This window comes from Oncorhynchus keta, chromosome 24 (assembly GCF_023373465.1).
Source record: "Oncorhynchus keta strain PuntledgeMale-10-30-2019 chromosome 24, Oket_V2, whole genome shotgun sequence".
NCBI classification, from domain to species: Eukaryota; Metazoa; Chordata; class Actinopteri; order Salmoniformes; family Salmonidae; genus Oncorhynchus; species Oncorhynchus keta.
Genome location: NC_068444.1, coordinates 24,360,369 through 24,937,084, shown reverse-complemented (window position 1 = coordinate 24,937,084; position 576,716 = coordinate 24,360,369). Strand labels below are relative to the sequence as shown.

General features: G+C 42.4%; 16 protein-coding genes and 1 long non-coding RNA gene across 34 annotated transcripts; 9 read left to right on the top strand and 8 right to left on the bottom strand.

The window, feature by feature from the left end:
* Positions 1–33,439: 33,439 nt before the first annotated feature.
* On the bottom strand, positions 33,440–47,443 carry phf10 (PHD finger protein 10). Of its 4 annotated transcripts, none has more exons than XM_035801194.2 (12): positions 47,406–47,443; positions 40,530–40,636; positions 40,080–40,210; positions 39,620–39,703; positions 39,333–39,457; positions 38,963–39,112; positions 38,668–38,777; positions 38,423–38,567; positions 38,106–38,249; positions 34,669–34,777; positions 34,251–34,439; positions 33,440–33,704 (listed from the first exon to the last, which is right to left on the bottom strand). In XM_035801194.2, the coding sequence occupies exons 2-12, from the start codon at positions 40,580–40,582 to the stop codon at positions 33,607–33,609; spliced, it is 1,338 nt and encodes a 445-aa protein (XP_035657087.1). In that variant the 5' UTR covers positions 40,583–40,636; positions 47,406–47,443; the 3' UTR covers positions 33,440–33,606. The 4 variants fall into 4 exon arrangements, with proteins under 4 accessions (XP_035657087.1, XP_035657086.1, XP_035657085.1 ...); XM_035801193.2 differs by lacking the exon at positions 47,406–47,443 and adding an exon at positions 46,914–47,300; XM_035801192.2 differs by lacking the exon at positions 47,406–47,443 and adding an exon at positions 46,750–46,869.
* A 32,775-nt stretch (positions 47,444–80,218) lies between these two features.
* On the top strand, positions 80,219–82,576 carry LOC118402856 (proteasome subunit beta type-1-B). The gene is made up of 6 exons (XM_035801191.2): positions 80,219–80,416; positions 80,784–80,891; positions 81,333–81,414; positions 81,560–81,689; positions 81,847–81,953; positions 82,235–82,576. The coding sequence occupies exons 1-6, from the start codon at positions 80,316–80,318 to the stop codon at positions 82,418–82,420; spliced, it is 714 nt and encodes a 237-aa protein (XP_035657084.1). The 5' UTR covers positions 80,219–80,315; the 3' UTR covers positions 82,421–82,576.
* Positions 82,577–82,728: 152 nt separating this feature from the next.
* Positions 82,729–88,159, top strand: LOC118402855 (TATA-box-binding protein). 3 transcript variants are annotated; one of them, XM_035801187.2, is made up of 9 exons: positions 82,729–84,500; positions 84,747–84,972; positions 85,573–85,678; positions 85,788–86,110; positions 86,270–86,357; positions 86,548–86,639; positions 86,727–86,894; positions 87,076–87,170; positions 87,261–88,159. In XM_035801187.2, the coding sequence occupies exons 3-9, from the start codon at positions 85,628–85,630 to the stop codon at positions 87,338–87,340; spliced, it is 897 nt and encodes a 298-aa protein (XP_035657080.1). In that variant the 5' UTR covers positions 82,729–84,500; positions 84,747–84,972; positions 85,573–85,627; the 3' UTR covers positions 87,341–88,159. The 3 variants fall into 3 exon arrangements, with proteins under 3 accessions (XP_035657080.1, XP_035657081.1, XP_035657082.1); XM_035801188.2 differs by lacking the exon at positions 82,729–84,500 and having other exon boundaries at positions 84,744–84,972; XM_035801189.1 differs by lacking the exons at positions 82,729–84,500; positions 84,747–84,972 and adding an exon at positions 84,980–85,125.
* A 9,577-nt stretch (positions 88,160–97,736) lies between these two features.
* Positions 97,737–105,100, top strand: LOC118402854 (rho-related GTP-binding protein RhoU-like). The gene is made up of 3 exons (XM_035801185.2): positions 97,737–98,565; positions 99,370–99,428; positions 101,582–105,100. Exons 1-3 carry the CDS (start codon positions 98,316–98,318, stop codon positions 102,032–102,034), a joined length of 762 nt encoding a protein of 253 aa, XP_035657078.1. The 5' UTR covers positions 97,737–98,315; the 3' UTR covers positions 102,035–105,100.
* Positions 105,101–139,586: 34,486 nt separating this feature from the next.
* On the bottom strand, positions 139,587–141,179 carry LOC118402853 (glycogen synthase kinase-3 beta-like). The gene has a single exon (XM_035801184.2). The coding sequence runs from the start codon at positions 141,027–141,029 to the stop codon at positions 139,710–139,712; it is 1,320 nt and encodes a 439-aa protein (XP_035657077.1). The 5' UTR covers positions 141,030–141,179; the 3' UTR covers positions 139,587–139,709.
* A 9,605-nt stretch (positions 141,180–150,784) lies between these two features.
* LOC118402852 (ras-related protein Rab-4A) lies at positions 150,785–156,231 on the top strand. The gene is made up of 8 exons (XM_035801183.2): positions 150,785–150,946; positions 151,389–151,469; positions 151,638–151,752; positions 152,404–152,466; positions 152,786–152,940; positions 153,485–153,580; positions 153,699–153,843; positions 155,109–156,231. The coding sequence occupies exons 1-7, from the start codon at positions 150,931–150,933 to the stop codon at positions 153,812–153,814; spliced, it is 642 nt and encodes a 213-aa protein (XP_035657076.1). The 5' UTR covers positions 150,785–150,930; the 3' UTR covers positions 153,815–153,843; positions 155,109–156,231.
* A 6,339-nt stretch (positions 156,232–162,570) lies between these two features.
* LOC118402850 (actin, alpha skeletal muscle 2) lies at positions 162,571–165,511 on the bottom strand. Its single transcript, XM_035801182.2, has 7 exons — positions 165,364–165,511; positions 164,436–164,572; positions 163,948–164,272; positions 163,668–163,829; positions 163,340–163,531; positions 163,060–163,241; positions 162,571–162,930 (listed from the first exon to the last, which is right to left on the bottom strand). Exons 2-7 carry the CDS (start codon positions 164,562–164,564, stop codon positions 162,787–162,789), a joined length of 1,134 nt encoding a protein of 377 aa, XP_035657075.1. The 5' UTR covers positions 164,565–164,572; positions 165,364–165,511; the 3' UTR covers positions 162,571–162,786.
* A 22-nt stretch (positions 165,512–165,533) lies between these two features.
* On the top strand, positions 165,534–180,852 carry LOC127911428 (uncharacterized). Of its 3 annotated transcripts, none has more exons than XR_008078465.1 (4): positions 165,537–165,798; positions 175,655–177,685; positions 177,927–178,163; positions 178,254–180,852. It is a non-coding gene; the product is annotated as an uncharacterized LOC127911428 (long non-coding RNA). The 3 variants fall into 3 exon arrangements; XR_008078466.1 differs by having other exon boundaries at positions 165,546–165,798; positions 175,655–176,641; positions 177,607–178,163; XR_008078464.1 differs by having other exon boundaries at positions 165,534–165,798; positions 175,655–178,163.
* On the bottom strand, positions 180,842–188,186 carry abcb10 (ATP-binding cassette, sub-family B (MDR/TAP), member 10). 2 transcript variants are annotated; one of them, XM_035801181.2, is made up of 14 exons: positions 187,535–188,185; positions 187,225–187,376; positions 186,795–186,995; positions 186,440–186,642; positions 185,717–185,851; positions 185,407–185,553; positions 185,042–185,177; positions 184,779–184,874; positions 184,424–184,633; positions 184,239–184,318; positions 183,946–184,126; positions 183,677–183,720; positions 183,546–183,580; positions 180,842–183,368 (listed from the first exon to the last, which is right to left on the bottom strand). In XM_035801181.2, the coding sequence occupies exons 3-14, from the start codon at positions 186,976–186,978 to the stop codon at positions 183,116–183,118; spliced, it is 1,704 nt and encodes a 567-aa protein (XP_035657074.1). In that variant the 5' UTR covers positions 186,979–186,995; positions 187,225–187,376; positions 187,535–188,185; the 3' UTR covers positions 180,842–183,115. The 2 variants fall into 2 exon arrangements, with proteins under 2 accessions (XP_035657074.1, XP_035657073.1); XM_035801180.2 differs by having other exon boundaries at positions 187,225–188,186.
* A 693-nt stretch (positions 188,187–188,879) lies between these two features.
* Positions 188,880–211,707, top strand: urb2 (URB2 ribosome biogenesis homolog). The gene is made up of 10 exons (XM_035801179.2): positions 188,880–189,107; positions 189,829–189,968; positions 190,083–190,259; positions 190,872–194,211; positions 194,599–194,759; positions 195,084–195,194; positions 196,261–196,503; positions 203,133–203,229; positions 205,111–205,250; positions 206,308–211,707. Exons 2-10 carry the CDS (start codon positions 189,843–189,845, stop codon positions 206,503–206,505), a joined length of 4,593 nt encoding a protein of 1,530 aa, XP_035657072.1. The 5' UTR covers positions 188,880–189,107; positions 189,829–189,842; the 3' UTR covers positions 206,506–211,707.
* Positions 211,708–221,472: 9,765 nt separating this feature from the next.
* On the top strand, positions 221,473–324,027 carry galnt2 (UDP-N-acetyl-alpha-D-galactosamine:polypeptide N-acetylgalactosaminyltransferase 2). Of its 3 annotated transcripts, none has more exons than XM_035801178.2 (16): positions 221,473–221,656; positions 283,541–283,631; positions 297,408–297,561; positions 308,569–308,667; positions 308,774–308,841; positions 312,015–312,080; positions 313,267–313,388; positions 315,819–315,906; positions 316,431–316,518; positions 317,512–317,615; positions 318,332–318,458; positions 319,336–319,428; positions 319,661–319,744; positions 319,991–320,135; positions 320,568–320,687; positions 320,999–324,027. In XM_035801178.2, the coding sequence occupies exons 1-16, from the start codon at positions 221,651–221,653 to the stop codon at positions 321,152–321,154; spliced, it is 1,611 nt and encodes a 536-aa protein (XP_035657071.1). In that variant the 5' UTR covers positions 221,473–221,650; the 3' UTR covers positions 321,155–324,027. The 3 variants fall into 3 exon arrangements, with proteins under 3 accessions (XP_035657071.1, XP_035657068.1, XP_035657070.1); XM_035801175.2 differs by lacking the exon at positions 221,473–221,656 and adding an exon at positions 221,761–222,121; XM_035801177.2 differs by lacking the exon at positions 221,473–221,656 and adding an exon at positions 221,763–222,121 and having other exon boundaries at positions 319,991–320,117.
* A 268-nt stretch (positions 324,028–324,295) lies between these two features.
* On the bottom strand, positions 324,296–358,092 carry LOC118402846 (piggyBac transposable element-derived protein 5-like). 3 transcript variants are annotated; one of them, XM_035801173.2, is made up of 8 exons: positions 357,419–358,092; positions 352,656–353,086; positions 345,376–345,510; positions 344,170–344,350; positions 335,931–336,128; positions 332,884–332,989; positions 330,913–331,063; positions 324,296–328,516 (listed from the first exon to the last, which is right to left on the bottom strand). In XM_035801173.2, exons 1-8 carry the CDS (start codon positions 357,720–357,722, stop codon positions 328,481–328,483), a joined length of 1,542 nt encoding a protein of 513 aa, XP_035657066.1. In that variant the 5' UTR covers positions 357,723–358,092; the 3' UTR covers positions 324,296–328,480. The 3 variants fall into 3 exon arrangements, with proteins under 3 accessions (XP_035657066.1, XP_035657065.1, XP_035657067.1); XM_035801172.2 differs by having other exon boundaries at positions 324,296–331,063; XM_035801174.2 differs by lacking the exons at positions 324,296–328,516; positions 330,913–331,063; positions 332,884–332,989 and adding an exon at positions 334,191–334,597 and having other exon boundaries at positions 357,419–358,089.
* A 781-nt stretch (positions 358,093–358,873) lies between these two features.
* cog2 (component of oligomeric golgi complex 2) lies at positions 358,874–369,952 on the top strand. 2 transcript variants are annotated; one of them, XM_035801171.2, is made up of 18 exons: positions 358,874–359,085; positions 359,415–359,576; positions 359,899–359,958; positions 360,094–360,174; positions 361,766–361,869; positions 362,876–362,984; positions 363,141–363,320; positions 363,742–363,866; positions 364,416–364,542; positions 364,761–364,900; positions 365,530–365,591; positions 365,705–365,856; positions 366,136–366,321; positions 367,137–367,209; positions 367,391–367,533; positions 367,719–367,858; positions 368,239–368,419; positions 369,385–369,952. In XM_035801171.2, exons 1-18 carry the CDS (start codon positions 359,029–359,031, stop codon positions 369,490–369,492), a joined length of 2,190 nt encoding a protein of 729 aa, XP_035657064.1. In that variant the 5' UTR covers positions 358,874–359,028; the 3' UTR covers positions 369,493–369,952. The 2 variants fall into 2 exon arrangements, with proteins under 2 accessions (XP_035657064.1, XP_035657063.1); XM_035801170.2 differs by having other exon boundaries at positions 359,899–359,964.
* A 258-nt stretch (positions 369,953–370,210) lies between these two features.
* agt (angiotensinogen) lies at positions 370,211–378,480 on the bottom strand. Its single transcript, XM_035801168.2, has 5 exons — positions 378,335–378,480; positions 372,835–373,644; positions 372,431–372,704; positions 371,579–371,735; positions 370,211–371,318 (listed from the first exon to the last, which is right to left on the bottom strand). The coding sequence occupies exons 2-5, from the start codon at positions 373,604–373,606 to the stop codon at positions 371,142–371,144; spliced, it is 1,380 nt and encodes a 459-aa protein (XP_035657061.1). The 5' UTR covers positions 373,607–373,644; positions 378,335–378,480; the 3' UTR covers positions 370,211–371,141.
* Positions 378,481–387,885: 9,405 nt separating this feature from the next.
* On the top strand, positions 387,886–443,135 carry phactr2 (phosphatase and actin regulator 2). Of its 3 annotated transcripts, none has more exons than XM_052477998.1 (13): positions 387,886–388,020; positions 419,839–420,006; positions 426,519–426,593; positions 427,077–427,217; positions 429,902–430,156; positions 431,292–431,829; positions 433,180–433,361; positions 433,778–433,934; positions 434,176–434,231; positions 436,534–436,595; positions 440,306–440,443; positions 441,144–441,220; positions 441,392–443,135. In XM_052477998.1, the coding sequence occupies exons 1-13, from the start codon at positions 388,008–388,010 to the stop codon at positions 441,405–441,407; spliced, it is 1,878 nt and encodes a 625-aa protein (XP_052333958.1). In that variant the 5' UTR covers positions 387,886–388,007; the 3' UTR covers positions 441,408–443,135. The 3 variants fall into 3 exon arrangements, with proteins under 3 accessions (XP_052333958.1, XP_035657059.1, XP_035657060.1); XM_035801166.2 differs by lacking the exon at positions 387,886–388,020 and adding an exon at positions 395,617–395,916; XM_035801167.2 differs by lacking the exons at positions 387,886–388,020; positions 429,902–430,156 and adding an exon at positions 395,626–395,916.
* A 16,522-nt stretch (positions 443,136–459,657) lies between these two features.
* On the bottom strand, positions 459,658–462,294 carry sf3b5 (splicing factor 3b, subunit 5). Of its 2 annotated transcripts, none has more exons than XM_035801164.2 (2): positions 462,127–462,294; positions 459,658–460,127 (listed from the first exon to the last, which is right to left on the bottom strand). In XM_035801164.2, exon 2 carries the CDS (start codon positions 460,111–460,113, stop codon positions 459,853–459,855), a length of 261 nt encoding a protein of 86 aa, XP_035657057.1. In that variant the 5' UTR covers positions 460,114–460,127; positions 462,127–462,294; the 3' UTR covers positions 459,658–459,852. The 2 variants fall into 2 exon arrangements, with proteins under 2 accessions (XP_035657057.1, XP_035657058.1); XM_035801165.2 differs by lacking the exon at positions 462,127–462,294 and adding an exon at positions 460,481–462,050.
* Positions 462,295–510,522: 48,228 nt separating this feature from the next.
* oprm1 (opioid receptor, mu 1) lies at positions 510,523–539,465 on the bottom strand. Of its 2 annotated transcripts, none has more exons than XM_035800796.2 (3): positions 539,023–539,465; positions 514,865–515,232; positions 510,523–514,043 (listed from the first exon to the last, which is right to left on the bottom strand). In XM_035800796.2, exons 1-3 carry the CDS (start codon positions 539,265–539,267, stop codon positions 513,511–513,513), a joined length of 1,146 nt encoding a protein of 381 aa, XP_035656689.1. In that variant the 5' UTR covers positions 539,268–539,465; the 3' UTR covers positions 510,523–513,510. The 2 variants fall into 2 exon arrangements, with proteins under 2 accessions (XP_035656689.1, XP_035656690.1); XM_035800797.2 differs by having other exon boundaries at positions 514,877–515,232; positions 539,023–539,464.
* Positions 539,466–576,716: the final 37,251 nt, after the last annotated feature.

Here is a 576,716-nt window from a genome sequence, read left to right as displayed (position 1 = left end):
ACTCGTTACATTTTGACAGGAAAATTATCCAATTCACACACTTATCAAGAGAACATCCCTGGTCATCCCTACTGCCTCTGATCTGGCAGACTCACTAAACACAAATGCTTTGTTTGTAAATCATGTCTGCTTGCTGGAGTGTGCCCCTGGCTATCTGTAAAATTTACAAAAATGATTTATACTTTTACTTAAAGTTTTTGATATTTAAGTATATTTTAGCAATTCCATTTACTTTTGATACTTAACTATATTTAAAACCAAATTATTTTAGACTTTTACTCAGTAGTATTTTACTGGGTGACTTTCACATTTACTTGAGTCATTTTCTATTAAGGTAACTTTACTTTTAGTCAAGCATGACAATTTAGTCGTTTTTCCAACACTGGGTGTATACTTGTTGACAATTTTCTAAATTACAATTAGCATGTTTGCCTGTAATTTTAGGGTTCTAAATTTGTCTGGTAATAAAGGTGGTAATAAAGGTGCATTACACAACATACACTTCTGTTCCGCATTTCTTTACATAAAGGCCATTATAAACCATGTTTCCATCCACAGTTTTTATGTGAGAAAATTCATATCCTATATAAATAAATCAAGACAGCTGCGATGGAAACAGGAAGTCAAATCAAATCCAAGTTTATTTGTCACGTGCGCCAAATACAACAGTAAAATGCTTACTTACAGGCTCTAACCAATAGTGCAAAAAATGTATTAGGTGAACAATAGGTAGGGAAAAAAACAACAGTAAAAAGACAGGCTATATACAGTAGCGATGCTATAAAAGTAGCAAGGCTACATACAGACACCAGAGAGTAGCAGCAGTGTAAAAAGAGGGGTTGGCGGGGTTGGGGGGGGGGGGACACAATGCAAATAGTCCGGGTAACCATTTCATTACCTGTTCAGGAGTGTTATGGCTTGTGGGTAAAAACGGTTGAAAAGCCTTTTTGTCCTAGACTTGGCACTCCGGTACCGCTTGCCATTCGATAGCAGAGAGAACAGTCTATGACTGGGGTGGCTGGGGTCTTTGACAATTTTTAGGGCCTTCCTCTGACACCGCCTGGTGTAGAGGTCCTGGATGGCAGGCAGCTTAGCCCCAGTGATGTACCTGGCTGTACACACTACCCTCTGTAGTGCCTTGCGGTCAGAGGCCGAGAAATTGCCGTACCAGGCAGTGATGCAGCTGTAGAACCTTTTGAGGATCTCAGGACAAATGCCAAATCTTTTTAGTTTCCTGAGGGGGAATAGGCTTTGACGTGTCGTGTTTTTGTGTCGTCTGCAAACTTAATGATGGTGTTGGAGTCGTGCCTGGCCATGCAGTCATGAGTGAACTGGTAGTACAGGAGGGGATTGAGCACGCAGCCCTGGGGAGCTCCAGTGTTGAGGATCAGCGTGGCATATGTGTTGCTACCTACCCTCACCACCTGGGGTTGGCCCATCAGGAAGTCCAGGACCTAGTTGCAGAGGGAGGTGTTTAGTCTCAGGGTCCTTAGCTTAGTGATGAGCTTTGAAGGCACTATGTTGTTGAACGCTATACTGTAGTCAATGAATAGCATTCTCACATAGGTGTTCCTTTTGTCCAGGTGGGAAAGGGCAGTGTGGAGTGCAATAGAGATTGCATTAACTGTGGATCGGTTGGTGCGGTATGCAAATTGGAGTGGGTCTAGGGTTTCTGGGATAATGGTGTTGATTTGAGCCATGACCGGCCTTTCAAAGCATTTCATGGCTACAGACATGAGTGCCACGGGTCTGTAGTCATTTAGGCAGGTTACCTTAGTGTTCTTGGGCACAGGGACTATGGTGGTCTGCTTGAAACATGTCAGTATTAGAAACTCAGACAGGGAGAGGTTGAAAATGTCAGTGAAGACACCTGCCAGTGGGTCAGCGCATGCTCGGAGTACACTTCCTGGTAATCCGTCTGGCCCAGCTGCCTTGTGAATGTTGACCTGCTTAAAGGTCTTACTCACATCGGCTGGGGAGAATGTGATCACACAGTCGTCCGGAACAGCTGATGCTCTCATGGGTGTTTAAGTGTTACTTGCCTAGAAATGAGCATAGATATTATTTAGCTCGTCTGGTAGAGGCTTGTGTCACTGGGCAGCTCGCAGCTGTGCTTCCCTTTGTAGTCGGTAATAGTTTGCAAGTCCTGCCACATCCGATGACAGTCAGAGCCGGTGTAGTACGATTCGATCTTAGGCCTGTATTGACGCTTTGCTTGTTTGATGGTTTGTCAGAGGGCATAGCGGGATTTCTTACAAGCTTCCGGGTTAGAGTCCCGCTCCTTGAAAATGGCAGCTCTACCCTTTAGCTCAGTGTGAATGTTGCCTGTAATCCATGGCTTCTGGTTGGAGAATGTACGTACAGTCACTGTGTGGAGGATGTCCTTGATGCATTTTTTGAGAAAGCAAGTGACTGATGTGGTGTACTCCTCAATGCCATTGGAAGAATCCCAGAACATGTTCCAGTCTGTGCTAGCAAAACAGTCCTGTAGTTTAGCATCTGCTTCATCTGACCTCTTTTTTATAGACTGTGTCACTGGTGCTTCCTGCTTTAACTTTCGCTTGTAAGCAGGAATCAGGAGGATAGAGTTATGGTTCGATTTGCCAAATGGAGGGTGAGGGAGAGCTTTGTATGGGCCTGTCACGAATCCCGCTTCCTGAGTCTGTGTTTTCCTGTGTTTCTGTCCTGGAGTGTGTTTCCGGTGTCCTGGAACGCACCCTGTCTGGTTGCCGGGCGAATTAGCTTGTTGGGAGATCGATGTTCACCCGCACCTGTATCCCATCAGTAATCTGCACACCTGTCCTGATCATCACCTCTCCCCTTCAAAAGCTCTGACCTGACATCCATTCCCTGCCGGATTGTTAGCCATGAACAGTATGTTGTGCCCACGAACCAGCCTCCAGTTTATAGAGTTTGTTTTGTTTTATTGTTTTGTACGTCTTGCTTGCCTTTAACTTACCGCCGTTTGTTTTGTCTACAGCCATTCACCCGGAACCCATACCCCATCCCTGTCTGCTCGTCGCCAGTGTGTTGTTATCCATTGGATCTGCCTATCCACTCCCATCAACCCACCTCCGCTGCCTGCTCCTCCACCTGAAACTATCTACCTCCACGTTCTCATTGATTAATAAATACTCACCATCTTTATACTCACCTTGTCGTGGTCAGCTTCTGGGTCCAATTCTGGTAAACCCTGACAGGGTCTCTGTGTGTGGAGTAAAGGTGGTCTAGAATTTTTTTCCCTCTGGTTGCACATTTAACATGCTGATAGAAATGAGGTAAGATTTAACTGATTTAAGTTTCCCTGCATTAAAGTCCCCGGCCACTAGGAGCGTCGCATCTGGATGAGCGTTTTCCTGTTTGCTTATGCGTAATATAGCTTGAGTGAGGTTTTAGTGCCAGCTTCGGTCTGCGGTGGTATGTAGACAGCTACAAAAAATACAGATAAACTCTCTAGGTAGATAGTGTGGTCTACAGCTTATTATGAGGTACTCTTCTACAGGCGAGCAAAACCCTGACACTTCCTTAGATATTGTGCACCAGCTATTGTTTACAAATATGCATAGGCCTCTGCCCCGTGTCTTACCAGAGGCTGCTGTTCTGTCCTGCCGATAGAGTGTATAACCCACCAGCTGTATGTTCTTAATGTAGTTGTTCAGCCACGACTCTGTGAAACATAACATATTACAATTTTTAATGTCCCGGTGGTAGGGTATATGTGCTTTCAGTTCATCCCATTTATTTTCCAGTGATTGAACGTTAGCTAGTAGAACGGAAGACAAGGGCAGATTAGCCACTCGTCGCCTGATCCTCACAAGGCATCCAGATCTCTTTCCGCGAAACCTACGTTTCCTTTTCCAGCGAATCATGGGGATCTGGGCCTGGTTGGGTGTCCGTAGTATATCCCTCGAGTCCGACTCATTGAAGAAGAACTCCTCATCCAATTTAAGGTGAGTAATTCCAGTTCTGATGTCCAGAAGCTCTTTACGGTCATAAGAGATGGTAGCAGCAACTTTATATACAAAACAAAGTTACGAACAACGCAAGAAAACAAACTAAATAGCATGGTTGGTTAAGAGCCAATAAGACTGCAGCCCTACTCTCTGGCGCCATTTCCACCTGTAGTAACCAAAAAAGTGTTTAACAAGTCAAAATATATTTTATATTTGAGATTCTTCAAAGTAGCCACCATTTGTGTTGATGACAGCTTTGCTCACTCTTGGCATTCTCTCAACCAGCTTCATGAGGAATACATTTCAATTAACAGGTGTGCGTTGGTAAAAGTTAATTTGTGGAATTTCGTTCGTTCTTAATGCGTTTGCGCCAATCAGTTGTGTTGTGACAAGGTATGGGTGGTATACAGAAGATAGCCATACTTGGCAAAAGACCAAGTCCATATTATGGCAAGAACAGCTCAAATAAGCAAAGAGAAACGACAGTCACCATTACTTTAAGACATGAATGTCAGTCTGGAAATCTGGAAAATGTCAACAACTTTGAAAGTTTCTTCAAGTGCAGTCGCAAAAACCATCAAGCACTATGATGAAACTGGCCCTCATGAGGACTGCCACAGGAAAGGAAGACCCAACGTTACCTCTGCTGCAGAGGATAAGTTAATTCGAGTTAACTGCACCTCAGATTTCAGTCCAAATAAATGCTTCACAGGGTTCAAGTAAAAGACAGGGTTCAAGGAGACTGCGTGAATCAGGCCTTCATGGTTGAATTGCTGCAAAGAAACCACTACTAAAGGACATCAATAATAAGAAGAGACTTGCTTGGGTCAAGAAAGACAAGCAATGGACATTAGACCAGTGGAAATATGTCCTTTGGTCTCATGAGTCCAAATTTGAGATATTTGGTTCCAACTGCCGTGTCTTTGTGAGACACAGAGTAGGTGAATGGATGACCTCCGCATGTGTGGTTCCAAACGTGAAGCATGGAGGAGGAGTTGTGATGATGTGGGGGTGCTTTGCTGGTGACACTGTCAGGGATTTATTTAGAATTCAAAGCACACTTAACCAGCATGGCTACCACAGCATTCTGCAGTGATTATCATTTGTTTTTCATACAAGACAATGACCCAAAACACATCGGCAGTCTGTGTAAGGGCTATTTGACCAAGAAGGAGAGTGATGAGTGATGGAGTGCTGCATCACATGACCTGGCCTCCACAATCACCCGACCTCAACCCAATTGAGTTGGTTTGGGAGTTGGACCGCAGAGGGAAGGAAAAGCAGCCAACAAGTGTTCAGCATATGTGGCAACTCCTTAAAGACTTTTGGAAAAGCATTCCAGATGAAGCTGGTTGAGAGAATGCCAAGCATGTGCAAAGCTGTCATCAAGGAAAAGGGCGGTGTCGTGTCTTTGGCTATGCCGGAGTAAGTGATATGACATGCTATAAAATAATTTCTCCGTAATTAATATTACCTGATTGAGCTAATCATGTAAATGTAATTAACGAGAGAGTCGGGGCACCACAAAATAATATTTATAGAGCTGTTATCTTCCGAATGTACTCTTAAAGACCTAGTAATATTTTACATCATTAGCAGTCAATATTAATTGTCATCTTAATTCAGTCTCGTCTGAAAGTTGTAAATTCTTGGTTATCTGCACGAACCCTGGCTAACAAGTTGAATCAGCAATACAAAATTGGGTTTAATTATTTATTTACTAAATACCTAACTAATCACACAGAATTACACATACACATAAATCATAACTTGATGACAAATTACGTCATAAAGGAAAACGTCCCTAGCGGGTGGAACAGATATGACAGCTGGTTACACAAAAGAAAAGGGCTGGGTTTGAGTGAAAGAGCGGGAAGACTGAGCAACAAAGGGTGAAGCTGTGCTTTCGTAAATACAGTATCTTATGCATTCTAAATTACCGCTCATTTGGATAAGGAAAATTCAATAAATATTTACTCTGAGCTGGAAGGCCATGTTGCCAAACCGGGTCCTTTGTCCTTTGAAGAATGTCTCTGGTGGTCAATTGAATACATTGTAGTAACGTTGTTGTGTAATAGACGGGATACTCTGTCTGTTTCTTCCTAACCCTCGTTTGCATCTGCTGTTGCTAACTTAACGGTTAGGAGGTATCACTTCTGTAGTGAATAAGAGTTCACTATTATTTTACAATGTTTAAAATAGTAGAAATAAAGAAAAACCCTTGAATGAGTAAGTGTGTCCAAACTTTTGACTGGTACTGTAGGTAGTAGCAGCAATGTGTGGAGGAATGAGTGTGGAGGAATGTAAATGTATGTGTGTGTGGCGTCAATATATTTGATGTGTGTGTGTAGCGTCAATATATTTGATGTGTGTGTTCGTGTGTTCGTGTGTGTGTGTGTGTGTGTGTCTGTTGGAGTGTCAGTTTCGTATGTGTGATTAGAGTCCAGTGAGTGGATATTGGGCCTGTGCAAGACAGTCAGTGCAAAAAATGATAATAAATAAGAATAAAATAAGGGTGTCAAGGCAAATTGTCCAGGTAGCTATTTGATTAACTGTTCAAAAGTCTTCTGGCTTGGGGGTAGAAGCTGTTAAAACCTCTTAAGGATCAGACCCTTCATCGCAATTTCCGCCTATAATGACATACCCAATTCTAACTGCCTGTAGCTCAGGACCTGAAGCAATGATTTGCATATTCTTGATGCTATTTGAAAGGAAAAACTTTGAAGTTTGTGGAGATGTAAAATTAATGTTGCAGAATATAACACATTAGATCTGGTCAAATATAAAGTAAACATAAAAACATACATTTTGTATTATTTTCTTTGAAACGCAAAAGAAAGGCCATACATTGACATAGGAAGCTGGGTGTAATTTAGATATTGTCCAAAAGAGGGCAGCAGTGTGTGTACAAAAATGCTATGGTAATAAAAAAATGTAAGTATACACACTCCCAGGAATGTCATTTTTTTATTTGACCTTTATTTAACTAGGCAAGTCAGTTAAGAACAAATTCTTATTTTCAATGAAAGCGGGTTAACTGCCTTGTTCAGGGGCAGAACGACAGAGTTTTACCTTGTCAGCTTGGGGATTCAATCTTTCAACCTTTCGGTTGTGTTGTCTGTTCACACTGCTATGCTTTATCTTGGCCAGGTCGCAGTTGCAAATGAGAACTTGTTCTCAACTAGCCTACCTGGTTAAATAAAGGTGAAATTAAAAAAAATATATATATATTTTTTTTTAAACTGGTCCAAAGCTCTAACCACTAGGTTATGATGATGGATCATTAGCGTCCCTACATAAAAGGTACTAACCTTCACACCTTTAGATGGCGGGGTGGGGGTGGGTGTGGAGCCAGAGACAGCAGAGGGGTCAGACTGGAGGAACCAATTCCTACATTTGAATGAGTGGGGGATGGAGGACTTGAATGTGGTGTCTTTGAAGTTGGCTCCCACAGGATTATTTTTTTAAACAGTTAGAACTCAAGTTTACTATTACTTATTTTATTGAACCTTTATTTTAGCAGGTGGTGAGCACTGCATCAATACATTAAATACACAACACATATATACATATACATATTATATAGAGTATGGGGAACACAATCACTATAATTAAATATGTGTATCAATAGGTAATGAGATGCATAGACTATACTAATATATTGTATGCCACAGGTCTATATAATATATACAGTGCCTTGCGAAAGTATTCGGCCCCCTTGAACTTTGCGACCTTTTGCCACATTTCAGGCTTCAAACATAAAGATATAAAACTGTATTTTTTTGTGAAGAATCAACAACAAGTGGGACACAATCATGAAGTGGAACGACATTTATTGGATATTTCAAACTTTTTTAACAAATCAAAAACTGAAAAATTGGGTGTGCAAAATTATTCAGCCCCCTTAAGTTAATACTTTGTAGCGCCACCTTTTGCAGCGATTACAGCTGTAAGTCGCTTGGGGTATGTCTCTATCAGTTTTGCACATCGAGAGACTGACATTTTTTCCCATTCCTCCTTGCAAAACAGCTCGAGCTCAGTGAGGTTGGATGGAGAGCATTTGTGAACAGCAGTTTTCAGTTCTTTCCACAGATTCTCGATTGGATTCAGGTCTGGACTTTGACTTGGCCATTCTAACACCTGTATATGTTTATTTTTGAACCATTCCATTGAGGATGTGTCCCAAAATTGACATCTTACTCCAGTCTAAGAAATAAACCTCCCATGCCACTCTGTCAACATCACGGCAAATCTCATGTGAGTGCATTCCATCTATTGGCACAATGGACAGTTTTTAACATCTCGTCCCGTGTTTTATGATTCTGATCATCTGGACCAGTCCAGTGACTGCTGTGAAAGGACAGCTGACAACATAGGAAAGTCTGTGTGACAGCTTGGAGAGACAGCTGACCGGAGGGAATAGACCCCACTGGGGCTGTCATGGGCTAGCTACCCATGTTGGCAGTCTCCGACGCTGTTTCAGTATGTTGGAGACACCCGCTAAGTGCTACTGAAAGTCAACAAAGGAACATACCCCTAGAGCCTGCGAGAGCTGGGGCGCAAGATGGCTCAACGACTGATCACACGGTTACGGACCCAGGAACGGAAACGACTACGAGTAGGAACACAGCACATGAGACAACAAAAACAGCAGCAGGACACACACTTCAGGTGTGCAGCTGTGGTTGGGAGAGAGTAACATCGGCAAGGGGGTTAAGGATCCATCAAGGGAGGAAAAGGTGCTTGGGAGAGCAGAGACAGGGACCTCGCATTGACCAGTACTTCTTACGAAGCAGCCAGTCAAATCAGTCGAATGAAGCACAGCGACGGGACGCAAACCAAAGTTCGCAGAGCATCAGCACCCCTGTAACTGAGGAGGATAACACAAGCACAGAAATGCCGGTGGATGAACTCACCCAACCACAGAGACCTCTAAAAGAGGAAAAGATCAAAGGGCACAGACCGAGTGTGAAGTGGCCCAAAGCTGTTGAAAAGAGAGAGTGGGAAACAATCAACAACGACCTGACAAAAATCTTGGAACAACAGGTAGGAACAGCAGAGAAAAAGCTTGAAAGGATGGGAGACATTATCTACCACTACGGAGAAGAGCGCTTTGGAGTAAACGAAAGAAGAAGTGGCAAGACACCACCCCCGCCAGCCAAATCTAGGAGACAGCAGGAGATCGAGATACTTGTCAGAGAGAGAAGGCAGCTGAGGAAGCAGTGGAAGAAGGCCTCTGATGCAGAGAGGGAAGGTCTCATGCTACTCCAAGCAGACATTAAATGTCGGCTGGCAACCTTGCGAAGAGCGGAAAACTTAAGGAAACTTCGTAGGAAGAAGGTACACTCAAGAACACGGTTCTATAAAAAACCCTTTAAGTTTGTCAAAGATCTCTTCGCAAAGGAAAAGTGCGGAATCCTAAAAACTCCAAAGCCAGAACTGGAAGAACATCTGGAAAATGTCCACCAGGACATGAAAAGGCATGAGCAGATAGTCATCCCACATGACATCCCACCTATTCAACCACCAGAATTCAATCTGGACACTGACCCTCCAAAATGGAGGGAAGTAGAAAACGTTGTCCGAAGAGCAAGAGCGGCCTCTGCTCCTGGGCCTAATGGAGTACCATACAAGCTCTACAAGAACGCCCCGGATGTTCTACGCTTTATTTGGAGGCTCATGAGGGCTCGTGGTGTGCTAATCCCGAAAGAGAAGGATGCGACAGACATCAGTCAATTCCGACCAATCTCCCTTCTCAACGTCGAAGGGAAGATCTTTTTCAGTATAATAGCACAGAGGCTGTCCACTTATCTGGAAAGGAACAAGTACATTGATACATCTGTACAGAAAGCAGGCATTCCTGGTTTCTCTGGTTGCCTGGAACATACTAGTATGATTTGGACAAGAGAGACCTCTGTCATCTTCCTCGACCTGGCCAATGCCTTTGGCTCAGTTCCCCATGAACTCCTCTGGGAATCCTTCAACATTTTCCACGTACCAGAACCCATCACTACACTGGTAAAGGCCTATTTCCAAGACCTGCAATTGTGTTTCACAACAACATGGCAGCGCTTGGAAGTAGGCATAATGGCAGGCTGTACAATTTCTCCTCTGGCCTTCACTATGGCCATGGAAGTCATCATCAGGGCATCGAGATGGGTGGTCGGCGGTGAGAGAACTAAGGAAGGGCTCCGTCTCCCACCTATCCGAGCATACATGGATGACATGACTATACTGACCACCACTGCAGCATGCACCAGGCGGCTACTTGCAAAACTGCAGGATAACATCAAGTGGGCCCGGATGAAAATCAAGCCAAGCAAATCTCGAAGCATCTCCATAGTCAAGGGACAGCTTAAAGATGTGAGGTTCTGCATTGGAGATGACCCGATACCAACGGTATCTGAGCAACCCATCAAGAGCCTGGGTAGATGGTACAACGAAAGCCTCCGGGATAAAGATCAAGTGCAGCAAGTAAGGCAGGACATCGCCGACGGTCTTGAGAACATCAACAAGACCCTACTGCCTGGGAGGCTCAAGCTTTGGTGCCTACAGTTTGGACTTCTCCCCCGGGTAATGTGGCCACTCACCGTCTATGAGGTCCCAATAATAACAGTGGAGAAGATGGAGTGAACCATTACCTCATACGTGAAGAAATGGCTGGGTGTCCCACGATGCCTGAGTAACATCGGCCTCTATGGCAAAGGGGTCCTTGAACTACCTCTTACAAGTCTAACGGAGGAGTACAAGTGCTCTAAAGTAAGACTTCAGATGACATTGAAGGACTCCAAAGACCAGACCATTAGCAAGGCTGCACCTCTTCTACAAACTGGACGGAAATGGACATCATCCAAGGCTGTGCAGCAAGCAACATCAGCCCTGAGACACCAAGACATTGTGGGGAATATCCAGCATGGAAGAGGAGGCTTTGGCCTGGCAGCAAGCAAACCAACGTTCCATAAGGCAACAACATCTGAACGCAGGAAGCTGGTGGTCGAGGAGGTGCGCAGACAGGAGGAGACTGCAAGAAGTGCAAAGGCTGTCTCTCTTGCTAAACAAGGGCAATGGACGCGGTGGGAAGGCCTGGAGAGGAGAAAGATCAACTGGAGTGAGCTTTGGCAAATGGAGGCAAGCAACATCAGCTTTATCATAAGAGCTGTTTATGATGTGCTTCCATCACCAAAAAATCTACATCAATGGTATGGCGAGGACTCGACCTGCCCCCTCTGCCCAGCTCCAGCGACTCTCAGGCATATAATGACAGGTTGCAAGACCAGCCTCTCACAAGGCCGCTACACCTGGAGGCACAATCAGGTCCTCAAGAGCCTGGCTGCAGCACTTGAGACCAAGAGGAGTGCAACCAATTCATTACCTCCAAAAACAAGCAATCCCGTCAAAACAACAACATTCATCCGGGAGGGACAGAAAAGGCCCAAGTATCTTCCTACAAAGCCAGAAACTGGACAACTAGCCATGGCCCGGGACTGGAAGATGCTTGTCAATATTGGCCAGCAACTCATTTTTCCACCTGAGATTGCTTCTACCAACCTTAGGCCAGACATGGTACTCTGGTCCCCTTCACGAAAGGCTGTGTACATCATAGAGCTCACAGTCCCGTGGGAAAACTCTGTTGAAGAGGCCTACGAGCATAAGAAACTGCGTTACACAGAGTTGGCAGCAGACGCAACTCAGCGTGGCTGGAATGCAAAGGTCTGGCCAGTTGAAGTGGGATGCAGAGGATTCGTGGCTTCTTCCATCATCAGGTTGCTGAAAGAACTTGGAATCCATGGACAGGCTCTGCGGCAGACTGTCAGAGCAGTTTCTCAAGCAGCTGAAAGAGGCAGCCAGTGGATCTGGATCAAACGGAAGGACCCTTGCTGGGCACAACTTCATGACCCCCACCCCCACCTGAGAACCCAATTCAGATCCCTCCAACTTGAGGAGGGCATATGAGGTATGCGGTCAGCTGTATGGCTGGCTCAGGAAGAGGATGCCCCTGCCTTGCATAGTCCCGTGGGACATCTTAATTGGGCATGGGACACAAGCTAAGGCTTGATTACCCTTTAGCTGGTCACCTTTGATGAGGGTGTTTAGTGATTAAAGGCCGAAACACCCACTGATTCGAAGGCACACTACTGAGGATGTGTCCCAAAATTGACATCTTACCCCAGTCTAAGAAATAAACCTCCCATGCCACTCTGTCAACATCACGGCAAATCTCATGTGAGCGCATTCCATCTATTGGCACAATGGACAGTTTTTAACATCTCGTCCCCCGTGTTTTATGATTATTCTAGATTTTGCTTTATGTTTTGGATCATTGTCTTGTTGGAAGACAAATCTCCGTCCCAGTCTCAGGTCTTTTGCAGACTCCATCAGGTTTTCTTCCAGAATGGTCCTGTATTTGGCTCCATCTTCCCATCAATTTTAACCATCTTCCCTGTCCCTGCTGAAGAAAAGCAGGCCCAAACCATGATGCTGCCACCACCATGTTTGACAGTGGGGATGGTGTGTTCAGGGTGATGAGCTGTGTTGCTTTTACGCCAAACATAACGTTTTGCATTGTTGCCAAAAAGTTCCATTTTGGTTTCATCTGACCAGAGCACCTTCTTCCACATGTTTGGTGTGTCTCCCAGGTGGCTTGTGGCAAACTTTAAACAACATTTTTTTATGGATATCTTTAAGAAATGGCTTTCTTCTTGCCACTCTTCCATAAAGGCCAGATTTGTGCAATATGCGACTGATTGTTGTCCTATGGACAGAGTCTCCCACCTCACCTGTAGATCTCTGCAGTTCATCCAGAGTGATCATGGGCCTCTTGGCTGCATCTCTGATCAGTCTTCTCCTTGTATGAGCTGAAAGTTTAGAGGGACGGCCAGGTCTTGGTAGATTTGCAGTGGTCTGATACTCCTTCCATTTCAATATTATCGCTTGCACAGTGCTCCTTGGGATGTTTAAAGCTTGGGAAATCTTTTTGTATCCAAATCCGGCTTTAAACTTCTTCACAACAGTATCTCGGACCTGCCTGGTGTGTTCCTTGTTCTTCATGATGCTCTCTGCGCTTTTAACGGACCTCTGAGACTATCACAGTGCAGGTGCATTTATACGGAGACTTGATTACACACAGGTGGATTGTATTTATCATCATTAGTCATTTAGGTCAACATTGGATCATTCAGAGATCCTCACTGAACTTCTGGAGAGAGTTTGCTGCACTGAAAGTAAAGGGGCTGAATAATTTTGCACGCCCAATTTTTCAGTTTTTGATTTGTTAAAAAAGTTTGAAATATCCAATAAATGTCGTTCCACTTCATGATTGTGTCCCACTTGTTGATTCTTCACAAAAAAATACAGTTTTCTATCTTTATGTTTGAAGCCTGAAATGTGGCAAAAGGTCGCAAAGTTCAAGGGGGCCGAATACTTTTGCAAGGCACTGTATACTTACACTACCGTTCAAAAGTTTGGGGTCACTTAGAAACTTCCTTGTTTTTGAAAGAAAGCACTTTTTTTTATTAGAATAACATCAAATTGATCATAAATACAGTGTAGACATTGTTAAATGTTGTAAATTACTATTGTAGCTGGAAACAGCTGATTTTTAAAGGAATATCTACATAGGCGTACAGAGGCCCATTATCAGCAACCATCACTCCTATGTTCCAATGGCACTTTGTGTTAGCTAATCCAAGTTTATCATTTTAAAACGCTAATAGATCATTAGAAAACCCTTTTGCAATTATGTAGGCACAGGTGAAAACTGTTTTTAAAGAAGCCCTAAACTGGCCTTCTTTAGACTACTTGAGTATCTGGAGCATCAGCATTTATGTGTTCGATTACAGGCTCAAAATGGCCAGAAACAAAGACCTTTCTTCTGAAACTTGTCAGTCTATTCTTGTTCTGAGAAATGAAGGCTATTCCATGCAAGAAATTGCCAAGAAACTGAAGATCTCGTACAACGCTATTGTCACGTTCGCTGGAATAATTATCGGACCAAACTGCAGCGCGATATGGTTTCCACATAATATTTATTTGAAAATGCACAAAACAATAAAGAATGAACGAAACAAACAACAAACCGTGACTACAGAGGTGCAACATGCACTAACTCAAAACAGTATCCCATAAAACACAGGTGGAAAAAATGCTACTTAAATATGATCCCCAATTAGAGACAACGATAGCCAGCTGCCTCTAATTGGGAATCATACCAAACACCAACATAGAAAAACTAAACTAGAACCCCACATAGAAAATAATAACTAGAAAACCCCCCAGTCACACCCTGACCTATTCTACCATAGAAAATGAAGGGCTCTCTCTGGTCAGGACGTGACAGCTATGTACTTCTCCCTTCACAGAACAGTGCAAACTGTCTCTAACCAGAATAGAAAGAGGAGTGGGAGGCCCTGGTGCACAACTGAGCAAGAGGACAAGTACATTAGTGTCTAGTTTGAGAAACAGACATCTCACAAGTCCTCAACTGGCAGCTTCATTAAATAGTACCCGCAAAACACCAGTCTCAACAGTGAAGAGGCGACTCCGGGATGCTGGCCTTCTAGACAGAGTTGCAAAGAAAAAGCCTTATCTCAGACTGGCCAATAAAATGAAAAGCTTAAGATGGGCAAAATAACACAGACACTGGACAGAGGAACTCTGACCAGTACGTAAGAGAGTTTGACGCACACGTCGGGGAAAGAAGAAATCCACTACTGCGATACCTACAAATTAAGATCCAGGACAGGCCCGGTGTCCAACAGGAGCTAAATGTCTTCAACTTATCAAGTAAGACCCTGCCACCAGCCCACCTTAGTTTACTCAATAAGGGGTTGTCATTTGTACCAACTACTTACATTAATGACTTTGATGTCCAGATCTATTTAAATTTTTCCGTAATCTGAGATCTTTGAGAAGATTGAAATTACATGACTGGATTTGAAATGTCATCCTCAGTGAGATATACACATACGTCTACCACGTTAATCAATAGACTTACCTGCCCTACCATGAGTCAAGCAGATGAAACCATCAACTAATCTGAGGTACCTGAGAATTCTGAGAGAAACCAGAATTACCTGGATTTATGTATGATCAAAGAGAATGATGCATTACATACACAAAGCCCACAGACCGAAATACCGTGCTACATGCTAATAGTATGCATCCCCTTCCCCTTAAGAATGGTATGCCATATAGCCAGTTATGCAAGGTTAAACGAACCTGTGGCCCACAGTCAGATTTTGACAGCAATACTAAGAAAATTACAGATATTCTCTTATAAAATGGGTAAAAGAAATGTATAGCAACCCCAGGTGTAAAATAGTAAATAGTGGCTACTTCTTAGAGAGCTTTGATTTGTCAAGGAGTTAAACAAGGGTGTCCGCTGTCACCACATCTATTAGTTATGGCCATTGAAATTCTAGCTATTAAAATCAGATCCAATGACAACATTAGAGGATTAGAAATCCAATGCTTAAAAACAAAGATGTGCATGTATGCCGATCACTCAAGTTTTATATTAAGTCCGTAAGCTAGATCCCTGCATTGTCTCATTGAAGATCTAGATAACTTTTCTGGACTCTCTGGACTAAAACCTAATTATGATGTACAATATTACATATTGGATCTTTAAAAAATACAACTTTTACATTACCCTGCAGTTTATCTATAAAATGGTCTGACGGTGAAGTAGACATATTTGGTATTCATATCACAAAAGATATGAAGTGCCTTCCTCACAAGCTTAAATAAGCATGACCCATTCAAAAAGATGTAGAACCAGGAACAGATATAGCCCGTGGTTCAATCCAGACCTGAATGCCACTGATCAGCACTAAACATCCTGTGGCATATGGCATTAGCATCAAATAGCCCCCGCGATATTAAACTTTTCAGAGAAGTTAGGAACCAATATACACAGGCAGTTTGGAAAGCAAAGGCTAACTTTTTCAAACAGAAATTTGCATCCTGCAGCAAAAACTCCAAAAAGTTCTGGGACACTGTAAAGTCCATGGAGAATAACAGCACCTCCTCCCAGCTGCCCAAGGCACTGAGGCTAGGAAACACTGTCACCCCGATAAATCCACAAATATTTACATTTTTCTACAGCTGGCCTTGCTTTCCACCTGGCCACCCCTACCCTGGTCATCACCCCTGCACCCCCCACAACAACTTGCCCAAGCCTCCCCCATTTCCCCTTCACCCAAAATCCAGATAGCTGATGTTCTGAAAGAGCTGCAAAATCTGGACCCCTACAAATCAGCAGGGCTAGACAATCTGGACCCAAACTGCCACAGACCTATATCTATCCTACTCTGCCTTTCTAAGGTCTTCGAAAGCCAAGTTAACAAACAGATCACCGACCATTTCGAATCCCACCGTACCTTCTCCGCTATGCAATCTGGTTTCCGAGCTGGTCATGGGTGCACCTCAGCCACGCTCAAGGTCCTAAACGATATCATAACTGCCATCGATAAGAGACAATACTGTGCAGCTGTATTGACCTGGCCAAGGCTTTCAACTCTGTAAATCACCACATTCTTTTCGACAGTCTCAACAGCCTTGGTTTCTCAAATGACTGCCTCGCCTGGTTCACCAACTACTTCTCAGACAGAGTTCAGTGTGTCAAATTGGAGGGCCTATTGTCTGGACCTCTAGAAGTCTCTATGGGGGTGCCACAGGGTTCAATTCTCAGGCAACTCTTTTCTCTGTATATATCAATGATGTCGCTCTTGCTGCTGGTGATTCTCTGATTCACCTCTACGCAGACGACACCATTCTGTATACCTCTGGCCCTTCTTTGGACACTGTGTTAACGAACCTCCAGATGAGCTTCAATGCCATACAACTCTCCTTCCGTGGCCTCCAACTGCTCTTAAATGCAGGTAAAACTAAATGCATGCCCTTCAACCGATCGCTACCCGCACCTGCCCGCCAGTCCAGAATCACTACTCTGGACGGTTCTGACTTAGAATATGTGGACAACTACAAATACCTAGGTGTCTGGTTTGACTTTAAACTCTCCTTCCAGCATCACATTAGGCCTCTCCAATCCAATTTTAAATCTAGAATCGGCTTCCTATTTCACAACAAAGCATCCTTCACTCATGCTGCCAAACATACCCTTATAAAACTCACTATTCTGCTGATCCTTGACTTCGGCGATGTCATTTACAAAATAGCCTCCAACACTCTACTCAACAAATTGGATGCAGTCTATCACAGTGCCATCCGTTTTGTCACCAAAGCCCCATAATCTACCCAACACTGTGAACTGTATGCTCTCGTTGGCTGGCCCTCACTTCATATTCGTCGCGAAACCCACTGGCTCCAGGTCATCTATAAGTCTTTGCTAGGTAAAGCCACCCCTTATCTCAGCTGACAGGTCACCATAGCAGCACCCACCCGTAGTACGCGCTCCAGCAGGTACAGTGTGGCAAAAAAGTATTTAGTCAGCCACCAATTGTGCAAGTTCTCCCACTTAAAAAGATGAGAGAGGCCTGTCATTTTCATCATAGGTACACTTCAACTATGACAGACAAAATGAGGGGGAAAAAATCCAGAAAATCACATTGTAGGATTTTTAATTAATTTATTTATATAAAATAAAATATAAAATATAAAGGATCAAAACTGTCAGAGGAATAAAAATAGCATAAATAGGAAAGTATACCAGTTAGATTTGAGGACCAGGATGTTGACAACTGTGCCATACAGATTGCAAAATAGTTGAGAAGAGATTTTGTCATGTCTGCTCCTCCCCTCCCGCGTACGACGTCGGCAGAGTACCAACCACCGGTCCCGGGATTCATCATTACTCACACCTGTTAATCATTATGATTCACACCTGGACTCCATTACCATCATCATCTCCTCCCCTTTATATGTCACTCTCCCAGGTTCACTCACCAGTTGGTATTGTTCTTGTGTATTGGCGTTCTGCCTTATGTTAGTGTTGTTGGTTTTGTTGTGTTACTAAAACGTTTCACCTGCTTCGGACTCACCGCCCCATCATTACAGATTTTTGATGTACAGGTTCCATGGTACAGGGTGTATGAGTTGATATATAAAACGATGCAAGACTTCGTGCTTTTCAGCTAAAATTATTATATAGAATTCTTGCCACCAAGAAAATGTTGAATATTTGGGGCATAAAATCATCGAAGCTCTGCAGATTTTGTTGTGAGGATACAGAATCAATAGGCCATTTATTCTGGTATTGCCCTAAGGTAGCCTGTTTCTGATCCCAGGTTCAGGAATGGCTGAAAATGCATAACATTGATCTAAAATTGACCCTAGAAATAGTACTGATGGGAGATCTGGAGAGACCAGGTCAGTCAATTACTAATATAAACTAATACTCTTAGTAAAACGATTTATATTCAACTCGCAATCTGTGGATTCTATTCATAGATTGAAATTGCACGTTAAACATCACAGAAAAAGATATATGAAAGATATATGTTGCATAGAAATCCAAAGAGGGTGGCCAGCAGAGATAGGTGGGATGGTCTGAGGGTTGGGATGTGGAATTGGAGTTGGAATTGCTGGGCAGGGGGATAGGGGGATAGAATGGTCAAAGATAAAACTATAAAAATAAAGTCAAAATAAAACGTACTAAAAAGTATGTTTGAATGACAATGAGGGGCAGTGTTTTTACAGCTAATGCCAGTTTGCCCGAGGCTGATGCCGTGCAAGTGTTTGTACACATACATATACACACACTCTCATTCAAATGCACACATACACGGACACACACACATGTAAATAGAGCCAGACATGCACTCAAAGTTGGCCTTGCTGTTATGATTTTAGTTCCTTTGTTTTTTTGCATTGCTGTTTTCTGTTTTCCTTTTCTTTTTTCTCTTTAATTTATTTTTTGTTTTTTGGTGCATTGGAAGGGTTCTTGGGGGTGGGGAAAGAAATTATTTACATTTTTACTATTTTTTTTTTTTTTTTTGGGGGGGGGGCTGTGGGAGGGGTCTCGGATGGTTACGGGACAGCTCTTGGGGAGTTGTGGGGGAATCTTGGAGGGTTCGGGTCCCTGTCTTTGGCCTTGTGGGAGATCTGTCGACGTGCCCTTGAGCAGGGCGTTGACCCTGGATGCTTTTCTCTGAATGGGAGTCTGTTGGATGACTGGTGTGGTGTAGTTGTTGAGCGGCTTCACTGCAAGTATATTGTATGTATTGGATATTCAATAAAGAAATATATACAGTGGGGAGAACAAGTATTTGATACACTGCCGATTTTGCAGGTTTTCCTACTTACAAAGCATGTAGAGGTCGGTAATTTTTTATCATTGGTACACTTCAACTGTGAGAGACGGAATCTAAAATAAAAATCCAGAAAATCACATTGTATGATTTCTAAGTAATTCATTTGCATTTTATTGCATGACATAAGTATTTGATCACCTACCAACCAGTAAGTAATCCGGCTCTCACAGACCTGTTAGTTTTTCTTTAAGAAGCCCTCCTGTTCTCCACTCAGTACCTGTATTAACTGCACCTGTTTGAACACATTACCTGTATAAAAGACACCTGTCCACACACTCAATCAAACAGACTCCAACCTCTCCACAATGGCCAAGACCAGAGAGCTGTATAAAGACATCAGGGATAAAATTGTAGACCAAAACAAGGCTGGGATGGGCTACAGGAAAATAGGCAAGCAGCTTGGTGAGAAGGCAACAACTGTTGGCGAAATTATTAGAAAATGGAAGAAGTTCAAGATGACGGTCAATCACTCTTGGTCTGGGGCTCCATGCAAGATCTCACCTCGTGGGGCATCAATGATCATGAGGCAGGTGAGGGATCAGCCCAGATCTACACGGCAGGACCTGGTCAATGACCTGAAGAGAGCTGGGACCACACTCTCAAAAAAAAACATTAGTAACACACTACGCTGTCATGGATTAAAATCCTGCAGCGCACGCAAGGTCCCCCTGCTCAAGCCAGTGCATGTCCATGGCCGTCTGAAGTTTGCCAATGACCATCTGGATGATCCAGAGGAGGAATGGGAGAAGGTCATGTGGTCTGATGAGACAAAAATAGAGCATTTTGGTCTAAGCTCCACTCGCCGTGTTTGGAGGAAGAAGAAGGATGAGTACAACCCCAAGAATACCATCCCAACCGTGAAGCATGGAGGTGGAAACATCATTCTTTGGGGATGCTTTTCTGCAAAGGGGACAGGACGACTGCACCGTATTGAGGGGAGGATGGATGGGGCCATGTATCGTGAGATCTTGGCCAACAACCTCCTTCCCTCAGTAAGAGCATTGGAGATGGGTCGTGGCTGGGTCTTCCAGCATGACAACGGCCCGAAACACACTGCCAGGGCAACTAAGGAGTGGATCCGTAAGAAGCATCTCAAGGTCCTGGAGTGGCCTAGCCAGTCTCCAGAACTGAACCCAATAGAAAATCTTTGGAGTGAGCTGAAAGTCCGTATTACCCAGCGACAGCCCTGAAACCTGAAGGATCTGGAGAAGGTCTGTATGGAGGAGTGGGCCAAAATCCCTGCTGCAGTGTGTGCAAACATGGTCAAGAACTACAGGAAACGTATGATCTCTGTAATTGCAAACAAAGGTTTCTGTATCAAATATTAAGTTCTGCTTTTCTGATGTATGAAAATACTTATGTCATACAATAAAATGCAAATTAATTACTTAAAAATCATACAATGTGATTTTCTGGATTTTTGTTTTAGATTCCGTCTCTCACAGTTGAAGTGTACCTATGATAAAAATGACAGTCCTCTACATGCTTTGTAAGTAGGAAAACCCGCAAAATCAGCAGTGTATCAAATACTTGTTCTCCCCACGGTATATATTTTTTTAAATAATAAGAAAATGACAGAAATTCAAAATGAAAGGCTACAAGGACAAAACTCTTAATGCTGCAATGATGAAAATATCTCAAAAACCAACAGAGGAATTGCTAAAAAACTAAACCAAAGAAGAAAACACAACAGTGTTCTGCACTAAGTACACCAAGTGTTCAGAGAAAATGAAAGCAATCCTGAAACAGCACTGGCAAATTCTGCAATCAGACAAATAAATTGCACACCTTTTCAAGCAACCCCCACTGGTGGTCTATAAGTGTGGATTTAATATCGGGGATAGCTTGGTGAGATCTGACATGCCCCCTGAGCCCACTCAGACTCTCTTGACACCCATTCCAAATGGGAACTACAAATGTGGCTCATGCGCACAATGTAATAGCACTACAAAAGCATCCTTCTTCAGACACCCACATACAGGTCGAAAAATCCCTGTTAGGGGTATCATCCCATGCAAGACAAAGGCAGTAATCTATCTCATCACCTGTACATGAGGGAAAGCCTACATAGGACAAACAAAAATACAATTAAAACAACACATAGCTGCACACCGCAGTTCAATCAGGTGTAAGAACACGGACTATGCAGTAGCAGCTCACTTTGTTCAAGTGAACCATTCCATCTCCTCCCTCAAATAAATACACAGAAATTGAGCATGTTGCTCTACCAAGGAGAGGCGTTAACATCGAGCTCCTACTACTACAGGGGGAGTCCTACTGGACATCCTATTTAAAAGCACTGACCCCTAGTGGTCTGAATATTGACAAACTATAATATAACAAATTAATTTCTGTGAACAGGTCTTATAAACTACACACAATATTCTTTATACAGCTTATCAGTGTACACCCAATATTGTTCCCCCTGTTGATGATGCTTATTATGCATTATGGTTGAACCAAAAGATTACATGGAACAAAGACATTTAATGAAATTGGAAATATTTAAATATATAGGGGAAATTAAATTAAACAATGAATGTTGATGCTAATGTTATGCTAATGCTACTGATAACAATGGCATAATATATTCAATATGCTGTAGGCTATTGTCTTTCAAAAGTTTCGCTCAATTCATTCTGATCAACCTAGCAATTACGGCAAACCCCTCACTATTGTCATTGGTTGCACTAATTGCACTGTTTGTCTACATAACCTGGTTCAAGCATTTATGACATAACCCTGAAGAAGGCACAGTGATGCCAAAACATTGGTGATTTTTAACCAATAAATGACTGGGAGGATATACATATGGAGTGTGCGACTGTTTTTATAGCTTACAGTTTATTCACCATAAGTCAGCACCTCTACACTAAATCATTTTCTCTGGGTGTGCGCCAGCTCAAGCTTTTTTCATTCAGTCATAAGAAACATTACGTACAAAAAAAAGTAAGAAACAGAGCAAAAAATAGCACAATTGGTCAGGAGCCTGTAAAACGGCAGCCATCCCCTCCGGAAAACGCAATGGAAACACATCAAATGTTTTTTATTCCGAACATGAGAATTTCAGCACAAAAGTGTTTATTGTGCAATACATCATCAAGCACATCCTTTTATCTGCAATAAGTCAGTTTGATGGAAAATAACCTCTGGTGGGAAAATGTTAGTTTTTTTAATGGAGATTTTATTATATTTGCGTTGGTATAATTGAATAACGTATTTTTTATACTTTACATCACTTCAGTACATTCCATTTTCCATCATGTGTTCTTCACTTAATAATAATAATAATAATAATAATAATAATAATAATAATATATGCCATTTAGTGGACGCTTTTATCCAAAGCGACTTACAGTCATGTGTGCATACATTCTACGTATGGGTGGTCCCGGGGATCGAACCCACTACCCTGGCGTTACAAGTGCCATGCTCTACCAACTGAGCTACAGAAGGACCAGGATCACAATATCAAAAGCTGTGGTAAATTATTTATTTAAAAAAATGTATCTTAAAATTCCATCTCTCAAGCCTGCCAATAAAAGTTGTTTTGTTCAATTTTTTCTTCCCACCGGCCAAATAGAGAAAAAAGTTGAGGATGAAAATCAAATAAAAGGGGGCCTGTCCCTTGTGTATGGTTGGCAATGTGGACTGACCGAGTGAGTGCTGGGAAAAAAAAGTTTGGGAGCGTGGCCCACATGCTGGCCAGCAACAGCGAGCTGGCCCGGTTGGGTTTATGAAGTGGAAAGTTTAATGAAGTAGCGAGCGAGGGGATGGTTGGGACAGTTCTCCCTGCACAGATGGCCCTTTGTAACTCCTGACACCTGCCAGCTGCTCCGGCTTCAAAATGATGGCGCTGGGGGGAGCAGAGTGAGCACGGAGAGGGCCCTGCCTTCTAAGCTGCCTACAGTGGCTGGGGCTGAACCCCTGACCCCTGGTGTCAGACAGGGCCACTGAATGTTTTCTCTCCTCTCAGTGGGTCTCCAGCCCCTGTCTATGGCGCCTCTCTCTCACCACAGTGGGCTGGTTGGGGGGACCACCCCCTTCGGCCACCCGGCCTCAGCCACACCACAGCAGATCATTTCTGTTTGGTCACTTATTTCTCTGAGACAAACTGGATGAAGGGTGTCCTGAGAATGAAAATCAGACTGCTGTTGGATGTATTTGGATCCAAGCTCACTAAATGGCCAAAGATTAATGAACTTTTCAAACATTTAATTTATTTTATATGAATTAAAAACAAAGAAATACAAGAGCTTCATTCGTTTTTCAATTGTTCCAACAGACATGACACAGTATTGTTGAATAAGGGCTCGTCCCTCTTAGAGATAAACTATGTGTTCTCCAATTTCCCCATCCTTCTGTGACATCTTGAAATACAGTGCATTCGGAAAGTATTCAGACCTCTTCCCCTTTTCCACAATTTGTTATGTTACAGCCTTATTCTAAAATGTATTAAATTAATTTATTTCCTCATCAATCTACACACAATACCCCATAATGAAAGCGAAAACAGGTTTTCAGATACTTTTGCAAATGTATAAAAAGCAAAACCAGAAATACCTTATTTACAGTTGAAGTCGGAAGTTTACATACACTTACCAAATACTAATTGAGTAAACTTTTGACCCACAGGAACGTGATGAAAGAAATAGAAGCTGAAATAAATAATTCTCTCTACTATTATTCTGACATTTCACATTCTTAAAATAAAGTGGTGATCCTAACTGACCTAAGACAGGGAATTTTTACTAGGATTAGAGCTGGCCGCCCGGTCAAACTGAGCAATCGGGGGAGAAGGGCCTTGGTCAGGGAGCTGACCAAGAACCCGATGGTCACTCTGACAGAGCTCCAGAGTTCCTCTGTGGAGATGGGAGAACCTTCCAGAAGGACAGACATCTCTGCAGCCCTCCACCAATCAGGGCTTGATGGTAGAGTGGCTAGACGGAAGCCACTCCTCGGTAAAAGGCACATGACAGCCCACTTGGAGTTTGCAACCAAGATTGAACTCTTTGGCCTGAATGCCAAGCATCACGTCTGGAGGAAACCTGGCACCATCCCTACGGTGAAGCATGGTGGTGGCAGCATCATGCTGTGGGGATGTTTGTCAGTGGCAGAGACTGGGAGACTAGTCAGGATCGAGACAAAGATGAACAAAGCAAAGTACAGAGCGATCCTTGATGAAAACCTGCTCCAGAGCATTCAGGACCTCAGACTGGGCCAAAGGTTCACCTTCCAACAGGACAGTGGCCTTAAGCACACAGCCAAGACAAAGCAGGAGTGGCTTCGGGACAAGTCTCTGAATGTCCTTGAGTGACCCAGCCAGAGCCCGGACTTGAACCCGATCGAACATCTCTGGAGAGACCTGAAAATAGCTCTGCAATAACGCTCCCCATCCAACCTGACAGAGCTTGAGAGGATCTGCAGAGAAGAACGGGAGAAACTCTGCAAATATAGGTGTGCCAAGCTTGTAGCGTCATACCCAAGAAGACTCAAGGCTGTAATCACTGACAAAGGTGCTTCAACAAAGTACTGAGTAAATTGTCTGCATACTTATGTAAATGTGATATTTACATGTTTTACTCTGAATAAATTAGCAAACATTTCTAAAAACCTGTTTTTGCTTTGTCATTATGGGGTATTGTGTTAAGATTGATGAGGGAAAAAAATAATTTAATACATTTCAGAATAAGGCTGTAACGTAACATGTGGAGGGGTCAAGGGGTCTGAATACTTTCCGAATGCACTGTATGTTTGTGTGTTTTCGTTTGCTTGTTTACTCTACTTTCCAGCCAAGTGTTTCTGTCCCTGCTGAGCTACATGTTTTTCTAATACCTCGCATGGCATACCAGACACAGCCTGGAAAAATACACTTTGTTATTCCCTAAGTAGCCTAATCATGTCACTGACACACAGAAGCCTGTTTTACCATCCACATGAAAGATAATGGTATGTGCCTTACTTCTGGATGAATCATACCACATACTAGCCCCACTGGCGGACTTACCATTAGGCAGAAGAAGCAATTGCCTCAGGCCTCACATAATCAAGGGGCCTCATGAGCTGGGATTTAAAAAATGTAATACAAGAATTGAATATATTTCTTTCTCCGCCGCTTGAGGACCTTTCATGCCGAGGCATAATAAAAAAAAACAAATTCCCATTCAAATCTGTTTAAGCTAGAGATACTGCATCTGTTTTCTTGGCATGGGCTGAGTCTCCATCCACCGCATCCACCAATGTGGGCCTTGTATCTGCGATGGAAGATGGCCGAGCTACAGCTGTGTTTGTCAGACCAGGAGACATCCAGAAAATCGGTCTTCTCAGGAAAACGTCTGTAGCGTCGAGCAGTTTGGGCTACACTAATATGACCCCACTAAGATGAGACTCTCTTGAACACGATTGTCTTCTCCGTTTTGCTCTACAACCTCCACAAGTGTTATGGAACTCGTCTGAATGTAACCAGATACTGGGCCAAAAAATGAATGATAGTGAATAGGGCATTTCCAAACATACATCCTTTTGATTACATTTTTAACAATCTGTTTTTCCATGTATGAATCTGTTATTCAATGAGTTTCTATGGGCTAATAGCAGTAAGGCCAAATTCAATGTTATCAAATATTTAATTTGTAATTATATTTTATACCCAGTGGTCCTAAAATTCCAAATCAAATAGCTAAATGATACTTGGTATGACCATCTTAAAACAATTCCATATGCTAGCTTCTATCCAGCCCCAGGCCCTTAGGCTCTTGGGAATACATTATGCATTTTTTAGTAAAAAGACAGGTGCTGCTGATAACACTGCAATCGTCGTTGAGGCAGAGGATGTACAGTATGTGTAGCCCATGTATCTGATGCTGTCTGGCCAGAAAGATTAAGGAATGTTATACTCTTTTTGGCCATGCGGCATCAGATACATGGGCTACATATAGTTAGACAGAGGGGCGTTGTTTTGCTCACTCGGATGCTTTCTCCGGTGAGATAGTTGGTGAGTGCACGGTGCACTGTTCGGATGCTGGAACTATTTTGGATGAACATGTGAAGGTAACCTACTTTTTGAAGTTATTTATGGCACATTATAAGGTAATACATGTTTACAGTAGTTCTGAGCGATTAACCAAAATGTTAGTTATTTTTTTGTTTTTGCAACAAAAAAATTGCCCAATGTCTTTTTTCTTCTTCTTTGATCTCAATGTGCATATTGTGCTGCAGTTTCTATAGACATAAATCAGATCAAGCCAAACTGTGCGATGTAGTAGGGAGTTGTAGTTTCCAAGTGGCCTCTGCCTGGGCCCCCAAAATCACTAAGTGTGCCCCTGACCAGCTCTACTGGTAGCCTACTGTAGTTTAAACTGTTTATTATGTTGGAAAACATCCTGCAGTAGCCTCAGATACCTGATCATTTGTCCAGATCAACGAGCATGTGTCAAACCAGGGATGTATGTACACCACTCGATCCTGTCCATCTATAGGCCTATCACTCATCACCTCTCACAAACGTTTAAGTAGCCAAACCTGGGAGAAATAAAATAGTCAGGGGTTTAGGGGCCTTATAGATACATTAAAATAGGGGAAACATGTAATTCATTCCAATATGCTCAGTGGAAAATGTTCCACTACATGAAAGTGCCTTCTGGAAGTTAACACTTCTGTTTGTTCCATTTCATCTCATGATCAAAGATCACCCCATGGTATACACCTATAATCAAAGAAGAACTCAGCTCCTGTGTCTCTACAATGTTAAACTGAATATTCCAACTATTTAAAAAGTGTTTTAATTGAACCTGTAATACCTTTCTGTATATTATACCTCAGCAACAGATAACTCATAGCAAACAGATCAGTGTCAGGGATGATAATACCCTATTCCCTGTCAGTGGATGGTTTGGAGGACTGTGTCTCTCCAGGACTTAGTATTGTAAACGGCTCAGGTTTCTGCCCACACCCAGCCCAATGACAGACAGACATATCAGAAGTGGTAGGATGTTGGTTGATGTCTGTAAATACTGGCTACTTGAATTACTGCACAGACAGATACAGGTCTGGGATGTGACGTCAAACCGACAGCTGCCCGTTCAGGGGACTGTTAAGTGAGAGGGCAGACAGAGAGCGAGAAGAATAATGCACCCCAAACAAAAGTCAGGTTGTTTTGGAAAACACAAACCTTGTCACGCCCTGGTCAAAGTATTTTGTGTTTATCTTCATGTATTGGGTCAGGCCAGGGTGTGGCATGGGGTTTTTGTATTGTGGTGTGTTTTGCCTTGGGGTTTTGGTGTTGGTATTGGGATTGTAGCTTAGTGGGGTATCTAGCAAAGTCTATGGCTGTCTGGAGTGGTTCTCAATCAGAGGCAGGTGTTTATCGTTGTCTCTGATTGGGAACCATATTTAGGCAGCCATATTCTTTGAGTTTGTGGTGGGTGATTGCCCTTAGTGTCTTTGTTCCTGTCGCTGTGTTAGTTGACACAAGTATAGGCTGTTTCGGTTTTCGTTTCGTTATTTACGTTCTTTGTTTTGTAGTGTTTGTGTTAATTCGTGTTTACGTTGTTCATTAAACATGGATCGCAATCTACACGCTACATTTTGGTCCGACTCTCCTTCACACCTAGAAAACCGTTTAACCTCAACTCGCTGCCACATAAATTATTGCATAAATACAGGCAAGAAACAAACTTGAGAAACACACTATATGTACACCAATAAACAGCACACCCATACATCTTGTCGTTATTTCTACCCCATCATGGCTTCACAGTTTGTACCAAAAGCCTACAACAGAAGACAGCTATAGAGATGGCTAACACAGATCGTCAGGCAAATGCTTTGGCACTGTTTCTCTGCCCTCAAAAGGGCCTGCCTTCCTCCCTGAGAATGGCCAAGGAAACACTGGAAGGGAGTTCATAGTGACAGCTGGTTGGCTGCATCCCTTCCTGCAGATTCCATCATCTTCTCCCTGGGCCCAGAGTAAATGAGTGATCCCATAGGTCAAAGGTAGCACTCTTTTTCCCAGGAGTCCACCCAGCCAGAACAACATTCCCTTGAAACAGGAAGGGAGGGCAATGTCCATATGTTGTCTTCACTCACAGGGATCCCAACAGTGCTTTAGCAGCTCAGTGACAAGGCAGGGACCACTGTTTGGAACAGGACTGTGAAACTATCCCAGAGGCCGGAGAAACTGTAATGAGCTGTAAAATGAAGACTGCCCACCCACCCCCAACACAGCAGCACACACTCAAGGGAGAGAACAGGGTTTATATCAAAGTCTAGCTTATTACAGAATGTTGTGGAAGAACAGGTGTTGAAAATGGGAGATGGTCACTGACTCACCTCATGGCTGGTATGTATGTCACAGGCAGGACAGCACATCTAGGTGTTGTATAATGCTTATACCGACACTAAAACAATTCCCATTTCAAATAAAATGTTATGTCCCATGCGCTGAAAGAACAGGTGTAGCCCTTACCGTGAAATTCTTACTTACAAGCCCCATAACCAACCATGCAGTTCAAGAAATAGAGTGAAGAAAATATTGATTTACTAAATAAACTAACTAAAATAAATAACACAATTAAATAACAATAACGAGCCTATATACAGGGGGTACCTGTACCGAGTCAATGTGCGGTGGTACAGGTTAGTCGAGGTAAATTTGTACATGTAGGTAGGGGTAAAGTGACTATGCATTGATAATAAACAGCGAGTAGCAGCAGTGTAAAAACAAAGGGAGGTGGGTGGGTGGGGGGGGGCAGGGTCAATGTAAATAGTCCGGGTGGCCATTTGTTGAATTGTTCAGCAGTCTTACGGCTTGGGGGTAGAAGCTGTTACGGAGCATTTTGGTCCTAGACTTGGTGCTCCGGTACCGCTTGCCGTGCGTTAGCAGAGAGAACAGTCTATGACTTGGACTTGGGTGACTGGAGTCTTAGAATTTTTCTGGGGCCTTCCTCTGACACCATCTAGTATATAGGTCCTGGACGGCAGGAAGCTTCGCCCCCAGTGATGTTCTGGGCCATTCGCAATACCCTCTATAGCGCCTTACGGTCAGATGCCGAGCAGTTGCCATACCAGGCCGTGATGCAACTGGTCAGGATGCTCTCAATGGTGCTGCTGTATAACTTTTTGAGGATCTGGGGACCCATGCCAAATATTTTCAGTCTCCTGAGGGGGAAAAGGTGTTGTCGTGGCCTCTTCACGACTGTCTTGGTGTTTTTGGACCATGATAGTTCGTTGGTGATGTGGACACCATGGAACTTGAAAGTATTGACCCGCTCCACTACACCCTCGTCGATGTTAATGGCGGTCCGTCAGGAAGTCCAGGATCCAGTTGCAGAGGGAGGTGATTATTCCCAGGGTCCCCTAGTAATGAGCTTTGTGGGAACGATGGTGTTGAATGCTCAGCTGTACAGTTGCCCCAATATTTATACACATTCTTAACACCCTGAGGGATATTGTGCGTACTAAAAATGTATTTGATCATACAGCGGAGTACATTACAGTATATGTGGTATTCAGTTACATGGAGGTTACCGCTGAAGCCCAGCATTCAGGCCATAAGTTCTAAAACTGATACATGAATTACACATTATCTGATACAGGCTGCAGGACTGAAGGGGTGAAGAGGCAACCAGTGCTGAACAAAACATCTGCAGTCTTCTGTGCTGAGGGGGACCATGTGCGAAGCTTCGTAGTGAGTGTTGGCTGTGCAGCCGGTCTCTTAACTCACTCAAGCATGTGGTGCAACTGGAGAGCAGCTGCAGCCAGCTGTTGGTCTGAAGCAGTGAGTGGTAAAAACTGGAGAACCCCTGTCTAGGTCCGATGTGGCCCTGACAATAACATACACAATCACACTAGTTTGCTGACTGCTACTCAGATGAGATTACAGAGATCAGAAGGTTGTCAATGCAGATTAATGTCCTAAAGGTCCTGTTCATCAACCAGAGTGCACTGTACCCGGGAAGGAGGGCTTTTCACCAGGCTTCTAGATTTGCTCAAGTGTGAAAATAATATTAATAAGTGTATCTACATTCACACAACATTGAGCTGGCTTGATAGATCATGACTGAACCAGACAGACTCAGGTCAGGTGTGGCACTGTCACACCAGGTCCAGCTCCAGGCATAAGCAACATAAAATTGCAAAAAGTTATCTCCGCCCCATGGCAAAATGTGTAGAACAGTAAAACAAGCTTTACAACTGCCACATTTTCTCTAAACCATGGCAAAATGTGTAGTATTGTAAGAAATTAACTTTGAAACTTGAATTCTCTCTCCGCCGTCAAGAGGAGGGCCCTCAACCAAATCTCACTTAGGGGCCCCAAATGGCTAGTGCCAGCCCTGTGACAAACAAAACATTTAACATAGCAGAGAGAGATGGAAATTAGTAACCTACACCCACACAGACACAGCCCAGTCAACACCAAAGACATCAAAGGTAGATCCACCCACACTTCAAACACCTCAATTATTAACTCTGTGGTTTATCATCAGTTTAGGCCTTATTCTGGAGTACGATATAACTGGTTAAAGATACCTCACTGGAACAAAACCAGCAAATGCCCTCCATTCATACACTCCCTTCTTTACTTCCCTCAAATGACACCCCTCCATTAACTGCACCATTCCAGCCTGGTGAGACGGAACGGCGGTGAAAGGTGCCTACTGCATGGCCAGTCTCCACTTAAGCAGCTTGTCCACAGGGGCGAGGGCACTCTCCTTGTGGATGGGCAACAGGTGTGAGGCAGGTGCCCCGGCTTAAAGCCTTCTCTAGTCAAATATGCATGAGGAAGGTCCCATAAACATGCTGCCGTCTGCACTCAGCCTGGTTTAACAGCCTGGCAACAAGAGAGGATCATTACATCCTGAGCCTATACCCACTCCAAGTCAAAACAGCAGAGAGGCCTTTTAATTTAAAAGCCCTAATGAGTTTGAATTTTCCATTGGCATGCCTGATTAATAATTGATACATAATAACAAGTGAACCAGCGTTTGTTTTGACTAGGGTTGCAAAATTCTATACATTTCCTGGTTTTCCCAAATCCCAGTTGGAGGATACCTGGATTAAGGAGGGTACAAGCAGGAAATACAGAATCTTCCAACCAGGATTTCTGGAAAACCGGGGAAAGTTCCTAGAATTTTGCAACACTAGTTTTGACCCAAGGGACAGAAGCAAGCCATATGAGAGATGTATGGGAGCCTAGCAGTGGCGTGTATTCATGGTTGCCAAGGGAAGACAGGTTTCACAAAATAATTGACCAAGAAAATATTAACAATTATGTATCTCTAGACTCTCTGTGCTTCATACTTTTCCAATTAATAGCCAATTAACATTGAGCTGAACTGAGTGAGCTCAACTGTGAATGGCCCTGGCACACCAATTTGTTTTTTTGAGATGTTGCATCTCATTGTATTGTCCTCTGGTGGCTAGCTAGCTAAAATTGGCCCTTTCCTAAATTAGCCATGGATGGAGATAGGGATTTGGACTTGTGGATTTACTTAATTCTCCGTACTAGACAATGATTATAAACAGCAATTCTGATCCAACCATAAATTCATACATTGTGCCCCTGGCCTGAGAGGATGAAAGTTCAACATGTAACTATGTAGTAGGCTAACGTTAACTAGCTGGCTCATCGTTGCCCACGAAAGGAAGTTAGGCTAGCTAGTCAGGTAGCCTAAGACAAAACCTAAAAGCGTGTACTGTATGATGGTCATCGACCGTTTCGGCAAAATGAAAGAAAGGATGGCATTGGCATTTCTCAACAAGTAGGGTGAGTCAACATGGTTTTTTAAATAATTATGGACACACACACAGAGAAATTAATCAGTATCATGGACAGCTACATGATATTGAGCTTATGTTGATTGGAATACATTTTAAATATTTAAATAGTTTCAATATTTTAGTTGAAATGGTGCTGGAATAGTGGTAGCTCCTGATTTTTTTGTGACTTGCTGTAACTTTCTAGTGTTATAAAACAATAGTTTAGTAGTCTGAAAATGACAGAAACATTAACTTGATTGACCATGCTGCAGGTCATGTAACTGTTTGTTACATGCAATATCCTTTGTGGACTCTACCGGACAGATGTTGCTTTCCAGTTTTGTGATGAATCAAAGGTGTGGTTGAAAATATTCTGCCACCGTGTCTTCTTATTGTCTCTGCCTTCAGCCTATATACAGTATATGACCGTCTCAAGGCATAGGAACTAACAGGTTATAGAGCAAACAACGATATTATCACAACACATAGTCAACACACAGCCATTTTTTTCCTGGCTTGGCTTCCCCAGTGATTGTACCCATGTACCGCTACTGGAGCAGAGGACACAGGAACGAGCAGAGTGGAGGTTCCCAGAACAAGCAAGGATCGGACACAGCATTTTCATTCCAACTAGAGATATTGAAGGAAGCAAAGGTGTCTCAACGATAGCTCTTGGCTTCCATCTAGTGGTAATTTCAGATAAAGTACAGCAACTTTTACTGCACCCTTAAGACCAGCATGGATAAAAAACAGCATACTGCACATTTCAAGTATTCCTCTTCTAGCACCAATTTGATTAATTGATTGATATATATATATAATTTTGTTAAACTACTGGCTGATATACACTGCAAATAAGAGGGCAATTTACACAATTCTCATTGTTAAACAGACCAAGCCAGGCTTCAGTTGTTGAATGCTGTTATGTTTATTGACTGGGCTCTTCAAAATAAACACCGGCTGTTGAGTGGAACACTGCCCTTTTAATGCCAAGCGTTCACACGCGTATTGTTACAGTGTGGCTCGCTGCTGTACCCAACTGCCCATTGTACTCCACACCTTCACCTATCAGATGACAGGGACATGCATGCATCTGTCATTTAGTGTAGTCTACCTGGTCGCCACGTGGCAGCTGCGATATGACTTCACAGCATCACCTGGGCCCAAAGGGACAGTAAGAGGCAAACTGATCCCCTTTGACTCTCACCTAGACAGATGCTAAACAGGGCCATGCTCTCCAGGTGACTAATTGGTCGCTTTTAAGCCAGTCCTTGTCAAATATGCACGAGGAGCTATTGTGGTGCCTGCTGTATGTCTGGTTCTATTGACTATGGCCTTAGAAACTTCACATAACATGTTGTGGTTGATTTAGCATTCTATTGTAACTGTCACCTGAGAGGAATAGGCTGTAAATAAAGAATATTTTCTTTAATGAAACATCAGGGCAGTCATGGGTTATTAAAAAAATGTTTACTTCAGTGGCAATGACATTTCAAATCCAATTGTGACAAAGTAAATCCATATATACAGGATTACCAAACTTAGTCTTAATCAAAAGTACAAAAAGTATCTTTAAAATTGAAGATTAGCTTGTTGAGTTGATCACTGTCAGTAATCACATTCTATTTGTGTGCAGATTTAGATTTTTGGGGTGTTTTTATTCCTCCTTTTTTCTTGGGCGTTGAGAACTCCTTGATGCAACACTCACAAACCCAGCATCCTGAGGAGAAAAAACTGTGATGTTACATATTACAGTAGAGCCACATCAACCCAAAGGCTAAAAAATAGACTGCATTGTGGGATCCTTCAGACTAAAAAGGCATCTGACAAAAAACAGCTATTTCTAACATTTGATTTCAACACTTAAAGCACTTTGACCACATTCCAAACATGAACTTTCGGATGTTTAATGTGCATCTACACTAACTATAGCAAATTGAGGTAACAAACAACCCTTATTGACTGCACAAAAAAAAACTTAATTGGCAGTCTTCACCCCAAGCCGAAAAGTAGTTCAGTTGGCTAAGCAAATTAATAATGCTGTTTCACATAAAACCAGCTAAATTCAAATCACCACACAACTCCATATGAGACTATAAAAGAGAAAGTGAGAGTGCGCGACAGAGTCCCTTCCTTCCATGAAATAATCACTGATCTAACACACGCATTGATAGGAGTAAGCAATGATTCCATCAAAGATTTCACCAAGGAAAGAAGTAATGAGGCATCCTTAAAGTATTTGAAAAGACCAATAGAGAGAGCCCACCTAGAGGGATGGAGTCTAGGCCCACGCAGAAGGTGTGGAAGCCCCGGTCACACTTGTCACAGAACATCATCTCCTCCTCGTGGTGGGGCTGCTCACACACCGTGCACGTCTTACACTCCATGCACTGCCACGGGTAGGTCTTAATCAGGCCCACCAGCTCCTCACTCATATCCAGGCACGATGGGTGACCTGGGACACACACACATACACACACACACAGGGCATCGCTCGCACCACAGCACTACTTCAAAACACACTGCATAATCCCAATTTGTGATCACGACTAGGCTAATCAAACTAAGTTATTTTGCTCATATTTTAGAAGCTTTATGTTCATTATGAACAATGCTATGTTGTAAATGAAAGCTAGTGTGATTTGTCAATTTTAATTTAAAAACAAAACAGAAGTTCCACTTACCACTGTTCTTACACTGTGAGCAGTGAATGAGAGCTTCTGGCTTTCCTTTCTTGTTGGACTCCTTACCCTTCTGGCAAATGCCACAAATAGCATTGGGTATGACCTTAGGCTGCAAGGGCAGAACAATGCTATAATTTTTAGCAACAAGGCCTAGTGCACCATGTGACAAAGGGCTTCTGAGCAACACACATACTGTACAATGTGTAAAAGCCTAAAAGGCCTCATAGGATGTGATATATATATATATATATATATATATATATATATATATAGAGAGAGAGAGAGAGATATATACACACACATTTATTTTCACTCGCAATCGATCCAATCTTGTTAGGTGCTTCTTATTTCACCCCCTCAAATAAGAATGACTAAAAAAAGCATTTTGTCTAATTTTGAGAACCTCCCACATCAAATCTTCGCTTGTAGTCATCACTTATATATATAGTCGTGGGTCAAGAGCTCCAAAAGGCAAAAACCAAGAGGTCAAGTTGATTTAAGAGTAAGTTGGATGTGCCATGCTGTCCCCCATCAGCACTCATAGCAGGTTAAACACTTCAATGTCCCTCCCAAGGAGACTGAGGTGTTTCCACCCATTGTTAACCCACATTTATAAAAAGGCAGTTAGCCAAAGACATTTCTGACAGAAGGAAAACTCCTCTTTCACTGCAGATATATATTTCTTTACAGGACCTCAGTCTCTGTGCTGCTAACACAATCAAAACATCTCTGTACAGTCTATTTGTTTGAAATCTTTATTTCAATGGTTAACTGTGTCTAAATACTGACATATCAAACGTTTTCCTACATAAAAAGTACTGGATTAGATAAGAGCAGTTAAAGCCTTTCTAAGAAACAAACAACGAAACGTGGGAGGGCGAATCGGAGATTAGAGACACACAGTTAAGTTAATAAAGGACATAGCTAATTGAATACAAGAGGTCTTCACAGAAAGAGTGCCAGCTAAACTAGGAGAACAAAAATGTATCCAAAGGAAGGTATGACAATCAAAGGGACACCTTTATGCCATTGCACTCAAATCAAACATGTAAGACACATTCAATTCTGAGAGTGAGAAGTATACAAATTGAGCTTTGAAGGATCAACATAAACTGTACCTACTTAGGTGTGCAGTCTGCACAAATATTGGGAATGTGTGCAATTAATTGGGAGGATACAGCCCATGAGTATGAAGTACGCTGTGTGTTCATGAAAATATCACCTATTTTCAAAATGTCAACCCGCTTGGTGTTGCCATCCTGAAAATGTTTCATTTGACTGGTGCAAAACATAAGAAAAGGTTATATATATTCTGTTGGGCTTCAGATGGCTACCCCTGCAGTGTAGTGCCAACACAAGCAATTTATACCATTACGATTATGAAAATAATAATTTCTTGTAGTCCCTGAACTCTACCTTGCATTAAAATTATAATAAAGTAAACTTTAATGCCATGTTTTCTATGTGGTCCTTCTGTGGCTCAGTTGGTAGAGCATGGCGCTTGTAACGCCAGGGTAGTGGGTTCGATTCCCGGGACCACCCATACGTAAAATGTATGCACACATGACTGTAAGTCGCTTTGGATAAAAGCGTCAGCTAAATGGCATATATTATTATTATTATTCTATGGCAACATTAATAGGTTGAGTACATTTTTATGCAAGTATTGTATCTGTATTGGCTTCAGTCTTAATTTAATGAGCGCCGATATTGGAAAGTTATTGTTAAATTCGAACACATCTATGACGCATTACATACTAACAATAAAGCGAGGGTAAGTAGACAAAGGTTTTACAAATTTTGGTTTAAAAGTGTGGTGTGGAAACATGCTGATTGGAAACATAACAGACAAATCCATCCCTGTGGAAAGTTATGAGCTCTCCACATCAATCAATGACCAAATCCTGATGAATGATATGGTGTTTGTAGTGTAGTAATACGTAATACTAGTCATGCCATGACAAGCTATGTATATTTGTGCTGACTGCTCTTGCTGTCGGTTTTGGCAAACTAAATTTGATCAATTCTGCCATGTTGCCCTTGCAGTAAAACCGATGAGAGTAAATTGCCAGAAGGTAGATCATGTTGATCCCGGAAATGCCATTCTCTTATCAAATAATTTAAACTTAACACAACAATAACTTTCAGAGGCAACCGAAAGTAAAAAAGCCAACATATAGAATGTGTATTAACAGGCCTCTGACACACTGACATTGTGTTCTCCAGTCTCATAATAAACAAAGAACAGTCTGTAAGGTTATATCAAACAACCGTTATAGAATAACGGCACAAGAATACTGGTTTAAAAGCATACTAATATACACAGACATAATTTTAATTATAAAACTTTTAAACACTCAAGTATTAACGTAATTTTAGTGCTACTACTAAATAAAATGTATGCATCTTATAAAGTATGTATCATAAGAAATATGTTTAAAAACAATGAATCTAGCAGCCAAATATACTGTAACTGGTCTCTTGTCTTAATTAGTGTGTTGTCAAGTACACAGAAGAGAGGTATATTAAGACATTCAAATAGGGTAAAAAATGTACAAGTCTTTAAGACCAATCAAAAGTGCAGTGAAGAACATGTCCTAGATGTGACAGAACTACTCCAAAATGTTATTGCTCATAAATTCTGATACGGAACCATCAGTGTATTACCATACGGTTGGTATAGAACCATCACTGTTTTAAAGAGACTTTCCGGAAGATTTGCATACTTTTTAGCCAGTAGTTTTGAAAGTAACGCTGAAGAACCAGAACGGTTCCCCTAAAATTGCTTATATGCAGTACGTCATTGCTCGCTGTGTCACCGAGTCGTTGGGCCCGCCCTGCAACCTCATTGGATAATGCTGAACCATGCCTGGGCCAGCCACCTTCTTCTCACTGTGCAACTCGTCAATGTGCATCTTGCTAGCTGTCACTCAAATGGCAAAGGGCTGAAGCAGACTGGCTGGAACTCTAATTGCTATGGGGCTTGCCCACGTGGGCCAAGCTTGCATTGCTCAAAACACAGCTTCCAGAAAACAGTTGTTTTCAAACTAGGGATTTTGTGGCTAATTGAGGTAAGACAATAATTCTGCTCATAGACTATGCATGTATGAACTACACATTGCCACATCCAGCCCAAAGCGGGAGGTTTAAAAAGAATACCTAAGTAGTCGCCAAATATCCGGAACGTCTCTTTAACCATATGGTTGGTTCACAACCAAACTGGACCAAGTGGAAGAGGGAAGGCAGTGTGTTGCCCCAAGAGAGAACTATTGCCACCTGGTGGAGTGTGTGTGTTAGGAGTGACAGGGCCAGAAATCGGGGTTGGGACAAAGGAGGGTCTCTCTACTGAAAGTGCTGAAGAAGCTGGAAGAGGTGCCGGAGTAGGGGAAAGGGAAAAGAAGTGCTGGTGGAGAAAGTCAGGGGCTTTTTTCTTCTACCTTGTACCCAGGGACAGATTTGTGTTGGTTGATGCGTGGGGTGGCATCTTTAGCCGGGGTGGCAGTCCTGTCCTTGGCCTTGCCCTTTGACTGCACTCCACTGTCCTGACTGTCCCCATCTGAGGTGTTTCCAGATGAGCTGTCCTGTAAACACAATTCAGTTCTTACTATTCAAGCAAGCTGCCAATAAGTTTACATAGTCAACCTACAAAGCATCTCTAGGCATTTACAGGTAATACAATACAACATGTCATTGCATCTCAAGCTCTGAAATCAAGTGAAGCGTGTACAAAGAGTTCCAGAATCTAGTTCCTTACTGAATTTTTCTTGCCCTCTTCTCCCTTGTTTTCATCTGCATCATCCGAGTCCCCATCGCTGTCCAGGGCAGGCAGCTCTGGGTCAAGGGGGGGCTCGAACAGGGCTGTGTTCAGGGGTAAGTAGCGCAGCTCATTGGGAGAGTACCTGTAGCAAACACAGGAACATCAATTTATCAGCTATTCAAATATCTTTAGAGGTCAGGACCTCATTAATGAAGAGTAGTTTTTTGGTTACTGACCCATACCTTTTGTAATAGTCCTGGAACTGCCCAGGGATGAGGGCCACTGGATAGGGTCCAGTCTTGGTTCTCTCTGGAGGAAGAACTTTATACCTCCCTTGGGGTACTTGGATAATCTGTTCGAAAGTTGCATTTGAAACACACTTCAATTACACGTTCAAATTCACACAAATAAGTCTTGCAGTTTACCAATGTACCGATATACTGTATCTACTCCAACATGAACACGTGAGAGTTCTTATGAACACCTACAAAATATGTATGACTACTAAGCCTCTGTTTATTGAAGGTATTAACGTACATGTGTCTGAAGGTCAAAATATGCCCTTCTCTCTTCCATCCTTTCCCGGTTGAAGTTACTGTTGAACTCTGCAGCTTTCTTGGCTGCTTTCTTTATGTACTCTGGCACTTTACTGGCTTCAACCTTCTGAGGGTTTTGTTGCTGCATTTTCTAGGATATAAAAATTAAATGTTACCACACAACATATAGAATAACCATGTCAACCGTTAATGTACTGTGAGTGAAAATATAATCTGGGACTTTAAGTCAAAGGCTGTTGTAACATATATTCACACTCCCTTTTTTCATCCACACCAAAGCTATAAAAAAAAGTGTCAATGTTGCGGAGCATACCAACATTAGTAATACTCTCTGAACTGAGAGTACTTACAGAGTACTCTTTTGCTATCCTCTGACGCTCCCTCTCTTGGAGAATGACAGAATACTCAGCATGTTTGCCCGGGTACTCCTTGATCATTAAATCAATGACTTCATCACTTCGTAAAGCAGTCAAACCTGGAAAAAGAGATTCACAATTACTTAATGTATACAGTTTCAAGGTAAGGAGTGGCCTAATTCTCCAAAACAACTATTGGGATGGCTTTGGCCCTGATTGGTCTATGTCACACTCCAAGCTCATCCTGGTTACGCAACAATTACATGTTTATAAGTTCTCACCCAAGGTGCACTGCGTCTCGGTGATGACATTTTGCTCCCTCAGATATAGCTTCTCCTTGTGGGAGAGGTCTCTCCTTTCCAAATCTAAAATAATAATATATTGGATAATTAAAAATAGTAGGCTACTCCAGCCGGAGACAACATTACATACATAAAAAAAAGACAAAGCCTGAAGGCTTATTTCCATTGATGGTCCTTTGTAGCTCAGTTGGTTGAACATGCACTTGTAACACCAGGGTAGTGGGTGTATTAATGTATACATGCATGACTAAGTTACTTTGGATAAAAGCGTCTGCTAAATGCCATTTATTATTAAGGTAAGGAATGGTTAGCCAGAGAGTGACTAGTTGAACATCAGTATAGTCTACAGATAGCCTAGTTATAGCCTAGTTATAGCCCAATCATCAAATTTACACACAATGATCCTATACCATATATGCCAAACGTTCAGCCACATCACCTGGATATTTTCGCTTGAATGAAGTCACTCCCAGATATTCACTGACTTGTTCTTGCAACATATAGTACTCCCCACTGCCATCTGAGGGCCACCTGTACTCAGTCAGATTTTCTGCTGAGAAGTATGTGGGCCTGGGGAAACACATGTACGACTGAAAGGTTAAGAGCAGGGTAAATTCTTATGTTATTAGACACAGACGCTGCGATTAGACCGGTCCAATTCTAATATTTCTTCTCTGATATTTCTTTCACTAATTAAGTCTTTGACCAATCAGATCAGCTCTGAAGAGATTGATTAAAAAAACAATTAGTGAAAAAAAAGAAGATCAGAATTGGGCTGCCTGTGTAAAAACACCCTAACTGTTTGTTAACAAAGATTGGGTGTGGTCTATTAGGAAGTAGTGATGCAAATATGTCTATCTACTCCTTCAGATACGACCTTACAACATACCCAAGTTCCTGACTGGAGGTGTCACAACTTCTGGAACTGTCGCCTGAACCCATGCGCCGCCTTTTTGGAGCTTGACTGCCATCATTGGAAACATCCTCAATGTCATCCTAAAAATACAGTTAGGATACACAGTTAGGATACACAAAACACCTGAACTATTACTTGTTGAAGTTAATAGTTCTCTCCAGAATTAAAGTTTGTTGGCCACTGAACAACAATGTTAATGCAACATGTAGTGTTGGTCCCAAGTTCCTTGAGCTGAAATAAAAGATTGCATAAATCCACTCTAAAATGTGCAGTTGTGACAACACAATGTCAAGTACAGTGTCTCAAGTTGAGGGAGTGTGCAATTGGCATGCTGACTGCAAGAATGTCCACCAGAGCTATTGCCAGAGAATTTAATGTTAATTTCTCTTCCTACCTACTGTAAGTTGTTCTGAATAAGAGCGCCTGCTAAATGACAACATTTTTAAAAAAATGACATGTAAAAAGCAAGCCTAGAGTTAACACATTCATAGATGCCAACTATAGGGCCTTCAGAAAGTATTCGCACCACTTGAATTTTTCCACATGTTGTTGTGTTAGATTCTGAATTTAAAATTGATTAAATGTAGATGTGTTATTGGCCTACACACCCCATAATATCAAAGTGGAATTATGTTTTTGGAAATGTGTACAAATGAATTAAAAATGAAAAGCTGAAATGTCTTGATCAATAACTATTCAACAACTTTGTTATGGCAAGCCTTACTAAGTTCGGGAGTAAAAATGTGCTTAACAAGTCACATATGTTGCATGGACTCACCGTATGCAATAATAATGTATACCATGATTTTTTTTATGACTACTTCATCTCTGTCCCCACACATACAATTATCTCTAAAGGTCCCTCAGTCGAGCAGTGAATTTCAAACAGATTCAACCAAAAAGACCAGGGAGGTTTTCCAATGCCTTGCAAATGTCACCTATTGGTAGATGGGTACATTTTTAAAAAGCAGACATTGAATATCCCTTTGAGCATGGTGAAGTTAATAATTATACTGTGGATGGTGTATCAATACACCTACTCACTACAAAGATACAGGCCTTCTAACTCAGTTGCCAGAGTGGAAGGAAACCACTCAGGGATGTCACCATGACTTTAAAACAGTTACAGAGTTTAATGGCTGTGATAAGAGAAAACTTAGGATGGATCAACAACATTGTAGTTTCTCCACAATACTAACCTAAATGACAGAGTGAAAAGAAGGAAGGACATGAATCATGCTTGCAATAAAGGCACGAAAGTATAACTGCAAAAAATGTCGCAAACTTCATGTCCTGAATACAAAGTGTTGTTTGGGGCAAATCCAACACAACACATTACTGAGCCCCACTCTTCATATTTTCAGGCACGGTGGTGGCTGTATCATGTTATCGGTATGCTTGTCATCGGCAAGGACTGAGGAGTTTAGTATAAAAATTAAACGTAAGAGCTAAGCACAGGCAATATCCTAGAGGAAAACCTGGTTTAGTCTGTTTTCCAACATACACATGGAGACACATTAACCTTTCAGCAGGACAATAACCTAAAACACAAGGCCAAATATACACTGGAGTTGCTTACCAAGACAACATTGAAAGTTCCTGAGTGGCCTAGTCACAGTTTTGACTGAAATCCACTTGAAAACCTATGGCAAGACTGATACAATCCAGGTGTGCAAACTGCAAAGCTCTTAGACTCACCTAGAAAGACTCACTGCTGTAATCGCTGCCAAAGGTGACTTTAACATGTATTGACTCAGACATGTGAATACTTATGCAAATTAGATATATTTCTGTATTTTCTTTTCAATCAATTTGAAGAAAAAAAAGCTCAAAACATGTTGTTTTCTTTGTCATTAAGGTATATTCTGTGTAGATAGGTGAGAGAAAAAACAAGTAATTTTGAATTCAGGCTGTAACAACAAAATGTGCAATAAGTCAAGGGGTATGAATACCTTCTGAAGGCACTGTACCTATCTATTGACGATAGTATGTTCGTGCCGAAGGTGTTTTGTCAAGAGCCCCGATGCTTGTTCTAAACGTTAACACGCATATTTCGCGGTACAGTTTTGTAAACAGAAGGAACAGATCTTTCTTATCAGCAAGAAATATGTGTATATTTTTTAACCGGTTAAATTACTACACACTAAGAGTGTGAACGTTAAAATGTCAAAATATTTAAACAAAATTGGAATCCTTAACATTAAAGAAAAATCCCAAACCCTTTTTATGGCAGTGCAGTTACCACAAAACCATTCCGTGTTATAGCCTAACTAGACAATAGGCTATTAAGGCTGGGGAAAGTTCTGTAATTTAAATAGAATTTTAGGCTACTTTGGTGAATTTGCGAGGCATGCAAGATAGATTACCAATGCATATGCACACTGGTTTTTTCAGCTTGCCCACTCTTCGCTCTCCCTCGCCTGGGGCATATTCATTTCACAGATTTGGTTGCAAAATGTTTCTTAAACGAAAGCAAACTGAATGAAACGGCCAGGGAGAGACCTACCTGCATTTGTCCAATAGAAACTCTCCTTTTAGTTGCAAATTGTTTTGCAACTGTTTCAGTCTTGCCAACTAAATCAGACTCCTCTGTTCCAAAACTACTGAATCTTAAGAGTCGATCCCATACGGCATCTAATCTTCAGTTGACGTAAAAGGAGGAATCAATTACTTTGGCGTCGACTGTCCACGACTACGTCATTGTCGTTAACAGTTGGAAAATTTAAAAAAGAAAGGCGAGAGATGGCAGCAATGTCCTGTATGGTAACACTTTGAGAAGTTAAATGACAAGGAAATGTGAACTTTGCGAGGTGGAATTGAGGTACAGTTGCAATGCCATATCATCTGAAAAGGAACGCACCATGAGACCCAACCTGTTGCTGGCAGAAGCGCAGCTGCATTGTGAATGCACATGGAATTTCCATGTTGCGGCACTTGTTTGCGAAAAACACAGGTTACGATCCAAACACTTAACCTCTCTTGGGTAGGGGGCAGTATTTTCACGTCCGGATGAAAAGCGTGCCCAAAGTAAACTGCCTGTTACTCAGGTCCAGAAGCTAGGATATGCATAGAATGGTAGATTTGGACAGAAAACACTAAATTTTCGAAAACTGTTAAAATTGTCTGTGAGTATAACAGAACTGATATGGCAGGAGAAACCCAGAGGACAAACCATCCACAAAAATGTTATTTTTATTTTTTTTAAATTCAGCCTACCACTGTTTCCAATGGATGTCATATTTATTATGAGACGAAGTCCTCCCAGATTGCAGTTCCTAGGGCTTCCACTAGATGTCAACAGTCTTCAGAAAGAGTTTCAGGCTGGTTTTTGGAAAAATGAGCTAGAAGTTGTAGTTTTTCTAAGTGGATCCCATTTTGGTTGTAGTGTTTCCATGCACATGGGTGAAAGTGCGTTCTTTGTTATTTATCTCCGGTAATGAACATAATACTTTCCGTCTTAAATTTGATCGTTTAGTTACCTATTAGGGTACCTGAGGATTGATTATAAACTGTTTGACTTGTTTGGATAGGTTTATTGGTAACGTTTGGGATTAATTTTGTATGCATTTTGAAGGAGGGAAACCGGTGGATTATTGAATGAAGCGTGCAAGCTAAACAGAGTTTATATGGATATAAAGAAGGACTTTAACGAACAAAATGACAATTTGTGATGTAACTGGGACCTTTTGGAGTGCCAACAGAAGATCTTCAGAGGTAAGGCATTTATTATATCACTATTACTGACTTTCGTGTCGAACCTGCCTGATTGAAAAATGTTTTTCATGTTTTTGTATGTGGGGCACTGTCCTCAGATAACCGCATAGTGTGCTTTCGCCGCAAAGCCTTTTTGAAAACGGATACAGCGGCCAAATTAACAAGAAGTTAAGCTTTATTTTTATGTATAATACTTGTATTTTCATGAATGTTAAATATTTATACATTTGTAATTTGAAATTCGCGCTCTGCAATTTCACCGGATGTTGGCCAGCCCATATTAAGACACACCCTATCCCATCAGCCATCAAATGAAGTAGACAAATTATTTATCAACACAGGACGTACATGTAGGATCACAAGTATATATAAATAATATACAAAGGACAATAGGGCTGGGGTGTACAATATCATATTACACAAGGACCTTAAGGGACATACAGTTGAAGTCAGAAGTTTACATACACTTAGGTTGGAGTCATTAAAACTCATTTTTTCAACCACTACACAAATTTCTTGTTAACAAACTATAGTTTTGGCAAGTCAGTTAGGACATCTACTTCGTGCAAGACAAAAGCAATTTTTCCAACAATTGTTTACAGACAGATTATTTCACTTAATCACAATTCCAGTTGGTCAGAAGTTTACATACACTAAGTTGACTGTGTCTTTAAACAGCTTGGAAAATTCCAGAAAATTATGCAATGGCTTTAGAAACTTCTGATAGACTAATTGACATAATTTGAGTCAATTGGAGGTGTACCTGTGGATGTATTTCAAGGCCTACCTTCAAATTCAGTGCCTCTTTGCCTGACATCATGGGAAAAACAAAATAAATCAGCCAAGACCTCAGAAAAAAAATGGTCTGGTTCATCCTTGGGAGCAATTTCCAAACGCCAATTTCCAAACGCCTGAAGGAACCACGTTCATCTTTACAAACAATAGTATGCAAGTATAAACACCATGGGACCACGCAGCTGTCATACCGCTCAGGAAGGAGACGCGTTCTGTCTCCTAGAGATGAATGTACTTTGGTGCGAAAGGTGCAAATCAATCCCAGAACAACAGCAAAGGACCTTGTGAAGATGCTGGAGGAAACAGGTACAAAGGTATATCCATAGTAAAACCAGTCCTATATCGACATAACCTGAAAGGTCGCTCAGCAAGGAAGAAGCCACTGCTCCAAAACCGCCATTAAAAAGCTAGACTATGGTTTGCAACTGCACATGGGGACAAAGATCTGACTTTTTAAAGAAATGTCCTCTGGTATGATGAAACAAAAATGTAACTGTTTGGCCATAATGACCATTGTTAGGTTTGGAGGAAAAAGGGGGAGGCTTGCAAGCCGAAGAACCCCATCCCAACCGTGAAGCACGGGGATGACAGCATCATGGTGTGAGTGGATGAACTGCTGCATTTCACAAAATAGATGGCATCATGAGGGAGGAACATTATGTGGATATATGTCCCATCTCTGCAAATCCTCTACGAACTCGGGAGAGGCTAAGGTCGAGAGTCATGTGTCCTCCGAAACACGACCCTGCCAAGCCGCACTGTTTCTTGACACGCTGCTCGCTTAACCTGGAAGCCATCCACACCAATGTGTCGGAAGAAAAACCGTCCAACTGGAGACTGACAACATCTTACCACAAGGAGTCGCTAGAGCGCGATGGGACACGGAAATCCCCACCGGCCAAACCCTCCCCTAACCCGGACGACGCTGGGCCAATTGTGCGCCGCCTCATTGGTCTACCAGTCACGGCCGGCTTTGGCACAGCCTGGGATCGAACCCATGGCAGTAGCCTTAGACTACTGCGCCACTCGGGAGGCCCTCCTATTAATATTTTGTCTCCAATTTTGACCATCTGAAGGACCAACCACACAGACAACTGCTCGAGTAAGGTCAAATGCAATTGTATTCAACATTCTGGATTATAAGGATTTTTTGCAGGGCTTTGTTTCAGATAGTAACGTTATACCAATAATTGGTATCACAGTCAGATCCGAGTGGCGCAGTGGTCTAAGCCACTGCATCTCGGCGTATAATTGGCCCAGCGTCGTCCGGGTTTGGCCGTCATTGTAAATAATAATTTGTTCTTAAACGGACTTGCCTAGTTAAATAAAGGTTAAATAAAATGTTTTAACGACAACGAGCATTCGACTTGGACTGAAGTCTAATGACACACACGATGTAAACAAAAACAATGATATACTGGCACACTAAACAGCTCGCTAGGTACCTAGCTAGATAGCGAGACACTATGCTAGCTAAGCAAGTTAGTTAGCTAACGGTATGGATAACAAAGTAGTAATGTTAGTCGTTTGCTAACAACGACAAGTTACAACATATCGACCCTCCAACAGTAACATAGCTAACAACTATCTACATTACAAGTGGCCTGCGTTCAACAACGCTGAATAAAACTAGTAGCTAACCTGGCCTACCACTATAAAATAGTCATTTGTAAATATTTCTCACGTTGCTAACTCGCGAAACGGCGGTAGGTTTGATGACAACAAAGGAGTTAGAGGTTGATGTGTTGTCGTTAGCGCGCACCGGCTTAGCATGTTGTCTTAAACACATTATTAGCATGTTTGGCCAGCAATGTGTATATTCTGTTATGTTTTATTTGCCAAGTTTACCTTTATAGACTGGGCTCCCGGTGTTGCAGGGTTGCTATCGCAAGGTCTGGGTGGGAGAACTGTAGCCATGTTTAGCGGCTACTAGCTAGCTAGTTTCAGAGATGCACACTAGGCGAATAATGTTACCGACTGGAAACAGACACGGAACACATGTTCCACAAACAAATGTTCCACAAATAATGTCCAACTCTAACCACTGATAATGCAACTGGTTGGTTGTTTCGCAACAAAACCGAAGTGTGTGCAACTATGGGGCGAAGCAGAAGTGATTGGTTTACATTGTTGACAACGTGTTAACTGTATTTCGTCTTCAAAGTTTACTAAAAACATAAATATTTGCACAATTAGCAATTGTCTCTCAAATATATCGTTACAGTGGTTAGCTAGCAAGTGCATTTTAGCATTCACCCGAAATCATTCATAACCCCTCAACAAGACATGATGCAAGAACAAGATTAAACTAGCTCAAACGAGTCACTTAAAATAACGCACGTGAAAGTTATTGTCATTGTTGGTAGCTGTCTGGCCATCCAGAATTACAACAACTCACGGATTTCTTCCCCACGGAAGCTTGCGCATCGTTTTTGTGACATTGTCAGCTAACACATCTACAGTCATGGCCAAACGTTTTGAGAATGACCGAAATATTATTTTCCATAAAATGTTTGCTGCTTCAGTGTCTTTAGATATTTTTGTCAGATGTTACTATGGAATACTGAAGTATAATTACAATAATTTCATACGTGTCAAATACTTTTATTGATAATTGCATGAAGTTGATGCAGAGTCAATATTTGCCGTGTTGACCCTTCTTTTTCAAGACCTCTGCAATCTGCCCTGGCATGCTGTCAATTAACTTCTGGGCCACATCCTGACTGATGGCAGCCCATTCTTGCATAATCAATGCTTGGAGTTTGTCATAATTTGTGGGGTTTTGATTGTCCACCTGCCTCTTGAGGATTGACCACAAGTTTTCAATGGGATTAAGGTCTGGGTGGTTTCCTGGCCATGGACTCAAAATATCTATGTTTTCTCCCCGGGCCACTTAGTTATCACTTTTGCCTTATGTCAAGGGGCTCCATCATGCTGGGAAAGGCATTGTTCGTCACCAAACTGTTCCTGGATGGTTGGGAGAAGTTGCTCTCGGAGGATGTGTTGGTACCATTCTTTATTCATGGCTGTGTTCTTAGGCAAAATTGTGAATGAGCCCACTCCCATGGCTGAGAAGCAACCCCACACACGAATGGTCTCAGGATGCTTTACTGTTGGCATAACACAGGACTGATGGTAGTGCCCACCTTGTCTTCTCCAGACAAGCTTTTTTTCCAGATGCCCCAAACAATCAGAAAGGGGATTCATCAGATAAAATGACTTTACCCCAGTCCTCAGCAGTCCAATCCCTGTACCTTTTGCAGAATATCAGTCTGTCCCTGATGTTTTTCCTGGAGAGAAGTGGCTTCTTTGCTGCCCTTCTTGACCAGGCCATCCTCCAAAAGTCTTCGCCTCACTGTGTGTGCAGATGCCTGCTGCCATTCCCGAGCAAGCTCTGTACTGGTGGTGCCCCGATCCCGCAGCTGAATCAACTTTAGGAGACGGTCCTGGCGCTTGCTGGATATTCTTGGGCACACTGAAGCCTTCTTTTCAACAATTGAACCGCTCTCCTTGAAGTTCTTGATGATCCGATAAATGGTTGATTTAGGTGCAATTTTACTGGCAGCAATATCCTTGGCTGTGAAGCCCTTTCTGTGCAAAGCAATGATGACTGTGCAATTAATTGCAATTCATCTGATCACTCTTCATAACATTCTGGAGTATGTGCAAATTGCCATCACACAAACTGAGGCGGCAGACTTTGTGAAAATTAATATTTGTGTCATTCTCAAAACCTTTGGCCACGACTGTACATGGATGGGGATACATTTGTAAATACATTTTTGATACCAAACCAATCAAATCCAAAATAAATGTTTTGATCTTGTAAACAGATACGTTGATGTTAAAGCAGGTGCAGCAAAATATTTGTTTCTAGCATCTGTAATGATCAAGTGCTTTGAAAGGCTGGTTATGGCGCACACCACTATCACCCCAGACACCCTAGACCTTTTGTCTCCAAAAGGTCAATCGCGAGCTACCAGTAGCATTATAAACTCAGCAAAAAAAAGAAACATACTCTCACTGTCAACTGTGTTAATTTTCAGCAAACTTAACGTGTAAATATTTGTATGAACATAAGATTCAACAACTGAGACATAAACTGAACAAGTTCCACAGACATGTGACTAACAGAAATGGAATAATGTGTCCCTGAATAAAGGGGGATCAAAATCCAAATTAACAGTCAGTATCTGTGTGGCCACCAGCTGCATTAAGTACTGCAGTGCATCTCCTCCTCATGAACTGCACCAGATTTGCCAGTTCTTGCTGTGAGATGTTACCCCACACTTCCACCAAGGCACCTGCAAGTTTACGGACCTTTCTGGGGGGAATGGCCCGAGCCCTCACCCTCCGATCCAACAGGTCCCAGACGTGCTCAATGGGATTGAGATCCGGGCTCTTCGCTGGCCATGGCAGAACACTGACATTCCTGTCTTGCAGGAAATCACGCACAGAACAAGCAGTATGGCTGGTGGCATTGTCATGCTGGGGGGTCATGTCAGGATGAGCCTGCAGGAAGGGTACCACATGAGGGAGGAGGATGTCTTCCCTGTAACACACTGCGTTGAGACGGCCTGCAATGACAACAAGCTCAGTCCGATGATGCTGTGACACACCACTCCAGACCATGACGGACCCTCCACCTCCAAATCGTTCCCGCTCCAGTGTACAGGCCTCGGTGTAACGCTCATTCCTTTGACAATAAACGCGAATCCAACCATCACCCCTGGTGAGACAAAACCGCGACTCGACAGTGAAGAGCACTTTTTGCCAGTCCTGTCTGGTCCAGCGACGGTGGGTTTATGTCCATAGGCAACGTTGTTGCCGGTGATGTCTGGTGAGGACCTGCCTTACAACACATACAAGCCCTCAGTCCAGCCTCTCTCAGCCTATTGCAGACAGTCTGAGCACTAATGGAGGGATTGTGCATTCCTGGTGTGACTCGGGCAGTTGTTGTTGCCATCCTGTACCTGTCCCGCAGGTGTGATGTTTGGATGTACCAATCCTGTGCAGGTGTTGTTACACGTGGTCTGCCACTGCGAGGACGACCAGCTGTCCATCCGGTCTCTCTGTAGCTCTGTTTTCTGCGTCTCACAATACGGACTTTGCAATGTATTGCCCTGGCCACATCTGCGGTCCTCATGCCTCCTTGCAGCATGCCTAAGCCACATTCACGCAGGGACCCTGGGCATCTTTCTTTTGGTGTTTTTCAGTCAGTAGAAAGGCCCTTTTAGTGTCCTAAATTTGTATAACTGTGACCTTAATTGCTTACCGTCTGTAAACTGTTAGTGTCTTAACGACCGTTCCACAGGTGCATGTTCATGAATTGTTTATGGTTCATTGAACAAGCATGGGTACCAGTGTTTAAACCCTTTACAATGAAGATCTGTGAAGTTATTTGGATTTTTACTAATTATCTTTGAAAGACACGGTCCTGAAAAAGGGGCGTTTCTTTTTTTGCTGAGTTTATATTCTACCATGGTAACACACAATTATGATAAATGGTACCAAAAATGATCATATGGTACCATCTTTATTAATTGTTCATTACCATAGTACAATGGCAGTATAATACATTAAATAAATAAACCCCGCAAGGTCAAAAGAGGTTGGTTGGTATTATATTGATTAATTTATATTTTTTGATAAAGTCAGAGGCAGGCTACGATTTTGTCGTCAGTTTGTAACATCAAAGGTAAAGGAAATGGTTGCTGTGAAAAAGGGGTAAAACTTTCTGTATTAATAGTACCGTTTTTTGCTCATGTTTTGATTCCCTGTTTTGCCAACCTGAAATGTGAGATTATATGGGGTATACTAATCATTTACAGAATTGGTCGTTACAGTATTTATAGTCAAGGGGTGTTGTGCACGTTTCAGCACGCAGTGGGAGCCGCTCGCACTCTGCAGCTTCACGCGCTAGCCTGCCTAGTAGTCGGAATAAGAGAGCCAAGCCAACAGAAAACTGAAAAGAGAAGCACTAGATTAAAAAAATATTTTAAACTTTATAATCACGGTGAGCGAGTTATTAAGCATAGGATATGAAAAACCAAGTTACGCAAGAGTGTAATGATATTTTATAATTTTTGTAATGTTTCGATTTTTTTATTGATAAAAGTCCGTTTGCATAAAAGCGAACGTTGGCTAAAGTTAGCTCCAGTCAAGCTATTTTTTATGAGATATGATAATTAATACATTTTTACAAATGTTTTAGTATGTTGCTATTTAGAATTATAAGTGTAGCCAAGTCATGTGATTGAGAGACAACTGAAAACTGTATTGAAGAGAGAAGCACCAGAAACTATTTTTCATTTTCAAGGTTTCTTAATTCTTCTCACCATACCCGATCCAGGTCCCAAGGTTGAAGAGAGTAGACTACACTACTATATGTGTGTGTTGTGGTTTTTCACTATGAGCTAAAAGGGTTTAAGAGGGTACTGTTGCAGAGCCAATGTTGCATCATGCGAGTACCATAAATCGCATAAATCATGCGAATACCATAAATTACTACAATTTTTGCTCTCTTTACCTGAAAAAGAGTGGGACACAGACCATCATAATACATTGTAAACAAATACCATGCTTTCACTACATGCTGCTAGTTTTAATTATTATTATTATTTTTTACATTGTACTACCATGGTTGATTTTTGTAGCATGGTAGCAAGTACAATGAAACATATATCTATTTTTAGAAATTACTGTCGTTAGCAGAATCAGAATTCTTTAGGTAACATTTATAAATAAAATGTTGAATTTATTTTATTGAATGCTTATGTGAGATATTTGTCATTAGAATGTCTTCTTTTGGATAATACTGTTGGCCGTTTGCAGTTATCTGTTCTCTGTCAGGGTTCAGTTACTTGGGCCACAGAAAGGGGAGAGGTCAAGCTTGTCTTCATATGTAAACATATATTTTAAACCATGTGAAGGGGTGATTGAGGGGGAACCAATTATCTCTTGGCTCCACAATGTCTGTGTGCCAGTCACTGTCTCTCTGTGATCTTGTCCAGGAAGGGGTGTATTTGATATATGCTAGTGGATGAGGTTTTGTTTTTGGTCCTGAGAGGTACCAAGAGCGAGATAAGAACATAGTTTAGGAGACGATAATTTATAGCCAATGCTGTCTGGCTGTGTGTGTCTTTGCTATAAAGGATCTCAGTTGCAATGTGTAAGGACTCTCAGAGAATTCATTTATAGACACTGAATTGATCTGAGAGTCACAGGGTTGTGATGGAGCTCATAATAATTAAAGATGGACTTTATGATAACTCTGACTTGTGTGGTGGTTTGCTCTCATGATTTGGTAAATACAGGAAATTTCCACTACACTACCATGGCAGAAAAATAACATGGTAATATTTGTGCCATGGTAGTTTAAAAACAAAACATGATAGTACCATGGCATTTTTTCATTGTACTACCATGGTATATTTTTGTAAGGGATTTACATTATCCCACCTCTGCTTATCTCCCTCCTCTTTCTCAATTCATTACAAAGAGCTTTGTTGGCATGGGAAACAAATATTTACATTGCTAAAGCAAGTGAAATAAATAAAAGGGAAAAACAGTAAACATTACACTCACAAAAGTTCCAATGGAACATTTCAATGTCATATTATGGCACCGTGTTGTAACAATGTGCAAATAGATACAGTACAAAAGGGAAAATAAATACATATTTACAATGGTGTTGTTTGTTCTTCACTGGTTGCTTTTTTCTTGTGGAAACAGGTCACAAATCTTGCTGCTGTGATGGCATACTGGTATTTCACCCAATATAAGTATATCAAAATTGGATTTGTTTTCAAATTCTTTGTGGATCTGTGTAATGAGGGAAATTTGGGTCTCTAATATGGTTTTACATTTGGCAGGTTAGGAAGTGCAGCTCGGTTTCCACATTTTTTGTTGCAGTGTGCACATAGCTTGTCTTCTCTTGAGAGCCTGGTCTGCCTACGGCGGCCTCTATAGTCAATGAGTCTGTACATAGTCAGAGCTTTCCTTAATTTCTGGTCAGTCACAGTGGTCACGTATTTATACTCTCTGTATAGGGCCAAATAGCATTCTAATTTGCCCAGTTTTTTTGTTAATTATTTCCAATGTGTCAAGTAATTAACTTTTTATGTAATCATGATTTGGTTGGGCCTAATTGTGTTGCTGTTCTGGGGTTCTGTTTGTGTTTGTGAAGAGCCCCAGGACCAGCTTGCTTAGGGGACTCTTCTCCAGGTTCATCTCGCTGTAGGTGATGACTTTGGTTATTTGGGAATTGCTTCCTTTTAGGTGGTTGTGGAATTGAATGGCTCTTTTATGGATTTTGATCATTAGGGGGTATCGGCTTAATTCTGCTCTGCATGTATTATTTTGTGTTTTACATTGCATGCAGAATCCTGCAAAAATATCCTTTGTGTACAGTTGCCATTTTGTGAATTCTTGGTTGGTGAGCGGACCCCAGATCTTACAACCATAAAGGGTAATGGGTTCTATAACTGATTCAAGTATTTTTAGCCAGATCCTATCTGTCTCTTTCTCCCTCCCATCTTCACCCTTCTCTCTCTCTCCTGTATTCTCTCTTGCTACTTCTTTCCTTCCATCCCCATCTCTCTCCCCCTCCTCTCATTGAATTCAAAGGTCTTTATTGGCATCGGAAACTTCTCCCTCGATTGCTCAGTTTGGCCGGCTCTAGGAAGAGTCTTGATGGTTCCAAACTTCTTCCATTTAAGAATGTTGGAGGCTACTGTGTTCTTGGGGAACCTTCAATGCTGCAGAAATGTTTTGGTACCCTTGCCCAGATCCGTGCCTCGACACAATCCTGTCTCGGAGCTCTACGGACAATCCCTTCGACCTCATGGCTTGGTTTTGTTCTGACATGCAAAGTCAACTGTGGGACCTTATAGAGAACGACTACCTCATCTCTGTACCCCACACTTACTCACATATGTAGGTCCCTCAGTCGAGCAGTGAATTTCAACGACCAGGGAGGTTTTGCAATGCCTTGCAAAGAAGGGCACCTATTGGTCGATGGGTATAAAAAATATATTTTAAAAAAGCAGACATTGAATATCCCTTTGAGCATGGTGAAGTTATTAATTACACTTCGGATGTTGTAGCAATACAGCCAGTCATTACAAAGATAAAGACTGAACCAGTCCTTCCCAACTCAGTTGCCAGAGAGGGAAAAAAACACTCAAGGATTTCACCATCAGGCCAATGGTAACTTTAAAACAGTTAGTTTAATGGCTGTGATAGGATAAGACTGAGGATGGATCAACAACATTGTAGTTTCTCCACAATACTAACCTAATTGACAGAGTGAAAAGAAGAAAGCTTGTACAGAATACAAATATTCCAAAACATGTATCCGATTTGCAACAAGGCTAAAGTAATACTGCAAGAAATGTGGCAAATCAATTCACTTTTTGTCCTGAATACAAAGTGTTATGTTTGGGGCAAATCCAACAACACATTACTGAGTACCACTCTCCATATTTTCAAGCATAGCAATGGCTGCATCATGTTATGGTCATGCTTGTAATTGTTTAGGACTGGGAACTTTTTCAGGATAAAAAAAAACTAATGGTGCTAAGCACAGGCAAAATCAGAGGATAACCTGGTTTAGTCTGTTTTCACCAGACACTGGGAGATTAATTCAACTTTCAGCAGGACAATAACCTAAAAAAGAAGGCCAAATCTACACTGGAGTTGATAACCAAGAAGACAGTGAATGTTGTTGAGTGGTCAAGTTACAGTTTTGAATTAAATCTACTTGAAAATCTATGGCAAGACCTGAAAATTGTTGTCTAGAATTTAAGAACCAATTTGACAGGGCTTGATGAATTTTGAAAAGAATGGGCAAATTTTGCACAATCCAGGTGTGGAAAGCTCTTTAAAGACTCACAGTTGTAATGACATACAAGCCTTTCCCAATGATGCAGATAATAATAATACAAATAAATTAGTAACACATGGAATAAAATACTCAAGAATGGAGTTCTTCAGTGACTACTAGTATAAGATCAATGTGCAGGTGTATGAGGTAATTGAGGTGGACATGTACATGAAGGCAGGGTAAAGTGGCTAGGCATCAGGATAAATTATAATAACAGTAAAATAATGAACAGTTGCAGCAGAATATGATGTGTTGTGTACGGTTGCAGAGCGGACTATGGTGTTTTTAATGCTGAGCAGTGTGAAGTGCAATTTAGATTGTGTCATCTGTGGATCTGTTGGGGCAGAATACCAATTTGAGTGGGTCCAGGGTGTCTGGGATGATTGTGTGTCATGACCATTCTTTCAAAGCACTTCATAATTACAGATGTGTGTTCTACAGGGCGATTGTCATTTATGCAGGTTACCTTGGGAGTTCTTGTGAACAGGAACAATGGTGGTCAGCTTGAAACATGTTGGGATTGCAGACTGGGGCAAGAAGAGATTGAAAATGTCAGTGAAAACACTTGTCAGCTGATCTATGCATGCTTTGAGATTGGAACAATGGGCTTTCACGCAAGACTCAATGTTGTATTCCTTGAAGTGAGCATAAAAGGCATTTGGCTCGTTTGGGAGTTCTGCATCTCACGGCTTGGTTTCCCTTTGTAATCAGTTAATAGGATTCCACCTTCCTCCTATAGGCCTTTTGCATGTTTGTCTCAGAGGCCGTAGTGTACTCTCATGTATGCATTTGGCCATCCCGGGATCACCCGGACCACGGCACTACTGACATGCAAGTTCTGGTGGTCATCACTAACAGCATTCGTCCAAGATCATGTTCTTTCCTGTCCCGTCTGTGCATGGGCAAAGAGCCGTCGCCATCTACCTACACCACACAGACCATGGTCCCACATCACCAAGGACTTCCTCAGTGATCTGCCAGACTCTTCGGGCTTCACTATTTTAGTTGTAGTGGACCGGTTCTCCAAGATGTGCCGACTCATCCCCCTTCCACATCTACCTAATGCCATGTTAATGGCCGAGTGCACGTTCCAACAGGTGTTGTCTGTATGAGATCCCGGAAGACATTGTTTCGGAGACGCCAGTTCTTCTCCAGGGTGTGGCGAGCCTTCTGCGACCGACTGGGGGTCTCCATCAGCCTATCCTCCAGATACCATCCCCAAACCAACGGTCAGACGAAACGTCTGAATCAGGAAATGGGGAAGTACCTTCGCCAACACTGCACCCACCAATTACACGAGTGGAGTCGCTATCTAGCCTGGGCCGAATACCCACAGAACTCCCTGGTGCATTCCTCACTCCTTTTCAGTGTGTCCTCGGATACCAACCCCCTGTGTTCCCATGGGAGACAGAGCACAGAACTGTGCCTGCCATCGACGAGTGGTTTCGATGGAGTGAACAGGTTTGGGAGACCGCACATCGAGCACCTACTTCGAGCTTCCCTCTCCCAGAAACGGTTCGCTGACCGGCGTCACCAATCTACTCCACTCTTCCACCCTGGGTGGCTCTCTACACAGGACATCCGGCTTCATAACCCCTGCTCATTGTTCCCTTCAAACTAACACACAGCATCAATCCTGTCACCTACCGCCTCCAATTGCACCGGATCTCATCCTTCCGTGTGTCCCTTCTCAAGCCTGTGAGGTACAGCCCTCTCCATCTTCCATTGGCACACCCCCTCCGTTTGACGTCGGCGGTGCACCGGCTTATTACGTCCTAGCCCTCCTTAACTCCAAGTGCCTGGGTGATCGCATCCACTACCTGATGAATTGGGAGGGGCACGGACCAGAAGAACGGTCCTGGGTCCCCGCCCAAGATATCCTCGACCCAGCCATGATAGAGAGATCTATCTCTATCTATATTCAGCTCTACTTACTCTGAATCGAAAATGCTAATTAGCATCTAAGTAGACATTATGCAAAATACAAATCCCTGCAAGCTCCAAAAGGTCATCTCTAGCTGACACCTTTGCTAACAGGTATTGTCAAATTAACACTTGCACAAGACAGTTTCACAGCATTGTCCATTTAAAATGTTGCAAATATATTCATCAGTACATTTAGCCAACATTTGCCTTGTCTATATGCTCATGGCATTTGTAGTTATATATAATTAAATCACCTTGTCCTAGAGAGAATTACACAGTTATCAAAACATTATGCCACGGTAAGCAGACACAAAACACAGCCCTTATTTTAAGAGCTACTAAAATCCAGTGGAGGCTGCTGAGGGGAGAACAGCTCATTATGGGAGAGCAAATGTTGCAATTGTATAGCAAAGTTTTCCATGTTCATGATATGAGAATGCCCAACAAAATTAATGGGGGCCCCCTGGAGATCAGGGCTCCTGAGCACATGCCCTGTCAGTATTCGACCATGATTACTCAAGTTTACATAGTCTAGCCGGCAAACTTACCAATCTAAAATGTGTTAGCTGACATAGCCAATTGAGTGACTGTCAGTGACTGATAACAAGAGAAACAAGAGAAAGACTGCTGATTGCACAACATTTCAAAATTACACATAACTCACCAGTAATTGGCACGAGTTCACATCTAGGACAATAATTCCCCTTTTTTAGGTTAGCATTTGCTTTTCAACAGCAGAGATTTGAAAACACCTTGTCGTCTGCTTCTGATCTTTGCAGGGAATTAATGGCGCAGAAGTATGCAATTTTACAGTCCCCGAAACAATTGTTCTATTGTGTTTTTTTCCATGTTATTTGAAACTTATTTTGGACAATGTTTCTGCCACCATTATGACCAAAAATAGTTTCTAGATATCAGGACAGCGATTACTCACCCCGTACTGGAAGATTTGATCTTTAACGAGTTAGACGTGAAAGGATTTACTTCAGACACCCGACAAGGCCCTCATCCCAGTCATTCGCTGAAAAGAGATATCGGGGACATAGGTCTTGGTGTCCTGTAAGGATCCGACGGCGAGTGGGCAATCTGCCTTTACATTGGCCCTATTAGCCAACGTACAATCATTGGATACGAGCACGTAGTTGAAGTCGGAAGTTTACAGAAACCTTAGCCAAATACATTTAAACTCAGTTTCACAATTCCTGACATTTAATCCTCGTAACAATTCCCTGTCTTAGGTCAGTTAGGATCACCACTTTATTTTAAGAATCTGAAATGTCAGAATAATAGTAGAGAGAATTATTTATTTATTTCATCACATTCCCAGTGGGTCAGACGTTTACATACACCCAGTTAATATTTGGTAGCATTGCCTTTAAATTGTTTAACTTGGGTCAAACGTTTTGGGTAGCCTTCCACAAGCTTCCCACAATAGGTTGGGTGAATTTTGGCCCATTCCTCCTGACAGAGCTGGTGTAACCAAGTCAGGTTTGTAGGCCTCCTTGCTCACACACGCTTTTTCAGTTCTGCCCACAAATGTTCTATAGGGTTGAGTTCAGGACTTTGTGATGGCCACTCCAATACCTTGACTTTGTTGTCCTTAGGCCATTTTGCCACAACTTTGGAAGTATGCTTGGGGTCATGGTCCATTTGGAAGACCCATTTGTGACCAAGCTTTAACTTCCTGACTGATGTCTTGAGATGTTGCTTCAATATATCCACATACTGTTCCTTAATCATGATGTCATCTATTTTGCGAAGTGCACCCAAACCATGATGCTGCCACCCCCGTGCTTCACGGTTGGGATGGTGTTCTTTGGCTTGAACGCCTCCCCCTTTATCCTCCAAACATAACAATGGTCATTATGGCCAAACAGTTCCATTTTTGTTTCATCAGACCAGAGGACATTTCCCCAAAAAGTATGATATTTGTCCCCATGTGCAGTTGCAAACCATAGTCTGGCTTTTTAACGGCGGTTTTGGAGCAGTGGCTTCTTCCTTGCTGAACGGCCTTTCAGGTTATATCGATATAGGACTCGTTTTACTGTGGATATAGATACTTTTGTACCCGTTTCCTCCAGCATCTTCACAAGGTCCTTTGCTGTTGTCCTGGGATTGATTTGCACTTTTCGCACCAAAGTACGTTCATCTCTAGGAGACAGAACGCATCTTCTTCCTGAGCGGTATGACGGCTGCGTGGTCCCATGGTGCTTGCGTACTATTGTTTGTATAGATGAACGTGATACCTTCAGGCGTTTGAACCAGACTTGTGGAGGACTACACATTTTTTTCTGAAGTCTTAGATGATTTCTCCATGATGTCAAGCAAAGAGGCACTGAGTGTGAAGGTAGACCTTGAAATACATCCACATGTACACCTCCAATTGACTCAAATTATGTTAGTCTATCAGAAGCTTCTAAAGCCATGACATCATTTTCTGGAATTTTCCAAGCAGTTTAAAGGCACAGTCAACTTAGTATATGTAAACTTCTGACCCACTGGAATTGGGATAGTGAATTATAAGTGGAAAAATGACTTGTGTCATGCACAAAGTAGATGTCCTAACAAACTTGCCAAAACTATAGTTTGTTAACAAGAAATTTGTGCAGTGGTTTAAAAACGAGTTTTAATGACTCCAACATAAGTGTATGTAAACTTCCGATTTCGACTGTATATCCTACCCAACAGGTAGACTGTAATATCGTTATGCTTCACCCAGTCATGGCTGAACAGCGACATGAATAACCTATATTAAAGCAGGTTATTAAGCGGGTTTGACGCTTTTTTCGGAAGGATAGAACAGGCGCATCTGGTAAGACAAGGGGTGGCGCTCTATGTATATGTGTAAACAGTTGTTGCATTAAAATCTTATTTTAGATTGCTGTCTATTTACCACCACAAACCTATGCTGGCACTAAGACAGCACTCAATGAGCTGTATACAGTCGTAAGAAAACAGGGGAAAAAACTCATCCAGAGTGGCTGGGGACTTTAATGCAGGAAACAAATCCATTTTACCAAATTCTACCTGCATGTTAAACATGCAACCAGAGGGGAGAGGGGTGCGGGGGGAACTCCAGCACACCTAAACTTCACACAGAGATGCGTACAAAGCTCTCCCTCGCCCTCCATTTGACAAATCTGACCATAACTCTATCCTCCCGATTCCTGCTTAGAAGCATAAATTAAAGCAGGAAGCACCAGTGACTCGGTCAATAAAAAAAGTGGCCAGACGATGCAGATGCTAAGCTACAGGACTGTTTTGCTAGCAGACTGGAATATGTTCGGTATTCTTCCAATGGCATTGAGGAGTACACAACATCAGTCACTGGCTTCAAATGCATCGATGATGTCGTCCCCAGAGTGACTGCACGTACATACACCAACCAGAAGCCATGGGTTACAGACATCCTCACTGAGCTAAAGGGTAGAGTTGCCGCTTTCAAAGAGCTGGACTCTAACCCGGAAGCTTATAAGAAATCCCGCTATGCCCTTCGACAAACCATCAAACAGGCCGAGCATCAATACAGGACTAAGATTGAATCCTACTACACCGGCTCGAGTGCTCATCGCAGGGATTGCAAACTATTACAGACTACAAAGGGAAGCACAGCCGCGAGCTGCCCAGTGACACGAGCCTACCAGACAAGTTAAATGACTTCTATGCAAGTAACACTGAAACATGCATGAGAGCATCAGCTGTCCCTGACAATTGTGCGATCACACTCTCCGTAGCAGATGTGAGTAAGACCTATAAACAGGTCAACATTCACAAGGCCAGACGGATTTACAAGATGTGTACTGCAAGCATGCGCTGACCAACTGGCAAGTGTCTTCACTGACATTTTCAACCTGTCCCTGACTAAGTCTAATACCAACATGTTTCAAGCAGACCACCATAGTCCCTGTGCCCATGAACACTAAGGTAACCTGCCTAAATGACTTCCGACCCGTAGCACTCCCTTCTGTCGCCATGAAATGCTTTGAAAGGCTGGTCATGGCTCACATCAATAACATTATCCCAGAAACCCTAGACCCACTCCAAATTTGCATACCTCCCAAACAAATCCAAAGATGATGCAATCTCTATCGCACTCCACACTGCCTTTTCCCACCTGGACAAAAGGAATACCTATTTGAGAATGCTATTCATTGACTACAGCTCAGCGTTCAACACCATAGTGCCCTCAAAGCTCATCACTAAGCTAAGGACCCTGCGTCAAAACACCTCCCTCTGCAACTGGATCCTGGACTTCCTGATGGGCCGGCCCTAGGTGGTAAGGGTGGGTAACAACATTCCCCATGCTGATCCTCAACACAGGGGGCCCATGGGGGTGCTTGCTCAGTCCCCTCCTGTACTCAGAGCTTCCTGCCATCCAGGACCTCTATACAAGGCAGTGTCAGCAGGCCCTAAAAATGGTCAAAGACTCCAGCCACCCTAGTCATAGACTGTTCTCTCTGCTCCCGCACAGCAAGAGGTACCGGAGCACCATGTCTAGGTATCCAAAAGGCTTCTTAAACAACTTCTTCAGGATCGGTGGGCCCCCTGGGGGACAGCTCTAACGTAGGCTAATGCGATTAGCATGAGGTTGTAAGTAACAGGAACATTTCCTAGGACAGACATATGATAAGCAAAAGGCTTAAATTCTTGTTAACCTAACTGCACTGTTCAATGTTATTTATTTATTTATTTACAGTAGCTATTACAGTGAAATAATTACCATGCTATTGTTTGAGGAGAGTACAGTTTTGAACATTAAGTTATTAATAAACCAATTAGGCACATTTGGGCAGTCCTGATAGAAACATTTTCACATAAATGCAATGGTTCATTTGATCAGTCTAAAACTGTGCATATACACTGCTGCCATCTAGTGGCCAAAATGTATTACATTTACATTTAAGTCATTTAGCAGACACTCTTATCCAGAGCGACTTACAAATTGGTGCATTCACCTATGACATCCAGTGGAACAGCCACTTTACAATAGTGCATCTAAATCTTTTAGGGGGGGGGGTGAGAAGGATTACTTATCCTATCCTAGGTATTCCTTAAAGAGGTGGGGTTTCAGGTGTCTCCGGAAGGTGGTGATTGACTCCGCTGTCCTGGCGTCGTGAGGGAGTTTGTTCCTCCAGAGCAGCGAACAGTTTTGACTGGGCTGAGCGGGAACTGTACTTCCTCAGTGGTAGGGAGGCGAGCAGGCCAGAGGTGGATGAACGCAGTGCCCTTGTTTGGGTGTAGGGCCTGATCAGAGCCTGGAGGTACTGAGGTGCCGTTCCCCTCACAGCTCCGTAGGCAAGCACCATGGTCTTGTAGCGGATACGAGCTTCAACTGGAAGCCAGTGGAGAGAGCGGAGGAGCGGGGTGACGTGAGAGAACTTGGGAAGGTTGAACACCAGACGGGCTGCGGCGTTCTGGATGAGTTGTAGGGGTTTAATGGCACAGGCAGGGAGCCCAGCCAACAGCGAGTTGCAGTAATCAAGACGGGAGATGACAAGTGCCTGGATTAGGACCTGCGCCGCTTCCTGTGTGAGGCAGGGTCGTACTCTGCGGATGTTGTAGAGCATGAACCTACAGGAACGGGACACCGCCTTGATGTTAGTTGAGAACGTCAGGGTGTTGTCCAGGATCACGCCAAGGTTCTTAGCGCTCTGGGAGGAGGACACAATGGAGTTGTCAACCGTGATGGCGAGATCATGGAACGGGCAGTCCTTCCCCGGGAGGAAGAGGAGCTCCGTCTTGCTGAGGTTCAGCTTGAGGTGGTGATCCGTCATCCACACTGATATGTCTGCCAGACATGCAGAGATGCGATTCGCCACCTGGTCATCAGAAGGGGGAAAGGAGAAGATTAATTGTGTGTCGTCTGCATAGCAATGATAGGAGAGACCATGTGAGGTTATGACAGAGCCAAGTGACTTGGTGTATAGCGAGAATAAGAGAGGGCCTAGAACAGAGCCCTGGGGGACACCAGTGGTGAGAGCGCGTGGCGAGGAGACAGATTCTCGCCACGCCACCTGGTAGGAGCGACCTGTCAGGTAGGACGCAATCCAAGCGTGGGCCGCGCCGGAGATGCCCAACTCGGAGAGGGTGGAGAGGAGGATCTGATGGTTCACAGTATCGAAGGCAGCCGATAGGTCTAGAAGGATGAGAGCAGAGGAGAGAGAGTTAGCTTTAGCAGTGCGGAGCGCCTCCGTGATACAGAGAAGAGCAGTCTCAGTTGAATGACTAGTCTTGAAACCTGACTGATTTGGATCAAGAAGGTCATTCTGAGAGAGATAGCGGTAGAGCTGGCCAAGGACGGCACGCTCAAGAGTTTTGGAGAGAAAAGAGAGAAGGGATACTGGTCTGTAGTTGTTGACATCGGAGGGATCGAGTGTAGGTTTTTTCAGAAGGGGTGCAACTCTCGCTCTCTTGAAGACGGGAGGGACGTAGCCAGCGGTCAGGGATGAGTTGATGAGCGAGGTGAGGTAAGGGAGAAGGTCTCCGGAAATGGTCTGGAGAAGAGAGGATAGGGTCAAGCGGGCAGGTTGTTGGGCGGCCGGCCGTCACAAGACGCGAGATTTCATCTGGAGAGAGGGGAGAAAGAGGTCAGAGCATAGGGTAGGGCAGTGTGAGCAGAACCAGCGGTGTCGTTTGACTTAGCAAACGAGGATCGGATGTCGTCGACCTTCTTTTCAAAATGGTTGACGAAGTCATCTGCAGAGAGGGAGGAGGGGGGAGGAGGATTCAGGAGGGAGGAGAAGGTGGCAAAGAGCTTCCTAGGGTTAGAGGCAGATGCTTGGAATTTAGAATGGTAGAAAGTGGCTTTAGCAGCAGAGACAGAGGAGGAAAATGTAGAGAGGAGGGAGTGTAAGGATGCCAGGTCCGCAGGGAGGCGAGTTTTCCTCCATTTCCGCTCGGCTGCCCGGAGCCCTGTTCTGTGAGCTCGCAAGGAGTCGTCGAGCCACGGAGCGGGAGGGGAGGACCGAGCCGGCCTGGAGGATAGGGGACATAGGGAGTCAAAGGATGCAGTAAGGGAGGAGAGGAGGGTTGAGGAGGCAGAATCAGGAGATAGGTTGGAGAAAGTTTGAGCAGAGGGAAGAGATGATAGGATGGAAGAGGAGAGAGTAGCGGGGGAGTAGCGGCTGGAGTTGGGTCAGTGTCAATTGACAGTGTCAATGTTAGTGGTGGCTGTTTAACAGTCTGATGGCCTTGAGATAGAATCAAATCAAATTTCAAATCAAATCAAATTTATTTATATAGCCCTTCGTACATCAGCTGATATCTCAAAGTGCTGTACAGAAACCCAGCCTAAAACACCAAACAGCAAACAATGTAGGTGTAAAAGCACGGTGGCTAGGAAAAACTCCCTAGAAAGGCCAAAACCTAGGAAGAAACCTAGAGAGGAACCGGGCTATGTGGGGTGGCCAGTCCTCTTCTGGCTGTGCCGGGTAGAGATTATAACAGAACATGACCAAGATGTTCAAATGTTCATAAATGACCAGCATGGTCAAATAATAATAAGGCAGAACAGTTGAAACTGGAGCAGCAGCACAGTCAGGTGGACTGGGGACAGCAAGGAGCCATCATGTCAGGTAGTCCTGGGGCACGGTCCTAGGGCTCAGGTCCTCCGAGAGAGAGAAAGAAAGAGAGAATTAGAGAGATGTGGGGTGGCCAGTCCTCTTCTGGCTGTGCCGGGTAGAGATTATAACAGAACGTGGCCAAGATGTTCAAATGTTCATAAATGACCAGCATGGTTGAATAATAGTAAGGCAGAACAGTTGAAACTGGAGCAGGAGCATGGCCAGGTGGACTGGGGACAGCAAGGAGTCCTCATGTCAGGTAGTCCTGGGACATGGTCCTAGGGCCCAGGCCAGTTGAAACTGGAGCAGCAGCATGGCCAGGTGGACTGGGGACAGCAAGGAGTCATCATGTCAGGTAGTCCTGGGGCATGGTCCTAGGGCTCAGGTCCTCCGAGAGAGAGAAAGAGAGAAGGAGAGAATTAGAGAACGCACACTTAGATTCACACAGGACAGATAGAAGATAGAAGCTGTTTTCAGCTGTTTTTCAGTCTCTCGGTCCCAGCTTTGATGCACCTGTACTGACCTCGCCTTCTGGATGATAGCGGGGTGAACAGGCAGTGGTTCGGGTGGTTGATGTCCTTGATGATCTTTATGGCCTTCCTGTAACATCGGGTGGTGTAGGTGTCCTGGAGGGCAGGTAGTTTGCCCCCGGTGATGCGTTGTGCAGACCTCACTACCCTCTGGAGAGCCTTACGGTTGAGGGCGGAGCAGTTGCCGTACCAGGCGGTGATACAGCCCGCCAGGATGCTCTCGATTGTGCATCTGTAGAAGTTTGTGAGTGCTTTTGGTGACAAGCCGAAATTCTTCAGCCTCCTGAGGTTGAAGAGGCGCTGCTGCGCCTTCTTCACGACGCTGTCAGTGTGAGTGGACCAATTCAGTTTGTCTGTGATGTGTATGCCGAGGAACTTAAAACTTTCTACCCTCTCCACTACTGTTCCATAGAAGTGGATAGGGGGGTGTTCCCTCTGCTGTTTCCTGAAGTCCACAATCATCTCCTTTGTTTTGTTGACGTTGAGTGTAAGGTTATTTTCCTGACACCACACTCCGAGGGCCCTCCCCTCCTCCCTGTAGGCCGTCTCGTCGTTGTTGGTAATCAAGCCTACCACTGTTGTGTCGTCCGCAAACTTGATGATTGAGTTGGAGGCGTGCGTGGCCACGCAGTCGTGGGTGAACAGGGAGTACAGGAGAGGGCTCAGAACGCACCCTTGTGGGGCCCCCGTATTGAGGATCAGCGGGGAGGAGATGTTGTTGCCTACCCTCACCACCTGGGGGCGGCCCGTCAGGAAGTCCAGTACCCAGTTGCACAGGGCGGGGTCGAGACCCAGGGTCTCGAGCTTGATGACGAGCTTGGAGGGTACTATGGTGTTGAATGCCGAGCTGTAGTCGATGAACAGCATTCTCACATAGGTATTCCTCTTGTCCAGGTGGGTTAGGGCAGTGTGCAGTGTGGTTGAGATTGCATCGTCTGTGGACTTATTGGGCGGTAAGCAAATTGGAGTGGGTCTACGGTGTCAGGTAGGGTGGAGGTGATATGGTCCTTGACTAGTCTCTCAAAGCACTTCATGATGACGGAAGTGAGTGCTACGGGGCGGTAGTCGTTTAGCTCAGTTACCTTAGCTTTCTTGGGAACAGGAACAATGGTGGCCCTCTTGAAGCATGTGGGAACAGCAGACTGGTATAGGGATTGATTGAATATGTCCGTAAATACACCGGCCAGCTGGTCTGCGCATGCTCTGAGGGCGCGGCTGGGGATGCCGTCTGGGCCTGCAGCCTTGCGAGGGTTAACAAGTTTAAATGTCTTACTCACCTCGACTGCAGTGAAGGAGAGACCGCAGTCTGCCTGGGAGCAAGACATCCTGGTCCGTGACTGGGCTGGGTTTCTTCTTGTAGTCCGTGATTGACTGTAGACCCTGCCACATGCCTCTTGTGTCTGAGCAATTGAATTGAGATTCCACTTTGTCTCTGTACTGACGCTTAGCTTGTTTAATAGCCTTGCGGAGGGAATAGCTGAATTGTTTATATTCGGAAATGTTACCAGACACCTTGCCCTGATTAAAAGCAGTGGTTCGCGCTTTCAGTTTCACGCAAATGCTGCCATCAATCCACGGTTTCTGGTTAGGGAATGTTTTTATCGTTGCTATGGGAACGACATCTTCGACGCACTTTCTAATGAACTCGCACACCGAATCAGCGTATTCGTCAATATTTTTATCTGACGCAATACGAAACATGTCCCAGTCCACGTGATGGAAGCAGTCTTGGAGTGTGGAGTCAGCTTGGTCTGACCAGCGTTGGACAGACCTCAGCGTGGGAGCCTCTTGTTTGAGTTTCTGCCTGTAGGTAGGGATCAGCAAAATGGAGTCGTGGTCAGCTTTTCCGAAAGGGGGGCGGGGCGGGGCAGGGCCTTATATGCGTCGCGGAAGTTAGAGTAACAATGATCCAAGGTTTTACCACCCCTGGTTGCGCAATCGATATACTGATAAAATTTAGGGAGTCTTGTTTTCAGATTAGCTTTGTTAAAATCCCCAGCTACAATGAATGCAGCCTCCGGATAAATGGTTTCCAGTTTGCAAAGAGTTAAATAAAGTTTGTTCAGAGCCATCGATATGTCTGCTTGGGGGGGGGATATATACGGCTGTGATTATAATCGAAGAGAATTCTCTTGGAAGATAATGCGGTCTACATTTGATTGTGAGGAATTCTAAATCCGGTGAACAGAAGGATTTGAGTTCCTGTATGTTTCCTTCATCACACCATGTCTCGTTAGTCATGAGGCATACGCCCCCGCCACTCTTCTTTCCAGAAAGATGTTTGTTTCTGTCGGCGCGATGCGTGGAGAAACCAGTTGGCTGCACCGCATCGGATAGCGTCTTCCCAGTGAGCAATGTTTGCGTGAAGCAGAGAACGTTGCAGTCTCGGATGTCCCTCTGGAATGCCACCCTTGCTCGGATTTCGTCAACCTTGTTGTCAAGAGACTGGACATTGGCAAGAAGAATGCTGGGGAGTGGTGCGCGATGTGCCCTTGTTCGGAGTATGACCAGAAGACCCCCTCGTTTCCCTCTTTTTCTGAGTTGTTTTCTTGGGTCGCTGCATGCGATCCATTCCGTTGTCCTGTTTGTAAGGCAGAACACAGGATCTGCATTGCGGAAAACATATTCTTGGTCGTACTGATGGTGAGTTGACGGTGATCTTATATTCAGTAGTTCTTCTCGACTGTATGTAATGAAACCTAAGATGACCTGGGGTACTAATGTAAGAAATAACACGTAAAAAAACAAAAAACTGCATAGTTTCCTAGGAACGCGAAGCGGCCATCTCTGTCGGCGCCGGAAGTAAAGGAGACCATCAGGTTCTTCCAGAATGGTCCTGTATTTGGCTCCATCCATCTTCCCATCAATTTGAAACATCTTCCCTGCCCCTGCTGAAGAAAAGCAGGCCCAAACCATGATGCTGCCACCACCATGTTTGACAGTGGGGATGTTGTGTTCAGGGTGATCAGCTGTGTTGCTTTTACGCCAAACATAACGTTTTGCATTTTTGCCAAAAAGTTAAATTTTGGTTTCATCTGACCAGAGCACCTTCTTCCACATGTTTGGTGTGTCTCCCAGGTGGCTTGTGGCAAACTTTAAACGACACTTTTTATGGATATCTTTAAGAAATGGCTTTCTCGCCACTCTTCCATAAAGGCCAGATTTGTGCAATATACGACTGATTGTTGTCCTATGGACAGAATCTCCCACCTCAGCTGTAGATCTCTGCAGTTCATCCATAGTGATCATGGGCCTCTTAGCTGCATCTCTGATCAGTCTTCTCCTTGTATGAGCTGAAAGTTTAGAGGGACGGCCAGGTCTTGGTAGATTTGCAGTGGTCTGATACTCCTTCCATTTCAATATTATCGCTTACACAGTGCTCCTTGGGATGTTTAAAGCTTGGGAAATCTTTTTGTATCCAAATCCGGCTTTAAACTTCTTCACAACAGTATCTCGGACCTGCCTGGTGTGTTCCTTGTTCTTCATGATGCTCTCTGCGCTTTTAACGGACCTCTGAGACTATCACAGTGCAGGTGCATTTATACGGAGACTTGATTACACACAGGTGGATTGTATTTATCATCATTAGTCATTTAGGTCAACATTGGATCATTCAGAGATCCTCACTGAACTTCTGGAGAGTTTGCTGCACTGAAAGTAAAGGGGCTGAATAATTTTGCACGCCCAATTTTTCAGTTTTTGATTTGTTAAAAAAAGTTTGAAATATCCAATAAATGTCGTTCCACTTCATGATTGTGTCCCACTTGTTGTTGATTCTTCAAACAAATACAGTTTTATATCTTTATGTTTGAAGCCTGAAATGTGGCAAAAGGTTGCAAAGTTCAAGGGGGGCGAATACTTTCGCAAGGCACTGTATATATTACCTCTTACCTTGACTAACTGGTGCACGTAGACTCTGTACCAGTACCCCCTGTGTATATAGCTTCGCTATTGTTATTTTACTGCTGCTCTTTAATTACTTGTTTCTTTGATTTTTTACATCTCTTTTTCTTAAAATGGCATTGTTGGTTTAAGGCTTGTAAGTAAGCATTTCCGGTGCATGTGACAAATACAATTTTGATTTGATTAAATTTTGAATTGCGATCTCCACCAAATCATTGACACTGTCCAAACGAGACAGGCGGCAAGTAGGTCTGGTTTTCATAGTAACATACAACTAGCTAGCTAAGGTGCGAGGATAACAAATTGATTCAAATCAAATTTTGTGTAGTATAGCCATTTAGCTTAGATAGCTAAGCTAGCTTGGCATTGAGCGTATAGAACTAACGACCGGTTTGGTTGGCAACGATGCCAATAGAATGAACAACAAGCGATCCTGAATTTGTGTGTGGGACTATATCTCGAGAAAGGATGGAAATGATATGAATAAATTCATCAAAATAACATTGAATTAAAATAATGATTTACATATTTTCATAGGTTGGTAACCATTGTATTAAAGCGATAATGCCCTCAAAGCTAGGGTTTGGATGACATAGCGGCACAGTTTGCTGGCCTGAGACGAATGCCAATGTCCTCCAAACCACGGCTTTTTGGGCATTATCACTTAAAATACACCCCTCTCCCCAAGTCCATCACGGCACAGGTGCCACCACACTCCTGTCTCGTCTCCTTCTCCCTCCTTCCCGATATGCTGCCAGCTGCAACCACTTTTTCATGACAGACTCCACATCGCTCTCGGATGCTTTAGATGTTAACGGATTCTTCCGGACAACAGCTAATGAAAAAGAACACAAGTGGTCGCAAAGATGTGAAAATTTTGTTGCAACCGGGTGAATTGAATACTTTAAAATGTTATGGTAATTGCATTGCAGGAAGCCATTCGTGTCATGAGACATTTGCAAATATGAGAAATCCTTACCAATCAAAACCTCTCTTAGTCGAAGAGATCCAAGAGAGATTTTCCTATTCACTCCTCTCCAATTCATGTTTTTTGCCAGCGCATTGGAAATTGTGTGCCTCATTAAACGCCACACGACATCCTTCAAATCGCATCCCCCAACAAGGCTCAAGTGGTTAATCTAAAGGGGGAAAAAAACATTTGAATAATGTATCAATTGACAAACTTTAAGCCAAAAGTGACTGACACTTTGCCCCAGGCGAGGGAAGCATATATGGTTAAGAAACTTGTATGCTAATTCTGATGAAGGTCTTTGGAGGTTGAAACGTCATGCTTTAATCCTACATAAAGTTGAAAAGTTTACTGGGGAGTGATTGACCCATTTTCCATTTCACAAAAAATGTTTGTGGACATTCATCCTACTTTGTTCCCCTTCTTGCATATCTGAATTTGATTTGAATCCCATGAACTCCCACTGAATCACTCTAAAAGAGCATTAGATGAAGTGGAATGAAACTCACCAGTTTAAGTTTGAAGTCAGCCCCCTGAAGATCGGTTTCCAGCCTCTGGAGACTTTGTTGATCCTTCAATGGCAGAAGGCCTCCTTCGATCGCATATTCTGCTCCATTCTGCTGTGCTGTTTGTAAGAGTCGTAGGATGAGTGTCTGTTGTTCTAGTATCATCTCTTGCTTGGTAAGCATTTCCCGAATTAGCACTGAAAGACATTTAAAAAAAAGGGGCATTTCACTAATACACAATGAGGTGGACAAGAGTGCCCTTTTGCCCTCAGAACAGACTCAATTCATCGGGGCATGGACTCAAGTTGTCGAATGCATTCCACATGGATACTGGCCAATGTTGACTCCAATGGTTATCACAGTTATGTCAAATTGGCTGGTGGACCATTCTTCATATAAATACATCTGTTGACTGTGATAAACCCAGCAGCGTTGCAGTTCTTGACACAAACCAATGTGCCTGGCAGCTACCACCATACCCCGTTCAAAGGCACTTCCATTTTGTCTTGACCATTCAAAAACTTTGAAAGGCACACATACACAACACGTCTCAAATTGTCTCAAGGCTGAAAAATCGTATTATTTTACCCTTCATCTGCACTGATTGAAGTGGATTTAACAAGTGACATCAATAAGGGATCATAGCTTTCACCTGGTCAGTCTCATGGAAACAACATATTCTTAATGTTTTGTATACTCAGTATATTATAATATACAGTACCAGTCAAAAGCTGACACAGCTACTCATTCCAGGGTTTTTCTTTCTTTTTACATTATAGAATAATAGTGAAGAAATCAAAACTATGAAATAACACATAAGGAATCATGTAGTAACCAAAAAAGTGTTAAAAAAAAAAGTCAAAATATTTTATATTTGAGAGTCTTCAAAGTGGACACCTTTTGCCTTGATGACAGCTTTGCACACTCTTGGCATTCTCTCAATCAGCTTCATAAGGTAGTCACCCAGAACGCATTTCAGTTAACAAGCGTTTCAAGAACTTTGAAAGTTTCTTCAAGTGCAATTGCAAAAACTAACAAGCACTATGATGAAACTGGCTCTCATGAAAAGAAGATCCAGAGTTACCTCAGCTGCAGAAGATAAGTTAATTAGTTACCAGCCTCAAATTGCAGCCCAAATAAATGCTTCACAGCGGTCAAGTAACAGACATCTTAACTTCAACTCTTCAGAAGAGACTGCGTGAACCAGGCCTTCATGGTCGATTGCTGCAAAGAAACCACTACGAAAGGACAACAATAAGAGTCTTGCTTGGGTCAAGGAACACAAGCAATGGACATTAGACCGGTGGAAATCTCTCCTTTGGTCTGTGTTCAAATTTGACATTTTGGTTCCAAATGCTGTGTCTTTGTGAGAGGCAGAGTAGGTGAACGGATCTCTGCGTGTGTATTTCCCACCGTGAAGCATGGAGGAAGAGATGTGATGGTGCTTTGCTGGTGACACAGTTATTTATTTAGAATTCAAGGCACACTTACCCAGCATGTCTACCACAGCATTCTGCAGCGATACGCCATCCCATCAGGTTAGCGCTTAGTGGGAAAATAATTTGTTTTTCAACAGGACAATGACCCAACACACTGCCAGGCTGTGTAAGGGCTATTTGAGCAATGAAGTGCTGCATCAGATGACCATGCCTCCAATCACCCAACCTCAACCCAATTGAGATGGTTTGGGATGAGTTGGACCGCAGAGGGAAGGAAAAGCAGCCAACAAATGCTCAGCATGTGAGAACTCCTTCAAGACTGTTGGAAAAGCATTCCAGGTGAAGCTGGTTGAGAGAATGTCAAGAGTGTGCAAAGCTGTCAACAAGGCAATTGGTGGCTACTTTGAAGAAACTCAAATATATTTTGTTTTGTTTAACACTTTTTTGGTTACTACATGATTCCTTATGCATTGTTTCAGTGTTGATGTCTTCACTATTATTCTATTATGTTAAAATAAAGAAATCCTGGAATGAGTAGTTGTGTCAACTTTTGACTGGTACTGTATATAATATACACAGTAGTCAAAACATTAAGAACATGCTGTTGTCTTCATTATTATTCTACAATGTAGAAAATAAAGAAGAACCCTTGAATGAGTAGGTGTGACCAATCTTTTGACTGGTACTGTATACATTACTTATTGCTGCTCACCAGAAGAAGGAGAGACAGGGTAGATGTGTTTATCCTCTGCAAACACCCAATTGTCCTGGTCAAGGCACTGAGCCTTGAGATTGGAGTGAGCTGTAATGCCCTTCTCAGCAGATGTATGTTTTCTAAGTTGATGTTTCCTCAGGTTTTTTTTGTTAAGCCACAAACTGCAGTTGCAACACTTGATTTTCCGCTTGACTGCAGGTTTCACAGCTGGACACGCTGAACCGCTCGCCGATGCACTGGTTACATCTGGGGCTCTCGCCGATGCACTGGTTACATCTGGGGCTCTCGCCGATGCACTGGTTACATCTGGGGCTCTCGCCGATGCACTGGTTACATCTGGGGCTCTCGCCGATGCACTGGTTACATCTGGGGCTCTCGCCGATGCACTGGTTACATCTGGGGCTCTCGCCGATGCACTGGTTACATCTGGGGCTCTCGCCGATGCACTGGTTACATCTGGGGCTCTCGCCGATGCACTGGTTACATCTGGGGCTCTCGCTGTTGAACCTGGGGCTCGATAACATACTGACTCACATTGTGGAATGTGTTTGGTAAAATCACTCCTATTTACATAGGTCTTGGGGCAATATGGGCAGTGGAAATGCTTTGCTTCTCTGCACTCCAGATGGCATATGAATATTGTGAACTCTGAAATGAATAAAAACAAGCAAATCAACATCCAGGACAAACTACCTGGTTTATATAATAATGTGATGATGACCAGTACTGAACTAGTCTAATTAATGAAAGACTTTATGGGCTAGTATGTGTAGCTATGTGTAACATCACGGTACATGTGCTAACCTCTATGCAGCACAGCCTTCAATCTGTGCGACTCAATGTGTGTCAACACACTGGCATAGTCTCGGGGCTTGAAAATTGAGGGCTGGCAGAAGGGGCAATGATACAAGTGGTCCTTCTGGCACTGGGATAAAACCAAACGGCCATCTGCTGCTTTTCGCACTGTGATATGCTGTCAAACACAAACATAAATTACAAATAGTTTAGCAAGTCAGCGAACGTTATGTGCGTTGATAGCAAACAGTCGGTCACGGCAAACTTACTTTTCGGTGATAACAGTATAGTAACTAGTTAAGCAAAAATTCGAGCAAACTGCTATTTTAGCTAAAGCTTGGTAAATAGGCACGTTAATGTTAGACAGCAATAACATGATAGATAGCTAGATATATGTATACTAAGAAAAACGTAGATACCAGAAGCTACACCAAAGGCGTACCTCAAAGTGAAACGAAAAATGCTACCCTAACGTTAATTGAAATGCCTTACCATAATCCCGAACGGCGACGAAGGCGCGTTCTAGCGGATCACGTCTGTCAAACCCGTCTTCTTCATCTTCATCTTCTTCTTTGGTATCGTCTGTTCGCACATTTTGTTTGTACATGCCGCCACCTATTGTGCGGGAGTGTGTGGTCAATCACGTTAGTTTTTGTGCCCGAAATTCTAAAGGGGGAAAGGGGGGGAAAATGCACCACTAACTAACCCTACACCTATGTCCCGCTATGTCATAAGAATTCGAAATAATAACACCACTCCATTCCACTACTTTGACCCTAACTGATCCTACACCAGGCCGATGCGCTGGGAGGAAATGACTCTTTCGTTCAACATACCTTGTAATTCCTCAGTAAAATCTCATACACCGAAGAACTGCTCTGCAGCTGACACCACAACATCTATTTCTGTGATTTACGTTCAGTTTCTGCGTACAGTTGATAACCATGGCAATGAATGCTAAGAAGGCCTACTACTCACCCTTGACTCATCATCCTCTACTCTCTTCGCTGCCTCAGCACACAACACCTTCTGTTCTACTCAGAATCTCCCTCCTACACACTGCTGCAAAATGACCATGAGCTTGGTATCTGAAACACCTTAGTGAGTTCGGCACAAAAGCTCTCACAGCATAACTGAAATATCCTAACATGACTTTGTCAGGTAAAGACTCCGCTTTAAAACTCAAAAGGCAGACAGTTTCACCACACTCACCACCGGGTCTGTGTCGCACCCAACGGCGGGTGTCACAGACACAGGGAATCTTCCATTTCAGTTGCTCCACCTCAACACTTAACACAGTAATCACTCCTGCTCCAGAGAGCAAAGCAACACACATCTTCCCTCTGCCCTCGGCACCTCTCCATCTTCCTCACTGTCTATAACCACGTCTATCCATTAACCACGCTCATGCCACACCTTCATCCACTGTTTTGTTTGCAGAACACGCACTGATGGCCTTTCTCCAATACCCAACTTCTGTTCCTTAGCCAAAATTACTAGTCTGGCTATCTCTGGCCTCGCCATCCTCACAAAACGTAGGCTACTCTGCATCAGAGCACTGCCTTTCAAATTGTGTTGCATTATGGGGATAAAACATTTCCGACTTGCGCCTTCAAGTCAACTGCAGGTTTCTTCAATTTCTCTTCACCAACTTCATCCTGCAGCCATCGCCTGCATTGTGGGAGGTTCAATTGTCAACAAATCAATAGGGTGTTTTTGTTTGACTCAAGCAAACGTGACCAAAGAGGTAACTGAAAAAAGAAACAACTTTGTCTCAGTACATGTATACAGTGAATATGTACAAATTAATGTGATGTGAGGCTCTCTCACCAATTGTTTGTGCAATATACACACATATATTTTCAGTTTGTGAGTGTATGATATGGGGCTTGGAGACATGTTTATTTTGACATTATAAAGAACAACTATTATAAACAATGGCAACACTGCCTTGTTGCACTGAGCCTTGCTGTTGTAAAACCACATCAGTGTCCAACTTTTGGCTGTCGTAAATACACCTCCCCCGACTTCACTCTTCAACTTTCATCTACAGTCGGTTGCTTTTGCCTAACCATTCAAACGAGCCCAGAAACAGAAAGGGCACATTCTATGTAGACGACTTTAAAGGCAAGGCAAGACTGACTCATCTGCAAATCACCTTGCATCATAAATAACTACTCAATAGTATTTGTAGATCAGTCAGTCAGTCACAATTAACCCAAGATACATCATGGTTTTGATGATCTCAAACACGGCCAACGACACCGCAGCCCAAGCAGCCATGCAAAACGGTCTTGAGTGGCAACAAATATGGCAACAAATCTTCCCAATTAGCTGTTTGCTTTCCATACATCCACTTGTGTTGATCAATGACGGCCTATAAGGGTGTTGATTAATCTAGCCCGGCGCCCGTGTAGGTGTGTTGATGTATTCCATTTGGAACCGGGCTGCCTTCTAGGTGTCTGTCCAACAGCAAAGTCAGCTCAAAACAAAAGTGACGTAATTACTACACCGATTCTGACTCTCATTGGATGTGGCTTGAAAACTATTAAGGAATACAAAGGGAAACCCAGCTGTGACCTGCCCAGTGAAGCGAGCCTACCAGACGAGCTAAATGCCTTTAGTACTCACTTCGAGGCAAGCAACACTGAAGCAGGCATGAGTGCACCAACTGTTCCAGACGACTGTGAGATCACGCTCTCCAGGTCAACATTCACAAAGCCGCGAGGCCAGACCGATTACCAGGACATGTACTCAAAGCATGCACGGCAAGTGTCTTCACTGACATTTTCAACCTCTCCCTGACCGAGTCTGTAAAACCTACATGTTTCAAAAAGACCACCATAGGCCCTGTGCCTAAGAAAGCGAAGGTAACCTGCCTAAATGATTACCGACCCGTAGCACTCGCCGGAAGTCACAAAGTACTTTGGAAAGGATGGTCATGGCTCACATCAACGCCATCATGCTGGAAACCCTAGACCTACTCCAATTCGCATAGTGCCCCAACAGATCCACAGATGATGCAATCTCAATTGCACGCCACACTGCCCTTTCCCACCTGGACAAAAGGAACACCTATGTGAGAATGCTGTTCATTGACTACAGCTCAGCGTTCAACACCATAGTACCCACAAACCTCATCACTAAGCTAAGAACCCTGGGACTAAACACGTCCCTCTGCAACTGGCAACAACACATCTGCCACGCTGATCATCAATACTGGGGCCACTCAGGGGTGCGTGCTTCGTCCCCTCCTGTACTCCCTGTTCACCCATGACTGCGTGGCCAAGCACGACTCCAACACAATCATTAAGTTTGCTGACGACACAACAGTGCTTAGCCTGATCACTGACAACAATGAGACAGTTATTGGGAGGAGGTCAGAGACCTGGAAGTGTGGAGCCAGGACTACAGCCTCTCCCTCAATGTGAGCAAGACAAAGAGCTGATCGTGGTCTACAGGAAAAGAAGCGCTGAACAGGACCCCATTAACACCGACAGGGCTGAAGTGGAGCAGGTCGAGAGTTTCAAGCTCCATGGTGTCCAAAACACTAACAAACTATAATTGTCCAAACACACCAAAACAGTCGTGAAGTGGGCACGACAACACATTTTCCCCTTCAGGAGACTGAAAAGATTTGGCATGGGTCCCCAGATCCTAATGAGGTTCTACAGGTGCACCATCGAGAGCATCCTGACCGGTTGCATCACCACCTGGTATGGCAACTGCTCGGCATTTGACCATAAGGCACTACAGAGGGTAGTGCGTACGGCCCAGTACATCACTGGGGCCTACCTTCCTGACATCCATGACCTATATGCTAGGAGTTGTCAGAGGAAGGCCCAAAAAATTGTCAAAGTCTCCAGTCACCCAAGTAATAGACTGTTCTCCCTGCTAATGCGCAAACTCGAGGACCAAAAGGCTCCTTTACAGCTTCTACCCACAAGCCATAAGACTGCTGAACAATTAATCAAATGGCCACCTCGACTATTTACATTTACACTTTGTTTTTTTATCATATCATGCTGCTACTCGCTGTTTATTATCTATGCATAGTCACTTTACAAATGACCTCAACTAACCTGTACCCCCGCACATTGACTCGTTACCGGTACTCCCTGTATATAGCCTCGCTATTGTTTTATAATTTTCTTGTGTTACTTTTTGATTTTATTAAACATTTTTACTTTAGTTTATTTACTAAATACTTTCTTAACTATATTTCTTGAACTGTATTGTTGGTAAAGGCCTTGTAAGTAAGCATTTCACAGTAAGGTTGTTGTTTTCGGCGCATGTGACAAATAACATTTGATTTGATTTAGTAATTAGCAGGATTCTGTGTTTTGCCATGCATGTGATTGCTTTTGATAAACATGCCTTTCCAATTAAAACTAGTTTCAAAATGTACACATTTATTTTATGGAAAAGAGCCTTGTTTTTCTTTATTTTATTTTACCCCTTTTTTCTCCCCAATTTCGTGTTATTCAATTGGTAGTAGTTACAGCCTTGTCTCATCGCTGCAGCTCCCGTACATACTCGGCAGAGGCGAAGGTCGAGAGCCATGCGTCCTCCGAAACACAACCCAATCAAGCCACACTGCTTCTTGACACAATGCCCATCCAACCCGGAAGCCAGCCGCACCAATGTGTCAGAGGAAACACTGTACACCTGGTGACCTGGTCAGCGTGCAATGCTTACGGCCCGCCACAGGAGTCACTAGTGCGCGATGAGACAACATGACCGAGCTGTGCAAATTACTGCAAACCATGTAGCATTATGTTGTAGGGGTGCTTTGCTGCAGGATTGACTGCAGGAGGGACTGGTGCACTTCACAAAATAGATAGCGTCATGAGGACGGAAAATTATGTGGAAATATTGAAGCAGCATCTCAAGACATCAGTTAAAGCTTGGTCGCAAATGGGTCTTCCAAATGGACAATGACCCCAAGCATACTTCCAAAGTTGTGGCAAAATGGCTGAAGGACAACAAAGTCAAGGTATTGAAGTGGCCATCACAAAGTCCTGACCTCAATTCCATAGAAAATTTGTGGGCAGAACTGAAAAAGTGTGTGAGAGCAAGAAGGCCTACAAACCTGACTCAGTTACACCAGCTCTGTCAGGAGGAATGGGCCACTTGCTGGGTGAATGGAGAAAAATAAGAAAGTCTGTCATCCTGTTGTTTTTTGATAAAGAGCACTTACCTACGCATGTGAAGCTTGGTTATGTAAGATATGCTGTAAGAGCTTTCGTCCCCAAACCACTGCAGTGTAAAAATTGTAAAGGATTTGTCCATGTTCCAAGTGTGTGCAGACGGACGGAGTATACTGAAGAACAATGTACAGAAAGACAACAGTGTTTCAATTGTGATGGGAATCATGAGTTACTGGAGTGCCCTGTAAGGGTGAAGGAGATTGAGATGGCAAAAGTTAGAGAGGTCAATCGAATCTCCTATGCGGAGGCGATTTAAACAAGTGTCGCTGTGAAAATATGGTAATAGATGGACCACAGCCTGAAGAAATGTTTGCTGGCAGTCAAAATAAAATAATTTGTTATTGTTCACATACACATATTTAGCAGATGTTATTGAGGGTGTCGCAAAATGCTTGTGTTCCTAGCTCCAACAGTGCAGTAGTATCTAACAATTCACAACAATACAAAAATCTAAAACAATGGAATTAATAAATATATAAATATTAGGACGAGCAATGTCAGAGTGGCATTGACTTATTAACAGTAGAATAGAATACATTATATACATATGAGATGAGTAAAGCAGAATGTAATCATTATTAAAGTGACTAGTGTTCCATTATTAAAGCAGCCAGTGATTCCATGTCTTTGTATATGGGGCAGCAGCCTCTAAGGTGCAGGGTTGAGTAGCCGCGTGGTAGCCGGCAAGTGATGGGTATTTAACAGTCTGATGGCCTTGAGATAGATGCTGTTTTTCAGTCTCTCGGTCCCAGCTTCGATGCCCCTGTACTGACCTCGCCTTCTGGATGATAGCGGGGTGAACAGGCTGGGCCTTGGGTGGTTGATGTCCTTGATAATCTTTTTGGCCTTCCTGTGACATCGAGTGCTGTTGGTGTTCTGGAGGGCAGGCAGTGTACCACTCTCTGGAGAGCCCTGTGGTTGCAGGTGGTGCAGATGCCGTACCAGGCGGTGATACAGCCCGACAGGATGCTCTCAATTGTGCATCTGTAAAAGTTGGAGGAGGGTCTTCGGGGCCAAGCCGAATTTCTTCAGCCGCTGTTGCTCCTTCTTCACCACACTGTCTGTGTGGGTGGACCATTTCAGATTGTCAGTGATGTGTACGCCTAGGAACTTGAAGCTTTCCACCTTCTCCACTGCGGTCCTGTCGATGTGGATAGGGGCGTGGTCACTCTGTTGTTTCCTGAAGTCCACGATCAGCTCCTTCAATTTGTTGTAGTTGAGGGAGAGGTTATTTTCCTGGCGCCACTCCGCCACCTTCACTTCCTCCCTGTAGGCTGTTTCGTCATTGTTGGTAATCAGCCCTACTACTGTTGTGTCGTCTGCAAACTTGATGATTGAGTTGGAGGTGTGCATGGCCACGCAGTCATGGGTGAACAGGGGTACTGGCACCGGAAGACAGCCTGCCGTCCCAGGCTCCCCTTGAGCTTGTGTAGGGATCAGCTCTGTTTTATTTTTAACAGAAAAGTTGTTTGATTAAATTATATTTTGATTTTTTGGGGTAGTAGTTGAGTAGTTTTTTTTTAGTTTGTTCAGTTTTTTTGTGAATTCTGTTTCCATGCCTCACACTAAATTGTGTGAACAACAATATACAGAAGAAGAATGTTGAGTTCACACCCATGTTCTGGTCGACAGTTGAGTTGCATTTACCCATGACTCCAGCCAGAAGGTGGTAGGAAAGACACATTTTTGTTTTGCGGGTTGTTGAAGAAGAAGAAGCATATCCGTTCGCCATATTGCAGTGATACAGCGATATTTCTCACTTGTCTTTGGGAAGCTGAAGAGTTTGCATTTCCTCGTTAACCGGCACAATGTTTGCGACACAAGTTTATGGAGATAATGGGAAAATGAAGGAATATCACTATACTGGACCAGTAGAGCACCGATTCTCTCCATATTCCTTTAACGGAGGGTAAGCATGAATATCCAACTAGCAAATCTTAGCAAGTTACCGTGAACTAGCTAATGCTGTTGTGCAGTCAGAACGGACAGTGATTTAATATAAGTTAGTGTCTGACTAAATGTGCCCATGAAGCAAATAACTTACACTTAAATAATCGAGATCACTATTGGCTAGTTACGTGAACAACAGACTTCGCTACCTACATGTTTAGTTTCGATTTCAGTTAGCATACGTTAGCTCGTATCTGACGCTAACAGCAGTTAGACTAGTTTCTTTATAGCTAGCTACTTATGTCACGGAGCTGATTAATGTTTTGCCAAAACGAACTTGTTTGTCAGGGAGCCTCAAAGTCTTAACATGGTTTTTGTGCTTCCAGGACTGTGCTTGCTGTTGCCGGTGAAGACTTTGCCATTGTGGCCTCTGACACCCGTTTGAGTGAAGGCTATTCAATACACAGCCGTGACTCTCCAAAATGCTACAAGTTGTAAGTCAAACACACACTACTGTATTTCCAAGGATGAGCGAAGGCACATTGTCAGATGGTGTGGTTTAACTCCACTAACTGGCTCACTATTTCTACGTTTAAACAGGCAGTCAAATCCTCAGCAAATATTTTTCAGAAATTGGTCTTTTGACCTATCAGATTAGTTCTGAAAGAGCTTGCTGTGAAAATATCTAAAGTGATTGGTCAAACTCGCAATTAGAGGGGAAAATATCATAATTGGGCTGCCTATCTAAACACAGCCTAAGTGACTCATCAATGTCTTATGTATTGACGCAGATGACACTTCTAAATGCAGTCTTGGTAAAACAAAATCATTTTAAATGGTGGTGGATACTGCTTGTGAACATCATAATACATTGGATGTAAATTAATATTCAACCACTAAATGCTGTTACTAATACAGTTTTTCATTTATCACAGGACAGATACAACTGTCATAGGATGCAGTGGATTCCATGGAGATTGCTTGACTCTTACTAAAATCATTGATGCAAGATTAAAGGTTAGATCATCTTGGGCTTGAGACTGTTTCACTTTCATTCATAAATGTTACTTTAAAAATAGTTAGCTAAGCTGAAACTTATGGAATACTGCTGTACACTTAGTTAGCATTTGTAAATGTTTCATTTTCAAACACATATTTGTAGATGTACAAGCACTCCAACAACAAGTGCATGACAAGTGGAGCAATTGCAGCCATGCTGTCAACAATCCTGTACGGTAGAAGATTCTTCCCCTACTATGTTTACAACATCATCGGTGGCTTGGATGAGGAGGGTATGTCTCCTGCTCTATTTCTGTTATTACTATAATCACAATGCTTGGTTAATTTTCCATGTAATTTATTCACTGCATATTTTTTTGTTTTTTTAATCCACTTCTAGTCCAATATGTATTACTCTCCTAACTGATTTGGATTGTTTTTGCTTTTCAGGTAAAGGAGCTGTTTATAGTTTTGACCCAGTGGGATCCTATCAGAGAGACACATACAAAGCTGGAGGTTCAGCGAGTGCTATGCTGCAACCTCTGCTTGACAACCAGGTAAAGAAACAAAGGGGCATAAGTTCAGCATCACTATCTTTTTAAGGGCTTTGTTCCCCCTGAAGCACCTCTGTCCAATGGATTGTACTGCAATCCAACAGTACAATATGATTTGAATATTTGTGTTTAAAAGAAAAAAAGTGATGTATTATTTGGCGGTTTCAAGGCAACTTTAGACATTCTAGTGGCCTAATTGATACGGTATTGGTTCGGAACAAACCAGTTCTTGGTTTCTGTATAGCCCCTTATCGTCTTTGTCTTTATTATTAATTTACAATCAGATTGGATTCAAGAACATGGAGGGTGTGCAGCACCTGCCCCTGAGCCAGGAGAAGGCTGTGCAGCTGGTCAAAGATGTCTTCATCTCCGCTGCTGAGAGAGATGTGTACACCGGGGATGCCCTCAGGATCTGCATCGTCACCAAGGATGGCATCGAAGAAGAGACAGTCCCTCTCAGGAAGGACTGAACAACCTGCCGCTGTCAACCTCCCACTTTTGTCTGTATTTTTCATATTTTGGACTTATCTCCTGCTTTTCTTTTTACATTCTTGCTGAAGAAAAATGTTCCCTGTAGTTAATTTTGTCAGTGACTATTTTTATTAAACATTAAATGTTTGAAAATGTATTTGATTACAATGGAGTATGAACTGTTTAGAAAAACCAACAAACACGGTGTATAAAACATTAGAAACACCGTCCTAATATTAAGTTGCACCCTGTTTTGCCCTCAGAACAGGCTCAATTTGTTGAGGCATGGACTCTACAAGGTGTTGAAAGCGTTCCACAGGGATGCTGGCCCATGTTGATTCAATGCTTCTCACAGTTGTATTAAGTTGGCTGGATGTCCTTTGGGTGGTGAACCATTCTTGATATGGATAGGAAACTGTTGAGCGTGGAAACCCTGCAGTGCTGTAGTTCTTGACACACTCAAACCGGTGCACATGGCACCTACTACAATACCCCAGTTCAAAGGCACTTAAAATTTTGTCTTGCCCATTCACCCTCTGAATGGGGCACAATCCATGTCTCAAAGCTTTAAAATCCTTAATTAACCTCTCCTCCCCTTCATCTGCACCAGGGCTGCCCAACCCTCTTCCTGGAGATCTACTGTCCTGTGGGTTTTCAGTCCAACCCTAATTTAACACCTGATTCTACTAATTAGCTGCTCAACCAGACCTTAACTAGCTGAATCTGATATGCTAAATTAGGGTTGGACTGAAACTTCATGACAGATTACCAGGAAGAGGGTTGGGCAGCCTTGATTTACACTGAAGTGGATGTAACAGTTGGCATCATAGCTTTCACTTGGTCAGTCTGTCATGGAAAGAGCAGGTGTTACTAATGTTTTGTACACATGTATATGCCATCGGTCCCATGATTGGAATTGGTTCCTTTAGAAGAGAGTTGGTTAAGGCTCGCAATAATACTTTTTGCCAAATAGGGGTGTTTACAACTGTAGAGATTGAGTTTGGACATTCAGAACTGGATCCACAACCATGCTGTGCCATAACTGTCCAGGCCTATTTGTGGTAGTATTTTCAAATGTAACTCCTCAGAGGTGTACTACACATTAAAACCCCTATGCAGCTAGGGGAATGCTTCTGACAAAGAACAGAAACCAGGGATTATTCTTCTGCTGCCACAAATGTAATTGAGGGGCAACTGCAGGAGCAGGGGTTGAACCAGTGACCCTGTGGATCAAGGCATGTGCACTACAACCTGTGCCATAAAAGCAAAAATCCTATCTAAGCATGCTCAGGCCAGGAAGATTACACATGGGTCAGGATAAAGATGAGTGACAGGAGTGACGTTTTTGGAAAAAGTGGACCCTTGCCTTTGGCTGATCCATTTGGAGTTTCATGGTGGGTGAAAACAGTTAGCTGCTGTGGAATTGGTGAGGGGAACCAGAAGTGGTCTTGTGATGATTGTGTTTCTGCTGGTCAGAGGGAGCAGGTGCTCTGCTAAACGAATGGGGGCAAGAGATGTGAATTGTTTTGCTCTCAAGAAAAGAGCGCCATTAAAATGAGTGACTTATTTACAAAGTTTTTGGAACATATTCCTGTTGGAACGTTCCACAAATTACACCCACCCTCCTGTATGATTTTTTTGTACCAAATACATTACACTGTTACAGGTGCCACGTTTATGGGCATGTGGCAGCAGTGTGGAGGAGGGAGGATCCTAGGTGTGCAGAAGGGCATGAGACAAAGGAATGTGTAGCATTGGGGAAAGTAGTGTTAATTGTAGGGGTGCCCATGTGGCTGGGGATCAGAAATGTCCCGTGCGAGAAGCAGGTTGAGGTTTCCAGGGTAAGAATAGTGCAGAAGTTGTCATATGCTGAGGCAGTGAAGAAAGTAGAGGAAGGTCAAGGGGGAGGGAGAGGAGTGCTGTGAGTATTAGATCTGTACCAGTACAGAGGGATAAACCAACAAGTGATATATGTTTCAGGAAGATTGTATTTTTGGCATTTATAGCAATGGTTATCAACTGTACTGCAGGGATGGAACGTAGTCACAGAAACTAGGTTGTGGTGGCAGCTGCAAAGAGGTATGTGGGTGTGTGAGACTTGACATCAAAAGATTTTCGTGCTGTTTTAATTGGTGGTGTCCCATTCTTTCAGGCTGTTGGTCTCAAGTAGGGCTAAATAGATAGAAAGTGGATTATGTTTATAAAAAATAAAACAAATGTTAGTGTACTGTTAGATGCCAACTGCCGTTAAACTTAATTGAAGACTACACACGCTCAGGCCAAGAAAATATATAATGCCAACCCCTTTTATTTTTTCTTGAACAGCACTTTCTGTTTTTGATTTGGGGGAACTGATGCCCTTGTACCTTGTCAGAGAAAAGAATCAAGGATGTATTAGGAACTTTGATGGATGCCAACCGCTTTGATGGATTTCCTCATCGGAAAAGGCTTAGGAACTTTGACACCGGAAGTGGTCGCTGTTTAGAACAAGTGCATGAATCCGTGGAACCATCAGCTAGCCAAAGCTCTTTTGAATGTTATAGAGACGGGGGTGAGTATTTGACGTATTTACGGAGTCCCTTCTCAACACAACAGCATCACTTAGTGAGCAAAACACTAACGACCACACGATTGTTGCCATGGCAGTAGGTAGCTTGCGTTGGCTAACGTAACTACTACGCTAACCTGGCCAACTGCAAGTCAGGTGCGACATTTGCGCCAAACTGTTTTTTTACGTTCACACGAAGCTGCATGGTTTCTGTAAACAAAAGCATACATTTCAAAGTTGGATTGAATTTCAATGCGTGGTGTTAAAGTGCTGGGTAGCTATGTTAAACGTTCGCGCGCCACAGTAGCGGTAGCTAACTTAGTTAACGTTGTTAGCTGACTGTCTGGCTGCAAAGGTTAACTAGATAAATTAGCTGTCTATAGTTAGTTAGGTACTGCTGCCATTATGTGGTCTAGTTGAGTGATTGGTCAAGTTTCCATTGACAAGTGTTTGCAACCGATTTCCCCGGTCTCAATGCTTAGCCAACTTTCTGTATGTGATTTGTCTTTACTTTCTGGTCAAAAGAAGCGATCTAAGGGGTTCGCTGCTACGCTCTGCTATTACGATTCATGACTTGTCGAAATTATCAATCCTACTCCTCAGAGAATTGCAGGCCTTTGAGACGGCCAGTCAAGTGAACGCTTCATAATTTGAGGACATGGAGCAGAACAACAGTTTGCCTCCTTTCCAGGGTCTTGCCTCCCCTCAGGTAACACATTTGAGTGAGACGTTATTGTTGTCAACACAGGAACAACATTGCTCAAATGTTTTTAGATTCAACTAGCCTAATTGAGGGATTGTTCTTCCATCTGTCAAAGGGGGCAATGACTCCTGGTATGCCCATTTTCAGCCCCATGATGCCCTATGGCAGTGGTCTGACTCCCCAACCTGTCACGAACACAAACAGCCTGTCTCTCCTGGAAGAGCAGCAGCGGCAACAACAGCAGCAGGCTTCGTCCCAGCAGGCTGGGGTGCCAGGGGGTTTGGGACAGACACCACAGCTTTATCACTCCCAAACGGTCACCACCACCACACTGCCAGGAAACACTCCCCTCTACACCGCTACACCGCTAACCCCCATGACACCCATCACACCTGCCACTCCTGCCTCTGAGAGTTCTGGGATTGTCCCTCAGTTACAGTAAGTGTTCCTGAACAGTTCATTAGTCTCAACCCCTATGTACTCCTATAAAGCTGAAATGCAAGAAGCTAATAGATGAAGGTGAATAGTGATGTGACCATATCAACAGTGAGAATCTCCATCCTGATGGCATGGTTTATTTCCTTCCTTCTTTTTTAGGAACATCGTATCCACTGTGAACTTGGGCTGCAAACTTGACTTGAAAACAATAGCACTACGAGCTAGAAATGCTGAGTACAACCCCAAGGTAAGCATAAATTGTTATTCTTCATTTGCACAAATCATTGTCAGGGCCCAGGGAAAGGTGAAATAGGACCAGGCTAAAATGTAACTAGAATGGGCCCACAAGGCATGTTGCTTCGGGTCTGAGAATGTCCCACCAAGACACTGTTCTATTGACAAAATGTTAAACTTTCTCAACTGTTCTTGTCTTACAGCGATTTGCTGCTGTAATCATGAGAATACGAGAGCCAAGAACAACTGCACTTATCTTCAGTTCTGGAAAAATGGTTTGCACGGGAGCCAAAAGGTTATTATCTTTTTTCTTAAAGAACACAAAACATGTCTAAACAACATCTGTTTAAAGACCTCCTCATGCTCTCTCCTACCCCTTTAGTGAAGAGCAGTCCCGCCTAGCGGCCAGGAAATATGCCAGAGTTGTGCAGAAGTTGGGCTTCCCAGCCAAATTTCTTGATTTCAAGATTCAGAACATGGTGGGCAGCTGTGACGTCAAATTCCCCATTCGGTTAGAGGGACTTGTACTAACTCACCAACAGTTCAGCAGGTTTGTCATATTCACTACTGCAAAATTAAAGCCTGTAATATCTGATGGGATGCATTCTTATACTGGTAATTCTGCCATATTTTGTACATTGTTTATAATACTAAGATTGGTATTCTAAAGTGATTTAGTACTGGGAGCAAAGATTAGAAGTAGGCCTAATTTTTTTCCCTTATTTTTCCAGTTATGAACCTGAGTTGTTCCCTGGGCTAATCTACAGAATGATCAAACCCAGAATTGTCCTGCTGATATTCGTTTCAGGCAAAGTTGTATTAACAGGTGAGGTTTTTCTCCCTTTCCTAATAACATAGAGTAAGGGCATTTGTTGTCGAATGTAACTTTACTATCCTTTTTGCTGCTTATTTCAAGGTGCAAAGGTCAGAGGAGAAATTTATGAAGCATTTGAAAACATCTACCCCATCTTGAAAGGATTCAGGAAGACGACGTAAATATTTATGCCTGCAATCTTTTTTATTTTATTTTTTTAATAGTCACAGGGGAACTTGCTCTGTTGTGACTCGTTACATTGAGACTCTGATTGAACCTGTACATTTTAATCGGCAAGTCGGGGACCCCTCCTAATCACCTTAATGGTGATTTGATAAAAGGGGAAATGCTGTATTTTAGCAGTTTTATTTGTTTTTAAATGACTCTTGCTTGATATTAAATGAGGCCGTCTGACTGACAATTTCTTTTTATTGAAGCATTTAATTTTTCTAATATAGGTTTTAAGATGTTATCCTATCATTTCTCAGTGCATGTTTGTCCACACAACCCTACAAGCAGACATTCAAGATTACTAACCTTATTCTTTAAATGGTTTTTACAGTCAATTTAACTGTTATGAATAATCTCCAGATTGAATGTTACTTAGGATTGTGTTGCAAGGCTTACAAATTTGTCATTATTGTGATAATATTTTTTGTACATATTCCATTTTGATAACTCTTTGCTGCTGAAGTAAAAAGAATGGTGTAACATGGAGTGGAACATTCATCATGCAACCTTGTGCATCTGAGTTTTATTAGTAACTATGTACCTCGGATGTCTTTTCTCATTCAGTTTTTGGTCATTTTAAGTGCTATTTAAGAACAGTCATGTTTTAATGCTAAAATAGACAAATCAATTCACTGTGGATTTTGTTTCAATAGTTGATACGTACTGTATATTTGGTCTACCAACTAAGCACACGTAAGCAGTCAGTCATTATGTTCTTGTTTTAAATGTTATTTTGCTCCATTGTGCACAATTAAATATTCACATACCAATTGTGATCTCCCTCGTCAGTTAAAGCTTTTATCAGGGTATGGCAAGATTATGAACTAGTCATAATTTCACCTGATCCATCAAATGTTATTGGACATGCGTATTTAGCGAAATGATTGTTTCTAGCTCCAACAGTGCAGTAATATCTAACAATACACACTTCTAAATAGAGGAATGGAATTAGGAATATATAAATATTTGGACAAGCAATGTCAGCGTGGCATAGACTAAAATGCAGTACAATAGAATACAGTATAGACATGAGATGGGAATGCAAAATATGTAAACATTATTAGTGACTAGTGTTCCATTATTAAAGTGGCCAGTGATTTCAAGTCTGCATATAGGGCAGTAGCCTTAAATGTGCTAGTGATAGCTATTTAACAGGCTGATGGCCTTGAGAGAGTGCTGTTTCTCGGTCCCAGCTTTGATGAACCTGTACTGACCTCGCCTTCTGGATGATAGTGGGGTGAACAGGCAGTGGCTCAGGTGGTTGTTGTTCTTTATCTTTTTGGCCTTCCTGTGACATGGAGTGTTGTAAGTGTCCTGGAGGACAGGTAGTGTGACCCCCGGTGATGCGCTGGGCAGACTGCACCACTCTGGAGAGCCCTCCGGTTACGGGCGGTGATACGAATGGCACAGCAGTCTAAGGCACTGCATCTCAGTGCTAGAGGCGTCACTACAGACCCGGGTTCGATTCCAGGCTGTATCACAACCGGCATTGATTGGGAGTCCCATCAGGTGGCACACAATTGGCCCAGCGTCATCCGGGTTAGGGTTGGCCTTGGTAGGTCGTCATTGTAAATAAGAATTTGTTCATAACTGACTTGCATCTATAAAAGTTTGAGGGTTTTAGGTGCCGAGCCAAATTTCTTCAGTCTCCTGAGCCTTCCACTGCAATCCTGTCAATGTGGGTAGGGGTGTGTTCCCTCTGCTGTTTCTGGAAGTCCATGATAGGCTCCTTTGTTGACGTTGAGAGGTTATTTTCATTGCACCGCATACCCAGGGCCCTCACCTCCCTGTGGTGCTGTCTTGTCATTGTTGGTAATCAGGCCTACTACTGTTGTCGTCAAACTTGTTGATTGAGTTGGAGGCGTACGTGAACAGGGAGTACAGGAGGGGGCTGAGCACACACCCTTGTGGTGCCCCAGCAAAGTGGAGGTGTTGTTTCCTATCTTCACCACCTTGGGGTGGACCGTCAGGAAGTCCAGGACCCAGTTGCACAGGGCGGAGTTCAGACCCAGGGCCTCAAGCTTAATGATGAGCTTGGAGGGTACTATGGTGTTGAATGCTGAGCTATAGTCAATGAACAGCATTCTTACATAGGTATTCCTCTTGTCCAGATGGGATAGGGCAGTGCATCAGTGGATCTATTGGGCAGTAAGCAAATTGAAGTGGGTCTAGGGTGTCCAGTGAAGGCAGGGGTGATATGATCTTTAACTAGCCTCTCAAAGCACTTCATGATGACAGAAGTACGGGGCGATAGTCATTTAATTCAGTTACCTTTGCTTTCTTGGGTAGGGGAACAATGGTGGCTATCTTGAAGCATGTGTGGACAGCAGACTGGGATAGGGAGAGATTAAATATGTCCGTAAACACTCCAGCCTATGAACACGGATTTGCGATAACTTTGACCTCAGTTTAAAGAATGGACACAAACAATTGTGGAAGGTGCATCATGACATTTTAACATGCAAATTGCATTTATTGATATGTAATGCTCAAATTACATTCCATTACAGCAACCTTTTTAAACTGGATTTGAAGCAAACAAACAATGGACTAATATTAGGTCTTTTGCTTTTTGGTTATGATAAAGCAAGTTCTGTCTCAAATCTGTTGAAAAAGATTAATACTTTCATACAACAGAAATGGCAATAATGTATAAACTAATATTTAGGCTGTGTCCAATACCAAACATTTTCTCCCTTCCCTCTGCTTTTGATGACCCGCCTTAACGAAAGCACTAGATAAGTAAATACAACGCAGTCTAACTTTTTACCATCAACTAAAGAGGTGCATTCCATGCTATTCTGTGCGTACCCCACTGTTTCACTTGACTCTTCTTTTTGATGTTCCTCAGGCACTGCACTGGACTGCACTAAAGGTTAATTGAACGTTTATCTTTCAAGGAGGGGGGACACACAATTTCAAATAGTTTAACAGTCCAGGGTAGGGGTTTCCCAAACTCGGTTTTTATTTTTACTTATTTTCACCCACACACACACGGCGGACCTGAACACCTCATATGTAAAATAAATGTGTAGAGGGGTGCATTGTGGACTCAATGAAAATGTGTTATTTTACAAGGCCAATTCATTGCATAATTTTATTTGAGTAAACATTGAAAATGGGTCCCACAGACCTGAACACCACACACGGGTTAACTAGGGTTAACTACTATTGAACTGCATTGTTGGTTAATTTTAACTACATTTTTTATTTAACCTTTATTTAACCAGGTAGGCAAGTTGAGAACAAGTTCTCATTTACAACTGCGACTTGGCCAAGATGAAGCAAAGCAGTTTGACACACAACAACACAGAGTTACACATGGAATAAACAAAGTCAATAATACAGTAGAAAAAAGGTATATATACATTGTGTGCAAATGAGGTAAGGCAATAAATAGGCCATGGTGGAGTAATTACAATATAGCAATTAAACACTGGAGTGATAGATATGCAGAAGATGACCACCCCCAGGTGGTGAGGGTAGGAAACAACATCTCCACCCCACTGATCCTCAACACGGGCCCCACAAAGGTGTGTTCTCAGCCCTCTCCTGTACTCCCTGTTCACCCATGACTGCGTGGCCATGCATACCTCCAACTCAATCATCAAGTTTGCAGACGACACCACAGTGATAGGCTTGATTACCAACAACGACGAGACGGCCTACAGGGAGGAGGTGAGGGCCCTCGATGTGTGGTGTCAGGAAAATAACCTCACACTCAACGTCAACAAAACAAAGGAGATGATCGTGGACTTCAGGAAACAGCAGAGGGAGCACCCCCCTATCCACATCAACGGTACAGTAGTGGAGAAGGTGGAAAGTTCAAGTTCAAGAACAAACTGAAATGGTCCACCCACACAGACAGCGGGGTGAAGAAGGTGCAACAGTATCTCTTCAGCCTCAGGTGGCTGAAGAAATTTGGCACCGAAAACACACACAAACTTATCGTACGTATCACCGCCTGGTACGGCAGCTGCTCCGTCCACAACCGTAAGGCTCTCCAGAGTAGAGGTCGACCGATTAATCGGAACGTCAACAAAACTAAGGAGATGATTGTGGACTTCAGGAAACAGCAGAGGGAACACCCCCCTATCCACATCGATGGAACAGTAGTGGAGAGGGTAGCAAGTTTTAAGTTCCTCGGCATACACATCACAGACAAACTGAATTGGTCCACTCACACAGACAGCATTGTGAAGAAGGCGCAGCAGCGCCTCTTCAACCTCAGGAGGCTGAATAAATTCGGCTTGTCACCAAAAGCACTCACAAACTTCTACAGATGCACAATCGAGAGCATCCTGGCGGGCTGTATCACCGCCTGGTACGGCAACTGCTCCGCCCTCAACCGTAAGGCTCTCCAGAGGGTAGTGAGGTCTGCACAACGCATCACCGGGGGCAAACTACCTGCCCTCCAGGACACCTACACCACCCGATGTTACAGGAAGGCCATAAAGATCATCAAGGACATCAACCACCCGAGCCACTGCCTGTTCACCCCGCTATCATCCAGAAGGCGAGGTCAGTACAGGTGCATCAAAGCTGCGACCGAGAGCCTGAAAAACAGCTTCTATCTCAAGGCCATCAGACTGTTAAACAGCCACCACTAACATTGAGTGGCTGCTGCCAACATACTGACTCAAATCTCTAGCCACTTTAATAATTAAAAATTGGATGTAATAAATGTATCACTAGTAATTTTAAACAATGCCACTTTATATAATGTTTACATACCCTACATTACTGATCTCATATATATATACTGTACTCTATACCATCTACTGCATCTTGCCTATGCCATACGGCCGTCGCTCATCCATATATTTATATGTGCAGTTGAAGTCTGAAGTTTACATACACCTTAGCCAAATACATTTAAACTCACATTTTATCCTAATAGAAATTCCCTGTCTTAGATCAGTTAGGATCACCACTTTATTTTAAGAATGTGAATTGTCAGAATAATAGTAGAGAATTATTTATTTTATCACATTCCCAGTGGGTCAGATGTTTACATACACTAATTTATTATTTGGTGGCATTGCCTTGAAATTGTTTTATTTGGGTCAAACATTTTGGGTAGCCTTCCACAAGCTTCCCATAATAAGTTGGTATGTATTTTGGCCCATTCCTCCTGACAGAGCTGGTATAACTGAGTCAGGTTTGTAGGCCTCCTTGCTCGCACACACTTTTTCAGTTCTGCCCACAAATTTTCTATGTGATTGAGGTCAGGGCTTTGTGATGGCCACTCCAATACCTTGACTTTGTTGTCCTTACGCCATTTTGCCACAATTTTGGAAGTATGCTTGGGGTCATTGTCCATTTGGAAGACCCATTTGTGACCAAGCTTTAACTTCCTGACTGATGTCTTGAGATGTTGCTTCAATATATCCACATAATTTTCCTACCTCATGATGCCAGCTATTTTGTGAAGTGCACCAGTCCCTCCTGCAGCAAAGCACCCCACACCATGATGCTGCCACCCCCGTGCTTCATGGTTGGGATGGTGTTATTCGGCTTGCTGTGATGTTTGCGTACTGGCGGCAGAGAAGTCAGGAGCAGGAGAGCAAAGACGATGTTACAACGGTGCAGTTTAATAATAAAATCACAGAGAACAAACACAAATAAATAAATACAATGGGACAAAACCCTTCGCACGCCAGACATAACGTGCACAAACTCTTACAATCAACAATACTGGAAAAGGACATGTGGGGAACAGAGGGTTAAATACACAACATGTAATTAATGGGATTGAAACCAGGTGTGATGGAAGACAAGACAAAACAAATGGAAAATGAAAGGTGGATCGGCGATGGCTAGAAGACCGGTGACGTCGACCGCCAAACGTCGCCCGAACAAGGAGAGGGGCCGACTTCAGAGGAAGTCGTGACACTTGCAAGCCTCCCCCTTTTTCCAACAAACATAACGATGGTCATTGTGGCCAAACAAATCTATTTTTGTTTCATCAGACCAGAGGACATTTCTCCAAAAAGTACAATCTTTGTCCCCATGTGCTTTTGCAAACCGTAGTCTGACATTTTTATGGCGATTTTAGAGCAGTGGCTTCTTCCTTGCTGAGTGGCCTTTAAGGTTATGTTGATATAGGACTTGTTTTACTGTGGATATAGATACTTTTGTACCTGTTTCCTCCAGCATCTTCACAAGGTCCTTTGCTGTTGTTCTGGCATTGATTTTAGCTTTTCGCACCAAAGTAAGTTTATTTCTAGGAGACAGAATGCGTCTCCTTCCTGAGCGGTATGACGGCTGTGTGGTCCTATGGTGTTTATACTTGCGTACTATTGTTTGTACAGATACACGTGGTACCTTCAGGCATTTGGACGTTGCGCCCAAGGATGAACCAGATTTGAGAATGGCTACAATTTATTTCTTGAAGTCTTGGCTGATTTCTTTTGATTTTCCCATGATGTCAAGCAAAGAGACACTGAGTTTGAAGGTAGGCCTTGAAATGCATAGCACAGATACACCTTCAATTGACTCAAATGATGTCAATTAGCCTATCAGAATCTTCTAAAGCCATGACATAATTTTCTGGAATTTTCCAAGCTATTTCAAGGCACAGTCAACTTAGTGTATGTAAACTTCTGACCCACTGGAATTGTGATTCAGTGAATTAAGTGAAATAATATGTCTGTAAACAATTGTTGGAAAATGACTTGTGTCATGCACAAAGTAGATGTCCTAACCAACTTGCCAAAACTATAGTTTGTAAACAAGAAATTTGTGGAGTGGTCGAAAAAAATAGTTTTAATGACTCCCACCTAAGTGTATGTAAACTTCTGACTTCAACTGTACATATTCGTATTCATTCCTTTACATTTGTGTGTGTGTATAAGGTAGTTGTTGTGAAATTGTTAGAGTACTTGTTAAATATTACTGCATGTTCGGAACTAGAAGCACAAGCATTTCGCTACACTCGCATTAATATCTGCTAGCCATGTGTAAGTGACCAATAACATTTGATTTGACTTGCCCTTGACCAGCACAAAAACACCCTGTGGGGTACTGCACTAGCATCGAATTGTCCCCGCCATATTTAACTTTTCAGGGAAGTCAGGAACCAATACACACAGTCAGTTCGGAAAGCAAATGCTAGTTTTTTCAAACAGAAATTTTCATCCTGCAGCACTAATTCCAAAATTAGTAAGGTGAATGCACCAATTTGTAAGTCGCTCTGGATAAGAGCGTCTGCTAAATGACTTAAATGTAATGTAAATGTAAAATGTTTTGGGACACTGTAAAGTCCATGGAGAATAAGAGTACCTCCTCCCAGCTGCCCACTGCACTGAAACTAGGAAACACTGTCACCACTGATAAATACACAATAATCGAGAATTTCAATAAGCATTTCTCTACGGCTGGCCGTGCTTTCCACCTGGCTACCCCAACAGCTCTGCAGGCCCCGCAGCAACTTCATTGACCTGTTCAAGGCTTTCGACTGTCAATCGGCAGACTCAACAGCCTTGGTTTCTCTAATGACTCCCTCGTCTGGTTCACTAACTACTTCTCAGATAGAGTTCAGTGTGTCAAATCGGAGGGCCTGTTGTCTCTGGCAGTCTCTATGGGGGTTCAGGGTTCAATTTTCGGGCCGACTCTTTTCTCTGTATACATCAGTGATGTCGCTCTTGCTGCGGGTGATTCTTTGATACACCTCTACGCAGACGACACCATTATGTATACATCTGGCCCTTCTTTGGACACTGTGTTAACAAGCCTCCAAAAGAGCTTCAACGCCACGCTCCTTCTGTGGCCTCCAACTGCTCTTAAATGCTAGTAAAACTAAGTGCATGCTCTTCAATCGATCGCTGCCCGCACCTGTCCACTCGACTAGTATCACTACTCTGGGCGGTTCTGACTTAGAATATATAGACAACTATAAATACCTAGGTATCTGGCTAGACTGTAAACTCTCCTTCCATACTCTCATTAAGCATCTCCAATCCAAAATTAAATCTAGAATCAGCTTCCTATTTCGCAAAATTGCCTCCTTCACTCATGCTGCCAAACATACCCTCGTAAAACTGACTATCCTACCGATCCTTGACTTCGGTGATGTCATTTACAAAATAGCTTCCAACACTCTACTCAAGAAATTGGATGTAGTATATCACAGTGCCATCCATTTTGTCACCAAAGCCCCATATACTACCCACCACTGCGACCTGTATGTGCTCATTGGCTGGTCCCCGCTACATTTTTGTCACCAAACCCACTGGCTCCAGGTCATCTGTAAGTCTTTGCTAAGTAAAGCTCCGCCTTATCTCTGCTCACTGGTCACCATAGCAGCACCTACCTGTAGCACACGCTCCAGCAGGTATATTTCACTGGTCATCCCCAAAGCCAACACCTCCTTTGGCCGTCTTTCCTTCCACTTTTCTGCTGCCAATGACTGGAACGAATTGCAAAAGTCACTGAAGTTGGAGACTCATTTCTCTCTCACTAACTTTAAGCATCAGCTGTCAGAGCAGCTTACTGATTACTACACATGTACACAGCCCATCTGTAAATAGCCCACCCAACTACCTCATCCCCATATTGTTATTTTTGTTGTTGTTGCTCTTTTGCACCCCAGTATCTCTACATTCACATCATCATCTGCACATCTATCACTCCAGTGTTAATGCTAAATTGTAATTATTTCACCACTATGGCCTATTTATTGCCTTACCTCCCTAATCTTTCTACATTTGCACACACTGTATATAGATGTCTCTATTGTGTTATTGACTGTACATTTGTTTATCCCATGTGTAACTCTGTGTTGTTGTTTTTGTCGCACTGCTTTGCTTTATCTTGGCCAGGTCGCAGTTGTAAATGAGAACTTGTTCTCAACTGGCCTACCTGGTTAAATAAAGGTGAAATAAAAAAAATAGTAGGAGCTTAAGTAAATTATTCTAAAGAACTTCATATTCTACAGACCCTATTGCTCTAGCACTACAATCTACATGGTGTTACTTCTTGGATGACTGTGGTCTAAATACCCAGTAGCCCTTTCTACTCAACCCATTCCATTGGTCCTAATGCAATACACTGGTGTGCCTATAAATACAATTTTGGCTTATAAGAGAAAAAATATCTAAAATAATGCAAAGTGTTGCTGGCCGTTGAATACATTTTACAGACCCTACTGAGTATTCCCTACAGTAATTCTACTGCAGTACTGTCACGTTCTGACTATAGTTCTGTTATTTTATTCTTTGTTTTAGTATGGACAGGGCGTGAGTTGGGGTCGGCAGTCTGTTTGTTTTTCTATGTTGGTTTTTGTGTTCGGCCTAGTATGGTTCTCAATCAGAGTCAGGTGTCGTTAGTTGTCTCTGATTGGGAATCATACTTCGGTAGCCTGGGTTTCACTTTTGGTTTGTGGGTGTTTGTTACCGTGTGAGTGTTTGGGCCACACGGTACTGTTTCGGTTTTGTACATTCATGTTGTCATTTATTGTTTAGTGTTCTGAGTTTTAATTAAACATCCTCATGAACACTTACCACGCTGTGCTTTGGTCCTCCTCTCTTACTCCCGAAGACATCTGTTACAAGTACCCAGAATAGTTTTTGCTTTATAAGCCCATTTTTATTCCATGTACAGTGATTCGCATTGTGGCAAATGGAGTGGGTGGAGTAAAAGGCCATCAACATTCCATATTATTCAGAGCCCCGTCAAATGACACCATATATTCTACAGACCCTACTGAATTTTCCCTAAAATACTTTTACTGTGGTGAAAAGAATCGTTTTTGCTCTATAAGACAATATGTCATTTATATGCCTACAGTGTATTGCATTTGGACCAATGGAGTGGGTTGAGTGGAAAGGGCTACTGGGTATTTAGACCACAGTCATCCAAGAAATAACACCATATATAGACTTTAGTGCTAGATTAATAGGATCTGGAGAATATGATGTTCCTTACATTCATTTATTTAAGCTTTAACCATTCACTATATGCTCCACCTTATATTATTTATCGTATATAAAGCACTAATTGTCTTTAGTTTCGAATTTTCCCCGGCGTAGTTACAAAATCATAACATTTTAACATTATGCGCTATTCAAAGCTGCAAAAATAATTGATTTATGAACAACACATAGCGTTTTAACGCATACTTTTATTTGGAAGGCAAATCTGAAAACCGGAAGTCTTAATGCTGCCGACATGACGCGACATCTTTGTCTCTGACGTGGTCAATCAATATATCATATTTCCTGTCGAAGTCCACCAGGTAACAGATTTGAGCTACTCTATGGCGTAGCCGTATCGTCGGAGAGAAGTGGAGCGTTGTAACCACATGTTTGTGTTGTAACTTCTTGGTGAGATCAAACAGGCTGAGGGATACAAATGTAACAATTGTTTCCAACACATGTAACAATTTCTCCGGTTAAAACTTAACCATGAATAGAAGAGTATTATAAACCATTAAACATACGAAGTCTTGCAAATTATGTATTTGTTGTATGTTTCTAGCGTATTTATTTATTCTATTTTGGGGTGGGGGCAAGCTTGCTTATTGCTATTGGTCAATGGTGCACATTTTTTTCTGACTCAGTGGTGTTTCCTGATGTCATGCTGCTCACGAGTAGGAGGCTGTGCTTTTTTTGAGGAGGTTGAGTGCGAAATAAAACTCTGGAAAAGATTCAGTAAAGGAACTTCAAATCATTCGGGTTGGAAACATTTTCTCCTATAGGATTTATTGCTTGGGGAATTCATTTATGCACAGTGGGGGATTGACATCAAGTTGTCTGCTTCGTTCTTTATAGAAAGGCTACACTTTTTCCAGCCATGGAAACACTACAGAAGATAAGGGACAGTTCTTGTGAAATTCCAGTTGATGTCAGATTTAGGAAACGAATAGTTTGGCAAAATTTGGATTAGCTGGTCGCTGGACGGTTCCATTGGCGATACCACAAGGCGATGCCTCCCCAGGGCGATGGAGAATATAAACCTGTAGCAGTGTCGGCGGCGGTCCCACCGGTTCCCCCTCGGAGGGTTCGGAGCAGAGAGTCGTTTTCTGGCTCCAAGTGTCGGTCCGGTGGCGTAGAGCGCAAAGTGAAGTGTGTGCTTGTCGGTGACGGGGCAGTTGGGAAAACGAGCTTGATTGTCAGCTACACCACAAATGGATATCCAACTGAATATGTCCCAACTGCTTTTGATAATTTTGCAGGTAACTGGACAAATATGTGCATTTTTTATTCGTATTTTTGGGCTATGCAAGTTCTTGTTTTTATCGTGCGGTTTTAACGGGCCATTTATGTGAATTCATGAGTAGCCTACACTGAGTGTACAAAACATTAGGAACACCTTCCCAATATTGAGTTGCACCGACTTTTGCCCTCAGAACAGCGTTCCACAGGGGTGCTGGCCCATGTTGACTCCAATGCTTCCCACAGTTGTGTCAAGTTGGCTGGATGTCTTTCTGGTGGTAGACTATTCTTATACACACAAAAACAGTTGAGTGTGAAAAACCCAGCAGCAACTTGCAGTTCTTGACACACTCAAACCGGTGTGCCTGGCCCGTACTAACATACCCAGTTCAAAGGCACTTAAATCTTGTCTTTTTCATTTAGTCTTTGAATGGCAATACATACACAATGTTTCAAGGCTTAAAAATCCTTCTTTAACCTGTTTCCTCCTCTTCATCTACACTGATTGAAGTGGATTTAACAGGTGACATCAATAAGGGATCATAGCTTTCACCTGGATTCACCTGGTTAGTATTTCTTGAAGGAGCTATTCCTAATATTTTGTACACTCAGTGTATATTTTAAACTCAGACTGACAAAACATTTCTATTCAGCTTTAGTAAAAATGTTGCCAATTGTCTTCTGCCATACATTGGCGGCAACAGGAAGACTATGGTAATTATTATACTCAACACTATTCAGTCCGTAACAGTATATAATGCCATTTTGGTTACTAATTTCTTTGTTATATTGGCTGATTAAATGTATAATTGTTTTTTTTTCAGCGGTCGTGGCAGTTGATGGCAAGCCTGTAAAACTGCAGCTTTGTGACACAGCTGGCCAGGTTTGTAATTAAAATACACATATACGACAGTTTGATATTATCTCAACTATCCTGGAAGTGTGAAGGATTGGTTAAAAACATACAAGTTGACCTTTTTTCTGTTCCTAGAATTTCTCAAACTTGTTCTAACCCCTATGCATTACTAGACTAGCATATGTAAAGAATGAGGTAAAATGTAGTCTACTAATGTAGGGGAGTGAAGTGATCTGTCTAAATTGATGTGCTCCAGCAGTGTTTTTGCCGTGATTCTGCACCAAAAATGAGGTTACTCAGATAAACGCTGTCTCCCCCACATGGGAGGGGGTAACCGGCTTGGGGGGATTACAGATAGGAAACCTTATAATTGTAATGAATTGAATCTGAGCCTGGAAAGGAAACGTAAACTTCGGCACAGCTGGGGCTGGTCAGAGGAAACGCGAGATGGGTCTGTTTCTGAGGAGCAGAGCAGGCTGGAGAGAGTCAACAGTGGAAAACAGCCCTGGAAAGCAGACCAAGAGAGATCTAGAGCGGTTCTGTCTAGACACAGGCTGTGCTCTGTGAGTTCATCGGGTTCTGCTTCGTCTCTTTGGAAAGCGAGCAGAGAGGCTCTGAGAGGATAGGCTTTTCATTAGACACCAAGACAATGCAAGCAATATTGTTTGCAAGGTGTTTGGAGCTTTATACAAGACAATGCAAACAATATAGTAGTTATAACTTAGTTAGGCCTATTACATAGTTAGACTTAGCATACATTGACAAATAATCAAGATGACATTTGCGCTTGCATGCCATGGATAATTAGCTCTCATGTGACAGCCCAAAATAATAATTGTGAAAGCACATGCACCAGCACCCCCCATGCAAATGTGAGAAAATGGTTGAGCCAATTAATCAAAATAATATTAATGAGCTTGTCACCGATGTCACCCAGCTCCCCTCTTCATAACAGAGTCCATGTATTTAGCATACTAAACATGCAGAAGATTTCCTGAATACCAACTACAGTGTCCCTCACTGTTTATGTTGTTGACCTCATTGAGTTCCTGAGGATGGAAATACACTATAAAAATCTCTTCCAGGAAGCAATGGGTACACACAAGCTGGGTGTATCAGAGAAACAGATGAAAGCGCGAGAGAGCAGGGAACGCATGCTTTGTCAATAAACAGCAAAATATAATCTCAGTGGAATGCCATGGTTATCTTTCCTCCAGTTGAAATCACAGTAGAACTAGATGTTTTGGAGATATGCAAATGTAATCTGAATGTTGCGTAATATGTTTGCCAGATAAAAGGACTAAACACACATTAGTGAAGATAAGCACCCATATTGGCGTCAGTGCAATGGCCCATGGGTTAGATGCTTACCGCTGTAAATCCCCTGCAATGCTGTGCTGCCACTAATACATGATATAAATGATGTCACCGCTCCACTCCATCTCTTTAGCTGGTGAAAATGACATATCTCTATACTTATACTTAGAGTTTGGCAGCGGGGTAGTGGTTGGCTGTGCCAACTGCAAATCATAAATGCTTTGCTCCTGTACCCTCTCAACAGCCTCATCACACTTTCTCTTTCACATGATTTAGCTGCATGATCATCATCACAAATTCCTTTTGGGAGTCAAAAGTGTGGACTATGGTGCATGTCATTATTTAAATCTATAATAGACATGTTATAGCAATTTAACTATGCTCCCTCTCTTCTCCAATTTAGCTGTTGGCAGTTTTTTTGATTTAGCATTCAAGCATTCAATACATTACGCAATGGTATGTCAGTCACCAACATTGGAGGAGATTAAAATCAACTACAGGCTATGCTGAAAGTGCTGTCCCCAGTCAGAAGAACTATGGCATGTAAACAGAACACTTTCACTCTAACAGAAACCGATAGAAGTGTCATGTGTTGTCAGGCTGTGGACATGGATTGTGTTTTCCTGCCTGCCAGGGAGACTATGTCATGAGGCAGAGTCACCACTAGTTACAGCCATGCACATGGTGACATCTTAGCCAATAAGAGCAGGATTTTCCTTCTCTTAGTTATGGCTATGCCCTTTCCATTCCTGCACTCAAATACCTTTTCACAAGGAGGAATATTGTGTTGAGCATGGCCATTCTTAGTTCTACTAGTTATCAGGTCGTGTCATGAACCCCCCTCTCCTCTCCTCTTCCCGCAGGATGAGTTTGACAAACTGCGTCCCCTCTGCTACACCAATGCAGACATCTTCCTGCTGTGCTTCAGTGTTGTCAGCCCTTCTTCTTTTCAGAATGTCACAGAGAAATGGGTGCCAGAGATTCGCCGGCACTGCCCGCAGGCGCCGGTGGTTCTGGTGGGAACCCAGTCAGACCTGCGGGAGGACGTCAAGGTTCTGATCGAGCTGGCAAAGTACAAAGAGAGGCCAGTGGAGCCCCAGGAGGCCCAGCAGTGTGCCGAGGACATGAGGGCCGTGTCATACATGGAGTGCTCCTCACTCACCCAGAAGAACCTCAAAGAGGTGTTTGACGCAGCCATCGTGGCCAGCATCCAGCACTCCGACAGTCAGCAGCAGCATCGACTGAAAAAACGGACCCCAGATAAGATGAAGAAGCTTTCTAGGTCGTGCTGGAAGAAGTACTGTTGTGTGGCCTAGACTCTGTCTGCACGTGCGACAGTAGGGACGCATGGGTGCCAATTCTGGTTCCATGTCAGCACGTTAAGAGTTCAGGACAGTAAGGAAAACAGCGACTGGAATATGGGCGAAGGTCTGGTCTGGAGTATCTGAGATATGTGAAGGTTAGGCCTCACTGACCTTGTGCTATTTTTGCTTTACCAACGTGAACTGCAATGGAGACAGATCTGACTTCCCTCAAAGTGCTGATGATAAGACTACAAATTGACTTTCCCCTGTGTTATATCCATGATCCTGAAGGACACACAACTTCCAATAGACAACTGTGAAAGATCAAACCCTCTTGATAACTAGGAGGGTCTATGTTGTTGTTTTATTGACCTGGTTTACTCTGACCTTTCCCATGGTAAGTGTATGTAAACTCAGATTAATGTGGCATATAACATTGAGTCAACTTCCCGACGTGGGATTTACCGTCCCTTTGATTTAGTAGTTCCTATGTTAAAAGAAAAATGCAGTGCTGTAATCAGATAATTTGAGGAGAGTACTGTGTAACTTTCATTGTTTTCATTCTGGTTCTTCTTTAGCTTGTCGTCTAATGTACAAACCACTCAAACACTGTTTTTCAGAATTTATAACTGGTTAGGACATGGGTTCTGTCCAAGCTCACATGAGGTTCAGTCTCTAGCTATGTGCTGGAATTCTAACTGGACCTGTTGAGCTTTGGTTTACTTGACCATAACACCACCCGAGGAGTTGTAAACAAATATCGCCATGGCAACATTTAAAGGGCTCCTTATGGGCTTCAAATGCATGTGTAACATGTCCACTGTTTAATTTATGTGTCGGAAGGTATGTTTAGGTCTACTGTGAGGAGGGGACAAATTGCGTTTTTTAATGTCTATTCTAGGAGTTTAAAAGTGGAAGAGCAATATTTTATTTTAAATTACATACAGAATGTCAACCTAATACAACTTGTTTGTCTATCAATCGTTTACTGTCCACGTTGTACACAATATAAGTGAGTCAACATTTCTTTGTTAAATTCTTGAAAGTCTTTTAAACTTTTACCAAGAGTCACACAAATGATGTACTAATACTCTTTTGGGTTGTTTATTAGTTTTGAAGTGCGATGTTAAGCATTATAGTATAGCAATGAATGATGATCTCCTCCAAAAATGAAATCAACTTTTTCAACATAACATTTCAATGCAATATGTCGTTACTGTGAACCATGAATTATATGTATACTCACTGCAATCTTTTATTTGCCGCATGAATGTCCAACCAGACCTGTGGACTATAGTGCATAATTAATTGTATATGAAGAGGCAGTTTAGATAGTTAGATTACACTGAATAAAGAACAGGTCTAATGGACAACACATTTAATGTGTACGTACCCCTGTTGTACCCCCCCTCTATTCTGCACAGTTTCCTTTACTCTGGGGTTTTACAATGTCTGTTGTGGTATCATGTTTGATTTAAATCATGATAGCAAAAATATATATCTGATTGAATGGGCCTAATGGCCTATGTAATGCTATTTTTGTTTGATTATGTGTGCATTGGAATCCTGATAGAAGAAGGGTTAAATAGGAAAATAGGTCATGGATCAAACTAATAGACACTCCTTTACCAGATTCCCGGGAAGTTCAGACAATTTGGAGAGAATAGGGTGATGTCAGTAAAATAATACAAACCTGGGTATTCAGATTTCCTTAGATCAAACACCACAGGCAGAAACATCCCCAGACGACTAAGCCAAAATAATACAGAGATAATAGAGGGCTGACTGCAGCTGACTCAATGTTAACTGATCTTAACTACCATACTCTGCTATCTGTTATTAATGACTATGAGCCAAACAAGTCATTTAGTATCTTTCTGCAACCAATACCCTGGAAAGAGCGTGTTTACTATCCTGAGCAAGCTTAACAGCACCATCATATTGGAACTGGTTGAAAAAAGGTTGTCAATACCTATATTCCATATCACTGGGATGTCTGTCTCTGTAAATACCGTGTTCTGATTTAGGTAGGCCCATAGATATGACATTATTTGAATTTCAAAATGTTAACCGTCACTTCTTTCAGTGATATTGTGTTTCAAGCCTTGTAATAGCTCTCCCAGTAGTAGAATGCCAAACTAAACCTTGGGGTAAACGATAGTTACCTGCATGATCATGTTAACCTCCTTAGATGACCTGGATGTGTCACCTGTGGATGTGTGATGGACCTCTGAAAGTGAATTATGATTGAAGACAGAGAGAATGGAGAAGTTAATGTTTCATTTCAGTTAAATGTTTATCATAATATATGCCATTTAGCTGACGCTTTTATCCAAAGCGACTTACAGTCATGTGTGGATACATTCTACGTATGGGTGGTCCCGGGGATCGAACCCACTACCCTGGCGTTACAAGCGCCATGCTCTACCAACTGAGCTACAGAAGGACCACAATCATCATCATCACATACACCATGAATTTACATAAATAATAACGTACAGCAATGTATCTACTCGTTATGAAATACATTTACATTTACATTTAAGTCATTTAGCAGACGCTCTTATCCAGAGCGACTTTTCTTGAAAAGGAAAATACAGGGACATGGGTGAAGTTGAAATGTGACATAAATGCTTTAAATAGGATGGGCCTTTGGATGTGATGTGGGTATGCGGTAAGTGTTAGTGGACAGTGGTGCACATACCTTTGGACAGTTGTCTTTTTCTAGGTCATTTTGAATGTTGGCTTCTTCATAGCGTCATATAATTTTCAAACTGCATTGTGTATTGTAACAGTATTGTGTCGATTATTTTCTCAACACAAATGCATTTAACAATGATGCCATTCTTCAAATGAGTATCTTTGTAACAGTGCACATCACATGGTGTACTATATATACTCTTGAGTTTCCAAGCTATGACTTCCAGCAAACATGGAGGTTCCATGATCTATGTTCAGGGCCCTGTGGGGGATGGGGTTGTGGTGAAATAACAGCTCGCATTCAGTGTAATGTCAGAACAAAGACCTGTTTGTCTGTAGTTTGATACCTTTGGAAAATAAAGAATATTTGGTATACAATCTGGGTTTTGTGTTTGTTACATTGGAATGGATTTGTTAGGGTTTTGTATCTGAAACTCTTTTCCTTTGTGATTATTGTAATGACCTATTTATTACAAATGAATGCTTGATTGACTGAACAACTATGGCTCAATACTGGATAGTGTAATTATGTCAACTGTATTAACATAATCCGAATACAGTCAATATTGTAAAAATGGACTTGAATAGGGAGAGTTTATGCAGCTGAAATTGAAATATGAAATTAAATGTTGATATGGAAAGCCCCTTATGCTTTCACTTGCAGTCACAGCTATGAGCCATTAGGCCAATCATCTGGAGTCTTTACCAGTCACTCAAACGTTCTATTAGGCTGACAGCCTGCTCTATTCTCTCAGCCAGAAGCTGGCCCTGCTTAATGACTGACATTTTCAGGCCACTTTTCTGTGTGTGTTGGTGGTGCAATATGTAGAGCTCTTGCTCAACCATAGAGACCCACATGACAAATAACCGCCTCAACTGAGACCAGAATAAATGTGAGAGATGTCTAGATGGTACAGATCAGGGCCGGCCCGCTCATTAGGCAGGATTAGGCGGCTGCCAATGGTGGCAGATTGAGGAGGGCTGCATTTTCTAAGCTAAACTGACCAAGACACACCTCCAACAAAACATAAAAACTCACATAATTCTGCCCCAAAACAATGACAATTTCTCTCAACCATGGGCTTTTTAGGTGAGCGCTGATGCTGCCCTGTGATAAGCAGTGCCCACTTTGTGAAAGGCGGGGACGCAAAATATTTATCAAATCAGATTGTATTTGTCATATGCGCTGAATACAACAGGTGTGGACCTTACAGTGAGATGCCTACTTGCAAGCCATAAACCAACAATGCAGTTAAGAAAAATAATTGTTAAGGAAGTATTTACTCAAACAAACTACTCAAATAAATAATTTAAGAGCAACAATAAAATAACAGTAGCAAGGTTATATACAGGGGGTACCGGTACAGAGTCAATGTGCGGAGGGAAACGGTTAGTCGAGGTAATTGAGGTAATATGTATGGTACCAGTCAAAAGTTTGGACACACCTACTCATTCAAGGGATTTCCTTTATTTTTACTATTTTCTACATTGTAGAATAATAGTGATATCATAACTATGGCGTAACACATATGGAATCATGTTGTAACCCAAAAAGTGTTAAACAAATCAAAATATATTTTATATTTTAGAATCTTCAACGTAGCCACCCTTTGGCTTGATGACAGCTTTGCACACGCTTGGCATTCTCTCAACCAGCTTCACCTGGAATGCTTTTCCAAAAGTCTTGAAGGAGTTCCCACATATGCTGAGCACTTGTTGGCTGCTTTTCCTTCACTCTGCAGTCCAACTCATCCCACACACCCTCTCTATTGGGTTGAGGTTGGGTGATTGTGGAGGCCAGGTCATCTAATGCAGCACTCCATCACTCTCTTTCTTGGTCAAATAGCACTTACACAGCCTGGAGGTGTGTTGGGTCATTGTGCTGTTGAAAAACAAATGACAGTCCCACTAAGCCCAAACCAGATGGGATGGCATATTGCTGCAGAATGCTGTGGTAGCCATGCTGGTTTAAGTGTGCCTTGAATTCTAAATAAATCTCTGACAGTGTCACCAGCAAAGAAACCCCACACCATCACACCTCCTCCATGCTTCACGGTGGGAACCACACATACGGAGATCATCCGTTCACCACTTCTGCGTCTCACAAAGACACGGCGGTTGGAACCAAAAATCTCAACTTTTCAACTGTCCTTCAGAATCGAACATGAACCAAATTTTAATGTCTGGAAAGACGTCTTTTCACCTTTCATTCAGAACGTAAGGTGAACCTAACTTCAACGTCTGGAAAAATATTTATTATTTTCAATGTCATTTTGCTTACTGGAACTATTCTTGTAGGGGAGGCAATTTTTTGGTCTTGCCTAGGGTGGCAGAATGGCCAGGACTGGCCCTGGTACAGATAACATGTTTTGACATATGCATACCGATGCCCACATCTATGAAGAAGGCCTTGCAAGACAAGTTGCATAACTCTTCCCAAAGGGAGGGGGAGAGCAATGGTGGAAAAAGTACTCAATTGTCATACTTGTGTAAAACTAAAGATACTTTAATAGAAATTGACTCAAGTAAAAGTGAAAGTCACCCAGTAAAATACTATTTGAGTAAAAGTCTAAAAGTATGTGGTTTAAATGTACAACACTCTGTCACGCCTTGGTCATTGTATTTTGTGTTTTAGTTATATATTTCGTCAGGCCAGGGTGTGACATGGGTTTATGTTATTGTATTTTCGTATTGGGGTTTGTAGTATTTGGGATCGCGGCTGATTAGGGGTGTTGTATAGGCTTGGCTGCCTGAGGCGGTTCTCAATCAGAGTCAGGTGATTCTCGTTGTCTCTGATTGGGAACCGTATTTAGGTAGCCTGGTTTCGCTTTGTATTTCGTGGGTGATTGTTCCTGTCTCTGTGTAGTGTTCACCAGATAGGCTGTAATAGGTTTCACGTTCCATTTGTTATTTTGTATATTACGCTATTTTCATGTATCGTCATTTCATTCATTAAAGAACATGAGTAACAACCACGCTGCATTTCGGTCCGACTCTCTTTCGACAAACGAAGAACGCCGTTACACACTCAGACATAATTTAACCTCTCTGTCAACAGCCAGTGAAACTGCAGGGCGCCAAATTCAAAACAACAGAAATCCCATAATTAAAATTCCTCAAACATACATGTATTTTACATGTATTTTAAAATATTTTCCATCATAATTTGCAAATAAATTCATAAAAAATCCTACAATGTGATTTTCTGGATTTTTTTCTCATCTTGTCTGTCATAGTTGAAGTGTACCTATGATGAAAATTACAGGCCTCTCTCATCTTTCTAAGTGTGAGAACTTTCCCAATTGGTGGCTGACTAAATTATTTTTGCCCCACTGTATGTTTTGTTCGGTAAAGTTCATATTTATATCCAAAAGTACACAATCCAAACTCACGACGCGCGGTCACTAGCAGCAGACGAAAAGTCAAAAAGTCCCTTTACAGTCCGTAGAGATATGTCAAACAATGTATAGAATCAATCTTTAGGATGTTTTTAACATAAATCTTCAATAATCTTCCAATCGGAGAATTCCTTTGTCTGTAAAAAAGCAAAGGAAAGCAAGCTAACTTTCACGTGACCGCGCATGGTCAGCTCGTGGCTCCTGGCAGACCTCTGACTCATTCCCCTCTCATTCGCCCCCACTTCACAGTAGAAGCCCCAAACAAGGTTCTAAAGACTGTTGACATCTAGTGAAAGCCTTAGGAATTGCAAGATTACCAATATCCCACTGTATCTTCAATAGGGAATTAGTTGAAAAACGACCAACCTCAGATTTCCCACTTCGAGGTTGGATTTTGTCTCAGGTTTTTGCCTGCCATTTGAGTTCTGTTATACTCACAGACATCATAATTATAATCATATTCTAGCTTTTATGGCTGAGTAGCAAGCAGTATAATTTGGGCACGCTTTTCATGTGTGTGAATTGGACCATTTTCATGTCAAAATGTAACGAGTACTTTTGGTTGTCAAGAAAAATGTATGAAGTAAAAAGTACATTATTGTCTTTAGGAATTTACTGAAGTCAAAGTAAGAGTGGGCAAAAACGACTTTGTGTTACACCACTGGGGGAGAGATACCAGTGGCCTGAGGGACTTGCCAATGTAGGTGTACAATAGCTGCAGAAAAGCCAAACGGTATCACAGAGTTGCAAACGTGGGGCATTGAGCTGTAAGCAGAACAGAGGTACTTGGCAGATCAAGTAAAGCTGCGATTTCTAAGAGGCTCAAGCCTGGATAGATGTTGAAAAGTAATTATTCTGGGTTGCTGCCCAGGTCATCACTGGCAGGAAATTATGGTCCACTTGTTACTCCATGTGCTGACAGAGAAAAGCAACAATGATGACCTTGTCTGAATCCCCCAACCTACTAATGACCTTCTTTTGATACAATGTACAGATGTACTATCTTAATTAGATCATCCTGTTGCAGGAAAATGTAGAACTTGTCGTGTATTTGAGGTTTAAAAAGGCTTCTGAAGTTTGTAATTTCCATTTAGAAATTTCAGACTCGATTTTCCCTTCCCTAAAAATGTATCAACCCCTACAAATATGTAAATTCATTATTATCCACATAATAATTCACATTTCCTGTTACAGCAGAATTATTTTCCTGCTGTAGCAAACTGGTTCAAATGAATATCCTACATCTGTATACACACAAGATGGGTGAAATGAGGACAACATATCTCTTTTAGTCCACTGTCAGATCACTCTGGTGAAAATCTCTATAAAGAACAAACAAGACACCTCATGACATTTTTGAATGTCCACACCAGACATTGATTATGTCTTCCCATCCTCAAAACCCTACCCTGAAATTCAGTGTGTGCTGTTCAAAAGACTTGGCCCATAGTTTGTTGCAAACAATGTCAGTAGATGAGAATGTTTCTTGGGAGGCAGCACAGCGAGTTATTGGATTTGGCAGGCAATGTTTGAGTTAGAAAAGTTAATAGCAGTTAGAGTAACCACAAAACAGGTTGTGTGTGTGCGCTCCTTTAATCAATTCCAAATGTTGGTTGAGAAAGAGGCCCTGTTTATCATTTTCCGGAGGAGCAAAGTAACAGAGTGATATGGTTGGACTACCCCATATGCGAGCCTCATATCCATACTGTATATGCTGAAGATAAATAATGGATCCCTTTTGTTTTGTCTTTGCACTGATTATAGTTTATTCGATTGGCTCAGTAGAATACACGTCCTTAATTTTGCTCATTTAAAAATAAATATAAACTGAAATATCATATTTATATAAGTATTCAGACCCTTTACTCAGTACTTTGTTGAAGCACCTTTGGAAGCGATTACAGCCATTGAGTCTTCTTGGGTATGACACTACAAGCTTGGCACACCTGTATTTGGGGAGTTTCTTCCATTCTTCTCTGTAAATCCTCTCAAGCTCTGTCAGGTTGGCTGGGGAGCGTTGCTGCACAGCTATTTTCAGGTCTCTCCAGAGATGTTAGACCGGGTTCAAGTTCGGGCTCTGGCTGGACTCCTCAAGGACATTCAGAGACTTGTCCCGAAGCCACTCCTGCATTGTCTTGGCTATGTGCTTAGGGTCATTGTCCTTTTGGAAGGTGAACCTTTGCCCCAGTCTGAGGTCCTGAGCACTGGAGCAGGTTTTCATCAAGGATCTCTCTGTACTTTGCCCTGTTCGTCTTTCCCTTGATCCTCACTAGTAAAAACATCCCCACAGCATGAAGCTGTCACCACCATTCTTCACCGTAGCGATGGTGCCAGGTTTCCTCCAGACGTGACGTTTGGCATTCAGGCTAAATACTTAAATCTTGGTTTCGTCAGAACAGAGAATCTTGTTTCTCATGGCAAACTCCAAGCGGGTTGTCATGTGCTGACGACCGCCGAGCACCGCCCGGACAGGCAGGGGAGCCAACTTCGGCGGAAGTCGTGACAATAATCCTGTCTCAGAGCTCTACGGACAATTCCTTCAACTTCATGGCTTGTTTTTTGCTCTAGTTTTTGCTCTGTCATGCACTCTCAACTGTGGGACGTTATATAGACAGGTGTGTGTCTTTCCAAATCATATCCAATCAATTGAATTAACACCAGGAGGTCTCCAGTCATGTTGTAGAAACATCTCAAGGATGATCACTGGAAACAGAATGCACCTGAGCTCCATTTCGAGTCTCATAGCAAAGGGTCTGAATACTTATGTAAATATGGTATTTCTGTTTTTATTTTTTATACATTTTCTAAAATGTCTAAAAACCTGCTTTCACTTTGACATTATTGGGTATTGTGTGTAGATTGATGACGAAATTGCATTTAATATAAGGCTGTATTTTAGAATAAGGCTGTAACTTAACAAAATGTGAAAAAGTGAAGGGGTCTGAATATTTTTCAAATGCACGGTAAGTGTGTTTTGCCTCTAAACAAAGCCACAGTAACAAGTAGTCTAGATATAGACCCATTCCCATGTATAGAAGGGGTATTTTCAGAAAATCTCCAATAGCTCCCTTTCTCCATCCGAGAATTACAGAATAAATTTGCTCTGTACTCTGTAAACTGCAATGACACAGCACGGCCAGGGAAACATGCATTTTGACACAGGCCAAAAAGGAGGGCACTGTAGAGCATCATGGTTTCAGGCACATTTCAACTAATTTCAACTATGATGTTATACAATCAAGGGAGGAACCAGAATTTTCACAGAAATGACTTTTAATGGCTGAGGATGAAGTCTGATCTTTTTACTCAAAACAAACTATTACAGGTTTTTGTTCAATCACGTTGGTGCAATTTGCACAATTATGTTATACATTTTCACAACTTTAGCACACAACTCAAAACAGATCATCAAAATGGCTCGTTTCAAAACTCTTAAGCTCATTTTCAATTGACTGAGTACAACAAACAAATTCTCAGTCACTTGTTCACTCTACCAAATCACTCTTTCAGTTTTGATACATATTCCATCTAAGTATCTGCTTTTCAAAATGCAATATTCACTTTACTTTCTATATGATTTTCTTGTCATTTGCTAACAGTAGAATTTACTATCACTTAATCAAACTGCTCGAAACTGATAACGACTGAAGCAAAACTATGTAGTGCCTAGTTCACATATAATCAAATCAAATCAAAGTGTATTTGTCACGTGCGCCGAATACAACAGGTCTAGACTTTACAGTGAAATGCTTACTTACAGGCTCTAACCAATAGTGCAAAAAAGATATTAGGTGAACAATATGTAAGTAAAGAAATAAAACAACAGTAACAAGACAGGCTACATACAGTAGCGAGGCTATAAAAGTAGCGAGGCTACATACATACACCGGTTAGTCGGGCTGATTGAGGTAGTATGTACATGAATGTATAGTTAAAGTGACTATGAATATATGATAAACAGAGAGTAGCAGCAGCGTAAAAAGAGGGGTTGGGGGGTTGGGGGACACACACAATGCAAATAGTCCGGGTAGCTATTTCATTACCTGTTCAGGAGTCTTATGGCTCGTGGGTAAAAACTGTTGAGAAGCCTTTTTTGTCCTAGACTTGGCACTCCAGTACCGCTTGCCATGCGGTAGTAGAGAACTGTCTATGACTGGGGTGGCTGGGGTCTTTGACCATTTTTAGGGCCTTCTTCTGACACCGCCTGGTGTAGAGGGCCTGGATGGTAGGCAGCTTAGCCCCAGTGATGTACTGGGCAGTATGCACTACTCTCTGTAGTGCCTTGCGGTCAGAGGCCAAGCAATTGCTGTACCAGGCAGTGATGCAACCAGTCAGGATGCTCTCAATGTTGCAGCTGTAGAACCTTTTGAGGATCTCAGGACACATGCAAAATCTTTTTAGTTTCCTGAGGGGGAATAGGCTTTGTCGTGCCCTCTTCATGACTGTCTTGGTGTGTTTGGACATAGTTTGATCACTGGTGAACACTGTACATTTGTATATTTTTTACCTCATAAATGTATCAATTTGACATCAATTTATATTGGAAGGTAAAACCAAATCATTCCCTTGATCAAAAATATAAACGCAGCATGTAAAGTGTTGGTCCCACATTTTCCATATACACAAAAAGCTTATTTCTCTCAAATTTGGTGCACAAATCTGTTTACATCCCTGTTAGTAAGCATTTCTCCTTTGCCAAATTAATCCATCCACCTGACAGGTGTGGCATATCAAGAAGCTGATTAAAGAGCGTGATCATTACACAGGTGCAGCTTGTGCTGGGGACAATAAAAGGCTTCTCTAAAATGAGCAGTTTTGTCACACAACACAATGCCACAGATGTCTCATGTTTTCAGGGAGCGAGCAATTACATTAGCATATCAATAATGAATGTTTACCCCATCCCATACGAGTATAAATGTACAGTAATGTTATCATACAGTGTCATTGATATTATATTATAAACTGGGTGGTTCGAGATTGGCTGACAGCCGTGGTATATCAGACCATGTACCACGGGTATGACAAAACATTTATTTTTACTGCTCTAATTAAAGCATTAAGGCAACTTGGGGGTTTGTGGTATATGGAAAATATACCACGGCTGAGAGCTGTGTCCAGGCACTTCCGTTGCATCATGCGTAAGAACAGCCCTTACCCGTGGTATGTCGGCTATATACTGTACCACACCCCCCCGGGCCGTATTTCTTAAATATAGGCTACACAGCTATAGAATGTTAGCTAGCAAGCTAGCTAGCTAATTGCCAAAATAATTTCTGCATTCTCACATAAACATGATGTCTGATTGCTGAATACGGAAGCTATATATGAGTTATTGTGCTTACACTAGCATATTAAAGTTACATTAGAACAAACCAGGCTTAATTTGATCAGTATCGTGGAAGTCATTATATGAGGTAAAAGCAAATTGCGACTGAAATAGTTGATAATTCTTTGGGGAGTTGCGTCAGTGGGTTGAGATTTAACCTGTTAGGGAAGTCGAGAATTTAAGCAGCTTTTCGCAGCTTTTTGTTAAAAATCGCGCAACATTTCAGCGCCCTGCTATTCATGCCAGGAATATAGTATATGCATATGATTAGTATGTGTGGATAGAAAACACTCAGACGTTTCTAAAACTGGTTAAATCACGGCTGTGACTATAACAGAACGTGCGTTTCATCGAAAAGTGCATGAAAATCTGATCACTGAAAATGGAAATAAATATCCATGCGCGACTTCAAGGAATTGTTCAAAGTGAACCAAATTTAATTAGGCCGAGGTTGCAGTGCCTACAGCTTCCACACGATGTCTAGAGTCTTGTCATTTGATTCAGCTTTGATTCTTGGTCAAACCGAATCAAGGGAACCGATTCCCTCCGGTCTCCGACCGGATGTTTTGGTCGAGCTCTCTCCAAGACATTTTTTCGAGACGGACATCTATAGAATTTACATCGCCTCCTGATGAATTTTATCGCTTATTAACGTGTACTAATACCTAAAGTTGCATTACAAAAGTATTTTGAAGTGTTTTGTGAAAGTTTATTGTCGACTTTTTTCATTTTAAAAAACGACGTTACGTTAGAAAAAGCTATTTTTTCCCGTTGTTCACACAGTATTCTTAGATCGATATCTAGGCTATATATGGACCGATTGAATCGAAAAAAGACCCTAAATGATGTTTATGGGACATCTAGGAGTGCCAAGAAAGAAGCTTGTCAAAGGTAATGAATGTTTTATATTTTATTTCTGCGTTTTGGTTTGCGCCGGCTAACGCAAAATCTGTCGTGTTAGGTGACGTTGCAGTATTTTGAGGGTGCATGGTATCAGATAATAGCTTCTCATGCTTTCGCCGAAAAGCATTTTACAAATCTGACTTGGTGGATAGATTCACAACGAGTGTAGCTTTAATTCAGTACATTGTATGTCCATTTTAATGAAAGTTTGAGTTTTATCAACCTCTATAGGTGGCGCTCTTGAACATTTCCGCTGATTGATGTTCCCACCACAGGACCACGTCCGTAATTAAGGCTATGGCGACAATTTCAGAATGTAACAAGCTGTAACTTTACAATAAAAAACAAACCGCTTTTCAGTGGTGATTTTAACATGAAAATATTGGTGGGGCAAGTTCCATCAAAAAAGCTAATTATGCATCGAAACCACTACAAACACAAACGCTATAACATTTGGTTATGATCAGTTTACTTCCCATTGTCAAATTCAGCACGGATCTACAATATTGCAACATTGTTAGAGTATTGGGATGCAGCCAAAACACCATTCTGAGTGTGTCTGCAGGCCTGTTACCAAGATGCTCCAGTTAAGAGTAAAGCAACAACGTTTATAAAGTTACTCCATCGCTTCATCGTTTGTATAGTTCCAGTTCCATGGGTATAACATTCTGACATCAAACATTAATAACAAGCCAAGTTGTATAGCTACCTCAAAACAGATGTTAGCCACTGCTTTTATTCACCACCAACCACAGTTGAATCTTATTTTACAGCTTGCTTTATTGTAACGGATGATCATATTTCCATGTTTAGTGGCTGGTGAGCACCGAGACGTTTTATGTCTACATGTCCTTCATAACGCTAAGTTAGAAATGTATTTGCTATGAGATAGTCAACATATTTCCTGATAAGATCAATGACGCCTACGCTCTGTGCTTTCTCTTGCCGCCCCTCCGCCACAGAAGGCACTGAGCGAGGCTGAAACAGCTGCATTCTGGAGTGGCCTTAGGCCTTAGGGAGGAGTCGAGTATGCTGCTTTATTAACTCAGGGTACTGCTCGGGATATGACAAGTTCACAGTTTACATTTTAGTAATACGTGTAGCCGAGGGTATTTTTGTGAAAGTCTAGTAAGTGTGAAGACCCTTATGACAAGTGTTATCAGTTTAGAGTTTTGTGCTTAGAGTTTTGAAAATATACCACTTACATCTGAAATGTTTTCCAAAGTGATTGGGGAAAAAAACTGGAATCCACTAAAAGTGTCTACAGATACGTATGACAGACGTTGCAAGTGTGACGCACACAAAATGTCATCCCTCCAAGGTTTCGCCACTGCGATGCATTCATACTACTGTTGGCCAGTAGGGCGCAGTGAGACATGTTCGTGTCGCACTGGGACTATATGCGATCCTGCACCTGTGTGTTCTCATTTTTGAGAGTACCTTTGAAAGAGTTGCCACGTTCTACTGTTTCATCATTTATCTTGTGTTACAGGCCATTAAAAGTGCAAAAATACACTGAATACCACAATATTAGTTTTGCCTGTTGAAGTGAATGTAATGATTTTGAACAACATCGTAATTGTATAACTTCGTACTCGACTGAAAACGCACGTCGAGTGTAAAATTAAATGATCGCGGTGCAGTCCTTTGATCTAGAAAATAAAAATGTGTTAACTCCAAAAATATATATTTTTGAAAAAGACACTCCTGACAATATCCTAAGGGTTTAGAGAATTTTATGTCGTAACTGTGATGTTTAAGAACTTTGTAATTGTTGTACTGTAAATGTTAGAAAAGCTGCGAGCTTAGGGCTAGCTCCGGTTAGCTTTTGGCTAGCTCCGGTTATCGGTTTGCTAGCTCCGGTCAGTTAGCGCTATGCTAGCTTATTCAGTCATTTTTCAATAATTAGCATTAATGTCACTTGCAATAGCCTCGTCTTTCTATTAGCCCTTCTTACACTTTGTGAATGTATTTTGAGCATGGGTATAAAGTAACTTCTAATGAATTAAACCAGTCTTTAAAGGCTTTCATGTTTTAGAGTCTCCCATGGGGCTAGTGGATAACAGTCAACTACATAATTATAACCTAAACAGGTGTATTGAAGTTAAAAGTAAATGTGTTTGGGGTATAAATGTAAAGAATTTTAGGATGTGAATTGGATTGGAATTTAATATTTTTGTTGTGTAAATTCATGTATTTTTGATATGTTTATGAAATAATATGTCAGGGATTTATGAGACAAATTATTAAATACACTTAGCAAAACAAAACTTTATGTTTGGTACTTGAGAGAACCTTTAAAAGCAACATTTGTCTGTTTCATAAATTATCCTGTTTTAAAGGCTCTATTATCTGCTGCACCAGACCCACAACTGGGACCTGTAAAACAAGGCACCCCAGCTTTGAAGATAGGGCAGCAGATGTGTTGTCATGTCATTTGGAGAGGGTAAAGAAAACCCTCTATAGAGTGCACTAGTGTGCATGTGAATGCGTGTGTGCAGAGGCATCATGCTCATAGGGGGCACAGGGGCACTTGTAATGGCCTTGACAAACTGCCATCTCTTTCAACCACCACCAACATAATTGGGTCCAGGCTTTTCAATTGTGTGGGACAGTATCCACTTATCATGAAAGAAAGGCCTTAGCATTGCCCTGTCCTACTTGAGTTCACTGTGATTGACAATTCCATGTAACAGACAATATGCCATATAACAATAATGTGTTTAGCACAACCACATTACCTGGATGGCAGTTGAGATTATATAAAAAAATACCTAGTGCACGTCATCAGCGCTGTTCGAGATTCTGTGCAGATTATTATGGCCATTGTGAAGATCTCCAGACCTGTGACCTTTGCATCCATGATTACATAAGAATACATTTATAGTTACAGTAACCTCAAAATATGGCCGTGTATGTTACTCATTTTAAGATTCAATAAACACTGTTACATTTGTTTGTAAGATAGCCTTAACTTCGTTTATTTACTGTATTACAAATGTCATATTGAATTGTGTTAGGTAAATATCAACATTTAGAGGAGATGTACAGTGGGGCAAAACAGTATTTAGTCAGCCACCAATTGTGCAAGTTCTCCCACTTAAAAAGATGACAGAGGCCTGTAATTTTCATCATAGGTACACTTCAACTATGACAGACAAAATGAGAGAAAAAAATCCAGAAAATCACATTGTAGGAGTTTAAATGAATTTATTTGCAAATTATGGTGGAAAATAAGTATTTGGTCACCTACAAGCAAGATTTCTGGCTCTCACAGACCTGTAACTTGTCCTGTCCTCCACTCGTTACCTGTATTAATGGCACCTGTTGCACTTGTTATCAGTGTAAAATACACCTGTCCACAACCTCAAACAGTCACACTCCAAACTCCACTATGGCCAAGACCAAAGAGCTGTCAAAGGACACCAGAAACAAAATTGTAGACCTGCACCAGGCTGGGAAGACTGAATCTGCAATAGGTAAGCAGCTTGGTTTGAAGAAATCAACTGGGAGCAATTATTAGGAAATGGAAGACATACAAGACCACTGATAATCTCCCTCGATCTGGGGTAAGATCTCACCCCGTGGGGTCAAAATGATCACAATGATCACAAACCACACGGGGGGACCTAGTGAATGACCTGCAGAGAGCTGGGACCAAAGTAACAAAGCCTACCATCAGTAACACACTACGCCGCCAGGGACTCAAATCCTGCAGTGCCAGACATGTCCCCCTGCTTAAGCCGGTACATGTCCAGGCCCGTATGAAGTTTGTTAGAGAGCATTTGATTGATCCAGAAGAAGATTGGGAGAATGTCATATGGTCAGGTGAAACCAAAATATAACTTTTTAGGTAAAAAAACAACTCGTTGTGTTTGGAGGACAAAGAATGCTGAGTTGCATCCAAAAAATACCATACCTACTGTGAAGCATGGGGGTGGAAACATCATGCTTTGGGGCTGTTTTTCTGCAAAGGGACCAGGACAACTGATCTGTGTAAAGGAAAGAATGAATGGGGCCATTATCATGAGATTTTGAGTGAAAACCTCCTTCCATCAGCAAGGGCATTGAAGATGAAACATGGCTGGGTCTTTCAGCATGACAATGATCCCAAACACATCCGGGCAATGAAGGAGTGGCTTCGTAAAAAGCATTTCAAGGTCTTGGAGTGGCCGAGCCAGTCTCCAGATCTCAACCCCATAGAAAATCTTTGGAGGGAGTTTAAAGTCTGTGTTGCCCAGCAACAGCCCCCAAACATCACTGCTCTAGAGGAGATCTGCATGGAGGAATGGGCCAAAATACCAGCAATAGTGTGTGAAAACCTTGTGAAGACAAAAAACGTTTGACCTCTGTCATTGCCAACAAAGGGTATATAACAAAGTATTGAGATAAACTTTTGTTATTGACCAAATACTTATTTTCCACCATAATTTGCAAATAAATTCATAAAAAATCCTACAATGTGACTTTCTGGATTTTATTTTCTCATTTTGTCTGTCATAGTTGAAGTGTACCTATGATGAAAATTACAGGCCTCTCTCATCTTTTTAAGTGGGAGAACTTGCACAATTGGTGGCTGACTAAATACTTTTTTGCCCCACTTTATCTCATGCTTGGATAGTTTCGTCTGAGCCACTGGCTTAAAACCTCTTAAGGATCCGCCCCTTTTTTTCAAATTTTGCCTAAAATGACATACCCAAATCTAACTGCCTGTAGCTCAAGCATTGAAACAAGGATATGCATATGCATTTGAAAGGAAACGCTTAAGTTTGTGGAAATGTGAAATGAATGTAGGAGAATATAACACATTTGATCTGGTAAAAGAAAATACAAAAAAAACAACTGTTTTGTATTTTTTTTTGTACCATCATCTTTGAAATGCAAGAGAAAGGCCATAATGTATTATTCCAGCCCAGGTGCAATTTAGATTTTGGCCAAAATCAGAACTGTCTATGTCCTGCGAAATTGTATTGTTACTTACAACCTCATGCTAATCACATTAGCTTTTGTTAGCTCTACCGTCCTGTGGAGAACCACCGATCCTGAAGAAGTTTTAATCCTATTCTATAAGTTAAATTTTTTGTTTAGTTGGAAATGTGAATCCAACATATCAACTTGTCGACAAGATAATAGGCTATTTACTGTATTGCAAAAGTGTTAGTGAATTGTGTTTGGTTGTCAGCGCAACCAAATATCAACACTTAAAAGGAGATGTATCTTTAGTGCCACTGACTTAGTCTGGCTTCAATTCCAGTTTGTCTACAAATTCTAAATTGTTGTGTTGGATTCAAGTCTCCATCTCAACAAAAAATCTAAGTTACAGAATAAGACTAAATCAAATCAACTTTAAATGCACTTTAACATAGATTTTTGGTTGAGATAGAGACATGAATCCAACATAAATATTATTAACTTGAAGATTACATTTGAAGTAAACCAAAGCTTGAAACTCTAGGCATATGGGGTGGCAGGGTAGCCTAGTGGTTAGAGTGTTGGACTAGTAACCGAAAGATGCAAGTCCCCACGGGACGGTTGCAAGATCAAATCCCAGGGCTGACAAGGCAGTTAACCCACTGTTCCTAGGCCGTCATTGAAAATAAGAATTTGTTCTTAACTGACCTGCCTAGTTAAAATAATTTATATATAATGCATGTCATCACAAGATGCCAAGCCTCTTCCACCTTCTTGTTCACTCCACACCTGAAAATGTAAATTCCATCTCACACCCTACACTTGTCTTTCCATCACGAAGGTAAACAACTCGCTGAGCTATAGCTTGCAAGCTGCACTATCAGCACTGCATACATGTAATTTAAAAGTAAAATCATCTAGACATCAAAAAAAGAGAGAGTGAGGAGAGAGCGTTTATCAAATCAGCTGGTCTGCAGTCATTTGGGCTTTTGCCAATACATTTATTTTGTTGCCAAGAGCATGGTTTCTAAGAAAACGGTTATCAAATCTTCAAACGCCACTAATAATGGTGCACAGCTGTTTTGCAAAGAACATTTGATGATTAATTTATTAAGAAAGAAATCTCTTGAAAAATATATATATATCTTTATCCCTTTTGCCCCCAAAGCTCCCTCCCCTTTTCCTAATAAACTGTGGGGAACCTCAAATGTTGTTTGTCTTGGATGGGATGATTACGTAGACTAGAGGTTGTTTATTTCTAATGTGTGACGTGTGCATGTTTACTGTATAAAGGGAACAGTTGGATAGTGTCCCACACCCTTTTTAACAGCTTGCCCTAGCCTTTATGATGTCACTATGTCTACTTTATCTTAAACCTGTCCTTTGTCATGCTGTCTCAGCAGTCAGCCCAATAGTACTTCTGTAAGCTTGTTATAGTTTATCCTCCCCAGAGAAACGAGGTGAGGATTCTAACATATTTACCTTTTTAAGTAGAAAAGTGTCTCAATGTGTATACATAAAGTGCTGCTGGGAAATGAAGACAAGAAAATGACATTGAGAAGAGAAAACAGACCCCCTCTGGGTTTCTTATTAAGTTGTGGCCTAGAAACCAGATGTAACCAGCCTGTCGACACCCCCCTTATATTCCCACTGCCTCAGTCAGAGTCAAGGCAGTGGGCCAGAACCTTTGTCTTGTTTTCCAACTTTGTGAGCCGACACAAATTCGGAAAACAGGCAAGGCTGTTGAGGGAAAGGCGAATCACCTACTTTCTCCTCCTGTAACCTCATAGCTTATGGCTCTCACATCCTCATAAAATAGACTCTGCAACAAAACAAACATGAGTTTTATAAAAATCCTATTTGAATCCCATGAAAATAGTTTGCCCATGAAATACATATTTTAAGATCACGATATAATGCCTCCGTATCTTGAGCAGGAATTATTTTCAATGAAAGATTATTGGAGAGAGTTGACAACGCTCACACACTGCTTGGAAATGCATTAAAGAAGATTAATTACATTATAATACTGACTGAGACTGCTGTGTTTTGTCTTGAAAACTCTATCTGATCCTTTTACCCCATATGGCCAGCAAGTGGTTTACGATCGGTTGCCCCCATGTTCTTACTGGCTAATACTTTAAGCCACTGAGCCTCCATTAGACTGTCAGTGGGGAACTGATGACCCTGGTATTGAATGACTGATCTTGTGCTGATGAAAGGCAGGCATTGGAAAGGTTTTAATACATCATGGGACTATGTGAGTTGAATTTACAGTTTGAGCTGAATTTGACCGCAAGTGTGGGAGGAGTACATTACAACCTCCTGGAGATGCCTTGACATCAACATGTTCAATTTGGTTTCTATATAGGTCAGTGATCAGATTTCAAGCTCAAAAGGAGCAAACCTGATACTATGAGCCTTACCAATAGAAAATGAAGTGTGAAAAAAACATATTTTCGATTACTCAAGCACAGTAGTACCTTGGGTCAATAAAACAAAATTGAACAGATGCATACAGAAACAGACTACAAGCAATACCAGCTTAAAAATATCCACATCACTGGCACATTTACTGGAAGATGGACCTCTCAACAATGAATCTTTCCATTCTGTACCTTTGATCCCATGATTTGTCATAAGTATCATTATTTTCCATGGGCTGCACCCAGTTCCTCTCTTTTGTGACTCTGCCCAGCACAGTGTGAGGGGAAGGGAGCTGCAGGCAGCTGTTATTTGCAAAGATATTGCAATGACATAACCAGGAGAACTGCGATGGGGCCACGTTTGGGAGGCAGGGGAGGGCTGCTGGGTGCATTGGATGAAAAGATCCCTCAGGGGACACAGACATTGTCTGGAGGCTGCTGCACATGGCACTGCAGTCTTCACAGATTCCAACACTACTCATAGGACCCAATCTGCTATCTGCAATGAGGTGGCTAATACAGTCATTCCACTGTTGTTTGCTATCTAATTGGGACATTTTTATCTGGTGGTGGGGGTTGTTGTTCATCAAAATAAAGAGAGGGGTTTTGTAGATGCCTCTTGAAACCTGAAGGAGAAATCAAAACAACATCCTGCATTTGTATGGTGTCTTGTCTTTCAAGTGTCTACTGTGATGTGTCTAAATTTAATTTCACCCTCCTCTGGTTTTATGAACATTGATCCACTATGACCTGTGGGGTGAGAAACCTGCTGGGGTGATAGACCAATTATACTCAAGGATACCTACCCTCTTCTCTTTTTCTTTTTTTTTTACAGATAAATGTTTGCTTTGTCATATAGCATGCTATTGACACAACAAAGGAAAGTTTACACTCCATCTTGTTGGAAAAGAGATATATTTATCACAAGTGTGCATTAGACAGGTCTCTGTGTGAACAAACCCCTCTGTATGTCTGCTACAGTATGTGGTGCCTTAGTAAAATGGGGTTAAACTTAGAGGAGAGGGAGGAAAAGTTGAGAACAAATTGTATGGTTTACTGAAACCATCAACATCTCAGTCAAAACCACTTCAGGGAATAATAAAGATGTCCATGATTATATTCTGGAATCAATTGTGCAACGGTCCGTCTGTTTGTTAAAAGGAGTTTGTAAGAACAAGGGAAATTCACAAGTTGAATGTTCTTCATGCTACTGAATATTTGTTATTCACTATGTATTTATTGTCACTATTTCTATTTTTTATTAGATTTTTATCATTAACTCTGCATTGTTGGAAAATAACCCGTAAATAAGCATTTCACTATTGGTCAACACCTGTTGTTTTTTGAAGCATGTGACAAATAACATTTGATTCGATTTGATCCATATTCATACAAAACTCTCTGTGGCTGTCACGCCCTGGTCGAAGTAATGTATGTTTGTCTTCATTTATTTGGTCAGGCCAGGGTGTGATATGGGTTATTGTGGTGCGTTTTTGTCATGGGGTTTTTGTGGGGTGTCTAGCTTAGTCTATGGCTGCCTGAGGCGGTTCTCAATCAGTCAGGTGATTTTCGTTGTCTCTGATTGGGAACCATATTTAGGCAGCCATATTCTTTGAGTATGTCGTGGGTGATTGTTCCTGTCTCTGTGTTTGTTGTCACAAGATAGGCTGTATAGGTTTTCACGTTTCCGTTTGTTGTTTTGGTATATTTCGTTATTTCATGTATCGTTCAAATTTTCATTAAAGAACATGAGTAACCACCACGCTGCATTTTGGTCCGCTCCTCTTTCAACAAACGAACGCCGTTACAGAATCACCCACCACACCCGGACCAAGCGGCGTGTCAACAGGCAGCGACAGCAGAAGCAGCGAAAGGAGGAACGGACATGGGAGGATGAATTGTTCGGAGAAGGACCCTGGGATCAGCCTGGAGAATATCGCCGCCCCAAAGAAGAACTGGAGGCGGCGAGAGCTGAGAGGCACTGGTATGAGGAGAAGCAACAGCGGCAGCAGGAGCAACAATATCGGGACTACACTACTTGGGAGGAAATAGACAGGTGGGCGGTCGACCCAGGGAGAGTGCCGGAGCCCGCCTGGGATTCGCTGGAGCAGTGCGAAGAGGGTTATAGGAGAATGGAGTTGGAGAGACAAGCACGGCGGCGCAGAAGGAAGCCCGAGAGTCAGCCCCAAAAATGTATTGGGTGGGGCTCAGGGAGAGTGTGGCAGAGTCAGGAGTCAGACCTGAGCCAACTCTCCCTGTTTATCGTGAGGAGCAAAGGAGGAGACCAGAACCAGAGCCGGTGTTAGAGGTGAGCGAAGCAGAGACTGTGAAGGAGTTAATGGGGAAATTGGAGGAGAGAGTAATGAGGGAGTTGCTAGTTTGGTGCTTTAGGTACGATATTCGTCCGACGGAGCGTGTCGGGGATTTGATGGCACCTGGGTCAGCGCTCCATACTCGTCCTGAGGTGCGTGTTAGTCGGCTGGTGAAAATTGTGCCAGCCTCACGCACTAGGCCTCCTGTGTACCTCCCTAGCCTTGCACGTCCTGTGCCAGCCCTGCTCTCAGGCTCTCCAGTACACCTTCACGGTCCGGTCCATCCTGTGCCACCTTTACACACCAGTCCTCCGGTGGCAGCTCCCCGCACCAGGCTTCCTGTGCATGTCCTCGGTCCAGTACCACCAGTTCCAGCACCACGCACCAGGCCTTCAGTGCGCCTCGCCTGTTCAGCGCAGCCAGAGCCTTTCTCCTCTCCAGTGCTGTCGGAGTCTCCCACCTGTTTAGCGCTGCCGGAGCCTCCCGCCTGTTCAGCGCAGCCAGGCTTTCCTCCTCTCCTGCGCTGCCGGAGTCTCCCGCCTGTTTAGCGCAGCCAGAGCTTTCCTCCTCTCCTGCGCTGCCGGAGTCTCCCGCATGTTCAGCGCTGCCAGAGCCTTCCTCCTCTACAGCGCTGCTGAAGTCTCCTGCCTGTTCAGCGCAGCCAGAGCTGCCAGCCTGCATGGAGCAGCCTGAGCTGCCAGCCTGCATGGAGCAGCCTGAGCTGCCAGCCTGCATGGAGCAGCCAGAGCTGTCAGTCTGCAGGGAGCAGCCAGAGCTGCCAGTCTGCATAGAGCTGCTAGTCTGCATGGAGCAGCCTGAGCTGTCAGTCTGCATGGAGCAGCCAGAGCTGCCAGTTTGCATGGAGCAGCCAGAGCTGCCAGTCTGCATAGAGCTGCCAGTCTGCATAGAGCAGCCAGAGCTGCCAGTCTGCATGGAGCAGCCAGAGCAGCTAGATCCGCCAGTCAGCCAGGATCCGCCAGTCAGCCATGATCTTCCAGATCTGCCAGTCAGCCAGACTCTTCCAGATCTGCCAGTCAACCAGACTCTTCCAGATCTGCCAGTCAACCAGACTCTTCCAGATCCGCCAGTCAACCAGACTCTTCCAGATCCGCCAGTCAACCAGACTCTTCCAGATCCGCCAGCCAGCCAGGATCTGCCGGAGCCAACTACCTGCCGGAGCCAACTACCTGCCTGAGCTTCCTCTCAGTGCTGAGCTTCCTCTCAGTGCTGAGCTTCCCCTCAGTGCTGAGCTTCCCCTCAGTGCTGAGCTTCCCCTCAGTCCCGAGCTTTCCCGAGCTTCCCCTCAGTCCCGAGCTTCCCCTCAGTCCCGAGCTTCCTCTCAGTCCCGAGCTGCCCCTCAGTCCCGAGCTGCCCCTCAGTCCCGAGCTGCCCCTCAGTCCCGAGCTGCCCCTCAGTCCAGTGGGGTTCTGGGTGAGGACTACTAGGCCATGGTCGGCGGCGAGGGTGGACTATCCCAGGACGCGAGGGGGAGGAACTAAGACATTGATGGAGTGGGGTCCACGTCCCGAGCCGGGGCCGCCACCATGGACAGACTCCCACCCGGACCCTCCCTATTGTTTTGATGTGCGTCCGGGAGTCCGCACCTTAGGGGGGAGGGTTCTGTCACGCCCTGGTCGAAGTAATGTATGTTTGTCTTCATTTATTTGGTCAGGCCAGGGTGTGAAATGGGTTATTGTGGTGCGTTTTTGTCATGGGGTTTTTGTGGGTGTCTAGCTTAGTCTATGGCTGCCTGAGGCGGTTCTCAATCAGTCAGGTGATTTTCGTTGTCTCTGATTGAGAACCATATTTAGGCAGCCGTATTCTTTGAGTATGTTGTGGGTGATTGTTCCTGTCTCTGTGTTTGTTGTCACAAGATAGGCTGTATAGGTTTTCACATTTCCGTTTGTTGTTTTTGTATATTTAGTTATTTCATGTATCGTTCAAATTTTCATTAAAGAACATGAGTAACCACCACGCTGCATTTTGGTCCGCTCCTCTTTCAACAGACGAACGCCGTTACAGTGGCCCCAAGGTCGTCTCATGATCAGTCTTATCAAATTGCATTGCTAAGTCATAGTTACACTAACATCATAAAATAAAAAAGTCACTAATGTTTTTGTATGAGAACAGATCAGGTCATAAAGTCACAATAGTTTCCAAAATGAAGTCAGAAAATCATTCCCAAAGAAGAAAGCTTGTGTAAATTACAAGCCTGTTTCAGGGAATAATATCATAATTTCATAAATAGCCTACATGATCAATTTTTACATATTTTTTATTTCACCTTTATTTAACCAGGTAGGACAGTTGAGAACAAGTTTTCATTAACTGTCACAACGTCCACCGAAGTCGGTTCCTCTCCTAGTTCGGGCGGCGGTCGGCGTCACCGGTCTTCTAGCCATTGTCGATCCACTTTTCATTTTCCATTTGTTATGTCTTGTTTTCCTACACACCTGGTTTTCATTTCCCTCATTAATTGTTGTGTATTTAAACCTCTGTTCCCCCCCATGTCTTTGTGTGGAATTGTTTGTTGTAGTGCTTGTGCACATGTTTACTGGTGCGTGTCGGGTTTTGTACCCATGTTTGTTATTTCTTTATGCCGTTGGTTTTGCAATTAAACTGCTCCGGCTATTACCTAGTTCTGCTCTCCTGCGTCTGACTTCCCTGCCACCAGTTACGCACCCCTTACATTTACAACTGCGACCTGGCCAAGATAAAGCAAAGCAGTGCGACAAAAACAACAACACAGAGTTACACATCTATATAGTGTGTGCAAATGTAGTAAGATTAGGCAGGTAAGGCAATAAATAGGCCATAGTGGCAAAATAATTATAATTTACCATTAACACTGGAGTGATAGATGTGCAGATGATGATGTGAAAGTAGAGATACTGGGGTGCAAAAGAGCAACAACAACAAAAATAACAATATGGAGATGAGGTAGTTGGGTGGGCTATTTACAGATGGGCTGTGTACAGGTGCAGTGATCAGTAAGCTGCTCTGACAGCTGATGCTTAAAGTTAGTGAGGGATACATGTCTCCAGCTTCAGTGATTTTTGCAATTCGTTCCAGTCATTAGCAGCAGAGAACTGGAAGGAAAAGCAGCCAAAAGATGTGCTGGCTTTGGGGATGACCAGTGAAATATACCTGTTGGAGCGCATGCTATGGGTGGGTGTTGATATGGTGACCAGTGAGTTGAGCTAAGGCGGGGCTTTATCTAGCAAAGACTTGACCTGGAGCCAGTGGGTTTGTCGGCGAATATGTAGCGAGGGCCAGCCAAAGAGAGCATACAGGTCGCAGAGGTGGGTAGTATATGGGGCTTTAGTGACAAAACGGATAGCACTGTAATATACTACATCCAATTTGCTGAGTAGAGTGTTAAAGGCTATTTTGTAAATGACATCACCAAAGTCAAGGATCGGTAGGATAGTCAGTTTCACAAGGGTATGTTTGCAGCATGAGTGAATCTGGAAAGAGAGTTTACAGTCTAACCAGACACCTAGGTATTTGTAGTTGTCCACATATTCTAAGTCAGAACCGTCCAGAGTAGTGATGCTAGTCATGTGGACGGGCGAGTGCAGGCAGTGATCGGTTGAAGGGCATGTATGTAGTTTTACATGCATGTGGTTTCATGTAGTTGGAGGCCACGGAAGAAGTGTTGTATGGCATTGAAGCTTGTTTGGAGGTTAGTTAACACAGTGTCCAAGGAGTGGGCCAGATGTATACAGAATGGTGTCTTCTGTGTAGAGGTGGATCAGAGAATCACCAGCAGCAAGAACGACATCATTGATGTATACAGAGAAAAGAGTCGGCCCGAGAATTGAACCCTGTGGCACCCCCATAAAGACTGACAGAGGTCCGGACAACAGGCCCTCCGATTTGACACACTGAACTCTATCTGAGAAGTATTTGGTGAACCAGGCGAGTCAGTCATTTGAGAAGCCAAGGCTATTGAGTCTGACGATAAGAATGCGGTGATTGACAGAGTAGAAAAGGCTTGGCCAGGTCGATGAAGAAGGCTGCACAGTACTGTCTTTTATCGATGGCGGTTATGATATTGTTCAGGACCTTGAGCGTCGCTGAGATGCACCCATGACCAGCTCAAAAAACAGATTGCATAGTGGAGAAGGTACGGTGGGATTCGAAATGGTCGGTGATCTGTTTGTTAATATGGATTTCAAAGACATTAGAAAGGCAGGGCAGGATGGATACAGGTCTGTAACAGTTTGGGTCTCAAAGGGGGATGACCGCAGCCGATTTCCAATATTTAGGGATCTCAGATAATACGACAGAGAGGTTGAACAGGCTTGTAATATGGGTTGCAACAATTGCAGCAGGAGAGGGTCCAGATTGTCTAGCCCAGCTGATTTGTAGGGGTCCAGATTTTTGCTACTCTTTCAGAACATCATCTATCTGGATTTGGGTGAAGGAGAAGCAGGGGGTCTTGGGCAAGTTGCTGCAGGGGTGCAGAGCTGTTGGCCGGGGTAGGGGTAGCCAGGTGGAAAGCATGGCCAGCCGTAGAAAACTGCTTATTGAAATTCTCGATTATCTTAGATTTATCAGTGATGATAGTGTTTCCTAGCCTCAGTGCAGTGGGCAGCTGGGAGGTGTTGATTTTATTCTCCATGGACTTTACAGTGTCCCAAAACTTTTGGAATTAGTGCTACAGGATGCAAATTTCTGTTTGAAAAAGCTAGCCTTTGCTTTCCTAACTGACTGTATATTGGTTCCTGACGTCACTGAAAAATTGCATATCGCGGGGGCAAGATGTTTTTGTGCTGGTCAAGGGCAGTCAGGTCTGGAGTGAACCAAGGGCTATATCTGTTCTTAGTTCTAAATTTTTTGAATGAGCATGCTTATTTAAGATGGTGAGGAAAGCACTTTTAAAGAACAACCAGGCATCCTCTACTGACGGGATGAGGTCAATATCCTTCCAGGATACCCGGGCCAGGTCGATTAGAAAGGCCTGCTCGCTGAAGTGTTTAGGGAGCGATGACAGTGATGAGGGGTGGTCGCTTGACCGCGGACCCAATACGGACGCAGGCAATGAGACAGTGATCGCTGAGATTCTGGTTGAAGACAGCAGAGGTTTTTTTAGAGGGCAAGTTGGTCAGGATGATATCTATGAGGGTGCCCATGTTTACAGATTTAGGGTTGTACCTGGTAGGCTCCTTTATAATTTGTGTGAGATTGAGGGCATCTAGGTTAGATTGTAGGACGGCCAGGGTGTCAATATGGTATACGAGAGCTCTATTTGACTATGTAATAATCTGTAGAAATGTATATTAGATGTGTTTTCATGTACCATCTGACCCCTTTTTGAACATGTTTATGTTTTACAAGACATTGTTTATTACATTATCATCAAGACCCTGTCTACACATCTTGCCCACTCTTGTGTTTGTGTGTTTTGGAGTGACAGTCAGAGAGTGGAAAGCCTAGGACATGACATAATCTGCCAAGCACGTCCACAACAGATCTGTTAGATGTTTTTATTTCCACATACTCTATCTTATCTCCTGTATCCAACACACACACACCCTGCCATGCCCTGTACTTCCACCCAACCCCTCATCCCCTCCCAGCCCAATACAGTCAGGCTGATAAGTGGGACGGACATTCCAACAACACGACTCAGGATTTGTTCTACCAACGGATTGGAAGTTGAAAAAGCAACAGTGGTGCTCTTCAAAATATCAGCCACTCAGTCAACGCGCCATCTCTGCCTGAGGCTCTGCTCTCCAAGAAACCCAGCCTGGTCTCATAGACTAGACATAACATAGTAAATATAAATCGGGACACACAAATTGGTATGATAGTCACGTTTTGTATGGTTATATAAGACAGTTTAAGATAAAAACAAAAATAGGGGGGTTGGTAGGGGTAGATGGGTAGGTGTATAACACAGTATAACACCAGTTGTGAGTTCAAATCTCATCACAGATCATTTTAGCATCTTAACAACTTTTCAATGACTACTACTTTTTATGTTAGCTAACTCTTCCCCTTACCTTTACACAATTTTTTATTTATAATTTAACTAGGCAAGTCAGTTAAGAACAAATTCTTATTTACAATGACGGCTTACCCCTGCCAATTGTGCACCACCCTCCTAATCACAGCCAGATGTGATACAGCCTGGATTTGAACTAGGGACTGTTGTGATAGCACTTGCACTACAAGGCAGTGCATTAGAACACTGCACCACTCGGAAGCTCTAACCCCAGCGTGGTCAACATTATCCAGCTACCTAACGTTAGCCAATTAGCTAGCTAGAATTCGTAACATATCATAAGTTTTGCAAAGTCATAACATATATGATTTTGTGATTCGTAACATATAATATGAAATGAGTGATGGACATCCACAAATTAATACATACCATATCAAACGTAACATATCCAAATAAATTGAGCCTCGGATTTACATATAGAACAATACGAAATGCTCTGAGACAAGGTTGAGAAACCAGCTCCATTTGCTTGGTAAGACAAGAAACACTGGGAGGAAAGCAGAAGACAACTGAGCTTCATGAAAAAAAGCAGTAGTTTATAAAGTCAGCATTTCAACAAATGATGAGACACTTGTTCCAATGACTGATGAGTCTACTGCAAACTAGACACACATTTTATCCAATAAATGTAAGAGGTGAGGCCAACAACAGACTTCCTAACAGAGGGCCATCCTCACACATTCTTGTCATTTTATTTAACTAGGCAAGTCAGTTTAGAGCAAATTCTTATTTACAATGACAGCCTAGGAACAGTGGGTTAACTACCTCGTTCAGGGGCAGAACAACAGATTTTTACCCTGTCAGCTCAAGGTATAGTAACCTTTCGGTTACTGGCATAGATGTGCCACATTGGGTACAGAGAGTAGTTGGCCATGAATGGAGGGAAATGAAGGCAGGCTGTGATGTTGTAGACCCTCTAATCTCATCATCATTGTTGTCTACTGTTTCCATGTCATCTTTTCGCTCCGTTGACTCCACCAGGCTCTCCCCTAACGCTCCCTCAACGTTTCCCTCTTAAGATTCTAATTACAGAACAATGGTCCTGTTCCCCCAGCCTCACTCCCCCTAATGCTTAAAAAGGTCAGTGCGTTCTGTAGTGTGACGGCAGAGCAGCACATCTGCTGAGGTTTAGGGGTAGCTTGAACCCAATGGAAGCCTCTGAGCCTCTTTCCTACTCTTTACAGCAGTTATAGATGTATTTATTTGACCATTTAAAACATAATACAACCACACATGTGGAGAATGAGTTTACAATAATCGAGACAAAAAAGTTAGAAAACGTATTTCCATTTGGGGTCCTCTTAAATAAATTATTAAAAAAATGCACGAACATAGACCTAGTTGCCTAGGTCTAGGCTACACAATAGACCTCGCCTACTAGGCATCATTTGGTTACGCATATAACACATAACAAAACAAATGACGACATTGTCATTGCCTAGAGCACTACATACAGACATAAAATTAAAACAAATCTATTGCTTGATCATTAGTCAGCTTTGACATTCTTTTTAAATTAAGTTATGGTTGGCATGGCTTTGAGTTACTGTGGTGGTTTGTTCTATTCAACAGCGCTGGTGTGTAAAAAGGTGTTCTTACCAGATAGACTCTTAAATTTAAAACATGCAATATCAGAGTCTCTGGCTCTGGTGTTGTATTGGTGAACATCTCTAATATCAGTAAAATAATTCATAATTACCACTATTACTATACATTTCTGTACCGAATGAAATATTACCACTACCATGTCTATCTTTATTTCCAAAACACAATTCAACACAATCACAATTGCTTTTTTGTCATTTAATAATGTTAAGCATCTTTTAACACAGGATTAACACCTAACAAACATTTTGTACTTTTTAAAACACTTTTAACATAGGCCAGGCCCTGTTGTTACCTCATATGCCAGCGATAATGCCTTTCATTATGCCTGGGAAGAAAACACTTTCATTTGGTCAATTTGTCATTGGCTCAATTTACCCCATGGCCATTACCCCAAGGCAAACATTTTCACTATATTAGCCCACACAGCTACTGTACAAGGATGCACTTTCATGCTAGGTTTAGGACCTCATAAAGACCGCAACTGATGTATAGAGCAATTTTTTAAATTATCTACTTTGGTTTAGATACAAGCATCATGAAACCTCAAGCACAAATTAATTTGACTTGGTGAAAATCCGTTTGTTGGACCCAACTTGCTTAACACTTTTACCATGTGGTTTCTTTCTTCACATAATCGATGAAATTATGACCTCTTCCTAAATATTTGGTAAAATTATTAATTTTGTGTATGGTTTCCTAGAAACAAGGGTGGCTCAAGATACCCCTTTGGCTCAAATGACCAAATTCTCCACTACCAAACTGGTCTCAGAGAATGTAATATTATTCTGTACGAAAATCCGAGACACTCTATTCAGTATGATACAATATGATACAAAAGTATGTGGACACCCCAAACATCTCATTCCAACATCATGGGCATTAATATGGAGTTGGTCCCCCCTTTGCTGCTATAACAGCCCCCACTCTTCTGGAAAAGTTTTCCACTAGATGCTGCAGGGACTTGCTTCCATTCCGCCACAAGAGCATTAGTGAGGTTGGGCACTGATGTTGGGTGATTAGGCCTGGCTTGCAGTCAGCGTTCCAATTCATCCCAAAGGTGTTCGATGGGCTTGAGGTCAGGGCTCTGTGCAGGCCAGTCAAGTTCTTCCACACCGATTTCAACAAACCATTTCTTTATGGACCTCACTTTGTACACAGTGGCATTGACATGCTGAAACAGAAAAGGGCCTTCCCTAAACTGTTGACACAAAGTTGGAAGCACAGAATTATTTAGAAATTAATTGTATGCTGTAGCGTTTGATTTCCCTTCACTGGAACTAAGGGGCCTAGCCTGAACACTGAAAAACAGACTCAGACCATTATTCCACCTCCACCAAACTTTACAGTTGCCACTATGCATTGGAGCAGGTAGCGTTGTCCTGGCGGCATCCAAACCCAGATTTGGCCAGATGGTGAAGCACGATTCATCACTCCAGAGAACGGGTTTCCACTGTTTCAGAGTCCAATGGTGGCGAGCTTTACACCACGCTCGCCGACACTTGACATTGCGCATGGTAATCTTATTAGGCTTGTGTGCGGCTGCTCAGCCATAGAAACCCATTTCATGAAGCTCCCGGCGAACACTTCTTGCGCTGACGTTGCTTCCAGAGGCAGTTTGGAACTCGGTAGTGAGTGTTGCAACCAAGGACCGACGATTTTTACGCACTACACGCTTCAGCACGCTGCATTTCCTTTGTGTGAGCTTGTGTGGCCTACCACTTCGTGGCTGAGCCATTGTTGCTCCTAGACGTTTCCACTTCACAATAACAGCACTTACAGTTGACCAGGGCAGCTCTAGCACGGCAGGAATTTGACGAACTGACTTGTTGGAAAGGTGGCATCCATGTTATGACACTGCCCCGTTGAAAGTTACTGAGCTCTTCAGTAAGGCTATTTTACTGCCATTGTTTGTCTATGGAGATTGCATGGCTGTGTGCTCGATTTTATACACCGGGTGTGGCTGAAACAGCCGAATCCACTCATTTGAAGGGGTGTCCACATACTTTTGTATATATTGTGTATATTACATTTGGTATGTATTAGTTTGGTATGTATTAATTTGTGGATGTCCATCATCATTTTGCATGACATGTTATGAATTACAATTCGTATTATATGTTACAAATTTGCAAAACCTATAATGTGTAACAAATTTTCCAAATGTAGGATATGTTACGAATTCTAGCTAGGTGGCTAACGTTAGCTAGGCTAGGGGTTATGGTTTAAGGTTACGTTTAGGAGTTAAGGTAATCTAATCGGGTTAGGGTAAGGGTTAGCTAACATGCTAAGTAGTTGCAAAGTAGCTAAAAAGTAGTAAGTCATTGAAAAGCTGCTAATTAGCTAAAGTTGTCCATGATAAGATTTGAACTCGCAACATTTGGGTTGATAGACTTTTGCGTTATACTAAGACTCATCCACTCCAAAGTAACCATCTGTCTTTTGTAACTATACCAAACGTAACATATCATGCTAATTTAAGTGTCCCGGATTAACGTTTACTATGTTATGTCTAGTTTATGAGACCAGGCTGCCTCTACCTAAGTCAGGCCCTTTTCAGACTGCAGATCTCCCATTCAAAAAAGGGTCTCAATAGGGCCACCAGTGCAACAATTGACTTGTGGATCAGTAGGTTGACAGCTGCACCTGTACCATTTTGTATTCACATCTCAGATCAGGCGGCCCTTGCTTGGTCACCATTTTTGCGCAGTGACCAGTGTTCAACTTAATACACATTGTCCATTGCAGGGGGCAAGTTATCATGGTGTCCTTGGTCCAAAGCATCAAACATTTAACGGCCAGTGTCACCCTGCTCAAAGCTACGGCCCTCGGATGCTCAGGGTAAAAGAGAGGGTGGAAGAGGGGGGGGGGGTTGAAAGTTGAGTGGGCTGGTGTGGTAGACAGAGAGGGGAGGGGCCATTCCTGTTATTGTGGAACCCTCAGCTGGACTTTGTAACGGGCTCGGTCTTGCTGATAATGATGACAAACTAGATATTCCGTCCCCCTATCCCTTCAACCCTTCAACCACAGGGTGTGACATAACAGTGACAGGATGAAAATCTACCCAGGCTGGCAGTTTACAAAACAGCTCACATGACAACTTCCTGTCCGACCTCTTAGGATTAGCAGTGTCAGGGTTCCCATCAGAGCCCAGAATGCTCTCTGTGACCCACAGCAGACATGCCAAGTGATTCTTAGCTCTCTTTATGTGTGTTTAGTGAACGCTGACGCGATCAAAAAGAGCTAAGTCCCACCCCCTTGCCCTCCTCCATGGGTTAGTCTCTCTCTGCTCTCTGTCCACTGCCTCCCAGGCTGTCCGTCCCCCAATATTGATGTGAGGGGGAACAATGGCAAACTCTGTGTACCATGAAGGACTGTGGAGGCATCACCGCCTGAAAGAAGGCATTCAACTTGGGGCTTACAGAGCAGTAGGAGGGAATGTTTCTTTGTTTCTTCATTTTTTTCTGGTAATGTAACTCTGTGCCAATTTAATGGACATACAGTAGGAATGGATTAAAATGGCCATGTACTGTACAGTACATGCATAAGTACTAAAACGTACTGTACTCGCAGTTTGCCTGAATGAACCTCTAAGCTACAAATCTACTGTTCGTCACAGCACATCTAATCCGAGTGCTTATATGTATTACATAATAATATATATATATATAAAATATATCATACATCTCATAAGGTCTATGAGGCAGATAGTGTATTATAATGGACTTGTGACTGAGAGGTCCACAGATTACAGTGACGATGCACATCAAGTCTTATTTGCTTTTATCTGTCTTGAGCATATTCAGCAGACTCTTACCTTCTAGCTGAGTGGCCTAGAGGAAAGCATTTCAGTCACAATTCTCTCTAAATCTGGACAGTTCTGGGCTTGAGAGGGGATGTACTTTTACAAGCTTGTTATCCAAATAGGTTTAAACAAAATGACACACTACTGGTTTAGAGTGATCTTGACACCAAATAATTTCAAGTCATTGTAAAATTACAATATTAATGTCCAGGCATTACAAACTGTGCTTTGCCTCAGCTCCACATCAGTTCCACATGAGTCATTCTTCTGTAGGATAAATACAGGTAAATACCATTAGAGTTGGCCAGTTTCCCTGTGGGAAACACAGTGGCCCAGTTTATCCCAGCAGGGGTCAGCCATTTCTGCAGGCAGCTCAACTGAGAGCCATCATTGTTAATATACTGCCAGGAGTCTCAAGGTCTCCCCCAGTTTAAATAACAAGTACTGTTCTGTTCAATGTGGTATCGAATTACCACGAGTCATCTATCTTGCATGGATGGTGTCTTTTCTCAAATCAGTCTCAACTCTTAAACATGGCCAAACAACCGTCATTCTTTAGCTAGGTTGTTTGGAATGTCTGTCACAATGCTGATACTGTATTGTTGACTGTCTGGTCCCTTGTGGCCATCTGTTGTTGAGAGCTGTTTTTTTGAAGGGGCTATTTGTTTAAAGGGAGAAAGGGAGTCCATTGGTGTGTTTATTTTCACACAATTATTTCAAAAACATTTCTACAGTAACCCTAACTACAGATGGCTTACAGTATTATGGTACAGTACCCAAGTCTGTGTGGTGAATGAGAGAAAATATCAAACATACCATCTAAGGAAGTTATATTAGTTAGTTATTTATTTTACCTTTATCTAACTAGGCAAGTCAGTTAAGAACCAATTCTTATTTTCAATGACGGCCTGGGTTAACTGCCTGTTCAGGGGCAGAACGACAGATTTGTACCGTGTCAGCTCGGGGATATGAATTTGCAACCTTTCGGTTACTAGTCTAACGCTCTAACCACTAGGCTACCCTGCCGACCTGCTGTGTGTATATATACAGCAGGGCGGCACACACATACACACTGAACAGAAATATAAACGCAACTTGCAACAATTTGAAAATATTTTACTGAGTTACAGTTCATATAAGGAAATCAGTCATTAGGCCCTAATCTATGGATTTCACATGACTTGGCAGGGGTGCAGCCATGGGGGAGCAAGGCCCAGCCAATCAGTTTTTCCCCACAAAAGGGCTTTATTCCAGACAGAAATACTCCTCAGTTTCATCCGCTTTCCGGGTGGCTGGTCTCAGACGATCCCACAGGTGAAGAAGCCAGATGTAGAGGTCCTGGGCTGAGGTGGTAAGGCCAGTTGGGCGCACTGCCAAATTCTCTAAAACAACATTCGAAGCGGCTTATGGTAGAGAAATTAACATTACCTTTTCTGGCAACAGCTCTGGTGGACATTCCTATAGTCAGCATCCCAATTGCACACTCCCTCAACTTGAGACATCTGTTGTATTGTGTTGTGTGACAAAACTGCACATTTTAGAGTGGCCTTTTATTATCCCTGTATTATTATTACTGTATTATTGACTGTATGTTTGTTTTACTCCATGTGTAACTCTGTGTTGTTGTATGTGTCGAATTGCTTTGCTTTATCTTGGCCAGATCGCAATTGTAAATTGCCTACTTGCCTACCTGGGTAAATAAAGGTGAAATAGATTTTTTTTAAATAAACAAAATCCCCAGCACAAGGTGGACCTGTGTAACCATCATGCTGTTTAATCAGCTTCTGGATATGTCTCACCTGTCAGGTGGATGGATTATCTTGATGCTCACTAACAGGGATGTAAACACATTTGTGCACCAAACCTGAGAGAAATAAAAATAAGCTTTTTGTGCATATGTAAAATATATTGGATCTTTGATATCAGATCAGGAAACATGGTACCAAGACTTTACATGTTGCGTTTATATTTTTCCTCAGTATATAGTTACATAAATCGGCCCACACAGGTAAAGGAACAGTATTTACACCTCCATTCCCTTGCTCTGTTGCTCTTTCTCCGTAGCTGGAATGTATTATCATATCCCAATGTAGATAATAGACCAAAAATAGATAGACATTGTCCACCGCCCAGTCATTACCATTGTCTGTGTGCTCTACCCCAGGGTCTGACCTGACATAAACACAGATGCTAGCCTCTCTAATCACTGATTCGCAGAATTAAAAAAATCCCACATTTTGGAACAACATCCTGGCTCTGAGTGTGTCATGACATTTTTAGATTCCAAGGACAGTTTATTTCCCCTCTTCCTGGTTTCTATTGTTTTCTAGTGATGCCATTGGTCCTCAGGGAGGAGCACGTTCCATGGTGTTAAGACCAGCTTACAAGTTGTAAAAGGGAAGGACTCCAATTTGATTTTCTGAATCTACAGTAGGCCTTCTTTATAGGCTGTTCACTGTTGCCACAGTATGGCAGAAAATTAGTAGTTTAATGTTTCAACATGCTGGTTGTAATATGACCGATCTGCAGCATGAAGTAGGAGTCAACATGATACATTTTCCACTAGAAATTGATAGCATCAAACTATTTTCTGTTGCAATGAGAAAATATTTTTGTGAAAAGAGGTCAGGGGGTAGAATGAGCAGGAGGGAAATTGATTGGTCATCAGGGTGGAAAACTACTGACTGACTGAGGTCCTGCCTGGTGGGGTCCTACGCTAAATCCAGGGAATAAAGTCTGTTGATTCGATAATAAATAATGATTTGACGTGGCGCTAACCAATGAGAAAACTAAAAGCAGTTGGGTCTTGTGAGCTGGCCGTTTTTACAGCCACCCCCAAATGTGTTGAACGGATTTGCTTCAACTGTTAGGCCAGCTAATGGTCGGTAGCTTCTTGAGGACGGGCTGGCAGCTGGATAAGCCGTGCGACAGGCTTGACGTATGTTCTGTCCTTGACTTGGATCTCCACTGTTGTCACTTTCCTGTCTGTTCCAGGGATAACTCGCTTGACAGTTCCAATTTGCCAGAGAACCCTAGGAGACAATCCCGACTGCAAGGTCCTCCGTATCCTTGTGCCACTTCTGACGGGCTTGAAGTGTAAGTAGATCCATGTGAAACAGTGCTAGAAATGGTCGGCTAAACTCTGTCTGTGTCTCCATCTTTTGCGACTGAGCAGTTCGGACCCAATCGGGTTCTACCTGGAACCAAAATGTTTCTACCTGGAACCAAAAAGGGTTCTTCAAAGGGTTCTCCTATGGGGACAGCCAAAGAACCATTTTAGGTTCTAGATAGCACTTTTTTTCCCAAAACTGTAGTGAGGAGTCTTGCCGCCCCATGAGAGGAGAGTTAGAGGTGATAGGATCTGGATCCGCTATGTCAAGGGGGACAGATATCACGAGGGCTTGGATTTCCAAGATTCGTTCTATTTCGATTAGGACATTCCTCAGCATCTCTTTGGAGTCTTTCTGCGCGCCAAGGGGGTTTGCAGGGCAGTCTTGATGGACGTAATCTCCCTCCCCCAGCATCCTCCAAAGTGTGGCTCACTTGGTGGGTTGAAGGTGAAGCAAATCTTCTGACTGGACAACTGCTCCTGGAGCTGTGGGTGGAGAGCTGTGAAAGCCTCCTGTAGCTCTCGCTCACTTCCCTTGATATTTGTTCCTTTTTTTTCGTTCACACCCTCTTAAGCTGTAGCCCCACCCATCTCTTTAAGGGTTGATCCAAATGTTCTAACAGCAGTCTAGCACCCAAGCTAACTTGCTAGCTTCTTCCAGACATCGAAGTGTGAGAGAGAACAGCTCACTGAACATTACTCGCCCTAGCAGAGCTGGTTAGGGTTATACATTTACATTTAAGTCATTTAGCAGACGCTCTTATCCAGAGCGACTTACAAATTGGAAGATTGTCCTAAACTGTCCGAACTGAAACGGGCATCAGTTTTGACGCATCCCATTCACTGGCATACATCATTAAAACAAAATGGACTTTCAAATAAATAAAACAGTTTTTTATAAGGCATAAAATTTGATTAGCAGAGATTATAATACAGAATAGTTTGTCAGATTCACCCATCTTCTACAACCCAACAGTCACTGGACTACTGCCACCAACAGATATTGTTTTACACCTATAATGGGAATATTCAAGGGATAAAAGATGATTTTGTAGTATGTGTGTGTGTATAGTTGTTTTTTGAAGTTTGGAGCCAAAAGGGGGTAGAAGAGTAGGAAGAGAGGGATGGGGTTGAGAGGAAAAGGGGAAAGACGGGGTGAATGGGGGACGGGGGGGTTCAGGTGCTGTTGATGGATCCAGGTACTGAGCTGGGCTGGGCGGTACTGTCCGACACACTGCCATCGTGTGAGGCAGGTGATGTCTGTGCACGAGCGTGAGGAGGAATGAGTGTGGAGTTCAACTGGGGCTGGATAGACAGCTCGACGGGGCTGAAGTTGAAGAGGAGGGGCAGTTCTCGTCCGCTGGGCAGATGTGCAGTGGGCTGGCGCAGCTCTTCGAAGAAGGCGTGGGCGCAGGCCTCCAGGGGGGACAGCCTCGTCACAGGGGTGTACTCTAACAGACGGGAACACAGGGAGATGGCCTCTGGGGGGGTACGCGGCTTAAACACCTTTGTCCAGGGGTGTGCTTTGATCTGGGGGAATTTGAACTCTGTGTAGTTGGGGTTCATCTCTCGGATCTGCTCTCTCGTCGGAGTCCCCAAAACCTTGATGATCTCTACCAGTTGGTCCACTCCACTGTCCCCGGGGAAGATGGGCTGTCCCAGCAGCAGTTCGGCCAGCACGCAGCCCGCTGACCAGATGTCAATGTTGGACGTGTAGTCCGTGGCGCCAAAGATGAGCTCAGGGGCACGGTAGTACAGCGAGCAGATATAGGACACGTTGGGCTCCCCGCGAACAAGCTGCTTAGCACTGCCGAAGTCACAGAGTTTGAGGATGGCTGTCTCGGGGTCCACCAGCAGGTTCTGGGGTTTGATGTCTCTGTGACACACGCCCTGGGAATGGATATAGGCCAGACTGCGGAACAGCTGGTACATGTACACCTTGACGTATATAATGGGGATGGTGGTCTTAGCCTTGTTGAAGTGCCGGGCCACCCTGTACACTGTCTCTGGAACAAAGTCCAGCACTAGGTTCAGGTACACCTCATCTTTCTTCTCCCCACTGGAGTAGAAAAAGTAACGTAGCCTGACTATGTTGCAGTGGTCCAATTTCCTCATGATCTGTAGTTCTCGGTTCTTAAACCTCTTATCCTGCAGAACCTTCTTGATGGCCACCATCTCCTGGCTGTCAATGAGGCGGGCCTGGTACACCACGCCGAAGGAACCATTCCCGATCACCTTGATGTCTGTGTAGGACACCTCCTGTGGGCGGTCTGGACCCTGGCCTGGTGTGGCCACCACAGTCGTCACCTTGCCACTGTCTCGGGCTAGTTTCACATTTCCGAAGCCAGTCGAGCTGCTCCCTGTGGCCTGTGAAGCCCCAGATTTTCCTGCAGAACTCCCTCCGGTAACAGACGATCCAGCGGCGGCTGAAGCGGCTCCGGGAGCCCCTGGAGGCTCAGCAAACGAGCTGGTCCTGGGCCGCCCGCTGCCGCTCATATCTATGCGCGATATAGCCGGGGCAGGGGAAAAGGTTGTTAAGATTTAGAGCCAAGCAGGCTCAGGGTTGACCTATCTTTTCTAATGTAGTCGTTACAAATTTAACTGCATTGGTAGCATATCGTTTTAGCTCGCTTGTACGTCTCCCCATTTCTTCTTCGCTTGGCACAGTGGTTGGACTTGACGCACAGCAACGCACTTATGTTGTCCAAGAGCGTTGGTGACTCCACCTGTGATGTCAGATTGTCCTTTAGTAAATTCATAGCGCACAGCGGATGCCCTTGCCGATGAGTTTACTGACACCGCAGAAATTCATCAGTTATTCTGCCCTCTCTAGCACACTCTAACGAGAGTGCTCTGAAATCGGAGGGGGTAAAGCCTGCTGATTGGCTAATAAATCATGATTGACGTGGCTTTAACCAATCAGAAAACTAAAAGCTGTTGGGTCTTGTGAATAGGAGATAATAAACTGGCTGTTTTTAGAAGTACAGAATATAAGACCTACAACAATTTACTTGACCTCTACCTAGGCAGAAGGGTAGCCTAGTGGTTAGAGTGTTGGATTAGTAACTGCAAGGTTTCAAGTTCTAATCCCTGAGCTGACAACGTTTGTTTGTTTGTTCTTAACTGACTTGCCTAGTTAAATAAAGGTAAAAAAAAATATATAGATCTAGACCAACGGGACTTGAAGTGGAATGTACTACTTTGGAGAAACATGTAAGCCTGTTACAGCAACATTTGAACAGTATCCTAGACTAGCTACTCAACTACAATACATTTTGATTGCAATATACTACAATGCTTCATTCAACCGCACCGGTGATCCATGCAGTTACAGTTAAACAAACCTATAGCTATGTTTTTGTTATTTTGAGCTATTAAAACCCCCTAATGTGAATGTCCGTGCCCCCGTGGAAATCAAATTAGCATAATAAAAAAATCCATATAAAAGTCTGTAAACTTTTAATTTTTTTATTTCACCTTTATTTTACTAAAGCACCTTATACCACCCACCACTGCGACCTGTATGCTCTTGTCGGCTGGCCCTCGCTACATATTCGTCGCCAGACCCACTGGCTCCAGGTCATCTACAAGTCCATGCTAGGTAAAGCTCCGCCTTATCTCAGTTCACTGGTCACGATGGCAACACCCACCCGTAACACGCGCTCCAGCAGGTGTATCCCTAAAGCCAACCCCTCATTTGGCCGCCTTTCGTTCCAGTTCTCTGCTGCCTGTGACTGGAACGAATTGCAAAAATCGCTGAAGTTGGAGACCTTTATCTCCCTCACCAACTTCAAACATCTGCTATCTGAGCAGCTAACCGATCGCTATACATAGTCTATCGGTAAATAGCCCACCCATTTTTACCTACCTCATCCCCATACTGTTTTTATTTATTTTATTTTCTGCTCTTTTGCACACCAATATCTCTACCTGTACATGACCATCTGATCATTTATCACTCCAGTGTTAATCTGCAAAATTGTAATTATTCGCCTACCTCCTCATGCCTTTTGCATACAATGTATATAGACTCTCATTTTTTCTACTGTATTATTGACTTGTTAATTGTTTACTCCATGTGTAACTCTGTGTTGTCTGTTCACACTGCTATGCTTTATCTTGGCCAGGTCGCAGTTGCAAATGAGAACTTGTTCTCAACTAGCCTACCTGGTTAAATAAAGGTGAAATAAAAAATAAAAAATAAAATAAATAGGAAGCCGATTCTAGATTTAATTTTGGATTGGAGATGCTTAATGTGAGTCTGGAAGGAGAGTTTACAGCCTAACCAGACACCCAGGTATTTGTAGTTGTCCACGTATTATAAGTCAGAGCCGTCCAGAGTAGTGATGCTGGACGGGCGAGCAGGTGCGGGCAGCGATCGATTGAAAAGCATGCATTTAGTTTTACTTGCATTTAAGAGCAGTTGGAGGCCACGGAAGGAGAGCTGTATGGCATTGAAGCTCGTCTGGAGGTTAGTTAACTCAGTGTCCAAGGAGGGGCCAGAAGTATACAGAATGGTGTCATCTGCGTAGAGGTGGATCAGAGAATCACCAGCAGCAAGAGCAACACCATTGATGTATACAGAAAAGAAAGTCGGCCCGAGAATTGAACCCTGTGGCACACCCATAGAGACTGTCAGAGGTCCAGACAACAGGCCCTCCGATTTGACACACTGAACTCTATCAGAGAAGTAGTTGGTAAACCAGGCGAGGCAATCATTTGAGAAACCAAGGCTGTCGAGTCTGCCAATAAGAATGTTGTGATTGACAGAGTCGAAAGCCTTGGCCAGGTCGATGAATACGGCTGCACAGTAATGTCACTTATCGATGGCAGTAAGAATAACAACTAGAGATGTCCTGTTTTTTGCATTGCATCTCAATCCACCACATCGCACTTCCGCATCTGTGGTGAAAGGTGACAGAGCTAGAGTGGTGTTTGTCTGACCATTAGACATCCAGAAAATCGGTCTTCTCACAAAATCATATGTAGCGTTTGGCCTTCAAACTATTATGACCCCTCTATGGAAAGATGAGACTCTCACCAACATGATGGTGCTCTATTTTTCTCTACGACCTCCAAAAGTGTCTTGGGACTCATCTGAAGTCGGTACAGCTGATATGGCAACTTCTGTCTGTAGCGTCCGAACAGTTTGGTCTAAACTAGTGATGTTGTGTTCGCGAACGAATCGGCTCTAAGAGCCGGCTCTTGTAGGTGAACGTTGGTAGCCAGCTCGTATATCGGAAGAGCCGAATCTATTTATAATAAATAAATAAAAATTAAGATATGAATAATCAAAATATTTAAATGAATAGAATGAACTAATTCAAAGAACAAAAATAAAAAAAAAAATAATATAGGCCTAAATGCTCAAGTGCACACATTCATTCTGACTGTCTGCTCAGACTAACAGCCTCTCCTGTTGTTCCTGTCAATCAGACACGCAGTGTCAACCAATGAACCAAAGATGCGTGAGGGAGGACCGAGCCAACTCACTCACAGTCACACACTTAGCAGCCAAGGAGAGAGTGGAAAGACAGCTGTGAAAACAACAGCTGGAAAATGAGTCGTAAGCACAGTAGCATTTGGATGCATTTTAATAATGTAGACAATGTTAGAGCACAGTGTAGAATTTGCCAAAACAAAATCTCTTTGCCAAAACAGGCATTTGGAAATTGCTCCTAAGGATGAACCAGACTTGTGGAGGTCTACAATTTTTTTTCTGAGGTCTTGGCTGATTTCTTTTGATTTTCCTATGATGTCAAACAAAGAGGCACTGAGTCAGAAGGTAGGCCTTGAAATACATCCACAGATACACATCCAATTGATTAAAATTATATAATGACATAATGTTCTGGAATTTTCCAAGCTGTTTAAAGGCACAGTCAACTTAGTGTATGTAAATTTCTGACACTGGAATTGTGATACACTGAATTATAAGTGAAATAATCTGTCTGTAAACAATTGTTGGAAAAATTACTTGTGGCGTGCACAAAGTAGATGTCCTTAACCGACTTGCCAAAACTTTAGTTTTGTGGTTGAAAAACGGTTGAAAAATGAGTTTTAATGACTCCAACCTAAGTATATGTAAACTCCCGACTTCAACTGTAGGTAGGAAGATTTGGAAATGCGGAGATATTGTAGACGAAGATTGTCACGACTTCCGCCGAAGTCGGTCCCTCTCCTTGTTTTCGGACAGTGTTCGGCGGTCGACGTCACCGACCTTCTAGCCATCGCTGATCCATTTTTCATTTTCCAGTGGTTTTGTCTTGTCTTCCTTCACACCTGGTTCCAATCCCATCAATTACATGTTGTGTATTTAACCCTCATGTCCTTGTCTGCGACTGTTTGATTGTATGTTATATGCAAGTTATGTGTTGGTGAGCGACGGGTTTTGTACCCACTTTTTTATTTTGTATATTTAGTTTTTTGGAGTTTTGTGAGCACTTATTAAATTACTTATTAAGTTCGTTCTCCTGCGCCTGACTTCCCTGCCACCAACACGCACCCATTACAAATATTGACAACACACTCCAGCACATTAGGTGGCAGCATGCACCTTAAATGTTTGTTTACTGACCGTCATTAAATCATAGAAGAAGAAGAACACTAGATCAGGACCAACTAGATTGAAGAAAGCCTCAATTCCAGTCTGTTTGTGCTTTCATGCCAAACGTGTACTGCTTGACAATGACAGCAATGGAGCACAACAGATCTGAGACCAGGCTAGCTCTGTGTCAATATTAAAGATGATCTATTATATTGACAAGAAAGTCCAGTGGCTGCTCTAACAATGGAAATACGTGTCCTCAAAGATGGATGGTAGGCGGGAGGCGAGATCAGGTGGGAGGGACCATTCTAGCCAGTGAGAGGGCAGATACGTGTGTGAACAACAGGCACAACTCCAATTAGATTTTTTATTTAACTGACCGATACAATGTAGTTTTTTTACAAAGTTACGGAAATGCGACGTGCGTCCACTTATATCAGTAAAATCGTCGCAACCTAATGATTACGAAACTTCTATTCGATCAAATAAGCAATTCAATTTTTTGTTGACAAAATTCGACACTCAATTCAATTAAATTACATTTGCTTTATTGGCATTACATAACAATGTACATATTGCCAAACGCTTATTTTGGATATTTACAATATGAAAAAAAATTTGAATCAAAATTGTCAACGGGACAACAGTAACAACAATAACCAAAGGTCAAAATAGCCATACATGGAACAATAACAATAAGCATACAGTAGAGTACATGTGCAGGTTGATTGGTCTGTCAGACACTGTCCCTCAATTTATGGCAGGCAGCAACGTAGCGCGCTGCCAACCCACAGCTCTCTGCGTCCTCCCCCAACAGGACGGGGAGCCTACTCTCATCAGACAGGTCTTGATAACCTTGAATAAGGGTTTCAAATTTGGGGAAATGACACTCTCTAATTGTTTTATATTTTTCACATTTTGTCAGGAAATGCAGCTCTGTCTCAGGTTCTGCTGCTATGCAGTGGGTGCACAGCCTTAAATGGGTAGACACAGGAAAACCTGGCATCCTGTGTCTACCCTTCTCGATGGCAAGGCTGTGCTCACTGAGCCTGTACTTTGTCAAGGTTTTTCCAAGGTTTTGATCAATAACCATGGTCAAATAGTTAGCCATGGTGTACTGTCGATTAAGGGCCAGATAGCACTGCACTTTCCTTTGTGTTTGTGTTTCCCAATAAGCAATGTAGTTTTGTTTTGACTGTGTTGTAATTTGGTTTATTCTGATTGATTGGATGTTCTGGTCCTGAGGCCTCAGTGTGTTAGTAGAAAAGGCTTGTGAACTCAGCCCCAGGACCAGCTGGATGCTCAGTTCTTGGCATTGCAGGGCTTGGTGTCACGACTCCTACCGAAGGTAGCTCCCCTTCCTGCTCTGGTGGCGCTCGGCGGTCGTTGTCACCGGCCTACTAGCTGCTACTGATCCCTTTTCCAGGGTTGTCTATATCGATGACATTCTGATCTATTCCACCACCCGCGCCGCGCTTGTGTCTCTGGTGCGCGAGGTGCTTGGTAGACTGCTGGAGCATGACCTATACGTCAAGGCTGAGAAGTGTGTGTTCTCCAAACGAGCCATCTCCTTCCTGGGTTATCACATTTCCACCTCGGGGGTGGTGATGGAGTGTGACCGCATTAAGCCCGTGCGAAATTGTTTGACTCCTACCACGGTGAAGGAGGTGCAGCGGTTCTTGGGGTTTGCCAATTACTACTGGAGGTTTATCCAGGGTTTTGGCCAGGTAGCGGCCCCCATTACCTCACTGCTGAAGGGGGCGCCGGTGCGTTTACGGTGGTCGGCAGAGGCGGACAGAGCCTTCAATAGGTTGAAGGCGCTGTTCACGGATGCACACGCATTGGTGCACCCGGACCCCTCTCTAGCATTCATAGTGGAGGTGGACGCGTCAGAAGCTGGGGTGGGTGCCGTGCTATCGGGTACGCTCGGGTATGCCACCAAAAAAACTCCGCCCCTGCGCTTTCTTTTCGAGGAAACTCAGTCCGGCGGAGCGTAACTATGATGTGGGGGACCGGGAGTTGTTAGCGGTGGTAAAGGCCCTGAGGGTGTGGAGACACTGGCTTGAGGGAGCTAAGCACACTTTTCTCATCTGGGCCGACCACCAGAATCTGGAGTATATCCGGGCAGCTAGGAGACTGAATCCGCGTCAGGCAAGGTGGGCCATGTTCTTCACCCGATTCAGGTTCACTCTGTCTTATAGACCAGGCTCCCTGAACACAAAGGCCGACGCGCTGTCCCGTCCCTATGACACGGAGGATCGGTACACCGAGCCTACTCACATCCTTCCAGCCTCGAGGCTGGTGGCACCAGTGGTTTGGGAGGTGGACTCGGACATCGAGTGGGCGTTACTGGCGGAACCTGCACCTCCTCAGTGTCCGGCTGGGCGTAAGTACGTGCTGCTTGGTGTTCGGGACAAACTGATTCGGTGGGCTCACACCCTACCCTCCTCGGGTCATCCTGGGGTGGCGAGGACAGTGCAGGGCCTCCGGGGGAAGTATTGGTGGCCCACCTTGGCTAGGAACGTTAGGTTTTATGTCTCTTCCTGTTCGGCGTGCGCCCAGAGTAAGGCTCCTAGGCACCTTCCTAGAGGGAAGTTACAACCCCTCCCCGTTCCACAACGGCCATGGTCTCCCTTATCAGTGGATTTCCTGACCGATCTCCCCCCGTTTCAGGGGAACACTACGGTCTTGGTTGTTGTGAATCGGTTTTCTAAGTCCTGCCGTCTCCTCCTGTTGCCCGGTCTCTCTACAGCCGTACAGCCCTACAGACTGCGGAGGCGGTATTTACCCACTACGGGGTGCCGGAGGACATAGTCTCTGATCGGGGTCCCCAGTTCACGTCATGGGTATGGAGGGCGTTCATGGAGCGTCTGGGGGTCTGAGTCAGCCTGACCTCCGGTTATCACCCCGAGAGTAATGGGCAGGTGGAGAGAGTGAACCAGGAGGTGGGTAGGTTTCTGCGGTCGTATTGCCAGGACCGGCCAAGGGAGTGGGATAGGTACGTCTCATGGGCAGAGTTGGCCCAGAACTCACTCCGTCACTCCTCAACGAACCTATCACCATTTCAGTGTGTGTTGGGCTACCAGCCAGTCCTGGCACCTTGGCATCCGAGTCAGACCGAGGCTCCTGCGGTGGAGGAGTGGGTGCAGCGCTCCAAGGAAACCTGGAGGGCCATCCAGGAATCCCTCAAACAAGCCAGTGGATGGCAGAAGAGGAGTGCTGACCGCCACCGCAGTGAGGCCCCCGTGTTTGTACCGGGAGACAGGGTCTGGCTCTCGACCCGAAACCTATCCCTCCGCTTGCCCTACCGGAAGCTGGGGCCGCAGTGTGTGGAGCCCTTCAAAGTCCTGAGGAGGATAAACGAGGTGTGTTATAGGTTACAACTCCCTTCCTATTATCGCATTAACCCCTCGTTTCATGTGTCTCTCCTCAGGCCGGTGGTAGCCGGTCCCCTGCAGGACGGTGAGGTTCCGGAGGTCCCTCCGCCTCCTCTGGACATTGAGGGGTCTCCGGCGTACACGATACGGGCCATTCTGGACTCGAGATGCCGGGAGAGGGGCCTGCAGTACCTTGTGGACTGAGAGGGGCACGGTCCGGAGGAGAGGTGCTGTGTACGGGTGGGGGACATCTTGGACCCATTACTGTTGAGGGATTTCCATTGCCTCTATCCGGATCGTCCTGCGCCTCGCCCTCCGGGGTTGGCGCGCTGCGGGAACCGTGTGCCGGGGGTACTGTCACGGAAGGTAGCTTCCCTTCCTGTTCGGGTGGCGCCCGGCGGTCGTCGTCACCGGCCTACTAGCTGCCACTGATCCCTTTTCCCCTTTTCTGTTTATTGGTTTCACCTGTGTTTGTTTTAGGCCCGCCTGCTGGTTGTGCGGGATTGTTCAATGTACATGTGTATGTGTCACGGTTTTCCCATGTGCTTGGGTTTTTGCTGGACTGTTTAAGTCCCCCATGTTTGGGACATTTGTTTTGGTTGGCGTATGTTCACCGTTGTTGTGCATTAAAAGTTAGCACTACCCTGAACTCTCTGCTTCCTGTGCCTGACTTCTCACCCACTATACCCCGGGCGCTACACTTGGTAATGATATTTCAATTAAGTTTCCAAAACTTAATTGCTCTTTTTTTCCGGTTTTTATTATTAGTGGATATTGGCCTAATTCTGCCCTGCATGCATTGTTTGTAGTCTTCCTCTGGACATGTAGGAGAATCTTACAGAACTCTGCATGTAGGCTTTCAATGGGGTGTTTGTCCCATTTGATGAAATCTTGTTTGCAAGTGGACCCCACACCTCACTGCCATAAAGTGCAATTGGTTCAATGACATATTCAATTAGTTTTAGCCAAATTGTAATAGGTATTTCAATTTTAATTAGATTTTTAATAGTGTAGAATGCCCTGCGTGCTTTCTCTCTCAGTTCATTCATTGCCTCATTAAGGTGTCCAGTTGAGCTTATTTTGAAACTTAAGTAATTGTAGTGTGTGCAGTACTCTATATATTTTGTACCAATTGAGAACTTTATTCTAATTCCCTGAGATCTGGCAGTACTGCTCTAGCAGGTCCAGGCTCTGCTGTAGGCCATGTGCTGTGGGTGACAGCAGGCATAGGTCATCTGCGAAGAGTAGGCATTTAACTTTTGAGTTGTGGAGACTAACACCAGGGACTGAGGATTTTTCTAGAATAGTGGCCAATTTGTTGATGTAAATATTGAAGAGTGCAGGGCTCAGGTTGCAATCCTGACGAAGGCCCCGCCCCTGGTTAAAGAATTCTGTTCTTTTCTTGCCAATTTTAATGCTGCATATATTGCCAGTATACATTGATTTAATTATGTCACATGTTTTACCCCCTACACCACTTTCAATAACTTTGTAGAACAGTCCTGTATGCCAAATAGAATCAAATGCTTTTTGGAAGTTGATAAAGCAAGCGTATATTTTGGTATTATTTTGGTGGACATGTTTATCTATCAGCGTGTGTAAAGTCTCACAGTAATGAAGGCGTAATTCACCATTATTTGGGTCTCTGTGCTTTTAGTTGGATAGTGTTCTAAGTTTTTTCCTTATAATTTTACAATTTGCATCAAACCAGTTGTCATCTGTGATCTTTTTTGTTGTTGTTTTTTATCCATTTCAATTGTACTTCTTTGCCATTTGCCTGAATATATAGTTGATGTTTTTTACTGCCAGATTGATGAGAGAGAAGGGGTCAATGTCTGTAATCATATAGTCTACAGTGCTGTGGCCAAGAGGTGAGCAGTAGGTGGATCCCCCCAAAGAGTCCCCGTAACCTACCATTGACAAAGTCTAGACCCAGGCTTCTACAGAGCTGCAGATCCCTTCCGTTTTTGTTGACGGTGCTGTCACTGTTGTTTCTATGGGGGATATTAAGACAGTTAGAAACAGTATTGCCTGTAATAAAGCTGTCCCCTCGTGTGCTCGTTAGATCAGGTAGTGTTCCTGTGCGCGCATTTGTGTCCCCACAGATGAGCACATTTCCCTGGGCCACTCATTGACCATACACACAAAAAACAAGCCGTAATAGCGGAAACATTTTCTTCAGAAAATTGAAGTAATGCAAAAGTAACCAGATTTGTCTATTTTACAAGTAACAATTATATTTCAATATAATGCAATAATAATGACATTATATTTAACTATATTATTGACAATCGATTTTTTAAAAATGTTGATTGATAGAGCTTTTATTTTGAAAAAGCGTTCTACGGGAAGTGAGAAGGAACATCCAGTAGGATTCACGGCTATTAGGGATTTTTCTTCAATTAATTTCGAAGCTGCAGTGCCTCAAGAAAAATAATAGGATATTGCTAGCAAATAAAACCAGACCATTGCCATGTCTGAGACATACGGTAAGAAATATTGATCAGTCAGGTCGCGTTACACAATAGATAGCCAGATGAGATGGAGCAGGTGTATTGTAATGCCATCAAAACAAATAGCCTATGTGCTATGCTTTCATTTTTACTCGTTGTTGGGGGTATAGCTAGCTAACATTAGCTAGCTGGCTAACTTTAGTTTCGCTAGATCGCTTGCATCTCCGTCAAATGTCATCATTAATTGGTTTCTTAGCTAGCTATCTAGAAAGCCATTTGAATGTCAGACAACTAGCAAAGTTAGCTAGCTAAATGTCGACGCAAATGTACCGTTATGCATGAAGCAATAACATAGCTTCTGTTCTGCAAGTAGTGCGCCTGTTACTTAACTAACGTTAGCCAGCTTTCTATCCAACTAGTCTAAGAATACGCATTCTCTAATGATTGAAATGAACTTTGTTTGTTTTTCCTCTTCTAGATTTTCTGTTCAAATTCCTAGTGATTGGAAATGCAGGAACTGGAAAATCATGTCTTCTTCACCAGTTTATTGAGAAGAGATGTAAGTTATGTCCAATTGATTGTTTTGACATGTATTTTCTATCGAGCTATGACTTGTAGTTTATTTTAGGGACAGGCTACAATTTATGATTAACTTAACTCTGAATACATTAACAGGCATTGTTGTGATCTAGATGTGAGTTGTGGAATGATTTCATTTAAATCACAGTCAAAGACGATTCGAATCACACCATTGGAGTGGAGTTTGGCTCAAAGATAATCAACGTGGTAAACAAATATGTTAAACTCCAAATCTGGGACACTGCGGGACAAGAGAGATTCAGGTACTGTACAGTATGTGAGAGCATTTCACATACTTACTCCTACTGTGGCAGGGCATTAGACATTTTTTTCTCAAACCAGCTTGGACTGTTTCATGCATGCTCATCTCCAGCTGATCATTAGAGAATTTGTGCCAGATCCTTAGAACAGCAAGTAAAATGAATCATGGCCAGCTGTTGTGGGGGAGTTAATAATGTGTAGCGCAGCTAAAATTCTGAAACACTATTACTGCTCCCGAGTGGCGTGGCGGTCTGGGGCACTGCATCTCAGTGCTTGAGGCGTCACTACAGACACCCTGGTTCGGATCCAGGCTGTGTTACAACTGGCTGTGATTGGGAGTCCCATAGGGCGGTGCACAATTGGCCCAGCGTCATCCGGGTTTGGCGGGTGTAGGCCGTCATTGTAAATATTAATATGTTCTTAACTGACTTGCCTAGTTAAATAAAGGTTACTGAGCACCTTGAGCATTTTGTTTTGCACATTGACCAACTCCTTATCCAGCTTGGATGGCACTAAATGGTTTTTGTATAGCTAACTATAGATGTAGGAGATGGAGAATGTCAATTTAATAAATGTAATTAGGATGTGTAAAATGTTTATATTTATGCACTTGTGTATTTTCAACTGATGTTACAATTGCTTTCCTCTCCCAGGTCTGTTACACGGAGTTACTACAGAGGCGCTGCTGGAGCCCTGCTTGTATATGACATCACCAGGTAGGCTAATTTACCTACTCATAGGTAATCAGGAGAGTTGAGGAGAAATAATCCTTGCCTTATTATGGGTGGACCTTCAAGGGGTATGTTGTTTTAATAAAACACAAATCTTTCTAAAAGACAAATGTTGAATGTAGTGCGTTTCAAAGCGACCTAGATATGATATGACTCATTGGTTGCACAGTGGCTCCCGATTGACTGTTTTGGAAAACACTGCTCGAACCTTCCTAAAGCCTACTGTGATTTTAGTGAACCACCAAGTTTGATTTGTATGTCTCCACTGCTCTCCCTCTCGCTCCATTGACCTGATCATCCTCAGCCGGGAAACCTACAATGCCCTGACCAACTGGCTGACAGACGCCAGGATGCTGGCCAGCCAAAATATTGTCATAATCCTGTGTGGTAACAAGAAGGACTTGGACGCAGACCGGGAAGTCACCTTCCTGGAGGCGTCTCGCTTTGCTCAGGAAAATGGTGCGTTTTAGTATGAATGATGATCCCTTTACAGCTGAATTCCAAACTGTGTCATTCCCTGTGTCAAGCGCCTCAGACTGGGAGTGCAGATCCTCTATGTAGTCTAAAAAACGGCAAAACTGATCATAGATCAGCACTCCCACTCTGAGAAGCTTGATGTATATGGACCCAAATCTACCCCCTACCCTCTGATGCAGACCTTCTGTAGCTCAGTTGGTAGAGCATGGCGCTTGTAACGCCAGGGTAGTGGGTTCGATTCCCGGGACCACCCATACGTAGAATGTATGCACACATGACTGTAAGTCGCTTTGGATAAAAGCGTCTGCTAAATGGCATATATAAATCCTAATTTCTGATTGTTGCACTGTGTATACTCCACTAGAGGTCACTGTAGGACAACTCACTGGTGTGAACTATTGCCCACGAACCGTTGCAATTATTGTCCTCCACAGCTAAATGCTGACAAATTCTCTTGTGTTCAAATGTTATCAACATTGATGATAATCATTGTTATTATTGTGTCCTGCTGTCTTGTCTGTTTCAGAGCTTATGTTTCTGGAGACAAGTGCTCTGACAGGGGAGAATGTAGAGGAGGCCTTTGTGCAGTGTGCCAGGAAAATCCTCAACAAGATAGAGTCGGGTATCTCTGCATTCAGTATCTTCTCACCTTAACCAACAGCAATGAAATCGTAGTTTACCAACTAATCTCACTCTTTTTTTCTCTCTATTTCTCTCTCTCTCTCTGTGTTCTCTTCCAGGAGAGTTGGACCCGGAGAGGATGGGATCAGGGATCCAGTACGGAGACGCCGCGCTGCGCCAGCTGCGCTCCCCTCGCAGGGGACAGGCCGAGAGCGCTCAGGAATGTGGCTGTTAGTGAACACGCTCAGTATGCCCAGGACCAAGGTGAGACTCTTCCCCCTCAGTGCTGCCTACTGAATAGGATTCTGCTCTGTGACTTATCCTTGTGTTATCACACTAGTAACTTAATTAATAGCTCAGTTTAGTGACATCCAAAATGCTCCCTCTCAAAATAGCAGGCAGAAATACAGTTGTAGATGGTGCTTTTCACATTCACATGTTATGTAAGAGGCAATTCAAAAGTCCTCTCTATTTTACAGTTGACTGTGTTGCATTGCATGGAGCAGGTAAAGCATTAATTTGCCATTTTGAGAAGCCCCTCCATGAGCTTTAAAGATTCGGCCTTAATGCACCAAATGCTGAAACGTGGCTAGTTTTATCAGCATTATTGGTGTCAGAACCATCACATGCCTCCTTGGCGATGGGGGGTTTGAACCCTGGCTGGGCCGATTATCTGTGCCCTTAACTACTTTCTTTACCCCTCTCAAATTTTGGTACTTACATATGTCCTGTCAAAACAAACAATCAGAACTAAAATAAAAGATTATCACAATGCGGATCCATGTTCTTCTCAAATGGTTTCCCTGAAGTGGTTTGTAATGATTACTTTTCTATTGCTGCAAGGTGATCTCTGATGCTACTTTCACCAGTATCATCATACTGAATTCAGGGTAAAGTTAATGCCTGTGTCCCAAATGTAACTCCCAGAGTTTTATTCTGTTGTACTGTATCTCTCCCTTGGGTCGGTCGGTGGGTGGGTGTGTGTGGTTGGATAGGGTCCAGGGGGCTATTTCTAGGGATCTCACAGAGCGGAAGGAGCCACCTTTGGCTATTTCTGTCCTCCAGCTCCCAAGTGCCTGATGTGTCGATGATACAGAAAACCATAGCCACCCAAAATGACTCCGCCTCTTTAGTGAGAGGGGAAGCTAAAGGGGCTCAACAGTTTGAGAATGATCGAATGACCCTGCTTAAAAGCTGTGTGGATGTGGCTCCACACAACTGTTGTCAATACAGTTTTCTATCTGGGCAGATACATTTACCTGAGATTTTTTTTGGTATTGTAGTGTTTTGCAAAAAAATGCTAGGCATACATAGAGGGGTACTATGTCTACAAAAATAAATGATCAATTAATTTGTAAATTACAGTGTAGAGTTGAGTACATGGCAAATATTGCCAGCACGCAATTGTAACAAAATGTAACTATTAACCTCACGTTGACACAGGTTTCTTAGCTAAAGGGGCTAATTTACAAGATCCCCACACATTTCTGTGTGTATGGTTTCAAACCTCTCTCTGTTCTTGTTTTCAGGCAGGTTGGTGAAGACTTCGAGGAAATATGAGATGTAGGGAACATGATACAGGGCTCATAATGGTGGAGCGACTCTTCTCTGACCTTTTATCTTCCCAACTTCTGGATGTTCCGTCAGAGACCCACAGAGAGTCCTGGATTCCTGGCCCTACTCTGGACTGCTGAGCTTGTTCCTAGGCCCCTCAGACACAGGCAGAGAGTCCCGTTTCATCTTACTCAAGCCCTTTAATCATCTGGGCTGTATTCATAAAGCGTCTCAGAGTATGATTGCTGATGTGATTTGTTTTTCCTTTTATATAATAATGAACAAGATAACAGGGAACCCAAATCCTAGATCAGCACACTAATCACATCTCAGCACACTGAGATGCTATATGATAATGGGACCTGACATCTTACTTTCACCCCTGTACTTCTGCCCTATGCTACCCATAGCATATTGCATTGTGTACAGTGTTATCTGTATAAAGAACACATAATATAGTCCCTCAAAGCAGTGGTTCCAAAACTGTGGGGCTCATCCCTGTCGGAAGGGGAGTTGCAGCGATGGGACAAGACTGTGACGACCAATTGGATATCACGGAAATTGGGGTGAAAAAATGTCCAGATCAACTAGCCCAAGTTTTTTTTAGCTAGGTTTTTTAGCCCACTGATATTGTTGTAATGTTTGAGTCACTCAGATATCACATGAACACATAAGACATGGCGGAATGTGTAGAATTGCAGGAAATTAGCTTTAAAACTGCCAACAAGGGATGTGAACAGTTCCTGTCATGGACAGTGCTTGTGCCCATAGAAATAGACAGATGTTCCCCAGTGATGGAAGGGGGGCGGGGCTGAGTGAGTTTGGGAACCACTGCCTCAAAGCATATTTTATGGACTGAATATCAGAATTTAATTATTAGCTGAAGAATAATCTATCAATTATGTCATGTTATAGTGAGAATTATCAATCGGCACTGTCTCACGCCTGCTGGTTTCATTGACCCGTTGTTTGGGTTGTTCTTTGGGTTGATATTATTAGTTGTTTTTCCCTCCCTAATTGTTATGAGTCATGTCATGCTTTTTAAATTTATTCTCAATGATATAGAAGCTCTTTTTAAAATAAAGTATTCAAAATGTATGTTTGTATATTGTTCTAAGGTGATTCCTCTTTGTTGTCATCTTTATTACTTAAGTGTGTAATATCCATTTAGAATACTTTGTAAATTGTTGTTATACCTGTAGTAACTTTCTAATAATTATTCATAGCTGTGTAATAGTATATTTATGGAGTTATGTAGGTTTTGTTATTACACAGGTGGATAAACTGGGTCACAAGCTGGCTGCATGGTGAGCTACTTCCCTTTTGACAACTTGCACCAAAGTTCATATGATTGATGACAGTCATTTAATTCAATGACCATTTTCCTAATGCAAATCAGGGGGCTTTTCAGTGCACTTTGGCTGTGTTTAGAAAGGCAGCCCAATTATGATATTTTTTTTTATTATTGGTCATTTGACAAATCAGATCAGCTCTGAAAAATACCAATTAGTGGGAAGAATATCAGAATTGGGCTGCCTGTGTGAAATGGCAGGCTCCAGAATGTTATTGTGTCTGTCTGCTTAGATTGACCGTTTGCAAGAGCAAGATTGCTGTGTCGTATTAATATAGTTCCTGAGACCTAAAACTAACCCAGGTTCGATGCGACTGAAGAAAATAACCTACAATGCCACCATTGTGTTGAGATGACTGACAGAAAATCCACTGATCCCCTCTCCTCAGGGTAGGACCAAGTTCTACAGTATTTTGAAGATTGATGTTTTCGATGGGGAGAAAAGACAATGCCAGCTACAATTCTGAATTGCCCATCAGTCCTCCATTATGGTACTGTATGTCCTCTTCCCTCTTGTCCCGTTTGTTACATTTCAGAGTAGTACAGTATGGCATTTATCTGTATTTTTGTTTAATGACACGCTCCAGCAGATTTTATTTTGAAGAATATTTGTCATGCTGATAAATGTATGTGTATCCAGGTGAAATGCCTTTCAATCTCATTATTATAGTAGATATTTACTGGCATGTGTTTCAACAGGTAAATCAATCAAATAAGTCAAACGATTTAGTAAAAAGCAGTTTATGAATTTTGTCAAAATACTTGTACATCAAATTGCAATCTGATAGCTGTATCGGCTCCGTTTGAATGTGTAAAAGCTTAAACATACAAAATACAAAATAGTGATATTTTTTTTCAGTTGGAGCTGGATATTTGCTCCCTCCACAGAAGTCTACCATTTCATGTTGACTGTGATCCACAACTCAACTTTTTTTCTAAATAATTTATACTGAACAAAAATATAAACGCAACATGTAAAGTGTTGGTCCCATGTTTCATGAGCTGAAATACAAGATCCCAGAAAAGTTCCTTATGCACAAAAATCTTATTTCTCAAATTTTGTGAACAAATTAAAAAAATTACATCCCTGTTAGTGAGCATTTCTCATTTGCCAGATAATCCATCCACCTGACAGGTGTGGCATATCAAGATGCTGATTAAACTGTATGATTATTACACAGGTGCACATTGTGCTGGGTACAATAAAAGCCCACTCTAAAATGTACAGTTTTGTCACGCAACACAATGCCACAGATGTTTCAAGTGTTGAGGGAGCATGCAGTTGGCTTGCTGACTGCAAGAATGTCCACCAGAGCTGTTGCCAGAGAATTGAATGTTCATTTTTCTAAGTCACCTCCAACGTCATTTTAGAGAATTTGGCAGTACTTCCAACCGGTCTCACAACCGTAGACCATGTGTAACGACGCCAGCCCAGCCCAGGAACTCCACATCCGGCTTCTTCACCTGTGGGATCATCTGACACCAGCCCCCCAGTCAGCTGATGAAACTGAGGAGTATTTCTGTCTGTAATAAAGCCCTTTTTATGGGGAGAAACTCATTCTGGTTGGCTTGGCCTGCCTCCCCAGTGGGTGGGCCTATACCCTCCCAGGCCAACCCATAGCTGCGCCCCTTCCCAGTCATGTGAACTCCATAGCTTAGGCATAATGAATACTTCACGTGACTGCTTTTCTTATATGAACTGTATCTCATTTAAATTGTTGCATGTTGCTTTTCTATTTTTGTTCATTACAGTTTCACATTAACATATTTCACTATAGCGCCGACTAACCATTACACTGACATGATGTTCCATAGCTTTCGATGAATAAAGGCCTTAATGTTATGACTGAAGTAAAATTGTTATTGTGCCATACTTCACAATAACATTTTGTGTACTAATAAATTGTTATCCGTAGCTGGTAAATTATTACAATTAATGCACACATCGCATGGCTATGATCACTGTAAGCATTGACCCGGTTGCAGCTATTTGAAACAGAATATTGCCATCAACAATGGTTTAAAAAGAAGTACAAGTTATCTACGACTTATTTCATTTATTTATTGCTAATTATTTAGCCTTTGTGTGGTGTTTTCAATGTAAACATTTTCAATGTTTACTGAAAGAAAAATGATACAATTATTTATTTTTTCAACCTGAGATTCATTGACCTTGGCTCATTTTCTGTGAAGAACATGCAAAATAACACATTTTCATTGAGTGCACACTGTACACTCCCTACATGTTTATATCACACATGTGGGCTCCCGAGTAGCGCAGGGGTCTAAGGCACTGCATCTCAGTGCAAGAGGTGTCACTACAGTCCCTGGTTCGAATCCAGGCTGTATCACATCTGGCCGTGATTGTGAGTCCCATAGGGCGGCGCACAATTGGCCCAGCGTCGCTTGGCCGGGGTAGGCCGTCATTGTAAATAAGAATTTGTTCTTAATTATCTGACTTGCCGAGTTAAATAAATGTTCGGGTCCACTGGACCAGAGAGTAATAAAGGTGTGTGTGAAAACAAGTAAAAATTGGAGATTGGAGTATCTCTTTGCAGCTCCTTCAGGGTTATCTTTGGTCTCTTTGTTGCCTCTCTGATTAATGACCTCCTTGCCTGGTCTGTGAGTTTTGGTGGGCGGCCCTCTTTGGCAGGTTTGTTGTAGTGCCATATTCTTTCCATTTTTTAATAATGGATTTAATGGTGCTCTGTGGGATGTTCAAAATTTCTGATATTTTTTTATAACCCAACCCTGATATGTACTTCTCCACAACTTTGTCCCTGACCTGTTTGGAGCGCTCCTTGGTCTTCATGATGGCGCTTGCTTGGTGGTGCCCCTTGCTTAGTGGTGTTGCAGATTCTGGGGCCTTTCAGAACAGGTATTTCTATACTGAGATCATGTGACAGATCATGTCTTAATCTTTATCTTTATCTTGGCCACCAGGTCGCAGTTGCAAATGAGAACTTGTTCTCAACTAGCCTACCTGGTTAAATAAAGGTGAAATAAAAAAAACTGTGACTCTTAGATTCCACACAGGTGGACTTTATTTAACTAATTATGTGACTTCTGAAGGTAATTGGTTGCACCAGATCTTATTTAGGGGCTTCATAGCAAAGGGGGTGAATACATATGCACGCACCAATTTTACATTTAAAAACGTTTTTTTTTTAAAACAAGTTATTTTTTTCACTTCACCAATTTTGACTATTTTGCGTATGTCCATTACATGAAATCCAAATAAAAATCCATTTAAATTACAGGTTGTAAATGCAACAAAATACGAAAAACGCCAAGGGCGATGAATACTTTGCAAGGCACTGTACTACTGTGCGCCTCCCATAGTCTGTTCTGGACTTATGAAGGATTGTGAAGAGACCTCTGGTCTTGTAGTGCATGTGTGTCCGTGCTGTGTGCTAGTAGTTTAAACAGACACCTCGGTCCATTTTGCATGTCAACATGATGAAGTCAATCTCTCCTCCTCTTTGAGCCATGAGAGATTTACATGCATATTATGAATGTTAGCTCTCCATGTATATCTAAGGGCCAGCCGTTCTGCCCTGTTCTGAGCCAATTGCAATTTTCCGAGGTCTTTCTTTGTGTTACCTGACCACACGACTGAACAGTAGTCCGGGTGCGACAAAACCAGAGCCTGTAGGACCTTCCTTGTTGATAGTGTTGTTAAAAAGGCAGAGTAGTGCTTTATTATGGACGGACTATTCCCCATCTTGGCTACTGTTGTATGATCATGTTTTGACTATGACAGTATACAATCCAGGGTTACCAAGCAATTTACTCACCTAAACTTGTTGCTCAATTTCCACATTATTTAATACAAGATCTAGATGAGGTTTAGGGTTTAGTGAATGATTTGTCCCAAATACAATGCTTTTAGTTTTTGAAATATTTAGTACTAACTTATTCCTTGCCACCCATTCTGAAACTAACTGCTGGTCTTTGTTAAGTGTTGCAGTGATTTCACTCGCTGTAGTAGCTGCCTTGTATAGTGTTGAGTCATCCGCATACATCAATAGACATACTGGCTTTACTCAAGGCCAGTGGCATCTCATTAGTAAAGATTGAAAAAAGTAAGGGGCCTAGACAGTTGTCATGGGGAATTCCTGATTCTACCTGGATTATGTTGGAGAGGATTCCATTAAAGAACACCCTCTGTGTTCTGTTACAGGTAACTCTTTATCTACATTATAGCAGGGGGTGTAAAGCCAAAACAAATATATTTTTCCAGTAGCAGACTATGATGACAATGTCAAAAGCCACACTGAAGTCTAACAAAATAGCTCCCACAATCTTTTTATCATCAATTTCTCTCAGCCAATCATCAGCAATTTGTGTAAGTGCTGTGCTTGTTGAGTGTCCTTCCCTATAAGCATACTGAAAGTCTGTTGTCAATTTGTTTAACACAATTTTTTCCAAATGTTGGTAACAGGCTGATTGGTAGGCTATTTGAGCCAGTAAAGGGGGCTTTACTATTCTTGGGTAGCAGAATAACTTTTGCTTCCCTCCAAGCCTACACACTTTCTAGTTGGCTTAGATTGAAGATATGGAAAATAGGAGTGGAAATATTGTCCGCTATTATCCTCAGTAATTTCCCACTCAAGTTATCAGACCCCGGTGACTTGTCATTGTTGATAGTCAACAATATTTTTTTAAATTCTTCCACACTGACTTTACGAAATTCTACATTTATAATGCTTGTCTTTCATAATTTGATCAGATATACTTGGATGTGTAGTGTTGATTGATTATTAAATGATTATTAAACTGTTATGACATGAGTATTATTGTAACATGATGCTGCCATAGGCCTACTATTTAAGTGATAGCATATCAATCTTCATATTCTATTGTCAGAATATACTATGTAAGACAATTAAACGAATGTGTAGCCTAATGTCTACACTGCAATGAATGCAAAATGTGGAAGAGAACCAGATTATGCATAGTGTAGCCTATATCCGATTTTAATCTGCACAGAACTAGAGAATGTGTGTCTGAAAATGTATTGCAAATCGCAGGTTTGAACATTCTAATGTCTTATACTTACAGCATATATATTTACTGGCTCGGTTTTCACGGAAGCAAAACACAACAGATGGTGTTTCGTGTGCAGTAATCCTCGGCTGGCTACGTTTTAACCCTGCCCATAGTTTAGATGCATTTAAAAGTCAATTTCCATCTGGACAGGTGTTTGAAAGAAACTTAAATATTTTTGTCTTGCTCATTAACCTTCTGAATTTCACACATACACAATCCATGTCTCATTTGTCCCAAGGCTGAAAAATCCTTATTTAACCTGCCCCCCCACCTTCATCTACACTGATTGAAGTTGATTTAACAGAAGACATCAATAAGGGATTATAGCGTTCACCTAGATTCACCTGGTCAGTCTGTCATGGAATGAGCAAGTATTCCTAATGTTTTGTACATTCAGATGGTAAATGTGAATGTTGGTTAGAATACAATAATCTGTGTGTTAAAATGTATGTCAGAAGAATGCTCCAACCCTGCTCTAACAAGGTCCTGGTGAGCAGCTACTATTACCCTAGACTCAGTGTGCAAGGTGGTTATTTGCCCATGCAATACATTCTATACAAGGCTTCTTCAGGCTGTCCATGGAATATGAGATTGGTATCAAATGTCAAATCTGTGTTGTTGCGAAGTTTAAAGTAGACGTGAAGGAGCAAGCATGGCACATTCCAGCGAAGTCATGCCCGACAGTCCCCTTTCACTCTCGCCATGCCAAATCAAGAGTCGAATCTCTTGTAGTAGACTTGACGCAAATAAGGATGCACTATAGCAGTAGCCTATTATAATTCTGCATTTGTGTAAAATGATGGCAATGTTTGAATGCTTTGATAATTCCTTTGCATTTACTATAGCGTATTATCTCTAACATTATCCTACAGTACCATACCATATTCAGCATGGAAATCCTCAACATACCATGCATTCGAGTGACCACGACTATTGGACTGAAGGCCTATTGGTTTATTGTGTGATGATCATGTTATGTGCTTTACAACATAGGCCTACATATTGCGGCATTATGATTATAAAACAGACATATATGAAAATACCAAATAATGAACTTTAATAACTTAGTATTTATGTACATTTACATTCACATGTTGAATAATAACATGTCATGTCTCGTTCTTGTTGATGCTGGTTCACATTTGCAGATTTTCTTTCCAGATAACACACGGTTACAAAAACAGTCCAGTGACAACATTGTGTTGTTCTTCTTGGGGATCCAGAGCAAACAGACGCAGGAGATGATACATTTAGAAGCACTTGCGGTGGACAATGCTGGGGCCTGCCTCGTCGTATTCCTGCTTGGTGATCCACATAGCCTGGAAAGTGGACAGGGAAGCCAGGATGGAGCCACCGATCCAGACGGAGTATTTACGCTCAGGTGGGGCAATGATCTATAGAGAAAGAAGTATGAGTAAAAACCATGACATATTTTTATTAAGGTTTTATTGTTAACAAATAAATGTTTATTGGAAGGTATAAATAGTGCGAATAGTGTTATTGGGTTGTCATATATGTCATACCTTGATCTTCATGGTGCTGGGAGCCAGGGCGGTGATCTCCTTTTGCATACGGTCAGCAATACCAGGGTACATGGTGGTACCACCGGACAGGACATTGTTGGCATACAGGTCCTTACGGATGTCAATGTCACACTTCATGATGCTGTTGTAGGCGGTCTCGTGAATACCTGCAGACTCCATACCTGTTCGGATTATAACGTATTAGAAACAGCATGTCTCTATTTTGACCAATATAATAGGCGTATAAATTATCATTACTCGTTATATGATTATTACATACCAATGAATGAAGGCTGGAAGAGGGTCTCTGGGCAACGGAAACGCTCGTTACCGATGGTGATGACCTGACCATCGGGAAGCTCATAGCTCTTCTCCAGAGAGGAGGAGGAGGCGGCGGTGGCCATCTCGTTCTCAAAGTCCAGAGCCACATAGCACAGCTTCTCCTTGATGTCACGCACGATCTCACGCTCGGCTGTAATGAATAACTATTTTGCTCAGAACATGGAACAAATCATTGCAATTACGCACGTCTTGTGCGTTTTAGCGCATTTTTACAGATTATGCATGGTATTTTCATGGTGAGTCAAACAAGGCAAACGAAATCTCACCGGTTGTGACGAAAGAGTAGCCACGCTCAGTGAGGATTTTCATGAGATAGTCAGTCAGATCGCGACCAGCCAAATCCAGACGCATGATGGCGTGGGGAAGAGCATAACCCTCATAGATGGGTACGTTGTGGGTCACACCATCACCGGAGTCCAGCACAATACCTTTAACACAAACAAAAACGTAAATATTCAGTTGACATAACTCATAGTATAGACACATGGTAGGCCACACGTAGTTGTTTTAGGTTAATTGTTTATGGGTAAACGCTGCATTCCTTACCAGTGGTACGACCGGAGGCGTACAGAGACAGCACAGCCTGGATCGCAACATACATGGCGGGGACGTTGAATGTCTCAAACATGATCTGAGTCATCTTTTCACGGTTAGCCTTGGGGTTCAGGGGGGCCTCAGTGAGCAGAGTGGGATGCTCCTCAGGGGCCACACGCAGCTCGTTGTAGAAGGTGTGGTGCCAGATCTTCTCCATATCATCCCAGTTAGTGATGATACCGTGCTCGATGGGGTACTTAAGAGTAAGGATACCTCTCTTGCTCTGAGCTTCATCTCCTACGTAGGAGTCCTTCTGACCCATACCGACCATGACACCCTGGAGGAAAGACGAGACTCATTGGCCTATATGGTGGCATAGCCTAATCCCAGTCAAAACATGACGTGGGAACGCATAGATAGATAATGGATAATAAAGGATTTACGGGGCAAATTGCGTAATATGGGCCTGTTGCAGGCTGTCTTCGGAGTGCAGATCATACCTGGTGACGAGGGCGACCAACGATGGAGGGGAAGACAGCCCTGGGGGCGTCATCACCGGCGAACCCAGCCTTCACAAGGCCGGAGCCGTTGTCGCACACCAGAGCTGTAGTCTCGTCGTCGTCACACATCTTGAGTTCTTAATAATACACATACACAAATAACTGTCATATTTCTCCAGAGTGCACGCACACATACCGGAGCTGTGAAACACATTAGAACAACCTCACTCACGATGCACACCTAAACGTTGTCTAACACTAGATATTGTACAAGCCACGGATGACAGTTGAACACACAAGCCTGGTTGAGTGAGAAAATCATTGCATTTACTCAAAAGGTTGTTGCAAGTTAATTCGCTACTATGTCGAAATTATATTGAATTGAGTTTAGGCACAAATCATTGGTTAGATTTACGCATTGATATTGTCACCTGTTGAATACCCTACTGGTTATATTATGCATGTTACACACTCATTTGTTGTATGAGTAAAATTATCTATCCAATTAAAATGCATTGTTTCTGAACTCCATGAAACCACTCTAATTTCTTTCAATAACACAATGTCAAGGGGCTGTTAAATCGTTAGGTAGCCAAGCCCAGGCAACTTGGCCAGTTGTTTGTTTAAATTAAGTCTACAAACAAGGCCAAGGGTTTATCAAGTCATTTTACAGAAAGGAACATTTGTATTTTATCTCTCTTCTACTCTTCCGCAATTTGTTTACTTTCTGTAGCCTATACAATACATCCATGCGTAATTGGCATGCGCAATTCCTTCAGGCGAAGAGACTGTAACATCACTATCTATGTATTTTATCATATTAATTGGCTCCGCAGATGTAAAATAAAAAGAAGGGTACATCCTTTGATATCAGTCCATGAATAGTAGATCCAGTCTTTGAGGTTTGGGTTGATTCCATTTTTCTTACCTTTGGTGGTGTCTGTCTCAGATTAAGCTCAGAAGGCGGAAAGCAACTGCTGCTGGATCGAGCTATAGTGGCACTTCAAACCTTATATACTCACCGCGTTCGGCCTATTTTCCTTACCCACCACTGAGAATGTCTACGTGTTCCATTGGACATTTTTCCAGCGTCATCCATATTAGGTTCTTCGGTGTGACGGGGGAAATTTCGCAGGCAGGCTAAAGGGCTCCCCGGTTTAAAAGTGAGCAGGGCTCTCCATGTATGGGACTGTGGTCCTGATTCGAAGCCACGGCGCCAGGGCCGTATATGGAGAGTCTATGATTTGTAAGACACCCTCGTGGCACAGCAAACTACAACTGCATACAGGATCCCGGTTGGAAAGCCCTTATCGAGGAGCGCAACTGTATAGCCATATAGGAACGACAACAAGAAGGAAAGAAGGTAGTTTAAATTATTGTTCTGTCATACTACTGCAGGTTGATTACAAACATAGTAATGTTCATTTGAGCTTGGATTTGCAGTTGCACAACCGTGTTAACAATGGATTGGTCTGTATTTTTTTGCCATTGTGCTCTGTAATCGTTGCTGCTTGGGGTTTTAGGGTTTACTCGGTTTAGAGCTCTAGAACCCCGTGCATACCTACTGTGGGGTAGCTGTAGGTTATCCAAACAATAACAGATGCCGCATTGATTCAGGCATAGCATAGGCTACGTTTAAATACAACTATTTGCATGGTGCTAATTATGCATGCAAAGTAAAACATTTTGAAATGTTTATTTTGTGACGAGACCCAATAAAGATTGCATTATTATTATTATTAGCCTACATCATTATGCATCCATAGACTGACCTCTTTTCTATCATCTTATGGCCAGCATCCGACAGGTTCTCTGAAACAGCTGATAACAGCTAGCCTTATAGGCTATTTATTGTTGGTATTGTCACAGGCTATATTTAAAATTAGTTTTTTTTAAACATACAAGTTCCAGTTGGTCAAATACATTGAGAATGTGACTTTTTACTTCTCATATACTTTAGACGTTTCAACACATAGTGGCCAGGTCATATGCTCACAGCAACACCCAAGTCAAATCATTTGTTGACAGAGACAACAGGAGCCCGGGGTTAACTCAGTGTTGGCATGAGGACCATGTCTCAAACGTTCAGATGTGTATCCTGAACATATGACATAATATGCTATCCAAGAACCTCATATACAAACTTCTAATGCTGTGTTCAAATAAAATGAAAAGCTGCAGAGCATTTTTTTCCCATTGAAATTCGGTGTAAATCACAGTTATTCCATGAACTCAAAATACAGTACATAAAGCATTTTTTTTAGTAGGTCTACATTTGAGGCTTGCTTGGTTTGACAGGGTCTGTTGCCCAGCTGCTGCCACTCCACTGTCTGCCCCAGCAGGTGATGTCTGTGGGGTACGTGTCAGTTTGGTAGGAGGGGAGGAAGCAAGAGGGACAACTGCCACTATGAACCCTACACTCTCAGAACCCTTTTTGGTTCTATATATATGTTTTTTCTATACTTTGTTTAATATATTATGGCACACTTAAAGGTGCTATCTATATAGAACCCCAATTAACCCTTTTCTTGAAAAGCCTAGAACCTTTAGGGGTGACGTATATGAAGCAAGTAATAGAAACCTTTTTGAACCTTTTTTCGAAGAGTGTAATAGGACAAGAATAGACTAAGGCTGGGATTCAATCCGATCGCCTCATGAGCTCAACTGTCGTACCCCATCAGAACCCAAAATATAAGCGTGGTTTACTCCAATGGTTGAAAACAATGTAACTATAAACAAACAGCCTCAAAACATGGTTAAAACTATACTTTTGATATCATGGATGGTCAGTCCTTGCATCCATTGCTCTTTCTATGAATTTGAGTGTTTACATTTCTCCAAGCCCATCCCTCAGCGTTTTACAAAAACAGAGGCGGGTTGCCCACTTTGTTATTGTTTCAATTAAGGATTCTAGCTTTAATGAGGTTCAGAGGCCTCTTCTAGACACATGCATTCCTCTGTTTTCATGACAGATAGGCTACATGCCATCACTGGCGTAATGTAGTTTCTCTGGACCCCCACAAGGTCAGAGTTCACTCTCCTCTCCCACCACCTTCCCTAAAATAAAACAAAATCTGTCAGCCAGAAAGCCACTCACCAAGTTTAGACTACTGATTTGTGTCCATGGTGCTGAAATTGTGGTATGTCTATACAGCTGCCTATCAAATCGATGATAGCCTTTCTGTGGTGGCTAGGGAATGTAGCCTATGGCTTTGCTTTAGCTAATGGGTAAATGTTGTCTAACAAAAAATGCAATTGTCCTGTATAGCCTACCTGAACCTGCATGACCTGAGCACTGTGCCCAGGTTAATGAGGTCATATTGTTGACAAACAATACCTAAAAAAAAGTAAATTAATCCTTTCAACTGAATAATAATTCATAATAGATCAACAATGTATTTCTCTACATATACATACATTTCATATCAATATTCATATAATCCATGTTTTTCTCATAATAGTAGAAACAAGTGTCATTAATCACCCATGGACTGGTTCATAATTACAGTGCATTCGGAAAGTACTCAGACCCCTTCAGCTTTTCCACATTTTGTTATGTTACAGCCATATTCTAAAATTGATAAAACAATACAAATCTGCCTCAATCTACACACAATACCCCATAATGACAAAGTGAAAACAGGTTTTAGACATTTTTGCACATAAAAATAAATAACATATTTACATAAATATTCAGACTCTTTGCTATGAGACTCGAATTTGAGCTCAGGTACATTCTGTTTACATTGATCATCCTTGAGATGTTTCTAAAACTTGATTGGAGCCCACCTGTGGTAAATTAAATTGATTGGCCATGGTTTATATAAGGTCTACTATCTAAGGTCCCACAGTTGACAGTGCAAGTCAGAGCAAAAACCAAGCCATGAGGTCGAAGTAATTGTCCAGCGCTCAGAGACAGGTGTCGAGGCACAGATCTGGGAAAGGATACCAAAAAATGCCTGCAACATTGAAGGTCCCCAAGAAGACAATGGTCTCCATCATTCTTAAATGGAAGAAGTTTGGAACCACCAAGACTATTCCTAGAGCTGGCCACCCGTCCAAACTGAGCAATCAAGGGAGAAGGGCCTTGGTCAGGGAAGTGACCAAGAACCCGATGGTCACTCTGACAGAGCTCCAGAGTTCCTCTGTGGAGATGGGAGAAACACACAGCCAAGACAACGCAGGAGTGGCTTTGGGACAAGTCTTTGAATGTCCTTGAGTTGCCCGGACTTGAACCCGACCGAACATCTCTGGAGAGACCTGAAAATGGCTGTGCAGCAGCACTCCCCATCCAACCTGACAGAGCTTGAGATAATCTGCAGAGAATAATGTGAGAAACTCCCCAAATACAGGTGTGCCAAGCTTGTAGAGTCATACCGAAGAAGACTCAGGGCTGTAATCACTACCAAAGGTGCTTCGACAAAGTATTGAGTAAAGGGTCTGAATAGTTATGTGAATGTATTGTCATTTGCAAAAATGTCTAAAAACCGGTTTTTGCTTTGTCATTAAGGGAAAATTGATGAGGGAATAGATTTTTTAAAATACATTTTTGAATAAGGCTGTAACATAACAAAATGTGCAAAAGGTCAAGGGGTCTGAATACTTTCCGAATGCACTTTATGCATCATATGCACGTGACCAATAGGGCCTGACCTATAGCATATCATAATCACATCAATAAGTTGGTTATAGCAAACTCCGAAAACCATAACAGATTTGAAAGTATAATGGTGCAGAGGATGTGACAAATTAACTCCAAATAGGGAATGTTTACTGGTTTCTCATGGGGCAAAGGGGAAGTCCAATGTGTGGAAGACATTTTACTTAGTTGTGGAAGATTACAATATAATTTTTTTTCTGACCTTTTGGAACTGTGTAAACAACACTTAATAAATTATAACTGTACCAGAGAGTCTAATCTAACTTTTAAAAATTGAAAGCCTTTATTCCCGCAAAGACTAAAAACAGTCGCATGGATTTGTGAATGCAATTGCTGACATGTTGCAGTAGATGTATTGTTTAGGCTAATTATTCGAGGCTCCCTTTCTTATTTAATTTTAAAACAACAATTTCAAAGCATGAATGACTTGTATACTGTGTGATGACATGCACAAATGAATTATTGATTTATTGACACTGTAGCCTTTAGGCTATATTGAAATATAGGCCTAAATTACAGTATTAAGACAGCTGAACAGGATGCACTCTTAGGCCTACAGCTCGATGGTGGTAAAACAAGGCTACTATGCTAAGCCTATGAATGATAATGACATGACTTATTATTATACTGATGATCATAATCATAATTGTAATAATAACAATAAGAAGGATATCAAGAAAAAAATGAGTGTATAGGAGCAAGAGCTGAGTGGGCAGCTTATTATGTGTGATAAACAGGTGCTTTTAGATTGCAGTATTATTATATTTCTGACTGTTTGGAACAGTGTAAATAACAATAAATAAATTATAAGTAATACCAGAGAGCCTTTATTACAGCATAGCAAAGATTCAAAACAGCCGAAATTGGTAAATTGCTTTATCCAACATGTTGCAGTTGCGAGAGGCATAGAGCCAGTGGTGGCCCCTCATTCATGTTTTGAGCCCCACATTTTTAACAAAAAATAATAATAATATATGTATTTTTTTGGGGGGCTTGCCTGTTTTGCATTAATACGTGTCACATATCAGTTTGCAAACAATTAAAAAATATATATATATCATTCAGTTATTAATAAAGATGAATACACACATGGTCTCTTTTTTGTTTTCTTGAGTAAGGCAGCTCCAAAATGCAGGTGTTTCAGCCTAGCTCAGTGCTTTTTGTGGCGGTGGGGCAAGCGAGCAGAAAATAGGATCATTGCGCCTTGATTGGCTCATTGTTCTGTCACTCATGGGGATAGTATGTCATCGCCAAGTTTACGTCCTTAGTAAGGGTAAACATCGAACATTTCAGCCCTTTGGGTCCTACCATAGAGTTATATTACAAGTGCCCTTCCAAGAAGGCTCAAGGCTGTTTGCCAGCCTGCCAGCTTAGTGGAGTCTGCCACAAGCACAGTCAGTGTAGTCAGCTCAGCTATCACCACTGAGACCGTGTCTGTGCCTCGATCTAGGTTGGGCAAGACTAAACATGGCAGTGTTCGCCTTAGCAATCTCACTAGGATAAAGACCTCCTCCCTTCCTGCCATTATTGAAAGAGATCGTGATACCTCACATCTCAAAATAGGGCTGCTTAATGTTAGATCCCTTACTTTAAAGGCAGTTATAGTCAATGAACTAATCACTGATCATAATCTTGATGTGATTGGCCTGACTGATACATGGCTTAAGCCTGATGAATTTACTGTGTTAAATGAGGCCTCACCTCCTGGCTACACTAGTGACCATATCCCCCATGCATCCCGCAAAGGCGGAGGTGTTGCTAACATTAATGATAGCAAATTTCAATTTACAAAAAAAATATGATGTTTTCGGCTTTTGAGCTTCTAGTCATGAAATATATGCAGCCTACTCAATCACTTTTTATAGCTACTGTTTCCAGGCCTCCTGGGCCATATACAGCGTTCCTCATTGAGTTCCCTGAATTCCTATCGGACCTTGTAGTCATAGCAGATAATATTCAAATTTTTGGTGACTTTAATATTCACATGGAAAAGTCCACAGACCCACTCCAAAAGGCTTTCGGAGCCATCATCGACTCAGTGGGTTTTGTCCAACATGTCTCTGGACCCACTCACTGTCACAGTCATACTCTGGACCTAGTTTTGTCCCATGGAATAAATGTTGTGGATCTTAATGTTTTTCCTCATAATCCTGGACTATCGGACCACCATTTTATTACGTTTGCAATTGCAACAAATAATCTGCTCAGACCCCAACCAAGGAGCATCAAAAGTCGTGCTATAAATTCAAAGACAACGCAGAGATTCCTTGATGCCCTTCCAGACTCCCTCTGCCTACCCAAGGACGTCACAGGACAAATATCAGTTAACCACCTAACTGAGGAACTCAATTTAATCTTGCGCAATACCCTAGATGCAGTTGCACCCCTAAAAACTAAAAACATTTCTCATAAAACACTAGCTCCCTGGTATACAGAAAATACCTGAGCTCTGAAGCAAGCTTCCAGAATATTGGAACGGAAATGGCGCCACACCAAACTGGAAGTCTTCCGACTAGCTTGGAAAGACAGTACCGTGCGGTATCGACGAGCCCTCACTGCTGCTCGATCATCCTATTTTTCCAACTTAATTGAGGAAAATAAGAACAATCCCAAATTTATTTTTGATACTGTCGCAAAGCTAACTAAAAAGCAGCATTCCCCAAGTGAGGATGGCTTTCACTTCAGAAGTAATACATTCATGAACTTCTTTGAGGAAAAGATCATGATTATTAGAAAGCAAATTACGGACTCCTCTTTAAGTCTGCGTATTCCTTCAAAGCTCAGTTGTCCTGAGTCTGCACAACTCTGCCAGGACATAGGATCAAGAGAGACACTCAAGTGTTTTAGTACTATATCTCTTGACACAATGATGAAAATAATCATGGCCTCTAAACCTTCAAGCTGCATGCTGGACCCTATTCCAACTAAACTACTGAGAGCTGATTCCTGTGCTTGGCCCTCCTATGTTGAACATAATAAACAGCTTTCTATCCACCGGATGTGTACCAAACTCACTAAAAGTGGCAGTAATAAAGCCTCTCTTGAAAAAAACAAACCTTGACCTAGAAAATATAAAAAACTATCGGCCTATATCGAACCTTCCATTCCTCTCAAACATTTTAGAAAAGCTGTTGCGCAGCAACTCACTGCCTTCCTGAAGGCAAACAATGTATACGAAATGCTTCAGTCTGGTTTTAGACCCCATCATAGCACTGAGACTGCACTTGTGAAGGTGGTAAATTACATTTTAATGGCATCAGACCGAGTCTCTGCATCTTTCCTCGTGCTCCTAGACCTTAGTGCTGCTTTTGATACCATCGATCACCACATTCTTTTGGAGAGATTGGAAACCCAAATTGGTCTACACGGACAAGCTCTGGCCTGGTTTAGATCTTATCTGTCAGAAAGATATCAGTTTGTCTCTGTGAATGGTTTGTCCTCTGAGAAATCAACTGTAAATTCCAGACTTTCCTCAAGGTTCCGTTTTCGGACCACTATTGTTTTCACTATATACACTGCTCAAAAAAATAAAGGGAACACTTAAACAACACAATGTAACTCCAAGTCAATCACACTTCTGTGAAATCAAACTGTCCACTTTGGAAGCAACACTGATTGACAATACATTTCACATGCTGTTGTGCAAATGGGATGGACAACAGGTGGAAATTATAGGCAATTAGCAAGACACCCCCAATAAAGGAGTGGTTCTGCAGGTGGTGACCACAGACCACTTCTCAGTTCCTATGCTTCCTGGCTGATGTTTTGGTCACTTTTGAATGCTGGCAGTGCTTTCACTCGAGTGGTAGCATGAGACGGAGTCTACAACCCACACAAGTGGCTCAGGTAGTGCAGCTCATCCAGGATGGCACATCAATGCGAGCTGTGGCAAGAAGGTTTGCTGTGTCTGTCAGCGTAGTGTCCAGAGCATGGAGGCGCTACCAGGAGACAGGCCAGTACATCACGAGACGTGGAGGAGGCCGTAGGAGGGCAACAATCCAGCAGAAGGACCGCTACCTCCGCCTTTGTGCAAGGAGGAGCAGGAGGAGCACTGCCAGAGCCTTGCAAAATGACCTCCAGCAGGCCACAAATGTGCATGTGTCTGCTCAAACAGTCAGAAACTGACTCCACGAGGGTGGTATGAGGGCCCGACGTCCACAGGTGGGGGTTGTGCTTACAGCCCAACACCGTGCATGACGTTTGGCATTTGCCAGAGAACACCAAGATTGGTAAATTTGCCACTGGCACCCTGTGCTCTTCACAGATGAAAGCAGGTTCACACTGAGCACATGTGACAGACGTGATAGAGTCTGGAGACGCCGTGGAGAAGGTTCTGCTGCCTGCAACATCCTCCAGCATGACCGGTTTGGCGGTGGGTCAGTCATGGTGTGGGGTGGCATTTCTTTGGGGGGCCGCACAGCCCTGCATGTGCTCGCCAGAGGTAGCCTGACTGCCATAAGGTACCGAGATGAGATCCTCAGACCCCTTGTGAGACCATATGCTGGTGCGGTTGGCCCTGGGTTCCTCCCAATGTAAGACAATGTTAGACCTCATGTGGCTGTGTGTCAGCAGTTCCTGCAAGAGGAAGGCATTGATGCTATGGACTGGCCCGCCCGTTCCCCAGACCTGAATCCAATTGAGCACATCTGGGACATCATGTCTCGCTCCATCCACCAACGCCACGTTGCACCACAGACTGTCCAGGAGTTGGCGGATGCTTTAGTCCAGGTCTGGGAGGAGATCCCTCAGGAGTCCATCCGCCACCTCATCAGGAGCATGCCCAGGCATTGTAGGGAGGTCATACAGACACGTGGAGGCCACACACACTACTGAGCCTCATTTTGACTTGTTTTAAGGACATTACATCAAAGTTGGATCAGCCTGTAGTGTGGTTTTCCACTTTAATTTTGAGTGTGACTCCAAATCCAGACCTCCATAGGTTGATAAATTTGATTTCCATTGATCATTTTTGTGTCAGCACATTCAACTATGTAAAGGAAAAAGTATTTAATAAGAATATTTCATTCATTCAGATCTAGGATGTGTTATTTTAGTGTTCCCTTCATTTTTTTGAGCAGTGTACTTTACCTCTTGGGGATGTCATTTGAAAACATAATGTTAACTTTCACTGCTATGCGGATGACACACAGCTGTACATTTCAATGAAACATGGTGAAGCCCCAAAATTGCCCTCGCTAGAATCCTGTGTTTCAGACATAAGGAAGTGAATGGCTGCAAAATGTCTACTTTTAAACTCGGACAAAACAGAGATGCTTGTTCTAGGTCCCAAGAAACAATGAGATATTCTGTTGAATCTGACAATTAAGCTTAATGGTTGTACAGACGTCTCAAATAAAACTGAAGGACCGTGGCGTTACTCTGGACCCTCTGGACTCTCTTTTGACGAACATATCAAGACTGTTTCAAGGACAGCTTTTTTCCATCTACGTAACATTGCAAAAATCAGAAACTTTCTGTCCAAAAATGATGCAGAAACATGAATCCATGCTTTTGTTACTTCTAGGTTAGATTACTGCAATGCTCTACTTTCCGGCTACCCAGATAAAGCACTAAATAAACTTCAGTTAGTGCTAAATACGGCTGACTAGACGAATCCTGACTAGAACCAAAACATTTTATCATATTACTCCAGTACTCCCTACACTGGCTTCCTGTTAAGGCAAGGGCTGATTTCAAGGTTTTACTGCTAACCTACAAAGCATTACATGGGCTTGCTCCTACTTATCTCTCTGATTTGGTCCTGCCGTACATACCTACACGTACGCTACGGTCACAAGACGCAGGCCTCCTAATTGTCCCTATAATTTCTAAGCAAACAGCTGGAGGCAGGGCTTTCTCCTAAAGAGATAATTTTTATGGAATGGTCTGCCTACCCATGTGAGAGACGCAGACTCGTTCTGAACCTTTAAGTCTTTACTGAAGAGTCATCTCTTCAGTGGGTCATATGATTGAGTGTAGTCTGGTCCAGGAGTGTGAAGGTGAACGGAAAGGCTCTGGAGCAACGAACCGCCCTTGCTGTCGCTGCCTGGTCGGTTCCCCTCTTTCCACTGGAATTCTCTGCCTCTAACCCTATTACAGGGGCTGAGTCACTGGCTTACTGGTGCTCTTTCATGCCGTCTCTTGGAGGGGTGCATCACTTGAGTGGGTTGAGTCACTGATGTGATCTTCCTGTCTGGGTTGGCGCCCCCCTTGGGTTGTGCCGTGGCGGAGATCTTGGTGGGCTATACTCGGCCTTGTCTCAGGATGGTAAGTTGGTGGTTGAAGATATCCCTCTAGTGGTGTGGGGGCTGTGCTTTGGCAACGTGGGTGGGGTTATATCCTTCCTGTTTGGCCCTGTCCGGGGTATCATCGGATGGGGCCACAGTGTCTCCTGACCCCTCCTGTCTCAGCCTCCAGTATTTATGCCGCAGTAGTTTATGTGTCGGGGGGCTAGGGTCAGTTTGTTATATCTGGTGTACTTCTCCTGTCTTACCTGGTGTCATGTGTGAATTTAAGTATGCTCTCTCTTTCTGTCTTTCTTTCTTTCTCTCTCTCGGAGGAGGACCTGAGCCCCAGGACCATGCCTCTGGACTACCTGGCATGATGACTCCTTGCTGTCCCCAGTCCACCTGGCCGTGCTGCTTCTCCAGTTTCAACTGTTCTGCCTGCGGCTATGGAATCCTGACCTGTTCACCGGATGTGCTACCTGTCCCAGACCTGCTGTTTTCAACTCTCTAGAGACAGCAGGAGTGGTAGAGATACTCTTAATCATCGGCTATGAAAAGCCAACTGACATTTACTCCTGAGGTGCTGACTTGCTGCACTCTCGACAACTACTGTGATTATTATTATTTGTCCTTGCTGGTCATTTATGAACATTTGAACATCTTGGCCATGTTCTGTTATAATCTCCACCCGGCACAGCCAGAAGAGGACTGGCCACCGCTCATAACCTGGTTCCTCTCTAGGTTTCTTCCTAGGTTTTGGCCTTTCTAGGGAGTTTTACCTAGCCACCGTGCTTCTACACCTGCATTGCTTGCTGTTTGGGGTTTTAGGCTGGGTTTCTGTACAGCACTTTGAGATATCAGCTGATGTACGAAGGGCTATATAAATACATTTGATTTAATTGGCCACAGATAAAATGACCTCAAATCACGTTATATGTACAGTAGCTTTGATTGGACTGATCATGTCAACATCTTACTTTCTTAGCTAGCAGTCATCATCATGAATCAAGTCGACAATCTACTGGCAAATCCTTTTTAATCCTTGTCATATGAATAGAAATTATAGCTAAAATGTATCGGTGCTCATCGGTCATTGGACATAAAGATTACACAACAAATTCAACAATGAGTCATTTGGAAGGAATCAGTGGCTAACTGCAAGCATTGCAAAGCAACCACTAATGTTAGCCTGCTATTCAATGGAGTGGCTGTGTTTTTTTCCCAGAGTTCCCACCACAAATCCAGAGAATGCCAGACTTTGATGCCAAAGTTTGATGCCAAAATTTGCCCACAAAGGCCCGCTGCACCACCTTCACAAGGTGAGTCCAAAAATATATTGTATGTTGCTGCATAATATGCAACGGAGATATGTATATTGTAGCTAAGAAGGTAATACGGTATTGTAAACACACCGTTCATGGCCTGGTGTGTGCTTGTTAGCAAACTTTTTTTGTACAGCTTTGACAGTGCTGCTGATTGTAGTGGGGGCGCTTGGCTTGCACGTGCAAATTCAGCACACACAACATTCTATAATAGAATTGTGTCATTTGATGTGTCAAATTAAAAGCTTATTTAACGTGTCAAATAGTGTTATATGACGTGTATGTTTTTTGACACGCAAAGACCCAAACGGCATTCAATGTGCTTCACCCTAACAATTCAATCTATTTTCACCTCTTCATTTTGCCTACTGTTCTAACTTGGGGGTGCACATGTAGCCTATAACCTGTTTTTCGAGAAATGTAATCATTGAATATTGGAAGAGCTTTCATTGTCTGTTTATATGCCCCCTTTATTTATCCTATGGTTCTGACTTGTTGTACAAGGAGAACACTGTAAGAACGGCCCATGTTCTGAATTCTGTCGCTGTACATTTCAAAAGTGCTCAACAAATAGTTATATTGACTACTTCTGTCGTCGCTCTCTCATTAATGTCTTAATCTAAATTATCTTATCCGCTTGTCATCCCCTTATGCCATAGCTTGTACATCTCAGTTGTCAGTAGAAAACACATTTGTTTAAGCAAGTCAGCAATATCAGCTACACTACCGGTCAAAAGTTTTAGAACACCTACTCATCCAAGGGTTTTTCTTTCTTTTTACTATTTTCTACATTGTAGAATAGTAGTGAAGACATCAAAACTATGAAATAACACATATGGAATCATGTAGTAACCAAAAAAAGTGTTAAACAAATCTAAATATATTTATTATTTGAGATTCTTCAAATAGCCACCCTTTGCCTTGATGACAGCTTTGCACACTCTTGGCATTTTCTCAACCAGCTACACCTGGAGTCTGATTCACCCCCAGCACTTGCTGTTCCAGTCACAAAAAGACCAGTTTGTGGACCTACTACAGAACGTGAGTGTGTTTATGTGATGATGCACAATTGTGGCCAGAGGCCCCGTCTGACAACCATCTTGTCATAAAGGGTCAAAACAGATCAGAGATTTTGTATTCCCTCAAAGTGGGGACCCAGTCCCTCTGACATTTAGTGACAACTATGAAAAATGTATGAAAAATTGCGAAGAAATGACACTGACATAGCTTCAAGTATATCTGATGCAGTTTTTTGTTTTTGTTGTCGCATTTTTGGAAAAAGAGACTCATTTGAGCAGTGATGGTTTTCATTCGTGGAAGAATACAGGACCATTTTGAAAGCACATGAGCATTGTACTGAGCATTTACATGGAGAGTTGGCGCCATCTTGCGGAAAGATTGAAAACAGGCACAACCATTAATGCAATCAACCAGACTGGCTGCAAGGTGAATCGCATCCTGACAAAGCCTGTGTGAAGAAGTGCTGCCTTGGTTGCTCTGGGTGTTGTCTACTTCAAAGGTACTAGAGGGCTGGGGTTCAAGTGCTTATTTCATCTCCTGAGTTGTTGTCACCTTTAACCTATCGGCTCTTATTTGCGTGTGTGTGTAGGTCGATGGATAACTCAGTTCAGTCAAAGTAGAGGGATGGAGGACTTCCTGCCAGATGGGGAGGCACTCACCCACATTGTCATGATGACACAGAACCATTCACCAGTGAAATTGGGCTGCACAGTAAATACAGCCTGTGAAGGTGGCCCACACACTGCCTTCCTTGAGTGCAGCTACTCCACAGACCTGCTGCCTCTGCTCGTTGCCCAGAGTGAGTACTCCTTCATCCTACCTTATCCTGTATTTATCTGTTTGCATCTGCCAATGTGTTTGCATCTGCCAGGTGGACCTGTTCCAAAACATCCTATAGACTACAGTTAAAACTCTTTCCATAATGTTTTGAGGATGGCAATTAAGGAGAATGAGAGGCTCAATTAAAGATGTTACAGAACTGCTGTATTTGAATTACCACTCCCTTCTGCCCTGTTCCCTGATGTTGCTATGCCAATCAAGTTGTTTTTAACCATCCCTGTAACTGTCGCTTCTGCGGAGAGATGGTTTTCTAAACTAAAACTCATAAAGAGCTACCTCAGAAAGAAGCATTAGGCCCTCGGCCTGATATGTGCTTTTGAACACCTCAGTATGCTCCACTGTGCACTGGCACCATCGTAGCCTTAACCACGGCATTTCTTCACCGAAATCCACTTACTTTCCATCAGTTCAATTAGGCCATTTCATTTTCAAGGCCTGAGCAGTGGCGATTTTAGCATGAAGATTTTGGTGGGGCAAACTCCCCCCAAATGTTTTGATGCAAGTTAGCAAAGCCACTACACAACACAACACTAAACAATACATTAATTGCACTATAACGGTGACAAATGGTGCCCACAAACTACATAAATCTGTCCCAACTGCAGAGCTTTCTTTTCAGCACCATGGAGTGAATCCTTACATCTGGCTATGAATGGAGCCTTGTCTGGCAGCGAAACAGTTAATCCAGCCTCATTTACTGCCATTTTAAAAAACATAGCTGATATGGCTGACTTGCTTAAACAAATGTGGATTCTACTGACATTTGAGATGTGTGTCAGTTGATAAGAGGCAATCGGTAATTTCGATGGATGTAGTCAATATAACTATTTGTTCAGCACTTTTGAAATTTACAGGTACAGAATTCATAACATGGACTGTTCTTACAGTAATCTCCCTGTACACAAGTCAGAACCGTAGGATAAATACTTTACTTGGCTTCTCGCGCTCTAGTGACTCCTTGTGGCAGGCCGGGTGCCGGCAGGCTGACTTCGGTTGTCAGCTGAACGGTGTTTCTTCTGACACTTTTGTGCAGCTGGCGTCTTGGGTAAGCAGGCGAGTGTTAAAGAGTGCGGTTTGGTGGGTCACGTTTCGGAGGATGCATGACTCAACCTTTGCTTCTCCCAAGCCCGTTGGGGAGTTGCAGCGATGAGACAAGATCGTAATTGAAATTGGGAGAAAAAAGGGGGAAAAGGGGTAAAATATATTTTTAAACAAGGTTGAATCATGGCATGAGTTCCCGACTTGGAATTCCGACTTGAATGACTGTTCAAAATGTATTTTCCCAGTCGGGGCTCATTTTTTCCCTGAGTTCCCAGTTGTCTTGAACTCACTGACGTCTGAGATTTCCCAGTTCCAAGTTTCCAGTTGTTTTGAATGCGGCAGAAGTCATGCTGGATTGACAGCATGGCCAATGAATTCAACCTTTTAATTCCCATGGTGTTGCATGTGAATGTTTATCCTTTTAAGCTTGGAAAAGAGACCCTTAAAGCCAGACTTGGACCACACACCCTCTCCACTGAATAGCAGGCTAGTGATTGCTTTGCAACACTTGCAGTTAGCCACTGATACCTTCCAAACCACTCATTGTTGAATTTTAAATTTCCAATGTCCATGTCCAATGGCTGATTAGCACCGATACGTTTTATCTATAATTTCTCTTCATATGACAAGGATTGAACAGGATTTGCCAGTAGATTGTTGACTTGATTCTTGAAGATGACTGCTTGTCTAGCTTGCTAGCTAAGATTTTGAAAGTATTATGTTGACATGATCAGTCCAATCAAAGCTACAGTAGATATGTGATTTGATGCCAAGAAATAAGTACTTATTGACATTAAAAAGCTTGATGACAGACTTTTTGAAGGGTTACTACCTTGCGGGGGCAGCGCAGGTGTCCAGTACGCAGCGCCAGTGCATGTCATGGGCTCTGAACTGATCTATTTGATCACTGAAAGAGGTGACAAAGGTGTATGTATAGAATGGATGAGGATGGTCCAGATTTGTCTCGAATGAACATTTAGAATTTCATTAATTTGATATATAACTTTTCTAAACACACACAGATTGGAGAGAAAAAAAACATTAGGTTAATGGTACCCTCTTTTGGTCATTTTGGTTACCCAGAAGTAAAATTATCTTGTAAAAGCTTGTCATTTACTATTTTTTTTCTTGCTGTTTCATCTGTCCACAAGAGATTAGGTTAGATGAAATATTTTCTGAGAAGATATATGACTGAGTCTGAGATAATATAAAAAAACATTTTAAAGTTAATGTAACTTTTCCTGCATAGTAAGGGTCTGTAGTAATGGGTTTATATTTGAAAAGGAAATCACAGAATATTATTAAAATCGTTTATTTTTCACAAAGGCCTAATAATTTAGCACACAAAATCATTAAAATATTATATTTGAATACATTATTACAACATGCTGATTTTACCAAGGAGCCTTCTGTAGAGAACATTTATATAGGACTTACACACAAACACATTGGTATGGCATTGGTTGAAGCTCAAAGTTATTTAAAATCTCCCTACCATTCTTGTTCTTGCCTTTCTATTGCACAAGGATGACTACTGAATCCAAGATTAAAATGTGAGGAGCAAAATGGCACAAAACAGAGCAGTGAATGTTTCTTTGCAGTACAATCCAGGCACAGTACATCCAGTGTCACAGGTAAGTGAGAAATCTATTCATCAGTGTCAGATAAGAAAATAAATGTTATTTGATACTGTGAGCGTATAATGCCACATTTTAAAGATCTACATATCCCATTAGTAGAAAGGATTTCGCTGAAATCTAAATCCAAATACTAAAAAGTCTGCAAGGTCTTTCAGTCATACATACTGTCAAGATTACATGGATTTGGTCAAATTCTACCTATTGAATGTTAGATTGTTCAGAAATGTACAATGTACAATTGGTACCAGTGGAACACCCAAAAGCATCTTTGAAGATTAATTTTGTGATTGTATTTCATGTAAATCAAATACCCAGCATACTATCCATCAATGAAATAATAGCCAGTGCTGAAATAGGTGATATAGCAGAACATTTGCATGGATATGCACATCATTTTCATACCTGATCAGTGGTGGTTTGTTTGCTTTATCAACTGCAATGTAAGATATTTGATTATCGTCCACATTTATGCCAATGTTGCTTGTATATCAGTGCTCTGTATGTTTTCCATTGTCTTTGAAATAGGCCTACATAATTGACAATGCTAGCTTCACGTTTTGGATAACTTCTAACAAATAAATGCACACTGTGGCTAGTTTATTAGGTACACCCATCTGGTACCGAGTCAGACACCCCTTTGCCTCCAGAACAGTCTGAATTCTTCAGGGCATGGAAACATTGCTCAATTGTTATCAATGGAATTAACATTCCCCACACCACCCCAATCATCCTCTACTGTTGACACCAGGCAGGATGGGCCATGGACTCACGCTACTTACGCCAAATCCTGACTCTGGCATGACGCAACAGGAATCAAGATTTGTCAGACCAGGCAATGTTTGTTTTTTTACTCCTCAATTGTCCAGTGTTGGTGATTGCGTGCCCACTGGAGCCGCTTCTTGTTTTTAGCTGATAGGAGTGGAACCTGGTGTGGTCGTCTGCTGCAATAGCCCATCCGTGACAAGGACGGATGAGTTGTGAGTTCCGAGATGTCGTTGTGCGCCATTAGTTGCCCGTTTGTGGTCCGCCTGTAAGCTTGCACTATTCTTGCCATTCTCAATCGACCTCTCATCAACAAGCTGTTTTCGCCCACAGGACTGCTGCTGATTGGATGTTTTTTTGTTTGTCTCACGTCTCGGTAAACCCTAGACATGGTTGTGCGTGAAAAGCCCAGGAGGCAGACCGTTTCTAAGATACTGGAACCTGCATGCCTGGCATCGATGATCAAACCATGCTCCAAGTCACTTAGGTTATTCGTTTCACCCATTCTAACCTTCAATCGAACAATAACTGAATGCCTCGATGACTGTCCTTCTGCTTTATATCGCAAGCCACATGACTCACTATCTGAAGGCACAACCCAATTTTGTGAAAAAATTTCAGTGTGTGACAAAACTAGGAAGCACAGTGTAGAGAATCATTGTACCATCTAAACCACTGTGAAATATATTTTTCAGAATCAAAGATATTTCCAGCTTTTTAAAGCTGGTGTACAGAACCGAAAGTAAAATACAAAACTTAACAGGAAGCATAGAAATAGCGCACATAGAACAGATGTACCCCTTCTTAAACTTGCTTTCAATGAGTGACTGATCTATAACATTTCTATGCAAATTTGGTCAGGTCACCCAAAAAGTGACATATTGCAGCTTGAAGAATGATACTCAATAAGTTGGGTGTCCTCAAGAAGAGAATCCAAACCTACTGGCTGTCTCAAAATGAACCCCCGTCAGCGCTACGAGATGGCTCTGCAATATTAAAATCATCCATGTTCCAGTTGATATTCAAATGTTCCCTTGCAAATAGCTTAAACTGATTCACACACACACCACTGACAGACTGAGGAGTGTAGCAGAGCGCAGGGTGATTAGCACGTCACCACACAGCTAAAGGCAGTTTCTCTACATTTAAGGCCCCTCCCCAGCTCTTTTCAACGCAACGCTTGCTTTTGCCCCTCTTGAAGAAAGGCTTGTTTCTCCATCAGCTTCCTGAAGAGGCCTTGGCGGTTGCCCAGGAGCTGTGCATGCTGCCCACACTCCACCACACGCCGCTGGTCCAGCACAGCCACGGCGTCAGCGTTCTGGATGGTGGAGAGGCGGTGGGCGATGATCAGCACTGTGCGCCCATCCATGAGCCGCTCTAGAGCCTCCTGGACCAGGAACTCATTCTCTGCATCCAGGGCACTGAGGAAGAGGGGGATGGAAAAGAGAGGGCAAAAGTGAGAGGTCCATGAGTTATAGCTCACATGTCATTGGGTTGTTTGACCCTGCTTCACCCAGCTGATTGACCTTGCTTAACTGTCCAAAACAGAGGAAGAGCGACTCATGTAAAATGTAATTAGACCATGCACAATGTCTTACCTTGTAGCCTCATCAAGTAGAAGTATCTTGGGGTTCTGAGAGAAGGGAGAGAATGCATACATTACAACATTTGCCCATTTGACTAAAACATAAAAATGTTGATGCACGTAATCAGGTGTAATTAAAAATACCTTAAGCAGAGCCCTTGCAATAGCAATTCTCTGTTTCTGACCACCTGTTGGTTAAAGCAAAATGAGTCATTACATTAAAGCTGTTAAAGAAGCGATGGTTGTAGTTATGAACAATAACTCTGTAGTCAGATCATTCCGGTTTGAGGAATGCCCAGTGAAGTCCAACACCATAACAATTAAAAAACATTTTTTTTTTAGGAACACCTATCAACTACGAAATCACATCACAAAATCAAAGAAAATTCCTGATACGCATGTATTTGTCTCACCTGAGAGAAGAACACCCTTCTCTCCCACCACAGTGTCAAAGCCTTTTGGGAAACCTCGGACAAACTCATAAGCGTTGGCAATCTGTGCAGCCCGGTGGATTTCCTGAACTGTGACCGTGCCAGAGTCGGGCGCTCCATAGGCAATGTTCTCAGCGATGGAACAGGAGAAGAGTACAGGCTCCTGCAGACCCACAGAGGGAGAATACCACAGGGTTAGACCACATGTCAAAGCACTGCTTAGCCACAACAATGGGAACATATTGCCTACTAATAATCATCATGTGACCAATTACCTGACTAACAGTTCCAATGTGACTCCTCAGCCAATAAGGATTCAAATCTCTCACATCATGCCCGTCGATAGTGATCACACCTATACAGCAAAAAAGGATCTCTATATCAGAAGACTGTTGACGAAATGGAAGACATACAGTGACATGAAGCTGCTGTAAGAGATGACCTCAACTGTAGTCCTCACCTGCAACTGGGTCGTAGAGCCTGAGCAGCAGGGAGACCAGAGTGGATTTGCCCGATCCGCTGGGCCCTACCACGGCCATGACGGAGCCAGCAGGCACAGAGAGACTCAGGTCCTGGAAGATAGGGGCGTCTTTGCGGGTTGGGTAGGCAAAGGAGACATTCTGGAACTCCAGTTGACCCTTAAGCTGCTCCGGCCTCAGTACAATACCCTCTTCAGAGAAATGAGGAGGAACATTGACATATACATTTACTTGCCAGTTTAGATGCAGAGGACTACTAGCCAAGTGTGATGTAATTAAGGTGTTTTGCACAATGCTTTCTCAGTGTGGTCTAGAATGGCAGGGCTTGATGCTGACCATTGAGGGGGAACTCGGGCTTCCTGTCCAGTAGCTCCCAAAGCCGTGCCCCTGCGCCAAAGCCCTTCATCAGTTCAGAGTAGAAGGAGCTCATACCTGTTCAACGAAACAGACATTTAAACAGCTGCTCAGACAGACTAGGGGATAGAGAGAATCCGTTTCTTATTAAAATGGAAATTCTAACAGTGTGATTTGTTCATTGATTAATGAGCAGGGGTTTTCCTCAGAATGCATAGGCAATGAGACAATTATATACGCCCTACCTGCAATGCTAATGCCCACCCAGAAGGCGTACATGAGGAAGGAAGAGAGCTCTCCCACAGTCATGTGTTCACTGGCCATCAATAGCCCTCCCTTATACAGCACTGACAGGATGATGATGTTGCCACTGAGTCCAGTCTAAAAGAGACTCATACAAAATCAGTTACAACCCAATGACCCCCGAAGAAACACACAGGTCATAAAAGCAGAAGCTACCACCACAGATCGCACAACTCTGTGGTTCCAGTCTTTCAAAAGGCCAAAAGGGCTTGACTACATTTCAACTGCCGTTGATTGAGAAAATGTTAACAACCACTCCATTTCTCTTTAAGGAACATTGGGCAACATTGAATTGTTGGATGCTCACCGCGCCAAAGAAGCCAGCCCTCAAAACGGCTTCCTGTTTGGCCAGGTGGAGAACATAGTTGGCCTTCTCCGTATACTTGGCCACCTCTGTCAGCTCCTTACCAAACGCCCGAACTGTCCTCATGTTGCTGATGCGTTCTTCTGCCAACTACAAGACAATACAGTATCAGTCTGATCAATTGGTTTCAATTAAACATTTTAAAAAATGATTAAAAGACCTGGTGTCTATGTACTCTGCTTGGAGAATAATCTAGTGCAACACTGCTTCAGTAATGACTAATGCTGTGCAGTTAGAACGGGTCTCGTCTTACCTGTGTGGCCTCAGCCAGAGAGTCCTGTGTACGTTTGGATATGGAGCGCAGGTATCTCCCATATATGACAGCTAGACCAGCCATAGGAGGCACAATCAGCAGAACAAAGGCTGCTAAACTTGGTGACACGTAAAACTGTTGGCAGAGAGCGAGAGGGAGATGCCAGGAAATGTGAGGAGGCAATTCAGCCCAAGTCTTTTAAGCCTGCTCGGTTACCTTTTTATAAAGGGATTTTGAACCTGTAAAGCCACTAATGACCGGAGAGGATGTGTTAACATATTTATCATGAATGTATTCAACTGTACTATATTTACTATGATAAATGAGTTATGGATATTTTGCTACAGGGTCATCCGTTTTAGAAATGACATCCTAGGAATATATACTAACCAAGGAGGAAACTCAAGGAATTAACTCGATAAATTCTAAATATACTTGTTGTAACATGAGAAGAACTTGGGTCAAACCAGATCCTATGTGGAGAGACCAGAACAATGACAAAGAAAAATGACAGTAACCAGAATAATGGTACCGCTAAGGAAAGCTGTACATGAAAGGATGAAAAATCACATCTTCCTAATGACAAACCAGTTTCACCTCTGAATACAACTTGCATTCCCATGTGACTCAAAATCTTAGAACTGATCCCTGTACAGAGTAGAATGGACTTTAACACCCTAAAAACACTTTACAAACAAATGTGGAGAGAGGGCTGTTTCTCACCATCATGCTGACCCCAGCTGTTGCCTGGGCGACAGCGCGGAGCCCGTCAGAAAGGTTGTCTGTGACGGAGCGGCCGATGAGTGCCGTGTCTGCAGATAGGCGGTTAATGAGTTCCCCGGTACGGGTCTTATCAAAGAAACCTACCTCCTGCCTCAGAATCGAGGAGAATAGGAATACACGTAGATTTCTCACAATCTGTTGACCTGCAAGAGTCACATATTTTTGAAATGTTCGATTAGTTCCTCTGTATGGCATCAAAGTCATGATAGTAATAACCCAAAAAAATCCAGAGATGGACATCTGTTTAATATGTACACCCACTCTGCATGCACTGAGAGCAAAAGGTGACGCTCACCTGAGATTTGCATGAGGTAGACACGGGCAGCATTAGCGGCACCCCCACAAAGGAATACCCCTGAAAGCATGATACACAGAGAGCGGAGGGAGGCACTGAAGTCCTCTGAAGAGCTGGTGTAGATGGTGTCAATGACTTGGCCCAGGAAGAAGGGCGCCGACATTGTGACAGCGCTGGAGACCATTAGGAAGCCCACAGCCGCTGAGGAGGATGGTATAGAAAACAAAATATAAGAATCAAAACAAGTAACATTACTGTATTATTGTTTAAAAAGGGACACTTTCATGACAACAAATAGGGCCCAAGTAAGGAATAAACTATGTCATTTAGTCAACCCTACACAGGCACAAGTTGGTGATAACATTATTTCAGTGCCACGTTGGTCATTTTCGAAGATATCCCTGTGGTGACCTTAAATTACATGGCCTACCTGACAGTCGCAAGCGCTCAGGGTGGGCAAGTTGTAAAATCCTTTTGACATCCTCAGTGGGTATCCGAGTTGGGGATTGTTTTGTTTCCGTTGACTGCAGATCTTTGCTGTCAACTTCTTGTTGTGTTGCTTGTTTTGAGTTTGTCGAAGAGCTGTAGTTGGCAAAGTGTACAGTTGCTGTCCATGAGTTCCTCAACAAATGGGGGGGTATGGTGAACTGTCTAAGTGGTACACAGAGCACAAGAGAGTTGCATCTCCTCGGGTGTGAAAGCGAAGAGCGTGCCACAGATTCGAACCTTTTCCCACTCACCTCTCGTTGTCCCCTGGACGTCTGGCATTCTAACCAAAATAGTTTATTTACACGGGAGTGAACCTCGCGCTTCAAAATATTCACGCCTGGACATTTTGACAATTGCAACAGCAACAGTCCCATTCTGCAAGACAGCTAGTGAGCGACTCAGACACATAAAAGCAAGAAAAACAAACTCAAGTGCGTTGGCTTGCCAGCTACCTACCAAATGACCAAAACATAGCAAGAAAGTGCGAACGAGCATGTTCCATTTCACATACGAGGAGGCCAGCGAATTCCAACATAAAAACACGGTTAGGTCAACGTCCTCCTTCGTGTCCAGGCAACACTAACGGCAAATGATAATGTCTATGACATCGTGGGTTCCTGGCGGTTATTCATCATTATCTGTTCGTGACAGCCACATTTAGGCGAAGTTGTCTTTATCGCGCTGGGAGCGCCCTGTCACAACAATATGTCTGTCGATAGGAGTGACATGTCGACACAATCTGCAGGCGACAAGGCAGCCTAACGGTAACCGACTGTCAGAAGTACACACTACTCTACGAACAGAAAAACCTCTCTGTTCAATAGAAAAGGTGACCCCCGGAAAATAACCTAGCTGCTTCTTGTTAAAGTCCCTGACGGAAATCAATGGCCGACGATATAAGAAAAACTTTGAAAGACATTGCTAAGCGACCTCGATTAATCGATGTCATCTTCAACAGAAACATATAAACTCAGCAAAAAAATAAACATCCTCTCACTGTCAACTGCGTTTATTTTCAGCAAATTTAAACATGTGTAAATATGTGTATGACCATAACAATATTCAACAACTGAGACATAAACTGAACAAGTTCCACAGACATGTAACTAACATTGATGGAATAATGTGTCCCTCAACAAGGGGGGTCAAAATCAAAATGAACAGTCATTATCTGGTGTGGCCATCAGCTGCATTAAATATTGCAGTGCATCTTCTCCTCATGGACAGCACCAGACTTGCCAGTTCTTGCTGTGAGATGTTACCCCACTCTTCCACCAAGGCACCTGCAAGTTCCAGGACATTTCTGGGGGGAATGGCCCTCGCCCTCACCCTCCGATCCAACAGGTCCCAGATGTGCTCAATGGGATTGAGATCCGGGCTATTCACCGGCCATGGCAGAACACTGACATTCCTGTCTTGCAGGAAATCATGCACAGAACGAGCAGTATGGCTAGTGATTTTGTCATGCTTGGAGGGTCATGTCAGGATGAGCCTGAAGGGTACCACATGAGGGCTGCAGGGTAGCCTAGTGGTTAGAACGTTGCATTAGTAGCCGGAAGGTTGCACGTTCAAACCCCCGAGCCGACAAGGTACAAATCTGTCGTTCTGCCCCTGAACAGGCAGTTAACCCACTGTTCCTAGGCCGTCATTGAAAATAAGAGCTTGTTCTTAACTGACTTGCCTAGTTAAATTAAGATTAAGTTAAACAAAAAAAGTGAGCAATCATCAGCACTCGATTGTTTTTGTCTGGATACAGTGGCGTTCAAAGGGTAAAGGTTAAAGTTTGTCTGTGAAAACACCGGAACACGTGTTGGTGTTAAAATAGTAAGTAATATCTAACATCATTTGCTAACAAAATCGGTTTATAATTCATAATTTTATTAAAATTTGAGTGTTTGAATTGTTCAGACATTGCTTCGTGTTTTCTTAGTTAAAAGTACAGCTGAAAGACTCATGATTAGCTTAACTTGATTTAGCTTAGCCGTGCATGCTAGCCGTTGATCATGTGTAGATTCTCGCTTGTTCTTTCTAGCGTCTCCTTCGATTTTGTTACAACCTCATGACACACTAAATATGAATGACTTTCACTTGTATTATTTACTTCTTTCTACTTGACATGTCATTTTTGACAGATGTTAGCATTGCAGAAACAACCTTGGCGAGTTAGTAACTAAAGCTAGTACCAAATATGTGTATATCTGTACTAGAACAGTAATAGCTCATCGTGTAGTAGTAGTAGTACCATGTCAATGCTACTTGCTATAAAAACAAATCTGATTACACGTTTGTTTGACCAGTGCACTCCAGGCATGGTACATTTAGCATTTCACTGCAAGGTCTACCTACACCTGTTGTATATGGTGCATGTGACATACAAATGTATTTCACAATCATGTGGAGTCTTGCTGTTTCAAGTCCATTCACCAGCTTGCTCCATTATACTAAGCAGTCAGAATTGATCTTTAAGTAAACGTCTCCCTCTACTGGCCAAATAAGGTAAGTCCTTTAGTCTGAGAACTATTGACTCAGGTCAGTTTCTCCACAGGCCAGGCTTCGGATATGGCTGCCATGTACTCTGGTATTCACTTGAAGCTTAAAAACCCCAAGACACCCTGGGTGGACAAACTGAAGCTTGCCCGTTTTGCATGGATTTCATCACAGTGCTTACTTCCTAACAAAGAACAGGTAACACATCTGCCCATCAGATATTAGGTGAATTATACCAGCATGTTTATCCTATTGTCTCTGTAAACCTTATTTGTTTTATATTGAAGTGCTGTGTCCTATATCTCCTTACAGGTACTCTTTGATTGGATAAGTCATGCATTGACAGGCTTTTACAGTAAGAAAGTGGAGTTGCCACAGGTGGTGGTGGAAGGCTTGTGGGTCTACCTGGATGATATTTTGCACAGCAAAAAGCTACATAGTGCGTTGAGCCAAGGAAAAACCATCAGCCTTCGTTTGGCAGTAGCGCAAGTAAGTTGGTCATAAGTGCCGATGATCAGTATGTAATCGCTACACTTTTAGCAGCTTAAGTTAGTTTGATGCTTTTCAAGATAAGGACATTGATGGTACAGCATACCACCCTGCATCTCACTGCTGGCTTGCTTCTGAAGCTAAGCAGGGTTGTTCCCTGGATGGGAGACGAGATGGTGCTGGAAGTGGTGTTGGAGGGCCAGTAGGAGGCACCTGTTCCTCTGGTCTAAAAAAAATATCCCAATGCCCGAGGGCAGTGATTGGGGACATTGCCCTGTGTAGGCTGCCGTCTTTCGGATGGGATGTTAAATGGGTGTCCAGACTCTGTGGTCACTTAAGATCCCATGGTGCTTATTGAAGGAGTAGGGGTGTTAACCCCGGTGTCCTGGCTAAATTCCCAATCTGACCCTCATACCATCACTGTCACCTAATCATCACCAGCTTACAATTGGTTCATTCATCCCCCTCCTCTCCCTTGTAACTATTCCCCAGATCATTACTGTAAATGAATGTGTTCTCAGTCAAGTTACCTGGTAAAATATTTGTAAAAAAAAAAAAGTACACCTGTTTTATTGAATGTATTGATTTTTGACAGGTGATTTTTCTTTCCAGGTAATAATTGAAAGGATTCAGGAGTTTAGCTCAGGGACCTCCTCAGCGTCTGTCTCCACCGTGTTGAGCTGCTGTCAGGGCATCCTTTCCTCCTCAGTCCTCTCTGTCACATTCACCACTAAGTACGAGCTACTGGTGGAGCTGTTGGCCAAGCTGTGTACCCTGGGCTGCTCCAAGCTCAGTCAGCAGCAAGCCACAGAACCCCTGACACCCCAGGTGTTTGAGGTCCTCCTCCTCACCCTGAGTAGTTACCTCGCGGTCCAAAAGCAGCAGGCCAATGCCAACCGCGTGTTTGCCCAAGTCACAACACACCTGCTCCAGCACCTCCTCCTGCTCAGACACCTATTGACTTCCAGGGCCTGGAAGGCCGAGGATGACTCCCGTGTCCGCCAGCACCTGAGTAGGGACATCCGTGGGAAAGTGGACACCATCCTGCAGTCTGCTCTCTTCCTGCCAGACCACCTCCAGGCCTATAAGGAGGAGCTCCTCTCAAAGGAGGAGCCAGGGATGAAGAAGGGAGCAGCGGGGAAGAGCCTACTCTCCCCAGTCAACTCGATACTCTCAAAGATTTGTGCACAAGGGTACTGTGACACTGATCTCCATTTTGCGGTCAGGTCGAGTTCCCTCCCACTGCTCTTCAAATTCTCTCTGGATGCCTACTGTAAAGGAGGAGATAATAAAGTACTCTGCTTTCACATGTTAACACAGTTAATCACTGCCTTGGATTTCACAAATGAGGTGACTCTCAAAGAGCTGTTTGATGGTGAAAACTGGAGCTTAGCTCTGCTGGCTTTGGAGAACCTCTTGAATTTATGCTTAACGGCAGACCTTTACAATGTGGCGGCTGACAGGATAAAGTACGAGGAGGTTCAGTTGATTTTCTACAGGAAGGTGGTGAGGCTGTTGTTCGACAATGCCCAGCCCAGCATATCAGCATGGTACCGCTGTCTAAAAGCCCTGCTCAGTCTCAACCACCTGATCATAGAGCCGGATCTGGACGAGCTGCTGTCGGCAGGATGGATTGATTCCGACTGCACAGAGCCACGGGTTAGGAAGGCACGCGAGGCCCTCATCTCCTCTGTTCTCCAGATCTACGCCAAGCTGAGGCAGCTCCCCAAGCTCTTCGAGGAGCTCCTGGCTGTCATCTGCCGCCCAGCAATGGATGAGCTCAGACAGCCCGTTCTCCCAGAGGCAGTGCATAGGATGCTCAGCACATGCCTTCTGGACAACCCTACCAGCCAGACTTTGGAAATATGCTGCCTCATTTTAGAGAATGTAACAAGCTATGTACTCCCGGATCTGGAAGGAAACGAAGACATGTCCCTGAAGTTGTTCTCCTTGAGTGTGCTCTTGTACTCTGTGTTGTTCAGCCTGAAAACTTTGGACAACAGCACACCAGTTCCTGTTGTGAGGCAAACCCAGGCTCTAATGGAGAAGATGCTCCAGGTGGTGAAGCCAGTGCTGCAGCTGGCTGAAGGCCAGGCCCCAGACGTCCCTGGGTGTCAGAAAGTCCAAGATGCAGGCCTTCTGCTAAAGTACACTTGGGTGGAGGTGGACACCCTCTTTCAGATTCACTGTACGAAATACACATCTCCAACGGACCCAGCTAGCGTTAACATACTAGACGACATAGGTATTCTCCTCTCTGGTGTGATGGCGACAGGTGAAGATCAGGCCTCTCCCATCGGCCAGCACTGTAGCCCCATGACTCACCTCCTGCAAAAACTGCTCACTCTCCAACAAATGAAGAAAGTTATCCTAAGCAATGAGCTCTTGGCACAGACTAGAGCTTCAGATGTCCTCCGCAGAGCAGCCCAGTACATTGTGGGGAGAGGAGATCCTCAACTCTGCCAGCAGAGTGACCAGCTATGGGACCGTCAGGTCAGTAGTGTGGATGCCAGCACGTACCCAGTGGCACATTGGTACCTCGTTACCACAAACCTACCCATGATCTTGCCATTCCTCACTGAGGACGAAGTGTGTCATATAGCTGATGTTCTCCTCAGCTCCCTACTTCAGAAGACACCAGATGACACCACTGAGAGGCTGTCTGTCTCTCTCATTTCCAAAGATCTGCTTGAGAGCCTTGTTCTTGTCGAGTTACCCACTATTTACTCTGCTGTTGTCAGATGTGTCACTCAAAGGATTGTGGGGATTCTCAGCGGCATCCCAGACATGGCCTCTGTCTGTCCTGCACTCATGAAGTTGAGTGAAGTAAGCTGTTTGACAGCTGGAGACAAAGGAAGTGCAGTAACTCAGTCAGATGGCGATGTCAGTGAATCCCATTCTGCTTTGAAGAGACTGGAGTCCATAGCCCAACACATACTGAACTCTAGTACGACCGGAGCCTCTATAACCATATCTCAAAGTCAAGCCGATAACCTTTTAAGCTTACTTCAAGTCACCAATGCTCTTAACCCAGATGGAATGTCCTCTGAAGACTTTTCAGGGCTCTTTTTACTCTTATTCCTCATGGTCACAGACACACAGCTACATAATGATGTGAAGCCTGCCGTAACAATACATCTGCTGAACCAGCTCTTCAGTCTCATGGGGTTGCTTCTGGCAGGGAATAATTCCCATCATGTTTTAAAGATTGTGCATGGGAGTAGCCTCTTGGAGGCATCTTTGACAGCTCTCTTTTCACACAGCAATAAGGGCCTCTTTCAAACCGTGGAAAGCTCTGCTTGGCTGACTTTCTTAAAAACCGTCCAGGATTTCATCCAGTCCCTGATCCTATTGATAATCCACAGAAAGAGCAGTGTCCGCCTTAACCTGGAGAAATTCACCACCTATTTGGTCAATAGCGAGGTTGCCGTTATGGCTTTGTCTTCTCTCCCAGGAAACATTGAAACAGGGGGCCTGTTCGCCGTACAGCTCCTGCTTGCGTCTATGAACACACTGTGCCAGGCCATGACATCCAGCCTCAGGACAACCAAGCAGCTACATGAGACCCTGAGTCAATTACTGGGGAAGACCACTGCTGTCATGGGCCCTGCCATCCAGGCCAGCCTGAGGGCTCAGACAGGCAGTCTACTAGGCCAGGCCTTCTCTGTGGATGTGGTGACCGGGATGGTGAGGAGCGAGCTGGCCTGTGCTTGCCACCAAGATGAGCCTAGCGAGGGCATCACACAAGAGAGTCTAAGCCACATGGGCATGTACAGGAGCTTCAGCCAGCAGATTCTCAGAGAGCTGTGCCCATCCCAGCGCCCCATGGACTTCCTGGTCTCATCGCTCCACTTCCTCTCAGCGTACTATGCTGCTGCAGAGATGACCAAAGCCCTTGACCAGGAGGAGCTCTTTGTGGCAATTCTGCAGAATGTCCACAAACTGCTTGCAGGTACGCGCTCTTATTCCACAACAATGAATGTTTTTTTTTATCCGACTTGGTACAGTGTATTCTGAGATGCTCACCTGTGTGTGTGTGTTGTGTGATTTCATACTGCTCTTAATATCTGTAAAATAGCGCTCAAGTAAATGTCAAAGTACATTTCCTGTACCACTGCTGACAGACATTGATAACTAAAACAGACATAATTAAGCATTTGCACAGAATTTCTCTTGAACACAAAATAATAATACATATTAGTATAAAAAAATAGTATTCAAAAGAATTGTACATTTAGAAACCATCTAATTTCCCAGTAATTGATAAATATAATGATAGCGTTATGGATTGATACTTCACGCCTATTATTTAATGTTAACCATAACTCTTCTGTGTTAGCCCCATGGCTGTCAGTATCAGAGGTGAGGTCCCTGGAGGAGCCAGTAAAGGAGCTTCTGGACCAGCTGCTGGTCAGGAGTACCCCAGAACAGTTCCACCTTCTCCTGCTGCTGCTCCGAGACGGACTGGATACCTCCAAGTTCAGGAGCGGCTGTCATAGGGTAGGTGTTATATTTACTGCAAGTGTTACTGTACAAGTTGTGATATTACTAGCTACTGTAAAATGATGCTATCTGAGTTACACGCTACTGTATTTGGTGTCCTGAATACTTAAACACTGAAGTCTGGATAACATTTCCTATATGGGCTACTAAATGGTATTTAACACCACCTTTAAAACCTAGCCTTATATTTTTCCTACTAAATAATTCAGCACAGGAATCCCTAAATGTTCCCTCTTCTCAGTTCTCCTCTACAGAGATTTTCCCTAAAATGGTTATGTTGGCTTTGTTGACACACTACAAAGAGCACACTGTATTTTACAGGAAGTCCTTTCAACAGTGACGATAACGAAGCTGCTTGCCAGCGGCCTGCTTCCAGAAACCTGCTTAAAGGCATTCTGGCTCATTGCACCTCAGATCATATCTGCCTTAGTAGTAAGTATTCACTGTGACATTTGATGTGCTGATTTGGATAAACAAGGATTGTTTATCCAAATCAATTGATGCCACTGTCAAATATTATTTGAGCTAGAATCACTCAACATCCAGTTATGGTGAAGGTACAATGTGTCCTTCTCACTTAAAAACCTGCGTCTTTCTCACTTAAAAACCTGCGTCTTTCTCACTTAAAAACCTGCGTCTTTCTCACTTAAAAACCTGCGTCTTTCTCACTTAAAAACCTGCGTCTTTCTCACTTAAAAACCTGCGTCTTTCTCACTTAACCTGCGTCTTTCTCACTTAAAAACCTGCGTCCTTCTCACTTAAAAACCTGTGTCCATGCTTCAAGAGGGACAAAACAAAGCATTGGCTTTGGCATAGACTTATCATCGACTTAAAGGGTAAATGTGTTTCCTATCTAACGTAGAAACCCCCTTTGGGCATTGCAGAGAGCACTGTAATTAGAACCACAGTCTGGCTGTCTGTTACAAAGCATGTCACGCTTCTCCTCCGCTGTGCACTGTGCACTCTCCTGGGTCTTGGATCTGATACGGGGGGAGAATTTATTTAGCTGGGGAAAGCCAATTTTGGGCTGCAGCAGTAAGTGTCTCTCCCTCCCTGTTACTGTCCCATTTAATCGAGCTGAATCTGGTTTCATTTATCAATATTGCCCCTTCTCACCTCATTGCAACTCTGCAGGAATAACTAACGTTAGGTTTTACAACACAACTACAATCCCTCACTGTGTTCACAACACAAACAGGAATGTTGCCTCATACCTTAATTGGTCTACAGTATATCAGTTTTTTTCTGTTCTCTCTATGGCTTACTTAGCCCTATTGCCAAATCCAAATGTAAACTTTCATTGCTTAATTAACACATTTATTTACTTGTTGTCATCAACCATAGTAAAACATTGAGACATCACATTTGGAGAACCCATACAGAATGTAGTACTTCACTCCTTGCTAGTTTCTCTCTTTCTGTCCTCCATCTTAAATCCATATTCCTCATTATATTCATCTCTGGTTCAAATCCCACGGTCCTCTCTGCTCTCTCTCAGTTTCTAGTGAAGGAGGCTGGCAAGGAGCCAACCCTGACTGCTGCTCTGACCGTGCCAGTGTTGGACACTCTGACAGCCATGCTCCGTCAGGGGGAGTGGATGCTCTCCAACCCCCACCACGTGACCATGGTGCTGGGGGCCCTGCAGTTTGTCCCCCTTGAGCACCTGACGATGGAAGTCTACCACGCAACCTTTGAGGCCATTCACGAGGCTCTGTTTGCAGTCATCCAGTGTCACCCGCAGGTTAGTGGCCTGGATTCGATAAATGTGTTTTTAGCAACGCACATGCACCGTCCACCGGAGGATCTGTCTTTTTCAGCCATCTATTTCCTGTGCTTAAGGAGTGCAAAATCCACTTGTCAATTCCATTTTGATTGATTGCTTTCCTTTTAATACTGTGACTTTCATAGTTTTGCTTGTTCCTGTTGTTTTTTCCCCTCCCGTTAATGTTACAACCGAGGAAACGTATGTAATGACCTATCAAACACACTCCGGTAATGGCTGAAATGGTCTTAATAGAATACATGGTCTTTCTGTTGAATCTATAAGAACGCTAAAGCTTCTCAGGGATTTAACATACCGTCTCGAGACTTACACCGTACCCAAACCGGCCTCGCACATGCCACTGTGCGCAAATAGATTTTGTCCCCCCACACCAAACGCGATCAAGACACGCAGGTTAAAATATCAAAACAAACTCTGAACCAATTATATTAATTTGGGGACAGGTTGAAAAGCATTAAAAATGTATGGCAATTTAGCTAGCTAGCTTGCAGTTGCTAGCTAATTTGTCCTGGGATATAAATGTTGTTGTTATTTTACCTGAAATGCACAAGGTCCTCTACTCCGACAATTAATCCACAGATAAAATGGTCAACCGAGTCATTTGTAGTCATCTCTCCTCCTTCCAGGAATTTCTCCTTTGGACTTATATGGCGATTGGCAACCAGCTTTCATAAAAGGTGTATAACCACCACCGACCTCCGATCGTCTTTCAGTCACCCACGTGGGTATAACCAATGACGAAATGGCACATTGTAACGGTTTTGACTTGAGGTTATTATTTATAGGGGTGCCAGGTAGGTTGTGCCTACCAGAGAAAACATTGGTTTCTCCTTTTGATTTGGGAGGGAATGAGTCCCATCTGGTCCGTCAAGTCTACACCAATACAAAGGACTTATGTAAAAGTCAGGATGGAAATAAACTTTTCATAAACCCGTAAAACATTGGAAAGAACTTCAAAAACAACAATGTTCTTTTGCTTGGGTTGTATTAGCAACACCAATGATTACACACACACATATAATAATATCACAATGAGTTCTGGTTCCTCCAGAAATGTCCTGTACCTCGGGCCTAAGAGTCCAGCCCGGTAAAGGAGTTCAGGGAACTCCCGTGACCTTAGTCACGCAATGTTTGTCCGTTCATTCAAGTGTAGCGTAAACCCAGTATTAATCATACAATATTTTACCACAGAACTTTAAAGCGTATCAACTCTTACTAAGTCCTCAACTACAACTAACTACATAAATCATCACAATATACATCACATCAAAACAAATGAAATACCGTATACAAAAAGGTGGTAGTCGGTCAGTCAGACAATCCAATCCGCCAATAGATCTCCATCGGAGAAAGGCCACGAAGAACGGAGAGGTGTAGTCCACGGACGCAAAGAGTGGATCCGATCCTGGGTAAACTCTATTAGGCTACAAAACAAACGGAATAGAGAAGCTTCGGAACTGAGGGTTGAACACATCCTCATTCACGTCTCCATCACAACCCCACTTTTGCGCAGCTGATGCTGGCTATTTAATTGGGAATTAAAGGGAAAGCACCCTATTGGAAGGAGAAGCACTGAGACGGCTCAGAAAAATTCAGGGCCGTCACAACATGGGTATGTGCTTCTATAAACCAATGAGATGAGAGAGGCAGGACTTGCAGCGCGATCAGCGTCACAAATAGAACTGACTTCTATTTTAGCCTTTGACAACGCAGATGCTCATTGATGCACGTGAGCAGTGTGGGTACAATAATTGAATAACATCTATGTCTAAATGTATTTTGCTATGCACCCGAGGCAAGCGGTGTAGTTAGCATGTTAGAGTGAAAGAGAAGAAAGATCACTTTATTTTGATGGGTGTTCATTTTTCGTGGAATTTTAAAAACATACAATTGAAATGTTTACAAATTTAGATGCTCTGAAATTAAAACAACTTCCAAAAATGAATACTCAAATTATAATGATGATATGTTTGATCTTGCAAAAGTATGTTTAGATAGGTGTGATTTTTATTAGGGAGTGATCTAATTTTACTGGGGTCGAGGAGTGATCCAAAATAGGGGAGGGGCCAAATTATTGTTTTTTTTGCCGAAGTTTGTGTTTTTTGGGGGGCACAGGGGATGGTAGTGCGTTTATTTTCCCTGCTTAACATTTGCTTTTCGGCTCGTATTTTCCCTATAAACAATAGCTTGACTGACTTTTGATATTACCCTAATAAAGTTTAGAAACATTTGTGAATGTTTGGTATGGTGTGGCTATTATTAAGCTTTAGCTACTGCAGGCCAATTGTGCGCTGCCCTATGGAACTCCCAATCACGGCCGGTTGTGATAAAGCCTGGATTGGAACTAGGATGTCTGTAGTGACACCTCTAGCGCTGAGATGCAGTGCCTTAGTCCGCTGCGCCACTCGGGAGCCCAAGCGCTCCAGCTGACTCCGACAGTTGAACTTCAGGTGAGGGAAAACTACAAGAGTTACACCTATAATATAACAATATTATGCTTATCTTTGTACAAAAATATTTGAATTGAAAATCTGTATAGCAGACGCAGTAGCCATCTGACAAAGTTAGTTTTGATGTCTTCACTATTATTCTACAATATAGTAAAAATAAAAACCCTTGAATGAGTAGGTCTCCAAACTTTTTTAATTTATATTGATAAATAAAATGAATCAACCAATCCAAACTGTATAGAGTCCAAATGATGAATGGAAAGATACATCTATTACGAAACACCCAAAATTTTAATGACATTCAGAGATTGCCATGCCTTCAAAACTGGGTAAGCCTACAAGGTAGGGAGGGATGTATTGTCTGTTTGTCAAGATTAGAGGTCAACCGATTTAATTGGCATGGCCGATTTAATTAGGGCCGATTTCAAGTTTTCATAACAATCGGTAATCGGCATTTTTGGACGCCAATTATGGCCGATGACATTGCATTCCACGAGAACTGCGTGGCAGGCTGACCACGCGAAGGTAAGTTGCTAGGTCGCATTAAACTTATCTTATAAAAAAAAACAGTCAATCTTAACATAACTAGTGATTAACTACACATGGTTCATGATATTACTAGGTTAACTAGCTTGTCCTGCGTTGCATATAATCAATGCTGTGCCTGTTAATTTATCATCGAATCACAGCCTACTTTGCCAAACTGGGGATGATTTAACAAAAGCTAATTCGCGAAAAAAGCACAATCGTTGCACGAATGTACCTAACCATAAACGTCAATGCCTTAAAATCAATACACAGAGGTATATATTTTTTTTAAACTGCATATTTAGTTTAAGGAAATTCATGTTAGCGGGTAATATTACAGTTGAAGTTGGAAGTTTACATATACTCCAACCTAAGTGTATGTAAACACTCATTTTTCAACCACTCCACAAATGTCTTGTTAACAAACTATAGTTTTGGCATGTTGGTTAGGATATCTACTTTCACTGTATCACAATTCCAGTGGGTCACAAGTTTACATACAATAAGTTGACTGTGCCTTTAAACAGCTTGGAAAGTTCCAGGAAATGATGTCATGGCTTTAGAAGGTTCTGATAGGCTAACTGACATAATTTGAGTCAATTGGAGGTGTATCTGTGGATGTATTTCAAGGCCTACCTTCAAACTCAGTGCCTCTTTGCTTGACATCATGGGAAAATCAAAAGAAATCAGCCAAGACCTCAGAAATAGATTGTAGACCTCCACAAGTCTGGTTCATACTTGGTAGCAATTTCAAAACGCAGGAGGTACCACATTCGTCTGTACAAACAATACTATGCATGTATAAACACCATGGGACCACGCTGTCGTCATACCGCTAAGGAAGGAGATGCGTTCTGTCTCCTAGATATGAATGCACTTTGATGCGAGAAGTGCAAATCAATCCCAGAACAGCAGTGTGTTATAATTAAGTCTATGATTTGATAGAGCAGTCTGACTGAGCGGTAGTAGGCAGCAGCATGCTCGTAAGCATTCATTCAAACAGCACTTTCCTGCATTTGCCAGCAGCGCTTCGCTGTGCTTCAAGCATTGTGCTGTTTATGACTTCAAGCCTATCAACTCCCGAGATTAGGCTGTTGTAATGTGAAATGGCTAGCTAGTTAGCGGGGTGCGCGCTAACTCAATTGGTGACGTCACTCGCTCTGAGACCTTGAAGTAGTTGTTCCCCTTGCAGAGTCCCCCTTGCGGTTTTTGTGGAGAGATGGGCAACGATGCTTCGATGGAGGCTGTTGTCGATGTGTCCCTGGTTCGAGGTAGGGGCGAGGAGAGGGACGGAAGCTATACTCTGTTACACTGGCAATACTATAGTGCCTATAAGAACATCCAATAGTCAAATGTATATGAAATACAAATGGTATAGAGGGAAATAGTCAGATAATAACTTCAACCTAAAACTTCTTACCTGGGAATATTGAAGACTCATGTTAAAAGGAACCACCAGCTTTCATATGTTCTCGTGTTCTGAGCAAGGAACTTAAACTTGAGCTTTCTTACATGGCACATATTGCACTTTTACTTTCTCTCCAACACTGTTTTTGCATTATTTAAACCAAATTGAACATGTTTCGTTATTTATTTGAGGCTAAATTGATTTTATTGATGTATTATATTAAGCTAAAATAAAAGTGTTTATTCAGTATTGTTGTAGTTGTCATTATTACAAATATATAAATCGGCCTATTTAATCGGTATCGTCTTTTTTTGGTTCTCCAATAATTGGTATTGGCGGTGAAAAATCATAATCGGTCGACCTCTAATATATAGATAGATACATACATACATACATATACACTACCTTTCAAAAGTTTATGGTCACTTTGAAATGTCCTTGTTTTTGAAAGAAAAGCTAATTTTATTGTCCATTAAAATACCTAATAATGAACCCTTTTGCCCTGAGAACAGCCTTAATTCGTCATGGACTCTACAAGGGGTCAAGTGTTCCACAGAGATGCTGGGCATATGCTTCCCGCAGTTGTGTCAAGTTGGCTGGTGGACCATTCTTGATACACACGGGCAACTGTTAAGTGTGAAAAACCCAACAGCTTTGCAGTTCTTGACACAATCATACCGGAGTGCCTGGCACCTGCTACCATACCCTGTTCACAAGGCACTCTTGTCTTGGCCATTCGCCCTCTGAATGGAGACGTGGGGTTGGGGAATGGGATTTGACGTTGTTTTCTTTTCTTGTTTATACTAAATACATTATTCTTACTGTTTTTCTTTTGAGTGGCAGCCTACTGGTACGATGTATAAACTTAACATTTGAAATGAATAATGCACCCCCCCCCCCCCAAAAGGGGGATGGTTGTAATTTAGAACGAAGATTGAGGATTTTTGATGAGACAAGGATATCCCTGCCGGCCAAGCCCTTCCCTAACCCGGTCGACGCTGGGCCAATTGTGCGCCGCCCAGTCGCGGCCGGCTGCGACAGAGCCCGAACCCAGTATCTCTGGTGGCACAGCTAGCACTGCGATGCAGTGCCTTAGACCATTGCTCCACCCGGGAGGCACCCGTTTTCTTTATTTTAACACACACAAAAAATACCTGATACAATAAGAAAATATACAAGTGCATTTTTAAGGGTGGAAAATGTAATACCTGAATTCCCACAAAAATACCAGAATTTTCTAGATTTGTCCATGCCAGCAAAAAATATTCTGTTGTATAATTCAGTCAATATCTGGGGATTATAAAAATTGTACAAATCTTCACCCGTTGTCCAATTGCTAGTGTTTTATCATTTACCCAGGAAATCATATTGTGAATTCAGTGTCCACTGATCTACGCACTGACCCTTAGAAAGATTGTCTGGCAACTCAGGTTTATAAGAACAATTCTCACTGTACCAGAATTTGAATCATATGTCCAAATTCACAATAACATTATCCTAGTTGCAGTACTTTGACAACAACTATGCTGCAGGTTTTTTAGTCTCAATCCCGTTGGGCACCAGGTTACTGTAACATATGATGTTATCTGATACAAAAAAGACCTATCCAGACGTTGAAAGATCTGAAATGCGTCAGCAACGTCTGAGCAGAGGAACACAACCAGAATCTTTCCCTGGCTTGATTCAGCCTTTTACACAAGCGCCCAAGGGAGTGACTAGCTTACCCCCTTCCCCATTCGCCTTATTCTCCGTCAACCTTGGATCCAGGCCAGCACCTAAGTTAGCCTGTTTCAATCTGACATTGAACATATTTTGAGGGTGGTAACCAGGGAAAATATCCCACTGCCTCCCGCTGTAGGCAATGAAGCAGTTTCTTTTCTCAGAGACAAACTTCAGAATCAATTTCTGGAAAGGGCTGTTGGTCTGTGCCAGAGGGGCGCTTAAGTGGAGGCAGATGTGCTCTGGAGAGGGGCACGTCTTTGGCGTGAACACTGGAGGGTGCATGGAAACTATTACCTCGCTGACTGATGACTCATAGGAATATCGCAGTGCCTGAGAATTGTGGGCCAGTTTTTCAGTCTTTCTCTCGTTTAGAGACTGATGGCACATGACTAAATCTAATAAAATCTGAATGTCTTGCAAATGCAATGTTGTCAAAGTTTAACTTTTTGTAACGTGGCCCTATTTTGGTATGTACCCAGGTGATGCTGAAAGCGGCACCGTCCTTCCTCAACTGTTTCTACCGCCTGGTGGTCTCCATCATGCATGAGGGGAGACAGAAGGGTGAGGCCGAGAGAGGTAAGGCCATCGGTTCATGCATTCAATAATTTATTCACTCACCCATCCACCACTTCATACAGTAATCTAAGTATTCACCCATTCACTCATAACTTCAAGTGATAGGAATGACTTTGGCGTTTACAGGAATTGGCTAAATGTTCTTCCAATAAATGATTTAGCAGTTTGTATTTTCCTGTTGGTTCCCATTTAAAGAAGCACAACCACCCATCTTCATGAGTATTAAATGTATTTTTCAGCATTTAATCATCACACCCCTTGATAAGTACGACACCGCCTGTTGTTTTAAAAGTTGACATAATATTTAGCCTGGGTTCCTCCCAAGGGAGTCCTCTGTAGATATGTGCTGTCAGTGTCAAACGACGCCAGCATACTGTCGCCAGGCTAACCAGTCCTGTTAATCGGGCAAAAGTATTTCATGGCATTGAAGTATGTTATAGGTGAGTCGTATCATGTTATACTATGTAAGAGGTGGTCGTGCATACTCCACATTCCCATGCAGACTACACATGAAACGGAGCCTATTTTAATCTGCTGACTTTACCCTGTGGGAAGAGAGAAAGGAGAAGAATGGTTTCTCCTTCAGTAATGTTACATTTCTGTTGATGGTTGTATGCCCTGCTGGTCCCCGTGTACTGGATCAAAACCAACATGAGGGAAATACAAAAAAAAACAATCCCACTGAGGGTGACAGAACTGTCGAAGGAGACATGAAAAGCACAGTGCACAGCTGGAGTCCCAGCCAAGCTCGTGGATGAACACCTTGTTAAAACCCTGTAATCCTGTACTGCTAAATGCATCCCGTATGAGTTGAATCAGTGTTGAGGAGCTGTATTCAGCTATGTGATCAGCATATTCAGGATACATTGTTTTCCTGTTTCTGAAAGGAACAACATAAGACAGCAACATGATTTCAACATCAGAGCTTACCTGACGTTATTGACCAACAGGAAATAATGACATACTCAATTATTCAATAGTAATTGTCTTCAGGTGGGGTTTATTTTTTTGATATCATAGATAACACGTTCTTAATGAGAAGACTGTTTGTTGGTCTTCCATAGCCAAAGGAGGCCACCACTGCATACATCTGGGCAGAATCTCCCCTGTTCCAGACAGAGGAGGAAGGGTCAAAAAGGAAAAATGGAGTGGAGCAGCTCATTCGTTTTAACTAGCATGTCAGGCTCAGCGCGTCATGTAATTAGTTCCTGGCTGGCTCTGTGAAATATAGTAACCCTCACGGGATACATTTCATGGAGACTGGGTTGTTTGGCAATACCTGCCACCCAGACAATGGTGGCCATATTTCTCCTCTGTGGCTATAGCTATACTGTACATCCAATGAGTCACGAGAGGAAAAAAGGGATGGATAAATTGTTCCAACTGGGCCTTTGTTGTCTTTTTTTTATTTTTTATTTGACCTTTTTTAATTTTACCTTTATTTAACCAGGCAAGTCAGTTTAGCCCAGTCTAATGGGTGAAACTGTTTTATGCAGACTGTGAGCATAAGCATTAGTCTATACACAATTAGAATGGTTAAATGGCTCTTGTTGCTCCATATTCTGCTCTTAGCTATCATGATTGAAATCTCAACTTATATAAAACCCTATTCTTATTGTACTGCTCTGTCACAATGCATTCACAATATATTAATTCTCAGCCCGCACCCTTGGGATTTGATTCAAATGCTGTGCTTTCATCAGCAGTACAGCCCAAGTCTGTTTTAGGAGAACAGTGCACTCTGAACACACACTGCTGCATCGCTCAGTCACCATTTTGTACAAGTTGTACCACTTCTGGAGTTCTGGCTGAAATGAATGTTTAGCATTCAGCGTTTGGTGTGGTCTAGTTTTCAAAAAGCTTTGCTCTTCTATTCCCCAGTCCCTGAGATCGATGCGGAGGTGCTTTTGAAGTGTGCTCGTCTGGTGGAACGCATGTACTCCCACATCGCCACCACAGCCGAGGGCTTCACCATCCTCTCCTCCTTCATGGTAGCACAGTACGTCAGCGAGCTACAGAAGGTAAGATCTTCTCTCATCAAGGAAGATGGCCGTGATATTTCGCTCACAGTTTTAAAAGGCGATTAGGCTATTTTATTATACTTTTGCAGGTTGAAAACATGAATTTTCGTCCTTAAATGGCCTCCAGATCTTCCTTCACTCCTTTATCATCCCTCACAAGCCCTTACATCTGAAGGAAATACACTATCTGCACAATGAATACCAGGATTTTAATTTGATCCATTGCTGTTGGTTATTGTGGAGTTAAACCATGCTTGGTATTGCATTTAGAGCTGCTAAGGCAAGTCCTCTGGACTTCTCAGATTTGAAGGAAAGACAAGTCAACATTTTCATTTCCGCCATAATCTTGTCCCAACCTGCGCCAACTTGTCCTCTAAAGGACTGTACTTACTGTAGACTCTGGTAGACTATTTGTCTGTCTCGTGTGATGCCGTCTGAGCATATGTGGCACTGTCTCAATGTGGAGAAACCACATTTTTTCCTAGGGTCTACGAGACTGCATTCACGTTACTTGACTGCGTTCCATAGTCAGCATTTTCCATGGAACAGGCAGAGAGAGGGGAAAAAATGTATGCCCTCTCCACTGTAAGTCGCTCTGGATAAGAGCGTCTGCTAAATGAAATGGCTAACATGTCATTTTGCAAACTCTAAGATGCATGAGGATTGATTTGTAATAGCAAACTCTTTGAGTAAGAATTAAACAAAGGATTGGTTACTGCAATAGTTCAACGCTACCATTGTTCTTTCAAGGTTAACTAAGCCAAGAAGCCCACCTCAGTATGTGCCTTGGCATCTCTCTAAGAGGTTTTGTTGAGGGACTGTCCAGTTTACAGCTGGCAGTACATTATGTTCCTACCAGGCTTTCAGAACTGCCTCAGCTGCGTTCACAAATAAAGGTGTAAGAAAGAGGCAAAACCCTGATCAGCCATCTCACTCATCACACCAACATTATGATGTTTCTGAGTCTTATTTTACTACCCCTTCCCCAGCCTCACTCTGTCAAATTGAAACCCTCGCCTCCCTTCTTCTCCTTTTCACTCTCCTCCACGCCCTCAAGGTTACTCTGCAACCAGACATCAAGAGCCACCTGACAGAGGGAGTTTACAGGATCCTGGACCTCTGTGTTGAGCAGGACGTTAAGTTTTTGAACACCACCCTCCAGATGGGTGTCAGAGAGGTGTTCAACGATCTCTATGGCAGTTATACTCATTACCATAAAACCCAGCGGCAAGGAGAGGAGAAATACACAGCCTGACATTCCCCTCTACCATCTCTCTTTCCAGAAATACTTTTTCTTTATAACAGCCAAGATTTTTTTTCTTAAACAACTGTTTAAACATGTAAATTGTATTTTTTATGTTTGTGTGTTGGTTTAGTAGTGGGACAAAAAAGGTAATTGACAACAAATGATGTCTCAAGTGTGTTTTATTTTAATACCTTGTTTGGTCTTTCTTGTATTGATGGCTAAAATACTGTAGCTTTAGACTATCCCATTTTCAAGATTTGATTTACAGGGCCTTCAGAGAGTATTCATACACCATGACTTATTAAAAATTGTTACAGCCTGAATTCAAAATGGATTCAAATGTTTTTTTCGCTCACCAATCTACACACAATAAATACCCCATGATGACAAAGTGAAAACATGTTTTTCAAAAATAAATAAAGTATTCCCACCCCTGAGTCACAACATATTAGAATCGCCTTTGGCAGCGATTACAATTGTGAGTCTTTCTGGGAAAGTCTCTGAAGAGCTTTGCACGCCTTTATTGTACAATATTTGCACATTTATTTTTAACAAAAATTCTTCAAGCTCTGATGTTGGTTGTTGTTCATTGCTAGGCAGCCATTTCCAAGTCCAGCCATAGATTTTCAAGTAGATTTAAGTCAAATCTGTAACTAGGCCACTCAAGAACATTAAATGTTGTCTTGGTAAGCAAGTCCAGTGTATATTTGGCCTTGTGTTTTAGTTTATTGTCCTGCTGAAAGGTGAATTTGTCTCTGTGTCTGTTAGAATGCAGACTGAACTAGGTTTTCCTCTAGGATTTGGCCTGCGCTTAGCTCTATTCGGTTTCTTTTTATCCAAAACCGTTCAGATGCTCCAGACTATTGTGTGAGAAGACCAATTTTCATGGTCTGAAAAACACTGCTTTAGCTCTGTCACCTTTCACAGCAGATGCAGAAGTGTGACATAGGCGGATGTGGTGGATTGAAACACATCCAACACTAATTACAATTCCACTTGGGTGCGGATGTCAACTTAAAAAAATAAAATAAATTAAGCACATTTTTACTCCTGAACTTGTTTAAGCATGATATAAAAGGGATGTAATAATTTTATGCTTTTTTTGGTTTTAATTTGGAGACATTTCTAAAAAAGGAATTCCACTTTGACATTATGGGGTATTGTATGGTTAGACCAGTGACACAATCTCAATTTTAATCAACTTTCAATTTGGGTTGTAACAACAAAATATGGAAAAAGTCCAGGGGTGTGAATACTCGTAGGCACTGTATGCTTTATCTGGGAACTCTGTTTCAGATGTGACAAAAGGATACAAGTAAATGATTACTATACCATTACAAAGGCAAATTGGAAATGGTTTAACCCAACATATACATCGTGTACAAAACATTAGGGACACCTTCCTAATATTGCGTTGCACTCCCTTCTGCCCTCAGAACAGCATCAATTTGTTGGTGTCGAAAGCGTTCCACAGGGATGCTGGCCCATGTTGACACCAATGCTTCCCACAGCTGTCAGGTTGTCTGGATGTTCTTCGGGTGGTGGACCATTTGTGACACACAGGAAACTGTTGAGCGTGAAAAACCTTAACCCCAATTGCTCCTATAAGTTGCTCTGGATAAGTGCCTTGCTCAAGGGCACAACGACAGACTTTCACCTTGTCGGCTCATGGCTTCGAACCAGTGAACTTTCGGTTACTGGCCCAATGCTCTTAAACACGAGGCTACCTACCACCCATACACATACACAGTTTCAATTGTCTCAGGGCTTAAAATCCTTCTTAACCTGTCTCTTCCCTTTAATCTACACTGCTTTTGAAGTGGATTTAACAAGTGACATAAGGGATCATAGACTGACCAGGTGAAAGCTATGTCATGGAAAGAGCAGGTGTTCCTAATGTTTTTTTTACACTCATTGTATAGTGGAGGGGAATGTCATTGACTTTATCACACGCATTCCTCATGAAACATTGTGCCTGAAACTTTCCCTTGTGATTTGCCATACATTTGTTATTAACTACCAGATGAGAAAATCTTAGGAGAAATGTGTATTATATTTGGGGTTGTCTTTTGCAGACGAATACAGAACATCTTATAATTTTATAAATAATGAACAGTATGACAGATATGTTTTACAGGCGAAGGTCATTATGGAACTACAGTTTTTGAACGTTATCATTTTCCGTAAGGGCTCCTCAAGCGAGTGTAAATCCTTCAGTAAAACTCAATATATTCATTTTGCAAGCATTGTTTTCCTTTTCTCTTGTCTCAATAAGTATTTGTTCCCTCGTGTGTAATATATGGGACATGTCTCGTGTGTAATATATGGGACATGTCTCGTGTGTAATATATGGGACATGTCTCGTGTGTAATATATGGGACATGTCTCGTGTGTAATATATGGGACATGTCTCGTGTGTAATATATGGGACATGTCTCGTGTGTAATATATGGGACATGTCTCGTGTGTAATATATGGGACATGTCTCGTGTGTAATATATGGGACATGTCTCGTGTGTAATATATGGGACATGTCTCGTGTGTAATATATGGGACATGTCTCGTGTGTAATATATGGGACATGTCTCGTGTGTAATATATGGGACATGTCTCGTGTGTGTGTGTTATCCACTACCAACCTTGAGTTTGAGCAGCCAGTCTTAAATGTTTCATTTTACATTTGAGTTATTAAGCAGATGCTCATATCCAGAGCGATTTACAGTTAGTGCATTCATCTTAAGATAGCTAGGTGGGACAACCGCATATCACAAGCATAGAATGTAGACCTCCGTAGTCAGAGCTAGAAGAGCTAGGGGGGGGGGGTTATTTAAGATACTGTTTGAAGAGGTAGGGTTTCAGATGTTTTTGGAAGATTGGCAGGGAGGGACTCTGCTGTCCTAGCTTCAGTGGGAAGCTGGTTCCACCATTGGGGTGCCAGGACAGAGAAGAGCTTGGACTGGGCTGAACGGGTAGGTGTGGGAGGGCTAAAAGACCTGAGGTGGCAGAACGGAGTGCTCAGGTTTGGGTGTTGGGTTGGAGCATAGCCTGAAGGTAGGGAGGGGCAGTTCCTCTTTCTGTTCCGTAGGTAAGCACCATGGTCATGTAGTTTCCATTTGAATTACTCTTAAATCTCATAAACACATATTGTGAAGTAATTACATGAACACGGATTGTTTTAGTTTTAGACTGTTGATTTAGCCAAAGCTTTTACTTAGCCAGGTCAGATATCTGGCAGGACTGCCATTTCTCCCTGCGGTTTTCTGCAACTGTCATGATTTACAATGCCTGAATCTACCAACTTGCCTGGCAAGGTTTCCTATAAGATTCACTGAAGCTCATTTATTTAATTAAACTGGTTATTTAATTAGTGTGAATGGCCACTGCAATCACAGAGTTGGCCAAAAGTTTATATAAAACTTGCAGGCCAGTGACATCCAGGCAAAGTGGAAAGACTTCTGCTTTAAATAATGAATCAGGGCATTTCTGGCTCCCTTACACATTCCCTCCTTACTTTGCTAAAATGAGCGTTCTCCTGGCATCTTTCCATTCTCAGTTCTCCCAAAGTCATAACCCTGACATTGCCTCACAACACGAAGAAATTAGAACGATTACTGTCTGCCTATTCTCATAGGGTTGCTGTGTGTCAACCGGGTGCCATTTATGGGCCTAATTGTGTTAGTGAATATCCCTTATGGCCTTCAAATGACCAGAGAGGGTAAACAGACAACTTGTACCCATGGTATGGCTATATGTAATTCTATCATACCTATCAATCAAGTTAGAGTAAAAAGCTACCTTAGCTGGCATGCCTGGTGGCAAGGTTGGTAGACTTTAGAAAAGCAAGCAATAACTAAATGTACTGAATAAGACTCACATACCTTTCCATACTTTACCCAGATTTTAGCAGAGATGCAGACAAACACATTTAGTTTCTTTAAAGAAAAGAACCACCAGTCAGTCAGGATACAGACAGCTCAAGAGGTAAACTTATATTAGCATAATGATTATGGCTCTTGATTGCAGGAGAATGTTTCAGGTGTTTAAAAAATGCAAAATTCTCCAACTTTTAACACCCCCCAGTCATCCTCACATACGTTGTGCCCCCTCCGATTTTGGGGGTGTATGACACTCCTGAGAAAGGGAGCCGTGTGTGCTGGTCCAGTGAGGGCTCAGAGCCCCTTTTCTATATGTCCTGCAGCTGCACAAACTCTGGGGGCTCTGATCTCACTGGTAGACCCCTCGAAGCAGCATGGGTGATGTGTGATTGGGTATGAGTGTGTTAGCCATAACATTTCAGATGTCAGGGGACTGGTGGGTGGAGAACAAGGGAGAAGCTTCAGGCTTAAACAGCCAGGCTGGGGGAATGACATGCATCCTTATCACTGTACAGTAAAACATGGTTGGTACTGCCACCCAACCATAGGTACTACAAATAAAGACGAGGCCTTTCTGAACAGCACACAGTCTGTGCAAGTAATGAAGTGCAGTGTTTGTTGGGGTATAGATGCTGTATTGGTGTGGTGTACAGGTACTAGTAAGGGATTGGTGGAATGTGTTTCCCTTTTAACACAAGGCATTTTGTTGTAATTATTTTTGGGCAACGGATGAGATGGAAAAATGTCAGGAAAGATTTCACAATGTGCAACCATGGCCTTTACTAAAGGTGACTCAGGTGCTTTGTATTCTAAAGGAGAGGGAAGTCTTACACAGAACTAACTATATTTAACGAAAAGCATGGTATTCAGTGAAGGCACTAACCTTCCAAGATCTTATTGCATCACTGAAAACCTGTAATTCATTTTAGTTAAACATTGAAAAGTTAAGCAGAATAGAATGGCTGCTTGTAGGATGTCAATCACTGAACTAACATGTTAAATTAATTCCACCCCATAAGGTAAAGCTAAGTAAACTAATCTATCAACTAATATATAATTAGTTGATTTGATTCTGTCCAACTAACAATGTATATCAAGATTGTGTAGGGAGGTCCCAGAAGAAGCTACAATGACTTCCATTTATGCCACGCATTTGTTATAATGATGTTTGCCCAGGGTGGGAAAGTAGTGTAGAATTATGGGGCGGATTTCTGTAGAGTTATTGTATGGGGGTAACAATGTTATATAGTTATGCTAGTACACCAGCCTGCCGTTGTACAGTATGTATAGCTCTGTTAAGGTCAATAAAGATCTGCATTATTGTGTTTGTCACGCATATGCTGTTGTAGGAATAGGTAAATACTTGAAAAATACAGTATTCACACCCCTTGAATTTTTCCACATTTTGTTGTTTTACAGCCTGAATTTAAAATGGATTAAATTGCGATTTAAAAAAATCACTGACCTACACACAAAACCCATAATATCCCAGTGTAATTATGTCATACAAATGAAAACCTGAAGTGTCTTGAGTCAATAAGTATTAAACCCAATTTTGGCGAACCTAAATAAGTAAAGATTTGCTTAAACTAGTCACATAATGGGCCTCCCGAGTGGTGCAGTGGTCTAGCTGTGCCACTAGAGATTCTGGGTTCGAGTCCAGGCTCTGTCGCCGCGTCTGGGTTAGGGGAGGGTTTAGCCGGCCGGGATGTCCTTGTCCCATCGCGCACTAGCGACTCATGTGGGCTGCACGCTGACACAGTCACCAGATGTACTGTGTTTCCTCTAGGCAAATTGGTGCGGCTGGCTTCCGGGTTAAGTTGGCATTGTTGTCAAGAAGCAGTGGGTTGGGTTGTGTTTCGGAGGACGCACAGCTCTCGACCTTCGCCTCTCCGTACGGGAGTTGCAGCGACGAGACCAGACTGTAACTACCAATTAGATAGATACCACAAAATTGGTGAAGAAAAAGGGCAAAAAAAAATCAAAAACTGGTCACATAATAAGTTGCCAGTACTCTGTGTGCAATAATACTGTTTAACATGACTTTTGAATGACTACCTCTTCTCTGCTGTACCCCACAAAAACAATTATCTGTAAGATCCTTCAGTTGAGCAGTGAATTTCAACCACAAAGACCAGGTAGGTTTTCCAATGCCTTGCAAAGAAGCAGACATTGAATATCCCTTTGAACATGGTGGTTATTATTACACTTTGGATGGTGTATCAATACACCCAGTCACTGCAAAGATACAGGTGTCCTTCCTAACTCAGTTGCCGTAGGGGGTACACCAAATAAAAATGTGATTTTTAAAATTATTATTATTTTTTTAAAATAATGTTATTCACATTTTCAAAAACATTTATAAGTCGCTCTGGATAAGAGCGTCTGCTAAATGACTTAAATGTAAATGTAAATTTATATTTTCCAACGGGGCAATACATTTGGGTGAGGTTTTTACTTGTCTGAGTAGCCTCGTTCCACTGCCAAAAATACAATTAAACCATCTAGTGTACAGCGAAATAACACAATGTCAAATACAGGTAGCCTAACATCCAATCACATTAACCGTTACTCTCTCGCGGGAATTCCACTAACGGCTCATGTTGGTATCTGTACTGATGGCGCAAAAGCCATTATGGGGAGATTTAGTGGAGTGGTAACGCGCGTGCAAGCAGTTGCTCGCGACACCACTTGGGTACATTGTAGCATCCACTGAGAGGCTCTTGTGTAGGTGTTTCCAACGTGTGTAGGAAACACCTTTCAACTGACAACCGAATTTAGCCTCTTGTGTTTTTAGTTTAACTCATATGATTATTTGGGAAGTATCATTGTCTGCATTCTGGAACACCACCCGTTAATTAATCATCTCCTCTGTTCACACCATCTTGTTCCCCCCTTGTGATGTAACAGCTCGACAACCGCTCTGACGTGTGAGGAGGTACTGTAATTGAAACGATTCATACTGATGCTCAGAGGTCACTCTCATCTGGACATCCCTTCAATATTTATTAACCTGTGTCTTTCCAATAGTCCTTGAAGTCCTCTAATAGCCCTTGAAGTCTACTTGACAACTCTTGTTTAAGCTCCTCTTACTTTAATGAGGGGAACCTACATTTTTCTGGCAGAACTACCATGCGGCCTCTTGTCAATGGCAATTACAGCTCTGGAACCCTGCTTGTCCTACTTGCTCTGTCTTTGGGAGTGGCTAGGGAATCCTGTGATCAGAGACTCCATCTTCTGTGTTTTAATTGGGAGTTTGGAAGTCCTGTCTAGAGATGCAGGCCTCTGTGAGTCAGTAACTCTGTAGTAACAGATGCCACCTCACCATAGGTGTTGATTAATTACATGGAAAAGCTCTCTGACCCTGCATACAGCTTTGTCGTTTTACAACAAGGAACCAAAGTAGGCCTACAAAGGAACTTGCAGCATACAGTTTGCTGTCTCCATTTAATCTATCGACAAAAAAAGCCCAATTTAATAATTTAATCTATTTTGAAGTGGGCTTACCTCTCACTGATGCTCTAATGTTGATTTGTATGGAGCCTAATTGATTCATTAAGCTGTTTGTATGCGACGCTAAATTCACTGAGATCAATCAGAGGCGTGGTAAACCTTCTATTCTTCCTTTTCATAATAAGAGATAGAGAGAGATATTAACTACTACATTGTGTGCCCTGAGCACAAGGGAAAGGTTATTTAGAGAGATGCCTTCTCTGATGTCTGAAAAATGTCATGCAAAAATAGATTTTCCTTGATACTGCTAGAATGTATTATGTATGTATTTGGGAAAAAGCGTCCTATTAGAGGACAACAGGGTGCTATAATCATTTGTATTCTTTTTTATGTTAACGGAATAGCTGAATACATGTTGTAAAGTATTTAATTGGGAAAGACTCTGGCTATTAGGCAGTGTTGGGCCAAGTATTAGAGAGGAGTACAAAGAGATGTGGTGGCTGCAAAGCCTTGGTGATATTAACTATAATTGTGTAAACTTCTATGATCAGTAGCCTAGGCTAGGATGTCATACTTTGAGAGTGAGACCACATGAATTAGGCCATTAAATTAATTATATTAGTGCCAGAGAAGGATTAACGCACAGCATTTAAGGTTTAAGACATGAAGTAGATATTACTGCGGCCTTCTCAATCATTATCATGAAATTGTGGGGAAACAAATAGATGACATACTATTCGCTAGTTACATTAGCCAAAATACTCAATGAGCCTCTTCACTGTGGGTCAACAGTTTGTTGATATGAGAGAACTTGTGAATAAATGTTGGAAATAATACAAATAGAATCTCCAGTTACTAAACAATGCTTTGTGAATGGATTTAGTACCATCTGGCTGTGCTCAACTTATGAGAGGACCACAGTGGAAATAAGCCTGCAGGCTTTATTATGCATCCCAGATCATTTGATGTAGGCCTATTCACTGTTGGGCTGGAACAGACTTCTATGTACATTTAATGATCAAATTGTCACGTTCTGACCTTAGTTCCTTTTTTATGTCTTTGTGTTAGGTGGGTCAGGGCGTGAGTTGGGGTGGGTAGTCTATGTTCTTTTTTCTAGGTTGTTATATTTCTATGTGTTTGGCCTAGTATGGTTCTCAATCAGAGGCAGGTGTCGTTCGTTGTCTCTGATTGAGAATCATACTTAGGTAGCCTGTTTTCCCCACTCTTGTTTGTGGGTGGTTATTTTCTGTTTAGTGTATGTCACCTTACAGAACTGTTTCGTTTCTTCCATTTCACCCTGTTATTTTGTTTTTGTGCGTTCAGTCAATAAATTATGACAGACACTTACCACGCTGCATATTGGTCCGATCCTTCGTACTCTTCCTTGGACGAAGAAGAGATTCGTTACAGTAACACCTACCAACCAAGGACCAAGCAGCGTGGTATCGAGCAGCAGCGTCCTCTGGACTCATGGACATGGGAGGAGATTTTAGACGGTAAGGAACCCTGGGCACAGCCATCCCGGCGGCGATATGAGGAGGTAGCACGGCAGCGCAACAGGCATAATAGGCAGCACCAAACATTTTTGGGAGGGGGCACACCGGGAGTGTGGCGGAGTCTGGTTGGAGACCTGAGCCCACTCCTCGTGCTTACCGGGGGAAGCGCAGTACTGGTCAGGCACCGTGTTATGTGGTCAAGTGCACGGTGTCGCCAGTATGCTCTCATAGCCCAGTGCGCTATAGGCCAGCCCCCCGCAAGTGCCATGCGAGTGTGGGCATCCAGCCAGGGCGTGTTGTGCCGGCTCAGTGTGTCTGGTCTCCGGTACGCCGTTTCGGCCCAGGGTATCCTGCTCTGGCTCTGCGTGCTGTGTCTCCGGGGTGCTGGGAGGGTGCAGTGCGTCCTATGCCTGCGCTCCACCCGAGTCGGGCAAATGTGGGCATTGAGCCTAAGGGAGAGGTGCGAGTGGTATGCACCAGATCTCCAGTGCTCACCCACAGCCCGTTTCAACCTGTGCCTGCAGTCTGGAGGGTCCGGGCTAAAGTGGTCATCCAGCCTGGAGGAGTGATGCCAAGGCTGCGCACCAGGGCTCCAGTGCTCCCTCACAGCCCGGTCCATCCGGTGCCTCCTCCACACACCAGGCCTCCTGTAGGTCTCCCCAGCTTGGTGGGTCCTGTGGCAGCCCCACGCACCAGGCTGTCTCTCCGTCTCCTCCCTCCAGGTTCATCCGTCTGTCCTGAGCTGCCAGAGCCGCCCGTCTGTCCTGAGCTGCCAGAGCCGCCCGTCTGTCCTGAGCTGCCAGAGCCGCCCGTCTGTCCTGAGCTGCCAGAGCCGCCCGTCAGTCAGGAGCTGCCGGAGCCGCCCGTCAGTCAGGAGCTGCCGGAGCCGCCCGTCAGTCAGGAGCTGCCGGAGCCGCCCGTCAGTCAGGAGCTGCCGGAGCCGCCCGTCAGTCAGGAGCTGCCGGAGCCGCCCGTCAGTCAGGAGCTGCCGGAGCCGCCCGTCACTCCGGCGCTGCCGGAGTCTCCTTTCACTACGCCGCTGCCGGAGTCGCCCTTCACTACGGAGCTGCCGGAGTCTCCCGCCTATCCGGCGCTGCCGGAGTCTCCCATCTATTCGGGGCCCGCTGCAAGCGTACCCAGTCCGAGGTTAGCGGCGAGGGTCGCCGCTCCAAAGGTGCCTCTTAAGCGGGCAAAGACTATGGTGGAGTGGGGTCCACGTCCCGCACCAGAGCCGCCACCGCGGACAGACGCCCACCCAGACCCTCACCTATAGGTTCAGGTTTTGCGGGCCGAGTCCGCACTTTTGGGGCGGGGGGGTACTGTCACGTTCTGACCTTAGTTCCTTTTTTATGTCTTTGTGTTAGGTTGGTCAGGGCATGAGATGTGGTGGGTAGTCTATGTTTTTTTTTCTAGGTTGTTATATTTCTATGTGTTTGGCCTAGTATGGTTCTCAATCAGAGGCAGGTGTTGTCGGTGTCTCTGATTGAGAATCATACTTAGATAGCCTGTTTTCCCCATTTTGGTTGAGGGTGTTTACTTTCTGTTTAGTGTCTGTTCACCTGGCAGAACTGTTTCATTTTCTCTTCGTTATTATTTTGTGTAGTGTTCAGTTTGTTCAATTAAAACATGATGAACACTTACCACGCTGCATTTTGGTCCTCCTCTCCTTCCACCAACGAGAAGCGTTACACAAATAAAAATATAAAAACATGGGGTAACCAACAGTGGTCCAAGGAGGAGTGAGTGCTTGACACCATCTGTCAAGCGTGGTGGAGGCAATGTGATGATCTGGGGGTGCTTTGATGCTGGTAAAGTGGGAGATTTGTAAAGGGTAAAGGGGATCTTGTAGAAGGAAGACTACCACTCCATTTTGCAACGCCATACCCTGTGGACGGCACTTAATTGGAGCCAATTTCATCCTACAACAGGACAATGACCCAAAGCACAGCTCCAAACTATGCAATAACCATTTAGGGAAGAAGCAGTCTGCTTGTATTCTGTCTATAATGGAGTGGCCAGCACAGTCACCGGATCTCAACCCTATTGAGCTGTTGTTGGAGCAGCTTGACCATATGGTAAGTAACAAGTGCCCATCAAGCCAAGCCAATCCAAATTGTGGGAGGTGCTTCAGAAAGCATGGGGTGAATACTCTTCAGATTAACTCAACAAATTGACAACTAGAATGCCAAAGGTCGGCAAGGCTGTAATTGCTGCAAATGGAGGATTCTTTGAGGAAAGCAAAGTTTGAAGGACACTATTTTTTCAATTAAAAATCATTATTTATAACCTTGTCTTGACTATATTTGCTATTCATTTGGCAACTCATTTCATGTAAGTTTTCATGGAAAACAAGGACATTTATAAGTGACCCCAAACTTTTGAACAGTAGAATATATACATACACACATACATACATACAGTTGAAGTCGGAAGTTTACATACACTTAGGTTGGCGTCATTAAAACTTGTTTTTCAACCACTCCACAAATGTCTTGTTAACAAACTGTAGTTTTGGCAAGTCGGTTAGGACATCTACTTAAACAGCTTGGATAATTCCAGAAAATTATGTAATGGCTTTAGAAGCTTGCTAATTGCCATAATTTGAGTCAATTGGAGGTGTACCTGTGGATGTATTTCAAGGCCTACCTTCAAACTCAGTGCCTCTTTGCTTGACATCATGGGAAAATCTAAAGAAATCAGCCAAGACCTCAGAAAAAACATTGTAGACCTACACAAGTCTGGTTCATCTTTGGTCGCAATTTCCAAATGCCCTGAAGGTACCACGTTCATCTGTACAAACAATAGTACGCAAATATAAACACCATGGGACCACCCAGCCGTCATACCGCTCAGGAAGGAGACGCATTCTGTCTCCCAGAGATGAACGTACTTTGGTGCGAAAAGTGCAAATCAATCCCAGAACAACAGCAAAGGACTTTGTGAAGATGCTGGGGGAAACAGGTACAAAAGTATCTATATCCACAGTATAACGAGTCCTATATCGATATAACCTGAAAGGCCGCTCAGCAAGGAAGAAGACACTGCTCCAAAACCGCCGTAAAAAAGCCAGACTACTGTTTGCAACTGCACATGGGGACAAAGATCGTACTTTTAGGAGAAATGTCCTCTGGTCTGATGAAACAAAAACAGAACTGTTTAGCCATAATGACCATCGTTATGTTTGGAGGAAAAGGGGGAGGCTTGCAAGCCGTAGAACAACATCCCAACCGTGAAGCACGGGGTGGCAGCATCATGTTGTGGGGGTGCTTTGCTGCAGCTTTGCTGCTTTGCTGCAGGAGGGACTGGTGAACTTCACAAAATAGATGGCATCATGAGGCAGGAAAATTAGGTGGATATTTTGAAGCAACATCTCAAGACATCAGACAGGAAGTTAAAGATTGGTTGTAAATGGGTCTTCCAATTGGACAATGACCCCAAGAATACTTCCAAAGTTGTGGCAAAATGACTTAAGGACAACAAAGTCAAGGTATTGGAGTGGCCACAAATCCCTGACCTCAATCCTATAGAAATTTGTGGGCGGAACTGAAAAAGCGTGTGCGAGTGAGGAGGCCTACAAACCTGACTCAGTTACACCAGCTCTGTCAGGAGGAATGGGCCAAAATTCACCCAACTTATTGTGGGAAGCTTGTGGAAGGCTACCCGAAACATTTGAACCAAGTTAAACAATTTAATGGCAATGCTACCAAATACTAATTGAATGTATGTAAACTTCTGACCCACTGGGAATGTGATGAAAGAAATAAAAGCTTTAATAAATCCTTCTCTCTACTATTATTCTGATATTTCACATTCTTAAAATAAAGTGGTGATCCTAACTGACCTAAAACAGGGAATTTTTACTAGGATTAAATGTCAGGGTTTGTGAAAAACTGAATTTAAATGTATTTGGCTAAAGTGTATGTAAACTTTCAATTTCAACTCTACATACATTACATACATGTTTTTAAGTTGTTTGTGTGTGTACGTATGTATATAAATATGTGTTTATATACACAGTACCAGTCAAAAATTTGGACACATCTACTCATTCCAGGGTTTTTCTTTATTTTTACTATATTCTACATTGTAGAATAATAGGGAAGACATCAAAACTATGACAACATATTTTATATTTGAGATTCTTCAAATAGTCAACCTTTGCCTTGATGACAGCTTTGCACACTCTTGACATTCTCTTCATGAGGCCGTCTTCATGAGGTCGTCACCTGGAATGCATTTCAATTAACAGGTGTGCCTTAAAAGTTCATTTGTGGAATTTCTTTCTTTCTTAATGCGTTGAGCCTATCAGTTGTGTTGTGACAAGGTAGGGGGTTATAAGATAGCCCTATTTGGTAAAAGACCAAGTCCATATTATGGAAAGAACAGCTCAAATAAGCAATGAGAAACAACAGTCCATCATTACTTTAAGAAATGAAGGTCAGTCAATCCGGAAAGTCGCAAAAACCATCAAGGGATGTGATGAAACTGGCTCTCATGAGGACCACCACAGCAATGGAAGACCCAGAGTTACCTCTGCTGCAGAGGATAAGTTAATTGGAGTTACCAGCCTCAGACATTGCAGCCCAATTAAATGCTTCACAGAGTTCAAGTAACAGACACATCTCAACATCAACTGTTCAGAGGAGACTGTGTGAATCAGGCATTCATGGTCAAATTGCTGCAAAGAAACCACTACTAAAGGCACCAATAAGAAGAGACTTGCTTCGGCCAAGAAACACGAGCAGTAGACATTAGACTGGTGGAAATTTGTCCTTTGGTCTGGAGTCCAAATTGGAGATTTTTGGTTCCAACCGCCCTGTCTTTGTGAGACGCGGTGTGTGTAAACAGATGATCTCCGCATTTGTATTTCCCACCGTAAAGCATGGAGCAGGAGGTGTTATGGTGTGGGGGTGCTTTGTTGGTGACACTGTCTGTGATTTATTTAGAATTCAAGGCACACTTAACCAGCATGGCAACCACAGAATTCTGCAGCGATACGCCATCCCATCTGGTTTGGGCTTAGTGGGACTATAATTTGTTTTTCAACAGGACAATGACCCAACCCCTGTTTTTGCTTTCTCACTATGGGGTATTTTGTGTAGATTGATGAGGAGAAAAAAATTAATATAATTAATTTTAGAATAAGGCTGTAACATAACAAAATGTGGAAAAAGTAAAGGGTTCTGAATACTTTCCAAAGGCACTGTATTTACCAAAAATATATGGAAGCTTCCATCAATCTGCAATATAAAAGCTGATCTACCCCCTAAATATATATATATATATATACATATATACAGCTCTGGAAAAAATTAAGAAACCACTGAAAAATGATCAGTTTCTCTGGTTGTACTATTTATAGGTATGTGTTTGTGTAAAATTAACATTTTTGTTTTATTCTATAAACTACTGACAACATTTCTCCCAAATTCCAAATAAAAATATTGTAATTTAGAGAATTTATTTGCAGAAAAATAACAACAACAAAAAATACCTTGAATAATGCAAAGAAAATAAGTTCATATTAATTTTTAAACAACACAATACGAATGTTTTAACTTGGGAAGAGTTCAGAAATCAATATTTGGTGGAATAACCCTGATTTTCAATCACAGCTTTCATGCGTCTTGGCATGGCGCTCTGTGGTGAAGCTGAGGCAGGCTGCAATGTATGCAGGAGGAAGCAGGTGGAGACCGAGGGAGAGTACAGTGGTTCCTAAATGGGGGGTCCTCTGAGAAAACGTGTACTAATTGTATCAAACAAGTTAGGGCTTTTAAATAAATAAATAAAAAAAATATATATATACAGCTCCACATGTCCCATCTTCCATATAGGCCTTGGTACATCACATGCAAATAGGCTACAGTTAAAAACAATTCATTTGTTTGGTTGTCGCTGATGCTATGTGTCAGTGTGAATAATTTCTCATATTTCCCCCCTTTCAGGGGTATGACATTACAATTGTATGCAACTACAGCTAATGGGCTATGTGTTTGTAGATGGCTGAGGTGCATGAACCAATAGCAGCCAAGGTGATAATGGCTGGGATAATTTTTCCATAATGGCTGCTGTTGCTGCTTGCAAGCATAAGGACGAAATGGTGGTTTATTTAAACTAGCAGTCATTCAATCTTCCCTGTGTAACAGTTGGGATAATGGGCAATTCGGAGTACAACACATTTATCATCTCCGGATTAAGGTACATTTTCTGAGCAATATTTCGCAACGTTCCGTGGTCTCTTAATAATATACACAGGAATGCTGTCCGACCCTATTGCAGCTGTAAGAAAGCTGGTCAGATCTGCTGGCTACCATCTCATCTACACTGACCATGAAGGTAGGCTCCGCCTAATCTGTTACACAAACTGCTGGATCGTTTTATAATCCACTGCGACAATGTTGCAAACGCTCAAATGATACATTCTCTAATAAATCGCTACAATATTGTAAACAATGTTTATTCTGTCAAATTCGAGAATGCATGGACAAGCGTCTCAAACCCCCATCACTCCTCCTTCGATGGTGTCTCCACGGAGTGTGATTGGATTAGAGACGGTTACCCTTTCCCCTCTAACCCGGTGATGTTGGCTGTTTCCTGGTCTCTCTACTCGACTGCTGAAGCTCCACTGAACACAGCTCAGATACCGGACGCTTTAATCAAAGCAAAAGCTTATCAGACAATTATTTCACTTTCAAACAGACAGCAATGCGAAGGAAATCGAGGATATTACTATGCTTTGCTGTCCTCTGGGTGCTTGGCATAGCATATTATTTCTATTCAGGAACAACGTTGAGCCGAAAGGTATGTTTCCCCGACTCTTTTCTGAGCTTATTGAAAATTCATTAGAGCTCGCTTCAACGAGAATTCAGTACATGGAATGGCTTCAAGACAAAAGCGAACCATGTTGTGTAGATTTTTATCATGGCTATTTTGATAGTCTGCTAATATTATGGAACGCAAATTCCGAGTGTATACCGTTAAGAAATCTATTGTTTCCATGATCAACTAGATTATTTGTATTTGCTTAATAGGAATACAGCTATTGCATGCTTCGAACGTTGTATCGTCTGGTAGCTAATCGTAGCGTAGTCTGATTAAACAGGCTGTCATACACAATTAATTTGTATATACAGCCTGAAACTAATGACTACAAAATCGTGTAAATGTTCTTTACAAGCAAGAATGTTTTATACAATTACATTTTTAACTTACTCCACGGGTTGTCTTTGCGGTTTGTACTTAAGTTGCTCGAAATTCGAGACAAATTGTCCAAAGAAAAGTATTGTTTACCCGACTTTTCAGAGAGCCGGTAGGCTGTATGTTTCGGGAACCGATATAAAATTCGTTTCTTTCGTCAATAGGTATTGAACCAAGCATGCCATGAAAATTGTATATTTAAGCAATAACACATGAGGCGGTGTGGTATATGGCCAATATACCACGTCTAAGGGCTTTTCTTAGGCAACACGCAAAGCAGTGTCTGGATACAGCCCTTAGCCATGGTATATTGGCCATATACTACACACCTCTGAGGTGCATTATTGCTATTATAGACTGGTTACCAAAGTAGTTAGAGCAGTAAAAATAATAAATGTTTTGTTATACCCGCAGTATATGGTTCGATATACCACGGCTGTCAGCCAATCAGCATCCAGTGCTCAAACCGCCCAGTTTATAATCATTTAAGGGAGAGTGGAGAACAATCTACACTTTTATTTTTGGGAATAGTACATTTTTTAAAGGTTAAGATCTGAATAAAAAATGTATAATTCAAACAGAAAATGTGTTGATTGTCCTCCTTCCTCCCCTGATTCAGGAAATGCCGTTTTCATTGTCACGGCGTGCTTGGTTAATTTGCTATTGACGAGAGAACCGAATATCCAATATAAATCTAATTTGACCTCTGAGCCAAACATATAACATACCTAATGATCTCCAAAAAGTCAGGTAAACAATACTTTTCTGTGGATATTTCGAGCAGCTGAATGACAAACCACACAGACAACAGGTAGAGTAAGTTTAAATGTAATTTTATTCAACATTCTGGCTTGTAAGGAACATTTACCAATTTTTTCAGGCATTAGCTTCAGGCTGTATATACCAATTAATCGGACTAATCGTAGCCTATCATTTTGATGTGTGATTGAATAGCTAGGCCATTGTAACAACTTTATCAAGAGCTGTGTTTAATGCACACACCACTTCCTTAATTCAACTATGACTGCTGCAATAGTGGCAGGAAGTAGCCTATATCGGCTACATTGTAACAAAATATTCAAACCATTGTGTTGTTTGCCATTGTTTAATGCTTATCTATGGTCATATGATTACAAGTGAGGAATAGGCTATTGCCTGTAGTTTATAACCTAAGTACTGTATAGCTCTCTCCCAAGCCTTATTATTCTTTCTCTGTTACCGTTAATAAACCGTTAATAAACAAAAATTATGAGGTCAAACACGTCACTTATTGTTAAGTTGTGCATTCAGCAAATATATTAAAGTGGTTTATCATGTAACCAACCCCTGTGATAACACCTGTCCCCTTTATTGGGCCACTATTTGCTCTCCTCTTGTCAGTGTGTGCTTTGTCATTTGGCACCTTTCATTTGACATTATGCTGATAGGTGGTGCAGCTAGATAAGGGACCTATTGACATTCTGATTTGATTAACAAAGGCCCAGTCTCCACAAAAGGTAGTTAGTTATCAGTGAGTAGTTTCCAATTTCCCTGGCGAGTGCAAGGCAGAGGGATACCTCAAGGCCAAATCACAAGGAACTGCTCAGGAACGCCACCACAATGCTAAGCTCCCACGTTGGACTCAAATAGGGGTGATAACAATGCTGCTGGTTTCCTGTCTGTGGGAAGGGGGCATCTGATGTCTGACTTTTGTTGTGGAGGGAGATGAGCCTGCAACAGAGTTAGGGCTGGTAATTGCCAGGGACCTCACGATATTATCACAATATTTAGGTGCCGATATACAATATGTTTAGCGATTTTATTGTGATTCAATGTTCCCAACATTTTGCTCACCATATGTCTGCTGCAGAGAGACTAGAGAGCCATGTGAAAATGAGTTTTGGAAAGATGAGTCATGGAAAGAAATGCTGAAAACAAATTTGCTCCCGATTTTAAAAAGAAGTTGGAGGACAAGCTATGATGGAAAATTACTGGAGTTTTGGTGCAGGTACAGCAAACTAGCACTATTGTCAAAACGGTACAATATGAAGTGCCTTCAGAAAGTAGTCATACCTCTTGACTTATTCCACATGTTGTGTTACAGCCTGAATTCAAAATGGATGAAATGTGTATACATACATACATCACATCACACACACCTTTTTTTTCACCTTTTATTTAACCAGGTAGGCTAGTTGAGAAGTTCTCATTTACAACTGCAACCTGGCCAAGATAAAGCAAAGCAGTAGAACACATACAATAACACAGTTACACATGGAATAAACACAATATACAGTCAATAATACAGTAGAAAAAGTATATACAGTGTGTGCAAATGAGGTAGGATAAGAGAGGTAAGGCAATAAATAGGCCATGGTGGTAAAGTAATTACAATATACCAATTAAACACGAACGGTAGGATGTGCAGAAGATGAATGTGCAAGTAGAGCTACTGGGGTGCAAAGGAGCAAGATAAATAAATAAATACAGTATTGGGATGACGTAGTTGGATGGGCTATTTACATATGGGCTATGTGCAGTGATCTGTGAGCTGCTCTGACAGCTGGTGCTTAAAGCTAGTGAGGGAGATATGAGTGTCCAGCTTCAGTGATTTTTGCAGTTCGTTCCAGTCATTAGCAGCAGAGAATTGGAAGGAAAGGCAATAGGAATTGGCTTTGGGGGTGACCAGTGAGATATACCTGCTGGAGCGTGTGCTACGAGTGGGTGCTGCTGTGGTGACCAGTGAGCTGAGATAAGTCGGGGCTTTACCAAGCAAAGACTTGTAGATGACCTGGAGCCAGTGGGTTTGGCGACGAGTATGAGGCGAGGGCCAGCCAATGAGAGCGTACAGGTCGCAGTGGTGGGCAGTATATGGGACTTTGGTGACAAAATGGATTGCACTGTGATAGACTGCATCCAATTTGTTGAGTAGAGTGTTGGAGACTATTTTGTAGATGACATCGCCGAAGTCGAGTATCGGTAGGATAGTCAGTTTTACGAGGGTGTGTTTGGCAGCATGAGTGAAGGATGCTTTGTTGCGAAATAGGAAGCCGATTCTAGATTTAATTTAGGAATGAAGATGCTAAATGTGAGTCTGGAAGGAAAATGTACAGTCTAACCAGACACCTACAGTTGAAGTCGGAAGTTTACATACACCTTAGCCAACTACATTTAAACTCAGTTTTCATAATTGCTGACATTTAAACCTAGTAAAAATTCCCTGACTTAGGTTAGTTAGGATGACCACTTTATTTTAAGAATGTGAAATGTCAGAATAATGGTAGAGAGAATTATTTATTTAAGCTTTTATTTCTTTTATCACATTCCCAGTGGGTCAGAAGTTTACATATACTCAATTAGTATTTGGTATCATTGCCTTTAAATAGTTTAACTTGGTTCAAACGTTTCAGGTAGCCTTCCACAAGCTTCCCACAATAAGTTGGGTGAATTTTGGTCCATTCCTCCTGACAGAGCTGGTGTAACTGAGTCACGTTTATAGGCCTCCTCACTCGCACACGCTTTTTCAGTTATGCCCTCCATTTTTTCTATAGGATTGAGGTCAGGGCTTTGTATTAGCCACTCCAATACCATGCCTTTGTTGTTCTTAAGCCATTTTGCAACAACTTTGGAAGTATGCTTGGGGTCATTCTCCATTTGGAAGACCCATTTGCGACCAAACTTGAACTTCCTGACATGTCTTGAAATGTTGCTTCAATATATCCACCTAATTTTCCATCCTCATGATGCCATCTATTTTGTGAAGTGCACCAGTCCCTCCTGCAGCAAATCACCCCCACAACATGATGCTGCCACCATCGTGCTTCACGGTTGGGATGGTGTTCTTCGGCTTGCAATCCTTCCCCTTTTTCCTCCAAACACAACGATGGTCATTATGGCTAAACAGTTCTATTTTTGTTTCATCAGACCAGAGGACATTTCTCCAAAAAGTACAATCTTTGTCCCCATGTGCAGTTGAAAACCGTAGTCTTGCTTTTATAATGGTGGTTTTGGAGCGGTGGCTTCTTCCTTGCTGAGCGGCCTTTCAGGTTATGTCGATATAGGACTCGTTTTACTGTGGATATAGATACTTTTGTACCTGTTTCCTCCAGCATCTTCAAAAAGTCCTTTTGCTGTTGTTCTGGGATTGATTTGCACTTTTCACACCAAAGTACGTTCATCTCTATGCGAAAGAATGCGTCTCCTTTCTGAGCAGTATGATGGCTGCATGGTCCCATGGTGTTTATACTTGCGTACCATTGTTTTACAGATGAACGTGGTACATTCAGGTGTTTGGAAATTGCTCCCAAGGATGAACCCGACTTGTGGAGGTCTACAATTTTTTTTCTGAGGTCTTGGGAAAATCAAAAGAAATCAGCCATGATGTCAAGCAAAGAGGCACTGAGTTTGACAGTTGGCCTTGAAATACATCCACAGGTACACCTCCAAATGACTCAAAAGATGTAAATTTGCCTTATCAGAAGCTTCTAAAGCCATGACATTTTCTGAAATTTTCCAGGCTGTTTAAAGGCACAGTCAACTTAGCGTATGTTAACTTCTAACAAACTAGAATTGTGATACAGTGAATTATAAGTGAAAAAATCTGTCTGTAAACAATTGTTGGAAAAATGACTTGTGTCATGCACAAAGTAGATGCATTTAGTTTTACTTGCAGTTGGAGGCCATGGAAGGAGAGTTGTATGGCATTGAAGCTCGTCTGGAGGTTAGTTAACACAGTGTCCAAAGAAGGGCCAGAGGTATACAGAATGGTGTCGTCTGCGCAGAGGTGAATCAGAGAATCACCAGCAGCAAGAGTGACATCATTGATGTATACAGAGAAGAGAGTCAGCCTGAGAATTTAACCCTGTTGCACCCCCATAGAAACTGCCACAGGTCCGGACAACAGGCCCTCCGATTTGACCTACTGAACTCTATCAGAGAAGTAGTTGGTGAACCAGGCGAGGCAGTCATTTGAGAAACCAAGGCTGTTGAGTCTGCCGATTTAAGAATTTGGTGATTAACAAAGTTGAAAGCCTTGGCCAGGTTGATGAATACAGCTGCACATTATTGCCGGTTATGATATTGTTTAGGACCTTGAGCATGGCTGAGGTGCACCCGTGACCAGCTTGGAAACCAGATTGCATAGCGCAGAAGGTACGGTGGGATTCGAAATGGTCGGTGATCTGTTTGTTAACTTGGCTTTCGAAGGCCTTAGAAAGGCAGGGTAGGATAGATATAGGTCTGTAGCAGTTTTGGTCGAGAGTGTCTCCCCCTTTGAATAGGTGGATAACCGCTGCAGCTTTCCAATCTTTGGGGATCTCGGATGATACGGAAGAGGTTGAAAAGGCTAGTAATAGGGGTTGCAACAATTTCGTCAGATAATTTTAGAAAGAGAGGGTCCAGATTGTCTAGCCCTGGTGATTTGTAGGGGTCCAGATTTTGCAGCGTTTTCAGAACATAAGCTATCTGGATTTGGGTGAAAGAGAAATGGGGGAGGCTTGGGCGAGTTACAGGGCAGTTGACCGGGGTAGGGGTAGCCAGGTGGAAAGCATGGCCAGCTGTAGAAAAATGCTTATTGAAATTCTCAATTATAGTGGATTTGTGTCTTAGCCTCAGGCAGTGGGCAGCTGGGAGGAGGTGCTCTTATTCTCTATGGACTTTAGTGTCCCAGAACTTTTGCTACAGGATGTACATTTCTGCTTGAAAAAGCTAGCCTTAGCTTTCCTAAATGCCTGTGTATATTGGTTCCTAACTTCCCTGAAAAGTTGCATATCATGGGGGCTATTCAATGCAAATGCAGTATGCCACAGGATGTTTTTGTGCTGGTCAAGGGCAGCCAGGTCTGGAGTGAACCAAGGGCTATAGCTGTTCCTGGTTCTACATTTTTTGAACGGGGCATGCTTATTTAAAATGGTGGGGAAGGCACTTTTAAAGACTAACCAGGCATCCTCTACTGACGGTGTGAGGTCAATATCCTTCCAGGATACCCGGGCGAGGTCAATTAGAAAGGCCTGCTCGCTGAAGTGTTTTAGGGAGCGTTTGACTGTGATGAGGGGTGGTCGTTTGACAGCAGACCCATTACGGATGCAGGCAATGAGGCAGTGATCGCTGAGATGTTGGTTGAAAACAGATTGTGTATTTGGAGGGAAAGCTGGTTAGGATGATATCTATGAGGGTGCCTGTGTTTACGGATATGGGGTTGTACCTGGTAGGTTCATTGATAATTTGTGTGAGATTGAGGGCATCAAGCTTAGATTGTAGGATGGCTGGGGTGGTAAGCATGTTCCAGTTTAGGTCACCTAACAGCACAAGCTCTGAAGATAGATGGGGGGCAATCAATTCACATATGGTGTCCAGGGCACAGCTGGGGGTAGAGGGTGGTCTATAGCAAGTGGCAACAATGAGAGACTTGTTTCTGGAAAGGTGGATTTTTAAAAGTAGAAGCTCAAATTGTATATTTTATTCTCACCCATCTACACACAATACCCCATAATGACAAAGTGAAATATGTTTTTAGAGATGTTTGCAAATGTATTGAAATAAAATGCAGATATTTCAAATGTTCTTAAGTATTCAACCCCCTGAGTCGATACATGTTAGAATCACCTTTGGCGGTGATACAGCCTCTGCAGAAGTCAGGGCATTCATACATGTTTTGTGCTTCAAGGAAGTGAGTTTGTGTTTATACAAGACCTCTTGCACCCACCTACCTTCAACCAATCATGTCAATGCAGAGCTATACGGTGCCCTCCGCATTGTTACAAAATCTGGGAGGCACACAATGATGCGGTACGGAGCTCAATTTGGCCTCTGCATGCCTCCGGAGGCTCCGCAATTCGTCACACCCTGCTTACGGAACCTCCGATCACATGTCCAGATGAAGCATAACTTGGCTTTTAGTCTCTGAGCTTTGCACACCTTGATTGTGCAATATTTGCCCGTTATTCTTTTTGAAATTCTAATTGGTTGTTGATCATTGCTAGACAATAATTTTCAGTTCTTGCCAAAGATTTTAAAAGTAGATTTAAGTCAAAACTGTAACTCGGCCATGCAGGAACATTCACTGTCTTCTTGGTAACCAACTAGTAGATTTGGCCTTGTGTTTTAGGTTATTGTCCTGCTGAAAGGTGAATTCATCTCCCAGTGTCTGGTGGAATGCAGACTGAACCAGGTTTTCCTCTCGGATTTTGCCTGTGCTTAGCTCCATTAGTTTCTTTTTTTTAATCGTGAAACTCCCCAGTCCTTAATTATTACAAGTATACCCATAACATAATGCAGCCACCACTATGCTTGAAAATATGGAGTGGTAGTGAGTAATGTGTTGTATTGGATTTGCCCCAAACATAACACAAAAAAATGAATAGCTTTGCTATATTTCTTGCAGTATTACTGTCTGGCATCCTGTTTGGAACATGTTTTGGATATGTTTTATTCTGTACAGGCTTCCTTCTTTTCTCTCTGTCAATTATGTTAGTATTGTGGAGTAACTACAATGTTGTTTACCCATCCTTAGGAGAAAGCTATCACAGCCATTCAACTCTAACTGTTTTAAGTCACCATTTACTCATGGTGAAATCCCTAAGCAGTTTCCTTCCTCTCCAGCAACTGAGTTAGGAAGGACCCCTATATCTTTGTAGTGACTGGGTGTATTGATACACCATCCAAAGTGTAATAATGACTTCACAATGCTCAAAGGGATATTCATTGTCTGCTATTCTTATTTTTACCCGTCTACCAATAAGTGCAGTTCTTTGCGAGGCATTGGAAAACCTTCCTGGCCTTTTGTGGTTGAATCTGTGTTTTTAATTCATTGCTTGACTGAGGGACCTTACAGAAAATTGTATGCGTGGGGTACAGAGCGGAGGTAGTCATTTAAAAATCATGTTAAACACTATTATTGCACACAGAGTAAGTCCATGCAACTTATTATGCGACTTGTTTAGCAAATATTTACTCCTAAACTTATTTAGGCTTGCCATAACAAAGGAGTTGAATACTTATTGACTCAAGACATTTCAGCTTTTCAATTGTAATTTAATTTCTAAATATTTGGAAAAAAATTATTCCATATTGTCGTTATGGGTTTTTGTGTCTAGGCCAGTGACAACATTATTATTATTTTTATTTTTATAGAATCAATTTGAAATCCAGGCTGTAACACAAATGTAGAAAAAGTCAACGGGCGTGAATACTTTCTGAAGGCACTGTAACTATCAGTTTTTTTTCCCTCATCACTAAACATAATGCACTTTTATTGTAGTTCTATCCATATGTTAGACAGGCTATTGCTATCTCAACAATTAGTCTGTCAGCTCAAGGTCTGTCTGTGATTTGGGAAGGTGAAGATTTTGCTTTGTAGGAGAGCAGCAGTAAAAGGTGCCCACAGTAGCAGAGAGCCAAACACCATTATGCTCCCTCTTGTCCTGTGACTCCTGCTACTGCAGACGGTATCCCTCTGCTGTTTTGGGCTGGTGACAGGCTCCTGCAGACTGGATCCCTCTGCTGTTTCGGGCTGTTGACAGGCTCCTGCAGACTGGATCCCTCTGCTGTTTCGGGCTGTTGACAGGCTCCTGCAGACTGGATCCCTCTGCTGTTTTGGGCTGTTGACAGGCTCCTGCAGACTGGATCCCTCTGCTGTTTTGGGCTGTTGACAGGCTCCTGCAGACTGGATCCCTCTGCTGTTTTGGGCTGTTGACAGGCTCCTGCAGACTGGATCCCTCTGCTGTTTTGGACTGTTGACAGGCTCCTGCAGACTGGATCCCTCTGCTGTTTCGGGCTGTTGACAGGCTCCTGCAGACTGGATCCCTCTGCTGTTTTGGGCTGTTGACAGGCTCCTGCAGACTGGATCCCTCTGCTGTTTTGGACTGTTGACAGGCTCCTGCAGACTGGATCCCTCTGCTGTTTTGGACTGTTGACAGGCTCCTGCAGACTGGATCCCTCTGCTGTTTTGGACTGTTGAAAGGCTCCTGCAGACTGGATCCCTCTGCTGTTTTGGACTGTTGAAAGGCTCCTGCAGACTGGATCCCTCTGCTGTTTTGGACTGTTGACAGGCTCCTGCAGACTGGATCCCTCTGCTGTTTTGGACTGTTGACAGGCTCCTGCAGACTGGATCCCTCTGCTGTTTTGGACTGTTGACAGGCTCCTGCAGACTGGATCCCTCTGCTGTTTTGGACTGTTGAAAGGCTCCTGCAGACTGGATCCCTCTGCTGTTTTGGACTGTTGACAGGCTCCTGCAGACTGGATCCCTCTGCTGTTTTGGACTGTTGACAGGCTCCTGCAGACTGGATCCCTCTGCTGTTTCGGGCTGTTGACAGGCTCCTGCAGACTGGATCCCTCTGCTGTTTTGGACTGTTGACAGGCTCCTGCAGACTGGATCCCTCTGCTGTTTTGGACTGTTGAAAGTCCCCTTTACTGCTGCTCCTGTAGTACTCCAATTTTAGCTAGAATGTATTTATATCCTTATGGCACCTAAACATGTTTTCAATTGAATGAATCACATGAAGTATGCTTTTTTTCTGAGAAAGTCTGCATCTTAGTTTGAATTGTGTGATATGGAATATACAGAAGATGTTTAGGCTTCTATCTTTATGACTGCTCAAGAGGCCTCTTTAACCATTGAAATGGAAAGTTATTTATTGCTCTCCACCTAGTAAATTCTAGTTTACAGACCTACATTTTACACAAACCAACAAACGTCACCCAGACATTTACAGTTCCAAACCTACAGTTTCACTGTGAAGACGCCAGAGAGTGGCTGCCTTGAACTGAGAGGCAGCCACTCCGAGAGGCCTAAAATTAGGCGTATGTAGTCATGGCAGGTTTGAGATCCTCAATGTAAGCAGCCAGGTCAGAGGGTTAATGCTTTCCCCAACCTCCCACTTGATTGTATTGGGAGCTGCTGCCGCTTGGTGGGAATGCACTCACTGGATGTGTATGGTAACCAGATTGTTAGCTTTTCTCTTGCTCCAAAGGGTTTGATCTGATTTCTGCTCTGCAACACAATTATTGATAAACTGCTGGTTTTGCTTTTGCTCAGCGGCCAACAGTGTAGTTGCGCCCACTAGTGTAAAGAAGGGCCATGCTGTGCTTCCTCAGCTTTTTAAGTCAAAGGTCTTTTTGGAATTGATTCATTTGCAAGTATAAAGAAATGTAAATGAAAAAGTGCGTTTGAAGAAAAGGTAGAGAATTTCTCAATGTGAACGAGTACGCACAGCAGCATTCTAGAATATTGGACCGTAGGCTTTCATACTTTCCTCATGCAATTTCGACATCTGTCAATACATTGAAAATGAAAGGAGGACTCATACCAGAGTCACGTTGGTTTGGTGTGGTGGGGAGGTGCTCGTTCGAGTTGTGCATTCCTGTCCCCTGCGGATGGTGGTCTCAGGACTGCGTAGCTATGTCACAAAGTGACACTGGACTATCACAGGACAATGAGTTACGCTTTACAGAGAGCATCATAACTGATCATCTTCAGGTTACATTTTTGAACAGGTTACTGGATGTTTGATTTGCTAGAGTAATTGTTGTGATGATAATGATTTTCACATCTGATTCTAATATTTCATTGTTCCTTGTCACTTTGTCATTGAATACAGTTCATTCGGAAAGTATTCAGACCCCTTGATTTCCCCCCCCCCCCACATTTTGCTAATTTATAGCCTTATTCTAAAATGAATTAAATCGTTTTTTCCCCTCTCATCAATCTACACACAATACCCCGTAATGTCAAAGGAAAAGACAGGTTTTCAGAGTTTTTGCAAAGAAATACAAAAATAAAATGGAAATATTACATTTGCATAAGTATTCAGACCCTTTACTCAGTACTTTGTTGAAGCACCTTTTGGTATCAAATACAGCCTCAAGTCTTCGTGGGTATGACGCTACAAGCTTCCCCCCAGTCTGAGGTTCTGGAGCAGGTTTTCACCAAGGATCTCTCTGTACTTTGCTCCATTCATCATTCCCTCAATCCTGACTAGTCTCCCAGTCCCTGCCGCTGAAAAACATCCCCACAGCATGACGCTGCCACCATGCTTCAGCGGTGCTAGATTTTTTTCCAAACATGACACTTGGTGTTCAGGCCCAAAGAGTTCAATCTTGGTTTCATCAAACCAGAGAATCTTGTTTCTCATGACCTGAGATATGCCTTTTGGCATGTTACGGAGATTGTTTGGAGAACCTTCCAGAATCCCATCTCCACAGAGGAACTCTGGAGCTCCTTCAGAGTGACCATCGGATTCTTGGTCACCTCCCTGACCAAGGCTGTTCTCCCCTAATTGCTCAGTTTGGCCGGGCGGACAGCTCTAGGAAGAATCTTAATGGTTCCAAACTTCTTCCATTTAAGAATGATGGATGCCACTGACTTCTTGGGGACCTTCAATGCTGCACAAATGTTTTGGTACCCTTCCACAGACCTGTGTGTCGACATAATACTGTCTCTGAGCTCTACGGACAAGGGAAAACAGTTATTTAATCAGTTTTAGAATAAGGCTGTAACCTAACAAAGTGGAAAAAGTCAAATACAATATGAAGTCCATATAACCTGGAAGAGGAAATTATTTTCCAAAAACAAACAAAAGTGGCACAGATCCAATGATAAAGACAGTGAATATGCTCACTTACCGGGGATATGGCTGATGTTCTCTACTGGTGCCAATGTGCTACTTTTTGCTCAATTAAGTTGAGAATTTTGATAACTAAAAGACTGATTGGAGTCTTCTTATTGTCTTCTCTTTACAGCAATAGTCATTTGTTTTCTGAATAGCTTTTCAGTGATTTGTATTTTTAAATATTGCGATATGCCTTGCTGGGTCTTTTTTGCTGCGTTGCGACTTGTGATTTATAATCATCGATTTGCTATTTGCGTTGTGCTCTGCGCAAATTGTGGGCCCTTCTGACTGTAGGCGATGCGATTTTTAAAACGATCTAGTTTATTACTTATGAACTAATGATCCTCTGTAGCCAAATCATGCTTTCTGGTGTAGTGGCCTATTTTGAATGATTTTATTTATTTCTGTATAGACAGGAGTAAGCTAATTAGGCTATATAATTTTGGCAATTCAATTCACTTTAGGAAAAGCCTTGATTCTCCGAGCTTTGCGGATATGCAGCCTATGTATTCTAGCATCTTCAAATTGCTCATCAGAGTTCAGTAAGGCATGCGGTTGCATCAGATTTGCTTGTTAAAATGAATTTCCCTAAACTAAATGTGATTTTATGTCTTTCTGAGATCTGTGGGTGGATGTCCTAATCAGGTTACGCAACCAATGCATATGGGTCCAGTTCATTAAAATACTGCCGGTCAAATGTCTGACGCCACATTTTCCTAACAGAAACCCTGGGCGTGATATACACGGCGATAGTCCCTGAGAACTCCCTCTGAATGTAAAAAGGGCAACATTTGATGACCAAGTATTCCAACTCAGGAGAGCAGAAGCTCACAAGTTCCTGTACGTTGCTCCCATTACACCGCTAGTTATTGTTCATGAATCAGAAACCTCCGCCTTTGTTCTTGCCAGAGAGATCCTGCTTCCTATCCAGTTGATGAACTGTAAAACCTGCTGGTTTTATATAATCCATTTGGATGTCGGAGGAAAGCAAAGTTTCAGAAAAACTGCTAACTACTTTGTTGCAGTATGAGAGTGATGCGTAATCTGATGTCCTTCTGGAAGGAGATCCTCGTGCTGAGTTTATTCACTAATGATTGAACATTTGGCGAGGTAGTATGCTCTGTAATGGAGGATGGGTCATCCGGCTTCTCAATCTCACAAAGACCCCTACACGACTGCCTCTCCGCCGGCATCTTCGTTTCCTTCTCCGGTTGGACTCCCAGGTTACCTGGCGCCATTGTTCCACCATCTCCGGGAATTCGGGAAGGTCGGGTGGATGGTGAGTAACCAGCGATTCATATTCCAATAGTTCTACCCGGGTCTATGAAAATTTGAGGAAAACACAAGAAAAAGTAGAAACCTGCAAAGTTTTGTAGGAGCTACCGTGTTCGTCGGAGCCATCTTGCCAGAAGATCATCGAGGACCTCAGCCAGCAGAGCCACTGTCTGTTCTCACCCTTCCATCATTCAGAAGCCCTCCAATAGACATTTACAGTGTCAATGTTACAGTTGTAAATGCATGTATATTGTTTCATTCACTTCTCCTTTTGACCTTTTGGAGCTTAAGAATGTCACTGTACCCTGCAATTACATGTGCATGTGACTACTAAACATATCTAATCAGCATGGGCACCCTGGACTACTGTGTTTTGTAGGTTGTTTGTGTACCTTTATTTATCTGATGTGTGTTACTCTTGTCTACTGCCAGGCTAAGCCATACAAATGGACCTGGTTTGGAGCACTAACTCTCTGCTCTTCAGAGAGCTGATCTGTCCTAATCTGCCATGCTTGAGGAGTTCCACTGATGAACAAAACTGCTAGTGTTCTTCCAGGAGCTGGTCAATCACCTCCAACAGTGCTGCCACTCAGTGCCATGATGTGGGAAAGTAGCTGACACAGAAATCATTCATTTTTTGATATCCCATTGTGAGTTTTTAAATAAATGTTGTATACTGCTTTCATTTTGCTGACTCATTTCCTGTTTGGAGAAATATATTTTTTCTATGACGTGTGACGTCCATGAATGACAAATTACGCATGTTTTTTATGGGTACTGGGGACAGATAATTAGGCATATTATTTTGACAAGTATCACTACGTCTCAATGGCAGTGGTGTAAAAATAATTGAAAGTACTACTTAAGTAGTATTTTGGGATATCTGTACTTTACTATTTATATTTGACTATTTATATTTTTTGGCAACTTTTACTTCACTACATTTTTTCCCCCCTGACACCCAAAAGTACATTTTGAATGCTTAGCAGGACAGGATAAGGGTCCAATTCACGCACTTATCAAGAGAATAGCCGTGGTCAACCCTTCTGCCGCTGACCTGGCGGACTCACTAAACACACATTTGTAAATTTATGTCTGAGTGTTGGAGTGTGCCCTTGGCTTTCCTAAAATAAAAAATTCAATGGTACCATCTGGTTTGCTTAATTGAAATTATTTGTACTTTGACTTTGTATACATTAGTATATTGTAGCAACTACATTTACTTTTGATACTTAATTATATTTAAAACCAAATAATTTTAGACTTTTACTCTTTAGTACTATTTTACTGGGTGACCTTTACTTGAAACATTTTCTATTAAGGTATCTTTACTTTTACTCAAGTATGAAAATTGGGTACCTTTTCCACCACTGCTCAATGGAGATATTTGACAAAGACAAAAGCGACGGAGAAGTGCTGCTTTGAGTGGAGAAATGATTTTGGAGTTCATAGCCGTAGTCATTAGATTCATCGTCACAAATGCTTCACCACCACACGTTTCTGTCAAGTGAGCCAGAGGCTCTTTGGGCAAAACCCCACTCGTCTGCGCTGCCCCCATACACAATGTCTCCATTTTCCATAGGGCCTGTCGATCTAAAGATGTACCACGGCCATGAGAAGGATTGCATTGACTCTCATAATAAAGCATTCATAGGACATATTCATCACTGCTGATTACGTAGCAGGTAATATGATAATAATAACAATATATACCATTTAGCAGGCACTTTTATCCAAAGCAACTTAGTCATGCGTGCATACATTTGATGTGTGGGTGGTCCCAGGAATCAAACCCACTACTCTGGTGTTTACAAGTACAAGTGCTGGTTGATTTGTATTTTATTTATATTTTTTGTGTATATCATGTGAATGTAAAGCAAGTCCAATGTATTATAACTGTAAAGATTAGGCATGCAAGTTTAAAATATGTTCATAGTAATTTGTAAGAAATACATATCCTCAGTGCTTACTATGAGGTATTAACAAAGTATTGCAATGTTTAGTCTCTGTATAATAGAGGGCAGTAAAAACAGCTTGACTCAGACTCTGGTGACCCACACATGGTTGTGATACTTGGATAAATGAGGAGATTGTCTCCCTGACAGTATTACAGTATTATCTAACAAGGGGCTAAAGCCACTATAAGATAGTAATAGGACTCTGAAGGGACTGGCCAGGGATGGCACCAGCAGGAATGTGTACTTTGACACGAGGATTTAACACACAGGCCACCCTCACTACTCCACTGATAAAACAGTTTTTTTTTCTCACTGCTTGTGCTGTGTAGAAAGGGAGAGAGCGAGCCACAGCCCTAAAAAAAACGTGTGTATTTTTGTTTTGTCATAGCTGAGATTGTAACAAACTCAATCTCATGTGTTTGAGAGATTGCACTTCACAGTAGAGTTTGGGATTGTGTGAAGGCCACAGGTCAGTAGTGATGAGCGGAGGACTAGCAGCTTGAACTGTAATAGAGCCTCTTTGTGCTTTTAATGACAGTGCTGCTGCCTCAGATTTGCCCTAAGACCGTGTTGCAATGTATTTGCCTTAGGCTAATCATGTATATTGAAGTTTTATAGAACTTGGAAAAAGTTTGAAAAAGTCCTATTCCTAGCCTGGATCTACAGTACGTACGTCTACAGCACCCCCCCCCACACTCAGAAATATGCTGGTTGCCTTAGACACAACGAAGGCACTGTTTGAAGAAGATGGCTCGTTCCAGGTCTTATTAAACATGTACAGGCTTGCAGACAGCCTAAGTGAAGGCATGATTCTAACAGTGTTGTCTTGTTGTTCTAGTTCTCCACAGTGGTAAACTAAGGCCATGCAAAAAAGGAACAAATGTGAGAACAAATCAACTGTAACGCTGTGTGGTGTGTTTTATATTGTCATCTGTGGGAATTCAGTATTGAATGAGGGTTAAGGCTACTGTTTGGTAGTTCCTTTGAGTTGTTCAAAGGACTCAACTCTACTGAACAAAATATAAAGTAATCATGCAACAATTTAAGAGTAACTGTTCATAATTAGGAAACCAGTAAAATTAAATAAATTAATTAGGCCCTAATCTATGGCTGTCACATGACTGGGAATACAGATATGCATCTGTTTGTAACAGATGCCTTTAAAGAAAAATGGGCCTCACAATGGGCTTCAGAGTCTCATCACGGTATTTCTATGCTTTCAAATTGCCATCGATTTAAATGCGATTGAGTTCATTCGTAGCTTATGCCTGCCCATACCATAACCCCACCGCAGACATGGGGCACTCTGTTCACAACATTGACATCAGTGAACCGCTCTCCCACACAACGCCATACACATGGTCTGTGGTTGTAAGGCTGGTTGGATGTACTGCCAAATTCTCTAAAACAGCGTTATGGTAGAGAGATGAATGTTAAATTATTTGGCAACAGCTTTGGTGGACATTACTGCAGTCAGCATGCCAATTGCACGCTCTCTCAAAACTTCAGACATTTGTGGCATTCTATTGTGTGACAAAACTGCCCATTTTAGAATGACTTTTTATTGTCCCCAGCACAAGGTATGTGTAATGATCATGCTGTTAAATCAGCGTCTTTATATGCCACACCTGTCAGGTGGATGGATTATGTTGGCAAAAATAAATGCTCACTAACAGGGATCTAAATACATTTTTGCACAATTTGAGAGCAATAAGCTTTTTGTGCGTCTGGAATATATCTGATCTTTTATTTCAGCTCATGAATCATGGGATCAACACTTTTACATGTTTCATTTTAGATTTTTGTTCAGTGTAATTTCAAGAGGTTTAGTATCTGTCGCCTCTTGGTTTTTTCATTTGGCTTGAGTCATACCTTGGCTAGATAACTGCTTTTTGCGCTCCTTTTAATTAATATGCCTGCCTGCCTTTTTGTTTTGTGTTTGACCTAGCCAAAACACCAGATTTTACTCTCCTAACTTTTAAATATTGGTAGATTTAGAAAGGATTAGGGAAATGTTTGGTCAGAAAACTAACTTTTTATGTAAATGATCTGTGCAGGCTAGTACTTTATCCATAAAATGGTCAACCAATGAGAGTAGGGTGCATACAGTGCATTCTGAAACTATTCAGACCCCTTGACTTTTTCCACATTGTGTTATATTACAGCCCTGTTCTAAAATGGATGAAATTATTTTTCCCTCATTCTACACACAATAGCCCATAATGACAAAAACGGGTATTCAGACCCTTTGCTATGAGTCTCGAAATTGAGCTCCAGTGCATCAGGTCTCCATTGATCATCCTTGATGTTTCTACAACTTGATTGGAGTCCATCTGGTAAATTCAATTGAACATGATTTGGAAAGACACACACCTGTCTATATAAGGCCCCACAGTTGACAGCGCATGACAGAGCAAAAACCAAGCCATGAGGTCGAAGGACTGGGAGACTAGTCAGGATCGAGGTAAAGATGAATGGAGCAAAGTACAGAGAGATCCTTGATGAAAACCTGCTCCAGAGCGCTCAGGACCTCAGACTGGGCCAAGGTTCACCTTCCAACAGGATACTGACCCTAAGCACACAGCCAAGACAACACAGGAGTGGATTTAGGACAGGTCTCTGAATGTCCTTGAGTGGCCCAACCAGAGCACGGACTTGAACCTGATCAAAAATAGCTGATGGAACATCTCTGGAGGATCTGCAGAGAAGAATGGGAGAAACTCTCCAAATACAGGTGTGCCAACCTTGTATGGTCATACCCAAGAAGACTCAATGCTGTAATCGCTGCCAAAGGTGCTTCAACACAGTACAGAGTAAAGGGTCTGAATCCTTATGTAAATGTGGTATTAACATATATATATTTTTTGATACTTTTGCAAACATTTCTAAAAACCAGTTTTTGCATTGTCATTATGGGGTATTGTGTGATTGAGGGGAATACATTTTTTAAAAATAAAGTAGAATAAGGCTTTGGAAAAGGTCCAGGGGTCTGAATGCACTGTAGATTCATATGGGAAGTTGAGCCTGAGGCTTTCCCACCTGGAGGCATAAATGTAAGACGTCAAAGGACCTTGACAAACACAGCAGAGGATACCCTCTTATTTTCTCTTGTTCTGTGTACGTTTAAACAAAATCGAATCATTAACTTTTAGAAGCTCACGGTTGGACCACATGCACATACTTTAATCAGCCAGTCCATTTTGAATTTGTGATAAAGCTGTCATGATTTGGCAAGGAATGTGTCTCGTCTGTAGTTTTGTTTGTGTATCCCATGTTAGGGATACTAGAGTCAACGTGAATTAGGCCTAACGGTTGTATTCGGGACAACATTTCACCTGCCCGAAGCAGATTGTGTGGCTGCGGTAGAACTTCATTCCCCCACGCAATAGGATTTGATATGGAATTTTGACATTTTCAACTTTAAAAATGTTTTTTTTTTTTTTTTTTGCAGTTTAAACATTACGATTTTTTTTGTAATTTTCACATCCATCAGTCATTAGATAGTACCCCGAAAAACAGTGTAATTTAGCTAAACTTTACCACTTTTTATTTTACTCACTACGGGATGGATCAAAATTTTATTGATAATTTCAATATTTTTGTGTTAGTTGCTTAACTTTTTGTTATTGAACAAATACTTATTTTCCATCATAATTTACAAATAAATTCATAAAAAATCCTACAATGTGATTTTCTGGATTATTTCCCCCTCATTTTGTCTGTCATAGTTGAAGTGTACCTATGATGAAAGTTACAGGCCTCTCTCATCTTTTTAAGTGGGAGAACTTGCACAATTGGTGGCTGACTAAATACTTTTTTGCCCCACTGTATATTTCTAAGATAGCTGATGGGATGGATCTGGATCTGCAGCCCCGGTCTGCTCTTGCTAATCATAAACTTTTTTGTGTACTGCTTAAGCAATTGCTGTGCCATGTAGGGCTACGATGGCACTTTAGGAGGAGAGTCCAAGGTTTATTCCAAAAATAATTGTTTAATCCTAGTCCAAAAAAAATGCATATTTTGTGTGCAGACTATCCTATAGCCTTTCTTCTGTTCAGTTTGAGGAGGAGGACCGGAGGTCAACTTTGATAGCTTGCTATAATTAATTTGATTAAAAACAATGTTTCTCGCCCATTATTTATTTATCAGAGTTATTGCCAATAAGCCCGATTTCGAGTAACTTACATTGTGGTGCTGAAACTTGAAGCAGCAACCACGGCACAATCAATTGGAAATGGAAAGCTCATGGTGCTGCAAGTAGGCAAAATTCATTTAAATTCCATTTTTCATTTGAATTAGACTTTACAAGCAACAAGCGGGCTTTCTGTTGGAGCCTATTTATTCCTATTTAATAAATAAGAGTTAGGTCTACCTGTTTCACAGACGACATTAGGCTATAGGCTGCTATATTAGATTTGTCGGTCAATTCCTCCACCCACCATGCACACTCTAAATAGCCTACCTCTGTGTCAGTGAAGGGCTGTTGAGTTACACCCTCAATTCGAGTCTTGGTTTTATGAGACAATATGCCATAGGCCTACCTTTTTTATTAAAGAAAATGTCAAAGCACAGGCCTACCCTTGTTAACTTAAGATTAGGAAGAAAATTATCCAATTATATAAAGTGATCTATAACAGAGCTTTGGTCTGTGATCCTTTATGCTAGAAACAAGCTGTAAATAAATACCTGGGAAAGACTCTGATGCATATGGGGATATCATTGTTTCCATTCTTTGACATTGAGGCTGACTTTGCTTGGGAAGTAATCTAATTCTGTCACTATCAATTGATTAAGCTATTCACTTTCTTTACAATCAGTGTTTAAACCCAGACAGCTTTTAGGGAAAAACTTGTTGGGTTAAGCCATGGATGAAGAGTAGCCAGCAGTTAAAGTTTACATTTTTCTGCTCAGATTCAATGATTTGCAAACGGACAGTTTTGTTGCAAATAAGACACACTGATGTGTGTCTTGCATGCATTTCTATGTAAGGCTTTTTTTCTCAGACCTGTAAATACGATGATAGATTCATGACATGCTTTTACTATAAAGGAGATCTTTCCACCCCTACTCTTGTCCATGTGAACCCACAACCTTCTGCCCTGTAGCCCTGTGCGGTACAACAATTTCTGCGTTGCCATGTAATGCATATAGGACGAAGAACATATCTAAGCCTCTGGTCTGTCCAAGAAGTGAGGGTAAACGGCAGACATATTCTCTGCCATCCACTTTGTTTTAATTATTATTTGGGGTATAGGGCAGTGTCGCTTGTTTTTTCAAGCGTTCAGGGAGGGTTTAGGTGAAATATGTTTTACTGAATGGAGGGCTGTCCATTTTAAGGTCAGATTTTCTCCATGTAACCCTTATTTAAATCATGTTCACTCCCTAGCCGTACATTTTACAGTAGATCCACACTGCACAAAATTGTTTTTTAGGGATCCTAAATCTAAGTTAAAACACCTAAATACTATATATTGAAGCTGTGTGCTTCTTCAGAGAAGTCCCTATATTAGGTGCTGGGATGTAAATTCCATGGTTGACATGTTGCTATTGGTTACCCAGAATAACTTGCAAATAGATCAGGAAATGCTGTAAGGTCATGCCATTCAAACACCGTGCTCGTAGCTCTAAGTTTATAACAAACCCATCTCTCAGAGACATCCATGTTTTGATATCACTGCTATATTTACATTTAGATTTTGAGCATATGGGAAGCAAGACAGATATGAATTCAAATGAATTGGATCTTAAATTCAGTTTACAACTATCCTGATTGTTAGGTACAGTCAACACCAAAGTTGTTACTCTGAGTAGTACTTAAACACCTGGATTATGTACAGTTGTTATGTACTACTAGAGAGTCTAGGACAACCATTCTGTGACATTAGCAGTTGTTGATCTACTGTAAATGATGTCACATTTGAGATTTCTCATGAAAACTTGGCTTAGCAATGAAACATGGGGGCAACTTAGAGACATCCAGAGAGAGACAACTGTCTGTAACAAGAGGAAATTACTGAGGCAAACTAATGTAAATCAGTGGATTGTTGTTACAATGCTATCACAGTTGAGACCAAATTCAAATGTAATTTTTTTGCTGTTGACATAAGTTAATTTAACAGCAAATGAAGCTGCTGTTACAGTTCATTAATGAAGATGGATGTTTAGGCTAACCAGTGTTCTAGAGGCCATGATTTGACTGAGCAACGAAGACCACAAGCGGAAGTCATACATTTCACCCCTCTTGCTCGGTGGCCACAAATGCAACACAAAAATATTTTTAGAATATATCTCAAGGATTGTTGTCAATTAATATCACATCACCTTCCTAAAAAATAAACCCCAATATAAAGCGATGTTGTTTGCATTTGGCTTGATGGAAAACCTTTGTATTTTGTTTCCCTCCATGGCTGCAACAACACAATGAGGCAAAATCTCTTGCCACGTTCTTCCAAAATCATTCTGATTTGAAACCAAGTAATTCCATTGCAGAGAAAAGGTTGAACAGCATGTCTCTGCTTTGCTTGTGTATACAACATGAGTATTGCCATAATGAGTCCCTGATCCCCATCTTATTCTATCGATGACTTTAAGCCTGACTGAACTCACTTCTAAATCAATAGGCTGGGGATTGCCAGGGACCTCGATAGGATATTAGTACAATATTTACAGTAGGTGCCGATATGATATGTATTGCGACTCTCACTATTCAATACTGTGATTTTATTGCTAACATGTTGCTCACCATAATATTGTATTTCATGAACATTTTATTTACATTTCTTATTGAAACTTTTATTTAACTAGGCAAGTCCGTTAAGAACAAATTCTTATTTACAATGACTGCCTACCTATGTACATGACTAGACAATAGTGACCCATCCACTTAGCTAGATGTGGCTGGGGTGTGGTTAAACATTTCTTTCATATGACCCATCAATTTGGACAAGTGTGTCTGTCTGGGTAAGCATCATCTAATAATAACAAAATATTAGTAAAATATTTGTATCTGGACATGTTCTGTTTTTGATATTGCTACTATGCAAATATGCAACTAACTATTTCACTGTACGGTATACAACTTCTGTGCATGTGACAAACTTTGATTTGATATAGTGTGTGTTTACCAGCGACGGTAATGTGAAGGACTAGATCAAGTGTATTTTTACCTGGAGTTTTTCCTTTATTGCATGCTACTACATTGACAACTTTTAGTCTTTATCTTTAGTTGTTTACTACTCTACCTTACTTACTCGGATTAGTAATGGTCTCATGTGGTCTCATGTGAATCCTTAAAGAGATGGGTGGGACCAAGGCTTTAGATGGTGTGAAAGATGCTAAATAGGTGTCGACAAAGAAGAGCTCTCCAGAAGATGTAACAAAACATTCAAGGGCCATTTTCTCAAAAGTGGGGTTACAAGTTTATCCATTTTCAAAGCAGAATTGCTTTCCGTTAATTCCTCAACTGGAGTGTATGATAAAACATTTTGTAGCTCTGAGTCTCTACTTTTATCCAAATGTAAAAAATAAAATAAATAACTATTTCAAATGTTTGCGGTGGTCGGTCACATATGTCTGCTGTAGAGGGACAAGCGAGAGACATGAGAACGAGTTTTGATCAGTCATGGAAATAAAAGTGCTGAAAACAAATTGGCGTAGGTTTATTTTACCTTTATTTAACTAGGCAAGTCAGTTAAGAACAAATTCTTATTTTCAATGATGGCCTAGGAACAGTGAACTGCCTGTTCAGGGGCAGAATGACAGATTTGTACCTTGTCAGCTCGGGGGTTTGAACTTGCAGCCTTTCGGTTACTAGTCCAATGCTCTAACCACTAGGCTACCCTGCCGCCCCTAAGTACAGTCAACTAGCGCAAAAACAATATGGCGATATTGTTAAAGCGATAGGATATATTGTCAAAAATCACTATAAAGCCGTTTGGAATGGATATACAGTATACAGGCCTCAGTCTTGGGATACAGTTGTGATTGCCCTATTCTAATTTCACTGGAATCTCTGTCTACAAAGGGGGGAAAATACATGTATTTTTATCTTTATGATTTTGTAGGATTTTTTAGCACTGAATCAAGTAAAGATAGCAATCTTATTGATCTGATCTAAAACACCATCTTTCTCCTTGGGGTTTTAGAAATTTATATCAGATTCATTCATCACTTTTTTACATGACGCCTCTCTATTTCATTCCAGTTTTGGGGAAATACTTAATGAACACTTTGAATGGTTTGTTGTGAAATGAGCTTGCTGCATGAATTGTTATAGGCACCGTTTCTAGAATGACTTAAAACTGGCAACGTGAGTGTGTGAATGATGGCTTCCAAATAATATCAGTCGCAGCTGGCAGCAAGGGTGGTCCAGCACGGTGGGCAAGGACAATGTTCTTGGAGTATAGGGGAGGTATTGGCAAATGAAGAGAAGGAAAATAGTGGGTTTGTTACCATGGATCCTGATGGATTGACAGTTAAGGGAGCCATCCGCCTGTCTGTGAGTCCCAGGCTCTAATAAGAAAATGTTTCCTGTTCTCTGTATATGTCACGCTTCTCAGCACTCCTACTATTCTACTCGCTCAGGCCAACCAAAATGTCTGCATTCCAATTCAAATAAGATCTTTTGAGAATGCCAAAATAAAAATGTAATCAGTACTACTGTTGGGGATATGTTAAATTCATTACACTCAGTGGTTTACGTTGACATGGAGGTAGGCTGAACTTCAAGCCATCAATGACTGTAGCTAAACCCTCATTGCTTTTTTTCTACCTGTCAACAATTCTTATAAAAGCCTCCAAATCAGATGAAACGTAGAAATTGGGCAAACAACATGACTTTGTCAAACGTTTTAACCCCCGTCCAGTGAATGATGCACGTCATGGCTACTTAGTGGAGACATGAGCAACAGTTAAAATGCTGATTCTCATTGGCTGTACTGTGGGAAACCTTCCTGTCCCAGGCTGGAACCTCAGCCCCTCTGGAGACTGGAGCTTACGGGCTCCAGTTGAGACTCTCAATACCATGGGAAAGCTCCAGGACTACTTAAAAAACAAATCTGAAATCAATTTTCATTGGCATCTATTTAGAGTGAAACTTAGTCTGACTTGGCTCTCTGTTTATATATGGAGATGAATACAAATTAAGATCTTAATTGTATCTCATGGAATTAATACTAAATCAAGTCAATTGTATTTATCACATAAACAACAGGTGTAGACTAACAGTGAAATGCTGACTTACGGGTCCTTTTCCAACAATGCAGAGTTAAAGATAAGAAAAATAAGCAAATGATCAAAGCATCTGGTGTTTTTGTTAAAATTCTATTGTTCATCCAAAATAGTTTTGCTTTGGTTTCATTGCATCCTTTTTTGTAGTCATCCTGTGCTCGGAAGATAACACTATCATGTTATGGATCTACTGTACATGTGTACAAACTTCTCAATGGAGTCTATAATCTCTGTTTAATGTTATCTACCGATCTGCCTCTTAAGTGGTAACCTTACCCATCCACAGTCCTCATCTTACTAAACTCAGTCACTCCAGTGACACCCCCCCTTCTACAGTCCTCACCCAACTACGCAGTCCCTCCAGTGATTTGGTCTTTGTATCCGAGATATTTTCTCTTCCACTGAAGTGCCTATTTGCATCCGCCACCACTCATTTGGATACAATCTGGTCTTTCCCAAGACTATCAGCTGGGGAGTGTCTGCTGTATTTTCAGGGCTTATCTGATGCTTGCAGCAGACGTTTCCCGGGAACGGGAGCTGGAGCCAAGCCTGTGACTTCCTCAGTGCTGCCCATGAATCATCACCTGACAACCCCTTGCCGCCCAAACGCTTCGCTATGTCATCCAGAGCGTGACTACCGCCTCCCCCGTTCCACAGACCCAACTCACCTTCACAGCCTTGGCTGGCAGCACAGAGTTCCTTGCTCCTCACATCTACACAAGCTGTTAAGAAATAATCAACAATGTGCCGTTACCTTGAGAAGGTGAACAAAGTTATCATGATGGTGCCGTGAGTTATCATGATTATGAAATACCGCCTTTTTAAATACATTTTTTAAAACTGCCTACATGATGGCTCATGACTCTCAATCAGTCCCCTGTAGATTGATTGCACTGTGTCTGCTGGTTCTACCAAAACGATGTGGATATTTCCTTTTGTGATCTTGGTGGAACATTGGAGGCTTTTATTCAGTGCCATTTTGGATAATGAGAGTTGGCCTCGGCCAATCTAGGCTCTTGCATTCCACAATTGAGCTCTGCTTCATGCCAATTGCCAATGGCTAGAGTTTAAAGGGGAAATTGGCCAATCTCAACCTATTACATTGGATTGAATCCCAGAAGGTATTGAAACACCAAGGCGGATGCTCTGCAGAGTTGAATTATGAAAACGGAGAAACTTTTTTTTGCTCAAAAACAACCCGATGAATCCCCCCCCAAAATATTTAATGTTCTCTGTTAGTTGGTACCAGAGTGTCAAGTCTAGGTTCAAAAGGCTCCTTAACAGCTCCTACCTCCAACCCATAAGCCATAAAACCGCTGAACAATGAATCAAATGGCCACCTGGACTATTTACATTGACATTCCTGCTACTGCTGCTTCTCACTGTTTATTATTTATGCATAGTCACTTTACCCCTACCTTCATGTACAAATGATCTTGACTAACCTGTACACCTGCACATTGACTCGGTACCGGTGCCCCTTGTATATCGCCCCACTATTGTTATTTTATTGGGACACTTTTTATTATATTTTTCACTTCGCTTTATTTAGTGCAATGCAGTTCAAGAAATATAGTTAAGGGCTTGTAAGCAGGCTGTCATTGTAAATACTAATTTGTTGTTAACTGACTTGCCTAGTTAAACAAATGTAAAAAGTAAGCATTTCACAGTAAGTTCTACACCTACACCTGTTGTATTCGGCACATGTGACTAATATTTGATTTGTTGTTTGAAGTATCCCTATAAACATCAGCTTGCTAGACATGTATGGATTTATTTCCCTTTTAAGGCAATCAAGGAATGGAGTATCCTACTAGTTACAACCTTGATTGAGGTTAGGCCTGTTCCAAAAATCCCATGCCTCTGAAAATGTCATCCTTGCTATTTGCAAGGACTTATTTATAGGAATCACTTGCACAGTTAAAGCCTTTGTACCCTGCCCTTGCTCTTCTCCATCTCCAGAATATTTAATATTTTTGAACGGTTTGGTTAGAAAGACCTTGTGTATGAAGTCGGCTCATTGCAATTCAGGTCGTCTTCCCCTCGACACCACATTTCATATTCCCCGAGTAACCCACAGCTACACATCTGAGTGCAGGAGATTATTTGGGTTTCTGTTACATGGGTGAAGGACAAAACCTTTTGGGATGTGAGTGAGGAAAAGGCCACGTCTGATTGACACACTGAGGTGGAAGGCCTTCAATTTGACCTTGTCTCTATTTAACAAAAATAATGCCCAATATAAATTCATCCTCCCGCCTGCTTCTCTTTTCTTTCAGAACCAATCCGCCCCTTCGTATCCGCGTTGGCGTGATCAGCTGACAAGGTGTCTGATTCAGTTTGGCGTAATACCGTAATACCGTGTGTTTAGCATGTTTTAATTTCATGCTGATTTGCTAGTAGCTACTTACTAATTATAGCTCCAACTGTAGTATTGGAAGAATGTCTTTCATGCTCCACAGGCCCTGGCTTTAACGGCATTTTAATCATTCTGATTTAGAAGAGACAAGGAGCCCAAAAGCGGAGAAGTTGCTCCCAAGTGCAAGTCTGAAGTTAATACTGACTCTGTGCGGCTGGATGTGCAATGACGAAGCAGTTGGCTGTATCTGCAGCCATCAACAGCAAAATTAAAATGTCTTCATCAGCATTTAACCTTGCCCCGTTGCGTGTAAACCTTCACAGAGAAGGTCATTTACAATGATATCTATCATCTTTAACACTCCTGGGCATGAGCCGAGGCTCTGATGGAGGCTTCCTCCTATTCCATCAACTGTGAGCTTGGGGCAGACGTGTAAAGTCATCTTTAGCACATTGTCTGTGAATTATAACAGCAGTGATTTTGAACAGCCATGCAATGTGGTGGTTTAGTAGGACATTGCCTAGATTTGGTTGAATATGATTTAGGGTGCGGTCAGATAATTCTATAGTTTGATAATAACAGGGGAAAAGGAGAATATCCGACTGTCCTTTTACTAATGAAAAAAATCCTTACTGATGTGCAAAAAAGAAAATGCTTGCATATGTAGTGGGAAGTAAGATTTCATTTCTAAAGGTATCCTAGTTTGCACAAAAAACATCATGATTGATCAAACTAGGCTTTGTCATACATACCATTTTTTCCCAAAGGCAGGTACCACAGAAAAATGGTTCTGAAATTTTGTCTGAACCATCCACTTTTCCCCTTGCATTTCCACTTCAAGTATAGTAGTGAGTGATCCAAACCATGACATTCTTCCTTTCCACCTCGTATTGTGTGAGGACTCGTAATTGTGAGTGTTCTTCTGAAGAACCTGAATGCTTCCTGATTAGCAACTAAGGGTCCCAGAAAGTGTTTATTTTCTCCAAGTATATAAAATATCTGACTGTCCTTGTCTTTAGTTTTCTATAATCAGTATTCCAAACCAATTGCTCTGTGAAGCGGACAGATGCTCCCCCAAACGGCTCATTGTTTTAGTCCTTGGGGAAAAACACTGACTAATGTAGATAAGAATATCCCGATTTAAAACCATCCTGTTACTAGTTGTCTTGTATTGCAAATGCTTTGATTGATTTCATAGCAGCATATTGTTATCAACAATGTGCTTACTCATTCAAATTCATAACACATTTTCAAACACGAACACATCCTTCAATGTTACCAGATGATCAGGAGCCTTTGGTTGGTTGGTTTGGTCTAGGGCTGACCCCAATTTGTCTACCGGTCGATTGTTTGGTCAATAGGCTGTTGGTCGACCGAGATTTCTTTTAGTAGAGCTGTAGCAAATATATATGTTTTATTTTTTTATGGCACAAGAGACACCTGTCTTATTCGTACCCATCTCAGTGAACTAATCCATTGTGGAGGCCACGGGATGGCACAGTCCAAGAAGAATGGGAGTGTGGCTGAGATGCACATTTCTCCCCAGAATCTGCTCTCTCCCACCAATTTGTGCACATTCATTGTTTTCATAACTTCATTGTGTAAATAGTTTGCATTTGATTGTTAGTGTCTCTCAATTCCCCATTACATGTATCATCAGTAGTACATTTATTGTTAATTCCTATAATTTCTAATCTATAATGTTTGTTTGGTTACGGTAATTTCTGTTAATGCATTCAATATATTGTTATTCCAGTGTTACCGTTCTCATTGTCAGAGTGGACACATTGTTTGCAGAGCGCACAACCTATGCTACATTTGTGAGAAGAAGTTTTGGTTTATTTCATTCCGTTTTATGAGTTTTATAAACGTAGTCATTGTCTTTAGTTTGGAGCGCTCCTGTCAATGTTGAGCAAGGACATGCACCTGATTGCATATTGAAGTACGCCTATAGGCTACCTGGCCTGTACGCAAATGTAGACATATAAATGTGCCCATTTGGGCATCTGATTGTAAGTAATGCTTCTCAAAGTAATGCATTCGTCATCGCAAACAGCAAGCAAACAAAGTATGTTTTTACATCCAACGACAATAGTTACTCAGCTCTCTCCCTTTCGATAACCATTTGGCGTGGAAGGGAGAAATGTCATGCTCTCATCCAGTGGAAACGTCATAAAATAGGCCTACCTGATTACTTGTTATCCCTTGCGCAAACAGCCTACAACTGTGTCTGTCCTGAGCTTGCTGGAGCAGGAAACTCTGAGGGCCCAGAATATTTTATACATTGTTGCAAGTTTGCTAGCACAAGTTTCACTGGATCCAAGTAATAGTTGATACAATGTTTCAAGTTCGCTGCAAACAGGCCATGCATAGCCAATGTGTTTTCTTAGGATATTTATTTTCTACCTGCAGGCTGCAATGTTTTTATTTGTTGGCTTTAGGCAATTTCGACATAGTTGGCAATAGAAGTTACTTTTTAGGGTTGTAATCATTTTCATTTAGATTTGGATAGAAGTTTGATTAATCACATAACAATGATTTTGAGATATGAATACATTAATAAATTAAATTAATGTGCATATGAAAACAATGAACACCAGTCTCAACGTCAACAGTGACGAGGCGACTCTGGGATGCTGGCCTTCAAGGCAGTTGCAAAGAAAAAGCCATATCTCAGACTGGCCAAACAAATAGATGATTAAGATGGGCAAAAGAACACCGACACTGGACAGAGGAACTCTGCCTAGAAAGTCAGCATCCCGGAGTTGCCTCTTCACTGTTGACGTTGAGACAGGTATATGATGAATGAATGAATGAATAGCCTTCATTTCTCAGAATAAGAATAGACAAATGAGTTTCAGAAGAAAGGTATTTGTTTCTGGCCAATTTGAGCCTGTAATCGAACCCACAAATGCTGATGCTCCAGATACTAAACTAGCCTAAAGAAGGCCAGTTGTATTGTTTCTTTAATCAGAACAACAGTTTTCAGCTGTGCTAACATAATTGCAAAAGGGTTTTATCAATAATTAAATAGGCTTTAAAAAAATTATAAACTTGGATTAGCAAACACAACTTGCCATTGGAACACAGGAGTGATGGTTGCTGATAATGGGCCTCTGTATGCATATGTAGATATTCCATACTATTATTCTGACATTTCACATTTTTAAAATAAGTGGTGATCCTGACTGACCTAAGAAAGGGAATTTTTACTAGGATTAAATGTATTTGGCTGAAGTGTATGTACATTTCCGACTTCAACTGTGTGTGTGTATATATTTATATATATATATCTGTCTCTCTATATATTTGTGTGTGTGTGTGTGTGTGTGTGTGTGTGTGTATATGGAAAAATACACGTTTTAAAATTTAGATATATATATTTAGATATTTAGAATATAAATAGCAGATGACTTGTGGTCAACCGAAGTTTTAGTTTAGTCGGGGACAGCGCTAGTTGGGTCACATTTTAACATGCTGATTAGTTCCACCATGTGATCATTCAACATAACCACAAAGCTAGTCCTCCAGAGTTGAGCTTTATACTTGGTGCCAGATGTTATATCATCTACTGCATCTTTATGTAATACATGTATCACTAGCCACTTTAACTATGCCACTTTGTTTACATACTCATCTCATATGTATATACTGTACTCGATACCATCTACTGCATCTTGCCTATGCCGCTCTGTACCGTCACTCATTCATATATCTTTATGTACATATTCTTTATCCTCTTACACTTGTGTGTATAAGACAGTAGTTTTGGAATTGTTAGTTAGATTACTTGTTGGTTATTACTGCATTGTCGGAACTAGAAGCACAAGCATTTCGCTACACTCACATTAACATCTGCTAACCATGTGTATGTGACAAATAAAATTTGAATTGATTAGCTTATTTAAACTTTATTTAACTCGGCAAGTAAGTCAGTTAAGAAAATTCTTATTTAGAATGACGGTCTACTCCGGCCAAACCCGGACGACTCTGGGACAATTCTGCGCTGCCCTATGGGACTCCCAATCACATCAGGATGTGATACAGCCTGGGTTTGAACCAGGGACTGTAGTGATGACTCTTGCGCTGAGATGCAGTGCTTTAGACCGCTGCACCACTCGGGAGCCCAGCATGAGGGGAGGTAGACATTTAGTCTGGCACAGTGTTTCTGTTGCAGTGCATTGATGGTAAATGGTTACAAATGCTTTGTTAGGCCATATTTCACTGTGAATTGATGTAATAAAATCTTTAGTTACCCTTTTGCTATATGGAAATGTGCTCTGTGTTAGCTGCTATACTTGTTGTGCCAAAACTCGCTGAATGTTATTTTAGTTGCTGCCAGACTTGTGAAAAGAGGAGAATGGCGCCAGTTTGGATGGCAGTTATTCTGTGTTTTCTACCTTTGACATTTTTTTTGTCATGTGTTACATCATCACTGGCAAGATTTTGCCTTTCTGAACCGAAATTTCCATCTGTGGACTTTCAATTGCCCCAGCATTGAATACTCTCTCTGTAGGTTGCCTATTTTTGGTCACAAACAATTTTAAGGCTTCATGGAGTCTTCATAAAACCTTTCATAGATTCTTCACAAATAATTTATAACAAATGTCATGCCAAAGGGTAGAAGAAATAGCGTTTGCCACATTTTGCAACATTTTGCAACGAGTTTATTATTAATTTGTTAATGAAATACAGTACTCCAGCACATAGGCATTTCATCACAGTGTATAGTCACTGGTTAGCCATGTCACTTTACCCCCTTTTATCGAGCAGGTGCCTTGTTTGAAGCATTATACTGAAGAGCTGGGTTTCGGTAGCCATTAGCGTCCACAGCCATAGGGCCCATATGAGAACATAGGAAGTGCTCCCCAGCTGACAGAATGTAGGCTCATGTAGCAAAACCTGAAACTGGAGACCGTACTGCACCCAACAAATGGGTTTTTGCTGGTATGGGAAGATTTTTAAATAATTTTTATCTATTTGTTTTCCAACCAAAGTTCTTTGGGAGAAGTGGTTCCACCACCACTTACATGGTATGTGGTAAACTATGATAACTGCTATTGTTGTATTTTTCTTTTAGATGTGTTATGGCTATATGAAACAAAATAAGAAAACAGTGAAATGCCACAAAAATAGCCTCTGTAGTCAGAGCTGATTACTTTAAACAGATGACCTCAGAGCCTTTTAATTGCAAGAGACAGCCTTTAACTTTTAACAGTGCTTTATAGTTTTATGTACTCCCTGCCTTTTTTCACCATCTTTGTTACCTCAAGGACAGTTCAAATGATGAAAGCAGGGGGTGGAATCATGAACTAAATGGCCAAACTATTTGCTCCCTTAAATGTTCTGCATCGGTGTTCTTGGCACAACTCTGCCTTGTCATGACATGGTTGGATTAGTCAAGATGGTGACTCCTGAGGATGGAACTGCAGGCTGTTGTCTGCTATCCACTGAGTCGAGCAAGAACTTGGAATGCTTTATCATAACAGTCTGGCTGTGTGTGTGAGTTATTGATAACAACAGCTTGGGTTAGTCTAAACTGTTATAATTGATAAGGAAAAGGTGCACCATTAAAAACCTATTGTATTTAAGCAAATATTAAAAGCTGGCCTCATTCTACCGCTCCTGACAGGACATCTGGCGACAGGGTCATTCTTAAACCATACATCTAGTTTACCCTTTACCTAAAGTGAGCCTATGAAAAGTTGACTTGTACTTGGAGGAAGGTGGTCTGGTATACTCCGTCTCCCTACCCAGCTACCCTGCCTGGGCCCAGCTGGAGCAGGTTTGCTCACTGACCTTCAGGGACTGCTTGCCTTGCCTTCCCTAGAGGAGGTGGCCCTCATAGGCTGAAGTGTGAGTGTAATATTCACACTCCACTGCACATGTCTGAGTGACTCCCACACAGCCGGATCCACTGACTGAGGCTGTCGGCTCTTTCTTCCTCCATTCCTCCTTTCATTCCTTCCTCTCTCCTTCTGTTCCCTCTGTGAGAGTCTCAGCAGAAGCTTCTAAAATCTGTGGCGGGAGGCAGCTAAATGTCTGTCTCCTCACTTGTCACACTTCCTTTTTCTCTCCTCCTCCCCGTGGGCAGAGCAAGAGATGGGGAGTGTGACATTGGATTAATGCACGGCTGAATTGGGCACCTGAATTACAACTGCGCGTAGTCTTTTTGAGGCTTATCTTGTGCCATCACTTCTTTCCACTGCGACCATGGCAGGAATATTAATTAGATGGCCCTAAGGACACGGGTGTGATTTCAATTGGGCAATGATCTGTCAGCTTGCTGCATGATATGTTGTGGATTATTAATCTAGATTTATTTCTATATGGATGTTCACATGGTCAGATTTTTTAACACAGTGTTTACCTCTGTGTACCCAAACCCATTTATGGGCCAATTGGTTTTCCTATGTGGATGCAGTGGGTCACAGTCTATAGGCTGAGCCTCCCAATGGGAGAAAAGACTGTTCCACTGCCATACGGATGAGGTGGGGATAAGTGTTGCAAGGATCACAATATGGATGATACATTTTTGTTCATGGATATTGAACACCGCTACCAGTATGTCAACTTGTGTCAGAAAACCATTGATTAAAGTCAATTCATGGATGTTTGTAGCTAGTTAAGTGGATGCTTTTCCAGGCTTCCAGAGACGTTGACAATAGACACTAAAGGGCAAATGTCACCACCCTCTAATCTGGTCAATCCAAATGGTTGAACATCAAAGAGCTAAGTGCCATTTCATCAGCACCATTGGCACTTATGACTCCAGCCACACATTATGTAAAGGAAGATTTGATCTGCTGAACAATTAGCAAGTGCCACTTTATACAGCATCGTACACAGCTGCCAGAAGGAATCGAAGATAATTAGAAGCAAAGTACAGTGGGGGGACCTACCCCTCTATCCCCCACCCTCACCATGACCTACTTTCTATCTATGCTGACACATAAATGATTAATCTCTCTCTCTCTCGCTCAATCTCTCTCTCTGCCTCTTTCTTCAGTGTGATGTCATTGCACTATAAAACATTGATCCTACCATGTGTCTCCAGCCCTGTTGCCACCTGTCACATTGTGTCAGTGGTGAGGATTGTTCCCTTGGACCTTCTCTCTCTTCCCCAGGCTGGTGGTGGTAGTGATGGGGGTGATATGTTTGTACCATTCCCTGGCGGGTTGACATGGTAACAGAATGTTCTGGGAGAATTCTGACCTGCTGATTCAGTTCATTACTCACTGTGTGTGCTTTTGGTGAAAAATCTGCTTTTGGCTCCATGGAAATATTGCCCAATATCAGATCATTTTGCAACCAGAACTAGTAGGGTATATTTGACATTGCTTTTTTTTCAGGGCTTGGTGTCAATTTAATTGGAAGTCTTGTCAGTTCAGGAAATTAAAGCCATCCCTATCCCCGAGTTTCAAAAGCATATTTTCTGCAGCAAGTGAGTTTTGCGTTTTGATACTAATAAATAAGAAAATGTAACAAAATTGAACCTGTAAGGGAAGGATTAGTCAGCCAGAACATTCTGTTCTGTTGCTTGTAGGCTGGTCCCAGGCTGGCTGTGTGTGTGTTTGTGGGAATGAGAGAGAAGACAAGCTCTCCAATGACAGGCTGTCATTAAGCTTCCTCGCGTTTCCTCTTGCCGGCTGTAATGACGTGGGGTCTGATTGTCCTTAGGACACTTGTATTTCTGTCTGCAGAAAGGTTGTTTGAAATTCCAGCAGCCCAGATCCTCTGACCTGCTACGTCTCTCATTCAGGCAACTCATAGACAGGCATGGTGAAAGATCTGCTTTTACTTTGTGCCTTGCTGAACATAAAACCATGTCTGTGTCGGTTGGGAAGAAGCGAGGGAACGGATGCATCGAACAATGCCCGTAATGTAAGCCTCTTGTAAATCAGCTCAGTTTTTCAGTTAGCTCTTTGTTTGCTGGAAGATTTAGATGAAATATTTGGTAATTTATTAAGTACCTGGTTGTGCTTCTATGGTGTTCCTAGTCAATTGCGTCTGGTAAGCCTAGACATTACGTGAGCCTCCAATGGACAGTACTCATTTTATCCTCCAAAAGGCGAGGCTCAGGCGAACGCACAGCTATTCTTGTTTCACACAAATCTTCCCCCAAGTCTTGCTGCATGCGATGCAGGGTGGTATTGATGGCTAGTTTGGGTTGCCATGTGTTTTGCCTCAGTCTTGGTTCCACTTGTACTCCCTTGACTCTGCAGTCTGGTTTCCTCATGCAGATGGGGGTCCAGGCGGCTGGCCAGCACACACAATTGCCCCATTGAGTTTCCTCCCTCCTAGTTTTGCACGCCTGCATGACATCTCACAGTTTGCTCTGCGGAGTCTTGAGTTTCAGCAGGGTGTTATGAAGTGCTACACTATGCTGTGGGCTCCCAGCTCTGCTACACCTTGATAGGGGAAGGCCAGTTACTGCACTGTCAGGGCTCCCCTATTTTATGACCCTCCATGGTGTATTTGAAACGCAGAGAAGCAATTTGAAACGCAGAGAAAAAAAAGGTACTCCTTCAGATCATTTGTAATCCCTGCCTGGCTGGGTCTGGGTTTTGTCCAGGCAGTGTGTGTCGGTGCCCTGCCCTGAGGGTAGAGCTGTAATGGCCTTCCATTGCAGGAATTCTCCTAAGATAGCCCAGGCTGCTCTCAGATCATCTCGCTACTGAGTATCCAAATTGCTGTGCTGCTGAGATCTCTCTTGGTCAATTTCATGCCCAACTGAACAACATATTGGAGTATTTACAATTGCACTGAATGATTGTACAACAAGGTGATTGTTTGAATTCTTGAATTGCTCAGGGTGTAACAAAGGCGTATTAGTATAGGCCTAATTGGAAATGACTTGCTTTGAGAGAATTTTGCACATCAGTTGTGATGACATAAGACCAACATTTTTGTGATCTGAAAATACACTATATATACGAAGTATGTAGACACCCCTTCAAATTAGTGGATTGGGCTATGTCAGCTACACCCGTTTCTGACCGGTGTATGCATGGCTGTGTGGTCCATTTTAATCTCCATAGACAAACATTGGCAGTAGAATGGCCTTACTGAAAAGCTCAGTAACTTTCAACGTGATACCGTCATAGGATGCCACCTTTTCAACATGTCAGTTCGTCAAATTTCGGCCTGCTAGAGCTACCCCGGTCAACTGTAAGTGCTGTTATTGTGAAAGGTCAAGTCTAGGAGCAACAACGGCTCAGCCGCAAAGTGGTAGGCCACACAAGCTCAGAACGTGACTCCCGAGTCCTGTAGCGTGTAGTGTGTGTGTGTGTGTGTGTGTGTGTGAAAATTGCCTGTCCTCGTTTGCAACGCTCACTACCGAGAACCAAACTGCCTCTGGAAGCAAGGTCAGCACAGGAACTATTTGTCAGGAGCTTAATGAAATGGGTTTCTATGGCCGAGCAGCCGCATACAAGCCAAGCGTCGGCTGGAGTGGTGTAAAGGTCGCCACCATTGGACTCTGCAGCAGTGGAAACATGTTCTTTGGACAGATGAATCACGCTTCACCATCTGGCAGTCCGACAGACGAATCTGGGTTTGACAGATGCCAGGAGAATGCTACCTGCCCGAATGCATAATGCCAACTGTAAAGTTTGGTGGAGGAGGAATAATGGTCTGGGGCTATTTTTCTTGGCTGGGGCTAGGCCCCTTAGTTCCAATGAAGGGAAATCTTAACGCTACAGCATACAACTTTCTCAATGATTTTGAGCTTCCGACTTTGTCACAACAGTTTGGGGAAGGCCCTTTCCTGTTTCAGCACAGCAGTGCACAAAGCGAGGTCCATACAGAAATGGTTTGTTGAAATCGGTGTGGAAGAACTTGACTGGCCTGCACAGAGCCCTGACCTCAACCTCACCAAACACATTTGGGATGAATTGGAATGCAGACTGTGAGCCAGGCCTAATCGACCAACATCTGTGCCCGACCTCACTAGTGCTCTTGTGGCTGAATGGAGGCAAGTCCCAACATCTATTTGAAAGCCCAGAAGAGTGGAGGCTGTTCAAATCAAAGTTTATTTGTCACGTGCGCTGAATACAACAGTGCAATGCTCACTTACAGGCTCTAACCAATAGTGCAAAAGAGGTATTAGGTGAACAATAGGTAGGTTAAAGAAATAAAACAAAAGTAAAAAAGAAAGGCTATATACAGTAGCGATACTATAAAAGTAGCGAGGCTACATACAGACACCGGTTAGTCAGGCTGATTGAGGTAGTATGTACATGTAGATATGGTTAAAGTGACTATGCATATATGATGAACAGAGAGTAGCAGTAGCGTAGAAGAGGGGTTGGCGGGTGGTGGGTGGGACACAATACAGATACCCCGGTTAGCCTATGTGCGGGAGCACTGGTTGGTCAGTCCGATTGAGGTAGTATGTACATGAATGTATCGTTAAAGTGACTATGCATATATGATAAATAGAGAGTAGCAGCAGTGTAAAAAGAAGGGTTGGGGGGGGGGGTGGGGTGCACAATGCAAATAGTGCGGGTAGCCATTGATTACCTGTTCAGGAGTCTTATGGCTTGGGGGTTAAAGCTGTTGAGAACCTTTTTTGTCCTAGACCTGGCACTCCTGTGAACAGTCTAGGGTGTCTGGGGTCTTTGACAATTTTTAGGGCCTTCCTCTGACATCGCCTGCTGTAGAGGTCCTGGATGGCAGGCAGCTTAGCCCCAGTGATGTACTGGGCTGTACGCACTGCCCTCTGTAGTGCCTTGCGGTCAGAGGCCGAGCAGTTGCCGTACCAGGCAGTGATGCAACCAGTCAGGATGCTCTCGATGTTGCAGCTGTAGAACCTTTTGAGGATCTCTTTTTAGTTTCCTGAGGGGGAATAGGCTTTGTCTTGCCCTCCTCACGACTGTCTTGGTGTGTTTGAACCATTCTAGTTTGTTGTTGATGTGGACACCGAGGAACTTGCAGCTCTCAACCTGCTCCACTACAGCCCCGTCGATGAGAATCGGGGCGTGCTCTGTCCTCCTTTTTCTGTAGTCCACAATCTCCTTAGTCTTGGTTACGTTGAGGGATAGGTTGTTATTCTGGCACCACCCGGCCAGGTCTCTGACTTCCTCCCTATAGGTTGTCTCGTTGTTGTCGGTATTCAGGCCTACCATTGTTGTGTCGTCTGCAAACTTAATGATGGTGGTGGAGTCGTGCCTGGCCATGCAGTAGTGGGTGAACAGAGAGTACAGGAGGGGACTGAGCATGCACCCCTGTGGAGCTACAGTGTTGATGATCAGCGTGGCAGATGTGTTGCTACCTACCCTCAGCACCTGGGAGCTGCCCATCAGGAAGTCCAGGATCCAGTTGCAGAGGGAGGTGTTTAGTCCCAGGATCCGTAGCTTAGTGATGAGCTTTGAGGGTACTATGGCGTTGAACGCTGAGCTGTAGTCAATGAATAGCATTCTTACGTAAGTGTTCCTTTTGTCCAGGTGGGAAAGGGTAGTGTGGATCTGTTTGGGCGGTATGCAAATTGGAATGGTTCTTGGGTTTCTGGAATAATGGTGTTGTGAGCCATTGCCAACCTTTCAAAGCACTTCATGGCTACAGACGTGAGTGAGGGGCTGTAGTCATTTAGGCAGGTTGCTTTTGTGTTCTTGGGCACAGGGACTATGGTGGTCTGCTTGAAACATGTTGGTATTAAAGACTTAATCAGGGACATGTTGAAAATATCAGTGAAGACACGTGCCAGTTGGTCAGCACATGCCCGGAGCACACGTCCTGGTAATCGGTCTGGCCCCGCAGCCTTGTGTATGTTGATCTGTTTAAAGGTCTTACTCACGTCGGCTATGGAGAGCGTGATCACACAGTCGCCTGGAACAGCTGATGCTCTCATGAATGGCTCAGTGTTGCTTGCCTCGATGTGAGCATAGAAGTGATTTAGCTCATCTGGTAGGCTCGTGTCACTGGGCAGCTCGCAGCTGTGCTTCCCTTTGTAGTCTGTAATTGTTTGAAAACCCTGCCACATAAGACGAGCGTCGGAGCCGGTGTAGTACGATTCAATCTTAGCTCTGTATTGACGCTTTGCCTGTTTGATGATTCGTCGCAGGGCATAGCAGGATTTATTCTAAGCTTCCAGGTTAGAGTCTCGCACCTTGAAAGCGGCAGCTCTACCCTTTAGCTCAGTGCAAATGTTGCCTGTAATCCATGGCTACTGGTTGGAGTATGTACATACAGTCACTGTGGGGTCGACATCCTCAAAGCACTTATTTATAAAGCCAGTGACTGATGTGGTGTACTCCTCAATGCCATTGGAAGAATCCCGGAACATGTTCCAGTCTGTGATAGCAAAACAGTCCTGTAGTTTAGCATCTGCTTCATCAGACCACTTTTTTATACACCGAGTCACTGGTGCTTCCTGCTTTAATTTTTGCTTGTAAGCAGGAATCAGGAGGATAGAGTTTTGGTTGGATTTACCAAATGGAGGGAGAGCTTTGTACGTGACTCTGTGTGTGGAGTACAGGTGATCTAGAATTGTTTTCCCTCTGGTTGCACTTTTAACATGTTGATGGAAATTTGGTAGAACTGATTTAAGTTTCCCTGCATTAAATTATCTGGCCACTAGGTGCACCACCTCTGGGTGAGTGGTTTCCTGTTTGCTTATTTCCTTATACAGCTGAGTGCGGTCTTAGTGCCAGCATCTGTTTGTGGTGGTAAATAAACAGCCACGAAAAGTATAGCTGAAAGCGGCAAAGGGGGGACCAACTCCATATTAATGGTGCAGTGAACTGTGGTGGAATTTATCCTCCCCTTTTCTATAAATCAGGTTTGAATGGGCTGTTTTTACTCCTAAACGGTGTGAAGGATGTACCTCACCCATTAATGCGGCCATTAAACTTAACAACATCATGTTGTGTGTTAGGTGAAGATGACAAGGGACAAGGCCTGGAAGCATCTTTATTTAATTGTTCGTTTTTTTGGCTGCCATTCCAGGTTGACATTAGATTGATGTCTGCACTTTGGCTGACGGGTGACCGCTTGACATAAACCATCAGTCCAAAGCACTGTGATTCATTTGATGTCTTTTAAAATGTCACTCTTGAGGCATATTTTCATGTGTCGCAGACTCCATTGACCCTGTATGATATGATAAAAGCAATGATGAAGCCTTAGTGGAGCCCCTACGCGCTTGCAATGTTAAAAGCATTAGTTAAATACAAGCATCTGGTACGCTCTGTGTGTTTTCTTCCCACTAATCCTTTGACAAAACCTGACAAAGGTTTTAATTCAGAAAGTATTGGTCAAGCTCATCAAAGGCTATAAAGAGACTAGGCCGGAAAATGCACAAGTGAAACTTCTTGGTCCGTTGATAATTTCAGTCAGAGAGGCAAGACCATTTAACTTCAAATGCCAGGCCTTTGGTTTTGAACTGCCACTCAGTGATCTGTAGCCTTCAGTAGCAGCCCATGCATCCTGCACATCTGAAATAACCATGAGGGCAGTGGCAGAATCGCTTTCATTAGACCTGCAGAAAATGACAGGCTCAGAGATCTGCCCAGTGGATGTTTCAGTCAAATTGGACCATCTGTCACACTCAACGTGTAGTTTACTTAACTCAACATAGTCTTTTTAACTTTAATCTTTAATCTATCTTCACACCTGACATGTCCCATGTATTGACCTGCCAATAATTCTTACTGTCCATCAGTACTACCTTCCCTTTCCCTGTAAACCAACATAACACATGCAGATCTGCTGTCTCTGCGCATTAGTGAGCAGCCACTCTGCTCTAATGGCTCCAATGGGAGGAGGTAAGGAGACTGGCAGGAAGAGGACTTTGTACCCACTCTAAGAAAAAGAGTTGTCTGTTTATATGGCAGCCATACAAATTTCAACAAAAGAAATGACCCCACTGTTATCACAAGTGTAAAGTTAGGGTTAGTGGGGGACTGGGGATTGAGCTCTCTCCTAAGTCCTGTGAGGAAAAGGAAGGAGATTTCCCCGTCAAGCTGCTGTAATCAAGCACAAAAGCAGCATTACTGGGCAGAGCTTTGAACAGGTGGGCACTGCAGTCCCAGCGTGTGTGTGTGTGTGTGTGTGTGTGTGTGTGTGTGTGTGTGTGTGTGTGTGTGTGTGTGTGTGTGTGTGTGTGTGTGTGTGTGTGTGTGTGTGTGTGTGTGTGTGTGTGTGTGTGTGTGTGTGTGTGTGTGTGTGTGTGTGTGAGAGAGAGGGTGGAGTGGACCACAGACCTTGAGAATGGAAAGGGGTTAATACAAAGCTTAAACAGTAATTCCCTCAGGTGTAGGTTTACTGTAAGGCAGGGACTTATCTCAATTGGTACCTCTATGAAAATGCTAGGTTACATTATTTGTGACGTACCATTTACATTCGTCAAGGTGGTGCCTTAGAAATAATCTATAGGTATACAAGCCTTCTCAAGCTCGGTCATTCAACCATTTCTCTGAAGTGTAAATGTTGACTTCAACTTGGGTATTATTAGCGTGATCTGTTCTCCCATTCACACGCATAATGTGATTCTGATGTGTTGAGGACAAGGTAGGAGCAGGAAATTAGACTCCTCAAAAATAAAAATGAAATCCCAGTAGGTTTGGTATTTATGAAGAGGTTATGGGGTACTTGGCACCCTGATGTGCCGATGATGGTGGCAGCTCTTTCTGGTTCCTTAGGCCTCCCAGCTCCTGATTTGGTTGTTAAATTAAGTGAAGTTGACCTCTCAGGTAGCTCATTTGTAACAGCCCCCAGCTCCAACTGTGTTCAAAGGCCTCAAGGGTCCAACTGAAAACGCCTTTAGTGCTAAATTAGAAACAGCAGGGGACTTGAAGGAATATCTCTGTTTATTCCAAAGCAGCGGTTGTCGGAACATGGGGTTGTGGTGGTAACCATAGTTACAAGACTAATCAGTGAGCTTTGTGTGGACCCTGAGGTGCAGTGTATGCTTTGGCGATTTCCCCTGAAGCACACACTACATCTCTGAGATTATAGCTTTACATGACAAATATGAAACACCAATGATGAGGCTACTCTCTCCATCTCTAACATCTGTTTATATTTTGCACATAGGCATAAATAGTTTCCAGTTATTTATTTATAGTGTTATTTATTATTACGAAATGATTCATTGAATCAGACTCCTATTTGTATAAAGGGTTTACTGCCGCTTGCCCTTACATTTACATTTACATTTAAGTCATTTAGCAGACGCTCTTATCCAGAGCGACTTACAAATTGGTGCATTCACCTTATGACATCCAGTGGAACAGCCACTTTACAATAGTGCATCTAAATCTTTTAAGGGGGGGGGGGCTGAGAAGGATTACTTTATCCTATCCTAGGTATTCCTAGGTATTCCTTGACTCCGCTGTCCTGGCGTCGTGAGGGAGTTTGTTCCACCATTGGGGAGCCAGAGCAGCGAACAGTTTTGACTGGGCTGAGCGGGAACTGTACTTCCTCAGTGGTAGGGAGGCGAGCAGGCCAGAGGTGGATGAACGCAGTGCCCTTGTTTGGGTGTAGGGCCTGATCAGAGCCTGGAGGAACTGAGGTGCCGTTCCCCTCACAGCTCCGTAGGCAAGCACCATGGTCTTGTAGCGGATGCGAGCTTCAACTGGAAGCCAGTGGAGAGAGCGGAGGAGCGGGGTGACGTGAGAGAACTTGGGAAGGTTGAACACCAGACGGGCTGCGGCGTTCTGGATGAGTTGTAGGGGTTTAATGGCACAGGCAGGGAGCCCAGCCAACAGCGAGTTGCAGTAATCCAGACGGGAGATGACAAGTGCCTGGATTAGGACCTGCGCCGCTTCCTGTGTGAGGCAGGGTCGTACTCTGCGGATGTTGTAGAGCATGAACCTACAGGAACGGGCCACCGCCTTGATGTTAGATGAGAACGACAGGGTGTTGTCCAGGATCACGCCAAGGTTCTTAGCGCTCTGGGAGGAGGACACAATGGAGTTGTCAACCGTGATGGCGAGATCATGGAACGGGCAGTCCTTCCCCGGGAGGAAGAGCAGCTCCGTCTTGCCGAGGTTCAGCTTGAGGTGGTGATCCGTCATCCACACTGATATGTCTGCCAGACATGCAGAGATGCGATTCGCCACCTGGTCATCAGAAGGGGGAAAGGAGAAGATTAATTGTGTGTTGTCTGCATAGCAATGATAGGAGAGACTATGTGAGGTTATGACAGAGCCAAGTGACTTGGTGTATAGCGAGAATAGGAGAGGGCCTAGAACAGAGCCCTGGGGGACACCAGTGGTGAGAGCGCGTGGTGAGGAGACAGATTCTCGCCACGCCACCTGGTAGGAGCGACCTGTCAGGTAGGACGCAATCCAAGCGTGGGCCGCGCCGGAGATGCCCAACTCGGAGAGGGTGGAGAGGAGGATCCCTTCAGCAGTAATATGTCATGTTGGTGACTGACTGACTGTCAATTCAGGCAACAACACATGATCAGTAGGGTAAAACTAACCTGTCTCACGACGGTCTAATGTCATGGGTAGGCTATATACGTATCTTAGGCTGATGCCATAGTCATGATCATCATTTTGACGAGTGTTATTTTTCTGTAACATCCAGGGAAGTGTCCTCCGTTTTGAACAGGCACTTGCAGGTTGACATAGTTCAATCCATTCTTGGTTTCTGTGATATGTCATTACCGCTATTATTGTAGTGGGGTGACAGGTAATTTACTGCTGTGGTTTTAAACAGCAATTCACTGAGGAATTGCGCTTCAGTAATCTCACTGACATGGAAGGACATGAAAGAATCGGAGGAGACGGAATGAAAATTAAGTGATAGCCATGTTACTTTTTAAACAACTTTTTCTTCACTATACTGTTCAGCTGTTATCCTTTAAAAAAATATTAACATAAATTAATTAATAACAGTTATCATTATGGGAATTATTAAAATAGTTCAACAGGATTAGCATACTGTAGTTTGATATTTTACCATAAACCTACTCCTTCAAAAGACTATAACTCCTATTCATAAAGGTGTTTCTTTTCTGTCTCTCACATAGTAACACACTGTCAGCCGCTTGCCCTTCAGCATTAATATGTCATGTTGGTGACTGACTGACTGTCAATTCAAGAAACAATAATGCTTTGACAGAGACTGTTTCCCCAATGCCCCTCCTCCAGTCCGTGACTCAAATAAAACACACTTAATCATCAGCAAAACATAATGGGTAGGTTTTTAGCTCAGTTTTGTCTCTTGGTTTGTTTAAGGTGTTGATGGCCAATATGACACGTCAATCCCATTTCTGTCTCAAAAGCCATGAAAGTGTCAACTGCTATGCTTCCCAGAAATTAGATTTAGTGCAGAACTTAATTTTGAACATTTTGTATTAGAGGTCGACTGATTAATCTTAATGGCCGATTAATTAGGGCTGATTTCAAGTTTTCATAACAATCGGAAATCGGTATTTTTGGGCACCGATTTTGCCGATTTAAAAAAAAAAAAAAACTTATTTAACTAGGCAAGTCAGTTAAGAACACATTCTTATTTTCAACGACTGCCTTGGAACGGTGGGTTAACTGCCTTGTTCAGGGGCAGAACGACAGATTTTCACCTTGTCATCTCAGGGGACCCCATCTTGCAACCTTACAGTTAACTAGTCCAACGCTCTAACCACCTGCCTCTCATTGCACTCCACGAGGAGCCTGCCTGTTATGCGAATGCAGTAGAAGCCAAGGTAAGTTGCTAGCTAGCAATAAACTTATCTTATAAAAAACAATCAATCAATCATAATCACTAGTTATAACTACACATGGTTGATGATATTACTCGTTTATCTAGCGTGTCCTGCGTTGCATATAATCGATGCAATGCTAGGGGCTGATTTAACAATCGTTGGTTGACTGTACCTAACCATAAACACCAATGCCTTTCTTAAAATCAATACACAGAAGTATATATTTTTAAACCTGCGTATTTAGCTAAAAGAAATCCAGGTTAGCAAGCAATATTAACCAGGTGAAATTGTGTCATTTATTTTGCGTTCATTGCACGCAGAGTCAGGGTATATGCAACAGTTTGGGCAGCCTGGCTCATTGCAAACTAATTTGCCAGAATTGTATGTAAATTATGACATAACATTGAAGGTTGTGCAATGTAACAAGAATATTTAGACTTAGGGATGCCACCTGTTAGATAAAATACAGAACGTTTTGTTTTCTAAATGATATAGTTTCCGGATTCGACCATATTAATGACCAAAGGCTCGCATTTCTGTGTGTTATTATGTTATAATTAAGTCTATGATTTGATAGAGCAGTCTGACTGAGCGATGGTAGGCAGCAGGCTCGTAAGAATTCATTCAAACAGCACTTTTGTGCGTTTTGCCAGCAGCTCTTCACAAGCACAGCACTGTTAATGACTTCAAGCCTATCAGCCTAATGGCTGGTGTAACCGATGTGAAATGACTAGCTAGTTAGCTGGGTGTGCGCTAATAGCGTTTCAAACGTCACTCGCTCTGAGACTTGGAGTAGTTATTCCCCTCGTGGCTTTTGTGGAGCGATGGGTAACGCTGCTTCGAGTGTGGCCTCTAAACTTGGAATATTGAAGTCTCATGTTAAAAGGAACCACCAACTTTCATATGTTCTCATGTTCTGAGCAAGGAACTCAAACGTTAGCTTTTTTACATGGCACATATTGCACTTTTACTTCTCCAACACTTTGTTTTTGCATTATTTAAACCATATTGAACATGTTTCATTGTTTATTTGAGGCTAAATTGATTTTTATTGATGTATTATATTAAGTTAAAATAAGTGTTAATTCAGTATGGTTGTAATTGTCATTATTACAAATAAAATAAAATCTGACGATTTTTAATCGGTACCGGCTTTTTTTTTTTTTTGGGTACTCCAATAATCGGTATCGGCGTTGAAAAATCATAATCGGTCGACCTCTATTTTGGATTTTCTTTAGCTACTGCACTGGATCACTTTCTTTCATCTTCTTATTACAAGGTTCTGATCACATTACATCATTATTGGTACTAATTTAACTGGAAAGTTTAACTCCTTTTAACATTGATTTGTAATTCATGTATTTGTATCTTTCCATTAAAAATGTAACATTACCTTGGAATTTTGTTGGGCTCTATGATAACATCTTGGCTTAAGAGACTAAAGCCTTGTTTATCTCCTCACAATAGAAAAATCAATTGTGTTAAATTCATAATCTGAGTAACATTAAAGCGTGTTTTGTCCACAGCGTATTTGTTGCACTCACTTTTCTGCCACATGTAGTTTCATTTGAGGGTCAGAGTCCTAATTCGACATCAGCCCGTGTGACTGTGCATATAGCCCAGACCTCTAAAAACTATGTTCATACACTCAGCTGAGATTCAACTCGAGATGTTTTCAGTTGCTTTGCTGTGAAAATTGATTAAACATGTGCCAGTACTAAGCCCAACATTTAAAAAAAACCCACCCTATACTTGGCCGTGTTGGCTCAAATCTAATTTCATGAGCATAGTCGACAGTCAATAAACTAGCTAGACATTAAATGCAATTATGTCTGGTTGCAACAAGCACTGCAATCCCACAGTCTCGTGTTTTATGGCGTAATCAGTGTGTGCCAGGTCCTGTGGGATGTAAAGTCTCTGTTGCATTCCAGAGATGAGGCCACATCATGTTGGAGATCAAGGCAGGGAGGCTTTTGTGATGACATACAGGAATCACTGTGATTCCAGAGTTCAAGGTGAACTGACTCAGTGGGCCGTCACATGAGAACGGATCCTTCTATTACTCAAGATTATAGGCTTTAGAACCCTACAAAGTAAAATCTCTCAAGAAAGAACTGTGACTGATTTCATGACCTGTCCCCTGGTGATATACTGTAACTGTATGGCAGCTTCATATTGACACACTTTCTGTACTGTATGGGTTTGACCATGAGTGGTGGATTGTTTGAGTGTGTGTCATCTCGACAAAGTCTCTGAAGAATACGGATGGTGTTTGTGTTCCAGGTTGGCTCTTAAACTGTAAATGGAATAGACTGGATGCCAGGTGTTAATCTCAGAGAAAGATTGACTGCAAAAAGATTTAGTGGCTTATTCATTTGGCTCTGTCTGCCCTGAGCTAAGACTAAATTGAGGGGAGACTCTTTGTATTGTGTTTTGTTTTATGTCTGAATGTGGTCTTGATGTGGTGACACTACACTCCTCCTGAATCCTGCTGGCCCCAGAGGCTCCTCTGTTGTTTTCTGGTTTTGGTGTTTAAAGGGGATGGTATCGATTTTTCTCAAGGGGAAAATTCACCCTCCTCCACTGGTACATTAGTGATAGTCTGCTAATGGACAACTCCATTTTTAACTCATGAACAGCGAGTCTGTGGCGATGCACCGAGCACAGATCTAAACTGACAGGGAAGCGGCCTCCTACCACAGACTGTTATCACCCAGGTTAATACGAACTCCGAGAAGGTCATTACACCAGCCAACACACCAATCTGCTCCGAACAGAGCCTTAAGAAACCGAATGGAGTATAGCAGCTTCAGATTGTTTCATTACAAAAGATCCAGATTCACAAAAGGGTCAACAAAATGTCTACTATTATCATGGGTGTTGCATTTGCAAACTTCATCAAGTGAGTCTTTACAATATGGAAATTAGTGTCTCTTTTGCTACTCTAGCTCTTCATTAGGATTCACATTTTTGCTATTCTATTTGCATCCATAAAGGGTAAGAATCTCTCACTTGACAGGCCAGAGCATTCTGTTTTAATTAGTGCTATATCTTCGCGTCACAGCTGCCTCCATTGTCATCCCAGCTGACATTCCCAGGTCAGGCCGGACTCTGGCGGCTCAACACAGGGCTTAAGTGGCTTTCAGGATGAGTGAGTTTGGAAGTGAGAACATTGAGGTGGCATGTCACCATGCGGAGGAGACGAAGGATGCCTTGGCCTGATCTACTGACTGTGGTCATTACAGTAAAGCAGTTGTTCTGGACCTATTTAGAGGCTCTGTCTCTGGGCAGGACTAAGGCAGCCATGCCTGAGCTCTTCAGTGGCTCAGTGTTAAGTGTCTGGGCCAGGTGGTATTCATTAAGCCCTCTACTTTCTGAGCACCAGGGCCCTGGGCAGAAAACTGATGGTTGTTTCTTCTCTCTCGCTCATCCAATCCAGCACTTGAAAACATTTCTAGAAGATTCGACCCTACCGTTACGCTTGTTTATACTGAGCTGCACTGGGGTCGGAACGAAATCATGATTACATTAAGACACTGTGAAGCCGGCAAAAGATATGGGTTGAAAAACGTACCTCAATGCAGGGATGGGATATGCCACTGTATTCCAAATTGTACCATTATCCACATTGATACATCAAAAAGCTTGAAATACTGCAATTTTTGTCATCCTCATGCTTGCTCGCAGTAGCCACTGCAGCCATTTTGGAATGTCAGTGTCAGCCAATCAGCTCCTTGGTGGTTCAACACAACAGTGCCGTTCCATGATGGCTGCTGTGGCTACTGCTAACTAGCATGAGGTCGAAAGGGCAGTTTTCCGGGAAAACAAGCAGTATTTAAATCAAATAAAACTATTTGTCACATGCACCGAATACAACAGGTGTAGGTAGACCTTACCGTGAAATGCTTATTTACAAGCCCTTAACCAACAGTGCAGTTAAAGTGAGAGTTAAGAAAATATTTACCAAATAATCTAAAGTAAAACATGTATACAGGGGGTACCGGTAACAAGTCAGTGTGTGGGGGTATAGGTTAGTTGATGTAGATAGGGGTGAAGTGAATATGCATAGATAATAAACAGCGAGTAACAGCAGTGTACAAAACAAATGGAGGGGTCAATGTAATAGTCTGGTGGCCATTTTACTAATTGTTCAGCAGTCTCATTGCTTGGGGGTTAAAGCTGTTAAGGAGCCTTTTGGTCCTAGACTTGGCGCTCCGGTACCGCTTACTGTGACTTGGGTGACTGGAGTCTCTGACAATTTTATGGGCTTTCCTCTGACACTGCCTATTATATAGGTCCTGGATTGCAGGAGGCTTGGCCCCAGTGATGTACTGGGCCCTACGCACTACCTTCGGTAGAGCCTTGCGGTCAGAGGCCGAGCAGTAGCCATACCAGGCGGTGATGCAACCGGTGCAGCTGTATAACTTTTTGAGGATCTGGGGACCCATGCCAAATCTTTTCAGTCTCCTGGGGGGGAAAGGTGTTGTTGTGACCTCTTCACGGCTGTCTTGGTGTGTTTGGACCATGATAGTTCATTGGTGATGTGGACACCAAGGAACTTGAAACTCTCGACCTGCTCCACTACAGCCCCGTTGATGTTAATGGGGGCCTGTTCGGCTCGCCTTTTCCTGTAGTCCACGATCAGCTACTTTTTGTCTTGCTCACATTGAGGGAGAGGTTGTGGTCCTGGCACCACACTGCCAGTTCTCTGACCTCCTCCCTATAGGCTGTCTCATCGTTGTCGGTGATCAGGCCTACCACTATTTTATTGTCAGAAAACTTAATGATGGTGTTGGAGTCTTGTTTGGCCACACAGTCGTGGGTGAACTGGGAGTACAGGAGGGGACGAAGTACACACCCCTGAGGGGCCCCAGTATTGAGGATCAGCATTGCAGATGTGTTGTTGCCTACCCTTACCACCTGGTGGCGGCCCGTCAGGATGTCCACGATCCAGTTGCAGAGGGAGGTGTTTAGTCCCAGGGTCCTTAGCTTAGTGATGAGCTTCGTAGTCACTATGGTGTTGAACGTTAAGCTGTAGTAAATGAACAGCATTCTCACATAGGTGTCCCTTTTGTCCATGTGGGAAAGGGTAGTGTGGAGTGTGATTGAGCCTGACCTGTTGAAAGGTATTGGTCACATCGGCTACCGAGAGCGTTATCACACAGTCATCCAGAACAGCTGGTGCTCTCGTGCATGCTTCAGTGTTGCTTGCCTCGAAGCGAGCATAAAGGGCATTAAGCTCGTCTGGTAGGATTGCGACACTTGGCAGCTCGTGTCTGGGTTTCCCTTTGTTGTCCATAATAGTTTTCAAGCCCTGCCTCATCCAATGAGTGTCAGAGCTGGTGTAGTAGGATTCGGTCTTAATCCTTAATTGACGCTTTGCTTGTTTGATGGTTCGTCTGAGAGCATAGCAGGATTTCTTACACGCGTCCAGATTAGTGTCCCGCTCCTTGAAGGCGGCAGCTCAAACCTTTAGCTCGATGCGGATGTTGCCTGTAATCCATGGTTGCTGGTTGGGATATGTACGTATGGACATTGTGGGGATGACGTTGTCGATACACTTAGCCATCGGCTTCATCAATCCTCGTCAACGCCATTGGATGAATCCCGGAACATATTCCAGTCTGTGCTAGCAAAACAGTCCTGTTGCGTAGCATCCACGTCATCTGACTACCTCCGTATTGAGCGAGTCACTGGTACTTCCTGCTTTAGTTTTTGCTTGTCAGCAGGAATCAGGATAGAATTATGGTCAGATTTACCAAATGGAGGGCAGGGGAGAGCTTTATATGCATCTCTCTGTGTGGAGTAAAGGTGGTCTAGAGTTTTTTGCACGTGACATGCTGGTAAACATTTGGTAAAACGGATTTAAGTTTGCCTGCGTTAAAGTCCCCGGCCACTTGGAGCACTGCTTCTGGATTAGCATTTTCTTGTTTGTTTATGGCCGTATAGAGGTGTTTGAGTGTGATCTTAGTGCCAGCATACGTCTGTGGTGGTAAATAGACGGCTACGAATAATATAGATGCGTACTCTCTTACTCTTTTGGTAGATAGTGTGGTCTACAACTTACTGTAAGGTACTCTACCTCAGGCGACCAATACCTCAAGACTTTTTAAATATTAGACATTGTGCAGTTACAAAAGTATCTATATCCGCAGAGAAACAAGTCCTAAGTCGACATAACCTGAAAGACCGCTCAGAAAGGAAGAAGCCACTGCTCCAAAACCGCCATAAAAAGCCAGACTTTGCAAGTGCACATGGGGACAAAGATTGCACTTTTGGGAGAAATGTCCTCTGGTCTGATGAAACAAAAATAGAACTGTTTGGCCCTGATGACCATCATTATGTTTGGAGGAAAAAGGGTGAGTCTTGCAAGCCTAAGAACACCATCCGAACCGTGAAGCACGGGGTTGGCAGCATCATGTTGTGGGGGTGCTTTTCTGCAGGAGGGACTCGTGCACTTCACAAAATAGATGGCATCACGAGGACGGAAAATTATGTGGATATATTGAAGCAACATCTCAAGACATCAGTCAGGAAGTTAAAGCTTGGTCACAAATGGGTCTTCCAAATGGACAATGACCCCAAACATAGTTCCAAAGTTGTGGCAAAATGGCTTATGGACAACAAAGTCAAGGTATTGGAGTGGCCATCACAAATCCCTGACCTCAATCCTATAGAAAATTTGTGGGCAGAACTGAAAAAGCATGTGCGAGCACGGATGTCGACAAACCTGACTCAGTAACACCAGCTCTGTAAGGAGGAATGGGTCAAAATTCACCCAACCTATTGTGGGAAGCTTGTGGAAGGCTACCTGACACGTTTGACCCACGTTAAACAATTTAAAGGCAATGCTACCAAATACTAATGGAATGTATGTAAACTTCTGACCCACTGGGAATGTGATACAATAAATAAAATATTAAATAAATCATTCTCTCTACTATTATTCTGACATTTCACTTTCTTAAAAAAGTGGTGATCCTAACTGACCTAAGAACGGGATTTTTTACTAGGATTAAATGTCAGGAATTGTGAAAAACTGAGTTTAAATGTATTTGGCTAAGGTTTATATAAACTTCCGCCTGTAAAACGTCAGCCATCCTCTCCGGCGCCATCTTATCTTAAAAATAAACATTTTGAGCATTTTTCCCTATCTATATCTTGCGCCAGCCCCACGGTGTCTTAATGTGACCGTGATTGCATCCCGTTCCCAGTGCAGCTCAGCGTTAACAAGCGTAATGGTAGGGTCTGAATCTTCTGGCAATTGAAAATGAGGCCCACCATTGTGACGTGGGCCCAAGATGACTTTAAAATGCTATGATTATGAATATTTGTTGGGTGAATTGTTTCACCACCTGAAAAACAAACCCTTGTGTGCTGTCCACATTTTACAATGATAAGAAAGTACATGTTCCTGGAGACCAGTACCAGATGGAACTGAGTATATCATTGAGTGAAAGTGATGCTATAAAGTCCTTTTATAATCAAATCTGGAAACAGCCCAGTGTCTTTATGATTCAATGTTTTGTAAGATTCTTTGGTTGAAGGTAAGATGACGGCTGCTTTTGTCACTCGGGTTTTTAAGCAAGCATGGTGTCATACAGAAGGATGATAGGAATGTTTGGCAGAACCATTGCCATTGGTGGTTAATCTATTATTGATATCCTAGCTGTAATAACATTAGTGATATCATTCCTCATGTTCCTCCAACAAAGCCATCCAATTATATACCACTATACCATTGGACTGCCAAGTTTCCAGATAACAATCTTTGAGGCTAGTCAGTATGAATGAGCCAAAAGAGACAAATTTGCGATGTACCCAATTGGTGGCCATAAGAATGTGTGATGTTAGATCCTAGTCAGCCCAAGGCGTCCTGCTGCAAGTGCTTTGGCTAATAATCTTCAAACTGTTGGGGATGATTCAAAGACTTGCTGAGCAATCAGTGAGGGAGATATGCAATAAACAACCCAATTTTGCTCAATTGACTGAGTGACGTCTGATTTCGGAGGACGTTTGATTCATTTTTCGTTAGCTTGTCCAGCGTGCACTTCAGATTACTCCACCATCTGTTTGAAATCAGCCCCAGAACTTGTCAAACTTGTCAAAAAAAAGAGAACATTAGAGAAGTGAATGTCAACATTTTAGCCATGATTATTTGCACCGAGTAATTTTGCCGTCTGAGGCAGCGTTTTGGCAGAAGACAGCCTTTCGTATATGTATTTTTCTAATTGATTTATTGATTAAGCTTAGCTTGTACTGACCATTTCACTTGCCCATGCCAGATGAGTCATTACTGAGGGTTAAATGAAGCTAGATGTTTTTTTACACTGTGTTTTATGGAGTTTTTTTCTGGTTAGCTAAGGTACAGGTAGGTATAGTGTTTTGTGCATAGAAAGGTCCACGTCTAAGGCCACATTCACTAGGACACATTCATGAACATTAAGATATAAATATATTGTGTACAACAGAACATGCGTCTTGGACATTGTCTGTTCTATTCATCGCATTTCTATCTGCAACTTTCAGTATTTTAAAGGAATCCTCCTGAACCCTATTTCAGGTGACGTGTGAAGCAGGTTTTCTTGTTTGGTTTTAATTTACATTTACATTTAAGTCATTTAGCAGACGCTCTTATCCAGAGCGACTTACAAATTGGTGCATTCACCTTATGACATCCAGTAGAATAGTCACTTTACAATAGTGCATCTAAATCTTAAAGGGGGGGAGAAGGATTACTTTCCCTATCCTAGGTATTCCTTAAAGTGGTGGGGTTTCAGGTGTCTCCGGAAGGTGGTGATTGACTCCGCTGTCCTGGCGTCGTGAGGGAGTTTGTTTTCCATCCATGATGAGCTGTGGTGGTTAGGTCTAGCTGTGGTGGTTTGTCACATTCATGGCATCAGTGTCTGTCTGGCTGACTGTTTGGCTCATGAAAAGTACACAGAGAACTGTTTAGCTAAATTAGAAAATATCAACTTTGTCTGAGGTCTGCTATTGCTCTGGTGCTGTTTGATCACTTTGTATGGCTGTTTTAAGTTTGAATAAGCCTAAATGGTTGACTTCTCTCCATCACCACCTTGTTGTTTGTCAGAATCTTGAAATTACCTTTGCAAATCCCTCCATTGCTGTCAGTGGGTGACGTAGACCTTTTCAGTTGTCCATTGGTAAAAGCCTGCGCTGTGTGAGATAAGCTATAAGAACATTTCAAGATTCCTAGTCTGTTCATAGATTTGCAGACTCTTCATCTTGTGTTTTTATGCCAAAATGTGAAAAGTATAAATCACGTAATACTACATGCTTGACATCATAGTGTTGCCTGGCTCTGACATTTCAGCATGTGCAGCACCATAAGCCAGTGTGTACAAGAATACCCTCAAGATGCATACTTTGTCATTAATCAAACTGAAGTTGGCAACCGAAGATGGTGTTCGCGGTCTCTTTCAATTTATCGCCAAATAACGGGACTTCTGTGTACTGCACATGCTGTTGTGCAGTTCTGCAGCCCTGTCTAGCCAGGCAAATATAATCCATCTGAGCACAGTTGGTGTGAGGCCAGCCTCGCTCTGCCTCCTCTCTGTGGGATGTTCAGGCTGATGTTATTAGGAGGAATGTTTCTCCTCCTCCCAGCTCTAAGAGATGTGCTCACTGTTCATTGCAGGGCTTTCAGCCATGTATCTAGAACAGCTGAGACACCATCGAAACCCACTTAAACCTTCAGGTTCCACAGCTCCTAACCTCTTAACAGAGCTGGCTTCATCTGCAGAAGTGGACATTCAGTCTTCAGTCTCTCCCCTCCCCCTAAGAGTAGCTTGGCTATGATTGGCATGCACTATGTTAACTCACTGTATAATTCAGTGCTTGTATGTACACTACCGGTCAAAAGTTTTAGAACACCTACTCATTCAAGTGTTTTTTAAATGTTTTACTATTTTCTACATTATAGAATAATAGTAAAGACATCAAACCTATGAAATAACACATGGAATCATGTAGTAACCAAAAAAGTGTTAAACAAATAAAGATATACTTTATATTTGAGATTCTTCAAATAGCCAAATTCTTCTTTGCCTTGATGACAGCTTTGCACACTATTGGCATTCTCTCAACCAGCTTCACCTGGAATTATTTACCAACAGTCTTGAAGGAGTTCCCACATATGCTGAGCACTCTGAGCACATTTTACTTCACTCTGCTGTTTGACTCATCCCAAACCATCGTAATTGCGTTTAGGTCGGGGGATTGTGGAGGCTAGGTCATCTGATGCAGGTCATCTGATGCAGCACTCTCTTTCTTAGTCAAATAGCCCTTACACAGCCTGGAGGTGTATTGGGTCATTGTCCTGTTGAAAAACAAATTATAGTCCCACTTAGCCCAAACCAGATGGGATGGCGTATACCTGCAGAATGCTGTGGTAGCCATGCTGGTTAAGTGTGCCTTGGGTCCTAAATATATCACAGACAGTGTCAACAGCAAAGCACCCCCCACTCCAAAACAACACCTCCTCCATGCTGTACAGTGGGAAATATACATGTGGAGATCATCCGTTCACCCACACTGCGTCTTACAAAGACGAGGCGTTTGGAACCAAAAATCTCCAATTTGGACTCCAGACCAAAGGACAAAGTTCCACCGGTCTAATGTCCATTGCTTGTGTTTCTTGGCCCAATCAAGTCTCTTCTTATTGGTGTCCATTAGTAGTGGTTTCTTTGCAGCAATTCGACCACGAAGGCCTCATTCACACAGTCTCCTCTGAACAGTTGATGTTGAGATGTGTCTGTTACTTGAACTCTGAAGTATTTATTTGGCTGCAATTTCTGAGGCTGGTAATAAACTTGTCCTCTGCAGCAGAGGTAACTCTGGATCTTTCGTTCCTCCGGTCGTCATGAGAGCCAGTTTCATCATAGTGCTTGATGGTTTTGGCTACTGCGCCGGAATCAATTTTCCGTATTGACTGGCCTTCATGACTTAAAGTAATGATGGACTGTCATTTCCTTTTGCTTATTTGAGCTGTTCTTGCCATAATATGGACTTGATCTTTTACCAAATAGGGCTATCTTCTTTATACCACCCCGACCCTTTCACAACACAACTGCATTAAGAAGTTAAGAAATTCCACAAATTAACCTTTAAGGCACACCTGTTAATTGAAATGCATGAAGGGACCAAATCCCCAATACACTTTACGACACTTCAGAACTGACTGATAATGAAAGCAAACACAGTACAGTATCTTAGTACAAGTATGACAAGGATAGTTCAGTTAAGACAAGTGCTAGGTCTTCCTACCGGTTCTATCAGCAGGGATCGTAAATATTTAAATGGACTTTAGTGTTACTCTGGCAGACTCTTCTTGAGGAATCCTATCTGTGTTCTCTTAACCGATGCATTCTCTGCTTGCTTCTACAGTAGTTGAAGCTTGTCATGACCCCACATATTCCTACATAACCCTAACAGCTGTGTCTTATACGTTTCCTGATCTCTGAAGAGCACTCCAAAGATACTCTTCTACTCTCTTCCATACCCTCTTCTACTCTCAAGTTCTACAGTACCCTGTCCCAACTGAAGCTGCAGCATCCTCAGAGAAGAGGGGACATTTTTGGTTGAACTTTGCTCCTCTGCTCCAGCCTGCCTTCCACAAACTAGCCTGAAAGAGCCTCCAGTCTGGCTGCTGCCTGCTAATGCCCCCTGGCAGTGCATGTATGGCTCAGTGAGGGGGAACAGTTGCTGTGCGGTTATATCATGCCAACTGAGATGGATGTTCCTCTGAGCTCTCTGCATTCACACCTGCTTTCTCCCACAATTGGCTCCCAGACCTGAAATGGCCCTGAATCACAAAGATTACATAATGGGAGTCAGGCAGGCCAAAAACTAGAATATAATTTACTGTAGTAGTCTACTACTGTACCAGATCAGATAAATGATGTACTGGATAGATTGCTGTTCATAACAGGGCGTGCATACTACAGTGTCATATGTAAAAGCAGAGCACAGCAGGGAAGTTTTAGTGGCCTACACACGATTCCCCATAATGTGAAAGTGGAATTATGTTTTTCAATTTTTTTAAAACAAATTACTTAAATATAAAAGATTAAATGTCTTGAGTCAATAAGTATTCAACCCCTTTGTTATTGCAAGCCTAAATAAGTTAATTAAAAAGTTATTAATTATACTACGAAGATACGGGCATCCTTCCTAACCAGAGCATTTGAGCGGTTGGAAATCCCGCACCGCTAGAAACCACTCTGTGCTCACAGGGAGAAAAAAACTGCCACTCCAAATTCGCTCCATTCATTAACATCCATCTAGTTTTGTGACTTCCTGGACCTACCAATAGTTTAAGTATTGAAACCCAACCATATGGCTTTGAATGAAAAGTATTTGAATAAACATGAAAAGGTAATGTAAGAACAGTCTTATTTTCAAATAGGCTACATGTTATATTAAACAGCATATAAACACTAAATAGGTCAGGAGCCAGACAGGGAGCCTAAGGAACGGAAATTAATTAGCTATATTATTTAAATTACTTCAAAGCTATAGCCTACAAAGAAATGCATTTGAGAGTGCGACATGACCGGCTGGTAGGAACATAAAGCGCAGCATTTAAACAGCATTTTGTTGTATTAAATTATTGTCTATAAATGGCACATATAGGCTGTAACTTACTTAGAATTAAATACAAATTAAACACAAAATTACTTATTAATGCCTTTTGAATTCATTTTTAGTAACACGAATTTTGGCCAGTCTGTGGCTTCAGGCGCATGCGATTGTGCCTGGATAGCTGGCCAGCAGCGGAAAATATCCTCTCCACATTTGCAGAGCCACTGGGGATGCTAAACACCCTTTTGGCCACTCTTGCCAGGCTGGGCAAAGATGCAGAGTGGTTTTTATTTTTTTCTATAGATAAGGTTTTTAGTCAAAATAAGCCAATCAAAATGGAAACCACCTTGAATGTGGAAATATGCCAAAATCAATTATGGCCTGTTGTTTATTTTTGTTCTATTATTTATACAAAACATTTAAAATATCTGATTTTTGGTTTATAAATACTTTGCCACAATGATGCACTTATCTACCTTTCTTTTAGCATGTGCACATAGTAAGTACACCATCATGCTTTTGGGATAAGTGTCTTTTCAGATTCCACAATGATTCTTTAATTGTGGACACTACCCTTTATTTAACTAGGGAAGTCTGTTAAGAACCATTTCTTATTTACAATGACGGCCAAACCCGGACGACGCTGGGCCAATTGTGCGCTGCCCTATGGGACTCCCAATCACGGCCAGATGTGACCAGGTCTCTCTTGGAAAAGAGATTATCTCAATGAGTAAAACCTGTATAAATAAAGGTTAAATAAAAAATGTGATGCAGCCTGGATTCGAACCAGGGACTGCAGTGATGCCTCTTGAACTGAGATGCAGTGCCTTAGACCTCTGCGCCACTCGGGAGCCCAAACATCACCGCACTCCCTCTCTGGGTCTTCATCTTTGTAAGTCACCTTGATTTAACACCCGTGTCTTTCGTCAGTTTCTTAATGAAAATATTAAGTGAACTCCATGACGGTAGCTAAAGCAAGGGGCTATAGCAGCACACAAGTAGCCTACAAATGCATGCTGAGGTGGGCGTGCCCTGAGGTTGTGAAGTGAGTGCTACTGGAGCAAAATTAGAGCGGGCAAGAAGGACAACGTTTCAGACTTTGGGAATTGGGCACGACGCTCCACTCAGCTGACATACTCTGTTCCTAACTCAGTTGTCGGAGAGGAAGGAAACCGCTCAGAGATTTCCCCATGAGGCAAATGGTGACTTGTTAAAACTAAGTTTAATGGCTGTGATAGAAAACTGAGGATCGATGAACAACATTGTTGTTACTCCACAGTATTAACCTAATTGACAGAGTGAAAAGAAGGAAGCCTGTACATAATTCAAATATTCCCAAACATGCATCCTGATTGCAACAAGGCATTAAAGTAATTCACCTTTTGTCCCGAATTCAAGGTGTTATGTTTGGGGCAAATCCAATACAACACTTTACTGAGGACCACTCTCCATATTTCCAAGCATTGAGGGGGCTGCATCATGTTAGGGGTGTGCTTGTAATCGTTAAGGACTTTTCATGATAAACAAGACACGGAATAGAGCTAAGCACAGGCAAAATCCTAGAGGAAAACCTGGTTCAGTCTGTTTTCCATCTTTCCAATTCCCCTTTCAATAACCTAAAACACAAGGCCAAATCTACACAGGAGTTGCTTACCAAGAAGATATGTTCCTGAGTTGCAGAGTTACTGTTTTATATAAAATCTGCTTAAAAATGGTTGTCTAGCAATGATCAACAACCAATTTGTAGAGATTGAAGAATTGTTTAAATAATAATGGGCAAATATTGAACAATCCAGATGTGCAAAGCTCTTAGACTTACCAAGAAAGACTCTGGATATTAAAAATGTTGGTACATATGTGTCTTATATCGGCTGAAAGCTTCAATTCTTGTTAATCTAACTGCACCGCCTGATTTACAGTAGCTATTACAGCAAAAGCATGCCATGAGATTGTTTGAGGATGGCGCCACACATCAAAATATTTTTCCACCGGCACAGGTTTCATACATTCACAAATAACGATTAAATATTCACTTACTTTTTGAAAATCTTCCTCTGATTTGACATCCAAAGGGTCCCAGCTATACCATGTAGTGTTGTTCTGTTCGATAAAATCCTTCTTTTATTTCCCAAAAGGTCTGTTTAGTTGGCACCATCTATTTGAGTAATCCACTCGTTCAACATGCAGAGAAAGGAATCTGAAAACCCTAAACTTTGTTTCAACAAGTCAAAATACGTTTCTATTTACTCCCCAGTTACCCTAAAATGTAATCAAACTATAATATTTCTTATGGAAAGAAGTATGTTCAATAGGAAACCGATTTTATCAGGTGCGTTCTGTCTTAATGGCACACACAAACATGAATTTCCAAGACTGTGTCCCTGTACTAAAACTTATTATTTCTTATTAGTTTTTGAAGTTACAAACCTTAACTGTGCATTTATTGACACATGGGGAGCACACCCTGTGGAAGCCATAGGAATTGCATCCAGGGAGCTAATTTTCAATATGACCTTTTACTTGCCTTTCTAAGAGGATGGTCTCTCAACAACAATAAAACATTTCCGGTTGGTTTTTCTTTGGATTTTCTCCTACCATATCTATTGTGTTATATTCTCCTACATTATTTTAACATTTCCACAAACCTCAGTGTTTTCTTTCCAATGGTACCAATTATATGTATAAGCCTGGCTTCAGGGCCTGAGCAACAGGCAGTTTACTTTGGGCACAACATTTAGGTGGAAATTGAGAAAAAAAAGGCGCCTAGGCCTAAGAAGTCAGAACGCATAATCATGCTCTAAAATAAATGCATTACATTTTTCTTAATTGCTGGTGATTCACAGGACATTAAGTACTCATTCATGTTCATCTGTCTAAATATATAGAATTTTGTTAAGATATGAGAATTACTTTGATAAGTTAATATGATCAAATGTTGAGCATCTAAATGCTTTTCTTTGCCACAGCCACCTGTACATTTTGGGCTGACTGAGGGGACCAGTCGCCCAGACCAGATGCTGATCGCGTTTTGTAAATCAAGGGCTTCTGGACAGGACTTCAGTAGCTTGCTCTCTGTCCATACCATCCCGCCTGTTTGTTTATTTACTGCTAATCTTGGCAAGAGGCCTTCTTGAGTTATTACCAAGCCAGCCCACGTTGTGTTACAGGCTTGCAGCACTGCAGTGTGTCACCGTTTGGCTTGGCCCATGCTCTCATTGTCAGCCCGGCCATATTTCCCAACAGTTTGTTATGGAGGCAGACGAGAATGATCAAATGTGCTATATGCTGAGGCCAAAGGCTCCCGCAGTGTGGGGAATCTTTACTGGCTTTGTGCAGGCACACAACTCCTGTGTGTTCTAACACGGATGGAAATCCCTTTAGGCTGTTTAGTCACTGACTGTCCTTCTGCTTTTGTTTCTGCTGTGAGATCAGAATGGCAGCCACTCCCCAATTGACATTTCCTCTCCATCACATTCCGTTCTGTGAATCCTCACATAACTTATTGTTGTGGATCCAATGACGCACCTGGCGATGATTGGAATGTTCAAGAGCACCTGCATCAGGTTTTGTAGTCTAGACAGTTTCTTTCAGTTTATCCTGATGGTAGTAGACAAGGAGACAACAACGTATTTTGTCCATTAGATTGTATCAAACATGCTGTTTTTTTTTGTATATGGGTGTAATTTATACTCTGTGGTTAACCCAAAATACCACGCAGACTGTCTGACTCTTGAGAAGGTCTAATGCATGATTAAACATACAAGTTGTGAAGTTATTTGAATCGCTGTGAGCCCTAAGCTGAATAAAACATGTCCTCTGTCCTTCCCCTGTCTATCTGGTTTGGGTAAGTAGCCTACGTTCTAAGTTCTTGAATGTAAATTGAATGATGGTGAACGGTCTGTCATAGGATCACTGTTCCTTTTTCTTCATCAAGATGCTTTTGACAAACTCACTTACATTTTTAAAAGCTTCTCGAAGCAGCGCAATGCTAGGTCAGGGGCATCTCGTTGCCAGAGTAACATGATGATGCAAATCATGCATTTGTAATTCCACAGTTAACCCTGAACGAATAAATCAATAACCCCAACTGGGAACTAGGAAGACTAAAGTATTATTAAAGCTTTTTCTAACCATTTGCTTTCAGAATTAGTCTGGGAAATGTGCTTAGCATTCTCGGTTTAAACTACTCAGACATGTCATTGAGGAACACTGCTATTTGTGAAACATGGGGGTGAGCATTTTCTATGTTTAGATCATCCTTTTCTGAGGAGAGCAAGAATATATTTTCCACTGAATGTAAAAAAGTTGCCTTCACTATTTTTGTTTCTCTATTCATGTGTCTTTGTGTTTCTTTGGCAGGATGACTGGAACGCTATTGACTCATCAAATCAGGCCCAGGCCCACAGCAACACAGATGACAAAACCCACAGTCTGGAGACACTCCCCCCAGGTAAGAGCCAGATATCCCAGCCCTGCCAGGCATCCCACAGCGCCATCCATTCTGATTATCCCTTCCATTTACACACAGGCGCAGGAGAGTCCTGTTGAGAAAATGAATCGACATGCTGTTCAAGCTACTTTGCAATAGAGCAGGGTGTCAGCTGTGGCTCTGTTTAAAACTAGTAAACTACCTTTACTGTTCATAAGGTCAGGGCTAATTATGCAAGGTGTGTGTGTATATAGAGATGCTATGAAAAGCATCTGAATTCATCTGGGTGTTTTTACAAATGTCTGATCCTTGTCCTCAGGCCAATAAACCAAGTAGAAAAGCCCCTGTCGTAACAATTTGCGAGCCCATGCGCTCAACCAAACCCGGGATCCAATTTAGCAGGGCTGCTTAATGCATTAAGCCTCAGGTGTAAGCATATGCTGACTTGATAGGCTTTTTATGCATTTAAAAAAGCAGCATGCCCTGTACGAAGATATATATATATATATATATATATTTGAGTATTTTTACCATCATAACTGTGACTGTCACATTCTTTCCTTGGCAAGGTAGTTCTTGGGGGAGAGCTGTTCCTTTTAATTTATGTCATAAACATTCCATATTTTCTATAAAGGTAGGGCAGGGAGAAAAATCATTCCCATCTGCTTTTGTTTCCTGTATTTTATGTGGAAAAGAATACCCCTATCAATATTCAATTGTGTCTTGTTTCAGTGGCTTATGCTATTTAGGTCACTCGGCTTAACACTCAAGTTTGAGTTAAACAAAGAATTTGCAGAAGGGTGCCCATTTTTAATTAAGCTCATTTCCAGATGGCCTAATGTACAATTAATCATTTTTTGACTCCAAAGTATAATGGAATGTCTGAAAATTGCCTTGTAATTAGCCTCTTCTATCTGCTATCAAATCAAACCAAATTATATTTGTCACATGCTCCAAGTACAACTGATGTAAACTTTACCATGAAATGATTCCCAACAATGCAGAGTTTAAAATAAAATGGTATTATGAGGAATAAACTAAAATACACAAGAATGGAGCTATATACAGACAGCCAGTACCAGATCAATGTGGAGAGGTACAGTGCCTTGCGAAAGTATTCGGCCCCCTTGAACTTTGCGACCTTTTGCCACATTTCAGGCTTCAAACATAAAGATATAAAACTGTATTTTTTGTGAAGAATCAACAACAAGTGGGACACAATCATGAAGTGGAACGACATTTATTGGATATTTCAAACTTTTTTAACAAATCAAAAACTGAAAAATTGGCGTGCAAAATTATTCAGCCCCTTTACTTTCAGTGCAGCAAACTCTCTCCAGAAGTTCAGTGAGGATCTCTGAATGATCCAATGTTGACCTAAATGACTAATGATGATAAATACAATCCACCTGTGTGTAATCAAGTCTCCGTATAAATGCACCTGCACTGTGATAGTCTCAGAGGTCCGTTAAAAGCGCAGAGAGCATCATGAAGAACAAGGAACACACCAGGCAGGTCCGAGATACTGTTGTGAAGAAGTTTAAAGCCGAATTTGGATACAAAAAGATTTCCCAAGCTTTAAACATCCCAAGGAGCACTGCGCAAGCGATAATATTGAAATGGAAGGAGTATCAGACCACTGCAAATCTACCAAGACCTGGCCGTCCCTCTAAACTTTCAGCTCATACAAGGAGAAGACTGATCAGAGATGCAGCCAAGAGGCCCATGATCACTCTGGATGAACTGCAGAGATCTACAGCTGAGGTGGGAGACTGTCCATAGGACAACAATCAGTCGTATATTGCACAAATCTGGCCTTTATGGAAGAGTGGCAAGAAGAAAGCCATTTCTTAAAGATATCCATAAAAAGTGTTGTTTAAAGTTTGCCACAAGCCACCTGGGAGACACACCAAACATGTGGAAGGTGCTCTGGTCAGATGAAACCAAAATTGAACTTTTTGGCAACAATGCAAAACGTTATGTTTGGCGTAAAAGCAACACAGCTCATCACCCTGAACACACCATCCCCACTGTCAAACATGGTGGTGGCAGCATCATGGTTTGGGCCTGCTTTTCTTCAGCAGGGACAGGGAAGATGGTTAAAATTGATGGGAAGATGGATGGAGCCAAATACAGGACCATTCTGGAAGAAAACCTGATGGAGTCTGCAAAAGACCTGAGACTGGGACGGAGATTTGTCTTCCAACTAGACAATGATCCAAAACATAAAGCAAAATCTACAATGGAATGGTTCAATAATAAACATATCCAGGTGTTAGAATGTCCAAGTCAAAGTCCAGACCTGAATCCAATCGAGAATCTGTGGAAAGAGCTGAAAACTGCTGTTCACAAATGCTCTCCATCCAACCTCACTGAGCTCGAGCTGTTTTGCGAGGAATGGGAAAAAATGTCAGTCTCTCGATGTGCAAAACTGATAGAGACATACCCCAAGCGACTTACAGCTGTAATCGCTGCAAAAGGTGGCGCTACAAAGTATTAACTTAAGGGGGCTGAATAATTTTGCACGCCCAATTTTTCAGTTTTTGATTTGTTAAAAAAGTTTGAAATATCCAATAAATGTCGTTCCACTTCATGATTGTGTCCCACTTGTTGTTGATTCTTCACAAAAAAATACAGTTTTATATCTTTATGTTTGAAGCCTGAAATGTGGCAAAAGGTCGCAAAGTTCAAGGGGGGCGAATACTTTCGCATGGCACTGTATGAGGTCTTTTGAGGTATACTGAACAAAAATATAAATGCAACATGTAAAGTGTTTCATGAGCTGAAATTAAAGATCCCAGAAATGTTCAATATGCACAAAAACCTTATTACTCTAAAATTCTGTGCACAAGTTTGTTAAATATAATTATTATAATTATTTGTATAACTAGGCAAGTCACTTAAGAACAAATTCTAATTTACAATGACTGCCTACACCGTTCAAACCCGGACGACGCTGGGCCAATTGTGTGCCGCCCTATGGGACTCCCAATCATGGCCGGTTGTGATACAGCCTGGATACGAACCAGGGTGTATGTAGTGACGCCTCAATCACTGCTTTGCAGTACCTTAGACTGCTGCGCCACTCGGGAGCCCATCCCTGTTAGTTAGCATTTCTTGTTTGGGATAATCCATCCACCTGATGGGTGTGGCATATCCAGAAGCTGATTAAACAGCAGTATCATTACACAGGTGCACCTTATGCCGGGGACAATTAAAGGCCACTCTAAAATGTGCAGTTTTGTCACATAACACAATGCCACAGATGTCTCAAGTTTTGGGGGAGCGTGCATTTGGCGTGCTGACTGCAGGAATGTGCACCAGAGCTGTTGCCAGATAATTTAAGGTTAATTTCTCAACCCTAAACTGCCCCAAATGTTATTTTAGAGAATTTGACAGTACATACAAAGATGATTCTTTGCTTCCAACTTTGTGGTAACAGTTTGGGGAAGGCCCTTTCCTGTTTCAGCATGACAAGGCCGTGCACAAAGTGAGGTCCATACAGAAATGGTTTGTCGAGATCAGTGTAGATGAACTTGACTGGCCTGCACAGGTTCTTGACCTCAACCCCATCGAACACCTTTGGGATGAATTGGAGCGCAGATTGCGAGCCAGGCCAAATCGCCCAACATCAGTGCCCGACCTCACTAATGCTCTTGTGGCTGAATGGAAGCAAGTACCTGCAGCAATGTTCCAACATCTAGTAGAAAGCCTTCCCAGAAGAGGGGTGGCTGTTATAGCAGCAAAGGAATGACCAACTCCATATTAATGCCCATGATTTTGGATTGAGATGTTCGACAGCTAGGTGTCCACATACATCATTTTTTATTGTTTTACTGCTACAGTCGAGCTGAAGAGAAAACAAGTCGTTTTTTTTGCCTCAAGTTTGTATTAAATTAATTTCATAAAGCTCTGAACTTCATTAGGTCGATGTGAAGTCTCAGCAAAGTCTTGCTTGTTTCTTGTTTCTTGATCTTGTGTGTGTGTGTGAGCATGTCTGGATTGAAGCATTGTGGAGGTCACAGCCTGGCGGCTCCATTCTCTTCCGAGAAGCTAATTATACTGATGACGGCTGTATCCTGCTCTGCTGCAGGTCCTTTTCTCTCCCTCTTAACTTCTGTACAGAACATGCTTCATTTGTCTTTGATTGAGAATGCTGCTGTGTATTCTCAGTCCCTGTAGGAATGTCTTTCTCCACGAATGGTGCTTTTAATTATTATGATGCTGCTAGCTGTTTCTCTGGCTACCACTTTGTGCTTTTTGCAGTACTGTTGTGTACAGTGTGTTATGTGCTGTGAATGAGTTTCCTCTTGGATCAAGATGAGAAGACCACTCAATTTTAGAGTAATCATTCTTACCTATTGACAATGCTATTATATGAACTGATTTGATATGTGAGGAATCTGCTGCACAGCACACCAGCCCATAGACACAATTAGCCTCTGTCTGCCTCCACTATGGCTGCTCTGCTCAAGAAGTGCATTGGAAGTTATAAGGCCTAGTTGATGGCCTATACAGTGCATTCCACATTGTTACGTTACAGCCTTATTCTAAAATGTATTAAATATTTGATTTTCTCAATCTACACACAATACCCCATAATGACAAAGTGAAAACAGGTTTTTAGAAATGTTTGCAAATGTATTAAAAAGAAAAACAGATGCCTTATTTACGTAAGTATTCAGACCCTTTGCTATGAGACTGGAAATTGTGCTCCGGTGCATCCTGTTCCCATTGATCATCCGTGAGATGTTTCTACAACTTGATTGGAGTCCACCTGTGGTAAATTCAATTGATTGGACATGATTTGGAAAGGCACACACCTGTCTTTATTAAGTCCCACATTTGACAGTGCATGTCAGAGCAAAAACCAAGCCATGAGGTCAAAGGAATTGTCTTTAGAGCTCCGAGACAGGATTGTGTCGAGGCACAGATCTTGCGAAGGATACCAAACAATTTCTGCAGTATTGAAGGTCCCCAAGAACACAGTGGCCTCCATCATTCTTAAATGGAAGAAGTTTGGAACCACCAAGGCTCTTACAGCTGGCCGCCTGGCCAAACTGAGCAATCTGAGGAGAAGGGCCTTGGTCAGGGAGGTGAACCCGATTTGTCACTCTGACAGAGCTCTAGAGTTCCTCTGTGGAGATGGTTGTCCTTCTGGAAGATTCTCCTATCTCTGCAGCACTCCACCAATCAGGCCTTTATGGTAGAGTGGCCAGACGGAAACCACTCCTCGGTAAAAGACACATGGCAGCCCGCTTGGAGTTTGCCAAAAGGCACCTAAAGGACTCTCAGACCATGAGAAACAACATTCTCTGTTCTGATTCAACTGAAATTGAACTCTTTGGCCTGAATGCCAAGCGTCACGTCAGGCGTAAACCTGGCACCATCCCTAAGGTGAAGCATGGTAGTTGCTGCATAATGCTGTGGGGATGTTTTTCAGTGGCAGGGACTGGGAGATGAGTCAGGATCGAGGCAAAGATGAACGGAGCAAAGTACAGAGAGATCCTTGATGAAAACCTGCTCCAGAGCGCTCAGGACCTCAGACTGGGGCAAAGGTTCACCTTCCAACAGGACAATGACCCGAAGCACACAACCAAGACAACACAGGAGTGGCTTCAGGACAAGTCTCTGAATGTCCTTGAGTGGCCCAGCCAGAGCCCGGACTTGAACCCGATCGAACATCTCTGGAGAGACCTGAAAATAGCTGTGCAGCGATGCTCCCCATCCAAACTGACAGAGCTTGAGAGGATCTGCAGAGAGTAGGAGAAACTCCCCAAATACAGGTGTGCCAAGCTTGTAACGTCATGCCCAAGAAGACTTGAGTGAAGGGTCTGAATACTTATGTAAATGTGATATCATTTTAAAATGTTTAATACATTTGCAAACATTTCTAAAAACACGTTTTGCTTCGTCATTATGGGGGTATTGTATGTAGATTGATGAGGGGGGAAAAACCGTTTTTTAAATTTTAGAATAACCCTCTCTGACTTAATCCACATTTTGTTGCGTTGCAGCCTGAAAATTGGTTGAATACATTTTTTTTTTTTTTTAAATCCCAAAAATCCCATCCACACACAATACCCGATTTTGAAATGTTTGCAAATTTATTGAAATTAAACACAGTAATATGCCATTTGACATAGTATTCACACCCTTGAGTTAATACATGTTAGAATCACCTTTTGCAGTGATTTACATCTGTGTCTTTCTGGGTAATTCTCGAAGAGCTTTACACACCTGGATTGTACAATATTTACACATTTTATTATTTAAAAATTCTTCAAGCTCTGTCAAGTTGGTTGTTGATCATTGCTAGGCAGCCATTTTCAAGTATTGCCATAGAGTTAAGCCGATTTAAGTCAAAACATGGAATATTGTCTTGGTAAGCAACTCCAGTGTATATTCGGCCTGCTTATTGTCCTGTTGAAAAGTGAATGTCTCCCAGTGTGTTTTTAATTAAATTTTAATTTAACCTTTATTTAACTCGGCAAGTCAGTTAAATTCTTATTTACAATGACGGCCTACCAAAAGGCCGTCAGGCCTGGGATAATATATATATATATATATATAAATATAGGACAAAACACACATCACAACAAGAGAGACACAACACTACATAAAGAGAGACCTAAGACTAAAGACGTAACAAGGCAGCAGAACATGACAACACAGCAATGGTAGCAATGGTCGCAACACAACATGGTAGCAGCACAACATGGTAGCAACACAACATGGTAGCAACACAACATGGTAGCAACACAACATGGTAGCAACACAACATGGTAGCAACACAACATGGTAGCAACACAACATGGTAGCAGCACAGCAATGGTAGCAACACAACACTACATAAAGAGAGACTAAGACGAAAACGTAACAAGGCAGTAGAACATGACAACACAGCAATGGTAGCAACACAACATGGTAGCAACACAACATGGTAGCAGCACAAAAACATGGTACCAACATTATTGGGCAAAGTCAACAGCACAAAGGTCAAGAAGGTAGGGACAACAATACATCATACAAAGCAGCCACAACTGTCAGTAAGAGTGTCCATGAATGAGTCTTTGAATGAAGAGCTTGAGATGTTGGAAAGCCAACTGAACCAAGTTTCCCTGGAGGATTTTACCTGTGCTTAGCTCTATTCCATTTATTTTAATAGAAAAGAAAAACTACCTTGCTGATAACAAGCATACCCATAACATGCTACAAACTTAACTTTTTGTATTCAGCACAAAGTTCATTTATTTGCCACATTTTTTTGCAGTTTTACTTTAGTGCCTTATTGCAAACAGGATTCATGTTTTAGAACATTTTAATTCTGTACAGGCTTCCATCTTTTCACTCTCATTTAGATTAGTATTATGGAGTAACTACAATGTTGATCCATCCTCAGTTTTCTCCCATTACATCCATTAAACTCTACAACTGTTTAAAATCCATCATTGGCTGAGCAGTTTCCTTCCTATCCGGCAACTGAGTTAGGTAGGGCTCCTGTATCTTGTAGTGACTGGGTGTATTGATACACCACCCAAAGTGTTATTAATAACTTCACCATGCTTAAAGGGATATTCAGTGTCTATTTTTTTTAATGCATCTACCAATAGGTGCCCTTCTTTGCGAGGCATTGAAAAACCTCCCTGGTCTTTGTAGTTGAATCTGTGTTTGAAATTCAAAGCTCTGCTGAGGGGTACAGAGATGTTTTTTATTTTATTCTATTTCACCTTTATTTAACCAGGTAGGCAAGTTGAGAACAAGTTCTCATTTACAATTGCGACCTGGCCAAGATAAAGCAAAGCAGTTCGACAGATACAACAACACAGAGTTATACATGGAGTAAAACAAACATACAGTCAATAATACAGTATAAACAAGTCTATATACAATGTGAGCAAATTAGGTGAGAAGGGAGGTAAAGGCAAAAAAGGCCATGGTGGCAAAGTAAATACAATATAGCAAGTAAAACACTGGAATGGTAGTTTTGCAATGGAAGAATGTGCAAAGTAGAAATAACTCTATCAGAGAAGTAGTTGGTGAACCAGGCGAGGCAATCATTTGAGAAACCAAGGCTGTCGAGTCTGCCGATGAGGATGTGGTGGTTGACAGAGTCGAAAGCCTTGGCCAGATCAATGAATACGGCTGCACAGTAATGTTTCTTATCGATGGCGGTTAAGATATCGTTTAGGACCTTGAGCGTGGCTGAGGTGCACACATGACCAGCTCTGAAACTAGATTGCATAGCAGAGAAGGTATGGTGAGATTCGAAATGGTCAGTAATCTGTTTGTTGACTTGGCTTTCGAAGACCTTAGAAAGGCATGGTAGGATAGATATAGGTCTGTAGCAGTTTGGGTCAAAAGTGTCCCCCCCTTTGAAGAGGGGGATGACCGCAGCTGCTTTCCAGTCTTTGGGAATCTCAGACGACACGAAAGAGAGGTTGAACAGGCTAGTAATAGGGGTGGCAACAATTTCGGCAGATAATGTTTTAGAAAGAAAGGGTCCAGATTGTCTAGCCCGGCTGATTTGTAGGGGTCCAGATTTTTCAGGTCTTTCAGAACATCAGCTGAATGGATTTGGGAGAAGGAGAAATGGGGAAGGCTTGGGCGAGTTGCTGTTGGGGGTGCAGTGCTGTTGACCGGGGTAGGAGTAGCCAGGTGGAAAGCATGGCCAGCCGTAGAAAAATGCTTATTGAAATTCTCAATTATGGTGGATTTATCAGTGGTGACAGTGTTTCCTATCTTCAGTGCAGTGGGCAGCTGGGAGGAGGTGTTCTTATTCTCCATGGACTTTACAGTGTCCCAGAACTTTTTTGAGTTAGTGTTGCAGGAAGCAAATTTCTGCTTGAAAAAGCTAGCCTTGGCTTTTCTAACTGCCTGTGTATAACGGTTTCTAGCTTCCCTGAACAGCTGCATATCACGGGGGCTGTTCGATGCTAATGCAGAACGCCATAGGATGTTTTTGTGTTGGTTAAGGGCAGTCAGGTCTGGGGAGAACCAAGGGCTATATCTGTTCCTGGTTCTAAATTTCTTGAATGGGGCATGTTTATTTAAGATGGTTAGGAAGGCATTTTTAAAAAATATCCAGGCATCCTCTACTGACGGGATGAGATCAATATCCTTCCAGGATACCCCGGCCAGGTCGATTAGAAAGGCCTGCTCGCTGAAGTGTTTCAGGGAGAGTTTTACAGTGATGAGTGGAGGTCGTTTGACCGCTGACCCATTACGGATGCAGGCAATGAGGCAGTGATCGCTGAGATCTTGGTTGAAGACAGCAGAGATGTATTTAGAGGGGAAGTTGGTTAGGATGATATCTATGAGGGTGCCCGTGTTTAAGGCTTTGGGGGGGGTACCTGGTAGGTTCATTGATAATTTGAGTGAGATTGAGGGCATCAAGTTTAGATTGTAGGATGGCTGGGGTGTTAAGCATGTTCCAGTTTAGGTCGCCTAGCAGCACGATCTCTGAAGATAGATGGGGGGCAATCAGTTCACATATGGTGTCCAGAGCACAGCTGGGGGCAGAGGGTGGTCTATAGCAGGCGGCAACGGTGAGAGACTTGTTTTTAGAGAGGTGGATTTTTAAAAGTAGAAGTTCAAATTGTTTGGGTACAGACCTGGATAGAAGGACAGAACTCTGCAGGCTATCTTTGCAGTAGATTGCAACACCGCCCCCTTTGGGAGTTCTATCTTGTCTGAAAATGTTGTAATTTGGAATTAAAATTTCAGAATTTTTGGTGGTCTTCCTATGCCAGGATTCAGGCACAGCTAGAACATCCGGGTTGGCAGAGTGTGCTAAAGCAGTGAATAGAACAAACTTAGGGAGGAGGCTTCTAATGTTAACATGCATGAAACCAAGGCTATTACGGTTACAGAAGTCATCAAAAGAGAGCGCCTGGGGAATAGGAGTGGAGCTAGGCACTGCAGGGCCTGGATTCACCTCTACATCGCCAGAGGAACATAGGAGGAGAAGAATAAGGGTACGGCTAAAAGCAATAAGAATTGGTCGTCTAGAACGTCTGGAACAGAGAGTAAAAGGAGGTTTCTGGGGGCGATAAAATAGCATCAAGGTATAATGTACAGACAAAGGTATGGTAGGATGTGAATACAGTGGAGGTAAACCTAGGTATTGAGTGATGAAGAGAGAGATATTGTCTCTAGAAACATCATTGAAACCTGGAGATGTCATTGCATGTGTGGGTGGTGGAACTAATAAATTGGATAAGGTATAGTGAGCAGGACTAGAGGCTCTACAGTGAAATAAGCCAATAAACACTAAGCAGAACAGCAATGGACAAGACATATTGACATTAAGGAGAGGCATCCTTAGTCGAGTGATCAAAAGAGTCCAGTGAGTGGAGTGGTTGGTTTGGGGGTCACAGCGATTTAGACAGCTAGCCAGGACATCGGTAGCAAGCTAGCATAGGATGGAGGTCTGTTGTTAGCCACCTCTTGCGTTCTGTCAGTAGATTAGTGGGGTTCCGTGTGGTAGAGGGGATTTGTCCAAATCACACAACAACAAAAATAAAATAAAAACAATAGATATAGTTATAGAGGCCCAAGAAGAAACATAATAATAATAAAAATAAATAAATTGTCCGATTGTCTATTCTGAGAGCAGCCGGTAAGACAGCTAATGGTTAGCAGGCCGCAGATGGGCGTTCAGGTAACGTCGCGACGGAGGAGCCAGCCGGATCTTCTTCGGGTAGATAACGTCGGCAGTCCAGTTGTGAAGGCCCGGAGGGGCTCCGCGTAGGCAGTAAAACGGGTCCGGATAGGTGATTGCAGCCCAGGAGTGATTGACAGCCTACGGAGCTGTGAGGGGAACGGCACCTCAGTACCTCCAGGCTCTGATCAGGCCCTACACCCAAACAAGGGCACTGCGTTCATCCACCTCTGGCCTGCTCGCCTCCCTACCACTGAGGAAGTACAGTTCCCGCTCAGCCCAGTCAAAACTGTTCGCTGCTCTGGCCCCCAATGGTGGAACAAACTCCCTCACGACGCCAGGACAGCGGAGTCAATCACCACCTTCCGGAGACACCTGAAACCCCACCTCTTCAAGGAATACCTAGGATAGGGTAAGTAAGGGTAGGTAATCCTTCTCCCCCCCCAACAAGATTTAGATGCAAGTGGCTGTTCCACTGGTTGTCATAAGGTGTATGCACCAATTTGTAAGTCGCTCTGGATAAGAGCGTCTGCTAAATGACTTAAATGTAATGTAAATGTAGCTCCGGAGTAATTGATGTTTACTCCGGAATCGACGAGAGCAGATAGACACACGGATAGCAGCTAGCTAGCTGTGAGATCCAGGAATGAATGTCCAGAGAGCAGTTGAAATCCAAGGACATGAAGAGAAAAAATGGTCCGGTATGTTCCGTTCCGAGCCGCGCTGCGCCGTACAAAACTGGCGATAGATTTTCGAGCTAAAGGATAGCTGATGACCACAAACCGTGGTTAGCTGAATACTAACGGTTTGCCAGTAAAGAAGCTAACTAGCTTCTGAACTAGCTTCTGATTAGCTTCTAGCTAGCTCCTGGCTAGCTTCTGGTTAGTTTCTGGCTAGCTTCTTGGAGTTTCTGGCTAGCTTCTGGCTAGCTTCTTGGAGGATTGCAGATTTGAGGTAAATAATACTTATTTATAAATATAAATTGGTGAGGCGGGTTGCAGGAGAGTGTTTTGAAGATGAGTTGATGGAAAATAAAAGTAAAATGTATGTGAAAAAAAGTAGTAAATATATATATATATATATATATATATACAGGACACAACAAGACGAGGACAAAAGACATCTGAACTGCTATGCCATCTCGGGAAAGATCTAGTATTTTCTGTGCCGCAGTATGTACAGATTGCCAAAATCTGTCAATCTCTCTACAGCTCCAAAATACATGCATATAGGAGACATATCTGTTTTCATTCTATGGAGTGTAATAAAATTTGTGGGGTACGGAGATGAGGTAGTCATAAAAACACTTATTGCGCACAGTCCATGTAACTTATGTGACTTGTTAAGCAACATTTTTAGGCTTCCCATAACAAAGGGGTTGAATACTTATTGACTCAAGACATTTCAGCTTTTACATTATGTGGTATTGTGTGTAGGCCAGTTACCAGTAGACATGACTCTCTGAGATCCTGTTCAGATTGCTATTATATGAATAGATTCCTATTACCCAAGAGCAATTTTTAAAACATCTTTCAACTTTAGTGACATGTTTAAAAGCTTTTTGTCAAGTAAACACAGTCAGAGGAGGAATGTTGCAGCTGAGGAGAGATGGATGGATGAACTGTTGAACTTTCACATCAAAGGAAATGCAATAAAGGAGAGACAACCTGTTCTTAACTGGTATCTGAGGGCAGGATCACAGATCTGGACAGGAACCAGTATCTCGGTCTGATAAAGTAAAGCTACTGTATAAGGGATCGTTATATACCTTATGTTTCGGAATATACTGCAGCCTATAATGGGTCTTCAAGAATGGCAGTGGGCGTGGAAGATTTGATTTCCTCTTTACAAGTCTAGTACATTATTACCACCAGACCATACAGACTTAACTGCTGTAGCAAAATTAACATGTAACCTAATAACGTAATGAGGGTTATGTACGTGAAGATATTTTGTTTAAAAAAAAAACATGACAAAAGAGATGTCGTGCTCGTTCTACTACTGCCCATCTATTTAGATCAAGCTCCAGAACATGATGACCTGAGACTGAACCATTTAATAGATTGCAACATTAATTTCATAAATAGTCATCTGTTGCACATGTTAATCATGGAAATGACAAGGTCATCTGCTTTCCCTTTTAAGCTTAGCTAGTTATAATGCCCCCGGCATGCAATTCACCATTACATTTCTGTGGAACAATTAGCATCAGTGACAGATTATTCTCATACCCTCCTAATTATCATGCGGAATACCGGCTGCCAGAGCTCCATGAGATGAATTGCTCATGGTCTTTTTTCTCTCCGTGCCCCCACCCTGTCTGAGAGACAATGTAATTGTCTCTCAGACTGTACCAGTGTACCAGTGTTTCCCCTAGGAGTATTTTCAGCAGGGGTGGCAAAAGTAGCGGGAGATTTTTTTAAAATAATTTAAAAAATGTAGATTGATTTCTGGTGACTTTTTAAAAAAAGACTCCAAAATGCAAAAATGTAATTATGTTGACACCATCTGAAATATAACTGATGTGTGCCACTGCACTGTAGGGTGATGATGAGCAAGCAGTGGCTGAGCGCTCGTGGCTTTCATTCGGGCCACTGCTCACTCTGTTTGCTACAAATATAAGTTGTAATTTGTCTCTACTCTTTTTTTCAAATGTCTTTTTACTGTTGTTTTATTTCTTTACTTACATACACACACATACCTTCTTTTTTTCCAAGTCATTGGTTAGAGCCTGTAAGTAAGCATTTCACTGTAAGGTTGTATTCGGCGCACATGACAAATAAACTTTGATTTGATCTTAAAGGGATAGTGTGAGATTTTGGAAATTAAGCTCTTTTTCAATTTACTCAGATGAACTCATGGATATCATTTTTATGTCTCTGGCTGCAGTTTGAATGAAGTTTTAAGGTAGTTTTGCAAGCCATTGCTAACTAGCGTTGGCATAATGACTGTAAATGGATCATCTGACTATTGGTAACTAGAAAAAGGGCTTAATTGCCAAAATTGCACTATCCATTTAAAAGCTAAATTACATATTTTTTGGAGTGGTGGCAACTGCTGCTAAATTAATATAGGGGAAACACTGCTGTACTGTATATTTATTTAATCTCCTGTGTCTCTGATCTGGTTTGCAGGCAAGGTGAGGTGGCAAGACTTTGACCAGGACCTGTATGTCGGTGCTACTGTGGTGCGGCCGGGGCAGGATCCCTACGCTCGCAACAAGTTCAATCAGGTGGAATGTGACAAGCTCAGGATGGACCGTGGAGTCCCTGACACCAGACACGACCAGTAAGTCTTTATTCAACCTCTGTCATGGGTGGAATTAAGTAAGGAAGAAATGGGAACAGAATTAAATAATTTTCGCAAATTCATTGTGTTTTTACTGCAGTGAGTAGTAAAGTGATTAATCAGTGAACTTCCCCATTCGTAATGTCCTATGGGGAAGAACTGGGAACTCCTGCTGTCATCTGATTATCAGAAGGGCAAAATGAATCAAAGACAGAAGTATATAGTGTACATCTTTCTTGTTCCTCCCCCTTAACACGTAACAGGGTTTCTTCTGCTGGTGCCTCAATATAACCTAACTAAGCCTCACAAGAACACTGGACAGTCGAGCAGAGACCTTTTGGTGCAATCATCAAATCCAAATCAAATCAAATGTTATTTGTCACATACACATGGTAGGAGATGTTAATGCGAGTGCAACGAAATGCTTGTGCTTCTAGTTCCGACAATGCAGTAATAACCAATGTGTAAGTGTAAAGGGATGAAGAATATGTACATAAAAATATATGAATGAGTGATGGTACAGAACGGCATAGGCAAAATGCAGTAGATGGTATAGAGTACAGTATATACATATGAGATGAGTAATGTAGGGTATGTAAACATTATATTAAGTGGCATTGTTTAAAGTGGCTAGTGATACATTTTTACATACATTTTTCCATTATTAAAGTGGTTGGAGTTGAGTCAGTATATTGGCAGCAGCCACTCAATGTTAGTGGTGGCTGTTTAACAGTCTGATGGCCTTGAGATAGAAGCTGTTTTTCTGTCTCTCGGTCCCAGCTTTGATGCACCGTGCTGACCTCGCCTTCTGGATGATAGCAGGGTGAACAGGCAGTGGCTGGGTGGTTGTTTTCCTTGATGATCTTTATGGCCTTCCTGTGACATCGGGTGGTGTAGGTGTCCTGGGGGGCAGGTAGTGCCCCCGGTGATGCGTTGTGCAGATCTCACTACCCTCTGGAGAGCCTTACGGTTGTGAGCGGAGCAGTTGCCGTATCAGGCGGTGATACATCCCGACAGGATGCTCTCGATTGTGCATCTGTAAAAGTTTGAGTGCTTTTGGTGACAAAGCGAATTTCTTCAGCCTCCTGAGGTTGTTCTTCTTCACCACGCTGTCTGTGTGGGTGGACCAATTCAGTTTGTCCGTGATGTGTACGCCGAGGAACTTAACTTACTACCCTCTCCACTACTGTCCCGTCGATGTGGATAGGGGGGTGCTCCCTCTGCTGTTTCCTGAAGTCCACGATCATCTCCTTTGTTCTGTTGACGTTGATTGTGAGGTTATTTTCCTGACACCACACTCCAAGGGCCCTCACCTTCTCCCTGTAGGCCGTCTCGTCATTGTTGGTAATCAAGCCTACCACTGTAGTGTCGTCTGTAAACTTGATGATTGAGTTGGAGGCGTGCATGGACAAGCAGTCGTGGGTGAACAGGGAGTACAGGAGAGGGCTCAGAACGCACCCTTGTAGGGCCCCAGTGTTGAGGATCAGTGGGGTGGAGATGTTGTTACCTACCCTCACCACCTGGGGGCGGCCCGTCAGGAAGTCCAGTACCCAGTTGCACAGGGCGGGGTCGAGACCCTGGTTCTCGAGCTTGATGATGAGTTTGGAGAGTACTATGGTGTTACATGCTGAGCTGTAGTCGATGAACAGCATTCTCACATAGGTAGTCCTTTTGTCCAGATGGGTTAGGGCAGTGTGGTTGTGATTGCGTCGTCTGTGGACCTATTGGGGCGCTAAGCAAATTGGAATGGGTCTAGGGTGTTGGGTAGGGTGGAGTTGATATGGTCCTTGACTAGTCTCAATGCACTTCATGATGACGGAAGTGAGTGCTACGGGGCAATAGTCGTTTAGCTCAGTTATCCTTAGCTGTCTTGGGAACAGGAACAATGGTGGCCCTCTTGAAGCATGTGGGAACAGCAGACTGGGATAAGGATTGATTGAATATGTCCGTAAACACACCAGCCAGCTGGTCTGCGCATGCTCTGAGGACGCGGCTGGGGATGCCGTCTGGGCCTGCAGCCTCGCGAGGGTTTTATTCACATTGGACGCGGTGAAGGAGAGTCCACAGGTTTTGGTAGCGGGTCATGTCAGTGGCACTGTATTGTCCTCAAGGAGAGCAAAGAATTTGTTTAATTTGTCTGGGAGCAAGACGTTGGTGTCCGCGACAGGTTGGTTTTCTTTTTGTAATCCGTGATTGACTGCCATATACATCTCGTGTCTGAGCCATTGAATTGCGACTCTACTTTGTCTCTATACTGACGCTTAGCTTGTTTGATTGCCTTGCGGAGGGAATAGCTACACTGTTTGTATTCGGTCATGTTTCCGGTCACCTTGCCCTGGTTGAAAGCAGTGGTCCGCGTTTTCAGTTTCGTGCGGATGCTGCCATCAATCCACGGTTTCTTGTTTGGGAATGTTTTAATAGTTGCTGTGGGTACGGCATCGCCAATGCACTTGCTAATTAACTCGCTCACTGAATTAGAGTATTCGTCAATGTTGTTGTTTGACGCATTGCGGAACATATCCCAATCCACGTGATCGAAGCAATCTGGAAGCGAGGAATCAGAATGATCGAACTAGCGTTGAACAGACCTGAGTGCGGGAGCTTCCTGTTTTAGTCTCTGTCTACAGGCTGGGAGCAACAAAATGGAGTCGTGGTTAGCTTTTCCAAAAGGAGGGCGGGGGAGGGCCTTATATGCTTCGTGGAAGTTAGAATAACAATGATCCAGCCCTGGTAGCACAATCATTATGCTGATAGAATTTAGGGAGTCTTGTTTTCAGATTAGACCCCGGTTACAATGAATGCAGACTCAGGATATGTGGTTTCCAGCTTACATAGAGTCAAATAAAGTTCGTTCAGGGCCATCGATGTGTCTGCTTGGGGGGGAATATATGTGGCTGTGATTATAATCGAAGAGAATTCTCTTGGTAGATAATGCGGTCGACATTTCATTGTGAGGAATTCTAAGTCCGGTGAACAGAAGGACTTGAGTTCCTGTATGTTGTTATGATCACACCACGTCTCTTTAATCATAAGGCATACCCCCCCTGAACCTCTTCTTACCAGAGAGATGCTTGTATCTGTCGGCGCGATGCGTGAAGAAACCAGGTGGCTGTACCGACTCCGATAGCGTGTCTCGAGTGAGCCATGTTTCCATGAAGCAAAAAACGTTAGTCTCTTATGTCTCTCTGGAATGCTAACCTTGCTCGGATTTCATCAACCTTGTTGTCAAGAGACTGGACATTGGCGAGTAGTATGTTTGGGAGCGGTGCGCGATGTGCCCATCTCCGGAGCCTGAGCAGAAGACCACTTCGTCTGCCCATCTTACGGCGACGTTGTTTTGGTTTGCCGACTGGGATCCGATCCATTGTCCTGGGTGGTGGGCAAAACACAGGATCCGCTTCGGGAAAGTCGTATTCCTGGTCGTAATGATGGTGAGTTGACGTTGCTCTTATATCCAGTAGTTCCTCCCGACTGTATGTAATAAAACCTAAGATTACCTGGGATACCAATGTAAGAAATAACACGTAAAAAAACGAAATACTGCATAGTTTCCTAGGAACGCGAAGTGGCCATCCAACTAACGCAAATAACAGAGTAACAGCTACTTTGCTCTTATTCTGGCTGCACTGTTTGATGTGACTGTAAGTCGCTAGCAAGTAAGGAATAAGAACAAACGGCTGGGTCGCATCTCTGGCAGCCGGACCGATAGAATGGACGAGCAGCTGGCTTAGGTAGCAACCCTAGATTTGTGTCGAGACTATATCTTGTGGAAGGATGAAATAGTATGAATAAATTCATCAAAATAATATTTTTTATGAAAATATGTCAATCATTATTTGAATATGTTGGTAACCCGTTGTATAAAAGTGATAATTCCCTCGAAGCCGGTGTTTGGAGGATATATTTGCACGGTTTGCCGACCCTCGATTTCGTCTTGGGCCTAACAACACCCGTGCCAATATATCTTCCAAACACCGGCTTCGAGGGCATTATCACTTAGTTGTGGTCCAACGATGTCAATGTCCTGCTTGATTTATGTCTCTGGGTGGGCCAGGTCAATAGACCTTAGATAGATACTCCAGAGAGAACCTTCAGATAACAGGAATCCTACTCTGAAAGAGCTTCGTCCATTATCCCTGTCAGTTTAACATATTCATCTCACTCTTGTCATCCAGTTAAGAGAATCCCTGCTTTTTTATTTGCACCGGGAAACCTCTGTAGCCTCTCTCTTATACCCTCGGATTTCCATAATGTTTGAATTCCGGACTATACAAAGCAAATTAGCATGAGATTTATCTTCATGTGTGTAATGGATTCTTTATCTCTTTGGGAGGGTGTACATGGCCAAGTGGGTTGGTTTTTGAGTCAAATGGCTGTGACTAAGGCAGGTGCCCAGGGACTTCCCCAATAATGCAATATCATATTGAACTGGAAGTGCCCTTTACCGTTTTATATCTGATGCCCAGTCATCTGCCACTGCTTTGGGTATTCTGATGTCGAGGCCTTTTGGCCCCGTGGGACACAATGTGTTAAAAGAGAAAATATCGAAGATAGTGAAGGGGTGGCAAGGGGCAGGATGATCCATCAAAGTGGATACAATTTGACAAAGGACGGGTTGTAGAAGAGTGGGGGAGCACAGAAGCCAATGTGTTGGAATGCTAATGAGAGGGAGCGGTCGGTGGCTGTAACAATGTGGCTTTCCCTCTCTGGCATTCTGATCAATGTTTTCTGGTGGCCCAGGAGTCGCCCCTGCTCCACATTGGTGCCCTCATGTCAGCCCAAGGAGTGGTGCTCAAAGGTACAATTGATTATCCTGCGGTCGACCCCCCCGTGCTCCCCGGGACCTAGAGCACTATCCCTGCCCAGATGTCAGGACAGGAGGACAGGAGGGCAGGAGGGCAGGAGGACAGGAGGGCAGGAGGGCAGGAGGACAGGAGGACAGGAGGGCAGGAGGGCCAAATCCATATGTCAAAGAATTGTTGTTTTGGGCTTCAGCGGTGGATTGAAACGTCTGCTACTCCTTGTAAATGGAAACATGGTGTCTGGTATAGGACTTGTGTATGTTGATAAGATTACACCACTGATTCCTGGCAGGTTTTCGTGTTATTTTTCTGATACTTTACATAGCATGGACCAAATATGACATTGGCCAGATGTAGCAGGCATTGAAGCAATGTTTATTGAGCTACAACATTTTGATTTAGCTCAAATATAACATCTGATAAATATTCTCTACCGTCGATGCTCGTGGGTCATGTTGACAGCAGTGTTCTTCAGTGGCCACAAATTAATATATTGAGGTCAGCATTTCTGCCACTCTGTGAAAACACTTTCTCCCGCTTTCCCATCTGGCTGATGCAAATATAATAGTGGGTGGGCACTGTGCGGTAAACAAAACAAACATCTCTGGAAGTCGATACATATTTATAAGTCATTGCCGTCTGCAATTAAAGCCTGATTATTCAAAAACATGATTATGGTATTTGTGTGAGTAAAATATGTATTTGTGTGTCACTCAAAGCAGTTGCCTCTAGAATCTAGACAACTGCTCATACTGTACCTGCATATTTAATTGGAATTTTTGGCAATCATTCAGTTGACAGTAACAAATATAAAATGGCCATTTTTAACCATCCACAGGTTTAATCATCATTTTCTCTGCATAATGAATTATTTTCCTGTTCATTTCTCATGACATTTTTGCTGGACTTGGACAAACATTCTTGTCCCCGCATGTTCTAGATTAATCAGTAGCTTGATTACGGTTGTTCCTGAAGCTGCAGGACAAATACATTCCAGTCCAAAAAATAAGTAAATTGTGCTTCTTACATTAGATGGTGTTCTCAGAATTAATGTAAAATATCCAATTTATATACAGATTTTGGAATCACTAGGGAAAGCACTATAGTATTACTTAAGTCACCAGTAAGTAACGGCTTGGGGAGGCCTGTGGTGTTCTTAGCTAACACAGAGTTCACCATCTCTCGTTATCGTCTGTGGGTCCCACGAGCTAAAGAGCTGGAAGTTACTCAACTCTGTCTCTGCAAAGTACCTAAAATATGCTCTCGAAGTTGTAGGATGTGACTATCTCATTCATGTTTACAATTGGCTCATTAATCCCCCTCCTCTCCCCTGTAACTATTCCCCAGGTCGTTGCTGCAAATGAGAACGTGTTCTCAGTCAACTTACCTGGTAAAATAACAGATAAATAAAATAAAAAATAAAAATGTGTAATACATTAAGCATTTAGCCACTCCACCATACTGTACATAGGTCTGTGGTTTATGACTGGGGCAGGTATGCAGGATGTCTTGTCAGGGATGTCTGTGTCCCAGCACAGGCTTCCTATTGATCCTTCTAACAAGTCTGCCCATACTTTGTCAGGAGTTGCAGTTCAGGAACTGACACGTGCTTCTGGCTGTGGTCAGTGCGTCTGCAGGAAAGTTCTCCAAATGGAATGCAGGGTCACATCTGCCAATATTGCAGTCATCAGGAACCAGACTGTAATATTAGTAATCAGAAACCAGGCTGAATGTGAACATCGATATTTCAGCTTTTTGTCTTCTCTCCTCTGTTGTTATGTGGATGAGTATTGCAATGAGTGCTACAACAACAGCACACTCATCTGTGATTTCTCCCAAATGCCCTGTTTTCAGCTTTCACCCTGTCCTGTTAGTCTTAAAAAGGAAATGGGGAAGAATTCACAGTGATTGATTTGTTTACTCCAGAGGTACCGCATGCTGATTTAATTTCCCATGTGTCTGTAGAGAGCTGTAACTTCTAGGAGGGGATTGAATTGTATCTCTCACCTGTCAATGTGCCAGGTTCACAGTATGTGCTCCGGTGAAAGTTATTTAATGCTGAGGTCTCTGTATACATAGTTGCTGGATATCAGTGCCAGGGGGTGGCACATTGATTGGTTTGCTTCACCAGCTTGGCTCCTCTCACTGTGTGTGTGGGTTGAAGTATGTGAGGGTTAAATCTACGCCGGTTCACCATATATGGCTGTAGTTGTCAGTGTATTTGAACCAGGGATAGGTTTCCTCTGTAATTGACATTAATGTGGTTCTGACTGATATGATTCGGTGAAAACAATCTTTATTGTGCATATTGGTTTCCAGGACACTGCAGGATTAGGCCAGTGTCTTTGAAAGTTTCATGTCTTCTTCACTGAGAATTGAGTTGCGTTCTCCCAGTGCCTGGCTGAAACAGTTGGCATGCGAGTGAAAGAGGACCATTTCTCATTTTCAAGATGAGGGAGGACCTTGTATGCTTGCTTGTGGTCTAGGACTTTATCATCCCTAGTGGCGAAGAAGACGTGTTGATGGAAGTTGGGCATTTCAAGTCTTAATGACACCAACAAAAAGGAAAGCAGTTGCATGGTTACGTGCTTGTTTATAGCCTCGTATAGTTCGTTAAGTGCCAGGTTGTTGATTTTCTCGTCCTGATGTATGTATGTATGTATGTATGTATGTGTGTATGTGTGTATGTATGTATGTATGTATGTATGTATGTGTATGTATGTGTGTGTGTGTGTGTGTGTGTGTGTGTGTGTGTGTGTGTGTGTGTGTGTGTGTGTGTGTGTGTGTGTGTGTGTGTGTGTGTGTGTGTGTGTGTGTGTGCATGTAAATGCATACATACAAATTGGTCTACACGGACAAGTTCTGGCCTGGTTTAGATCTTATCTGTCGGAAAGATATCAGTTTGTCTCTGTGAATGGTTTGTCCTCTGACAAATCAACTGTAAATTTCAGTGTTCCTCAAGGTTCTGTTTTAGGACCACTATTGTTTTCACTATATATTTTACCTCTTGGGGATGTCATTCGAAAACATAATGTTAACTTTCACTGCTATGCGGATGACACACAGCTGTACATTTCAATGAAACATGGTGAAGCCCCAAAATTGCCCTCGCTAGAAGCATGTGTTTCAGACATAAGGAAGTGGATGGCTGCAAACGTTCTACTTTTAAACTCGGACAAAACAGAGATGCTTGTTCTAGGTCCCAAGAAACAAAGAGATCTTCTGTTGAATCTGACAATTAATCTTAATGGTTGTACAGTCGTCTCAAATAAAACTGTGAAGGACCTCGGCGTTACTCTGGACCCTGATCTCTCTTTTGAAGAACATATCAAGACTGTTTCAAGGACAGCTTTTTCCCCATCTACGTAACATTGCAAAAATCAGAAACTTTCTGTCCAAAAATGATGCAGAAAAATTAATCCATGCTTTTGTCACTTCTAGGTTAGACTACTGCAATGCTCTACTTTCCGGCTACCCGGATAAAGCACTAAATAAACTTCAGTTAGTGCTAAAAACGGCTGCTAGAATCCTGACTAGGAAAAAAAAAAAAAGAATTGATCATATTACTCCAGTGCTAGCCTCCCTACACTGGCTTCCTCTCAATGCAAGGGCTGATTTCAAGGTTTTATTGCTAACCTACAAAGCATTACATGGGCTTGCTCCTACCTATCTCTCTGATTTGGTCCTGCCGTACATTCTTACATGTACGCTATGGTCACAAGACGCAGGCCTCCGAATTGTCCCTAGAATTTCTAAGCAAACAGCTGGAGGCAAGGCTTTCTCCTGCAGAGCTCCATTTTTATGGAATGGTCTGCCTACCCATGTGAGAGACGCAAACTCGGTCTCAACCTTTAAGTCTTTACTGAAGACTCATCTCTTCAGTGGGTCCATAATTTGCAAATAAATTCATTAGAAATCCTACAATGTGATTTTCTGGATTTTTTTTCTTCTCATTTTGTCTGTCATAGTTGAAGTGTACCTATGATGAAAATTACATGCCTCTCTCATCTTTTTAAGTGGGAGAACTTGCACAATTGGTGGCTGACTAAATACTTTTTTGCCCCACTGTGTGCATATATATATAGCAGTCACAATAACAAATGAAAACTGTCTGTGGAGGTAAAAGGGGTGGCATTTGACCATCAGGTATTCCAAGATAGGTGAACAATGGGTCGAGACTTCCATTGCGCTAAAGTCGGCACACCATTTGCTGTAGATGAAGAAGCATACCACTCCCCCTCTCAATTTCCCTGAATCCGATGTCCTGTCCACTCGGGGGAATGGAGAATCCATCGAGTTGGATAGCCTTCACCTTGCCAGGGCTCACCCTCTCTTGCCTTTCTTTCGCCGGCGTTTCCTCTTGGATAGCCTGAAAATTGAGTCGGAATTACACAAAGAGACCACGGCAGATGAGATGAGATACATGTTATGTAATGATAAACGGCAGGAGTATCACAAAATAGCAAAGTTGGGTCCGAGCTCGCAAGATGACAGCCATACAATACGGCGCCATCTTTCCTGTCTCTGCACTGTCTGCAGCTGTCTGCAGCTGTCTGCAGCTGTCTGCACTGTCTGCAGCTGTCTGCACTGTCTGCAGCTGTCTGCAGCTGTCTGCAGCTGTCTGCCCAGCACCATTGAACACTTAGATGAGAGATTCCGCCTCCTCTGATTCTTGTCACAACAGATGCCTTTTATTTCTGTGTCCTTTTTTGTTGTTGACCAGTTTAAATTGCTTGGCTTCTTTAATCTTCAGACAGACCATTAACTTGGATGGCAGGAGACATGGAGGCCGCAGGTCTTAATTGGAATGTTTTATGTATTGTCTGTTGTCGACCCAGCGTGGACTCTGTAACCGCAGTCTGCCGTTTTGGCCACTCTCTCCAATTCTAATGAAGCGTTCTCAGTGTACACTGCCGGAAACATATTTAATGAGGGAGGTGCGCCAGTTACATTGAGGCGCTGAACGGCCTGCACGTGAGGCCACCAGAGGACCAGGCAGCAGACTATACAAAGCAACTCATCAGCTGTGCTTGTTTTTAATTTGTGCTTATCTTTTTTATCCCCTCCCTACAGTATCTTGTTACTGACACCTCATTTTAATTACATAGCTCAGAGGGACCTAAATGACATGCCATACATGAAGTATGAAGCCTAATTGTTGTCTGTGCAATGAAAAGGGAGTGCCACAGTTTTTTTCGATGGTACAGCAAGACGGTGTCAAGGGCTTGGTTAAGCCTGGGATGGTTTACTAGACTGGTTTAGATCCATTTGAAAAACAGAGAAGCAGCCTTCAGCATTGACTGCGAATGCAGTCCTAACAGTAATGTGGGTTAGGAATTTAAGTATTTATATTTGAAATACTTGTTTTCTGTATATTTTAGTATTTTCAAGTGACGTGTCCAATTCACCTTCTATTTTCAAATAGCTTACTTTTTTCCAAATAAATGTCTAATACCCCTAAGACCAACCAGACCTGGGTTCAAATGCTTGGGGTATTTTTAAATATTTGTATTTGAAAATACACAGAGTATTTTCAGTATTTGAGTATTTTTCTTGGCCCGGATGATACAGTACTTGCTGTGCTCTGTACTATGTGGACTACTCCCATAGTTGACCTCTGCTCTGGGAACTATGAGCAGCTATTTTTTGCCTGGAGTGATTCCTGCTAAGGGAGAGTCGTGTCTTGTCTTGTAACTCCTTTAGGAAGCATTGATTGACGTCAAAGTCTTACTCTTGTCCCTCCATTTCTCCATCTTCTCTCCAAGGAGGCTCGTCATGGGCAGTCTCTGTGTCGATGGGTTTGACTTGGGGAACCTCTTATGCTCTCACCCATACTCAAAGCCAAAGCTGCTGGTGACTGGACTCTAGCGGATTAGCCCATCTCCATCATATTGAAATCTCAAGGGGCTTGTCTGAGCCTCCATTGCTTAAGCAAGCAAGACTTGCTGTCGATCACATCTTCACCAAACCGTCACAAGAGTGTGTGCAAAATAGAGCCTATTTTTATGTAGGATACAGATCGAATACATTGGTCTGGGTCCGGAGATTTAAACTCCAAAAGCTAAAGTTATTCAGCCAGCGTGTTGGAGCACACAACACCAGCTAATTTTACAATCTTGTTTAAAGGTAGATAATTGGTCCTTTTTGGCCATTGAGTGTGTTTTCAGTGCCCTAATGAATTTGCGTGTTTTCCTGTCTCCTTCAGCTGCCGGCATAAACAGTGGAAGACTGAGCTGCCTGCTTCGAGTGTGGTCATTACCTTCCACAATGAGGCCCGCTCAGCTCTGCTCCGCACCGTAGTCAGGTGAGTGCACACACACACACCACACCACACGCACACGCACACACAGGCTAGGCCTGGAGATACTAACCCATGTCTAACCCTCTCCTCTCCCTCCCTCCCCCTCCAGTGTTCTTAAGAAGAGTCCCCCACACCTTGTCAAGGAGATTATCCTGGTGGACGATTACAGCGACAACCGTGAGTTTCTGTTTGATGAGTGGCCTTAACTCTCTCTCTTTTGCCCTGTGCCTCTGTCACTCTGGATCAGTACTGGCACTGGTTTAGAGGTTCCAGGCCCTTCTCTCCCCCACCACCCAGTCTGTAAACTAAAGCCCCTGTCCTGAACCATTGTTGAGCCTCCCTCCCTCTCAACTCTGGGTGACCCCCGAACCTAAGGGCACATGCCTCTTGCTTGAGCTTTGATGGCTGTGCACTCCAGACATCACACCTATCATATGTGTAATGAATTTCCTCCTCTTCTTCCGAAGAGGAGAGGCGAAACGGATCAGAGGACCAATACGCGGCGTGGTAATTGTCCATGGTTCTTTTTTAATGCGTAAAGGTACACATGAACAAACTAACAAAAAACAAGAAATGTGAAAAACTCAAAACAGTCCTATCTGGTGCACACACAGAGACAGGAACAATCACCCACAAACACACAGTGAAACCCAGGCCACCTAAGTATGATTCTCAATCAGAGACAACTAATGACACCTGCCTCTGATTGAGAACCATACTAGGCCGAAACATAGAAATAACCAAAACATAGAAAAACAAAACATAGAAAAACAAAGACTGCCCACCCAACTCACGCCCTGACCATACTAACTAAATACAAAACACAGGAAATAAAGGTCAGAACGTGACAGTACCCCCCCCCCCCCAAAGGTGCGGACTCCGGCCGCAAAACCTTGACCTATAGGGGAGGGTCTGGGTGGGCATCTGTCCGCGGTGGCGGTTCTGGCGCGGGACGCGGACCCCACTTCACCATTGTCTTAGTCCGCCTTATTGTCCGCCTCCGTGGCTTTCTCACCATGGCAACCCCTCTCAATGACCCCACTGGACAGAGGGGCAGAAGCTCTGGACAGAGGGGCAGAAGCTCGGGACAGAGGGGCAGAAGCTCTGGACAGAGGGGCAGGGGCTCTGGCGCCTCTGGGCTGAGGGGCTCTGGCGCCTCTGGGCTGAGGGGCTCTGGCGCCTCTGGGCTGAGGCGCCTCTGGGCTGAGGGGCTCCGGCAGCGGCGCCGGACAGGCGGGAGGCTCCGGCAGCGGCGCCGGACAGGCGGGACGCTCCGGCAGCGGCGCCGGACAGGCGGGAGGCTCCGGCAGCGGCGCCGGACAGGCGGGAGGCTCCGGCAGCGGCGCCGGACAGGCGGGACGCTCCGGCAGCGGCGCCGGACAGGCGGGACGCTCCGGCAGCGGCGCCGGACAGGCGGGAGGCTCCGGCAGCGGACAGGCGGGAGCACCTGCAGGGAGGAGACAGAGAGACAGCCTGGTGCGTGGAGCTGCCACAGGAGGCAGCGGCGCCGGACAGGCGGGACACTCCGGCAGCGGCGCCGGACAGGCGGGAGGCTCCGGCAGCGACGCCGGACAGGCGGGGCGCTCCGGCAGCGACGCCGGACAGGCGGGACGCTCCGGCAGCGGCGCCGGACAGGCGGGAGGCTCCGGCAGCGGCGCCGGACAGGCGGGACGCTCCGGCAGCGGCGCCGGACAGGCGGGAGGCTCCGGCAGCGGCGCCGGACAGGTGGGACGCTCCGTCAGCGGCGCCGGACAGGCGGGAGCACCTGCAGGGAGGAGACTGAGAGACAGCCTGGTGCGTGGGGCTGCCACAGGAACCACCAGGCTGGGGAGACCTTCAGGAGGCTTGGTGTTAGGAGGAGCCTGAAAGACCGGGCTGTGGGGAGCACTGGAGCTCTGGTGCGCAACCTTGGCACCACTTCCCCAGGCTGGACAACTACTCTAGCCCGGACCCTCCAGAGTGCAGGCACAGGTTGAACCGGGCTGTGGGTAAGCACGGGAGATCTAGTGCTTACTACACGCACCTCTCCCCTAGGCTCCACTCCCACAGTTGCCCGGTACGAGCGGAGCGCAGGCAGAGGACACACTGCACCCTCCCAGCGCCCGGAGACACAGCACGCAGAGCCGGCGCAGGATAACCTGGACCAAGACTGCGTACCGGCGACCAGACCCGCTGAGCAGGCACCATACGCCCTGGCTCAATGCCCACACTCGCATGGCACTTTCGGGGCTGCCCTATAGCGCACCGGGCTATGGACACGCACTGGCGACACCGTGCGCTTAACCGCATAACACGGTGCCTGACCAGTAATGCGCTGCTTATCATAAGCACGAGGAGTGAGCTCAGGTCTGCTACCTGGCTTAGTACCACACCTCGTGTGCCCCCCAAAAAAAAAAAAAAAATTTGGGGCTGCCTCTCGTACCTGTCGCACTGCCGTGCTGGCTTCGCCAACCTCATTCTCCTGTAACCTTCCTTGCATTGCTCCATCGAATCCCAGGCGGGCTCCGGCACTCTCCCTGGGTCGACCGCCCACCTATCTATCTCCTCCCAAGTTGTGTAGTCCAGATTCTGCTCTGATGCTGGCCGCTGTTGTTGCTGCTGCTGCTGCTGTCGTCGCTGTCCTTTACCACGCCGCTTGGTCCGATTTTGGTGGGTGATTCTGTAATGAATTTCCTCCTCTTCTTCCGAAGAGGAGAGGCGAAACGGATCAGAGGACCAATACGCGGCGTGGTAATTGTCCATGGTTCTTTTTTAATGCGTAAAGGTACACATGAACAAACTAACAAAAAAACAAGAAATGTGAAAAACTAAAAACAGTCCTATCTGGTGCACACACAGAGACAGGAACAATCACCCACAAACACACAGTGAAACCCAGGCCACCTAAGTATGATTCTCAATCAGAGACAACTAATGACACCTGCCTCTGATTGAGAACCATACTAGGCCGAAACATAGAAATAACCAAAACATAGAAAAACAAACATAGACTGCCCACCCAACTCACGCCCTGACCATACTAACTAAATACAAAACACAGGAAATAAAGGTCAGAACGTGACAATATGTTTTTTTTTATTTCCCTCTATAGTTTTCATCAAGGTCTCTTGTTGCACATTAAAGTGTTTTGAGATAGATTGAAGCTACTTTGATATTTGAGTCGTTCTAGAGTTGTTGTCCGTCAGTGTCTGGGCCACTGCGTAAACCTTTGGTCCCTCTTTATATGATACAGAACTGAATGAAGTCTTCATAAACCCATTACAAGGCCTTGACACCTCCACAGGTCTGATGTTTCTTTGACATGTATATAGTTGGTTTATTTTAATAACCTTTGGTGTCTCGTGGTTCAGCGGAGGATGGAGCCTTGTTGGGGAAAATTGAGAAGATCCGGGTTCTTCGAAATGATCGCCGAGAAGGTGAGTGGACAAATGGGAAAAGGAATAAAACTGTTAGTTGGAAATGAGTGGTCAGGCTTCATTCATCATAGTATTTGAATCCCATTTTTATTGACCTTGCCCAACGCTGCATGTACCTTAATCAGTGATTTGCCAGTTGTAAAAGCAGATAAATATTATTTGGGCTAGGAAAGGTTTGAGTTTAAAACAGAGTCCTGATTGTTAGGGCAATTCTCATGAAAAGCACTGAACAGGTTTATAGGGGCTAACGGGGAGAAAATATACACTCCAGAACAATGAAGAGTTTATAACAAGCAGAGTTTATTTTTGAAAAGGGCTTTGTGTGCTGTCCAATAGAAAGAACATTGGGCCAAAAAATACCTGGCTGCAGTCCTCTGTTCATTATCGCTATCTCTGCAAAACTGATTACCTCATTTAAAACTCCACAATCGCACACTGCCCCTTCAACCAATTAAGCATGAATTTAATTATCGAACCCGGGATCAAAGAAAGTTAATATGAGCTAGCACTTCAGCAAAGATACTAGATGACTTCAGAAGTACATTAAAACGTACTAATTAAATACACTGAGTTTACAAAACATTAAGAACACCTTCTTAATATGCAGTTCCACCCCCCTTTTTGCGCCGTCAGAGCATGGACTCTACAAGGTGTCAAGCATTCCACAGGGATGCTGGCTCATGTTGACTCCAATGCTTCCCACAGTTGTGTCAAGTTGTCTGGATGTCCTTTGGGTGGTGGACCATTCTTGATACACACAGGAAACTGTTGAACGTGAAAAACCCAGCATACCCCGTTCAAATGCAATCTTTTGTCTTGTCCATTAACCCTCTGAATGGCACACATACACAATCCATGTCTCAATTGTCTCTAGGTTTAAAAATCATTCTCCTCCAATTCATCTTCACTGGATAAATCAAGTGACATCAATAAGGGATCATAGCTTTCACCTGAATTCACCTGGTCAGACGATGTCATGGAAAGAGCAGGTGTTCCTAATGTTTTGTACACTCATTGCAGGTATCACTTTAATAATTTAACCATATTTTGGTGATATGCACATCCCAAACTTCAGAGAACCGGTGTTGGGCAATAAGTATACTTAGATAAAGAAGTTAGAGCCTCGCACACATGAATAGCCAATTGTGTATTTGTAGATTACATCATGTTGTTGACACCTCCACAGGTCTGATGAGATCTCGGGTGAGGGGGGCCGACGCAGCCACTGCCAGTGTTCTCACCTTCCTGGACAGCCATTGCGAGTGTAACGAACACTGGCTGGAACCGCTGCTGGAGAGAGTGGCTGAGGTCAGTGTGTCCCACAGTCACAGAACACACACCTGACATTGAGTGCTGCTCACTGTGCTGATCTGTTGAGTTGTTGTGTTGGCAGAGAGAGGAGAGCGCACCTGGAGATTTCTCAGGCAGGAAGACAGACACAAAGACATGCAGACACTGACAGGGGACAGGTGGACGGACGGACGGACAGACACAATGACGGACAGACAGACAGACACAATGACAGACGGACAGACAGACACAATGACAGACGGACACAATGACAGACGGACAGACAGACACAATGACAGACGGACAGACAGACACAATGACAGACGGACAGACAGACACAATGACAGATGGACAGACAGACACAATGACAGATGGACAGACAGACACAATGACAGATGGACAGACAGACACAATGACAGATGGACAGACAGACACAATGACAGATGGACAGACAGACACAATGACAGATGGACAGACAGACACAATGACAGATGGACAGACAGACACAATGACAGATGGACAGACAGACACAATGACAGATGGACAGACAGACACAATGACAGACGGACAGACAGACACAATGACAGACGGACAAACAGACACAATGACAGACGGACAGACAGACACAATGACAGACGGACAGACAGACACAATGACAGACGGACAGACAGACACAATGACAGACGGACAGACAGACACAATGACAGATGGACAGACAGACACAATGACAGATGGACAGACAGACGGACAGACAGACGGACAGACAGACACAATGACAGACGGACAGACGGACACAATGACAGATGGACAGACAGACACAATGACAGATGGACAGACAGACACAATGACAGACGGACAGACAGACACAATGACAGACGGACAGACAGACACAATGACAGACGGACAGACAGACACAATGACAGACGGACAAACAGACACAATGACAGACGGACAAACAGACACAATGACAGACGGACAGACAGACACAATGACAGATGGACAGACAGACACAATGACAGATGGACAGACAGACACAATGACAGACGGACAGACAGACGGACAGACAGACGGACAGACAGACACAATGACAGACGGACAGACGGACACAATGACAGACGGACAGACAGACACAATGACAGACGGACAGACAGACACAATGACAGACGGACAGACAGACACAATGACAGACGGACAGACAGACACAATGACAGACGGACAGACAGACACAATGACAGATGGACAGACAGACACAATGACAGACGGACAGACAGACACAATGACAGACAGACGGACAGACAGACACAATGACAGACGGACAGACAGACACAATGACAGACGGATGGACAGACAGACAGACACAATGACAGACGGACGGACAGACAGCCAGACACACTGATGGATAAACACACTGACAGACATTGGTGATTCAGAGGGGTTGAGACGAGCACGGGTAACGTTAGACACACTCAAGGTTCTTAAATGGAAACACAGACAGAGGGACAGTTTGGGGTTCAGCCTGGTAGGGTAAACATGACTAGTTGCTAAAGAATGCAATATTGACAAGCTTCAAGAGTATTACCTACTGTACGTGTCACTCAGTTGTGGGGAGGAGCTGCCGCACCCTCCGCTAGCAAACAAGTGCATTGCACCAGGACATGCATCCTGTTGGGCACCTGCCCAGCAAGGACAGTTCAAAGACACACACACACACACACACAAAGACACACACACACGTGCTTGCAAACAAACAGAATAACACAGCCTTTCAACCCCTCTTGAGTTTTCCATGATTTTTTACTGTGTTCACTTGGCTTCAACACTTGTTTACTGCTGTCGGGTCTGAACACAGTTTAGGAAAAACTAAGTAATATGATTTAATGAGCTCTAACTCACCGTTGGTTTGACCAATCTTCCATGGAACACTGTCACTGCTGTAGTTCTGTTGTTCCAACAAAAGAATTGGAATAGCTCTGCAATGATTCAATCCATCTGATTATGTCACTCTCAGCAAATCATCCACTTCCCTTTTGGAAATCTATTTGTGTTCTGGCTGCGTTAGGCTTATATATTTAAGTACAAATTTGGGCAAACGTTTGACTCGCCGTAGATCTGTTTTGGACTAACTTCGTTATAGCTTTTATCCAGAGTCTGGATTGAAATTATGCAGTAGTTGTACTGAATATTTCAGTCCTTCAGTAATGCTGAATTCAGATCCAGTGGACAGTCTCTCAATTGGTTTGAATTGAGAGACCACCTACCTCTGTTGCCCCCATGCCCACCCCATAACATACTTTGTGGCTTCTTTTGGTTAAAATGAACAGTTTTGGTGGCAGAGGGGCCTGGATGTTGGGAGTCTTTGTGGACCGCCTGGAAAATAATGTAGCAAAATCTAGTGGAACACTCTGGATCTCTGTGTCCCATCTTAATCTCTCTTTACTTCTCCAACAGGACAAAACGCGAGTTGTTTCCCCCATCATTGACGTCATCAACATGGACAACTTCCAGTACGTAGGTGCCTCGGCCGATCTCAAAGGAGGTAAATCCCACTCATCTACGCCAGCAGCTTTCCTTTCCTCTCTAGGGCAGGCTGGCCTTTAGGAAAATCACACTGCAGTTTTCCACTCTGTGCCCAAAGTCACCTTCTGCCAAAGATGTCTAGGTTTTTTGGTGTGTGTGGCTGGCTGGCTGTGCCTGCGCATGTGTGTGAAAGCAAAGAAGAGAATAAGTACATGATGAATCTTGAAAATGGGAATGCCCTTTGGAATGGAAGCTATTTGATTGATTCGTCCAAGGATATAGGCAGATAAAATTAGCACGGTGTCGTTGTGTATTCTATACGGTTTATGAGAAGTGTTATGTACAGCCATAAGAAAATAGAGGGAATGCCACAGATATGATATCTATCAGATAGGCATTGTGTTATATAAGTTTTAGTAGGAATACAGTCACATCTGACAACCAGCGCGGCTTTTTCTTGTTGTCAAAATGATTCGACTCTTATTCACTTGAAATCACTTGAAACCTAATCTGTACCTGGTGTGTGTGTTTTTCCACCTCTAGGATTTGATTGGAACCTGGTCTTCAAGTGGGACTATATGACCCTGGAGCAGAGGAGGGCACGTCAAGGAAACCCCACTGCTCCAATCAAGTAAGCCACCCTCTGCTCTGTCTGTTCTTTCTGCTGCCCTTTCCTGCCAGCCTCACCTCTACTAATAATTCATAGCTACGCATCTGGGCCTGCTGGAGGAGATGCTGAGGTAGGCAGCATTAGATGTCAGTATCAGTGTGCAGCGTCAGAACTGAGCACTCTGGGGAATACGGGCCAATGCTCCTCCAAAAGACCCAGAGCCTTTGAGCCTCTAAGTCCTGTTTTGCCCCTGACATCTACGGTGCCTTATGACATCGGCGAGTGATTAAAGATGTTTGTATCATCTTTCCCAGCTTTGTCTTAAACTGTGTATGGTGATAAGGGAGAAGAGATTTGATGGGGATATTGCTGTTAAAGGATAGATTTAGTACATTGACCTATTTTCCTGCAATTCTATCACTTGTAGATCAGAAGAGAGGGCAAAAACGTTGATTCGTTCAATCAATATGAGCTCACAGAAATGATTGTTTAACTAAGTAACCCAATGTCAGATGCATTCTCTCAGTGAACCATGGTTTACCAACAGAGGGCAGCATTTAATCGATATCCAAAGGCTAGAATTTGAATTTGGCCCTTAATTTCCTAAAATGCATTTTGTTCCTCTTCGCAAGGTGATGGTAATTAACCCAAAGGGTGACAAGTCATTTTTCATAATTTGTTTAGTCTGAAACCTTCCACTAGAGCCATGGATTTCCCAAAAGTTCATTTAAGAGAGAACAACAGCAGACTAGTTCAAGATGCTCATTATGTTTTTCTTCCTTTTGAAAATAAAATGGCCTCTGAGCAGAAGTGGTGTATTCTTCCCTCCAGACAGCCAGAGGACAGGACACCACATCCCCTGCTGCTGCCAGGTTACAGGGCCAGGCTCTGTGCATCACATGCTGATGAGAGGACTGTAGGAGAGCTAAACTTGGCTTGACTTTGCTTAGTCTGTCTCACAGTTTTGTCTCATGACCCTGACGAACTGTACTTTCGGTCCTACCTCTTTCTCAGGACTCCCATGATTGCCGGAGGACTCTTTGTCATGGACAAGGACTACTTTGAGTTGCTGGGGAAGTACGACATGATGATGGATGTGTGGGGCGGAGAGAATCTAGGTAATAGGACACAGAATACTACGAACGCTTGAGCTTGTTTGACATTGTGTGCCTGGGGAATGGGAGAGGAAGTGTGCCCCACGCTACCTTTTGTTGGATTGGTTTATGATGTCCATATGTCAACCAAGAGTTGAGATGGACTGCATCACTTCTTCTTTTTATAAGAAAGAATGTGTTGATCCCAAATTTATTGCATAGTCAATTTACACACAGCTCTGACACACACTTAATCCACCTGACATGCCACCAGGGGTCTTTTCACAGTCCCCAAATCCAGAACAAATTCAAAAAAGTGTATAGTATTATATAGAGCCCTTATTGCATGGAACTCTGATCCATCTCCTATTGCTCAAATAATCAGTAAACCAAGTTTTTTTTAACTGATAAAGCATCCTCACAACACAACGCCTCTCCCCTATTTGACCTAGATAGTTTGTGGGGATGTAGTGATATGTAGACTACGTGTGTCTTTAAAAAACAAATGTATGTAGTTCTGTTCTTGTCTATTAATGTTCTGTATAATGCCATGTTTCATGTTTTGTGTGGACCCCAGGAAGAGTAGCTGCTGCTTTTGCAACAGCTAATGGGGATCCTAATACCAAATATTGACATTGAAGGTACCAACCGTGGGAAGTTATATCACAATGAAATGTAACTCTAAAACCTTGTCATAAACCGTTATATTAATATGTGTGTTTTGTGTTTGGACATTGCAGAGATCTCTTTCCGCGTGTGGCAGTGTGGCGGCAGTCTAGAGATCATTCCCTGCAGTCGAGTGGGACACGTCTTCAGGAAGCAGCACCCATATACCTTTCCTGGGGGCAGTGGCACCGTGTTTGCTAGGTGACTATTGATTGTCCCTGTGATGTGATTTAGACTTGGCTAAAGTCTGCCCTCTTCGGTCCAACATGTGTAAAAACCTATTCTACATACTGTCATATAACAACCCACCAGAGTGACGGTACATTAGGGTTTTGAAATATTAGTCATAAAGAATACCCACTGTACAGGCTAACAACTGGCAATTGCGTTATACCACTAACTTTACCCTTATTTTTTACCCTTATTTTCCCCTTTACCGTTCTCAAAGATCCAATGAAATTCAAGCTGAGGCGGCGGGGTGAATACCTGCTAGCCAAATGACATAACTTGCGGTTGTAGCCCATAGAGGAATGAAACAGGCCCTCTGAAATTCACATCATAATACCTGCTGTTTAAGTCTAGCTGAGCTGCAGTCATTAAAATAGAGGCGCAGTCAGAGCAGAAGCCTCAGCTCTGCTCTCATCTTGGCTTCACCCCTGCAGTGTCAACACTGTTCAAGTATGTATCACATGAGGGTGATTCATCATTGCGATGAGAGTGAGTGAACGTTCCTTCACTGCCAGTCTGTCACGCAGCACTGGAAACCCCACAGATTGACAAGTCTTAGGATGTGTGCTCTTTTCTCAAAACAGTCGAGGACTGTCACTCTCCTCCTGTGTTTTCTGAAGCCTGAACCGCCTCATCACTTTCTCTTGCCCTGTTCAAATTATTTTGACAGGCATCCTTCATTGAAGAAATAATAGATATGATCAAATGAATAGGTCCAAGTAGAGGTTCTATAAGATTGCCTATAGTTTTTAGGCTACTGTACCATGAAATGGTCTGATCAGTGACTATTTCAAGGACAGGAAGGACACATTTTTGTAAGTATTCTAACGTGGTGTCTGTCCGTCCACAGGAACACAAGGCGAGCAGCAGAGGTGTGGATGGACGAGTTTAAGAACTTCTACTACGCCGCTGTGCCCTCGGCCCGAAACGTGCCCTATGGCAAGTAAGTGTCCTTTCAGACACCGTTCTTCCCCTGATGGCATCGCAGACTGCCCTGCTGAGCTTGTATAGAATATCAACATTTCCCTTTTTCTGACACCTCCAGAAGGTCAGGTAGTACACCGAGTTATAGTAGTGATCTCAGTTGTCTCCAGATGTCATGCTGCGGCTGTCTGTCTCTCTGAGATGGCTGATAATTAGATGAGTCATGGGTTTACTCTCTGTGTGTCTGGCAGCATTCAGAGCAGAATGGAAATGAAGAAGAGGCTGGGCTGCCAGCCATTCAAGTGGTACCTGGAGAACGTGTACCCTGAGTTGCGGTAAGTAGAGAGACCACACCACCACAGTGGACCAGCAATATATTTATTTGAAAACAGACTAAGTTTAATGGAAAGACATAACTGTTGACTGTTTCCCCTACCATTATATAGGCAGAACAGAGTTTGGGAGCCTTTGCTGCTTGCCACTTAGAAATTAAACTAGGGGAAAGACTGCGGTGGGTGGCATATACCCACATCTTGTGATTTGACATCCCCTTCACTTGTGCTGTGTGTCTGGCCCTTCAGGGTCCCTGACCATCAGGACATTGCCTTCGGCGCTCTGCAGCAGGGAGGTAACTGCTTAGACACGCTGGGACACTTTGCAGATGGAGTGGTGGGGGTCTACGAATGCCACAACGCTGGGGGAAATCAGGTATCATTCAGGGCTCAGGTACTGCTCAGATCCATTACACATAACCAAGCTGTGCACTGGGCTGGGTAACACAATGAGGTGGGTTTACTTTATAAATAAATTACTGCCGCAGCTTTTCAGAGGGTCACAGTGCACATGTCAAAGAGTTGGTATTGTACTGGACAGTCAACTAATGCTTTGATTGGGTGTCTCCGATTCATACTGATGAAATGCATTTTGATGTCCCACTTACCACAACATATTGATCATATACTAAGCTGGAGGAGGGGATTCTGGGAGTCCAGCCACTGTTGGTGTAAATATGTGTGATTTTCAACATACAACATGTATACATCACATATTCACACTTGACAAAGACAAACGCTTTAGAAGTGGATCTGTATAATAATTCAGGAGTACCTAAACTGTGCCAATGTAGCAAATTCACTGTGTCCCACTCTTTGTCCGCAGGAATGGGCGCTGACCAAGGACAAGTCAGTAAAGCACATGGACCTTTGTCTGACGGTGGTAGACCGGACCGCAGGCTCACAAATCAAGCTGCAGGGCTGCAGGGAAAATGACAGCAGACAGGTGAGCGAGCTGAGCACCACGGATCAGATCGATCAAAAAGTAGTAGTAGTAAATGAAAGTGACTAACCGCAGTCTGGCAGTTAGCATGGTAATAGAAAATTAATTTAGTTTTGCCATGGAATGTGGATTATGATGGATTGGGATGATCCCTTTTGATATGCACTGTAGATAATTCACCATAAACTCGCTGTCAATTGAAACCATTAGTGATTATAGTACTCACAGTACATACAAACCTGTGACTGATGTCACCCTTGTTTCCCCCATGTCCCAACCTCCCCCTTCCTGTCCACCACCTCGTGTGTCTCCAGAAATGGGAGCAGATTGAGAGCAACTCTAAGTTGCGGCACGTGGGTAGCAACCTGTGCCTGGACAGCCACAGTGCACGCACTGGGGGGCTGACAGTGGAGGTGTGCAGCCCCAACCTCAACCAGCAGTGGAAGTTCACTCTCAACCTCCAACTCTAGAGAGACAGTGTCCCCACCACCACCTCCTCCACCACCACCTCCTGCTCTCCTCCCCGGAGCCACATAGACTAGAGCCACCCAGCAACAACTACGGACAGATGGACGGACAGACGGAGGCCCCCGGAGGGGCCACAACACACAGAGGGAAGGATATGAAACTACAGACCAAGTGGGATGATGATTCTTTCCATTCAACTATATACCTCAGTGTTTCATCTTTAGTCCTGCTCTTTGGAAAGTGAATGTTATTTTTCTTAATGCAGGTGAAATGGAATTAACTTTCTGGATGGTTTTTTTTAACGTGTTCTTTTAAAATGTCTCTTTCCACTGAAGTTCACTGCGTTTCTGAAATGGATGCAACTTATTTTGTTGTCCTCTTCCATCAAGTAATCTATCTTTATTGAATGTAAAAGACGTATTCCATAGAGGTTCCCTGACTAGACCGAGACGGCCCAGGAAGAAAGCTGATAGTTTTGGTATGGTTTCAGTTGGGTTTGGCCCCTTAAAGGTCCTGCTGGTAGAAGGGAAAGGACTCTACGCACTGTTCATTCACTGAAACACTCTCTACTGATTGGTGGGCTGTTCTGACAGAGTGAACAGTAAAGAGATGGAGAGAACAAAATCATTTTTTTTCTTCCACAATTATACAGAATTTTCATTCTGCTCCTGTCACACGTGTTGTAAAAAGGTGCGTCGTCTGATCAGAAGGGTGCTCTTCACGGGTCTCTCATGGATACTTTTGGGGCCAGGAGTTGTCGAGGATGTGGATGTATCGCTGCTGGGTCATCAGATTGTAGCACTTGTTGCTACGACTCTTCATTCTTTTTCCCATCACAATTGGATGGAAAACATTTTTTATATTTTTTATCATTCATGTATTTTTTTCTTTGCAAAAGCAGTAGTGTCCCAAGTTTATTGATTCATTTGTAACAGACATTTAATAATTTTTTGTTCAATTATACTGTAGAATAATCAACTAAGTTACACAGTAAATTGAACTGATATTTCTTTATACTCGTTGCTTGACTGTGCTCTTGTGAGTAAAAACGTATCTACTTACTGTATCGATTTTTTCCCCTTCTCCCTTTTCAGTGTTCGTGTTACCATGGTAACAACCTCATACAAATTAGTAAAGAGTTTATTACAGGGTACTGTTGGAACCATCATTTTCATTCTTAGAAGTGTTCTTGAAATGTTCTCACACACAGTGTATGTATACATTGGAGTCCTTATTGTCACTTTGTGATTTGCCATTTTAGAAAAGTACACTTCATCTGAGGTAAGCGACAAAGACAGCATTTACATGGGAGGGCCTTGTGTTGCATGTTGTACCAATACTTGAGCGTCTTTTTTTCTGTCCTTTTGTTTGTCTCGACATTGCACGCATGCTTTGTGAATGATGTCTTTGCCTTTTTTGATATCCATCATACTGTAAAGGGGAATGTGTTTTTGTGCGCTAGTGAACAGGTTTCTTAAAGGAGGGCAGGTCATTCGGCTATAGTTAACTGGACTCAAGGGAGAAAAGCAATAAGATGTTCTTATTTCAGTATCATTGTTGTGCATTTAGCTCGCATCTGCTTCGGGTGTATTCTGATTGGGTTAATACATTAGCTTGTGATTTATGTGGTACTTTAAACGTTACTGTTAGTTTCTGAGGGGCAGCAGAACCCACCGCTAATGTGATGGCCAAAGGAGCCTATAACGACTTACGAAAGCAAAGATTCATCCATTGACATGGCATTGTTTGTCTCGGTTGGGATGCCCCCAATTTCAATAGATTAATTTATTCTAGAATAGCAAATTACTAATTATTCAGTAATATTTGCTGTCTGTATTTTGTGAGCCCTCATTATATGCATATATCCCTTTGTTCTACACCATTCTGGTCAATCCTTCGTATACATAGGGAGACTCCAACCACCATCGGTATAGAAACAAGCATCACAATGACAAAACAGATGCAACAGCTCCCATCTCTAACTTGTGTGGAGGTATTGCATTTCAAAAATGCCAAAGAGATGAGGTATCCCACAGTAAGAGGTGTGGAGCAGGGGATAGAGGTAACATCCCATATTTTACCTGCAGTATCTGCAGTTCAGAGTGTGAGATCTGAGTGAGCAGGACTATGGGGTGTTGTAACCGCCCATGTGAGAGAGGTTTAGTAGGATTATGACAAGTTGCACATGGTATTATGAGCTGTCTGCCATCACATCACTGTTGAAATTGTAACAATGTCAGAGATCATGTCAATTGTAACAATTCAAATGTGAAAGTTCAGCTGGTTAGAGGGAGGCCTACAGTACTAAATGGGAATGCTTGTGTGAACATTGTCTACATGGTGGCAACGGTTGTTCAAGTATTGAATAAAGCCTTTTTAGTAAGACTTGTGTGAAACTGAAGTTTGCTGTTCACTAGGAATTACGGAGGAAAAAAAATCTTAGAATTACAGCCACATTTTAATTGGATGAAATGTTTACATAGCACAATGTGCCAAAGTTATTTACTTATTTGATTTGCATTGTCAATACAATTTGTGATTCAAGTTTAGGTGAGGGACGTGCTTTGACTAAATGATGACTGAAACCAAATTATTGATCACAAGAAATTGTAATTTGGGATATTGAATATGGTTTGTTCCTCTATTTTCTGCTGTAGGAAAATTGGATTGATTCAAATCAGTGGCAAGGGAGGCAGCATGGAGGTAACATTTAAGTGTATATCTTTGTATATACAGTACGTTTGTCTATATACACATACTGTAAGCAACAGCAGTTACTAGTGAGTTGGTCTACTGTACAGCGCTTGTAATTCATTGTTTTATAGTTATGGCAAATTCAACTAAATGATTAACTTAAATAAATGCATTTATAAGAGGTGTGGACTTTCTTTGCTAAGTCTTCAAGGATTGCAATGAGAAAAAGCTTGGATTTTAATGATGGCTGTAACTAAACAATTCAAATCAGTTTTCCTGACCTGCATGCTCTCATTGCTATGCAGTCATTCTCAGGGAACAGAAAAGGCCTCTAACAAATAGATGTCCGGTGTCACTATCTAAAAGTATAATTTAGAAGGTGTATAATGTTAATTAAGGGAGCCTTTGTTAAGGGAACCTTTAAGGCCTACATAAACTCTTGACACTGGTGGTGTATAAAATCGTGAACATTTATTAGCAACATGGTGGTATACATACGATTCACAAAGTCCATCAGGGTGGTGTACTGTTAACATGAAGATCACAGAGGGAAGGTTTACAATAGGCTACATACACACTCAATGAGGAGAAATAACAAACACGCACGATACAGCAATCACTTTTCCTCCACCAATGAAAAACACACAGGACAAGAAGCAGTTTCAACAACATTCCCAGAGCAGTCATACATTGCAGTTTGTGTGTTGTATAGAATTAATCCGATACGGTAGGAAGTTTGGTCCAGCTTACATGAGCTATTTACATATTATTAGTACAATGTCAAATACACCATTCTGGAACTAGATTTCATTTTACCAACGACCCTTAATATTAGTCTTGCCAACTTTTCTACTGACTATTGATTGAGCACATATTTCAATATTATCTATCATTTTTTACAGTATTTTGATAGCACCTTATTGTATTTTTTTATTAATAGTGAATAATGAAGCCCTGAGGTCAGCAAAGTTAATTTACTTGACTGTCTCAATCATACATCTTCAGGTCCCAACTTTAGACTTTCAATTGCCAGAGTGCACGATAGGCCTGCAGAAGACATTTTTATTTTCTTGCCACTGTCATTACACTTTAACATATTGTAATCTTCCACTGTGTTTTAGAATGGAAATTACTAACAAATGGTGTCCAAAATTTCTAGATTACATATTAAAATGTATTTCAGCAGTCTTGATCACTCATGCAGAGTGGAGGCTGTATTGAATGAAAAACATTCACAAAATGTGTTGGCTTTTTACTAACTATAAAAGGACCCAATGGGCATTGGGCTGACTGACTAGCCAACTTACTTGCATGCAGTCTCAGTTTGTCCATTAACGGCTACGGGTGGAGGCGGGTGCACGCACGGTATTGGCGCTCTATATGCTTTATGGGTCTGAAAACAACCGTAAATAGGGAAAGGGGGATATCTAGTCAGTTGTATAACAATGCATTCAAAAGAAATGTGTCTTCCGCATTTAACCCAACCCCTCTGGTGGGTGGGGGCTGCCATAATCGACATCCACGTCTTCGTCGCCCGGGGAACAGTGGGTTAACTGCCTTGCTCAGGCGCAGAACGACCCATTTTTTTTACCTTGTCAGCTCGGGGATTCGATCCGGCAACCTTTCAGTTATTGGCCCAACACTAACGGCTACCTGCCACCGAATACCAGAAGGAAAGAAGATGGCATGTGGCAATAGACTGAGTGGGCTGTCAATCAACTGACCTCATTAATTTTACAGAGCAATGGTAAATTAATATTGCCTCTCAGAAGCTATGGAATTACAGTGACATCAGATTGACACAAAGACATTCCAGGAAATGATAAATGGCCAATGTTGATAAAAAAAAATAATCTGGCTTTAGGATTTGGATATGGCTTGGCCGTTGATATAGGTTATGTCTGTTGTCTTTTCTAGTAGATTGCTTTAAAGAACCAAATGTTGTTGAAGGGTTGAACTATAAACCTAGTTATCTAATCCTGGAGTGAGAAAATAATTTAATGAACACAGATGCACTATACAGATGGTAAACTGTCTTTTGTTTTATCCATCTTGAATAAATTATATATTTTTTAGATATTCTCTGCAGAAGTCATCTGAAGTTGCCATATGATACTGGCATGAAATGCCTGGTAAGAAAAGGAGATGTTCTATGTAAAAGGCACTGAGAATATATCTAATACATGGCTGGGTAATAAAATAAACGGTCATATTTTATCTTATTGTAAATTGTAGATCATACATTTTCAACCTGAGAATTTAAACTAAAGCAGTTCTGATTAAAAGTGAATACAGGGGGAGGGGGGTTAACAGCCCTCCATCTCTCCTGATTATAATTGGTTCATGAAATCACTCAGAGTAGCAATAACGGATCACCACACGAGTCATCTGCTCTCTACTTGGCCATGGTGGTATTAATAACATTAAAAATGGCCTAATAGACATTGCTTAGTAACACTACACTTACAGAACATTTTAGAGCACATCCAAGGACTTCATGACTAAGATATACCGCGAACAGACAATTTAAAGAGATTATATATTTGATTTTGAAGTGTTTACTTTGAAAAGGTTGTTGACTATCATGCATACTTCTTGGTGTCTATCAATATAACAATTCAGAACAAAAGAGCATTGTTATTAGCATCATTAACATACTTATGGCATGTCAGAGAATCTTTCAGACAGTGATCAGTGCACATAACTAGTGATCGCACACAAACAAACATACACAAGAACGACAATGTATTTTTGGGGAAAAGGAAAAGGTGAAAAATCACAATCATGTGTCTTACCTAAAAGTGAAGAACCTGATAGAACTATAATCACTTGTACTGTCTAATAAGTACACAAAAACAAATATACCTCAATAGCATATGCACATCATATATTTTGGTAAATATTCATAATGTTTTTAGAATATAATTCCTTTTCATTGGCTTGTAGTATTCATCATCTTCGTGTACTTTCGTTGATCCCCTTTAAATCATTCCTGCATAAATATTGTAGCACTCAAGACAATAATTACCCTTTTTTTATTAAAAATGGATTTCCTGCTTCTTCATAGAATGGTCAAGCTCTCAATAATTAGAGGAAACAGGCGATAGCAATGAAACAGGATTAAACCTTCAGTGTTCTGCGACAAAACAGATTTTCAGAGTAAAGTGAGTCATTAACTCATCTATTTTCTGGGGAAGCATTTAGTACCACCATTAATTATAGGAATTTATCAAAGCTTGGGATATTTAGTAAACACCGTTAGTTATAGGTATTCATCAAAGCTAGGGATATTTAGTAAACACCGTTAGTTATAGGAATTCATCAAATCTAGGGATATTTAGTAAACACCGTTAGTTATAGGAATTCATCAAAGCTAGGGATATTTAGTAAACACCGTTAGTTATAGGAATTCATCAAAGCTAGGGATATTTAGTAAACACCGTTAGTTATAGGAATTCAAAGCTAGGGATATTTAGTAAACACCGTTAGTTATAGGAATTCATCAAAGCTAGGGATATTTAGTAAACACCGTTAGTTATAGGAATTCATCAAAGCTAGGGATATTTAGTAAACACCGTTAGTTATAGGAATTCATCAAAGCTAGGGATATTTAGTAAACACCGTTAGTTATAGGAATTCATCAAAGCTAGGGATATTTAGTAAACACCATTAGTTATAGGAATTCATCAAAGCTAGGGATATTTAGTAAACACCGTTACTGAATTGCTTTAAAGTGAAGGACCATAGAAAGTGCATGAGTAGTGCCCTAGCTAGGACAACTCTGCCTCAGTAGTACAAATCTCCCAAACACTTCACACATCAAAAACAGTCACAGTGGCAAGGAGCGGATAAGCACGATTGTATGTCATCGGCCAAGGGACAAAATAGGCCTGTGTGCGTGGACTTTGGAATTGCACACAATTGAAAGCATTGATTTCACTTTTACACTGAAAGTACATTCACTATTGGCCAAAAATACATTATTAATCCACGGTGACATTCACTTAACTGACTTAAAACAGCTCAACATACAGCACAGTGGGGTGCTATTCTGTCCCCACACAAGAGGCAAGACCACAGCCTCACAAAGTCATTATGGCAGATCAGGAGGATCCATTCTCCTAAGCCCCTTTGAAAGGAATAACATTGACAAACTTCTGTGGGTCTGGTGTTTTCTTCTCTCCATCTTTTAGTGACATCATTGGAGTGAGATAATTATTGGCTGACGGTATGTAATGTTTAATTTAAACTCAACTTACATACTGTATAGATCAATGTCAGGCTTGCTTCCAGGGTTTGGACAATGGATGTGACTACAGTGAGCCTATGATGATATGGGCCACACTGGCACACTGGATATGGGCCACACTCTTAGCTCCCCAGCTGAGCCAGAGGCTCATCATACATCACCAGAGGAACTGAACTGAAAACAGTCTGTGTGGTCTGTCAGAGAGTGAGGGCTTGCTGTGGACAGTTCAGAGTGTTTATCTAGAGTTGAACTGAACTGACCCCTGCAGCTCTTGATTATCCAATACTACGCCACATGGAGACGGTAGTCATGTTGTACAGCAACTGTAGGCTTCATCCAAATGAACGTTCATGTGGTCATCATTGGCAAGAACGAGAATAATTTATCATATCATCAACCCTTCTCTTTGCAGTCTGAAAACCTGAACACAAGTCACACCATCCAGAATTTTCAATGATGTTGCTAATATACAGCGATGAACCAATTGGCTGAGAATAGGGACTGCCAGTCATATGATCTGATGACCAGTTGCATAGTTCCTATTGACTGAGATATGAAGTTACTGAGTACAGTAAGCATTACCCTGGTAAGCAGGACATTTCCCATTTCAGGTATTAAGCATCAGCAAGATGGCAAGCGCTCTGGAAGGGGGATGGTAATGAAATGTAGTGCAGACTACTCCTCCATATTTAATTTAAACATAATGGAAGGATCCTGGGCTTATACACACACACACACACACATGTATATGTAGATACACATTACCAGTCAAAGGTTTGGACACCTACACATTCAAGGGTTTTTCTTTATTGTTACTATTTTCAATGTTGTGATATCTTCCCTATAAATCTACAACTATGAAATAACACATTTGGAATCATGTAGTAACCAAAAAAGTGTTAAACAAAACATATATTCTTCAAAGTAGCCACACTTTGTCTTGATGACAGCTTTGCACACTCTTGGCATTCTCTCAATCAGCTTCAATGCATTACAATTAACAGGTGTGTCATGTTAAAAGTTAATTTGTGAAATGTCTTTGCTTCTTAATGAGTTTGAGCCAATTGAGTTGTGTTGTGACAAGGTACGGTTGGTAAACAGAAGATAGCCCTATTTGGTAAAATACCAAGTCCATATGTCAAGAACAGCTCAAATAAGCAAAGAGAAATGACAGTCATTCATTACTTTAAGTCATGAAGGTCACTCAATACGGAAAATCTCTGAATGTTTCTTCAAGTGCAGTCATAAAAACGATCAAGAGCTAAGATGAAACTGGCTCTCATGAGGACAGCCCCAGGAAAGGAAGACCGAGAGTTACCTCTGCTGCAGAGGATACGTTCATTAGAGTTACCAGCCCAGAAATTGCAGCCCAAATAAATTCAAGTAACAGACACAGCTCAACATCAACTGTTCAGAGGAGACTGTGTGAATCAGGCCTTCATGGTCAATTTGTTGCAAAGAAACCACTACTAAAGGACACCAATAAGAAGAAGAGACTTGTTTGGGCCAAGAAACATGAGCAAAGGATATTAGTGGAATTTTTTTTTGGATCCAACCGCCGTGTCTTTGTGAAACACAGAGTAGGTGAATGGAAGATCTCCACATGTGTGGTTCCCACCGTGAAGCATGGAGGAGCTGGTGTCAGTGATTTATTTAGAATTCTAGGCACACTTAACCAGCATGGCTACCACAGCATTCTGCAGCAATACACCATCCCATCTGGTTTGCGCTTAGTGGGACTATCATTTGTTTTTCAACAGGACAATGACCCAACACACCTCCAGGCTGTGTAAGGGCTATTATACCAAGAAGGAGAGTGATGGAGTAATGCATCAGATGACCTGGCCTCCACAATCACCTGACCTCAACCCAATTGAGATGGTTTGGGATGAGTTGGACCGCAGAGTGAAAGAAAAGCAGCCAACAAGTACTCAGCATGTGGGAACGCCTTCAAGACTTTTGGAAAATCATTCCAGGTGAAGCTGGTTGAGAGAATGCAATGAGTATACAAAGCTGTCATCAAGGCAAAGAGTGGCTACCTTGAAGAATCTAAAATATATTTTGATATTTTTTGGGGGGTTAATACATGATTCCATATGTGTTATTTCATAGTTGTGATGTCTTCACTATTATTCTACAATGTAGAAAATTGTACAAATAAAGAAAAACCCTTGAATGAGTAGGTGCGTCCAAACTTTTGAGTGGTACTGTAATACATACATACCTACCGACATACAGTATTTCTTCTTAGTGGTTCAGGTCTATCTTGGAGAGAACACACCCGATGTTGCTCCATAGGTGGTCGATTTACATTACAGAGTGATATTGTTCTACATGGAAACAATATTTAACCAGATTTTTTTTAAAGAAATCTGCACATTGAACAACAGTACATTATCCAACTGTGTTTTTGTCATGCAGCCTGTGACAATAACAATAGAGACATGTGTACTGTACAATGGCTCTGCTTTGTGCCTCAGTAAAGAAACTTTAATCTATAGACCGTTCCGACTAAACTATAGACCTGCTCTCCAAACCTGGGGGTTTGGTCCCCCAACCCATTTAACCCAGACTTGGCACTGTTAAAATATTGTTTCATTTAAGGAATTACCTATCCCAGTGTCTACAATTGTAAAGAACAAATCTATTAGTGTTTTGGGTTAGTGTGTTTTAGTGTTTTGCATGTGATGAACAGTGTGTGTTTGTGGGTACGTGTGACAGTGTGTGTACACAGTGTGTGTGTGCGTATATTACAAAGATTATGTGGTCGCCTCACTGGGTAGGAGAGCAGTCGTCTAAATCCAGTAGCTCCCTCACCAGTCTCTCTCCAAACTGAGCTCGGCTGTAGCGCTTAATCTGGTAGGCATCGGACATCTTGTACATGATATAGGCGTTGTTTATGGCGATGCTGATGGTCAGCCAGAACACCTGCTGCCACGTTTTGTTTGGCTTGTGGAAGATGAAATACCTGAAAGGAAGAAATAAAAAAAGACCAACCCTGATTGGCTATATGGGATCTTGGAAATTTGATCATTTGTGTCAGATGTTGATGTTCATCACATACAGTTATCTGACTGGACATCTGAAATTAGACAGAGTTACGACGCAGACAGTCATGGAGACAAGATATCCTCCTAAGTGTGAGGTATTGGTTAGTGGTGAGGAGGAGCGATATTCAGCTAACGTCCCTGTTTCTGGCTCTCCAGATGTAATCTGCAGTCCTCCACATCCACAAGTGTTGTCCTCTGAGCTACAGAACACCATCTCATTACTGTCCAACCTAATTAGAGGCAGTGAGAGGGTGAGAAGATAAGAGCCAATCTCCATGGTGTGTGTGTGTGTGATGAGCCATCCCATCTATCACTCTGCTTGTCTCCTTAATTGAAGTCTTCTGTCTTTGACCAGTGTTAACGTCGCTTGGCACGGTTCTCCATTTGTGACATAGACATCTCTGGGTGGGCCCTTGACAGTAGCCAGTCTATTGCATTGCAATGAAGTGTCAATTCCAGTGGATTAGGAAATCCAGATTATTAAATGTGTTCCACTTGATGAACTCAGATGGAATCATAATGCAGGTAGATTTACTATGGATGTATTTACTGTCCCTTGCTGAAAAGGGATGACCTTTTCCATGGTGAAAAGGGATGACCTTTTCCATGGTATCTTCTTATAAATTGCTAATGCAACAAGTATTGGTCACACTTTACTTGGATAGTCCGGTTTCTCGATCTGTAGCTGCTCTACAAATGGGCATACTATCAACAAACCATCTGCTGATAAGCAAATGCTTGCTAAGGTTACAATTAGTGTTAAGGTTAGGGTTAAGGTTAGAGCTAGGGTTAGTAGATAGTCTAGAGCATCTGCAGATGGACTATCCAAATTGTTACCTAAGTATCTTTGGCATTCCAATGGATATACAGTATGCAGCTCACATTCTTATCTTACCATTGCATGACAAGCTTTGAACAGAAACTTGTGTGGTAACTGTGCAATTAGGAGTTCAAATCTCATTCCTTTATAGTGTATGGTTTTAAACAGGGCATCGGAGTTCCTGGTGGTGTCCCAGGTCATCTTTTTTTGCCGTCACATTGTGCATCTCAGAAGATTGCTATATCACATCAATGTAATTCCTTCTCCAGGTGTTGTACGGTCTAATCCGACTCTGCACAGCGCAACTGCAAAAGGAAAACCCGGAATGCCATCTCTGGCTTGAGGCTGATAAGGAATGCTATAGAGTGATCCTCCTCAATTAATGTCTGGCTGTGACTGAATTATTAATGAAGGATTCACTTGAGCCTGACTTGCGTGGCGGGGAGTGTGTGAGCACCCAGCATGTGCCCACCACAGGGGGAGTCAGGCTGACTCTCTGTTTAGCAGCACAGTAGGAGAGCTTAGAGCTGAAACCGCTGTCGTGTCCCAATGCAGCCTGAAATACTTTGAAATAAGCCACACAAAACTGCAGGAACAACAGAACAGTTTGCCATATTCAAATCTTATATTTCAATACACTTGACCTACAAAAATCCAGGGGTGAAATCCCCTCATGGAGAACTACTGGGTATGCTGGCTTTAGCTCCAACCTCATTGTAACACAGCTGATTCAGCTAATCAATGTCCTCGTTAGCAGTTATTAGAATCAGGAGTGCTAGCTAGGGTTGGAGCAAAAGCCTGCAGGAGGGTAGCTTCTCAGGAGGGTTGGCCACCCCTGTCCTATGATGAACATTCATATAGGCGAACACATTTCTCCCAGGATGACAACTGATTGCAATGCATCCAGTATTCACTCACTTGCTGTACTTGTCGTCATACTTGCAGATGTAACTGAGGTGTGCAGCGAAGGCCTCCACAGCCAGCGGACAGGGAATCTCACCACTTTTCCTTTTGATGATCACCCCTAGAACCCAACACATGACTCAAACAGGACTAATGGGAGTTTTTTAAAAGTATTATGGAATCATATTTTCAGATTGCAACTCAGTGACAAATTATAATACAAAAATTTGTGGCATATCATCTTGCACATAACAGTAAAGTAAATTGGATAAAGAGTGCAGTTGTGATGCTGTAAATAACTAGACTGAATGCCTCAGTCTAATATGGTTTCTCACTATAGCTTCAACATAACCAATATATTCTGTGGAAAATACCTTGCTCTCAAACTAGCAAAATATGACTGCGCGCTTACTAGTGTAGCTAGAATAAACAATAAGTATCAACCTAATAGCTAAAACAGATCATGGGTGTACCACATGAAAAATAGATGAACATGAGGAGTTACAGTGTAATTATGGAGGTAGCTGCGAGGGAACGAGTCTAGTAGTCGCCTGGATCACATTGAGCCATTAGCAGGTCGTTGATATGTTTTTCTTGACTGAACCCCCATCTGTCGCTGACTCGCTTCCACTAAAATTATCCTCCGCTATCTAATGCCAATTATGTTAAGATTTCACTCAGGTCCTACAGTGTAATGTTGAATGGAAATTGGAAAGTTACAGGAGGGCAAATTGAAAAAGAAACGCAAGATCAAAGAGTAAGCGCATATTCAGAAAAGTCGATGATTTTCTTTTTACAGAATTTAAAAATATAAATCGGGAAGCAGACTTGATAAAGTCTAAATGTGGAATTTGGAAATATGTCCGACTCAGTCACTATTCCCTAGGCTTCAGTCTTTCACATGATTACTTCATTTCATAGCCATTTCACCAATGATACAGTGGTTTATTTATTCAAAAGGTAAAATAGTTCTCTCTGTAGCTATAATGAAATGTTATGACCACCACTTACCCATCTAAACAACATAATTAGTCTAGTCTGTATAAGATAGGAGGGACACACCGAAGGTTGGGTTGGGAGGGAGTTGTGTTTTGCTGTATTTTGGGTTCTTATATTATCTGTAGTCAGATATAATGTGTCCTGGACAATGAGAACTAACAAAAAATAACCTACATCCTCTATAGCAGTGGTCACTAACCTTTTCTGGGTCAAGATAACTTTGAGTAAAAATGCAAGGCGAGATCTACAGCTCAGATTATTTTTTATTTTTTTTAAACATGACTTAAAAAACGTAAGCCTATATAACATTAACCAATTAAAAACAGTTCTGTAGCAATGAGGTTTGTACAGTAGGCTAAAGGCCTAATACATTATCACTGCATATCGGCTATGCTTGAATTGCTCTGCAATGTTGTTCTTCTCAGACCATTTTGAAATTGTATATTTTTTAAATTGGTATATGATCACACTTGTAATAGCTCATTTGTTGTATTACTTGTGAGGCCCGGCTAAGTGAGCAGAATCATGAGTTGTTTTTTTTTTACTGGACTGATGGCCTGCATCTGATGGTCAGTCTGATGGAAGGGAGCAGGGGTGGTGCCTCTCACCACAGTCACCGTCCCCTTGCTCTCCCTCCGCTGAGAAAATGGGGCACAGTCTTCCAACTGATGGTAAGACTCCAGTCACATTGCATTATTCCTGCCTCATGCACCAATTTATGTTGTTACTCCTATGACCAGAGAAAATGAAATATTACTTGATATAAAAAAAGAAGAAGCTGCAAGCCGCTAATAATAACAACACAAGCTTATCGGGACACTATAGTCATTCATTACAGCTGCAGTGCTGGTTGTAGCGTGAGTGGAAGTAGGGAGACTGCATTTTCATGCTTATAAAAGTGTTGAACAAAGTGTTGATTAAGTTGTTATTCAGCACTGTCAAACATGAACTTACTCATAAAAACAGAAGCTATTTGCTGTATTCGTTGAGTCTCTAGTCAAGGTTTTAAAAGTTTAGAATTCTCAACTTTGTGAATAAAAAATTAAAAATATGTTTTAGTCTATGGATCGAGGAAACTGTGCAGACGTGGTGATCTGAGCTATCTGATTGGCCGGTCGTAGGCCTATAGGTGCACTTGATTTGTTCTCTGAGCCTGTCGTGTAGACGAAGTTCTACCTTCAGACACATGAAATGGTTCAAAATGGGAATACTTTGCCTTCCTGGTATTAGGGCTGCTAATTCAAGTGCACCTACCACCAACAGCACGAAACGAAAAAAATAAAAAAAAGAGCTCAAAGCTTTATCGTAGAGTTTTTTTACAGAAGTGTTTGATGATCGACTAGGAATGCCTTGGAGATGGATCAGTCGACCGCCAAGTTGTCGACCGCCAAGTTGGCGACCACTGCTCTTCTATAGGATTCATTCAGATTGTATTCAACAAGAAAAATCCTCCCAAACACTTGAAAAATTCAGCACTTCTTTTAACACAGCCATGAACAGAATCCAGACCCTCAATTCCACTCATCTACTCTGTATCTTTGCTGTTTATCTATCAAGATTTAATGCATTTTCCCACCTAATTTATTTTACAAATGGGATTAAATGTGTGGGGTGAGAGCCTTTCACATGCCATGCAACAGGGATTTTCTCCCATTTCCATTATCTCTGAACATCACTCATACAGGGAGAGACAGAGTGATGAGGTGCTACAACAGGGTTTCTCAGTCTACAGGGTAGATTACGAGTGCATTAACAACTAGGAGTTACTGTGGTCTGTTAAATCCACATCATGTCAATGGTGGGTGGTGACTCATACTGTATCAGTCAGCCCTAAAGAGCTTCATAATGATGCTTAATTTCAGAGCATTATATTGACACAGTAGGTCGACATGATCAAAATAAAGAGAAACGTTTTTCTTTCAAATTGAAGGCTGTTCACTCTGAAATCTATGCCCATGATTGAATACCATTTAAACATCCCCCTGAATGCATGTTCTGAATGAAAATGTATGAAAAAGAAAACATGGGTAATATCACATCGGCCCCAAAGCAGGTCTCCTTACCTTTCTTGGTGGGTGAGTAGGCGTTGGTAAGGAAGCGGAAGTGTCCCTTGTTGTACCAGCTGATGAGAGAGGTGTTACCTCTCATCATGCTGTGGGACTGGCCCCTCTGCTGGGGGCTCTCAGGGTTCACCAACATGGACTGGGGCAGGCCGGTGCAGTCACTCTTCCTGGTGCTCAGCAGCCCACAGCAGTAGATCTCTGGCAGAGGACAAACACACACCTTACTTTAAATGTGGGAGGCACTTTATATTTGAACGAACCACCACACTATAATCTGTACATGTTAGCTGACTATTTCCCCATCTTTCTTAAAGCCCATCCTCTCCCACCACCTGCAGTAATGATAGATGGCACAGATTGCAGGTGGCCAGTATGTGTTCAGATTGAGATCAGAGGATAAAGCCTAGAGGAGGACACCAAGAGGACAGACTCACTCTCACACCACCTCTTACTCGGCAAGGGGTAAGACAGTGGCGTTTTTAATTGAGCTGTAGCTGAACATGATTAATATCTATGTCAGCTGCTGCAGGGCTACGGGGCTGGTTTACTGTGGCATCACTTCCCCTCTCACCAGGCTGTTCACTTTGTTAATTAAAACAATAGGATGAACTGGTGGTCTAGGTTTCCAAAATAAGCCTTGGGAGAATTTACTGTACGTCATCTTTACAGTTAACTCAATGTCTGGTTGTGCAGCCTAGTGGGTGGTAGGCATGAAAGCAGCAAAATAAACAATACACATGTTGGTTCTCAGGGTTAACTTCAATTGACAGTCTTCTTTTTCATTACTACAGTAGCAGGAGGACATGTAATGGTGAATAAAAACAGCAGGGGGTGTGCAGGGAGTGATGAGAAAGGAGATTACAGTACATACTGTACAGCGAGAGAGAAAGGGATAAAGAAAAGGATGAGAGAGAGAGCGAGACAGAGATTATTGTGGGGGTGATAGCAACACAGCTGCTTGCACCAGGATGCCAGTCATAAGTGTATGCAAAAACCTAGGCTTCTGTCGATAGCTAACTATATAGTTGTATTCAAGCAAAGGTTAATCAATAAATGCAAACATACATTTTGATTAGCTAGGTAGCTAGCTAACGTTAGGTTGCTTGTCCAAAGTCCAGCAGCTAGCCTCTGTAGCTAACACCAGTCAGCTGATAGCTACCTGACTAACAAACAGGCAAAGAAGGGTAGCTAACTAGCCAATGAATGTGGGTTTGTTTTAATTAGCTAGGTCAGTCAGAGGAGAGCTAACGTTGGCTAGGATGCTAACCAACAAACAAGGAACGCTAGCTATATTTTGCCAAGTAAGGTTTTTCATATAAGGCTGAAGTCATCATGTGTAAACTACTGACCTAGACACTTCCGTGTAATCAAAGCAGAAACAAATATGCAGAAATAAGATAGTGAACATCCTTGGCTGCTATGATAGCCAGTTAACGTTAGCCAATGTAAGACTAACACATATGACCAGTTCATGCACCACAATAGATCATACATTGTTCCACAAAACTAGCTAGCTAAATAGGTTCAAAGCAGGATCAAAGCCAATGCCAAACTTTGGGAAACGGTCACACTGCTAGCTAGCTGCCTTACAATGGGCATTGAAAACTAGCTAGGTAGAATACGCCATAGACCAAGCTATGGTAAAATAAGACAAAAACTGCAGTTAGCTACACTACATTTTCTTGACTAAGAACAACCCAGACCACAACAAAAACCATAGCCGAGAAAACAAATTGCTTTATTAAGAAACAATATGCTACACTGAACAAAAATAGGATGGCAACATGTAAAGTGTTGATCCCATGTTTCATGAGCTGAAATAAAAGATCCCAACATTTTTCCATATGCACAAAAAGCTTGGTCTCTCAAATTTCGTGCACACGTTTGTTTACATCCCTGTTGGCAGCATTTCTCCGTTGCCAAGATAATCCATCCACTTGACAGGTGTAGCATATCAAGAAGTTGATAAAACATCATGATCATTACACAGGTGCACCTTGTGCTGGGGACAATAAAAGGCAACTAAAAATGTGCAGTTTTGTCACACAACACCACAATTGTCTCAAGTTTTGAGGGAGCGTGCAATTGGCATGCTGACTGCAGGAATGTCCACCAGAGCTGTTGCCAGATAATATTCATTTCTTTACCATAAGCCACCTCTAACATAATTTTAGAGAATTTGGCAGGAGGTCCTCACAACAGCAGACCATGTGTAAACACGCCAGCCCAGGACCTCCACATCCAGTTTCTTTACCTGCAGGATCGTTTGAGACCAGCCATCCAGACAGCTGATGAAACTGTGGATTTGCAGAACCATAGAATTTCTGCACAATCTGTCAGGAAGCATCTCAGGGAAGCTCATCTGTGTGCTCGTCGTCCTCACCAGGGTCTTGACCTCCTGAAGTTTGGCGTTGTAACCCAATTCAGTGGGAAAATCCTCCCCTTCGATAGCCACTGGGACGATGGAGAAGTGTGCTCTTCACAGAAGAATCCCAGTTTTAACTGTACCGGGAAGAAGGCAGATAGCGTCTACGGTGTCTTGTGGCTGAGCGGTTTGCTGATGTCAACATTGTGAACAGAGTGCCCCATGGTGGCTGTGGGGTTATAGTATGGACAGGCATAAGTTACGGACAACGAACAAATTGCATTTGAAATACCATGACAGGCCCATTGTCGTGCCATTCATCCACCGCCATCACTTCATGTTTCAGCATGATAATGCACGACCCCATGTTGCAAGGATCTGTACACAATTCCTGGAAGCTGAAAATGTCCCAGTTCTTCCAGGGCCTGCAGACATGTCACAGATTGAGCACGTTTGGGATGCTCTGGTTCGACGTGTTCAGTTCCTGTCAATATCCAGCAACTACAGCCACTGAAGAAGAGTGGGACAACATTCCACAATCAACAGCCTGATCAAATCTATGTTGCACTGCATGAGGCAAATGGTGGTCACACCAGATACTGACTAGTTTTCTGATCCCTGCTCCTACTTTTAAGGTATCTGTGACCAACATAGCTGTTCCCAGTCATGTGAAATCCATAGATGATAATGAATTTATTTCAATTGACTGATTTTTAAAACTGTAACTCTGTAAAATCTAATAAATTGTTGCATGTTGCTTTATATTTTTGTTCAGTGTAGTTATGAACCGCATATAATCAATGGTTGAATGGTTGTTCCAACCCCAAATGCACATGTCTCAGTTCAGTTGTGCACTACAAGTAAGCAAATGCACGCTAGCATCAGACAATTTACCAGGTCCGGCATATTTCCTGCTTTCTTGTCATTATTATAATCAACATTTGTACTGACTGATTAAAATGGTGTTGAGTTACTTTTCAGTGTTCAGAAGTCGCCATCCACAAGTAAAGTAGTTAGAGGGTGCGGGTCGTGGGCGTGAGCCAGGTGCCCCGTTCTTTCCGACAGTCAACTCAAATTAAGCATGGAGTAGTAGTAGGTAAGCACGTGTAGTAATGAGTAGGATTCTGTGTTCACGTGCTAAATGGATTACTTTTGATTAAAACACTTTATCTTCCGTCCCTCCCCACCTTCATAGCCCGGTGTACCCTGGGCCAGATTAATCGAACCCCCTCTCTGCTTGCTTAAATTGTGCGCCATTGCTACGCATTCCAAATAAAATTGCATTCCTGCTAACTTAGCTACATTATTACATGAGTCGGTTTTCAGAAAATCAACTGTTTTAGACTATTGTATTTAAATCAAGTGTGAGAAACAAACATTCAATCAGTATAGAGTGAATAAACCAAATCATTTTGGAACCGACGCTTCCAGACTCCATTTAAAATGGTCTGTCTAACTACATTTTATTAGAACAGGATTTGTAGTGTAATCATTAGTTATCCGTCTATAGATCTGAAGAGTGTGGGTTTGCCTCCCGGAGGATACATTTGGACCATTCATTTGTTTATAGTTTTGACAGCCCATTCCCGCCACACACACACTTTAATTTATTAAGTGGCAATTAAAACAACCTTTGGGTTCGTGGAGTGGCAGGCAAGTGTCAGTGAGTGTGGTGGTGTGTACTACTGCATGCGTTTTTCTAGAACGGAGGAGAGACCTGCTCTCAGACTCTAAAGGAAGAGGTCGTTGCCCTCATCTCTGAAATGCACATTACACGCTATCCCTACGGTACTGCCCAAGGACACAGTGCTTTATGGCAGAGTGGTGGATTGTGGGCATGCGCCTGTCAAGGAGAAATGCAAGCTGGCCCATGTAGAGCTGACAAACGACTTAAAAAAATTCAAATGGACACAGTACACATGGTACTTCGGACAATACTTAAAATATGTTTTGTTCCAAATTTGTGAGTGTTCACATCTGTTTTCATATTAATACAACCCTTTATAAATGTGGGAATGTATGGGCTTTTACTGGAGTTGGACAGCAGTGTACAGAATTACTGAACATTTGTAGCTAAAGGATTTATAGCACCTATCCAATGTCAGATATGTAAATCATTTTTCAAAACAGAGTTTTGTACTTTTATTTTACAGGTGTTTCACAGCAGTATTTGTATCAGGAGTTACCAAAATTGCTCTTCAAGTTACACAGGGTTATGCATGTTTTTTTGTTTGTTTTTTTCAAGCCTAGTACCACACCTAATTCTACTAATCAGCTGTTCATCAAGACCGTAGGTGTTTATAAAGACCAAAATCGGGTGTATTTTCCAGGACCTTGCTCAATTGTTTTAAGAGAGATTAGGGAATAAAATCCAGTTTACTACATATTTACTTAAGTGGGTTTCTGGTTTTTCACTTCCCTCTGGAAAATCAACTGTTAATATTAAATACACTGCTCAAAAATGTAACTCCAAGTCAATCACACTTCTGTGAAATCAAACTGTCCACTTAGGAAGCAACACTGATTGACAATACATTTCACATGCTGTTGTGCAAATGGAATAGACAACAGGTGGAAATTATAGGCAATTAGCACGACACCCCCAATAAAAGGAGTGGTTCTGCAGGTGATAACCACAGACCACTTCTCAGTTCATATGCTTCCTGGCTGATGTTTTGGTCACTTTTGAATGCTGGTGGTGCTTTCACTCTAGTGGTAGCATGAGACGGAGTCTACAACCCACACAAGTGGCTCAAGTAGTGCAGCTCATCCAGGATGGCACATCAATGCGAGCTGTGGCAAGAAGGTTTGCTGTGTCTGTCAGCGTAGTGTCCAGAGCATGGAGGCGCTACCAGGAGACAGGCCAGTACATCACGAGACGTGGAGGAGGCCGTAGGAGGGCAACAACCCAGCAGCAGGACCACTACCTCCGCCTTTGTGCAAGGAGGAGCAGGAGGAGCACTGCCAGAGCCCTGCAAAATGACCTCCAGGTCTGGGAGATCCCTCAGGAGACCATCCGCCACCTCATCAGGAGCATGCCCAGGCGTTGTAGGGAAGTCATACAGGCATGTGGAGGCCACACAGGCACGTGGAGGCCACACACACTACTGAGCCTCATTTTGACTTGTTTTAAGGACATTACATCAAAGTTGGATCCGCCTGTAGTGTGCTTTTCCACTTTAATTTTGAGTGTGACTCCAAATCCAGACCTCCATAGGTTAATATATTTGATTTCCATTGATGATTTTGTTGTCAGCACATTCAACTATGTAAAGAAAAAAGTATTTAATAAGAATATTTAATTCATTCAGATCTAGGATGTGTTATTTTAGTGTTCCCTTTTTTTCTTTGAGCAGTGTAAATACCAACAACTACTGTTGCCATTATTGTTTACTTTTACTGTTTCCATAAAAAACATGGAAATTAAAACCAAAAAAACAATCTTTTAAGTGAGAGGTAAGCATTTGTCTGAAGCTGAAAAAGAAAGGAAATTCAAATGAGCACAATACCTAATCCACCCATGCTCTACCAAGGTTTTACCAACACACAGCTTTGACCTACTACAGTAACTATGTTGGTATTGTACTTCAAACTACAGTATGTGTAGGCAGAGTATTTAGGATTCAAACTTTCTCAAACAACCTAATTCATACTCTTCAGATGGACAATGGACTTTACGGTGTCCTGCTATTAAAATCAAGCCGCTCAAATTATAATATATATATATATATAATTTGGCTCTATATTTTTAGATATTGTAAACGTGTATTATTGTTGCATCACTATCTTTATTACAAAAATTAATACAAGTAAAAACAACTAAGCAACATTATTTTTAAGTAATGAACTGTCCATTGATCAGCAAAGCAATTGATTAAACAGGACCATGTTTGAAACACAAGTGGTTCTGAGCTCATGTCAATATAAAACAGGTAAGCTAACAGTTACAGAAATCAGGAATGCAGACAGGCTCCATCTATCTGAGCTACTGTGTCCAACACACCACCACCTGTTGTTATGTTGGGCACCGTACTGACCAAAAAAGGATATTATATAATGCGCCACATTACTACAAGACAAAACAGCTCAATCAAGTCTGATGGTCTTGTAAGTATAAAAGCTGGTAATGCACCGATATGACATTTTTGACTGATATCGATATCTGATATTTTCCTTGACCCCCAAAAAACTATACGATATACCTTTTTTGCAGCCTTTAAAGCATTCTAGTACAGTTAAATAGTTAACACACACATGGACGCAGCTGTCTAAGGCACTGTGAGGCAGTGCAAGAGGAGTCACTACAGTCCCTGGTTCGAATCCAGCCTCCATCACATCCGGCCGTCATAGGGCAGTGCACAATTGGCCCAGCGTCGTCCGGGTTTGGCCGTCATTGTAAATAAGAATTTGTTCTTAACGGACTTGTCGGACCCATCTATGTGAAGCTAGCCACAATAAGGATAAGGTTAACCTTCCAAATAAAAGTATGGAATAATTCTACTATTTGTATTCATTTGAATCACTGTCAATGACATACTTTTATTTTGAAGGCAAATTCCACAGACAGACAGACAGACAGACAGACAGACAGACAGACAGACAGACAGACAGACAGACAGACAGACAGACAGACAGACAGACAGACAGACAGACAGACAGACAGACAGACAGACAGACAGACAGACAGACAGACAGACAGACAGACAGACAGACAGACAGACAGACAGACAGACAGACAGACAGACAGACAGACAGACAGACAGACAGACAGACAGACAGACAGACAGACAGACAGACAGACAGACAGACAGACAGACAGACAGACAGACAGACAGACAGACAGACAGACAGACAGACAGACAGACAGACAGACAGACAGACAGACAGACAGACAGACAGACAGACAGACAGACAGACAGACAGACAGACAGACAGACAGACAGACAGACAGACAGACAGACAGACAGACAGACAGACAGACAGACAGACAGACAGACAGACAGACAGACAGACAGACAGACAGACAGACAGACAGACAGACAGACAGACAGACAGACAGACAGACAGACAGACAGACAGACAGACAGACAGACAGACAGACAGACAGACAGACAGACAGACAGACAGACAGACAGACAGACAGACAGACAGACAGACAGACAGACAGACAGACAGACAGACAGACAGACAGACAGACAGACAGACAGACAGACAGACAGACAGACAGACAGACAGACAGACAGACAGACAGACAGACAGACAGACAGACAGACAGACAGACAGACAGACAGACAGACAGACAGACAGACAGACAGACAGACAGACAGACAGACAGACAGACAGACAGACAGACAGACAGACAGACAGCCCGTCTGGTGTTCAACCTTCCCAAGTTCTCTCCACTGGCTTCCAGTTGAAGCTCGCATCCGCTACAAGACCATGGTGCTTGCCTACGGAGCTGTGAGGGGAACGGCACCTCAGTACCTCCAGGCTCTGATCAGGCCCTACACCCAAACAAGGGCACTGCGTTCATCCACCTCTGGCCAGCTCGCCTCCCTACCACTGAGGAAGTACAGTTCCCTCTCAGCCCAGTCAAAACTGTTCGCTGCTCTGGCTCCCCAATGGTGGAACACACTCCCTCACGACGCCAGGACAGCGGAGTCAATCACCACCTTCCGGAGACACCTGAAGCCCCACCTCTTTAAGGAATACCTAGGATAGGATAAAGTAATCCTTCTCACCCCCCCTTAAAAGATTTAGATGCACTATTGTAAAGTGGCTGTTCTACTGGATGTCATAAGGTGAATGCACCAATTTGTAAGTCGCTCTGGATAAGAGCGTCTGCTAAATGACTTAAATGTAAATGTAATATACCCTGTTTCTCAAACTCCTGGTACAGGTTGAGGCTGGTGATGCTGGGTCCGGTGAAGATGATGCTGTTGCGGCCTGAGAGGTTCTGACACAGCTGTTTGGCCACCATACTGTGGAGCTGAGGCTTGATCTTCAGGGTGGCCAACCCATCAGGACCCTGGCCCTCCTTTAGATGCACATAGATCTAGAAGAGAGATACAGACAGTCAAAACCACGATAATGTCATACACTGACATATCGAAATCAATACATAAATTACCTCAGGAATGATCTGTGTAGCAGCTATCATTCCAAGTGTTCCAATTAGCGACCTTGATATGGCTCCAACAATCTGAAATCACTGGCCTGGCTTACCTCCATTAATTACAATTTACATGTAAATATTACTCTGATCAGACAAATTGATTGATACACTAGTTATCATCACACAATGTAATTTATCATTTACACTGAACCCTGTTGTTTAGTAATAGATGAGACATTAACAGTCGTTGTCTTGCAAATTACGAATGAAAAATACATAATATATGAATTATTCTTCCCACCAACCGGGACAGGCGTGCATAACCATTAATTCTCATGCCTTCCTGGGTCTGTTTGAGGCTTGGGGCAGCAGTCATTTGGTTATACACCCACCAAGAGCAGAGAGCAATTATACTAAGTGGACTGGCACTTTATTTTCCAAGCAGTGACTGGGCATTGCACTAATGGAATCCCATTGATTCACTCTACAACTTTGTTTTCTCTCTTCTCCCTATGGCACATTTCTGCCATAAAAGAAGACAATTCAGAGCCAAAAGAAACCGATTGGCTTGTAAAAGCCTAACTCCTGGGAAACAACAACAGAACATTGGGTCTGGAGACTGATTGAGGCACTGGGATGGTCCCATATCAGTCATCCAATCACACAGTTTGCCTGGATCTCTCAGCTGTCTGAGTGAGTGGGAAGGGCATGGTCTGATTGCACTAGTCCTGTCGTATTCTAGAGTCTAGACGAATGGCAGGCAGTCTTGTGCAATTCCCGGTGAGGTTGCACAGGGCGTAATTGAAGGTGCACAGTTTGTCACAAAGTTGGCAAAGCACTAGCTCCCGGATATAAGAGTATAAATCCAAGAGGTTACAGTACAGTCCCTCCCCTCATTTCTTTTTCCACTGCTCTCACCATCTCCCTTTGTCTCATTTACATAAACACACACACACACACTGTACCTGACAGATGAAGCCAGTGGATGTGCATTGGCGGACCCACAGACTGAATTTCCTCTTCCTCCTCTTCCTCAGCTCTCTCTCCGTACAGGTGGTGATGAACACCGGGTCCTCATCAATCAGAGGCTCATGGAGCACCTATGGAACAGTGGGAATATACAGTTCATATTCAAAGGCTTCCATTCAGCCAAGAGCAGGTATATAACCAGGGATGGCACCATGGCAGCAGTTTCTGACTGATTGTACTGTATAAGATGCACTACAGACTAAGGGACTACAGACTAAGGCTAGGTAGCATCTTATCACAAAAATGTAGGATATCAAAGTGGATGGAGGACCCAGGCATACGTTGCCATAGTGATTTCCCAACGGGACCAAGGAGACACGAGGCACAGGTGGTGTTTGTTTAGCCCAGAGCAGAACAGGCAAACCAATACTGTATATATACACTGTCTGCTACCTCTCTGTTAATTAACTCACATCTACCACTGGGGAGCCACACAGACACACCGCCTGACTGAGAAGAAGTACCTAGAATATCTGCTCAGTCTGCAGGAGAGCCAGAACTCATGAGGGAGCAGGGATTTCAGACCTGCAACAGAAGTGAGTATGTGTATCAGATAGAGCACTGTCGGTAAGGTGTGATGGGGTTGTTCCAGGTTGATTTTCACCCCTATCGATTTGTTGTGATGATACAACAGAAACAACTCCCTTCTTTACAGGGAGTCAAAGAAGTATATCTTTTTTACAATGTTGACAAGAGGAGTTTGAGACAATTATTCAGTTGGAAACAAACAGAAACTGTTCATAGCTATCCACAGGTCTCCTGAAAATCACAAAAAATGATTCACAAAAGGATTTCTAAAAGAATTCAGTTATTCCTGCACGGGTGAAGTCAGTGACAGGTGAACACATTCTGTTTAAATGTCTGTTGCCTGACTTTTCCCTGCTGCCTGGCTATAGACCTGTCCTTCATAACCTTCTACTAAGTGCTCTACTGGTAAATTACAACCATCTGTTATGCTCTATTGGTCTTTGGCCTGTGGGGGCTGGATGTCTATCAAACCCATTTCTCAACACCAATGACTTAATCTCAGTGGAAGCAATGATACAGATTAATTCTATCAGTCTTCTCTCTCTCTCTGTCTCTTGTTGCATTAGCTAAGATCAGTGGCAGTTTGACAACCATTACCTGAGGGAAATACAGTGTCTGAGAAGATAGCGATGGAAACAAAAAAAAGGTACACCCATTTCCCAGACCTTCTTAATTTGCTAGATCTCTAAACAGAGTTGCTTGTGTTGTCTACGTTAATGAGTGAGAGAAAAAGAAATGTACAGCGAGCTAAGCAGAATTGTTAATGCCACAAAGCTCAGCAATTTTAATTTATCTTCCAAAGAACCCCTGCTATGCCAGAGATGCACCGGAAGGCATTATCCTCTTTGACATGCACCGTTCCTTCCATCTTAAAGTAGAAAAGGCTTTTGTTATGCTTATTAAACATATGTAGGATCTTCATTTGATCACCCTTTTTTCAGGAGAACTTTTCTGCAATGCAAGAAATGTAAAACGTATAGTGTGAGGTTTAAAAAGACTTCTGAAGTTTGTCATTTCCACTTTTTGTCCCCCCACCTTAAGAAAAATGTAACAACCCCTACAAAAATGTCCATTAATTATAATCCACATACTAAATAACATTTCCTGTTGCTGCAGGATTCATTTTCTGCTGTAGCAAACTGGCTCAAATTAAGATCCTACTGTAAATCTGTAAAAGGCAGAAGCTGAAGAAGGTAGGCTTCACAGACAGAAAAAAAAACAGTACATGGAACATTTTGGGTAGACAATTTTTCACCACCACAGCCAGGGAAAATGCATTCATTTTTCAGACAGGACATCCACCACTAGTCTGTGCTGATCAGAGTCCCTGGCAAAGGTAGCCCAATCAGAGACATGTTAGCAGCACATCCCACTGTGGAGCTATGGAGGGTATGTTTTACGTCATACCTTCCACAGCTACTGGACTAGATGGTACTGGGCAGTAAGTGAAGATAATAAGAAAATGAATGTCTGGGTGAAAGTATTTGCATTGGCAAATGATAAAAGCTTTTGTACAGTGCCTGTTGGATTGTACACACACACACACACACACACACACAGAGAAAAAAAACAAGAAAACCAGAGAGAGAGAGAGAGAGAGCGAGAGAAACACCCTTATCTGAGCTGAGATACTGAGGCTGTCATCAGTGCTGTGTCCAGACTCCAGCCTTGGAGCCCTGACCTCTAGGACAGAGGCTGTGGTGTGAAGGTGCATTCCCAATCCCTCAGCTCTGACTGTGGGAGTCTGCCTCATTTCCATTTACACTCCTGGGAGTGAAGCAGAGCAGAGGGGAAGGGAAATGCCCTCTCAGAACTCCTCTCCTGTCAGCTTCGGGAGGTAGCAGTGCCCTGCTTTGATCCGCCAAGTCTGACAGGGAATTTACATGCAACGCGCAATGCCTAATCACCAGGGAGCACGCTGAGGAAAGCTCTGTCAGCCTCCTGTACACTGTGTATATAGCAGAGAATACACTACTTCTTGACTGACACATTGGGCGCATCCTAGAGTTATTCTCAGATATAAGTGTTGGGGCCGGGACGATACCAGTATCACGATACTTGTTAGAATCGTGGCAAGGAAACAAAACACAAAGCAGATTTGACTTCTTTAGGAAAACAGCCCTAATGTTGGAAACAAACATCATTATGTTGTCATCCAGAGTTACATTTATTTATTTTCCAAGCGATAGCATATTTTACATACAGCGGGTTTTTAACCTTTCTGGTGCAGGCGTTCTGCTAGTGACCCACCTCGACAACATCCGGTGAAATTGCTGAGCGTGAAATTCAAATTACAGAAATATAAATATTTAACATTTATGAAAATACAAGTGTCACACATCAAAATCAATTTTAACCTCTTGTTAATCCAGCCTCGGTCTCAGATTTCGAAAAGGCTTTATGGCGAAAGCACACCATGCAATTATCCGAGGACAGCGCTCTGCATACAAAAGCATGAAAAACATTTTTCAACCAGGCAGGTGCGCCACGAAAGTCAGAAATAACGATATAATAAAAGCCTTACCTTTGAAGATCTTCTTCTGTTGGCACTACAAAAGGTCCCAGTTACATCACAAATGGTCCTTTTGTTCAATAAAGTACTTCTTGATAACCCCAAAAACTCAGTTTAGCTGGCGTGCTTCATTAAATAATCCACAGGTTTCCCTCCTTCAAAATGCATACAAAATGAATCCCAAACGTTACCAATTAACTTCTCCAAACAACGTTTATAATCTAGCCTCAGCTACCCTAATACGTAAATAAAATGATAAAATTTAAGACGGAGAATTGTTAGTCTTTACCAGAGATAAACAACAAAAAAACGCACTCATCCACACGCATGAAAACACTACAGCCAAAATGGGAGCCACTTAAAAAAAAAATTGGGGGGATGGTTTGTCCTCTGGGTTTCGACCGGTCATATCAGTTCTGTTATACTCTCAGACATTATTTTAACAGTTTTAGAAACTTGAGTGTTTTTTTTTATCCAAATCTACAAATTATATGCATATCCTAGCTGACAGGCAGTTTACTTTGGGCACGCTTTTCATCCGGATGTCAAAATACAGCCCCCTACCCAAGAGGTTAAAGAGCGAATGAATGCACCGATTCAACCTGTTTCTCTGTTGCTCATTAAGAAAAACTAAATATCAGTCTTGGGGATGTGGTTCGATGTGGCAGTTGACGTTTGTCTCCCATGGGATACCATAGGAACAAAGCCAGTATTACTTCCACAAAATATGAAAATGAATCTAAGATACACTCTATATACAAGTATGGACACCGCTTCAAATTAGTGGATTGGGCTATTTCAGCCACACCTGTTGCGAACAGGTGTATACAATGGAGCACACAGCCATGCAATCGCAATAGACAAACATTGTCAGTAGAATGGCCTTACTGAAGAGCTTACTGACTTTCAACGTGGCACTGTCATAGGATGGTTTGTCAAATTTCAAATTTCTGCCCTGCTAGAGCTGCCTCGGTCAACTGTAAGTGCTGTTATTGTGAAGTGGAAACGTCTAGGAACAACAATGGCTTAGCCGCAAAGTGGAAGGCCACACAAGCTCACAGAACAGGACCGCAGAGTACTGAAGCGTAGAGCGTAAAAATAGTCTGTCCTTGGGTTGCAACACTCACTACCGAGTTCCAAACTGCCTCTGGAAGCAACGTCAGCACAAGAACTGTTCGTCGAGAGCATCATGAAATGGGTTTGAATGGCTGAGCAGCTGCACACAAGCCTAAGATCACCATGCACAATGCCAAGCGTTGGCTGGAGTGGTGTAAAGCTCGCCACCATTGGACTCTGGAACAGTGGAAAATAATTTTCTGGAGTGATGAATCCCGCTTCACCATCTGCCAGTCCGACAGACAAATCTGGGTTTGGCGGATGCCAGGAGAATGCTACTTGCCCCAATGCATAGTGCCAACTGTAATTTTTGGTGGAGGAGAAATAATGGTCTGGGGTTGTTTTTCATGGTTCGGGCTAGGCCCTTTAGTTCCAGTGAAGGGAAATCTTAACGTTACAGCATACAATGACATTCTAGACCATTCTGTGTTACCACAAAGTTGGAAGCAGTTTGGGGAAGGCCCTTTCCTGTTTCAGCATGACAATGCCCCATGCACAAAGCAAGGTCCATACAGAAATTGTTTGTCGAAATCGGTGTGGAAGAACTTGATTGGACAGAGCTCTGACCTAAATCCCATCGAACACCTTCGGGATGAATTAGAACGCCGACTTCAACTTCTAATCGCCCAACATCAGTGCCCAACCTCACTAATACTCATCGCGGAATGGAAGCGTTTTCTATCAGAGAAGTTGTTTATTGCTCTTAGTTGAGCTTTGAAAGGACCACAGAGTTTGGTCTGCTTTGTGTTTTCATTTTGGCATGGAAAAAAAACATTGCGAAACTGGTATCATCACAGCCCTAACAAGTGTTATACAATTTATAAAATTTGATTGGGCATTTGCATTCCTTCTTATTTCTTTACTAAAATGTAATATTGGTTGTCATATTGGGAAAGTCAGTTGTACAACTGAATGCATTAAACTGAAATGTGTCTTCCGCATTTAACCCAACCCCTCGGAATCAGAGGTGCGGGGGCTGCCATAATCGAAATCCACGTCTTCGGCACCCGGGGAACAGTGGGTTAATTGCCTTGCTCAGGGGCAGAACGACTGATTTGTTTTACCTTGTCAGCTCGAGGATTCAATCCAGATCCCTTTCGGTTACTGGCCCAACGCTCTAACCACTAGGCTACCTGCCACCCCGTGATTTATATTGGTTGTTATATGGGTTGTTATATGGGTTGTTAATTTGATTGTCATATTGGTTGTTATATTGGGATGTCTGTGTCAAAGCAGTAACTTAAAACTGAAGTAGAACAGAGGACAGGTATGAGAAATCCCTGCCATGGCCTGACACAGTGGCAATCACATGTAATTATTTCTGTAAGGTCAACAGAATTTCAACTTCGTATCCTCCCAGCCCACTTCTTCCTCCCAGCCCACTTCTTCCTCCCAGCCCACTTCTTCCTCCCAGCCCACTTCTTCCTCCCAGCCCACTTCTTCCTGGCACAGAAACACAGACAGGTTGTCCTCCTTTCAGAAAAGTTCACATTGCCAAGGTTCTGAAAGAGATGGTGGAATCTTCATGGGAGGTTGCAAATTGGCTCATGTCAATCAATTCAAAATGCAGCAAGGATATTCAGTGTGCTTTGGCTTGTTTCTGAACTTAATCTGAACCAATCCCTCTTGATTAGACAACCCAAATACATGTTATTCAGCTGCTGCCAGATGTGAGATTAACATTTGAATAGAGTTTAATTAGACAGAAAACAAGTTTACTCTTCACAGAACACTGCTTTGGAAGCTGAATATTAACTGTGAGTCTGTTCTAAACTAGGACAAACATGGACACAATGTACTATTGTTCCAGGAATGTTTGTCCAAAAGACAACCTACCTATCTGAAGAACACTGTTGTATTTTGAGTCTGTTCTAAATGTACCCAGAGCTGGGTACACCAAGCTGTAATATCCTGTGTCTGTGTTGTAAATATTCACAGTGCAGGATACTGAACTGTAATATACAATAACTGATGTGTATTATCTAAAAGGTGATCTAAAAGGTGTTATGATCTAAAATGGTTCATTTAACTCTATGTAATGTAACTGTCATCTGCAGGTGTTGCAACCGGTTCAGGGAACAGAACTGAAAACTGGAAAATAACAAACCTTTTTCAAGGAACAGAATCAGAACCGGGAACGAAAGTGATTCATACAGTTCTGGAACAGAACCATTATTTTAAAAGCATGAGAACTGCTTAATAACATTATTTTATGTTCCAGGTCATTTTTTCTAGTTCCACAAAAAAACATCAACAAAACACCTATGCAAAGCCCTCACTCTGTCACTCAGAAAAATATTCCAGTGTCTGCCTGAATGCTGATAATCTTTGCTAGTGTGTGTGCATATTTAGGCTACATGCCCCTCCCCTACTGTACTGACGTTACAAGTGTAATTCAGAAGATAGGGAGAGATTAATTAGCTTGAGAACGATGGATTCATTTTCAATGCTAGTTAAAGATAATATAGGCCTAGTTATCACATTTAACGTTGAATTTATTAACTACAAAAAGTAAGATGTGTTTTTAATTCTGGTGCCCCTCTGCACACACAAGCTATATAGGTAGCTAGCTCCAGCTTGTTAGCTAGCTAGCTCAAAGGACATTCAAAGTTCCTCCCTAGAAGCCGCTCCTCCTAGGTATAATTCTGTGGTCCTAATTCAGATAATGCATGTCATAACAAGATGCCCAGTGCAGCCTCCTCAACCCACTCTTGCACTCTCCCCACCCGCAACATTTCAGTCACATCTTGCGCCATAGGCTACACTTGTCTGCCCATCACACATGTAAACAACTATCTTGCCTCCTCTATCCACACTGCTTGGTGAAGTAAATTAATGAGCTAACTATAAAAAAATGGTGTATTTCACAGGTTAAAAAAGGAACTCTAAAAATCATACCTTTCTTTGGTTCGACCGGTTCAGAACATTATTCTGCTGGTCGTAACAGTGTAACAGATCAAAAGAAATTGGGGAAAATAAATATTTTTGGCTCCAACCCCTAGTCATCTGTACTAAACGTGTCCAAAGCTAAACAGTTCACACAGCAGCCCAGCGCCATACCTGAGTCTGAGAGGGGCGGAATGTGCTGCAGCCGAACGACTGCTGCAGTGAGTCCAGGAAGGGCTGGATCTTGTAGAGGCCATGGCTGCTGTGGCTGGAGCGGAAGGCCACAATATGGAAGTACTTGAGGATCTTCTCGAAGCGCGCCTGGCTCATCTTGAGTGCAATGCTGCGATTGCTGAAGAAGCCGCTGCTCCAGATGCTGAGCACTGACTCACAGCGGTGAACGCTGGTGGAAGTCACCAAGCCCAGGAAGGCCTTCATCTCGGCCGCCGTCACGTTCCGCCAGCCCTCGTCGCTGCCGAAGCGCTCCTGGTACTTCTTGGCATACATGTTGGTCTGCGTCACCATGTTTTCGATGGTGTTGTCGGGCACAAAGAGCTGGAAGAAGTCCATGCAAGTGGCTGTGGCTGGCATTCTCTGGATAGGGCCTGGTGACAGAGAGAGAGACAGAGACACGGATGATGGAGCTGCATTCAAAGCATCACTCGCCCACTTCAAAACCTGCCTCAGATTGTTATTTTCATTTGACAGCATCAAATCACACATTACTTGTAAATTGAGTCTTACTTTTAAAACGACTGATTTAAAAAAAAAAAAAAGTTAATTGTAGTACTTTGACAGTATGGAGCTATTTTGTGCATAGTTATGTTGTACTCTAAAAAAGCAAAATGCGTAGGCCTGCATATGAACCAACATTTCTTTCCAGTCTTTGTGATTTGGATTGTAGGTCACTGTCAACCCTAGGGCTGCAATCAACTTCTATTCAACATGACAGTAACCATAATGTCATCGAAACAAGAATACCGCTTTTTTGGGCTTGAAGAAATGGTTCATTAATATAATATGTTACAAACCCATTCGTGGATGAAAACAGCCATTGTCTTGTCTCGAACATGTCAGATGAAACACAATTAATTCCTGCTTATGCAAGCCGACAGCTATAACCTTGTTTAGGTCAAGCCCACTCATCGACATTGACATACTAGTTTCCATGCATGTTAATCAAGTCAAGGCCAACTTGGTGACTGAAAATCTTACCTTCTCATTTAACTAAATTGGCAATGTGTAAGATTAAACACACCTCGGGTAAGGCGTTCCTCCCTTAAGACTGACTTAGTCTTCCAGACAGGGAACTCTAGCATTTAGAGCCAATTAATAGAGAATAGACAGGCGTGACTCCCTTTCAATTAAAAGCTGATGATCCATGAGGTGTAATAAAATTATCAGCTGTTATTCGTGTGTGAGAGAGTGTCAGACCTATTTTTCTTGGCAAACTTGTAGCAAGCACATTTACTGGAGTGAGAAAATGTCTCTAAACAGCCGTCTAAATTCAGGCCCAATTAACCACGTAAGGAAGACTGTTTGGGTTTGACCATTTCTAAAAAGCTATTTAGCTAAAAGGAAGATTCTCATGTCCTCTCTAATGTCTCTAAGAGATAAGGAAAATGTTGAGTCTTAAAAAGGAGCTAAATTAACTAGTTTCGTTTGCTGAATAAATACAGTAGATTTTTACATTACTGCTCTTGCACTGAATGTACAGGCCAGGTTGACCATGTTACAAGTTGTTACATTTAGGCACTTAGTCCTGTATAGTTTAACTATTGTAGCTCACAAATTCCTTAAACCCAGCCTGTGAGAGAGAGATACATCTAAGTAGGCTTCAGGCCAAAGGGTGTCTCACACTGCAGAAATTGTTTCAAAAACCACGAATGTAATCCAGTAGACTTTCAAACTTAATAGCAAAATACAGCATGACTGCCTTAGATGCAGGGATTTCCAAAGACAGATTCATACAGGTTTCCACAAAAGCAATACAGTATAAACAAAAGTCATATCAAAAATACTATGCATAATAAATATTTTTTTATGGAATAGAATCGTTTTATTCCCTTGATTAAGAATTCCATCCCGAGAAGAGTTTTCCCACATTTTCAGCACACTACGATAAATGATCTCTATCCCACACCATGAACTGATAGCATAGGATTAAGGATTTTAAGAAGTCTTCTGCTACTGAAGACATCAGTAAGAGGAGCCTCAAAAGGATTCACTAACCACTGCATATACTACTCTCCCATAATCCTGCCTTTATAGCTCATATTTAAACTAGGATGTAAGGTCTTCTGTCAGGCAACAAACAACCACATGGGAGAGTTCCACATAAACATATAATGGTACATATTCCGTAAGAGATACATTTTTATTAGGATTGATTAATCATTCAGATTGAAAAGATGACTGTGTTGGCTGTGTTTACCACAAAAGTAATCCACCTGGCACACACTGGCTGAAGCAACACTGTTTCCACATCCTTTCAACGAAATTACATTGAACCAACGTGGAATAGACGTTGAATTAACATCTGTGCCAAGTGGGAAGACACTGATTCTACAGCTACAGTAATGTACACACTAAATGCAGGGGGTTGGTATTCAGATTATGTAGGTTTTGAAATCAAATTGTCAGTCTTTCTGGCACAGAAACAGACTTGCACTTTTTGACATGAATAGGTCTGAAATGACTGAAAATACTGCGGTACAGTGTTTATAATAGGAACATATTGTAGATAACGTATGTGACATTCAATAAAGTGAAATGGAGCTGGATTGATTCTAAAGCCTTTCTATCAGAAATATTTGACATAATATATTGTTATACATTATACTGTAATAAAATATACTGTAATCCATGGGGGGGTTGTCCTAATGTGCATACGCATCACCGCAGCGATTTTACTAGGATAATGATGTAAACCAATAGGATGACATTTCAGACCCGTGGACATACTTACTAAGTACTCCCTATCCCTGTTATAGCTGTGTGATTTTCATAATGGACTAAATATCAATCATACCGACTCAATCTCTCATTTTGCCTATGAAAACTGCATGTTGTGCAGACATTTTTTAAAGGTTTTATTTATGTATGTAGGAGTAATGTTCCCATATTTACTCTGTCAGCAGAGTCAAACCCACATCTCAAGCTCCACATGAACATGTTGTTTCTCTAGTGGGACCTTGCACTGGACATCCTTGTCCTCAGTGAGCACCCGCTTACTGCATCCAAAACTTATGTCGAGTGAACCTTACCACAGAACCACCTCATGTTCATCTTTCCTGGCCACACCAGCCCTGTGTCCTGCCTATTTGCTCATCTACTAATGGGTTTGATGCAGACAAGCTTTTACTGCTCATTCGATACACCTGCCAGCACTACCATGTGTCAAAAGTCTCAAATAACTTATAGGAAAATACCTAGTCCATTGCACAAATGAACGCAATCAACCGAAATGTGTCCTCCTCATTTAACCCAACCCCTCTGAATTAGAGAGGTGCGGGGAGCTGTCTTAATTGATGTCCATGTCATCGGTGCCTGGGGAGTAGGTGTTGTTGGGGGGTTAACTGCCTTGCTCAAGGGCAGAACAGCAGAATGTTCCACCTTGCCAGCTTGAGGATTCGAACCAGCGACCTTTTGGTTACTGGCCCAATGCTATTGGTGGTGAGTGTGAGAAAACAAACGAGGCTCTAGTGGAGAATGTGACAGCCACACATACTGTAGTGTAGACTATAAAGTACAAAGACTTCTGTATGCTGAAGTGATTCCCAAAGCAATGCCTTGTGCCTGAAATGCATTGGCGAACACTACCACCTGTCACTGCCTGTGTTGATGCCCATACCAAAGCCTACAGGCAGATGGCATGATTTTCTCTCACGTCGTGACAGTGGCACAATGCACCCCCAGACCACCATTTATCAAGAGGGGGGCATTTATTTGCAAGTCACATTTGGTCTCAGTGACAGAGCTTTCAAACAGAGTAATGATGAAGGCAGGAACCTCAACCTACACTTGTTGTGTGATACATCCATAATGCTATTTTTTACTTCTATATGACTGATAATCATCTGCAATGCAATACAGTACATCGACAATTTTACAGGACATTTGTAAGGATAAGAATATTACATATTTGGTTAGGTTATTGCTGGTACTAGTATGGTTTACCCCTTTAAGCATGACATGCAACTGCTCAGTATTCCTTTACAATGGCAGCTGGTCCAAAATATGCATTGGCATACTACAATGCCTTAGTTGGCAAATACATGTGGCCGAACTGGCAAAGATGTTGCACAATGTTATTTGTGTCTGGAGAGAGTGAAAAGAGAGCAGAGAGAGAGGCAGAGAGAGCAGAGAGAGAGAGCGAGAGAGCAAGAGCCAGAGAGAAAGAGAGAGAGCCAGAGAGAGCCAGAGAGAGAGAAAGAGAGAGAGCCAGAGAGTACTCAAACATGTGTTCTGTGCCAATTTTGTCTTTAATTCACTTAGGCTCCTCTGCAACATGTCCTCTATGCCCATTTCCATTTCCTGAGCTACACACTGTTAACTCATTGTCCTGTGTCTCCACCACATTCCCAGACTGCCACTTCACTGTTTCTAAGATTCTGACCAATCATATAAGCCACAATTCTCCAAGAAATGCATACATATTGTGTCATGATCCTTAATTAAAGGAAACTTTGCCTTTTTTTCTCTCTCACTCTCTGGGCCTGCTGTTCAATCAGGACCTACAATCATAGGCTACTCATTAGATGGACACGCACGCTCACGAGAGAGAACACACACACACACACACACACACACACACACACACACACACACACACACACACACACACACACACACACACACACACACACACACACACACTGGAGATAATGACCTTAACCTATTAATTCAAGCCAGGCTTTATTCTTGAAATGACATACCATATGTGTCGTTGTAGGGGGCCACCGTGATATCTTGCAGTGTGTCGCTCCATCCATCCTCCTCTGCTTGAGTCTTTGAGATAGACCCGGGTGGACCTCCGTTTAGACAATTCCCAGTCTCACCTGCCCTTTGATCATCCCCGGCCTCCAAGCAACAGTTATCCGAATTCGAGTCACCCGAAGTGCTGTAAAAGGGATTGTCGCTACTGTCATCTCCCGATTCCCCAAAAACATCATCTGAAATCTGCAAGCTCTCGTAGCGTGAGCGGGCCGCCTCCAGCGCCTTCATTCCACATTCCGCCATCGCTCGTCGATGCACTTGGTAGCTTACCACACCGCACAATATTCGGCATGCAACTATACTGGGGAAAAACCCGTGCCACACACACCTACCCACGGGAGATGACAGTCCACTCCCCACTGTGCGCGTTTGATAATTATGCTAGGCCTACTGCAGACTTGACTTGTGATGCGATAACTTCGGCTCTCCCCTTTCTTCAAAGCATCGACCGGAGGGGAGCTGTCCTCATCAAGGCTACTGAAGTTCCCCTCCGCGCTGCGCACAGAGACCGAAATTATCAATATTTATCACTCTCTGCGCATCCTGGTTGGGCCAGCAATTTCGTTGGTGGCTCATACTGTGTAGAGACCTCACAGAATACGCGGTATCTACATGTCAGCTGACCTGGTTGCTCTCCTGTACTGGCCAATAGCGTTGTTATCTCACTGTAACGTCAAATCTTACGGTATTAAAGCAGAATTGTGTTCTGATGCGGTTAGAACCTGCATATACCCCATAACTTGATTTTTGCTTATGATATGAATATAAAATACATGTATGATTATCCAATGACATTGCAATAAAAGGAACTATTTAAAGTCATTTTTGAAAATGTTGAATGATATCCTATGAAAAGGAGATCAACAGCAGGTCAGGATTTGTATGATAAAATCTGTTTCTAAGACCACCATGCTTAGAATAAAACAAACAACGTTCCCCTTGGCGCCCTGTGGGGGTGCAATAGACGGGGTCGCCCCAGTCATCTTACTTGTTGGTATGGTTCCAAAGATTTTTATAACTAACCCAAGATAGAAAATGAATCATAGTGTGCAGAACACGCAAGGAGGTTGACAGAGCCAAGCACGAGCTAGCGACAACCTATTGGCACGTTCTACAATGTAGTTGCATATTTTCTTTGAAGTGCGCGTGTGCAATAACTCAATTTGCCCTTGCACTCCTAAACGACTATTTTTTTTTAAACTTTGGTACAGGTTAAAGTCTACAAAACGTAGCCCACTCTGTAACAGATACTAGTTTTGGAAAAATAAAACTGAAAATTGGGAGAAAAATCTTCTCCCAATGCTGGCCAATGGACTTCCTCTCATCACCATATTTGGTAGTGAGTGGAAACACCAACCGGATGCTTCACATTATACATCCGGTGAAATATCTGTCTCATTGTTCTATCTGTGGTGGTACATTGCCATGTTTGCGGAAGTAAAATTTCAGTATTTTTCCCTCTTCGGAAATGATTTAGCAACCTTTTTTTACTTTATATTATAACTACATGTCCAGCCTTTATCGATTTCAAGGATAGTACGAAAGAAAAATGAATCTGCCAAAGGGGCCGGATTCTCTCTGTTTCGACAAGGACGTGTTTATGAAGGTAGTTAGCTAACAGTAGCTAAGATAATGTCACTTTTCCAAGCTAACGTTAGCTTGTATTGCCATAGGTCAGCGAGCAGTGATCAGCCAAACTGGCTTCATTCCATGTTATCACATCTTGAAAAGACACTAATTATATACGCCTAAATTTGTCTCCTCGTAATTAGCTATCTACCTTCTTCATCAAACTGTTAATGCCCGATTAGAAATGGCAAGCAGCTAGCAAGTTAGTTTCTGCTGGACAGATTTAGCATAAGCATTGGCTAGCTAACGTTAACTACATGATCAATCATGATACATGTTTTCTTCTTCATATTCTGTTGCATTCAGGATGACTTCGACGTGGATCAGTTTGTTGCTGATTGCAGAAAGCATGTCCAGCTCGAGGAGATGCGCGAGGACCTTGAGATGTATTACAAACTGCTCAAAACAGCCATGGTGGAGCTCATCAACAAAGACTATGCAGACTTTGTCAACCTCTCCACCAATCTGGTAGGTTCCTATGGCTGTCACGGCCAAGATGCTGCAGTGTCCCCCACCCATACGTGGCATTAATGAACGTTACAACCATGCATTTGTAGCCAAATAACAAGTTGGCTATTTTATAACGATGTCACTTGAAAGAAACTGGGAGCATCAGCGGAATCTGCTCAGTATGGATGTAGCAATCTAAATGGGTGTGATGATGAGATGCCTGTTTGTTCTTTCAAACAGTTGCTCCAGCTATGATCAGGACTTTTAAATGTTAATTATGCCTAATAACTACAGTAGTAGTTAGAGAATAATGGGCATACTTGATGTATAATCTATTTAGGTTGGAATGGACAAAGCCCTGAACCAGCTATCAGTGCCACTGGGTCAGTTGCAGGAAGAGGTACTGGTATGTGCCCTGTTTGACTCTTTTTTTTTCATATTATGATACATTGATTTCACCTTCATTGCTGTTGACTTGGTCACACACTTTGTCCTATTTATGTATGTTGTATCTTTCTCCCTTTATTTTTTTCAGAGCTTGAGAACATCTGTAAGTGAGGTGATCCAAGCCATTGACAACCAGCTATCAAAGCAAGATGACTTGCAAAACAAAAAGGTTTGTTAACCTGGATTTATACACTACATGACCAAAAATATGCGTTTGACCTCTGGGTTTTATGGGTATTATGACTCATAACGTGGCACTCTCAAGGTTATACAGTACAGGACGCAAAGTATATGGACACCTGCTTGTCGGACATCTCATTCCAAAATCATGGGCATTAATATGTATTTGGTCCCCCCTTTGCTGCTATAACAGCCTCCACTCTTCTGGGAAGGTGTTCCGCTAGATGTTGGAACATTGCTGCAGGCACTTGCTTCCATTCAGCCACGAGCATTAGTGAGTTCGGGCACTGATGTTGGGCGATTAGGCCTGGCTCACAGTCGACATTCAAATTCATCCCAAAAGTGTTCAGTGGGTTTGAGGTCAAGGCACTGTGCAGGCCAGTCATGTTCTTCCACACCAATCTCGACAAACCATTATTATATTTTTGTTGTATTTTACCCCCATTTCCTCCCCAATTTCAATCTTGTCTCATCGCTGCAACTCTCCAACGGGCTCGGGAGGCAAAGGTCAGACCCTCCCCTAACCCAGACGACACTGGGCTTATTGTGTACCGCCCCATGGAGCTCCCGATCACGGCCAGTTGTGATACAGCCCGGGATCGAACTCAAGTCTGTAGTGACCCTTCTAGAACTGCGATCTAGTGCCTTAAACTGCTGCGCCACTCGGGAGGCCTCAACAAATTATTTCTGTATGGACTTCACTTTGTGTTTCATGCTGAAACAGGAAAGGGCTTTCCCCAACGTTTTCCACAAAGTTGGAAGCACAGAATCGTCTAGAATGTCATTGTATGCTGTAGAGTTAAGATTTCCCTTCACTGGAACTAAGGGGCCTAGCCCGAACCATTAAAAAATTGGACTGCCAGATGGTGAAGCGTGATTCATCACGCTAGAGAGCGCATTTCCAATGGTGGCGAGCTTTACACCACTCCAGCCAACGCTTATCATTGCGCATGGTGGTCTTAGGCTTGTGTGCGGCTGCACAACCATGGAAACCCATTTCATGAAGCTCCCGACGAACAGGTATTGTGCTGACTTCGCTTCCAGAGGCAGTTTGGAACTCGTTAGTGAGTGTTGCAACCGAGGACAGACGATTTTTAAGCTTTAGCACTTGGCGGTCCTGTTCTGTGAGTTTGTGTGGCCTACCACTTCGCAGCTGAGACGTTGTTGCTCCTACATGTTTCAACTTCACAACAACAGCACTTACAGAACCTGGTGCAGCTCTAGTAGGGCAGAAATTTGACAAACTGACTTGTTGGAGAGGTGGCATCCCATGACAGTGCCACTTTGAAAGTCACTGAGCTTTTCAGTAAGGTCATTCTACTGTCAATGTTTGTCTATGGAGATCGCATGGCGGTGTGCTCGATTGTATACACCTGTCAGCAACGGGTGTGGTTGAAATAGCTGAATCCACTCATTTGAATGGGTGTCCACATACTTTAAAAAAAATATAGTATATGTCTACCATTTCAGACATTTGTGTTTCTGTAAAATACAGTATATTTGTATGTGTGTAGTTGGATGCTAGAGATGAGTCTGTTTAAACGGTCATGTTTCTTGTTTTTTTTGTTCCCCTATACAAGATGTGTGTCACAAGACTCATCCAAGTTGTTCGATCAGTAGAGAAGATTGAAAAAATCCTACATTCTCAGAACTCAAAAGACTCAACATCTCTTGAGATAAGCAGGTATGTAAAAAAATATATAGATATATTTTTAAAGGATTGCATCAGCTTTTTGCTGATATGACATATTATAGTCTCTAACATACGGATGCATCTAAGTTAGTGATGAGGCAAGGTCACAGAAAGAAGCCATTACCCCATTTTTAAAAAGTGATTCTCCAGGGATGCATGGCTCTCGATCTTGGACTCTCCCGAGTCCGTACAGGAGTTGAAGCGATGGGACAAGACTGTAACTACCAGTTGGATATCATGAAATTGGGGAGAAAAAGGTGTAAAAAGTACCAAAACAAGTGATGCTCCAGAACATTTGTGTAATTTAAACCAGTAGTCTTGAAAGTGGTGCTCACTAGCCAAAACGGGTCCCCATTTTTTTGTGCTACTTCATTCAATTGTGTATAGATTATTTGGACGAATCGGGATTGGGCGAAGGCGGTGCGTAAACTGGTGCAGTGCCTGTGTAAGGATGATAAACGTTTCCATTAGATTCCACAGCCACAAAGTCAAATTTGGCTATATCGTAAAAATTCATGAATACCAAAATGTGCTTTTTGGCCATGATAAACACGGGCTAAGTTAGTGTAAGGGAGGGGTTTGGCCGACAGGTTTTCCATTAGCGAGGGAGGAGACTCACAATTATTAACTGCATTTCCTTCAGAAGTAAAAAATAATAATAATTTGCTAACTTTTCCCAGATAATTTGACTTTTGTGTAACCAAGATTCAATTGTGTACTATGTCATCCACTTCGTGTGATATGTTTACATCCTTCTTTTTTGGGCAATTATTATGATATGTTACGTATCCTGTTCGTACAATATGTGCTTAAGATCCCCGACTGAAACTTTAATTTTGACCTTGCTTTTAATATTTTATGAGAATATGGCATCCAGCCAGCATTTCAGGGCCTACCTCTATCCTTGTAGCTATGTCAGCTATATTCATCATGTTATGTATTCTATATATTGGTGTATGTTTCAGTTTCTAAGTTTTCTGTTTCTTTTGCTTTGTAGTCCTCTCTTCGCTGGCCAGATTCTGGAGCGGATTGCCACAGAGTTCAACCAGCTGCAGTTCCATGCTGTCCAAAGCAAGGGCATGCCCCTGCTGGACAAAGTCAGGCCTGTAAGTCAGGTCGTATTATTCAACACTGACAGCACCATTGCATTTCTGGGGTTGATTTTCAGTACACAAACTAGATTAAGGTTAATGGTTGAAAATGGCCGTGCCTGCCCAAGATTACTTTACTGACACTGTGTCTGTGTACAATCTGTGTTGTAGCGTATTTCCGGCATCACGTCCATGCTACAGCAGTCTTTGGAGGGGCTCCTTATACAGGGCCTCCAGACCTCCAATGTGGATATTGTGCGTCACTGCCTACGCACTTACGCCACCATCGACAAGACCAGGGACGCAGAGGCGCTGGTGGGACAAGTCCTGGTCAAGCCCTACATGGATGAGGTGAGGTTGTGTGGGAGCGGAACCGTCAGGATTAGGTCCTGTATGCTCAGTTGGTAGAGCATGGTGCTTGCAACACTAGGAATGTGAGTTCGATTCCCGGGACCACCCATGTGTATGCATGCATGACTGTAAAGCATCTGCTAAATAGCATATAAAGAAGAGTGTTTAGGGCTCGTGTCCCATATCCAGATTAAGCCTACTCCTGGACTAACAATCATGATTTTTAATTGCATTTAAGTCCAGGCGTAAACTTAATCTGGTTTCTGGAACACTCTCTTAGTGTCCAGCTCACCAATATATTTATGAAATGATGTGGAAATGGACAATTCAATAACTTAATGTACTGTGTTCTTCTTCAGAGATGAATTCTATGCTTCCTCTACATAAACAGTACTTCACCTGACTATTTTTTTGTCAACAGGTCATCGTTGAACAGCTGGTCAAGTCCACCCCCAATGGCCTTCAAATAATGTACACCAAGCTATTAGAGTTTGTGCCTCATCACTGTAGACTGCTGCGCGAGGTGACTGGAATGGCCATTTCAAGGTACCCACCATAGCTGAGCTGGATGTCAATGTTCTGAAGACATTTCTCCCGACAGATATAAGAAAGTATATGGTAGAATGGCCATAAGGCGCTACAGAGGGTAGTGCGTACAGCCAAGTACATCACTGGGCCCAAGCTTTCTGACATCCAGGATCTTTATACTAGGCGGTGTCAGAGGAAGGCCCAAAAAATTCTCCAAGACTCCAGTCACCCAAGTCATGAACTGTTTTCTCTGCTACCGCACCGGCAAGCGGTACCGGAGCGCCAAGCCTAGGTCCAAAAGGCTCCTTAACAGCTTCTACCTCCAAGCCATAAGACTGCTGAACAATTAATCAAACGGCCACCCGGACTATTTACATTTACTTTAGTTTATTTAGTAAACATTTTCTTAACTCTATTTTAGTAAGACTGTCTAGTTGATTAATAAGGGCTTGTAAGTAAGCATTTCACGGCGCGTGTGACAAATACAATTTTATTTGAGGTACGTTCATAACCTATGAATTTCGTATTTGTTCTTTCTCATGTCTTTGCTTTCTGCTTTCTGTCCAGTGAAAAGGCAGACATAGTGCCTGGATACGACTTCTTGGTGAACTCCGTTTGGCCTGAAATCATCAAAGGTATCGAGGAGAGAATCCCCTCTCTCTTCAACGCGGGCAACCCTGACACCTTTTATGAGGTACGTACTGTAACGACCCAATCTCGTTCTTCTGGCATCAAAGTAGTCCTATGGCGTCATATAAAACCATTAGAAGCCAGTCTCTTTGGCAGTGTTCAACAGAGCTTGGAAATACAATGGGAATGGTAATGGAAACACTGACCCTGACAAGTCCTACTCTACTAGTAGGAGAGAGTGACCAGATTCTCATTCGGTTCATGTCTGTATCTATTTTGCAGAGGTACACAATCAGCATGGACTTTGTGAGGAAGTTTGATAGGCAGTGTGGCTCCCAAGCCAGTGTGAGGAGGCTGAGAGCTCATGCCTCCTATCAGAGCTTCCACAACAAGTGGAACCTACCTGTCTACTTCCAGCTCCGGTGAGTAGCTGCGTGCTCCATGACCTTTGACTTCTGTGCATCCTGTACTGACCTTCTGTGCTTGATTTTTGCACCATTTAATTGTCACCTACCCTGCTGATGTCCAGTCATCAGTTTTACTTCCTGGATATTGTGCTGATATCATGTTACACATAGAGATCATGTTACACATAGAGATAAGAAAATGACAGTTACGGGTTATAAGTAACTGTGTCCAACACAAGGCTCCTGATGAATACTCCCTCTAAGGAAATATTGATCCTCTATAGAGTCAACGTGAAGGTTGTTGGACTCTCTGTGCCTTGCACTGTTTGTCAACCAGCCTCTGCACATTTCACAATGGAATGTCTGTTATGCTGCACATGCTTCAAATTGTGTGTTTTCGATTCCATCACAGCTGCATGTTGTGTAATGGCTGTTGCTATCTGTTTTACAGTCAAGATTGTTTTGAGAATGCGCTTTGCTATTTATCTTATTGTAAAGAATAATCATCCTCTTTTGCAATACCATTTCTACAAAAATGGAGATTGGAAAAATCAATTTAGAACTGTTTTGCTCAAAATAAGCAAGCTGGCTTATACGTGTTTAATAGCGATGCATTAAATTGTTGTTCCCGATCTCTGTCACAGGTACAAGGAAATTGCTGCATGTTTAGAGAATGCTATTGCTGATGGGTTAGAGGCAGCACCAGGTTAGTAGCTATACTCAACTTTAATGTATAAATGGATAAGTTATATTTCATTAATCATTACCACAAAAGGCAATATTATATGCTGGCTTGTATTATCTGCTCCCTACACACAGCGGGCAGCTGCTACCACCTGCTGGTGTCCCAGGTGCTGTGGAACAGCTTGGTCAGGTGCTGGGCTGAAAAGGTCTACCTGCCCCCGTTGTCTCACTGCTTCTGGAAGCTCACCCTGCAGCTCATCTCACGCTACTCCAAGTTCCTCACTGAGGTACAGCCTCCAACATGGGAACCCAGCTTTCCTCAAACGGGGCAACCCAAAATTCCTCCAACATGGAAACCCAACCTTTCCACTACAATATTAATGCTAGTGTACATAGTGTATATGGATTCAGTGATACCTCTATTAATCCAGTGTTCAATGTAGCCTACAGCATATGTCAGTATTCCAGTGTTTTAAAGCAGCAGGAATGAACATGTGAATACTATAAAAGGAAATGCTGGTCCTATTAAGTTGTCATGATTGGTGTTTCTGGACCCTGTCTCCTAGATGCTGACTAAATCTCCCTCCACGGAGGTCAGTAAAGACCCTGTGAGGCCCCTCCCCAGCTCCGCCTCCTCCACGTCCAGTCGCACCTCTCAGGATGATGGGGGCAGTGAGAGTGGCAGCCCAGCAACCCTATCTACCAAACAGCTGGTTTTTATAGCCTCCGATGTGGACAAACTACAGGACCAGGTAGTGATATGGACCAATCATGACCAAGATCCTGCAAAATAAGCCAATTAAGATGAATGTGCAAGTAGAGATACTGGGGTGCAAAGGAGCAAGATAAATGAAATAAATACAGTATGGGGATGAGGTGGTTGGATGGGCTATTTACAGATGGGATATGTACAGGTGCAGTGATATGTGAACTGCTTTGACAGCTGGTGCTTACAGCTCGTGAGGGAGATATGGGTCTCCAGCTTCAGTGATTTTTGCAGTTTGTTCCAGTCATTGGCAGCAGAGAACTGGAAGGCATGGCAGCCAAAGGAAGAATTGGCTTTGGTGGTGAACAGTGAGATATACCTGCTGGAGCACGTGCTACGGGTGGGTGCTGCTATGGTGACCAGTGAGCTGAGATAAGGCGGGGCTTTACCTAGCAGAGACTTATAAATGACCTGGAGCCATTGGGTTTGGCAACGAGTTTGAAGCGAGGGCCAGCCAACGAGAGCGTACAGGTCCCAGTGGTGGATTGTATATGGGGCTTTGGTGACAAAACGGATGGCACTGTGATAGACTGCATCCAGTTTGTTGAGTAGAGTGTTGGAGGCTATTTTGTAAATGACATCGCCAAAGTCGAGGATCGGTAGGATGGTCAGTTTTACGAGGTCAGTTTTACCTTCCAAGAAGACCATTTTGTTTTTTACAAATTTCTTAATAGATGTGGTTTTTAATTTTAAGAATGACTTTTAGGGGTAGGCAACATAACATAGATATGCAATTGCGTTAACCTTGTTATTTTTGCATCATTAGTATTCTTTACCATTAAACATTTGCCTTTCTCACAGATTCCGGAACTTTCTAAGATGATTATGCAGACACTGGAGGTCATTGGGTACAAAAATGTTGTAATTGTTGGAGGTATGTCGTCATCATGCTTGAAAGATTAAATGCACAAACTGATACCTTGCTCCAGACAGTGTTCAATCATGATACTTATTCCTTCAGCTGTTACTGTTCTCTTACTGCAAGTCAGTTGATATATTGCCTTTTGATTGCCTTTTTGACAAGTGTCCTTCCATGCCCTGTGTTCTCTCCCCAGAGGCCCTAGAAGACTCCAAAGCCTCCCTGACTGGCTGCATTCCCACCCTGAACAGCAAGATGACTCAGCATTTAACTGAGAGGTGCTTTCGCTTCCTGAAGAGTGCCTCTGAGGTCCCCCGACTATACCGAAGGACCAACAAAGTGAGAAGGCCTGCCCCTCAGGCATCCTCCTCCCAAGACAATGGAGCAGTGCTCCCATTAGGCTTCAACGTTACTGAGATTATTAGAGAACATCTGCTGTATAGTACCAAAATATTGAAAAGTGCACCATAGTCACAGCAGTCACAAGCTTGAAAATATGTGCCTGTTCTTCATCTACTGTATAGGAAGTTCCCTTCAGAGCTTCTGCCTACATGGACAACGCCCTGCGGCCGCTGCACCAGCTCCTGAGCGACTCCAAAGACATGGTGAAGCCCTCCATCGCCCAGGACTGGCTACGGGTCGCACTCAATGACTGCACTCAGAGGTAGGGGGACTCTGCTGTCTGTTAGACTTCCTGTGTAGGCAAGTACAGTATACTGTAAGAGATGGCTGGAGACCACTTCATGAATGGGAAAATGAGATCCTGTGTAGATAATTCTAGTCCACATATACAGATTTCAATTTGAATGCATGCCAATGTTTTTAGTCCTGGTAACGTGTTATAATAATATTTAATAAAATTAGGTTGACTCTCTAGGGCCAGTGCAGTGAGTCACAATGTTTTCTCCTAAGAATTGCACCACACAAGGACACAAACTAACAATTGAATTGAATTCAAGGACAGTCAACCTCACAAACTTAAGTAGCTTTTTGGTCTGCTCCACCAAGCACAAAATACTAATTTTCCATCTTGACATTGGGCAGATATTTTGAAACCATATCAGATGTTTTGAGTTCCGTTAAAAAAATGGAGGAAAGTTTAAAGAGACTGAAGCAAGCGAGGAAAACGACAACCACCAACACGATAGGTACCACTGGAGGCCCCACAGATGACAGCAAGATCCGCCTGCAGCTGGCCTTGGATGTGGAGTACCTGGGAGAGCAGGTAGGGTTCACCCTGTTAGAGAACCCAAACTTATCTTGTATTTGTCCTTTGACTATGTTATAGAAAGACAGTATGTTTAACTCAAACAATGGGAAGGAAGGCAGGTCAGGAAAACCCCAGAATAATTGTTGTGATGGTAAGCACAAAGAATTCCAGCCACCCGAGTCATCGACTGTTCTCTCTGCTACCGCACGGCAAGCGGTACCGGAGCGCCAAGTCTAGGTCCAAGAGACTTCTAAACAGCTTCTACCCCCAAGCCACAAGACTCCTGAACATCTAATGAAATGGCTACCCGGACTATTTGAATTGCCCCCCCCCCACACACACTTTTACACTGCTGCTACTCTGTTATCTGTGCATATTCACTTTAATAACTCTACCTACATGTACATATTCAATCACATTGTATTTGTCACATGCGCTGAATACAACAGGCGTAGACCTTCTTTTTTTTCTTTTTTAAGAATAAGAAATAAAATTAACAAATAATTAAAGAGCAGCAGTAAAATAACAATAGCGAGGCTATATACAGGGGGTACCGGTACAGAGTCAATGTGCGGGGGCACCGGTTAGTCAAGGTAATTGAGGTAATGTAGGTAGAGTTATTGAAGTGACTATGCATAGATAATAACAGAGAGTAGCAGCAGTGTAAAAGAGGGGGGGATGCAAATAGTCTGGGTAGCCATTTGATTAGATGTTCAGGAGTCTTATGGCTTGGGGATAATATTACCTCGGCAAAGCGGTGCCCCCACACATTGACCCTGTACCGGTACCCCCTGTATATAGCCTCGTTAGTGTTATTTTACTGCTGCTCTTTAATTATTTGTTACTTTTCTTTGGGTATTTTTCTAAACTGTATTATTGGTTAAGGGCTTGTAAGTAAGCATTTCACTGTAAGGTCTACCTACACCTGTTGTATTCTGTGTATGTGACAAATAAAATTTGATGTTTGTTTCCCATGACAGATTCAGAAGATGGGTCTGCAACCTGCCGACATCACCATGTTCTCAACACTAAATGACTTGGTCCAAGGAGCACAGGACGTGACTCCATCAGAGCAGGCTGTACCATAATCCTGCAGCGATATGAATGTATCTCTATGCTCGTAGTTAGAAGGAAGGAAGCACAATGAGGGACTGGGTCTTATTTATATTGAACGCTAATCATATGAAAGATGGTATTGAAATCAAGAAAACTTCAACATTTTAATTTTCAATAGTAATTCATTATTTCTTTCTGGCCCCCTGACTGTCCATAACAGCAAATGTGTAATGTAATGCGGTCAAAGGGGGTTAAACATAACCCTCTATGCCTGCCTGAGAATTCACTGTACATTCAATAATGCAAGTTATGTCATCATACAAAAGAGATACTGGCAAAAAGTAGACCAGGGCAGATTTTTGGTCTACTTTTTTAGTGAAGGATAAAGATATTGTACATCGTGCACAGAGTTGGTGAAGGATGAGATTGTACATTTTTAAATAAGGTGAATCAAAGTTGTAATAACCTTGGTAATAAAAGCTTTCGATCTTTGTATGTTGTTGTGTAAATGTGATTCAAGTTCTGCTGTTATGAGGGGTGACCTGATAAGGCATATCATAAAGCTCAGTGACATTCAGTTCATTTGAGAGACAGGGATCCGACTTCATTATTTACGGTCTAGTTTTGCGAAGAGGTTTGTCATTATTAGCCCCATGTTATCTAAACCTTTAAGTCTCAGGAGAAATATAGTCAGTAGCTGTTCCCTTTCTTTTAAAGGATTTTTCAAGACAAATGGACATTTCAACAATAGAGAAACAATGTTTTATTCATGCAATCGCAACAAAACAAACTCTTAGCATAATAGAATATACAAATTCAGACCTTTCAATAATCCTATCAACCATGTCTACCTTAATCATAGCAAACAGTAAGTACATTGCTGTAATTCTACAATGTATATTAGACACAAAGATCTGCATAATGTTAGATATAGGTGTCGGGAAGGCCCTAAAAATTGTCAAAGACTCCAGCCATCCTAGTCATAGACTGTTCTCTCTGCTACCACACAGCAAGTGGTACCAGAGTGCCAAGTCTAGGTCCAAGAGGCTTCTAAACAGCTTCTACCCCCAAGCCATAAGACTCCTGAACAGCGAATCAAATCTGGCTACCCAGACTATTTGCACCCCCCCTTGCTGCTACTACTCTCTGTTATTATCTATGCATAGTCACTTTAATAACTCTACATGTACATAATTACCTCAGTTACCTCAACACTGGTGCCCCCCTGAAAATTGACTCTGTACCGGTACCCCCTGTATATAGCCCCGCTATTGTTATTTACTGCTGCCCTTTAATTATTTGTTATTCTTATCTCTTACTTTTTTAGGGATTTTCTTAAAACTGTGTTGTTGGTTAAGGGCTTGTAAGTAAGCACTTCACTGTAAGGTCTACTACACCTGTGGTATTTGGCGCATGTGACAAATACAATTTGATTTGATTTGAATGTGCTCTATGTGAATACATTACATCTTAATACAGCGTAATATTGTGTTTTTTCACAAACATGACGCATGATGTATACATAAGTTCTTAACTCCTGGAATAAATGATCATACTAGTAAGGGAACATGCAATATTGCATTGATTTGTCAGTACAAACCCGCAAGTCTGCTGATCCAGGAGGCTTTCATGTGCATTCTTCTGCAGTTGGTCACAGATTTGTTATGTTGATGTAGAAGCCCTAAAGAGTCGGGTTTCTTATTTTTCCCAGCATGAGAATGGCATTGGAGTTTCCCTCTACAATAGCGAAGAAGAAGGGCCTGTTGACAGTGAATTTGAGGGGAACCCCTTCATCTTGGGTCTTGTCTTGAGTCTCAGCACCACCTTCAGCCATCTCAAACATGACTTTGTTGAACACCTGGAAGAGATGCACTACTCCAATGAGCTCCAAGTCACCATTAGATTCCAACAAATTATTGCAAAAGACTATAGGAGTACTAGAGTACCAACAGTTCTTTCCCCCATTCTCTCTCTTGTCTATTTGCATTCACCACACATAGTAGGCTGCAATTTGTTTAAGGCACTGTTTAGTTTAGTATCTATCTGCTCCCTATCACAGGTTTATGTAAACATATTTTTGTTGTTCCAATACCACTAAGGGGGAAATCTAGATCTTACCTTATCAACACTGAACGGCTTCTTACTGCTGAGTCTCTCAAACTCAGCATCTGAACCCAGCAGACTTTTCTCAATCTCAGCTGCCATGTCAAAGAGCAATGACCTTAGGTCAGTCAAGGCTGTCATGGAGAACTTGGGCAGAGACAGTTCCAGGAACCTACAGGGAAAACAACAGACCAGTTTGCACTGCTTATTTCTGTCCTTATTCCTGATAGCTGCTACAGTACATGTTCCATTAAAGCTGGAATCCTTAGTTGCTACATCCATTTAAGGACTTAGAAATTAATTATATATACCCATTGATTCTTGAAGAATATAACCTATAAATGCCTCATGAGCTTAGTTTAACCCCGTCAGAATCCAAAATATAAGCTTGTTTTACTCCATTGTTTGCAAACAATGTAATTGTAAACAAACATTGTATGCCTTCAAAACTTGGTTAAAATTATAATGTTGATATAATGGATGGCCAGTCCTTGCATCCATAGGCTCTGTCTTTGAATTTGAGAGTGGTTACATTTTTCCAGGCCCATACTTCTGCTTTTTACCCAAACACAGGCGGGATGACGGCTTTATTATTGTTTCAATTAAGGATTCTACTTTTAAAATAGCTTAATATTGATCAATTGATTTTGTCTTTCCACAAATCTTTGTGGCGCAAAGTGTGAACTGGTGTCAATTGTCAAAAAATAGATATTCTCCTCGGGACAGAAATATATTGAGCTCCAATATTTCAGTAATAGTTATCAATGTTTAATGCAGCACATAATACAGCACTTGTAGGTGTCATCATAGGTAACATAAATCTGTCAGAAACATTGCAAGATGGAGCTCAGATATTTTCTGACTTACCCCTCCTTCAGATGCCTGTTCCAGCCAGAGATGATGTCTGACTGTAGTCGAGACTCCATGTCATGCAGGCTGCTCCCCTCGTGAGGCAGCACCAGCAGCATGTAGGCCCGTTTGCTCAGAGATAGTTTCACCACGGTGCACTTCCTGTCTTTATCATTCAGGTACTTGTAGGTGCCTGTGTGGGTCATGAGAGGGACCATGACAGTTGTTGTTGCATCAACCTTGAACTCCTGCATGGTAGTTTTCTCTGTCTGGAACGCCTTCCTCCAGTTGCCTGAAAAAGGGAAAAATAGCTTGTTTGTTGCTTATGATGTGGAACTGTTTTTGTCTGCTGCTGCAATATTTTGACACTGCTATTGTACTGTATGTGACTTTTGGCTTGTGTGAAAACTATGAGTGTTTACCTTTGAAATGGACAGAGCTGACAAACAGTAGATCTGTGGTTGAGCTAAGGTCCTTGAACAGGCTCGTGATTTTCCTGTCTGATGTCTTCTGGATGAAGTTGTTGATCTGGGTCTCAGCTTCCTGGGGTTGGGAGAAATCCACTGCTCTGATGTACGAGGCATCAGAGAAGTCCTGGGTGCCTTGGACAAAGTCCTTCGAGAGGTCAGCGCCCTTGCGAGCAAAGGCCCACACACAAGTGTTGATCTCATCCTTGGGCCCATCCACCAGGGAATTGATGTCCTGCAGAGTGCGAAGAACATTGTGGCCGTCCACTAGGGAGACACAGTCGTTTCTGTCCGTGTCCCTGTTCAGGCCCAGCAGCTGCTGGTAAGGGATGGCTGTTTTTTTGGAGGCCCCCAGGTACAAGGTGACTAGAGAGCCAAAGGTGTTCATGGGCGAGAGCAAGGTGTTGGAGTCCTTTTGCTTGCTGCTCAGAGCCTTGTACATCCGGAGGCCCAGAGAGTTGAGCAGCTCTGCCAGTACAGCAGTGCGCTGAGTGACGTTCTGTTTCAGTCTGTCAGTGCCTGAGAAGTCTCGAGTGTCAGGCACCACACTGTCATTGTTAAGGGGGGTCAAAGGGACAGTCTCCAGAGGTTTGGTCACTTCGGTTTTGATGGTCTCACAGCTGACGTTCTCAGAGGCGAAGAGGTTAAATGGGTGGACATATACACGGTTCGCTAGGCCTACCGAGAGGCAGGAGAGCAGAAGGAGAGGGCAAAATATATGATGCATGTTCTGCCTTTTTGGCCAGAAATTTCCTTTGAATATTTCTGTGAAGAGATAGAAAAGGGTCATAGGGTTAATTCTGTCAGTGCCTGTTACTATTTCAAGCCATGGCTTTGTTATCAATGTTTACCATCTCAAATCAGGATTGGCTGCCTGGAACATTGAGCTGAGGTCACTTGTCTAGAACACACCCCCGCAGGTAAGGACACCAGATAGCATATGAACACGTCATAAGCCATTAAAAACATGTTTAGAAGAACAGGAAATTAGCTTTAAAATTGCAACATTTTCTCTCAGCCTCATAGCAAATATTTAGAATAGCAGGAAATTAGCTCTAAACAGAAACATTTTCTCTTAGACTCATGGCAAAATGTTTAGAATAGCAGGAAATTAGCTCGAAACAGAAACATTTTCTCTTAGACTCATGGCAAAATGTTTAGAATAGCAGGAAATTAGCTCTAAACAGAAACATTTTCTCTCAGCCTCATGGCAAAATGTTTAGAATAGCAGGAAATGAGCTCTAAACAGAAACATTTTCTCTCAGCCTCATGGCAAAATGTTTAGAATAGCAGGAAATTAGCTCTAAAAAGAAACATTTTCTCTTAGACTCATGGCAAAATGCAGGCTTGCTAAGCGGGGGTCTAAGCGTAGGGCAGCGAAATTGCACTACGCTACTGGCTGAGGTCTGTTTGTCAGTGATTGATTTATTTTTACTTTATCTGTCCTTTTCTTTTTGGACAGTGAATGGGATGCTGGCTCGCCTTCAGCTGCAGAGGTCAGTGGGTTAGAGGTTAGGCCATAGCAAGTACATATGGAACTGACCACAAAGAAAAACATCTTAGCCACTATTCAAACATACGTCCAACCCTAAATTCTGATTATATAGATCTGCTAAGGGGAGCTAATTAATATCTTGGCTTAGACAACTCTTGCATCCCAATTAGCAAAATGACATTGAAAATATATTTATTGTAGGTTCTGAATGATAGGTGGAAATACATAAGAATATTTTCCGTGCGTTGAAAATATGTATTTTCCAGACATTGAAAGGAAATGTTCTGGACATTGAAAATATGTATTTTCCAGACATTGAAAGGAAATGTTCTGGACATTGAAAATATGTATTTTCCGACCGTTGATTTCAGGTAAATTTTCGGTTCCAATTTAAAGTTGAAAATATGTATTTTCCAGACGTTGAAATCAGGTTCATTTTCGGTTCTAAATGAAAGTTGAAAATAAATAATTTACGGACTCGATTCTATGGCCAAATTTTAACGACACATACATTCTCAATAAGTAAGCATTATATCACAATAATATTTGTTCTATCCATGTAAAATTCAACTGAAGATCTGCTCCCATCTATCACATGCATTTACATTACATTTTCTAAAGCTTATAAAACTGGTGGCAACATAGTCCAACCTATAGAGTAAACCAACAGACCACTTCAACTACAATAACATTCTCAGTAACGGTTACAGAAATATATTTGTTATTTCTATGACTGTGATATGTTGTTGTTTATCTACCTGTTGTTTATCTAGAGCACAGTAGAGTACAGTACAGTTAAATTCAGTAGAGTACAGCACAGTTTAGTTCAGTAGAGTAGAGTACATTCGAGTAAATTAGGGTACAATATAGTACATTATACTACTCTACACTCTACTGTGCTGAACTATACTTTACTGTACTCTACTGTGCTCTAATGTATTGTACTGCACTCTACTGTACTGTAGTATGCTCTACTTTTATTTACTGTACTGTACTCTGCTGTGCTGTAATGTGCAGTACTGTAATGTACTCTGCTGTGCTCTACTGTACTGTACTGTGCTGTCCAAACTTGTGAAACATAGATGTCTATAATCGGTCAAATTTGATCTGGTCCGGACGTGAACCAAACATAGACGTCTAAGTTTGGGCAAAATTAAGGCTGGTACGGACTGAACCAAACAAAAGACGGCAGCGTCAGTCCATGCTAAGTGGGATAGGCCTACTTATCCATAAATACCACTTTTTTCAAATGATCACTCCATATTGTTACTTAACCATAGCCAATGAAATGTACTTTATTATTTGTGTTGAATGACTACCAAATAATGAGAGTTCTGGAAGTGCAGAACAAACACAAGAGGCTCCTCTTTCTGGGAATACATGGCCTGGATTAATGATTAGGTTTACAGTAAGCAAAGATATTGGGTCATTTAAATAAATAAAAAGTTATCTTTTTTGTACACTATGTTTGAATGCTTCCCTTCTCCTTCCCTTTTCTTAAACAAGGTACAGAAAATGTTTCCAACAAATACAGTATTGTATGGTAAAACCCAGAAGTGTTGCTGGAGTAAGTCTCCTTGTTCTAATTTAAAACTTGAAGACATTCACTATCTTGATAAACAGAGGTGTCTGGCAACATGACTGAATACAAACAGTGCAGCTATTCCCTCCGCAAGGCTATTAAACAAGCTAAGCGTCAGTACAGAGACAAAGTGGAATCTCAATTCAATGGCTCAGACACAAGAGGCATGTGGCAGGGTCTACAGTCAATCACGGACTACAAGATGAAATCCAGCCCAGTCACGGACCAGGATGTCTTGCTCCCAGGCAGACTAAATAACTTTTTGCCCGCTTTGAGGACAATACAGTGCCACTGACACGGCCTGCAACGGAAACATGCGGTCTCTCCTTCACTGCAGCCGAGGTGAGTAAGACATTTAAACGTGTTAACCCTCGCAAGGCTGCAGGCCCAGACGGCATCCCCAGCCGCGCCCTCAGAGCATGCGCAGACCAGCTGGCCGGTGTGTTTACGGACATATTCAATCAATCCCTATACCAGTCTGCTGTTCCCACATGCTTCAAGAGGGCCACCATTGTTCCTGTTCCCAAGAAAGCTAAGGTAACTGAGCTAAACGACTACCGCCCGTAGCACTCACTTCCGTCATCATGAAGTGTTTTGAGAGACTAGTCAAGGACCATATCACCTCCACCCTACCTGACACCCTAGACCCACTCCAATTTGCTTACCGCCCAAATAGGTCCACAGACGATGCAATCTCAACCACACTGCACACTGCCCTAACCCACCTGGACAAGAGGAATACCTATGTGAGAATGCTGTTCATCGACTACAGCTCGGCATTCAACACCATAGTACCCTCCAAGCTCGTCATCAAGCTCGAGACCCTGGGTCTCGACCCCGCCCTGTGCAACTGGGTACTGGACTTCCTGACGGGCCGCCCCCAGGTGGTGAGGGTAGGCAACAACATCTCCTCCCCGCTGATCCTCAACACGGGGCCCCACAAGGGTGCGTTCTGAGCCCTCTCCTGTACTCCCTGTTCACCCACGACTGCGTGGCCACGCACGCCTCCAACTCAATCATCAAGTTTGCGGACGACACAACAGTGGTAGGCTTGATTACCAACAACGACGAGACGGCCTACAGGGAGGAGGTGAGGGCCCTCGGAGTGTGGTGTCAGGAAAATAACCTCACACTCAACGTCAACAAAACTAAGGAGATGATTGTGGACTTCAGGAAACAGCAGAGGGAACACCCCCTATCCACATCGATGGAACAGTAGTGGAGAGGGTAGCTAGTTTTAAGTTCCTCGGCATACACATCACAGACAAACTGAATTGGTCCACTCACACTGACAGCGTCGTGAAGAAGGCGCAGCAGCGCCTATTCAACCTCAGGAGGCTGAAGAAATTCGGCTTGTCACCAAAAGCACTCACAAACTTCTACAGATGCACAATCGAGAGCATCCTGGCGGGCTGTATCACCGCCTGGTACGGCAACTGCTCCGCCCTCAACCGTAAGGCTCTCCAGAGGGTAGTGAGGACTGCACAACGCATCACCGGGGGCAAACTACCTGCCCTCCAGGACACCTACACCACCCGTTGTTACAGGAAGGCCATAAAGATCATCAAGGACATCAACCACCCGAACCACTGCCTGTTCACCCCGCTATCATCCAGAAGGCGAGGTCAGTACAGGTGCATCAAAGCTGGGACCGAGAGACTGAAAAACAGCTTCTATCTCAAGGCCATCAGACTGTTAAACAGCCACCACTAACATTGAGTGGCTGCTGCCAACACACTGTCATTGACACTGACCCAACTCCAGCCATTTTAATAATGGGAATTGATGGGAAATTATGTAAATATATCACTAGCCACTTTAAACAATGCTACCTTATATAATGTTACTTACCCTACATTATTCATCTCATATGCATATGTATATACTGTACTCTACATCATCGACTGCATCCTTATGTAATACATGTATCACTAGCCACTTTAACTATGCCACTTTGTTTACTTTGTCTACACACTCATCTCATATGTATATACTGTACTCGATACCATCTACTGTATGCTGCTCTGTACCATCACTCATTCATATATCCTTATGTACATGTTCCTTATCCCCTTACACTGTGTATAAGACAGTAGTTTTGGAATTGTTAGTTAGATTACTTGTTGGTTATCACTGCATTGTCGGAACTAGAAGCACAAGCATTTCGCTACACTCGCATTTAACATCTGCTAACCATGTGTATGTGACAAATAAAATTTGATTTGATTTGATGTCAATATTTTTTACATAGATTTTTAAGACAAATCATATTCCCTCTCTCATGTCTCCTGAATCACAGCTTTTTGACACTCTATAAACGCAAACACTGTACTTCTGTACAAGTACATTGAAAGTGAATTGAGAAAGCTTTGCCTTACCTTGTGATGGCTTGCTATTGCTGTAGCCTAACTGAGGTCAGCAGTGGACTTGCTGTCTGTCTTAAAAAAATGAATAGCTCTGAACCCCTGAGTTACTCATTAACTAGACCATTGCGTCACTGAGTATTCTGTGATGTTCCAGAGTGTCTTTTGTACTTGCTGATAAATAAATTGCTCAGAGCAGAAGACCACCCTGTTGTCCTTGTGCCCAATGTATTTACTCTGAACATGACGCAAGCAGTGGTTTGCGGGATTAACTGACTTTCACAAGAGGAAACCAGGAAATTGTGTCAGACAGGTTTTCCATTTCTTGGGTTGGAATCACAAAGTGTGTAAGAAAAATACAATGCGTTTGTGTATGTTTGTGTTCTTGGTGCATTGCAGCAAGCCGCTCTCTCCACTGGCTTCCAGTTGAAGCTCGCATCCGCTACAAGACCATGGTGCTTGCCTACGGAGCTGTGAGGGGAACGGCACCTCAGTACCTCCAGGCTCTGATCAGGCCCTACACCCAAACAAGGGCACTGCGTTCATCCACCTCTGGCCTGCTCGCCTCCCTACCACTGAGGAAGTACAGTTCCCGCTCAGCCCAGTCAAAACTGTTCGCTGCTCTGGCTCCCCAATGGTGGAACACACTCCCTCACGACGCCAGGACAGCGGAGTCAATCACCACCTTCCGGAGACACCTGAAACCCCACCTCTTTAAGGAATACCTAGGATAGGATAAAGTAATCCTTCTCACCCCCCTAAAAGATTTAGATGCACTATTGTAAAGTGGCTGTTCCACTGGATGTCATAAGGTGAATGCACCAATTTGTAAGTCGCTCTGGATAAGAGCGTCTGCTAAATGACTTAAATGTAAAATGTAAATGTAAGCCTTTATAGGAAAAGGTCAACATTATAGTTTGTCTGCACCCACTGAACATCTGTTGTTTTTACATCACAAAATATGATAACACTTTGTTGTCAGCGCCCTAAATAAGGTTTATATCACACATTTTATTTATAGATATAATAAATGATAATGTCAGTTTATGTCAACCACTACACGCTATGCATTACTTGTAAAGAATGTGTTACATACAAACATTAGGAACACTTTTGCCCTCAGAACAGCCTCAACTCATCAGGGCATGGACTCTAAAAGGTGTCGAAAGCGTTCCACAGGGATGCTGGCCCATGTTGACTCCAATGCTTCCCACAGTTGTGTCAAATTGGCTGGATGTCCTTTGGGTGGTGGACCATTCTTGATACACAAGGCACTTAAATGTTTTATCTTGCCCAATCACCCTCCGAATGGCACACATACAACATCAACATCCGACGAGCTTCTCCTTCACGTCTCTATGGATTAAAATGACAATGTCACAATTGTTGCAAGGCTTAAAAATAATTATTTAGCCTGTCTCCTCCCCTTCATCTACACTGATTAAAGTGGATTTAACAAGTGACATCAATAAGGGATCAAAGCTTTCACCGGGATTCAGCTGGTCAGTCTATGTCATTGAAAGAGCAGTTCTTAATGTTTGTATACTCGGTGTACCCAAAATTGTTAGTTAAAATAATAACTATCAAAAAGCAGAGTCCCTTTTTGCTGAAACAATACTGCCACCAACTGAATTGTTTTGGTAACTTCACTTCAATCCAACGTCTGTTCCACGTTGGTTCATTTTAATTTTATTGAAGTGACATGGAAACAACTTTGATTCAACCTGTGCGTGCCCAGTGGGATGTTTCGTATTGATGAAAATATTGTAATATGGAGTTGGGTTATGGTGGATTATGTTAATCGTTTATGGTGGATTATGTTATTCTGTCTTTATCATTCATTTAGATATTATTACTCTGAACACACATTTACATAAGTATTCACACCCCTGAGTCAATTCTTTGTAGAATAACTTTTAGCAATTACAGCTTTATGGGTAAGTCTCTAAGAGCTTTCTACACCTGGATTGTGCAACATTTGCCAATTATTATTTTCAAAATTCTTCAAGCTCTATCAAATTGGTTCTGATCATTGCTAGACAACCATTTTCAGGTTTTGCCATAGATTGTCAAGTAGATTAAGGTCAATAATCTAAAACACAAGGCCACTCAGGAACATTCATTGTCTTCTTGGTAAGCAACTCCAGTGTAGATTTGGCCTTGTGTTTTAGGTTATTGTCCTGCTGAAAGGTGAATTAATCTCCTAGTGTCTGGTGGGAAGCAGATTGAACCAGGTTTCCCTCTAGGATTTTGCCTGTTCTAAGCTCTATTCTGTTTCTTTTATCCCCCCAAAATTGCTGATGACAAGCATAACCTTAACGCGATGCAGGCACCACCATGCTTGAAGATATGAAGAGTGGTACTTAGTGATGTTTTGTGTTGGACTTGCCCCAAACATAACGTTTTGTATTCAGGACATAAAGTTAATTTCTTTGCCACATTTTTTGTCATTTTACTTTATTGCGTTATTGTAAAAAGGATGCGTGTTTTGGAATATTTTTATTCTGTACAGGCTTCCTTCTTTTCACTCTGTCAATAAGGTTAGTATGGTGGAGAAACTACAATGTTGTTGATCCATCCTCAGTTTTCTCCAATCACAGACATTAAACTCTGTAACTGTAACGGTTTCCTTCCTCTTCGGCAACTGAGTTAGGAAGGACGCCTGTATCTTTGTACTGACTGGGTGTATTGATCAAATCAAATCAAATTGTATTGGTCACATACACATGTTTAGCAAATGTTAATGCGAGTGTAGCGAAATTGTTGTGCTTCTAGATCCGACAGTGCAGTAATATCTAAAAAGTAATCTAACAATTCCACAACAACTACCTAGTACACACAAATCTAAAGGCATGGAATAAGAATATGTACATATAAATATATGGATGAGCGATGACCGAGTAGCATAGGCAAGATGCAATAGATGGTATAAGTTACAGTATATACATATGAGATGAGTAATGTAAGATATGTAAACATTATGAAAGTGGCCATTGATTTGAGTCTGTATGTAGGCAGTCTGATGGCCTTGAGATAGAAGCTATTTTTCAGTCTCTCAGTCCCAGCTTTGATGCACCTGTACTGACCTCGCCTTCTGGATGGTAGTGGGGTGAACAGGCAGTAGCTTGGGTGGTTGTTGTCCGTGATGATCTTTTTGGCCTTCCTGTGATATTGGGTGCTGTAGGTGTCCTGGAGGGCAGGTAGTTTGACCCTGGTGATGCGTTGTGCAGACCACACCACCCTCTGGAGAGCCTTGTGGTTGAGGTAGATGCCTACTGGACAACTTTTATATTTATTGCTTTTAAATCTTTATAATTCATTTTTATCTTATTAACACTTTGTTCTTGCTAGCTATTTGTGTAGGTAGCTATAAAGTAAACACAATGATAGCCAATCCATTTGGGAGCCAGGCGGACCCACTGAGGAGCCAGGCCCAGTCCATCATAAAGAGGTTTTCTCCACAAAAGCACTTTATTACAGACAGAAATACTCCTCAGCACCCAACCCCCCTACGTGGTCTGCGGTTGTGAGGCAGGACAGGACGTACTGCCAAATTCTCTAAAATGACGTTGGAGGCGGCTTGTGGTAGAGAAATTAACATTCAATTCTCTGGACATTCCTGCAGTCAGCATGCCAATTGCATGCTCCCTCAAAACTTGAGTCATCTGTGACATTGTGTTCATTGACAAAACTGCACATTTTAGAGTGGCCTTTTATTTTCCCCAGCTCAAGGTGCACCTGTGTAATGATCATGCTGTTTAACCAGCTTCTTGATATGCCACACCTGTCAGGTGGATGGATTATGTTGATAAAGGACGAAATGCTCACTAACAGGGATGTAAAACAAATTCTGCACAAAATTTGAGATAAATAACATTTGTATCCGTATGGAATATTTCTTTGATTTCAGCTCATGAAAAAAGGGACTAGCACTTTACATGTTGTGTTTATATTTTTGTTCAGTGTAGTTTTGCTTGCTGAAATTGAAGTAATTATTTATTTTAGTCAAATGAAAAAGATAGGGTTTAATGAACGACACTGAAATGGGTTACAAAGGTTGTCGACTACACCTGTTTACGAAGCATGTGACAAATACAATTTGATTTCATTTGAGATGGTTAGGGAAGACATACTTTGTTTGTGAGATATTCCATAACATTCAGAAGAGCAGTATGAACACCATATCTGTTTAGTTTCTTGATTTAACAAACACAGGTGTGACAATGTTTATATGTTTCACAAGACCATTGATGTAGTCATAATGTTCTCACACAGTACGTGCGCACAATGTCAAGGCTTTGGCCAATATGGTAATATGATCTACATAATTTTGTTTGAAGTTATTTTTATCAACAGGAGAAGGCAATATCACCCCCAATAGCAACCCCTACAAAAATGTCCATTAATTATAATCTACATAATAATGAATATTTCCTGTTTCTGCAGGATTATTTCGCTGCTGTAGCAGACTGGATAACATTTTGATCCTATACCTGTACTGTAGAGTAATGGCAGGAAATGCTGGATGTTTTCTGGGAGATATGGTAGTTTCTGAAAAAGCCACAAGAGGGGGAAAAGCTCCTTCTGTTTGAGTTCACTGCCTGTGTCTGTTGTATCTGAAATGTATCTCAAACAGTGGAGGCTGCTGAGGGGAGGATGGCTCATAATAATGGCCAGAATGGAGTGAATGGAATGTTATCAAACACGTCATGTGTTTGAGACCATTCCTTTCCAGCCATTACACGCCATTCCAGACATTATTATGAGTCGTCCTCCCCTTAGCAGCCTCCACTGATATCAAGCCAACATGTCGGCAGGCAGCCTAGCGGTTAAGAGCATTGGGCCAGTAACCGAAAGGTCACTGGTTAGAATCCCAGAGTTGACTAGGTGAAAAATCTTCTGATGTACCATTGAGTAAGGCACTTAACCCTAATTGCTCATGTAAATCGCTCTGGATTAGAATGTCTGCTAAATGACAAAAAATATATTTGCATAATTTATTCAATAAGAATTATTCATCTAACACTGTTGTGGTCTTCTTATACACATAATAGTACAAGGCCACACATCACCACAATACATGTCTACTTGGAAATAATAGACTGTTCCTCCTTACACTAAATTAGTCATGTAATTACGCAGTCAGGAAGGCAGGCAGTGTAGCACGCTGTGCACATTGTGCCCTTTTTGTACAATACTCCCAAAATAGACATTTAGTTTAAATTTTACACCCCAAATGACTACGCATCAGACTTTCTGTGCCCTTTGCTACTGCCTATGTTTAACACAATACAGCTTTTTATATTGTGGTAGTACTTGTGTTTTCAACATATCTAGCATTGCATTCAATCATAGCTAGGTCATTAACAATGTACATTATGTCATGTAAATGATGCTCAGACTACATTCTGTGAGAATTTGTACTGTAGCAGGCTCCTTGGTTTCTCAACAGGCCTAACTGGTGTGGTAATATAGTATCAATAAACATCAAAACATGCTATGTTTGTGTGTTAATTACTACATGGTTACAGCTGGATTAGTTAGGGGGAAATTATTTTCTAGGAAAGTACAACCCTTTACTAGGACCTGTAGTAACTGCGGGTGGTGCTGGATTGAAACCGCAGAGTGGAGCAAGGGAAGTGAGCTCCTTTCTCTTAAAGCAATCAGTCCCTAACCTGGGATGACTTGGAAAGTGCCAGAAAGGAAATGAAAGTGAAAGAGGGTAATCTAAGCAGTTAGCAGTTAGAATGATAACATTATAAGCTCTATACAGTATCTCTATGCAGGCAGCTGTGTGGGTACACAGATGGCTGCCTCTAACTAAGATAATTTCAGAGTGATTCGGCTGATGTGCTCAATTAATTGTCTCTAGCTGACTGGGACTATTTCAACACAGCAGAACACCATCCCAAAGTTTTCCTCCCCTGAAATGATCTTCCCTCAGCTGTTGATCGTATCGCCTCATGGATTGTAAGTCGCTCTGGATAAGAGCGTCTGCTAAATGACTTAAATGTAATGTAAATGATTGGAGAACCTGGTTGATCCTGGTCTAATTTGAGAGCAGATATTTATGTCCGGATCAAGTTGTCCCACTACATTCCTGTTTTATTGTCATTGTTTTCGAGTCATATCCAAATCAAATCAAATCAAATCCTCATCTTGAGTTATGACCAACATAGAGTGAAGCTTCTGGGATAAAGTAGGACAAGTATTTGTAGGACAAGTAAAACAAGTATTTTCACCCAACATTGAAGTTACAACTTCAATATCTCTTTGTGAAGTAGATTACAGTTGTGCCAGAGAGTCACTGTTAGACAACTTATCTGAGTTCAATCTGTTTTGAAGGGCCTGCCATTGTGAAGTGTTCAGTCTGCTGGCATAGCGTTACAGTAAATTAGTCTTGAGCCTGTCCATCAGGCCCTTACATGAACAGACATATATTCCTGGCTTTACCCCCACTAACCTGCGGGGGAGGCAGGGAAAACGGCTCCAACATCTTCCTTGCTCAAGTTTCCAAGTGTTATGAGCTCTCTTGAATGCAAAATCGTGGCCCTGTGAGACGGCGATGCCATGTCACAGGGCCACAAAGTGTGTGTGGGTGTCATCATCAAACACACAAAGGGTAGATTTCTAAGCTGGGTCTTATTAACATGACTCAGGATAAGACACAGATGCAGACACAGATGCAGACACAGATGCAGACACAGGAGGCAGACAGTTCGAATCTCAGATGTTTATTACAAAACAGGGGGCAGGCAAATGGCAGGTCTAGGGCAGGCAGAGGTCGGTATTCCAAGACAGCGCCAATAAGGGATAGAACGGCAGGTAGACTCAGGGTCAGGGCAGGCAGAATGGTCAGAACCCGGAGGACTAGAAAACGGAAACTAGAGATGCTGCTGAAAATGGGAGAACGCTGGTAAGACTTGATAAGATAAGACGAACTAGCAGCAGATCAACAGAAAACGCAGATATAGTAAGTACACAGGGGAAAATGGGGGGAAATGGGAGACACCCGGTGGGGGGGTGGAGAAAGCCTTATGTTTTTTAATTGCTTATAAAAGGTTTATTTAGTTTTGCTGTCTTTACAGTTATAGTAATGACTTATCCTCATGGGTCAAGTTACAAAATAGTTCTGAATATCTGCATCTATGCTGCTGCCACATATCATACTTTGTTCCATGACCATGGTTTATAAGTTCCGACAGTAAAACTCAACCTTTAAAAGGTACAGTGTGACTTAAAGTTATACAACAACCTGACTGTGCCACGTCAGTGGCTCACTCTGTTTATCATTGCTTAAAGAGCCTCGAATACAAAGTTGTTTCCGCTGTCACTGTCAAAAATACGTACAGGACTGCCTTACAATTTCCTCCCACATGAGCTGACCCAATTGTCAAACAGTAACTCAGCTCAGTTAATGTCATACTTTAGGTCATTTGTTTCTGGAAGACCAACAGGACAAGGAGGATATTGTCACCATGTTGTAACTTGTAATAATGCTGTTCACACAATAATGATTAAATACAGTGCATTCAATTACCTTTTGTTGAAACACTGGTGGAAATTTAACATGGACTTTGACATTGAGAATTGAGAAGATGCAGCTTTTTCAGTAATGCGGTTCAGTTGTAACACCATTAGGGATGGGAGTGTTGGGGTTTATTTTCAGTGTGTATAATTTACACAATGTCCTAAATTAGGCATCAAGCTGGTCAGGGGCAATAAAGGGCATCAAGCTGGTCAGGGACAATAAAGGGCATCAAGCTGATCATGGATAATAAAGGGCATCAAGCTGGTCAGGGGCAATAAAGGGCATCAAGCTGGTCAGGGGCAATAAAGGGCATCAAGCTGGTCAGGGGCAATAAAGGGCATCAAGCTGGTCAGGGACAATAAAGGGCATCAAGCTGGTCAGGGGCAATAAAGGGCATCAAGCTGGTCAGGGGCAATAAAGGGCATTAAGCTGGTCAGGGGCAATAAAGGGCATCAAGCTGGTCAGGGGCAATAAAGGGCATTAAGCTGGTCAGGGGCAATAAAGGGCATCAAGCTGGTCAGGGGCAATAAAGGGCATTAAGCTGGTCAGGGGCAATAAAGGGCATCAAGCTGGTCAGGGGCAATAAAGGGCATTAAGCTGGTCAGGGGCAATAAAGGGCATCAAGCTGGTCAGGGGCAATAAAGGGCATTAAGCTGGTCAGGGGCAATAAAGGGCATTAAGCTGGTCAGGGGCAATAAAGGGCATCAAGCTGGTCAGGGACAATAAAGGGCATCAAGCTGGTCAGGGACAATAAAGGGCATCAAGCTGGTCAGGGGCAATAAAGGGCATTAAGCTGGTCAGGGGCAATAAAGGGCATCAAGCTGGTCAGGGGCAATAAATGGCCAAGGACTTGGGAACTCTTTGAAGCCTTTGAGGCCTCTTCTCATGTCAACCCTGGCTTTAATGTCTGGCTTTAATGAAGGTTGCAGAGCTCCCTGGGGCGTCAGGTAGCCTGGTGGTTAGAGCGTTAGACTTGTAACCGAAAGGTTGCAAAATCGAATCCCCGAGCTGACAAGGTAAAAATCTGTAGTTGTGCCCCTGAACAAGGCAGTTAACCCACTGTTCCTAGGCCCTCATTGAAAATAAGAATTTGTTCTTAACTGACTTGCCAAGTTAAATAAAGGTAAAATAAAAAATAAATAAAAAACCCCCATGGTTCTTCAGCTATTACATTACCAGGTGTTGGTTCCTGAGAGACAAGACAGGTTGTGAGTGGAATACATAAGTGGCAGTACTTGCAGTCGTTATCTTGTCAAGTATGACTCATTCCTTTTAGAACAATGTCCAATTTCAACACTGCTTAAAAAAAAAGATTTTTCACACATTGGAGATTGGATCCCTCAAACCCACTTGTTCAACGACTTCAACCATCAAGCATGCTCACATAACTTTCCCATTTTTTCTCTGATAATCATGATGGGTATTGACACATGGAGTCTGGGGTGCAGAGATCATCTAAAAATGTAGGTGAATAGCAGCAATGGAATTAGTCTGGCTTTAATGAAGGTTGCAGAGCTCCCTCCCACCCTCCCCCTTTCTCTCTCCTTCCCTCTATATTTCTCTCTTCCCGTGGCCTCAGGCTGCAGCTAAAAGCCCCAGTGGACAGGAAGGTTCCAGACTGGCTCAATCAGGCCCTACTAATGGAGGTAATGGTTGTTGTGTCATCCCCCTGTGCTCCCTGGGCTGCTTCATGGTCAGGTCTACTGCAGAGAGGCAGGCAGCGAGGAACACTGATGAATGTCAGAGAGCTAAAGAGAGAGAGAGAGAGAGAGAGAGAGAGAGAGAGCCATCTCCCTGCACGAGAAAGAGAGAGAGAGAGAGAGAGAGAGAGAGAGAGAGAGAGAGAGAGAGAGAGAGCCATCTCCCTGCATGAGAAAGAGAGAGAGAGAGAGAGAGAAAGAGAGAGAGAGAGAGAGAGAGAGAGAGAGAGAGAGAGAGAGAGACAGCCATAACCCTGCATGAGACAGAGAGAGAGAGAGAGACATCTCCCTGCACGAGAGAGAGAGAGAGAGAAAGAGAGAGAGAGAGAGAGAGCCATCTCCCTGCATGAGAAAGAGAGAGAGAGAGAGAGAGACATCTCCCTGCACGAGAGAGAGAGAGAGACGAGGAAAAGAAAGAATCTGCTTACAAGGGTGATCGCTTTCTCCTCTTCCAGTCATGGAACATGCTCGTGAGTGCCCTTTACTCTGTCTCTGTGTGTGTGTTTATGTTATTGTGTCTATTTGAGTGTGTCTGTGGGTGTGAGAGAGTTTCTTGTCTTTGTGCTTGTTGTCAAAGTTACTGTGTGTGTGTACTGTACAGTAGTTGATAGTAGGAGCTCTCTAATGTTCTCTGTTGGCAAAATTGCCCCTGGACTGTGCATGAAGAGGGTCACCTAGAGCCAGCTGTGATTGCTAAGTACCCTACTTTGCAAGCCTATTGAAAAGGACCTTTATGAGTTTCCCTCTGTGTATTCAGATCAGCTGTTCAGGGAACACCGCCAGGCAAATAGACCCTTGCCTGTAATGTGATGGTTGTTGGTTTACAGTTGTTTAAATTACTTCGTTTTTGCCTAAATTGTTTCAAAACCTGGTTTGTGTTGTAGTTATTTGATTAAATAACAACAAAACACATAGCCTTATCACTTTGAGAGATTACATTTAATAATATTACATGCATCATCATCACATAACTTATCGTATAGTCATATCTAGTGACAGGGTATGATGACTTATTCTTTAGTAGTGCATTACGGTCAGTCTATATTTAGTTGATGTCATTTTATATGTTTAATTACGTTTGCCACACTGTGAATGTCATAACATTTAGCCGAGTCTAATAACTCATGCCATAACTCCTGTTCAAATGCAACTTGTATTGGAGAAAGTGGACTGACAAGGAGAACTAAGTACATAGATTGCCCACACAGAAATATATCAACTGCCACTATGATAATACTACAGTAGTAACAAACAATGATGTAATGTATACAAAGATGCGATACAAAGCCATTCTGCATGACTTTGTGTGTGTCTGTTATAGCTTTGTATATTTCTTTACCCATGATTTCATATGGTCCAGGTTGTGCTCTTCAATATTTGTTTTACAATGCAAAACATCATTTGTATTCTGTATCATACGAGGCAGGTTGTCCACATTTGCATCGCCTCAGACCACAGTGAATCAGCAGTGTCATATTGATGTAGAAAACCCCAATACTTGACAAGGCTAAAGTCATTTAAAGTGATTGATAGTATCTGCTTACTCCTTTGTTTATTTCACAAAACTCAACAAAGAGTGAAAACTAACTTCTCAACTTCCCTGTGGCATTACTAATGCTGAAAGTTGGTTTATTCTGTATATTCAACCATACCCCAAAATAGATGTACTCCATCGTGGGAAATGTTGTACTATTCCCATTGGTTAATGATTGAATGCATTCTGACAAATGTTTGATTATTTTGTCTAGTTTTATGTTGTACTTTCAATCAAACTTTTAATTGAAATAACTTTAGTACAGTACGACAGTGTATATATACCCTTGAAGCAGCAGACCAGTCTTAGTACAAACAACAGGACTCATTGTGGCAGTGTAATGGTTCAGTCTTGGAAAGGGACCAAAGTAGCTGTAATAATGGTAAAAATCAATGACACTAAGCAACAATAACCTTAGCAGCATGAAATGTCTGAAGAAAGACAATTGGATTCGAATTGAGGAAGATCAGATTTCTCATTTGCTTCAGGTAGTGGTGGTGATTTTTCAAGAAACAAACAGTCCTACATTGTTTATTTTTTTGTGAATGAGCAATGAGTGTGTAGACCTGTCTGGCTGAGTCTGTTGTTGTCTCCTCTCTCTCATAGTGAACCTGTACTTGATCATTAAGCCCCAATTTCTCTGCACTGTGAAATATAATGCTCTCAATTCTCTCTGCAATGGGCAGCCTAGATTTCAAAATAAGAGCCATCCAGACCAGGGAAAATAATCTACTTACTGACAGGATGCCATGTATTGATTTGTATATCTTCAACATTTAGGTGTAGGAAGTGAAGTGGTCCCGTAATGATAGATTCACGCCATCCAAACAAAGTAACAAAGTAACTGGTATCAGTTTCAATAATAGTTTGCTTGTGGAGAAGATCAAATCTAATCATGCTGTGTATAAAGTAGATCATTCTGATATGTCGATGTTGTTTTTTTTCTTAATATACCATACAGGTATATATAGTATTTGTATGTAATCACTAATGATTTGTGTATGTGATGAAAGGTTGAGGTTGCAGCATACAGAATCAAACTGTGGTGCAAATTGCACATGCAAAACATAGTTACCATCCCGTCTCTACCATTGGAAGTATGAGTACGTGCTTGCACCTCTCTAGCTCACATTATGCCATTTTCATTTTTGTCTTTTAACTGTTGCAAGCTATGGAATGGAATGCCGAAATGGTATAACTTAATTCCTTTCTTAAAAACCTCTATAACAGCCAATATTAGCTGGGTCCATCACATAAATTCACTTCAATATGTACTGTAGTGCCGCCTGTAATCTGAATGCACTCACTGACACTTAGCTCTGTGTGATTAGACTATAAGCAACTTGACAAACTCAATGACCATCCAATTATTTCCCAGTGCTTGATAGCGAAACTAGGCCTTTGCTTTTTGGATCTAATAGCAATTACCTGTATGGGCAAACGGTCCTGTCTGCTCCACTCAATCCTTCATGCAGAACAGGTCATATAATATGGGACATAAGTCGATTCAGAGCACTGAATGTATCAAATTTGTTATGACACAGTTAGAAATGTTCACCATGGTTTTGCTGTCATTTTAGACAGTTAGAAACTAGGTTATATAAAATATTGTTTACCAACACTTTGGAACACATTCCCTTTGGTTCCACATTTTAGGTTAATAAATAAATAATCTAAAGGAGGAAGAACTAAAAAGCACCACTTAAACAATAATTACTGTGTATTTTTTTCTGAAATTGCTGCTTAATAATGTATGACTCTTTCTCTTTTTCCTCCACATGTCGATGAGCTGTGTGCCCATCGAGCTATTTTCTCAGACATCCTGTTACAGTGCAGTTCCTTTTTCATCCTTGGCCATTAGTCAATGAGTGAGGTATACTGTAACAATACAAAGACATACAGTCAGTATCCATTACGCTATTTCACTTCCGACTACTGGGCCTTCTTCATAATTAATAATTAGGATAATGCTGAGCGGAAATTGTACTAGAATAGCAAAGTAATTAGGCCGTACATAATTACTTGTTAAGTATTGAAACAATATAAATGTTGTACTATTTTTAACTTAGTATTTACCCAGTGATTTGTAAAAGTAGGCTATCCCAACATACCTATCAATACATTCAGGAACTGAATAAGTTGTAGGGCTAGCTGGGGAATAAGTGTATTAGCACTGATAGATTCATGGGGCTGTATTTGGGTTCTTGTGGAGAGGTTGATAAGTAAAGAATATACTCTTGGCCAATCAAAAATCAATTCCCTTCCATATCCACTTAGACTGCACATTGGTTATAGTCCTCAGGGATTTCCTTCCTATGCCACTGCAGGCTTTCATCTCTAGAGCAATGTTTGGTAACACTTTACTTAAAGCTGACTAGTAATGCTTTAGTACAAATGTTGGATCTTAATTTGACCAGTATTGTCACAGCAAAATAATTCTGCAGCAACAGGATTTGAACGTTTAGTCCATAATGTTACTTGATCGGTGGTTTGGCTATTAGCTGGACAAAATTAGGCTACATGAAAAGTGCCATACTGTTAATATAACCGGGTGTTAGTATTTGTGCGAGTTTTCAGAGAATGTATGTAAATCACAAAGCTCATCTGAATTTCCTGCGGTGTAGAAATATTCTCAGCAACAAGAGTGATCCAATGAAGATCCTACACCTGTAATTATTATAAGCATATATATATTTATTTGATTTATTTAACCTTTATTTAACTAGGCAAGCCAGTTAAGAACAAATTCTTATTTTACAATGACTGCCAAACCCTCCCCTAACCCAGACGACGCTGGGCCAATTGAGTGCCCCCTATGGGTTCTTAACAGTAAATTGTCTTCATTCTGTGTTTTACAATGCAAAACATAATTTGTATGATGTATCATCCGAGGCAGGTTGTCCACATTTGCATAGCGTCAGACCACAGTGAATCAGCAGTGTTATAGTGATGTAGAAATATATGAGCCCCTGATTGTGTTCAATATTATAAGGCTAATGTTATGTTTCTCCATGTACTGTGGAACATTTTGGTAACACTTTTCTTAGGTCTGATTTTGATTTATGGTATAGTTTCAATAAATCCTTGTATACAGAACAGTGTTTATTAAACAGTAGATGGCAGCCCTGCACCTAAACCAAACAGTCTCTGCAAAGGCCAATTAATTTGTACAGCCTCTTTTCATTAGGCTTCTCTGTATATCAACTCACCATAGACCCTATTATGTACATACATTCTGGCCATTAATCATGATTCAAATTTTCCTACATGTCAACACTACCTGGTGCTTTAATTGAGCTTCTATATATAGTAGTTTGCACATTTCACTTTATCTACACTCACAGTTTCCCTATTTGTACAATGCCAATGCTCTTACTTAAGGTATAAGTTGTAGTCAGTGTGTGTGTGTCAGTGCTGGACTGTTTAGTATACCCATGTTTTGGTATGTGAAGGTATTTTATCTCCTGCTAACACACGTCATGCAGCCAAGGTGTCAGCTGAGCCCCCGCAGAGCACTCTATGACATAAGAATCGCATTGCCCACGGGCTGTCGAAAGCTGGAGTTCACTCCAACACACGGGTTGAGCCTCTTGCCTCGAAAAGAAATAGAGTCAGCCATCTTTGGTGTATTTTTAAATGGTGTGAGTGTGCTCAGGGCTGGTGATCTCATAGCATTTAGGGCCAAAGTAACAGCATATGCTTATTGTACAGCGCTGGCTTTGCCAATTCCAAATGATCGTGCTGTAACATTACGAGATACACTATGGAATAGGAGGGAGGTGGGAGAACGTGGAGATAGATTATGGTGATAAGTTCACCATGTAGCTGCCTATGAGCCAATGCTCAGAGAAGGTCTGGAGGCAGGAGAGGGCTGGTTTCCGTCAGCTCTTGGCAGGAATTGGAGAGCCTTCCTGAGTGGTCCCCACCCACTGGCAATACAGCTCACTCAGGGCTTTTTTCTCCTTCTCAGCAAACCATAGCCTACAGCTAAAGAGGAACTGTTTGGATGGCTGTTACACTCTAAGAAAGTTGTGTGAAAAAATAAAAGACAAAATAATATATATAATAAAGTTGTGCAGGTAGTAGCATAGGCAGCCAACAGTGGCCGCTAGATCTCTAAGATTGATGTTCATTCCCGGTAATACACTCTTGTCCCCTGTGGACCGGCTAGTACATAAAGCATCCTCCATTCAGGCTGAAAAGGCATAATTTTCCTCCTCAACTAGCTTTAATGGTGGACCGTCTGAAAAAAAACTGGGAAAATATGTGTACTGTCTTAATAAAACATACTTTTCCACCACAATTTTCAGATTTTCCGACAATTTAAGATGATTTATGTAGATCTAAGCTTTCCATTGGCCAAATATATTATTAAACAAACTTTCTATTCCGTTTTCAAAGACCTATTTTAAAATTTGTGCTGAGTTCATATGTATTTTAAACTAGCTCACTAAAAAAAACACTAAAAAACAATAACATGATTATAGTGATTTGAAAGATTAAAAAAAATAAGTTATATTGCCACATACGACAAATACAACAGGTGTAGACTTTACTGAGGAATGCTTACTTACCTAAGAAAAGATTAGCATAAAAAGGAAATCTTAACACAATAAAATAACAATAACGAGGCTACAGTATATACAAGGAGTAATGGTACGGAGTCAATGTGCAGGGGTACGAGGTAGTTGACGTAATTGATGTAATGTGTACATGTAGGTAGGGGTAAAAGTCACTAGGCAATGAGGATAGGTAATAAACAGAGTAGCAGTGTATGTGAAGAGTGTGAAAGTGTGTGAATGGCGTCGATATGCATGTGTATGTGTGTGTATTTTGTGTGTGAGTGTATGTAGTTTGTGTGTGTGTGTGTGTGTGTGTGTGTGTGTGTGTGTGTGTGTGTGTGTGTGTGTGTGTGTGTGTGTGTGTGTGTGTTTGCTGAAGTGTCAGTGTAGTATATGTGAGTGTGCATAGAGCCAGTGCAAGAATATCAGTGCAAAACAAATCAAATATGAAAGGGGGTCAATGCAAATAGTCCGGGTAGCCATTTGATTAACTGTTCAGCAGTCTTATGGCTTGGTGGTAGAAGCTGTTTAGGAGCCTTTTGGTCCCAGATGTGGTGCTCCGTTACCGCTTGCCGTCTGGTAGCAGAGAGAACAGTCTATGACGGGTGGCTGGAGTCATTGAAATTATTTTTAGGGCATTCCTCTGACACCGCCTGGTATAGAGGTCCTGGATGGCATGGAGCTCAGCCCCAGTGATGTACTTGGCCATATGCATTACCCTCTGTAGCGTCTTGCGGTCGGATGCCAAGCAGTTGCCATACCAAGCAATGATGTAGCCAGTCAAGATGCTCTCAATGTTGCAGCTGTATAACTTTTTGAGGATCTGATGGCCCATACCAAACCTTTTCAGCCTCCAGGGAGGGAAGAGGCATTGTCGTCCTCTCTTCACGCCTGTATTGGTGTGTTTGGACCATGATAGGTCTGTAGTAATGTGGACACAGAGGAACTTGACCCGCTCTCGACCCGCTCTACTACAGCGCTCCACTACAGCGCTCCACTACAGCCCTGTCGATGTGAATGGGGGTGTGCTCGGCCCTCTGTTCCCTGTAGTCCACGTTCAGATCCTTTGTCTTTCTGACGTTGAAAGAGAGGCTGTTGTCCTGGCACCACACTGCCAGGTCTCTGACCTCCTCCCTGTAGACTGTCTCATCGTCGTCAGTATTTTTGGTTGAAGTTGAATTGAACAGTATAAAACAATCAGAATGGAGAAAGATCCATTGAAATCACTTAGAATGCATGTGTTGCCACCCTAGGGTCACACACTACCCAAAGAAAATGTAGAACGTGTATTATTCAAAAACATCAAATAACATCAAATACCACCATACCTTAAAAAGAAAATGTAATACTGTGATTTTATATTTTGGCCATATCTCCAGTCTGTGCTAGCTAAACAGTCCTGTATCTTAGACGGTTTGCTTGTTATGCAATCCTCAAACTGCCATCAGTTTGAAGATCTGAACACTGGAATGATATTATGGTGTCACTGTGTGGTTGAAAAATATCAATAATGTGTTGATTAGATGACATCCAACTATTTACATCTGTTATAGGCACCGAGGTGGTTGTAGGCTAATTGGGGAGGTATACCAGAGATTGTGGCTATAATGACGAGATGCTCGTGTCTCCATCCTAACAACGGGAGTCGTTGTTCACAAAGGCGGAAGACATGCAGGAGGACGCCAGATCAGGTGGGAACATTATAGCCAATGAGAGGACAGACACAACTCTGATATCAAAAATGTGTTCAAAGTTGCTGGAATGACACGTGCGTCCACTTATATCAGTACACTTGTAACAACCTAAGCATTACGAAAGTTATATTCGATCAAATAAATCTCACGTTGCAAATTTGCAATATATATATTTTTTAACCAAATTGGACACTCATTGGCCTCCATACACAAATTCCTCACTTCGTGGACAGATTTTGGGCGGAGTAAACCATCTCGCTTCGCCTCTTCCTCTCTGGTAGTAGAGAATTCCTCCCCTCGACCTCTGACGGGTAGTATCCTAATCTGCATAAAGAAATGACAGGCATTCTTGAGCTGAATCGGAGGGAGGTTAAACAGAGGTTCTCAGACCAAGCGAAGTTTTTTTTCAATAGTTTTAACCCAACAATTGGCCTGAAGTAGGTCAAATTAACTTTAGGATTTGGCGATGACTTTATTGTGAAAGTTCATCGGGGACCGCGTGATTGTTGGTTTGGCGGTCCATTGAAGACAGAATGGGCCAGACTTCTGTCTCCTCCTTGTCTCAAAATGCGAGTGGTGAGTCCGCTTTCCTCATTCACGCGCATACAGATATCTTATTGTTCAGGAAGTCGATACTGTCTGACAATTTTAACTCGTCTTACTTTTCTAACTTTACTCTTTTGAAATGCACATATTCAACAAGTTTGAGTTGGTTTGCTTGAAAATATCGGTATTTTCCTTTTACTCCATATGCATCTACATCATTGCAACTGATTTTGAATGCATAAAGAAAGCTTTTTAGAATAATTGTCTTGCATTAGGAGGTGGTAACATTCATTTTGACAAGAATCAGATACTTTGTACCACTAACGGTTACGTTATGCTCATCAGTCATGGAACTAATGAGTCAACAATGACTCATCTTCGAAACCAGTTTTCAATACCCAAACTAAATCGCAATGCAAACTGGAAGACATGCAAAACAGATAATTTGTGCAATAGTGAACGGTTATTCCATAATAAAGAATCCAGTACCAAACTGCTCTGACTCTCATTTTGACCGGTTTGAGTACTATGAGCTACATACTCAATGGGAGAGAGATACTGATCAGCACATCTGTTGTCTTTTCAAAAGAGAGCAGGGGCATGTAGGTTTGGTGAATTATCATACACACAATGAGTAACGAAACCTCGACAATGACCAGTGGTGTAAAGTACTTAAGTAAAAATACTTTAAAGTAAGTTGTTTTCTGTACTTTACTATTTCTTTGCCTGCTTTTACTTCACTACATTCCTAAGGAAAATAATGTACTTTTTTAGTCCATACATTTTCCCTGACACCCTAAAGTACTTGTTACATTTTGACCAAAAAATGGTCAAATAAACAAAAAGTCATCCCTACTGCCTCTGATCTGGCAGACTCACTAAACACAAATGCTTTGTTTGTAAATTATGTCTGAGTGTTGTGACCCTGGCTATCCATCAATAAAAAAATAACATATTGTGCCATCTGGTTTGCTTAATATAAGGAATTTGAAATGGTTTATACTTTTACTTTTGATACTTAAATACATTTTAGCAATTCTATTTACTTTTGATACTTAAGTATATAAAAAAATATATATACTTTTAGATGTTTACTCCAAGTAGTATTTTACTGGGTGACTTTCACTTGTATTTGATTAATTTTCTATTAAGGTATCTTTACTTTTAATCAAGAATGACATTTTAGTACTTTTTCCACAACTGACTGAGACCAGTGGGATAACAACAGTAGTCTTGCAGACGACATGTGTTCAATACCCGGTTGGTCACACATGCTCGAGCAAATTGACATTACGGTATTGATGTCAAAGTTACAGTAATATGTGGGTGGATTAGAAATTTGCATGGTCTCTGTCGGCATGCCACCTTTGGCGAGACAAAAACATTTCGGTCCTCCTTTTATCCCTCAGCAGAATAGTAGCCTAGGCTATGCAGTGTCAACCGACAATGCACTTTAATTAATGCCTATCCATGTGGTCGCCTCTGTTTATAAAACAGGCAGTTGGAATGGCTTTATAGTCCTGATACCTGACAAAGATTTAAGACAGCATTTTGGTTATTCAAGCTCTAAATATCAGCTACCGTAGGTGGTGGTTCCTAAAGTAAATTGGAAAACATTTTCCAAATTTATATACAGTGGATTCGCAAAGTATTCAGGCCCCTTTTCTTTTTCCTCATTTGTTTTACATTACAGCCTTGTTCTAAAATTGATTAAATACATATTTTTCCTCCTCAATCTACACACAATATCCCATAATGACAAAGCAAAAACAGGTTTTTAGATTTTAACGAAATGTATTAAACATAAACAGATACCTTATTTACGCAAGTATTCAGACCCTTTGTTTTGAGACTTTCGAAAATGAGCTCAGGTGCATCCTGTTTCCATTGATCATCCTTGAGATGTTTTTCAACTTGATTGGAGTCCACCTGTGGTAAATTCAATTGATTGGACATGATTTGGAAAGGCACACACCTGTCTCTATAAGGTCCCACAGTTGACAGTGCACGTCAGAGCAAAAACCAAGCCATGAGGTCAACGGAATTGTCTGTAGAGTTCCGAGAAAGTATTGTGTCAAGGCACAGATCTGGGGAAGGGCACCAAAAAATGTCTGCTGCATTGAAGGTCCCAAAGAACACAGTGGCCTCCCTCCTTCTTAAATGGAAGAAGTTTGGAACAACCAAGACTCTTCCTAGAGCTGGCCGCCCGACCAAACTGAGCAATCGGGGGAGAAGGGCCTTGGTCAGGGAGGTGACCAAGAACCTGATGGTCACTCTGATGAGCTCTAGAGTTCCTCTGTGGAAATGGGAGAATCTTCCAGAAGGACAACCATCTCTGCAGTACTCCACCAATCAGGCCTTTATGGTAGAGTGGCCATACGGAAGCCAATCCTCAGTAAAAGGCACATGACTGCCTGCTTGGAGTTTGCCAAAAGGCACCTAAAGGACACTCAGATCCTGAGAAACAAGATTCTCTGGTCTGATGAAACCAAGATTGAACTCTTTGGCCTGAATGCCAAGTTTCACGTCTGGAAGAAACCTGTTGTGGGGAATGCTTTTCAGCGGCAGGGACTGGGAGACTAGTCAGAATCGAGGGAAAGATGAACGGAACAAAGTACAGAGAGCTCCTTGGATGAAAACCTGCTCCAGAGCGCTCAGGACCTCAGACCTGGGCCAAGGTTCACCTTCCAACAGGACAACCCAGGAGTGGCTTCGGGACAAGTCTCTGAATGTCCTTGGGTGGCCCAGCCAGAGCCCGGAACTGAACCCAATAGAACATCTCTGGAGAGACCTGAAAATAGCTGTGCAACGCTCCCCATCCAACCTGACGGAGCTTGAGGATGTGCAGAGAAGAATAGGTGAAACTCTCCAAATACAGGTGTGCCAAGCTCGTAGCATCATCTCCAGGAGGACTTGCGGCTGTAATCACTGCCAAAGGTGCTTCAACAAAGTACTGAGTAAAGGGTCTAAATACTTATGTAAATGTGATATTTCAGCTTTTTATTATTAATACATTTGCAAAGCTGATTAAAAACCTGTTTTTGTTTTGTCATTATGGGGTATTATGTGTAGATTGAGGAACACAAATGAATGTAATCCTTTTTCAAATAAAGCTGTAACGTAACAAAATGTGGAAAAAGTGACCGGGTCTGAAAACTTTCCAAATGCCTCAGAGGATCATTAACTTGACAATTGTTTTGCTGTGGATTGTTTCAAATGACAGGCGAGTAGGCTTTGCATTGTTGGGTTGTCCTCAATTTTGGCAGCACTCATGGCAATAGACTTAGTTGATTATTGAGTTGTGCCTGTCAGTGAAAAGCATCAAAAATATGTGTGAAGATGATGTGTCTTGAGTATAATTTGAAATGTTAAGACAAAAGAAGGGGAGGTTTTGGTGGCGAAGATATAGGCTCATCGCTCTCCAGAATGCACTCAGCTCTCTAGAATGTGCTCAGCTGTCTCCTGCCAATTCATGCACATTAATTGTTTCATTGTCTGAATTGTTTGCCCTTTGTTTATTTGTATCAATTCCTCTTTACATATATCACCGGTAGTAGGCTGTATCACATCTGGCCATGATTGGGAGTCCCATAGGGCGGCGCACAATTGTCCCACCGTCGTCCAGGTTTGGCCGGGGTAGGCCATCATTGAATAAGAATTTGTTCTTAACTGACTTGCCTAGTTAAATAAAGGTAAAATAAAATGTAAAAAAATGTAATAATTATATATATATATATATAAATAAAAACTGTAAATGTACTATTTATATATAATCTCTGTCATTTGGTTACATTAATATCTCTTAATGCATGGATTAATTACAGTCATTCTCTGAATGGAAAAATTGTTTGCAGAGTTCAAAAGTTTTGGTTTATTTCATACCATGATTTATAGGTTTGTCAATCTTTTTATTGTCTTGTTTGGAGCGGTCCATATGAGCATGTATCTGGTTGTTTCTCTATCCTGTTAATGTTGGAGTGCGCGAGCCTGATCAGCATAAAGTAGGCTACCTGGCCTGCAGCGCTCACATGTAGGAAAGTATATTTGGGGATCAGACATTTGGGGATGTCTGATTTCTGACCACCACTAATAATACACTAAGGTTATGTCATTTTTGTAACCATGTGACAATGATTTTGAGAAATGAAATGTGAGTATGAAAATTATAACTGGCATGTAGAAATGGTAGGATACATTCTTAGCTTACCCAAAAGTGAAACTCACGTGCTGCCTGTCAGCAACCCACGTTTATCATGCGTTGCGTTATCTTGAAAAATGCAGTTTGTATTTTCTTCTTTGCCATGATCATATCAGAAATTGAAGAACAGGCCTACAAATTTGAAATCGCTAATTATCATGACAATTTAGCCCACTTTGTAAAACTTCCGGACAGCAGTAGTGAGTAGCCTAATTTCATTCCATAGGCTATTGTCCATTTGACCTGTCCTGTTTTTAGAATATGGTGTGTTTGCTAAGATGATAGTTCATATTCACATTGAAGCAAATGTTTTATTTGATAGGACGCCATTTAGGCAATTGATTGGAAGCATACATGATATAAAAAGTGTCTCTCATGACATTTTTAGACATTTGGTTGCCCTGCAGGCTACAGAAAAGGCCACAGAGGCTATATACTCTATCTACCCTATAGGCTACATGATTTGATGGAGTATTGGTGAAGCACCACAGCACTGCGTCTCCAACAGCACCATGGAGAGGCGTGCTGTGCATGGACAAGATACATATTTTGCACCCCTGCCTTTGGCAAAGTGTACTGCTTATCATGGGGAGGCATCGGCGTTCAATTTAATAGCCCAAATGCCACTGGGTGAGAGAAGTTTTCATTGTTTTGAGGCTGAGTTATGTGAGGTGTTATGTGTTGGAGGTGCGTCTTGATCAGTTTAGCTCGGAAAATGCCGCCCTCGTCAATCTGCAGCTCTAGGCGTCCGCCTAATCCTGTCTGATGGGCGGGCCTGCCCTGCTGTCGGCACAGGGTGGAGCAGGGGTGCATCTTCTGTAGCATACTAACCACAATGCTTACTTAACAATAACATTACTCACAAGTAAATGCATGCCTGATATTTCAACTCTTCAAGGCCTAAATAACCTTCTAGTGCAGCAACATAACCCAAGGTGTTATGGTTGAGTTTACCTTGCAAGGTATGTATACTCTTTAACAACATTGTTCTCTCCGTGTTCTTTTTTCTCCTATAAGTAATCATAGCCCATCATTTTCACTCTTCATAATAAAAGATATCAGCTTTTTACATGTTTGGTTGGTTACACTAAATTTGAAAATAATATTGAATGTCAAATAGCTTGGGATCTTAAAATACCATGAAGTTTAAGTGCATAAACCCTCCCCGGTGGCTTCAGCTGAAGAAACCTCTCCCTATTTCCCCTTGACCAAATATTTTTCTGGTTGCCGGTGGCACATCAAGCAAGACAATGGGAAAAACATCTGGTGAGAAAACAGCATGTCTGATTGAATTTAAAGCACACAGATGGATGTGAAGCATTTGAATGCTTTTTGATTTGGTGTGTAGTTCCATCGTATGTCATTTGGCTACTCAAAGTTCTATTTGAGGCACAAACGGTATTGATGTTTTTGGTTATGACATGCCTTTCCAATGATGTCATCATCCGTTCAGTACGAGTCACACAGCTTCAAATAAAACTTCAGGCTAATTGATAAATTGCCAAATCCGTCAGGTTATTAAATGTCTGCACAGGTTACAGTTTCTCCGAACTGAAGACCATCAGGCCAATATTAGGCTTTCCCTAGACATTTGAAATATTCACGTCTAGAAGAGCCTCCAGGTTTCCGTCATAGCTGGAAAAAATATAATTACAGGGGCAGTTTGGTGAAACTAATCCCGTCCGGACATGACGTTCTATAGTAATACTAGTCCTGTGTGAATATGGCTTATATACACATTTATGACTGGGACTGTACAGAAGTGGCATTTTCTGTGTCCTTCATTTCGTTATGGCTCCAAGTCATTCTCCTTGACTCTGAAGGGAGGCATTGTTAGAGCTGAGGACTAACTTTGTTTGTGTCCCTAAACCATTTTCTCCCTTGTCAAGCAGCTGTTTGAATTATTATTGTCATGCAGTACTTTGTTTGATACTGTCTGTGAGTTATACCTCCACCCAAACATGAAAGCTGCTGCCTGGACTATACCAGAAATAAAATCAAATCAAATTTAATTTGTCACATACACATGGTTAGCAGATGTTAATGCGAGTGTAGCGAAATGCTTGTGCTTCTAGTTCCGACAATGCAGTGATAACCAACAAGTAATCTAACTAACAATTCCAAAACTACTGTCTTATACACAGTGTAAGGGGATAAAGAATATGTACATAAGGATATATGAATGAGTGATGGTACAGAGCAGTATACAGTAGATGGTATCGAGTACAGTATATACATATGAGATGAGTATGTAGACAAAGTAAACAAAGTGGCATAGTTAAAGTGGCTAGTGATACATGTATTACATAAGGATGCAGTCGATGATGTAGAGTACAGTATATACGTATGCATATGAGATGAATAATGTAGGGTAAGTAACATTATATAAGGTAGCATTGTTTAAAGTGGCTAGTGATATATTTACATCATTTCCCATCAATTCCCATTATTAAAGTGGCTGGAGTTGGGTCAGTGTCAATGACAGTGTGTTGGCAGCACCCACTCAATGTTAGTGGTGGCTGTTTAACAGTCTGATGGCCTTGAGATAGAAGCTGTTTTTCAGTCTCTCGGTCCCAGCTTTGATGCACCTGTACTGACCTCGCCTTCTGGATGATAGCGGGGTGAACAGGCAGTGGTTCGGGTGGTTGATGTCCTTGATGATCTTTATGGCCTTCCTGTAACATCAGGTGGTGTAGGTGTCCTGGAGGGCAGGTAGTTTGCCCCCGGTGATGCGTTGTGCAGACCTCTCTACCCTCTGGAGAGCCTTACGGTTGAGGGTGGAGCAGTTGCCGTACCAGGCGGTGATACAGCCCGCCAGGATGCTCTCGATTGTGCATCTGTAGAAGTTTGTGAGTGCTTTTGGTGACAAGCCAAAATTCTTCAGCCTCCTGAGGTTGAAGAGGCGCTGCTGCGCCTTCTTCACGACGCTGTCAGTGTGAGTGGACCAATTCAGTTTGTCTGTGATGTGTATGCCGAGGAACTTAACTTGCTACCCTCTCCACTACTGTTCCATCGTTGTGGATAGGGGGGTGTTCCCTCTGCTGTTTCCTGAAGTCCACAATCATCTCCTTAGTTTTGTTGACGTTGAGTGTGAGGTTATTTTCCTGACACCACACTCCGAGGGCCCTCACCTCCTCCCTGTAGGCCGTCTCGTTGTTGTTGGTAATCAAGCCTACCACTGTTGTGTCGTCCGCAAACTTGATGATTGAGTTGGAGGCGTGCGTGGCCACGCAGTCGTGGGTGAACAGGGAGTACAGGTACAGTACCGTGTTGAGGATCAGCGGGGAGGAGATGTTGTTGCCTACCCTCACCACCTGGGGGCGGCCCGTCAGGAAGTCCAGTACCCAGTTGCACAGGGCGGGGTCGAGACTCAGGGTCTCGAGCTTGATGACGAGCTTGGAGGGTACTATGGTGTTGAATGCCGAGCTGTAGTCGATGAACAGCATTCTCACATAGGTATTCCTCTTGTCCAGGTGGGTTAGGGCAGTGTGCAGTGTGGTTGAGATTGCATCGTCTGTGGACTTATTTGGGCGGTAAGCAAATTGGAGTGGGTCTAGGGTGTCAGGTAGGGTGGAGGTGATATGGTCCTTGACTATTCTCTCAAAGCACTTCATGATGTGACGGAAGTGAGTGCTACGGGGCGGTAGTCGTTTAGCTCAGTTACCTTAGCTTTCTTGGGAACAGGAACAATGGTGGCCCTCTTGAAGCATGTGGGAACAGCAGACTGGTATAGGGATTGATTGAATATGTCCGTAAACACACCGGCCAGCTGGTCTGCGCATGCTCTGAGGGCGCGGCTGGGGATGCCGTCTGGGCCTGCAGCCTTGCGAGGGTTAACACGTTTAAATGTCTTACTCACCTCGGCTGCAGTGAAGGAGAGACGGCATGTTTTCGTTGCAGGCCGTGTCAGTGGCACTGTATTGTCCTCAAAGCGAGCAAAAAAGTTATTTAGTCTGCCTGGGAGCAAGACATCCTGGTCCGTGACTGGGCTGGGTTTCTTCTTGTAGTCCGTGATTGACTGTAGACCCTGCCACATGCCTCTTGTGTCTGAGCCATTGAATTGAGATTCCACTTTGTCTCTGTACTGACGCTTAGCTTGTTTAATAGCCTTGCGGAGGGAATAGCTGCATTGTTTATATTCGGACATGTTACCAGACACCTTGCCCTGATTAAAAGCAGTGGTTCGCGCTTTCAGTTTCACGCGAATGCTGCCATCAATCCACGGTTTCTGGTTAGGGAATGTTTTTATCGTTGCTATGGGAACGACATCTTCGACGCACGTTCTAATGAACTCGCATACCGAATCAGCGTATTCGTCAATATTTTTATCTGACGCAATACGAAACATGTCCCAGTCCACGTGATGGAAGCAGTCTTGGAGTGTGGAGTCAGCTTGGTCTGACCAGCGTTGGACAGACTTCAGCGTGGGAGCCTCTTGTTTTAGTTTCTGCCTGTAGGCAGGGATCAGCAAAATGGAGTCGTGGTCAGCTTTTCCGAAAGGGGGGCGGGGCAGGGCCTTATATGCGTCGCGGAAGTTAGAGTAACAATGATCCAAGGTTTTACCACCCCTGGTTGCGCAATCGATATGCTGATAAAATTTAGGGAGTCTTGTTTTCAGATTAGCTTTGTTAAAATCCCCAGCTACAATGAATGCAGCCTCCGGATAAATGGTTTCCAGTTTGCAAAGAGTTAAATAAAGTTCGTTCAGAGCCATCGATGTGTCTGCTTGGGGGAGGATATATACGGCTGTGATTATAATCGATGAGAATTCTCTTGGAAGATAATGCGGTCTACATTTGATTGTGAGGAATTATAAGTCGAGCGTCTGCTAAATGACTTAAATGTGAATGTCAATGTAAATCAGGTGAACAGAAGGATTTGAGTTCCTGTATGTTTCCTTCATCACACCATGTCTCGTTAGTCATGAGGCATACGCCCCCGCCACTCTTCTTACCAGAAAGATGTTTGTTTCTGTCGGCGCGATGCGTGGAGAAACCCGTTGGCTGCACCGCATCGGATAGCGTCTTCCCAGTGAGCCATGTTTCGGTGAAGTATAGGACGTTGCAGTCTCTGATGTCCTTCTGGAATGCCACCCTTGCTCGGATTTCGTCAACCTTGTTGTCAAGAGACTGGACATTGGCAAGAAGAATGCTAGGTAGTGGTGCGCGATGTGCCCTTTTTCGGAGTCTGACCAGAAGACCGCCTCGTTTCCCTCTTTTTCGGAGTCGTTTTCTTGGGCCGCTGCATGCGATCCATTCCGTTGTCCTGTTTGTAAGGCAGAACACAGGATCCGCGTCGCGGACAACATATTCTTGGTCGTACTGATGGTGAGTTGACGCTGATCTTATATTCAGTAGTTCTTCTTGACTGTATGTAATGAAACCTAAGATGACCTGGGGTACTAATGTAAGAAATAACACGTAAAAAAACAAAACACTGCATAGTTTCCTAGGAACGCGAAGCGAGGCGGCCATCTCTGTCGGGCGCCGGTGGGGGAGATCACTAATCAAATTTTAGGCTGTATGTGTTAGGAGATCCACATTGACAACAAATCCTGAATGTTTTTTTCCCCAAGCAGATTGGCATTCTTCTGTATGTGGCTTAGATTTTTCTGTTTGTTTGGTTTGACAGTCAATTAATTCACAAGATAATCAAACACATTTGAGAAGGACTACTGTTCCCTCTGTCAATGAAATTTGCTTGTCTAAGAACAGACTAAAGTTGTCAGTAGCCCCATTTTAAAAGTTGGTACTGTAAATTTCAATGTCTCTCAATTGATTTGAAATATAGGGCTGTCCCAAATTAGTTCTCCCAAATAGTCAACCTCTCTAACTCTCTCCACTGAGCAGCAACAAGTGAAGCCATTGTCCATTTGCTCCCAGGCAGTTCTAGTCTTTTTATTGAAGTCTAATGGTGATAATTGTGAGCTTTACAGATTTTTCTGTCATTAACCACACAAAGAACCTACTGTAACAGTCCCATTGTTCCTATTCGATATCAATCTGGGAATGAAACCATGGGATTGGAAGTTTGGAATGCAGCTGGCCCCACCTCTTTCATATTTGTTTGTTTAGCTTGATTAATTGAGACTAAATGTGATTATTGTAGAAAATAAATATAATGTGTCCTTCAATAAGTTTACCCCAAAATGCCCCAAACAGTTTGTGGTTGTTTGTGTCAAACTTTCTTTTTTGGGGGGGGGTAGTTATCTATATCCCAAACAGCTATCTATAAATAACCCTACTGGGGAGCCAGGCCCAGCCAATCAGAATGAGCTTTTCCCCCAAAAAGAGCTTTATTACAGACAGAAGTTCACTTCTGGTGTGGTTACACGTGGTCTGTGGTTGTGAGGCTGGTTGAACGTACTGCTAAATTCTCTAAACGATGTTGGAAGCAGTTTATGGTAGAGAGATTAACATTCAATTATCTGGCAACAACTCTGGTGGAAATTCCTGCAGTCCACATGCCAATTGCACGTTCCCTCAACTTGAGACATCTGTGGCATTGTGTTGTGTGACAAAACTGCACATTTTAAAGTGGCTTTTCATTGTCCCCAGCAGAAGGTATCTTGATATGCCACACCTGTCAGGTGGATGGATTTTCTTGGCAAAGGAGAAATGCTCACTAAAAGGGATATAAACAGATTTGTGCACAACATTGAAGAGAAATAAACTTTCTATGCACAAGATACATTTCTGTGAATATGACATTCACTGTAAATTCCTTGTCAGAATTGAGGAGCAAAGTCTGAAGGGAAGGTATTTACTGATCTGCTGAGTTGTGTATGACATGTTCTTGCAGTATTCAATGCTGATCACCTCAGGCCTTTTCAAAATGCAATGTCAGGCCTCAGGTAAGACATTATCCCTGCCGGTCTGGTCATTCATGTTAATAATCACGAGTCATCATGGTTGTAAAAAAATATATTATAATAATTGCACCAATGTTTGGTAACTGCCATTTGCAATGAGAGAGAGTTATCAGTTTTTATATAGCTAATCAGTTTTATATGGGTAGAATGTTTGAACTTGGAACTGGCACTCTGCTGAAAGGATGAATGGTCAATACATATTGGAAATGATATGTCGACCGTGTAAACACAATTCAGGCTATAAGCCTGCCTGATGGCTTGAAAAAGTACTTTTTCATTGCAATTGCATGAGATATGAATCGCCTTAGAATGATGGACAATTGTCATTTCTAATCAAAACCCAACCCTTGAACAGTGTCACATAAGCTAGCTAGACAAAAACAAGATTAGCTGAAATGGAGGTGTTCGCTCAAGTTGCTAGAAATCACACTTGCCTCATACTGTGCTTCTCTTCACACTGGAGCACTTGCAATATACACTGAATGTACAAAACATTAGGAACAGACTCAATTCGTTGGGGCATGGACTCTACAAGGTGTCAAGCATTCCACAGGGATGCTGGCCCAAAGGGACTCCAATGCTTCCCACAGTTGTGTCAAGTTGGCTGGATGTAGTGGACCATTCTTGAGACACACGGGAATGTTGAACGTGAGAAACCCAGCCGTGTTGCATTTCTTGACGTACTCAAACTGGTACGCCTGGCACCTAATACCATACCCTGTTCGAAGGCTCTTAAATCCTTTGTCTTGCCCATTCACCCTCTGAATGACAAATACACAATCAATGTCTAAAGGCTTAAAATCCTCCTTTAACCTGTCTCCTCCCCTTAATTTACACTGAAGTGGATTTAATAGGTGACATCAATAAGGGATCATGGCTGTGACCTCTTCACCTGATCAGTCTGTCATGGAAAGAGCAGGTGTTCCTAATGTTTTCTACACTCTGTATATAAACACTGTGACACATTTGATTATTCTCTAGGACCGGTGCCTGGGGTAAAACTCTCACAGTTATTAGTTTTTACCTGTTATTTGTTTACTCAAAATGTTGTGCAGACATGATACCTTTCAGACCAATCAAATACATCAGACCAATAAAATACATTCAGACCAATCAAAAACATCTGCCTTTGATTCTACTGGGTTCTACTCTATAGATGTGTGTGAATATAGGTTGTGTGTGACAGTGAATAGTGATTTGACGTTGGCTAGGTAACTTTCTTTGAATCAGAATTCAGTTGAGTGACAGAGAGAACAAGGATGGTGTGATTAACTCAAATTCCATTATCTTTTTGCATTTCTTTTCCTCGTGACAGTTCCCTACCTCCTTTCCTTTTTCAATTTAGGTCAAGCTAAAGTCAGAAAGAATACACAAGGTCACATTTTACAGCCTAGGAATCCAAAAACAACCAAGGACTCAAGATCACTGGATCTTGGGGGAGTGTCCTTGGCAGGGAATGTGGGTGTGCTCCTTTGACTGGTTTGTAGGAGTGCATACTGCGTAGTCTCCATGTCTGACTCCTCATATAACATATAATTGCTAATGAAATCCATCATAAGGTGTAGGACACACGGTTCCTGGTTGTTAGTGATACGATACCTCTTGTCAAGTCGTAATCTTATGGTCTTTGTAGAGCCACACCTCCTAAGGTAGGTAATGTTAATCTATATGGCCTTTTTGACACTTCCAGCAATTAATCTTTGAACTACCTTCCGGCTTCCACTTTTGAATCCTTGAGAAAAATATACATATAGGCTCATCCTTGTGCACTGCATTGAACAGCAAATCTAAAAAGGAAGTGTTGAGTATACTGGAGATGTTGGTGTGCTTTTGTACTACGTGCTATAACTCAGGGAAAATCTGTAGTTGCTACATATACTACCATTCAAATGTTTGGGGTCACTTAGAAATGTCCTTGTTTTCCATGAAAACATACATGAAATGAGTTGCAAAATGAATAGGAAATATAGTCAAGATGTTGACAAGGTTATAAATAATTATTTTTCATTGAAATAATAATTGTGTTCTTCAAACTTTGCTTTCTTCAAAGAATCATAAATTTGCAGCAATTACAGCCTTGCAGACCTTTGACATTCTAGTTGTCAATTTGTTGAGGTAATCTGAAGAGATTTCACCCCATGCTTTCTGAAGCACCTCCCACAAGTTGGATTGGCTTGATGGGCACTTGTTACGTATATATGGTCGAGCTGCTACCACAACAGCTCAATAGGGTTGAGATCTGGTGACTGAGCTGGCCACTCCATTATAGACAGGATACCAGCTGACTGCTTCTTCCCTAAATAGTTATTGCATAGTTTGGAGCTGTGCTTTGGGTCATTGTCCTGTTGTAGGAGGAAATTGGCTCCAATTAAGTGCCGTCCACAGGATATGGCATGGCATTTCAAAATGGAGTGATAGCCTTCCTTCTTCAAGATCCCTTTTACCCTGTACAAATCTCCCACTTTCTCCAGCATCTCTAAATCTCCCACTCCTCCAGCATCTTTACATTTTTCTGCATCTCACGAATGTTCTTCTTTGTGATCCGAACACCTCAAATTTAGATTTGTCTGTCCATAACACTTTTTTCCTCTGTCCAGTGTCTGTGTTCTTTTGCCCATCTTAATCTTTTCTTTTTATTGGCCAGTCTGAGATATGGCTTTTTCTTTGCAACTCTGTCTAGAAGGCCAGCATCCCGGAGTTGCCTCTTCACTATTGACGTTGAGGCTGGTGTTTTGCAGGTACTATTTAATGAAGCTGCCAGTTGAGGACTTGTGCGGGATCTGTTTTTCACACGAGACACTCTAATGTACTTGTCCACTTGCTCAGTTGTGCACTGGGAACTCCCACTCCTCTTTCTATTCTGGTTAGAGACAGTTTGTGCTGTTCTGTGAAGGGAGTAGTACACAGCGTTGTACGAGATCTTCAGTTTCATGGCAATTTCTCGCATGGAATAGCCTTCATTTCTCAGAACAAGAATAGATTGACGAGTTTCAGAAGAAAGATCTTTGTTTCTGGCCATTTTGAGCCTGTTATTGGGCCCACAAATGCTGATGCTCCAGATACTCAGCTAGTCTAAAGAAGGCCAGTTGTATCGCTGCTTTAATCAGCACAACAGTTTTCAGCTGTGCTAACATAATTGCAAAATTATTTTCTAATGATAAATTAAGCCTTTTAAAATGGATTAGCTAACACAATATGCCATTGGTTTGGTTGCTGATAATGGGCCTCTGTACGCCTATGTAGATATTCCATTAAAAAGCAGCCGTTTCCAGCTACAATAGTCATTTATAACATTAACAATGTCTACACTGTATTTCTGATCAATTCTGTTATTTTAACGGAGAGAAAATGTGCTTTTATTTAAAAAACAAGGACATTTCTAAGTGACCCCAAACTTTTGAATGGTAATGTAAATTTTTGGAGTTCTAAGTTAATGATATGTACCCATTTGATTCTAGAAGAATATAACTTATAAATGTCTCATGAGTTTAGTTCAACTGTCATACCCCATCAGAACCCAACATATAACCTTGTTTTAAACCAATGTTTGTAAGCAAAGTACACTGAACAAAAATATAGACGCAACATGTCAAGTGTTAGTTTCATGAGCTGAAATGTAAAAAATCCCAGAAATGTTCCATATGCACAAAAACCTTATTTAGATATGCCAACCCTGTCAGGTGGATGGATTATTAAGAATCCTATTAAACAACATGATCATTACCATTTTCCCTGACACAAAAAGTACTCATAACATTTTGAATGCAATTCACGCACTTATCAAGAGAACATCTCTCTACTGCCTCTGATCTGACGGACTCATTAAACACACATGCTTCGTATGTAAATTATATCTGAGTGTTGGAGTATGTCCTAGCTATCAGTAAATGAAAAATAAATTGTGCTGTCTGGTTTGCTTAATGTGAAGATTTTTATACTTTTACTTTTTGATACTTAAGTATATTTAAAATCAAATACTTTGACTTACTCAAGTACTATTTTACTGGATGACTTCCACTTTTACTTAAGTCTGTTTCTATTAATCTTTATTTTACTCAGGTATGTCAATTTGGTACTTTTTTCACTACTGATCATTACACAGGTGCACCTTGTGCTGGGGGACAATAAAAAGCGACTTTAAAATATGCTATTTTGTCACACAACACAATGCCACAGAGGTCCCAAGTTTTGAGGGAGCGTGCAATTGGCATGCTGACTGCAGGAATGTCCACTTGTGGCTAGAAAATTGAATGTAAATTTCTCTACCATAAGCTGTCTCCAACATTGTTTTAGAGAATTTGGCAGTATGTCCATCCGGGCTCACAACTGCAGACCATGTGTAACCACGCCACCCCAGGACCTCCACATCAGGCTTCTTCGCCTGTGGAATCATCTGGGGGGGGTGCTGAGAAGTATTTCTGTCTATAATGAAGCCCTTTTGTGGGAAATACACACTCTGATTGGTTGAGCCTGGCTCCTCAGTCGGTGGGCCTGGCTGCCAAGTGGGTGGGCCTATGCCCCCCCATGGATGCATCACAGCCCAGTCTTGTGAAATCCATAGATTAGGGCCTGATTTATTTATTTCAATCGACTGATTTCCTTTTATGAACTGTAACTCAGTAATATCTTTGAAATGGTTGCATTTATATTTTTGTACAGTATGAATGTAAACAAACACTATATAGCCTCAAAACATGGATAAAACTATGGTTTTGATATCATGGATGGTCAGTCCTTGCATCCATAGCTGTATGAATTTGAGTGGTTACATTTCGCTAGCCCCATCTTTTAGCCTTTTACTGAAACGGGCGGGGAGTTGGAGTTGTTATTGTTTCAACTAAGGATTGCTGCTTTTAAGAGGGTCTTCACAATTACTAGACGTTTTGCAAAAATACCCTCGGCTACACATATATATAGGTCCAGTCAAAAGTTTGGACACACCTACTCATTCCAGGGTTTTACTTTATTTTTTACTATTTTCTACATTGTAGAATAATAGTGAAGACATCAAAACTATGAAATAACACATATGGAATCATGTAGTAACCAAAAACAAAAAAGTGTTAAACAAATAAAAATATAGGGCCTCCCGAGTGGCGCAGTGGTCTAAGGCACTGCATCGCAGTGCTAGCTGTGCCACTAGAGATTCTGGGTTCGAGTTCAGGCTCTGTCGCAGCCGGCCGTGACAGGGAGACCCATGGGGCAGCGACGCACAATTTGCCCAGCATTGTCCAGGTTAGGGTTTTGCCCGGCATGGATGTCCCTGTCCCATCGCGCACTAGCAACTTCTGTGGCGAGCTGGGCGCAGTGCACGCTGATACGATCGCCAGGTGTACAGTGTTTCCTCCGTCACATTGGTGCGGCTGGCTTCCGGGTTAAGTGGGCATTGTCAAGAAGCTGTGCGGCTTGGTTGGGTTGTGTTTCGGAGGACGCACGGCTCTCGACCTTCGCCTCTCCCAAGTCCGTACGGGAGTTGCAGCGATGAGACGAGACTGCCACTACCAATTTGGATACCACGAAAAAAATACAAATGTAAATGTTATATTTGAGATTCTTCAAAGTAGCCACCCTTTGCCTTGATGACAGCTCTTGGCATTCACTCAACCAGCTTCATGAGGTAGTTACCTGGAATGCATTTCAATTAACAGGTGTGCCTTCTTAAAAGTTCATTTGTGGAATTTCTTTCCTTCTTAATGCGTTTGAGCCAATCAGTTGTGTTGTGACAAGGTAACGGTGGTATACAGAAGATAGCCCTATTTGGTAAAAGACCAAGTCCATATTATAGCAAGAACAGCTCAAATGAGCAAAGAGAAATGACAATAAAGGTCAGTCGATCTGGAAAATGTCAACAACTTTTAGTTTCTTCAAGTGCAGTCGCAAAAACCGTCAAGTGCTACTGGCTGTCATGAGGACCGCCACATGAATAGATAGCCTTATTTGGTAAATGACTAAGTCCATATTGTGGCAAGAACAGCCTTGCCAGCCCAATTTGGAATATAAACCAAATTTGATCACATTGACATTTTCTCCTGACACACAAATGGACTATAAATACATAACGTTACCAAATGGACAGCGCACATCGGCTGTATGCAGCTGCTCTTATTAGTAGCCTACAGTTGATCAGACTGAAAGATTTTCCTGTTTTTATCCCATACAGAATGTCAGATCTCTAATGTTTAGGTGTAGTCTAGGCTGCTGTAACATTTATGTAATGAGGTTTTGCCCGGAGTGATTATGTGTTCTCATCTTTGCTAAATAAATGCCGGAGGAAAGTGGAAAGCCCCCAAAAATGCGCTGTGTCAACCTCTCTCTTTAATCTAACTTTTAATGGATGATGCGATGGAAGCTATCAAAACGTTCTGAATTGATTTTGACATCCCAGAAAAGACTGTAGAAAGCATCATAATGTGCAATTACCGCTGCAAGCTGCTTGTAGTTGCATTTGTTAGCGGAACTATCCCTCTTGTCGTGTTCTCTAAAAGCCCATTTTTGCATGCCCAAAAACGCAGTGGTGTTGATAAGCCGCTTGAGAACATCATCCCTGTATATTCTTATTTTCTCATTATGTTGCGCAGTTTGAATACGCAGACCTTTGTCATGATCGATGCAGCTTTTTCCCTGAAGCTTGAATCTGATGTGGGCATTTATATGCTCCCTGCTTTTGTTTAGCCATTTAGCTGAACGATCAATGTTCTTCAGGTCACTATACTATACCCTTTCGCCCAAGACTCACTTTCCAAAAAGCAGACAAGGCCAGCAATACAGGCGGCTTGATGAAAGGCTCCTTGTTAACCAGCTATACTTTTGATGCCAATTTATATTGAATGCCCTCACCTTTTCATCCTTCTTCATGAAACTGATCTCAGGCAAAGGTCGACCCTCGGAAAAGGTGCAAATTAAAAACCGTGTACCCCAGAGAATGAAAGGGGTTCTTAAACAAAAAGTAAACAAAATTTGCAGTGAAAACTGCACACTCGAGCTGGTAGCTAGCAAGCTACTGAAGTTTGATATAAATTGCAGTAACTAGACACAAAAATAAAGTTCTAAAATCAAGAAAACTATTTATAATCTACCTCCGTCTCCTGTAATTTGCAGAAACTAATTTGAATTGAATATTATCAAAAAAATGCTCAACTATCACTTTTCAATCTCTATCTAATAATGTCACCAACTCACCAAGAATCTCAACACATGGAACACCCCCCATAATGGTCTGCGGCACAACCCCAATACAACACACTAGGTTCAATCTCTGATCCTAACCCTATGATTGGATGGAGAACATCTCAGTTCCTACTGCAAAAGCTTTGATTGGTTGGAGGCCGCCCTCCAGAGGTGGTCAAAATTACCATGTAGGACTATGGAAGGGAGTGAGGACAACGAGCCTCCTAGGTTTTGTATTGAAGTCAATGTACCTAGAAGAGGGCAGAAGCTAGCTGTCCTCTGGCTACACCAGAGAGTGCTGTTGAAGTTACTATGGACCTTCATTGCAAAACAGTGTGTTTTAATAAATTATTTGGTAACATATAGTATAGTTTTATCTAAAAAGGATAACTTTAGTGTTTCAATATTTTTATGAAATTTCACTGAGGAGGATGGTCCACCCCTTCCTCCTCTGAGGAACCTTCACTCCAAATATTTTCCTGTTTTATTGTTGTTGTTTTTTACATAAAATTGTAGTAACAGCCTGTTACATTCTGAAATTGTCGCCGAAGCTTTACATTTCAATAGTGTTTTTTGCTTGACCGCACTGGGCCTCCACCGAGAGAAGCAGCTCCCAAGGGAATGATCAATGTTTTCAGTTGAGATTTTGCTAGTACATCATATTATGACTTCCATGATATTTATAAAATTAAGCCTGGCGTGTTCTAAGGTAACTTTAATACGGGAGATTTTAGGCTTACACTAGCTACTATCTAGCTATGGTTCAGCTAAACATCAACATTCATCTATAGCCAGCATGTTTATGTGAAGATGCAGAAATTATTTTGTTGAGCTAGCTAGCGTTACATAGCTGTGTAGCCTATACTATAATATGAATGACATTATATGATAACGGTACGCTACTTTTATATTCGTATGGGAGGGGTATACGTTCATTATTATATGCTAACATTACTTTATTATGACGAATGTTGTTAATGTTAGTTAGCTAGAGAGCAGGAATTGTTTTTTTTGTCAGCTAATTTAAAGTTGCAATAACTTTTTGGGCGACCCAAACAAATTCACATTGAAATGTGAGTTACAGATCTGTCATTCTCATTAAAAGCATGTCTAAGAAGTGGTCAATTTGTTCTACAGTTGAAGTCGTATGTTTACATACACTTAGGTTGGAGTCATTAAAACTTGTTTTCCAACCACTCCACAAATGTCTTGTTAACAAACTATAGTTTTGGGAAGTCGGTTAGGACATCTACTTTGTGCATGACACAAGTAATTGTGCCTTTAAACAGCTTGGAAAATTCCAGAAAATGACATCATGGCTTTAGAAGCTTCTGATAGGCTAATTAGTTTTAGTTTAGTTTTTTTTTTTTTTACAGGGACAGTGCACATTAATCAACGTTTCAGTAAAAGTGCCGGTTTTAGCCAGCCGGCTAATTTTCAACCGCAGTCCCTGGGCAGGTTATTAAAAACAATTACAATATAGACAATAGCACCATAGACATAGCAACATAGGACAAGCAAGACATAGCATACAGACAGAGCAACATAGAACAAAAAGCAGCAAGACAAAATTCATAAAAGCAACAGTGTTTCCACACCTCACAAGCTACAGACAACATGGAAAGCGGCAACACACAGCTCGGGACCATGTTCACAAATCTGATTGACCTTTAGCCATGTCTTCAAGCATTTTGTGAAAGTGTGATATGTGGTGCAGTTGTGTGTCTGATGGCAGTGTATTCCAGACATGGGAAGCTCTCACAGAGAATGCAGATTTACTAAAGGTGCTTTTCCTTAGGGGAACTATACAGTCACCTCTCATGGCAGACATCATTTGAGTCAATTGGAGGTGTACCTGTGGATGTATTTCAATCCCGACATTCAAATGCAGTGCCTCTTTGCTTGACATCATGGGAAAATCAAAATAAATCAGCCAAGACCTCCGAAGAAAATTGTAGACCAGCACAAGTCTGGTTCATCCTTGGGAGCAATTTCCAAACGGCTGAAGGTACCACGTTCATCTGTACAAACAATAGCACGCAAGTATTAACACCGAGATTAACATACTTTGATTTGAAAAGTGCAAATCAATCCCAGAACTACAGCAAAGGACCTTGTGAAGATGCTGGAGGTAACGGGTACAAAAGTATCTACATTCACAGTGAAACGAGTCCTATATCGACATAACTGAAAGGCCGCTCAGCATGGAAGAAGCCACTTCTCCAAAACTGCCATAAAAAAGCCAGACCTACGGTTTGCAACTGCACATGGGGACAAATATCGTACTTTTTGGAGAAATGTCCTCTGTTCTGCTGAAACAAAAATAGAACTGTTTGGCCATAATGACCATCGTTATGTTTGGAGGAAAATGGGGGAGGCTTGCAAGCCGAAGAATCCCATCCCAACCGTGAAGCACAGGGGTGGCAGCATCATGTTGTGGGGGTGCTTTGCTGCAGGAGGGACTGGTGCACTTCACAAAGTAGATGGCATCATGAGGACGGAAAATTATGTGGATATATTGAAGCAACATCTCAAGACATCAGTCAGGAAGTTGGGGCTTGGTCGCAAATGGTTCCAAATGGACAATAACCCCAAGCATACATCCAAAGTTGTGACAAAATGGCTTAAGGACAACAAAGTCAATGTATTGGAGTGGCCATCACAAAGCCCTGACCTCAGTCCTATAGACAATTTGTGGGCAGAACTGAAAAAGTGTGTGCGAGCAAGGAGGCCTATGAACCTGACTCAGTTACACCAGCTCTGTCAGGAGGAATGGGCCAAAATTCACCCAACTTATTGTGGGAAGCTTGTGGAAGGCTCTCCAAAACGTTTGACCCAAGTTAAACAATTTAAAGGCAATGCTACCAAATACTAATTGAGTGTATGTGAACATCTGACCCACTGGGAATGTGATGAAAGAAATTAAAGCTGAAATAAATAATTCTCTCTACTAATTATTATGACATTTCACATTCTTAAAATAGGTGGTGATCCCAACTGACCTAAAACAGGGAATTTGTACTAGGATTAAATGTCAGGAATTGTGAAAATGAGTTTAAATGTATTTGTCTAAGGTGCATGTAATCTTCCGACTTCAACTGTATGTGCGTTATTTCTATGCTTCCCGTTAAGTTTTGCTTTTGTGTCTTTTAATTTCAGAGTTGTACACCAGCTGAAAATACATTATTTTTGGTTATGGAATAGATTTTTCACACCGGTTTAGATGGTACAATGATTCTCTATACTATATTTGCTTGCTTTGTCACAAACTGAAAGTAGGTGAACTATTAGAATGTTAGCAACCAGGAAATGGTGTAGCGGATGTTAAAATAAACCCTTTAATTATCTGCACATGCTTGTGGATTGTTGCTTTATTCAAGAGTGTAATATGGTTTGGTTTAACATATTGTCATATGTTTTAGAAGAAAAGTTACTTGGATTGTTAAATAGTTTGCTTACTAGCTAGTGGCCACTGTGATATGTACGGTGAAGTTGAGCTGCGGACCAAGAATGTCATGTTGCAAGCCACAACGAAAGGTAAAGCAATTATGTAATGTGAATTGAAAAGTGGAAATCTATTTGGCCCCTCTGCTCCTTAGACTCTCCTCCATCTCTCGTAGTTGGAATAAGGCCTAAATCTTTGACACTTCCTATGTTTCTCAAGCACATTATTTTTTACACTGTCTTGGGAACCTCCCATGTGTTGCTCTTGTGTTCCCCTTTTGTTTGGACAGGGCTCACTTCACTTCCCCTCCATCAGACAGAGACTCATGATTTCATATACAGTTGTGCTGCTTATTTACAGCTACCTACACATTAAATGAAACAGAGCTTGAGTTGTTCTTGAGATGGTTAGGGTTTCTGTCCCACCTTGTTTTTTAAAACACCTTTCTTTAATTCAAGTTTAATAAATCATCCTTGGGTATTAAGTGTTTTTTTTTCCTGAACAAGGATGTGCTCCTTCAGCAATCAAAACAAACATCAAACATACTATAATAATTGCATTTGTAGAGCGCTTTTCATTTAAAGACATAAATCACAAAGCTCCTTAAATTGAGAGCTACCATTAAATGGAGAAAGAAATGGAATTAAAGGGCTAAAAAACTTAAAGCAAGAAATTAAAAGATTGCAAGCAGCCTCGTATTATACAAGATACATACATTTAATAAAGGAGGCGACATGGACAAAATAATAACTTGAAACGAATGTATAAGACTGTTGTGGTATCTGTTGTCAATCAAATTAAACGAAATCCAGTTTGAAGAAGTGTTTCTTTAGCTCAGATCTCAAGGCAGTGGTTGTCTGGGGCATGCGGAGACAGCAGAATGCTCAGTGACCCATTGTTTTTAGGTGCGTCTTTGGAACTGCAAGGAGTCATTGATAATTTGACCAGCATGAACGTGAAGACTGTTTGGGGCTGAAGAGTTCACTGAGGTATTGGGGACCAGAGGAATTGGGGGTTATGAAGAAGAGGGAGTCTGGGGTTGTGTTTATGTTCTCGTGGAATTGGATGTTGCGTTTCCTGATTAGGAAAGGAATGGGGCCTAAGACGGAGCATTGGGGGACGCCACAGATAATCGCTGAGGCGATGATTCCACTTCTTAATCTTTTCAAATAAGTAGGTGGATGATCTTCCACTGTCCTCTGTGGTAGCAATGTTTTATGTATGTATGGATGGATGGATGGATGGATGGATGGATGGATGGATGGATGGATGGATGGTGCGGAGAAAACAACATTCAGCAGCCATGAGCCATGGAACCTCCCTATTCCTGAGAAGTGAGGCATGAGGAAACGCCACACCTCTTTTTTCCCCCCTCCAGCCTTAGCATTCCAGCCTGTTCCCATTCCCCTGGCTTCTTACTTTCAAAAAGGAATGGAAAGGATTAGGGAAGGACATGAATCTGGTTGCTAAGGCCAAGTACAGCAACAAATGGGGTTATCAAAATGTTTTATCTGCTCTTTTGCTTTGCTATGGAGATTATGATTTGTTTAGCAAAGAAGATATATTATTAAATACAACAAAGTTGAGTTAATTGTTGACAAAATGATTGACCTAGAAAATCTAATTAAAGTCATGTGAAAGTACATGTTTATTTCTGATGCATACTGAAGTGAATTCACCATTGTGCAACATCCGCTTTCTCATATTGTGTTTAGTAATTCTTAAAGCATAGTGTTGCAAATGGAGGGTCGATTACCGGTAACTTTCAAAGTTTACCAGTAAACTACAGGAATTTCGAAAACATACAGGATTTTATGGAATTTTCGTAACATATCAAGTATATTTATTTTATTATGTCAATATGTTTTTGTAAATGTTTTGATGCCAAACTGTTGGCAGTTGTGAAAAAAAGTGTGTTGTGAAAAGTGTATTAGTTGGAAGAGTTGCAGAGTTAATAGAAAATTATGCCATTGTTGATTTAAATGTTTTCTCATTAATTAGGCTCTTTTCCTTTGAACCTTTGGTCTATTTACTAGAAACCTATGGACAATATGTACACAGATATAAGGAATAAATAATAAATATGTATTTGTAATTCAAATATATTGCCAAAGTTACCATAGATTACCTGTTAATTACCACAATTATAGAAAGTTCCGATAACTTGGTAAATTACCGGTAGTTTTGCAACCCTATGTTCCACGTAGGAATGAACAGGGCTAAGTAAGTATGTTTTCTGATCAGGTGTGTCCTTGTGTGATTTCCCCACAGTTGATGGACTGGAAAAAGCATCTCTGTCCAACTGTGATGTTGTGGTGGGCAGCACCCAGACTCCTCCACTGAAGCAGAAGGGGAAGCTCTCCACTATAGGGAAGATCTTCAAACCCTGGAAATGGCGCAAGAAGAAAACCAGTGACAAGTTTCAGGACCTATCCAAAGGTACGTCTGAAGTTTCCTGGTCACATACTGTTTTATTATGCTGTAGCCAACTATTTCTTTGTTGCCATGCCATGTGTTTTCATGCTAACATGAAACTTGTTCTATTCACTATCCCCTGAAATTACCCCCCCACACACACACACACAAAGCCATTAGTTTGTATCTTGCATGACGCTGAAATGCCTGGCAAGCTACATAGTGTGAATACCTTAACTAATGTAAATCTTGTGATATTGACCATTTACATTTATGTAAAGATCTCGAGTGATAGAATATAGGCTGGCTATGGGCAGGTTTGAAATGAATTCGGTGCTGCCAAAGAATAGAAGTGTGATCATGGGTTTAATTTCTCAAGCATCCTCCACTGTCTGTACTATGTAACACAGAACTAAATGAAGTGATATCCGATCATCATATGCAGTCATGTTGAGCTCTTCATGTCATTCTAGACCTGGCTTCAAATCATTTTCGTTTTCTTTCAAATACTTTCACCATTTGATGGAGCCTGCCTGGGTGGGGTTTACATTGTTGGTTCTAACCCATTTGTTCCATTGTACCAGGCAAGCTCAATCAAGTGCAGCTGTTTGAAAGAAAACCAATACTATTTGAACCTAGGTCTGTTGGCTGGTAGTGGAAAGGACTTCTCAGGTTCAACTCTTGGTGTGATAATTGTTTTTAGAACACAAATGCTCTCCATTAGCTGTGTTACAGTGGAAGTGATTGTCTGGCAGCATCTCATTTGAACAAAAGCAGCTTTTTGCTTTTGCATGGCTAAAGTGTTGGATGGCCGTATCTGGACCGCCAATAGTCAGCAGTGTATCCCCAGTCTATGCCAGCCTATCGAAATATCTGTCACATGCAAGGTGGTATAAAATCCAACCTTCTCGTGTAACTAGTATGAGTGAAACTTTATGCTTAAAGTCAGTTACTATTTCTATGGAAAACTAGAAGAACTAGGACTAAATTAAAGTTGTAAGCAGATTACATTATATAAAGGCTTCAGAATGCTTGAGAATACTCCTCTGGTGTGGACTGAAGAATGGTCATACCTAGGACTGTTGCGGTGACCGTATTACCGCCACACCGGCAGTCATGAGTCATGACCGCAGTAAAATTCCACTTGACCGTTGAGTCACTGTAATCTCCTTTTATGCACTCTGGACATGCTTTGGTAGTACCCAACTCACTAATGACCGTCAGGTCGCTAATGGCCTGGTACTCAGCACTCTATTGTCCCTCAAACCACTCTGACATCAATGCAAATGCCATTAAAAATCACATCAAACACTTATCATCAAAACAGTATCATGCTTTTAAAACTCACTTCACTTCACTGTGATCGATCAATTTGAAGAAAGAAGTTCAACAACAGGTTGAAACTGAGTGGAAAACACGGTCGTTGTGAATCTCGTTTCAAAGCCTAATACAACTAAATGGACAGCACTTTCTAAGGGGATGATTAATTCAAAACACCCAAAATAGCCTAGTAATAGGACATTTTTAAAAATATTTTCATAATTAATAGACTGACATTACCCCTAGCTACAGAATATCTCACCACTGTGCGTTTCCCTCTCTCTCCTTTCTCGAGCGTGCAGAGAGGGGGGCTGTCAATAGTTTAATGAAATGTTTTCTTGCGAAAAAAAAGTTACTATCAATATTCCCTAACTGATTTGACTTTGTTTCCCAAATGACGCTGCAGGAACAGGGTTGGACAGCCCATGGCATACAGAGTTTGGGCGGAAAAAACCTGTCGCACAGGGAGAGGCTGCATGCTCCTCAAACAGTGGAGTGAAATAGGTGTTCCTCTTGATGGTTGCCACTATATTTAGTTTTCATCTGCTCATATTAAGCACATGCTTCACTATAATACCAGAGTAGCCTACCCTACATGATTGAAAAACAGGCTACGGGAAAACGGCCTCCATTCTCCATTCGAGTGCATGTGGATGACATCTCTTTTTTTCCCCTATACCTGTTTTTGCCCATTTTATAATGGGCCATTCTAAATCGAAACAACTTTGACATATTAGTAAAGACAAGATTACATTTAGAATAGTCTGATGGGTAAATATGGTCACTAGTGGTTAGAGCGTTGGACTAGTAACCGGAAGGTTGCAAGTTCAAACCCTCAAGCTGATAAGGTACAAATCTGTCGTTCTGCCCCTGAACAGGCAGTTAACCCACTGTTCCTAGGCCGTCATTGAAAATAAGAATTTATTCTTAACTGACTTGCCTAGTTAAATAAAGGTGAAAAAAAGAGAAGAGTGTGTGCAGCCTGAGGCAAGGAACAGAGTGCAAGCTTTTTTGTGACTTTCTCACGTCTTCAATAGCCTATAGTCGCACCATGCAGTCCCATATACATTCTAAGGTTTGTATAATTTGCATGACAATAACCGCCTGATAAAATGTCAAGACCTCCACAGCCCTAGTCATACCAGGTATTGTATTAGTCCTATGCAGTTTACTCCTTTTATCTCACCTTGGACAGCCTATTGTTAGTACTAATCCATTCTCTTGAACACAAACACAATCTCACCTCAAGGCTCATGTAACACTTCAATGTGAGATTGTCATGCAAGTACTATTAATGATGTTAGGTGCTGTCGTGCTGTTAGGTGACCTTAAACTGGGACATGCTTAACACCCCGGCCATCCACAAACTAAGCTTGATGCCCTCAATCTCACACAAATTATCAATGAACCTACCAGGTACAACCCCAAATCTGTAAAAACGGGCACCCTCATAGATATCATCCTAACCAACCTGCCCTTCAAATACACCTCTGCTGTCTTCAACCAGGATCTCAGCGATCACTGCCTGTGTCTGTAATGCGTCTACGGTCAAACAACCACCCCTCACCCACCTGCCCACTGCACTGAGGCTAGGAAACACTGTCACCACCGATAAATCCATGATAATTGAGAATTTCAATAAGCTTTTTTTTTAACGTCTGGCCATGCTTTCCACCTGGCTACCCCTACCCTGGTCAACAGCCCTGCATCCCCCACAGCAACTTGACAAAGCCTCCCCCATTTCTCTGTCACTCAAATCAGATGATTTTCTGAAAGATCTGCAAAATCTGGACCCCTACAAATCGGCTGGGCTAGACAATCTGGACCCTCTCTTTCTAAAATGTATCTGCAGAAATGGTTGCAACCCCTATTACTAGCCTTTTCAACCTCTTTCGTATCATCCGAGATCCCCAAAGATTGGAAAGCTGCCACGGTCATCCCCCTCTTCAAAGGGGGAGACACTCTAGACCAAAACTGCTACAGACCTATATCTATCCTACCCTGCCTTTTCTACGGTCTTCGAAAGCCAAGTTAACAAACAGATCACTGACCATTTTGAATCCCACCTTACCTTCTCTGCTATGCAATCTGCTTTCCCGAGCTGGTCATGGGTGTACCTCAGCCATGCTCAAGGTCCTAAACGATATCACAACCACCATCGATAAAAGCCAATACTGTGCAGCTGTATACATCGACCTGGCCAAAGCTTTCGACTCTGTCAATCACCACATTCATATCGGCAGACTCGACAGCCTTGGTTTCTCAAATGACTGCCTCGCCTGGTTCACCAACGACTTCTCAGACAGAGTTCAGTGTGTCAAATCGGAGGGCCTGTTGTCCGGACCTCTGGCAGTCTCTATGGGGGTGCCACAGGGTTCAATTCTCGGGCTGACTTTGTTCTCTGTATACATCAATGATGTCGCTCTTGCTGCTGGTGATTCTCTGATCCACGTCTATGCAGAAGACACAATACTTCTGGCCCTTCTTTGGACACTGTGTTAACGTCATTGAGATAGAGGGCAGCATTTTCACATTTGGATGAAAAGCGTGCCCAGAGTAAATTGCCTGCTACTCAGTCCCAGATGCTAATATATGCATATTATTAGTAGTATTGGATATAAAACACTCTGAAGTTTCTAAAACGGTTTGAATGATTTCTGTGAGTATAACAGAACTCATATGCCAGGCAAAAACCTGAGAGAAAAATCAAGCCAGGAAGTGGGAATTCTGAGGTTTGATGTTTTTCAACTCAGCCCCTATTGAAGATACAGTGGGATATTCGTCATCTTGCACTTCCTAAAGCTTCCACTAGATGTCAACAGTCTTTAGAACACTGTTTCAGGCTTCTACTGTGAAGGGGGGCTGAATGAGAGGCTGTCTGGCAGAGAGCCACGGGCTCGTGACGCACGGTCATGTTAGCTCGCGTTCCATTACTTTTCTACAGACAAAGGAATTCTCCGGTTGGGACATCATTGTAGATTTATGTTAAAAACATCCTAAAGATTGATTCTATGCATCGTTTGACATGTTTCTATGGACTGTAACGGAACTTTTTGGACGTTTCGTCCGACCTTTCCGCTGGACTTGCACGCGTTTGGATTTGTTTACCTAACGCCCTAACAAAAGGATGTATATGGACATAAATGATTAACTTTATCGAACAAATCAAACATTTATTTTGGAACTGGGATTCCTGGGAGTGCATTCTGATGAAGATCATCAAAGGTAAGTGAATATTTATAATGCTATTTCTGACTTCTGTTGACTCCACAACATGGCGGATATTTCTTTGGCTGGTTTGGGCTCTGAGTGCCGTACTCAGATTATTGCATGATTATTGCATGGTAAGTTTTTTAAAAATCTGACACAGCGGTTGCATCAAGGATAAGTTTATCTAAAGTTATATGTATAATAGGTGTATCTATTATCAATGTTTATTATGAGTATTTCTGTAAATTGATGTGGCTCTGCAAAATCACTGCATGTTTTGGAACTACTGAACATAACACGCCAATGTAAAATGAGATTTTTGGATATAAATATGCACTTTATCAAACAAAACATACATGTATTGTGTAACATGAAGTCCTATGAGTGTCATCTGATGAAGATCATCAAAGGTTTGTGATGAATTTTTATCTATATTTCTGCTTTTTCTGACTCCTCTCTTTGGCTGGAAAAATGGCTGTGTTTTCTGTGACTTGGTGGTGACCTAACAATCGTTTGTGGAGCTTTCGCTGTAAACGCCTTTCTGAAATCCGACACTGTGGCTGGATTAACGAGAATATTATCTTTAAAATTGTGCCTAATACTTGTATATTTCAGAAATGTGATTTATGAGATTTCTGTTGTTTGAATTTGGCGCCCTGCAATTTCACTGGCTGTTGGCGAGGGGTTCCGTGGCAGGTTAACTAACCTCCATACGAGCTTCAATGCCATACAACTCTCCTTCCGTGGCCTACAACTGCTCTTAAATGCAGGTAAAAATAAATGCATGCTCTTCAACCAATCGCTGCCCACACCTGCCCGCCCGCCCAGCATCACTACTCTGGACGGTTCTGACTTAGAATATGTGAACAACTACAAATACCTAGGTGTTTGGTTAGACTGTAAACTCTCCTTCCAGACTCAAATTAAGCATCTCCAATCCAAAATTAAATCTAGAATCGGCTTCCTATTTCGCAACAAAGCATCCTTCACTCATGCTGCCAAACACACCCTCGTAAAACTGACTATCCTACCGATCCTTGACTTAGACTATTATTGTAAATTACATCGCCGATCTCAGTGCTATCCGTTTTGTCACCAAAGCCCCATATACTACCAACCACTGCAAACTGTGTGCTCTCGTTGGCTGGCCCTCGCTTCATATTCGTCGCCAAACCCACTGGCTCCAGGTCATCTATAAGTCTTTGCTAGGTAAAGCCCCGCCTTATCTCAGCTCACTGGTCACCATAGCAGCACCCACCCGTAGCACGCGCTCCAGCAGGTATATCTCACTGTTCACCCCCAAAGCCAATTCCTTCTTTGGCTGCCTTTCCTTCCAGTTCTCTGCTGCCAATGACTAGAACGAACTGCAAATATCACTGAATCTGGAGACTCATATCTCCCTCACTAGCTTTTGCTAGGTTTTGCTCCTTTGCACCCCAGTATCTCTACTTGCACACACACCTTCTGCACATCGATCACCCCAGTGTTTAATTGCTATATTGTAATTATATTGCCACCGTGGCCTATTTATTGCTTTACCTCCCTTATCCTACCTCATTTGCACACACTGTTTATAGACTTTTTATTTTGTATATTTGACTGCGTGTTTGTTCCATGTGTAACTCTGTGTTGTTGCTTGTGTCGCACTGCTTTGATTTATCTTGGCTCGGTCGCAGTTGTAAATGAGAACTTGTTCTCAACTATCCTACCTGGTTGAATAAATAAAACATGATAGAGAATCGGAGTTCCATAAAGCCTTCGAGGGATCATAATTTACATATTTAATATGCTTACTTTCCCGACTGCATCATGGAACCATTTCCCTAAGCCGTTCATCTTTCACATGGCCTGTTGTAATTGATTCCTCTGTGTAATTGTTCCTGTACTTTTATTTAGTGTGTGGGGGGGCGCAGTGTGTAATATCCTCCCCTGTCATTGCAAAAGGCATAGAATTAATGACTGCATCTGGTCAATGATTAACAACTCTGCCATGCTCATCTCCATAGTTCTGGAGAGGAAAATCTCCACGAGGCAAAGTCGAGAGGAGCTGATAAGAAGAGGCGTTCTCATTCCCGATCAAGGTGAGTTATGGCGGGAAAATGTATGAAATCTAACAGTGTGCTAAGTGTTCCATTTGTTTATTATAGTATTGAGTAGAAGTCCCGCCCCAAACCCCCGTTTTCCTCTACGTCATCAGGAAGTTGAATACCACCTGATGTTAGCTGTTGCTACGATGGGGAAGAAACCCAAACTGCAGTTCCATCTAAGTTGTTTGTGTCCTCCTGGTACACTGTACTGTAGTCCCCTCTCATGCATTGTTTAACACCAATGTAACATTACCTCAAATCTGCGTCAAGGAAGACAAATGTAATTTTGTTCTTAGGGAAGCTAATCTAATGGTAAATGTCTCGAGACGGAAGCCTCCTTTCTTCTTACATTCCTTGTGTGTACTGTATAATTAATGGATGTAGTAAAATAGCTGTCAGTTAAATGTCAGGTAATGTCAGCTAAAATGTACCCCATTCTCACCCTTTGCTAACTCTTAAATGTTTCATTTGCATCAGAGGAGCCAGTGAACTCTGAGAATCTAAATGGCCATGCAACGCCTAGTGTGGGGTCAGATGAGGTCAAAGTTGACATGGAGTCTCCGCAAACACCTTTGGAGGAGAAGACAAAAGGGTCGGAGAATGCTGAGGACAAAGCAGGTATACTGGAATGCTTTGAACATGTTTGTCTGCAAGCAGGCCAAAGCTAAATGAAATGGCATGGTCTAAATCCATTCGGTGAGCTCCAATTGAATAATGTGTCCACTAGCGCTTCCTATTTTGGCTTTGACCTCCAAGCAGGAGTCTGAACAGAGCAATAACCCATCCACTAATGGTCAATATCACCCTTTTAGACCTGCAGGAGTATTGCCATCTGAAGCTTTTTAAGTGTTGTGGGGGTTCCTCAATTCAATTTTTCAATCCCATATCTATTAACACGTCTCCATTGCTGTTGATCTTTTAGCAGTAGCCACTGACTGATAGGCATAATGCTGCACACTCCAGCAGAATGTATCCAGATACACCAATGTTAAATCCCCTTGACACTCAGATAGGGAAACGATAGAGCAGAAATCCCCTATTCTTCAGCCCTGCAAGCAAAAAGAGGCTGTCACTTCTGCAATGATCAAAGGCCCTCAGTACTCTACTGACCATAACAAGATGGGCCTCTGGAGCCAGAGCTCTGGCCTCTTCAGATCAATAGTAAGCCAATCTACTGCTGGGGCGGCAGGTAGCCTAGTGGTTAGAGCGTTGGGCCAGTAACCAAAATGTTGCTAGATCAAATCCCCAAGCTGACAAAGTAAAAATCTGTCATTCTGAACAAGGCAGTTAACCCACTGTTCCTAGGCCATCATTGTAAATAAGAATTGGTTCTTAACTGACTTGCCTAGTTAAATAAAGGTTCAATAAAAATTAATACTGCTGCCCACTTAATACTGCTGACCAAAGACAAACTGGGATGACCTGCTCTCTGTTGGAGAGAGCTCTAGCTCTCTCCAACAACACATTCAGAGTGGTTCAGCTGGTCAGTGCGGTTCAGGAAGACTGATTCAAATGAGGCCTCAGTTCATTATGGAGCCATTTGGCGCCCTGTCAGGGCAGATACCCGGACAATGTCTCATCTAAATTGCCCGGGCACTGAGGGCAATAATCTGTTACTTTATTGAAGGCAGCAGGAGCTTGGTCGTGATGAGAATAATGTAAAGAGGAATGATCCTACTCTATAAGGTATACTTTATTAGTCCATACTAGATGGACATTCGTCTTCTGCTTTTTTCCCCAACCCTTCCGAAATAGATAATGTACATATATTTTGTGTACCAGTACCATTCAAAAGTTTGGACACACCCACTCATTCAAGGGTTTTTCTTTATTTTTTACTATTTTCTACATTGTAGAATAATAGTGAAGACAACTATGAAATAACACATATGGAATCATGTAATAACCAAAAAAGGTTATTAAACAAATCAAAATATATTTTATATTTGAGATTCTTCAAAGTAGCCACCCTTTGCCTTGATGACAGATTTGCACACTCTTGGCATTCTCTTAACCAGCTTAAGCTGGAATTCTTTCCCAACAGTCTTGAAGGAATTACCACATATGAGCACTTGTTGGTTGTTTTTCCTTCACTCTGCGGTCCAACTCATCCCAAACCATCTCAATTGGGTTGAGGTCGGGTGATTGTGGAGGCCAGGTCATCTGATGCAGCATCATCACTCTCCTTCTTGGTCAAATAGCCCTTACACAGCCTGTAAGTGTGTTGGGTCATTGTCCTGTTGAAAAACAAATGATAGTCCCACGAAGCTCAAACCAGATGGGTTGGTGTATTGCTGCAGAATGCTGTGGTAGCCATGCTGGTTAAGTGTAGATGCAGTCACCAAAGCCCCACATACCACCCACCACTGCGAACTGTATGCTCTCGTTGGCTGGCCCTCACTTCATATTAGTTTCCAAACCCACTGGCTCCAGGTCATCTACAAGTCTTTGCTAGGTAAAGCCCTGCCTTATCTCAGCTCACTGGTTACCATAGCAGCACCCACCCGTAGCACGTGCTTCAGCAGGTATATTTCACTGGTCACCCCCAAGGCCAATTCCTCCTTTGGCCGCCTTTCCTTCCAGTTCTCTGCTGCCAATTATATATCTCCCTCACGAGCTTTAAGCAACAGCTGTCAGAGCAGCTCACAGATCACTGCACTTGGACATAGCCCATCTGTAAATAGCCTATCAGACTACCTCATACCCATACTGTTATCTATTTAATTTATTTTTGCTCCTGTGCACCCCAGTATCTCTACTTGTACACTCATCTTCTGCACATTTATCACTCCAGTGTTTAATTGCTATATTGTAATACATACATACATGCATACATACATACATACATACATACATACATACATACATACATACATACATACATACATACATACATACATACATTGTATCATACAGGGCGCAACGAGTTTTGATCAGTCATGGAAATAAAAGTGATGAAAAAGGTGTGCTAAAAAGAAGATGGAGAACAAGATACTGGAGTTTTGGTGCTGGTGCAGCCAACTAGTGCTATATTGTCAAAACAATACGATATATCATCTAAAATAATATCCCGATATGTAAATGTATCAACAACAAAAAATTCTCCCAACATCATAATGCACATTAGGTTGGAGGTCAGGTCATGTCTGTTCGACTTCGCTTCCTACCTTAGATATGCACATGATGGAGCCACTTTACGTTCCTGACTTTTACGAGTATTAGCTAGACAAATTTTTCTACATGGTCCCACCCTTGTGTTTGTCTCTCCCTGACTCCCTCCCTCTGGGTTTGGTAAATTACAGGAGAGGTTGCTCGGCTCCCTCCTCCTCTACCTCCCTTAGTAAGGAATGAAATCAAAGCTACTCCAAAAGGAAACCAGGCCAGAACGCGGGAGGCTAAAAAACATCCCACCACCGCTCCTCCCAAATCAGCTGGTGGGGCTACAGCAGGGCGCAGGGACGGGACCGCTGGTGTTAAAAAGCTGCCCAAAAGCACAGGCAAGCAAGCTTCCGCTCTGCCGCCCAAACAAAACCCTCGAAACAATTACATTGGGAACGGTGAGTATCAGTGGCACTGGTTGGTTGGGAGAGAGCCCTGTTGGCATGGAGAATGTACCCATCTTCGCATGTGGAAGGCCTCCCACTGCCCATCAGTGCATCCCTCCTTGTTCCCCTTTAGGATTGAATGGTACTGTCCATGCTAGAAGGCTAGGGATTTACAGTAGTTGAATGTTTAATTGTTCTTGTTGTGAAACAGGAAGTGAGGAGATTGTGTACAGAGAGATCCGTGCAGAGACTTCTCCATTTTCAGACAGCATAGCACTACAATAAGATACGCTGTGTACTGTGTGTCCCATCTTTGTTCCCCTGCCTGCCTGCCTGCCTCCAAGGGTTTCTGAAAACCCTTGCTTTTTTTGTCTTTGGTGCATGACTATTTGGTTCATGGATCGTTTGGTTTCCCAGGGCAATGTGGCCATGTCTCGTGTCTGTGTGTGCGCCAGCGTCCGTGCATGTGACTTGTTTGACCCCACTGCACTGGAGTAAACTGCACTACCCAGGGACAATTGTGTTGATTGTAATGGGCATGCCTAACTTGATATTTTATGAGTTTCTTAGAAGAAATGCCAGATTTTGGGCTCTTTCTGTTTCTGTTTAATATCCATTGTTATCCTCTTCCTATAATAATTTTGAGTGCACATTGTTCTCTTGTTGAGTGTCAGTAGTTTATTTGGTTTTGAATAGCTTTTGTATATCTGCCAAATGGCTTATCCACATTACGACCTCTTTCACAGCCACTAATAATATTTGACTTAGACCCTGGCCATGACCCCACTCTATGAAGGTGTCTCAGGAGAGTTGGGATATGCAAAAAATGCTTATAATACACACCTGTACATGTGTGAAATAGGACAAATATAAGCACCAACCAAATAATAATAATAATTTTACTCTTCTTATTCCGTCACATGACCCCCAACATTCTATAGAAGTAATATATGTTTTTTGTCAGGGACAATGCATCATTAACTGTTAATGTGTCATACTTAGACAAAAGGCTCATGTTCATCTGTAGTGCCTGGGCAGGTCATTTGACATGAAGGCACTAACAAACACGCATAAAATGCTACAGGACATCAGACAGTTTTTGCCGTTGTGTTTAATATAAATCTAATGAAGTTTCCTTTCCTCTCAGCCAAATCCTCTCATCCTAAGAAAACTGGAGGCACATCCAAGAGCACGGCCCAGTCCTCATCCTCCTCATCGTCCACACCGCGTACCACAAAGACCTCCAAGGACAGGCCTGCCAACCCAACTGGGACAGAGAAGACAAACAAGCGCGTCCTCCAACTAGTAACTGACCCTTCCAGCTTCTCTGGAGCTCCCAAGGCCTCCCCAGAGACAGTCAACCTTTCTGGGGAGAGACGGGTCCCGGGCACTGAGCATGGGAACCAGGGGTGCAAGGAGGAGCCCTCTTCTGGCCCAGAAGGCAGGCCTGCTGCTCAGGATGACTCTTCTCTGACTGGAATGGGTAAAGACAATGCCTCAGGAGCCAGTCCTCAGGACCCAGGGGAGAAGGCCCCTCTGGTCAACAACGCCACTGAGGACACTTTCTTCACTGAGTCTCATAGCGAGAGCTCCATGGAGGAAGCCCTGGGGACTGGGGAAGATGGAGGTGTTGACCGTGGGCAACAGTCGGGGGACGCAGACCATGAGTTAGAGAAACGTCAGTGGTATGTATCGATACTGCAACACTGATCTATAGGCTTCTAGTGCAGAAAAACCCTATGGGAAGACCTGGGTCAAACACACTTTCAAGTATTTAAGATATGTGAGGTACACTTGATGTAGCTTGAATTCTGCACTTTTGGGACTGTTCCATTGAACCAGACCAATTAAATTAAATAAGTATTTGAAAATAATTGAGTTATATATTTGACCCAGGTTGGAATTAAACGTCTCCTCCAAACTGAAGAAAATAAAATGTTGTCTTACATCATAATTGTTGTCATGAAACTTTAGAATGAAATCTGGTGGCATTGGAGGGAAAGCTCTTTACCGTAATCATGATTCCCCAAATAGTACAGTATCCTTTAGAAAACTCCATTGAATACCTGGTATAATTCTTGCTGCATGTGTAGTGTAAATCAATATGAAAAGTTTCAAGTGGATTACATGATGTGGTAATGTTGTTCGTCATTCTCAGTGTTTTGCAGCTTGAGATGGTTTGTGTTGGGAGTCACACAGTACTGCAGAAAATGGAACAGCAGTGTGAAAAGCTATCCTGTGTGGAAACATAATTATGATAGGTTTTGCTTTACTGGATTATTTCCCACTGGTATTGCACTTGGTCATGTGTTTAACAGTAAGGTCATCACAAAGGTCAAAGTCTATAAATGTACAATACTCGACCTTATAGCCACTACCACCTCACAGTATGCATTCTAAAAGCTGTTGTGCTTAGTTTTCAACCTCCACATTTTACTATGTGCTGTATTCTTAGATGGCTCCTCATTGCCAAAGTACTGTTCTGATGATGAACGGCACCACAGCTTGAGTTCAAAGCCCAGAAAATGCAGCATTAGAAGCCTAGTTTACCATTTACCGCTACCTGGATTCAGTATGGTCATAATTCATAATGGCTGCTGTGTAATAGGGAGTAACCTATTTAGCCCTCTATTTAAACATTTGGTGGTGTGGCAAATGGTTGTCTCTCTCACACACACACGTCTGAGTCAGCATAGATGTCATAAATGGCCTTCATAGCCCTGAGCTGAACTGGTTTAACATGAAATGGGACAGTAAGTCACAGAGCTCTGTCTGTGTTATAGGCTTTAAACCATTTGGAAAGATGACAGTTCACCTGACTTGCATGATAACAGATTCATGAGGAAAAGACTGTTGGGAAAGAAACGGCCCGTTTTCACCAATGTTTTTGGTCTATATACCCTTCATTAGAGTTTGTATATCGACATTTTCCATTATGCAACAAGGAAAACAATGGACATGATAAATAAATCAGAAGACAAGATAAATCAATCGGGTAAGAATGGTTTATCAGAGTTTTGGTGATGTGACTCCAGGCCTACCAATGGGATTGGAGAGAAGAAGCTCCACAGTGTTAACCTGGAGAGCCCAGAGGTTACAGTCATCCCAGACAGCACTACGGAGTCTGACTACCAGTCCACAGTCAGCGACTCTGACTCAGATGGGCCCATCCTCTACCGAGACGAAGACGAGGATGAGGAAGACGAGTATACCACAAGTAAGGAATCCGTCACAGATATAGAAGCTTAAAGCTCATTGTATTCTAGCCTTTTTAGTCAGTCAGCATGTGTTAAATGTCTTTCTGTCCAGCCTTTGCAACAAATTAGTCCGTAGCCACTCGTGCACTAGAAACAAGGACTAGAAACAAGGACTAGAAACAAGAACAAAAAAAAGGAATACAAACAATGAGAACAACCTTGATAACAATCTCATTGTGTTTCCACACTCTTTATTGGTGGTTTTATATGTACTTTTTGACTTATATTTTATATTTACTGCACAGCACACATTCCTATAAAGCCATACTCTTGTCCTCTGACTCAGCCCATTTTAAGACTCTCTGGGGGCAGCCTGCATGGCATTGGCTGGGGGAAGGGGCTAGCTAGAGTTTCATGTTTATTATTGTTTATTTAGGCTCCCTGGCGAGTAAGATCCGCCGCAGGGACACCCTGGCCATCAAACTGGGCAACCGGCCCAGCAAGAGAGAGCTGGAGGAGAAGAACATTCTGCCTCGCACCTCTGAGACTGAGAGGCAGGAACTCCGGCAACAGATTCACTCCAAGCTAGTGAGGTACAGAGTACACGCATGGAGTCACACACGCGTCTACACATGCATTGTGTGTATTTAAGATTGTATTTAATCTGAAATAACTGTTCTGGTGTGAGATTTCCGAAAACTTGGTAGCACTAAAATCCTCTTTCATCCAAGGGACTTAAGATGATCTTAGTGCTACAAAGCTTTTGGGGAACTCACCCCTGTTCCCAAATCACTGAGGTATTGTCTCGTTTCATTCTCCCTCTGTCCCTCACAGACGACTTAGTCAGAGGCCCAGCACTGAGGAACTGGAGCAGAGGAACATTCTGAAACGTGAGTGACGACAGACAGATGCCACCACAGACAGACAGCACCACATTGGCCCCAGTCAGACAATCCCTTAGTACTGTACAAGACATTTCCCCCACACACTGTCTGTTTGTCTTCTGGCTTTGGTCATGTGTGTTTTTCAGATTATATACTGAACAAAAATATAAACGCAACAGTCAAATCTTTGAAATTGTTACTTGAGTTACAGTTCATATAAGAAAATCAGTCAATTTAAATAAAACAAATTAAGCCCTAATCTATGGATTTCACATGACTTGGAATACAGGTATACATCGGTTGGTCACCAATACCTTTAAAAAAACAGATAGGGGCGTGGATCAGAAAACTAGTCAGTATCTGGTGTGAGCATAATTTGCCTCCTGCAGTGCGACAGATCTCCTTTGCATAGTTGATCAGGCTGTTGATTGTGGGCTGTGGAATGTTGTCCCACTCCTCTTCAATGGCTGTGCGAAGTTTCTGGATATTGGCAGGAACTGGAATACGCTGTTGTACACGTCGATCCAGAGCATCCCAAACGTGCTCAATGGGTGACATATCTAGTGAGTATGCAGGCCATGGAAGAACTGGGACATTTTCAGCTTCCAGTAATTGTGTACAGATCCTTGTGACATGGGGCCGTGGATTATAATGCTGAAACATGAGGTGATGGTGGCGGATGAATGGCACGATAATGGACCTCCAGGATCTCGTCACGGTATCTCTGTGCATTCAAATTTCCATCGATTTAAAATGTAATTGTATTTGTTGTCTGTAGTTTATGCCAACCCATACCATAACCCCACCGCCACCATGGGCCATTTTTTCAAAACGTTGACATTAGCAAACCACTCGCCTACAAGACACCATACGTGGTCTGGGATTCTCTAAAACAATGTTGGAGGCAGCTTATGGTAGAGAAATTAACATTCAATTATCTGGCAACAGCTCTGGTGGACATTCCTGCAGTCAGCATGCAAATTGCACACTCCTTCAACTTGAGACATCTGTGGCATTGTGTAGTGTGACAAAGATGTGCATATTTTAGAATGGCCTTTTATTGTCCCCAGCACAAGGTGCACCGGTGTCATGATCATGCTGTTTAATCAGATTCTTGGATTATCTTGGCAGAGACCAACACTTTATATGTTGCGTTTATTTTTGTTCAGTGTAGATAGTTCAGTTCCACATGACCTAAACAGCTGATGACTTTATCCCATTCAGTCAAAGGTTGATGCTAGACCAGTTACGTTTTCATAAGGAGACGGTGTATGTGAATAAATTAGCCCCACTGGAATCCAAGACAAAGGTGAAGTTGTTCTCCTGGCTTGGACAGCTGTGCATCAAGGTCTAATGGTGCATTGATGTGGGGGGAGGCCAGTTATCGACTGATTGCTCATCTACTTGCCCAGTTTATTGGTTAGTAAATCAATTTTGTGAAACACTTTACACCAGATTGAGCATGACCAGTGAACATTAACATTTTTAAGAGAATAACATCTTGAGCTCTTATCGTGCCAGACAATGTTTTACATTTTTGGGTCAGAGAAGGTCAGGATAAAAGTAAATAGGAATGTGTTATTTATGTTTACCTGGTCATTCTCTAGAAGCTCATCTCCTAGAAGCTAACTTTGTTCTAAGCAAATCAAACTTAATCTAAAGTGCATCGGAACACACTTTACAGAAAAATCTTAGGGCTACCATTTGATCAACAGGCTTAAAACATGTTCCTGAAATACAGTCAATGCTCACGTGGAGACTTCCTGTCTACAAAACAGGAAGCAGTGAAAGAAGGGGCCATTTTGTTGTTGTAATCTTGCTGGGGTGTTTACTGCATTATTTATGAGATCTTTGTGGTTGAATCATAATGCATGAGGCTAAGAGGGAGAGAGGGCAGTTAACTGACTGTTGCCTCATTGAAAGCAGATGGCAAAGGTTGCATGCCTCCCAGGGACTCTATGCACATCTGTCACACACTCAACAACTACCTGTTGAAGAATATAACACAGGTCTACACTGTGCTCTGGTTTAAAGAGTTGACTCTATGTATGGTTAAGAAAATACGACACCAAATCAAAGTTTGTCAGATGTTTTCAGACCTAAAAAGCAGACTGTTGAGAAGTCCATGTTCTAGGCCATCTGTTTTTGTAGATGCAGCCATATGGCACGTTCCAAAATCAATGGGAACGATGAGCACTGTATCATTTCCAGACTTTCCATTAACCACATTGCTTAATTAATAATCACTATATTGGGCAGTGAAGTACCACCTTAGCCTACTTACAACTTCTTTTTAATTTCACTGCAGAGACGAATGAAGCTGATAAACATGAAGCCATACAAGAGATTAAAAGGAGACTCTCCCGAAAGGTACTGTCATTTATACTTTATTTAGGCACGCCAATACTAGGCTTGCTAAATATCTGCATCTCATTAGACATAAAATTCATGTAATGACTCGTGTTGATACAGTGCATTTGGAAAGTATTCAGGCCCCTTGATTTTTTTCCCTCATTTTGTTACGTTACAGCCTTATTCTAAAATGTATTAAATTGTTTTTTTTGCTCCTCATCAATCTACAAACAATAACCCATAATGACAAAGACAACCATGTTTGACATTTTTGCACATTAATAAATAAATAAAATAATAATAATGAAATGTCACATTTACATAAGTATTCAGACCCTTTACTCAGTACTTTTTTGAAGCACCTTTGGCAGCAATTACAGCCTCGAGTCTGCATGGGTATGATGCTACAAGCTTGGCACACCTGTATTTGGGTAGTTTCTCCCATTCTTCACTGCAGATCCTCTCAAGCTCTGTCAGGTTCGATGGGGAGTGGCGCTGCTATTTTCAGGTCTCTCCAGAGATGTTCGGGCTCTGGCTGAGCCACTCAAGGACATTCAGAGACTTGTCCCGAAGCCACTCCTACGTTGTCTTGGCTGTGTGCTTAGGGTCGTTGTCCTGTTGGAAGGTGAACCTTGGCCCATGTCTGAGGTCCTGAGCGCTCTGGAGCAGGTTTTCATCAAGGGTCTCTCTGTACTTTGCTCCGTTAATCTTTCCATCTATCCTGACTAGTCTCCTAGTCCCTGCCGCTGAAAAACATCCCCACAGCATGATGCTGCCACCACCATGCTTCACCGTAGGGATGGTGCCAGGTCTCCTCCAGGCATGACACTTGGCATTCAGGCCAAAGAGTTCAATCTTGGTTTCATCAAACCAGAGAATCTTGTTTATCATGGTCTGAGAGTCTTTAGGTGACTTTTGGAAAACTCCAAGCGGAAGATTCTCTAATCTTCACAGAGGAACTCTGAAGCCATGTCAGAGTGACCATTGGGTTCTTGGTCAACTCCCTGACCAAGGCTCTTCTCCTCCGATTGCTCAGTTTGGCCGGGCGGCCAGCTCCAGGAAGAGTCTTGGTGGTGGCAAACTTCTTCCATTTACGAATTATGGACGCCATTGTGTTCTTGGGGACCCAATTGTTTTGGTATCCTTCCCCAGATCTGTGCTTCGACACAATCCTGTCTCGGAGCTCTACAGACAATTCCTTCGACCTCATGGCTTGGTTTTTGCTCTGACATGAACTGCCAACTGTGGGACCTTTTATACACAGTTGAAGTCGGAAGTTTACATGCACCTGAACCAAATACATTTAAACTCAGTTTTTCACAATTCCTGACATTTAATCCAAGTTAGGATCACCACTTTATTTTTTAAATGTGACATGTCAGAATAATAGTAGAGGGAATGATTTATGTCAGCTTTTAATTATTTCATCACATTCCCAGTGGGTCAGAAGTTTACACACACTCAATTAGTATTTGGTAGCATTGCCTTTAACTTGAGTCAAACTTTTCAGGTAGCCTTCCACAAGCTTCCCACAATAAGTTGGGTGAATTTTGTCCCATTCCTCCTGACAGAGCTGGTGTAACTGAGTCAGGTTTGTAGGCCTTCTTGCTTGCACATGCTTTTTCAGTTCTGCTCACAAATTATCTATAGGCTTTGTGATGGCCACTCCAATACCTTGACTTTGTTGTCCTTAAGCCATTTTGCCTTTGGAAGTATGCTTGGGGTCATTGTCCATTTGGAAGACCCATTTGCTACCAAGCTTTAACTTCCTGACTGATGTCTTGAGATGTTGCTTCAATATATCCACGTAATTTTCCGTCCTCATGATGCCATCTATTTTGTAAAGTGCACCAGTCCTTCCTGCAGCAAAGCACCCCCACAACATGATGCTGCAACCCCTGTGCTTCACGGTTAAGATGGTGTTCTTCGGCTTGCAAGCCTCCCCCTTTTTCCTCCAAACATAACGATGGTCATTAATGCCAAATAGTTATATTTTTGTCTCATCAGACAGGAGGACATTTTTCTGAAAAGTGCCATCTTTGTCCCCATGTGCAGTTGCAAACCGTAGTCTGGCTTTTTTATGTCGGTTTTGGAGCAGTGGCTTCTTCCTTGCTGAGCGGCCTTTCAGGTTATGTAGATACAGGACTCTTTCACTGTGGATATCGATACTGTTGTACCTGTTTCCTCCAGCATCTTCACAAGGTCCGTTGCTGCTGTTCTGGGATTGATTTGCACTTTTCACACCAAAGTACATTCATCTCTTGGAGACAGAACGAGTCTCCTTCCTGAGCTGTATGATGACTGCGTGGTCCCATGGTGTTTATACTTGCGTAATGTTGTTTGTACAGATGAACGTGGTAACTTCAGGCGTTTGTAAATTGCTCCCAAAGATGAACCCGACTTGAGGAGGTCTACAGTTTTTTTTTCTGAGGTCTTAGTTGATTTATTTTGATTTCCCCATGATGTCAAGCAAAGAGGCACTGAGTTTGAAGGTAGGCCTTGAAATACATCCACAAGTACACCTCCAATTCGCTCAAATGATGCCAATTAGCCTATCAGAAGCTTCTAAAGCCATGACATAATTTTCTGGAATTTACCAAGCTGTTTTAAAGGCACAGTCAACTTAGTGTATGTTAACTTCTGACCCACTGGAATTGTGATACAGTGAAATAATCTGTCTATAAACAATTGTTGGAAAAACTACTTGTCATACACAAAGTAGATGTCCTAACCGACTTGCCAAAACTATAGTTTGTTCACAAGAAATTTGTGGAGTGGTTGAAAAACGAGTTTTAATGACTCCAACCTAAGTGTATGGAAACTTCCAACTTCAACTGTTGACAGGTGTGTGCCTTTACAAATTATGTCCAATCAATTGAATTTACCACATCTCAAGAATGATCAATAGAAACAGGATGCACCTGAGCTCAATTTCGAGTCGCAGAGCAAAGGGTCTGAATATTTTTGTAAGTAAGGTATTTCTGTTTATTAGTTTTTATAAATGTGCAAACATTTCTAAAACCATGTTTTCACTTTGTCATTATAAGGTATTGTGTGTAGATTGGTGGGGGAATGATTTAATCAATTGTAGAACAAGGCTGTAATGTAACAATGTAATGTAATGTAATGGAGTACTTTCTGAACGGACTGTATATTTGGTACACAGATCCATCTGGTGGACACAGCTGGAACTGAAATAACTGGAACCAAACACATGTCAAACTCATGTAGACTGAATATATGGACTGAACTCAATATAATGAATTACCAAACAATGCCTTGATTTCTGAATTACCAAACACATTTCTAACTCATTTGTTCCTTGTCAGTTAGTTTACTTTTTTACATTTATTGTACAAATGTGTAAAAATTGTCAAATTCAGCCATCGTATGACTCAGTTGCCACAGTGCATACTGTAGGGCATTCCAACTCCGTGTGAGCAGCATGCCTCAAAGTGTAGCATCAGGCTTGAAATTCCCCAGATTGCTCGCCCCCAGTGGTGGTAGGGAGGCAAGAGGGGATTGGCCAGTGTTAGGCCAACGAGGCTTGACCTGAGCTAGATTGAGAACCGGAGTCCAGTTCCAACACTGTGCTCCCCGTATGGCACCGTTGAAGGAGTTCAACTTTTCCCACAACTCTCTACCCATCTTCTCCCGGGCCCCAAATGTTTTATCTACAAGTCCCAATTTACAGTTGTCAATCACTGGTTACTTGTGCGTGTGTGTAGCTGAGTGTGAGGCCCACAGTAGCAGAGCTGGTGGCTCGGCGGATTCTGCGCTTCAATGAGTATGTGGAGTGCACAGATGCTAAGGACTATGACCGCCGTGCAGACAAACCCTGGACCAGGCTCACTCCAGCTGACAAAGTGGGTCCCAGACTCCTACTGTATGATTTTATTGCAAGAGAACCTAAAATACATGACATTCATAATGTGATTAAATACTTGGAATAAGACAGGTTATAAAAAGGTGTAATTAAAAAACATTTTGTTAGAATTGTATTCCTCATGCATACCACATACTAGCCAGCAACTGAACCATACAGTAAATACATTACTCACAAACAATAATAAAGATTTATCATTTAAAGCGGCAATATGTAACTTTTTGGGAAACCTGACCAAATTCACATAGAAATGTGAGTTATAGATATGTCATTCTCATTGAAAGTGATGTTCTATGTGCACTATTTCTCTGTTTCCCATTCTTAAGTTTTGATTTTGCACCTTTAACTTTCAGTTTTGTACACTAGCTCCAAACAGCTGAAAATACAATATTTTGGGTTATTGAAAATATATTTCACAGTGGTTTAGATTGTACAATGATTCTCTACACTATGCATTTCTTGTTTTGTCACAAGCTGAAGTTAGGCAAATTATTCTAATTTTAGCAACCAGGAAATGGTGGAGCGATTTCTGCATATTGCATCTTTAATCTTCAGTTATATGAAACATGTTTACCTGTCTGAAAGTATTGAAGTTCTGACAGTTTTTTTTTTAGTTTTTTGTTGTTGTAGTTCTTCTTTGTAAATTAAGACTTTGATCTTGACTGTTTATATTCCATCAGGCTGCTATCCGTAAAGAACTGAATGAGTTCAAAAGCAAAGAGATGGAAGTTCATGAAGAGAGCAAGCAATTCACCAGGTAATGACAACTTTGACCTTATTGACCCCCAGCCATTATACTACATTATGTTATGAGTCATACAAGATAATGAACTGCTGATTGATTTAGTCCTAGTATGCAGTGTACTATAATAGGTAGACTGCCGTTCTGAACCAACAGCATCTGTTTTCTGTTGTGCCTTCTTGGCAGGTTCCATCGACCCTGAGGTGTATTTCTCCAATGGGGGTCCTGGTCAGCTGCCGGCCCTGCCTGAGGGCTCTTTCTTCCAGCTGCCCTGTGTCCCGCTGTGGGCTTCACCGAAGCCTGGAGCCTAGATGCCCCTAGGCACGGACACACGGACAATGTCCCCTGGGGCAAACTTGTCTCCAGCCTTAGAGATCAATGACATTGGGCCACACCTGGTTACACAGACCAGACTGAGCTTTAGTGTTGTGTGGAAAGATACAGAGAGAGAGAGACCAATATCCATCCAGAGAATGTGAATGGGCCGAGCCCATGCCCATTCACCGTCTTTGCACACCATGAAGAAACAAAACTGTTGCACTTTGTAACACAGCGCTGATTGAATTACCCACATACTGTACCTGTTGGCTTCCCCTAACGCCCCCTAACAAACTTTGACCAAGTCCCTGTGGAAGGGAAATGGTTTTGCAACTATGGCGATGTTGTAGGTTAGGCAAGTCCAGCCAAGGGTAACGGTAATCAAATCAATTCAGCTTAAACGGTGCAATTAAATGCTTACTTGCGAGCTTCCTCAACAGTGCAATGAAAATATAAACAAATAAAAAAATGAAACATATTCATAAGCTTAACGTAATGTAAGTGCATGGAAAGGAGTGTTGAAGGAAGAATGGTCACTTTTACTGCCATGTGGTTTTGATGGTGGAAATAAAGGTGTTTTAGGTCTTGTTTTAAGGGGTGATTGTTCATGCTGATCTTAAAGTGGCTGGGACTACATGAATTGTGCCTAGAAACTAAGCATTATGTATCATTACTATATGTGTCATGCTTTTTGGAACTGTAAGTTACCATTATTGAGCATATCTTTATGGGGACAGAGCAGAGTGGACCCTTTTGATTGGTGTAGGCGATTCTTTGCAATGACCCCTCTATCTGCAAGTCATCCAGTGAGTTTCCAAATTTAGAACAAGTTCAGACAAAATTGGTCTGCTTTTGATTGGTTGAGCTGTTCGTAATGGATGGTCTGTGTAGTTTGAAAGGATGTGGTAAATGTTAGCATTTTACAGACCGAGATAAATCCATCAGGAGCTTTTTTCCTGATCATAAAATGTCCAATATGTCTTTTGTAGAGCATTTCTTTGACATTTCTGTGATCAGGTACACCAATCAATCAGAATGTATATTAATTTCAGACTGCTAAGAGCAGTTGTAGAATATTGGAGGAGAACCACAGTATTCATGTCCATTTCTTTCTCATTCTATAGATTTTCTATAAGAAAATGTATATCTGATGCATGATCACAACATTACAGCCAATTACCTGATAGATTTTTACATTGATGTGATGAAGAGGACAATTTTCGTAGTTTATTTTTAAACCCACCCCAATCTCGATTGATGGCCCTATGTGTTGTTCATATGTGAGTACTGTATCTTTGAATTATGTCATGTACATAATAGTAATGTATATGCAGTTATTGTCACTCCCATATTTATCATGTATATAGGTCTATACGTGCATCATATGCCTCTAAATGTCTTTATTTTTCAGTTGTTGATCACATAACGAGATACCATTTCTGCGAAACATCAACGGTGTATGCTCAGGAGGAAGATGCCATAACCCTTCAGTATTAGCTACATAGACTGAAAGTGACACCATGGCCACTGAATTGGTGTCACATGTTGACTTAGACATCCATTAGGATGTCATGTATATTGATGAAAATACACACTGAATGTCTCACCGTCATTGTGTATTGGTTTGTATGAGATTCCTTTTTTTTCGTACTGCTTCTGTGATCATTGTGCACAATGGCTTTAAAAAGGCCAGGATCCAAATGTTTTCAAAGTGTGTTTGTGTTGAAAATCATCTGTGCAGTGGAAAGTAATGTGTCTGCCTGGCCTGAGCCCACCGTGCAGTCAACTGTGAAGCCATTGAGTGGGTCAATTAAAGGCTGAGCAGGAGGGGGTGCACTCGTTCTCAGTGGCATATTGTCTGTCTATCTGGTCCTTGGCCATTGATTCCAGTTGAGAAGGGATAGTCCAAAGCACCTCTGTGGATCTAGGCAGAATCAAGTGCCAAAAGTAAAAAGTTCAGTCTCTTAGAAGGGTCAAACTTATAGGCAGGACTGCACACTTTACCAAAGACCACACGTCTCTCAAGTAGTATTCTTTGTCATATTTTGTGCTGGAAATATATGTAGCTAATATGTGTGTGGAAGATACTTTATGTGAATGTCTATTGGAGTGGAATGGGTTACTTTTGAGCCGTTTGTTTGACACCTGCTAAACTCACATTTTATGCAAACACACAGATGGTTTAAAAGTTGCTTAAGACATTTAACATTTTACTAGAAGTAAGACAGATGCAGCATGTCAATTTGTATCACTTTCCATTGGGTTACGTCAACACAACTCACATGGATGGGGGTTTATTGGTTTCAGTTTGTAGGTTAATGTTGGGGTTGCAGTCAAACCAACATTGCTTGTCAGTGGAGGCTGCTGAGGGGAGAACGGCTCATAATAATGTCAGGAACGGAGGGAATGGAATGGCATCAAACACCTAAAAACCATGTGTTTGATGTACTTGATACCATTCCTGATTCCGCTCCCATCATTACCTTGTAAGTAGGAGGTTGGTGGCACCACATTTGTGCACATATTTGTGATATTGGCCATTGGTTTCACAGGCTCAGCAATATGACATGACATCGTCATACGGTATACAGCGAGGCGACTTCATGTTTACAGCCATGAACAACAACTGAGTGTGTGAGCTTGTTTTGCACAGCCAGGGGACACCGAACCATGTAACCAAAGGCAGAGTTTGCTGTTGCAATCAATTGCTGTAGAGTCGGGGGCGGCAAATGTGGGTCACTAACTAAAACACGACAGATAAGGACTAATTGTCAGACAGATCAAAAAAACAAGACTTATTTCACAGACAGCACCATGACACTTCCATTTGTCTCTGATTCAAATGGCTATTAACGTTTGTTAATCTGAAGTGCTAATTCCGCCCACCCGGGCAACAGCCAAGGGACTGGGCCTTGCAAAACAAGCTCGCTCGATTTAAAATCTGTCAACATTGCTTCTATTGGCTGTTTCCAAATTGTGCCCTCCTTTGCGGCATGCCTACAATGGGAAGAGCCAATAGTAGTAATAATAATACATGGGACTTATATAGCTCTTTACAATTGTAGAAACTTAAACAAGGCCAGACTAACAACAGGAAGAAACATGAAACAAAAAGAAGGGGGTAGGGCTTGATGGTAGGAAAATAATGGGGCGGCTAAGGTAGATTGATCAGTCACTAGCCCTGTTTATACCTGGTGCTAACATGTGTCCTTTGTCCTAATCTTGTCTACATTATGATTGTGCCCATATATTTAGACAGGTGTAGACAATTTAAAAGACTTATTGTGATCAGATCTTATAAGTGTAAACTGACATGATCAGCACAATATCTGGATGAAGGACACATGTAAGAACTAGGTATAAACAGGGCTAGTGATGAATATATTTTGGGGATCTCATCCTTTGAAAAAGAAGTGGCAGACTTGGCAGATTAGTTATTGACATCTTTAAGCATCAAGTTGCCTAGTTATTAAAGGTTAAAAAAAATATATATATATAGAAAGTTGCCCCTTTGTGTGGGATGATGTCATACTGATGAGTAAGTATGCTGTAATCAATGGAGCAGTCTAGCCAGTAAGGGACAGAACATTCATATTGTACACCCTCACCTTGAAAGAGTGAAACTTTCTAATAACTCTCCCATCAAATATTTTTTGATCAAAACCACTTAATAGCCTTTATTGTCCGAGGCGCCACTTCCACATTGTACACCCTCACCTTGAAATATTTAAACTCTTTTCTACTAAGTCTCCTAACAGATCTGTTTTGATCAAAACAGCGTAGCTGCTATCATCAGAGGCGCCAGGCCTGTAATCAAAGATTTAAACGATATTTACAGTGTTTTTCTCGCGTCTTGTTTACTCCCCTGCTCCTGAAATGTCCACAATTTGTTCAGGCAGAGATGAAGTGAAATTAAATACTTTAAAAATGGTGCCCTGGCTTGATAATTTGATGTATTGTAAGAATTATTTCACAACTATAGAAAGTTTTAATTGACCTCCTAGACCTAGACTATGCATTGACCTTGACGTTGTTTCGTGTTTTGTGGTCATTTAACGCTCTTCTAATCATATCTGGAACACAGTGTAGCTACTATTATGAGCTAACTCATAATTATATATCACAGACCTAGGGTTGCAAAATTCTGGTAACTTTCCAAAAATCTCAGGTTTTACAGAAATCCTGGTTGGAGTATTCCGGATTTTCTGGTATACAGTCCACATACGTTGACTAATAGTTATACAAATGCAATGCGGCCCACTAATTGAAGTTGATGAAGCTAGGCGTGACATCCATGTTTCAATTCTCTCAAGGGTTAAAAATCCTGTAACCTGTCTCCTCCCCTTCATCTACACTGATTGAATTGGATTTAACAAGTTACATCAATAAGGGATTATAGCTTTCACCTGGTCAGTCTATGTGATGGAAAGAGCAGGTATTCCTAATGTTTTGGACAATCAGTGTACACACCAACGTATGACAAATCCCTCAGGACTGCCATGAAAATAATTTCTGTGCTTTCCAATTGACCTTTTAATATAGTGACTGCAATGAAGTGAAATGAATCAAATGGAAAAATACATATTTTAAGGAGAAATTAAAATAAATCGATACAAATCCAACTTGAATATTAATAGATGTTGTTGGTAGCAATGTCATTTCAGACTAGGATAGCTGAACCTATTATAAGGGTTGTGATATACTGCTCTGAACAGGTTGCAAATGGCTTTCACGATAAATCAAGTATTGTTCCCCTACTAAATACCACTATACAAGTTTAAGTTACTGTATTGTGGCAGGTAAATGCTTTTTAAAGGTTGCTAAATGAACCACGTCCTCTTTGTGCTCCTCGCAGACTGCATGTCACTTTAATTGGTCACAGACTGCTACCAAAGTACATTAAAGGATAAATTGATAACCCAATTTTTCACAGCTCATCTGCCATACCAGCCTGCCAGCTATCTGCAGAGGCTTCGGCGGCATGTGTGTAATGAAAGTGCCTCTGTGAACGGGTTCAGGGAAGCGGCTCATCCTAGCTAAGGCTCTGACTAAATGATGACACGTTTGCTCAATCTGCCCTCAGTCTGTCTTGTAGATGTCATGCACCTGGAAAATGTGATTTCACTAGCAGGATGACTTTCCCCATCTGGTACACTGCCTAGGTTTGTATTCCATCTGGATCTATAAATATTTCACAAAAGGCAGTGTTCAATCCGTTTTTCTCCCAGATGGATTCCTCTTTGTGAACCTGGGATTTATCCATTTGAATGTTTTCTATTACTTCCTAATGAGTTTAGAGAACAGAGAGATACAGTGAGATTAAAGTGCTTCTTGTGTCGCTCTGAATCCACGATGTGGCAGAGGTTGAAAAGCCTTAACACATACGTTTTCTCAACAGCAGGTCAATAATATCAAAGGCTGCACTGAAATCAAACAGTACAGCTTCCTAAATCTTCTTATCAATTTCTTTCAAGCAATCATGTATGTCATTGAGGAACATAAGCATGCTGAAAGTCTGTTAATTTATTGACAGAGAAATAGCATTGTATTTGTTCAAGAGGAAAAAAATGTCAACAGTTTGCTAAGAGCTGGCAGCAAGCTGATAGGTCTGCTGTTAGAACCAGTAAAGTCCGCTTCTTGGGTAGCGGAATGACTTTGGCTTCTCTCCAGCCCCGAGGACAAATACTTTCCTCTAGGCTCAGATTAAAGATAATTATGACAGATAGGAGTGGCTATAGTGTCAGCTACCATCCACAGTAGCTGTCCATCTAAGTGATCAATACATGTGCAAGATCTTGTTCCTGTAATGTTTGTAAACACCCTGGTATGTTGATTATTAACCTGAACCAAATTACAGGCACTTGATTACAGGCAGGTTGATGAAAACCAGTCAATATTCAGGTCCCCCAAAAAGTAGACCTCTGGGTTTACATCACATACACTATCAAGCATTTCACACATATTATTCAGATACTGATTTATCACTTGGTGCCTATAGCAACACCCCAAAAGAAAAGGCTTTAGATGTGGCAGGTGAACCTGCAACCACAACACTTCAATAACACTTGACACACGATGTTCTTTAAGCATTACAGGGATATGGCTCTGAATATATACAGCCACACCTCCCCCATACAGATTCCCGTTTATTCTATAGATTTTATAACGTTGTATTGCTACTGCTTTATCATCAAATGAAAAAAAATGCTAATATATGAATGTTATTTGATGTTAGCAAATTATAGATTTCATTAATCTTATTTCTAAGGCTAAATATATTAATATGGACTATTTGCAGGCCTTTCCTGGGTAGCTTATCAGAGACAGACATGGAAAAGGGCAAACAAAGCAAGAAAAAAATATATACATTCAGCAGTCCATAATCAGTTAGTGTGTGTGTGTGTGTGTGTGTGTGTGTGTGTGTGTGTGTGTGTGTGTGTGTGTGTGTGTGTGTGTGTGTGTGTGTGTGTGTGTGTGTGTGTGTGTGTGTGTGTGTGTGTGTGTGTGTGTGTGTGTGTGTGTGTGTGTGCGATGCGGGGTTGACCCAACGAACCCATAGGCTTGGTTCTCATCCCTTCCAGGCTTTTGGGAGGGAGGGTGGAAAATGAGCCTGTCATAGCGGATCTAAGCAATGTCCCAACTCGTTCATCCAATGTGGATGAAAATACCTTCACATTAAAGCTGACAGTCTACACTTTAACTTCATAGTCATTGTATCTTTTCCAAACCAAAGTGCTGGAGTACAGAGCCAAAACAACAAAACGTGTCACGGTCCCAATAGTTTTGGAGCTCACTGTATCTAAAGAAATATGTGAAAGTAAATATCTGAGCCAGCACAATACAGTTCAGATGTGGTTTGAATGGTTAAATAAATGAATAAATACATGATGCATTCATGATACAATGCATTCAATCCATTTAAACAGACAATTAATTGACAATGTCAACATAAGACCCAGCAGTATAATTACAGACAGCATGATGTTACATTTGTGACCTGGAGACAAGACACAGGCAAATCACTCAGGGTTATATCTGAGTCATCACTGTGCATTTGTGTAAATGAATGCTTCCATTCTGTGGGCGTTTAACTACAGATTAATATGTAGAAGAATACACACACATCTTTACTCAATTGAAAAGTATATTTCCTGTTACATCTATGAACATCCACTCTGTGCATCACTATGAGTCCAGGTCCACTACTCATAAATTATAAGGTTATATTAATATTATTATTATACACTCCCCTCCATACATATTTGGACAGTGAAGATGTATTTTTATTTTTATAATAATAATAATAATATATATATATATATACAGTGGGGAGAACAAGTATTTGATACACTGCCGATTTTGCAGCTTTTCCCACTTACAAAGCATGTAGAGGGCTGTAATTTGTATCATAGGTACACTTCAACTGTGAGAAAAAAATCCAGAAAACCACATTGTATGATTTTTAATTAATTCATTTGCATTTTATTGCATGACATAAGTATTTGATCACCTACCAACCAGTAAGAATTCCAGCTCTCACAGACCTGTTAGGGATCAGGGATAAAATTGTAGAAGGCACAAGGCTGGAATGGGCTACAGGACAATAGGCAAGCAGCTTGGTGAGAAGGCAACAACTGTTGAAGCAATTATTAGAAAATGGAAGAAGGTCAAGATGACGGTCAATCACACTCGGTCTGGGGTTCCATGCAAGATCTCACCTTGTGGGGCATCAATGATCATGAGGAAGGTGAGGGATCAGCCCAGAACTACACAGCAGGACCTGGTCAATGACCGGAAGAGAGCTGGGACCACAGTCTCAAAGAAAACCATTAGTAACACACTACGTCGTCATGGATTAAAGCGCACGCAAGGTCCCCCTGCTCAAGCCAGCGCATGTCCAGGCCCGTCTGAAGTTTGCCAATGACCATCTGGAGGATCCAGAGGAGGAATGGGAGAAGGTCATGTGGTCTGATGAGACAAAAATAGAGCTTTTTGATCTAAACTCCACTCGCTGTGTTTGGAGGAAGAAGAAGGATGAGTACAACCCCAAGAACACCATCCCAACCGTGAAGCATGGAGGTGGAAACATCATTCTTTGGGGATGCTTTTCTGCAAAGGGGACAGGACGACTGCACCGTATTGAGGGGAGGATGGATGGGGCCATGTATCGCGGATTCTTGGCCAACAACCTCCTTCCCTCAGTAAGAGCATTGAATGGGTCGTGGCTGGGTCTTCCAGCATGACAATGACCTGAACAACACAGCCAGGGCAACTAAGGAGTGGCACTGTAAGAAGCATCTCAAGGTCCTGGAGTGGCCTAGCCAGTCTCCAGACCTGAACCCAATAGAAAATCTTTGGAGGGAGCTGAAAGTCCGTATTGCCCAGCAACAGCCCCGAAACCTGAAGGATCTGGAGAAGATCTGTATGGAGGAGTGGGCCAAAATCCCTGCTGCAGTGTGTGCAAACCTGGTCAAGAACTACAGGAAACGTATGATCTCTGCAATTGCAAACAAAGGTTTCTGTACCAAATATTAAGTTATGCTTTTCTGATGTATCAAATACTTATGTCATGCAATAAAATGCAAATAAAATAGTTAAAAATCATACAATGTGATTTTCTGGATTTTTGTTTTAGATTCCATCACGAACAGTTGAAGTGTACCTATGATTAAATTACAGACCTCTACATGATTTGTAAGTAGGAAAACCTGCAAAATCGGCAATGTATCAAATACTTGTTATCCCCACTGTATATATATATAATAATAAGGAATATGGCACCAAATACAAAAAAATGTGTCCAAATACTTATGACTTCTTCAACTGGGGCGGACAAATAGATACATAAAGTACTTTCATTTCTAAACGGTATTAAAATACCCTTAAAAAAGCTGACATCCTGTACTGTCACCTCATATGAAACATAGATCTCAAATCCAAAATACTGGAGTATAGAAACACATTTTGAATTTTAGCATCACTGTCCAAATACATATGGGGGTGATGTATTTGCATTCCATTACTTGATATAGTACATTCGGAAAGTATTCAGACCCATTGACTTTTTCCACATTTGGTGAGATTACAGCCTTATTCAAAAAAAAAAAAAATAGTTTCCCCCCCTCATTAATCTACACGCAATAACCCATAATGACAAATATAAAACTGTTTAGGATTTTTGCAAAACAAATATTTAAACAATTAACTGAAATATGGCATTAACATAAATGTTCAGACCCTTTACTCAGTACTTTGTTGAAGCACCTTTTTGGCTGTGATTACAGCCTTGAGTTTTCTTTGGTAAACGCTACAGGCTTGGCACACCTGTATTTGGGGAGTTTCTCCCATTCCTTTCTGCAGATCCTCTCAAGCTCTGTTAGGTTGGAGGGGAGCATAGCAGCACAGCTATTTTCAGTTCCCCCCAGGGATGTCCAGGCTCTGGCTGGGCCACTCAAGCACATTCAGAGACTTGTTCCGAAGCCACTCCTGTGTTGTCTTGGCTATGCGCTTAGGGTTGTTGTCCTGTTGGAAGGTGTTTGAGGTCCTGAGCAGGTTTTAATCAATGATCTCTCTGAAATTTGCTCAAGCCTGACTAGTCTCCCAGTCCCTGCCACTGAAAAACATCCCCACAGCATGATGCTGGCACCACCATGCTTCATCATAGGGATGGTGCCAGGTTTCGTCCAGACATGACGCTTGGCATTGGCTTCGGGACAAGTAATTTGTTCTTTTCTGACTTGCCTCGTTAAATAAAGGTTAAATAAAAAATATAAATAAAAAAGCGCCAACAGCCCAAGTGCTGAAAAAAAAGGTGTTTGCGAGGAATGTCCAGAATATTTGTGTCTCATTCGTTAAACCGGTGAAGACAGTTGTGACTGGATTGATGATGGATCTAATATCCCTAGCAAATGGATGTTGATCATCTGTGGTAGTCTGCTTGATTTACAGCAGGGAGTCGTTAGATTTAACAGAGGAAGCATCAAGGTAATGAGTTCATGTCTTCGTATGTTTTGAGCAGAGCCCCACCTGTTTTGCATGTTATTTTGACATTAATGTGTCACATATCAGTTTGCAAACAATGTAAAAAAAACAAGGAGTTAATAAAGCTGCAGTCAAACATGGTTTATCTTTTGCCTTCTTGAGTAAGGCAGCTCCAAAATACAGGCATTTCAGCCTAGTTCAGTGCTTTCTGTGGTGGTGGGGTAGCCGGTGGAAAATACGGAGTGTAGGGGTTGGTAATGTTCTCTAGTTGCGCCGTGATTGGCTCAGTGTTCTGTCACTCATGGGGAGACTACGTCACTGCAAAATCTACAGGTAGAGTTTGAAAATTCTTTGGGTGCTGTCAGAGAGTTAGGACATTACAAGTGCCCATCCAAGAAGGCTCAAGGTCATTGTCCACAGATAAAATGAAGTCAAATCACGTTATATCTACCATAGCTTTGATTGGACTGATCATGTCAACATCATACTTTCAAAATCTTAGCTAGCAATCTAGACAAGCAGTCATCATGAATCACATTAACAATCTACTGGCAAATCCTTTTCAATAATATGAAGAGAAATGATAGATAAAAAATGTATCGGTGCTCATCGGCCATTGGTCATAAACTTTACACAAGTTGGAAATCGCAAATTCAACAATGAGTGGTTTGGAAGGAATCAGTGGCTAACTGCAAGCATTGCAAAGACAATCACTAGCCTGCTATTCAGTGGAGTGCATGTGTGGTCTGGGTTTAAGGGTCTCTTATCTAAGCTTAAAAGGATAAACATTCAACACCATGGGCAATAGTCATGCTGTCAATCCAGCATAACTTCTGCTGCGTTCAATACAACTGGAAACTCCGAACTGGGAAATCGCAGACTTCAGTGAGTTCAAGACAACTGGGAACTCTGGGGGGAAAAAACGAGCTCCGACTGGTAAAATATGTTTTGAACAGTCATCCAACTCGGAAACTCTGCCTCTTTCTAGAGCTCCAACCTGAAGATAACTGACGCTATGATCAACCTTGTTTTTTTGCCCGAGTTCCCAGTTGTCTTGAATACACCATAAATCCAGAGAACACCAGACTTTTATGACAAAGTTTGATGACAAAATGTGCCTACAAGGAGGACTGCCGCGCCACCTTCCTGTTCAAGTGAGCACAGCACAACAAAGTGAGTCCAAAAATGTATTGTATATTGCTGTATAAATGACATAATATGCCAGGGAGATATGTATACTGTAGCTAAGAAAGTAATACTAAGTTTATGTAGTGTAGTAAGCTGTTAGTAGCCCATGTGCCTCACCCTAATAATTTGGTCCCTTTCCCCCTCATAATTTAGCCTACGGTTCTGACTTGGTGTACAGGGAAAAAACTGTAAGAACGGCCCATGTTCCGAATTCTGTCGCTGTATATTTCAAAAGTGCTGAACAAATAGTTATATTGACTACATCTGTCCTAGATCGCTTATTAATGTCTTAATCGAAATAACGGATTGTCTCATCCGCTTGTCATCCACTAATGCCATAGTTTGTTAATCTCAATTGTCAGTAGAAACCACATACAATGGTCTCCAAAATTACTGGCACTGCACAAACAATTCTTAAACAAATATAAACAATATAATTATAGAGACAAATACAAAATACCAACATGTGAGAAATACTGTACTTTATTAATGTTTCAATGGAACCAACCAAAATAATTTATTGATTTAATTAAAAATCATTGTCCTCCAAATCAAGGTTTCACAATTAATGGCACCCTTAAATATTATTGTAAATAACATCTACCAAAATTAAACCACAAATTAAATTCCACTTATTTAAGTTTATCTAGATCTTAAGGAACTATATTGAGCCATTACATCACTTCCTGTTTCACTAGGGTGTAGAAATGACTCGCTGTTGGCTGGGCTCCCTGCCTGTGCCATTAAACCCCTACAACTCATCCAGAACGCTGCAGCCCGTCTGGTGTTCAACCTTCCCAAGTTCTCTCACGTCACCCCGCTCCTCCGCTCTCTCCACTGGCTTCCAGTTGAAGCTCGCATCCGCTACAAGACCATGGTGCTCGCCTACGGAGCTGTGAGGGGAACGGCACCTCAGTACCTCCAGGCTCTGATCAGGCCCTACACCCAAACAAGGGCACTGCGTTCATCCACCTCTGGCCTGCTCGCCTCCCTACCACTGAGGAAGTACAGTTCCCGCTCAGCCCAGTCAAAACTGTTCGCTGCTCTGGCCCCCAATGGTGGAACAAACTCCCTCACGACGCCAGGACAGCGGAGTCAATCACCACCTTCCGGAGACACCTGAAACCCCACCTCTTCAAGGAATACCTAGGATAGGGTAAGTAAGGGTAAGTAATCCTTCTCACCCCCCTTCTCCCCCAACAAGATTTAGATGCAAGTGGCTGTTCCACTGGTTGTCATAAGGTGTATGCACCAATTTGTAAGTCGCTCTGGATAAGAGCGTCTGCTAAATGACTTAAATGTAATGTAATGTAAAAATGAGGTAACACACATGCAATATCCCGCTGTCATCCAACACCATGAAGAAAACAAAAGAACTAGCAGTTCAAAAGAGACAGATGGTCATAGACTTTCATAAATCTGATAATGGCTACAAGAAGATCCACAAACGATTGAATATACCACTGAGCACTGTCAGGGCAATTATTAGAAAATTCAAAAGATATGGAACAGTTGAAAACCTCACGTGTAGAGGAGGCAAATGTATTTTGCCCCCCAGGATAGGGAGAAGGATGGTGAGAGAAGCAACAAAATCCCCAAGAATCACTGTGAAAGAATTGCAGGCCTTTGTGGCATCTTGGGGTCACCAGGTTTCAAAAAGCACCATCAGGCGCCACCTTCACATCCACAGGCTTTTTGGAAGGGTTGCCAGAAGAAAGCCCTTAATGACTCCAAGACACAGACGCAAGCGCTTGGAGTTTGCCAAACATCATTTAAATAATGACTGGAAGAAGGTGCTCTAGTCAGATGAGACCAAATTGAACGTTTTGGTCAGATACAGCATCGGCATGTTTGGCGTCGAAACAGAGATGCATACAAGGAGAAGCACCTCATACTCATGGTGAAATATGGAGGGGATCAGTGATGTTTTGGGGCTGTTTTAATTCCAGAGGTCCAGGGGCACTGGTTAAGATTGATGATGAATTCTACCAAGTGTCAGGCAATTTTGGCCGACAATCTGGTTGCCTCTGCCAGAAGGCTGGGACTTGGCCGTATGTGGTCTTTCCAACAAGACAATGACCCGAAACATACCTCAAGATCCACACAGAAATGGTTCTGTGACAACAAAATCAATGTTCTGCCATGGCCATCTCAGTCGCCAGATCTCAATCCAATCGAAAACCTGTGGGCTGAGTGGAAGAGTGCAGTTGATAAGCGCAAACCCAAGAATGTGAAGGATCTTGAAGGGATCTGCATAGAGGAATGGTCCAAAATCTCTCCAAATGTGTTCCTTAACCTTGGCAAACATTACAGGAAAAGACACCATGCTGTTATCCTTGCCAGAGGTGGTTGCACTAAGTACTAAATGAGGAGTGCCAATAATTATGAAACCTTGATTTTGATTAAATTTATTTTGTATTAAATAATTGAATGATTTTGGTTGGTTCCATTGAAACATTAATAAAGTACAGTATTTCTCACATGTTGGTATTTTCAGTTTATCTCTATAATTATATGGTTTATATTTTTTTAAGTATTGTTTGTGCATTGCCAGTCAGGGGTGCCAGTAATTTTGGAGCCCACTGTATGTTTAAGCAAGTCAGCCATGTTTTTTAAAGGCAGTAAATGAGGTTGAATTAACTGTTTCACTCCCAGACAAGGCTCCGCTGATAGCCAGGTGTAGCAGTAGTAAGGATTTACTCCATGGTGCTGGAAAGAAATATTTGCTGTTGGGACATCTTTATGTTGGCCCTAACAGTTTGTGGGCACCGTTTGTCACCATATAGTGCAATTAATGTATTGTTTAGTGTTGTGGCTTTGGTGGCATGCATTAAAAAAATGTGGGGGAGTTTGCCTCACCAAGATTTACATGCTAAAATCACCACTGTTCTGGATATAATGACATAGCCTAGTGGGCTTCTTCATAATATGATCTGGTAATAAAACATGATAAATACATTTCGGTTTCCATGTTACACTGCAAAGGGGTTTGTAGTAGCCAAATTTAATTTGATGTTCAGAAATTCAAGTACTGGAATAGGCCTACCTTGAAATTCAGACATTTCCTCAATTTGGTGCTTGAAAAGTCCTTGTAATTATTCTAGCCGATGTCTAAGTTCTCCTGCTCCCTTATAATTATCCTTAATTTCATTTTTGACCCGTTTTTGTGAGATGTGGCCACTCGCTTCTTTCCCACCACTTCAATTGACTTGTCTTGTTGCGCTAATCTGTTGTGGTCAAACCACGTGCGGTTATAACACTGAACGACAGTCAGATCAGACCCTGGTGAGGACAACGAGCACACAGAGGAGCTTCTCTTACATGGTTTCTGACAGTTCTGAAAGTTTGTATAGTCCTATGTTGTTGTAAGTGGAGTTACAGGCCAATTTGCATTTTCCTCTAAGTACACGTGGAATTGCATAAAAATATTTTTAAAATGTATTTTTAAATATCACATCCACAATGTCACACATTGGCCCCACTATTTATAGGAAGACCCATACAGTATGTATATACCTTAGAGACATAGATATTACAAGTAACAATGACTTTCAAAACAGGACTAAGTTTGAATCGTGCTACACCGGCTCCAATGCTTTCAAACTATTACAGGCCAGAAAGGGAAGCACAGCCGCGAGCTTCCCAGTGACACGAGCTAAATCAATTCTATGCTTGCTTCGAGGCAAGCAACACTGAAGCATGCGTAAGAGCATCAGCTGTTCCGGACGACTGTGTATCACGCTCTCCGTAGAAGATGTCAGTAAGACCTTTAAACAGGTCAACATTCACAAGGCTACAGGGCCAAATGGATTACCAGGATGTGCCGACCAACTGGCAAGGGTCTTTACTGACATTTTCAACCTGTCCCTGATTGAGTCTGTAATACCAACATGTTTCAAGCAGACCACCATAGTCCCTGTACCCAAGAACACTAAGGTAGGCTGCCTAAATGACTACCCGACCCGTAGCACTCACGTCTGTAGCCATGAAGTGCTTTGAAAGGCTGGTCATGGCTCACATCGACACCATTATCCCAGAATCCCTAGACCCGCTCCAATTTAAATACCACCCCAAAAGATCCACAGATGATGCAATCTCTATTGCACTCCACACTGCCCTTTCCCACCTGGACAAAAGGAACACCTATGTGAGAATGCTATTAATTGACAACAGCTCAGCGTTCAACACCATAGTGCCCTCAAAGCTCATCACTAAGCTAAGGACCCTGCGACGAAACAACTCCCTCTGCAACTGGATCCTGGACTTCCTGGTGGTAAGGGTAGGTAACAACATCTGATCTTCAACACAGTCACCTCCTGTACTCCCTGTTAACTCATCACTGCATGGCCTGGCACAACTCCATCACTCCACCTACAACAACAGTGGTAGGCATGATCACCGACAACAAAGGGACAGCCTATAGGGGAAGTCGTCAAAGACCTGGCCGTGTGGTGCCAGGTTAACAACCTCTCCCTCAACATGATCAAGACAGAGATGATGATTGTGGACAACAAGAAAAGGAGGACAGAGCATGCCCCCATTCTCATCGATGGAGCTGTAGTGGAGCAGGTTGAGAGCTGCAAGTTCCTTGGTGGCCACATCACCAAACGTTCATGGTCCAAACAAACCAAGACAGTTGTGAAGAGGGCACGACAAAGCCTATTCCCCCTCAGGAGACTGAAAAGATTTGGCATGGGTCCTCAGATCCTCAAAATGTTCTACAGCTGCACCATCGAGAGCATCCTGACTGGTTGCATCACTGCCTGGTATGACAGCTGCTCGGCCTCCGACCGCAAGGCACTACAGAGAGTAGTGCGTACGGCCCAGTACATCACTGGGGCCAAGCATCCTGCCATTCAGGACCTCTATACTAGGCGGTGTCAGAGGAAGGCCCTAAGCCACCCTAGTCATAGACTGTTCTCTCTGCTAACCCACGGCAACCTGTACCGGAGGCTACAAGTCTAGGTCCAAAAAGCTTTTTAACGGCTTCTACCACCAAGCCATAAGACTCCTGAACAGCTAATCAAATGGCTACCAAGACTATTTGCATTGTCCCCCCCACACCTTCACGCTGCTGCCACTATGTTTATTATCTATGAATTGCCACTTTAACTCTACCTAGAGTACATATTAACTCAATTACCTCGACTAACCAGTACCCACTGTATATAGCCTCGCTACTGTTATTTTACTTCTGCTCTTTTATTTTTTTACTTCTTAAAACTGATTTGTTGGTTAAGGGCTTGTAAGTAAGCATTTCACTAAGGTTTACACCTGTTGTATTCGGCGCATGTGACAAATACAATTTGATTTTATTTATTGAAGAATAGTTTATAGTGATATCGCATGATCTTGCTCCCACTATTTACTTTGCTTTATTGTATACATCTTTCCAAGCTTGGGAAAATGGAAAACATTAACAATAATCAAATCTGGCCATGGGAGCCCAGTGGGAGAGAAAATTCTGCAGCCTCCCAATGTCCTCAGCCCTGACACAGCAGAAATAGCATCGCCACAGCCATGATTTAAACTGTGGGGAAAGCCGGTGAGGACTTACCCCGGCTAGGTGATGTTCCTGCCAATTAATTAATTGACTGACAGACTGTGAGAGAGAGAGACACACACACACACACACACACACACACACACACACACACACACACACACACACACACACACACACACACACACACACAGAATTCCCCAGCAGCGTGGGCACTCTCGCTCGCTCTCTATTCAACGTTGAATCATGTCCTCTCTTCCGCTCACATAATGAAATGTCTTTCTACTTCTGTCATAGGCACAAGTAGTCAAAGTCATGGTTCTGTATGGGCGTTTGAATGATAAAGCTTATTGTGTGTGGGTGGACAAGATAATGTGGTGCATCTTTTCAATCAGAACCAAGGCCAACATAACCATTACAGGCCCAGTTCAGTGGACAATATCTGAAATGGAATAGCCAAGAATAAACAGGGTGAATTTTCTACATTGTGACAACGGCCTACAAAGAGAAACTAAGACAAATTGTCTCCCAAGTAGGCCTACACAATACTGAAGCCAAACCACTGGCATCTTGTGTGTAACTAGTACTGTATAAATCTGGGCCATGTACCTCCATATGTTTCCCTCAAACTGAGAGCACAGTAAACAGGGAGTATTTTTTTTTTTAAATGTATACGTTTTGTTTTTGCTCAATCTTATTGGGTGGGCTTGTGTCCACCCATGCCTACGTCTCTGGAGGAAATGGTTGTACAAATTCAACTGGGTCTGGTCCACAGAATTACTGACTCCACCCCCAGATACCTACCTATCTAATTATATTAGAGATGTTCACCTGTCTAATACCAGTGCCAGACTCTGATATTTTTTCAAACTCCTTCCTGTATACCCACTCAGTGGAGGGGAACACAACCACAACTCAAAGCAATAAAGCATTATTTTCAAAAGAATATGGCTGGCTGATGACTGAACCATAGGCTCATGGGAGCTCAGTAGAGTCTGACTTTTGTAGGACCACTTTTGTCAGTGATTATTTAATTATTCAACCACGCCCTTTAAGACACCTGCCTTAATCTTGCCAAAAGGAACACAATGGAAGTAACTCATGGACTTTTTTTTTTTAATGCATGTCGTCTGTATATGTACTTTTTCAAATTGCAAATAAACTCAAATAATCCCAAACTCCTCATGCCAGGCAAGATAAATAATGCGCACCTGAAGTATTGATGTATTCCACCCAGGTCTGCACTCATTACTATCCAGTTCTGGGAATTAATTTAATCAAAATCATTGAGTAAATGTTTAGATAACTGTTGAAGTGATTGACAACAAGCTCTTATAAGGGTGCAATATACAGAACATTTTACAATGATCATTCTCAATGCTTACTGGCATTTGTAACGACAAGATGGCGGTCGGGCAAGTGGACAATTCTTTGAAGACAAATAACACGTGACCACAACCAGTTCTTTTCAATGTTTATTTTCAATGCAAATTCTTAAGGCAAGTATAAAATGGGTGGGGGAAAAAGGAAAACTGATGCATTGTTTTGTCAACATTGCTTCCATTTCATGCATCTCAAACATGACTTCTAATCAACATGATGGATAGCCAAACAGTAAAACTACATTTTCTAATTCCTGCCAGTTGAACTCCTTAGACTAAGCATCGTCAGGTTTGTCTGAAGGTGGGCCACAGGGCTGCAGCATCTTCTCCATGAGATTGAAGCGCACGCGGGCTTTGCTCTCGTTCTCAGCAACAGAGAAGTAATTCAGCAGGTCAAAATGACCCATATATGAACAGTACGAGTCCCGATGTTGGTTCACCAACCATTCCCACTTGCTGGTGTCCGCATGGCCTGTTCCAATGTATTTAGATTGAAGATGCTCCAACTGGCTGTGAATGTTGTAGCGGTCTGTCATCTTCAGGCAAATGTCTACACAAGGAAGGAAAATAATGTCAGTGCATGTAGCTATTAGTTGGCCAATGTTACCTGGAAATTGCTGGTGTCCTGACCTTTTAGCAATAGCTTGCTGATTAGTTCGGGAAATATGTGTAATGTGCATTGTATAGCCAGAATGTTGAATAAACTGTCATTTGAACATACTCCGCCGGTTGTCCATCTGGCATTATGTCTTTGGAAATGTAACAAAATATTCACAGGAAAGTATTGCTAAACTTTTACTGCCATTGTGATTTATATCACCTGACATGCAAGAAGAAAAAACAAACATGTAAACCCCTGCATGAGCTCTACTGGTACGCATACATTACATGCATGTCGCCTACATTGTGGGTTAGAGTAGAGTACCGCTTCCTCCTGAGTTGGTTCACGTCAAGCTCGGACCCAGGACCTCTGCCATGCTAGCATAAGTGACCGCCCTCCTGAATCGTACGCGAAAAATTATCGGACGACGCAACTGGGGACACTTTATGGGTTTCACACATCCCCATGTGCTAAATGCACATGTGATCAACAAACCGTCAGAGCCACGCACAGACACACGTTTTGAAGTCGATGTAATAACTTTCCTGTGGATATTGTCTGAAATTTCCAATGACATAATAATGACAACCAACAACCAGGCAAGATAGTTACGAATATTCCAATGGAAGAGGCAAACCTAATCACCAAGCTATTGCTATTAGCTAGGTCACGAAGCCGGCAAACCTGGCAATAAGTTTACAGACCAAAGCAGGATTAATGAGGCTGAACAACTAGAAATAACTAACGTTAACTATGAATTTTCTGGTACATTACGAAATATCAACTTATGCGTTTTTGGTTGTTTAGTCAATGAGGATGCCCATTTCAAGATTAGTTAACGTTATATATTCCAAAAATATATACGTTATTTTTGAACATTTGGGAAAGTTAGTTGGCTTGTTAAGTCATTGAGATTGCTTTTGCATTAACACTAGGCTGGACAATAGAACGAGACTAAATTTACCCAAGGCTGAAAAACGGCAAAAGAACGTTGGCTAACATGGAACACCAGCGCGAGCCCATAGCAGATGCTCTGTGAACGTTCGTTACCATTCCTGTTTTGACTGGATTGATGCTTAGAATTTCATGTCGCCTAAATGGCACAAATGTATCCCTTTTTATTTTACCACTACAATATATTCGTTGGACGAAACAGGGGAGAAAAACTCGAAAGTAGGGAAAATTATTTACATAATTATAAAAGAGATTCTCGAGATTAAAATGGCGTCTGATTTAAACAATCCAAATATACACATTGTGAGATAGTTGGAGAATTAGACAGACATGCCGAGTTCATCGAGTCATTTTGTTGTTAACATTTTAACTATAAACAACGTGAGCGGTCGCATTGTCAACAATAGCGAATCAGGCATTGTGGAGTAGAACACTAAACTGGGAATAGAACGTTCGGAAGGAGAGTTGGTGCTCAATGTAACTAATAGAGGATGAAAATGCCATAAAATAAGGCCTGCTTTTTCGTGATTACTTCAAAACGACGGCAAACAGATGGGAAATATGGTCATATTATAAAACTGGGCTCCACGGCGGATGCAATGAAATCGTTTATCAGAAAAAAAGCGTTGTTAAAAATGTAATGTCCAGCCTAGTAACATACCCCTAGAAATCCTGGTTGTTTACTAGCTGCTAGTAGTGCTAGCAAGCTAGGCCTAGAACCGATAGGATCACATTGCCTCATGATTTCACGTTGTGCCGTTTAAACACGGGCGACTTTTTAATCACACCGATTAGTGAGTAACAAGTAGTTAACTTTAACAAGTTTTAAAGTATTATTTTAAATTAAACTGAGGCCTATCGTTTAAGCTCCGGCGAGTGAAGCTAGCTAATGTTAGCTAAGCATTATTCCAAGTTAGCAATCGTTTTCGAAAATAACCAAATATCTTTAGCTTCTGTATTCAGTTTGATTAGAATCTGCTATAAGGTTTCTTACTCAGAACCAAGACCTCTGTTCAAATGTGTACGACGACGTTAATTATTTCAGGTCGGAGTCATTCGCCGAGGAAACGGAAAGGTATCGGAACGTCCTGTACGTGTAACATAGAATAATGTCTGGTGGGAAACAAAGCCAGCCCCATAGAGTTCATCTATTCGTATGTAATTCATGACCACCATTTATCTGTACTAACGTGATCATTATTGTTTCGATGCACGCATTAATTTGTTCAATTGAACATTGATTGAAATCAATCAAATTGCGTGTATTGCATAACAATCATACATATTGTAATGGTGTAAAAATGATACAGTTTAATATAGAATGTAATATAATATCTAATCACATACAAGTCTAGATATTACAAAAACGATTTTTAAAACGTCCTTGTGAATGTGAACCAATATATTATTTCATTGAACAGGGAGTATCCATAAGTAGTATTGATTTGCGCTGGTCTGTATTTAATCCTAATTCATATTTCATGAAGTGCAAAGTTCTCCCTTTTCTGGTCCATCTAATTGTCCACTGTCCGTAAAGTCTCTGATACCTAACTGTTACAAACCAATAGAGGAAGGTCAATTGGGCGCTAATCTACTGTAAACTGTGGGAACCTAATGCGAAAATGGTATGCTGCCATAGCCATCTATATGTAATGAATATTGATGCAAAAAGCTCCAACGTTGATATTTATGAGGATAACTCATCTGTCAGAGGGAACTGTTTCTTCAATAGTTATCACAGTAACATAAGGTTTACCTTTCAGAAGGCCAGTGTGATTCTATTATATATTTGTTTTATGGGGATGGAGGGGGGTAGATCAGCTTTAATATTGCAGATAGATTGCAGCTTCCATCAATGTAATTGTCTGCATCATTTCCAATCATCCATATACCTGTATATTTTAAAATATATGTTTTCCTTTATTATTTTCCCCTAACCCTACCATCCCTCCCCTAAATTGCAGTAAACTAATGGACAACAACACTTGTGCTTCTACTTCCAGCTTAGACATACTATATACATTTTACGGACACAGTATATTTTACAATATTTATATTTGGTTTGTTTTTAGTCACATCCTTCAGCTCCACTCAACCCCTCCAATCTATCTCTGAACCCTTCCAGTTTTGATTTATATTTCCCATATATTTTTTTAACTGTGCTGTGATGTTTCACAAAAGTTCTGAAACTTTCTATTCTCATAGATTCTACATATTGTAAATAAAAAATAAACATGTTTGCTAAGAGTATAATTATATTATTGATCGATTGACTATGACGTTTTAAATCACCCAGCAGTGCTATTTGCAGAGCGGGACATAACTGGGCAGGGGGTCTGGGGGTCATCACATTTTTGTGGGCATCTAAAGCAGATTTCCTGCATTTCTACACAATCTAATATAACTAATATGACGGCCCTTCTAGCCGTCTGTATTTAGAACAACAAAAGGAAGCAAAAATGCCCACAGTCATTAAGCTAGGTAAGAGATTATTAAATATGTTTAAGTGATTGATAAGACTGAACTTGATCCATGATAATTCAATAACCAATATTGTGTTGCACCTTTAACCAATAGCCTAATAAATGAACAACTCTTACAAATAAAATACAAAGACAACTTTTGATTGTCTCTAAGACATTCTCTATATTAAATTTCAGCCAGACCACCCAGCCAACCCGAGCCGCCTACACGCCTGATCCTCAACAGTCTAGTCAATAACTCAACTCTCTCCCTAAAACCACTTCCTTTTTTTATGTCTCAGTGGAAAGGTTTGGAAAATAAAAGTTGAATGAAAACACACACACACCTACACATTAACACACAGAAACTGTACACCCTCCAAATACTGTAATTCATATCATAGGCATAATAGTACTGTAGAGCTTTTTTTACTTGCACACAAAATAGCTGGGTCACCCTGTCCTGCCCCTAGGGGTCCATGGCCCTGTCGCACCTCAACCCAACACACCCCACTCAGCTTTAGGATCTTAGTGAAACATTAATTATTGCTTTTAGGTGTGTTAGGCCAAGGCCAGAGTGACAACAGTACAGCAGACCCCCAGGGCCAAGGCTGAGCAGCCCAGCAGATAGAGATTGCCTAAATCTCTCCTACCGTGGGCATGTTTTCAATACAGACTCCCTTTGTCATTCAGTATTCCATATAAGGCCTCCAGACCTTATGAAAGTTGCACAGTATACCCTTAATCTTAAAACAAATCTAGTGATTCTGTACATAACTTGACATTTCTTCCATACATTGTGGGAGGATAACCAACCTTCCAATTAATGGCAAAGCATTTATTAGCCACTAGAAATGCTAGGTTACACAGTTTCTTCTGATAACAGTCTCCAGTATCAACATTTCCAAGGAAAAAAAACAGGGAGAAGGAAGAATCTGTAGATATGCTGAGATAAAAGAACATACTCTGCCAGAATTCAGCCAACCTTCACATGAGCACAACATATGCAAATATGTCCCCTTTTGTGCTTTAAACATCCAGCAGAATAATACAATTTAATAACACATCATCAATAGCACCTCCCAGGTCTTCCTCACATTTTTGTTTTACCATTTTTAATTGAGAAAAGCCTCTATCAACTCTTGATAACATTTAGAAATCAACTTTGGACGTTTGTCAGACTGCCTTAATAAAATAGCATTGTCCAGTGTTTGCTGGATAGAGAGAAAAAGTGTTGTCTCTGCAAAAATTCACCTCACCTCTGTCACAGACTGGTCTTCCCTGGCTGCCTGACTCTGCTGAGACCCCTGTTACCCCGCTCACCTAAAATGAGGCATGACAAAGAATTACCTTGGTGTACGTTTATACATTATTTGATCAAATAATATAATCAATGGTTCAATAATTTAAATGACCATTACTCCCAGATCCCAGACTATAGCTTTAAGCTACTTTCCTGTAGATACTATAGGTCTACCCATCAATTCAAGATGGAACTTTGTATCATTCACTGAATACACTTCAAAATTAACTATGTAGACTGGTCTTCCCTTGCTGTCTGACCCTACTGGGACCCCTGTCACCATCTGATCCTGCTAAGAAACAGTGAGCATAGTGTTGTGTACTGACTGCACTAGAGGGCTGAATTCCTGTAGGATGCCTGCGGGTCCGACAGAGATCATTGTGGCGCGATCTGCATTTTTCATGCTGCAGGTGGGAGTGGGCGGTCAGAGAGATGACTTTGGGATGAAAATATTTTTGTTGTCTCACACGTTATTTTGAAAGGGTCCTCTTTCTGCGTTAGCCTACCTATTGTATTAAAAACACATGTTTTTCTGCATTTTTCACACACTCAGAATTTACAACTTCAACTTCAGTAGCCTACCTCTCCTAGTTGGGCGTGAGAGTTCAAGTGTTGACTGATATAGCCCCGTAATACAATGTAAGGGCAATGTGAGAATCTCTGGTATTTTAACCTATTAAGTTATTTTTTCACATTTGATATTGCCTATAGGGCACAAAATTGCTAAGACCATGGCTGGCAAGTGAGCTGCGTCACATATGCCTAAAATAACATTGCGGGACTGCGTTTGGGTTTGGCACCAGTTCTTGCGGTGGCAGGTGGGAATGAAGAAATCGGTCCCACAGACCTCTACTATGCACCATGACAGGGAAGCTGTTTATCACTGCAAGTGGGGTGGCAGGTAGTCTAGTGTTTAGAGCGTTGGGACAGAAATCAAAAGGTGGATCGAATCCTCAAGCTGACAAGGTAAAAATCTGTTGTTCTGCCAGTGGGTTAACTGAACAAGGCACTGTTCCTAGGCCATCATTGTAAATAAGAATTTGTTCTTAACTGACTTGCCTAGTTAAATAAAGTGAAATGTAGAGAATTTGCTAGGTAAGCTGACAGCTCAATAACACTAAGCTGACTAATACAACTCACATTGCACGGATAAAATATAAATCTTGAATTGTTTGGCCGATGGTTTAATTGAGGCAAAAATGAAAGCCAACTTTTAGCCAGCTCGCTCTCCAATGGTACATCAACTGGCAAAAGCTTGCCAATTTCATTTACTTCTGAAACGTGACAGAACAAAGGTTACAAAACATTTCCATACAAACAACTACTGTTAGATAGTAATATTAGCCACCTCATATCGCCATCCGACAGATAACTAGAGGCTAGAGCTAACCTGGCTGTGGTAGCTACTCACTAGCATAGCTTATTCACCTCAGTCGATAGGGGATGAAACATTAGCTAACGTTACATGTCAGTTACAATACTAGCTCAGCACTGCGAAGAAACATTATTTTAGTTTTTTTTCTATTAAGTTAAACAGAAGTTACCTTGCCAGCTACATCAGTCAACTAAAGAGTAGCCAGTTTTTGTTCTGCTTCCTTTTCCAACTCAGTGAAAGAGTGCAACACAAACACACTGAACTATGCTCAACTCTCCCATGCTGGTCCAGCTAGCCTTCCAGCAGCTTTGCCTTCACACAGCCTGTGAGCCTGCTCTGTGGTGTCCGTGTGGTCCTAAATAAATAAACACTCCAAACAGCCTATCCGACCGCTCGGGGTGTCCGCATGGTCCTAAAACACACCATTGCCTCGTTTTGTATCATATTCCAATGATAAAACTGGGGGCGACAAAAATGCAATGTCCCCCGTCTCCCATCCCCAGTGAAAGTTGCACCCCTGGTTTAGAGCACAGTTACATGATCAATTACTGTAGTCACACAGGTTGTACAACCTTAGCACAATTATATAAACATCACATACATGTATTGAATGCCATGAAAGTCCTTTATTTTCACTTTGCTTATCTGAAAATAGACTATCCAATTAAAATGAGAGAGAGGGGCCTGTGTTGCTCATTCAATGTGTTTTTTTCCCCAAGTGCTTATGTTTTCTGCAGTGTCTAAGTGTGCAGTTTTGAGATGGACTGTGTTGCCATAGTAATGAAATAGAGGAGGCTTAGAGCAAGACAATGCTAGGTTGAAAATAACAAGGTTATTTTCAACCTAGAAATAATTACGGAACTGTTACCTACATTTTCTCAGATTGGTTGAGCGATGTTCCTCAAACAAGGTGGTTCCTTCAGCTTTAAAACTTTGTAACGATCAAATTGACGTAATGGACTGTCAGTCAATCCATCCATAGCATCCATCGAATTTGGAACTGGTTACATTTCTTTATCCCCATCCTTCAGCTTTATAACAAGCCAGGTGGCTATACTGAATGGCTTGAGGTTTACCATTAACGAAATCCAACAAAGAACAGAATAGGTTGATGTGAGCCAAATCCTGGATGGTTACTTCCAGCCTCCAGACATCAATGGACAGACAAACAAACTGAAGCCTGTCATCTGACACATTCTTTGAGGAACCAAAAGGGATTATTACCCTTTTCACAGATCTTCAGGATAAACACTTAATTCATAAAGACTGAGAAAATGTTCTTTGAGCCACTACAACAGCTTGATAGTCAACTGAATTGATCACTCATATCACCTACCACACAGCTCTCAACTCCACAGAGTCTATCTTCTCTCTGTCACACAGGTATTGGCATCCTAATGAAATAAGAGGTTATCAATAGAGCCCACCTCTTCTATTCTGTTAAAATCTGACAGAGTTGGTACTCTGGGATACGGTCTGAAGCAGACCTTGTCATATTAATGGAAGAGCAAGCGTAACAACCTTCATTATCATTCAACTCAACGAAGCTAATCACACTGACAAGTGACAATCAATCCAATCCAAAATGTCCAACCTTAGAAAAATCTATCTAGGCCTAATTCATCATCTTCCTCTAGTCTGAGTTACACTCTGTGTGTGAATGTATTCTTCATGTAAACTGTCATCATGGTGTAAATTGTGAATAAATATACCTCTTATAAATAGTCATAACCAGAGCCATACATAGCCCTGGTCATAACCATGCATTTATTTCCCTAATGATGGATCTGAATATTTTCTTAATCCAAACACAAAAGCTGACTCCTATTTAATTTCCCTTAGGTATACACTGTAGAACAGCATGTCAGAAACAATAGAGGGACTAAAACGAGAGAGGGACTGGTGAACAGTGTACACGGGGCATGAAATATTTGATTTCAAAGTATCAAATTATAGCCCCTCTAAAGCCGGTGGATGTCCCCTGTCTGGTAATAAAAAGCCTGGCAATAACTGAAAACAGCCGCTGCTTTCTGGGCATCATTTTGTTTCCAGGCTAGCTCTTCTGTAAGGAAGGGAAGAGGAGAGACTGACATCAGACACTGTTCTAGGCTATCGAGAACCTAAAAGCTTTCTTCGGCTGTCCCCATAAGAGAACCCTTATTGGTTCCCGGTAGAACCCTTTTGTGCTCCATGTAGAACCCTTTTGTGTTCCATGTAGAACCCATTCCACAGAGGGTTCTACCTGGAACCAAAAACCGTTCTCCTATGGGGACAGCCGTACTCTGTATTGTTCATTCTTACAAAACTCTGTCTCAAATTGTGCACTTTACATTTTAGTAGATGCTCTTATCCAGAGCAACTTACAGTAGTGAGTGCACACATTTCCATACTAGTCCTCCATGGCAATCAAACCCACAACCCTGGTGTTACAAGCACCATGCTTTACCACTGAGCCACATGGGACCATTATACATAAAGCATACATGACACATTGGCTTGTTGGCTGTAACACACCTGTTGATACCAAATGTGATACCAAGTCACAATGTCAAATGCTTTGACAGCTTTGACATGATAAGTGGATTGGATGGGGAAAACGTATTGGTCATTCATGTGAGATCTAAAGTGTTTGATGCAGAGCATCTCAACCAAAACCTTTTTTTGCTGCATTATGGTGAGGGAAGGTGTGCAGATTAATAATTATTACAGTGAATGATAGATAATGGTATATTTGAGTACTTATAAAAAAACAATCATGACACAAAAATTCTGAATTTAAGTATATTTTTAAAAAACAACGGTTTGCTGATTAACAAAAATGTCAAATGACTGTAAGTCGCTTTGGATAAAAGCGTCTGCTAAATGGCATATAAATAAATATAAATAAATAGGTATTATGCATATTTTAAATATTGTAATGAAAATGTGAGTAATTTGATATAATGTATATTTAAAAGCACACACCATACAATGTTCACTGTGGCAACATTAAAAGCATCCTCTGTTTTAAGACAAATCTGGAATTTTGTCAAAACGCTTGTGATTACAGAATTGTTCATACAGAAAAATAATGCAACTCTTACAGCACAAAGTTAAATATTACACCAAGGATCATCAACTAGATTCATCCATGGGCCAGTTTCTTGTTGAGCGGATGGTCAGGGGCCGGAACATAATTACAAATCATCTGTCAACTGCAAATTGACCGCAAGAAGCCCAAACAGATATCATATTTAACTAAATAAAATAATTTCAAACTTTGCTTACATTTGTGACTCACCACCTGGATTCTGTCTTTTGTAACAACATTTTAAATACTTTTTTTTTTTTTACATTGGCTAAAAGTAGAGACTCAGAGCTACAAAATGGTATATCATACACATAATTTTTGAGGAACAATGGGAAAGTAATTCTGCTTTGAAAGTTGATACACTTTCTCAAACTCACTTTTGAGAAAAGGGCCTTTGAAAGTTCTGGTACCTACTGGAGAACTCTGCTTTGTCTACACCCAATAAGCGTTGTAAAGACCCTCTTAAGCTTTAGCCTCACGCATCTCTTTAAGGATTCACATGTGAGGTCATGTGCTAAGCAGTGAGTAGTGTAGTAAAAATTAAGGCTAAAAGTGGTAGCAGCCTACAATAAGGAACATTTTCAGGTTAACAGAAAGTGTCCAGATAAAAATATTTTATAAATATTAGATAACGCTTACCCAGACAGACTTGTCTAGATTGATGGGTCATGTGAAAGAAATGCTATAGCCCCCAACCACATCCAGTGTACTAAATTGTCATACTTGACTAAAGCATGAATGATTTCAAATTCCTTATATTAAACCAGACGGCACTATTTTTTTCTCTTATTTTTTTTTTATTGACGGATAGCCAGGGGCACACTCCAACACTCAGACATAATTTAGAAACGGAGCATTTGTGTTTAGTGAGTCTGCCAGATCAGATGCAGTAGGGATGTTCTCTTGATAAGTGTGTGAATTGGACAATTTTCCTGTCAAAATGTAACAAGTACTTTTGGGTGTCAGGGAAAATGTATGGAGTAAAAAGGACATGATTTTATTTCGAATGTAGTAAAGTAAAAGTAAAAGTTGGCAAAAATATAAGCACTAAAGTAATGTACAGATAGCCCCCCAAAAATACAGTAGTTAGGTAGTACTTTAAAGTATTTTTACATAAGTACTTTTAACCACTGACCAAATGTCTTCACACCAGTACATTAGCATACTTTATATACTGTTACACACACACTTATCACATAGTATTCCATACATAAGTTCAGGCCATGCAAACTGAGTTGAAACCTGAGTGAGGTGCACATGTACAGTACATAAACAGATGCATGCTCCATATATTTATGTGGATACACCATATTGGGGTGGCAGGGTAGCCTAGTGATTAGAGTGTTGGACTAGTAACTGGAAGGTTGCAAGTTCAAACCCCTGTGCTGACAAGGTACAAATCTGTTGTTCTGCCCCTGAACAGGCAGTTAACCCACTGTTCCTAGGCCATCATTGAAAATAAGAATTTGTTCTTAACTGACTTGCCTGTTAAAATAATAATATATTTCTGTGATGGACACTTGATACGGTCACATGATATTGTTGTGATATGTCACAAAATCATGTTACAACCACACATATCAATATTAAGTTTATATAGCAATATTTTGCTAAGTCTTACTAAGTGGATGGGTCTCTACAAAAGGTGTAAACAGAACAGCCAAATGGCTACTTGCATAGTAGCAATATCAGAAATAGATAGTATCAAAATAAAATAATATACACTATGTACAAGAACAATATCAATAAAAATATCAGTGATAGATGAGGTAGTTATATTCATAGAATCAGGGGTAAAGTGGCTTTTTTTTAGCAGCAACGTATGGCGTGTGTGTTAATTAAGAGAGAGTCATGTGAATAGAGGGACTGCAGATAGGGCTGATGACTGGTCCGTCAAAACCACGCATGAACAAGGGAATCTATATTCGGAGAGCCTGTTTCTGTCCTGCCCTTGACTTTGGTGCAGGGCATGTGTTGCCCACAGCCTCTTCGTCACACAAAACTCCCAGATCTTCTCAAAAAGATACGTTTGTCTAGCTGTGTCCAGTCCAGGTGGTGCTTGTACAGGTAGACAATCTATGGGAGGAAGGATGTCAGTGTTGCTCAGCAAATGAAACCTGGTCCCCACAGTCCGACTGCTCCTTGGCGACAACAACACCAGGCTCCAGAGCATTGAAGCTGTAAAACAGGGAATAACAACAACAAAAAATCAGAAGACATTACAACCCTACACAACATCAATTCACCTCCCAAATTTAGATAATAAGAATAACCTCATGCAATACAATGAAAATGATTTTCACCTGAAGTGCTGGTACTGCTTGATCTGTGGCAGCGGCCTGAAGTACGGAGTCAGGTGTTGTTGCCAGCCATAGCTTTCCACCATCACCGTACCATCCTCCAGTCCAACCAGCTATGGGATGTTGACCCATGTCACAGTGGTGTCCTTCACAACACCAGCAATCTCAGACAAAGTGTTCACTCTGGTCTGAAGCGCTGCTTGATGAGGCCGAAGCACCATTCGGGGGTAAACTTGGTGTGGCCTGTGATCAGGAAGTGTGTCGGATGTGTGAGAAAAACTCAGAGGTGTCAGAGCTTGGACTGTTGTTCCTGCGTCTATGCAATTTAAACCCATCTTAACTCTTAGGATAGTAAATAAAGTATTGTTATTGAACTTCATTCCCATGATAATGCCCAGAAATAAAGATGGGCATTTTCAACCGATAGAAAGGATTGTGTAATTGACTATATAAATATAAACTTTATTATATGAGAACCCCATGCATAAACATTACGAAATACAGTGCATTACCCACTGAAATGTGTTGAATTTTCATTCCGTAAATCCTTTGAGCTTGAGAGTAGCAAATACAATCCCATTATGATCATCCACATCATTCAGATTGTTTTTCCATGAGAAAATGTTTAATTCATTTCAAGTACCACATCAGCAGTCTTCACCTGGGATTTTAAATGGTCTCACTTCTTCTCATTTCCAACACTCTTTATTCTCTTCTAATTAGGTTTTCAGAATAGATAACAGCAAATTATATTTCAGTCAGGGTACTTTGGAAAAATCAAGCTGATTACATTGTTTAGATCATTACTAAACGGTGGCCCTGATTAGGAAAATGGACTGTGTCATATTATGGAACACACACTATTCACAAATTCACATCATTATGCATATATATAAATGTATTAATTTCCTTAAATAGAATCGAATATAAAAAGGCGATAAGCAAGTTCATGTGAAATCCCAAGTGGGGGTCCAAAGGATGCAGGGTAAACTAGTTGGTTGTTTTAATATTTAATGGGTATGATTTTAAAGACACAAAATCAAATGTGTGCTCTGTGAATTGTGACATGTTTGATCCAATTATAAGATTGTAACATATCAAGCCAGTGTTTAACAATTTCAACAGTTATTTAGCCAAGACTTGTTCAATGGGAACCACAAAGACACAAAGTCAATAAAATGAGCCGTCAAATTTAATTTAATGTAATTTCCATAAAAGCTGTAATTTTTAATTTGCCACTTCCTTTTGGGATAATACAAGAAAGAAAAAACACGGTTTTGTCCCTCTGACATCATTGCACGCATGACAGAAAATCAGAATATGTACTACAATTATTTTTAGCACACTGCAGGAAGCTCCTCTTATACGTACGTTTCACCTCCATTTCAACACATCCCTTCATTTGTCTCAAAGTCAGCACAATGTAGACCAAACTCATTTGGGAAATGCATAATAGACACCTATTTAACATAAATGAAGAATTAGTGGAAGAAGTAATAAAATTTGTCCACTTATCGGCAACAAGGTCACAAATTTGTGATAGCGCCGACAGAGATGGTCGCCTCACTTCAAGTTCTTAGGAAACTATGTAGTATTTTGTTTTTTTATGTACTATTTCTTACATTGTTATCCCCAAAAATCTGGAGTCTTATTACATACAGCCGGGAAGAACTATTGGATATAAGAGCGACGTCAACTTAACAACAGTACGAGCAGGAATATGACTTTCCCGAAGCGGATCCTCTGCTTGGACCATTACCGAGGACAATGGATCTAATCCCAGAAGCCGACCCAAAACATCATCTACCTTGACAACAAGGTAGATGAAATTCGAGCAAGGGTTGCCTTCCAGAGAGACATCAGAGATTGTAACATTCTCTGTTTCACGGAAACATGGCTCTCTCTGGATTTTTTGCCACCGGGCTTCTCCATGCATCGCGCTGACAGAGATAAACACCTCTCTCGCGTAAAACTGAAAGCGCGAACCACCACATTTATCCATGGAAAGAGGTCTGGGAATATGGCTGAATATAAACAGTGTCGTTATTCCCCCTGAAAGGCAATAAAACAAGCAAAATGCCAGTGCAGGGACAAAGTGGAGTCGCAATTCAATGGCTCAGACACTAGACGTATGTGGCAGGGTCTACAGGAAATCACAGACTACAAAAAGAAAACTAGCCACGTCATGGACACCGTCGCTATGCTTCCAGACAAACTAAACACCTTCTTTGCCCGCTTTGAGGATAATACAGTGCAACCGTCGCGGCCCATTAACAAGGACTGCGCCCCCCATCTCCTTCTCCGTGGCCGACGTGAGTAAAACATTTAAACGTGTTAACTCTCGCAACGCTGCTGTCCCAGACGACATTCCTAGCCGCGTACTCAGAGCATGCGCAGACCAGCTTGCTGGTGTGTTTACGGACATATTCAATCACTCTGTATCCCAATCTGCTGTCCCCACATGCTTCAAGATGGCCATCATTTTTCCTGTACCCAAGAAGGCAAAGATAAGTGACCTAAATAACTACCGCCCCATAGCACTCACTTCTGTCATCATGAAGTGCTTTGAGACTAGTCAAGGATCATATCACCTCCACCTTACTGGCCACCCTAGACCCACTTCAGTTTGCATACCACCCTTACAGGTCCACAGATGATGCAATTGCCAGCACACTGCACACTGCCCTGTCCCAAGAGGAATACCCATGTAAGAATGCTGTTCATTGACTACAGCTCAGCATTCAATACCATAGAACACTCCAAGCTCATTATCAAGCTGGAGGACTGGGTCTCAACCCCACCCTGTGGAATTGGGTTCTGAACTTTCTGAAGGACCGCCCCCAATTGGTGAAGGTTGGAAACAACATCTCCACTTCGCTGACCCACAACACTGCGGCCACACAAGGGTGCGTGCTCAGCCTCCTCCTGTACTCCCGGTACACACACGACTACGTGGCCATCCACGCCTCCAACTCAATCAAGTTTGCAGATGGCACAACAGTAGTGGGCTTGATTACCAACAACGACGAGACAGCCTACAAGGAGAAGGTGAAGGCACTCGGAGTGTGGTGTCAGGCTCGATGTCAGGGCAGGCAGAAGGGTCTGGCAGGTTGGTACGGAGTCTGGAAAAAAAACAGGCAAGGGTCAAAACCAGGAAGATGAGAAAAAGATAATAGAAAACAGAAGCATGGAAAAACCCGCTGGTTGACTTGAAAACATACAAGTCAAACTGGCACAGAGAGACAGGAAACACTGGGATAAATACACTTGGGAAAATAAGCGACATGAGGAGGTGGAGACAATCACAAGAACAGGTGAAACAGATCAGGGCGTGACACCAAAATCCCCAGCATTTACCATGAATGCAATCTCTAAGAATGTCAGGGAAATTGCCTTGTTGATAGTGCATTGCACTTGGATTGAATCCTGCCCGAATATTGAACTAGCTGGGGGCATGCATGCCAAAATAAATTTTACTATTTGAAGATAATACATTTTTTGTCTGCTATGTTTGCCGTTTGAGCATGGAGTTGTGCATTGTACATAAGCTATGGATGTAAACACGGAACTGGATGTCTTGCGCTGTAAAGATAACATTGTCTGCTAATGCACAGTCTGTGTCTGATGGATGTTTCTGAGGTGTTTAGGTTGATGTCATCAGTGAAAAAACACAGGATAAGACAGGAGCAGGGTGTTTTGTATTGCATTCTGGAACACAAAATCACTGTCTATGTCACGTCCTGACCTGTAACGGAAGAAAACCGTTACAGAACTACCCACCACCAAAGGACCAAGCAGCGTGGTAACAAGGAGCAGAGGGTTCTGGACTCCTGGACTTGGGAGGAGATATTGGACGGCAAGGGACCCTGGGCACTGGCTGGGGAATATTGCCGCCCCAAGAAAGAACTGGAGGCAGCGAAAGCTGAGCGGCGGCGATATGAGGTAAGGCAGCACAACAGGCACGAGAGGCAGCCCCCGGGGGGTGGCACACGGGAGATTGGCGGAGTCAGGCGATAGACCTGTGCCAACTCCCCGTGCTTACCGGAAGAAGCATAGTACTGGTCAGGCACCGAGTTATGCGGTCAAGCGCACGGTGTTGCCAGTACGCGCTCATAGCCCGGTGCGATATAGGCCAGCCCCCCGCAAGTGCCATGCGAGAGTGGGCATCCAGCCAGGGCGTATTGTGCCGGCTCAGCGTGTTTGGTCTCCAGGACACCGTTTCGGGCCCAGGGTATCCTGCGCCGGCTCTGCGTGCTGTGTCTCCGGGGCACTGGGAGGGTGCAGTGAGCCCTATGCCTGCGCTCTGCCCATGCCGGGCGAATGTGGGCATTGAGCCTAAGGGAGAGGTGCGAGTGGTATGCACCAGATCACCCACAGCCCGGTTCAACCTGTGCCTGCACTCTGGAGGGTCCGGGTTAAAGTGGTCATCCAGCCTGGAGGAGTTGTGCCAGAGCTCCAGTGCTCCCCCACAGCCCGGTCCATCCGGTGCCTCCTCCACGCACCAGGCCTCCTGTAGGTCTCCCCAGCCTGGTGGGTCCTGTGGCAGCCCCACGCACCAGGCTGTCTCTCCGTCTTCTCCCTCCAGAGTCTCTCTCCTGTCCGGAGCTGCCAGAGCCGCCCATCAGTCAGGAGATGCCAGAGCCGCCCGTCAGTCAGGAGCTGCCAGAGCCGCCTGTCAGTCAGGAGCTGCCAGAGCCGCCCTTCACTCCGGAGCTGCCAGAGTCTCCCGCCTGTCCGGCGCTGCCAGAGTTCCCGCCTGTCCGGCGCTGCCAGAGTCTCCCGCCTATTTGGGGCCCGCCGTAAGGGCCCCCAGTCCGGGGTCGGCGGCGAGGGTCGCCGCTCCAATGGCGCCACTTAAGTGGGCCATGGTGGAGTGGGGTCCTCGTCCCGTGCCAGACCCTCCCCTATGGGTTTAGGTTTTGCGGCCAGAGTCCACACCTTTGGGGGGTGGGTACTGTCACATCCTGACCTTAGTTCCTTTTTTATGTCTCTATTTTAGTTTGGTTAGGGCGTGAGTTGGGGTGGGAATTCTATGTTTTTGTTCTATGTTTTGTATTTCTGGTTTTGGCCTGGTATGGTTCCCAATCAGAGGCAGCTGTCAATCGTTGTCTCTGATTGAGAACCATACTTAGGCAGCCTGGTTCCCACTATGGGTTGTGGGTAGTTGTTTTCTGTTTTGTGTTGCTGCACCTTACAGGACTGTTTCATTTTCGTTTCACTCTCTTTGTTATGTTGTTTAGTGTTTCTGTTCCAATAAATAACATGAACACTTACCACACTGCGCATTGATCCGATCCTTCATACTCCTCGTCAGAAGAGGAAGAAAACCGTTACAGTCTATAACAAGACCATAAAACACAGCTGGGGTGAATTGTTGATCATGTCTACCTCCGGTGTGAAGGGTAGGTCTCTCAGACAAAAAAGTATGATTACCTACTAGTTTGAAGGAGAGAAACTGAAAAGATAGCTCCTACTGTAATGAAAAACAATACAGGGGGCACCTATATGAATCTCCCAAATTATACAAAAGCCATTCCAACATGCTCTCAACTGTTTTCATTACTCCCATATATGAACTTGAATGGAAACTGAAGGGAAGTTCAGAAGCACTATCAGTAATCACGAGTGGGTGACAGTGACAGCAGTGGTTGGAGTTCACTTCTTCATACTGTATCTGTCACAGACAGGCCACTGACTGAATATTGAATGAAACTCAAGACCATGTATCACGTGAAAAGTAAAGGGAAATTTAATATGGCTTGTTACTTGGCCCTTAGGCTGAAAATAAGAAACAGATCATGGTACGGGTGGCAATGCAAAATGGATTCTCACTGAGACATCCTCTCACATGTTCTCCCAGAACCCAGGCCCCACCCCAAATGCACCACCTCAAATGCCCTTCCCCTCTGCCACCTGTGATCAGAGATAGAGGGAGGAGAGAGAGGGAACAAAGAAAACAAAATGATAGTACAACAAAATAACATCACACACTACTTAAGAACAATGGATCAAGGTGTAATGATGAAAGTATGCATATAACTAAGTTCAGGAAGTATGGATTATGACACTGGCCAGTATAATAAAGGGATAAACACATAAACATTCATGCATCCACTCAGGCACCCCGTGAAGGCCTCCCTTCACGTTTCCCACCCCATCAGCCATTTCAGAGCCTGGGTGACAAGATAAATATTCAGACACTATGTCCTGACTCTCCTTGAGCTAGCACAGCTCGTAGTCCCACTTTGTATGTATCAGTCTATTCTGCACCACAAAAGGCTTCGAGATGTCTGGACTGACCAGAACTGGATGGCTACATACCACCCGTTTGAGTCTCTGAAATGCCTCTTCACAGGCTGTGGTCTGCAGGAATGGTTTCTGCTCCTTGGTTTTGGCCTGCACATTCAAGTCACATCTGAGAAGTCTGGAACAAAATGGTGGTACTAGCCAATGAGCCCCAGGAAGGACTTCACAGCAGCCTGTGTGCCAGGAGTAGAACTGTTTTGCATAGCTGCTACTTGGCCACTTGAGGGCACATTTCCTCTGGGCCAATGCGGAAGCCCAAGTACAGGACATCTTCCCTGGTAACAACATACTTGGTTCCATTCACAGTGAGCCCCTCCTTCTTTTCCCCTGACAGATGGTTGATGTCTGGCTTAGTCTCCTGGTGTTCCTCACAAGGAAAACACCCTTCAGCAGCCTCCACGTCCTCCACTTTCCTTACCAAAGCCATTGTCTTCTCTTCCTCTCCTTCCTTTTCTTTAGAAGGTTCACATGAAAGATCTTCCCCGCTGACCACTTCAACCGGCCCCTGCCACTTGGCCAACAGTTTGTGCTCTGAGGAGGGCAGCAGCAGTAGCACCTTCTGGCCACGTATGTACTCCCTCTGTACTCCCTCTGCTGTGGTGGTCATACCAGCACTTTTGAGCCTTCTGAGCCTCAGTCATGTTCTCTTTCCCCAGCATAGTGTTGTGGGAGAGCCTGTCCCTCACCTGCAGAACATGAGAAACAGAGGGTCTGTACATTTCTGTCATACAAGAGTTCAAATGTGGAGAATCCTGAGGATGCATGTGGTACACAAACAGCAGCTAGGGGAGCCACGTGTCCCAGTCCTTCCCAGACTCATTGACAAATCTCTGGAGCATCCCCTTAAGGGTCTGGTTAAAGCGTACCACTAACCCATCTGTTTCTGGATGATAAGGAGTACTGCGTATGGACTTTATGCCTAAAACCTTGTATAGCAAAGTAGCCACAAAATTGCTGCCCTGATATGTAATTATTTCTCTAGGTAGGCCTACACGTGTGATGAAATGACCTAGAGCCTTCACTACCTGCTTAGCTTTGATGTTTCTCAGAGAAAAAGCTTCAAGGTAAAGTGTGAAATAATCACATATGACTAACATGTACTTGTTCATTGAGCTGCTTGTTACTAAAGTCCCCACAATATCCATGGCAATGTGTGAAAATGGCTCCTCATATACTGTCAGCGGACACAAAGGCCCTCTCTGTAAAACCCTGAGAAGAGTTGTAGCCTAAACTGGACATGACTGGCAAATATCTGCAACATCCTGTGTTATCTGGGGCCAATAAAACTATTCTCTCTACCTAGATGATCAGCCATAAGCCCATAACACTGGCCCTGCATTGCACTGGCAACACCAACTGGTTGCCCTCCTCAACTACTCTGTACAACTTCTCATCAACAACTTTAAACGAAGGGCAACCAGTTGATGTGGCCAGTGCAATGCAGGGATAGTGTTATGGAGTTGATTTAAATTGAAATACATTTCCCTAATACCTATAAAGTATAATGGTAGTGGAAACACTGTGCTGAGTTCCTTTGGTAGAGTTAGAGTTAGAAAGAGGTATTTAATTGTCAGTCCACAATAATACAATAATACAAAATAAAGATACAAAAATCAAACTCAATTTGAATGGTCCACAATGGGTTTTGAGACCCTAAAAACAATAAAATATGGTACAGGTGTCATCTATAATACATTACATCATCTATACACTTCTGCATCATTTAAATATATTTTTTTAAGGACAATTAACCACTCAACTTAAACTTCTGAAGAATATTAAAATGGAAAGTGGGCAATTTAGACTGACATCTTTATTTTTCCAGCGTTTTAAAACTGACAAGTTTTGTCAAAGGGACAATACGTTATTCAGTTGGAAATGTCAAACTGTCAAAGACATGTTCTAACAAAAATCATCATCACAAAAGCCACTGTTAATGAGAAAGCAGTAATGAGTTTGATTAAAACAAGGTTTTATTCTGTAGCTGAATTTCTTTTGCCCCAAACAAAGCTAAGTACAGGTGTAGGATCTTAATTGGATCACCATGTTGTTGCAGGAAATGTCCTATACTTGTAGTATATTAAAGGTTTAAAAAGGTTTCTGAAGTTTTAATTTCCACTTTTAAATGTCAGACTTGATTAACACTAACTAAAAATGTATAACAAAATTATTATCCATTAATTAGAATTCACACAATAATTGACATTTTCCGTTGCTGCAGGATTATTTCCCCAGGATTATTAATCTCCCTTAATAAAGAGCAGGTTGACATTTATTTGGATGAGTCTTGTCCTTAAGGCAGAATTTAGCGATTTTCTCTATGTGGGCCAGCTGCAAAGTTAAATTTGGCTATATTTAAAAAATGTATGAAAACCAAAATGATCTTTTTGGTCTTAATTTAATGTTAGGGTTATGCATTAGGGTTAGCAGTGTGGTTAAGGTTAGGGTTAGGATTAGGTTTAAAATCAGATTTTATGACTTTGTGGCTGAGCAAGCTAGTGACCACTCTGCAGAGCTGCCTGCAAAACAAAATTCATGACGAGAAACACTAATCTTCTAAGATGGAAGGTCATTGAGGGACATTGCCCTGGAATCCAAATGTGTAAGGAATCACACAGCATGCTACATCCTGTCAATAGACTTCAGGAGTTAATCATAAGGAGAGCCAACAAATTAAGCGTAACACAGTGTGACATAAACTGCCCGTTGGGGATCCATAGGAGGCTGAGTTACAATGGACATCAATTCTGTGCATGTTATTTCCTGACTACAAGATGTGTACCTCGTGGAGTTTGAGAGGATGGAACTACTAGTATTAACAACAAAAAATTCTGCCCATTTAACCGATTCTGTTTGGCTTAGAGTACTGTGTTGAGCCTATTCAAACACATTTCTAAAACCGTAGTTATCCCTACAGGACCAGCAGCACATGCCGAGTAATCTTTGAAGTGACTTATGAAACCTACTAACATGAAAAAAGAAAGGAGAGATTTTATTACAACAGGATTGGTGAATGATGTTGATCAGGGAACACTTAGAGAAAAATAAACCTAATGTTTATATTGATTTATTATGTATCCCTTAGCTCAGAACCCTCCTTTATACAATAAATGAATTGGACCTGCTGTATTAGGCAGCTTGTGATAAGAGGACAATTTAAATTATACATCTTTATTAATCAATATCATTTTGTTTGTGCATAGAGGGAAATTGCAGCCTGAATTGATTTACCTATCTCGTCATGCATTTCACACTGTACAAAATTATGATAAAAACTAACATTAGCCTGACGACAATAGCCCACCTTCTTGTTAATCAATGAACATCTGGCTATGAAGGGTATATGACCATCTTGAATGCATTGTTTGTGACCCAAAAATGTAAGTGTTAACAGCAATTAAGGGCACAGATCAGACATGTTGTTTGTTTTATTGTACTGTAAGATAGGAAACAGCTCTGCTCTTGCTGGTAGGCTGACTGGGGGAAGGGATGGTCGGAGAGAACGCCTGAGTGTCTCCATGACAACAAAAAGCACTGCACTATTTTCTCTGTGGTTTCCTGCAGTTCTTCTGCCAACTATTTTCCACATGAGTGTGCAAATATCATTCTGTGGGTGACACAACTTGTCATTTGTTTGTGCTTGTGAGAGTTCCTGGATGTAAGCACTGATCTGGTGGAACTTGTGGGTGGGTCAGGTGTTGTTGCTAAATGCATGAATGTTATCCACCATGTTGGTGCTGACACTCAGCAAAGACCAAGAAAGGTTAAAAAGGTCTCTACGGTTACGAATTATTATTTTAAGTTGGTCTGCATTTTAGGAAGGAATTCTCATTTGAGATAATTATTGTTAACTTGATTTCACATATATCATGCATTCATGTCAATGCAAGATTTGCACAAGTTACGCATGCCAATCTCAAGCTACTTGTCTTAAAAACATATATTTTAATCATAATGCCAATCAGCTAACTCACTGGGGTAAATGGATGACTTTGTGATTGTATTCTGAATTTCCCAAGGGAGTTGACTCTCTTGAGGTTGTGCTTACAGTACCTGACATGTCTCACGGTCATAGTGAAGCGTGGCAATGTGCTTTTCAGCGTTTGGTGGTATGATCCAAGCTTTCATAAACATGGCCGGATTACCGACTGGTTTGGGTTCCTCTACTCTTTTGTCTGCTTGCTACAATAACATTGATTTTCCTGGGGAAGCTGTGAAGTGCCGGGGAAGCTGCGAAGCAAGCTGTAGCCTATTGCATGATTGTGTTTATGAGTCTTTTATTAAAGAATGAAACAATGTGTATGTTTACTGCTTTTCATTAAATCACGCATGGCTCTAATATAGTATGACTCTATTAGAGTGCCTTCAGAAAGTATACCCCCTGACTTATTTCACATTTTGTGTTATAGGCTCAATTCAAAAAGCATTACATATATTTTTCTATCACCTGTCTATGCACAATGCCCCATAATAACAAAGAGAAAACGTGTTTTTAGATTATTTCGTAAATGTATTGAAAATTAAATACAGAATTATCTCATTTACATACAGTACATGACCAAAAGTATGTGGATACCTGCTTGTCGAACATCTCATTCCAAAATCATGAGCATTAACATGGAGTTGTTCCCCACATTGCTGCTATAACAGCCTCCACTCTTCTGGGAAGTCTGTCCATTAGCTGTTGGAACATTGCAGTAGGGACTTGCTTCCATTCAGCCACAAGACCATTAGGGAGGTTGGGAACAGATGTTGGGTGATTAGGCCTGGTTTGTAATGGGCGTGCCAATTCATCCCAAAGGTGTTCGATTGGGTTGAGGTCCGGCCTCTGTGCAGGCCAGTCAAGTTATTCTACACCGATCTCGACAACTATTTCTGTATGGACCTCGCTTTGTGCACAGGACATTGTCATGCTGAAACAGAAAAGGGTCTTCTACAAACTGTTTCCACAAAATTGGAAGCATAGAATCATCTAGAATGTTATTGCATGCTGTAGTGTTAAGATTTCCCTTCACTGGAACTAAAGGGCCTAGCCCGAATCATGAAAAACACCCCCACACCATTATTCCTCCTCCACCAAACTTTGCAGTTGGCACTATGCATTGAGGCAGGTACCATTCTCCTGGCATCTTCCAAACCCAGATTCTTCAGTTGGACTGCCAGATGGTGAAACATGATTCATCAATCCAGAGAATGTGTTTCCACTGCTCCAGAGTCCAATGGCGGCGAGCTTAAGATTCTCAAACCGATTTAAGTAAAAACTGTAACTTCGCTACTCAGGATCATTCATTGGTAAGTAACTCCAATGTAGATTTCACCTTGTGTTTTAGGTTATTGTCCTGCTGAAAGGTGACTTTGTCTCCCAGTGTCTGTTGGAAAGCAGGTTTTCCAGTAGGATTTTGCATTTCCTGTGCTTATAGCTGTATTCCGTTTATTTTAATCCAAAAAAACTCCCTAGTCCTTGCCAATGACACGCATACCCATAACATGATGCAGCCACCACCATGCTTTAAAATAAGGTACTAACTGATGTGTTGTGTTGGATTTTCCCAAAATATAACGCTTTGTATAAAAAGTTAAGCCATTTGTTATTACTTTAGTGCCTTTTTGCAAACAGGATTAATGTTTTGCAATATTTGTATTCTGTATAGTCTTCCTTCTTTTCACTCTGTCAGTTAGGTTAGTATTGTGGAGTAACAACAATGTTGTTGATCCATCCTCAGTTTTCTCCTATCACAGCCATTAATAAACTCTAACGGTTATAAAGTCAGCATTGGCCTCATGGTGTAATACTTGAGCAGTTTCCTTCCTCTCCGGCAACTGAGTTAGGAAGGACACCTGTATCTTTATAGTGACTGGGTGTATTGTTACACCATCCAAAGTGTAATAATAACTTCACTATACTCAAAGGGATATTCATTGTCTGCTATTTTTACCTGTCTACCAATAAGTGTCCTTCTTTGCGGTGCATTGAAAACCTCCCTAGTCTTTGTGGTTGAATCTGTGCTTGAAATTCACTGCTCGACTGAGGGACCTTACAGATAATTGTATGTGTGGGATACAGAGATGAGCTAGTCATTAAAAAATCATATTAAACACAATGATTGCACACAGAGTGAGTCCATGCAAATTATGTCACAGCTGTCAAAAGAAGTGGACCAAAGCGCAGCTTGGTGAGCTTACATTTCCTCTTTATTTTGGAATGACGCCAACAAAACAAGAAACAAAATGAACAACCGTGAAGCTTACAGGGCTTTAGTGCCACAAACAAAGTTACCTACCCACAACGAAAGGAGGGAAAAAGGGCTACCTAAGTATGATTCCCAATCAGAGACAACGATAGACAGCTGTCCCTGATTGAGAACCATACCTGGCCAAAACACAAAATCATAGAAAACAAAACATAGAATGCTCACCCCAAATCACACCCTGACCGGGCGTGACAACTTATGTGACTTGCTAAGCCCATTTTTTACTTATTTAGGCATGCCATAACAAAGGGGTTGAAAAGGGTTGAAAGGGGTTGAATGCTTATTAACACATTTCAGCTTTTCATTTTTTATCAATTTGTAAACATTTCTAAAACCATAATTTCTCTTTGACATTATGGGATATTGTGTGTAGGCCAGTGACACAAAATCTATATTTAATAAATATTATATTCAGGCTGGAACACAACAAAATGTGAAAAAAGTCAAGGGGTGTGAATATTTTCTTAAGGCACTATAAAATTGTTCATATGGTTATATAAAGGCTGAAGGCTAAAAACAGCCTATACTATATATAGGCACATATTTAGTTTCTACAATGTATTTTTTCTCCAAATAGAGACAGGCAAGCCATGGTCCACACATTGGTCAGTTTCTTCTTGGGTCTCCAGGCTTCTCTCCTTCAAGCCATTCATCATCACCTTTTGGATCCAAATCCGATCATTGTCCAAGATATGGTTGTGTTCTCCAGATAAATTGGATACCCTTACAAAAAAGTGTAAAGGAATTGTGCAGGTGTCCCTGATGCTCCTGCAGGACCCATGCAGGAGTATGACCTGTCCTGCAGAAATGTTGAAAATCCTGCACCAAACCCTGCAGGATTTTGATATTCGTACAGGATTATTTGCAATTTCAAGTTAACTACAGGATTTGTGATATAGTATGTTGTGACAACAGAGAAAATAGACTTTTGAAATATGGTATCAGACATTTATCAGACATTTCAACTCAGCAGATGAGAAGTGTAATAAATTACAATGTCCACATGCAATAAATATATTGTAGGCTATTTTTATTTGTTAGATACCAACATAATGATTTCAGTAGACCCACAGTCAATGTAATAATGCATTTATATATCAGGCTGCCAGTTTAAGAAACACCTTCATTCATACATAGAAAATAAAAATAAAACGTTTCCAGTGAAGTTAAGTGGTTCAACCCTTTCTCAGTCTACTTCCCATTTGTTGGGCTGTAAGCAGATGCAGTTCCCTTGTACACCTGGGATGTCTTTCAGGTAAACACAGGGGGTACTGTGCCTTTGATTAATTGAACCTAATTTGAAATGCTATTCTTTTTAAGAATCGCAGAAGTAGTGCCTCCTGTCTCGAGGTCTCTTACTATGCATCTTGTTGTCATCACTGGGTCTACTAATAGTGAGTAGTCTCGGAATGTCTTGGTAGATGGTGAACATTTCCACTATTTATCCTGGTACCAGTTGTACCCATGTTCACCTTGAGTGCCATGGAAGAGTTTACCTAGTCTCCCATTACTACTTTCAAAGATGAATGCACTTTGATCCCATAAAGGTCCCCAGTTTTGGACAGATGTAGGTGCATGCAAAAGTATGTGGACATTGTAGCTGATATGACAATTCCCATACAATTGTTCAAACCTAATAACACATTCTCGAAAGAACATCTCAGCCATGGCAATGTTATGATAGGTAACTGTGTCTTTCAGTAGACAATAGGTACCCTGCACCAGTAGCAGTAAATGGTGCAAGTACTGCCTGGGTAAAAATCCCATTTAAACAGAGAGACTATAGAGCCGCAAGATGTGTCAGAACTCTGTGGATTTCCAATATTTGAGTAAATGAATTGAGCGTGGGGGTCTTGTCACATTTACAGGTGGTTTCAAGAAATATTTTGTTTTTGTGCTCTATTTCTCTTCCAATGTACCAGGACTCAAACCACAGTGTAGTCATTTGCCGACATATGCCAAGCAATATGCTGTGCATGTAATCAAAAGCAAACCCTGCAATCATGTTTAAAATAGTAAGGAACATTAAAGGAGATGGGCCCTTAACACCATGTATAATGTTCCCTGACTCCACCACCAAGGCAACCTCTCTGCAGTGTTTAGTGTCTATGCGTGGCTCTGGCTCACTCTCAAGCGGATTCACTCTAGTGAACCCATTACCCTTTTCTACCACTTCTCCTTTGGGATAGTACCAGTTGTACCCATGTTCACCATTGAATTGTTTTATATTCTATTGAATTGTTTTATATTTTATATTCAGCGAGCAGGGGAATCACAAATACATAGTCAACTGTACACACACACATTTGTGGGTGTCCCTCTCAACTGGCATGTCAAGCCCTCACCCTCAAGTGAAACAAACTCATCCACAAAGGGCTGAAGGAAATAAGTAATTTCTGGACTCTTGCCCGAACCACAGCCCCACAAGAATGATGTGCTTCGCTCTTAGGTTCGGAAGAAGTTTGTTAACTGTGACTTGTAGGGGCCAGAGTGAAAGGGGGAGGACTTGAATATTGTAACTCCATCCACATTCTATGAGTGAAAGGTTAATTAAATCAGTGTCATTAAGGGCATCTATTGACTTGCATAGTGCACCATCTTCCGAAGAGGAGGCGAAACGGATCAGAGGACCAATACGTGCTTTAAGGTACACATGAACAAACTAACAAAACAAGAAATGTGAAAACTCAAATTACAGTCCTATCTGGTGCACACACAGAGACAGGAAACAATCACCCACAAACACACAGTGAAACCCAGGCCACCTAAGTATGATTCTCAATCAGAGACAACTAATGACACCTGCCTCTGATTGAGAACCATACTAGGCCGAAACATCGAAATAACCAAAACATATAAACATAGACTACCCATATTAACTAAACACAAAACACAGAAAATAAAGGTCAGAACGTGACAGTACCCCCCAAAGGTGCGGACTGGGGTCCTTGACCTATAGGGGAGGGTCTTGGCGTCTGTCCGCGGTGGCGGTTCTGGCGCGGGACGCGGACCCCACTTCAGATTGTCTTTGTCCGCCTTATTAACAGAACCACATCCTCCATCTCCACTATCTTACTTCCCACCAGGAACATGATGCCGAACAGGGACACCACATGATCCAGGACACCAGCACCATGGTGGCTTCATTGAAAGCGTTGAAGAAGCGTAAGCTTCCTCAGTGCCACACAACACCATGGCAAAGAGAACCAGGCCCAAGATGTTCATACCATCTGGTTCTGTGCCCACAGGAACCATGGCAACCCCTCTCAATGACCCCACTGGACAGAGGGGCAGCTCGGGACAGAGGGGCAGAAGCTCTGGACAGAGGGGCAGGGGCTCTGGACAGAGGGACAGGGGCTCTGGACAGAGGACAGGGGCTCTGGACAGAGGACAGGGCTAAACAGAGGCGCCTCTCATTTCTCTGAGGGCTCTGGCGCCTTGGGCTGAGGGGCTCCGGCAGCGGCGCCCAGACAGGCGGGACGCTCCGGCAACAGGCGGGAGTCCGGCAGCGGCGCCGGACAAACTCCGGCAGCGGCGCCCTGCAGACAGGCACACACAGCAGCGGCGCCGGACAGGCACAGCAGCGCCGGACACGGACTCCGGCAGCGGCGCCGGACACGACTCCGGCACGGCGCCGGACAGGCGGGACTCCGGACAGGCGGGAGTGCTCCGGCACGGCGCCGGACAGGCGGGACTCCGGCAGCGGCGCCGGACAGGCAGGCTCCGGCAGCGGCGCCGGACAGGCGGGAGCACCTGCAGAGAGGAGACAGAGAGACAGCCTGGTGCGTGGAGCTGCTACACACACAGGCACGCTCCAGCACACAGGCAGCAGCACAGGCGGGAGGCTCCGGCACAGCGCCGGACAGGCACAGCGGCGCCGGACAGGCACTCCGGCACACGGGACTCCGGACACTCCGGCACACAGGCGGAACTCCGGCACACACAGGCTCCGGCAGCGGCGCCGGACACACACACCTGCAGGGGAGGAGACTGAGAGACAGCCTGGTGCGTGGGGCTGCCACAAACTTTCAGGAGGCTTTCTGCCTGTTATGGGGGGATCTGGATTGAACTCTTCCCCTCTTGAACCGGGCTGTGGGTAAGCTCTCTCTTACTGTTGCCCTCCAGTAAGCGGAGCGCAGGCAGAGGACGCACTGCACCCCCAGTTAATCGGGCACTAAGACAGACCGCTCCTGGCTCGATACTATCTGGGCTGCTCTATGGACCAACAATGATATTCTAATGCGTCACAGAATTTGGGGGGCTCTGTCGCACTGCCGTGCTGGCTCCTCAATTGCCGCCGATCAGCTTTCCTGCCTCAGCTCTGACTGCACAGGCAGCAGTATCTGCTCCCACCTGTGAGGCCTCTGTTGTTGATGCAGGCAAAGGTAACACAACACACAGAGGACCAATACGTTTCAGACTGAACCTATCTGGTGCACCTCTCATTTCTCCCCAACTTGACACCTGCCTAAGAACTAGTTAAAACTCAGCCCCACCCACACTGGACACACACACACACACACACACACACACACACACACACACACACACACACACACACACACACACACACAAACAGTTTCTGCTGTTATATCCATTGAACTCTTCCCCTCTCATCTCTCTCCTGTCCACCCCAGTTAAGACAGGGCCTGTGAACAACAGTGAGACTGACTACCAAAGAAGGCAGCACTGGACAGCTATTCAGGCGAAGGTAACACCACACATAGTTTCAGACTCTTATTTCTCCCTTTAAAACGGAGCCTACAACACACGCATAAACATATGTTTTTGGTGTACCAGCCATATTAAAACCAACTATCACCAAGTTTTGTCACGTCTGCTCCCGCTCCCCCTCTCTGGCGCTCGAGGTCGCCTGGCTGCTTATCATTACGCACACCTGTCACCATCGTTACGTGCATCAGCGCTTCATTGGACTCACCTGGACTCATCACATTATTAATTACTTCCCCTATATCTGTCACTCACTCAGTTTCTTTCCCGAGTCAGCATTAATGTCGTTATGTGTCCCTTGTCCAGACTCTGTTTGTATTTTGTTTCTTGTCTGTTTATTCCTTAAATATTCACTCCCTTTAATTGCTTCTTGTCTCCCAGCGTCTGTCATTACAAGTTTACCATTGCAGACATCCGGTTCCCTTCACACCAATACACATAAGCTGTTAATGTGATGTGACCACTCTCACTCTTGTTACAAAATATGCTTTTACCATATTTATTCAATTTCATTTTTTTTATCTCGTAGGAATCCTCTTCTATGCAGTGCTGGTGAAATGGGCAATGAAACATGTCAGCCGTTGCTTCATTGGATAACAACATTTCCATGCAATCTTATATCTTGTGCAATCTGTCCATATTTTTGAAAGAATGTGGATTGTTCTACATGAAATTCTCTGAAGGATGAGGAAGGAATCTAGCAGGTTGTGCTACAGGAAAATGGCCCTTGAATATGGAATATCCTGCAGGATATAAATTCTGCAGGATTCCTGCAGGAGGGTTTTCCTACAGGATCCTGCAGGGATCGTCCTACAGGAAAGTTGCCCCGGAAATCTTGTTGGGATATCCTGCAGTTCTTCCTATTTCCTATATGGACACAACAGACCGCAAATAAGGGAAAGGGGGGATACTTAGTCAGTTGTACAACTGCATGCCTTCAACTGAAATTGAACTGAAATTGAACTGAAATGCCTTTAACTGATTTTTTTTGTGCAGGATTCCTGTAGGACATTTTTTGTAAAGGGATAACCCCATCAGTGAGGGCTTTGCGACCTCTGCATTTGAAAGCCTCATATTCGGTGCACTTCCAGAAGGACTTATTTGCGGTCTGTTGTTCCTGTCTGTAGGTGTAGCCTTCATGCGCCAGGACATTTTTTTAATGCACAGAGAGGATAAATTAGGGTTCCATTGCAGCTTGTTCCGACCTCCTCTATGAATAATGAATGCTGAGAGTAGCAGTGCAAGATCTTTTTAAGCAGAATATTTAGATTATTACATATGAACGACTTGCAATTTGATTGCTGGACAATCAAAGCCACCCATCCAACCCATTTATTCATATCCGGCAGTTCAAAGAGGATAGTTTCAAAAGTAATGAATTGGACCTAGTTATTGTCCATTAGCAGCATACATTTGCTTTCATTCTCTTAAATACTGTATCTTAAAACAGCATATACTCTCCTTGTGCGATGTTTAGCCTACTGTACTGTTGGTCTGTCTGAACTGTGTGCCTGTCTTGGTGACAATCTTAAGTTAATAAAATACTAAAAAATATTCCTTTAGTTTGTGTGCCTATTATTATTTTACATCTAAATATGTATTCCTAAAACTAGAACTGTCTTTTGGGCATCATGGGAATTTTAAAACATTATAATAACATTTTACATGTCCAAAATCATGTGACGTAAAACACTTCCTTGTATTAATGGCAGCGTTGTTTGTCTTCCAATATAATAAGCATGTGTCTGTGAAATTAGACATTGAACTTGAACCCTGCATCAACAATCATCAGCTGATTCAGAAAATATTGATTTTCTTGTCATTTATTCTATTCTGTCCTTGCCAGGCAGGGTCGGGTAGCACTTTACAACGTTCCAATGTTATATTATTTTTATTGAAAATGGAAACAATGGGAAGAGATAGACAAATACGGATTTCAAAACAAAATGGACTACATTCTCATTCATATTATCAAGACGACATGAGTATCAAAATGGTTTCAAAAGATGCCCTTGCCTTAGAAACTGTTTACTGCAGTGGGCTAAATCAGGATCACACAGAGTGATTCTTGGTCTTGAACAAATCTATTTTTCAACAAGAGTATACACCTCACACACATGATTATGGGCTTTAAAAAAAGAAGACACCTGTTCCGTGTCAGATATAGAGTTGAAATGATTTCAATACTGAGTTTGCATTCCCAATATTACATTTTATATACATCACAGAAGACTGAAATATAACAAAACTGTTTGACACACCTGATTTTCGTTGAGGTAATAAATCATCTTAATTAATGAGGAAATTAAGAAAAATATTGATAACAGTCCCCCCCTTGAGGCCAAAGGGGGTGCTTTTGGACATTGACTGCAGGAAAGGGCTACAGTTGAAGCTAGATCTCTAGTATAATAGCTTATACAGTCAACTCAAATATGGTACTCTGTCCTTTGGAAATAGCCAACAATTTCTGGATCATAACGATTCCAAATGAAATAACATATGCTAAATTTACATAGTCCTATTTTAAATGGACTTATTACACATTTTATTTCATTCCTCCAGCATCTTCACAAGGTCCTTTGCTGTTGTTCTGGGATTGGTTTGCACTTTTCGCATCAAAGTACGTTCATCTCTAGGAGACAGAATGTGTCTCCTTTCTGAGCGGTATGACGGCTGAGTGGTCCCATGGTGTTTATAGTTGCGTACTATTGTTTGTACAGATGAATGTGGTACCTTCAGGCGTTTGGAGATTGCTCCCAGGGATGACTTGTGGAGGTCTACAATTATATTTTCTGAGGTCTTGGCTGATTTCTTTAGATTTTCCCATGATGTATTCTGTGGTACAAATGTCAAAATCCTTTTAGATTTTCAGGTGTTTTCTGTTGGTAGGCCTACCCATGTCTCTCCTCACTTGGAAAGCCTGTTCATTGATGTCAATATGAAGGCTGATAATTGTCACTTCATTGAATTGGAATGATTGGAATGATGTGAATAATGATAATGATGATGATGGTTACTTTGTGCCTCTAAAATCTCAAAGTTTCCATTTCATAGTCATGTGACAGAGTATTTTTTAATTGAAACTGTCGAAATGTCGGCCTTTTTCCGCATGATAATAATATTCTGCAAACACGTACATACAGTATGAACACATTTATTTCAGGCCATATAAAGAACAGCTATGCATAATTTAATGAAAAGCAGAAAACAGACACAACATTGTTTCACATTCTTTAATAAACGATTCAAGGAAAATCGATGTATCTCGACGACGTTGAGTGCGCGAGGGGGTCTGTGAACTGAGTAGTACCTTCCACAAAAAGTTTCTCGACAAAAAGAGACATACGCCTGGGGCCCAGAAGCCAGGCATACAAACATTTTGCTGCACCTGGTGTAACTGTCACGAATCTCGCCGAAGATGGTGCCTCTTCCTGTTCGGGCGGTGCTCGTCGTCGCCGGCCTATTAGCTGCCATCGATTCCCTTTCCGTTTGTTTCTGTTTATTGGGTAATTGGATACACCTGTTTTGAGTTAGTATTTGTTTGTAGGCTATTTAAGGGCATAGGCCCGCTGGGTATTTGTGCGGGCTTGTTTTTTGTTACTCTGTTGTATGGTGTTTTTTTCGTGTATGTATTCTCCGGACTATTTTGGTCCCGTTGTTTGGGCTGGTAAATTGTATGCGCCCTGTGTGTTGGCGTGAGACCGTTTTGATGCACCGAATAAACAATCTACTGAACCCTGCTCTCTGCGCCTGATTCCACCCACCACTCCTAGTTAATCGTAACAGAAGCCTGCACCAATACCCAGCGGGCCTAGTGCCCTTAAATAGCCTACGGTAAAGGAGGTGCAGCGGTTTTTAGGGTTTGCCAATTACTACCGGAGGTTTATCCAGGGTCTTTGCCAAGTAGCGGCGCCCATTACCTCACTGCTGAAGGGGGGGCCGGTGCGTCTGCGGTGGTCAGCAGAGGCTGATGGAGCCTTCAACCAGTTGAAGGCGCTGTTCACTGGGGCTCCCGTGTTGGCACATCCGGACCCTTCATTAGCATTCATAGTGATGGTGGATGCGTCCGAGGCTGGGGTTGGAGCCGTGCTGTCTCAGCGCTCGGGCACGCCACCGAAGCTCCGTCCCTGCGCTCTCTTTTCTAAGAAGCTGGGTCTATGATGTGGGGGACCGGGAGTTACTAGCTATGGTAAAGGCCCTGAAGGTGTGGAGACACTGGCTAGAGGGGGCTAAACACCCTTTCCTCATCTGGACTGACCACCGTAATCTGGAGTATATTCGAGCAGCGAGGAGACTGAATCCGCGTCAGGCTAGGTGGGCCATGTTCTTTACACGTTTTAGATTTACGATCTCTTATAGACCAGGTTCCCTTAACACTAAGGCCGACGCGCTGTCCCGTCTCTATGACACTGAGGACCGGTCCATCGAACCCACTCCCATCTTTCCAGCCTCTCGGCTGGTGGCCCCGGTGGTATCGGAGGTGGACGCGGACATCGAGCGGGCGTTGAGGGTTGAACCTGCGCCTACACAGTGTCCGACCAGTCGAAGTTACGTACCGCTTGGTGTCCGTGATAAATTGATTCGGTGGGCTGACACACTACCGTCTGCGGGTCATCCGGGATTGATGGGACAGTGCGGGGTCTTAGGGGGAAATACTGGTGGCCCACCTTAGCTAAGGATGTGAGGCTCTATGTCTCTTCCTGTTCGGTATGCGCCCAGAGTAAGGCTCCTAGGCACCTTCCTAGAGGAAGTTTACAAACCCTCCCGGTTCCACAACGGCCATGGTCCCATCTCTCGGTAGATTTCCTTACTGATCTTCCCCCATCTCAGGGGAACACTACCGTTCTGGTCGTTGTGGATTGGTTCTCTAAGTCCTGCCGTCTCCTCCCATTGCCTGGTCTCCCTACGGCCCTACAGACTGCAGAGGCACTATTTACCCACGTCTTCCGGCACTATGGGGTTCCAGAAGACATCGTATCCGATCGGGGTCCCCAGTTCACGTCCCGGGTTTGGAAGGCGTTTATGGAGCGTCTGGGGATCTCGGTCAGCCTTACCTCTGGTTTTCACCCCGAAAGTAATGGGCAGGTGGAGAGAGTAAACCAGGAAGTGGGTAGGTTTCTGAGGTCGTATTGCCAGGACCGGCCAGGAGAATGGGCGAGGTACGTCCCGTGGGCAGAGTTGGCCCAGAACTCACTTCGGCATTCATGCCACTGGGACCAACTCGTAAGATCGAAGGATAACAGTTTTAACAGTGTCATATTCTGACCTCTGTTCAAGAGATAAAAGCAGGATACACTTTCAGAGCTTTTCCCACAAGAACAGAGTGACCAAATGTCTCGCTGACATTTTAGGGGATGTGGCAATCTGCTCAAACAGAGTGAAATATACAGTACATCCACCACCTTTTCATTTAAAAGGCGGTATAAGCCGGCTGTTCCAACCAAGATCAAACTCTTTTGAGGGTGCAGGATGGTCTGACTTGATTCAGAGTACTTCCGGATCTATATCCCTTTGTCGCGCTTCCAGCTCCGTCTCTTTTCATTGAATGGCATGTGCACATTCTTCTTGTTCTTGTTTTAGTCTAGCTGTTATCTTTCTTATTATTGTTGTTTGGCTGCACGCTCATCTTGTCTTTCAAATGAAATGAAATTTATTTATATAGCCCTTCGTACATCAGCTGATATCTCAAAGTGCTGTACAGAAACCCAGCCTAAAACCCCAAACAGCAAGCAATGCAGGTGTAGAAGCACGGTGGCTAGGAAAAACTCCCTAGAAAGGCCAAAACCTAGGAAGAAACCTAGAGAGGAACAAGGCTATGTGGGGTGGCCAGTCGTCTTCTGGCTGTGCCGGGTGGAGATTATAACAGAACATGGCCAAGATGTTCAAATGTTCATAAATGACCAGCATGGTCGAATAATAATAAGGCAGAACAGTTGAAACTGGAGCAGCAGCACGGCCAGGTGGACTGGGGACAGCAAGGAGTCATCATGTCAGGTAGTCCTGGGGCATGGTCCTAGGGCTCAGGTCCTTCGAGAGAGAGAAAGAAAGAGAGAAGGAGATAATTAGAGAACGCACACTTAGATTCACACAGGACACCGAATAGGACAGGAGAAGTACTTCAGATATAACAAACTGACCCTAGCCCCCCGACACAAACTACTGCAGCATAAATACTGGAGGCTGAGACAGGAGGGGTCAGGAGACACTGTGGCCCCATCCGAGGACACCCCCGGACAGGACCAAACAGGAAGAATATAACCCCACCCACTTTGCCAAAGCACAGCCCCCACACCACTAGAGGGACATCTTCAACCACCAACTTACCATCCTGAGACAAGGCTGAGTATAGCCCACAAAGATCTCCGCCATGGCACAACCCAAGGGGGGGCGCCAACCCAGACAGGATGACCACATCAGTGAATCAACCCACTCAGGTGACGCACCCCTTCCAGGGACGGCATGAGAGAGCCCCAGTAAGCCAGTGACTCAGCCCCTGTAATAGGGTTAGAGGCAGAGAATCCCAGTGGAAAGAGGGGAACCGGCCAGGCAGAGACAGCAAGGGCGGTTCGTTGCTCCAGAGCCTTTCCGTTCACCTTCCCACTCCTGGGCCAGACTACACTCAATCATATTACCCACTGAAGAGATGAGTCTTCAGTAAAGACTTAAAGGTTGAGACCGAGTTTGCATCTCTGACATTGGTAGGCAGACCATTCCATAAAAATTGAGCTCTATAGGAGAAAGCCCTGCCTCCAGCTGTTTGCTTAGAAATTCTAGGGACAATTAGGAGGCCTGCGTCTTGTGACCGTAGCGTACGTGTAAGTATGTATGGCAGGACCAAATCAGAGAGATAGGTAGGAGCAAGCCCATGTAATGCTTTGTAGGTTAGCAGTAAAACCTTGAAATCAGCCCTTGCTTTGACAGGAAGCTAGTGTAGAGAGGCTAGCACTGGAGTAATATGATCAAATTTTTTGGTTCTAGTCAGGATTCTAGCAGCCGTATTTAGCACCAACTGAAGTTTATTTAGTGCTTTATCCGGGTAGCCGGATGTGACAAAAGCATGGATTAATTTTTCTGCATCCTTTTTGGACAGAAAGTTTCTGATTTTTGCAATGTTACGTAGATGGAAAAAAGCTGTCCTTGAAATGGTCTTGATATGTTCTTCAAAAGAGAGATCAGGGTCCAGAGTAACGCCGAGGTCCTTCACAGTTTTATTTGAGATGACTGTACAACCATTAAGATTAATTGTCAGATTCAACAGAAAATCTCTTTGTTTCTTGGGACCTAGAACAAGCATCTCTGTTTTGTCCGAGTTTAAAAGTAGAACGTTTGCAGCCATCCACTTCCTTATGTCTGAAACACATGCTTCTAGCAAGGGCAATTTTGGGGCTTCACCATGTTTCATTGAAATGTACAGCTGTGTGTCATCTGCATAGCAGTGAAAGTTAACATTATGTTTTCGATTAACATCCCCAAGAGGTAAAATATATAGTGAAAACAATAGTGGTCCTAAAACGGAACCTTGAGGAACACCGAAATTTACAGTTGATTTGTCAGAGGACAAACCATTCACAGAGACAAACTGATATCTTTTCGACAGATAAGATCTAAACCAGGCCAGAACTTGTCCGTGTAGACCAATTTGGGTTTCCAAACTCTCCAAAAGAATGTGGTGATCGATGGTATCAAAAGCAGCACTAAGGTCTAGGAGCATGAGGACAGATGCAGAGCCTCGGTCCGATGCCATTAAAATGTCATTTACCACCTTCACAAGTGCCGTCTCAGTGCTATGATGGGGTCTAAAACCAGACAGAAGCATTTCATATACATTGTTTGTCTTCAGGAAGGCAGTAAGTTGCTGCGCAACAGCCTTTTCTAAAATTTTTGAGAGGAATGGAAGATTCGATATAGGCCGATAGTTTTTTATATTTTCTGGGTCAAGGTTTGGCTTTTTCAAGAGAGGCTTTATTACTGTCACTTTTAGTAAGTTTGGTACACATCCGGTGGATAGAGAGCCGTTTATTATGTTCAACATAGGAGGGCCAAGCACAGGAAGCAGCTCTTTCAGTAGTTTAGTTGGAATAGGGTCCAGTATGCAGCTTGAAGGTTTAGAGGCCATGATTATTTTCATCATTGTGTCAAGAGATATAGAACTAAAACACTTGAGTCTCTCTCTTGATCCTAGGTCCTGAGAGAGTTGTGCAGACTCAGGACAACTGAGCTTTGAAGGAATACGCAGATTTAAAGAGGAGTCCGTAATTTGCTTTCTAATAATCATAATCTTTCCCTGTGCTGCAATCTAATTTCTGTTGCTCCCATTTTGCCTTTAGGACTACCCTTCGCAGTTGCACCTCTATGGGGTGTACTCAACCACCCGTAGGACCCTTTTCATCATCCTCCTTCTCCGGAAGGATTTCCTCCACCTAGGCAGTATAAACTAACTCTTTGACTACTGCTTTTGAATCAGCATGTGCATCTTTGATGTCATAACGCTTTGCAATGACGAGCAGAATTGCCTTCGTACATTTATCTAGCATCTGCCATGTAGGCTTTTCCACAAATGCTTTCAACTTAAAGTCCATGGCTTTTTTTATTAGCCTGTGTTTTTATGCAACTTTCTAAATTACTTAAAAATCTCTTGAGACTAGGGGGCAGTATTTGGATGTTTGGATGAAAAACCTACCCAAATGAAACTGCCTATTTCTCAGGCCCAGAATCTAGAATATACATATAATAGTCAGATATTCAGGATAGAAAACACTCTAAAATTTCCAAAACTGTCAAAAATATTGTCTATGAGTATAACAGAACTGAAAATCCAACCCATAAATGCTGTTTTTCCTGAAAGCTCTCTGTTCCATTGCCCGTCTTCGCTCCATTTAAAGGGATATCAACCAGATTTCTTTTCCTATGGCTTCCCTATGGTGTAAACAGTCTTTAGACATAGTTTCAGGTTTTTATTTTGAAAAATGACCGAGAAAGATCACATCGTGTCATTGTATGGCTGGGTGACATCAGAGTTTTGCATGCGCAACAGCTTGGAGCATTTTCTCTCTCTCTCCTATTGAAGAAGCTACAGTCCCGGTTGAAATATTACCGATTATATATTGTAAAAACAACCTGAGGATTAATTATAAAAAACGTTTGACATGTTTCTACGAACTTTACGGATACTATTTGGAATTTTCATCTGCCTGGTCGTGACTGCACGAGCCTGTGGAATTCTGAACATAACGTGCCAACCAAATGGAGGTATTTTGGATATAAAAATAATCTTTATGGAAAAAAAGGAACAAATTGTGTAACTGGGAGTCTCGTGAGTGCAAACATCCGAAGATCAAAGGTAAGCGATTCATTTGATTGCTTTTCTGACTTTCGTGACCAATCTACTTGGGCTGCTAGCTGTTTGTAATGTTTTGTATACTAAGAGAGATGTCCTTACATAAACGCTCGGTATGCCTTTGCCGAAAAGCGTTTTTGAAATCTGACACACCAGGTGGATTAACAACAAGCTAAACTGTGTTTTGATATTTTGCACTTGTGATTTAATGAAAATTAAATATTTTTAGTAATTTAATTTTAATTTAGCGCTCTGCAATTCAGAGGATGTTGACGAAAATTATCCCGCTAACGGGATGGGTGCATCAAGTAGATTTAACAATCTTATAACCCCTCAGGGTGGATGTCAGTGACAGAAACTATACCACAAAAGTGTATTTTGAACTCTCAAATATCTGGGCACAGCAGCTTCAGAGTAGGTGACTAGAGCGACTACCATACTCATGGGAAACAAGATTCTGGACGAGCCCCCCATTTTGTTACATTCCCCAGCAAGAGAACCAGAAATTGTCACTCAAACCAGAAGGGGTTTTAGGAGGTGTTCTGAAAGACACTCATGGGGTGTCCACTGAAAGTAGACCACATCTGGGAACTAAAAGACACCCACCATGAGCGCCCACTAAATTTGCCCAAGAAGAGGAAAACAGAAAAACCCACACAAGACAGGAAGCAAATCAAAAGGTGGAACAAAACAAAAGCAGTGAAGATCAGATAAAGGATTTTTTCCTTTTTTGAAATCCAACAGGGAGCGCCAACTAAAGGTGTTAACCCTCCCCATCTCTTAAGAGAACTGGAGCAATGGGCCAGCCCAGGTGAAACACATTCTCACTAACGAGATGACAAACCAACACATACTGATTAATGAGGTGACACCAATCCATGTGCCCCACATGCTAACGTGCTAACGTCCAACCTCGGAAATATAAATGGAAAACCAAACCCTGTAACATTATCTTACCTGATAATGACACACATGGCAAGCACATTCCCCACCAGACCGTGTTCGCTGAGATTCCGACAAAAAACACTATTGTTCATCATTCATACATTTGAGAAATCACCTGTTGCATGTCCACTGAAGCTGTCCGGCTGAGGCTCTCAAAACAGGAATGATTTTCTCACATTGCAGGCTGCATGGTGTGAGTTTGAAGGCACTTTTGTCTCGCATTAAGTACCCTTATGCACGAGTTATGGGACCTGGATGAAACCAGCCTTGTCTCATAGACTAGACATAACATAGTAAGCGTAAATCCGGGACACTCAAATTACTATTTTATGTAACCTTTGGTATGGTTACAGAAGACAGGTTACTTAAATGACACCAGCTGCCATTTTACAGGCTCCTAACCAATTGTGCTATTTAGTATTTTTTCGCATTGTTTGTAACTTATTTTTTACATAGTGTTGATGCTACTTACTGTCTCTTATGACCAAAAGGAGCTTCTGGATATCAGAACAGTGATTACTCACCTTAAAGTGGACAAAGATTTTTTTTTATGAGTCTGATACGAAGGACATAATGCTGCTCCCAGACAAGGCCCAAATCTCTGTCATTCGGATGAAGAAAAGATGGTGGGCGCAGATCAGTGTGCCTTGTGATAATTCATCTGTGAGTGAGTAACCCGCCTCTACCATCTGCAATGTGCAATATCTGGAGAATAAACTGGATGAGCTCCGTTCGAGACTATCCTACCAACAGGACATAAAAAAAATGTAATATCTTCTGTTGACTAAACGACGACACGGATAATATACAGTTGGCGGGGTTTTCCGTGCATCAGCAGGACAGAACAGCTACATGCGGTAAGACGAGGGGTGGAGGTATGTGTCTATTTGTCACTAACAGCTTGTGTGTGATGTTTAATATTAAGGTAGACTCAAGGTATTGCTCGCCTGAGGTAGAGTACCTCATGATAAGCTGTAGACCACACTATATATGAAGAGAGTTTTTCTCTATAATTTTCATAGACGTCGATTTACCACCACAAACCGACGCTGGCACTAAGAACGCAAACAAGAAAATGCTCATCCAGAAGCGGCGCTACTAGTGGCCGGAGACTTTAATGCAGGCAAACTTAAATCAATTTTACTTCATTTTACCTCACCAACATTTCACGTGTGCAACTAGAGGGGGGGAAAAAAAACTCTAGACCACCTTTACTCCACACACAGAGACGTATACAAATCTTTCCCTCGCCCTCCATTTGGCAAATCTGACCATAATTCTATCCTCCTGATTCCTGCTTACAAGTAAAAACTAAAGCAGGAAGTACCGGTGACTCGCTCAATAGGGAAGGGGTCAGATTAATTGGATTCTACGCTAAAGGACTGTTTTGCTAGCACAGACTGGAATATGTTCTGGGAATCATCCAATGTTATTGAGGAGTATACCACCTCAGTCACCGGCTTGATCAATAAGTGCATTGATGACGTTGTCCACACAGTGACCGTACGTACAGTACCAGTCAAAAGTTTGTTATCACCTACTCATTCCAGGGTTTTTCTATATTCTTAATATTTTCTACATTGTATAATAATAATTAAGACATCAAACTATGAAATAACACATATGGAATCATGTAGTAACCAAAGTGTTGAACAAATCAAAATATATAGCCACCCTTTGCCTTGATGACAGCTTTGCACAGTCTTGACATTCTCGCAACCAATTTTATGAGGTAGTCACCTGGAATGCATTTCAATGAACAGGTGTGCCTTGTTAAAAGTTCATTTGTGGAATTTCTTTCCTTCTTAATGCGTTTCAGCCAATCAGTTGTGTAAAAGAAGATAGCCCTATTCGGTAAAACACCAAATCCATGTTATGAAAAGAACAGCTCAAATAATCAAAGAGAAATGGCAGTCCATCATTACTTTAAGACATGAAGATCAGTCAATCTGGAAAATGTCAATAACTTTTAAAGTTTCTTCAAGTGCAGTCACAAAAACCATCAAGCGCTATGATGAAACTGGCTTTCATGAGGACCGCCACAGGAAAGGTGGACCCAGAGTTACCTCTGCTGCAGAGGATAAGTTCATTAGAGTTAACAGCCTCAGATTACAGCCCAAATAAATGCTTCAGAGTTCAAGTAACAGACACATCTCAAGATGAACTGCTCAGAGGAGACAGCGTGAATCAGGCCTCCATGGTTGAATTGCTGCAAAGAAACCACTACTAAAGGACACCAATAATAAGAAAAGACTTGCTTGAGCCAAGAAACATGAGCGATGGACATTAGACCAGTGGAAATCTGTCCTTTGGTATGAAGAGTCCAAATTTGATATTTTTGGTTCCAACCAGTGTCTTTGTGAGATGCAGAGTAGGTGAACGGTTGATCTCCGCATGTGTGGTTCCCACCGTGAAGCATGGAGGAGGTGTGGGCACACTTTACTGGTGACAATGTCAGTGCTTTATTTAGAATTAAAGGCACACTTAACCAGCATGGCTACCACAGCATTCTGCAGCGATACACCATCTCATCTGGTTGGGCATAGTGGGAATATCATTTGTTTTCAACAGGACAATGACCCAACAACCTCCAGGCTGTGTAAGGAAAGAGAGTGATGAGTGCTGCATCAGATGACCTGGCCTCTAGTCCCCCAGCCTCAACCAAATTGAGATGGTTTGGGATGAGTCAGACTGCAGAGTGAAGGAAAAGCAACCAACAAGTGCTCAGCATATGTAGTAACTCCTTCAAGACTGTTGGAAAAGCATTCCAGAAGAAGCTGGTTGAGAGAATGCCAGGAGTGTGCAAAGCTGTCATCAAAGTAAAGAGAGGCTATTTGAAGAATCTCAAATATAAAGTATATTTTTGTTTGTATAAAACTTCTTCAGGATCGGTGTCCCTTCCACGGGATGGTTGAGCTAACGTAGGCGAATGCGATTAGCATAAGGTTGTAAGAAACAAGAACATTTCCCAGGACATAGACATAGCTGATATTGGCAGAAAGCTTACATTCTTGTAAATCTAAACTGCACTGTCCAATGTACAGTAGCTATTACAGTTAAATGATATCATGCTATTGTTTGAGGAGAGTGCACAGTTTTGAACATGAAAAGTTATTAGTTTATCAAATGAAGCACATTTGGGCAGCCTTGATACAACATTTAACAGAAATACGTTTCATTGGATCAGTCTAAAACTTTGCACATACACTGCCGCCATCTTGGGCCCAAAATCTACATTGCAGCTGGGCTGGAATAATACATTATGGCCTTTCACTTACATTTCAAAGATGACGGTAATTTTAATACAAAAGAGCGGTTGTTTTTTTCTTTGTATTATCTATTACCAGATCTATTGTGTTATATTCTCCTACAATCCTTTCACATTGCCACAAACTTCAAAGTATTTCATTTCAAATGGTACCAATAACATGCAGAGCCTTACTTCAGGGCCTGAGTTACAGGCAGTTAGATTTGGGTATGTCATTTTAGGTGAAAATTGAAAAAAAAAAGGGGCAGATCCTTAACACTTTTTTGGTTACGACATGATTCCATGTGTTATTTCATAGTTTTGATGTCTTCACTGTTATTCTACAATATAGAAAATAGTAAAAATAAAGAAAAACCCTTGAATGAGTAGGTGTTTATATACAGTACCAGTCAAAAGTTTGGACACACATTGTCACGACTTTCTTCCTGTGAAGGAGAGGCGGACCAAAACGCAGCGTGGTAAGTGTCCATGGTTTTAATAGGAAAACTCAACATGAACACAACTAGACAACTACAAAACAAGAAACGTGAAAACCGAAAACAGTCCCATGTGGCACAAACACTGACACAGGAAACAGTCACCCAGTAAATACCCAAAGAATATGGCTGCCTAAATATGGCTCCCAATCAGAGACAACGATAAACACCTGCCTTTGATTGAGAACCAATCCAGGCAACCATAGACTTACCTAGACACCTAAAAGAACACAACCCCATAAATCTACAAAAACCCCTAGACAAGACAAAACACATAAATCACCCATGTCACACCTTGGCCTAACTAAAATAATAAAGAAAACAAAGATAACTAAGGCCAGGGCATGACACACCTACTCATTCAAGGGTTTTTCTGTATTGAGAAGAATGGGAGCAACTCCCCAAATACAGGTGTGCCAAGCTTGTAGCGTCATACCCAAGAAGGCTGTAGTCACTACCAAAGGTGCTTCAACAAAGTTCTGAGTAAAGGGTCTGAAAATGGATGTAAATGTTTTTATTTCAGTTTTTGTTTTATTTTAAATCAGCAAACATTTCTAAAAACCTGTTTATGCTTTGACATTATGGGGTATTGTGTGTTTCTTGATGACGGAAAAAACTATTTAATCAATTTTAGAATAAGGCTGTAACATAGCAAAATGTGGAAAAAGTCAAGGGGTCTGAATTCTTTCCAAATGCACTGTTTATATGCTTTAAAAAAATATATATTGCTAAGAACAATAGATTAAACATATTTTGGGAAAGGGAACCGTAGAATACATTTAGATGGTGTAATACAATACGATGTAATATTATTAATCTACAATTTATGTTCTTAACCCTGGGTAACATTGGCCTGGGAGACGCTCAGGGATATTGGTATCCACAGTACTTCACCAATGATACATGTTTAAACTTTTTTTTAAACATAAATGCACTGTCATTTAAGTATTTAAACTGCATAGTTTTTTCTCTGCCTCAGAAACATTTGTAGAATTGCAGGATATTAGCTGTAAATCTGCAGCAACAAAAAATATATCTGCCACATGACAACATCTATAGAATAGCACAAAATTTGATTGGGGTCCACCTGTGGTAAATTCAATTGATTGGTCATGAATTGGAAAGGCACACACCTGTCTATATATGGTCCCACAGTTGTCAGAGCAAAAAACAAAAATGACATTTTCCGTAGAGCTCCGAGATAAGTGGTCAAATGACGCTAAACTACAGGACTGTTTTGCTAGCACAGACTGGAATATGTTCCGGGATTCTTGGCATTGGCATTGAGGAGTACAGCCAGTCACTGGCTTTATCAATAATTGCATCAAGGACGTTGTTCCCACAGTGACTGTACGTACATACCCCAACCAGAAGCCATGTATTACAGGCATCACTTGCACTGAGCTAAAGGGTAGAGGTGCCGCTTTCAAGGTGCGGGACTCTTATAAGCTTATAAGAAATCCTGCTATGCCCTCCGAAAATCCATCAAACCGGCAAAGTGCCAAACAGGACTAAGATTGAATCGCACTACACCGGCTCCGACGCTTGTTGGATGAGGCAGGGCCTGCAAACTATTACAGACTACAAAGGGAAGCACAGCCGCAAGCTGCCAAGTGACACGAGCCTACCAGATGAGCTAAATTACTTCTATGCTCGTTTCGAGTTAAGCAACACTGAGGCATGCATGAGAGCATCAGCTGTTCCAGACGACTGTGTGATCACGCTCTCCGTAGCCAACGTGAGTAAGACTTTCAAACAGGTCAACATTCAGAAAGCTGTTGGGCCAGACGGATTACCAGGAGGTGTGCTCCGGGCATGTGCTGACCAACTGGCAGGCGTCTTCACTGACATTTTCAGCATGCCCCTGATTGAGTCTGTAATACCAACATGTTTCAAGCAGACCACCATAGTCCCTGTGCCTAAGAACACTAAGGTAACCTGCCTAAATAACTACAGACCCGTAGCACTCACGTTTGTAGCCAAGAAGTGCTTTGAAAGGCTGTTCATGGCTCACATTAGCACCATTATCCCACAAACCCTAGACCCACTCCAATTTGCATACCGCTCAAACAGATCCACAGATGAAGCAATCTCTATTGCACTCCACACTGCCCTTTCACACCTGGACAAAAGGAACACCTACGTGAGAATGCTATCCGTTGACTTCAGCTCAGGGTTCAACACCATAGTGCCCTCAAAGCTCATCACTAAGCTAAGGATCCTGGGACTAAACACCTCCCTCTGCATATGGATCCTGGACTTCCTGATGGGCCCCAGGTGGTGAGGGTAGGTAGCAACTAGAGCTGGGCGATAAATCAATATCAATAATCATCGAGGTAATTACTTCCTCAATAACGATATAAAAACTTTTAGATTCATTTTCGATAATGTCGATATAGAATAATTAGGTACAGCAGTCCGTTTCACCTCTGCAGGAACGTGCGAAGTGACAATATGCACGCGGACAGGTATAAGCCCACTAAAAACCACTTAGCACCTCAAGTGATGGAGTAGCCACAATTAACAACGAAAAATGAGCGATGGAGGCGAAAACAGTGGCAGTGATATCCATGGAGAAGGAGCAGCTTCCAATTAAGAAAGTATTGATAAAAAGGGTTAAACTGTTTCAGTAATTTGGAAGTGGTTTGGTGTTTTGAAGTCTGGCAAAGAGCAGAGCAATGTTCGGTACAAATTGTGGCTACGACAGGTGGCTACGAAGTCTGGTAATACGACAGACCTTTTTCAACATCTGAAGCAAAATCACTTCTTTGGAACATGCAGAAAGTTTGAGTTTGTGCCACGGTATTGATAAACGCCCCTCAAGCACCAGCCAATCTAGGGACGTTTGCCCGAAGCAGTCAACACTGACAGCGTTTATGCCCTACAAGCAAACATCGAAAAGACAAAGACATCACAAATACTATTATGCATTACATTGCTAAGGGCATGCTACCAATTAGCACAGTCGAAAAGGAAGGTTTCAAGAGGCGTATCAATTTAATTTACCACAGGTCCCTGGCCGCAAACATGGAACAATTTTCCTTCAAGTATAATTTTATGTGTAGCTCACATAATTAAAGAAAATGTCAACTTTATTTAACTAGGCAAGTCAGTTAAGAACAACTTCTTATTTACAATGACGGTCTATTGGGAAACAGTGGATTAACTGCATTGTTCAGGGGTAGATTTTTACCTTGTTAGCTCTGGGATTCGATCTAGCAACCTTTCAGTTACTGGCCCAACGCTCTAACCACAGTTTGTTCAGGCATTCTTGAGTTGGATGCAGATATGCACCCTTTAAACGTTATTATTATTTTTATTTTATTTAAAATTTTACCCCTTTTTCTGCCCAATTTCGTGGTATCCAATTGTTTAGTAGCTACTATCTTGTCTCATCACTACAACTCCCGTACGGGCTCGGGAGTGACGAAGGTTGAAAGTCATGCGTCCTCCGATACACAACCCAACCAAGCCACACTGCTTCTTAACACAGCGCGCATCCAACCCGGAAGTCAGCTGCACCAATGTGTCGGAGGAAACACCGTCCACCTGGCAACCTTGGTTGGCTGCGCCCGGCCCGCCACAGGAGTTGCTGGTGCGCGATGTGACAAGGATATCCCTACTGGCCAAACCCTTCCTAACCCGGACGACGCTAGGTCAATTGTGCGTCACCCCACGGGCCTCCCGGTTGCGGCCGGCTTCAACAGAGCCTGGGCACAAACCCAGAGTCTCTGGTGGCACAGCTGGCGCTGCAGCACAGCACCCGGGAGGCCCCTTTAAACAGAGGATCTGCAGAGTAGAATGCGGGACACTATCCCAAATACATGTGTACCAAGCTTGTAGAGTCATACCCAATAAAACACAAGGCTGTAATCGCTGCCAAAGGTGCATCAACAAAGTACTGACTAAAGGGTCTAAATACATATGTAAATGTCATATTTCAGTTTTTTATTTTCAATAAATTAGCAAAAATTTATAAAAAACTGTTTTTCCTTTTCATTATGGGGTATTGTGTGTAGATTGATGAGGGAAAAAACAATTTAATCACTTTTTTTAAGGCTGTAACGTAACAAAATGTGGAACAATTCAAGGGGTCTGAATACTTTCCGAAGGCACTGTATATAACATGACATGAATCTATTGAAAGCCACGAATGCTTATCTGAAAATCGACTTTCCAATTACAATGAGAGAGAGGGTCCTGTGTTGCTCATTCAATGTGTTTTTTGGATAAGTGCTCATGTTTTTGGGATTCTCACAGTGTGCAGTTTTGTGATGGGGCTGTGTTGCCATAGTAATGAAATATATGAAGCTGAGAGCAAGACAAATAATGTCAGAACTCCCGCCCCATTACGTTTCACTCTGTAATATTTGCATAGACTAAGAGTTTCTTCGTCTCCAAGGGCACATGGAAGCAAAGGATGCATGTGTTGATGTTTGGAGAAACCTGACAACTTGTATTCATATACAGTATGCTCACACACTTCCGAGAAGAGATTTCAAGCCATTTGGGTCAATATTAGCCTACCCTGGTTGTCAGAATAAAATATTCTTAACGTATTTCGCAGTTTTATAGCTTTGTTTTATGCAAATGTATTTATACTTGCAATAAAGACTAAATGATGTATACTTAATTGATAGAAATTGATGCAATTGGCAAGAAACAGTCATGTGGCCTTCATCAGAGGCAAACAGGATCCTTGGCAACAACTAGAATGCTTAATATAGTGCATCTCTAACATAGTGCCGTTCTTCCAAGCTACTACGTAACACAAGTATCTCTGGCTAAGTGCAGGACTAAGTGCTGGACTAAGTGTGTGTGTGTGTGTGTGTGTGTGTGTGTGTGTGTGTGTGTGTGTGTGTGTGTGTGCGTCCGTGTGTGTGCGAGCGTTGTGTGTGTGCATGAGTGAGTGTTGTGTCCCAAAACCACCGCCAAGCCTCCTAAAACTGCTGCTTCATCAGACAGAGAAAAGGCTTGATCTCTTACCATTCAGTTGCTTGTATTGTCCCAGAATCTTCAAAAAATAGTAATCATTTCCATCTTTGCCACCCATCATTGCCACCCACTGCCATGCTATCATGTCGTGTCTGCACTGCTGCAGTGGTTGAGCGATGTTCCTAAAAAAAGGTGGTTTCTTCAGTCGGCAGGCATGGAGCCAGTAAGAGGGATATTATTGCAGTACCCTGCCTGCTATGACATACTGCTGCCTGTGACTTACTCCTTATTCAGCAGGTCCTCCATTTCAGCAGCAAAATGCAATTTTCCCCTCATTGAGATTGGGTGGTTAGGTAGCCATTTCTCAAAGTGTGAAATTTGTTAAGGTACCATTACCTTCTACAAGGATGGAGTGAGAAGTGAGTGCATAGACTGAGTGTTTTTTCACAGGAAGAAATGTTTGCTTATTTGATGAGATAGGTACATGTCTGGACAGTTTTTTTACAGGAAGAAATGTTTGTTATATGATGTTATTTAACTGTTTTACCCATCTCATATGAATATACTGTATTCCAGTCAAAGCTCATCCTATATAACTACTGCTGTACACACCTTTTCTATTCATATACTGTCTATAATGTCTATACCAACCATGATATACATATACATTTATATTCCTGACTCTGACATTGCTCGTTCTAATATTTCTATATTAAAAAAAAACATTGTGTGGGGGGGGTGTGTGCGTGTATTGTTTCAAATTGTTAGGTATTACTGCACTGCTGGGGCTAGGAACATAAGCATTTTGCTACACACGAGAGTGATTGAGCAATGTTGGTCAAACAAAGAGGGTTTCTTCAGCCAGCTGGCACGTTGCCCCTTGGCTTCTTTAAAGGTACAATCTGCAATACTGCTGTTCAATGGTCATTGGAATTAGGCTAGTCGTACTGTATACCCATTGATCCTTGAAGAAAATGCCTTAGAACATTTGTCTTACCCCATTATAACGCAAAATAGAAAGCCGCTTTTCTCAACAGTTCTCTGTTGTCTTTTGAGGATTTATTTGGAATACAGCTTTAAAAGTTTGTAACTATCAAATTGATGTCATGGACTGTAAGTCAATGCATCCATAGGATCCATTAAATTTGGAAGTGGTTACATTTCTTCATCCCCATCCTTCAGCTTTATAACAAGCCAGGTGGCTATACTGAATGGCTTGAGGTTTACCATTAACGAAATCCAACAAAGAACAGAATAGGTTGATGTGAGCCAAATCCTGGATGGTTACTTCCAGCCTCCAGACATCAATGGACAGGCAAACAAACTGAAGCCTGTTGTCTGACACATTCTTTGAGGAACCAAAAGGGATTACACTACTCACAAATCTTCGGAAAAAACACTTAATTCATAAAGGCTGAGAAAATCCTATTTCAATCACTTGCAACCATTTTTAATTACTTCTCTTTTCTTTGAGCCACTACAACAGCTTGATAGTCAGCTGAATTGATCACTCATATCACCTACCACACAGCTCCCAACTCCACAGAGTCTATCTTCTCCCCGTCACACAGGCATTGGCATCCTAATGAAATAGGAGCCCACCTCTTTGATTATGTTAAAACTTGACAGAGTTGGTACTCTGGGATAAGGTCTGAAGCAGACCATGTCATATTAATGAAAGGGCAAGAGCAACAACCTTCATTATCATTCAACTCAACGAAGCTATTCAGACTGACAAGTGACAACTAATCCAATCCAATATTTAGGCCTAATTCAGTCACTTCCTCTAGTCTGATGGCATTACACTCCTGTGTAATAATGTATTGGTAAACTGCCATGGTGGTGTATTTGTAAATTGTAAATTGTGAATACATATACCTCTCATAAATAGTCATAACCATGCATTATTCAGATTATCAGATTTCATTTGCTAACTTTTTATGGCCATTACAAAAGTCTGAGGAATGCATGGAAAATCAATTAGCACTGCAAATGACTAAAGAAATGCATTGATGTTACTTTAACGATGGATCTATATCTTTTCTTAATCCAAACACAAAAGCTGACTCAAATTTAATTTCCCTTAGGTAACACTGCAGAGAAGTGTACAATGGGCATGAAATATTTGATTTCAAAGTATTACAGAATCAAATTATAGCCCCTCGACAGCCGGTGGTCCCATGTCGGGTAATAAACAGCCTGGCAATAACTGAAAACAGCTGCTGCTTTCAGGGGGTCCATTTTGTTCCCAGGCTAGCTAGCTCTCCTATAATGGAAGAGAAGACGTGAGACTGACATCACACACAATGCTATACTCTGAATCAATCATTCTTACCTTATAAAACACTGTCTTAAATTGTGGCCTTTACACATAAAACATGCATGACACATTGGCCTGTTGATACCGAATGTGATGCCAAGTCACAATGTCAAATGGTTTTACAACTTTGACATGACAAGTGGATCAGATGGGGGAAACTGATTTGTCAGTCATATGAAATCTAAAGTGCTTGATGCAGTGCATCTCGAGCAAAACCTTTTTTGCTCCATTACAGAGAGAGAAGGTGGAGGTCTATTGAACATTTGTTGGATAAAATGGTAGCAACAAATAAGATACACATAGATTCAATATTGTGGTAAAGGTAATATTCATTACAGTGTTTGATATATAATGGTTTATTTGACTACTTACAAAAACATTCAAAATTCAGAATTGAAGTATATTTAGAAAAACAACATTTGCTGATTAACAACTTTATGTAAAATGTAGTAACATGCATATTTATCATTTTAGATATTTGAGTGAAAATCACAAACAGTTTCAAATTTACAACAATCATTTAGAAAGTACAATGTTCACCATGGTAACATTAAAAGCATCCGCCATTTTAAGACAAATCAGGGATTTTGTAAAATACAAAGTCACATGTACATGTTGGTCTATGAAACAGTATATTGTCTTATCCCTGAAAAGATACACAGGCATAATGATACCATCATATACAACTTGAAAATAATATCATAATACACAGCTGACAAAGCCTGACGGCATCCCTATCTACACATACTTACTAAAATCCTTGAACGGACTGACATGTTTTTTTAAAAATATTTTAAATATATAAATATATCAAGCAAGTTCCAACCTGGGTCCAAATGCTATTGAAGGGATTTCAATTACTTTCACATACATTTCAAAGTAAACATTTATTTTTTTTTCAAATAGAAGTAGTTGTTTCAGTCCCATTATTTAAAAACACTGAAATACAGCAAAAATATAAACGCAACATGCAACAATTTTAAAGATTTGACTGAGTTACAGTTCATATCAGGAAATTGAAATAAATAAATTAGGCCATAATCTACAGATTTCACATGACTGGGAATACAAATATGAATCTGTTGGTCACAGTTACCTTAAAAAAAGGTAGGTGCATTGTTTAGATAACCAGTCAGTCAGTATCTGTTGTGACCACGACTTGCCTCATGCAGTGTGACACATCTCCTTCGCATAGAGACTTGATCAGGCTGTTGATTGTGGCCTGTGGATTGTTGTCCCACTCCTCTTCAAATGAAATCGTATTGGTCACATACACGTGTTAAGCAGATGCTATTGCGGGTGTAGCGAAATTCTTGTGTTTCAATGGCTGTGCGAAGTTTCTGGATATTGGAGTGAACTGGAACACGCTGTCGTACAAGTTGATCCAGAACATCCCAAACGTGCTCAATGGGTGACATGGATGGTCAGTATGCATGACATGGAAGAACTGGGACATTTTCAGCTTCCAGGTATAGACCCTTGCGATATGGGGCTGTGCATTATAATGCTGAAACATAAGGTGATGGCGGCGGATGAATGGCATGACAATGGGCCTCATGATCTCGTCACGTTATCTCTTTACATTCAAATTTCCATCAATAAAATGTAATTGTGTTAGTTGTCTGTAGCTTACGCCTGCCCATACCATAACCTCACCGCCACCTTGGGGCACTTTTTTCGTCAGCAAACTGCTCGCCCACACGACACCATACATGTGGTCTGCGGTTCTCAGGCCGGACCTACTGCCAAATTCTCTAAAATGACGTTGGAGGCGGCTTATGGTAGAGAAATTCATATTAAATTCTCTGGCAACAGCTTTGGTGGACATTCCTGCAGGCAGCATGCCAATTGCACACTCCCTCAAAACTTGAGACATTATGGCATTGTGGTGTTTGACAAAATTGCAAATGTTAGAGTGGCCTTTTATTTTCCTCAGCACAAGGTGCACCTGTGTACTGATCATGCTGTTTAGCTTCTTGATATGCCACACCTGTCAGGTGGATGGATCATCTTGGCAAAGGGGAAATGCTCACTAGCAGGGATGTAAACACATTTCTGCACAACATTTTTGAGAAATACGTTTTTTGTGCACATGGAACATTTCTGGGATCACCACTTTACATGTTGCGCCTATATTTTTGTTCAGTGTACTGTACTTTTCAATACTTTTTAGCCAGTACTTCTGAAAGTAGAGCTCACGAGCCAAAACTGTTTTCCGAAAATTGCGTACTGTCACATATGTGCAAATATGTGCACCACGTCATTGCTGTTTCCCTCTGCTCTGCTGTGGGTGAATCGCGTGCATCTTGCTAGCTGTCACTCATATGGTGAGGGGTTGAAGCTCATTGGCTGAAACTTGAAATGCTAGGGGGCTGGCCCACACGGGGCAAAATGTAGGGAACAAGGCGCAGCACAGTCTTTTTTCACCAAAGTCACCATGTCTTTAATTAAGCATGTATTTGAACCCAGGTCTGCCACAACCCAATGGTTAGGACTTTATCTCTGTAAACTTGCAAGCACTGTAATATATCAGTTTTAAATATCAATAAATATTTCAGTTACTTGACGTTGATAAAGCAGCATTATCATGTTGATGGAACATTTTGAAGGTGAGCAAGTTCTGCCAAGCACTGTTAAAAATGACAGTATTCAATAGAATATCTGATCATAACTAAATGTAATCATATATATATATATTTTTTATCACTTTCAGTTTGGATATTTTGCAGGGCTACATTAAAGGCAATTCACATACACATACAATACATAACAATTTAGCACAGATCATATAACATATAAAAGCAGCTATACACAGCTTTAAAGCTGCAGTCTGTGATTGGTAGGCTACATCAATTTTCTGACTTTTAAATTAATGATATATAGCCATTGACGCTTGAAGCAAACAATAATGTAATTGTAAACAAACAATGTACAACTTCAAAACATGGCCAATTTATCATTTTCAGTATGTTCAGTATACCAGTCTAAAAGGATAGCCTACTGTGTACATAACAGCTGATGTTGGTTAATTTCAGTGTTTAGCCCAAAGTTCAACATTTTAATAATGCTACCTGACAGAAAGCCTTACGCTGAGCGCTATTCTACATTCAAATATTTGTCAGCCTTGCCAGAAAGAGGCGACAGCAACATAGATGCTCGCACCACGTTGCATTTCAGCATCTTGGCGCATTACGTGTCAAAGCTTTGTGTCAGAGCACCGTGGTTACCTGGGTGACTTCCGAGATCATATCGTCGTTGGGCTGGCAGCATGAGTCTAACGACAACATCTCCATACCTAGTCATACCTCTTGATTGGACCTCTCCACTGTGTTGGCGCTGGAGTGGTGCTCGTGTTGGGGGTGGTGGCGGGTACGAGAAGAATTCTGCAGCTCCAGCATCGAAGGACTCAAGGGGATGCAGAACTCGCGGAAGCAGCGCTTGAAGTTCTCGTCCAGGAAGGCGTAGAGGACGGGATTCAGGCAGCTGTTGGTGTAGCCCAGAGCGATGCAGAAGTGCCAGGTGACGGACTGCAGCAGGGAGTTGGGGATATTGATAAGGGCTTTGATGATGACGTAGATGTGGATGGGCGTCCAGCAGATGATGAAGACGGCCACCACCACCAGGACCATACGGGTGATGCGGCGCAGGTTGCGGTCCTTCTCCTTGGAGCCGGACAACATGCGCACGCTCTTCAGGCGCAAGATCATTAGCCCATAGCACACGGTGATGATGAGGACGGGGATGATGAAGGCAAAGATGAAGACGCAGATCTTCAGAAGATTCTCCCAGTACCAGGATGGGTGGGGGAAGATCAAAGTGCAGTCGATGATTCCTGAAAATGTGAAGACACAGTTGAACGAATGTAGCATATGAGGAAATCAACGCCTCACAGCAGTATTTTTCATAGGTAGATAATACTACAGTATATAGGCCCCAAAGCATTGCTCGAAATGATAAACATAAAAGTCAGTTATGTTTTCGTTTGTTAAACAAGCTTGTGCTGACATCTTGTATTCCTCAGGCTGACATCAGATATATTTTCATCATGAGACTGCAAATAACACTATCTATTCTCATCTAACCAATAACAAGAGCTAAGAAGATTTTGACAGGCACTTTGAAAACCTAATTCAGGAATCAAGCATCACCAATGTTGGTGACAAGTTTCTATCCCACTACTACTACTACTACAATTATGCACAAACTTTCTGAAGATTATACATGGTGGTAGCTGCTAGTCTATGGCCCTGTATACCATATTTAAAGCATAATATTGATGACTAGATTTGGAGGCCTACATTAAGGCCAATTAGGGATGAATGCTTGCAAAACAATTTAATGAGTTTGTGTCACATGTAAACCTAAATAAAGGATCTGAAAGTGTTCTTATTGATAATAAAAACATACTTATGATATGATAATATGATAATAAAAACATGCTTCATAGCTAACGTTGCACTCGATTTCTCTCTATGACAGACCCAGACCATGCATAGAACAGCAAAGTGCTTAAATTCCGTTGGCTTTCCGTTCACTTCACGGAAATAACTATCAAACATAATTGTTACTCTCGCTGCTGTGGTATGCTCACAAACATTACGGATAGGATATCTATAACTGAGGATAAAAGAAAAACAGCAGGGGGAAACGTACTGTCGTACTTGCCGTTATCGGTTACAGTAGTTAAGGCGGTGAACATGACAGGTAGACCGATGGCAGAGGACAGGATCCAGTTGCACACGTTGACAATCTTCGCGTTACGGGGCGTGCGGAAGTCTAAGGCCTTGACGGGGTGGCACACTGCAATGTAACGGTCAATACTCATTGTAGTCAAGGTGAAGATACTGGTGAACATGTTGTAGTAGTCGATGGATATCACTATCTTGCACAGCACGTCTCCAAACGGCCAGGTCCCCATCAGGAAGTTGACACTCTGGAAGGGCAGCGTACTGGTGGCTAGTGCATCAGCCAAGGCCAGGTTGAAGATGTAGATATTTGTGGCGGTCTTCATTTTAGTGTATCTGGAAAGACAACATACAAAAATAAAAATTAAGAGACCAAATTAGGGTGTGCTTATCAGAAAACAAATAATCTGGACAGCAACTCGTCTATCGGAAAACCATTTAAAAGTAGACTCAGAAATATCTTTGGTTCACTCTGCCGTTCATGGCAACGTCTTACCGCTGTGTCTCAGTTACTCAGTCAAGTCATGCCTACCAGAAGAGGATTACAAAATATTGCAATGGATTTATAAGGAATTGATATTACAAACCTACAGATGGATGGTGTATTGACACACAAACAAAACTGTCAATGAACTACAATCCAATTTCTCTTTACGGAAAGTTACTTAGGATGATACTATTGCATTGCATGTCATGGGAGATAATAAAAATGTACACAAGTAGCTAGACAGATTCTGAGACTCTATATGTGCAACACCAGGGTTGTGGGTTCGATTCCCACGGGGTACCAGTGCTATAAACAGTATGAAAATGTATGCACTCACTACTGTTAAATTGCTCTGGATTAGAGCATCTGCTAAAGGACTCAAATGTAATACAACAGTTGTACATGTCTGTTAAAGTACTCTAATAATGTTAAATAAACAGATTATCATGGAAACGTCATTTAGCGCTCTGTTGAAACATTCTTTCCCTGAGAGAAAAGCCACGTGATAGTTCCACATGTGAAATCAGTTGTGATCTGACAAATTCACATGTTGCTATTAAGTTACTGGCAAATACACAATAACCTCTTCACAGCGCACCTCATTACTGACACATTATCTTACAAAGTTTGCAGAACAGTCAACGTTAAAGGAGACGCTCTACTTTTATCGGCATAACCGTCAAACACTTCCACAAATACACACATATTTGACCAAGTCCCCAACTATGCTAATGAGCCCCACCAGTACATTGCCCCCACCTATATTTCAAACCGGAGTGATGATCGTGCCTTATATTCAAAATATTAGGCAGAAAAATGTCCCATTATACCTACAAGGTACCAATCTGTACCATGGAGTTCATATGTGTACCTGTGAAGTGTAACTTTGACGTTTTTGTACCCCCAGGTAACAACACTGTAGTGGACCCTAACCAAACCCATATTTTTTTCAGTGTGTTAATATACAGTATGTTCCAAGCAATTAGTATGAGCCTGGTGGCACTGAAGAAACATTGATGCACTCTCAACCAAGAAATGGCAAGTTCAAATTCCCAAATAATGTATACTTTACATCAGAACTCTTCAACCCTGTTCCTGGAGAGCTACCCTCCTGTAGGTTTTCACTCCAACCCCCATTATAACTAACCTGGGCCCAGTTTCCCGAAGTGATGGAACTTACGCTTACAAGTGTTCCACTTAATGCATCTTTCCTACAACGGCAGAAGATGTAACATGCGTTTTCCAAAACAAGTGGCCTGAGAGAGAGCGGTCACTAAGTGCGTCGTTGGAGCATGTATCGATACTGATAGGAAAGGGAGTGCTGCTCTCGGATCAGCTTTCTCCATTCAAATCTTACCTTAACATTATAATTATTTCACAACACTGACGACGGATCAACTCCTATAGAGATGTTACCACCTACTGCTGAAAATATCAAGTCATCTTATTTTACTGCTTACCTGATAGAAATGCACTAGATCGCCGATTTGGCACACCATTGCGCACAATGCAATTTAAATAAGAATAAATCATGAAATATATTGACACAAATTACAGACAGTAGCCTACAAGTAGCAAAATAGAACTCAATTTAACATTAAATGCCTATAGCCTACTGTATTTATATTTGCAGTCATCTCGTTTTTTTATACGATGATTGTTTGTATCAATTGTGCAAAGACATTACACCTTTGTATGTGTAGTCAACTTTATTCAGAAGTTTCCGGCAGTCACAGAGAGACAGATAAACCATGTCCTTTTATATTTAGTGGAGATCTTCTGAGCGTTTTCAAGCGCAACGTTAGCAAAGATGGTTTTGGGAAACAGCTCCGAGATTTAATGATACTCCTACGCAGGTTCTAACGATGAATTTAGCCTTAAGATGCTTTTGGGAAACCGGGCCAAGATTCCATTTATCAACCTTCCAGAGTAAAATATTCTAAATGACATTTGATAATTAGGCTTTCCAAAATTTCACCAAACAGTCAAACAGATCAAGATAAACATGTGCCTGCTATATCGATATTAGTTTTCTTGCATATGATGAATCTTGACAGTGTTTATAACATGTATACCAAATGTTGTTACAATACCGATATCCTTGACTGATTTATATCCATTTATGTACCAGACCACGCCCACGGATTGTTTATTGATCCATAGAGGCCATGTTGTTTAAGATACTAGTCTGGGAAAAAAATTGTGTTGAGACCTTTGTGCATAGATGCCACATATCATGTTTTGTGCAGATTGGTAATTCGGTGCCAGAAGAGTAGCACTAAGTGTTTTTTAAAAAAATGCATCATGGCCACCCTATGGGTCCCTGAGGCAAATGTGTTCCTTATGAGGAGAAGGACCTATGTACCAGATTTCATGACTTTAAATCAAATGGGGTAAGGAGCATGACCTTTCAAAGTAAGCATTTTCAATCTCTTGTTATAGCGCCACCATTTGGCCAATCAGTGTAATTTGATAAATGCCAGATCTCTAATGCAAGACGAATCATTTACCCACATTTAGTCAAAATCGATCCAGTTCTGTCTGAAATATCGCATTTGACTAACGCACGAATGCACTAACGTACTAGAGGCTTTCACGGGTCCAAAAAGTTGGATCCGTTCCCGAAATGGACATCGGGCTTTACCATCCGGACCCGATATGCATCAATATATTTTTTAAATATAGAGACCCGTCCCAAATGGACCCGAGGTCAACTAGACCAGTTCCGTCTAGATCTGGCCGGATCCAGACATGAGCCGAGTGAGGGAAGCAGCAAAAACGTCATTTTGTAAGCTACTTTATTAACCAGAGCTGATACAGTGCGAGGGAGAGGAGATAAGAGAGAAGTGATGCTCTAGCAGGGGCCGTGCTGTGTGACTAGGCTACTGTGAGTGTGAGCGAGTTACACAGGAACAGGGAGGAGGAGGGAGGGAGAGATGAGAGACAGCAACCAAGCAAGCTGACTCCCACTATAGTAGACTAATAGCTGCCATACTGTAGCTAGGTTACTTATCATCCAATATGATTACTTAGTACCTGTCTTGACTGCATCAACCCGGGCAAAGGTAGTCAAGATAGCTAGCTAAGGGCCTCCCGAGTGGTGCAGTGGTCTATGGCTGTGCCACTAGAGATCCTGGTTCGAGTCCAAGCTCTGTCGCAGCCGGGCCGCGACCAGGAGACCCATGGAGCGGCGCACAATTGGCCCAGCATTGTCCAGGTTAGGGAAGGGTTTGGCTGGCAGGGATGTTCTTGTCCCATTGCGCACTAGCAACTCCTGTGGCAGACGACGCAATGCACGCTGAAATGGTCGCCAGGTTACGGTGTTTCCTCTAACACATTGGTATGGCTGGCTTGCGGGTTAAGCGGCATTGTGGCAAGAAGCAGTGCGGCTTGGCTAGGTTGTGTTTAGGAGGGCGCACGGCTCTCCTCCTTCGCCTCTCCCGAGTCCATACGGGAGTTACAGCGATGGGACAAGACTGTAACTACCAATTCGACACCATGAAATTAGGGAGAGAAAAAGTTAAAAAAATATATATAAAAAAAAGATAACTAGCTAGCTAACTAGGCTAATTGAGGCTGCACACACTTTCTCGCATTACACAGTTACAAACTACAACTAAATTCAGAATATAAAGTAGCAGCCTACCTGTTGGCTCTTGGTCGTTGTAGATTATTCTCCTTTAACTTTTAATTACATCATTTTCATTTAATCTTCCATTGAGTAGATATCTCCTAACTTTTTGGGGTGGCAGGGTAGCCTAGTGGTTAAGAGTGTTGGACTAGTAACTGCAAGGTTGCAAGTTCAAACCCCTGAGCTGACATGGTACAAATCTGTCGTTCTGCCCCTGAACAGGCAGTTAACCCACTGTTCCTAGGCTGTCATTGAAAATAAGAATTTGTTATTAACTGACTTGCCTAGTTAAATAAAGTTTTTTTTTTAAATGGAGGCTCTATGACTGTAGCCTATTGCTGTTTTGATGACTTATGACTGGCCAAACACAAAAATAAGCTACACGCACCACTCTCGTGAAAAGCAAAGAAAGGCAGCATAAAGAATACCATTTCTCTCTCTCTCTCTACTGCAGAAGTCGCATTTGGATCTGCATTGGTCTTTCTGGACAAGTCAGTTAAAATTACACATAAAAGGTAATTTACACTTGAGCTGACATCAGCAGGGTTTACAGTGAATGCAATCTCCGAGAACGTCAGGGAAATTGCCTTGTCGATCCTGCATTGCACGTGGATTGAATCCTGGCTGAAGATTGAGATAGCTGGGGCATGTATGCCAAAATAAATCAAACTATTTTACTTTAAAAGATAACTCCTTTTTTGTCAGCTTTGTTTGCAGTTTGAGCATGGAGTCATGCATTGTACATAAGCCGTGGATGTAAACACGGAACTGGATGCCTTGACCTTTAAGCATAACATTGTCTGCTAATGCACAGTCGGTGTCTGATGGATGTTTTGTATTGCACATTCTGGAACATAAAATGGCTGTCTATAACAAGACCATAAAACACAGCTGGGGTTAATTGTTGATCATGTCTGTCTTCTGTGTGAAGCTTGAGTCTCCCAGACAAAAAATTATGATTTCCTAACAGTTCCAGTGAGATAAACTGAAAAGATGGCTCCCAATATAAGGGGAAATAATATAGGGCAGCAGCTAGTATTCCTGGGGTATAAACATATTGAGGCACTTACATCACAAAAAAAAAAAACAGTACACCATATAACTTTATTACGCCACTACATATCTACAATATAAAATATATAATACCACCATACAACAATATTACAATGTGAAAGGGAAAGGAGGATACCTAGTCAGTTGCACTCAACCAAAATGTGTCTCCTGCATTTAACCCAAACCCTCTGAATCAGAGTTGCAGGGGGCTGCCTTAATCGACGTCCACGTTATCAGTGCCCGCGGAGCAGTTGATATTGAGGCAAGAACGGCAGATTTTTCCACCTTGTGTAGAGTCCATGTGCTAGCGTGTGTCTGTGTGTGTCTTGTGACAGTCATCTTTGTTCCATAAGGTGTAGTTTTATCTGTTTTTAAATCAGATTTTACTGCATGCATGAGTTTCTTGATGTGGAATAGAGTTCCATGTAATCATGGCTCTGTGTAGTACTGTTTGTTTATCAGAGTCTGTTCTGGAATTGGGGACTGTGAAGAGACCCCTTGTGGCATGTCTTGTGGAGTATGCATGGGTGTCTGAGCTGTGTTCTAGTCGTTTGAATAGACAGCTCAGTGCTTTCAACATGTCAATACCTCTCACAAAGACAAGTAGTGATTCAGCCAATCTATCCTCTACATTGAGCCAGGAGAGAGTACATGCATGCTATTGATGTTAGCTCTCCATATATATTTAAGGGCCAGTTGTGCTGCTCTGTTCTGGGACAACTGTAATTAGCCTATATCCCTCTTTGTGGCACTTGACCATATGCCTGGGCAGTAGTCCAGGTGCGACAAAACTCGTGCCCGTAGGAGTTTTTTTGTTGATATCAATGTCAAGAAAGAAGAGTAGAGCTTTATTATCCAATCTCAGCTACTGTTGTATCAATATGTTTCGACCATAACATCCAGGGTTACTCCAAGTAGTTTAGTCTCTTCAACTTGCTCAATTTCCACATTATTCATTACAAGATTTAGTTGAGGATTTAGGGTTTAAAATCAAATAAAATTTTATTGGTCACATACACATGTTCAGCAGGTTTCCTCCAAATACAATGCTTTTAGTTTTTTAAATATACTGAGCAAAAATATAAACGCACACATGACTGGGAATACAGATATGCATTTGTTGTTCACAGATACCTTTAAAAAAATGGGCCTCTGGATCTCGTCACAGTATTTCTATGCATTAAAATTGCCATTGATAAAATGCAATTGTGTTTGTTGTCCGTAGCTTATGCCGGCCTAACACCACCGACACCATGGGGCACTGTTCACAGCGAAGACATCAGCAAACGGCTCTCACACTTTGACACCATACACGTGGTCTGCAGTTGTAAGGTCGGTTGGACGAACTGCCAAATTCTCCAAAACGATGTTGGAGAAGGCTTATGGAAGAGAAATGAATATTAAATTCTCTGGCCACAGCTCTGGTGGACATTCCTGCAGTCAGCATGCCAATTGCACGCTCCTTGAGACATCTGTGGTATTGCGTTGTGTGACAAAACCGCAAATTATAGAGTAGCCTTTTATTATCCCCAGCACAACATGCAAGCTGTTTAATCAGCTTCTCAGATGGATGGATCATCTTGGCAAAGGAGAAATGCTCACTAACAGGGATGTAATCAAATTTGTGCTAAACATTTGAGAAAAATAAGCTTTTTGTGAGTATGGAACATTTCTGGGATCTTTTATTTCAGCTCATGAAACATAACATGTTGCATTTATATTTTTGTTCAGTGTATTTGGTATCTTATTACTTGTTCAGTGTATCTTATTACTTGTTCAGTGCATCTTATTACTTGCCACCAATTCTAAAGCTGTCTGCAGCTCTTTGATAAGTGTTGCAGTGATTTCACTTGCTGTGGTAGTTCATGTGTATAATGTTGAGTCATCAGTGTCCATAGACACACAGGCTTTACTCGGTGCCAGTGGCAGGTCATTAGTGATTGAAAAAAGTAAAGGGCCTAGATAACTACACTGGGGAATACCCGTCTCTACCTGGATTATGTTGGAGATGCTTCCATTAAAGAACACCCTCTGTTCTGTTAGACAGGTAATTCAATCAATGATATAGCAGGGGATGTAAAGCCAAAACACACACATTTTACCAGCAGCAGATTATGATTGATAATGTCAAAAGCTGCACTGAAGTCTAACAGCTTCAACAAGCATCTTATTATCAATGTAGTTCAGCCAATAAAATAAAATCTAATTGTATTTGTCATATGCACTGGATACAACAGGTATTACCGTGAAGTGCTTACTTACAAGCCCTTAACAAACAATACAGTTCAAGAAATTGTCATGTTCTGACCTTAGTTCTTTTGTTATGTCTTTGTTTTAGGTTGGTCAGGGCGTGAGTTGGGGTGGGTTGTCTGTTCGTTTTTCTATGTTGTGTTTTGCGTTTGGCCTGGATCTCAATCAGAGACAGGACGACGAACGTTACAGAAATAGAGTTAAGAAAATATTTACCAGATCATTGTTTTGGGGGGGGTCAATGTAAATAGTACGGGTGGGGTGGCCACTTGATTAATTAATTGTTAGCTTGGAGGTAGAAGCTGTTAAGGAGCCTTTTGGTCCGAGACTTGACGCTCCGGTACCGCTTGCCGTGCGGTAGCAGAGAGAACAGTCTATGACTTGGGTGACTGGAGTCTTTGACAATTTTTTGGGCCTTCCTCTGACACCGCCTAGTAGATAGGTCCTGGATGTCAGGGAGCTTTGCCACAGTGATGTACTGGGCCATACGCATTACCCTCAGTAGCGCCTTACGGTCAGATGCCGAGCAGTTGCCATATCAGGCGGTGATGCAACCGGTAAGGATGATCTCGATGGTGCAGCTTTAGATGTTTTTGAGGATCTGGGGACCCATGTAAAATATTTTCAGTCTCCTGAGGGGGGAAAGGCATTGTCGTGGCCTCTTAATGTCTTGATGTGTTTGGACCATAATAGTTCATTGGTGATATGGACACCAAGGAACTTGAATCTCTCAACCCCCTCCACTTCAGCCCTGTCAAAGTTAATGGGGGCCTGTCCAGCCCTCATTTTCCTATAGTCCACAATCAGCTCCTTTGTCTTGCTCACATTGAGGGAGAGGTTGTTGTCCTGGCACCACACTGCCAGGTCTCTGACCTCCTCCCTATAGGCTGTCTCATCGTTATCGATGATCAGGCCTACCACTGTCGTCAGCAAACTTAATGATGTTGTTGGAGTCGTGCTTGGCCATGCTGTTGTGGGTGAACAGGGATTACAGGGGCCCCATGGTAAATGGTAATGATTACAGGGGCCTTACCACCTGGGGGTGGCCTGTCAGGAAATCCAGGATCCAATTTGCAGAGGGAGGTGTTTATTATAGTCAGATTTGCCAAATGGAGGGCAAGGGAGAACTTTGTATGCATCTCTGTGTGTGGAGTAAAGGTGGTCTAGAGTTATTTTACATCTGGTTGTACATGTGACATGCTGGTAGAAATGAGGTCAAACGGTTTTAAGTTTACCTGCATTAAAGTCCCCGGCTACTAGGTGCAGCGCATCTGAATGAGCATTTTCTTGTTTGCTTATGGTCTTATATAGTTGGTTGATAGACGGCAACAAATAATATAGATGAGAACTTTCTTGTTAGATAGTGTGGTCTACAACTTATCATGAGGTATTCTGCATTAGGCAAGCTATATCTCGGGACTTCTTCACCGGACGTGCTACCTGTCCCAGACCTGCTGTTTTCAACTCTCTACAGACAGCAGGAGTGGTAGAGATACTCTCAATGATCGGCTATGAAAAGCTAACTGACATTTACTCCTGAGGTGCTGACCTTTTGCACCCTCGACAACTACTGTGATTATTATTATTTGACCATGCTGGTCATTTATGAACATTTGAACATCTTGGCCATGTTCTGTTATAATCTCCACCCGGCACAGCCAGAAGAGGGCTGGACACCCCTCATAGCCTGATTCCTCTCTAGGTTTCTTCCTAGGTTTTGGCCATTCTAGGGAGTTTTTCCTAGCCACCGTGCTTCTACACCTGCATTGCTTGCTGTTTGGGGTTTTAGGCTGGATTTCTGTACAGCACTTTGAGATATCAGTTGATGTACTGAGATATCAGTTGATGTACGAAGGGCTATATAAATACATGTGATTTGATATGAGACATCCGCACCAGTGTAACTGACAGTTAACCTGTAAATCTATGTTGTTGTTTTTTTGTTTGAATTGTTTACGTGTTCAAAATGATAAGACAAGAGGAACTACGTAGCTAATAACTGTTGTAACGGAGATCATTATTGTAGCAACACCCTTTGGAGGGAAGGCAATCCCGCGCTGTGTTAGCTAAGTTTTCATGTCATCGGGTGTAGTTCGTAAAGGTTGAAGTGTGTATGTTAGGATGGTAACGTTTTAATAATTAAGGATGAAGTGTGAATTCATGCCAGGAATAATAAGTGTGAAGTTTGATTTTCTCCCTTCTGTAATAAGCAACCAATGAGGTATTTTTCCTTTATTCATGTGTTTAATCTGATACCGTTACAGCTCCGGCTAAACTGTTTATGTATGTAAGCACTTCAGAGTTATACCAAGCTAATAAGTCACTCGTAAGATAAGGTTGTAAGAGTGTGCTTAACTGTATTTTCATTTACTTTATAGTTCTCACAGAAGGTGATAATTCTGACTAAAACTACAGAATAAACCCGCAAGTTAAAATCAAGTAACGGTTGTGCTCGTGGTTACTGGAGGGAGCTACAACCATCTATATTCAGTCATTTGTCTAAGTGCCATACATGTTGAGTGCCCTTCCCTAAAAGCCAAATTATAATTTGTTTACTGTGAAATAGTATTGTATCTGGTGAAATACAATATTTTCCAAAAGTTTACTAAAGCTTGTTAGCAGGCTGATTAGTCGGCTGTTTAAGCAAATGTCAAATTGGATGGAAACAGAAGAGAAGTTCAGAAGCACGTTCAGTAATGGGCTACAGTGACAGCAATGGTTCGAGTTCCTCTTCATATCACATGCTATATGCTACTACGCTCATCCTGTCACTCACACAAGAAATATACGTTTTGCATTATTTACACAGGATAAGCGCAGATTGTAAATAGCCCTCAAACAGAATCCCTTTAAATTAGTATTAGTAACCTTTTTCAAGTCAGATATTTGTTCCTGGGTTTAGACAACAAGCCAATTATAAGTAGAGCAAATATTGTTGAAGAATCAAAAGTCTTTCTCTTAAGTTGAATGCATTTAGCAGGTTTTTCCTCATTAAGGAAATTGTCCTCATAATCAGAGATACCACAGATTAATCATCTCCCGGAATTCTTTAGTCTGGCTTTATACTCTTTAAGGTGGAGAGTGATTATTGTGGGTTAAATCAATTATTGTGCTCTGGTGCAGCACAGAGAGATAGGATGGAAGTGGCAAGCCATCTAAAAATGGATTCTTTTCCCCTCTGGAAAACATTTGTGCTGTGATTTGGGTTTAGTGATTACGGGTGAGTCAGGCCCTTAGAACTGAATAGCCATCGTCTATCATTTTTATTCATTTATTTTTTTCTCCCCAATTTTGTGGTAACTCCCGTACGGGAGAGATGAAGGTTGAAAGTAACGGAGATCATTATTGTAGCAACACCCTTTGGAGGGAAGGCAATCCCGCGCTGTCCTCTGATACACAACCCAACCAAGCCGCACTGCTTCTTAACACAGCGCGCATCCAACCCGGAAGCCAGCCGCACCAATGTGTTGGAGGAAACACCGTGCACCTGGCAACGTTGGTTAGCACGCACTGCGCCCGGCCCGCCACAGGAGTCGCTGGTGCATGATGAGACAAGAACATCCCTACCGGCCAAGCCCTCCCTAACCCGGACGACACTAGGCCAATTGTGCGTCGCCCCACGGACCTCCCGGTCGTGGCCGGTTATGACAGAGCCTGGGCGCGAACACAGTCTCTGACGGCACAGCTGGCGCTGCAGTACAGTGCCCTTAACCATTGCGCCACCCGGGAGCCCCATATGTATCATTTTTTTAGAGGAAAAAAAAAAAAAATCGACATGACGCCACCACAACAACCTTTTCCCATTAACTTTGCCCATAGTGAGTCTTACACGTCACTTGGGCCTTGTAATTTGTATAGGACAAGAAGTCTTCCACCATTTGTGACTGACCGGCTCGATTCAATCTTATGCAGCAAAATTAAGGTAGAAAATTGTCTATGATACACTACAGTTGAGGAACAATAGGAAAGTAATTCTGCTTTGAAAGTTGATAAACTTGAAATCTCACTCTTGAGAAAATGGTTCATGAATGTTCTGGTACCTGTTGGAGAGCTCTTCTTTGTCTACACCCATTCAGCATCGTTCGCACCCTTCTAAGCTTTAACCCCACCCATCTTTTTAAGGATTCGCAAGTGAGGCTATGTACTAAACAACCAATGATTTCAAGATTAAAGGCTGGTTTATACCAAGGGTGTGTTTGTAAATTTAATCTGGAGTGTCAGAATGTGCTCTGGGCGTTCATAGACTCAAGCGTTGTCAGATTAGCCGTTCCTAAATTCAGAGAGTTTCGCTCTCGGAGCGCAAACTGGGAAAGGGAAAGTGGGATACCTAGTCAGTCCAACTGAATGTATTCAACTGAAATGTGTCTTCCACATTGGACACTGTGGCTCCGTCTACATATTTGCAATCAAATACCAGAATATTCTCCATCTCCTTAGCTATCATACTCTAATTCATTTAACTGATTTCAAAACTCGGTCCTCCATTAAGTGGAGAGCAACACTTATCTACTATGTGATATATATATTTTTAAAACTGCATTAGAAAGGATTACCTACACAAACTGACCACCTCATATTATTGACAGAAGCTTGCTACATGGCGGACCAATCCAAACTCATCTCTCGGCATGCCCAGCCCACTCATTATCTCAGCCAATCATGGCTAGCGGGAAGATTGCCTAACTTTTCTCCATGGCTAAACCAACTAGACTTGTAATTTAACAATTGTATTTGTATTTAAAGATGGCAAACAAGTTTGTTATTAAGGCCCATGAAAGTTCACATGTTCCAGAAGGACTTTCTGCCCCCAAAAAACAGTTCTGATTTAAAAAAAAGTTTATGCTCAAATAGCGCTACTGTGAAGTAGTGACGTGTGACATACAGCTATTTTCCTGAAACTAGTCACATTTACATTTCAGTCAACACACTTATCCAATTGCGACTTACAGTGGAGTGTATTCATGGATGCCCAAATCATTTAGCAAGAAAATACCATATGAAATGATTTATCTTTAGTCTCTCTGCATTTCATAGTTTTCCTTCAATTCGCAAGAGGCTGAATGTCGCAAGAGGCTGAATGTATCTCACTGGAGAAAGCATCCGAGTGATGTCTAAGGAACGTGAAGGCCAAAAAGAGTATGACATTGTTACCGCCCGTAGCTTTGAATGCAAGGTAAGAAAGCCAGCGAGCATTTGGCCTTCCTTGATAAAAAAATGCTAAAATATCAAATCAGCGTTGAGCTAAATTGAGTGAGCTCAACTGTGAATGATCCTGGCGCATCCCCCCCAAAAAAAGTGTTAAGGGAGGCTAGTTTGGATTTTGCTTCTCTCCAATCACATCACATCGAGAGCAATAAGTCATTGACAGAAACAACTTGAATTGTTGCATCTCGTTGTGTTGTCCACTGGCTAGCTAGCTAGCTAGCTAGCTAAAATTGGCCCTTTCCTAAATTAGCCATGGATGGATATATGGATTTGGACTGGTTTTACTTCATTCTCTGTACTGGCCAAAAATTATAACAGCGATTCTGATCCAACCATAAATTAATACATTGTGCACACGGCCTGAGAGGATGGAAGTTCATTATGTTTCTAGATGTAGAAGGCTAATGTTAACTTGCTAATGTTGCCCATAAAAAGGAAGTTAGGCTAGCGAGCAAGCACTTTAGCCAGGTAGCCTAAGACAATAAAAAATACAAGTGTGTACTGTATGACAAAGTCATAGACCGTTTCATCGACAGGAAAGAGAGGAGGATGGCATTGGCGTTTCTCTACAAGTAGGGTGAGTCAACATGTTTTTTCTACTTGCACACACACACACACACAGAGAGAGAGAAATCAAAACCATGGACAGCCACATCATATTTAGCTTACGTTGATTGGACTACATTGTTTTTGGTATCTTTTAGTTGTCACTGTAAAATACTAAGTATAGGTGATTTGATGATGTTGAAATGTTGAAGTTGAAATGGTGCTGCAATAGTGGAGGCAGCTCCTGTTTTCTTTGTGACTTGCGGTAACTCTGTGGTTCTAAATCAATAGTTGTTTAGTCGCCCCAAAATGTCCGAAACCTTAAACTTGCTTGACCATGCGGTAGGTCATGTAAGTGTTTGTAACATGCAATAAACTTTGTGGACTCTACCAGACAGACGTTGCTCTCAGGTTTTGTGATGAAACAAAAGGTGTGGTTGAATTTATTCTGCCACTGTCTCCATATTGTCTCTGCCTTAGGCCTAGCTATCATGGTCGCAAATGAACCGACAGGTTATTATCACAACACATAGGTTGTAATATGGCTTTTTTCCCCAGCTTTTCTTCCCCAGTGATTTTACCCACGCACAACCCTGGCAACTTACAGGACCAATTCGGTTTAAGTGCCTTGGACAAACGCACAACAATAGTTTAACCTAGTTGGCTCAGAGATTCAAACCAGCGACCTTTCAGTTACTGGCCCAACATTCTTAACCGCTAGGCTACCTGCCATCCAGCAAGGGAGTGTGTGGGAGGGAGTAAAGGGAAGGAGGCCTACTCCATCAGCGCTGTCTATAGTTAGCAGAGACTAGTTCACTATGAAAGAGGGAGCACAGTCATCAAAGCATCTGATAAAGACAGACAGCAGCTTAACACTAAAACACTTCAGCTGCCTCATGGTAGCTGCCTCTGGAATTACTGAGTGTGATGGTCCGCTTGGCTGGCAGACATGATCACAACGATGGCAGTTACCTCGAATCAAATAGAGCAGATATCCCTGCGCAGCCAGCTGTCTTTTCTGATTCCTCAGTGCCAGCATATGATGTCTAGTGGAACAAATTCGCAAATACTTTGGGATGTTCACCGCTGACACGTGGCTTTTGTGCATGGCGTGTTGTAAGGCCTAATGCACATGCATAGTGACAGCTGACATAGAGTAGGCGTAAACATGCCTTTTCACGGACAGCTCAATCCTCATCAGTGCCATTACAATTTATGTCGTCACTGTGAAAACATCTAGAATGTGTTTATAGGCAATAAATATACACAGCAGCTCCCTATGGCATCGTATGCCAATATACAAAACATTTTAGGATTTTAGGAAATGAATGACATGAATGGCAACCCGAGTATAACTGCAAAAACAGAGCAGCAGAGTAGCCTATAGCAATGAAGGCTTGTTGCTAAGGAACAACTGGAACATGTCCTCTGACTCTGTGATCATCTTCTCCTGATACAGCATTCCATTACATTCAGGCCAAGACAGTGTTTCTCCAAGATTGTTTTTCAACATGGGCCTCTTTAATAATTCCAATTGAAATCAATCGTAGGGGAAACACTTGAGTTGAGTTCCTTTGGTACAAACAAGTTAAACTTCTAATGAATATTAAAATGTAAAGTGGGCAATGTATACTCTGACGTCTTTCCTTTATTTTTAATGTATTGTTTTATTTCACCTTTATTTAATCAGGTAGGCTAGTTGAGAACAAGTTCTCATTTGCAACTGTGACCTGGCTAAGATAAAGCAAAGCAGGGTGACACAGACAACAACACAGAGTTACACATGGAGTAAATAATAAACAAGCCAATAACACAATAAATAAGTCAATGACACAGTAGACAGAAAAAGTATATTTACAGTGTGTGCAAAAGGCATGAGGAGGTAGGCAATACATAGGCCATAGGAGTGAATAGTTACAATTTAGCAGATTAACACTGGAGTGATAAAGGAGCAGAAAAGTAAATAAAATAAAATCGGTATGGGGATGAGGTAGGTAGATTGGATGGGCTATTTACAGATGGACCATGTACAGCTGCAGCGATCAGTTAGCTGCTCAGATAGTTGATGTTTAAAGTTGGTGAGGGAAATAAAAGTCTCCAACTTCAGTGATTTTTGCAATTCGTTCCAGTCACTGGCAGCAGAGAACTGGAAGGAAAGGTTGCCAAATGAGGTGTTGGCTTTGGGGATGATCAGTGAGATATACCTGCTGGAACGTGTGCTACGGGTGGGTGTTGTCGCAGTGGTGGGTGGTGTAAGGTGATTTGGTAACAAAATGGATGGCACTGTGACAGACTGCATCCAGTTTTGCATCCAGTTTGCTGAGTAGAGTATTGGAAGCTGTTTTGTAGATGACATGGCCGAAGTCGAGGATCGGTAGGATAGTCAGTTTTACTAGGGTAAGTTTGGTGGCGTGAGTGAAGGAGGCTTTGTTGTGAAATAGAAAGCCGATTCTAGATTCGATTTTGGATTGGAGATGTTTAATATGAGGCTGGAAGGAGAGTTCACAGTCTTGCCAGACACCTAGGTATTTATAGTTGTCCACATATTCTAGGTCGGAACCGTCCAGGGTGGTGATACTAGTCAGGCGGGCGGGTGCGGGCAGCAAACGGTTGAAATGCATGCATTTGGTTTTACTAGCGTTTAAGAGCAGTTGGAGGCCACGGAAGGAGTGTTGTATGGCATTGAAGCTTGTTTGGAGGTTAGTTAGCACAGTGTCCAAGGAAGGGCCAGAGGTATACAGAATGTATCGTCTGCGTAGAGGTGGATCAGGGAATCGCCCGCAGCAAGAGCGACATCATTGATATATACAGAGAAAAGAGTCGGCCCGAGAATTGAACCCTGTGGTATCCAGCATTTTAAAAACAGAAAATCTTTGTCAAAAGGACAATACGTTATTCAGTTGGAAATGTCAAACAGTCAAAGACATGTTCTGTCAAAAAACATAATCACAAAAGCCACTGTTAATATAGGAGCCAAAGAAAGCAGTAACGAATCTGTTAATAAACTATTTTTTTTCTGTAGTGTGACATGTTTTGTTCCATCTCCTACACTGAATTATAATCATTTGAGTGGCAGATAAAACAAAGACAAGAGTATATAATGAGTGGAGGCCCAAAACATATCTACATGAGTAATGCATTCATTGACAAAGCTACTATCAATCATACTGTGAATAAATGTTTACTGTTCAGGAACAGGCCTATTCTTGTCCTCATCTTACCTTGAAGAAAGACATTCCTATGGGAGGGAGGAAATGGTGGACCTATAATTGTTCACCACTGATGACCTTTCAAGACCAGTGCTTGACTTGGGCAGGAGCTCACCGGAGCTGAGTACTGACACCTCAAATTGTCTACTGCTTGAGCTCCTGTTCCGCTTCTAGAATATTATCTCAAAAGGATTATGAGACAAAAGGATTATGCACCTAAATACAAATGGTACCTGCACCCAAAATGAGTACTGGAACCTATTTCAGATCAAGTGAAGCACTGTTCAAGACCAATATTATTAATCTTCCTTAATAAAGATGGAAAGTCATTGAGTATGAGAATAAGGGCAGTGCTCCGGAAACCAAATGTGTAAGGAATCACACAGCATGCTACATCCTGTAAATAGATCTCAGGAGTTAATCATAAGGAGAGCCAACATATTGAGCGTAACACAGTGTGACATAAACTGCTTGTTGGGGGATCCATAGGAGGCTGAGTTAGAATGGACATCAATTTTGTGCATGTTATTTCCTGGAGTTTGAGAGGATGGATCAACTAAACTCTTAGAAAAAAAGCATTCCAAAAGGGTTCTTTGGCTGTCCCCATTGGAGAACAGTTTTGGTTCCATGTAGAACCCTCTGTGGAAAAGGTTCTACCTGGAACCAAACGGCTTCTCCCTGGAATCAAACAGGGTTCTTTAATGGGTTATCCTATAGGGACAGCCAAAGAACCCTTGTTGGTTCTAGATAGCATCTTTTTTTCTAGGAGTGTAGTATTAACCTGTATTTTCTGCCCATTGAAATGATTCTGTTTGGCTTAGAGTACTGTGTTGAACCTATTCAAACACATTTCTAAAACCGTAGTTATCCCTACAGAACCAGCAGCACATGGAGAGTAATCTTTGAAGTGACTTATGAAACCTACTAACATCATGAAACAGAGATAGATTTTATTACTAAAGTGTTGTTGAATGATGTTGAGTAATCGATCAGGGAACACTTACGAGAAAAAGAAACCTAATGTTTTTATTTATTCTGTATCCCTTAGCTCAGAACCCTCCTTTATATAATACATGAATTGGACCTGCTGTATTAGGCAGCTTGTGATAAGAGGACAATTTAAATGATAAATCTTTATTAATCAATATCATTTTGTTTGTGCATAGAGGGAAATTGTACCCTGAATCAATTTCCCTATCTCGCCGAGCTTTGCACATTGTACGAAATTATGATAAAAAACAAGCACTAGCCTGACAATAGGCCACCTTTTTGTTAATCAATGAACAAACATATGGCCATGAAGGGTACAGGTCCATCTTGAATGCATTGTTTGTGACCCAAAAACGTAAGTGTTAACAGCAATTACGGGAATGGATCAGACGTGATGTGATGATTTATTGTACTGTAAGATAGGAAACACGCTCTGCTCTTGCAGGTAGGCTGACTCTAGGAAGGGATGGTCGGAGAGAACGCATCGGTGTCTCCATGACAACAAACAGCACTCTACTATTTTCCCTGCGGTTTCCTGCAGTTCTAGAATTGATTTATCACATTAGCGTGCAGATATCATTCTGTGGGTGACACAACTTGTCATTTGTTTGTGCTTGTGAGAGTTCCTGGATGTAAGCACTGATCTGGTGGAACTTGTGGGTGGGTCAGGTGTCGTTGCTAATGGCATGAACGTTATCCACCATGTAAGTGCTGACACTCAGCAAAGACCAAGAAAGGTTAAAAAGCTATATTCATTTAAGATAGTTTGGGTTGATCTGCACTTAGGAAGGATCAAGTTTTGAGATGGGAATGATTAGCCTGATTTTGCGTAAATCATGCATTGATGTCAATGCAAGAATTGCACGAGTAATGAGCAAAGCTACTTGTCTTTAAAAATTGTTTTTATCATAATGAATATCAGTTCAACACCTGCTCATTGGAGCAGTGGCTTAGTGCAATTTCGCAAGTCTCCCCGCAATGTCAGAGCAAGGTATCTGCTATCACACCATGTAAAGTAAAAACGTTTAAAAATATATAAATTGCAACTGTGGATTTGTGGATTTGTGGATTTGGAAAAGTGGATTTGTCAACTCCGTCAGACACATTAAACAGCATTTCATTTCTTCAATTATTGTCCAAATGTTTAAAGGCATTGATTGTTTAATTCTAACATTAGATATTTAATACAAATACAAATGTGCAAACTTATTTTTGTTTTATTTTATAGCACTATTAAATCCTCCAGGGCTAATTTCATTAGCATTTGTGCCATCATTTTCTACATTTAGAACATAAAACATTTATACAGCAAACATGATCCCTTAGGTTTAGCAAGACAGGAAATACTACCATTGTTTAAGCATATATTGCAGACCGGGGGTTAGCCATCAGTGATGGAATTGACAACAGATACTCAAAACAGACATTTTTTCCTCTAAAAATAAAAGTTCAAAACAAACATTTGTAAAATATGGAAAATTACTATTTTGAAAATCCCCAAATGAAAACATAACCAAAAATCTGACGGAGTTGATGTTTTGCAGGGTTGACAAAAATTGCTTTTTCTTCTTCATTCAAGTGTTATACACAGTCTCATTTTTTGCTTAATAAATCTAAAACCTAATTAACTGTAACAAATTTTTACCAAAATGTATATTCTATTTCAATATATCTGGCAGATGGAGTGACAGTTTATGGTTGTGACCATGGTGATTCCAATAGTAGAAAACTTTACAGACTAAGAGTGGTCCTGTCGCACGACATGTATTGAGGGGTCCTTATGGTATAGCTGACTCTGCTCATTCCTGATTCATTTAGGATTTTAGACCAATCTGACAGAGTAAATCAAATCTCTGAACACAACTTTTAGGAATGAAATGGAAATTAATAATATTTTGTATGTGAAAGTATTTAGAGAATTCCCCCCCAAAATATTTTATAAAATGCCCCTAAATGTAAACGCTAAACTCAAATAATGCAACAAAATAAAAAATGTCAACTGTAAAAATAAGGTTTCAATGCCAGACAAAGAATTGTCCCGACTTTCAAGAATACCTGAGCTAATTTCCTGCTATTCTACACATTTTGCCATGAAGCTGAGACACCGTGTCTCAATCTTGGCACTCCGCCACCATTGTAAAAAACATTTTGGAAGCTATAAAAATGCATTTATTGTCATCTTAATGCAAACTTTTAAATTATCGTATGTGAGCTAAACATAAAAAATTAAAAAAGCCAAAATATATATTTTTTTAAATGTATAATTTTGAGAGATTACAAACGTTACTGTCTCCACTACAACAAATCAATACTTAAATACATGTAATTCAAACATTTAATTGAAATACTGTAAAATTCCATTAATTCCTATGGAGGACTGCTTCTACTGGTAAGGGCCAATATGGCCGACCGGTGGCTTCAAAGTAATCCAGGGTTAATATACATCATTGGCTACACCAGTGCATTGGGTTAGATGGAGGACTTTGTGAGTGTATTCTGAATTTCCCAAGGGAGTTGACTCTCGCGGTTGTGCTTACAGTAGCTTACATGCCTCAGGGTCATAGTGAAGCAGTGAAGAGTGGCAATATGGGGGGAAAACCATACCGAAACTTGTGCTGTGGATAACGAATATCTGTATTCGGCAGGGTAGCCTAGTGGTTAGAGCATTGGACTAGTAACCGAAAGGTTGCAAGTTCAAATCCCTGAGCTGACAGGGTACAAAATCTGTCGTTCTGCCCCTGAACAGGCAGTTAACCCACTGTTCCTAGGCCGTCATTGAAAATAAGAATTTGTTCTTAACTGACTTGCCTAGTAAAATAAAGGTAAAATAAAAACAATTATTGAACAAGTTCAGGTAGTAGTACGTCTGAATAAGACTGAACTCGACCCAGGACTCTTAGACTACTGTATGACATCAGCAGAGATCAGTTGGTCATCACATCCTCTTATTCATCAAAGAATAAATTAAGCAGGTGAATGCTTATGTACTACTAATCCTACTACAAACACCCCGGCTGAGGAAGACATTTCTGAGTAACATCGTTGATTTACGGTTGACTTTGACCTTTTGTGACTGGGGAATGGTTATGCTCCAATGATTCAAGGCTTTGTTGTGTTTCTGACATTTTCCATCCCTCTCTAATTCAGGCCGTTATCCCCACCTGCTTCAAGATGTCAATTACCATCCCATGCCCAAGAAAGGGAAAGTAACTGAACTGACTGACTACCGATCCGTAGCACTCACTTCCGTCATCATGAAGTACTTTGAAAGGCTAGTCAAAGACTACATCACCTTCTCCCTCCCTGACAAACTCTACCCTCGCCAATTTGCCTACTGCCCCAACAGATCCAAGGATGACACAATCGCCATTGCCTTGCACACTGCTCTCACCCACCTGGACAATAGGGATGCATATGTGAGGATGTTCGTCATCGACTACAGCTCTGCCTTCAATACCATAGTGCTCTCTAAGCTCACCACAAAACTCACAGCCCTGGGACTGAACTCCTTCCTATGCAACTGGGTCCTGGACTTCCTGATGGGCCACCCCCAGGTAGTGAAGATAGGCAACATTATCTCCTCCATACTGATCCTGAACACGAGGGCCCCACAACGCTGCATCCCCAGTCCCCTGCTGTACTCCCTGTATACCCACTACTACATGGCCTCACACAGATCCAACTTCATCATCAAGTTCGCTGACGTCACGACAGTCGTAGGCCTGATTACCAACAACGATGAGACGGCCTACCGGCAAAAGGTAGACACTGGTGCCAGGTAACCAACCTCTCCCTCAACATCAGCAAAACAAAGGAGAGGATTGTTGATTTCAGGAAGAACCAGCTGAGCACGCCCCCATACTCACCAACGGGGCCGCCGTGAAGACCGTCAAAAATGTCAAGTTTAGGCCTCCCGAGTGGCGCAGTAGTCTAAGGCACCACTGTGCCACTAGAGATCCTGGTTCAAGTCCAGGCTCTGTTGCACCGGACGTGACTGTGAGACCCATGGGGCGGTGCACAATTGGCCCAGCGTCGTCCGAGTTAGGGGAGGGTTTGGCCGGCAGGGATGTCCTTGTCCCATCGCGCTCTAGCGACTCCTGTGGCGGACCAGGCGCAATGCACGCTGACATGGTCGCCAGGTGTACAGTGTTTCCTCTGACACATTGGTGCGGCTGGCTTCCGGGGTTAAGCGGGCATTGTGTCAAGAAGCAGCGTGGCACGCCTGGGTTGTGTTTCGGAGGACGCACGGCTCTCAACCTTTGCCTCTCCCAAGTCCAAATGGGAGTTGCAGCGATGAGACAACACTTGTCTGGATGTCCTTTGGGTGGTGGATCAGTCTTGATACACACGCAAAACAGTTGAGCGTGAAAAACCAAGCAGCTTTGCAGTTCTTGACACACTCAAACCGATGTGCCTGGCACTTACTACCATACCCCGTTCAAAGGAACTTAAATATTTTGTCTTGCCCATTCACTCTTGGCATTCTCTGCTTTTCCAACAGTCTTGAATGAGTTCCCACATATGCTGAGCACTTGTTGGCTGCTTTTCCTTCAATCTGCTGTCCAACTCATCCCGATTGGGTTGAGGTTGGGTAATTGTGGAGGCCAGGTCATCTGATGCAAGTCTCCATTACTCTCCTTGGTCAAATAGCCCTTACACATCCTGGAGGTGTGTTGTGTCATTGTCCTGTTGAAAACAAATTATAGTCCCACTAAGCGCAAACCAGATGGGATGGCTTGCAGAATGCTTTGGTAGCCATGCTGGTTAAGTGTGCCTTGAATTCTAAATAAATTACTGACAGTGTCACCAGCAAAGCATGCCCACACCATCACACCTCCTCCTCAATGCTTCACGGTGGGAACCACACATGCAGAGACCATCCGTTCACCTCCTCTGCATCTCACAAAGACACGGTGGTTGGAAGACAAAATCTCAAATTTGGATTCAGCAGACCAAAGGACAGATTTCCACCAATCTAATGTCCATTGTTAGTGTTTATTGGCCCAAGCAAGTCTCTTCTTCTTATTGGTGTCCTTTAGTAGTTATTGGTGTCCAGCAATTCGACCATGTAGGCCTGATTGACGCAGTCTCCTCTGAACAGTTGATGTTGAGATGTGTTCGTTACTTGAACTCTGAAGAATTTATTTGGGCTGCAATTTCGTAGGCTGTTAACTCTAAATAACTTATCCTCTGCAGCAGAGATAACTCTGGGTCTTCCATTCCTGTGGCGGTCATCATGAGAGCCAGTTTAATCATAGTGGTTGATGGTTTTTACGACTGCACTTAAAAACTTTAAAAGTTCTTGAAATTTTCCGCATTGACTGACCTTCATGTCTTAAAGTAATGATGGACTGTCATTTCTCGTTGTTTATTTGAGCTGTCCTTGCCATAATATGGACTTGGTATTTTACCAAATAGGGCTATCTTCTGTATACCTCCCTTACCTTGTCACAACACAACTGATTGGCAGAAACGCATTAAGAAAGAAATTCCAAATGTACTTTTAACAAGGCACACCTGTTAATTGAAATGCATTCCAGGTAACTACCTCATGAATCTCAAATATAAACTATATTTTAATTTGTTTAACACTTTTTTGGTTACTACTACTATATGCTATTTCATAGTTTTGATGTCTTCACTATTATTCTACAATGTAGAAAATCGTAAAAATAAAGAAAATCCCTTGAATAAGTAGGTGTGTCCAAACTTGACTGGTACTGTATATATATTTTTTTTATTTTATTTATTGTTTCATTCATACCTGCACTGTTGGAGCTCAGAGCTTAAGTATTTCACTGTACACTGCAACTACATCTGCGATACTATGCATGTGACTAAATAAAAACCTGATCTAATCTAATAATATGAAGGACGTTAGTGAAGCTGTTTAATTAAAAACACATATCTGTCTAATAATATGTGCTAACAGATGTGTCATGAGCTGCCACCATTCAACACACCTGTGACAATGATGGCATGTCTGTATAGCAAGTGGTGTGATGATATCAAAGTAACATGTTACTATGTAAATTGGAAAGCTATCAGCAAGTGTTTATGAGAGTTATTATACCAATAATAATCGAATTATGTCAAAATCATATGTAGCCAATGTCCGCCTATCAATGGTCCCACATCAATGGTTTCTTCGACAGTTAATATTATTATGGTGACTCCACTGGGGTCTGGAAATCCATTGCGTTATAGCCGGATCCAAATGCGTTCATTTCTGACCGTTCGAGGCACTGCAGATGTCTGTGGTTGCAATAAAATGATATATTTAACAGCAGACAGTTGTGACTATGCTATAAAATGACACATGGTGCAATACTCTTGATAGTCTATTGACAAAATGTTTGCAATACATTTGTTTTATGATGGCCTTCAGCACATACTCTAGTTGCAATGAATTCCCTTTAATTACAGGCGGAATAATGTAGCCATTTACTGGTCTATATCATGATTTACGTGCGCCTAACTCCCGGTGGAATTCTTTCACGTGCTCTGTTCAGAAGAATTATTGAGCATGGTGCCATATTGGTCTATCAACAACCTGTTTCTTTCAATTTACCACAATGTGGTTCCTCATGGTATCCCCTTCTATGGCGGGTTACTGTCAGTTGATTTTCCTATTAAACTATGAAATGTACACATACTACTAATCTAACCTAGACTCGGATTTACCATGCATCAGAACAATATAGTGTCAGGGCAGTGTAGGCTATAAAACCTGGGATTAGTTGTTGATATCTTACCTGATAATGACATACATGACGAGCACGTTTCCCACCAGACCAAGCACACACACAATAGAGTAAAGAGTCGTGATTATAATCGCGATGATCACTGGTGTCGAATCTTTGGCCAGATTGTCTGTTCTCTCACATTTGGCATCCAAACTCATGTTATCGCTGAAGTTCCGACAAAAAACACTATTGTTCATCATGGCCATATTCGAGAAATGGTACGGATAGTTCGACGTGTTGCCACCGCTTTCCATGGTCAGCTGAAGCTGTCCCGGCTGAGGCGCTCAGGACAAGAAATCTGGCAACGATTCTCTCACGTTCAAGGCTGCACGGTGTGAGTTAAGGCGTTTTTGTGTCACACCAAGTACCCTTACGCACGAGTTATTGGACGTGGATGAAACATAAATGCATATTACCAGTTCCCCCTATTGCGTTCTCAATTTATCAAGCAAAATGACGTCACTCCATGAACCAACCCCGAGGCACTGGCGTTAGAATGCGGTAATTGCCTATAGCGAAGCATTAGCCTTCAGAATTATTTAACAATATTGCGCTACAGTAGACTGCATACATTTTAAAACTCAGCCCTTACGAAAAAATATTTCAATCAGAGTACAGTATAACTGCAGTACACCGCAGTATAACTGTAGTTGGATTGCAATATAACTGCAATATGCACAAATACTGATCCAAAATAAGTCTTTTTTACTTCAGTAATTTTGCAGTTCGACTGCAGTACACTGCAGTTATTCTGCAATTCCTGCGCCCAAAATACCAGTCGACTGCTGTTACTGTACTTTTACTGCAGTTTCGAAACTGCATTTTTTTTTGTAATGGAGGTCAATCTGAAGTGCAGCTGTAGACCCTAGTCTATATGCTACAAGTGAACGTGTCGTTGGGAACTTACGTTTTTGGTTTGCCATTGGTTCTGGGAACGAAGCCAGAAGTTTCCTGACCATTAAAACATAACGTTTTTAAAAAATGTTTTCAGAACGGAAGTGAAAATGTAGACTTCTTGGAACTAACATTTTTAGGTCGCAGGGAATTTAAGATAATGTTTTTCTATGGTTCCCTGAGTTTTTTTTTGGGGGGGGGGGGGGGGTATTAACATTCTGAGAAAGGTTATGTAATAATGTTCTGAGAACATGTTAAGATTTTCATTTTAGTCATTTAGCAGACGTTCTTATCCAGAGCGACTTACACTCTTAAAATAGCTTGGTGGGACAACCACATATCACAAGCATAGTAAGTACATTTTTTTCAATAATGCAGCTGCTAGTAGTCAAATCAAATTTTATTTGTCACATACACATGGTTAGCAGATGTTAATGCGAGTGTAGCGAAATGCTTGTGCTTCTAGTTCCGACAATGCAGTAATAACCAACGAGTAATCTAACAATTCCACAACTACTACCTTATACACACACAAGTGTAAGGGGATAAAGAATATATCATAAAGATATATGAATGAGTGATGGTACAGAACGGCATAGGCAAGATGCAGTAGATGGTATCGAGTACAGTATATACATATGAGATGAGTAATGTAGGGTATGTAAACATTATATTATATTAAGTGGCATTGTTTAAAATGCCTAGTGATACATTACATCAATTTCCATCCATTTCCATTATTAAAGTGGCTGAAGTTGAATGAGTGATAGACCAACATACGGCCTATGCCGTTCTGTACCATGTTGTCTGTATGTTGGCAGCAGCCAGTCAATGTTAGTGGTGGCTGTTTAACAGTCTGATGGCCTTGAGATAGAAGCTGTTTTTCAGTCTCTCGGTCCCTGCTTTGATGCACCTGTACTGACCTCGCCTTCTGGATGACAGCGGGGTGAACAGGCAGTGGCTCGAGTGGTTGTAGTCCTTGATGATCTTTATGGCCTTTCTGTGACATCGGGTGGTGTAGGTGTCCTGGAGGAAATGCGTTGTGCAGACCTCACTACCCTGTGGTCAATTGCAATTGCCGTACCAGGCGGTGATACAGCCCGACAGGATGCTCTCGATTGTGCATCTGTAGAAGTTTGTGAGTGCTTTTGGTGACAAGCCAAATTTCTTCAGCCTCAACGCTGTCTGTGTGGACCAATTCAGTTTGTCCGTGATGTGTACGCCGAGGAACTCTCCACTACTGTCCCGTCGATGTGGATAGGGGGGTGCTCCCTCTGCTGTTTCCTGAAGTCCACAATCATCTCCTTTGTTGTTGTTTTTTTCTTTTATTGAATTTGTACCCCTTTTTCGTGGTATCCAATTGTTAGTAGCTACTATCTTGTCTCATCGCTACAACTCCCGTACGGGCTCGGGAGAGACGAAGGTTGAAAGTCATGCATCCTCCGATACCCAACCAAGCCGCACTGCTTCTTAACACAGCGCGCATCCAACCCGGAAGCCAGCCGCACCAATGTGTCGGAGGAAACACCGTGCACCTGGCAACCTTGGTTAGCGTGCACTGCGCCCGGCCCGTCACAGGAGTCGCTGGTGCGCGATGAGACAAGGATATCCCTACCGGCCAAACCCTCATCCCTAGAGACACCTAAGATATTAAGTTACGACAATTGTTACAGTGAGTCCTATTTGAGTCATTTGCAAACTTAGACAATCAGTGTTGTTGTGATGTTATCAAAAATATTTAAAATCATCTATCACAGGATCGATCACAAGCCCAGCTTTTTCAAGTCTTTGTAGTAATATATGCTCATAGGAGTCTACAGCTGGAAATGGCTCAGGGAGCTACAGCTTCATGTTAGGTACTGTACTACTACAGTAAATTGTTCAAAGAGCTACATGTTAGGTGCTGTAAATTGCTCATAGAGCTACAGCTCCATGTTAGGTACTGTACTACTGCTGTACATTGCTCAGAGAGCTACAGCTATATTTATTTAACTAAGCAAGTCAGTTAAGAACAATGACGGCCTGCCAAAAGGCAAAAAGCCTCCTGCAGGGACGGGGGCTGGGATAAAAAATAATAATATATAAGACAAAAACACACATCGCGACAAGAGAGACAACACAACATTACCTAAAGAGAAACCTAACATAGCAAGGCAGCAACACATAACACAGCATGGTAGCAACACAACATGGCAGCAGCACAACATGGTAGCAGCATAAAACATGGTATAAACATTATTGAGCAGAGACAACAGCACAAATGGCAAGAAGTAAGAGACATATCGAGAGGAAAAAGAAGCACACACGTATTTAGGCGAGGTGCTGGCCAGCGGAGAGGAAAACCCAAAAATAAAGGAGAGCCACACACTAAGAACGCAGATGCAAAAATGTAATGTCCAACGTTTCGACAGGCAAGGAGTCTTCATCAGGGTATAATCACAAGCACTGCAGGGTGACTTGTTTATATAGTGTCAAAAGACACACACACAGGTGTCTGTAATCATGGCCAAGTATGGCCTAATATTGGTTAATTGTCAAATATTAAAATGACATACAAAGAACAACATACAAAAAACAAATGGATAGCATACGATCATAGATTCAATTTAGACTACATAAGCCTACAAACAATTACAATGGCAAAGTCACAATAATCACAAGAATGGCTTCAGATCAAAATCTACGTTGAGACCGAAGGGAGCAAGGGTCTTTAAATTAAAAGATCCAGGCAGCCTCATTTTAACAATAAATTATTGAGGTAAGAAACAACAATATATCCCGCAAAGCAGCCACAACTGTCAGTAATATTTTCTATGATTGAGTCTTTGAATGAAGAGATAAAACTGTCCAATTTGAGTGTTTGTTGCAGCTCGTTCCAGTCGCTAGCTGCAGCGAACTGAAAAGACGAGCGACCCAGGGATGTGTGTGCTTTGGGGACTTAACAGAATGTGACTGGCAGAACGGGTGTTGTATGTGGAGGGTGAGGACTGCAGTAGATATCTCAGATAGGGGGGAGTGAGGCCTAAGGGTTTTTTATAAGCATCAACCAGTGGGTCTTGCAACTGGTATACAGAGATGACCAGTTTACAGAGGATTATAGAGTGCACTGATGTGTCCTATAAGGAGCATTGGTGGCAAATCTGATGGCCGAATGCTAAAGAACATCTAGCTGCTCATGAGCACCCTTTTAACGTCTGCTTCCAACTCACACTCTCAAACACATACATCCCCTGAACGCAGCTCACTTTCCAGATTCCAATCACCTGAATTCTGATCACCTGTTCACACACCTATATGTAATTTATGGTCACACACTATTTAGTTCAGGTCCTTGCAACCCATCCTTTTGAGCTATTGTTTGTTTTGTGAAACACTTTTATACTGAGCTTTGTTTTTCCCTAATTGAATCCTCCTGTGTATGATAGTTTTTGCCTGCCGCACTTACGATGCCTTTTGCCTATTCCCTGCCTGTACATTAGCCTATCAACCTATTGCCTCATCTCCCGAATGACGTTTACTAGCCTTTTCCCTGCCTGTACGGTTGCCTTGTTGGACCCTCTGTGTATGACCTTCTGCCTGCCCCTGGACCCAGCTACCTGCCTCCTCCTGTAGTCCTTTACAATAAAACACCTGCTGTGCCCTGCACTTGAAACCAGCTCTCGGTCTCCCATCATGTTCATTGCAACCCTTCCCTACAGATCTATAAATTACATCTCCATAATCTAGCATGGGTAGTGTCCTGTCTTTACTATCATTAACTGAGACTGATTAATCATGTAACCTTAATTACTAGGAAGTTGGGGCACCAAGGAAAAATATTCAGATTACAAAGTTATCATTTCCTAAAATAACTTTTCAGATATTTTATCTGATCAATTCGTCTTCGAATTAATTAATTATTTACTTTACCTCACGTTAGTCTTATTCCAAACGTCGTAAATTGTTGGTTATCTGCACGAACCCAGTCTTCACTATGAGTCATCCATACATCAATGGTCTTAAATAATTTATTTATTACTAAGTAATTCACAGAAATGCATAAACAACCAAACAAACAAACAAGGTAAATGTGGTTACATGAAATGACAAGAAGAATGTGCCCTAGTGGGCTAAACCGGCATGGCGGCTTGTTAGACAAAAGGGGAAGTGGGGGTCGACTAAGAAGTCACTACAGAGTGATAATTATAACAATTGAAATGCTAATTCGGGAACAATTGCAATCATATATATACGCTCAGTGTGTCGTCTTGATCGCTGGTGAAAACTGTGTTTCTTTTGTAGAATTGTCCGTCTCTCTCCCTCTCTCTCTCGGTTGCTGGTTAGAGGGGATAGTTCAGAGTGACATTCGTTATAGAATGGGATGTTTCGGCGGTTGTCGTTCTTCGAGTTCATTGATACCGAATTCCTAGCTGCAGACTAGTAATTAATATCAAAGACTTGTTCTTATTCTGTCGGTATCGATAGTCTAAGAGTTTAACCATATGGTATGGTTAAAAGATTCAGCAATGGTCTACAACCTTTGTCTCCCCTAATGGAGAAAAACATGGTCTGCAACCTATAGCCATCTCGTAATTGAGGTAAGCTCGGTCTGCTGATCGAAAACCCAAGTGGAGATTTTATTCGAAAGGGGCGAAAAAGGACGGTCACCAGGAGGCCTGACCCTAACTGGGCTCAGGGGTGGTCCTCTGATTTAGTTAAAATCAAAAGGGAATTGTATTTTTCTTCATTAAACATTCCAAAATCATATTACACAATTATATAAACAGTATCATACTCACTCATTCATCTTATACAACAATTAGATGTAAACTATTATATAAACAGCGTTATGGTAATGTGGCCACACACTCTCCCATGAGCTTCCCCAAGTTGTGACAAACGGACCAGTTCGTAGCTGGATTCTTCACTGATCTTTTATAATTTCTCAGGAACATGACATTTGTTCGTACCTCAAGTTGTGTGAGGTGGAAGGATTTCCTTTGTCCTCTATGAAAATGTACTCTCTCTATACTGTGTGTCCATGAGGGGATCCTCAGGAATTTACGACGTCTCTCTGACCACAGCAACCTAGTTGAAGGAGGAAAGGGGGAGGCAGGGAGAGGGGAATGGGGCTTGCTATACCCAAGGAGGCCAACGTCATGACAGTAGGATAGTCATCTGAATCAGGGTTCGTTTGGCAGCTGGGGTGAAAGGGGAGCGAATACGACAGAGGAAACCAAGTATAGATTTAACTTTAGCCTGCAGCTTTGATATGTGCTGAGAGAAGGACAGTGTACCACCTAGCCATACTCCCAAGTACTTGTATGAGGTGACTACCTCAAGCTCTAAACCCCCAGGAGGTAGTAATCACACCTGTGGTGAAAGGGGCATTCTTCTTATCAAACCACATGACCTTTGTCTAGAAGGTGTTCAGAACAAGGTTAAAGGCAGAGACAGCTTGTTGAACACTAAGAAAGCTTTGTGTTTAACACAAAATCCAGGGAGGGGCCAGCTGAGTATAAGACTATCATCTGCATGCAAATGGATGAGCTTCCTACTGCCTGAGCTATGTTGTTGATGTAAATTGAGAAGAGGTGGGGCCTAGGATCGAGCCTTGGGGTACTCCCTTGGTGACAGGCAGTGGCTGAAACAGCAGATGTTCTTACTTAATACACTGCACTCTTTGAGAGAGGTAGTTAGTAAACCAGGCCAAAGACCCCTCAGAGAAACCAATACTCCTTTGTCGGCCCACAAGAATGGAATTGTCTATCGTATTAAAAGATTTGGCCAAGTCAATAAAAATAGCAGCACAGCATTGCTTGGAATCAAGGGCAATGGTGACATCACTGAGGACCTTTAAGGTTACAGTGACACATCAATAACCTGAGCAGAAACCACATTGTATACCAAAGAGAATACTATAGACATCAAGAAAGCCAGTCAGTTTATTATTGACAACTTTTTCCAACACTTTTGATAAACAGAGCAAACTAGAAATAGACCTATAACAGTTAGGATCAGCTTGATCTCCCACTTTAAATAAATGACGAACTGTGGCTGCCTTCCAAGCAATGGGCACCTCCCTAGAGAGGAGAGACGGGTTCAAAAGGTCAGAGATAGGCTTGACGTTGATATGGGCAGCAACCTTAAAGAATAAAGGGTCTAAACCAGGGGTGTCAAAGTCAAATGGACGGAGGGCCAAATAAAAAAATTTAGCTACAAGCCGAGGGCCGGACTGTTCGAATGTTCATTGAAAAATTTTTAAATGACGCATATAGTCTAGTGAACCTAATTGAACCTACTGAAAACCTAACAAATATATTCCAATATGATCAGATAAATAAAGCAATATTTTCTTATGGCTCTGTCAGTAATCTTTAATTTTCAACAGACACAAAAGACAAATTTCCTTTATATAAAAATCCCCATAACATGAACATTAAATGAAAGAAACCGGTATTCAAGGCACCATCAGTAGCCTATATTTTCTATTTTAGCAAAAGTGGGCTAAATTTACTTCAAAGAAAAAAACAATAATAGCAATTTTCTATCATCCACTCAACTGAAATATTTTTAAAATATAATTGGATTGAAATACAATAAAATAAAGTGCAAAAATCTATTAATCAAAAACAACACTTTGTTTAAGGAGAAGTAACATGCAGTGAAAACAAATATTAAACTTTAACTTTTAAACTTGAACTGAGTAAAAACTCTAAATATGTGATTGCACAGTAATGTTCACTTGTTTGAGGTTGAGGGTGATACTTGGTGGTGTCCCATCTTTTCCACAAGTTCATCAATGTTCGGGAGGCTCTGAGCTGAGGAAATCCTCAGAATTGAGTGGAGGTGTTCAGCAGTAAGTCGACTTCTGTGTGATGTTTTGTTCAAGTTCATCAAAGAAAACAGTTGTTCACACAGGTATGTGCTGCCAAACATAGACAACGTTTGAGCAGCCTGGATGCGCAGCTGGGGCATTGTGTCGGGAGGAAACGGGCGAACTCCGCAGCACCCACTGCCGCATATTTTGCCCTCAGTGCATCATTGCATTGGAGGTCAATCAACTCCATTTGGAGGTTTGGTGGTGAGCGAAAGTCAGCGGCAAGCATACCTATTTTATCAGCCAACTGTGCGCTCGGGAACGCACTGGTAGAGAGCTTCTCTTTCATGGTCTGGCAGCTGGGAAAGTGGCTCAAATTTTCTTTCCGCATCTGCGTCTCCCACAGAGTCAGTTTGGTTTTAAATGCCTTCACTGTACTGTACATATCAGAGATGACACGATCCCGACCCTGCAGCTGCAAGTTCATTGCATTCAGATGACTCGTAATGTCACACAGAAAAGCCATTTCACACAGAAACATTTCATCTCGGAGTTGTGTTGTGTCTTTCCCTTTGCTGTCCAAGAACAGACAAATCTCCTCACGAAGCTCGAAACATCTTTGAAGCACCTTTCCCTGGCTTAGCCATCGCACCTCTGTGTGATAAGGCAAATCACCATGCTCCGTTTCTAACTCCGTCAGAAATGCCTTGAACTGGCGGTGATTCAAACCTTTGGCTCTGATAAAGTTAACTGTGCGCGTGATGATGCTCATTACATGCTCCATTTTCAAGGCTTTACCGCACAACGCTTCCTGGTGTATGATACAATGATAAGCTGTCAGCTCACCTGTCGCGTTTTCCTCTTGCATCTTTTCCCGTATCTTCGCCACCAGTCCGCTCCTGTGTCCACACATCGCAGGTGCTCCGTCGGTTGTCAAACCCACGAGTTTTTCCCAAGGCAGCTCCATCTCATTTACACATCTTGACACCTCTTCATACAAATCATGCCCCGTAGTTGTGCCATGCATAGGACGTAAAGCCAAAAACTCCTCTGTCACGCTTAGGCTGGAGTCCACTCCGCGGATGAAAATTGACAACTGGGCAATGTCAGAAATGTCGGTGCTCTCATCCACAGCCAAGGAATATGCAATGAAATCTTTTCCTTTTTCACAAGCTGCTCTTTTAGATTGATGGACAACTGGTCTACTCTCTCGGCAATGGTGTTTCTGCTCAGACTCACATTTAAAAAGAGTTGCCTTTTTCTGGGCAAACTTCGTCACAAACTTTAATCATGCAGTTTTTGATGAAATCCCCCTCCGTAAATGGCCGGGCTGATTTAGCGATCTCTTCTGCCAAAATAAAACTGGCCTTGACAGCAGCCTGGCCTTGTGATTTGGCTTTTTTGAACAGAGCCTGTCGAGATTTGAGGCCTCGTTTTAATTCCTCTGCCTTTTGTAGCCTTTGTTCCATGTCCATATTCTTGTTTTTGTCCGCGTGTTTCGTTTCATAATGTCGTCTCAGATTATACTCTTCAGTACCGCCACACTTTCTCCACACAGAAGACACACAGGTTTTCCAGCTACCTCCGTGAACAAATACTCCGACTCCCACCTTGTTTGAAACCCCGGTTCTCAGTGTCCACCTTCCGTTTTGCCATTTTTGATGGGTATCTGAAAGTTAATTTTACTGTGATGCTGACAACTGCTGTGCCAATAAATATTGAAATGAAGCAGCCTACTGCTCGGTGCGTCACCGTTGCATTGTGGGAAATGTAGTATTGGTGCGTGTAAAAGATCTGCGGGCTGCCGGCTTGCTGCGGTCTGCGGGCCGGTTCTAATAATAAATCAAGATCATCCCAGGGGCCGTAAAAAACCTTCTCGCGGGCCGGATGTGGCCCGCGGGCCTTGACTCTGACATATGTGGTCTAAACCATCTGACCAAGATGTTTTTTTTCGGGTCAAGTTTAAGGAGCTCCTTTAGCACCTCTGACTCAGTGACCGCCTGCAGGGAGAAACTTTGTAGTGGGGCAATGGAAAAAAAGAGGGAGGAGCATCAGGGCTCGTTGCATTAGAAGGGGTGGGAGATGAGGAAATGTTGGACGGGCAAGGAGGCATGGCTGAGTAAAATAGGAATCCTGACTTAATGAAGTGATGATTAAAGAGCTCAGCCATGTCCTTCTTGTCAGTAACAACCACATCATCAACATTAAGGGACATGGGTGGGAGGAGGGTTTATTCTCCAGGTCTTTAACCGTTTGATAGAACTTCTTGGGGTTAGCCTCACAGAGAGAGAACTGCTCCTTTAAATAACCAACTTTGGCCTTCCGGATAGCCTGAGTGCACTTATTTCTCATTTGCCTGAACAAACGCCAGTCAGCCCGAGTATGCATGTGCCGAGCCTTGGTCAGGAGGTTTAAGCATGTCCCAGTTTAGGTCACCTAGCAGGACAAATTCAGACTTAGTGTTAGGGGCCATGAGAGAGCTTAGGCAAGTAGGGTACAGATGGTGCTGATGGATGACTATAGCACCCAGCAACAGTCAGCTAATAGTTATTTAAAAGTTTAATGCTTAAAACCAGCAAATTAAATTGTTTGGGGACAGACTTGGTGGAGGCAACCAAGCACTGCAGGTGATCCTTGGTAAAGATTGCCACTTCCCCACCTTTGGTAGATCTGTCTTGCCGAAAAGGCTATAACCTGAAAGGTTAACACCAGTATGCAAAACACTCTTTCTTAACCACGTCTCCGTAATGACCAACACATCTGGATTGGAGCTGTGAACCCACACTTTCAATTGATCCATTTTAGGTAGTAAGCTTCTCGTGTTAATGTGCAGAAAACCAGGCTTTTACGAGAGCAGATATCAGTGAAGCAGATATCAGAGCACAAGTCAGAATTGGGGCTAGCAACAGTAGATGGGCCAGGGTGTACATGCACATTTCCAGATATCATCAGCAGTAACACAATCAAGGCATGGCAGAGGACAGGGAGAGCTCTGCAGTGCTTATTTATGACATTTGCATGTGCATTAGATGGCAACAAGATCATATTGTACGTCAATTTTATCAGGTACATGTTAGGTACTGTAAAGGTGTTATGAATGTTATGTATAATGACTAAATGGTGTATACGTTTAAAGTAATGATAGGACTATAACTAACAGAATTCTACCCTGTCCTTGTATAATGATGAAGAATGTTTGTGCATAGGAAAAGAGGTAATGTTAACAGACAACTTGTGACAGACATAAGTTTCACTGTGGTCACAAGTTAACAGGAAAGAGTTCTCATCCCCACCAGGGAGGGGAGAAACCATTAGGCTTGCAGTGGATTGCGTAACATGTTGCAGCATATGAAAAGCAATATATGTGTTGGAATAAAATTGTAAAACAGCATTGTCTGAGAGGAGAAGGGACATTTATGACAAAATGGGAGGTTTATAAACCAATGTACATGATATGATTGGGAGAGCTCTCGTAAATAAACATTCTGACTATTGTAAGCTGGGACTCCGTCTGTTTCATTCAACTAGAATCTTACAAATTCTGGGTTGCAGACTGAGTAGTTTAATTGAAGTTCAGTTTATGAACATTGATAACATAATTCTCTTAACAAAAGGGCAGATGTGTCCCATATTATATTGCTATCTGATTAAGGTTATACATTGTGTGGAATTCAGGCAAGATGCTGGCATCTTATAGCTAACAGATATTTTGGTTCTGGACTATTGACTTATTCCTGTTAAGGGAAGAACTAATTCTTATTCCCAATTACGGTCTGGCAAAGCATGTGTTCGAATAGCTGTAGCCTAGCGGTGAAGAGTGCTGGGCCAGTAACCAAAAGATTGCTGGTTCACATCCCCAAGGTGGAAAAATCTGATGTTCTGGCCTTGAGGAAAGCAGTAAACTCCCTGGGTGCTGTAGATGTTGATTCAGAGGGGTTGGGTTGAATGCATTCAGCTGTGCAACTGACTAGGTATTCCCTTTCCCCATACTGTCTAAAGAGATTGTGTTGTAAGTATGACTAGTGTTTGAGGTGAATAAAGAGGTACTTTCTGTAACATTATTATGCAGACCAGGATTCGAGTTTTATTGTGTATACTTTAGCTGCGTTTGTTTGAGCTTGCCTGGTGCAATGGAACCAAAGCTGGATCTTCACAACAAGAGGGCTGTCAGACCTGGGTTCAAATAGTAGATATTTCAAAAACGTTGAAAAGGTTTGATGAAGCCAGCCAGGAGTGCTAAATGGGCGGGAAATGTACTTTTGGGACTATAACTTTGCACCAGAAAAGCTTAATCAAACACTGAAGGTATATGAAATAAAACAAATTCTATTTAAACCCAGGTCTGTCAAACAGAGCCTTCTTGTAGTGAAGATCCATTGAAATTGTAATTACTGTATCTCTTATGGAGATGTACTTTTAGGAGCTTCAAAAATATGCCTCAAGCATCAGCTTGGAACTGTGGTCTCCCTTAACAACATAGACCATAATGATCTCTTGACATTTCAACTATCTTCTTGTCATACATTCTTATTATTTGCTGTTTGATGTTTGATATATCTGAGACATCAAAAGGAGACCATTGTCCATTTTCTTTTCAGATCATGGAAATGTGTGTTTTTTTCTTTTTACATTTACATATGACATTTTGTTAATTTATCAGACACTCATCCAGAGCAACTTACAGTCAGTGCATTCATCAAAGGTAGGTGAGATAATCACAGACTGTATCACACTGTCTTTTAAACCCAACTCCCTGAAAAACACACACAACCTGAGCAGTTGAAAGCCAGGGTTTGTTTGATTTCTTTACTGGATTTTTTTCTTTCAGCTCAGTGGACAGCAATCAAGCTATATTAGGGACTTTTACAATTAAAAAAAAAAAAAAATACAGTTCAAACATTGTAATAGAAACAAGAACATTTCATGAAACTGTAAACAAGTGCCTTGCTCAAGGTAGATGGCATCTAAGATACAATTGCTATCAAAACACTCCCCACCAGAATTTCCCTTCGGACTTGGGATCTCTACCCTCTAGGCTACATACACTGTAAAACCATGAAATGTGACAAATGTATAACCTACACGTCAGTGTTTAAAGCTTAAACATTCGGCATTTAGATTTGCCAATATGTGGTCTCATCTTAAACATAGGCATTTAAAATGCAAGATTAAACATAAGTCAATTTGTCCAGTCAGATTCCAACCAGGAGAACACGTATATCTCCTAAGTATTCCGATTTTAAACACTAGTGTTACTTTCATTTCATCCTGTTTAGTGTGCATTTAGTCGTTAGAAATGTGACTTTCCATCCCTTTATTCAGATCAGTGTTAGGAATGGCTGTCACCTTACCTACATTTCAGCACAACTGAACGGCACATTTGATTCAATAAATTGTTTCAATCGCGTTGTTGTTCCTCGACTGTGTTGAGTTAATTTGATCAACTCTCTGAGTGAAAAATATGTGGGAGGGCCTCATCATATTTCCCAGCATGCTTGGTTGCAGGTTGATTTTTAGAACAGATTGTTTTACTATATGTTTTCTTATGCACATTAATTGATTAATAGATCTTATACTATACAAAGATAAGTAATAATAATAATAATAATAAATACTTTTTCTAAACGAATTAAATCTGTAAGTGGTTGATCTATTGCACCCGTTACTGAGATGGTTGTTCCAGTTTTGATTGAGTATGACAGGTAGTCTTATTTGTTACACCCTTCACCATAGCGGTCATTCAATACAGTGTATTGTGTCCTGCAGGTTGGGTGTGGCTCATGAGCCAGGATTTTCCAACCACAATGTCGAGCAGGGCCGGCCTGCTCCAATTGCTGGATATTTGTGGGAACTGGAGCACCCTGTCGTACACGTCAATCCATAGCATCCCAAACATGCTCAATGGATGACATGTCTGGTGAGTATGCAGGGAATGGAAAAAAATATATTAAAAAAAAATATATGCCATTTAGCAGACGCTTTTATCCAAAGCGACTTACAGTCATGTGTGCATACATTCTACGTATGGGTGGTCCCGGGGATCGAACCCACTACCCTGGCGTTACAAGCGCCATGCTCTACCAACTGAGCTACAGAAGTCCCAGAAGAACTGGGATATTTTCAGCTTCCAGGAATTGTGTACAGATCTTCCCACTGAAGTCAGTTACGATGCAGAACTGCAGTCAAGTCAAGACCCTGGTGAGGATGACGAGCATGCAGATGAACTTCACTGAGACAGTTTCTGACAGTTTGTGCAGAAATTCTTTGGTTGTGCAAACCCACAGTTTCATTAGCTGTCCGGGTGGTTGGTCTCAGATGATCCCACAGGTGAAGATGCCAGATGTAGAGGTCCTGGTCTTCAGTTGTGAGACCAGTTAGACGTACTGCCAAATTCTCTAAAATTATGTTGGAGGCAGCTTATGGTAGAGAAATGAACATGCAACAGCTCTAGTGGACATTCCTGCAGTCAGCATGCCAATTGCACATGCCCTCAAAACATCTGTCATATTGGGTTGTTTGACAAAACTGCACATTTTACAGTGGCCTTTTATTGTCCCCATCACAAGGTGATATGCCACACCTGTCAGGTGGATGGATTATCTGGGCAAAGGAGAAATGCTCATTAACAGGGATGGAAACAAATTTGTGCACAACATTTGAGAGAAATAAGGTTTTTGTGAGTATGGAAAATATACAAAATATTTTATTTCAGTTCATGAAACCAACACTTCACGTGGCGTTTAAATTTTTGTTCAGGGTATGTGTGGTCATGAAGGGTTTACTTTTAATTTAAAGGCATTCAATTACACAGTCACTTGGTGAAGGATTCAGGAATGTAAATAATTGAATGAAACAACCATGTATTTTTCACTAATAAACAGTCATGGTTGTGTATCTCACATTTACTTGAAAGGCTTGCTGGGAAATATGCAAATATGGCTTTACACCCTACAGTGTTAAAACAACACTCTTGGTGTTTAGTGTTTGAAACCTAAACACCATAAACTAAGGCTGTGGAATTGATAGGGATCTCACAATACGATATTATCACAACACGTTGGTGCCGATGGGATATGTACTGCGATTCTCACGATTCTATAAGTATTTCGATTCAATACTGGGATATTATTGCGATTCGATGTTCCAAACATATTGCTCACCATGTCTGCTGCGGAGGGACAAGAAAGAGCATGACATTTTTTTTAATCAATCATGGCAATAAGTGTCAAAAATTGGCTCCTCATTTAAAAAGAATATGGAAGGAAAAATACTGGAGCTTTGGTGCAGGTACTGCCAACTAATGCAAAAAGAATGTCAAAACAATGATATATCGTCATAAACAATATTCCGATATGTAACTATCGTTTTTTTTCCATCACTAGAATAAACGTGTTCATGTGTTTAAAAAGTGTTAGTGAATCAACAAGTTTGGGTGTTTACAATCTAAAAACTGACGTATTTTCATTGAAATTCAAAATGCCTTGACACATTTGAAAAGTGTAACAAAAGTATGTGTTCAGATCCTAGACACTTGGTTTTACAGTTTATATACTTATAAATATATAGAATGTAGGCCTAATACATTACCGAAAATCTGAAGCAAAATATGCACTTAACATTTCCAGTTAGACAACCATAAGAGACTCCTGCCCATATCTTGATAAGAGGCTATAGGTCATGTGGTGTAATTGAAATGAATGTCAATTACAGATATTATTCTGTGACGTGTTATCTCGAACATGTTCCTCAGTTATTAGGCCTGCAGGCAGAGGACTTGGACTGTTACTAGGCAACAGTTGGAAGGGTCTAACCGGCAATAATGCTCATGTGTTCTGCCTTTGTCAATCAAAGCTAATTATTTTAAATGCAGTGTTTTACTCCCTCTGTGCAATGACAAAACAGAGCAGATTCACAGCAGTACCCGTTTTGTGTGTTGGTCCAATCATGGGTCATTCATTGCATGAATGACATTAACGGGTTGTTGGAGCTCCACGCACTGTAGTCCTTTGTTTGACATCCTGTGAGTTGACTATAACTCTACATCTTATGAGCTCACTCTGCATACCAGCTGTTAGCATAGAGAGGCTTGGTGAAGTAGCTAGTCATCCATAAATCAAAGTCTTACAGAGCTCCTTACAAACCATGGCACTGTGGCCATATCCATTAAAAGTCAGTGATCTTTTTCTCACCTGATCTGCAGTACTTCAAACAACTTTGCTGTTGCCTTGGTTGCTTTTGTCAAAAAATGCTAAAAAGTCAATTAAAATAGAATTAGACATGTTAATGCATTCAATAGTCAGTTCTTTATATGCACCGATTGATGAGGTGGTGTCTGTCACGTTCGCTGGAATAAATATCAGACCAAGCTGCAGCGCAATATGGTTTCCACATATTAACTAGAAACGCACAAAACAACAAAGAAAGAACGAACCATAACTAAGAGGTGTAACATACACTAACTCAAAACAATATCCCATAAACACAGGTGGAAAAAATGCTACTTAAATATGGTCCCCAATTAGAGACAACGATAGCCAGCTGCCTCTAATTGGGAATCATACCAAACACCAACATAGAAAAACTAAACTAGAACCCCACATAGAAAATAATAACTAGACAACCCCCCCCAGTCACACCCTGACCTACTCTACCATAGAAAATAAGGTCTCTCTATGGTCAGGACGTGACAGTGTCTTGAGACAAAGAAAGTGTAAAAGTCAGTAACAGAGACACTGTGAGTAGAGAAGCAGGTGAACATTTTAATGAAAAAAACAAATATGAACCAAGACGCCATACCAGCAGCATTTACCCATGAACACAGGAACAATACTGACTGAGGAAGGAACCCAAGGGAGTTAAAGATATAGGGGAGGTAACCAGGAAGGTAATGGAGTCCAGGTGCGTATCATGATGATCTGCAGGTGCGTCTAATGATGGATGCCAGGTGTGTATAATGATGGACCCCAGGACCCGTAGTTAGTATACCGTCAAATGAAGGGGAGGAGCGGGAGTAGACGTGACAAAGTCTAATGGGTCTTAGTCAACCATGAATAATAGAATGTGTGCTCATGGAACATAGTGTATTTTCCCTCTTGGTCGTCCACTGTCTCTCTCTGACCCCGCACACACACACACACACACTTAAAATCATGCCCCAGGCATGTCCCAACCTCTGTGGAAAAGTGACTTAGGAGACTCAATAAACCTCATAACAAAAAATTAAAAATGTCTATTTTACACTAGAGCATCCTCATAAATGAATTTCCCAGCATTGGGAAATATTAATTTTACAAACAAACACCCACCCAGTTTCATCTTTTTAATACTAGATATTCAAGCACACATACTTTGAACAAAGCTATTAGGGTTCTTATTTTATTCTCATTACAGTATTAAATGCTGAGCTGTTATGTCTGAACATTTAAAGTCAATTAAATCTATTTTCAAGGTCCACAAATTAAATTATCACTTTGCTCAAGTTATAGAAAAAGCTATCTTAAAAAGTTGGTCTTCAACCATGTAGATAAGATTTACAATCTATCTGTGATTACTTCTTGATTATTCACCAATTGGGACACTACAGTTTTAAACTACAATGGATGATAGCTACTGTTTGTCAGTCTGCTGTGTTATAAGCTTTACTATGCATCACACAACCCCTTTGGTAATATTCTGCCCTGGGTTCTCATTATTACCACTGTCATTGATTTCACAGGCTAAGTTCAGCAGGAGCAGCAGTCCTGAATACGTGTTAGTGCTAAAGTGTTAGTGCTAACAGACTTTCAATGTTTACAGTTGGCAGAAAACGCAGCACAATGCCCTCCTTGCCACATTGATCTGCTCACCTGCTTTTAACACCCTTTGAGGTGAATGCATTTTGGAATTGGTTGGATGACCAATTAGATGCTAAATTAATTCTGGTGCCATTCCTTTAGTTTCCCCTGTGAACGTGACAGAGCTCAGATAACAGCTTGACATTCTTCCATTTCACATTGCTCCAAACAATCTGCAGACCATGTTCTGAGTTTGCTCATCTTGGACATACGCCTTTCAGTACATTACATTTACATTACATTTAAGTCATTTAGCAGACGCTCTTATCCAGAGCGACTTACAAATTGGTGCATTCACCTTATGACATCCAGTGGAACAGCCACTTTACAATAGTGTATCTAAATCTTTTAAGGGGGGTGAGAAGGATTACTTTATCCTATCCTAGGTATTCCTTAAAGAGGTGGGGTTTCAGGTGTCTCCGGAAGGTGGTGATTGACTCCGCTGTCCTGGCGTCGTGAGGGAGTTTGTTCCACCATTGGGGGGCCAGAGCAGCGAACAGTTTTGACTGGGCTGAGCGGGAACTGTACTTCCTCAGTGGTGGGGAGGCGAGCAGGCCAGAGGTGGATGAACGCAGTGCCCTTGTTTGGGTGTAGGGCCTGATCAGAGCCTGGAGGTACTGAGGTGCCGTTCCCCTCACAGCTCCGTAGGCAAGCACCATGGTCTTGTAGCGGATGCGAGCTTCAACTGGAAGCCAGTGGAGAGAGCGGAGGAGCGGGGTGACGTGAGAGAACTTGGGAAGGTTGAACACCAGACGGGCTGCGGCGTTCTGGATGAGTTGTAGGGGTTTAATGGCACAGGCAGGGAGCCCAGCCAACAGCGAGTTGCAGTAATCCAGACGGGAGATGACAAGTGCCTGGATTAGGACCTGCGCCGCTTCCTGTGTGAGGCAGGGTCGTACTCTGCGGATGTTGTAGAGCATGAACCTACAGGAACGGGCCACCGCCTTGATGTTAGTTGAGAACGACAGGGTGTTGTCCAGGATCACGCCAAGGTTCTTAGCGCTCTGGGAGGAGGACACAATGGAGTTGTCAACCGTGATGGCGAGATCATGGAACGGGCAGTCCTTCCCCGGGAGGAAGAGCAGCTCCGTCTTGCCGAGGTTCAGCTTGAGGTGGTGATCCGTCATCCACACTGATATGTCTGCCAGACATGCAGAGATGCGATTCGCCACCTGGTCATCAGAAGGGGGAAAGGAGAAGATTAATTGTGTGTCGTCTGCATAGCAATGATAGGAGAGACCATGTGAGGTTATGACAGAGCCAAGTGACTTGGTGTATAGCGAGAATAGGAGAGGGCCTAGAACAGAGCCCTGGGGGACACCAGTGGTGAGAGCTCGTGGTGAGGAGACAGATTCTCGCCACGCCACCTGGTAGGAGCGACCTGTCAGGTAGGACGCAATCAAGCGTGGGCCGCGCCGGAGATGCCCAACTCGGAGAGGGTGGAGAGGAGGATCTGATGGTTCACAGTATCGAAGGCAGCCGATAGGTCTAGAAGGATGAGAGCAGAGGAGAGAGAGTTAGCTTTAACGGTGCGGAGCGCCTCCGTGATACAGAGAAGAGCAGTCTCAGTTGAATGACTAGTCTTGAAACCTGACTGATTTGGATCAAGAAGGTCATTCTGAGAGAGATGGCGGGAGAGCTGGCCAAGGACGGCACGTTCAAGAGTTTTGGAGAGAAAAGAAAGAATGGATACTGGTCTGTAGTTGTTGACATCGGAGGGATCGAGTGTAGTTTTTTTCAGAAGGGGTGCAACTCTCGCTCTCTTGAGGACGGAAGGGACGTAGCCAGCGGTCAGGGATGAGTTGATGAGCGAGGTGAGGTAAGGGAGAAGGTCTCCGGAAATGGTCTGGAGAAGAGAGGAGGGGATAGGGTCAAGCGGGCAGGTTGTTGGGCGGCCGGCCGTCACAAGACGCGAGATTTCATCTGGAGAGAGAGGGGAGAAAGAGGTCAGAGCATAGGGTAGGGCAGTGTGAGCAGAACCAGCGATGTCGTTTGACATAGCAAACGAGGATCGGATGTCGTCGACCTTTTCAAAATGGTTGACGAAGTCATCTGCAGAGAGGGAGGAGGGGGGATTCAGGAGGGAGGAGAAGGTGGCAAAGAGCTTCCTAGGGTTAGAGGCAGATGCTTGGAATTTAGAGTGGTAGAAAGTGGCTTTAGCAGCAGAGACAGAGGAGGAAAATGTAGAGAGGAGGGAGTGAAAGGATGCCAGGTCCGCAGGGAGGCGAGTTTTCCTCCATTTCCGCTCGGCTGCCCGGAGCCCTGTTCTGTGAGCTCGCAATGAGTCGTCGAGCCACGGAGCGGGAGGGGAGGACCGAGCCGGCCTGGAGGATAGGGGACATAGAGAGTCAAAGGATGCAGAAAGGGAGGAGAGGAGGGTTGAGGAGGCAGAATCAGGAGATAGGTTGGAGAAGGTTTGAGCAGAGGGAAGAGATGATAGGATGGAAGAGGAGAGAGTAGCGGGGGAGAGATAGCGAAGGTTGGGACGGCGCGATACCATCCGAGTAGGGGCAGTGTGGGAAGTGTTGGATGAGAGCGAGAGGGAAAAGGAAACAAGGTAGTGGTCGGAGACTTGGAGGGGAGTTGCAATGAGGTTAGTGGAAGAACAGCATCTAGTAAAGATGAGGTCGAGCGTATTGCCTGCCTTGTGAGTAGGGGGAAGGTGAGAGGGTGAGGTCAAAAGAGGAGAGGAGTGGAAAGAAGGAGGCAGAGAGGAATGAGTCAAAGGTAGACGTGGGGAGGTTAAAGTCGCCCAGAACTGTGAGAGGTGAGCCGTCCTCAGGAAAGGAGCTTATCAAGGCATCAAGCTCATTGATGAACTCTCCGAGGGGACCTGGAGGGCGATAAATGATAAGGATGTTAAGCTTGAAAGGGCTGGTAACTGTGACAGCATGGAATTCAAAGGAGGCGATAGACAGATGGGTAAGGGGAGAAAGAGAGAATGACCACTTGGGAGAGATGAGGATCCCGGTGCCACCACCCTGCTGGCCAGAAGCTCTCGGGGTGTGCGAGACCACGTGGGCGGACGAAGAGAGAGCAGTAGGAGTAGCAGTGTTATCTGTGGTGATCCATGTTTCCGTCAGTGCCAAGAAGTCGAGGGACTGGAGGGAGGCATAGGCTGAGATGAACTCTGCCTTGTTGGCCGTAGATTGGCAGTTCCAGAGGCTACCGGAGACCTGGAACTCCACGTGGGTCGTGCGCGCTGGGACCACCAGATTAGGGTGGCCGCGGCCACGCGGTGTGGAGCGTTTGTATGGTCTGTGCAGAGAGGAGAGAACAGGGATAGACAGACACATAGTTGACAGGCTACAGAAGAGGCTACGCTAATGCAAGGAGATTGGATTGACAAGTGGACTACACGTCTCGAATGTTCAGAAAGTTAAGCTTACGTAGCAAGAATCTTATTGACTAAAATGATTAAAATGATACAGTACTGCTGAAGTAGGCTAGCTGGCAGTGGCTGCGTTGTTGACTTTGTAGGCTAGCTGGCAGTGGCTGCGTTGTTGACACTACACTAATCAAGTCGTTCAGTATGTATAGGACCCTGCCTTGGTGCAGTGGTAGACAACTAAGTGTTTTTCCCTAGCGGGTGCATCAGTCTTCAGTGCTCTCTTTTGTCACTGCTGTGCTGCCTAGTTGAAAATATTAGATCCAGAGCTTATCTAAAACAGACAGACCGGGGAAAGAGGATGCTGCACTTCAGGGTGTTTGATGTGCAGAAGAGACTTCACACTGCGCTGCTTAGAGAAACAATATTTGGATCTAATGGATGGTCAGTCTTTCCATCCATAGTCATGTCGATGAATTTGAGTGCGGTTACATTTGTTTAACCCCATGCCTCAGTGTTTACCAAAACAGTGGTGGGATGGTCGCTTTGCTGTTGTTTGACCTGCATATTGCCCTTTTAATGATAGTTAGTTATTACAGTATTGACATGATGCATTCATGACTTGCACAATGGCTAAATGCATCTTAGTTTGATTATTTCAATCTTTAGCTCAATGTCATAGAAATTAATCTCATGCCTTTGAGATACCGCTTGATCCCAGAGAAGAGGATATTCATTCAAATGTATGGCACGCATGGCACGCATGCACGCACACTCACACAAATACAACGGCACTCATTGATGTGTCATTGGAGTCTGTTGGATTCTGAGTTGAACGGATTTGCAGAAAATCCATGCAAATGCAACCAATTTTTTCTAACAAAAATGAAGTCTTTGTCAGTTTAAGGACATGTCTGCAGAAGGTAAAAGGGGTGATGTGGCAAGGCAGGCAGGTTGTTAGCTTCTGACCGTTTAAAAAAAATGTTTGTCCAAGGTTATTCTACATCATGAAGCAACAACCATGCACATGTTTTAGTTTAGTTTTAGTTTGTTTCAGAATGTGTTCTTTCTGTTTCATTAACCTATACCTAACCCATACCTTGACCATAATCACACAGGGTTTATTATCTAACTGTGGCAAACCTCTTCAAGGTTAGGAGCGTTTGTCACAAACTAAGTGGTAAACTGTCACCAAATCACCCAAGAATGAGAGTTCTTTCGAACAGGACAGTACCTGTGTGTTTGTTTCTCCGTCCTGGTCCACCCAGGCCGTAGGCGAGGTCAAGGATAGCAGGGTTCAGTACACGAATCGGGTTCTCGGTAGGTCCAGGTCCAAACGCCAACAGGTAAGTCCAAAACAATCCAGCTCATACACAGTAAATCCAGCCAATCTCTATAGTCTCTTTCTCTATTGTTCATAGCTCCTTCCAGCACTCTCTCTATCTCTTCCTGGTTTTTCTTGACCATTTATCTGTGAGTCGGCTCCACCTTCTGAGGGTTCCCCTTGCTTCTGGGACTTGTAGTTTTGGCGGTCGGCCATTTTGTGATCTGTAGTTCTGACAGGGGTGGCCATTTTAGTGATCGGGCAGAGCCCGTTTATTCGTTCTGCTCTCACATATCTGCCACTTATCACTCGACCCCCTTCTTTGCCACATATCTCTCCCCCTAGATCCGACCCCCTAGGTCAGGCTACTGCAGCAAAATATGCATGCATGCGGGATAACCCATCCACGTTTCCCATTTCCTTCCCTGCTCTGTGTTTCAAGTCAAAATGAAACGGTTGGAGACTCAAAAACCACCGCATCACCCGAGCGTTCTTCTCTTTAGCCCTATGCATCCAACTGAGTGGGGCATGGTCACTGATGAGGGTGAAGTGGTGCCCCAGCAGGTAGTACTTCAGGCTTTCTAGAGCCCACTTTACTGCCAGCGCCTCTTTCTCAACGACTGAGTAGTTGGTTTCCCGTGGTTCCAGCTTCCTGCTTAAAAACAGGATGGGGTGTTCCACCCCTTCTACCTCTTGGGATAGCACTGCTCCCAAGCCGACCTCTGAGGCATCCGTCTGAACCACAAACTCTTTCTCAAAGTCTGGTACCACCAGCACTGGGTTAAAGCAGAGAGCCTCCTGTAATGTCCTAAATGCTTTTGTGGCCCTTTCATCCCATTTGACCATGTTTGGCCCTCTGGCTCTAGTCATGTCGGTAAGTGGGGCGGCCACTGTGGCATAACTTGGGATGAACTTCCGGTAGTAACCGGTCAGCCCTAGGAAGGCTCGGACCTGCTTCTTATTTACTGGTTTCGGCCATTCTCTAATTGCCTTCACCTTCTTATGTTGGGGTTTGATTAACCCTCTTCCCACAGTGTATCCCAGATACTCTGTTTCTTCTAACCCCACATAACACTTGGCAGGGTTTGCCGTGAGCCCTGCCTTTCTAAGGGCATCTAACACTGCCTGTACCCGGGGTAAGTGGGATTCCCAATCTGGGCTGTAGATCCCCACGTCATCTAAATAAGCTGCGGCGTATGCTTTGTGCGGTTTTAGGACTTTGTCCATGAGCCGTTGAAAGGTGGCTGGGGCCCCGTGTAAGCCGAATGGCATGACGGTGTATTGAAACAAACCGTCAGGTGTTGCAAAGGCTGTCTTTTCTTTGGCCCTGGGGGTCAGAGGAATTTGCCAGTACCCGTTTGTCAGATCAAGGGTCGTAATGTACCGAGCATGACCAATTTTCTCCAGTAGTTCATCTACTCGGGGCATGGGGTAGGCATCAAATTTCGAGATTTCATTTACCTTCCGAAAGTCCTTACAGAACCGCAAAGACCCATCGGGCTTGAAGACCATCACAATTGGGCTAGACCACTCACTATGTGACTCTTCGACCACTCCAGCTGTCAACATTTTCTCAGTCTCTGCTCTAATCGCGTCCCATCGAGCCTCGGGTACCCGATATGGCCTCATCCTCACTTTTCTCCCTGGTAGGGAAACGATATCATGAGCCGTAACCTCAGTTCGGCCAGGTACCTCTGAAAACACATCTCTGTTTTTCTGGATCAGGGTCTTTACTTCCTGTACTTGCGCTGGGGACAGAGTGGGTGAAATATTTACTTTGGCTGTCTCCTGAATGTGTGTGGGGTATGTGACCATTAGTGTTTCTCTCTCTCTCTCCATGCTTTTAACAGGTTTATGTGATAAATCTGTTCCTGGGGCCGTCGACCTGGCTGTCGGATCCGATAATTGACTTCTCCTATTCTCTCCAGTACTTCATATGGTCCTTTCCATGTGGCTAGTAGTTTACACTCTACCGTAGGGATCAGCACTAACACCTTATCTCCCAGTTGAAATTCCCTCAGGGTAGCCTGCCGGTTATAAGTGTGCCGCTGGTGTTCTTGTGTTTGTCTCAAGTGCTCTCTGAAGATGGGCATGACTGTGGCTATCCTGTCTTGCATTGCCGTGACATGCTCTATGACACTAGTATACGGGGTGGATTGGTGCTCCCAGGTTTCCCGGGCGATATCTAAGATTCCCCGGGGATGCCTCCCATATACCAGCTCAAAGGGAGAAAACCCCAGCGAGGCTTGAGGAACCTCTCTAATGGCAAACATCAGATACGGCAACATGCAATCCCAGTTCTTCCCATCCTTTTCGATTAACTTCCTGAGCATTGACTTCAGGGTTCGGTTGAATCTCTCAACCGGCCCGTCCGTCTGAGGATGGTAAACCGATGTCCTCAACTGTTTCAGCACCACCTCTAGAGGTGTGGGGGCTGTGCTTTGGCAAAGTGGGTGGGGTTATATCCTTCCTGTTTGGCCCTGTCCGGGGGTGTCCTCGGATGGGGCCACAGTGTCTCCTGACCCCTCCTGTCTCAGCCTCCAGTATTTATGCTGCAGTAGTTTATGTGTCGGGGGGCTAGGGTCAGTTTGTTATATCTGGAGTACTTCTGTCCTATTCGGTGTCCTGTGTGAATCTAAGTGTGCGTTCTTCTCTCCTTTTCTCCTTCCCTTGCCCCAGGACTCCTGACATGATGACTCCTTGCTGTCCCGGTCCACCTGGATGCTGCTGCTCCAGTTTCAGACCAGAGCCCTAGGACCATGCCCCAGGACTACCTGACATGATGACTCCTTGCTGTCCCCAGTCCACCTGGCCATGCTGCTGCTCCAGTTTCAACTGTTCTGCCTTACTATTATTCGACCATGATGGTCATTTATGAACATTTGAACATCTTGGCCATGTTCTGTTATAATCTCCACCCGGCACAGCCAGAAGAGGACTGGCCACCCCACATAGCCTGGTTCCTCTCTAGGTTTCTTCCTAGGTTTTGGCCTTTCTAGGGAGTTTTTCCTAGCCACCGTGCTTCTACACCTGCATTGCTTGCTGTTTGGGGTTTTAGGCTGGGTTTCTGTTCAGCACTTTGAGATATCAGCTGATGTACGAAGGGCTATATAAATACATTTGATTTTGATTTAATTTGATTTGATTTCACCTGCCACAGTTTACAAAGGTCCGCCATAAGGCGGGACATAAAGGGGTCCCCTGGTCGGTAAGGATCTCCTTTGGAACCCCTACCCTGGTGAACAAGAGCACTAATTCCTTTGCGATATTTTTGGAAGTCATCGTCCGAAGGGGAATGGCTTCTAGGTAGCGACTGGCATAATCTAGAATGACCAGAATGTATTGGTGCCCTCTGGCGGATTTGGGTAGTGGGCCCACTAAATCCATCGCTATCCTCTCAAATGGCGTTTCGTTTATGGGGAGTGGCACTAACGGTCTTCTAAAAGCTGGTCGGGGAGCTGTTAACTGGCACTCTGGGCACTTTCCACAATGCCGAGCCACTTCAGCTTGAATTCCTGGCCAGTAAAACGTCCTTACAATCCGGTCTCGGGTTTTATCGATACCAAGGTGTCCACCCAGAATGTGCCCATGAGCTAGATCCAGTACTGTCCTCCGGTACCGAGTGGGAACCAACAACTGTTCCACCACATCAACCCCTATTTGAGAGACTCTGTACACCAAAACATTTTTCATGATGAAGTGGGGAAAACTATTAGGCATCATCCCACCATTTATGGGAGTACCATCTACGACCTGCACATCTGCTCTGGCTTGTTGCAGGGTTGGATCCTGGTTTTGGGCCGTCCCAAAATTAGTCAAGGACTCTGCCAGGTCTGCTGGTTCTAGATCGTCGTCCTCTGGATTCAGATCGACCCCAGCCCCACTAGTACCGGGCTGTTCGTTATCAGCGAGGTTTGCAAATTCATCCTCCTCCTCCCCTACTAGCACCTGTGATGTTGTCCCCTGGGAGACCTCTTTTCTTGGCTTTGGTTGAAGGCCCCATGCTTCTTCCTGCTTGGTCAGGGTTGTTGGCTTCTCAAATATGCCATTCTTGTGGCCTAACTTTGCAAAGTTAGGAAAGTCTCTACCCAATATTACATCATATGGCATCTTTGGGACCACGCCGACCTCATAATCCAGCAGACCGTCCTCTGTTTGTATGCTCACTAAGGCCGTGGGGTACAGACGGGTATCCCCATGAATGCATGTAACACTGATATCCTGTATTGTATCCAGTTTATGAGTCGGCACTAGGCCTGCAACGACCAGGGTTATCATACTGCCGGAATCCAGCAGTGCTTCAACCTCTTTCCCTTCAACCTTCACCCTGCACATATGTTTGTTTCTTGATCTTTCAAGTACAGTGGTTACAACAGGACATGCATACCGTATATCATCTTCATTTTCACCAAGGTTACATTGCATTGGCTCTTCTTTAATAGGGCAGTAGGCTGCAATATGTCCTGGTTGATTACAATTGTAACAGATAATAGGGGTTCGGGGTGGATACCCCCTCGACACCCAGTCCCGGTTTCCCTTTTTTCCCTTAGTGTCTCGGCCTGATTCTTATTCTTTCCTCATGGCCCCACGCTGCTCTCTTCCCCCTCTATATGTTGGGACAGCCTTACCCTGTCCGCTGGTTCGCCCATGCCTGGGGAACGGGAATCTTTCCTCCTGTGCCTGCTCAGCTGTTCTTGCAGTACAATACCGTTCAACCAGGCCAGGACCACTGGTGGAAGCGGTGTGCCCTCACGGTATCGGTCACTCCCAGTCTAGTCAGGATCTCCCCCTTTAGTTTATCGTAATCCTGTGCATCTTTCAACTCCAGGTCGAAATACGCTTTTTGAGCGTCCCCTGCCAGGTATGGTGCCAGAAGCCCTGCCCATTCTTCTTTCGGCCACTTCTCCCTCTCTGCCGTCCTTTCGAAGGTGGTAAGATATGCTTCCACATCATCCTGCGCTGTCATTTTCTGAGGGAAATGATTGGCCCTCCTCTGGGTATTTGCAGCTGATAATTGAGCCCCAATTTGGTCCGCTAGCCCCTTTAGGCCTTCTCTTAACTCCCGGGTGTTTCTCTCTTGCTCTTCTGTGAGCAGCTGGTTGGTGCGGTGCTGGATCTGTAACGTGTCCTGATACATTCGCATTGCATCCTGATGAACTATTTGTTGAGCTCTTGTTGCCTCTTGTTGGGCGGACGCCGCTTGTAACAGGGCCTGTATGGCTCCCTCCATACTCATTTTCCTGAAAAACTGTCCTAACCAAACAAAGCCAAAACAAAAAAAAACCTGACTCCCCTTTGGAGTGCTAACTGAACATTTATTTATTTTTTCCTTCTACCTAACCAGTGGTATGTTAGTCCATGCCTGCATCCTCCACCACGTGTGGCAAACCTCTTCAAGGTTAGGAGCGTTTGTCACAAACTAAGTGGTAAACTGTCACCAAATCACCCAAGAATGAGAGTTCTTTCGAACAGGACAGTACCTGTGTGTTTGTTTCTCCGTCCTGGTCCACCCAGGCCGTAGGCGAGGTCAAGGATAGCAGGGTTCGGTACACGAATCGGGATCTCGGTAGGTCCAGGTCCAAACGCCAACAGGTAAGTCCAAAACAATCCAGCTCATACACAGTAAATCCAGCCAATCTCTATAGTATCTTTCTTTATTGTTCATAGCTCCTTCCAGCACTCTCTCTTCCTCTTCCTGGTTTTTCTTGACCCTTTATCTGTGAGTCGGCTCCACCTTCTGAGGTTTCCCCTTGCTTCTGGGACTTTTAGTTTTGGCGGTCGGCCATTTTGTGATCTGTAGTTCTGACAGGGGTGGCCATTTTAGTGATCGGGCAGAGCCCGTTTATTAGTTCTGCTCTCACATATCTGCCACTTATCACTCGACCCCCTTCTTTGCCACATAACCTTAACCCTACACGGTTCTTGCATCCTTGAAGTCTTCATTTTGTTGAGTGAATGTGATTATTTTTTACAAGGCATGTCTCCCATAAAGAATGTAACATTTCTACATTTAAATATTGTCAAGAGCTTGTGAGATCAAGCTGCTCTCAGAGCATTCTGCTGTTGTAAGCAGAGAGTACGACATATTTCTAATTTATATTTATTTTTTTATACTGATAACTAGACTACAGTAGTTGTGTAATACTTGGATTCAGCCTCTGGGATTTTTCTGTGTTGCACTATTGGATTTGAAGTGAATGGTTAAATAAAAACCCAAGGCTCCTTCTTGAGTATTTAGCATGTATTCTGAAATGCAAATGAAAGAGGACATCAGAAAAAAGTGATGATGCACTAATCAGTCACGCTCCCATTTCTCCAGTGACACAGCGAGGCCTCAAGCAAGAAGCCCTTTTCAAGGCCAATGAGAGAAATGGGAGAGACACTTATATACACCATCAAGATCAACTGGGGTGCGTTTGACAGTCTCCTCTTCAAAGTTATAGGTTCCCTCACAAATTGACAGTTTGACAGTTTACAAGGGACAACTTCACCAGTCAGACTGTCTAATTGAGTGCCCCATCTGTTGAAGTGTGTGCAGGAGACCTACTGTAAAGTTACTACTAGACCATCTGCTACCCATTACATGCATTTGTCTTCATAAGGATGCTTACTAGAAAGCATGAAACGCTTTATTATACTCATCTTATTTACATTTCAAATGTATTTATATGAGTGCAATGAACTGCGGTGTTTCCATGGTGATAAAACCAGACAAACCTGGGGGCTCTTAAATTGCTGAGCAATGTGTAATTGATGGGGAGGCTAATTTCCATGTATATAATCCCATTTGCCAAAAAATGGGCCCTACAGCATGGTAGATGTGATTGGATCCCTGTATCATTACATTATACTTCACCTAAAGTAGCAGGCGTAAAAGAAGCCTGGGCTGAGTCCACACATCGGTTATTCAGGGGAAAGGGAAGTTAGGTTGAAAATACTGTATCCTTGAAAACCGGAAACATCCGCTTTCTACCAATGCCGCTAAGGGTGGGTGCATTATACTAAGTCCAAATCTAGAAGCCTAGGAGGGAACACTGGAGAGGCCCAAATATTTTGGTGTGTAATTCTACACTTTTCCCCCTTTTATCTTTCTTGTTCAACAGACTATTGGTTCCCCCAAATGTATTCAGATTATTCAGTGCTGAGAAAGAAAAACATAGTGCAGGCCTTTTAATTGGGAAGTGCAAGTGCTGATATTTATAATGAGGAGTAATACTGTTCCATTCACTTTGTTTGTTATTCCCAACTGAAATATTAGGTGCAAACGTTGCTCGGATGAAAATACTTAGTGAAACTATCCTGAATTCTAAAGGGTCGCACTTTACAATCTTAATGCTGCAGTCTAATTCAAACAAAAGTCGCCCAGTCACTTTATTTTTGTAAACATACCTCGAAGACTGTTAAAGGGCTAACTATTTGAGGACAATGTGATATTCTGTACATATTTGCAAAAAGTAGCAAAACGTTAAGCCTGTCAGATGGAGCATCTTGATCTATCCACCAGCACCAGGGGGAGACAATTAAGACTTGTCCGATGTCCTCAGAAAAGCTGACTATGGTCTCACTCATTGAATCTCAATCAGTAATCGTTTTTCCTTGACAGAGAAACACCAGCCAATGAAACATCCCCTACCGTTGGGCACTTGGGCATGGCACTTAACCCCAAAACATGCTCTCCATTCAGCGGCGCTACACTGACGCTTTACCGTGTGTGTGTGTGTGCAGGATTCCCAGAAAGACATTTTTATGAGTTCGATCAGTATTCTATTCCATGGGTGCATTCAAGTTTGACATTTAATATACCCACATGGCAGTAAGACACTGAAATACATAGGTATGGACTAACATCAATAAATACCAAATGACATACAACAATTACACAGAACTTAGATGAGAAGACTCAAAAGAGTCTCATGGGGGATTTTTTGTATCTCTCAGTGCTGGCATGTCGGACAGAGGAGGTGGGTGCTGTGGATGACCTTGGAAGTGGGACTTGTATATATAATATTGTTACTATTCTATGAGGACATGTTCATCTGTATGGTTGGACTCCCAGTGAGGCATAGATTAGGTAAGAGTTTGAGCAAACCATGGAAACGCCAGAATCTCCTCAGCCCCTCATTGCCACCGAAATCATCTGTGTACCGGAGGGTGATTCCTGAACTCTTCCCCCCCCCCATTTTCACAGCCACACCCATCACCCACTTGAGTGGACCACCCTGTCTGGCAGTGCTGTCTTGGACTCTTAACCCCCTTGGCATCACCACAACACAATGTACACCATGTCTCAGGGCTGCTGAGCCAACACCCGTAGGGCACCTCAAAATGCTCAAGGCCAGTTCGGACATGCTGGGTCTTCATAGAGAACAATTGGGGAAAGCTCCATCTTCGGCCCTGCCACTCCCAGGACTACATAGGTCATCCTGTAGGGAAACAAACGTCAAAAGCAAACAAACTACTCTACAACTGCCCACTCAGTGGCCCAGATCCTGCAGACTATGCCAAATGTCAAGAGGTGGAAAAGTGACAGGTTCTTTTGGTTCTTTTTGAGTTGAACAGGCAGAGTGAAGTAGAAACCAAGGATCAGTTTGAGCACCCCCCATACTCCCAGAAACCACCTTACCTCTGGACTGCATCACCTCCCGTGAGCAACCGCCCCTCAAACAGAAAGAAAACGGGGGTTTTATATACTGTAGGTCAGGAAACGTATTAACCAATGAAATTGCTATGAGATTTAGCGAGGCAATCAGTCACACCTGCGGCAGTACCCTATTCCCTATATAGTGTATTCATTTTTTCCAGTGCCCTGTCAAAAGTAGTGCCCTACGTAGGGTGTCATTTGGAATGTAATGCAATGTATTTTATGGAAGGTTACGGTCTGACTTTACCAAGGGAGTAGCAGCATCATAAGAAGCGTTCTGTTGACTGAATCTTGCATTGTGAAAAAATATAATTTCTGAGACATTTCTCTAAATTCGTTTGTCTGGCTACACATCCACATCGCTCCAGCCAAACGCCATGCGCACGAACGTTTATTTTCAACCGTGAGTCTGGATTTGCCTCCCTGCCCGGCGACTTCTGGAACTCAAACACATTCTGACCGTTCTGATTGGTCCCAGAAACTGATGGGCTGGGGAAGAGCCCGCTTACATGATGACGTTATTAACTTTGACACTCTGATTGGCTAGATTTGTTAGACAATCCAATTGCTGATTAATTTGTTTTGTACAATGCCCCTCGTTTTAACGTCACAAAAACAACTTCTATGATGGCAAATTCAGACTGAAAATGTGTAGCGATGAATAGAGCAGCGGAATTAAATTCAGGATAAGTCATCAGGCAATAGGTTTGTAGAATTCAGGTACGTAATGTAAATTCTGCTATCATCAATGGTGTAAAGTACTTAAGTAAAAAATACTTTAAAGTACTACTTAAGTTTTTTGTGGCATCTGTACTTTACTATTTATATTTTTGCTAAATTTTACTTTTACTTCCCAACATTCCTAAAGAAAATAATGTACTTTTTACACCTTACATTTTCCCTGACACCCAAAAGTATTCGTTGTTATTTTTGACAGCAAAATGGTCTAATTCTGTTACGTCTCCTCCCCTCCGGCGTTTGACGTCACGTCAGTATACTAACCACTGGTCCTGGGATCCATCATAATGCACACCTAGTATCAATCATTACACGGTCCTGCATGTCATCATCAGACACACCTGGACTCCATTACCTCACTTATTACCTCCCCTATATCTGGCACTCCCTTAGGTTCTTTACCCAGTCAGTATTGTTTATGTGTTTCATATCTTTATTCTATTCGTGTTGGTTATATTGTTTGATGCTCCGTTTATTATTAAACTCACCACCTGCACTTGCTTTCCGCCTCCCAGCGTATATGTTACAAATTCACACACTTATCAAGATAACATCCCTGTTCATCCCTACTGTCTCTGATGGACTCACTAAACACAAATGCTTTTTTGTCAATTGTGTTGTTGTGTGCCCCTGGATATCCGACAAATGAAAAATTGTGCCGTCTGAAAATGGAATTTGAAATGGTTTATACTTTTACTTTGACTTTTGATACTTAAGTACATTTTAGCAATTCCATTTACATTTGATACTTAAGTATATTTAAAATCAAATACTTTTAGACTTTTACTCAAGTAGTATTTTACTGGGTGACTAATTTTAACTTGAGTCATTTTCTATTAAGGTATCTTTTACTTTTACTCCAGTATGACAATTTAGCACTTTTTCCTCCTGTCTGTCACGCCCTGACCTTAGAGATCCTTTTTATGTCTCCATTTGGTTTGGTCAGGGTGTGATTTGGGGTGGGTATTCTATGTTCCATAATTTGTATTTCTATGTTTTGGCCGGGTAGCTGTCTATCGTTGTCTCTGATTGAGAAACCTACTTCGGTAGCCCTTTTCCCACTTGTCTTTGTGTAAGTTGTCTTTGTTTGTTGGCACTATAGCCTTAAGCTTCATGGTTGTGTTTGTATTGTTTTTGTCGGCGTCATCCTAAATAAAAAGGAATATGTGCGCTCACCACGCTGCACCTTGGTCCAGTTCTTTCAACAGCCGTGACAGAACTTCCCACCACCAAAGGACCAAGCAGCGTGGTCAGGAGGAGAGGACACGACGGAAACCTGAGAGGCAGCCCCAAAATATTTTTTGAAGGGGGCAGATGACGTGGGCATCGGTGCTGAGGGATGAGTCCGAGACCGAGGAGGATTTCTTGGACCATTTGAGCGAGGAGTGGTTGGAGGTGGAGAGGGACGAAAGAGTTTGGAGAGGTTGGAGTCTGGAGCACGACAGTCGCTTTGAGGAGTATGTGACCTTTCAGGCACCATGCTTTGCGGTTACACGTACTGTGTCGCCAGCTCCATGCACCCGGTCTCCTGTACGTCTGCCCAGCCTGGTAAGCCCTGTGCCAATCCTAGGCACTAAGCCTCCTGTATGTCTCCCCAGCCTGGTGAGTCCTGTGCCTGCTCCCAGAGCCAGGCCTCCTGTGTGTCTCTCCACTCGAGGGATGATCCATGGCAAGAAGCCACCAGTGATGATCCATGGCAAGAAGCCTCCAGTGATGATCCATGGCAAGAAGCCACCAGTGATGATCCATGGCAAGAAGCCTCCAGTGATGATCCATGGCAAGAAGCCACCAGTGATGATCCATGGCAAGAAGCCACCAGTGATGATCCATGGCAAGAAGCCACCAGTGATGATCCATGGCAAGAAGCCTCCAGTGATGATCCATGGCACGAAGCCTCCAGTGATGATCCATAGCAGATGCAGTTCTGTGTTTGCCAACATGATTGATGAGGAATTAATACAACAATTTGATAGAAGCTAAGATAAGTGTTACCTACTTCTGAGAAATGCTCAGCAACAGAGATGTACAGTATCTACCTATGAGTGATTACAGAGGACAGACAAGAGGATTTGTAGAAGCATTTGCCTGTATACATCTTCTTGTTGTATACCTATATGTATTTAGACAAGAGAATATATAGTTAGTTCATCCCTATTTCTAGAAGCATGTAAATTAATCATGGTCCACTCATTTCATGTGAAGGATTTTAGGAATTTAAATAGAAACCAAACTGAATAATATCCCATGTTGGCTGTGACTAAGTAAAAACTAGTTACTGAAGATTCTCTCCCCAATTAGAGCTGTCAGGCCTGTAATTGTGCCTTGATAAACACCCATTTCCTAAATTCCCAGGAGAAGGACAATCTCATCTGCCGTAATAGACTATACTATCAGCTCAATTAGTGTCTATTGGACATATCCACAAGTGACTTTCCAGAAGCCCGCTTTCCAGGAAGCTATTATTACTGATTCATAGACCTACTCAAACATTCCATTAATTCCATGTTCAAATATGGCTTAGATTTCTTGTTTTTTTGTATTTGTGTGTGTTCTTTGAAGGTGAGTTAACATTTATTTAAATGGGAAATGTACCACTGTTTTTGATTGAAGCCAAGGTTAATTAATGCTATAAATGGAACTGAGACTCTATAGATGTGATTGATTAGACCAGTGGAGCCTAATAGCCCAACAGTGATTTCCTCTGGGAGCTGATGCAGTGTTTCTCTAGCTTTTTGTGCAAGGAACACACTTTAATAGAGCTGAATCGATCCTGTCTAATCTGTTGGGAAGACAGGATACGGTGGTGGGCAATATTTAACTCGAACAAAATGTTGTTTTTTTTAAAATCAATTAAAAAGGCAGCATTTTTTGATTCCAGAACTATTATGGGATGCAATAAAGGCACACACCTGTCTAACATTGGACTGCAGTACCCAATTTGACCAATGTCCAATTTTAAACACACTTGTTATTAATTATTTAAATGAAGAATGTATGATGGAAATAAAGAACCCAGTTTGTCGTTAATTGTTTCATCATAAACAGTTTCTGGGTTAGAGAAGGTTAATTGTTGAATGTGAGAGAGGTAAAATGTTAATTGTTGAATGTGAGAGAGGTAATGTTATGTAAACTCCAATCCCAGCAGATGTATTACATAATACTGGCACATACAGTCCACTCTTAATACACTCACATGAACACTAACACTGTTAATGTGAGTGTATTAAGAGTGTACTGTATGTGCCAGTATTATGTAATACATCTGCTGGGATTGGAGTTTCCATAACATCACCTGTGTCATATACAGCCAGTGTTGAGTAGCAGTACGTGTAAATTAGATACTGAGGGGAGCAATTTTCTCTACTGAGGGATGTTATGGTTTTTAATCCTTGCTTGTTTTGTGTAATGTAATTATGTAGAGCTCTCGTAATGAGTGTTTGATGTACTTTTGCCATTGGTCATTTCAATTACCTATTAAATCCAGTTGGTAATTACATACTGTATTGTGATAATGCTGATCCAGTGATCCAGCAAGGGCTCCCTCTTTTTGCCATGGGGCAGAGAGAAAAATGTATAGTTTTATAGCTAATCTCATGCTATTTAAAAAAAAATTCCCCCACAAAGACCAAAGTATCAGCTATCACACCATGTAAAGAAACAGCCTAATTGTATTTTAACTTCAGACACCATAAAGGGCATTTTATTTGTACAATTATTGTTCAACAAGTGTTTGAAGGCCTTGCTTGTTTAATTTTAACATTAGATTATTTAAATATACAAATTTGCACTGGTCCTGGGATCCATCAGTTACATATTTTTGTTTAGTTTTATAGCCCTATTAAGTGCTCCAGGGCTAATTTTGTCAGCATTCTGGCATGTACTAGATTTAGAACATAAAACATTTCTAAAATAAACATGATTCCTTAGGTTTAGCACAGCAAATGCTTCAATTGTTTAAGCATATGTTGCAGAGAAGTTAATAAAATATTTGCTCCGATTTTTGACAAAAAAAACTCGACTTTAAGGGTATTAGCCATCAGTGACGAAGTTGACAAGCCATTGACAGAGTCGTTAACAGATATTCAAAACAGTCATATTTTTGCCTTTAAAAATAAAAGTTGAATACAAACATTTTCAAATTATTCATTTGAAAATCCCTAATAAAAACATATCCATTCTATCAGATCCTTCAGCACTCTGACAGAGTTGATGTTAGACACATATATGATTGAGTTGATGTTTTACAAAGTTGACAAAAATGGCATTTTTCTTCATTCAAGTGTTATACAGTAGCAATCTAGATTTTCCTAAATTGCTTTATAACTCTAAACTCTAATAAAATGTAACATATTTTAACCAAAATGTATATTCTATTGTAATCTATCAGGCAGATGGAATTGGCAGTTAATGGTTGTGACTGTGACCATACCATGGTGATTCCAATAGTGTATGTTTAAATCTATCAAAAGTATAGAAATGTACAGACCATGAGTGGTCTTGTTGCACTACATGCAATGAAGACATGAATAGGGGGTCCTTATGCTGTAATTGACCCTACTCATTCCTGATTAATTTAGGATTTTAGACAAATCTGACGGAGTTGACCAAATCTTTTAGAAATCACTGTTTTGAGATAGTTTCATTAAAAATCATTTCAGTTGTTATCCATAATTGCCTGTTTTTAGAATTTTATACACTGTTTTTGGAGCGTTTTAAATTGGGATATTTTGCTCCAGACGGGCATTTCTAAGCGTAGAGCCGAAATGGAAATACACAATATTGAAAGAATTTAGAAAATTCCCCAAACAAATCTTTTCCTGATAAAATTATTTAGCAACTGGCTATGATTATGACCAAACCAGAGTGGGTCTGGCCTCCTGAGAGCATACACCATGTCAGTCCACTGACAGCTAGTTTCAACAGGTTTCTCACAAACTTAGAAAAAAGGTTCCTTAAAGAACCAAAAAGGTGATATTGCTTGCTTCATATATGGAATCGCTAAAAGTTCTATACAGAACCATTTCATAGGGTTCTTTGATCAGAACCCTAAAGGTTCTTCTTCACTGAACCTAAATGATTCCATAAAGAATCCTGCATGGTGCCATTTATGAATTATGGCTGCTACTATTAAATAGTAATTTTTTAACTAACAGCATCATTTAATAAAATATACCAGCATAGTTTTTGGAATGTATTAGCATTATATTCAAACAGTTTGAAAATTTGCACTGGTGGCCAGGGAGACATCTCTTTGTTTGAATGATGGCCCATGTCAACTCTGGCTGACTTCTTTAGAATATAATGCAATCCAATACAACTTTGCCCATTAGTTACAATGAACAACAAAAATGTGTCTTCTACTCCCCATAAACAGCAGACCTCACACATACAGTTGAGACGAGCATAGGTTCAAGCTACAGTGCAGCGCCCCGGAATGGAGAGCATGTTGAAGGGTTAAGGGCCTTGCTCAAGGGCCCAACAGTAGGGGAATGTTTTAAGGATGTGAACCCAGCAGCCCTCCAGTTGTCAGATCAATTCCACTTTTCGGCCACAGGTCAAACTCCTGCATCAGGTACAACTCCAAAGACGCTAGGCAGCCTTCCGTCAGTACAGTATGGGTTGTTGCAAGACTAGTTGTAGAGAAAAAGGAGCAAAAACATAAATTAATCTTCAGAAATAAGCTTGAGTTAATCTGCCAAAACGAAGACAAAAGCCTATGCAGATGTAAGCTGTAGAAGAACAGTGGCTGTCAGTAGCAGCAGCAGCCGCCGAAAGAGAGATCCTCAGCCTCTGATAGTTCTAAGTTAATGTCAGACAGAGCAGAGGCTATTGAATCACCAAGACTTCTTATACATAATCTATTATAAATCATTTATACATACCTCAGTCTTCTAATGACTTCATGAAACATTTTCATTTCTTACATTTTTTATTTAACCTTTATTTAACTAGGCAAGTCAGTTCAGAACAAATTCTTATTTACAATGACGGCCTAGGAACAGTGGGTTAATTTCCTTGTTCAGGGGCAGAAAGACAGATTTTTTACCTTGTCAGCTAGGGGATTCAATCCACCAACCTTTCGGTTACTGCCCAACGCTCTAACCACTACGCTACCTGCCGCACAACATAGTCCCCTCAATGAATTC

Coding starts and splice junctions, on each gene's coding strand:
- phf10 (XM_035801192.2), bottom strand. CDS start 46,863: ATGCTAATAATGTGTTTAAGACAACATGCTAAGCCGGTGCGCGCTAAC. Junction 38,568..38,667: donor TTCCAGGACTATTACAAAAG/GTATGGGTCAGT, acceptor TGTTTGCTACAG/GTACTCTCCCAATGAGCTGC. Junction 38,250..38,422: donor AAGAGGGCAAGAAAAATTCA/GTAAGGAACTAG, acceptor TTGTGTTTACAG/GACAGCTCATCTGGAAACAC.
- galnt2 (XM_035801175.2), top strand. CDS start 222,026: ATGCGAAGGAAATCGAGGATATTACTATGCTTTGCTGTCCTCTGGGTG. Junction 318,459..319,335: donor AGTGGCACCGTGTTTGCTAG/GTGACTATTGAT, acceptor GTCCGTCCACAG/GAACACAAGGCGAGCAGCAG. Junction 320,688..320,998: donor GGGAAAATGACAGCAGACAG/GTGAGCGAGCTG, acceptor GTGTGTCTCCAG/AAATGGGAGCAGATTGAGAG.
- cog2 (XM_035801170.2), top strand. CDS start 359,029: ATGAATCTGCCAAAGGGGCCGGATTCTCTCTGTTTCGACAAGGACGTG. Junction 361,870..362,875: donor ACATCTCTTGAGATAAGCAG/GTATGTAAAAAA, acceptor TTTGCTTTGTAG/TCCTCTCTTCGCTGGCCAGA. Junction 367,210..367,390: donor AAATGTTGTAATTGTTGGAG/GTATGTCGTCAT, acceptor TTCTCTCCCCAG/AGGCCCTAGAAGACTCCAAA.
- LOC118402854 (XM_035801185.2), top strand. CDS start 98,316: ATGCCTCCCCAGGGCGATGGAGAATATAAACCTGTAGCAGTGTCGGCG. Junction 98,566..99,369: donor TGCTTTTGATAATTTTGCAG/GTAACTGGACAA, acceptor TTTTTTTTTCAG/CGGTCGTGGCAGTTGATGGC. Junction 99,429..101,581: donor TTTGTGACACAGCTGGCCAG/GTTTGTAATTAA, acceptor CTCTTCCCGCAG/GATGAGTTTGACAAACTGCG.
- LOC118402850 (XM_035801182.2), bottom strand. CDS start 164,564: ATGTGTGACGACGACGAGACTACAGCTCTGGTGTGCGACAACGGCTCC. Junction 164,273..164,435: donor TTGGTCGCCCTCGTCACCAG/GTATGATCTGCA, acceptor TCTTTCCTCCAG/GGTGTCATGGTCGGTATGGG. Junction 162,931..163,059: donor CCAGCACCATGAAGATCAAG/GTATGACATATA, acceptor CTTTCTCTATAG/ATCATTGCCCCACCTGAGCG.
- LOC118402853 (XM_035801184.2), bottom strand. CDS start 141,029: ATGAGCGGCAGCGGGCGGCCCAGGACCAGCTCGTTTGCTGAGCCTCCA.
- LOC118402846 (XM_035801172.2), bottom strand. CDS start 357,722: ATGGCGGAATGTGGAATGAAGGCGCTGGAGGCGGCCCGCTCACGCTAC. Junction 344,351..345,375: donor CCACTGGCTTCATCTGTCAG/GTACAGTGTGTG, acceptor TCTCTCTTCTAG/ATCTATGTGCATCTAAAGGA. Junction 336,129..344,169: donor CCAGGAGTTTGAGAAACAGG/GTATATTACATT, acceptor GTCCTCTGCCAG/AGATCTACTGCTGTGGGCTG.
- phactr2 (XM_035801166.2), top strand. CDS start 395,874: ATGGGCCAGACTTCTGTCTCCTCCTTGTCTCAAAATGCGAGTG. Junction 427,218..429,901: donor GAATGCTGAGGACAAAGCAG/GTATACTGGAAT, acceptor GGTAAATTACAG/GAGAGGTTGCTCGGCTCCCT. Junction 433,362..433,777: donor GGAAGACGAGTATACCACAA/GTAAGGAATCCG, acceptor TTGTTTATTTAG/GCTCCCTGGCGAGTAAGATC.
- agt (XM_035801168.2), bottom strand. CDS start 373,606: ATGCATCATATATTTTGCCCTCTCCTTCTGCTCTCCTGCCTCTCGGTA. Junction 371,736..372,430: donor AACAGGCATCTGAAGGAGGG/GTAAGTCAGAAA, acceptor TTTTCCCTGTAG/GTTCCTGGAACTGTCTCTGC. Junction 371,319..371,578: donor AGCCGTTCAGTGTTGATAAG/GTAAGATCTAGA, acceptor CATCTCTTCCAG/GTGTTCAACAAAGTCATGTT.
- abcb10 (XM_035801180.2), bottom strand. CDS start 187,657: ATGGGACTGTTGCTGTTGCAATTGTCAAAATGTCCAGGCGTGAATATT. Junction 185,852..186,439: donor CAGCTGGGGTCAGCATGATG/GTGAGAAACAGC, acceptor CTCTGCCAACAG/TTTTACGTGTCACCAAGTTT. Junction 183,581..183,676: donor TTGCAAGGGCTCTGCTTAAG/GTATTTTTAATT, acceptor CCCTTCTCTCAG/AACCCCAAGATACTTCTACT.
- LOC118402856 (XM_035801191.2), top strand. CDS start 80,316: ATGTTTGCGACACAAGTTTATGGAGATAATGGGAAAATGAAGGAATAT. Junction 81,415..81,559: donor TCATTGATGCAAGATTAAAG/GTTAGATCATCT, acceptor ACATATTTGTAG/ATGTACAAGCACTCCAACAA. Junction 81,954..82,234: donor AACCTCTGCTTGACAACCAG/GTAAAGAAACAA, acceptor ATTTACAATCAG/ATTGGATTCAAGAACATGGA.
- sf3b5 (XM_035801164.2), bottom strand. CDS start 460,113: ATGACAGACCGCTACAACATTCACAGCCAGTTGGAGCATCTTCAATCT.
- urb2 (XM_035801179.2), top strand. CDS start 189,843: ATGGCTGCCATGTACTCTGGTATTCACTTGAAGCTTAAAAACCCCAAG. Junction 189,969..190,082: donor TACTTCCTAACAAAGAACAG/GTAACACATCTG, acceptor ATCTCCTTACAG/GTACTCTTTGATTGGATAAG. Junction 203,230..205,110: donor GAAGGGTGAGGCCGAGAGAG/GTAAGGCCATCG, acceptor TCTATTCCCCAG/TCCCTGAGATCGATGCGGAG.
- LOC118402852 (XM_035801183.2), top strand. Junction 151,470..151,637: donor CCAGTTTATTGAGAAGAGAT/GTAAGTTATGTC, acceptor TTTAAATCACAG/TCAAAGACGATTCGAATCAC. Junction 151,753..152,403: donor GCGGGACAAGAGAGATTCAG/GTACTGTACAGT, acceptor TTCCTCTCCCAG/GTCTGTTACACGGAGTTACT.
- LOC118402855 (XM_035801187.2), top strand. CDS start 85,628: ATGGAGCAGAACAACAGTTTGCCTCCTTTCCAGGGTCTTGCCTCCCCT. Junction 86,640..86,726: donor GTTTGCACGGGAGCCAAAAG/GTTATTATCTTT, acceptor CTACCCCTTTAG/TGAAGAGCAGTCCCGCCTAG. Junction 87,171..87,260: donor AGGCAAAGTTGTATTAACAG/GTGAGGTTTTTC, acceptor GCTTATTTCAAG/GTGCAAAGGTCAGAGGAGAA.
- oprm1 (XM_035800796.2), bottom strand. CDS start 539,267: ATGGAAAGCGGTGGCAACACGTCGAACTATCCGTACCATTTCTCGAAT. Junction 515,233..539,022: donor GTCATGTATGTCATTATCAG/GTAAGATATCAA, acceptor TTGTCTTTCCAG/ATACACTAAAATGAAGACCG. Junction 514,044..514,864: donor CGATAACGGCAAGTACGACA/GTACGTTTCCCC, acceptor TCACATTTTCAG/GAATCATCGACTGCACTTTG.